Raw genomic sequence first — 576,716 nt, 5'->3', positions numbered from 1 at the left:
CGGGTGAGGGGGCGACGGCGGGCGAGGGGGCGACGGCGGGCGAGGGAGCGATGGCGGGCAAGGGGCGACGGCGGGCTAGGGGGCAACGGCGGGCGAGGGGGGCAAGAGCGGCGAGGGGCAACGGCGGGCGAGGGGGCAACGGTGGGCGAGGGGGCAAGAGCGGCGAGGGGGCAACGGAGGGCGAGGGGGTGACAGCGGGTGAGGGGGCGAGGGGGGGAGGAGGGCGAGGGCGGGCAAGGGCGGGCGAGGGAGCGAGGGCGGGCGAGGGAGTGAGGGTGGGCGAGGGAGCTAGGGCGGGCGAGGGAGCGAGGGGGCGACGGGCGGGCGAGGGGCGATGGCGGGCGAGGGGGTGACGGCAGGTGAGGGGCGACGGCGGGTGAGGGGCGACGGCGGGCGAGGGGGCGACGGCGGGCGAGGGAGCGATGGCGGGCAAGGGGCGACGGCGGGCTAGGGGGCAACGGCGGGCGAGGGGGCAAGAGCGGCGAGGGGGCAACGGCGGGCGAGGGGGGTGACAGCGGGTGAGGGGGCGAGGGGGGAGGAGGGCCGGCGAGGGCGGGCAAGGGCGGGCGAGGGAGCGATGGCGGGCGAGGGAGCGAGGGTGGGCGAGGGAGCTAGGGCGGGCGAGGGAGGCGACGGCGGGCGAGGGGGGTGACGGCGGGGGAGGGGCGACGGCGGGGGAGGGGCGGACGGCGGGCGAGGGAGCGATGGCGGGCGAGGGAGCAACGGGCGGGCGAGGGGGCAAGAGCGGCGAGGGGGCAACACCGGCAGGCGAGGGGGCGAGGGGGGAGGAGGGCCAGCGAGGGCGGGCAAGGGAGCGAGGGCGGGCGAGGGAGCGAGGGCGGGCGAGGGAGCGAGGGCGGGCGAGGGAGCGAGGGCGGGCGAGGGAGCGAGGGCGGGCGAGGAAGCGAGGGCGGGCAACGAAGCGAGGGCGGGCGACGAAGCGAGGCGGGCGAGGGGTCATGGGCGGGCTCGAGGGGGAGTGCGGGCGAGGGGACGAGGGCGGGCAAGGGAGCGAGGGCGGGCGAGGGCAGGATAGGGGGGCGAGGGAGCGAGGGCGGGCAAGAGGGCAAGGGCGGGCTAGGGGGGAGTTCGGGCGAGGGCGGGGAGGGGACGAGGGCGGGCGAGGTGGCGTAGATGGGCGAGGTGGGCGTAGGCAGGCGAGGGGGCGAGGGCGGGCGAGGGGAGAGGGCGGGCGAGGGGGAGAGGGCGGGCGAGGGGGAGAGGGCGGGCAAGGGTGCGAGTGCAGGCAAGGAGGCGAGGGCGGGCGCGGGGGCAAGGGCAGGCGGTGGTGCGAGGGGGCCGAGGGCGGGCGAGGGCGCCAGGGCGGGCGAGGGCGCCAGGGCGGGCGAGGGCGCAAGGGCGGGCGAGGGCGTAAGGGCGGGCGAGGGGGCAAGGGCGGGCGAGGGGGCAAGGGCGGGCGAGGGGGCAAGGGCGGGCGAGGGGGCAAGGGCGGGCGAGGGGGCAAGGGCGGGGCGAGGGGGCAAGGGCGGGCGAGGGGGCAAGGGCGGGCGAGGGGGCAAGGGCGGGCGAGGGGGGCAAGGGCGGGCGAGGGGGCAAGGGCGGGCGAGGGGGCAAGGGAGGGCGAGGGGGCAAGGGCGGGCGAGGGGGCAAGGGCGGGCGAGCGGGCAAGGGCGGGCGAGCGGGCAAGGGGCGGGCGAGCGGGCAAGGGCGGGCGAGCGGGCAAGGGCGGGCGAGGGGGCAAGGGCGGGCGAGGGGGCAAGGGCGGGCGAGGGGGCAAGGGCGGGCGAGGGGGCAAGGGGCGGGCGAGGGGGCAAGGGGCGGGCGAGGGGGCAAGGGCAGGCGAGGGGGCAAGGGCGGGTGAGCCGGGGCAAGGGGGCAAGGGCGGGCGAGGGGGCAAGGGTGGGCAAGGGGGTGAGGGGGGGGCGAGGGCAGGCAGGGGGCGACAGGGGGAAGGGGTCGATGGGGGGAAGAGGGCGACGGGGGAAGGGGGCGACAGAGGAAGGGGGCGACGGGGGGAAGGGGGCGAGGGGGCACGGGCGGGTGAGGGGGCACGGGCGGGCGAGGGGGCACGGGCGGGGTGGAGGGCGGGGCGGGGGTGTGAGGGCGGGCGAGGGGCCGAGGGCGGGCGAGTGCAGGCACGGGGTCGAGGGTGGGCACGGGGACGAGGGTGGGCATGGGGGCGAGGGTGGCCATGGGGCGACTGCGGGCGAGGGGGCGACTGCGTGCGAGGGGGGGCGACTGCGGGCGAGGGGCGACGGGCGGGCGAGGGAGGGGCAAGGGGGCAAGGGCGGGCGAGGGCAGGCATTGGGGTGAAGGCGGGCGAGGGGGCCAGGGCGGGCGAGGGACCTGGGCGGGCGAGGGGGCCTGGGCGGTCGAAGGGGGGCCTGGGCGGTCGAGGGGGCCTGGGCGGGCGGCGAGGGGGGCGAGGCGGGTGAGGGGGCCGGGGTGGGTGAGGGGGCCGGGGCGGGCGAGGGGGCCGGAGCGGGCGAGGGCAGATGAGGGGGCGAGGGGGCGGGTGCGGGGGCCGGCAAGGGGGCGGGGCAGATGAGGGGGCATGGGGGCGAGGGCGGGCCAGGGGCAAGCAGGGGGCGAGGGGGTACGGTAGCATCAATTAAGGGGAAACCAAATGAATACATGAATAGGATGGGAATGGAAGGATACGGACTCGGTACGGTTTTAGTTTCGGCAGCATCATGATTGGCGCTGGTTTGGAGGGGGCCGAAGGGCCTGTGCTGCACTTTTCTTTGTTCTTTGATGGGTGAGGGTGCAGGAGGGGGCGTGAGTGGGAGAGGCTGCGTGGGTGGGGGGGGGGGGGTGAGTGTAAGATGATGGGGTGAATGAGGGAGGGTGTATGGGAATGTAAGAGAATGGTGTCAGTGTAGGAGGGGGAGGGAAGGGGTGTGTGATGGGGTGTGGGAGGGAGGGGGTGTGTGAGAGGGGGTGTGTGAGGGAGGGGGGTAAGTGTGTGAGGGGGTGTGTGAGGGAGGGGGTGTGTGATGGGGTGTGGGAGGGAGGGGGTGTGTGAGAGGGTGGGGGTGTGAGAGGGGGTGTGTGAGGGAGGGGGTGTGTGATGGGGTGTGGGAGGGATGGGGTATGAGAGGGGGCGCTCCCCCCCGGCTCTCACTCACCTCATAGGACCAGACACACTGGGTGCTGGCGAACCTCCGCACGCAGCGGCCGATCTCCACGTCCTCGTGTGTGGTGTACATCTCCCGCAGGCACTCGCCAATGTGCGGCACCATCCGGCGCAGCACCTCCCGGCTGAAGATCATGCCGGGGCCCCCCATGCAGAAGTTCTCTCCGGGCTCCAGGGCCAGCTTGCCCAGCTCCTCGGTGGTGCCCAGGCCGGTCTGGCCCAGGTACAGGGGCTGGCTGCTGTTCAGGGACCTCAGCAGCTCCTCCAGCCGCTCGCCTTTGATGTACACATCATCGTCCGCCCGCATGAACCACTCGAAGCGCTCCAGGTACAGGTCGTGCATGTACTTGAGCATCATGAAGGACTTCTTCTGGGGAGGGTAAGAGTCATCCACCCCGGGCAGGGAGACCAGGGGGATGGGGACAGGGGTGAGGATGTCCTGGGAGCCCTGGCTGGAGAAGAACTCCACCTTGCCTGGGATGGAGGAAGACCAGGTCCTGTAGGCAGCCACCGCCCGCGAGTCCAGGTACTTCTTGGCTGTCATCACCCCAACATAGAGGAAATGCTTGCTGCTGCTGCTGGCACGGTGGCCATTGCCCCCCCTGGCAGCTTCCTCACCTTCCTCCTCCTCATCCTCCTCCTCCTCCTGGCTCTGCTCTTCCTTTGGCAGCTTGCCGTGGAGCAGATTGTCTTTGTGCCAGCCCAGGCTCCTGGAGCTGCTGCTGCTGCTGCCACCGACCGCCCGTCCAATTCCGGCTCTGTTCAGCAACGAGGAGCAGATGTTGAAGATCTTTTTGTTCTTGCCATTGATTTCCACCACCCTGGGGACGATGAGCCACGAAGCGGCGGAGAAGCCCAGCACCAGCCCCAGCACCACACTCAGCCAGGGTCTGCGAGCCCTCCCGGCCATGGTCAACCCTCCCCCTGCACCCAGACAGGAGGAGGGGGGGGGGGCTGGGGTGGGGATGGGGGGGGGGGGGGAAAATCCCACCTGTCTACCCACTCACCGACCCCTCCAAAACACAACAGCCCCGGGCTCCAGGCAAAACCTACCCCACCATCGCAAACTGCCCTTTGTTCAAACAGTCATTCAAAAAACCAACTTGGAATAAAAAGAGGAAAAAATCATATTTCTCTGCCCCCCACCCCCCTCCTCCAGCACCAAAGTCTCTCTCTGTGCTCCTCTCCGACCAGTTAAGTGTCACCAACTGCAACTCTGGCTCCTTGTCTTGCAAGTTGTCACACAACCTTAGGGAAGTTGCTGCAGGCGATCCCCTTTTTCCGTTCTTTGGGAAGATTCTCGCATTTTGGTTCGGGTTTTTTTTCCCTCACTTGGTTTTTTTTTGTGCAATGTTGTTCTTTTTCCCTTCAAAAAAAAACAGAAACAAAAAACAAACAGGAACACAAGGAAAAAGTTGTGGGTGATCAGGAAGAAGAAAGGAAGCGTTGTCAGGGCTGGCTGCCTCTCAGTGCCGGAGTGGAGGAGCAGCAGCACATTTGCAGCCTGGCTGGCACTCCCACTCTCTGCTCTCCTCCCCCTCCTCCTCCTCTTCTCCACTCTCCCCGCTTCGCCATCTTGTTTACATTTGACGTCAGGGTAAATAACTTTTTTTTCCTTTTTCTCCCTCTCTCTCTCTGCCCTCTTTTATTTTCCGCTCCTCCGCTGTTTGAAGCCTCGGCTTCCCTTCATTAATATTAATGCCGCACTCCCGGACGGAGAGCGCCAGCGGGGCCGCCCGTCAAGAGGAAGGAAAGCTTTCAGTCTGCAGACTGACAGCGCCGCTGTCCATACAGCAAGCAGTGGCGGGCAAAGCCAGTGCAATGTCTCTTTGGCCTGCCTGCCTCTCCAAGCAGCCCAATCAAAGGAGCTGGAGGGCCGGGACATCCGCCCCTAGAGCTGGGGGCTGGTGGGGGGCAGCCTCGGCGCTGGAGGAGGTGGAGCTCCGGCAGACTTTCTCATTGACACTGATCACTTTGGCGTCTGCTTTGAGAGACAAGGCGGAAAGCCGCTCCAAGTGATCCAAGCCGCTTCTCCCAAGCATCCCCAGCTCTTACCCCCAGCCCCTTCCCCATTCATTTCCATTCCCTTTAACAGCGCAAAGGCGGCAGGTCGCTTTCAGCGCGATTATTGCTCAGATGCTTTTGAAGTTAAAGTGCATTCTCTCAAAAGAAGAAGGACTCTGCACCATGTTTGGGGGGGGGGGGGGGGGTTGGGGGGATGTGATTAATGATACCCACGATCGCAGGAAGAAATAGGCAACTTTAAACAAAGTGCGATGTAAGGGAAAGGGAGAAAAGCTATACCGAGCTCCCAGAAAAAAGACTATATTGAGGTTGGAAGCTTAGGGATTCTACATTTTTTCAGAAACTCCAATTTTATTTCGTACTCAATGTAAGATGGATCGGTAATACTGGTGAATTTTAGGGCAAGTATTTGACTAACAATATTTTCAATGAAAGTAGTCACTAGGCACGAACAAGTTATGGTCAGTAAAGTGCAAACTCGAAATGAAGTATCTGTGTCTCTTGCATATTTGGCGATGTTTGCTTTCTCATCGGCACTGAATAGAGAAACGACCTACCCGAGCTCACCAGGAACACAGACTTATAACACAAGTACCAAATACATTCAAATTGCGTCAATTCATTTTGGCTTTAATCCTGCAAAGTGGTTTCATTGAAGATGAAAATGGTACAGGATTGAAACCACACATTTAATTTCCATGAATCTACCAAACTTCAAACAATCTTTAAAGTAAAAACAAATGGTGTTGCTTCTTCAATCACCTCTGACCTACCAGAGATAAATGACAGAGGTATATGCTTCAATCAGACCAGAAATGTAATACATTCAATTGGAATAGATATATATTGCTTTCAATTCATTCATGGGATGTGGGCATTGTTAGCTAGTCCAGCATCTATTGCCCATCCCTAAATGCCCTTGAGAAGGTGGTGAGCTGCCTTCTTGAACCGCTGCAGCCCATGTGTTGTAAGAACACTCACTGTGCCGTTAGGAAGGGTGTTCCAAGACTTTGACCCAGCAGCAGCGAAGGAACAGTAATATAACTCCCAGTTAGGATAGTGTGTGGCCTGGAGGAAAGCTTGTGGGTGATGCTATTCCTATTCATCTGTTGCCCTTGTGCTGGGTGGTAGAGGTTACAGATTTGGAAGGTACTTTCGAAAAAACCTTGGTGAGTTGCTACATCGCATCTTGTAGAAGGCATATACTACTGCCACTGTATCAGTGGTGGAGGGAGTGAATATTTAAGGTGGTAGATGGAGCGCCAAACAAGCAGGCATATATATCATGTCTGTGTACACAGATTGAATATCCTTAATCCAAAACCCTTGGGGCCGATTATGTTTCAGATTTAAGATAATTTTAGTTTTTGGAGACCACATATAGGCTTAGGCTTACTTACAATAGTTGATGCTTAGGCTAGCTATAGTCTAAAATAAATAAAATGGCTAGAAAAGTAAGATGTATCACTGAATACGTACGGACTACCTGTAATAAGTTCACATTTGTGGCGCCATCTGTGATTCTGCTTGTAGGAGAGGGTTGACAAGGTAAACAGTGCAGACAAAAATCACAAGGTAAACTTTGCAGACAAAAAAACTAGACTTCCCACATTAAAGATCGAGTGCAGTCGGCGAGATTTGCGTCACCTTGGGTCACAGACTTTCCGTGCTGAAGTTCGCTGATGTTCAAAAAGTGTTTTTTTTGGATGTGTTCAGTTTTCAAATTTACAGATAAAGAATACTCGACCTGCATATAGAAACCAGCATAATCTATGTCTATGGTTCCAATCATAAAGGGTAACATTTCATCAGCTAACCTAGGACAACAGGGAATTGTGGCAAGTTCTGTAACAGGACAGCGCACATCTGTACCCAACCCAGGACAAGTCTGGCAGCAAAGTGAAGTAACTCATATTGATCAAATGGCTTCAGTCTTGGAATTTAGTTTCACACACATCCTTTGCAATATATAAAACATTGTAAGACATTCCACTTGCTATCCTGTAGGTTATAGAGCTAATGTGATTTTTATATGATGTAACATAAAATGATCATTAGTCTGAGCAACCAGTATCTTCTTGGAGTGATCAGATTGATACGAGCAAACTTTGTAAATCTACAGCTTATCAATGAAAAATCATCCAATAACACAAATGTTTAATGCAATAATAACCTCAACAGGTTTGACAAACATTTGAGCCAATGAGATACAGAATAGAAAATACAGAGCGGTAATTTTACAACAAGAACAAATTTACAACACTAAGAGCTAATTTTTCCACTAACTGAATCCAAACTCCAAAAGGTAAAGGGACAGTATATTGCTTTTGGTAGATGAGAGGTTTTATTTCAGTAAACCCTGTTGCAAAATAGTTTTTATACAAAAAAGACTATTGCTTATTATTTTTGGAAGTATTAAGGTTGGATATTTTATAAATCTGATTGATTGTTGAAAATCCTCTTTTGGATCACCTTGTAAACCTATCATCTTCCAAATCCAGTAGCTATATATATTCTATATATATATATATATATGCACGTATGATTTTAGATCCTACACATTAAATTAACTAAGAATAAAAAGCGATAACGACAAGCAATGGTTGGTACCAAAATGAAAATTATATTGGACCAAATACTATACTGTGATCTTTTTCATATATTGAATGCCATTCCATAGGTGGTTCCACCAATGTCTCTCAGAAAATTGATTTGAAATCTATGGTCTTTCTGTCACACTAAACTTGTACTCGCAGTGCTGCTTCAAATGCATTTTTATATTAGAGCACTGTCTGATTCAGTTGAAATGATAAAGCAGGTTTCAATGAAATTCTTATCTCTCAGTTATATTAGCACACATTATAATATAAATCTAGACGAGCTCTTTAAGCATCCACTTAAGATGTAATACTTTTCTCACAATATTAAAAAGTGATATTTCTGTGGAGTCACCTTTTCAAACCCCACAAAAAACATTTTAAAAACCTCATAGTCGTGACTAATGAGCTATAGAATGAAGTTCCTATTTAAAAGGGTAGAATATAAGGTGGGCTTGCTCTCCTTGCTATGCACAGGCATAGCAAACCTGATAATTTTTGTCCTGTATTTTGAGAAATAATAAACTGGAAACTGAAACTCAGATTGATATTATGTGGCTACTTTTAGAATGCAACTGTACTCACAAAACTATCCATGTTCTTACTGACAGCATTTCTATGATCAGCTTTTCTTCTTTTTACCCTGATGTATCCAATACATGCGATGCATCCTGTTTATTTTTAAAATCGCTACTTTCACAGTGAGATTTCTGTTAGTATTAGTTGTGGTAATCATCTTTAAAATGACAAGAATTTAAATTGACACTAAATGAAATAAATATGACAGCGATGGCATGGATAAAATTAATATTTAAGCAGTTAGTAATCTCTCACATATAGGGGAGAATTTAAAACCCCCATCCCATCCCCAAAATTGGTGTGTTTGGCTTGGGTGGGAATTAAAATTATAAAAGAAAAGCAATCCCAAATCAAACCCAGTCAATTGCAATTTTAATAGATGTAGCATAATGGCTGGGTGATCAAATCACTGCCAGAAAACAAGTCAGCCTTTTCATCTTTCATAAGGTTGCATGATTTATATTTTTCCTTCTGTTCCAGCTTAAACACTGACTAAATTGGTTTCTTGGGCCTTGAGAAACCCAGCAGCTAAAGAGAGGCAAAGACAGCTGCATGGAAAGAAATATTATTTTCCAGCACTGTTTATGGGTCAGGAGGAGAGCAGGACTCCAAGCATCTTGTTTTCCTCCACTTCTAGAAAGCTGCTAATCTCCTCAGTGATCAGACGACCCTGCATCCATGTGATCAAATATCCTCCACAATTTCCTGTGATTCTCTCCTCACCTCCCCGATCTATCTGGGCCCTATGATCTCATCTCCTCCTCTCCCAATCTCTTTGCTTTCCTCTCCAGGATCTCTCCCATAACGTGGTCTACCTGCCTAACAGATGTCCAAACTTTCAATCTGACTGGCTGCACCCAAGAAAACACATTTCAAAAATTGGTAATTAGGTCCTGTTCTATTCAGCAAATGGTTAGATTCCCTGTTGTTGGAGATGGTCATTACCTGGCACTTGTGTGGCACAAATGTTATTTGCCACTTATCAGTCCAAGCCTGAATGTTGCCCAGGTTTTGCTGCATATGGGCATAATTCACATTTCTATTCATATAATCCACTTCTTTCATCACCCCTCACTTTTAAATTTGTTCTGGGGATATGAGCATTGCTGACAAGGCCAACATTTGTTGTCCATCCCTAATTGCCCTTGAGAAGGTGGTGGTGAGCTGCAGTCCATGTGATACTTCCACAATACATCCACAGTGCTATTTTTCTGTAGTGGGTTGATACATCAGCAAGGCCATTTCCGAGGGCAGTTAAGAGCCAACCACATTGCTTTGGGAGTTCTGGAGTCATGTGTAGGCCAGGCAGGGTAAGGATGGTGATTTTCGCCATAAAGGGCATTAGTGATCCAGACTGTTAATCCAGTAGAATCATAGAATCCATTCAGTGCAGAAGGAGGCCATTTGGCCCATTGAACCTACAATGACAACAATCCCATGCGGGCCCTAGCCCCGATACCCCATGTATTCACCCTGCCAGTCCCCATGACATAAAGGGGCAATTTTCCATGGCCAATCAACCTAACCCACACATCTTTGGAGTGCGGGAGGAAACCAGAGGAAACTCACACAGGCACGGGAGAACATGCAAACTCCACACAGACAGTCGTCCAAAGCCAGAATTGAACCCGGGTCCCTGGCTCAGTGAAGTAGCAATGCTAACCACCGTGCCACCATATCCATAACCTTTATTAATGAAACCAGTATTTAATTCTAGATGTATTAATTAATTGAATTTAAATTCCCCAGTCCTGATAAGATTTAAATTCATGTGTCTGAAGAGTTATTCCAGGCCTTTGGAATATTAGTCCAATAATGGCTGGCACTATCCTGCCAGCCATTATATGCCATCCTCTGCTGTGACATGGCATTGTGTCTGTGTTAACAGAGAAATTGTGAAGAGCATAACACCTCTAACAATTCCGTTTGTGCCTTATTAAAACTTGTCGGTAGAATTCTTTTCACACTTGATATCATCCAATTGCATTGATGCCACGATTTATGCGGCAGACCTAATCCTACAGTGAATAGATAGTTCAACCTCGTCTCCATTTCCATGCGCAGTAAAAGATGCAGATTGTGTCATGTTGTTGGGGGTTGGGGGCGGTGGGAAATCTGTTTCAGGGATGAATTGATTTAAATTGGCTGCATGTAATCTGCCATTTTGAAGCAATGCAGGCAGCCAGCTTATTGCCAGATGGAAATTTGTTCAGAGACAACTATATCCTCAGTGGCATGAATGTTGTTATGATCTATGCCTTAAACGTGTGGCCCTTCCTTCCAGAAATGAAGAAATTATCTCATTAATCTTCCTGCACTGTCTGAGATGTAATTCCAGCGCTTTGGCGCACATGTAATAAAGGATTTTATTAAATCTATCATTAAATGCCATCATTCTGTAAAGAGAAACTGGCCTTTGAATTTGTTAACTTTCAGATAAAATCTTTTCTGTGTTTCTGTTCCTTGATTCATTGACCCCCTACCTGATGCAGAAAAAATAGTTCCACATTTTCATAGGTGCACCAGTAGAATCACACTCGATACAAAAGAATATGTTATATTTCATTCATGGTATGCTTTGTCTGTATAATGCGCAGGAAACAATATTTTTCACTGTATACCAATACATGTGACAATAATAAATCAAATCGAATCATCTTTAACTTTCAATTACACAAGCTGTATGCAGGGTATATGTTTTGAGGGAGTGTCTTTTTGTGCCTCAGACCATACAACAATTAATTCAACTCTAAGGTAAAGTGTATTGCAAAATGCCCCAATGAGCTGAATCATTTGAATCGTGCATCCTTATTGCAATTTTGATGAGAAATATTGAACTTCTCAACACAAGAATGTTTAAAGTGGCAATGGCCATGCCAACAGCTTTTTTTTATGTATCGTTGTAGAGAAACAATTGCACCATCTAGTGCTTAAGCAGTTACTCCACAATTTAGCTGTTGAATCCATGGTTATTTTTCTGTTCAGAGGTCTGTAACTATTTTCATTTTATTTTGCTAATGTGCTGAGAAAGTGTGCAGGCATGTTATTAATATCTTTGTTACGTCTGGCTATAAAATCATTTTCACTCCAGGAGGAAACTGATTTTTCCCCATAATTCTCTGTATTATATATTGCATTACATTTCAAAACCCAGAGTCGCTTAGTTGCTGCTTGTTGAATCTATTTTAATTTTAACCATTTTCTGCAATAGCTGTGGCAACTACAGATGGACTTGCACTGAGATTTCCAGAATTAAATGAACTAATGTTGATTAACACCGAAAATGCCTCATCTCGAACACAAACAAGGAAGAAGTCAGGCCATCTACAGAAAGAAGAAAAATCTAGATCTCGACAACCAGGACAAATTTGTGTTCTGCAACGAACGTGAAGAACTAATGTGTTCAAATTTGGAAAGTTCGGACCAGTTCAGTTAGACATATCTGTAAAACTCAGAAAATGTGGGTTTCTTCAAATTGGAAGAAATTATCCCCATCAAATTTAGGAGAATTAGGACCTGCAACGGCAATTGTTCAAATTGCAGCCAGAACACGCTCACTCAACTGAGGAGGTTTCACCATTCCATCTCTTCAGGCTACTTTACTCGGCTTTTCTCTACTGAGATTGTTTATCTGCTTCACCTTGCCCCCATCTTTTACATTGGTCCAATTATTATCTTGCTTCGTAATGCTTCTTGGCTTAGCCTTGAGAATGAGGACAGGTTGCAGACACCAGGCTGGTACTCCCTTGAGTACAGAAGATCAAGTGGTGAATGAATGGACATTTTTAAGCCGATTATAAGATTTATTGGATAGGGCAGATGGAAATAAGCTATTCCTTCTGTTGGGGGAATCCAGAGTAAGGGGGCAGATCTTTTAATAGTTAGTCCTCGGCTGTTCGAGGTGATGCGAGGAAGCAACACTTCACATAGAGGATAGTGGAAATTCTAAACTCTCTTCCCTCACCACCTCCGTTGGTGAATTTGGCTCAATTAAAAAATTAACAAATTACAATTGATAGTTTTTTTTTCAGCAAGAGAGCTAAGGATTACAGAACCAAGGCAAGTAAATGGAGTTAGTTAAAGCACAGGTCAGGTGTGATCAAACTGAATGGTGGAAGAGGCTCATGGGACTAAATTGACTATTTCTATATATGTGACTCCAGAGACATTGGCCGGGATTTTTCGACCGTTAACGCCAGCATGATTTTCCCATCCTGCTGCAGTGAACGGGGATTTAGCTTGTCGCCAAATCCTCTGCCTTCGCTGTAGTGGAAGTGTGGCGTGAACGGCCGGTAAGATCGCACCCATAGACTAGAACATATTGGCCCAGATTCTTTGGTCTCCAGGTGGTCCCCGAACATGCGCTGGTGATCCCTTGGAAGACCCCACGTACGGGCTGCATGGGAATTGCCTGGGAAGTTTCAACTTCTGTTGGGCAATGACCCTGTAGCTGAAACCCTCCAAAATGCAGAGTTAAAGTCGAAGACTTTTGATGGTTCCAACTCACTTAGCAGAATAGTTAGCCAGGATAAGTTAGAAGGATTAAAGTCAGGTCTAACTCCTGGTTAACTACTGGATAACTATAACTCTAACTCCACTAACCACCCCCTCCCCACTCTACTCCAAATGTCCTATGGATCCCCTTACTACCTGCCTCCCCTTCGCGGTTGACTACCTCCCCCCACTTCAACCTACACTCCTACTCCCCCAACTACCCTCCTGACCCCCGACGTCTCCCCAAACACCATAACCACCCAACTACCACCTGAACGCCGACTACCCCTACCAATTCCTCAAACAGTCTCCCAATCCCGCAAAAACTTCCTTTAAACCCTCCCAACTCCCAAATACCCCATCACCATGACTGTCTTCCACCCCCAACTAGCTTCCCCCCCCCCCGACTTCCCCCACTCTCTGAATGCCCCGCTGAACCACTTACCCCTTGACTACACTGACAAACTTCCTACCCCAACTACCCCACCCATCAACCCCCTCACTTACTTACCTTACACACTTATCTTCTCTCTTAACTTGTCAAATTTGCTTTGGGACATTTAAGCTTACTGGAATATAGCAGTTATTGCTGTAAAATGGGGGCATGGCCTAGTTTCCCCGATGTCCCTGCACTACAAAGTAAGGACTCCAGACTAACGAGCTCCACATTCCTCAGGAGACACAGTTCGCAAGTCCGGGTTAGAAATGTGGAACTCCAGCGCAAGGTAAGCAAATTGGAGTGGAGTGGTAATCGAGCGGTGATTGACATGACTTGGAAGATTTGGCCCATAATTTATATAGGAGTAAATATATTTATTTAAGAATTGTTGCTTGATAGTGCAGAACTTGAATATTGCTGAAAAAAGAGACCATGTTCTCAAAGCTTTTCATCTTAGACTCATCAGGACAGATAGAAGAATGCCAACTTTCAAAGGGAGCAACAATTTGTACGACATAAGAAAAGATTGCTGATTGGTTGGCAAGTCGACTACGATTGGTCAAGGTGTTACCATAGCCAATGTACCAGTGAACTATTGTCCTCATGCTTTTCCTTAATTAAAAAAGGTACAATGCCTGGACAGGTTCTTTTTAACCACAGAGGACAATTTCTGCATATGAATATATGCAGCTTCGAGCAAGCTTAAGTGAGCCATATTGTGAGCCCAACTGAAAATCTTTAGTTGGCGATTAGTGTAAATGTTAGCACACTCTGGGGTGTTCACCAAGTGCAGTCCAATCTCGGAATCAAATCTAATATTAAACATTAGGTTCTGAATTTTGCAAGCGTAGGCTAGTTGAGTACAGTTAAAACTCTACCTCCTGCGACCAGTTGAAGGGATGGTGTTTAATATGATCTGCTGCTGTTGGGACATATGACCTGTGTTTACTGGTATCACACCAGCACTGAAATTTATGTACCACATTACTCATTTGTGTGATTGGCAGAACACCTATTTGGCTTGATGGCAACATCCTGTTAATGGTAATTACCACTCATATTTTACTGCATAGTAGCAACTTCATGCTTAAATTATTTTTACTTTATTCTTTCACAGGTGTGGGGATCTCTGGTTAGGTCAGCATTTGTTGCCCATCCCTAATTGCCTAGCAGTGGTGAGTTGCCTTCTTTAACCACTGCAGTCCATGTGGTGTAGGTGGACTCACAGTTCTGATATGACAGGAGTTCCAGGAATTTGACCCAGCGACAGTGGAGGAATGGTGATATAGTTCCAAGTCAGGATGGTGTGTGGCTTGGAGGAGAATATACAGGTGGTGGTATCTGCTACCCTTGTCCTACTACGTGGAAAGTACTTTTGAAGGAAGCTTGATAAATTGCTGATTCTGAGATTGGACAGCACTTGGTGAACAATCCAGAGTGTGCTGGAATTTACACTAATAACCAATTAAAGGTTTTCAGTTGGGCTTACAAGCTCACTTAAGCTTGCTAGAAGCTATATGTATTCATATACAGGGACCTGTCCTCTGAAGGCAAAAGGAACATCTTGTAGATGTGTGTCAGTGGTGGAGGGATTGAATTTTTAAGTTGGTGGATGGCACGCCAATCAAATGGGCTGCTTTGTCCTGGATGAGATCAAGCTTCTTGAGAGTTGTTGCAACTGCACTGCAAGTGGAGATTATTTCATAACACTCTTGACTTGTGCCTTGTAGATGGTGGACAGGCTTGGAGGAGTCAGGCCTTGAGTTACTTACCACAGAATTCTCAACCTCTGACATGCTCTTGGAGCCAGAGTCTTTGTATAACTGGTCCAGTTTAGTTTCTGGTCAATGACAACCCCCAGGATGTTGATAGTGGGGATTTCTACAATGGCTATACTCTTGACTATCAAGGGGAGATGTTAGATTGTTCCTTGTTGGAGATGGTCATTGCCTGCTACTTGTGTGGCATGAGTGTTACTTTCCACTTATCAGCCCAAGCCTAAATGTTGTACAGGTCTTGTTGCATATGGGCACAGACTGCTTTAGTATCTGAGGAGTTGCAAATGGTGCTGAACATTGTGCAATCATCACTGAACATTCCCACTTCCGACCTTATAATGGAATGAATGCCATTGATGAAGCAATTTCAGATAGTTGTGTCTAGGACACCACGCTGCGGAACTCCTGCAGTGATGTTCTGGGACTGAGATCACTGACCCTCAGGAACCACAAACATTTTTCTTTGTGCTAGGTATGACTCCAACCAGTGGAGGTCCCCCCCCCCCCCCCACCCGATTCCCATTGACTCCAGTTTTGCTAGGACTTCTTGATGCCACACTCAGTTAAATGATGCCTTGATGTCAAGGGCAGTCACTCTCACCTCACCTCTGGCATTCATGTCTTTTGTTCATGTTTGAACCAAGGCTGTAATGAGGTCAGAAGCTGAGTGACTCTGGTGGAAGCCAAACTGAGCGTCAGTGAGCAGGTTATTGCTTGATAAGTGCCACTTGATAGCACTGTCGATGACACCTTCCTTCACTTTACTGAGGTTCAAGGGTAGACTGGGGCAGTAATTGGCTGGGTTGGATTTCTGCTGCTTTTTTGAGAACAGGATGCACCTTGGAAATTTTCCATATTGTCAAGAAGATGTCAGTGTTGTAGCTGTACTGGAACAGCTTGGCCAAGGGCATGGCTCTGGAACAGAACTCTTCAGTGTTATTGCCAAAGTGTTGTCAGGGCCCATAGCCTTTGCAGTATCAGTGCCTTCAGCTATTTCTTGATGTCACGTGGAATTAATCGAATTAGCTGAAGATTGGCATCTGTGAAGCTGGGAACCTCAGGAGGAGGTCAAGATGGCTCATCCACTAGGTAGCTCGGGCAGAAGATGGTTGCAAATGCTTCAGCATTATCTTTTGCATTGATGTGTTGGGCTCCTCCATTAATGAGGATGGAAATATTTGTGGAGCCTCTTCCTCCACTTAGTTCTTCAATTGTCCACCACCATTTATGACTGGGTATGACAGGACTGCAGAGTTTAGCTCTAATCTGTTGCTTTTGGGTTCACAACCTTTTTCAGAGTAATCTGAGGTAGACCGGGCACTTTTCTGGTCTGACAGCAATGGATTTAGGCCCATTTGTGGATATGTGCAATATACAGTGAGCAATGATCTAAAAACCGTTTAGAAACTGACAACAACGTTAGCGAGAGCTACACGTCGAGAGCATTCCATGGCAACACCATCTACTTGGGCATACATAGTGCCAGTAAAGCTAAACTTAATTCTATAGGTTGCTAAGTTCAAAAGTTCAGTGAAAGCAGATTCAGATAATGGGCGGCACGGTAGCACAGTGGTTAGCACTGCTGCTTCACAGCTCCAGGGACCTGGGTTCAATTCCCGGCTTGGGTCACTGTCTGTGTGGAGTTTGCACATTCTCCCCGTGTCTGCGTGGGTTTCCTCCGGGTGCTCCGGTTTCCTCCCACAGTCCAAAGATGTGCGGGTTAGGTTGATTGGCCATGCTAAAATTGTCCCTTAGTGTCCTGAGATGCGTAGGTTAGAGGGATTAGTGGGTAAAGTATGTAGGGATATGGGGGTAGGGCCTGGGTGGGATCGTGGTAAGTGCACACTCGATGGGCCGAATGACCTCTTTCTGCACTGTAGGGTTTCTATGATTCTATGATTCTATCTAGATTGTCTTGATAAAGTGATGTGGTGGAAATGTCTATAGCTCCCTTGAATGTTACATTCGTGAATAAGCTCATGTAACATTGTGAACCAATTAACTAATTCTTCCTCATACCCCCTGTATTTTCATTAGTTACGTATGATAGGACTCCCAAATATCACATTACCATCAAACTACAAGTAGAATAAGTGAGGAGGGTTGTTTCAAGGAATCTTCTGATGGTGTAGTGTAAACATGACATTCAGCAAGTTAAACCAGGTCAGTGTAAACTGACTTACTTTTGATTTTCTATTTTTTCTGCTAAAAATTCCCTTACACTCTTTGGCATTGTCTTGCAGGTTGGTCAGGATTGTTAACTGACACTGTGACAATAGCAAGGAGGAAACCCACTTACTAGCCCTCCTAAGGCACCACAAGTTATTGTACTGCACCACCAGATTGCATTCAATACATTTCTAAATGGTACACTGTTCCATGAATATTATTATACAATTGGCAACAATCCTGAAAGAACAGTTGTTTTCTAGATAAGTAATTTCACCCTTCCCTTTCTATTGCTGAAATATAAACTTCTATTTCTATTTATTTATTGATAAATAGAAATTAGCCTCTGCGGGCTAAGCAACCGAATTTTTTGTATTTCCATTCATTAATAACATCTTTGATGAAGAAGATGACTAGGATTTCCTGAGAGGCTAACATAACTAAACATAAATATGACTGTTAGCCCAGATGGAATTGTTTCAGGGCCGTAGAAATCAATATTGTCATGGTTGGAGACAAATATTTGTATTGCAGTCATAACAAAAGTTAGAACAACGAAAACTGAACCATCACAAATTGAAAACAAACTCAGAAGTTGCACATTGATAAGGTCAGAAGCACTGACACAGGGGAATCTTACAGAGAAAAACCACGTTCCTGTGACAATGGAAGATATCAGCACCAAGGGTGGGAAGCTGAACTGAGCACAACAGCATGATAAAGGCGATTCATGAACAGATTAATCCTTCCGTCTGTCAATCATAAGATTAATTAACACCTTACAGAAGAGCATAGCGACACAATGGAAAACACAAAACAATCGTCTCCAGTCTGTCAATTTGAACTTTGCTACAACTGATGAAACTTTAGGAAGAAGGCTATAATTTTTCTTGCCATAATATATTAAGAATATTGTAGACAGCTGAAGGAGGCTAGATTTCAGAAAACCTAACAACTCTGGATATAAATAAAACATTTCTAAGTACTTAAGTGTGTGCTTGTATATGCTTAAACCTGACTCATTCATTTCTATCTTTTTGGGACAAGCTTTGAGTGTAAGTTTTGGGGCAATCCTGGATGTCTCTTGAAGACTGGTTCGGAAAATACATAGAAGCTCAGTTTGTAGGTCAAGGTCAAGCATAGCAACAGTAAATCTGACTCAATAGCACCACCAAGAGGTGATCAACAGTGCAATGATGAAATGGTGCAGAATTATTATTATTCTACCATGAGTTGCTTTCAATTCACGGAAAGGATTCACATTTTGTATTGTAAGCCTGGTACTTGTGAATCAATAGCAATTATGAATCAATAGCAGAAATTAACTTACTCTAATCAACTACCATAAGTATTAAAGCAAATAAGTCACTTGAACAAACCAATGCAATTTATGAAAAAAAGTACAACCTGTGAGAATCATAGACATAAATTTAATGCAGAAATGTAACTATGATGGAGCAATTTCCAACTGTCTGCAAACTCTTAGATTAAAATGGAAAAGTTATCATTTTGGTCAATAATTTTGGAATGATTGAATAACTGAAGCACAAACTAGCCACACAAGATGCTGATGCCGAAGGATAATATTGCTGTTGAAAATACTTGAAAAAATCTTAAAGGATGTTACTTACGGCAAAGCGTTTGAGCTCCTAGGATTTGTTAAACGGAAGTACTAAACATGGTCCGAAAACACTGACCAAGATGTAATAACCTTCTAGACAAGGCATACGATGCTGACAGATCTTACATATCTGACAAGAAATCACCAGCAACTGCCAATGAAAATGACCAGAAGCCTTTAAGTGTCAAAGGCCTCAAATCCTCCAGTGTGACATTCATCCTCTCATCAGATGACAATCAGCTCCAAACAAATACGCATGAGATTTGTTCTTGTCAGGCAGAGCACTTCAATCTTCTTCTGAACTAACATTCCATAGAATTCCAGCCTACTTCTTTCAACAGCATAGAGTCATAGAGGTTTACAGCATGGAAACAGGCCTTTCAACCCAACTTGTCCATGCCGCCCTTATTTTTTAACCGCTAAGCTAGTCCTAATTGCCCGCATTTGGCCCATATCTCTCTGTACCCATCCTACCCATGTAACTGTCTAAATGCTTTTTAAAATTGTACCCGCCTCTACTATTACCTCTGGCAGCTTGTTCCAGACACTCACCACCCTCTGTGTGAAAAATTGCCCCTCTGGACCCTTTTGCATCTCTTCTCTCTCACCTTAAAGCTATGCCCTCTAGTTTTAGACTCCCCTACCTTTGGGAAAAGATGTTTTCTATCTAACTGATCTATGCCCCTCATTATTTTATAAACCTCTAATGGATCACCCCTCAGCCTCCTACGCTCGAGAGAAAAAAGTCCCATCTATCCAGCCTCTCCTTATAACTCAAACAATCAAGTCCCGGTAACATCCTAGTAAGTCTTTTCTGCACTCTTTCTAGTTTAATAATATCCTTTCTATAATAGGGTGACCAGAACTGTACACAGTATTCCAAGTGTGGCCTTACCAATGTCTTGTATAACTTCAACAAGACGTCCCAACTCCTGTATTCAATGTTCTGACCAATGAAACCAAGCATGCCGAATGCCTTCTTTACAACTCTGTCCACCTGTGATTCCACTTTCAAGGAGATATGAACCTGTACCCTTAGATTTCTTTGTCCTTTAACTCTCCCCAACGCCCTACCATTAACTGAGTAAGTCCTGCCCTGGTTCAATCTACCAAAATGTATCACCTCGCATTTATCTAAATTAAATTCCATCTGCCATTCATCAGCCCACTGGCCCAATTGATCAAGATTGCGTTGCAATCTGAGATAACCTTCTTCACTGACCACTATGCCATCAATCTTGGTGTCATCTGCAAACTTACTAACCATGCCACCTATATTCTCATCCAAATCACTAATATAAATGAAAAATAACAGTAAACCCAGCACTGATCCCTGAGGCACACCGTTGGTCCCAGGTCTCCAGTTTGAAAAATAACCCTCGACAACCACCCTCAGACTTCTGTCATCAAGCCAATTTTGTATCCATTTAGCTATCTCACCCTGGATCCCATGAGATTTAACCTTATGCAACAACCTACCATGCGGTACCTTGTCAAATGCCTTGCTAAAGTCCATGTAGACAATATCAACTGCTCTGCCCTCATTTACCTTCTTGGTTACCCCTTCAAAAAACTCAATCAAATTTGTGATGCATGATTTTCCACTCACAAAGCCATGCTGACTGTTCCTAAATGCCTGTAGATCCTGTCTCTCAAAATACCTTCCAACAACTTACCTACCACAGATGTGAGGCTCACCGGCCTGTAGTTCCCAGGCTTTACCTTGCAGCCCTTTTTAAACAAAGGCACAACATTTGCCACCCTCCAATCTTCAGGCACTTCACCTGTGACTATCGATGATACAAATATCTCTGCTAGGGGACCCACAATTTCTTCCCTAGCCTCCCACAATGTCCTGGGATACACTTCATCAGGTCCCGGGGATTTATCTCCCTTAATGCGCTTTAAGACTTCCAGCACCTCCTTCTCTGTTATATGTACACTCTTCAAGACATCACTATTTATTTCCCCAAGTTCCCTAACATCCATGCTTTTCTCAACAGTGAATACTGATGAGAAATATTCATTTAGAATCTCATCATCCCTTATGGATCCGCACATCGATGACCTTGTTTACACATCTCAATGTTCAGTACAGAAGTTTAGCTATCTTGGGAGTATCCTCTCCAATAACACTGTGCTCGGAGACAAAATCAACTATCACCTGGCAAAAGCAAGCTAAGGGTTTAGCAGGCTCAATTGCAGGTTTTGGAAAGAGCATGGTCCATGGCTCAGCATAAAGATAAAAGTCTACCAGGCAGTGGTTCTTACATCACTTCTTTATGGGTGCAGCACTTGGACAAACTACTGGCATCACTTAAAACAACGAGACCCATTTTATCTTTGCTCTCTGAGATCATGGCGGCACAGTAGCACAGTGGTTAGCACTGCTGCTTCACAGCTCCAGGGTCCTGGGTTCGATTCCCGGCTCGGGTCACTGTCTGTGTGGAGTTTGCACATTCTCCTCGTGTCTGTGTGGGTTTCCTCCTGGTGCTCCGGTTTCCTCCCACAGTCCAAAGATGTGCGGGCTAGGTTGATTGGCCAGGTTAAAAATTGCCCCTTAGAGTCCTAAGATGCGTAGGTTAGAGGGATTAGCGGGTCAATATGTGGGGGTAGGGCCTGGGTGGGATTGTGGTCGGTGCAGACTCGATGGGCTGAATGGCCTCCTTCTGCACTGTAGGGTTTCTATGAATTTCTATTCGCAACAGCAGGTAGAAGGACAAAATCGCCTGCACTGAAATTCTTGCAAAGTGTTGCATATCTGGCATCGAGAGCGTACTCGGCAGAAATCAGCTTCATCGGGTTGGTCATGTGATTTGCTTGGAGGATTCCCACGTACCAAAGGCAGTACTGTACTCTCAGCTCTGAAAAAGAGTCATACAGGCTCAAAACCTTAACTCTGTTTCTCTCTTCACAGATGCTGCCAGACCTGCTGAGTTTTTCCAGCATTTTCAGTTTTTATTCCAGCACTCTACAGCGAAGCAAGGGAATTCACACCATAGGATGTGATATAAACTTAGATATAAAAACAATCTGTAAGCCAACCTCAGGGTTTGTAAGCTGGATTGCAATATATGGTTGGGGGGGGGGGGGGGGGGGGGGGGGGAGGAGCGGAAACAAGCTTGGACAGAGCCAAATGGAGAAATCTTCATCATCAAGCAATTTCAACATTTGAAAAGAAGAGTGCCATGTGCCTTCAGGACAAGCGAATGCGGCACAAAGCCAGTGCCTCCATCCATTCTTCCAATACTGACTTCATAGCTGGCATTTATAATTGGTTATGCACATTGAGCCTTGGCCTAATGTCACACATGAAATATCAGCCTTGACTGTAAACCAATCTTTTTTTACTTGCTGAACACTCATCACTATAAAGTGACGGGAGAATCTGTCACTTTTGGAAGGATAGCTTTATGACACATTTCTGGCACCAAGTAACATTTATTATTTTTACTCTGAGATGTAGCTGTAGCACATGCATATTATTCATATTTAAAAGAACTGTATTGACAATATTTCAAAGGTTTATTTAAATATGAATGTAGTTAGGTTTAGTGTGATTTGTCCAACAATGCACTTGTCTTTTGAAAAGTCAATAGTGAAACTTCAACACTTAAAACACAATAAAATTGCTCTGTAGAGGAGATCATTCATTCATATATAAATTGTGCAGCTTTAACTTGCTCCTGATGGAAAACCAAAAGGCCTGATACTTTATCCATTATTTTCTTTCTCCAAAGATGGTGTGTAAACTGCAGAATGTTTCCAGCATTTTCTGTTTTTATTTGAACCTTTTCCTATTTTACTTTGACTGCTTCTCTCCTGTCTGAATGCATGAAAGGTAAATTACAAAATGTACCTTCAGGATGATGTGCTTTCATTGTATATTTTTGTAGTTTGTTTTTTTGTTTGTTCGCTTTTCTCTCGAGAAACATTGAATGAAATGTTAAATCTTCTCTGATTGTACTTTTGGCCACATTCAGTGCTGGTGAAAAGTGACCAAAAATGTGAACTCTAAATAGTCAATCCAGATCTGTGCTTCTGCAACCTATTTTGGTGCTTTCACCTTCCCACACGGTTGCCATAGCAATGGAAAATAACTGTAATTTTTTTGTCAACCTACACACATATTAAACAAAAGCTATTTCACATTCGTGCCTATCCAGCACCTTTTAATCCATCTGTGCAAAATAATAGTTTGAATTGGTTCACACCTCAGCAATCATCAGTGGAAACTCTCGCTCCTATTTCTTATTTTCTTTGAATTAATATAATGCAAACCATGTTTATGTTGCACTCTCTGACTAAAATATGCTGAATAGCATGGTTGTAAAATGTATTTGAATTTAATTTTTGTGGGTTGCCATAATTCCTAATGATCGCAGAACAGAATGCTTCATTCAAACAAGTGCTAAATTCAGAAATTTGGTGCAAGTGAGAATTGGATGTAGAGGTGAAAGAAGATGCTGATTTTAATTCTTTTTGTTTTACCCTCAGTAGCTGGTGAGTATTTTTTCTTTGTCTCCAAGCTAGGAGACTGTAATGTGCTATGACTTTACTAATTAGTGATTAAATTAGTTAATTAATAAATAAAGGTATGGCAAATGGGGCGGCACGGTTGCACAGTGGTTAGCACTGCTGCCTCATAGCGCCAGGGACCCGGGTTCGATTCCCAGCTTGGGTCACTGCCTGTACGGAGTTTGCACATTCTCCCCGTGTGGGTTTCCTCCGGGTGCTCCAGTTTCCTCCCACAGTCCAAAGATGTGCAGGGTAGGTGGAATGGCCATGCTAAATTGCCCCTTAGTGTCAGGGGGACTAGCCAGGGTAAATGCATAGGGTTATGGAGATAGGGCCTGGGTGGGTTTGTTGTCGGTGCAGATTTGATGGGCCGAATGGCCTCCTTCTGCACTGCAGGATTCTATGAAACCTCAGATGCCTGAAATGGCCATCCTATCCCTTACAGGCATACAATGGGCACTCCAGGCAGCTTTTTGTGTCCAGGGCAATCACAGGTTCAGAAAGTGTCATCAATTGGAGGAGTTCCAGGTTTTGGAGCTTGGACAATAACGGACCTGATTGTAGTCTATCCAGGAGGTTGAGTTCTTCATGTACAGCACTTCTCAGGAGGCAGTCACCCTGCAGCTTAAGACAGGACAGACAGGGAGGGACAAGGTGACTGTCAGACAGAGAAAAAGGGCAGGTAGGGAATGCAGGAGACCCCTCCATCTTGCTCTCTGATCACTATTTGGTTCTGAAAACTCATTGGTGCAACGTGCAGCTAGTGTGAAGGAATGCAGCTGAAAATATGAAGTTATCAGAAAATCCAACTATAGATTAGAAGTTATAAAAGTTTAAAGTTAAAGTTTATTTATTAGTCACAAGTAAGGCTTACATTAACACTGCAGTGAAGTTACTATGAAATTCCCCTAGTTGCCACAGTCCAGCACCTGTTCAGGTCAATGCACCTAACCAGAATGTGGGAGGAAACCGGAGCACCCGGAAGAAACCCACGCAGGCAAGGGGAGATCGTGCAAACTCCCCACAGACAGTGACCCAAGCCGGGAATTGAACCCACGTCTCTGGCACTGTGAAGCAGCAGTGCTAACCACTAAGATTAAAAAGAATTGAGTCTCCTGTGAAGTAAGTATTAGACATTAAAAGCAGAGTTCAATGTATAAGCAAAGTTAAAAGCTGGGCCAAAGAAAAAGGTTTAAAATGTTTGTAAACCTGTCTGGATTTAATTGTACTACGCTATCTTGTGATATCCTTTGACACAAGGCATTACCTCAGCAAGGCATTGATAATTGTAAGATATTGCAACCTAACAATGGATAACCTTAAGGATAACCCTAAATAATTTGTGAACTGAATCTTGGGAAATGGGCATTGCAAGGAAGCAAATCACTATCTCTATCTTTTAGTATTCTCATTGTTTGAAGATTTATTGTTGATCAAGACCCTCACTTCAATCAATTGACAGACACGACGTTGTTATTCTTGAATCAAATCACTTCTTTATTAAACAAAGAACCACCAAAGAAAATTACCATTCTCCAGCTGTCCTTTTTAACGCGTTTTAGGTAGATTACAATGACCTAGATATTATGGGCGAGATTTTCCAGCCATGCGCGCCCCAAGACTGGAAGTTGCCATCCGAGCTCAACAGACCTTTAAATGGTCCATTGAATTTTCTGTCTCACCCCCTACAATTCTTGCGGGGGCGGGACAGGAAATGTCCAGCCTATGAATACAGGAACCTCTTGATAATGTACCTCTCCATGAAAGAGTGTATGGAGATGGGTTTCCAAGTGGATACAGGAGACTATATGACTCAATATATTTTCTAAGTTTGAGAAGAAATTATTAAAGAACTAAACATTGCCTGGGAGCAGGATCATCATTGGAGCCCTGAGACAGAATGGCAGCATCAGTCAGGGAGGCCCCACTGGTGGGCAGGCAGGGAGTAGGGCAGTTTAAAGGGCAGGTTGGTGTTTTCCCTTGTCGACGGCCCTTCTGCTGGTAGGTCTCTTTACTGGGGGATGGACTCCTCAAGAAGAAAGGATTTCGCCCTCCCTCTCTCCACTAAGATAGGGGCATTGTGATGACTTCAGCCAGGCTAATGAGGTTGGCTTGCTAAAGTATGAACTACCTGATGAGTCCTTACTGATGTTTTGTTTGCACTTCAGTCCCACGCTCCTAATCTATGGGCACCTGGTGCGGAGAGGGGCGGGTCGGGATGCCGACCTCCTCGTGAACCTGCTCCTGGGCCTGGCGAGACGTGCCATCAATAGGTCCAGGCAGCGGGCGATCGACGGGGTCATCCATCCTGACTGTCTGCCCCTCTACCGTGGCTACATTCGCGGCCAGGAGTCTCTGGAGAGGGAGCACGCGGTTTCCACGGGCGCGGTTGACGCCTTCCGCGACCGCTGGGCGCCGCAGGGGCTGGGGTGTATTATCGACCGTGATAATCACCTTTTGGTTTGATGTTTTAAGTTTCCTTTCGACTTTGATTTTGGTTCGGGCTGTTCCCCCTTCCTTTTGGGGAGCTGCCCCTTTTACTTTGTCCCTAAGTTAATTTGAGTTAGTTTATTACGTTGGTACCTTAAAAGAGCTACCTGATGAGTCCTAATTGATGGTTAAATCAAGGAGTCTCATGCTCCCTATTTAAAGCAGGTGTGTCAGTCACCCAGCCTACATTTCAGCAGGGAGCAACTGGAGAGCTGGCTGTGTACAAATGTATGGTGTAAATAAAGTAATTTGGTGACGGGACTTTTGCCTCTGTGGAGTTATTACAGGCATGCTCACCAAGGTTTAGCTACTGGTATGCCCATGTGGCAAGGTCACTGCTCACGCTGATAGAATATCAGGAGCGGTAGTCTGAGAACATTACGTGGTGCTTAAGTAGCCACTTAAGAAACACAATTGGCCTCTGTCAAGAGGGTTATTCTTGACCTTTCCTGCTCCGAATGTAATCACGGGGGTCGGGGGGAGTTGAAAAAGTGATGGGATCTCCACCTCTGATAGTCATGCCCCACCATGTGCTCCTCCAGCTTCCTGGCTGCCTTGGCAGGCATGATGTGGGCAGTTTGCGGTGTCGATGGTAGTCATGATGTGTGACAACGCAGGTGCTGTGAACAACGTAGAGTCGCTGAGCAGAGACTGATAGCCAAGTTCCGCACACATGAGGACGGCCTCAACCGGGATCTTGGGTTCATGTCACACTATCTGTAACCCCCATGACTTGCCTGGGCTTCCAAAATCTCACTAACTGTCCTGGCTGGAGACAATACACATCTCTTTAACTTGTGCTTAACCCTCTCTCCACTCACATTGTCTGTATCTTTAAGACTTGATTACCTGTAAAGACTCGCATTCCAACCATTATTTTGTAAATTGAGTTTGTGTCTTTATATACCCTGTTTGTGAACAGAACTCCCACTTACATGACGAAGGAGCTAGTGGCATTTGCTACCAAATAAACTTGTTGGACTTTAACCCGGTGCTGTGAGACTTCTTACTGTGCCTTGGCAGGAGCATTAACTTCCACTTGATGAGTTGTGTGCAGAGAGCCAGTGACGATTGGTAAGGATAGAGGTGGTGGATGAGAAGAACCTATTAAAGAACAGGATGCTGATGGTGAGCTTTGGACAATTTGGAGTTTATGAGGACTGGAAGGCTTTCTGGGAAGGCAAAGATAATTCAGCTCCAGAGATGAGGAGAACGTTGAGAAAGACTTTGACACCAGTGGGGATTTACAGGACCTGGCTTTGCACTTTCCTGTCACCATTCCAGCAAAGGTTCAGCCAAAAGCTCGAGAAATTTATCAGGAGCCAAATGCAATACGGGCAGTTTTGCTGGAAATTTCTGGGCAAACTTGTCTGGAATGGAACCATGGTTTCTTGCAACAGAAGTGTGAAGCTGGAAGCAGGGATTTCCTACGCTGTGAATTTCCATTACCAACCTCAGCGGCACTTGGTGCAAATTCACATTCACCCTTGAGGTGAAGCCAGCAAAGGAACAGTAATGGGTCCCACTCCAAGGGTTATAGGCCAAGCATATAGTCTGAATCCCTAAAGATCTGTAATTTCAAAGATTATACATGAAATAAAATCTATAGAATCCCTACAGTGCATATAGAGGCCATTCAGCCCAGGTCTGCACTGAGTCTCCGAAAGAGTGTCCTACCCAGGCCCACCCCATCCCCCACCCCCATTCCCACCACCGCCGTAACCCCGTAACCCCACACATTACCATGGCTAATCTACCCAATTTACACATCTTTGGGCACTAAGGGGCAATTTAGCATGGCCAATCCACCCAACGTGCACATCTTTAAACTGTGAGAGGAAACCGGAGTACCCGGAGAAAATGCACACAGACACAGGGAGAACGTGCAAACTCCACACAGTCACCCAAGGCTGGAATCAAACACAGCTCCCTGGTGTTGTGAGGCAGCAGTGCTAACCACTGTGCCACCGTGCTGCCAGTTTCAAAGCTGTAGAAAATTTCTCAAGCCTTAGTAGTATCCTCTCTTGGGGTCCACTATTGCTGAAGATATCCGTGTGTGCATCCTGAAAGCAAGTTCCTCCTATTTTGTGGGAATGCAGTGGTGTAGTGATAATATCATTGGACTAGTAAGCTAGGGGCCTGGCTAATGCTCTAGGTACACCCCACTAGAGCAGCTGGTGGAATTTAAATTCATTTAGTAAAACTAGAATTAAAAAGCTAGTCACAATAATGGTGACCATGAAACCGTTGTTGATTGTTGTAAAAACCCATCTGGTTTTCTAATGCCCTTTAGGAAACAAAATCTGCTGTCCTTACCTGGTCTGACCTACATGTGATTCCTTGAATCACGGCAATGTGGCTGACTCTTAAAATGTCCTCTGACATGGCCTAGCAAGAAGTCTCACAACACCAGGTTAAAGTCCAACAGGTTTATTTGGTAGCAAAAGCCACTAGCTTTCGGAGCGCTGCTCCTTCGTCAGGTAAGTGGAAGTTCTGTTCACAAACAGGGCATATAAAGACACAAACTCAATTTACAAAATAATGGTTGGAATGCGAGTCTTTACAGGTGATCAAGTCTTAAAGGTACAGACAATGTGGGTGGAGAGAGGGTTAAGCACAGGAGATGTGTATTGTCTCCAGCCAGGACAAGAGATGTGTATTGTCTCCAGCCAGGACAGTTAGTGAGATTTTGCAAGCCCAGGCAAGTCATGGGGGTTACAGATAGTGTGACATGAACCCAAGATCCTGGTTGAGGCCGTCCTCATGTGTGCGGAACTTGGCTATCAGAACTTCCACTTGCCTGACGAAGGAGCAGCGCTCCGAAAGCTACTGGCTTTTGCTATCAAATAAACCTGTTGGACTTTAACCTGGTGTTGTGAGACTTCTTACTGTGTTTACCCCAGTCCAACGCCGGCATCTCCACATCATGGCCTAGCAAGCCACTTAGTTATATCAAAAACTGCTACAGAGTCATACAAAAATGAATGAAACAGGACAGGTTAACTGGCATCAGTTTTGTCATAGGAAGTGACCATGGCACACTCAGCCCTGTTGACCCCGAAAAGTCCTCCTTACTAATCTCTGGGGGCTTGCACCATCATTGAGAGAGCTGTCCCACAGACTAGCCAAGCAGCAGCCTGACACAGTCATACTCACAGAATCATACTTGGTAAACAATGTCCCAGACACCACCATCAGCATCCCTGGGTATGTCCTGTCACGCCAACAAGACATGCCAACCAGAGGTGGAGGCAAAGCTGGGCAAGGAAACATCTTTCTGATTATCATCTATAGTTCCCCTCCTCTCTCCCAACTCAGCGAATGAATCAATATTCCTCCATGTTGTACACTACTTGAAGGAAGCACTGAGGGTGGCAAGGACACAGAATGTACTCTGGCTGGGTGACTTCAATGTCCATCACCACGCTCCGAGCTGGTTGAGTCCGAAAGGACATAGTTCTTGACTGGGTCTGTAGCAGTTGGTGAAGGAACTAACAAGATGTAAAAACCTACTTGACCTCGTCCTCACCAATTTACTTGTCACAGATGCATCTGTCCATGGTAGGAGTAACCACCGCACAGTTCTTGTGGAAGTGAAGTCCCATCTTCACATTGAGGGTATGCTCCATCGTGCAGTGTGGTATTACCACTGTGTTAAATGGGATAGTTTTCAAACAGATGCAACACATCAAATCTGGGTACCAAAAAGGTGCTGTGGGCCAAAGGCAGCAGCAGAATTGTACTTAACCACAACCTGAAACCTCATGACCTGGCATATATGCCATGCTACCATTATTACTAAGCTGGAATCAACACTGTTTCAATGAAGAGTGCAGGAGGGCATGCCAGGAGCATATGTAAAATTGATGTGTCAACAGGGTGAATGAAACTGCAACACAGGTCTGCTTGTGTGCTAAACAGCGAAAGCAGCATGTGATAGACAGCTAAGCAATCCCACAACCAACAGATCAGATCTAAGCTCTGCAGCCCTACCACATTCGGTTGTGAATGGTGGTGAAAAATTAAACAACAGGAGAAGGAGACTCCACAAATATCCCAACCTTAATGATTGAGAGTGGGGTGGGGGAGGTGGGGGGATGGGGGCAGTGGGGGGCGGGTTTGCGTACAGCACATTAATTAAATCAGGCATAGAAAGAGAAATATAGAAGAGGAAAAGATTGGATTAAGAGAAATAAAAAGGCGACAGAAAGGAAAAGTAAGAAAAAATAAAATTTTGAATTTGACATTTTTAAAATCTCCAGCAGCTGTTAATAACTATATTTAACTTTTGTGGAGATGATTTGAAAGCTTCTCAGGGCAACTTAGGATGAGTAATAAATATAACTTACCATAAATTGCACAACCCAAAGAGGAGGAGTGTGGGACATCAATGGTCTGAAGAAATTGTGAAGAGATGCCTTTGAGGCTTCTGGATATAGTTCCACATGAAAAGTGCAGCTTCTGGCTTTCATCCACAATAAAGGTGCGCAAATGAGCAAAGAAACCACTGATCAGTTTTATTGATATCAGTGGGTGCAAATGTAGTTCTTTGAATAGCCTGCATTGATTCACCTTGATGCAGTTGCTGACGACACAAAGTTAGGTATAAATTAAAGCACTGAGGAGAACACACGGACATTGCAAAGGGATATATGCAGGTTGGGTGAGTGGGCAAGAACGCATGACAGATGGAACACAATGTGACCAAATATGAAATTATCTTCTTTGGTAGGAAATATAAAGAAGCAGAATCAGTTTTGAATAGTGAGAGACTGGAAAATGTTTGCATTTGGAGGGAATTGAGTGTCCTTACACATGAATCATAGAAAGTTAACATGGAGATACAGCAAGCAGTTAGGAACACAAATGATATGTTAGCTTGGGATTGGAGTGCGAGAATAAAAATCATACCATTATGATTGGTGAGTGGTGAGTGAGTGTCTGGAACAAGCTGCCAGAGATAGTAGTAGAGGCGGGTACAATTTTGTCTTTTAAAAAGCATTTAGATAGTTACATGGGTACGATGGGTATAGAGGGATATGGGCCAAATGCGGGCAATTGGGACTAGCTTAGGGGTTTAAAAAAAAAGGGCTGCATGGACAAGTTGGGCCGAAGGGCCTGTTTCCATGCTGTAAACCTCTGTAACTCTATGACTCTATACTACAATTACACAAGGTGCTGGTGAGGCCACACATTTTACCATCGTATTGTGCCCTTTTTCGGGTGCACAAACTTGGTAAAGTCAGGCATGAGGTGAGTAGCACGATCCGCGCCCGCCTCTGCATCGGCTCCCGCTATACCAAGGCCCGAAAATGGCCGCAATCGGGACTGTGCCCGAAATGGACACGACAGCCATTTAAATGCATTTTCGTGCATTTAAATTGACTTAATGGGCTGAGCGCCCAACCTAATCGGCACTTCCCTCTTTACCACCGCATTCGCCCATCCAGATTCGGCGCGAAACAGACACGCTGCACAAAAGTCCGATTCGAGCGCTCCAGCTAGTGAAGAGGTAAGTGCCGAGCATCCGACGGCTGTCTGCTTGAGATCGGTGGGGGAGGGGTGGATCTGACGGCTCTCTGCTTGAGATCGGTGGAGTGGGGGGAAGGTGGGTCCAATGGCTCTTTGCTTGAGATCGGTGAGGGGAGGGGCGGGGGGTCCGCTGCCACTCTGCCTGTGATCAGTGAATGGAGGGAGGTCCATTGCCACTTTGCCTGTGATCAGTGACAGGGAAGCGGGGGTCTGCTGCCACTCTGCCTGTGATCAGAGAGGGGGAAGGGGAGGAGGGGGCCACGATCGGTCTGGGTGGCAGGGGGGTGGGGAGATAAGGGTGTCAGTAATGTTGTGGGGGTGGGGCAATGTATGTGGGGGCTAGGGGGAGGCATTATCCGGCCCGGGAGCAACGTGGCAGGGGAGCCACATTCTATCTTTATTTTCTGCGCATGCACAATAGGAGGCGCTGATTGGAGCTGCAGGACGTCCGGCGCTTTAAGCCCCGCCCACAGGCTTATGCAGCACGATTCGGACTCGCTGATATTTTTGCAGGCAGAGTGTGTATGGGGGCGCATGAAAACGGGTCTAAAAGTCGGATCTGAAACACTCCCAGTTTCAAATCCTCCCAGCACTTAGAATCAAAATGGTAAAATAGGGCCCCATGTCCTGTGCGCACTTCTGGTTTCCTTACCTTGGCAAGGACATATGCTCCAAAGCGGGTGCAACAAATGTTCACTAGACGGTGTCCTGGGATGAGAAGATTTTTCCCAAGTAAACTAGGCCTATATTCCCTGGAGTTATAAGAGTGGGAGGTGATCTAATTGAAATCCTTAAAATATTTAGGGGGTTTGACAGTGTAGATAATGAGAAAATATTTCCTCTGGGTGATGAATCTAGATTACAAGGTCATGGGGGTGGCATGGTGGCATAGTGGTTAGCACTGCTGCCTCACAGCGTCAGAGACCCGGGTTCAATTCTGGCCTTGGGTGACTGTCTGTGTGGAGGTTGCATGTTCTCCCATGTCTTTGTGGGTTTCCTCCAGGTGCTCCGGTTTCCTCCCACAGTTCAAAGATGTGCTGGTTTGGTGGATTTGCCATGCTAAATTGCCCCTTAGTGTCTCAAGATGAGTAGGTTTGGGTAAGATACTCCATCGGAGAGTCGATACAGACTCAATGGACTGAATGGCCTCCTTCTGCACTGTTAGGATTTTCTGATGGTCTCAGAATAAAGGTTTAACCACAAAGGACTGAAATGAGGGAAAATTTCTTCACTCAAAGCATTGTGAATCTTTGGATTCTCTACTCCAGAGAACTATGGTTGTTCAGTCATTGCTTACATTAAATACAAAGCTGGATGGATATTAAGGGCTATGAGGATCATATGGGAAAATGGAGGTGAGATAGAAGATGGAGCAAGATGTCATTGAAGAGCCAGGGCAGGCTTGAAGGGCCAAAATTCCTACTCCAGTTCCTATTTGTTATGTTATATACTTTAGCACAATGGTGATCTACAGCCCAAAACAGGGCCATTTTCCTTTGACCCACCTGCTGCAACAGAATCTCAAACTCCTCGACATTGAAGGATAAGATGCCTTTGAGAACATTAGTGAGTTCAATCTTCAACACCCAATTCCTCTTCAATGGTGAACTGCAGTACCTCAGTGGCTTCAGCCAATTGTGGTGCAGGCTAACTTCTCCTGGAAGGTTTTGCATATGTTAGTAGCACGTGTATATGAGAGGAAGGGATATATTCTGGAATAGAACATGCACCGAGGACCACTAAACAACGCTTTTGCTATTTTTGCCAAAATCCTGTCATAAACATCGACACATTTCCTTTGAGAGTATTTATGACTCATTATTTTATACAGTTCGTAGGGGCATCTTGGGAAAGAAATTCTTTAACTGATACACTGAGCTTTTTTTCCTGTTGCATACTTCACAGGAAACAAATTCTTCAGTTCACAAGGTTCTCTAAACAGATGTTCCATATGTTCTCTTGTCAGGTGAATGAGGATGATGGAATGAGAATGTTATCTAGGCACACGACACATGAAGCTGTTTAGGTCAAAATCCTTCTTCTGAGTGGGATGGCTTGGGGTCTTCACCCACCACAACAACCTGAAGTTTTGGAAAGTCATTTATAATTACAGAGTAAAGCACATAGATAAAAGATAAAAGTCTGGTAGGAACAGTCATAAATCAACTTTTTTGGTCTATTATTGGTACAGGCACACAGAGCACATGTATCCAAGGTTACAGCTGCCATTTGTATGCATTGAATGTCTCCTTGGAATGATCAATGATGCAACTTTGTCTAAAATTTCAGAGGAACGGCATACCACACACTACAAAGAACTAAGCAGACCTTTCAAGCAGGATGTTAAACACCCCTACCCATCAATGTTTTTTTTGATGTTTTTGATCAACCAATTGACTGATTTTATGTAACATATTTTTCTGCTCCTTAAAGAGGTGAAATAAAAATATGTACTTTATTTTTCTATTTGCTCATGTGATGTGAACATCGCTGGCAAGGCCGGCATTTATTGCCCATCCCTAATTGCCCTTGGAAAGGTGGTGGTGAACTGCTGCAGTTGATCTGGTGCAGGTAGACCCAAAGCACTACTAGAAAGGAATTCCAAGTTTTTGATTCAGTGACAGTGCCGACGGTGATGGAATTGCAAGAAAGTTTGAGACTTGGACGGGAACTCGCAGGTGCTTGTGTTCCAATGCATCCCAAAGCCTTGTCCTTTTAAGTGAAAGAGGTTATGGATTTGGAAGGTGCTTGTAATATGCCTTTAATTGATAGCAGCAGACCATCACTAAAGGGGAAGTGTGTCATGTGATCTACCCTCAGTCTCACTTTGGCCTGTGAACAGAACACAGCTCTGCTGCTACCTTTATGTTTTCTTCCTTTGTATAGCTGTTCTTATGTGCCTGGTTTAAGCAAATGAATTCACAAGACGTTGACTCAATCCCTTATGAGTGACTTGTGCCTTTATATCATTATAACAATGTGACACTGCTGTTGAAGAAAACTTGGTGAGTTACTGCAGTGCATCTTATAGATACTGCTACCATTGTGTGCCACTGATGTAGGGAATGAATATTTAAGGTGCTGGATGGGCTGCCGATCAAGTAAACTGCTTTGTACTGGATTGTTTTGAGTTTCTTGAGTGTTTTTGGGTCTGTACCCATCTAAGTAAATGGAAAGAACTCTTTCATGTTCATCTATGCCTTGTAGATGGTGGACAGGCTTTGGGGAATCAGGAGATGGGATACTCGTCACAGAATTCCCAGCCTCTGGCTTGGCCTTGAAGCCATTTATATGGCAGGTCCAGTTCAACATCTGGTAATGGTAGCCCTGAGGATATTGATGGTGGGGTATTGAGTGATGATAATGCTGCTAACGTCAATGGGAGATGGTTAGATTTTCTTTCGTTGTAATAGAAAAAAGAGCTGTATTGAGTTGCCACATGTGGGTAATGTCAGCTCGCATGTGTATAAACCACAGTCATACTGTGCATTTCCTGTGTTGTACCATTCAGGTGGCTAGGACAGGAAATGGCATTTGGATTTGTTAGCATGTTTTATCATAGTTTCAGGAGGAGTAATCAATCAAGGTAAAATTGATAAGCATATTTGAATGAGATGGTGATGGCAGGGTAACATGATACATCCCACCTTCCATCAATACTCTTTTAATTGCAATCAGTCGTAGTTATATTTATATAAAATGGGCATCCAATGTTGTCCAAAACTCCAGGAGGAAGATGTCAAGGGCAATCTTTGCCTATTCCAGTGAGAGTGAGAAAAGTTTTAGGGGATTGAAAGAATTTAGGAGGTACTTTGTAAGTATTCACTGAAAGGTTACTTTTCGGACATCTTCAGTGGTTTTTCTTTTATTTTGCTGCTGCAACTGCTTTTGTTGTGAGGCTCCCATTTACTCCCTTTCCCCACAACTGCCCAGACAGAACAAGAAGTTTTTATGAAAATTGCCCTGTATCTTTGATTTTGCAGGGTCTGAAGTGATGAGCACCCTCTTATCAGTACCTCTACACCTGAATTACCAGAGGAAGGCTGTCTTACTTTTAGTTGTTGGAAGGTGGAATGAGCAATGATTGCTCTTGGTGCCTCCCTCCTTCCACTGTCAGACACAAAAGAAGCTTTCTTCTCCTGTGCCTGATAACCTAAAGCGGCACTTGAAAATTAACCAAGACAACATGAGGGTAGGGGGTTGAGGTAATGTTGCTTGGTGTCTTGAAGCAATCCTCTTCAACACTTTTTGAATGGAGGTATTTTTAGCTGCACATAGTTTAAGTCCAGCAGCTCACTATTTCTCAGCCAGTGAGTTCCCAATTTGAGACGGGTTCACTGGAAATCTGATTGGCAAGAACGATTGGCATTTAGGCCACAGTGCTTTCAGAAAACTTGACCTGTCATATTCCTTGCAAGAATTTCACCCCTGTGGAATATCTGGGCTCATTTTTCTTCAATAAGAATGTCCGTTGCTCTCTCTTGGAGTGCATTGATTTGGGAATACATGTCCTGTGACCCCAAATCCTTGCTGAAGCAAAACATGTAATAATCCAGAGATTAAAAAGTGGCATATCAGCAGAGGTTGGTCCACAACTTCATTAACGCTTGCATCAAGGCAGCGAATTGTGTTCTGAATGAAGCCAAAGAAGTCGAGATAAAAATAATGGGTTTTATTGCTACAGCCACTGTTGGCAGATTGTTAGTCTGATTGTCCGTATGTATTTAATCAATATATCTGAAAAACTAATGCACACAAAATTTGGTGCACCAGATAGGACATGGCCCAAGGAAGAACTGCTTAGAGTTTGGTAAAGATGTGGGGCCCGATTCTCCCATCGTGACGTGCTAATGTCGGCCATTTTGCGGGATTCGCGCATGTGTACCCGACGCATGTGCGTCTCCCACGGCCAGAGAGCAGGCGCGGTCGAGACCATGCTGGAAACCAGCGGAAAAACCAGGTAAGTGATTTTAATCTGTTTTTCATGTAATTTAAATGTCATTATTGGGCCCAGGACTGAATTCTCCCGGCCCGATAGTATTTCACTCCGGCGCGGTTTAGAGTAGCTCCCCATGTTCGGGGAATTAGCGGGAGACCCCGCTGAAGTGAAGGGGGTGCAATCGGGGCCCCCCAGGGGGTCAGGTGGTGGGGGGTGGTGCCCCCTAGGAATGGGCACCCTGGCAGTGCCAGTCCGTGCCCCCAGGTACTGCCCAAAGGGAAACGTGCCCGTGCCCAGGGGCACTGGTCATTGGGGTAGGGCCTATTTTGGGTGGGGCTTAGGGGTAATTGGTGGGGATGGGGAGTCCCGCTGCCACTCAGCATGGGGCTGGAGGAAGGCCAGTGATCGGGGCAGGCTGGGGGAGGGTGTCTGCCTCCTGGGGGTGGTCTGCCTGCTGAGGGGGGGGGTCTGCCTGTCAGGGAGGTATGCCGGTGGGGGGGGGGGGGAGGGGGGGGATCGTCACTGCTCAGGGGTTGGGGGGAGGGCTGGGGATCGCGGTGCTCTGGGGCGGGAAGGGGATCAGGACTGGCCTCGGAACGGACGGGGGGGCCGCTATCAAGCCAGGGGAGGGGCTGAAGGGACAGCAGTGCAGGGGTCCCGGGCTGGCCAGCAATTGAGTTGGCCAGCAAATGGGAGGCTGACGGATCAAGGCCACTGTGCATGCGCAGAGTTCCGGAACTGTCAGCCTCTGGCATGACTAGGCCCCGCCCCCTGAGCTTTTAATGATATTCACGATTGTGACCTCTGCATGGCACAGAGTGTGGTAGATTCGAGTCTGAACTCCCACTGAAAAAACAATCATAATTTACACCAGTTTTCCCGTCAATTCAGCACTTAGAATGTTTTTGGGAGAATCGGGCCTGTGGATTTGGATCCGGGTCCTCGATATTTTTTTAAAGGACATGTCAACTTGGGGAGATAGGGCAGGTTTCTTTTCGTTATCGAATGTTGCAGATTGACTCAGCTTTTTGATAGAATTTGTCACCGACGCCACAGTGCAAGCAGAGTTTTCAGAGTCGGTTGTTGGATGTGGATTGGGTTGAAGCCTCCTCAATGTGATGGAAGCCCTTTATTAAATGTTTTCATTTTTCAGTTTTGGAGACACAAAGCATCAACTCGGCAGGGAAAAGCCTCAGTGAAGAGTTACGTAATTATAAAGACATTGAGTTAATAGCAGAGCTATGTGCTTTATTGTTTATACTGTATTTAGTACTAGTGATGTCTCTCCTATGACATCTAATTTCAACTGTTTATCATCTATGAACTTTTCACATGCATCAGTCTTGACTGCCGGCATTCTCCAGTTCAATTCCACTATTTTCCCCTTTAAATCCTTAGCTAGCAAACAATGTCCTCATTAAGATTCCAATGATATAGAGTTTGGGTCTCCATAAAAGGTGTATGTTGATATGAGGCCTGAGATGAGGCAATTAATTAATTATAGTACCTGGGTGACTATGTAAACAGATCTTCTAAAGGGGGTGGTCGTGGAGATAGTGGGGGCAATTTTCCGGCCTCGCCACGCCTGGCACGGATCGCAGCCAATTCGGGAAAATAGCGTGTGGGCCTAGATATGGGTTTCGCACCTGGTGCCAAAAGGTTGGCAATCACCCCACTCCCTTTCTACTGACACAAACCAGATTGGGCACAAGGCTGATTCGCATATTTAAAGTAGCATTTAAGAATGCTAAGGAAGAAGGAAATAAGATAGATTTCTAGACTCTAAATGGAGAGAGGGTGAGAGTATTGTTTTTGACGTCGAGGATTAGCCATGAGCATATTGAATAGTGGAGCAGGCTCGAAGGGCTGAACGACCTTCTCCTGCTCCTGTTTTCTGTTTCCCTGTTCTGTATTTTATTGCCTTGCACAATAACAAATAAACTCCTCTTGACTCAACATAGAATTAAGTGAAATGTTAAGCTTGTGTGAGCCCAGTTTAAATCAAAATTCCTCCGGTGAAAAAAATCATTAAAAAAAATCCTAAAATATGACATTTTGTATTGTACACACTAATTTTGATCTCACACCATGGGTGGGGAATCTTTCCTGGTGGCAGTGCATATTAGAGAGTTGCAGGTATGCTCCATTATATTCTGTCCTTCAAATAAATGGAATAACATGGATAGTGCCCCTCTGATTTTTCAATTTGCACTGCCAGTGGGAGAAGTACCACGCCAGTAGCAAAAATCTATAAATTTGCTCCCCACAGCTCTGATCAACATGTCACAGTCCATGCAAACTACCATTCTTTTTTTAGACATCACCTCCACATGCATTTAAAGTCTTGATCATTAAGTGTAGTGAGCCGACAGTTCAGACTAATGAAGATGTACAGATACAATTTGCCCACATAAATGTGAAGGTATCTGCAATCTTTTAACATTAAATAACTTAGCTCTGTTCATACTTATAAATTCCTATTGCTACATTTACAATGTAAACTTACAGAATTTAATTTAGATGACAGGAGTCTTTCCAGGCAGCTGGAGAACCAGCTGGATCCCTGCATCATTTCTATTCAGGAAGCCTCGCTACATTAAGTGCCAATCATGTGCGTAACTGGGTAGCGGCAGGCCTTCCTCAACGACTCCAGGAGCAGAGAGCTGCTAGCAGCTAATCATTAGGAATGTACAAGCATATGAGTTAGGAGCAAGAGTACGCCATTCGACCCCTTGAGCCTGGTCCACCATTCAATAAGATTGTGGCTACCCTTATTGTGGCTTCAACTTTACTTTCCTTCCTAACCCCATACCCTTTGACTCGCTTGTCAATCAAGAATCTATCTAATTCAGCCTTAAAAAAACATTCACTCCCTTCACCTGGAGAAGGGAGTTCCACAGAGAGTTCCAGCCTCCCCCACAGAAGGGAAACATCTTTACAGCATCTGTACAGCCAAATTCCCTCAGGATTTTATATCTCTCAATCATTCTTTGAAACAGCAATGAATAGAGGCACAACCTGTCCAACCTTTCCTCATTGATAATCCCATCAATTCCAGGAATCACTTGAACGAACCTTCTCTGAACTGCTTTGAATACAACTATGTCCTTTCTTAAATAAGGAGACCCAAACTATACATAGGGTGGAGTTTTTGCACTTTTAGGCACCGTGGCACAGCAGGCAGGAAGAATGGTGTGGAAGCTGTCCGCTCCAAGGGTGGCTTCCTCCACCATAATTTTAGAGACTGATATTTAAAAAATTAAGAGGTGGGTCCCATGACATCACATTGGCACAGAGCCAGCCCCATCGACAACTTAGCTTTTAAAAGATTGGGGTGCCGTTTTCAAAGGGCAGAAAGATTAAAATAGAACACCCCCAAACAAAACACCCCTATGGAATATCTCCCTCCCACCATGGTACCCCACCCCCCACAGACCACCCCCACGGAACCAGGCGCACATTGTGAGGGACCTGTTGTGATTCACATCGGCGTGTCATCCATTTCATTTATTATGTTTCCTTTGGAAGTTTTTTTGTTCAAGTGTTTCTTTAACTTGACACTTGTTTTATATATCTTGATTGGTTTTTAAAAGGGTGCAGAAAGAGAACCAGCTGGGACATAGGAGTAGTAATTAGGAGGCAGAGATCTGTAAAGCTGCATCCTGTGAATAAACTACTAAGAAGGAAAAGATCTGCGTCCTCTTTTGCACTTCACCATCTGGCTTGGATTCAATTTACATGGTAGCAGAGAATGGCTGTTTAAAGATACTCTTCTTAAAATTTATGGATAAAGTTTATAAGATTGTCTATTAAATGTTTCCAATGCATGGTCAGACTTTGATAAATCTAGAAGGATGGACAATTATTCCATGCAGGAATATATCATGGAATTTAACAACAATATACAAGATTGCAGAAATTGGATTTGGAAAATTACTGGTCCAATGCTTGCTTTCAGATTGTTGGATTGTGCTATAATGTTGCATCTGGATAAACTCCCGGGGTGGGATTTTATGGCCTGGATTGAGTGAGACTGGAAATTCCCGCCCGAAGTCAACAGACATTTCCATTGTTCGCTCCGATTCCGTGGTGGGCGAGGTGATAGAATTCTGGCGCTGATCTTAAATGGAGTTAGATCCTCAGAAAGAGACACAATTTTGGAGGAGACGTCTGAAGCTTTAAAAATATTCCTGGGAAAACGGACATTTCTTGCCACTTTCATGGTACAAATGGGACATACGGCAGGGAGTGGCACAAAAGATGAAGGATTCAATGCCTGCCACATACCGAGACCATTCAGATATGGGTGTCAGACATCAATACAACAGAAGAATTGCAGGGAAAAGAAATGAGGATGGAGAGCTTTATGACAGATTTGGTAGATGACATTTATGGCATATGTACCTGTCTCTTCTTATCTTTGATAATTCTCCTCCCTTTCTAGCTGATCCCCCTATGACTAATGATGCTTTTCCTTGATGCCAGTTTAGTAAGTCAAAGGCGACTCATTGTGGTTTCAACAATGAATGGTTGATTTATTATCAATCATATATGTATAATATATATATAGAAGATAAGGGTCTGACAGGACAGCAATACAAGTCTGTTCTCTTCTCCCTGGCTCCAGCTGAGGTTCCTTCCCATCCCAGGATGCGCATCCTTGCTCCCGATTGGCTCGGCTTCTCATGTGACCTCTCAGGTCTGGCCCGTTCACGTAGCCCTGAAAGGATTGCTGCCTTTAAGGAGCCACATTACCACTATACTCCAATTGCTAGATCTTTGCCCACTCACCTAGCTAATCTATATGCCTTTGTAACCTCTTTATGTCCCCTTCAGAACTTGCTTTCTTACCTACCTTTGTGTCATCAGCAAATTTAGCAACTATCCCATTAGTCCATTCATCCAAATCATTTATATTAAATTGTAAAGAGTTGAGGTCCCAGCACTGACCCCTTTGGCACACCACTTATCACTAAGTTCACAATAGTAAATTCATTGCTATGCTATGTTTATTTTGTCAGTGCATACATTTGACTGCTGATGACTTTTTCTTAAGTAATAGTTTATAATAATCCTATCTTACTGTGAGCTATCTTTAACTCTTAAACAGTTTGGGGGCAATTCTCCCAGCCCATTGCACTGCTAGAGTGGGCGAGGAGACATAAGTGGAGGCCGTGTAGTGGGCTTCCTGCGGGCGCCACGGCCTGAGCGTGTCTCCAGCCGCCGGATTTCCGGAGCTGCTATAAATATTTTAATTCAAATTCCAATGTGATTAGGAGGCCTACGACTGAAGTCTCCAGGCCTGATAGCCTCTTCCCATCCCACCCAACCAGGAGTGTTTCACTCCAATGGGGCGTACAACAGCTCCCCACTAACCAGGAGCTGGTGGCCCAATGCCACTTGAGTGAAGGAAAGCCATGGAGGCTTCGTAAGGGGAGGTGCCCCGTGGGCATTGCCAGCCTGAAAGTGCCAACCTGGCCCCCTGGCACTACCCAACTGACAAAGTGGCAATGCCCAGTGGGCACCTTGGTGCTGCCCACCAGACATCGGGCAATGCCAAGGGGATGGGGCCAAAGGGCAGTGCCTAATGGGGGCAGAGCCTCGGGGAGGAAGATTGGTGGAGGACAGGGTCCCACCGCCACCCTGCATCTGGGATTGGTGACAGAGGGAGGGAAGGGAAGGGCTGATCTGGGTTGGCCTTTGGGGTGGGGGGTGGAGGTTGGGGAGATCGGCACTGCAGGGGGGTGGGTGGGCGAGGGAAATCGAGGCGGCCTGGCGGAGGAGGGGTTCGGAGGAGCTGGGATAGGGGGTTGCTGTGCTGGCCAGCGATTGAGGTGGCTAGCAATTGGGAGGACAGCAGTGCGGGGCTACTGTGCATGCACCGATCTCCGCTATGACCGATCGGCACATACGCAGTGACCCGTTCAGCGCTATGCTGCTGACCTCTCCAGCGGGAATAGGCCTCATCCACAGTTTTTTATTGTGATGCTAGGGCACTCTGTGATGCACAGATTGTGGAAGATTCATTTTGAAAATCCCGCTGAAAAAATCAACGGGATTTACTCCAGTTTTACGCAAATTTGGCATTTAGAATATTTTTGGGAGAATCCCACCCTTTATGTTTAACCATACTAGCCTCCAGTCCTCTTAGTGAGACACCAAAGGAACTTTTACAACACGGTGACAGTGCAGGATGGATCCCAAAATCCCAGAGAAGCTGGAGAAGAAACTCTGATTCTCAAAACTGAAGCTGACTTGAGGGAAGTGCACTGAAATTGAAAACGTGGTTGGAGATTATTAAAAAAAACTGGAGAGAGTGGAGATTACTTAAATAACAACATCCACTGCAGACATGGAGGCTGAAGGGCTTGGGGCAGGCAGAGTAAAGAAAGGAAGAATTGCCTAGAAATTGATCTTTAAACCTCAGAGGATATAATTGCTTGCAAACATGATTAGTTTTCAGTTATTTTCTGCATTAAAAAAGCCCAGTCTCAGCAATGGGAGCCCACCAAAACTGACAAGCATGGGAAGATCACAGAGAGAGAAAATGAATGTCAGTTGCAGAGATGATACGGCGGAATTGGACTCTGCTAAGGAAAAGCTGATCAGAGAACCAATTTATAGAATCCATAGAATCCCTACAGTGCAGGAGGCAGCCATTCAGCCTATCGAGTCTTCACCGACCACAATCCGACCCAGGCCCTATTCCCGTAACCCCGTATATTTACCCTGCTAATCCTGACACTAGGATCAATTTAGCATGACCAATCAATCTAATCCACACATTTTTGGACTGTGCGAGGAAACCGGGGCACCCGGAGGAAACCCACACAGACACAGGGAGAATATGCAAACTCCACACAGTCACCTGGGGGCGGAATTGAACCCGGGTCCCACTTCCACAAATGAAAGTGGAGTTTGTGAGGGATAAACTAGAACTGAGGAGAACACTGGAGTGTCGCTCGCAGGAGGGTTGAACACTCGAAACAGAACTTGAAATAATAAACTTGTGAAGCAAATTCAACAAAGGCAGGTCCTCAATTAAAACTTGATGAACTTCAAGCATCAGAAATCTTTATTTAGCATCGTGAACAATGCTTGAAACAGGAGAAGGAATTGCTGACGAATGCACTGCAGGGAATCTATTTTATGCTAATCAGAATAGTTGGTTGAATCAATTAACAACCAAGACTTATGCGCCGGAATTCTACCACCACCCCCGCCACAGAATCGGAGCAGGCAAGTGGTGGACAATGGGAAATGTCCGTTGGCCTCGGGTGGGATTTTCCGGTCTTGCTTGAGCGAAACCATAAAATCCCACCCATGAAGTTCTTGAACTTGGATTCAATCTGAAAGATGAAATGTGCAGCATGAAAGAACAAATCCAGGCTTTAAAAGCAGCAATGGAAATTTCTGAGAAACAGGTTGATAATCTAACGAGTGAATCGGAAGAATCTAAGGAGCAGTCAGTGGCCGTGGAAGACAGATTCTGAAAGGAACTGAATGCACGGATGAAGTTGTTAAGCTTGTATAAGGATTTTGCAGACAACTCTGAAACAAAGGCAATTGAACTCACCAGAGCTGAGCTGAATGAAAATATTGATAAGTTTGAACAAGGATTGGAAAATGAAAGAGTAAACAAATATTCGGCTGAAAGTGTGCATTTTTGGAATGGAAATTTATTTTTTTAAAGGAAGGGGATGCTGTATATGACTTAGAGATAACAATATGCCATTGTAATATAAAGGTGTTCAGCAGAGCAAGAGTGGGACTTGAGAACAGTGTTACCCACAGTATGGTGTATAGAGCCACATGATAATCGACTGAGAGTAGATTCTGGAAGGAGCCAGCATGGAGACACACATGCATGATAGTACCTTGGACATGTACATAGGGTGGGATTTTCCGGCCCTGCCTGCCGCTGGGATCGTCCAGTCGTATTGATAGTCAATGGACCTTTGTCTGGGGCGTCGAACTGCCTGTGACAGGTTCCACCATATTGGCACTGGAAAATTCTGGCTATAGTTATGGGTTAACAATAAACCATTATTTTTGAACATAGAAGTCTCCAGACATCTTAGTGAGGCACCAAATGAACCGTTACAACAGTCTGGGAGATAGAGATCGGTAATACTGCATCATGTGAATAATCCTACTAATAAGGAACAGTTCTGTGTCTTGTTTCATATTTCACATCCTAACTTGGGTCCATTTGTCATGTTGTAATCACTCTCTGCCCCACAAAGGGAAGTACTGCACAACCAGGTCTGGCTTGAGTGTATAATCACACCTGTGTCAAAGCTCACATAGACAGTCTCCATTAAAATATAGACATATTCCCTAGCCTGTAATCCTTTTTACCTGAAAGTTACGGTTAGTTTTGACACCCAGTGTGCAGCACAAAGAGAAATCAGCTGCTATATTAACTTTAATATCTATGTCCTGTATTCCTTATTCTGGCCATCACTATTCTGTCCTTCCTGTCAGCTCGTAGGATTTTCCTATTATAAAACTACTAGTCCTGCAGCTGTCTGTCTCTGTGACTAGATGCAGCGTTTTAAGATTCTGAAGCCACAGACATAAGGAGGTGATTTTTCGTGCTGTGAAAGGATTGGGTTCAGAGGCGGAGGTGCCAGCAATTTTCCACCACTGGCTAACATGTCTGGTGGCATGTTTCCTCTTTTCAGTGAGGCTGCTTCTGAGAAGGGATGACAGCTATCCATTTGCCCGCAGTGGGCAGCCATTAAGGGCCACATCACGAGCTTGGTCAGGATTCATTGCCCCATCCTAATTGCCCTTGAGAAGGTGGTGATGAGCTGCCTTCTTGAATCGCTGTGCCAGTGCGGTGAAGTACACCCACAATGCTGTTGGGGGTGGGGGGATGGAATTCCAGGTTTTTGACCAAGCAACAGCAAAGGAACAGCGATATAGTTCTAAATTAGGATGGTGAGTGCTTTGGAGCGGAAATACCAGGGTGGTGCTCCCATTTATCTGCTGCCCTTGTCATTCTGGATGGTAGTGGTCGTGAGTTTGGAAGATGCTGACTAAGGAGGCTTGGTGAGTTTTTGACGTGTGTCTAGTAGATGGTGCACACTGCTATGCGTCAGTGGTGGAGGGAGTCTGGATGCTGTCTGAAATTTGCCAGACACTAGATGCTGAGGCTGAAGCTGAAGCCCAGCAGTTAGATGGAAACAGCCTCTCGGCAGCAGGCTGGGGGCAGAGGGGGGGTGGGGATGTTATGGAAAAGGAGGGGGTAAGGGGTCTGCAAGACTTCATTCAATTCTCACCCTTTCCCCAGCACCGTGAGTGCCAGAGGGCCAGAGCTGTGGCCACAGGTCATCCTATGCAGGGGTTTCCCTCCACAATGGTAGTCTAGCAGCCGCAAGTGCATTTTGTATTTCAATTTTCTAAAGTCTTCAGAGGAACCTCCACCTTGGAGCACCCTCTTATTCAGGAGCACTCACCTCTCCTGGTAAGATTTCTGGCTGCCCAAAGCATTGGGCACTCCATTGGCCCTACCTCCATTGAGCCTGTCTGCCATCCTTAATTAAAAGTTTATTTATTAGTCACAAGTAGAATTACATTAACACTGCAATGAAGTTACTGTAAAAATCCCCGAGTCACCACACTCCGGCGCCTATTCGGGTAGACTGAGGGAGAATTTAGCATGGCCAATGCACCTAACCAGCACGTCTTTCGGACTGTGGGAGGAAAACGGAGCACCACGCAGACACAGGGAGAATGTGCAGACTCCGCACAGACAGTGACCCAAGCTGGGAATCGAACCCAGGTCCCTGGCGCTGTGAGGCAGCAGTGCTGACCACTGTGTCACCCAATGTCTCAGTGTGCCATCCTATAATTGGACAGGCCTCCTGGAGGCAGCCTATAAACTAGCTGCCAACTTGAAACTGCCCCCCTGGGTGAGACTCAAGGTCATCCTTGAGTTTCTGAATTGAGACTTAGGCCAGGATCAAACTCCGAACCTACAACTAAATTCCAATGCACAATGCACTGGAGCAAATTTTGATTCATTCCAACTTCTGATAGGCAATTCCAACAACAACATCTTGCATTTTATATAGCAGCTTTAATGCAATCAAACCTCCTATAGTGTTTCATAGAAGCTTTAGAGAGCAAAAGGTGGCACATGAGCAGATATTAGGGCAGATGATGAAAAGCTAGGTCGAAAGGTAGATTTTGAGGTGCGTCTTAAAGGATAAAAGTGATATGGGGAGGTTTAGGGAGAGAATTTCAAAGCTCAGTGTCCGGGCACCTTAAGGCATTGCTATCACTGGTGGTGCAGTTAAAATTGAGGATGCTCGAGACTCCATGAATTAGAGGGATGCTGGTATCTCGGAGGGTTGGAGGTGATTATGGAAATTGGGAGGGGCAAGATGATGGAGGGATTTGAAAATAAAAATTAGAATTTTAAAATCGAGGTGTTTTACTTGGAGTCAATGGAGGTCAGTAAGCACAAGGGTGATGGGTGGATGGGACTTAGTTTGAGTTAGGACACAAGCAGCAGAATTTTATATGATGTCAAGTTTACAGATGGTAGAACATGGGAGGTCAGCCAGGAGTGTGTTGGTATAGTTAAGTCAAGAGTAAATGATGGAACAAATTGGGGTTTCAGTTGAGACAGGGACGGAGTTGGGTAATGCTAAGAAGTTGGAAATAGGTAGCCTGAGAGATAGTGAAGAGATGTGGTCAGTAACATGTCTCAGGATCAAATATGACACAATCTAGTTCAACTTCAGACAGTTTCCAGGGAGAGGGATGGTTTTAGTGGCGAGGGAAAGAACTCTATCACAGGGACCAAAACAATGATGTGGGAGACCCACTATTCGTATGAAATGAATCTGATGAAGAAACAAACTCTCTTCTTGATTATACACAAAATAGATCCAAAAACAGGTTGGTAAACACATTTTAGAACATCTGATGATAAAGGTACTATCCTTTATTTATAGGTCTGTTAAATAATGAAGTAAATGCACTATTTCTATCTTTTTATTTCCAGATTTTACCAATACTGAAGGAAGATTAAAGTATGGACCAAATTGAAGTAAATACAGAAGAACAATAATCCCATGACCAGTACTATGGTTAATCTTTATTTTCTTGAACAGTTTGCATTTGCATTTCTTAAACTAACATTATGCAAATCTAATAAAGAAAATCAAGAACAGAAATTGAACATTTAAAATTAATTTAGCATTCACTCAAAAATCAGCCTCTGAATGTCTACAAAATAATGTAATCTCAGTCAGTTTAAGATTGGATAAGAACAGCAAGGACATTTTGAAACACCATGAATTAGAGGAGCGTCGATATCTCGGAGTGTTGTAGGGTTAGAGATGATTACAGAGATTGGGAGAGGCAAGAGGAGTTTTGATGGAGTGACTAAGTAGTAACATGAGGGTCAGTAACCAGAGGATACAGATCTAAGGTATTACAGATCTAAGGTAATCTGAAGTTTATTACAGATCTAAGGTAGTTGGCAAAAGAACAGAAGGGGAGATTAGGAGAAATTCTTTTAAACTATGGGTTATTGTGATTTGGAATACATTATCTGAAAGATAGTGAAGCAGATTCAATCATAACTTTCAAGAGGAATTCGGATATATACTTGAACAGACAAAAAGTGTTTGCAAGGCAATGGGAAAAGATCAAAGGAATGGGATTTGTTGGATGGTTCATTCAAAGAGCTGGTACAGATACAATGCAATGAATAGCCTCTTTCTGTGCCAAATAACATGAACATGACTATTAAAGTTCTTTACATAAATCTTTGTTGGCTCAATAATTTAGTATCCAACAACAACTATTAATATAGTAATTACAGTAATTAAAGTGCAGGCTACTATTACTAGCAGTGTTACTAGTTTACAGCATTTGGCTCTTTTCATTTCAGACTCTTTCTTCCTCAGTAAAGAATCATATCCTGGCGTATAAATGTCGTCCAACCAAAATTTCAGGTCATTTGGATCCTCCTAAATGAATATAAATGAAGTGTGAATATTGCTGATAAGAGAATCATGCTGCTGAAGCTTTTCATCTTACACTCATCAGGCCAAATGCAGGAATGCCAAATTTCAAACAATCACAACAATTTATACTATAGGGGAAAAAGGTGCTGATTAATTGGCAAGTCGACTTGTACCAAATCCTGTGCACCAATCACCTCTGTCTCACTGCATTCTGTCACAAAGAATGGAGAGCAAAGGATGAATAGTGAAGGATGAATCCAGAGGCACCCAACGACTTGAGGGCCCATCTGTCTGTCTATCTGTCTGATATGATATAATCTCCACTATGTTAGCTCTTCTCAGTAGCCGTATTCATGCTTTTGAGTAGAAAGTTGAGTTTTTAAGTCCTATTCTGAGGCTAAGAGAACATGTTTAATAGTTCAGTGCAGTACCAAAGGAATCAATAGTTCTGTCTTTTGGATGAAAGCTAAACTGAGACCTATTTTCAGGAGGTCCTAACATAACCAATGGTGGTTGTAGATTGGGTGGTTACGTGGATGTTGGGATGATGTGAGTACAAAAGGGATCACGTATCAGGAGCATGGGAGTTCTTCCGGAGCGTGGGTTGAGACAGAGCATAAGAGTTGCTCAGTTACTGTTAATTTATTGGAAACCAGCACTTCTACATGGTGTCAGGAGTTGGCAGAATGCTGCTGGGATTTCGCTGCATCGACCCGCTTGTTTTTGACAAAAATGTCACAGACAACTAGATGAAATTTGAAAAATAGTGGCATATCTACATTGGTGCTGGCATATCGGACAATCAAAGAAGGGAAAGGCATACACTCTGCCAAATTTAGTGGGTCCTGAGGTGGTTGAGAAATACGAGCCCCTTGTTTTTCAAATGGAGGAAGAGAAGCAGGATCCTGATATATTGCTGAGATGGTTTGTGCACAAATGATTGCCAGTAAAGAACATCATACTAGATAGACGTGTGTTCAATACAACCAACCAAAAGTTTGATGAGTCTATTCAGTCACACACTATGACTTTAAAAGCTTTAGCAAAGAAATGCAAGTTTAGCACACTCACAGATCACACTGTGTGTGGGTCCACAGCAATGCTGTCCACAAACAGTTTCTTTGTGAGAAAGGTTTAACCTTGGAAGCTGCCAACAACATTAGTATGCTGAAATCAGAAAGAAGCAGCGAAGTGTTAAGGTGAGAAACAGAGCACACCCTGTTCCAACTGCGGCGGCCATTACCCACAAAACAGAATGTTGCAACAGAAGTGGCAAATGGAACCATTTCACAAAATGCTGCAGATCCAACCCAGAAAAGCTTGTCCATGCCACCAGCACAAATAGGATGAATAAATTGAAGTGTAATTGAAGCTGCACGGTAGCACAGTGGTTAGCACTGCTGCTTCACAGCTCCAGGGACCTGGGTTCGATTCCCGGCTTGGGTCACTGTCTGTGTGGAGTTTGCACATTCTCCTCGTGTCTGCGTGGGTTTCCTCCGGGCGCTCCGGTTTCCTCCCACAGTCCAAAGATGTGCGGGTTAGGTTGATTGGCCATGCTAAAAATTGCCCCTTAGTGTCCTGAGACGTGTAGGTTGGAGGGATTAGTGGGTAAATATGTAGGGATATGGGGGTAGGGCCTGGATGGGATTGTGGTCGGTGCAGACTCGATGGGCCGAATGGCCTCCTTCCGCACTGTAGGATTTCTATGATTCTACCCAAGGTACGGAGTCTCTGAAAACTCTTTACCGTGAGAGCATTGGCATCATTATCGAGAAGGGTGAGATTTTCACCACATTAAACAGTGCCTGGAGCAAGGCAAAACTACTAATAAAGATTGACACAGGAGCCAATTGTAATGTCCTGCCCAGGCAGAAGTTGCGATAAATCGACACATACACTGCACCAGATCCTGACACTCAAGTGGACCTCATGGAGTATGGCAGACAAACTATCCACACAGGAGCTGTGGACATCCTCCTCTGAACACAGAGCAGTTTTCAAATTCATGTCGTTGACCAAAATGTAGAGCCGCTTTTAGGTCTTTGGGACAGCATCACATTGGGGTTAACCCACCTTAGTCCCAATGTACACACTCTGCAGCACCAGGCTCCAAAAATATTGTAATATAAAGACCTATTCAACTGTGATACTGTTGGCAAGCTACCTGTAATGTATCATATGAGGCTAGCTGACTCAGTATCACCCGCTGGTCTGTTGTCAGAGATGGGTGCCCCTAACAATGAAGCAGAAAGTAATTGATGAGCTGAACTCATGATAACACTGGGTGTCGCAAGCCTCATAGACAAGTTCACAGAATGAATTTTGGCAATGCTGGCTGCAGTAAAAGAAGATGGCACCTGTAGGTGGGAGAACCTTAAATGGTTAGTAAGATTTTTAAACCATTAGAGATTAAGGCACAGACAGAACTATCAGCATTGAGTTAAATGACTTCTAAAACAAACTTATGAGCTAACAAGAAAGCAGTTTACACATATGAGATGCAATAAGAGATTTAGACAACTGATTATGATTTTAAAACACATATGCTGATATTTTGAATGTATTAATGTATTTTTTAAGGTACATTGTTCACTTTAGCCAAGAGCAATTTGCTGTGAAGCATCATAGTAAAAGGCATCAGGGCAAAACCATATTGCAAGAGAATGTTTAGATTTTGAGAGTATGCAAGATTTATCAGTAAAGTTTCAGATGGAGAGAATATTTAGAACACTTAATCATATTTCATGAATAGGATTTATTCACTGTCCAGACATAATGTCATGTGTTAAACTGGTTTGGCAGTGACCTATAAGGGAACCCATGGGAACATTCATTTGAACTACTCGGCAACAGGGGAAGTGGGGTTAGCCAAGACAGAAGTTAGCTTCCAGATTCTATGGACTAATAAAATGCCATTATGTCAGAGGATAAGATATGATTGGCTAAGGTATATGACAGGTATTATTGTTGATTTATGTATAATGAAGACAATTGATTTAAAATTAATGAAAGCCGGGAGTAATTGATAAGAAAAGCCTGTAATTGATCTGTTTTGAATTGTATATGTCAGATTTCATTGGAGAGATCTAGCTGCTCCATCGCAGAGCTGCCCTGACCCTTTGATGGTCCCCTAGCAGCTGTTAGCTTAAATGAAAATAAGTCTTTAAACTGAGACACTGGCTTTGTGAGTCTTGTATTGTCTGAACTTAGTCAGTACCTGCTACCTCAGGAACCCCACCAACAGTCTTTTTGGCGACAAGCGCCGGGATAGAGTCACCGGAGTCTGACGGTGGGATGTGCCTCCTAAGGATAAGTATCTTTGCTTTACTTTAGTTAGAAGGAGTAACATGTCAAGTCATCGGATCTGTAAGTTGATCTATCTGAACGAGCATTTAGAGTCACAAAGGCAGTGTCACTGAGTAAAGAAGCCGCACTTAAAGAGGAGGGGGTGATAATGGAATTTTGCTACCAGTCTGTGAGCGGAGCCAAGAGAGCCGTGTGGTAAGATAAGACCTAAAAAGCGTTGGGTGTGCTTAATCTGAAAGGCCAGGGATGGACTCCTGGTATTGTTCGCGTATCAGAGCTGAGAGATCTGCGCATCAATAACGTAAGAGGCTAGAACCAATTGGAGGGGGCAACAGTCAGCTTAGGCACCAGAATGCCCCGTGGGGGCGGGAGAGTGAGGCATATTTGAATTATTGGGGTGGAAAACTCAGTAAGGGGTCCCCAATAAGAAAAAGTTAGAAGGCAAGGGTCAATCTCAGCAGGAAGCTCAGGGCTTGACACAGAGGAATTCCCAAAGAGGGGTCTGCGGAAGTTGAAAGCGAAAAAGGATAGAAAACAGAAATAGAAATCAGAGAGAGAAAGGGTGAGCCAGATGGGAAAGTCGGTCATACGAAATTGAAAAACACAGATTAGAAGGTCTACAACACTCTCACGTGGTCTTGTAGAGTATAGCAGAAAATGTAGATTTGACATGGGGAAGAGATGATTTGTTAATAAAAACGGTAGTAACAGAGCACGGTAAATTAATTAGGAAAATGATAGAGAAAGGATATGATTCAGAGGCTTCCGGGTCTGAGCAAATATCCTGGTGGAAAGCCCACCAGAAATGGCCGTGGTGATTCTCGCTGCAATGATGAGAAATCACCTTCAGAAAGAGGCAGTTAACAAGCGGTTAATCACAGCAAAGGCTGTTCGGGAAGACTCTAAAAGTGTGCCCACAGGGAGGATGGTAACAAATTCATTGTATCCCCAATCTCAGAGGAGTCAGATGATGAGGAAATAGTTAGGGAAGATTGATCAGGAAGGGTAACTCAGGGAAACGGAAATTCCCCTAATAATAGTAAGGTGGGATCGCCTGTTCTGGTAGCACCACTCCATATAATAATAAAGTCATCTAGTAGATGGAGAGGAACAACCACTGTGACCACCGAGGAAGTGCCATTATCGGTGACTGAAGCAGATGCTTATGGACAAGTTACGTCATAATCACCAAAATTTGTTTTTTTGGGCAAGTATGGGTGAGTTAAGAGAGGTTCATCATTTGACTTTGGATGACATAAGAATTTTAATAAAGGGAAAGTTAGCTGGGCGAGTGTGGCAAATGTTACTGAGGCTTTAAGGAGGAGAGATTAGATATTTGCAACAGATGATAGTGAGGACCAAAGATATGAGCAATTTAAATGGGCGATAGGTAAAGGACACATCAATTGGGTTAAGGTAACCTTAGTTGAACAAGATCCCAAAGAATCTGTAGAAGAATACAGAGAAAGGAAATTCAGGGCTTGTGTAGATAATAAGGGATCGAAAACCCTACTAGGGATGGCGATATGTTTTTGGCAGCAGCAGTGGCATCAATCCAGGTGGACAAAGAGATGTCTTTATTACCAGCGTATGACAATATGTACTGTCAGACATCTATTTAATGGCCTCCATGAGATATTACTTTTTAAAATGATTTTTAGCGTTAGTGGGGATTATGATTCAAACGCAGTTATGTACAACTAATACAGTATTAGTAATGACGATCAAGGTAAAGAAGAAAGGAATGAAGAAGCCAATCACCGTTTAGGTTGTAAGGATTTCCTTAGATACCTTTATTTACTGGCCTAGTATTGGGATAGCCAATGGCCAGAAGGGGCGGGTTGTAAGTGGGAGAACCTTAATAGATTAGTAAGATTTTTAAACCATTAGACATTAAGGCATTGACAGAACTACCAGCATTGAGTTAAATGACTTCTAAAACAAGCTTATGAGCTAACAAGAAAGCAGCTTACACATATGAGATGCAGTAAGAGATTTAGACAACTGATAATGATTTTAAAACACATATGCTGATGTTTTGAATGTATTAGTGTAATATTTAAGATATATTGTTCACTTTAGCCACGAGCAATTTGCTGCAAAGCATCATGGTAAAAGGTATCAGGGCAAAATCATATTCCAAGAGAATGTTTGGACCTTGAGAATATGCAAGATTTATCAGTAAAGTTTCAGATGGAGAGAATGTTTAGAACACTGAATCATATTTCATGAATAGGATTTATTCACTGTCCAGACAAGATGCATGCATGCCAGATGTAGAGTCATTTGTTAATCTGGTTTGGCAGTGACCTATAAGGGAACCATGGGGATGTTCATTTGAACTTTGGGCTGGTGTCTGAGATTACTAGGCAACAGAGGAAGTGGGGTCAGCCAAGACAAGAGTTAACTTCCAGATTCTACAGACTAATAAAATGCCATTACGTCAGAGGGTAAGATGCAATTGGCTAAGGTATATGACAGTATTATTGTTGAGTTATGTATATTGAAGATGATTGATTTAAAGTTGGTGAAAGATGGCAGTAATTGATAAGAAAAATCCTATAATTGATCTGTTTTGAACTGTACATGTCAGATTTCATTGGAGAGATCTAAACTGCTCTATCTCAGAGCTGCCCTGACTCTTTGGTGGTCTCCGAGCGGCTGCTGGTCTAAATAAAGTTACGTCTTTAAACTGAGACACTGGCTTCTTGAGTTTTGTATTGTCTGAAGTTTAGGCAGTATTGGCCACTTCGGAAACCCCACCAACAGTACCTGTCAGGATCTGTATTGACCCAATCCACTTGAATAAGGCACTGCTTAGACATCATCATCCTATGAAGATGCTGAAATAGTTCATAGCTGACCATAAAACATAGGAACAAAAGTAGGCCATTTGGCCCATCGAGTCTGCTCCACCATTCAATGAGATTATGACTGATCTGATATGATAATCCTTACTCCACTTTCCCACATTATCTCCATAATCCTTGATTCCCTTACTAATTAAGAATCTCAAAAATGATATACACAATGTAAAGATCTTCAGCAGCTTGGAAGCAAAGTGGCAAATCTTCAAAACTCACATTCACGTCTCTGGTAGGCAGATCTCATTTCTTCCGTATGCCCTATGGAATCTCCACTGGTAACGAGGTTTTCTAACATTGGATGGAGCAGGTCTTGAGACTACAGGCCATTCAAGCCCCTGTGCTCCTATCAGCAGATGTCTCCCAGCACGAACTTGGTGCAGTTTGCATCCAGATGGCTGACCAGTAGCCTTTGCATTCAGGTTCCTCATTGACAATCAGACTCTTATGCCCAAAATAAGAAGGAGCTCCTACTCCTCATCTTTGCTTGTCAGAAATTTCATGACATCATATAAGTGTTGTAACCGATCATCAGCCGCTTATCACTGTTCTTAAAAAGCCTTCTCACACTGTGTCTGCAAGACTACAGCTACTACAACTTCAGTATTGTCTACAAATGTGATAAAGCATTGTACTGGTGCTCTTTCCAGAGCCCTCCTACCTACCACTGACCAGGCAGACCGTGAGGAGGGCATTGACATTGTGACCATATAGGTCCTTTCATCTCATGAATTGAGGAACTTAAGGATGCCTTTTAGGTGGATTTCACATGCAGGCAACTCCGTGAAGTCATTATGAAAGGCTGACCTGGATCCTCACAGAAGCTTCCTCATGAGCTCTGCACATTCTTCTCTATACATGAGGAGTTAACTGTTCAAGGCGGGCAGATATTGCATGGTCAGCAATTCATTATCTCTATCTCTTTGCAGAGCTACTATACCCAGCAACTCCACCAAGGGCACCCAGGGTTGGAGCAATTAGGTACAGGGCAAAGGATCCCTATACTGACCATCGATGTGTGCGTACATGGAGAGAGAAGTATCGGTGTGCATCATGCAATGCGCTCAAACGTCATGCAATGTACTTCAAACCAAGGAAGCACTGCACCTACATGATGTCCTGGATCTCCCATGGTCATTCACGATGGCTGATATTTATGAATGGAGTGGTAAGCAGCACTTGATCCCAGTTGACTTGTACTTCGGTTGGTTTGAAATCGACCACCTACCTGACATGAAGAGCAACACGGTCATAGGACAGTCAAGAGACGCATTGCCACCACACACGGCATCCTACAATGCATAATGACAGACACATTCGTCTGTTCATTTCCAGAGTTCAGGGACTTGGAGCACATCATGAGTAGTTCACTGTATCCACAGTCCAATGGCCTGACAGAAAGGGCCTGTTCAGCCAAGCACATCCTTGAGAAAACAGATTTCTATACAGCACTCCTCAGCCTGGGAAACATGCCCAGATGGGATCTGCCATCATTCACACAGCGCATGTCGCTGGGGGTACCAGGATCATGATTCCCATTGTCAAGTCCCTCTTGCAACATAAGGTCTAAATCAGCCTGAGTGGTATCCTTATGAAGTGGCGACAAAGTGGAAAGAGGTATTATGACCAAAATGCTCGCACACTTTGTCCTCTAAAACCTAGTCAAACATTTAGAATCCCATGTGGCCATGACAAATTGGCAGTGGTATTCATAGGTGCCCCACAGCCAATATGGGTTGCATGGATGGTGCTCAGTATGTACAAAGCCAGTGTCACCTCCTACATGTATCTGACCACCATCAACCACCTCCACACCCCATCCAGCCTGCAATCCAGACCCTCCAACCAATAGAGATGGTGGGTCCTTCAGATGGCAATGCAGCAAGCTCTGCAGCCACAGGACATCACAAGGATACCTGATGCCTTTCACACTGAAGTCAACAACCCAATGGCATCTCATTCATTGATGCCATTGAATGAGATCAATGAGGTACATTGTGGGTGGCATGGTAGCACAGTGGTTAGCACTGCTGCCTCACAGCACCAGGGACCCGGGTTCAATTCCCGGGTACCAAATTCAATTCCCGGGTACCAAGATGTGTAGTTAGGTGGATTAGCCATGGTACATTTGTGAGGTTATGGGGCTAGGGTAGGGGAGAGGGCCTGGGTAAGATACTCTGTCAGAGAGTTGGTGCAGGCCCAATGGGCTCCTTCAGCACTGTAGGGATTAATAGAACATAGAATAGTACAGCACAGAACAGGCCCTTCAGCCCACGATGTTGTGCCGAGCTTTATCTGAAACCAAGATCAAGCTATCCCACTGCCTATCATCCTGGTGTGCTCCATGTGCCTATCCAATAACCGCTTAAATGTTCCTAAAGTGTCTGACTCCACTATCACTGCAGGCAGTCCATTCCACACCCCAACCACTCTCTGCGTAAAGAACCTACCTCTGATATCCTTCCTATATCTCTCACCATGAACCCTATAGTTATGCCCCCTTGTAATAGCTCCATCCACCCAAGGAAATAGTCTTTGAACGTTCACTCTATCTATCCCCTTCATCATTTTATAAACCTCTATTAAGTCTCCCCTCAGCCTCCTCCGCTCCAGAGAGAACAGCCCTAGCTCCCTCAACCTTTCCTCATAAGACCTACCCTCCAAACCAGGCAGCATCCTGCTAAATCTCCTCTGCACTCTTTCCAGCGCTTCCACATCCTTCTTATAGTGAGGTGACCAGAACTGCACACAATATTCCAAATGTGGTCTCACCAAGGTCCTGTACAGTTGCAGCATAACCCCACGGCTCTTAAACTCCAACTCCCTGTTAATAAAAGCTAACACACTATAGGCCTTCTTCACAGCTCTATCCACTTGAGTGGCAACCGTTAGAGATCTGTGGATATGGACCCCAAGATCTCTCTGTTCCTCCACAGTCTTCAGAACCCTACCTTTGACCCTGTAATCCACATTTAAATTTGTCCTACCAAAATGAATCACCTCACATTTATCAGGGTTAAACTCCATTTGCCATTTTTCAGCCCAGCTTTGCATCCTATCCATGTCTCTTTGCAGCCTACAACAGCCCTCCACCTCATCCACTACTCCACCAATCTTGGTGTCATCAGCAAATTTACTGATCCACCCTTCAGCCCCCTTCTCTAAGTCATTAATAAAAATCACAAAGAGCAGAGGACCAAGCACTGATCCCTGTGGCACTCCGCTAGCAACCTGCCTCCAGTCTGAAAATTTTCCATCCACCACCACCCTCTGTCTTCGATCAGATAAGAAGTTTAACAACACCAGGTTAAAGTCCAACAGGTTTATTTGGTAGCAAAAGCCACACAAGCTTTCGGAGCTGCAAGCCACTTCTTCAGGTGAGTGATCAGATAGCCAGTTACCTATCCAATCGGCCAACTTTCCCTCTATCCCACACCTCCTTACTTTCATCATAAGCCAACCATGGGGGACCTTATCAAACGCCTTACTAAAATCCATGTATATGACATCAACTGCCCTACCTTCATCAACACACTTAGTTACCTCCTCAAAAAATTCAATCAAATTTGTGAGGCACGACTTGCCCTTCACGAATCCGTGCTGACTATCCCGGATTAATCCGCATCTTTCTAAATGGTCGTAAATTGGATTCTTTGATTCACACTCAGGGTGTCCAAGCCAACCAAATCCACGATTCAAGGACTATGTGATGAATTTGTCTACGATTGGATTTTGTTTTAAAAGGGTGGGAGACAGGAGATGTAATGGGCAATATGGCAGCTGCTATAGTCCAATTAGCATTTTTCACCTTGTAAATAGTAATGTAAAGTTAGCCCTGGTTAATTTTATATGTGCAAATAGTTTATACTTTGTGACTGTTCTCCTACAAGGTCACAACTGTTTGTCCCCAACTTAAATTAGGAAGACGTAGACTGGGTGGTCACGTGGATGTTGGGATGGCACAGGTACAAAAAGGGTCACATGTCTGGAATGTGGAAGTTCTCCCGGAGCATGGGCAGAGACACAGCGTGTAGGATCTGTTCAGTTACTGTTAACAAACATCCACTGTTGTTAGTCCCTGGTCACCAGTTATTGGAACATAACACTCCTACAGTGTTCTTCAAGAAAAAACAAGGAGTTAACTTGGCCTATATATTTTCTTCAATTAACATAACCAAAGCATATATCAATTGATTCTTCATTTTTCATGCTCTTAGTGGAATCTTACTCTGGACCTATTGGCAGCTGCGTACATCGACATCCTTGGGGTTACCATTGACCAGAAATTCAACTGGACTCGCCATATATACACAGTGGCTACAAGAGCAGGTCAGAGGCTAAGAATACTGTGGTAACTCACCTCCTGACTCCCCAAAGCCTGTCCACCATCTACAAGGCACAAGTCAGGAGTGTGACGGAATACTCCCCACTTACCTGGATGAGTGCAGCTCCAACAACACTCAAGAAGCTTGACACAATCCAGGACAAAGCAGCCTGCTTGATTGACATCACATCCATAAACATCCACTCCCTCCATCACCGATGTTCAGTAGCAGCAGTGTGTACTATCTACAAAATGCACTGCAAAAATGTACCAAAAATCCTGAGCACGTTACAAACCCCTGACCACTTCCATCTAGAAGGACAAGGGCAGCAGATACATGGGAACACCACCACCAGCAGATTCCCATCCAAGCCACTCACCATCCATTCCTTCACAGTCATTGGGTCAAAATCCTGGAACTCCCTCCTTAATGGCGGTGTGGCTCAACACACAGCGCATGCACTGCAGCATTTCAAGAAGGCAGCTCACCACCACCTTCTCAAGGGCAACTAGGGATGGGCAATAAATGCTGGCCAGCCAGTGATGCCCATGTCCCACGAATGAATAAAAAAAAACTTTTACACAATAACAATGATTGAATTAATTGAATGTAAAGTGTTTCAGGATGTTCTAAGGTCATGATAAGGTACAAATGTTAGTGCTTCTATTATCATACCCTTCCTCTCCTGATCTCATCATTTGTTCAGTATAATGTCCCCCCATGCATATTGCACTCCTCTGACTCTGGCCTGTGCTTTCAGCCTGCATTACCATTAACCACAGAATCTTCACATTTTGGCTCTACACTCTGAACTATTCTCTCTAAAACTCTCTGCTGCATTGTTATCCCTCTCCTTTCATTCAGGTTTATCTTTGATTGTTCCTTGAATAAATATCTCCAATACTGTACTATTGCCAAATGTTTTTCTAATGCCCAATGTCCATGAACTACATTGTGACTATTGTTTAAGTTTAAGTTTGTTTATTAGTCACAAGTAGGCTTACATTCACACTGCAATGAAGTTACTGTGAAAATCCCCTAGTCGCCACACTCCGGCACCTGTTCGGATACAATGGGGGAGAATTTAGCATGGCCAATTCACCTAACCTGCACACCTTTGGACTGTGGGAGGAAACTGGAGAGCCCGGAGGAAACCCATGCAGACACAGGGAGAATGTGCAAACTCCACACAGACAATGACCCAAACCAGGATTCGAACCCGGGTCTTTGGCGCTGAGAGGCAGCAGTGCTAACCATTGTGCCACTGTGCCAAGTTAAGTGCAAGATAAATTGATGTTAAAATATGGTTACCTATTCACAATAATACTTTTAGTAACACATCACCTTGCTTAAATGATCAGCTAGATTTGTTTGTACTGACTGTCTGTCATAATCCTGAATTGTCCAGGATGGGTGAGCTTTGTTCTGTTGCCAGCTGTTGTCTGTCCTTATATCTGCATACAAGGGATTCCTCTTGATGGTGGACTTCAAGGTTAGCGGAGTGATATGTTTGCTGAGGACTTCATCAATGGGAAAAGGACTATCACCATACAATCGCAGGCTGAACATCTTTGATGCATCTTGGTCTTTAGTCTGGAAGACATTGAATACACAACAGTAACAATGATGTAATTCACAGCACTCTCACTGAAAATAATTTGCGATCATATTGTACCTGATGACTCTACTGCCAGTCTGATTCAAGATTCAATTTTTTAAAAATTGAGTGTAGTTGCAAGCATTCATTTGATTTCACAAAAATAGTGAATTAACATAAACTACTTCCTAATGGATTAAAGTTTATTCAATAGTGTCACAAGTAGGCTTACATTTACACTGCAATGAAGTTACTGTGAAAATCCCCTAATTGCCACACTCTGGCGCCTGTTCGGATACACTGAGGGAGAAATTAGGATGGCCAATGCACCTAACCAGCACATCTTTCAGACTGTGGGAGGAAACTGGAGCACCCGGAGGAAATCCACGCAGACACGGGGAGAACATGCAGACTCCACACAGACAGTGACCCAAGCCGGGAATCAAACCCTGGTGCTGTGAGGCAGCAGTGCTAACCACTGTGCCAAATGAAAGGAATAATTACAAAAATGCACTCAACTAACTAAAATCTAGGCTTTAGATTACAGATGATTATATTTACAGAGTCATTTATATGAATGTTTCATATCTTTTAATCTAGGTCAGTGCCTTTAAGATATTTCTTTAAAAATATAAAAGCATTTTTCTACAAGGATGTATTTTCAATTCTCAGATCGAAAGTACACCTGTGAAGCTGTTTTTGACCCACTTACCTGTGAATAGACTTGATTGTGCCACTGCCGACCACTCACAGCTGCCCCAGAGACACCAGGAAAACCGATTTGGCCCAAACCAGGAGTTGTAGCTAACGCTTTTACATCTAACTGCAGAAATTTGTCAGGATGGTTGTTATTTGGCAAGACAGATAGGTCCATGTTTCACTGTTGTGTCGTACTCCAGTCTCACACTGGGACTGACGAGAAATGCACTCTCTTCTCAATTATTAATAAATTGTTGAATATTTAGGTAGATAGCTGAAACATTACCTGTCCACAGATCTCCTTTTCGATCGTAAATGAGCTAATCTTGGACTGCACTCACTTATGAATAATGCACACCTTTTGTTGTTGGGGCTTTTTCATTAGCATGTTGCAGATTATGAGGCAATGTGGAAGAGATGCTTAAAATTATGAGAGGATGGGACAGGTTAGGTAACAACAGATGGTTCCCATAGCTCAGTGGCCCAGAACGAGGGGGGAATAGCTACAAGGAGCAAGGGAATGCGCTGGAAAGGAAAGGCTTGACTTGGGTGGGGCGGCAAGGGAAGACAGTACAGAGACTCATGATGGGGGGAGGAAATAATTGAGGCCATAACGCAGAGACAGTCCTGGATAGTTATGCAATAAGTCATCAGGGCCACAAAACAGAGACAGTCTTGGGTAACTGCGTTACAATTTAGAGGGCTGGGATTAGCACATCTGTCCTGGTCCCAATCCAGGGAGAGAGGGCCTGTCTTTACTGTGTCTGTTGTCCAATCAAGCAGCTTACTCCAGCAGGGTTATTGGGACCCGACTCCAATTTTAGTCTGAGGATTGAGCAATGGCAGCCTCCCTCGGTAGATCCACCCTGTTGGGAGCTGGGTTTTGAGCCACAAGATTTGATTTTTAGTGAACCAGGTGATTTTTAATTTTCTTTATATATTTTCCTTCTGGGCCAGGAGAGGCAGGAATGCTGCTGCAGACTGTACTTGGTTCCACAATGGAAACGTGAGCCTTCTTTACCCTGGATTTCCTCCCTGTCCCCCATCATGACCATCTTCACCGTAACCCATCCACCCTGTCACCATGTACCACGTACCAGTTCCACAGATTCCCCCCACTGAACCATCTTGCTTCCCGAATTTCTGCTGCCACCTGGCCACATTTCGATGGGAATTGGAGGGAATTTATTTAAGTAAACCCAATATAATCAGTTGAATTTTGACATCTCAGGTGTTCCCCAGTGCATTGCTCACTAGGGAGTTGCATGTACACAGGAACAGTAGGCCATTCAGCCTGTCAACCATTCAATACGTTCATAGCCGATCATCCAACTACCCCATATCTCTTTATACAATTGATGTTTAAAAATCTGCCAATCTCTACTTTAAATCTCTGTCTAGGACCAGAGGGCATATTCTTAGTATAAAGAGGCTCCAATGTGGGACTGTGATGAGGAGGAGTTTCTTCTCTCAGAGGGTTGTATGCTTTTGGAACTCCTTGCCACAGAGAGCTATGGGGGTCAAGTCCTTTTGTATATTTAAGGCTGAGATAGATAGACTGTTGATAAGTAAGGGAATCAGGAGTTACAGGGAAAGGACTGGAAAGTGGACATGAGGAATGTTGGATCAACCATGATCCTATTGAAAGGTGGAGCAGGCTCGAGGGGCCTAGTCCTTTTCCTATATCTTATGGTCGTATGATCTAACTGGCTCGTGAGTCCAGTGTACAATCCACACAGACATTTGTCCTGGCTCTAGCAATGTGTGTCCCTATTGGAACGCTAGGTTTACAACTGAAAAATAGTATTTTTCAAGAAAAAGTTTAAAAGTTTATTTATTAGTGCCACAAGTAGGCTTACGTTAACATTGCAATGAAGTTACTGTGAAAATCCCCTAGTCGCCACACTCCGGTGCCTGTTCAGGTACACTGAAGGAGAATTTAGCATGGCCAATGCACCTAACCAGCATGTCTTTTGGACTGTGGGAGGAAACCGGAGCACGCAGAAGAAACCCACGCAGACACGGGGAGAACATGTAGACTCCGCACAGACAGTGACGCAAGCCGGGAATCAAACCCAGATCCCTGGAGCTTTGAGGCAGCAGTGCTAACCACTGTTCCACCGTGCGACCCCATGTGGTGTGATTGAATTTTTAGGCCATTATTTTTAACTTATAAACAAGGCTCCGCGTTACTCTTAGGTACCTAGGTGCCATGAGTTGGCATCTTGAGCCTTTAAGCGATGTGTCCGATAGACAGACATACTTTTGTCCTGGCTTTAGCAAGATATTAAGTTATTTGAGTTCACTTTGTGACAGATTCCTCTATTTTTATCTCCAGTTTATCTGCAGATAAAAGTAGAGAAGAGAGACCCAGCAAGAGAGTGAGCACAGAAATAAACAGGAAGATATTAAGAGTCAGCTGTCCTTTTTCACATTAAGATAGCCAAAGTGTTTTCCCAGAATGTTTTATAACCTTTTGGTGTAAGGACAAGTCAAACTCATTTAACATAAAACAAAACATTTGCTCGGAACTCTTCCAGTTTGTTTAATCTGGGTGATTAATTGTATTTGTTCAGGATCATTAATTGCATGGACTCCTAGCGACATTATCTGGAGAAACAAAGCACCCAAAATAAATAAATGGAATGTTTTTACTTTAGCTCATTCTTGGCCAAAGTGGCTAAAACCAGATGTGAATTCTCCTTCAGTCTATTTACATGACATCATTACACATCAATGGTTGCCTAATCAAAGTATGAATTACAGTATTGTGAGGATTCTTTTGTATATCAGGTAGCATAATTCTGTGGCCTGAATTAACTATGATGAAGACAGATGTCTTACAAATGTCGAGCAGAAAAGAGCTGGTGAATTTGTCCTTGTGACAGGAGTGGGCGGGGTGGAAACAGAGAGAAAAGTTTACCTTTTAAATTGGAACCATAATTGAAATTCGTAAGTTTCTTGATGGTCTTTATGTTTATTAAAAAGTCATTGTCCAGAAGTTTCTGAGGATACCTAAGTCAGGACAGAGTAGAAACTGCAGCCAGAGCAGACCTGTAGAGGTCAGATTAAGACAGGTATATTTCTGTAATACTATGTGGTTTTTTAAATTATTCCAGATAAAAGAAACTTCATTATTTTTAAAATTATCTTAAATTGAAAAGATTTTCAATAAGTATGTACGTTTTGTAAATTTTCTACCAACAAAACATAAGCATTTGCTGGAATTTGGCTGGGGTGCAATTAATGGTTCCACTCTGGCGTGAATTTCCCACAGTATCCTCTGTTGGTGCCTGCCATAATGGATTGGAACACCCACTGGAGGCCGATGTCAAACTGATTTACATCCCACTAATTTGATGCAGATGAAGGCCCATCCTGTATCTTCCTCCCATGTCCGGTTCTCTAGCGGCAAAACGTGCCAGTGCAAAACCTGTCTGGAACAACATGGCATGCAGAGGTCGGGACTCACTTGAACAATGCCTGGGGTTGCCTCCAGAATTTGGAATGGAGGCTACCAGCAACCCTGGACCCTGGAACACCACAGCAGTGGGTTGGGGGAAGCATCTACAGGTAGATCTTCCAGTTTCTGTGTCATTGAGGAGGCCCATCTTCCAGCCTCAGATTGTTCCTGGAGATCCATCATCACTTTCAGGAGGTCTATCTTCTTTCTTCAGTGATTGGGTACCTTTTCAATATGGGGCCCAGATACGATGGTGAACTATGCACCATCAGGCCTGCCCCACCATGGGATACGGCACATAATACACTAGTTGCATAATTAATGAGGTCAGGGCTGGAAGATATGGTATGTTTTCCTGTTGGTCTCAATAGCTGGAAATGCTCCACTTACCCACCCCCGCCCTAGATGGGAGAATTCCATAATGAAAGATGACAAACAAAGCTGGGATAGTGTTTTCTTTTGCATTTCATTTGAGAAAATTAAGGACCAAAGAACATTGTGCCATATTTTTGAAATACTCCTAAATTTGATTTTGAGGAAGTTTGAGCGATTTGAAAGATTACTCCTTGGGCATGTTGTGTTCAGGTACAGCTCAGCAAGTCAGCAGGGTATGCAATTGAAAAAAGTGACCCTGAAGGCATTCTTGGGGACAATGGGGGAATTCAACCCTAACTAAGAGGACCGGTGTAATTACGAATGAAGGTTTCACGTTTGGCTAAAGGTGGTTAAGGTACATATTTTTCCTCACCATGATAGGGCTGAGTGCTTCTGATGTAGTTTTTAACTAGTGTTGTCTACATGACACCAGTACTTTGAAACAAGCTGAAATTAGTGAGATTCTGGACTCATATTATGGCATGACTAATAATGAGATTGCACAGAGAGTTGCATTCCGTGAAAGGAAGCAGTTGCCAAGCGAGAATATTGCAGACTAGAATCTCGAGTTAAAGAGGGGAGATGATGGTATTATTGCTAGACTATTAATCCAGAAACTCAGCTAATGTTCTGGGGACCTGGGTTCAAATCCCATGATGTGGAAATGCCGGTGTTGGACTGGGGTAAACACAGTAAGAAGTCGAACAACACCAGGTTAAAGTCCAACAGGTTTATTTGGTAGCAAACGCCACCAGCTTTCGGAGCGCTGCTCCTTCGTCAGATGGAGTGGAAATCTACTCTCAAACAGGGCACAGAGACACAAAATCAAGTTACAGAATACTGTCTGCTTTCTTGCATCTGTGTAGTTCAGTATTCTGTAACTTGATTTTGTGTCTCTGTGCCCTGTTTGAGAGCAGATTTCCACTCCATCTGATGAAGGAGCAGCGCTCCAAAAGCTAGTGGCGTTTGCTACCAAATAAACCTGTTGGACTTTAACCTGGTGTTGTTAGACTCCTTACTGTGTTCAAATCCCACCACAGCATATGGTGAAATTTGAATTCAATTAAAAAAAATCTGGAATTAAGAGTCTACCGATGACCAAGAAACCATTGTCGATTGTCAGAAAAACCCATCTGGCTCACTAATATCCTTTAGGAAAGGAAATCTGCCATCCTTACCTGGTCTGGCCTACATATGACTCCAGGGCAATGTGGTTGACTCTCAACTGCGCTCCAGCAACTAGGAATGGGCAATAAATGCTGGCCAGCCAGCGACACCCATGTCCCACAAATAAATAAATAAAAATTCTCTCTTCACAATGGGTATGGCATAAACTTAGAAACCGACCTTGCAGACATGTTTGTCAAACACCTGAAGTAAAATAAAATCCAGGCCCAGTCTTTGAGCACAGGCAATAAGCTAATGTGGAAGGAGACCTGTGATGAGGTCATGGCCCTGGAAATGGCAGAAAGAGCTGATTGCAAATTGCAAAGGAGTTCTTCTCCTGAGCCAGCAGGGGTGCTCCACCCTGGATCAGCTGGATCCAGGCCATGAAAGCCAATCTCAACGATAGAAACTTGAATGCTACCATTGCCATGGTAGTCACCAACCATTTAAATGGCCCCAATTCCTGTCAAAGTGCTATACCTGTGGGCAAGTTGGTCATATTCAGATGCCAAGGAATAAAGGAATCAGTAATGCTCCAGGTTATAGTAAAGCACCAGGATGCAGTCATGCACCAGGTCAAGGTCATGATAGATATAAAGCTAGTTCAAGAACTTGGAACTCTTCAAATTTTCATGTGATAAATGGGGAAACAGAAGCTGATGTTATCAAGCGGCAAGATGAAGAGTTTTACTTAGAGAGCAAAAAAAATCTGTACATGGAAAATGAGGGTAATAGAGCTGAAGATATAATTCTAGCACCCACAGTAGAAATGAAAGTCTGATATTTGCAACGTACTTTCATCGTTAGTACAGCTGCAGCTGTATCTGTTATCTTGAAAATAGAGTACAAAAAATACCTGCGCCAAATTCCCTTATACAAAATTGGTGTAAAACTGACTAGTTATTATTACAACTGGATTCCAATGTTAGGGTTGACTACAATCATACATCCTATTACTTGCCATTGGTTGTAGTATGAGGGAACAAATTCTCCCTGAGGGGAAGAATTGACTTAAGGAAATACGGTAAACTGGGCCGATACGAATCAGCAACAGTACGCCTGACATTGAGATATTGCCAAGAGAGTACCAAGTGGTCTTCGAGCAGAGAGAATGAAATAGTTGTGGTGGACCTCAGTTGTGCCTACCTATACCTATTTTATACCTCTGCTATTTGTGATATATATATAAATGATTTGGAAGAAGATGTAACTGGTGTAATCAGCAAGTTTGCGGATGACACGAAGATGGCTGGACTTGCGGATAGCGAAGAGCATTGTCGGGCAATACAACAGGATATAGATAGGCTGGAAAATTGGGCGGAGAGGTGGCAGATGGAGTTTAATCTGGATAAATGCGAAGTGATGCATTTTGGAAGAAATAATGTAGGGAGGAGTTATACAATAAATGGCAGAATCATCAGGAGTATAGAAACACAGAGGGACCTAGGTGTGCAAGTCCACAAATCCTTGAAGGTGGCAACACAGGTGGAGAAGGTGGTGAAGAAGGCATATGGTATGCTTGCCTTTATAGGACGGGGTATAGAGTATAAAAGCTGGAGTCTGATGATGCAGCTGTATAGAATGCTGGTGAGGCCACATTTGGAGTACTGCGTCCAGTTCTGGTCGCCGCACTACCAGAAGGACGTGGAGGCGTTAGTGAGAGTGCAGAGAAGGTTTACCAGGATGTTGCCTGGTATGGAGGGTCTTAGCTATGAGGAGAGATTGGGTAAACTGGGGTTGTTCTCCCTGGAAAGACGGAGAATGAGGGGAGATCTAATAGAGGTGTACAAGATTATGAAGGGTATAGCTAGGGTGAACAGTGGGAAGCTTTTTCCCAGGTCGGAGGTGACGATCATGAGGTGTCACGGGCTCAAGCTGAGAGGGGCGAAGTATAACTCAGATATCAGAGGGACGTTTTTTACACAGAGGGTGGTGGGAGCCTGGAATGCGCTGCCAAGTAGGGTGGTGGAGGCAGGCACGCTGACATCGTTTAAGACTTACCTGGATAGTCATCTGAGCAGCCTGGGAATGGAGGGATACAAACGATTGGTCTAGTTGGACCAAGGAGCGGCACAGGCTTGGAGGGCCGGAGGGCCTGTTTCCTGTGCTGTACTGTTCTTTGTTCTTTGCCCTATATGGACCACCGTTGTGTGTGCTTGTCACACCTGGACACATCCCCTTCCAGTTTGGTTCCTCCCCTCGGCACCTAGTATAAAGGTGGCTGTCTCCTCCCCCTTGTTCAGTCCAGGTTGGTTATATGTTGGGATCTGCTCCTGATTCTGTTGTGAATAAAAGCCTACACTTATATTGGCATATCGGTAGTCTTTCGCCTTATTGATAGCGCATCAATTTTATTCACAACAGTTACCAGCATGGAGCCGTTTCTAAAACCCGACAAGTTAGCATTAGACCATCAAGAGGTTGGAGCCTCTGATAAATTTGATCATTGGTTGGACTGCTGCGAAGCATGTCCGGACCTATAAGGCAGATCCCTTGGTCGAGGAGATCCAAGTGCTCCACGCTAATCCTCAATATGCTTACGTAGCGTACCCTGATGGGCGGGAGGACACAGTTTGTGTCCGTGACTTGGCACCTGTTGGGCCCCTGAGGTCACCACGTCCTTCCGCCCCACGGTCCCTGGGGTCATCCATTCGGAGACTGCTACGCCTCTTCCTCCCTCAGTCCCTGTCCCCAATGTAGTGCGCCCTGAGCCTGTTGCGGGCCCCCACCCCCCAGCTCCGGTTCCCACTGTTCCCCATACGCCACCAGGGCCACTGCTCACTCCTCTCGCCCCTGTGTACAGCTCGCTTGAGTCGCCGGAGCCGTCGCCACGCAGTACCTGACGACTGGACGGGACGATGGATCGGTCCGCTTCACACCACTTTGCGCCTTCTCTCGACGCTCACTGTACGGAGCCTGGGCCGACATCGCTCCCTGCTCGGACGACTCTGCGACCTGCACTACGACGATCGCGACAGCGGATCAAGCCACCAGTTCGTCTGGACTTGTAATATTGTTTCCGCTTCACCCCCGTGTTGTTTTTTTAAAAGGAAGGGGTGAATGTGGTGGACCTCAGTTGTGCCTTTGTCCTATATGGACCACTGTTGTGTGTGCTTGTCATACCTGGACACATCCCCTTCCAGTTTGGTTCCTCCCCTCGGCACCTAGTATAAAGGTGGCTGTCTCCTCCCCCTTTTTCAGACCAGGTTGGTTATATGTTAGGATCTGCTCCTGATTCTGTTGTGAATAAAAGCCTACACTTATATTGGCATATCGGTAGTCTTTCGCCTTATTGATAACGCATCAATAGTAAAATTAGGCATCACAAGGCTGAAGCCAAGATACAGGACAAGGTGCAGCCGATATTTTGCAAGGCTAGGCCAGTGCCCTGTGCACAGTTAGAAGCAGTAAGTAAAGGATGGGATAGGTTAAGAACAGGGGCTTTTAAAAATGAAAAATAAAATGGATGAGTCCACACTTACATGTATTAAAATCCATCTGTCACAGTTCTGTGCACTCACTTAACTTACCAAGGTCTCTGTAATCTTGTGCTTCCTTTTACACTGCTTACTATGCCATCAATCTTTTGGCAAATTTGGATCTATGGCTCTCTTTGTGTTACTCAAGTCATGAATGAATATAATAAATAGTTGAGGCCAGGACCTGGCAGAGGTGGGTGCACAATGTACAAAACATCAGGCCCCATGCCCGAGGGAGACCTGAGCTCAAGCAAATACTTTCCACATGTATGAAACCAATAAATCCTCCTTTTTGACATAAAAATCATGGCATTAACTTGCTGAATTAGTATTAACCCCTGGGACAACTTGGTTGGTTGCATAAAGTCTCGTTGGCTCATACATTCAAGTTTTCCAAATTTGACATCTCCCTGTCGTTGATTAGACTGGGAGGAGACTAGGGAAGAATGAACCAACTCCTGACCTATCTAAGGCTGTGATTGGCTACCAATGACATCATTGATAAACTCTAATTTGGAATATTGGTAGCTGATTGCTGGATAGCAGGGGTTATCACAAGAAAAGTTCTGAACAATGGAAGTAATGAGTGAATGATGTTATCTGGTCTACTTGGAGAAAGCCCTTTTCTTACAATAGTTGATTAGATAGGATTTGGTATTATATAACCTGAGGACTTTTGCTTTTCATGATATCAGTGACAAGTAGCAAGTAAATGTGACATCTACATAGAAAGCATTCTTTCTGGTTGTATCACAGCTTGGTATGGCTCCTGCTCGGCCCAAGGCCACAAGGAACTACAAAGGATCATGAATGAAGCCCAGTCCATCACTCAAACCAGCCTCCCATCCATTGACTCTGTCTACACTTCCCGCTGCCTCAGAAAAGCATTGAGCATCATCAATGACCCCACGCGCCCCGGACATTCTCTCTTCCACCTTCTTCCGTCGGGAAAAAGATACAAAAGTCTGAGGTCACGTACCAACCGACTTAAGAGCAGCTTGTTCCCTGCTGCCATCAGACTTTTGAATGGACCTACCTCACATTAAGTTGATCTTTCTCTATACCCTAGCTATGGTTAAAGTAAAGTTTATTTGTTAGTCACAAGTAGTCTTAAATTCACACTGCAATGAAGTTACTGTGAAAATTCCCTAGTTGTCACACTCCAGCGCCTGTTCGGGTACACAGAAGGAGAATTTAACATGGCCAATTCACCTAACCTGCACATTTTTGGACTGTGGGAGGAAACTGGAGCACCCGGAGGAAACCCACGCAGACACAGGGAGAACGTGCAAACTCCACACAGATAAGCCGGGAATCGAACCCGGGGCCTGACACTGAGAGGCAGCAGTGCTAACCACTGTGCCACCCCATAACACTACATTCTTTGATCTCTCTTTTCCTTCTCTATGTACAGTATGCTTTGTATAGCACGCAAAAAACAATACTTTTCACTGTATGCTAATACATGGGACAATAATAAATCAAATCAAATACATATTGAGTATTAATTGATCAGTTGTATATATATGGAACATAATTGTCTCAATACTATCATCATGGGATGATTTTGTTTTACTGTTTTTTAAAATTTATTTAAACACAGTGCCAGTGCACAAAGGCAGGTCTTATACCAAGCCCGCCTCCAAACCCAGCAGCCTGTGGATACATGCTCGAATTGCCCACTCCAAACACACACCCACACACCCCCACACCTTCACACACACACCCACCCACACACACACACACACACCCCCACACACATACCCCACACACACACCCCACACACACACCCCACACACACCCCACACACACACCCATCCACAAGGATACCCAGTTTTTAAAGGTTGGGATTCACCAATCTGGGAACTCACCCAGCTCTGAGCTCTGACCCAGGGCGAGCAACATGAGCCAGCGATTGGGCTGGATTTTCACTGGATCAGGATGACCCAAGAGCCCTTTAAAAATTGTGGCCAAGGCTCACATCCAGAATTCCTGACCCCATTCCCACAGTTTCTGCTTTTTGGGAGTGCCTTTCTAAGGACGCAGGCTGGTTCAAGTCAAAAGCCTGCTCATCTCTTATGTTATTCTTCACCACAGGACACAGTGGACCCACCTCAAGGTGAGAATACTTCCAGCTCCAAATGTTATCAGTTTCGTTGTTATGTTGTTAAAATACACTACCACAGCAAATACCACATCTTCTGGTTAAATAGTTTCCAGTAAGTTTATCATTCAGGAATGTGATCAGCAGTCTCTGGTCCTGCCCATCTCTTTGCAGTTGCTGTTTTCTGACATATTCTTTGTAGATTAACCCTTTACAGGGTAACACAAAAGGTTAAAGGGGCAGGCCATTAATTTGCCACATTGGGGGGGATGGGGGGGCTGTGCGTGTATGTTCCACGTCACTTCCACTGCCTCCCCTGTAAATGGGTGATGGTGGTGGTGGGGGGGGGGGGGGGGGGGGGTGCACGTGGCGGGTGGCGGTGGTGGTTGGAGGAAGGTCATGCCTTCAAACACATCAGTGGAGGGCTGTAAAATCCAACTCTATTACACCACCGGCTAAAAGGTCCATCTAAAGATGTTCAAAGATGATTTTATGACTAGTTATCCCACTTTTCAGGTGTAGCTGTGGGTGTAAAGTTGTTGTGAAATTAGGTGTAGATAAATGGCATTGCGCCTTCCCTACTTTTCATGCATCTGATTTCACAATGGGACATTTGATGACTCCGGAAAGCACATGCCATGTTGTGGGCAAATGCAAAATACACGCATAATGAGTTAATTAAGTCATTTGTGAGATTGTCTGTCATTTCCATTCAGTTAATGATGGTTCCTTTACCAGTTCATATGATCTGGTCCCTCAGGGCTACTAGATGTTGAACTCCACATATAAATCAGCTTCGAGAAACTATTGTCAGACCATTGATGAAGTCTTCACCTTGCAATTTTTTTTGTCTCCACTGAGGGTTTAGTTGATGACAATTTTAGTGATACTGTCTCTTGTACCTCCTGTTCTCACAACAGGTGCTTCACCAGGATTTTCTCGACATCACTGCTCTCTGGAAGAAAATGAAGAGAGAAATCATGAGAGAGTTCTAAAATATGCTGCATACAGACTCACCGGTAGATGTTACTCCAAGAATGGGATTTGTAAGATTCTTTAAGAGTGACAAATACACTCAGCTGTAAGCATCAATTTTGTTTTAATCTGTTAGTGGAGATACTGTTAATATGAGCCAGTGTGCACAGATATTAGGGCGGCACGGTAGCACAGTGGTTAGCACTGCTGCTTCACAACTCCAGGGACCTGGGTTTGATTCCCGGCTTGGGTCACTGTTTGTGTGGAGTTTGCACATTCTCCTCGTGTCTGCGTGGGTTTCCTCCGGGTGCTCCGGTTTCCTCCCACAGTCCAAAGATGTGCGGGTTAGGTTGATTAGCCATGCTAAAAATTGCCCCTTAGTGTCCTGGGATGCGTAGATTAGAGGGATTAGCGGGTAAAATATGTAGGGATATGGGGGTAGGGCCGGGGTGGGATTGTGGTCGGTGCAGACCCGATGGGCCAAATGGCCCATCTTTCTGTACTGTAGGGTTTCTATGATTTCTATGATTTCTTCTATGATATGTGAAGCAAATCACATTTTTTAAAACTTTAAAGTTTATTTATTAGTGTCACAAGCAGGCTTACATTAATATTGCAATAAAGTTATTGTGAAAATCCCCTAGTCGCCACACTCTGGTGCCTGTTCGGGTACACTGAGGGAGAATTTAGCATGACCAATGCACCGAACCAGCACATCTTCCAGACTATGGGAGGAAACCGGAGCACCCGGAGGAAACCCACGCAAACATGGGGAGAACGTGCAAACTCCACACAGACAGTGACCCAAGCTGGGACCCTGGTGCTGTAAGGCAGCAGTGCTAACCACTGTGCCACCATATCTCCCACATTTTGTTTGAGTCCAGCAGTTCATGTCCTTCTCTGTGGACAGTTGATATCACTATGGATTGGCAGTACAATTTTTCAGAGTGGGGGCTTGCCAAAGATTCATAAGGTTATAAATTGCTTCTTCATGGCTCTATGTTAATGCAATGACCTTCATGAATAGGAAAAGACCTTTTTGACTTAATTTGCAGCTTGTTTCATATTATCAAGACTGCGGTAAGGAAGTCAGTGATCACCCAGCTAACCATGCACTGTACCATCAATACTTGGGCCCAAAATGGCAAACAACAGGATGGTTGCTGGGAGATCAAAGGCAATTCTTCACAGTCATGGATAGTTTTGCAGTAATCTAGCTTCTAACTCAGCACAAATGTAATGAAGAATAATCATTGGCAGAATAATCACTGAGTACACCATATGTGGGAATAGAGGGATACAAACGGATGGTCTAGTTAGGAACACATGATCGGTGCAGGCTTGGAGGGCCGAAGGGCCTGTTCCTTTGCTGTATTGTTCTTTGTTCTTTGTTCTGTCAAGCGAGCCTCAGGTGTCTGAAATGACAAGGTGACTTCTGCAATATAGTTCAGCTACAGCTTCCAGGATCAGGATAGTTTGCGATATGCCGGATAACCTTTCATTATGAAGACTCTAGAGGAGTAACGTACCCAAGTGCAATAAGGGGACCAGTTTCAGAAGCTGGAGCAGCCTAGTGGAATTGTCAGCTGTGAAATAACTTTATGAGTCTCTCTCTCATGATAGAGAAGGCATAGCAGAGTTATAGCTAACTTGAAAACATGCCCACTGCATGAGTGGTCCTCAGCGAGAGTCCTCTCTCATTCTTCCCAATGCCTCTGAACAAATGCTTCCACCTTTAGTGTATACCTTTTTCAACTCACGAATCTCCCATTCATGACACCTAATGAAACCTCTTCCCAGCCTTTCCCTGCACAAAGGATTTGAAGTAAAAACCAAAGCGGCATGGTGGCACAGTGCTTAGCACTGCTGCCTCACAGTGACCTAGGTTCAATTCTGGCCTCGGGTCACTGTCTTTGCAGAATCTGTATGTTCTCCCTGTGTCTGCATGGGTTTCCTCTGGGTGCTCCAGTTTCCTCCAACAGTCCAAAGATGGATTGGCCATGGTAAATTGCCCCTTAGTGTGAGGGAGATTAGTAGGGTAAATAAGTTGGTTTTAGGATAGTGCCTGGGTGGGATTGTGGTTGGTGCAGACTCAATGGGCCAAATGGCCTCCTTCTGCATTGTAGGGATTCTATGATTCTAAGTTCTCTCTATTTTCATGAATTGTCAGAATTCATTGTTTTGGACCAGTGCTCAGAATGTTGCTAAACAAAGGAAGAACAGTCTGAATTATATCAAGGGGTAGTGCATTACTGTTATTTATAAGCATGCTGTCACTAAAATCAGTTAACAGTGGAAAACATGGCTGCAGGGAATAAAACTAAATTGAAAAATTGGTAATGAAGTAAAAATATGACAATATATAATGGAATATAGAGCCTTGTGGCTCAGTGGCTGGTGTTTCTGCCTCTGACCCTGAAGATCTGGGTTTGAGTCCTGGCCAAGGACCTGATGGCCAAGGAAGGTGTGTTCATAATGCAGACAAACACGTGCCAATGGCAAGAACGGTGGAGATTCCTGGTCAATGTGATGAAAAGAAAGTCAGAGCCTCTATCATCACTATCCGAAGCTCTAGCCTACAATATGTTGCCACAGCAACTACCTCCTAAGTATTGTGCCACACACCACCACTGTGGAATATGGAAGATATCCAGGGATATGTTACAAGCTATAAAACATTACTCTTTTTTTGTTCTCAGTATAATCCATTAGAAAACATTACTCAATAGGTGGACTGTAGTAACTTTGCAAATGTAAGAGTTATTTTGTATGAAGCAGCACTCCTGGCTCAGAACCTAGTGTGAATGGACTGCATATATGGAATTAAGGTACAGATGTGCACAGAATTTTCCTTTCCTTTCTTTACGTTAAACCATAGGCAGGGAATAGAGGGATATGGACCATGTAGAGGCAAGAAAATATTAGATTAGAGAGGCATCTGTGTTGGCACAGATTTGGTGGGCCAAAGGGCCTATTCCTGTGCTACACTGTTCTTTGTTCATTAATCTCTCTGTGGTGATTGTGGTGATTGTCCCTTTAGGGGCAGAATAAGGATCACATGGCTTGGGTGACCAATTGAGACTGAGCGTGGGTAATCACCCTAGAGGGTGGAGTCCTCTTTTAGACAAGAGACAGGTAGGGGACGAGGTGCAGCCATGTGGCTGCTGTACTCATGTACCATACAGGTCTTATTAATAAATACTTCTGTGTTTCTAATGAAATCTGTGAAAGTGCATCATTACATCTGGTGACGGGGATAAAATTATCATGGCACTGCCTCTGGCCCACACATGTGAGTATCCTGTTTTAATCGAAGCCTGAAAAAAAAGAGTACTCACCAGAATGCCTATTTTTGGGCGAATAGACCCATTTGAGATATTGCCAGAGCCTGAGTAATGTAGAATCAAAAAAAAGACAGATAGTTCCAAGATGGCTGGGCAACGGAGAGAACACGACAAGACCCCTGGGTCAGAGTCCATGAAATGCAGAAACGTACCTCCACTCACATCGTAGACTAGGAGGCGAGGCAGCTCAGGAAACTCAATGCATTGGAGAGGCTGAGGGACAGACAGAGAAAAAAATTGAATTGGCCAGTACAGCCAAAGTTTAGAAATGCATAGAGAAAAATATCAACAGAAAGTAACCCTGTGAAGCAAGAGCTGTGGCTTTAAGTTTAAAAAAGAACTTATGTTAAAAAAGGAATTGCTGCAAAGAGTTTTAGAAAGAATAGCACAGCAAGCAGTACTTTAAGTAAAAAAATGCCCGAAGTGAGCTGTAGCGAGGTGTCCCGAAACATGAGAAAAATTGCAAAGGCTAAAACTATCAAGCTCTCAACATGTAGGATTGGAGGAGAGACTGCATGGGTTCCATGGTTGCAATCCCTGCACTGATGGACTTGGAGCAAGCAGAGAAGTCCTCAACATTAAAAAAAATTAGCAACTTTTTAAAAAAGGCCCTGAATGGACCACAAGGTCTCCGATTGAAATTGACAAAAAAAACCCCCACACATCAAGGAAAAGAAATGAAGGAAAAACACTGGACCCTACAAATGGCCAGAAGAGAAACAAACTCCAGAGATCACTAAAAGGGCATTCTATCATTAAAAGTGGAAGTTTTAAAAATTCAAAAAAGAGTAGCCAGGTTTGTGCCAAAACTCCAAAGACACAGGCAAACACAGAGAGAAAGCTAACAGCAGTTGACAGTTAAGTAATAAAAAAATGGCAGTCTTAAAGTGACAACCCATTTCAAATGGTAATGCATTTAAAGCGGCACTGCACTTGAAACGGTAGCCACAAGAAAGAACAAATGGCAATGGACAGGAAAATTGGAGAAGACCCCAGATGGAGAGCAACTCTCAAAAAAGGTCCATATACACTGAAGACCTCCAGGAGAGGACAAAAAAAGTTCTCAAATAGGAGGCAACAGAAGAGCCGAAAGTGGGCAAAAGAGAAAGAGGGCAATGAAAGACCCCCAAAGTCTGCACATGCACAGTAGCTCCCTCTACAGGCTGGCAAATTAAGCCCATCCCACTGCCTGTAGCAGCTAGAAACAGTCTGCACCATTTTTTCAATGTCTAAGTATGTAACATTGGGCATAAAAACTCACCCAAAAAACAGATCAGGAACTCTCCCATTTTCACGCTAGTTGGACACTCAGAATCATTCTCATAAAATTCCACCTATTAAGTACATAATATGACGTGTCATAATATGAAACTTCAGAAATGAATCAAGTTAGACCCCTGGAATTATTGTCTCTGAGACGGGACCCCTGTCGTCCTGAGTGGACATGGAGGGATGGATTGTTCATAAAGACATGGATACTTGAGATGTAAAGAGACGCTCCAGGGGCGGCACGGTGGCACAGTGGTTAGCACTGTTGCCTCATAGCGCCGGGGACCCGGGTTCAATTCCCGGCTTGGGTCACTGTCTGTGTGCGGTTTGCATGTTCTCCCCGTGTCTGCATGGGTTTTCTCCGAGGGCTCCAGTTTCCTCCCACAGTCTGAAAGACATGCTGGTTAGGTAGATTGGCCATGCTAAATTCTCCCTCAGTGTACCTGAACAGGTGCCAGAATGTGTAACTTCATTACAGTGTTAATGTGAGTCTACCTGTGACACTAGTAAACTTTAGGAGTCAGTGTTGTCATAAATGTTTTCGAACCCGTAAGCTCCAAAGCACCTGATCAACCTGTTATAGACATAACCGATATCTCACTGGAAGAGGGTAGTAATGAACTGCCTGTGCCAGAAAGGGTACCTGTCATTGCAGTTCCTGTTAATGTTGATCCTATGGAAGCATCTCAGACTACAAAATTACACCGCTCTACAAGAAGCAGAAAAAACCCCTCAGGGTTTTCAGTTAAAATTCAGGACTGAGTAACTTAGTTATTGAAGACTGTATAAAGAAGGTAAAAGGGAAGAGGTGTAGTGATTGTCCCTGTAACACAGAAGAAAAAGGGTCACATGGCTTGAGACTGAGAGTGGGTAATCACCCCAGTGGGTGGAGTTCTCTCTTAGGCAGGAGACACATAAGGGACAAGCTGCTGTACGGCTGTACAGTTCTTCTTATTAATAAATATTTCTTTGTTAATTAATTAAGTCTGTGAAAGTGCACTCTCTCTGTGTGAAACACCAGAATCATGAAAGTGTCACTAAATTCTAGGATTCCCATAAAATGAAAATATTCTACTTGCGGTATAAATATATTATACAAAATGTAGTTACAAATTTTGATGGTAAAATGTAAGGCTTTGGCCTATCTTAAAATCAGCAGCATTTTTGAAATAATGTAGGGCTATTAGTCTTGGCTCTTGTTAATCTTTGCTAAAACTTTTTGAGCTTAGGTAATGCGTTTTTTTTGTCATTGTTTCGCTTTTGACTCTCATCTGTTCCCACAGCAAGGTTTTTTTCTGGAAAAGGTTGCTCGTCTGTTACCAGCGGCTTATAGACTGAGGGACACTACTCCATACTAAGCTTAGCTGACCTGGATTCTCCACCACTTTTGTCACCTGCCATTGGCATGTTGGGGGGATCCTGAACTTGTTGGTCTCAACCTGCAGTGGGACTCGAACCTAGAGTTTCTGGCTTAGAGAGAATGATACTATCCACTGTGCCACAAGTCCTCCAGTTAAGGGGAGGGAAGTCTCTAAATAAAAGGCAGTGTGTTCTGTACCATGCAAACAGAATCCCTACCTTTCTGGACCTCCCAGCAGCTTCATTTGAGAACTGTTACTGTAAAATATTGAACATAAACAGAAGGATGTTATGCTTCATTTACACTGGTTGGTGAGATTACATCTCGAATACTGCCTGCTGTTTTGGTCTCCTTATTTATGGAAGAATGTAAATGTATTGGACATGGTTTGGAGGAGGCTTACTAGGATTGACACCTGGCATGAACAGGTTGCCTTATGAGGAAAGGTTGGACAGGCTGGGCTTGTTTTCACTGGTGTTCAGAAGAATGAGGGGCGACTTAATTGAGGTATATAAGATCCAGCACAGTCTTGACAAGATGGACATGGATGAGTCCAGAACCAGGGAGCGCGGTTTTAAAATTCGGAATTGGCTTATAAGGAGATTTTCATCTCTCAGAAAGTTGTGCGACTCTGAACTTTCTACCTCGGAAGTTGACGGAGGTGGGGGTCATTGAATATTTCTCAGGGGAAGGTGACAGAGGTGGGGGTCATTGAATATTTCTAAGGTGGAGGTGAGATAGATTCTTGTTAGGTAAAGAAATCAAAGATTATAGATTCCTAATAAGTGGCAGTAAGTGTAGAGGGGACATGAAGGAGAACTTCTTTATGCAAAGGTTGGTGGGTGTCTGGAATTTGTTATCCGAGTTGGTGGTGGAGGCAGAGACCTTAAATTCTTCTAAAAGTACCTGGATCTGCACCTCAAATACTGTAAGCTACAGGGCTATGGGCTGGGTGCAGGAAGATGGAATTAGAAAGAGCACCTGGATGTCCTCGGGCTTGCACGGACAAGATGGGCAAAATGGCCTCCTTCTGTGCTGTAACTTTTCTATGGTTCTATGGTTATCGGGGTAGATGGAAATGTGGAACTTGAAATACAAACAAATCAGTATGATCTTATTGAATGGTGGAGCAGACTCAAGGGGCCGAATGACCTACTTCTGCTCTGATTTCATATGCTGGTATGTGCGTATGGTGACAAACATGCAGTTTACCAAAATAGAAAATATACATTTGTGATGAGCGAGAATAATTTCAGATTCATTGATGTGATTTACAATGTTATCTAAAGCCATCTGTTGACTTTCTGCCTCACAACTCACTGTCAATTATTATCCTTCATTTGACATTTTAAGTGAAAGAATTTTAACCAAAACATAATATCCACCTTGCACTGTGCAAGTTTTGTGAGATTACACAGGAACATGTGCCTTCAGTCACACAATCAGTTCCATAAATAGTGTATTACAATCACTGAGCAATAGGTGGCCTCAGTATGTTTAATGAGGAGGCAGTGATCGACTTCAGTAAGCACAAGTTGGGAACAGGTTCAACAAGTTACTTTCTGTACGGAATTCCAAATGCTTTCTATATTCCACCTATGTCTTAAATTTATACTTACAAGTTAGAATTAGAGATAATTGAAAGGGAATGTTGGCTAGGATGTAATCAGGGTTCTGTATAGGATGTATACAGAACCCTGATTGCTCTTTCAGGTTTGAAGTGGTCAGATCATTGTGCACTCTATAACTGGTTTCACAGATGATAAAGACAGAGGGACCCTGGAAAAGTAAGTTTTGAATTATATTATTTTTGGGTGTCAGAAGGGCCCAGAAATGACTCTGTCCTTTCAGTGCTGTGCAGGTTGGACCCTGTTGGTCGACCGGCCAAAAGAAAATCAAATAAAACCTATTGAACGACATCTTCGTTCTTGGAAAACTATGGGCCCGATTTTACCATCAAGTTGCACCCATTTTCGGGCGTGAAAACATGGGAAAGTCGGCCGTGAGGTGAGTAGTATGATCCGTGCCCATCTCCGCGCCGGTTCCTCATTTACCAAGACCCAAAAATGGACGTGATCGGGACCGCACCCGAAATGGGCGCAATGGCCATTTAAATGCATTTGCATACATTACAATTGACTTAATAGGCTGCACGCCCAACTTTACGGGCACTTCCCCCTTCACCACACGTTCACCAATCCAGAATCAGCACGAAACAGACATGCTCCTTAAAAGTCTGATTCGGGCGCTCCATCAGTGAGGGTTAGTGAGAAGGTAAGTGCATAGCATCCAATGGCTCTCTATTACTCACACGTGTCCTTTCTTTGCGGCCATTTTCTTTCTCGGGTCTTTGGGGGCTCTGTGAGTGTGTGTGGGGTGGTGGGGTGGTGGGGGGGGGGGGGGGGGGGGGGGGCTGTTGCTCAGCAGGGTCTCCGATGTCTGACTTGCAGCATGAACCTGGATCTCAGCACTGACCTCGGGTCTTGCAGTGCTGCTGGGTCCGAGCGCATCAGCTCACTTCCAGCTGAAGGATGTGCACAAAGCCCTTGCAAATTGCGCTGCTGCAGCCTCTCAACTTTTTACAGAGCTGTGATTGTGTGGACCATGTGGCTGGAGGAATTGGGGATGGGGGCTATGATTTTGGGGAGCATGTGGCTGGAGGAATGGGCAGTATGGACAGTGACTGTTGATGTGCTAGGGGCAAGCAGCATTTCTTAACCTCTACATGTGTTCCTCTTCTTTTCCAACTACCCCCCACCCGCGCCCCCGCGTCACCCTTCATAGTGATGAGATGGCTTTTGCGATGCAACCGATTGACCTTGCTGTTCTTTTGGTTGCTGCTGGAGCTGAGGAGGAGGAGCTGGAGGAAGAATTACGGGCACAGGAGGCCCAGGCCTTACAACTTGCAGGAGTACAGGGAGATGACCACCAGAGGCAGGAGGTGGCCGCCATTTGCCCGGGGGGGGGGGGGGGGGGTGCAGGAGAAGGAGGGAGCCACTGACAGGAGACAGTGCAACCTGTGCCACCTGTTGCAGGACCTGGCACTTAGGAGCAGGGGGGCGGGGGGGGTGCATCCACTCTCGGTGGCGGTCAAATTGACGACCACTCTGAACTTTTATGCAACTGGCTCCTTCCAGACCCCTCGCGGAGATTATGTTGCATTTCCCAGTCGGCTGTGCACACCTGTATCAAGCAGGTCACAGAGGCCCTGTATGCCCGGGCTGGGCAGTACATCAAATTTAACTTGGACCAGGCCCATCAGGAAGCCCGGGCTGCAGGATTCGCAGCCATTGAGGGGATGCCTAATGTGCAGGGGGCCATCGACTGCACCTACATCGCCCTCAAGGCCCCGCTGCAGAATCCACAAAGATTCATCAGCAGAAAGGGGTTCCACTCCCTGAATGTTCAACGAGTGTGTGACCATAATATGTACATTATGCACATCTGTGCAAGACACCTAGGCAGTGTGCACGACAGCTCATTGTCGGGAGCTCTGACATCCCGGAGTCATTTGAGAAGGAGTCCAGGCTGCGGGGGTGGCTCGTGGGTGATATGGATTACCTACTTCAGACATGGCTGATGACGCCTGTGTGGAGGCCTGTGACTGAGGCGGAGACCCGCTACAATGAGGCCCATGTAGCCACCCACCGATAGTGGAGAGGAGCTTTGGGCTCCTCAAAATGAGATTCCGATGCCTGGACCGCTCTGGCGGGGCCCTCCAATGCAGCCCTGTGATCGCTTCCCGTGTTGTGGTTGTGTGCTGTGCCTTGCACAACCTGGCTCTGCAGAGAGGTGACCTATTGGAGGAGGAGGAGGACGTGGAGGCTGACCAGCCGGGCGTCGCTGGGGAGGAGGCTGACCAGCAGGAGGAGGAGGAAGAGGAGGAGGAGGAAGAGCACACCAAGGAACACCACCCAGGTGCTGGAGGGCAGGCACCTCGAATGAGGCATGCGAGGGAGGCTAGGGAGGCCCTGATCACCAGGCGGTTCAATCGCTAGAGGCTGTGTCTGCGGGTTCTATCCCCCCCCACCCCCCTCCACAAAGTCCTTCTATCTCCTGCAACATCATCACATCAGAGTGGTGGGCCTGGGTACGCTGTGTTAGCGAATTTTTTGGTAGGCAGGAGGATGATGATGACTCGCTAAGCACCATTACGATGATGCCCTGGTGCAAACTAGTTTGACTCCTACCTGAGCTCCGCATGCACACTGGCGCCTGGGCCCATGCCTGTGTAGTGGGTAAGGGGTCTGAAACCCCGATGCTGGGCCCTGGGGCAGGTGGGGTGGGGGACGGGTGGGATTCGCTCGTGGGTTCTAGGGAACCAATGGCTTCTTTTTCTCAGTGACACAGCATTGAGGGGCCTCCCCAACTGACATCAACATGAAGCATCCCTCCAGCGATCATCAATGGAAGAGGATTCCTATTTGAGACAAATCTGAGACAAATTGGTCACAGGTGAGTGGTGAAAAAACATTTAATGATTGCAATAAAGAGGTTTAAATAATAAATTCTAACATAAAAACTTGTGAATGGAAAACGTTAAGATGTTTAAAGATCTATCTAACTACTGCAGCCCTTCACCCGTGCCATCTCAGTGCAACTACAACTTCCTAACCTTACGTAGCCTACCACTATGTCTCAGTGACTCCCCAGAATGTACATCAGAGGTGGAGGGGGCCAGCTGCTTACCTCGCCCTGTTGCCTGTGATGCACCTGGCAGGCGTCGTCTGAAGGCCCTGGGCCTTGAGGGCCCTGGCCAGCTTCCAGGTGTCTGGGATGTTTCCATGACACCATCTTCATCCCGCTGCCTCTGAGGTGCCCCGGAATAAGGGAGGTGGGAGTCTCAGAGGGCACTTGCTGCAGCCATTGACAGGCTGCCCCCGACTCAGGTGGCCATCGCAGATTTCTCGACCACCATGGGTAGGATTCAGATGGTCCTCCAGGACTGGCAGTACCAGGTGACGCTGGAGCTTCTGGAGCTCACTGCAGAAACACTGCCATCCCATGGAGTGACCCAGGGGCCCACAGGAACCTCAAGGGAGGAGGAAGGGCTTGAGCTTGTGACGGGGCCTTCCAGCCAGGAGATCACCCTCAGAAAAACGGAGAGGGGTTAGTTGTGCGCACATTGTCCTGTACTGCCTGCCTGTCCATTCCTGAGTTTTTAATGGAGCTGCCCCTCGTTACGGCAGATCAGCTGCAGGCAGTTTGGCAGAACATTCCAGCAAGTTACATACAGTTTGCTTGTTAGCATTGAGGGGAAGGCAAGTGAGCACCTGCAGGGGTGCTGATGGTGGGCGGAAGGGGGGGGGGGGGTGGTGGTGGTGGATCAGTGCCTGAATGATTGGGGACAGGGGAGAGAGAGGGAGGTGTCACCCAGCCATCTGAGTCCGGAGGAGATGGGGGCCTTGTGTGGGAGGGTCCGGGGTGGGGATGGGGGGGTTCACCCTGCCTGATATCTGTAGGGGGGAGGGTGATCTCTCAGCCTGAGATCAGTTGGGGGGGGAGGGGGGGAGGGGCTCACAATCAGTCTGGGTAGCGGAGGGGTTGGGGGGAAAAGGGGGTCAGTAATGTTGTGGGGATGGGGCAATGTCTGTGGGGGCCAGGGAAAGGGATTATCCGGGTGAGGAGGGATGTGGCAGGGGAGCTGCATTCTATCATTTTTGTTCTGCACATGCGCAGTTGAAGGCACTGATCGGAGCTGCAGGGTTTCGGGCACATTAAGCCCCGCCCACAGGGTTGTGCAGCGTGATTCAGACTCACTGATATTTTTTCAGGCCGAGTGCGTATGAGGGTGCCTGAGAATGGGTCTAAAAGTCGGATCTGAAACACTCCTAGTTTCAAGTCCGCCCAGCACTTAGAATCAAAACGGTAAAATAGGGCCCTTTGGGTTGTATTTTCCCAAAAAGATTCTAAGTGCTGAATTTGCATAAAAATTAGAGTAAACCCCGCTGTTTTTTTCAGCGAGATTTTCAAAATGAATCTCCCACACACTGCATCGCAGAGTGCGCTAGTGTGAATAACGCTGGAAAACTGTGGGCAGGGCCTATTCCCGCTGGAGAGGCCGGTAGCATAGCACTGAGCGGGCCACTGTGCATGCACCGATCACTGGTCAGCTCGATCGTTGGCCAGCACAGCAACCCTCCATCGCTGGTCATGCGACATCCACCCCGCCACCTGATCGCTGGCCACCTGGACATCTGCAGGCGAGCCCTGACACCCTCCTCCAGCCTGCCTCCCCATCACCCCCCAACTCCTCCGCAGCTTTGATTCCCCCCTCCTGGTAGGCCAACTTCCCCCCACCCCGATGGCCAGCCCCGATCAGCCCCTTTCCTCCCTCTAACACCGATCCCAATCCAGAGTGGCAGCAGAACCCCACACCCCCATGATCACCCCCCATCAGAGGCCTCACCTCCCAATAGGCCCTGCCCCCTCTGGCCCCACCCCCTTGGCACTGCCTGATACCCGGTGGACAGTGCCAAGGTGCCCCATGGGCATTGCCACTTTACCCCTTGCGCAGTGCCAGGGGGTCAGGCTGGCACTGCCAAGCTGGTAATGCCCAGAGGCACCCCCTCTTTACTTCCGACATCCTGGGGGGCCTCTCTTCACTCCAGCGGGTCGGGCAGTCAGCTCCCCATTAGTGGGGAGCTGTTGTAAACCTTGCTGGAGTGAAACACTTCTGGCAGTGGGGGGGGACACTAGCGGGCCCAGAGATTTCAGTCCCAGACCCGCTAATCAGATAGAAATGCTGATTTACATAATTTATTCAGCTCTGCGCCAATTTCTGGCAGACAGAGGCCGCTCTGTGAAATCCCGCTCCATGTCCTCTGCTTGTATCTCCTGGCCTGCTGCTAGAGCAGCGCAGCGGGCCGGGAGAATCGCCCCCAATCTTTCTGATAATGGACATATGGTTGAGGTCTACACAACACTTAAGTTCAGGCTATTTCATTTCATTTCCATACCTTGCAGATGCCATTATAGCAATCTTCAGCAGAGCAATCAGTCACATCTTTTCCAAGTAATTTCTTAGTAAATCTTCACATTATTATCAGCTGCCAGCAGTGCCTTCACAAATAGAACAATATTTTATTTAAATATAATGAGACTGCAGTCGCATTGTGAACAAATGCAATCTGCCTGAGGCGATGGAAAACTGTCTTTACTGATGGTCACAATTTACTATATTGAGATGATGAGGTAAGACATATATAGATGGAATAAAACAAGCACAGCTCCACGTTTAAAATTGAATTATTTGTAGAACAAAATCTACTTTCGAGGCACGGGCACTTCTAGTTAGGACAGATTTAAATGGAAAAAGTCTCAGAGCTACTAATATCTAATCAGATTTCAGCCATCCTGCTCAGCATCAATGGGCTACGTCAACTTTAAGTGACTGAATGCTGTTTAGATTCAGTTCTCAGGTCTCATCTGCAACTAAAAAGGATTGAAAGAAAACTAATAATAATCTGTTGTCTTCTGTTTATTCCTCTGAATCTCTTAATTGAATTAACAGTCTGTATGCCCACAAATCATCTCATTTTGTTTCTTAAAATGCCATGAAATCAAACAAATGAAAAAGATATTCACGATAAAGACATTAAGGGAAACACAAGGGAGAAACTTTGGTATGATTCGTGAAGCATGGTCCAGATGGAGAAAATCTTTTCCTAACACAAAGCTCTTTTTGAAGTGTTTCCTCAGTGGCTCATTGAGTAAAGCACACTGCTGTATCATGTTAAATCCTATTGTCCACAAGGGTCTCAGGCTCAATCCCTGATCTTCACTGAGATAGAGAATCCTTACTCAGAGGTTCTGGCTCTCAACTGGCTTCAACGTTGCTGGATTAGAACATAATTAGTCACCTGAGAACTCATGATTACTGTCCAGCACACTCTGTGGGAAAGTATACATGGGCTGGATTTTCCCAGCAGGGTAAGTCCCAAAGCCTGGACTAGAGCCAGTGTGGTTATCCGTGGGTGTCATGTTACCAGCAGCTGCCAGTTAAGAGGTCACTGCTGGGACTGCTGTCCGACTGGGGGCAGTTGTTCACCTCCCAGGGTGCTGGTCCAATCAGAGGTTGGTGACTTGGCAGCCTGGACAATACCACCACTAGCAGTAGTCCAGTAGCTGCATGAGCTGCCACTTCTTTTTATTCATTCGTGGGACACGGGCGGCATCTTATTGCCCATCCCTAGTTGCCCGAGGGAGGTTGAGAGTCAACCACGTTGTTGTGGCTCTGGAGTCACATGTAGGCCAAACCAGTAAGGACGGGAGATTTCCTTCCCTAAAAGGACATTTGTCAACCAGATGGGTTTTTCCAACAATCGGCATATGGTTTCATGGTCATCAGTAGATTCTTGATTCCAGATATCTTTATTGAATTCAAATTCCACCATCTGTCGTGGCTGGATTCAAACCCAGGTCTCTGGGACATTGGTTGAGTTTCTGGATTAACAGTCTAGCGATAATACCACAAAGCCATCGCCTACCAGAGGGCCTCTCCGTGGACCATGGAGCAGCCAGAAAGGAGCCCCTGCCTGGGATCACACCAGAGGGCCATCAGCATTTACCTGGCAGACTCCACATGTGGCAGAGGCCCCTTCAAACACAGGTACAATTCTGGCTGAGGTGGGAGGTGGCACAATTGGCCACTTGGCTATGCCAGGTCCCTGACACTGGTAATATGCCATGGCATTGGGCACCCCTCCCAGCACTTTCAGCAACTACTTCACCATTCCTCCTGCCTCCAGCCTGAGTCCAATGGGCTGGTAAATGAAATTTCTGTCACCCTTTTCACAACCTAAGGGTGACCCAAAGCACTCCACAACTGATGAAGTAAAGTGTGGGGAAACTTCATTTATTGACATTAGGTGAGGGGAATATTGGGCATGGCTGTCTCATTCCTCCTGTTGCTACATAGTTTGCCGACCCTCGTCTAGGCCCGCACTTAAAAAAATACACATCCTTGGGGAGTGGAAATAACAAAGTTATTAAGCGCCCGTGCAGCTGCAATCTATAACATTCTGGTTTGATGCAATGTAATATATATGATAACTTGTGCTATCACCTTTACAACAGAAAGGGAGGCATTGGGCGGAATTTTACCACGGGAATTGTAGCGGGCAGGGTCTGTTGACCTCGCAAAGGTCCGTTGACATTGCATGGGATTTTCTGACTTTGGGGTGAGCATGGCTGGAAAATCCCGCCCATTATCTTTTTAGACATGGAGGTGAGGGAAGTCATTGATCAGAAAGATAGTGGGGAATGAAAGAACAAAGGCTAGAGTTGGGAGGTTGAAGTTGTGAATGATCTAAGGGAGGGATGGATGTAGTGGGGCTGGTAGGGGTAGGGGAATACAAAAGGGATGCAGGGATATCATGCAGGAAGTTCCGGTCTGTGATGAAGACCATGGGAATGAACAGATTGTGAGAGATAGCAAGCTGGAATGGGTGGCTGTGAGCATGGGTAAGAATGTTTATGTGAAGGGAGAACTTTGGAGAGGACAGGAAAACAGTAAATTTAAAGGGGAGAGTTCAAGAGGTACTGAGATGGAGATTTGAAATCATAGAAGATGAAGAGTTGCTCAATGCATAGCTGACACTAAAGCTCCTTGGATCTCTTTACTGGTTCCACACAAAAATATTCCACATTCACTTGATTAGTTCCCCAAGTAATTTAAAACAAAATATGTCTGTCCTCCACCTTTTTTCTCCTTCAAACTTTAAACACCAATAGTTGCTTTGATGATCTCCAATATTGGCATCTCCATCGATAACAAGGTGGCCACTGTTGCAGCTGCATCCTTAGTTTCTTGCCTCTCTGAGGAATTGTAGGTTCCTTTCTTGTTGCAAGAGAAAAAGCAGAGTTAAGAGTGAGAGGAGTTAATTGACTGCTCATGATGAAGTATAAACATTTGAGGAAGTTGATTGTGTGGAATGAGGGTGGAAGGGCAATAGGTTGAGGGAGAGTGTTGTCTGTTGAGATGCAGTGCGGAAAAGGCTGGAGAGAAAAGAATGTGTCTGACTGCAAGATGTGTTGCTCAAAGGAGTGTTGTATTGACAAATTCTATGATGTGGAGATGCTGGCGTTGGACTGGGGTGGGCACAGTGAGAAGTCTCACAACACCAGGTTAAAGTCCAGCAGGTTTATTTGGAATCACAAGCTTTCGGAGAGCTGCTCCTTCATCAAGTGAGTGCCTGATGACTCACTACTCATCTGATTAAGGAGCAGCGCTCTGAAAGCTCGTGATTCCAAATAAATCTGTTGAACTTTAACCTGGTGTTGTGAGACTTCTTACTGTGACAAATTCTAGGGTGATGAGAGTGAACGTTGCAGCATTCTCACCTTGCCAGACCTGATGAGATTATTAAATTTTTTCTTACACTGGACCCAGGTCCTCAGCACCACACCCCAGCTACTGGAAGGCGCTGTGACTTGTGGTCACACCTGCTTTGTGTGAGGCTGGCTGGTCTCCTTCTGCCATTTCTGCAAATGGGATTTCGCTCCCTGCCCTCGTTGCATCAATCACCACCTCCAGGGGTAGGTCCATGAACTGGGAGGTCCTTGCCCCAATAGAGGCTTTAAGTGATCAGTTATTGGCAAGGGTTGTTTCTGACCGAGTCTCAACCTTTAGGCTGGCAGGAGGAGTTCCTGGGAATGGGGTAGGCCCGAACGTAATCAGGTTCAGGCCTTGGGCAGGAAGTGGGGCGGGGATGTGGGGTGAAGGGGGGGAGAATCCTGCTTTAACTTTAGGTACCATCTCCTCCCCCTTAAATTCCGGCAATCACAGGATCTCTCTCTCCTCACCGGCCTCTCCTCTGACACGGCAATCCCCCACTCTCTACTCTTCCCCCCTCAGCCTCTCAGGCCTCCTCTACCCTCCCTGCCCGCACTTACCTCTTCCTGGAATCTTGGACTTAGGCTGTGGGGACTGGATTCAATTCCAGTTCTGTCCACTGCAGTGTCTGGCACTGCAGGGACTGGAGAGCTGCAGATCAATCTGATTGACTGGCAGCTTTCCAAGGCGGGACTTCTTCCTGAGTGAGGAATGGAGGTCCCATCTGCACTCAATGAACGCGGTTGAGAGTGTGAAATCACAGTGAAGCAGACAGTGTTGGCAGGGGTGTGAACCCGACTGACTCTTCGGATGGCGGGACAGGAAACCCCTCCATCCTAGAAATCCCGACCTGGTCTCCCCACGCAGCCTGGTTGACTGCTTTGTTGAACACCTCTGTTCAGTCTGCAAGTATGATCCTGAGCTTCCTGTCATTTGAGATCTCCACCTTACTCTCCACTCTGATCTTTCTGTCCTTAACCTGATAGAGTATTCCAATGTAGCTCAATGCAAGCTCGAGGAACAGAATCTCATCTTTCAACTCTGCACCCTTCTACACTCAACACTGAGTTCAACAACCTTAGATCATAATCTCTGCCTCCATTTTGTTTCTTTTTCTTTGATGGTTCAGAACCATGCATACTTCACCTGGACACATCTTCTGTTCCTTTATCAATCCCCTCCTAATCCCTTTGAATGTTGCCTCATGAAATAATTTGTCATTTAATCCCTCATGCTCTCCACTCTATCCCAGACCTCCCTGTTTGTTCTTCCTCCCTCTTCCACGTGCTCAAAGCCTTTCCTGGGTGCAGTTTTACGGTCGTGTTGTAATGGGGCTGGGGCTTTCAAAACTCCATTAACCTTGGTGGGAATGGAAGATCCTACCACCAGGAAGGGATATAAATTCCACTCTACACCTCTGAAGGGTCATCAATCTGAAACAATGGGCAGAATTTACGGTCTTGCTCATCCTGAAACTGTAAAATCCCGCCCGAGGTCATTAGAGTTTCCCATAGACTGCCCTCACCTGCTCTGATTCCTGTGGTGGGCGGGGCAGCAGAATTCTGGCAATTAACTTTTTCCTCCCTCCACAGACGTTCTCGGACTGCTGAGTATTTCCAGCATGTTCTGCTTTTGTAATATTTTTGACATAATTGGGGGCTGAAATTGGGAAGTGGTGATGATCATGACCTGCAATGTGCGAGCTGCCCTTGGAGGTGCAACAGATGGAGAATAAAGTGCCCATGAGTCCCGAGGTCCAAATTCATAGAATCATAGAAACCCTACAGTGCAGAAGGAGGCCATTCGGCCCATCGAGTCTGCACCGACCACAATCCCACCCAGGCCCTACCCCCACATATTTAACCCTCTAATCCCTCTAACCTACGCATCTCAGGGGCAATTTTCACCCAATCAACCTAACCCGCACATCTTTGGACTGTGGGAGGAAACCGGAGCACCCGGAGGAAACCCACGCAGACACGAGGAGAATGTGCAAACTCCACACAGACAGTGACCCGAGCCGGGAATCGAACCCGGGACCCTGGAGCTGTGAAGCAGCAGTGCTAACCACTGTGCTACCGTGCCGCCCCGCCAATCTGGCCTTGGCTTCTCACTTCAGGTACTAAACCCTGGCACAGAGATGGATGGTCCAAATCTACCCCTAATCACAGTTGTGAAGCAAGTACCTTGTTAAGGGAATTTCCAGTTAAACATTTGACATTGGTTGTACTATAAATAGAAACAGCTGGAACACTTCGGGGAGGTGCTTCTTGTCGGTCAGTAGCATTGAGGGTGCATCTTAGAATAATCCAGATGGCAGGAAATCTTTGGCTTGTGGAGTGAGGTAGATCATGGCTAGATTCCTCAAGAACTTATGTAATGATAATGCTATTTTTTGCTGGTGGGATGAATGTATCAAGGTGAAGAATGATAGAAAAACGTTGAATTTATGCTTAATCTGATGGCATTTCAGAATTCTTTGCACAGGCAATCAACTGGATTGGCAAATGAAATGCGATATCAATAAACTGATACTAAGAAAATTGTATTTTTAATATATATCGTTTATTTTACGATTGTACAGGGATAACAATTTGGGAAGATGCCTGGTGCTACGAGGCATAAAATATACAGAGTAGTTGATCAAATACATATAATTTCACAATTATGCAATAGTTTGCAAATCTCATTACACTAGGCATTTCTTCAAAATTTTATTTAAAAGCCAGGAATGCAACACAACAATAAGGGGAATTATTCCAAATGTTACAGTTCTAAAGATCTACACTCAGTCCTACACAGATAATTTCAAGTAATAGCACCTGAAGTAAAAATAAAAAATCAATTTAAAGAGCTGCCAAATAATCACTTTTACTGTTTAATTGATTCCAGGCAAGTTGATATGGAATTACTTCCTTGAATAAAATGATCTGCAACTTGCTCGTCAAATTAAAGCAACCTATAAAACCAAAAGATGCTACTGATAGAGTGAGGATTCTCCTGCTTATCCACAGTTACTTACATCTTGGTACTGCTTTGTTCTGAGCCGTTTTTCAATTGACCATATAGGAGGGCTGACCAATTTTTGCTAATTATAGGAATGAGTTGGGCTGTTAAAAGTACAGAAAATCTGGGTGTTTCATGGACTATATATTTTATGCAAGAAAGTGACAGAAAGATGATTTAGTACAACTTGCTTCTTTGAATTTATTTATATTAATTATTTCAGCTTTGCTAAGATGTGCACACATGGGAATAGGAGTTCTCAAACTAAACTTGTATGATTGGGATTTTTCACATCCTTTCTGTCTAGTTACTAGAGTTTACACTGATACAAAACAAGCTTGCATCCTTTGTGATTTACACTACCTTTAAAATAGGCCACCCTGTCAATTTTATATTATAGGCCTTCTGAAAACATGATTTATATTAGGCAAGATCCTCATAGATCAATTTTTTTCTCCCCCTCCCCAACAAATGTAACACATTCTAGTAAAAAGCTCAACTTTGCCTGAAATCTGTATATTAAACTCATAGAAGACAAATATGCCACCAATAGGAGTTGACTGTACAGCACTAAGCATGTGTAAGTAATCATAGTGATTCATATTTCAATAATAAATTTCTCAAAAAAAAAAGCAAACCCTTAATTTTTCAAGCCAAAACTAAATTGATCCACCTTTTAGCCTTTCAGAAAGTGATAGCTGTGTTCAAAATAATGACTCATAAGGGGGAAATTTAAAAGAAAAAGAAAAGTTAGTAACAGTGCCATGCCTGGTCATTTTAGCATTAATGCACAGTGACAGCTGGCGGAGGAGTTCTGCCACAGTGATAGAAGAAAAAATAACAAGGAGAGGGAAGTCAACTATAGGACTCCCAATGCAAATATTAGAAACTTGGGTAAATGCGATGGTGAAAGTAACATGTTTTTAAAAAATGGAATCTTTAATAAAATATGGCTTACTGGATAATCTGGTTAAACAACTGCTGTAAAACTCTCAGTGACATGTAACGGGGATAGAGAACATGTCTACATGATGAATACTGCTAAAACCAGTAGTCTGCCACAAATCCTTGAAACTCTGGGACAAAATTCCATTGATTAGTATTTTCATAGAGGTATTCCGTTTGAAATGAATTAAAACCTCCATTAAAATAGCAGACACAAGACTTTAAATATAAATGCATGTGTTTATATGCTAATATTGCACAATGTAGTTTCAAGACATAAGTTTTAAAATCTTTTCATTATAAAAAAGTGTCAATTGTCATCTAAAGGTTAAAAAAAATAAATGATGAAAATATAACAGGAGTGTAATTTTGGTGAAAGAGTCAGAAGACGGAACAGAACCTGGGTTAACAAGTTTCTGCCCCTTTTGCAGTCGCTAGCAAATTACACTGCAAGGAGTAGTTTAGCAGGGTGTCTGAGAGGTGCACTCCAAGGCTAATGCAAAAACTCTATGAGAACTGCCCCTGTAAGGTCCAGAAGGCTCATGTCTGCTGAAAACTGGCACTCATCTGCTTTGGGCCTCAAGTTCCAAAGATAAAGAGTTTAATTGGTTGGATTACTCCGATTGGAAAAGGAATCACAATGCACTGCAGGGAAAATATTTCAAACCCTTTACTTCATTTTGATCCAGTCCTCGGAGCGGCAGAGTGCCATTCCATTGCCTCAGTAAGGCATGGTCTCTGTTGCATTGCCACAGTTGGGAGCAATTAGGTGATGGCCAGCTGAGGTGAAAGTGGGAGACGGAAGTTCATCCATTCACAATTCTGGTGACACAAGAGTGCCATCTGAATCATTTTCCGTTTTCTTTCCTGGCACGTTCTGCATAAGGACAGTGCACATTTTTTTTTGGTTGTTTAATTTCTTCTCTCAGATATTTAAATAAAACATTTTACTTCAAATCAGTTTTTTAAAAAAACCCTAGAAAATGCTGGAAATGCACGGCAAATCTAACAGCATATGGAAAACTAAAAAGCAGGGCTCAAGATTCAGGTGGAAATTCGTGACTACAGTCTCCAACCTAGATCTCAGTACTGATGCCGTTATGGCCTGCTGTATATTTCCAGCACCACTGGTTTTCAGTTTTTCCACTTCTTTTTAATTTCAATTAACCCTGATATTCAGTAACATACAAACAAGGGATCAGGGTTTGACAAAATAGAAAACATCAAACATGGTTTTAGTACCGATGCACTGCATATAGAAAGTAATATTGAACTCAAATTCATAGAATTTTATTCTCAGTATTTGGCTAGTGTAAAGTTTAGCTGCTGTGTGAACAGTCACAATGTTCCACTGAGTACTAATTTATAAAATTCTAACGGTAAACTGCTAATAGTGACATTTGTACAATGATGTGACTGACATTTAGTATTTATTCTTAGACTGTAGAACCTTAAACAGTACCTGAATGATGCAAAAGTAATTCAGTGTTGCACTCCACAGTGTTTTACTCTCAAGTCACTGTTTTTCAAGCAAATGTCATTGGCACTATTGAATGCATAAAAAGAACTTCAATATTTTGCTACAGGCTTTCCCTACAGTCTTTGAAACAATTACAGTGAATGTTAACTTCAGCTCATGTCATGCTTTCCTTGAAGACATGAGTCATCTACACATGAACTACATTCTGACAGTTGTCAAGTTATCAGTTTGCGACGAATGGACCCATCTTAGATATAAAAAGCTAAAATATCTGGATTTTGAAAACCACGGAACAGCACAAAAAATCTTGGTAAACAAAAAAATAAATTAAATGAATAAATTATACCTAATACATCAGTACCTTGGTCTAAACAAGTTGTAGTTCTGTATTTTCATAAATTAGATTGTACTTATAAAAATAAGCTTGGTGCTGATGTGAAAGAAGATGTCAACTCTTATGCTGCAGCTTTTGTGCATAGAAGTCTCTACAGGTCTCACAGCAGCGCTGATACCACCTCATGTCCTGACAGAGGTTAGTCTCTCGTATTATTTTGCAATACACTTGCCACTGGTCCTTCAAACATTTGAACGTCAAAGCAGCTGTTTAAACAAACGTAAAAGAATAGGAAAATTAGTTACATTAAAAACATCCATTTTGCAATATAAGCTTTCCTTTGAATCTTTAACCCATTCCTGGGTTGCTGCCCTTGGATCTTTTCGGCTTCCATCCTGAAGGCACTGATATACTGTTTGATAGGTTACAGCTCTCCTCCAATATTTCTCATCGGCATCCATGAACTTTGACAGCAAGTATAAGCAACTATGGGTCCAGGTCTATCGGTTCTCACTTGGCATGCATACCTCTGCATATTTCAGCAGGAGCCACTAGATAGTGATCAGAAGCTGGAGTATGAGCCATGTCCCAAATGTTCTTCTGCTAATTCAGCAGAAGATTATATGTAGGACCCTTTTGATCCCTATTACCAGATGCAGGAATGGGCTGCTTTACATAGTTCCTATAAACACTGTCTCAGTCTGCTTTAATGTTATTGAATTGAAAACAGTTTAAATAAGTTTACAATTTTATTAGGCTGTGTGCTGAAACTTTGATGTAAGCTCAGCCAGTATCTCACCCAGCCATTTGGTAAACATGCAATATTGTTTCATTACACACAGTTGTTTGAAATGGAAATACTCTATAGATGTTCCTTTTGTTTGACCTAGATCGCTAGGGGCGATATAATTGAGATGTGTAAAACAGGCAAAGGAATTGATATGGTACGTAGAGATAAACTATTTCTTCTGGTGGGGAAATCCAGAACAAAGGGACATAACCATAAAACTGAGGGCTCGGTGGCTCAGGGTTAATGTCAGGAAGTAGTTCTTTACGCAAAGTGTAGTGGAAATGTGGAACTTCCCTCTCCAAAATGTTGTAGAGGTCAATTGAAAGTTTCAAAACTGAGATTGATAGATTCTTGTTGGGCAAGGAAAGGGTTACAGAACCAAAGCAGTAAGGTGGAGTTAAGATACAGATCAACCAGGATCTGACTGAATGGCTTAACAGGCTCAGGAGGCTGAATGACGCACTCTGTTTTTGTGTTCCAGAAAGGCTAGATAAGAGAAAGAAATAGTTTGCATAAATTCTCTTTAGTTCAAATACAAAGATCCGAGCGTACGTACATAAGAATTAAGAGCAGTCGTAGGCTACTCAGCCTCTCAAGGCAACTTGATTAGTTAGTTGATCTGATTGTGGTCTCTGATATACTGGTGCAGCCCGATAGATGCATCTTTGGCAACACTGAATACTTGTTTATCATAAAGCCAGATACGTATACGAATTTCTCAAATATAGTGATTTATTGTGTCAACTTAGTACCCAAATAATTTATAACTGGAGTTTTTAACAGAAAACATACATAGTAAAAAATGTGATACTGCTTAAATAATCCAACTTATGAAAGCAATTATTAGGTTGTTGAAAAATTCCATTGTACAGTGCAGCAAAATATGCCTTTTGGCAAACTGAGCTCTCATGCTGGATGCATTGACTGTTTTCTGTTAGCTTATGTTATGATATTACCTGGTCTGATGTAGTTCACAAGTTTTGCTTTGCATAACAACCGAGAACTACCTGTAGTTTTAGAAAGGGGGCTACCACTGAGTAGCGGTGGCATTTGCCTGAAAATCAAAGTCCTAGGATATACATAAAATGGTGACTGCCAGCTTTGGAGACAAGTGCATGGAGTGTGCACAGCACATGCTCTGCCCAGGTATATCCAGTGGTACAGCTGAAGGTGATGGCGGAGGGGGGGGTGCGGTGGGGTGGAGTGGGGTGGGGGGGGGGGTGGGGGGTGGGGAGAGGCAAAATCCAGAAAAATAATTTGGGGTTTGCAAGTCTTCTGCTTGCCTGTCAAAGCATTGCTTCGAGAAGGTGGCACAGTGATTAGCACTGCTGCCTCACAGCGCCAGGGACATGAGTTCAATTCCGGCCCTGGGTCAGTGTGTGTGTGGAGTTTGTACGTTCTCATCTTGTCTGCATGCGTTTCTTCCAGGTGCTCCGGTTTCCTCCCACAGTCCAGAAATGTGTGGGTTAGGTTGATTGGCCATGCTCAATTGCCCCTTTAGTGTCGGGGGGGTTAGTAGCGTAAATATGAGGATGTTACGGGGATAAGGCCTGGGTGGGGTTGTTGTCAGTGCAGGCTTGATGGACCGAATGGCCTGCTTCTGCACTCTATGATTCTAAGCGAGCTTGTCACACGGTATCTCTGTATGACCCCAGGAATTCAGCTCAGTATGCAGCCAATAAGCTTACTGGGACCAAGGCCAACTAATGTGGGTCCCGTTCTGGATTTTAATAAGCGACCAATTGCTTGACTGAGGCCAGGAATTTCCTTTAGTTGCTCTGGATCCGCCACCACCTGCCAAGTAGGCAGAGCAGGAGCAACGTTGAGAAAACTGCTGATATAAATTGTCGTTCAAATGCTGATAAATCAAACCATAATTTTGAGCAGGATTGTAGCTGTTACACAGAATTCTTAAAAGATTTATCTTTATAGCAGTAATTGCAAAATATTTTGGCTAAAGGACCCATTTTCAAATGGGTTAGTAATTGCTGACCCTGCCATATAATTATAATACAATATATAATTCATTATATGAAAGTGCTGAAATGACAGTTTTAATAACGCTTTAAAGAAAACAGGTATTCACTGAGATATATCAGTGAAGTGGGTGTGTCTGATTTTCACTGCAGAGGGTAGGCTTGGTGTTATGTCCAACAATGACACTCATAACTCACTCTGTATAAAGGCAACATTTCTTGTTTTTCAGGAATTGCAGAATGTGGCCCCCTCAAAACACCCATAAAAATCCCCTGTAATTAAAAACAGAATTTGATTTATCCAGTCTAGTAAAGCAGTGGTCCTGTAGAGGCACTGGGAGACAGGCAGAAAAATGGTCTAAGACTTATCTGACAGCACACCAAAGCAAGAAGCTGCAAACTCTGTGAACGTTTGCCACATCATTCCCCAAGGGGCTTTTTAAGTAAAAGGCTCAGTGTCTTTTGCAGACAGTCTTGACTGGCTACGTGGTCGCAAGATGCGATCCAAGCCCTGACCAGGGTGCGCTGAGCAGTTGCTGATGTCACCTACCCTCAGGTTGGCCCTGCATAGCAAGAGAGGAGATGAACACAGAGCTCTAGCTTGAAGGGGGTGACAGCCCCAGCATCAGGACATACAGAAAGAGTCAGCTTTCTAGACATATCTGAGCAGCACTGCCTCAGGAAGCTCAAGCTTTCATGGCAGGTCATTGCTGACATCACAACTTCCTGTAATAAGGATTTCTTCCAAGTGAATTTGTGAGCATTGACAGTGGCTGCCAAAGTTACCACCACCAGAATTTATTTGCCTCCAGCTGCTTCCAGAGATCTGCCTGCAGGATTTCACAATCTGTTGTGAAAAGGTGCATCTCTCATGTGGCCGATGCCATTGTTTGCCAGGGCCACCATTTAGGTGCAGTGCATTTTAATCTTATGAATCCAGTCAGAATGAGACGGCCCTCGGATTTGCTGAAGTGACTGGATTCCCACAGGTCCAGCAAGTCAGAGACTGCACACACGTGGCAATCAAGGTGTCCTTCCATCAATCTGCAATCGTTGTCAATGACAAGTGGTTCCACTCCATCAATGTTCAGCTGGTACATGTCCACTGGAAGCTATTCATACATGTCTGCGCCAGATATCCCGGAAACTGCTACGATACCTCTTCATTCTGCATCTCGCCCAGAACTTTAGCTCCAAACAGAGTTAGCAGGTGGTTTCTTGGAGACAAGTCTACCCTCTATGATGTGGCTGATAACACCTGTGAGGAACTCTACAACTGATGAAAGGTAAAAGCAGAGCTACGTGAGTGCAAGTGGAGATGTAGCAACTGGGTTGCTGAAGATGCAATTACCTGGACAGATCTGGGGGCTCCTTTAGCATGAGCATGCACCAACGAAGCTTTTGAGAATAGTAATGGCCTGCTGCGTCTTGCAAAACAGAGTGCAGCAGATAGGACTGGAGTTGCAGGATGAGAAAGGCGATAACCCTCAATGTTCCCCCTCAATTATGTGGTGGCATCACACCCTGAAAGTTCCCTTGCAGGCTGCACACAAGTTGACCTCTTTAAATTACCAGAAGTGTGGGGCCGCATAAAAACTTTAATGAGGCCATTCATTTAAGTAAATCATCCAAGCACGCCTCAAAAAAATGAGATAATTACCACTCTGTATCCTTGGAGAAGGAAGAGGAGGAGCAGGAGGAGGTGATACCTGGTGTGGTCAGGAATCCTGCAGCTCCTCACATGGCTGGCACAGATGTCTGTGATAAACTGATACAGGCAAGATTCAGCCAATCTGAGGCTGTAAACCATATGCAGCACTAACGCTGAACGTTCTCCAGCTGAAAGCATTCTCACAGTCATTGATCCTTCTATATCACTGACACCCATTGCTCATCTTCTGCACCGCCCATTCCATTTTCCTCAAGGCTGACAGACATTTGATACGTCAGAGACAACAAATGGAGATGACTGGACAATAAAGACTTGAAGTAAAGATTATGTTCATTAACATAAGTCAAACTGACACAAAGACACAATTGTAAACACAGAACAAAGAAAAGTACAGCACAGGAACAGCCGCTTCTGCCCTCCAACCCCGTGCAATTCATGATGCCCTAACTAAATTAAAAACCATGATGTGGAGATGCCAGCTGGGGTGGGCACAGTAAGAAGTCTCACAACACCAGGTTACAGTCCAACAGGTTTATTTGGTATGAATTGTCTGGTAATTCACACCTCTTTAACCTGTGCTTAACGCTCTCTCCAATCGCATTGTCTCGCATTCCAACCATTATCTTGTAATTGAGTTTGTGTCTATATATGCCCTTGTGAACCCAACTTTTCACTCACCTGATGAAGGGGCAGTGCTCTGAAAGCTCGTGCTACCAAATAAACCTGTTGGGCTTTAACCTGGTGTTGTGAGACTTCTTACTGAACTAAAAACAAAACCTTTTGCCCTTGGACTGTATCCCTTTATTCCTTCCCTATTCATGTACCCATTCAGATGCCTCTTAAATGTTGCTAATGTGCCTGCTTCCATCACCTCTTCTGGTAGCGCATTCCAGGTACCCACCACTTTCTGCATCCAAAACACCTCCTGCACATCGCCCTTAAACTTTCCCCCTCTCACCTTGAATCTGTGTCCCCTTGTAATTGACACTTCCACTCTGCGAAAAAGCCTTTGATTATCCACCCTGTCTATGGCTCTAATAATTTTGTAGACCTCTATCAGGTCTCCCCTCAGCCTCCGTCTTTCCAGTGAAAACAATCCTAGTTTATTCAACCTCTCCTCAAAGTCAATGCCCTTGAGACCAGGCAACATCCTGGTGAACTTTCTTTGCACTCTCAGAAGTGCTTCCATTTAAGAAACTAGAAAGTCTTTGCCTTTCTTTCCTGATTATTTCAATGTAGTGCTACCCTCATGGCTTCAGTAAAGTTAGAGGCAGGCTGCTGGATTCCTCAGCCCTGACAGCGGGGATGCTGGTGACCACATCCTCTGGGTTTGGGTCCATGGAATGCCTTGCCAAAGACTGCCCCAGTCATGCCTCGAACATAATCTTCATTCCATGTGCCCTTTCCCCATATCCCTCATAGTCATTGACTTTAGGACGTGTAGTGGAGGACTACATTTGCCCCTGTCTACATCAATGGGGATGAAGTAGAATGGTCAATAGCTTCAAGTTTTTAGGTGTCCAGATCACCAACAACCTGTCCTGGTCTCTCCATGCCGACACTATAGTTAAGAAAGCCCACCAATGCCTCTACTTTCTCAGAACACCAGTGAAATTTGGCATGTCCGCTATGACTCTCACCAACTTTTACAGATGCACCATAGAAAGCATTCTTTCTGGTTGTATCACAGCTTGGTATGGCTCCTGCTCTGTCCAAGACCACAAGAAATTACAAAGGGTTGTGAACGAAGCCCAGTCCATCACTCAAACCAGCCTCCCATCCATTGACTCTGTCTACACTTCCCACTGCCTCGGAAAAGCAGTCAGCAGAATCAAGGACCCCACACACCCCGGACATTCTCTCTTCCACCTTCTTCCTTCGGAAAAAAGATACAAAAGTCTGAGGATATGTACCAACCAACTAAAGAACAGCTTCTTCTCTGCTGCCATCAGCCTTTTGAATGGACCTTCCTTGTATTAAGTTGGTCTTTCTCTACACCCTGCCTACGATTGCAACACTGCATTCTGCACTCTCTCGTTTCCTTCTCTATGAACGGAATGCTTTGTCTGTTTGGCACACAAGAAACAATACTTTTCACTGTATATTAATACATGTGACAATAATAAATCAAATCAAATCAACAGCACACCAGCACTCCATGTGTAGCCTGGAAATTAAGAGTAGTTTGCTGCACATCAGTGAGCTACTAGATGGCAAAGGCAAGGTTTTCCTCCATTATATTTAAACTGCAGGCCATTAGTCAGAGTCAACATTCAGTTGATTGCCTGCCACATCTGATTCTCCATTCAGGGGGCCACCTCTTATAGGACCATAGAATCCCTACGGTGCAGAAGGAGGCCATTCGGCCCATCGAGCTTGCACTGACAACAATCCTACCCAGGCCCTATGCCCTTAACCCCACATATTTACCCTGTTCGTCCCCCTGACACTAATGGACAATTTAGCATGGCCAATCCACCTAACCCGCACATCTTTGGACTGTGGGAGGAAACTGGAGCACCCAGAGGAAACCCACGCAGACATGGGGAGAACATGCAAACTCCACACAGTAACCCAAGCCGGGAATCGAACCTGTGTCCCTAGTGCTGTGAGGCAGCAGTGCTAATCACTGTGCCACCGTGCTGTCCTGGGGTGAACTTCAACATGAATGCCAGGGGAATTATGGCATTCATGCTAAAGACTCGCTTTTTCCAAGTTGTGCAGTGCCTCTGGAAATGCTGACAGAATCTCAGACATTTGTTGCTGCTGCTCCAGAATAGTCCACTTTATGGATGACACTACAGTGAGACAGTCGAGCATCTATAACCAGCTGGACCTGAGGTTAGGGTGCTCTATGTTTTCCAACAGAGGTTCTCTGCTGTTGTTCCTGACTCTAACAATTGCTCCTGATCACTTTTAAAAAAATGAATTCATGGGATGTGGGCATTGCTGGCTAGGCCAGCATTTATTGCCCACTCCTAATTGCCCTTGAGACAGTGATGGTGAGCTTCTTTCTTGAACCGCTGCAGTCTCTGTGGTGTAGGAGAACTCACAGGGCTTTTAGGGAGGGAATTCTAGGATTTTGATCCAGTGACAGTGAAGAAGTCAGGATGGTGTGTGGCTTGGAGGGAAACTTTCAGGTGATGGTGTATTAAAGTATTAAAATTCTGCCAAAGTTTCAGTTTCCATCAATTCCACTTCTCTCTCTCTAGATGCTGCCTGACCTGTTAAGTCTTCCCAGCATCATAGAATTTTGTTCATATTTCCACCATCTGCGGTCTTTATAGTCGTATCACATCAATATCTGTGTAACCTTACTGACACAGTTGTTCATCTGTAACACGTTCTAAAACGAACAATACTTGTTCTTACAGAAGAAGCATTTAATCAAGAGGTATTTTTAACAAGGAATTTATATGGGACTGAGAACTCGTTTTGAGAGCTTCGACTAGTAACTGAAGTATTTGTAGAATGTATAGAATTTTTTTTTGTACGTAGATAGGTGCATCACAATGTGTTATATGACACACAGCCTTGTCACTGGGAAGGTGCCCAAGGCTCAACTCGAGGGAAAGAACTTCACCTGCGCAATTTACAGGTCCAGAATGGGTGATGCTCTCTGTAAATAAAAGGCCGGCATTGGACTGGGATGGGCACAGTAAGAAGTCTCACAGCACCAGGTTAAAGTCCAACAGGTTTATTTGGTAGCACGAGCTTTCAGAGCACTGCCCCTTCATCAGGTGACTGACATCAGTGCTCCGAAAGCTCATGCTACCAAATAAACCTGTTGGATTTTAACCTGGTGTAATGAGACTTCTTACTGTGCAAATAAAAGGCCCGAGGCCAGGCTTGAAATTGATATTTTGGGGCTTGTTAACATTTTTCTGTGTTGCTGGTCTCTGTCATGTCTCCATAAGCAGCTCCCATATGTGAAGAGGGTAAATGTCAGGCACTCACCTCAGCGGCAGTGACCTGAATGTGACTGGTGGGAATGAGGTTAGAGTGGGCACTGAGGATGATTACAAGGACAATCAAGTCAAGGGAGAGTTCCTCTGGTTGTGTGGGAAACTTTATTAAACTAAAGTTTTTTAAAAAATCTTACCGTTAGCAGCTGCTGAAGAAACTGGAATGATGCCGGCTATATGTCAGCCCAATTCATTGCTGCCCAGTTTCTGGGAGGGAGCTGAAAACAATCTGGAAATCTATCATAGCTAGGGTCCTATTGCCCAAGTAATTAGTCTTAATGGCCCAACAGTTGAATATCTCAGGTAATTACTATGATGCCTTGCTATTGCGACAGGAGATGTGAGGCCTTCACACTAGTTGACAGGTTCCTTTATTTACATATGGAAGGAATTCAATGCCTGTTTTAGATGATTGCCAGGAATGTCTGAAACATGGCCTGACCTAGGCGTTTTATCCAGTCCCAAACTATAGAATCATAGAATCCCTACAGTGCAGGAGGAGGCCATTTGGCCCATCAAGCCTGCACCGACATCAATCCCACCCAGACCTTATCCGTGTCACCCCACGTATTTACCCCATTAATCCCCTTGACATTGAGGGGCAATTTAGCATGGCCAATCAACCTAACCTGCACAACCCTCACCTCTCCAGATCTCAGTATGAATTAATTGGCAGCTTCCCAGGTGACAACAGGGATACTACAATTGGCCTCAGTGCCCACAGGCTAAAAGAAGTAACATATCAGACAGGTTCTGACTGCCAACCTGTGACACCTGTTGGAAACTGTACATGTGTGGGCACTGCATGAAAATGGGATTGCTTTCAAGAGGAGGAACTTTAAAACATGTTTAATTGGACAGAAAAATGTTTTAAAGTTTGTTTTTAAATGGATTAATTATTTCCTACATTTAGGTTAATGGTGCTTTACCTAAACATTTTAAACTGAAGATGTATTCTGCATTGAGCAAATTAAGTGAAGTCTGGTTTCTAATTTACTCATTTGTACATATGTATTAGGATTTGCTAGCATAAATAACTGTAATTTATAATTTATGAGCATGCTTTGACCTTTGTTCATTGTGCCAGTGCCCATGTCAATAAAGCAATAAAGTATGCATTTAACTACGTTATATCGCTGAGAAAAGAGACACGTCAAAGCTTTTCGACTTGAGCACATCAGGACACTTTGCCAAACGACTAGTATCAGGGAAAAACAATAATTTATACTGTATAAGGAGAGAATGCCAACCAATTAGTACTCTATTCCCATACAGTATAAATTGTTGCTGTTTTTCCCTTATATTGGTAAACATGATACAGCATGGAGCAAAAATTGGAAATGATACGCATGATTGGTAAAGATGGACTTTGAATTATTCCCATTGACAATTTGAGAACTTTATACTAATGATGCTTTTCTCCCTTCCGTTTTATCTATTAACAAGTGAAATTTGTTTGTCTACATTACAACAGTGGCGACACTTCAAAAATACTTAAATAGTTGTAAAGAAAAGCATCATCATCAGCGAAATGTTTTTAACTTGTCAATTGAAATAATGCAGAGTAAGTCCACTTATACCAATTGTATGTATCATTCTTTGGGACATCCTGAGGCTGTGAAAGTCATTGTTAAAATTGTAAGTCTTATTTTATGTTTAAAATGAATGGTATTCTGTGCAAGAAAGGAAGATAGGCATTTATTTATCTGCTCTCTTACACGCGACCAAAAGCACTTTACACACAACAAACTACTTTTGAAGCGTCGAGATTAGCAAATGTAGCAAACGTAGCACCCACTTTGTGTACAGCAAACTCAGAAATAAAAACTTATCTGAAGAGCTTCTACTATGTCCTTCACTCTACTTCACAAAATCAAATCCAGTAAACTGGGATAAATGAATAGCTGGGAGCTTGCCACATACCTAGTCTTGGTGATGTGATAGTGTTCACGTTGACTTTTTCATTGCAGGGTTTTAAGTGGCAAGGCCTATAGGCTGCAGGCTTTTCTGATAGAAAACAATCATTTCCATGTCTTCCCGTCACTCTGTGCATACATTGGATTACTCGTGACTGCATCCCTTTTCCGCAGGTAACAGAACACTGTAGGTAAAGACACAAATGTAGTTAGAGCATAACCCTTTCAGAGCTTATTCGCAGATAAAAACTAATTACTGCGGATGCTGGAATCTGAAACAAAAACAGAAAATGCTGGAAAATTTCAGCAGGTCTGACAGCATTTGTGGAGGGAGAACAGAGCTAACATTTTGAGTGTGGATGACAAAGAGTTTCTGCTCTGACGAAGAGTCATCCTGACTTGAAACGTTGGCTCTATTCTCTCTCCACAGATGCTGTCAGACTTGCTGAGATTTTCCAGCATTTTCTGTTAGTTTATTGTGAGGGTCTCTGGTCCAACCGCTGTCAATGGGATTTTCCATTGAAGGAACTCCATGCTGCCCGGAAACCCACGGGCTGGGGTGCGCTGCGATGGGACCAGAGAATCCTGCTGGCGTGACTGGCCGGAGAATTCCGGCCATTGTCTTACTTGAATTGGTTATAGTGTAATAAAGCGAACCTCTTTCTTTGTTAAACTCAAGAAAATGTCCTGTTGGTTCTTTTGTGCTCAGATGCATAAACAGTTAAGTACTCAGTAAATTGCCAAGTATACCCTTTCCAAAACAAAAACGCTTGCTGCGGTCAAACAAGGAGAGGGAAAAGATGGGAGCCATTCAACCCCTCCTCAGCTGGTTGTTACAGAATTTATCCAGTGGGTCAACAAAACCACTCAGACTAGGTTTGATCTTCAATTTGTGTTGGGTTGGTTGAACTCAACCATGATAACTGGAAGGGTATTCTGGAACTGGAGAGGACAAATTGCTCAGCATTCTCACTCATGGTTATTTTCATGCAAAACCAAGTGAAACAGTGCAGAGTTAGCGATCACAGATGAGGGCAAGATTGAGCTTTGATTGTTTCTTGTCCCACAATACGGGAAAATAGCCGACAGCACAATGAGATGGCAGTCAAGAAGAATTTTTTCATCAGGGAGTAAATTAATACAATGTGATAAATGTTTAACTAATGAAAGCATGATACAGAAATCTTAATGCTGGAGTTGAACATTTTCTGGTGAATTTGAACACACTACACAGAGTAGCAACAAACTTCAGATGCTCTGTACCAAATCTTGTTGAGTGAGTAAACTTCAACCAACTGGAACACTATCATGGGCTTCAGCACTCTGGGGCTAGGGAACGGAAAGAATTGGATGGGATTAGCATTGCTGTCTGTGGACCCCTGCTATAAAGCGAGCGTTTGTGAATATAGAATGAAGCCAGATTCACACCAGGGTGGACTGCTGCTTGATTGCACTATTTCCTCAGCGCAAATTCAGCAAAAATACTACAAAAGATCATGGAATTTTAAGCACAAATTAACTTTCTGTGATCTTTGCACCAGGGCAGCACAGTGGCACAGTGGTTAGCACTGTTGCCTCACAGCACCAGGGTTCAATTTCGGCCTTGGGTGACTGTGTGCAGTTTGCGCGTTCTCTCCATGTCCACATGGGTTGCCTCCGAGTGCTCCAGTTTCCTCCCACACTCCAAAGATGTGCAGGTTAGGTGGTTTGGCCATGCTAAATTGCCCCTGAATGTCAGGGGGACTATCAGGGTAAATACTTGATGTTACGGGGATAGGACTTGGGTGGGATTGTTATTGGTGTAGGCTTGATGGACCGAATAACTTCTTTCCGCACTGTAGAGATTTTATAGTTTAAATAAACACCCTGTTCAAAACTGGCTCTGCCCACAAAGTTGACCATACCCCAGACTGAATTAACCATCATTCAGGTGGTGGTGTCAATTGTGGCCATTTGCGATCCTTTGTTTCAAGACAGAAGGATGAGCGGCATGTTTTCGAAGCTTTTGAATATGTTTTTTAAAAATTGTGAAGTAACTGACTACTGTACCCCAATATAACGAGTAAATGATTATCTATAGTATTTTAAAGACATTACCAGGAATTTTAAAAAGGTTCCTCAGAGGTGGTGGACTACACACTGATTAAAACGCCTTTTTTTGCATTAGCACTGTTTCTGCGCTTGGTGCATTCAAAGTGCACCAAGTTACCACTCTGAAATATATCAAGAAATACTTTTAAAGCAAAACTTAAAAAAAAGTGCTGATTGCACTTCTCCGTGATAGATTTTACACTTGGTGATGCACCAAGGGATTTTTCAAAAACAACGGCAATTTTGGGACACAATTCGCAGCCAGATTGGTGATACATCAAAGTGGAAATTCTACTCCCAGACATCAATGACATTATTTTCCAGCATAAGCCGGCTTTAGGAGAGAGAGGACAAAGGGGTACAAATGGAGGCTCAAACTTGTTCAGCTTTGATCAGGAGAATTCTGCCATACAGCAATAGCTGACAGTTACTTGTTAATATTTCAGAGTTGTCATCCAAAGACACCAGTAAAATAGAAACTCTCTCATTGCAGACATCAATAGCAATCAGGTAAACGCTTATCCCAATTTCACTGTATTCACAATCTCAAATATAAAATTAAATTGCATTTCACACAATTATATATTTTGAATTGATCCTGAAAGAAACTCAAAAACAGTTTATGGAAATTGTCTTCTGGGAAACTATCTCACATTACAATACTCCTGTTGTCAGAATTAACAATTAAACAAAATTGTACTTCCATCAGTCTAAATTGGGTTGTGTTGCATATACTTCAGACAACTGATTATTTGAAATAAACATCGGAAAATGCCATTCGAATTTGGAACAGTTAATATTGAGCAAAGTTTTGAAAATGTTTGCAAAATCTTGGGGAATGTGACACCAGCCTCATATTTAGTTATATTTTCCACCTGGTTTTTGTCCAAAATATCAGAGAAAGCTGAACCAGTACATCAGATTATTATAGATTTCCGATGGTGTAGCTCTAACAATTTTGTAGTGGGATGGGATTAATTGCTTTTAGTTGTAATAAATTTGATTGGATCAGAGTCTGGCCATTTAGAGGGACCAGACCGTGCCCTCTACATGAGCAGATAGTTGCAAAAACATCTGCTTATCCTGTTTCCATCGGCCTTTAGAGTCATAGAGCATGGAAACAGGTCCTTCAGCCCAACTTGTCCATGCCGTCCCTTTTATTAACCCCTAAGCTAGTCCCAATTGCCCACGTTTAGCCCATATCCCTCTATACACATCTTACCCATGTAACTGTCTAAACGCTTTTTAAAAGACAAAATTGTACCCACCTCGATTACGACCTCTGGCAGCTTGTTCCAGACACTCACTATCTTCTGTGTGAAAAAATTGCCCTCTGAATCCTTTTGTAACTCTCACCTTAAACCTAAACCTAGTTTTAGACTCCCCTACCTTTGGGAAAAGATGTTGACCATCTAGCTGATCTATGTCCCTCATTATTTTATAGACCTCTATAAGATCACTCCTCAGCCTCCTACGCTCCAGAGAAAAAAGTCCCAGTCTGTCCAGCTTCTCCTTATAACTCAAATCATCAAGTCCCGGTAGCATCCTAGTAAATCGTTTCTGCACTCTTTCTAGTTTAATAATATCCTTTCTATAATAGGCTGACCAGAACTGTACACAGTATTCCAAGTGCGGCCTTACCAATGTCTTGTACAACTTCAACAAGATGTCCCAACTCCTGTATTCAGTGTTCTGATCAATAAAACCGAGCATGCTGAATGCCTTCTTCACCACTCTGTCCACCTGTGACTCCACTTTCAAGGAGCTATGAACCTGTACTCTTAGATCTCTTTGTCCTTTAACTCTCCCCAACGCCCTACCATTAACTGAGTAAGTCCTGCCCTGGTTTGATCTACCAAAATGCATCACCTCGCATTTATCTAAATTAAACTCCATCTGCCATTCATCAGCCCACTGGCCCAATTGATCAAGATCCCGTTGCAATCCTAGATAACCTTCTTCAATGTCCACTATGCCACCAATCGCGGTGTCATCTGGAAACTTACTAACCATGCCTACTAAATTCTCATCCAAATCATTAATATAAATGATAAATAACAGTGGACCCAGCACTGATCGCTGAGGCACACCACTGGTCACAGGTCTCCAGTTTGAAAAACCACCCTCTACAACCACCCTCTGTCTTCTGTCTCAAGCCAATTTTTGTATCCATTTGGCTACCTCACCCTGGATCCCGTGAGATTTAACTTTATGCAACAACCTACCATGTGGTACCTTGTTGAAGGGCCTTGCTAAAGTCCATGTAGGCCATATCAAATGCACTAACCTCATCTACCTTCTTGGTTACCCCTTCAAAAAACTCAATCAAGTTTAACCCTAAGGGCGGCACGGTGGCACAGTGGTTAGCACTGATACTCACAGCGTCAGGGACGCGGGTTCAATTCCCGGCTCGGGTCACTGTCTGTGTGGAGCTTGCACTTTCTCCCCATGTCTGTGTGGGTTTCCTCCGGGTGCTCCGGTTTCCTCCCACAGTCCAAAGACGTGTGGGTTAGGTTGAATGGCCATGCTAAATTGACCTGAGTGTCGGGGGATTAGCAAGGTAAATATATGGGGTTACGGGAATAGGGCCTGGATAGGATTGTGGTCAGTGCAGACTTGATGGGCCGAATGGCCTCCTTCTGCACTTTAGGATTCTATGGTTTCCATTCATCCAATCTTGATGTTGAGATCATTTTAGCCTTCACCTGTCTTATTAATGAAGGAATAAACTCTAAATTATGTCCGGAAATATTAGACTTTAAGTAAGGCCTGAGCATTATTTTACTGGACACACAAGCGACTGGCTGAATTTCTGCAGGGTGATTCTCTCAGAGACAATGAAACCCCACCCTGTTACCCGACTAGGTACTTCAAAAAGCATCCAGAAACTAATTGCCATCTCCGATGGAGACAAAGGGACATAATGGCCATAATATCAAGAGATTACTTGTGTAATCACCAGACAGATTTTTTTGTGGATTCGCCTTTCCACTTGGAATATACCAAAAATGGTTAAAAGCCAACTGGAAGCCTCCCCACTTATCTGCGTGTCTCTGTGAGAACAAGTGCTGGAAGTTTGACATGGAAGTAAAAGCCAGCAAGCACACTTCCAGTACACACACTGCCATATTTTTCAGGTCCCTCAACCTCTCTCTGTGACTGGGAAAGTCAGCCAGGTCAGTAAGGATAGCAGCTGAAAGAGAACTGGGGACGTTCTCCACCAAATACAGGACACTGGGATTGCAAAACTGACTATTCGCCTGCTAAAGTCAACTCTACTGGAACCTCAAATCTGACTATTCCCCACCGCCAACTCCCCATCTGCATGGGATTCACCACTAATAGCCCCGACCCAAGCTGAACGCCCCCGTTATGACCTGACTCCACACACCATCCCCCATTGATCCTCCCAACCCAATTCATCCAACTTGAACTGAACCATCTGATGTCTGACCCCCCTACCACCTTCCAAATCACATCCACTTACCTTAGATATCTCTCTTCTCCCTGTCCTGTTATTTTCAATGGGACCTTTAAACTTTCCTGCTTTACTGCAGCTGGTGCTGTAAAAAGGAGCATGTCCTCCTATGCTTTGCCTCTTTTAAGATTGTGACACTGGACCCAGGAACCCACTGCATTGCCTGGATCTTGATGCTGAATACCACTCCGAACAAGTTATGGCCCAATCACCCCTGCCTCCTGAATTTTCCCCTAATGACACTTGATATACATGACCTGTCTCATTCCCAAGAACCAGATCTAACAGGGTCTCCTTATTTGTTGCACTGGAAAAGTACAGCAGTAGAAAATTCCCACTCTAGGAACTCTTCCCCTCTCTTCCCTTTACACTATTATGATCCAAGTCTTTATTCAGATAATTAAAGTTCCATATTTTAACTACTCTATAATTCTTGCACTTCTGTTATTTCTTTGCATATTTCGTCCTCGACAACTTTCCCACTTGTTGGTGGCCAATAGACAACGTTGAGCAATATACTTGCACCTTATTTGTTCCTTCATTGTAGCTAAATACATTCTGTCCTTGGTTCTCTGGACCTCCTCTCTTGCCAGCACTCCAGTGTTTTCCTTAATCAATACCATCACCCCTCCCCCTTTCCTATCTTTTCTGAACATCTTGTATCCAGGAAGAGTATACAGAATAGTATCCAGAAAACAAACTTGCGAGGAAATTACAGGGAAGTGCTGCAGGGACTGGAAAACTGCCAGCCAATCTGATTGGCTGGCATCTCTCCAAGGCAGAACTTCCTCCCGAGGGTGGACGTTCTGTTTATGCTCAATCAATGCTCATTTGAGCGTAAGTTGGGTGCTGACTATTCCCCACCGCCAACTCCCCATCTGCATGGGATTCACCACTAATAGCCCCGACCCAAGCTGAATGCCCCCGTTATGACCTGACTCCACACACCATCCCCCATTGATCCTCCCAACCCAATTGAGATGTTGGAGATGCGTTCCCCGCGACTCTTTGGATGTGGGGGGGGCCGAGCCCCTGCCATCCTGCAAATTTGGCCCACAGAGTACGACAAATTGGTAAGGAACAGAACCGGGATCTAGATACAGGAAAAAGGAGACTGGCTGCTATATGTATTAAATAAAGGCTTGCATTTACAGAGCATCTTTCCGTGAGCTGAGGATATTGCAAAGCTTTAAACAACCAGTGAAGTATTATTGAAGTGAAGTCACTGTTCTAAGGTCAGAAACTCGGCAGCCTATTCTTGCACAGTAAATTCCATAAACAGCAATGTGAAACGATCAGATAATCTGTTCTTGTGATGTTGACTGAGGGATAAATATTGGCCTGGACACCAGGGCTAACTCCCTTGCTCTTTAAAATAGTACCATGGGATCTTTTACATCCATCAGAGCAGGCGGGTGGGGACTCGATTTAACAATTTATTGGAAAGATTCCACCTCCGACAGTGCAACATCCTCTCAGCACTGCATTGGAGTATCGGCCAATGAAGTCATTTTGAAGTGAAGTCATTGCTGCAATGTAGGAAACACAGTAGCTATTTCGTGCACAGAAAACAAACAGCACTGAAATAAATGAAGGTGGGTTGCATGGTGGCACAGTGGTTTGCACTGCTGCCTCACAGACCCGGGTTCAATTCCCAGCTTGGGTCATTGTGTGTGTGGAGTTTGCACATTCTTCCTGTGTCTGTGTGGGTTTCCTCCGTGTTCCTCTCATAGCCCACAGATGTGCAGGTTAGGTGAATTGGCCATGCTAAATTCTCCCTCAGTGCACCCGAACAGGCGTCGGAGTGTGGCGACGAGGGGATTTTCACAGTAACTTCATTGCAGTGTTAATGTAAGCCTACTTGTGACACTAATAAAAAAGAAAGTCTGTTTCAGATATTGGTCGAGGGATAATTGTTGGCTCGAAGAACAACCCTGTTCCTCTTCAAGTAATGGCATGGGATCTTTCCTTGACTTGTGTTGTTGGCTGGGGGCTCATTTTAACATTTCCATTGAAAGATAACATCTCGGACAGAGTCACATTCCCTCATTAAAACAGTGAGGTGCTGGCCTAGACTAGGTTCTCAAGTCTATGGAGTGGGACTTGTACCTCATGACCTTCAGCATCGGAAGCGAAAGTGCTGCCACTTGGACCAAGACTACCATCTTCAATGATTTGCATAAGTATCTTGTGAGGAAGATCACTTTCCCTGAAAATTAAGCATAGCTACACATTGTTTGGTTTGTTCTGTTCATTATGTTCGATATGCCATTGGCAAGATAGTTGAGATATAAATAGACCCTACAGCTAGAATGTTATGGTCATTCACACCGGCAGGATGTTCCCATCCCACTGCAGTGAACGGCTGGTAAGATTGTGCCCTACGTATATATAGGCTGGAATTATCTGGCTGTTCACACCTTCTGGTCCAGCCGATGGCTCGCGCCCACTGCAATCTTCCCCGCGGCGTGGGGTGCAGTCGATGGGAAATCCCAATAGACATCAATTTATACAACCACTCCTTTTGATGCTATTATGCCCAACGAGACATTCATCATCTCCCACCCTGGCTGTTTCTCTTGGTGTGGCAATGATTTAAACTGCTCAGTATTCTGCTCACTATGATACTTCTGCAACAGTTAATTTGCATGACCAATCCCTCACCTTCACTTTTCATGCCCTTATACCCAGCAAAATCTTGACTCCCTTCTATCCTAGTCCATCCTCTGGTAGGTGGTTTAGCCATCATTCCAGAGCAGATGGGCCATTTCAACAGCTTTAAGTCTCACTCTCCTCTGACAAAACCACCACAACTCTATGATCATCTTAGAATCATAGAATCCCTGCAACGAAGAGGCTATTCGGCCTATTGAGTCTGCACAACTCTCCGACAAAGCATCTTTCCCAGGCCCAACCCCCACCTTATCTCCGTAGCCCCACACATTTACACTGCTACCCTAACCTACACATGTTGGGACACTCGGGGGCAATTTAGCCAATCCACCTAACCTGCACATCTTTGGACTGTGGGAGGAAGCCAGAGCGCCTGGAGGAAACCCACAGACACAGGGAGAATATGCAGACTCCACACAGTCACCCGAGGCTGGAATCGAACCTGGATCCTTGGTGCTATGAGGCAGCACAGCTAACCACAAGTGCCACTGCACCACCCCTTTGGAAAGCAAAGATAATCCTCATCTTTGATGCTTCATTACCAACCATGTCCACAAACCCCTCCCCTGTGCCACTTCCACCCTCATCGCGAGCATGAAGTACAAGGTGCTCACGGATTTCATATCACAAAGATAAAGACCATTTATTCAGCTTCTGTTGCTGCTACTCCCTTTGTTGAGCAAGGCAAATCTCTCTGCCGGCAACTCATCTTTCTTAGCTCTGAATCCCCATCTCTCTCTCTCTGGTTTCTTGCTCATCTCATCGATGTCCTCACCAAGCTCATCCCATTCACAGATCAACTTCCTGCCCCCTTCAACCCAATCCCAATTAAACTGTTGACCAACTTGCCTACCTAACCCCCATGCTTGAGATACAGTCCACTTCCATTTAAAAATTGCTACAAACATGTTCTTCTTGAAATTTGTCGATTTCAAAGCAGTAAATTGGCAGTATTAATGCAAAGCTACTTACAGAACCTCATTTTAAACCAATTACTGAATGTGTTTTATTTGGTAGCCCAAGGAAGTTTCTTTGGGTACAAGGGAACTAATAGCAACTTGCAAACTATTAAGGAACTGATTACTGTAAACCAATATAACCAGTGAAGTAATTTTCTCCCATATAAGCTCAGTTTACTCAGGTTATGAACTGATTAAAATGCTTATTATTTCTGATAAACTCAACTTTTAGCTGTTTTAGTAAAACCAGGTTACCCTTAGGGCAGCACGGTGACACAGTGGTCAGCACTGCTGCCGCACAGTGCCAGGGACACGGGTTCAATCCCGGTTTGGGTCACTGTTTGTGTGGAGTCTGCACATTCTCCCCGTGTCTGCGTGGGTTTCCTCCGGGTGCTCCGGTTTCCTCCCACATTCCGTGCTGGTTAGGTGCATTGGCCATGCTAAATTCGCCCTCAGTGTACCTGAACAGGGGCCAGAGTGTGGCGACGAGGGGATTTTCACAGTAACTTCATTGCAGTGTTAATGTAAGCCTACTTGTGACACGAATAAATAAACTAAAAAAAAATATAAACATTCGTACATACAGACGTGGCCAGAATTTTGAGTTGCTCGGGCGGGTGTTTACCCGACCAGGAAGTGTGTCGAATGGCGCAGAGATGTCAGGCACGCATCCCGACATCACCATGTGCTTGTGAAATATTTCCGTCGCTGGGCTTGTGCAATAGTCAGAAGCGCGCCTGCTGACAGTCAAGAATGCAATTTAGCCAATTAAATGCAATTTTACATGGCCCCTCAGCTTTTATGGTTGGCAGGCTGGCTGACTGGTCAGGCAGCCTTTATGTTTCAATTTCTGCCTTGATCCAGGGTGGGATTAACAATCTGGGTTGAAATAAAATTTTAAATGGTGTCTGGTTACTGAGGTTTGTGTTTGAATTTGAATGTGCTGCTTCGGCACTTTCTGCGTAGTTTTTCTATTGCAATTTATTTCTTACAGGTCTGCGGCTTCCTGAGGAAGTTCCACAGCTACTGCCCTCAAGGAAGCACATTAGAAGCGCCAGCACGTACCCCCTCCCTTTACTCAGCGCTCACATACTTCTTGCCCTCCCCACCAGTACTGTACCTTTCCCAGCATGCATTTCATGCTGGCTGTCCATTAATTGGCCAACTGACGGGAAATCATGTTCCGGGGCTGACTATGGCTGGAAACACGTTTTGCGCCTTCTCCTAGGCCCACCAAGTGCACATGCCCAACAGACAAAAAGATTCAGGCTCTGTGGAATACTTACTAATGTCTTTTTTAAAATTACAATCCAAAACGCTGCCCATTTCTGTGGATTCATGAAAGATTATGCATTCAGAGATATGGAAATGAGTTTGCATAGGAACATAAGAGAAAATGATTTATTAAAACTAGCACAATTTTGAGTGCAATTTGTGTCCAGATACCTTAACTTTACTTAACAGCCCAAGTAACAATTGTTGTCAATCAACATTGCAAAATGCAGAAAGTAGAGCCTTATGTTTCTGAGATTTCCAAAAACATCTTTACTGCCACATGTAAGATGGTTCATTCTAGATCCGCTTTTAGATACATTTTCTTCCCTCTATTCCCCAACTCTCTTCTGCTCGGATACAATTCCAGAGGGTGCTGGCACTCCTGCGTCAGGCTATTTAATTGTGTGGGATGTTAGGGAGATGGGATTCTGGCTCAGTCTGATCCTATCCTCATTTATCATCCAAATATTCACACTTATTCAGCTGCGTTTCATAAAGCGATTTGATCTTGAAACGCAAATAAAGGAAATATCGAGGGATGTGAAAGTATGACCTGTGTTGCACTTTTGCACAAGGTTAAAATGATCCCCATGGATTTGGAGTCTAAGGGTATGTCTTAAAAAAATCAATGGTGTGATTTTGATGGCAGAAACTTCTCTCAGACACAAATACTACATGTAATTCTTTTGGCAAAAGTGAATTTCTGGACATAACACATTATCCATAAGGCAGCAGCTGTGGAAAAGAGGGTACTGAGCTGAGAGCACTGCTCCAGCTGGCCCCAGTGACTGTGAAGGGCTTCCTGACAGCTAAGAATTGTCATCACAACATCCTTTGGGTCAGAAAGCATGCAAGAATGGAAAATGTGCAATCCAAGGAGCTGCTCGGCCAAAGTGTAATGAGACGCCAGTATCTTCCCCAAAGAATGAGATAATGTACTGACCAGAACAACTGGTTGAGTTGCAGAAAGCTTGTAATACATCTCTGCAACATCCAAAAACTGATAGGTATTCTCATGTGAGCATTACATGATTCACCAGTCCTATGCAGTGTTTCAAAAAAAGATAGTTGTGGAGATGAAGGCAGCCGTTCAAACAGTTTTGATTGGAAATTCTAGTATGCTAATGAGACTGAAGGAATAATATTTACAATAGGCTAGTTGATTTTTCCTGATGTGAAATATGGAAGTCATGATCAAGTGTAGTCTTTAAGTGATGCAGCATTCGAGAGTGTGGGAAAATACACATGCAATTTAGTCTCCAGTTTGACAAATGAAAGAGCTGTGATCTCCTGTTAACGACTCTAGTGTTTGAATTCCCAGGACAGAATATTCCCAGGACTCCAATACTGAAACCTCTCAATTTTACAATTAACTCTCCGTTGGATTGAGGTTTCTCATGTCTCCAAACCTCTGATGGAGAATTGAGAGATTACAAACGATGCCGTTAACAATTATCCCGCAATTGAATTTTAAACTGGTTTTATTAGACGTGCGATCGTTTCAGTTTCTGGAGTATTTTCCTATTTCTGTATTTATAAGTTGCAAAGTCCACATTTATAATAGAAAGAGCCACAGTAAATCTGTTAAGCTGTTATCTATGTGCTTCTGCCTGCAGTGTTGCGCAGGGTTTCCACTGGGGGAAGATATCAAGAAAGAAGTTTAACAACACCAGGTTAAAGTCTTTAACCTGGTGTTGTTAAACTTCTTACTGTGTTTACCCCAGTCCAACGCCGGCATCTCCACATCAGGAAGATATCAATGCAGGTTATTAGATTTACGCAGGCAATTTTCATTATAAATTGGAAATAAGTGGCAGTAATTTTTGTGAGGGCTCCCTGATTTTCGCTGTAACCAGGTGGAAAACTCAAAGGAATGTAAGCAACTGTTTATGCCACTTCTCAGAGGTTTTTGCTGCTTCTCGATCAAAGTCATAGCAGAGATTCTACTCCAGGGAGAAGGTTTTAAGTATATTATAAAATAGCATTTATACAGACCAGGAGACATTTTAATGTGTTTCAGACAGAATAAATTATTTTGGAAATTAAGAGATTCCTTTAAACACGGCAGTCGTTCTGCAGTAGTATATCACACAGATAGCAATGGAAGAAAGACAAATTCAATAATTTGCAGTGTGGGGTTATGAGAGGGACATTATCTTAAACACCAGGGGGAGCTCCTGGTTTTTCTTCTCTTTGTGCAGTAGGATGTTTAGCATCCACCTAATCAGCCAGACAGAAACTTTATCATTTTTACTGAAGGATGTCATCACTGGCAGTGCAGCATGCTTTCAGTCCTACACATTCTTTTATATGTGTTCATATTGTTCACTTGTAATGCGAGCTTCAACTAACCATCTTCTGAACAAGAGGCAAATGATGCCATCTGAGCCAAGCAAACACCCAGTTATTTGGAGGAGGAACATTTCTTTGGTCCAAATTGGCTAATTGTGGAGGAATTGCTGAAAAGGGAGGCATGCTGATGAGGCTTTTCATCTTGCATCCATCAAGACAAATGCAAGAATGCCAAATTTCAAAGAATTACAACAATTTATACTACAGAAAAGGGGTGCTGATTGGTTGACTGTGACTGAGATGTTGCCATGGAGAAAGCAACAGGGATATATAGGCTCCTCAAGGTTCCAGCTAATTCAATTAAAGGTACAAGGCTTGAGCATATTCCCTTTGTTTGCAGAGAACAGGACCCTGTGTGTGAATGCATGGTGTTTCTAGCGAGCTTAAATGAGCCATATTATGGGCTTGATTTAAACTGGTTGTTAGTGTAGCTATTAGCTCACTTAGGATTGTTCAGCTAGTGCTACATAAATGCGGCATTACATCTAACCATATTTGACCAATTGTCCTGAAATAAGTCTTTTTATTGTATTGTGTTACAGTGTGAAACATCCATATTTTCAATGACAGGAACCTTATTTTATTCAATTTCAATATCAATAGCAGTGAGGATGAGATTTAGAGGCAACTTGGTTAACAATTGCAAATTACTGTATAGATAATTATATCCATTAAAATATGGAATTATGGTAAAATGATAAACTTGTAATTACTTGAATATGATTCATAAATAATTTATAAATGTAGTGCATGATTCATATGATTATTGTTTCCTGCATTTATTAGATCCAGACTTATGTCTGTTAGATCAGCTTCGTGTTTGCCTGATTAGTGTTTCTGGCACTAATCTAATTTCATTTACCAAACAGACATTAAAATGAACAGTGGAGGTTAGGAGTGGGAAGGGGTAGTGGAAAAATAGGCGTGTGGGATGATTTATAAAGTTATCATGAATGGATAAGGCAATCTTCTAGGGTACCGACATGGGTAATGATAACCAGAATGCCAAAACATACAGACATAAAAATAAATTCATAAATCGACTGAAGAGGAAAAAATGGTAAAAAGACAGAATTAAAGGCCCTTCTCTGAATTCACACAACATTCATAACAAATGGAAGAATTAATAGCACAAATGCATAAATGAGTCGAATAAGATGGTTAGTTGAAGCTCGCATTACAAGTGAACAATATGAACACATATGAAAGAACTTGTAGGACTGAAGGCATGCTGCACTGCCTTTACAGAGAGGTGATTGCAAGGTCACCAACACTGAGAACTGAATATTGAAGGGTATTTGACATTTCAGAAGGATGGGAAGAAAAGAAAATGAGGTGTGGTAGTTTGATCAATGAAGGTTGAGACCAGTACAGTGGTGAGAAGTGATCTTGACTCGGAATATCAAGAATTAGAATAAGTTTGTGTGGAATTAACAAATAGCAAGAGAAATAAGTTAGTGGTGGCAATAGTTTGTAGGCCACCTAACAGTAGCTACACTGTAGGACAGAGTATGCATCAAGAAATTATGGGGGTTTATAAGAAATGTACAGCAATAATTGTGGGCAATTTTAATCTTCTTATAGATTGAATAAATCAAATTGGCAAAGATTGTCTTGAGCATGAGTTCATAAAGTGTTTCTGGACAATATTTTCTGGAACCAACCAGGAAACAGGCTATTTTAGCTTTGGTAACGTAAAATGAGATAAAGTAAATTGATATTCTCATAATGAAGGATCATCTGGGCAAGAGTGATCATAACATGCTGGAATTTCATATTCAGTTTAAGGCTGAGAAACTTGGGTTTGAAACCAGTGTTTAAAATTTAAAATTAAGGCAATTAGAAAGGTATGAAGAAAGAGTTGACCTCAATAGACCAGGAACATTGAATAAAAAGTTAGATTGTAGATAAGCAATGGCTTACAAGATGCTTCAAAACTCTCAACAAAGATAAATTCCATTGTGAAAAAAGACTCCAGAAAAAGGATGCACCTTCTGTGGCTAACAAAGGAAGATCAGGATGGTACCAAATTGAAAGAAAATGCATACAAGTGTGTGAAGATTAGCAGTAGGCCCGAAGATTAAGAACATTTTAGAAACCAGTATAGGATGACAAAAACACTAATAAAGAGAGAGAAATTAGAATGTGAGAATAAACCAACAACAAATAAAGGACTTCCACAACTACATAAAAAGAGAGTAGTTAAACTAAATCTGGATCTCTTGCAAGGTAAGACTGGGGAGTTAATAATAGGAAGCAAAGGCCAGAATTCTCCAGCCGTTCACGCCCCACTGGCGCTGCTGTTGTTTTTTTGCCAATCACCTCAAATTGGTGTCTTCTGGTTCTTGATCCCTCTGCCAATGGGAACAATTTATCTACTTTGTCCAGACCCCTCAAGCTAGTGAAAATGCTCTCAACTTTCCTCTTATTCTTCTCTTCTCCAAAGAGAACACCCCCAGCTTATCCACATAGTTGATATTTCTCACCCCAAAACCAATTTGTTATGAATCCTTTCTGCACTCTCTCCAATTCCTTGGCAACCTTCCTAAAGTATGAACTTTCATGGTTACTATGCTGAGGGGATTTTTGAAAGTCAAAAATCTTATCTCAACATGCAGTGTTCATACATTAGGTGTTATCTTTTAAAATGCATTAATATTGGCTAGAAAATGAAACTTCAATTATCTGTTATGATGGAAGCATTCTTGCTTCTACAAAATCATGAAAATGTATAGAAAAAGAACAATTTTTTTGTTTTAAACTTTGTTATTTCTGCTGAGCATTGCCAGCTTCAATCTCTGCTAAGAAGCCCTGATACCTTCTGGGCTCCACGTCTACATCTCCATGAAAACTTTGGTAGGTAATAGAGAATACAAGTACAGAGAAAGGGATCATTTGAGGCACCTTGATAAAGGTGCATTCTTCAAAGGGATTCCACTGTTATCATGATGCTGCATCATGTCCAAATACACAGGATGCAGTGAACAGAGTTCTGAGACTGATGCCAGTACGGACGAAACTTCATTGCCACCAGGTCAGAATTATATTAAGCAGCAAAACCAAAGATAAACCTATGCACAAACTGGGTGTAAGGAGCTGGTAGCATTTGGACAAAATAAAACAACTTCAGAGTTTACCAAAATGCTTATTATTAAAGAACAATTATTAAACACAGTAAACTATAAGCTTGAGCACTTCAGTAATCATTAATTTGTTTAAAAATGACATTTACTGCTAGCCAGTTTGCCTTAATTATACATGATGATTTTTATGTCCTTCAGGGAGTCCCTATCCTACGAACTGCCGGATCCCATCCTTGTCGCCAGTTTTATGTATTCTGCTCCCTTGGTGCACCAAAAGAACTCAATCCACCAGTTGGGAAAATGCAGCTATTTTATTCTAGGTCTTGCTGGTTTCACACTCCCACTCCTCCGTCCCAGGTCTGCCCCAGGCAGATCTTAAAATCCCTCACAAGACTTGCTCCCTTAAAGGGTTATGCACCCAACATACGTAAAAATGTCTTGTCCAATACCTAAGACTCAAAAGTAAAATATAATCCTAGTAGACAAGAATTGTTCAAGAAAGATAATAGTTTGTTCTTGTAAAAGATTAGAAATAAATGTGTTGGTCACCAGTTTATTCTGAATTTAAAATGGACTGAATGGCTTATTTTATCTCTGTCTATTGTGTGATATCCATCATGCTGTTACCATTCTCAGTTGACTCACTATAGCTGTTGTACTGAGACTTGGCATTTTTCTTGGAGGAGAGAGAATGCAGGGGGAGAACTGCATTGGTGAGTCCTGTTAACCTGCTGGTGACTAATTTTAAGGTGGCATTTAGGAAGGGCAATACTGCATGGGAGGGAGGGAAGAAAAGTAACTTAACAGGGGGATTCTCACAAAAATAGAAAAGGCATTGCTCACTGAATAATTTCTAAGGAGAAATTTATGAGGCTTCACATACTGCTGACACGCCCTTGCAAGCAGTCAGCACACGTGAAAATCAATGAATGCAGAAGAAAGGGAAGTTAGTTTGCAGTTTTCTGATATGAGTTGGCTGCGTGTATAAGACCTGCTGATGATCTGCACCATGATGTCCCTATCTTCTTATTATCCTGTGCCCGATTCAGCTATAAAATATTCCGCCCTCATCCCCCTCCGCTGTGACCCTTCGACTTTGGGGGATAGTTTGGATGTACCCAAGTAATGCAAAAATGGTGCAAAACTGGTCTCCCAGACCTCCAGCCTATTTTTTCACTGCTTAGCATCCAGGATTCCAGGACACACAACAGAGGAAAATCTGCCCCATTGATATTTTGTGGATATGGTTCCATGGATAAAGGGCCTTTCCTGCAACCTTGCACAAGCAACTATTCTTTCAGTAGGCCATGTTTATATTTGTATTGAAAAACATTTGCCTTATTATTCATTTAAGTATATTTTCAGCAATTACTAAATAGCAACCTAGCTTAACGTTCATTTTCACTTGATATGCAAACTTTGTATGACTGCATTCAAACTAAAAAAAAGCTTCTGAGGTTATGTAGTTCAACCCAAAACTAACTGAACCATCTTTTGCTACTTTACAAACTGCAAATGGCACAAAAGTAGTTCTTACATAATGTGTGAGCAAATCTATATTTGTTGCACCCTAGAGATGCATCTAAAATGCTGAAAACATCAATAGCAGCTAACATTTACAGTTAAACAGCTTTCAAGTATGAGGGCTGTAATTGTTTAAACATGTGGTTAGGCTGTTCCTGAAGACAGCTCAGCCATTTGATTTACCTGCCAAAGCACACTTCTTCTGTGGCTGCTGGAGATTTGAAAGTGTAAGACGTAAGCTGCAAGAGCTTTCTCACGGTGAGCCACTTCCCGCACCTGACTTACTGCGGGTCACTTGCAAGGTCAGAATGCCAAAAGAATAATTTCACTAGCAGACATTTTGCACTTTGACAAATGACATTTTCAAAAAGGAAGATTGGATAGCCCTTGTCCAATTTAAAGGAATTTGGCATTACGACAACTTGCCAATATAGTATCTTTCCCTTAGTAAAATGCCCCAAGGTTATTCCCAGGAATGTTATCAAACATAACTTGACGAGTCACAGTAGGAGATGAGCTTGGTTTTAAGGACTGTCTCAAAGGAGGATAGAGAGGCATATCGGCTTGGAGAGGTAATTCCAGAGCTTAGAGTCCAGGCAGCTGAAGGACCGCCATAGAATCATATAGAACAGAAGGAGGCCATTTGCCCTATTGGCCGGAATTTAACTGTACCTTCTGCCATGGGAATTGGAAAGGTCTGTTGACCTTGGGTGGGATTTTACGGTCTTGGGATGAACAAGGCCTTAGAATCTTGCCCATTGTGTCTGCCTCACTCCTTTAATAGTGGCTGAATTTGCTTTACTTTTTTCAAAATGACTTAGCTGTTTCGAGGATTTGCTTGCAGTTCAGCTGATTCAAGTAGGGTGTGAGGGAGAATTAATAAGAATGAAGTAAAACAATTAGTGTTGCTTGATGAAAATCAATTTATGCAGCTAACAGAAGAACAGAAGTTACATTGAGGTATCAGGGCGAGAGACAGTTCTGATTCACTTTGGTGGGATATAGAAGGAAGATAAATTCAAGCCCATAATTCTGCATATATGGCTTAATCAGGAAGGGGCACAAGGCAAATGCCTGACAACTCGCCAGAGAAATGAAGTCCTATAATAATGCAGAGGTGGTTTCAGAGTGACAAGTGGGAATAATAATTGCTGTGAAGATTGCAAGTTATCTGACTTCAACATGGATATCTCGTTATCATTTCACATATGGCTGTGTCGCCCATACGTATGAGCAGGCATAATGTGAAGTCACACAATTTGGGTTACTGTGGGACCCAAGGAAAATGTGGAGGAGTTGGGAACATTTCCAAAGACATGGAAAAATTCAGACAGGAAATTAATCAATAGCAGGACTGTCCTGTACCCAGATTCAGTACAAATAGTACAACGAACTAACTTGGCCAAGAAAGGTGAGCAAAGTGGCAGATTCACTGAGATCCTGGAATGCACCCAGCCTCTCTCACACTGTCTTGTCAAGCCCACTCCATCATAAGGTTCCCCAAACCCACTTAAGTTTCAATAGCATTCATCGTTCACCATCAATGCATTCTCATACATCCCATTCACTGAGTTCAATGCCATCACCCCAACCCTCATGCAATGTGATAGCACGTCAGTCAGCAAAGCAAGTGTAGACATGTCTTTATATGCATGCCAGGGGCACTTGTGATGGATCTGCCTGACAGTCTCCTCACTGTATATACTCCATCCAGTGGAGAAACAATTGCCTTACTGAAACTGATAGGTCTGTCGTTCCCACTTGCAGAAGAGAGCACAGAATGCTAGAGTGAGTAAGTGGACCAGAGGTTGTCTGTCACAGGTAATGAAACTGGGATCTGCAGAGGAAGAGACCATGGAGATCAGTGGCATGTCTGCATCCTGACCATTGGAGATGGAGAGATTGGGGCTTTGCAGCTTAGAATCATAGAATCCCTATGGTACAGAAGGAGATCATTCGGCCCATCGAGTCTGTACCGACCACAATCCCACCCAGGCCCTTTTTCCGTAACCCTCATTTACCCTGCTAATCCCCCTGACACTAGGGTCAATTTAGCATGGCCGATCAACCTAACCCGCACATCTTTGGAGTAAGGGAGGAAACCGGAGCACCTGGAGGAAACCCACGCAGGAACAGGGAGGAGGTGCAAATTCCACACAGACAGGGACCCAAGGCTGGAATTGAACCTGGGTCCCTGACACTGTGAGGCAGCAGCGCTAACCACCGTGCCACTGTGGTCTGTCTAGTGACAGCATTAAATATTTCCGACTCACATCACAGGCAGGACTTGGCCATGTTAATTTGATTTCTACATCAAGTGAAATATGATCATTTTAGCTATGCTAAGAAACAACAGTTTTGCTTATTACTTATCCATATCCATCTCTTTTCTCCCCCAGGGCCATTGTATGAGAAACAGCAGCTGTGAGCCATCTGTACAATGATTCCTTAGAGGAGCTCATTCCTTCTAGGATGCACTGTCACTGGACACATACTTACCAGGCACCAGTGCAGAAAGAAGCACTTTGTGCATCCAGTTAATTGGGTTTTCACTTGGTTAATCATAGATCAGAAATGAGCACGAGAAAAGAGTTTTGCAAGAGTGGCATTAGTGAATTAGTGTTGCAGGTCATTGCAAGGATGTCTTCCATAGATGTGGTTCCTAAAGGGTGCGGTGCGCCACACTAGTGCGGCGAGAAAGGATGGCGGGAAGATTCAAGGACAATCAAAGAAACATTTAAACATTCATGTGTAGAAACCCGTAGAAGTTTCCAGATTTCATGCCATCTCTCTTTGTGTTAAGACTTAACACCAGTGTGGCGCGCCGCACCCTTTGGGAACCACTGGGAACTTCAATCCTGATAATCTAATCAGTCCATGCAGGCCGTGACAATGGCCACTCAAACTCTGAATGATGACATGCCTGCCTCTGTAAACAACATGTCAGACATCTTGTTTGAAGGAGGAGGGTAGGGGGAGCATGGAAGTGGAAACTCAAAGCACCCCCCTCTCACATCTCACCATTGTGTTCCCCTCTACCCCAATCGTATCCAACACACTACCTCGTGTCCCGATGGCCAAGGACCAAGTCTGCCCTGCACAGGAGGAGCAGGCTTTGGTAGGTTCTCATGGTCTCTGATATTTAATGGTCATTGGCCATAAGTATCTCAAAAGTCATAATAAAGTTAACAGCAGCCTGCCTTTAATTTTTGCCGAAGCCACAAGGTTTCACCACAAAGAACTGTTAGGAAGAGGAAGAGAAATGATTTATAGTTCTTAAGAGGTATGCACATGGGCATCTTTGAAAATATTTTATTAAGTTTCCTTTTTAAAAAAAAATCAACTCACATAAAACTTATTAGTTGGTATTAATATCCAGTGTTGATTATTGTTGCCTGTTAATTGACAATTTGCCTTTTCAATTGCTTGATGATGAATGTGAAGAGATCAATTGATGGGGACCATTACTAATTGGATGGCTGATTGCAGGACTGCTTTGTGTCTGCAGGGAATGGGCTGGATTTGATTATTACTATGGTCCAGTGAGAGTGACTTCCTGATCCATTTGGGCTATTAGGAAATCCATGGCATCCGAGATGAAATATGAATGGGTGGTCTGGCATAATGTGCCAATCTTCATCCTCCCCAGTGGAATCCTCTTCAGATGATGATTGATACGCAGCTTCTTCATCCTCTATCTCCAGTCCTAGCTGTTGTGTATGTTCTACACAACAAAGCATACCACGATTATAATTAGAGATCCTCGCTGTCAAAAATGTCGGGTGCTTCCAGACATATCCAGGCACCTAAAGTGTATCTTCAGCCTGCTCAATGACATACGTGGTTATGATATGATGGTCAGTGCAGTGCTCTTTGGATTCAGTGATGGTGTTTCTCAGAGGTGTGGTCAGCTGGATTTGGAGGCGGTTTCGTTCTCTGTCCAGTTTGGGGATCTTGGACTGTTACTGTATGAAAGGCTGATGGCAGATCCCAGAGAAGCTAACAGGGACCTGCATGACGCCCTTCTTGTGATTGCACACCAGTTTAACATGGTGGAATGAAATTTCTTGTGGTTGATGAAGTCTATTGATTTATTTGGAGCTCCTCAGATTGCCTGGTGTGCACAATTAATGGCACTCTATCTGTGGGAAGCTAGCCAGAGATATAAATACTATTCTGGATCTTGTCACCATTGGGGAAATTTACATAACTGCCAGGCATGGCTAATAATTCAACTGCCTAATGTATTTATGTACAGCCAATTGAGAGACGCTTAATATATCCTGGGGTTGCTTCCGGCAAGGAACCAGGGACTAAGAAGTTAAGGACAGTAGAGACTTTCACAGCCACTGGGAACATGTGGCTATTAGGTTCAACAGGGAACTGGTCTTCATTTAGGAGGCTACAAATATCTGTGACCATCTGGCGAGACAGTCTCAACCCTCTGGAAAACACTTTTTCAAAGTGATCAAGTATGCTGAGCTCTGTCTCCACTCTCAGAGAGTTGTGAACCTGTGGAATTCTCTACCACAGAAAGCTGTTGGGGCCAGTTCGTTAGATATGTTCATGAGGGAGCTGGACATGGCCCTTGCGGCTAAAAGGATCAAGGGGTATGGAGAGAAAGCGGGAGAGGGATACTGACTGTGCATGATCAAACATGATCATATTGAATGGTGGTGCAGGTTCAAAGGGCTGAATGGCCTACTCCTGCACCTATTTGTCTATGTTTACGCTTTGTTTTGTGAGTGTTGCCTCTTACGAACTTGGCATCTTGATTGCTCCTTTCTGTTATCCAACTGCAACTGCCCCCATAGCATGGCCTTGCTGATCTGCAGCTCTCTCTCATGTCAAAGTCAAAACTGAAGCAGTCATGGTGCCATTCACTCTCATCTTGTGTATGTGAAGAGTTCCAAATTGTACAGATAAGTCTCTCACAACCAATAGTGTCACCAGATTATTTCCTAGCAGGATCAGAGAAAGTAGCTATGAACACTAGGCCTTTATTAATCTTAGTATCTTTGACCTTCCCCATGTAGTGCCATTCAATCTCACGTCCATTTTAATGCCACTTTTCCTGCTCAGGGAAATGTATGCAGAAGGTGTCAATGCCAAAACATGGTGATAGTCTCAATAAAGCTCAATAAAGGTTGTGAATGTAGCCCAGTCCATCACATAAACCAGCTTCCCATCCATTGACTCTGTCTACACTTTCCACTGCATCAGAAAAGCAGCCAGCATAATTAAGGACCCTACGCACCCCGGACATTCTCTCTTCCACCTTCTTCCATTGGGAGAAAGAAACAAAAGTCTGAGGTCACGTACCAACCGACTCAAGAACAGCTTCTTCCTGCTGCCATTAGACTTTTGAATGGACCGACCTCGCATTTCTCTACACCCTAGCTATGACAGTAACACTACATCCTGCACTCTCTCCTTTCCTTCTCTATGAACCATATGCTTTCTCTGTATAGCGTCCAAGAAACAATACTTTTCACTGTATACTAATACATGTGACGATAATAGATCAAATTAAATCAATAAAGCGCCCCAATTAAATCTTTTAATTCCCCTCGCTAGAGGAGCTGCCCACATGTAGCCACAGTTAAACAAGAAGTAAGCACATTTCCAGCGGGTTGGGTTCACGTTTTATATTTTTGCCGATTGAACCATTCCGATCCTCTACCCCCCATTTTGGGGCAGGGGATGGTTAAAACCTTTTCCAAGGAGGAGAGAATTAAATATAAAATACATCCCAAGCGAGTCAATGTTAAAAAAAGTAGCACAGCATTTTCTACTTGGATGTATTGAATTTTACCAGCTTGGACTTGTCCCAATTGGCACCCAGAACAGGCCCAGATGCTAATCTGTGGGATTTCTAATGGAGCCATTTGCCAATAGGTCTCATTACTGATGCCAGCTGAGTGGCTCCCAGCTGTGTTGGGAGGCCTGACAGGTGAGTCAGTCTGGAACAAAAAAGAAAAGTAAAAAAAAATGGAACTGCCTACCAAGTAGGAATAGTTTCCATTTTTGACATTGCCTCACTGGGATCATTATACTTTATACTGAATGAACTCCCCACCATACACTTACCTTACTTAAGAGTGGCATAAAGGAGTACCCTAGAGCTAGGGATTGACATAAGGTTGGAATGGAAGCTAAACGTGCGACAGGACTTTGTAGTGGAGGGGTGACACAAGGAAATAACATTTTAATTAAATTAAAAGCAAAATGCACAGCTCTGAAAGTAGTTCAATATTTAAAGTGCAAGTCTCCATCAGAACACTCCTAACAAAATATCCACTTCAGGGCGAATCTCAATGTAGAAACATAGGCTGCGATTCTCCCATCGTGACCCGCAACTTTTTTCTTGGGTCGTGGTGGGAGATGCGCGTCGCCGGCCTCGTACTGGGATTTACGCATGCGCCGGGAACGCATGCGCATCTCCCAGAGCTGGCAAACAGTTGTCAGTCAGACCACACTAGAACCCGTCGGAAGGCAGGTAAGTCATGTAAATCTTTTTAAAATATGTTTTAAATATGTTTATTCGTTCATTTCAGGTCCCGATTGAATCTCCCACCCCGCTAGAAGTACTTCATTCTGGCGGGGTACAGACTAGCTCCCCAAATTCGGGGAACTAACGGGAGACCCTGCCGGAATGAAGGGGGGGGGTGACAATCGGGGGCCCCCAGTGGGTCAGGTGGCAGGGGGTGGTGCCCCTGAGCATGGGCACCCTGGCAGTGCCAGCCTGTGCCCCCTGGCACTGCCCAAGGGGCAAAGTGTCCATGCCCAGGGGGCACCTTGGCATTGCCCATCAGGCATCGGGCAATGCCAAGGGGGCAGGGCCTATTGTGGGCGGAGCCTGGAGGCGATCGGTGGAAAGGGGAGGTCCCGCTGCCACTCTGCAAACAGGATTGGTCTGGGATGGAGAGAGGCTAGTGATTGGGGCGGGCTGGGGGGCTGCCTCCAGAGGGCTCTGACCCAGGGGTCAACAGGGAGGGGTGTGCCAGCGAGTGGGGGGGTCGCCACTGCTGGGAAGGGGTGGGCTGTGCATCAGGACATTCCGGGACAGGTGGGTGTCAGGGCTGGCCCTGGAATTGCTGTGGGGGTCGCGATCGGGCCCTGGGGGGGGGCTGGAGGGGCAGCACTGCGGGGGTCCCGGGCTGGCCAGCAAACGGGGAGTGTAACAGATCGGGGCCACTGCGCATGTGCAGAGTTCCAGAACTGTCAAACTCTGGCGCGAATTGCAGATGACACTAAGATTGGTGGCATAGTGGACAGTGAAGTAAGTTATCTCCAATTGCAACGGGATCTTGATCAATTGGGCCAGTGGGCTGACGAATGGCAGATGGAGTTTAATTTAGACAAATGCGAGGTGATGCATTTTGGTAGATTGAACCAGGGAAGGACTTACTCAGTTAATGGTAGGGCATTGGGGAGAGTTACAGAACAAAGAGATCTAGGGGTACATATTCATAGCTCCTTGAAAGTGGAGTCACAGGTGGACAGAGTGGTGAAGAAGGCATTCGGCATGCTTGGTTTCATCGGTCAGAACATTGAATACAGGAGTTGGAGTGTCTTGTTGAAGTTGTACAAGACATTGGTAAGGCCACACTTGGAATACTGTGTGCAGTTCTGCTCACCCTATTATAGAAAGGATATTATTAAACCAGAAAGAGTGCAGAAAAGATTTACTAGGATGGATTGAGTTATAAGGAGAGGCTGGATAGACTGGGACTTTTTTCTTTGGAGCGTAGGAGGCTGAGGGGTGATCTTATAGAGGTCTATAAAATAATGAGGGGCACAGATCAGCTAGATAGTCAATATCTTTTCCCAAAGGTAGAGGAGTCTAAAACTAGAGGGCATAGGTTTAAGGTGAGAGGGGAGAGATACAAAAGTGTCCAGAGGGGCAACTGTTTCACACGGAGGGTGGTGAGTGTCTGGAACAAGCTGCCAGAGTTAGTAGTAGAGGCGGGTACAATTTTGTCTTTTAAAAAGCATTTAGATAGTTACGTGGGTACGATGGGTATAGAGGGATATGGGCCAAATGCAGGCAATTGGGATTAGCTTAGGGGTTTTTAAAAAAAAGGACGGCATGGACAAGTTGGGCCAAAGGGCCTGTTTCCATGCTCTGAACCTCTATGAATAGGCACCCCCCCCCCCCCCCCCCCGGGTTTTTAATGAATTCACGACTGGGACCTCTTCAGCGCACAGAGTGGGGAGATTCAGGCGAGAAGCTGAACTGACAAAACAGTCAGGATTTAGAACAGTTTTCCCGCCAATTCAGCACTTTTGGGGGAATCGCCCCCACAGAAAATAGAAGCAGGAGTGAGCCATTCAGCCTTCAAGTCTACTCCGCCATTCATCTTGATCATGGCTGATCATCAAATTCAATATCCTCATTCCCCTCCTTCTTCCCATGTCCCTAGATCCCTTTAACCCCAAGAACTATATCCAATTTCTTCTTGAAATCTGACAACATTTTGGCCTCAACTACTTTCTGTGGTAGTGAATTCCACACATTCACCACCCACTGGGTGAAGAAATTTCTCCTCACCTCATTTCTAAAAGGTTTACCCCTTCTCCTCAAACTATGACTCCTAGTTATGGACTCCCTCACCGTTGGGAACATTCTTCGTGAATTGATCCTGTCCAACGCTGTTAGAATTTTATACGTTTCTATGCGATCCCCTCTCTCTCTTCTAAACTCCAGTGAATATAATCCTAACCGATTTAGTCTCTGCTCATATCTCTCCTCTTCTGTTTCAAATGTTGATCAATCGGGCATTTTTTATTTCAAGTCTATTTTCCCATCAATTTTATCTCCTTCTTCCTGAAGGCGCTGACTTGTGCCAGGATGGGGTTCCGTGGAATTCAACTTCCCTCAGTTGACTTGCCTTCATGTTCGAGACAAGGCAATAGATGTTGGTAGATTATGTTATTCAACTGTGGAGTCATCATACCTGAGCCTGATCTGGTTCTCGCCCAATGTTTAAACAGTGCACTACTAGCATGGGGTCCTAGGTAATCACTCCTCTCTAATTTTATTTTCCCTAATCGAAGACAAGGCCCATTATATTAACCTTATTGCTTCCCCAGTTGGGATCAGTATAGATTGTGAATCAATTCTTGGACCTCCCTAGGCTAAGGAACTATCATACAATGATCGCAATGAGGCACTGGGGGTGGGATTTTACAGCCTGGCTCATCACAAAACTGTACAATCCCGCCTGAGGTCAATGGACCTTTCCATGGTCCGCCCCTCACCCAGTCCGATTCCTGTGGCGGGCGGGGCAGTAACATTCTGGCCTGGGAGTCCTTCATTTCTGTTTTTAAAGTAAAATATTCAACATCAGTATTTTATTGTCCATTAATCCTCAAATAGAGACACATTAACCAGTGTTAGTTTAGTGTTACGTTACTCTACCTCTCTAAAGACGATACATTCTCCATGAAATCTACATTAATTCTGGGTTACCTCAAAGTCAAAGCATAGCCAAGAGCAGACTCTGAACTGCTAATCACTACCAGACAAATTACTGTGTTAAACCACTCACATACTTTGTGCCATCTCATGCACCTGTGGATAAGAAAACACTGAACAAAGCTAACAAAATGACAGGAATACTGAACAAAAAGGCAGATTTACTGAATATGTACCACCTTAGACCAGTCTCCTGTCCTCCAGACATAGCATTTTGAGTAATCTTCACAGTCTTCTGCCTCCTTTGGGCGTGTTGATAAATCGCATTTCTTGCGTGGATTGGTGCACTTGATAGTTCGATGCCGAGCCCCCTTGCCACATTTCACTGAACACTGTAATGCACATCAACATAAGGATATAATTTACAATAACATCACACCCTATCCAACACTGCTACAGATGTTGACACAGTGCTCAACTCATCTGTTCCTAAAAAATCCCTAAAGGAAACTAAAACTCTGAAAACACACGACACAGCGATCAGAGGAAAGTGATAAATCATCGAGCAAATGTCAGGACTTTGTGACAGCTGTTTCTGCTGAAATCTGCGTTCATTTATATCCACAGGTGAATTGCGTTGTCTACATTCCTAAACTGAGTTGACACTAAATCATACAGCTTAACTACTCGAGATGAAACTTCAGTCGGTTCTAGCCATAGGTATCTTGTCTTAATTTATCTTTCCCTATAAAATTTGACATGCCAATTTATTGCATCCTCAGAAACTGCAGATCTCTGTGCTTTGGTCAGCAGAACATTATACGGTGCCAAACACTTTCTTTTCTTGTTCCTCTCCAGAAGTTGCAAACTAATGTTGGGATCGTGGCCCACTGACAGTACAATACCACCATTTTATTTCCAATACTGTTATGTCTTTTGGGAAATGGGGCCATTTGTTAGGGAGTTTCCACATTAAAGTTTGACAATCAGACTAATTCCTGTTCGAATAGAGTTATCCAAACTGTGAAAAGAGAATGCAAGTAACTGATAGTAATCCACGCATATTTGCATCTACTCATGAAGAAGCTTTAAAGCATTAGTTTTCACACAAATTCTTTGCAAACACGGAACAGCTGGATCTTGTACTTTTAGCGTGTACGTAAACTGCAATTTTGTAGAAACTGTACATTTGGAAGAGTTTGGAAAATAACAATACATGTTAGATTGAGTAAGCAATCATGAATGTGCACTGAATACCAGTGGGAATACAAAGTTTGCTGAACACGGACAAGTCATTCAAACAGAGCTTTGGATTATCATAATACCGTATAGGGATGACTCACGAATATTTGCAGATCTGCAAATAGACATTTGTAGAGAATCACTCGCAGGAATAACTCGCAGTTATTTACCAAGTGTTGGATTGTTCACCCACTAATAGGGAGGTGAGTTGGCTTAGACCGTCGTGAGACAGGTTAGTTTTACCCTACTGACGATTATAAAGTGTTGCTGTAATAGTAATCCTGCTCAGTACGAGAGGAACTGCAGGTTCAGACATTTGGTCTATGTGCTTGGCTGAGGAGTCAATGGTGCAAAGCTACCATCTGTGGGATTATGACTGAACACCTCAAAGTCAGAATCCTGCCTAAAACAACTGGACTTGAAAGATGTGTAACCATTCAATGTAACTGCCATTGATTCCTTCCTTACAATGTGGTTCTGCTTTTCTTAATATCTGGGTAGAAGGTAAATACTGTTGGTCTTTTGGAAGTTAACTCTATTTTTCTATTAAGATGGCCTTGAACTTGTGTGGAGTGGCAATAACAGTCGGATTGCCACTGTATTCTTTTTCACTTACTGAAGTCAGGAACTGTATGTTTCTCGGCCAGTATTTCATCCCAGGCCTGGTGAGAAATGTGCAATGCAGCAGCTCCGCAGTCCTTTCAGTGAAGGGCAGCAGGGTCAAGGGAAGTGAAGTCATGCATCCTTTTATGACACGAGGCAAAATTGAAAGGTCTCAGCCACAGTGAGAAGCCAGGGAGAAGGTAAGTGATTCAGGTGTGAGGAGTTAGGCTGGTCTGGAGAGACTGCTTTTCTTTTATTCATTCATGGGATGTGGGCCTCCCTAATTGCCCTTGAACTGAGTGGCTTGCCAGGCCATTTCAGAGGGCATTTAAGAGTCATCTTTTTGCTGTGGGTCGGGAGTCACATATAGGTCACTGTGGAAAAGGATTCCTAACCAGCTAATAAGATTTATAGGCAGAATGCAGTCTTTCAGAGGACAAGAAATCAGTAAGGAATTAAATAATTCTTAAGACAGCTAACACAAACAGTTTTACACATATGTGAATGCAGTAAGATAATCAAAACAGTAGTTATGATTTCAAAACATGTATGCTGATGTCTTATATTTTAACGCATTTAAAATGCATTGTTCACTTTGGTCAAGCTAGATTACCGAAAGGCATTGTGGTAAAAGTTATTTAAATTGTTTAAAGCCAAAGGTCAGGGAACTTGTTAGTCAGCAGCAGTCTTATTGGGAGGATTCCATAAAGGAACGAATGTTGCAACTTTAAAGAACAGATGCATTCACTGCTTAGACACAAGTATAGATATACCCCTGGACGCAGGAACACATGTCTATTCAACTTGGCAGTGAGCCAGTGGAAACATCCACTTTGACCTGATGGTAGTGTCTGCTGTTACCAGGCGACAGGGATGAGTTAGTGCCAAGAGGGTGGATTAAGTCCGGACAAATAAAATATCACCATGCTATGAAGTACCATATCGTTGGCTGAGGTACTTGACAGAGATTTGTATTGGTGCATCACTGTTAAATGAAATTGATTTTAAGCGAATGAAAGTCGGAATTCTTGATTAGAAAAATCTAGAATTGATCTGTTTTTGACTTTGCATTTCAGATCTTTCAGAGAGGTTCTATCGCTCTGCTCCAGGGCTATTTAATCCAGTCGGCTGTACGTTTGTATTGTCTTGTTCTATGTTTTATGTTTAATAAACTTTGTTATGTCTTTGCAGAGATATTTGCCCTGCGAATTTTGAATTGTCTTAGTTTAAGACACAACTGGCCACCTTTTAAAATTTCCCAACAGCCAGATCAGGTAAGGATGCAGATTTCCTTCCCTAAAGGACATTAGTAAACCAGATACATTTTAAGGACAATCAACAATGGTTTCAGGGTCATCTTTAATTTTTAAATTCCAGTTTTTTCATATTGAATTCAAATTTCACCATCTGCCATTGTGGGAATCACACCCAAGTCCCCGGAGCATTACCCTTGGTCTCTGAGATAATTAGTCCAGTGACAATACAACTACTCCACCACCTTCCCCACCGCCTCCCTCTGTTAGAGGGCCATGGACGGTAGGAGGGTGGGGGTTGGGGTTGGGTGATCAGGCAGGTAGTCGGTTGGGTGGGGGTTAGCAGCATGGGTGGTTCTGGGTGGTTGGGCAGTGGTCAGGGGTAGGTAATTGGAAAGTCAGGAGGGTACAATGAGGTGTGGAGGCATAGTCAAAGGGTGGGAATAGTAGTTAGGGCGGTGGGTGGGGGGGGGGGGGGGGGCGGGGAGAAAGGTGGGGCTGAGGGTGGCTAGTCCAGTGTTCAGGAAGATAGTCAAGGAATGGGGACGTAGGGGTTTTGGATGGCAGTCAGGGTGGTACGGGTGTAGTCAGAGGGTCAGCAGGGTTGGCTGATCAGGTGGTTAGTAGTCAAGGGTCGGGGATAGTTAAGAATCTGGAGGGTTGCTTGGGGGTTGGGGGTCATGAGTGGTGGTTGGGGAGTTGTCACTGGGTCCATCAGGGTGGGGTTCCAGGTGCAGGGTAAAGTTCCATCAAAAGTTTAAACTTCCCAGGAAAATCCCTTGCATGGGGACTTCCTGGAGAGGGAGGGGAGGGGAGGAATTTCCCCAGCGCATTTTCTGAGGTATTTCCGGATACAACCCCCACCCTGGGAAATGGAAGTTTTTGGCTGATCTGTTTGGTGGGCAATAGAAGGGGGACCTGAACTGATCTGAAAATGGAGACCTCAAATGTACTGAATTGTTGTGATTTAATTTTTTGGTTTCTTCTCAGATAAATGAATTTGTCCTGTTTCAGGTAATTTTAGAGTTCGGTGCAGATGAACATAAGGATGTAAAAAAGAGGCGCAGGAGTAGATCTTATATCACCTTAAGCCTGCTCTGCCATCCAGTATAATTATGGCTGATCTTCAGCTTCAACTTCACCTCCTTTGATTCCCTATGAGACCAAGGGCAGGATTGCCTTTGGGTCACGACCCTGATATCAGGGCAAGTGGGGGGTCACAATCCTGCACTATGTGGGAAATATTCACCTGGCAATGATTTTCCTCAAACTGGCCAATTAGTGTCCACAGGGCGGGCCCACATCCAATTATGGATGGCAGGTAGGGTATTGAAGATGGAGGGCCAATGAGTCCCTACAGTGCAAAAGTAGTTCAGGCACTTCTATTTTGAGCTGTCAACTCTGCACATTTTAAAAGTATTAATTTTTTTTAAAAAATGTCCTCAGATGCCAGGTCACTCCTCCACAGGATGGCCTTGAGCTGCAGCTGTAGCCAAGGTGATGGGGAGGGCCTCAAAGCTCTGACAATTGGCCTTACAGGCGAAAAGAATGTTTGCTAGTGCTTCTTTACAGTGGTGGTACTCACCCCATCTCAATACCCAGGGGGCAGACAGTGCCTTCGATGATTTCTTCATTAAAGCAGCGCTGCACAAATAAATTTATAGCCCCCATGTCCACACCCTATGGGGAAGGCCAATGCCAGACAGCACCAGTTTCTCAACATGTATAGGCTTGATGTGTTTAATAAATAGAGATATACTGAATAAATGGCTATTGCATGCAGATTTGGAGGGGGAAGAAAGCTTCAATGCCATCTTTATCGTCATTGCTTTTAACTATACATTTTGCTTTAAAAATCCAACATTTTAATGCAACTCTAAATTGTTAAAATACCCCAAATTTATTCTTATTTGACACTAGTCAAATCCGTTTTTTGTTCTGAATAAGTATTATAAATATGAAAAGGCCTTGTAAAAGGATAAATCAGAAAATTTGCTCTATATTACAACTTGCTAAAGGTCCGTTAAACATATATCAGGCTTCTGCATCAGTCTCAATTAATGATTTTTTTCACTTGAATTTGCAGGATAATTTTAAGTATATATGTGCAATTCAAGGTTTAAAAGGGTCAGAACATATAGTACCTAACAACAGCTTCCCTGCACTTCATATTGTACCTAACATACCAATAACCTTTGGAAATACCATTTAGGAACAGCTGGATCAACAATTAACTTGGATGCACTGCTTTTATTTGAGCACTTACCAATACCAAATGATCTGCTTTGACGACTGCTGTTTTACAAAAGAATGTTGGAAGGCATAAACTCCACCAGTTAGAGATATAAAGTGTGGATCTGGGCATGCAGTGTGCAGAAACGTGCAACAATATACTTAGAACCCTTGGCGTAAGTGACCCAGCTAGGGATTTATTAGGCTCTGTCATAACTTTCATGAGGTTATTGCTACACAGATACCAGTTAATGTCCTTGCATAAGAGGAAACATTAAATAGTTCTTACTATCCTGTCCCACATTAAATCACTGACTACCCTTCAAAAGTACATCATGGTTGCGAAAGTGCTTTTTTGACGACCTGAGGTTGTCAAAGGTGCTACTTAAATGCAAGTTCTTTGTAACTGCTGTGCCATTACTAAACCAGACTGTCCTTGTAAAACAACAGGGTCAACCAAACGTCTTGGAGTTTAAATTTGTTATATGTGGTTTTTGGCACAGTCAGCAGAGCTGCAAATCAAAATGATGAGAATTCCAGGGTCATAGCAATTTTATAGTAAGGGAACTATGCCCTGGATTGCTTGGGACTGAATATCTAGACATAACTTGCACTGGCTTGAGCTGGGGCTTCCTCAGATGATATAAAACCTTAGCTCAATAGGTAGACTGATTACCCAGATGCGCCTGAACAGAAAGATACTTGTAAACAAGTGGGTTGCCCTTGTCAACAGTGTGAACCGGTCAAACTTTGCATCTTCATTTTGAACTCTGTTTCTAATTCACTGAGTTCTTGTTTTGGCTATTAGGTACCAATTAATTGATGTCGAAGATCTGTGTGAACCCAAATGATGAGTCAAATATTAATCTAATGCCTTTACTAATTCTAAGGTGACAGGTTCCTCAAGGAGGTTCAAAGGGCTGGACTTGATGCACAGCTGTTGTGGGAAGGTGCAAAAGTGGGCGTATCTTCTGATCTTTCTGTTGTGGTGGCCCCACAGCAATTTAGTGTTTGTTGGGATGTTAATTACCTTGAGGCAAGACCACCCTGCTCCACCCCCACCCCCAAACTAGGTAGGAATTTGCCCCTTCAGGGGCTGTTGATCATTTACAAGCTGGTAAGTGGCAGGTAGGTAGAGTGGTAATCATTGAGGGTTCAGGCTAGCAGGCCTAGTAAGGGAAGGCGGGGAGGGGAAAATCAGGGGCTGGGTTGGATAGGGAGGGCAATCACAGGGGTATCTGGAGCTTCGTGGGGAGGCTTCATATTGTAACAGAGAGCCTCTAGCTCAGGGCCCGCAACCCACCCTGCTGAAGGGAGGAGTCTTACTGATCAGTGCCGTATTTCTATAACACATATATTTTGTTGAGTGTGCTCTGGACACCATTATGACAGGGCAGGATCAATATGGTGCAGAGACTCTATTAGAGTTTACACACATACACGCATGCATGCACACACACACACAATTTTGAAAATTGTTACAAATCTCCGGGTAATTGTCACCAAATATAGAAACGGTTATTAGAGTGTTTGGCATTAGTATTTGTCTTTGGCTTCCATATAGTTACAATATATCAATGAGGTCAGCATGGATCATTTAGCTACTTGAATCGACAACTTTCAATGTAGTATTTCCACTGGAATTGGCAGTGCACTGCAGACTCTTGGTAAAAGGACCTGGCAGACATGCTGCTATTTACTACTGTCATTAGATATCAGACAGGCAGGGAGAATGAGTACAATGTCAACCCTCCCCACCATGCCTAATAGCATTAATTTAATGCTTAGGCTACCTTAGCTCCTCGGTCTCATTTACATGCTGCCAGTCAGGTGCCTCACCGAAACACTGGCAAGCCAAGATTAGGACACCCGGAGGCAGCTATCAGCACCCAGGTAAGTTGCTGAAATTTGGGGAGTGGCTTTGCGGAGTGTTATGGTTGGGAAGTGGGGATGCTTGGCAGAAGAAAGGCCAGACTTTCCTTGCAGGTCATATCGACTCTCTCAATGATAGGTTTAGATGTACCTATTGGAGCATCCATTTCTTCCCCTTCATGTTTTAACCAAGCAATGGGCTAGGGATAGTGCTGCTCCACTCCTGTCAGCTGGGCTGCTACAGGGAGAGATATAATTTTAAAATATTTTGTGCATGAGCAATGGTACAGAAGATTAACTAGCAGTTAAAGAAAAGTTGTAGTATTTAAAGAAGGCTAAGAAAGTTTTATACCTCTGACCATATTCCAGCTTCCCACACTGTCAGACAGTCCTGACCTTCACAGCGTTGTAGTGAGGCAGGCTTTGGCCCAGGACAGTCTCTTTCTCGAGCTCTAATGAATGTGCCGTTTTGGAGCTGCTGGGTGCAGGCTACTTGTCTGCCTTGACTTCCTTTACCACAAGTCCGTGAACATGGTGTCCATTCTGTCATCATCCACCTATTGAAGAAAGCATGTTGTACTGTAAATTACAACTGCCTATTGTCAGCAGCAAAGCAATCCAGAAAGAACAAATAAATTAAGACGAGAACTAATTCCGCTGAAAACTCAGGATCAGCAGGATCCAACTGATATCCACATATCTGCTCTTGTGGTAAAAGATGCGACCACTCAAGTCTCTGAGTTCCAGTAATCAAGGACTTTTATTCACAAGCATAAGCTGGGGAGACACAGCCTGATTCTACAGGGTGGCTCCCTGATACAAAGGCTGCATAACTCTTGCAGTTGTCATATTTCACGACACTGCCTTACATACCTAATGAGCAGAATTATACACACTGCAGATGTCTCTGTTATCTCACTGGAAGGCTGTGCATGTCTTGGTTCTAACACCTCCCAGTCTGTGCTCTTATCACCCTAACATTTGTTTACCCATCCTGCGAAGGGTTTGATTTTCCACAGTACTACACCCATCATGCCGATGTGTTGGCTATATTTTCCATCATGCTTTGAAGTTTCTCATAACTACATGTGTCTATCTTTAAAGCTGTTAATTTTCATCCCAATATCAATCTTAATATTGAGGAATTTCAATTACCTGACTTTACTGTCCATTAGCATGTAGCACACTGTCCTCTATCCTGGTGAAAGCTCACACAATGGGCCCGATTTTACCAACAATTTGCGCCCGTTTTCAGGCGCGAAATCGTGGTAAAGTCGGGTGTGAGGCCTTTATCGTGATCTGCACCCGCGCCCGCTCAGATCGCCACTTTACCGAGACCCGCGAATGGCGGGGATCCGTTCCGCGCCCAAGTTGGGCGCAATGACGATTTAAATGCATTTGCATGCATTTAAATTGAATTAGTGAACTGCCTGCCCAACTCTATCAGCATTTCCCCCTTTACCATCGCGTTTACCAATCCGGAACCGCGCTTTTAGGGACCTGCTGAATAAAAGTCTGAATCGGGTGCTCCAGCCTCTGAAGAGCGCGTTCAGTGTTTCCAATGGCTCTCTGACTCAGATCAGTGGTGGGGGGGAGGAGGGAGGTGGGTCAGATCATTCTCTGGTTGGAGGGGGGAGGAGGGGAGTGAGGTCAGATCGTTGTCTGGTTGGGGGGGGGAGAGGAGGAGGAGGTGGGTCAGATGTATCTCTGGCGGGAGGGGAGGGACGATCGTTGTCTGGTGGTGGTGGGGGGGGATGATCGTTGCCTGGTGGTGGTGGTGGGGGGGGGGGGGGGGGGGAAGAGGAGACGTGTCAGACTTTCTTCTGGAGGGGAGGGGGAGTGAGGCCAGACCATTCTCTGGGGGGGGGGGGGGGGGGGGGTGAGGCAAGTTCATTGTCCGGGGGGGGGGGGGGGGGGGGGGAAGGAGAGATTGAGGCCTGATCGTTGTCTTGGGGGGAGGAGGGTAAGATGTATCTCAGGGGGGGCAGATGGATCTCTGGTGGGGGGGGGCAGATGGATCTCTGGTGGGGGGGGGGCAGATGGATCTCTGGTGGGGGGGGGGGCAGATGGATCTCTGGTGGGAGGGCAGATGGATCTCTGGTGGGGGAGCAGGGGGGTCTGCTGCCACTCTGCGGGCGATCGGTAGGGGGGAAGGGGGGCAGGGGTGGCGATCAGTCTGGGTAGTGGGGGGCTGGATAAGGGGGGCAGTGATGTGTACGTGTGTCCCTTATCCAGCCCCCCACTACTCACACACATCACTGCCCCCTTATCCACCCCCCCACTACTCACACACATCACTGCCCCCTTATCCACCCCCCCACTACCCACACACATCACTGCCCCCTTATCCACCCCCCCACTACTCACACACATCACTGCCCCCTTATCCACCCCCCCACTACCCAGACCGATCGCCACCCCTGCTCCCGCCCCCCCCTCCCGAGATACACCCTCGCTCCCGCTTTTCGTTACCGGGCCGTTTTCTCCGCTTTCTGCGGCTCGGGAGCGATCTGACACGGGCGCGCTTTTTCCAATTTTTTTCTAACTGCGCATGCTCAGTTCAGAGCTCCGATCGTTCTGGCTGCGCTAAGCCCCGCCCACAGCGCGAATGGGACTGGAGATGGCTGAGAGCGTATGGGGGCACCTGAAAGCAGATTTCTAAGTCGGATCTGTACTACGCCCAGATTCGGCACTTAGAATGAAAAAGGTAAAATCAGGCCCAATGTGTTGAATTTTATGGCCCTGTCACGGAGGGGGTGAGGCTGGAAATTGCAGCAAGCTATTCAAAAGTCCATTCACATGGCAGCGGAAAAACCCGCTGGCGAAAAAGACCACCCAATGTTCCTAGCCAGTCCCCTTCATACAGGTCTGAGGATACAGCACCAGGATGCATGTACTCTCCTCCTGCACAACGGACCTTTGGTCCCAAGAAGCTCATGATAACTTGTGCCCCTAGATTTTAGCAGCAAATAATTGATTAAAGAATATCACAGTGAGGTATCAGGAGTGGGCATGTTGGCTGTGTGAAGCAGAACACTCTGCGATAATGCAGTCCAGTACTCTAAATTTAGTTTTCTTGTTTTGTGCCTTCAGAAGGTATTTGGAGGTCAGTTTTGGGCAGGTGACAAACGTAGGGACTCACACTGCACTCTTGCATGTTAAACACACTTCTCCAGCTTGGAAATTCCAGCCACATTTTGGAACAATTATGGAGAGAGTGGTGTGGGGCTGTTCACTTGCAAAGAACTTTAGTGGTGGTTTTATGCTGAAATATCAGTAGGGAGAAATTTTCTCAATCATTGTTGCTAATGTTTCCTCTATGCTGTGAGGGCCATGCAGCAATCAGGAATGTGCAGACAAGCAACGTTCCCTTTAAGATGTAGAAATGTGCAGCTACATGTCCGTCTTAAAGGGACTGCGTTGTGGACAAGCTGACCTTGCACAGCAAACAGAAGTTGGAGGAAATATTGGCTGTTGCCACTTTCAAGACATACCTTCTATACCTGCCACCTATTTACATGGTCCTGCCCATATAACTATGATAATGATTTATGTCCAAAAATATAGGTGCAGCACAGGCTGAAGCCATCCAATACTGGCATAATTAAAATTTCTGGAGTTCAATTTTCTCTGGAACAAATTTTTAATTTTATCTTGCTGGAACTTAATTTATGGTTGTGATTCTCCCGACAAAAATCAAAGTGCTGCCAGCAGTGGGAAAATGGTACAGTTCCCACAGGCAGTGGCAGCACTAACCAGGTGAGATTCAATCGCTCTTTGGTTCAGGAAATCTCCTCCACATGAAACACATCAGCAAGCCTGGTTTCATAGAGGTCGGGACACCAGATCTCAGAGTTAAGTGACAGGCCCCGCCGCCCCCACAGACAATGTTAGCGCCCCAACCCTTCACCACAGAGGAGCAATCTCCTCTCCCCCAGCACTATATGTTCAGGTCACCACCCCCCACCCCCACCAAATAATCCGGTTCAAGGATTTTGGGCTTCTCGGTTTATGTCGAGGCTTGAAAACGATAAAGGGAATGAAATTAAATGTGAAATAAGCACTTCAAAATTTCCATCACATCAGAGGGCAGACTTGGGTGGCATGATGGCACAATGGTTAGCATTGCTGCCTCACAACACCACGAACCCGGGTTCAATTCCGGCCTTGGGGACTGTCTGTGTGGAGTTGGCACATTCTCCCCATGTCTGTGTGGGTTTCCTTCAGGTTCTCCAGTTTCTTCCCACAGTCCAAAGATGTGCGGGTTAGGTTGATTGGCTATGCTAAATTGCCCTTTAGTGTCAGGGAGATAAGAAGGGTAAATACATGCAGTTACGGGGATAAGGTCTGGGTGGGATTGTTGAAAGTGCAGGCTCGATGGGTCAAATGGCCTCTTTCGGCACTGTAGGGATTCTATGATGATTCTGATTCATCTGACAGACCTTTGAACTTAACATACTAGGGGACACATCAAAGGGCTTCAAGGCTACAGATGGAAGACTTTTAACTACAACTTGACATGCTGAAAGAGAATTTAATCATTTTAATAGCTACAGAGGGAAGACGTGCCACACAAACCCCATCACTCGGAAAAAAACACCGACCTGAACACCCCACCCCCCCGACCCCCACCTGCCATGAAGCCACCCTTCAGCACCCTGGAGGTGAGTCTTGAGAGGGTAATCACCTCCTTGCTCCCCCTCAGTGACAATGGTGCCTGATTCCTGCTCTTCAAGACCTGCACTTGCGTGACCTCCCATCTGGGGTGGGCGGTGGGGGGGTGCAATCCCAGGAGGCCATTGAATCGGGCTTCCAGCCTGATAATTGCAGTCAAACGCATTTAAGTTAGTAATCATCAGGTTCTTGCCCGCTCTGGGCGAGAACCTGATTGAGTCAGGCGGAGCAGGGCGAGAGACTCGTGGGTTTGACGCCCGGCGAGAATCCCGATTTGGCACACATGCCTGATTCAACAGGCCATTGGGAGTTCCGGCTGGACTAATGGCTCTGGAGAACCACCTCTGTATGTATATTAGACTCAGTGTGCCCTAGGTTCTTTGGCTTGTTTGCCATGCATTCAGAAAGACTAAATAGCTGAAATAGCCTTTCCAATAGGCATACTCCATAATGCTGAAGGGACCAGTCGAGACAAGAGGCTCTGAGACTGAAGGCAGAAGATAGGACATTCACTATTCTCCTGCTGGTGCCCTGGACTCAGCTTTCCTATTTGCCTTTGCCATAGTATTAAACTGAGTGTAAGTTTTCATTGGCCAGTTGACGTAGAAACCGGCATAAACCTTGACGTCAATGGGATTATGGAATTCTGAGCCACTGAGGCAGTATGGTCATGTGTAGATACCGGCAGAATGATCCATCCTGGTTGGCCATTTTCTTCTATAATTATCGTGATATTCTCATTTCCTACTCTGTGAGGTTACACTGGCAGACTCAGTGCTGAAGGATTTTCCATCCAAAGCATCTGTGGATTCGAAGGCTGTGAACTCAATCACTTGTTGCGTTGCCAAGGTATTTACATAACCCACCGCATTACTTTACAAGATTAACTTAATTGAGGAGTAATTTGGCATTAATGCTAGAATTTCTGGGGAGCCCCTTTAATCCTCATTGCCCTGTTTATTATCATACGTGTGCCATTTCCAGTTGGGCACATCTTCTGGCAGCAACTAATTTTACCAGAATAAACCATGTACTTTAAAACTGATGTAACTCCGGTTTACCTGATTTATGCCCCAAATCTGATCCCTCACCACAGGATTTTGTCCCATTACATAAAAATAATTGAAATTTTAAGCAGAAGAAACGTGCTAGGAAGAGGTATTTGATATTCCAAAGAGGTATTTGATAGTCCAAAGATGTGCGGGTAAGGTGCATCGACTATGCTAAATTGCCCCTTAGTGTCCTGGGATGCATAGGTTAGAGGGATTAGCGGGGTAAATATGTGGGATTATGGAGATTGTTATGGAGATTATTATTATGTTATTGTTATGGAGATTATTGGAGTCTGGGTGGGATTGTTGTCCGTGCAGGTTCGATGGGCTGAATGGCCTCTTTCTGTATTGTAGGGTCTATTCTATAATAGTATCTACATGGATGGATTGTGTTCTAAGGACGCATATTTAAAATTCAAAGCTGCATTAGCTTTCTAAGGATTTGAGATCTTCAGTAAAACCAAGGTTCTTTCTGCATTTGGCACCCTGCAGAAAATAGCAATGTTCTAGTAAGTGAGAAAGGTATTCAACATATGGTCCACGTCAATTCAGGATGCTTGAGTTCAGATTCTTGCATACAGATTTGATTTATTGTCACATGTATTGGGATACAGTGAAAAGTAGTGTTTCTTGTGCATTATACAGACAAAGCATACCATTCATAGAGTACATAGGGGAGAAGGAAAGGGGGGTGCAGAATATAGATTTTTTATTAGACCATATGACCATAAGATATAGGAACAGAATTAGGCCATTTGGTCCATCGAGTCTGCTCCACCATTCAATCATGGCTGATACGATTCTCATCCCCATTCTCCTGCCTTCTCCCCATAACCCTTGATCCCCTTATTGATTAAGAACCTATCTCCGTCTTAAAGACACTCAATGACCCAACCTCCACAGCCCTCTGTGGCAGTGGTTTCCACAGATTCATCACCCTCTGGCTAAAGAAATTCCTCCTCATCTCAAATTTCTCCTTATTCATTTGTAGGACATGGGTGTCACTGGCTGGCCAGCATTTATTGCCCATCCTGAGTTGCCCTAGAACTGAGTAGCTTGCTGGGCCATTTCAGAGGGCATTTGAGAGTCAACCATATTGCTGTGGCTCTGAAGTCACGTGTAGGCCAGACCAGTTAAGGATGGCAGATTTATTTTCCTAAGTGAAACCAGATGGGTTTTTCCGACAATCAACAATGGTTTCATCTTAATTCAAGATATTTTTTTGTTGAATTCAAATTCCACCATTTGCCATGGTGGGATTCGAACCCGGATCCCCAGAACATTAGCTTAGATTCTGGATTAATAGTCTCGTGATAATACCACTCGGCCATCATCTTCACTTCAACTTAATATAAGGTAGATCCATTCAAAAGAGCAGATTTGGCACTGCGCCTCATTTGGACAATAATGGTGAGCTGCAGGGTGTCACAATGCAACTGGGGCTGGGATCTGACTGTCTCCAGTGCTGATCTGGCCCTCCTGGATGCAGGCTGAGACAAAGCAAAGGGATATGAACCTTGTCTGGCAGCGGCTTGCAGTACTTTTGTGGAGCCAGCATTTTTCAAGCATTAAAAAAAGGACAGCCAGAAATTAAAATTAACAACTTTCTCTCGCAGCTTGTAGAAACGCGTTCTCTGGTGTCTCTTGATCATTGACATCAGAAATGATGAGTGAATCTTGTGGCTCTTACCCACAATCCAAACTGGAGCATGTTGGTATGTTGGAAGAAATGAGCAAGCGAACTAGCCGTTGTGGTACACATTCATGTCTGTGGTTAAACGAGAAGCAAGATCTGTGAAACTATGTGCTCCCAATCTTTATTATTTATCAGAAACCAAGTTAGGTGGAAATTATTTAGAGATACTTTACTTTCATCAGCGTACTTTGCCATGAACCTGCTACTTCAGCTCTTTTGTTTGCTTTCTAACCAGTGATATATATTTTGGGGTAAGGCAGCAAAAATCCTGAAGAAACTTTGAAAAGCTAGTTCTAGTTGAGTATGCAGCAGTATGAACTTAATGCACCCTTTCTCATTTGGACGATTTCAGGCTGATTCAAAACACCAATTCCAGAGAAATGAGCAGAGCAGGAAGCATGTCTTAATGCACAGACATAAAAACAATTGGTAATTAACTGGAGGTCACTCGCGAAACCAGCATTCTTGACGCGACAGTTGTTAGGTGAAAACTGCTACACATCAAAGACACGAAACACAGAGCGCTGACAACTGTTCAGGCACGAGAACTAACCATAAACAGAGCAGGGGATGAAACAGAGAGTGACTTGAAAGCTGCATTCTAAGCCCAGGTTTAGGCTAATAGCTACTCAAGTTTTACTGTTGTAGCCTTTGATATTAGCTATTTGATCACTTATGAGGTCAATGGTTTGTAATCACGCCAAGATATTCTGTATGCATCATCGAATTGAAGGGGCACCAAAGACACAGAATTCACCAATATTTATTATCGGGGAGACAAAGAGCCAGCAGAACTGTACATGATAAATGATACCAATCAGGAGTAAAGCACTTAAAGGTTTTTAAACATTTGACATCATAATAACAAGTTGAAAATAATTATTTCACGAGTTTAACAAGGTCTGCGCATATTTGCTCTACTAGAACATGCAGTACTCCGCATGTTATCAGTTGAAATAGATTGCTACGCATATAAAAACAAAATACTGTGACTGCTGGAAATCTGAAACTAAAATAGAAAATGCTGGTTAAACTCAGCATGTCTGGCAACTTCCGTGGAGAGAGAAACACAGTTAGGGTGGGATTTTCCAGCCACGCTCGCTCCAAAACCGAAAAATCCCACTCGAGCTCAACGGAACTTTGCATGGTCTGCTCCCTGCCTGCAATGATTCCCGTTGAGGGATGGGATGGGAAAATTCCCCCCCTTAATGTTTCAAGTTCACATAACCCTTCTACAGATTGATATGCATTATATTTATTACCTGGTCTGACATGGCTGTTGATTGCACTTCCGTACCAGTGATTCAGGTTTTTTCAGCTGTTTGCATTTTCTATTGTCTACAATAGTTGTAGTTTTGCTCATGATTTTTGTACAAGTCACGAGGGTTTTTCTTTCTCCTGCAGAAATAAAATTAAAAATTAAAAGAGTTTTCATTCTGTAAAATGTTGAGAGTTCACAAAGTTATGGCTCTCCACTTCCGTGAATAATTAGAGCAAACAAATATCAAGAGGCTTGAAAAAGATAAAGGGAATGAAATTAAATGTGAAATAAGCACTTCAAAATTTCCACCACATCAGAGGATAGACTTAGGTGGCATGATGGCACAATGGTTAGCACTGCTGCCTCACAGTGCCAGGAACCCAGGTTCAATTCTGGCCTCAGTGACAGTCTGTGTGGAGTTGCACATTCTCCCCGTGTCTGCGTGGGTTTCCCTCCAGGTGCTCCGGTTTCCTCCCAGAGTCCAAAGATGTGCGGGTTATGTTGATTGGCTATGCTAAATTGCCCTTTAGTGTCAGGAAGAAAAGAAGGGTAAATACATGCAGTTACGAGGATAGGGTCTGGGTGGGATTGTTGAAAGTGCAGGCTCGATGAGCCGAATGGATTCTTTCGGCACTGTAGGGAATAAATAGAGCAAACAAATATTGAGAACAATTTAACCTGCCTCCCACTATGTTTGTTTTGATTGTAAAGATGGGGAGACCCTTTCCTTTCGCTCTGGAGAAAGAAACTATTAGTGGAAGAGGCCAAGTAAAATCTCAATAAAAACAAGACTTGTGCATTATGCCACCCATGGTTTGATAGCTGGCAATATTAAGCATAATCATTGGAAAGCTATCACTTGGGAGGGAAATGTCAAAACCTGCCGCCCAACAAGTTCATTTTTATTATGAATGGTTTAGATATAATATCAGTACAGTTAATTGTGTATTTACAGACACAACACAAAATCTACTGCAGAAATCTCAAGTTTTGCATTTAGTTTATAGTAATCCATACTTTAGCAGAAAGATGCTTTTTAATGAGAATAAAGAGCAAACAAATGATCTGGGATAAAAATTCTGAAATGCCCATAATTTTGGCTCTAGCAGTGGACTTTTGCATCTTAGTAAACAACAAGAGCAAATTTCCAGTTTGATAGCAATTCTCATATGGCAGAGCACATTTCAAAACGTTTACAATTGAGGCAAACAGTAGATACCTCAATGCTCAAGTTTGGGACAAAAGGCAAATTTGAAGAGGAGGTTTCTTTATTTATTCTTATGTGGGATGTGTCACTGGCTAGACCAGCATTTATTACCTATCCTTAATTGCCCTGAGAAGGTGGTGGTGAGTTGCCTTTTTGAACTGCTGCAGTGTGTGTAGTGTAGGTACACACACAGTGCTGTTTGAAAGAGAATTCCAGCATTTTGACCCAGCAACAGTGAAGGAACATTGATAAAGACTAGATCAAGGTGGTGTGAGACTTGGAGGGGAACTTCCAATTAGTAGTGTTCCCATGCATCTGCTGCCTTGTCCTTCTGGGTGGGAAGAGGTCACAGGTTTGGAAGGTGCTGTTGAAGCAACCTTGGTGAGTTCCTGCAGTGCATTGTGTAAATGGTACACACCGCTGCCATTGTGCATCGGAAGTGGAGAATGTGACTGTTTAAGTTAGTAGATTCTGTGCCAATCAAGCTGGCTGTGTTGAGCTGGGTGGTACCAAGCGTCTTGAGAATTGTTAGGGCTGCATCATCCAAGCAAATGGAGAGTATTCCATCACATTTGTGCCTTAGTGGACAGGCTTTGAGGAGTCAGGTGGTGAATTACCCACTGCAGAATTCCCAGCCTCCTACCTACTCTTGTAGCCACAATATTTATATGGCTGGTCCAGTTCAGTCCACTGTATCACAGAATTGTTATGGCACAGGAGGAGGCCATTTGGCCCATTGTGTCTGCATGGATCTCCAAATGACATTATGGCTTAGTGTAATTCTCCTCCTTTTTCCCTATACTCCTGCATATTGTTACTATTGTTTTTGGTCAATGTCCAGGATGTTGATACAGTGAGATTCAATGATGGTAATGCCACTGCATGTTAGATTCTTGGTTAGAATCTTTCTCGATGCTCATTGTCTGGCACAAATGTTAATCGTCACTTAACAGCCCAAGCCTGAATGTTGTCCAGGTCCTGCTGTATATGGATAATTGCTTTTGTCCCTGTACCTTTATTTTAAACAGATCATAAACCTTTGTGTGAGGAAACAACTAGTTACTGCATGAGTATCCCTAAATAGCATTTCAAACATGATTTTTATTTGCAGGAATATACTCCGGTTTTAAAAGATCACATTGAAAATAACCCTTTGCCAAATCTATCCTGTGAAAAATTCTCGGAAGGTCTTGCACTGCGACAACACCCTGGGGTATGCAGGGGGAAAGATCAGCCAGGGTCGCTGGTCCTGACCACTACTCTGGAAATTTACAATCTGATACAAGATTGCAGGGGCTGGATTTCCATGCCCCACCAACATTGGATGGGGCCTGAAAACTACAAGGTTGGCTGGCATCCTGGCTTCCTGACCCCATTCTCAATGACGACCATTTTGGCTATTGCAGCCATGAAGTGGACAGGCAATTAGATTTGTTGGGAATTTTGTTGAGCAGGGATCAGGGCGGCATCCAGCTTCCCAACAGATCAACCACCTTGAGGTGAGCACCCAGTGGCTGGCAGGCAGGCGTGCCAGTGCTCCAGGCAGGATTACTGGGGACCTACTTTTTGAAGTGCCTGCCACCCTCTTGTTCTATCCTGCCACCCTCAATTGGACAGGAACCTGTTTCCCACCTCCCTGGTGAAACTTCAGCCCTATGTCTCTGCAGTAGGATGATAACAGGATAGACGTGAGTTGAAATCCCTCTGTGCGTATCAGCTGCCATTCAGACACTTGGGGAAAAAAAGTCAGTGTAGTAAAGTAGAAATTCATTTGCATAGCGCCGATTCTAGCACATCAATGAAGAACGCTAAGTGGAGAAAGCAATGGCACACAGCTTATCCTTGGGGAGTCAACCCAAGTTTTCATAATGTCGTGTGAACAAATTTCCCCCTAACATCTTCAAGAAAGAGAGAAAACTGACTATGTGGCTGTTCTGCTATAAACTTGGAGGCTATTAACAACTTAATAAACTAACTCAAATTGGACACTGCTGTTGGCAGTTTACCAGATCCTTGTCAAATAAGATAAAAATCTGAATTGACAGATTAGAAGATGGTACTTTCTCTAGAAAAAATAAAAGATCAAGAGTAACATTGTTCCTACTTCCACACACAACGCAGTCTGACAGAAACATGCAACAGCCTCAGGATAAGCATGTACCCAAGCCAGAAATGTGAATGCACCAGAGTTTGGGTTACTTTGATGGGTAAAACCAAGCTTTGTTCCTTTTAGTCTCACAAAAGAGAAATTGTACACTAGACAGGGAATTCCAATGCAACTGCAAACCTCAGCAAAATGCTTGTGAGCCAAGTCAAGTTTTGACTTGTGCCGATGACTCAGATTGCGTTTATACATGTCCTCATTTAGCTCAGAGTTCAAAAGGTTTGCCAGAGCTTGAGTAGCCAAGCTGAATATCTGAACTGAGACTGGCTTATCACCTTTACAATCGTTTTATAAAAGGGGAGCAGTCGGGGGTCAACTGCAGGTGCAATAGAATCATTGAATAGAGTATATCTTGGCCCAGGGAAGCGGTTTTGGAGGTGGGGGCCTGAGGAAATTTGGGAAGATGCCCGGGTCAGCTCCCTGATGCTCTGCTGCCACCTAGCACTATTCCCGAAGGCAAACTAGTGCATAATGGCCACCAGTAATGGCAATCCAATTAAGGGTGGTAATGAGCCACTTATTTTCAATTTTCTAGGCCACAAGGGTTTTTCTGTTGTGTAAGGGGCCAACTTCGCTGCCAGAGGTCTGAGTTGTGACTCATTTGAGGGTTTGAATTTATCTGCCAGCAGTAATTCGCAAAGGGGATTTGTCCCCAGGCGGCAGACGTGTCCTTGCTACTACTTTACAGAGGCTGACGTCTCTGCTAACGCTTGCCCTGATTCAGTGGCAGCCACTCCCTCCCAGTGACTGTGCCTCCATGATGCCATTGCTACTCTGGCTGATGGCCGTAACACAAAGGCAGCCGGAAGCCCTCTCCAGGGGGAGGCGCTGACTGGACCTCCTGATGCTGATACCCGACCACCATCCATAATTGGACAGGGCTCCTGGAGGTGGCTTCTTATTTGACTACCTCCAGGAAGATCGTGTCCATCATTCCGCCATGGACTCCTCCAGGTTCCCAATCTGGAATTCATCCTGATGCTGGGACTGCGATCCACCTGGGCAATTCAGCCCATACAATCCGACAGGATAGGAGGAGGTCACTTGGTCCTTTATACCTGTGCAATGTGGCAGTTACTGGAAGGTGCATTCGTGCCCCAGGGATAGCTTTGCCTTTGATTTTCACTCCTTGCTTAGGTAGGTGGTCATCATAAATAAGGATTAAATTTAGCTTTTTAGAATATATGGTTCTGTCTTTCAATTGAGGTAACACCCGTAGGTGAAAACAACTTGGTAGCATTGCTACCAAGATCCAGCTACTAACCTGTTTAGCAAATCTACAGTCATACAGAATATGAAGACTTAAAATACCTTGCACAAACATCATTCCTGTGGAGAAATGCCAGTTATAAGAATACATCAGTACTGGCAAAAAAAAACTAGTATGAATATTTCAGTGAAATGTCACGTACAATACCAAAAAGAGAATGAAATATGCCTACACAGTCCTTCAAAAGCTATTGTTCCCAGGAGGAGATGATTTGAAAATAATCTGCTGTTATTTAAGTCTAGACAGAATTTGATTACTGTTAAAGAAACACAAAAGTTTTGGACTGAGGTAGTAATTACACAGCCAATCTACCATCAATCAATATACATTACCCATTTTTTCTGCAGTAACAGACCTTGTACTGAGGTTTAGTTTCCATGGAAACAAGTTCTTTTAACTATCTACAATACCATGTTACTCAACAGAACAAAAATGCTCTTCAAATACCCCATTAAGTCAGTTTAACTATTCATGGGCCCAAACCTTCCTGTCAGGATCAGAACTCCTGGTTCCAACCCTAATCAGACAAAATAATAGCCACTTACCTTCCTCTTGCTCTGTTGGGCAAGTTTTTGATGGAAGATCCTTCCTGACAGGAAACCTTGGCAACATCAGTGAAGGGCATCCGTGCAGAAGCTACAACCCTTTTTATGGCACGAGCTGCCATATTCTGTTCAGTAAAGAGTTTAAATATCCCAAAAGCTACGGTGAGAAGGTGAGTGGGTAAGGGAATTGGTTGAGTGAGGGAGTAGGGTGGGTGAGGTAGAAAAGTTGGGTGTGGCGGTAGGGTGGGTAAGGTAGCAGGATGGATAAGATAAGTAGGTAAGGAGGTAGGGTGGGTGAGGTAAGTGGGTAAGGTGGCAAAAGGGGTAGGTTGAATAAAGGGATAGGGTGCTAGTGGGATGGAGTGTTATGTTGGGGGGCATAGTTGGGTGGCCTCTCTGTGGATGATTTGGGGGGGGGGGGGGGGTCAGTTGTATAGTTACACAGTAGTTAGGCTGATTTTAATCTGTCAAACATTTCCTGCATAACTATCCAGATAAGTAAGTCAGAACTGTCTGGTCTCCAACTCTAGCTCAGAGTTGGAGAACTTTTTGAAGGGCCCTAAGGAATCGGAAGATTGCCCATCGGAAGTTCAAACTCGTGGGCCGTTCCCAGCAAGTCAGTATGTTGGGAATTCTGAGGGATTCCTCAGTGCATCTTGGAGGGGGGTGGGGGGGGGGGGGGTGGGAATGTGGTATAACAATGGACACTAAAACGAATATTCAATAAAGAGTGAACAAAAAAAACACAACATCTCAACAAGTAACAATGATGCACATGTGAATAAAGTGAAATATTTACAATTGCAAGTTAAATTTGAACAACATCCATGCCACCTTTGTGCTCCCAAGTCTTATGTCAATGGCAATGGGATGGGGCAGGAATGTTTTTGTCTTAATGCAGAGCCTCCCTATTTGACCAGGTGGCACTTTTATAGCTTGCCCGTAGCTGCAGTATTGTCCACTGGCAACAGATTTCACACTGAAAAGTATCCCCCACCACTGAATTCCATGTGTTTCCCAAGCCTGCTACCTGCTCCTAAATTTTTAATTTTGACCATGAGGGAAGTGACAAAAAAGAGAGTGGAAATGGCACACATTTCCAATTATGCCATTGGGAACTGCACGCTGTTTACAAAATCCCTCCTCCCCGACTCCATGGGTTCACTTAAAAAAATTAGGTTTACAATTTTTTTACATCTTCTACACAGAGGAAATCTTTTCCCATAGCTTTTTTTTTCAAATAAGCATGGTATTCAGAATTAACTAATTTTTTTAACCCTAAAATTGAATGGCGTCCGAATTCTTAAGATTCTGACTGAATAGGGCCAAATCCGATATAAAAATCTGACGCAAAGTGCCTTTGGGTATTGAAAGGCTAATTTGACACTTGCTGCAACTGCACTATATTATGGGTGAGGATTCAAATTATTTCCTCATGGAAATCAAACCCATTGTCAATTTTTTGATAGAAAATATGAATGGATGAGCAATTTTACAAATCCCACTGTTCCCTTAGTTCAGATTGCTAATTTAGCACAGACTGGGAATCAAACCTGGGTCAACCTTGGCTTGTATGGTTCCATTACTGGATACACTTGCTGAGTTGTAGAAAGGGCAATTACAAATAGTCGCTAAAGGTGACAAATTTTACAAAAAATTAAAGAGCCTGGAGGGAAAATTAATTTCACAACTAACATTCATCTATCGTTGTTAACAGGTTGACTTGACAATGAAACATTTTTGCTCAAGTAACAATTACTTCAAAGTTATGCACTGCACAAGTGTTTCTGAGATATCGTAAGGCTTCTTACAAAAAGGGGGGTAATATTATTCACCTTCACCACTGGGATGTTAACTTGGCAGTGTAGATCACCCATCCATTGTAGAATCTTGATCCACCATTCAGCAAGATCATGGCTCATCTCCTACCTCAACTCCGCCTTCCTGCATTATCCTTATAACCCTTAACTCTTAAGAACCCCAAAATCTATCAACCTCTATCTTGCATCAATGACTGAGCATCCACGACTTTCTGGAGTCGGGAATTCCAAAAGTTCACAACCCCTAGAGTGAGCAACGCATTGTAGAGAACAAGGAGGGGAGGGTTATGCTGCATCTGCTCTCCTTTAATTTGCTGTATGTCCTAACTAGGGACGGTATAGAATTTTAGATATTGTATTCACTAACTCTCAATGCACTATTTGGGGAATGCCGAACCCTCTCTCCTCTCTGGAGATGTCTGTATTTCTCTGGCAGACAGTTACTGCTCATCAACCTGAAAGATATTTCGCAGCAGATGAGCTGCCACTCTAATGTTCGCTAGTTTCTCCAGCAATACTTTATTGATTGGGTCAGTCCTTCTCAGTTACCTGGGGAAATGATTGTAACTCAGAATGACATGAAAACAATGAAGGCATTGTTAGATGATAACTAAAAGCATGTTTGTTTTGTACATACTGAATATTATTGTCCTCACTCAATGTATGACAGTCCTCACAGTATTTTTACTCAACATGCATGGCATTTTAAATAGTTTCCATACACCAGTGAAACACGCAGTGCTACTGAAGAATCAAATTGAACAAGGTTTGGCAACTCAACCATCATCTGCGGAATTACAATTGCTACAGAATGCAAAGGACCGTAAGATTCCTATCCACTAAAACTTAGCTCTGACCACGTATTGTTATTAAACAATCTAATCAACAACACAAAAATAGGAGGGTATTTCTAAACCTCAGGAAGCTACAATGAATTAAATCAAGGTAAACAACCATTTTCACCATCTCTTCCACCAAATTTGCGGCATATGATTGGAAGAGCCTAATGGAATTCCAGGTGTAGAATCTTGCTGCCTAGAGGAAGATGGAGAAAAGAGGCGGCAAAGACTAGGGGTCCTGGCAATATTCCGACAATCATGCTGAAATCTTGTGCTCCAGAAATAGCTGCACCACTGGCCAAGTTGCTCTAGTACAGCTACAACACTGGCATTAACTGGACAATGTGGAAAATTGCCCAGGTATGTCTTGTACATACAAAGCAGGACAAATCTAATCCATCTTCTGTCACTTTGCTTATGTCACTAGACTCATCAGCCTACTCTTGACCATCAGCAAAGTGATGGAAGGTGTCATTGACACTGCTATCAAGTGGCACTTACCCAGCAATAACCTGCTCACTGACACTCAGTTTGGGTTCCGCAGTGGGTACTTGGCTCCTGTGCTTCTTACAGCCTTGGTCCAGACATAGACGAAAGAGTTAAAGTCAAGAGGTGAGGTAAGACTGATTGCCTTTGACATCAATGCATTTGACCAAAGGTGGCATCAAAGGGACCTGGCAAATCAAAGTCAATGGAAATCAGGGGGAAAATCTCCACTAACAGGAATCATACCTAGCATAAAGGAAGATGATTATAATTGTTGGAAATCAATCATCTCCGCTCCAGAGCATCACTGCAGGAGTTCGTCAGTGTGCTGTCCTTGTCTCAACCATTTTCAGTTGCTTCATCAGTTGCTTTTCCCCATCATAACGTTAGGAAAGTGGATGTTTGCTGATGATTACACAATGTTTGCACACAATAATTTTCAACTCCTCAGATATTGAAGGAGTCAATGTTCTTACGCAGCAAGACTTCAACTCACAAGTGGCAAGTGACATTCAAGCCACACAAGTATCAGGCAATGACCATCGTCAACGAGAAAAACTAAATATCACTCGATGGCATTCAATGGCATTAGCTTGGCTGAATCTCCCACTATCAACATCCCCCAGGGATAACCATTGAGCAGAAAATGAACTGGACCAGCCACATGGCTACAAGAGGAGATTGGACACTGAGAATTCAGAGATGAGTAATTTCCTCACTCACCAAAGCCTGCCCACCATCTACAAGGAACAAGTCAGGAGTGGGATGAAATACTCTCCAAATGCCTAGATGAGTGCAGCTCCAATAATACTCAAGAAACTCAACACCATCCGGACAAAGCAGCCAGCTTGATTGGCACCTCATCCACCACCTTAAACATTCAACTCTCTCCACCACTGACACACAGTGACAACCGTGTGTACCATATTCAAGATCACTGCCGCAATTTACCAAAAGTCCTTCAACAACACCTTCCAAACCATGACCTCTATCACCTAGATTCTAGAAGGACAAGGACTGCAGATGCATGGGGACATCACTTCCGGCAAGTTCCCCTCCAAGCCATTCACCATCCTAACTGGATCTATACTGTCGTACCTTCAATGTCACTGGGTCAAAATCCTGGAATTCTCTTCCTATCAGCACCAGGAGCACAGCAGCGGTTCAAGGAGGTGGCTCACCACAACCTTCTTAAGGACAATTAGGGATGGGCAATAAATGCTGGCTTTGCCACTGATGCTCACATCCCATGAAGAAATAAAAAAGTTTGAAGAAGGCTGAATTTTCCATCCACACAATAGCTGTGCCTATCAAAATTTGCATTGTCTCCCCTACCTCAAACAAAGTCGAAAATTGTAGGATGGGATTTGCACCCAATCCTTGTCTAGCCTGCTCAACTTGGTCTTTTCCCTATAAAATGCATACGTAAAGCAAGCATTGTGCCTTTTTATGGCACATGTCAATGCCCCCTGCTCTCCGCACCCTCCCCCCTTTCATTTGAGGGGGTGATTGGGAGAGCCATGGTGGGGAGAACAGGAAGAGGAAAACCACAAGTGTGCATTGGCACAAATTATCATGGATGGTGCTAGCGCGTGAAGAGAAATACTTCCCTCTCAAAGTCAAAATGTTTAAATTTTCTCCTTTAAATCAAGACAATCTATGGGTGTAATTCACTGTTGTGTGCTATGTGCTTTAAAATTTGAATCCCCTCTTCCACACGTCCCTCATCCACAGGATTATGAATCTTTGGAATGCTCTATCTCAGAGAGTTGTGGATGCTTCATCATTGAATATATTGTAGGTTGAGAGTGACTAATATTTGGTTCCTCAGTGAAGGGGTATGGGGAGCAGGCAGAAAGTTGAGTTGGGGCCGAAAATTGGCAATGATTGCACTAACGATGGAGCAGGCTTGAGCGGGTGTATGGTCTATTTCTGCTCCTATTTCTTATGTTATTATGCAATGCTAACGCTCTGGTGCTCCGGTTTCCTCCCACAGTCCAAAGATGTGCAGGTTAGGTTGATTGGCCATGCTAAAAATTGCCCTTAGTGTCCTGAGATGCGTAGGTTAGAGGGATTAGTGGGTAAATATGTAGGAATATGGGGGTAGGGCCTGGGTGGGATTGTGTTCGGTGCAGACTCTTTCTGTACTGTAGGGTTTCTTCTTCTTCTATGTAATGCTGGAGTTGCCAGCAATGCACTCAAACTCATGTGGCTAACATTATTAAGATACAATTACAAGCATGATGTCATTCAGTCCACTTTTTCTTATGCTCACTTTTTTCAAAAATTAGCTCTGGTGGTAAAGTGTTGTTGAGTTGCAGGGAGCTTGCCAATATTTCTCCTCTGCCCAACTAGACTATGCCAATTTACTGACATCAGGAGGGAGGTATATTGTGCTGTTTCCCCCAGGGCTTGATATTAGAACTACTGCTCTTTTTTGATATATAAAATATTATATATATATCTAAAAACCACGTGGACTTGAGTAGAATTTCAGAAGTCTGCAGATGACATGTAGCAAACAATGTTTGTGTAAATTGTAAACAGCAGTGGTCCCAGCTCTAAATCCCGCCCAGAGTCTTTGAATGTTTTTAAGGCAGAACTGGATAGATTCTTGATTAACAAGGGAATGAAAGGAATAGGCAAGAATTTGGGGTTGAGGTTACAATCAGATCAGCCATGATCTTATTAAATGGCGGAGCAGGCTCGTGGGGCCAAGTGGCCTGCATCTGCTCCTAATTCGTATGTTTGCATGTCATGAATGCTCAGTAAAAGGCCAGTTCATTGGAATCACATCTGCTCTCCAAATTAAGCACCCCCCCCCCCCGAGCGGATAGTTAGAACTTACAGTTTTAATGACTGTAAATAAATGGTACGCACTTGCCAAACTTCACTTCCTTCCACAACTTGGAGGCCAGTGGATTTCACTTCTGCTTTCACCTCCTTTCACACTGTCACTAAGGTATATCAGGTGCCTGTAGCATAAGCTGCACCAAGGCTGAGAAGGGTCCGGGGGGTGGGGTGCAATGAGCAGGGAAGGGTGAGCTGGAGGCAGGACTTGAAGGGGGGAATGAGGGAGAGAGTGAAAGACTGCTCGGGGAAGGTTCAGCGACTGTTCTAGGGTTGTTGCCATGCTATCGGGGCAACTAGCCTGGGGCTGTGGCCAAGATATCAGGGGAAGGTTCTGCGATTGTCGCCATGCTATCGGGGCAAGGTTCAGTAACTATCCTGGGGCTGTGGCCAAGATATCGGGGGAAGGTTCAGCGGGTGTCCTGGGGCTGCGGCCACGCTATCAGGGGAAAGTTCAGTGGGTGTCCTGGGGCTGTGGCCATGCTATTGGGGGAGGATTGGCTCCTCAGGCACAAAGGCTAGTCCCAGAAGACCTGGCTAATGAAATTCATTCGCCATACGCATTGAGCAGCTGAGGAGAGATACATTACAGCACAATTCACCAGAAGGTCCTTAATAGAGCGAACAATGAGTTTATAATATTTGGACTGGTTAGGCAGGGCTCTTCAATACTTGCCAGAGAGAGTGTCCCACTGCATTATTGTTTGTGGCTCCCTGCTGAACCTTGCATTGCAAAGGTGTTGCATGAGAGAGGCAATGATTAGCTAGATATCTCCTTAGACCAGGAGGATGTTGACTTTGATGGGTCTGAAGAGGTGAGGATTCAGATGAGCCACATAAAGATGCCACTGAATGCAGGCATGCCCGTGACAACCTGATAGCTACAAGATTCAGGGAGGAGTAAGGTGATGACAAATTCTCACAATTGATGTTTTTTTCAGGCCCTGTTGTACAGGAAGCCTCAAAACCTTCATTCTCAGCTCAAACATCTCATGAAAGATCAAATATATCACAATGATCATAGAAATATCATGGGTCACAGTATGCCCTAATGGCGGGATCAGCCATGGAAGGGAGAGTAGCCTTGGCAGCATGTGGATGCTGTGGAACGTGAGTAGTACTCCCTTAGCACGTGTCCTTCAGCAACCCCACATCATACAGTCCTTTCACCCATGGCTTCAACAAGTCAGTATCCATGGTAACTTCTAAGCGGCTGCAATTTCAAATTACATAGGGATGCCCTCATGTCAGTATGACACCAGCTCAGTAAGATACACATACCACTTTGTAATGCTTTGCGTCTGGATATCTGAACAGGGAGTGGCAACCGGAGAGCTCCATTTGTCCCACCGCCACTTCTCATCAATGCAAAATGCTGAGGCAGCATCTTGTTACTGCCTCTCAATTGCCTTTCACACATCAGGACACTGTGACCTTTAAATCTCCGTGATGCAGTAAAGCTGTGAGACTTGTTTGCATTCTTCTCACAGAGATTGCTTCACCAGGACAACGGCTGATCAGTATCAAACACTCAGGACCCTGCAAGTGTCAGAAGCCTTACAAGTCTGTTCTGGATGACCTTTGCATTTGGGTGAAGCTTGGCGAGTCAGCATTGACACAACAGACAATGACAATACCTTCCCTTTATAGACCCAGCTGAGGCCTAAGGAGATTTGCAAATGCATCACTTTCCAAGCATGACAGTGCTCAACATGGTCCAGCTTGCCAAGACTATTCCTTCTGGATACCCTAAGTGAAGGAGTGCACTGTCATGCAATGAATTCCAGACTGAGTTGTGTGCTGTGCCTTTACACAAGCAGTACATAAAATTATGCTAAGCTGCCATCCAGGTCCAATGTAAGATTGTCACAGGTAAGGAGACGGCTTCATCAAGACACTTCAGATGTCAAACATTCATACTCCTCAAACAGACATTTGTAAGTTTACCGATTGAACTTTACTTCCCCAGTTCAGTATCATCCATGGGGAGAATGACAACTCAGCAATAAGTCAGCTTTAAATGTGGACACAACATCTACCTACAGAGAGGAATGAAAGCCTATGGGCTTCGAAGTTTGATACTACTTTTTTCATGAACTCACTCACATAAAATAGATTTCAAGAAGAAGTTAGAAATTAGGTATAGCTCTTGGGGCTAAAGGGATCAAGGGATATGGGGGGGAATGGGGGGACCAGGATATTGATTCTGATGATCAGCCATGATCAAAATAAAGAGCGGAGAAGGTTCAAAGGGCTGAATGGCCTCTATTTTCTATGTAAATGCCACTGCAAGTTACACACTGGAGAAATGGATATAACTTAAGTCACAACTACTATACGTGCCATTCACAAACAACAGACATCAGTGCGAGAGCCGCAGGATCAACACTAATCTTGATGAGCACTTCTGTAGAGCACAGAGCCTGAGATTGAAGACTGACAGGTCTAGTGACCAGACATCAGTGTCACACATGATGTGTATTTCCTGATATGACAGATGTGGAAATAAAGGCTACTCACTGCGGTGAGATAGTCTGAGAATTTATGCAACTGCATATCCAGATGGGAGTTCACTGGGGGCTATATTCTGGCTCCTTAAATGACCGGAGGACATTGCAGCAAATTGAATATAAATGGGATCCACGAGATTTAAGGATAGATTAATGCAACATTTCCAAACGTGTAAAATCAAAGCAGTGAGAGAACACCCTTACCACTAGTATATGTTTAAAACTTCATAACCTTCCTAACCCTACCGTTATGTCGAGGTGCAGCCTCGATATCCACAGCTGAGGTGGAGGCAGCCTGCTGACTGCTCTGCCCGGTTGTCAGAGAAGACTTCGGCGGGCATTCTCTGTTGGTTTAAGACCTTGAGAGCCCCAGCATGTTAAGGGGCTCGTGCCCAGGTGCAGGCGGACCCTCCTAATCCTGATCTGCTGGAAGCAATGGGGTAACTGGCAGAGTGGATCTGGAGCGGCAGTGCAACCTTGAGAGTGTTCTGGGTAAATGTCTCCAGGTTGCCTACCTAGCACTCCTCTCTCTGCATCCCCGATAGCAACTCCCTGACTCCTTGAGGAGAAGAAGGAAGTCAGGTTGCCCCATCCCCCTCTCGCCTAGCCACTGCTAGAATGCACCCATGTATGATGTGAAGCTCTGAGTGAAAATCCAGCCACCTTGGACCTGTGTCTCCAAAGTGGCTGTCACCCATCAAATGGAGACTTCGATATGCTCCCATACCAGAGTATGACATCAGACAGAACATGAATGGACTCCTCAATCCTCTGGATCAATCTGCTGACGGCCTCTGACAAATCCGCTTGATGTTCCCTTGTCTGTCTTTGCATCTCCAACGAGTCTCGTAGTTCCAATTTCAAAGGCATGTCAACAAGCTCAGTCAAAGCAGGGGCCTGGTCTCCAGCAGTCCTGAGCTTCAGAGGCCTCGGCTGTCGCTGCCTCTTCCAGCAGTGGTCTCATATCTGTGAGGTGATCACCAGGTCATGATCCCGAACCTATTCTAGAACTAGGTCCCACTGAAGTGTATGCAACTGCGCTGGTGGAGGGTACAGGTGAATGTAGTGACAGTTCTTCATCTGAGGATAATCCTGCTTCCTCCTCACAAATCACAGAATCACTACAGTGCAGGAGGAGGTAATTTGGCCCATTGAGTCTGCACCGACTCTCCGACAGAGCAACTTACCCAGGCCCACTCCCACCCCCCCCCCCCCCCCCTATCCCTGGAACCTTATGCATTTACCCCACTAATCCCCCCAACCTCCACATTTTGGGACACTAAGGGACAATTTAGCATGGCCAATCCACCTAAGCTGCACAGCTTTGGATCATCAAATGGTCTGGGGCCGAGTTTTCTTTTGGAAGAAGTGTTCCCCTTTTTCTTACTGATACCTGGAATAGAGAGAAAAGAGAATTAGTGATTGAATAAGCATGTTCAAACATTAAAATTCACTCATATTCATTGTTCGCATATTGTGATGTATACTGGATGCATCCTCACTGCTGGTTAGGGGAGGCCTATCTCATCTTCCATGCAGAAGTAAGCTTTGCAGCCTGTTCCTCAAGTTACAGACCCTGTCAAAGTTTAAGGGTTCCCCTGCTGGTCATGTTTCTCTGTTTTGTGATGTAATCTTGTCCTGCATGAAGGCAGATAGATTGACTGTAAGCTCTATGGATGAAAGAGCAGTTCAGGAGCACGCATGCCCGTTGCCTCTGCTGACCCCCAGGGGCCCCAGTAAGAGATTAAGATGCTTTTTATGCAAGAACTTGCGTGTGCTGTTGAGCTTAAAGTGGCTGGCACGTTCAATGCAGATGTCCCACATGCTTGTTGTATGTGATGCCCCTGTGGGCTCTAACTCTTAGACTGCCTGATGCCCACATGCGTGTGTGAGTGGAAGCTTCACTTACCTTGGTGGAGTGGAGCAGATCATTCATCCATTTCCAGCACTGCAGGGGGATCCTTCTCTGTGTTCCCCAGGTGTTAACCTCCCCAGCGAACACCTCCCAGGTTGGTGTGGTCAGGTGTGAGGATATCCTGCTCCTATCCCTCGGAAAGAGGACCTTCAGCCTTTCCTAGACAGCCTGGAGGAAAGTCCCGAGGGAAACAACTTTGCTGAACAGTGGTGCAGAGGGTTTGCTTCACTTGGGTGCCACAGTTTTGCTCTTCACCACAACAGTTAGCTTGCACTGAATGAATATCTGTTTAAATATGGCGCCAGGACCTTTGACCCGATGAGGTAACAGTGGAGCCGACTCCTTGCTGATGCATAATTAATTATTTTTGTAAAACTTATTTCCTTATGTCTACCTATTTTGTCTTATCATTCGCTACTTTTCCATTTGCAAGACAATGTGACACAGAATAGGAGGGTGCAGAAGTGCATCGAAGGAGGGTCCTTCAGTTTTCGGACCTTGAGTCCCTTCAAAAAAGCCAAACATAACCACGAGGATAATTCAGGACTGTCCAGAGTACCTTCTGACCATGACTGCGGAGTTCTAACCTGAGGAATTTGCACAGTTGCGCAGAAGGTTTAATGGCATCATAATCCATTATGGAACAGGGTTGACCACTAAACTAGAATCTACAGTAAAATCCAATTGCAAAAGTCCGAGACACATAGGGAATATCCCCCTGAAGGTTTATACAACTGCTATTAAAGTATCGGGTTAAAATGCTGAACTTATGCCTTTGCATAACGTTAGTAAGCTGATTGAATGGAAAGAGTCTTGCCACAGAGTTTAATTTTATTTCTGCCCTCAGTTCTGATCCCATTTACATAATCGGATAAGTGGATGGAATGACCAATTTATCCTGTGTCATTCAGTTGTGAACAAATTGAATAATTCAATGGGTGCCTTAGACAGTTAAAAGTTATTCCAGTATTAAAATGGATAATGCGGTGCTGTCAGTTATTTATTAGTGTCACGTGTAAGCTTACATTAACACTGTAATGAAGTTACTGTGAAAATCCCCTAGTCGCCAGACTCGGGCGCCTTTTCGGATGCACTAAGAGAGAATTTAGCATGGCCAATGCAACTAACCAGCATGTCTTTCAGACTGTGGGAGGAAACCGGAGCACGCGGAGGAAACACATACAGACAAGGTGGGAAGACACCGCACAGACAGTGACTCAAGCCAGGAATTGAACCTGGGTCCCTGACGCTGTGAAGCAGCAGTGCTAACCACTGTACCACCATGTTGCCCCAGTTACATTGCTGAAGCAGCCCGTGGAAGATACAATTGAATAAATTACTACAAACATTAATGCACGTTTATCTGCGTAATCTGACTTTTGCAAGATTCTTGTAGATTGGAGGTTAGATAGTGTCAGTTTGGCTCAGTTGCCTCTATGGCAGATGGTTGCGAGTTGAATCTACACTGACACTGCAGTGAAAGAAGCCCTGCATTATTGCAGGTTTGAGATGTTTACTGGGGCCCTGTCTGTTTTTTCAGGTGGATTTAAATGATTCCATGACACTATTTAACGAAGAGTTCTCCCAGTGTTCTGCCAACAATTATCCCTCATCTATCACTTGCAAAATCTGATTTAAGAAATGTTTTCCTTTCTGTAGGTGTAGGTGATTCATTAAGATTTAAATATTACGGCTAGAATGTTCAGTCTGTCGCTGTCTTCATCGGGAACTGTCATCTTGGCATTAAGATCGGAAATTAAAAATGTGTCTTCATCATTCCCTTGTTCCCTCAGTCGCATATTTTAACGTTAATGACTGGAAGCAATGGCATTATATTATTCTTCCTTCAATACGCATATGCATGATAGTAATGACATGAAAATTCTGTTGTGATGGCTACATCGAGATTGACATCTGCTTACTTTGCAGTGTTTAATGTGATTTGATGAGAACATGCAGTTCTCAGAAACTCTACGGCATACACAAAGGGAAAATTGACAAGATATCGAGAAAAGCCAGGACATTTATGCATCCCCGACAGCAGAGAGATATGGCACTTTAGACAGTGTGGTGTATAGAATAGGGCAAGTCGGAATTTTATCATCAATACTGCTAATTTCTCGAAACAGAGTCTTTAAGCTACACTGGATTACTTGAAGAGCGAACTATTCGTGGGGATGCAGCAAATGCAAAACCACTTAATCCTAAGGCAATGGTCATGGGAGCAGGGAATGATGAACAGCAGTTAACTTTGGTTAGCAGCATTCCACCAGCTTTACAGATACTAATGAAGGAGGCTTGGAAGGAATGCAAGTAGCTAATGATTTTGTCATCCGGGAATAGCTGAGCAATAACACGTTGTATTCTCCCGAAGAAGAAATTACACCTGGAAAAATGGCCATTTCTCTGCTAAATGAAGATGAGGCTACTTGGCTGTTCCCTTTCCCTTTCGAATGTGCAGAGGGAATTAATAGCCAGCTGTATCAACAGCAGTAGTCAAGTATCTTGCCTGTCCTCACATTTATCTGCTATTGCAATGATCGTAGGACAACAAAGGAGTTACTTCACTCACGGTTGCACCTTCCTCAACCCCTCATTATAAGACTGATTCCCTTTTGGATGCTAAGTTGATGGATATCCCTGGCCTCAGCAATGGTATTTATTATGCGAGAACAGTCACAGCACTAGACTGGCACCCGTTTTGGCTCTACATTAAAAATGATTCAGCAGCAAAGTCATTTGGCACAATATTTGGAGATCATTATCCAAACAACTACAGATGATTGGCACAGCTTTACAGCCTCCACTGCCAGTCTACTGCTTAGACCTCTGCTGCCTCCACCACAGTGAGTCTATCTGTGTGAACTGAACTTCTGTTTTTCCATGAATATATTAACAATGAGTATATGAACACAATTGTTCAATGTGTCTCCTCGAAGTCGAATTAGTTTTAAAAAAAATATTTCAGTAGCAGAAAGAAAATGCTACCGTTTCCAAAAGCTTCAGTGTGCATCATGCCATATTGCATTTCAAATGGCCATGCTCATAGATATGTAGGTATAATTAGTTGTTTTAATATTGCCCCTTTTGATTTCCATTGTACAAATCCAAATGCTCTGCCATTGAAATTCAATTGTTCTGAAGTTGACTGCTCTAAACAGTTTCTTTCCACCTTTCTATAATACTCAAATGTTATGGGATTAAATGGGCTAACCCCTACAAAACAGGCTTGGAGATCCCAGTACAATTACCTCTGCCTTACATTCCAGGCAAGCAGCATGCTAAAATAGTCCTGCCTGCTTTTTTGAAATGATTGCAGTGTGCAGTCAGCACTTTCTGCACTATTCATTGGCTACTTGCATCGGAAGACGACTCAATATTGTGAGTGGCTAGTGCGCAGAGTGTAAGAAATGGATCATTTGCCCCCTCTAGTCTTCTGTCCCTTGCAATAAGATCACTGCAATCTAATTTTGGCTTTTGCTCCACTTTCCTGCCTATCAACTGGTCACTGACGCTGTGGCACAGTGGTAATGTCACTGGGCTAGTAATCCAGAGGCTCAGGCTAATGATCAGGGATATGAGTTCAAATTCCACCATGGTAGCTGGTGGCAAAAACCCATGTGGTTCACTAATGCCCTTACCTGGTCTGGCCTACATACAGCTCCAGACTCCAGCAATGTGCTTGACTCTTAACTGCTCTCTGAAATGACGTAGCAAGCCACTCAGTTCAAGGGCGATTAAGGATCTGGGTGAGCAATACCCACATGCTATGATAAAATAAAGAAAAAACAACTTATTTCAGGGATCAATGACGAGGGCGTCTGCATACCAAATCCTCTTTCTCCTTTCATACATCCCTCCCATCCCACAATCTATTCTGTGTGAAAAGCTGCAGGTAATGTAAGCATCCACTTCTCACATTCTCTCCTCCCTGCACCACAACCTAACCCTTGTCTTCTTTTCATTTCAGATACCCAAGAACTGGAACCTTTCCAGTCAGGTGAGGAAACGAAAGATGACAGCGAGCATGAAGAAATTGTCAATTAATCTTACACTTACAGCGACCAGCTCAGTTACGGAATGCATGTATTTCAGAGATCAGAAAAGAGCAGAGTGGAAGATGAGTTTGAACACTATTACCATTGCAGATGAGGACTTTGATGAGCAAGATTACACAAGAATGCTGATGTGTATACATAAACAAATGCTTGCTGTATTGGAGAGTCTGTCAGGAAGCTTGCACATAATCTCAAGGAGCATGGAGGAGTCAAGTTCCAACTTGACACAGAGCTTGTTCCAACATGGAACATTTGGCCATCTCCATCAGCACAATAGTGGAATGAGCTAAGATGCAGGGCCTGATGGCTCATGTCAGCTTGCTTTGTAGTACAATGCCTTCCACTGCAGTACAAACAGCTGCTAAAGGTCTGAGTGCAACACTGAAGCTCACATTGCTGCCATATAAGATCCGCTGTTCATAAAGGACTTCAACAGCATCACAGTAGAGAAACCATATCTTCTCTAACAGGCTAGTAGGACATTGCCCCTCAATAATGGCAGTGGCTGCATGAAATATAAACCTGCTTTTCTCTCCCAGGAGGGCAGTGTTCCAGCTCCCATCCCTTCCACTCTGCCAATACCCCTGCTGTTGCCTGTCAGCCAGCTAGCCTGGACTGCTGCAGTCCCAGCTGAGATGGTGTATTCTGAAGTGAGAGTTAAACTAAACCCCCCACTGATCTCCCTTCTGTCCTTAATCAGCGTGCTTATTTTTGAAAGGATAGATGCGTGTGATTATAAGCCTCTTTTTGTGTGTGGCCTAGTGGTATTATCGCTCGACTATTAATCCGGAAACTCAGCTAATGTTCTGGGGACCCAGGTTCGAATCCCGCCACGGCAGATAGTGGAATTTGGGCCATCCCTCCCCTCCCCCACAAACTCTCTATGCCCCATCCATGCCCACCAATGCCAACCCATGTTCCCCCAACTATCCTCCATGACCCCTCACACTCATATGCCAACTTAGTTCCCCTCTACTCACACCCATTGCTGCCAAACTTCCTACACCAACTTAGTGCCCTTTTACCCAGTTCCATTGCTCCTCACATCCCTATGCCAACCTAATGCTAACTTATGCCAAACCAACTCCCCCCTCCCCCCCACCTTTTGCTCCTAACCCCTCCACGTCAATTCAGCAGGTATCCTCGGATAATTCCTTGATGTGTTTGAAAGCTTTTTGACAAGCTGAACACTTGGACATCTTTGACAGCTTGAACACGTCTGACACATCCTGGATAGCTTTGACAGGGTTTGACACTTCCTGAACAGCTTTTACAGGTTTTACATTTCCTTGACAGCTGGACAGCTCTTTACCGCTTCCTTGAAAGCTAGTCAGTTACTTGACAGTTGAACAGCTCTTTAACACTTCCTTGACAGCTAGACAATTCTTTGACAGCTAGACAATTCTTTGACAGCTGGACAGTTCTTCAACAGTTCGATAGTTTCAATGAGTTTGCACGTTAAAAAGCACATTCACTTTTAACAATCCCAAAGGATATCTTACCTCACCCAAAGGTATTTCTGGATCCTATCCAAAGGGGTACCTTACCTCTCCAAAGGGGTACCCTGACTATTCAAATGCACCCACCAACTCCAGACCTAATCCTCACAGTCTGGATTCTGCACGCCTGTTCTATCAAAATCCTACTTCAGTGGAGGCAGCTGGTGATTTAAATAGCCAGCTCCCTCCAAGGATTGCAATTGTGTGATCCCTGGTCCAACTCCAATCCCACCCCCATCAAGATAGGAAATGCAGAGCTCAGGGGTATGACTTGGAATTTAAAGCTATTTCCAGGATGGAGATGCTGTCTTCTGTTGTGAAAATCCAGACCATAGAATCTAGGGCTCCACCGACTCCATGTTTTGGAGCTTCAAACAATGGCAGGCATGAATTCCACAAAGGAGTATTGTCTAGGCAAGTCCATTCAAGTGGGAGACCCCCACCCAGTGTGATTCACTTTGGAAAAGTCTGGAAGCTTGGTAGTCTGGGTCAAGGTTGCTAACGTCACCTGATCCCCTTGGCAGCCAACTTAACAATTCATCAGTGTTGGTTTTTAAACAAATAAAGGTAGTTCCAGAAGCTTCCATATGAGCAGAGTCCATGTTTACAGTTATGAAAATGTCATGCCTTTTACTGAGTATGGCACTCCTCAATTAAAGGTTAGGAACCTTCCATCACAGAAACTATCCATCCTGCAGCCACTAGGAAAACACTCCCATGGCTTGACTAGGAAAGGTAAAGAAAGGCACATTGAAGGTGTGGACTAAGGGATTGCACAAGGGTGATCAGTTTAGTAAGGAATGTTGAACTGTTGGTGAATACTAGTATTGCTTCACTGCTGATGAAGGGTCATGCAGACTTGAGTTGGCTCTATTCTCTCTCCACAGATGCTGTCAGACCTGCTGAGATTTTCCAGCATTTTCTGTTTTTGTTGTTGATGAATTACTTGATATGTACATCTGGGTAGAAAGGAGCTATCACCATTGTAACCTCCCTTCCTCTCCCTGTTCCTCCAATTCCCGTCGCACTTTCTCCTTTTCCACTCAACAGCCGGTGTCTGACTTGCCATGGTGGTCAAACACAGGTGACATAGAGAACTGCCAAAGAATGAAGGAAACATGATCACTTTTAGGGCATTGAGCTGTATAATGCACTTCCTATGGCTGCACATCAACTGTACATTGAGGGACTGAAATTCCTTCAAGCTCCCATGAGGACACATGCAAGGTTAAACATGGCTGCAGTCAATGCCACACTGCACCATAGGAAAGCCTGCAATTGTGCAACTCCCGGGCTTACTCCACCTGTTTATCCCTAGCCAGAGGAAATTAGATTAAATTGTCCCTCTGTGCACAGACAGTCTCAGTGAGATCCTTCACCCAGCTGCGCACTGAAAGTGTTGCTGATATCTCTGCTAACAATCTGGAAGAAGCCGGAAGTATAAAAGTTAAGAGCAATGGCAGCCACAATGCTGTCCTTGCACGAGTTGGCAGATTTCAGTCATAAATTCTTTTGTGAAGTGAAGACATCTCATGGATTCAACTTCACTGGGGCTCAGGAACACAGGAACAGAGATCAGCTATTTGGCCCTTTGAGGCTGCCCCACCACTCAAGAAGATTATGGCTGATCTGGTTATGGTCTCAGTCGACTTTCCTGTCTGCTTCCCATAATCACTGAACCCCTTCCTTAATAAAAATGTCTAATTCTGCCTTAAATGAATTCAAATACCCAGCCTCCACTACTTTCTGGGGAAGAGAATTTCACACACCAATGACCCTTTGGGAGAAAACATTTTTCCTCATCTCCGTCTTAAAAGCGAGACCTCTTATTTTTAATATATGCTCTAGAGCATTAACCTGGGCCTCTAGTCCAGTGACATTGCCGCTATACCACTATCGCTACCAAGGGCTGCTAACCCTTCTGCCCCTCCTCACCCTTCTAGCCGCTTGCCCTTCCCTGCTTCATTCTCCAAATCACATAAGAACATAATTTAGGAAATAGGAGCAGGAGTAGGCAATTCAGCCCCTCCAGCCTGCTCTGCCATTCAATACGATAATGGCTGATTTAATCTGGTCCTCAACTCCACTTTCCTGCCCGTTCTCCATAAACCTTCAACCCATTACTAATTAAAAATCTATTTCTTCCTTAAATTTACTCAATGTCTCAGCATCCACCGCACTCTGGGATAGTGAATTCCACAGATTCATGACCCTTTGAGAGAAGTAGTTCCTCCTCATCTCTGTTTTAAATCTGCTGCCCCTTATCCTGAAACTATGACCTCTCATTCTAGATTGCCCCACAAGAGGAAACATCCTCTCTACGTTTACCCTTTCAATCCCTTTTATCATCATATGTACTTCAATTAAATCTCCCCTCATTCTTCTAAACTTTCGAGAGTTTAGGCCTGAACAGTTCAAACTCCCTTCAGAAGACAAACCCCTCATCTCTGGATCTAGTGAACCACCTCTGAACTGCCTCCAATGCAACTACATCCCTCCTTAAGTAAGGGGACCAAAACTACTCCAGGCCATGTTCAATCCCCAGAGGAAGCCCCACCACTCACCCAGATATAGAAGCCACTTGTTGCAAGATTTTAACTGAACAGAAAAGTATTTCAGCACCAGCCAGAACACTCAGTACAGATTATTCAAACTTCAGCCAAATAGAGGAAAGTTCCAAAAACATGTACAATTGCACAAGCAGACAGAAGGAACGATCCAGCAACTAATGTGCAAATAACTCTTGATCCCTTTAAATGATGCTGATTGGCGGGGGAGAGCGAAGGGGTCCTTCACTCCATTGAACCCGTGTTCAGCTGTTCAGTTGAGATAGGGTGTTGGCTGGAGTGTACATTTGGAAAATGGCAGTGTGGTGTGTGCCAAAACAACATTGTACACTGATTTGCATCAGCCCTGCATAGCGCCTGGGGTTGATTGGTGCACATGCGCAAGCTCCGTTACCCTAGACTGTGTCCTGCACACATTTCCTTGAAAGTATCCAGGCACATCTCAAATCTCAGTTTTGAGCATTAGATGGTCAGACAGTGCCTAATAAATGGAAGTGGAGGTATGTGTATGTGGGGAGGGTGGCAGGGAGGGCGCACTGATGTGGAGTCCAATTTTACCCTCCCTCTGTGCACCTCATGATTAGGGAAAGTTAGAAAAAATCTAAAGATAAAGCATTCCGATTTAGTGAACAGTGAAATGTGCCACATTCAGGCTCAATTTTTCCACCATTGTCCATGGTTTGCAAGCTTTCTCCTGCGGACTGTCATCAGGTGGGCGAAACAATCATTACAGAAGTGAAAATAAAAATGAGGGGATGCACGGTGCACTGTGCAAAAGAACTATCCTTTTATACTTGGCTGAGATTTTTATGCAATTTAAATAGAAACAAATTAAGATATTTAGCTGATGGTTGTACGAATTATAAGCCCGAGGTCTACATAAGGTCTGAAGGCAAATCTGATTCACCAGCATTGACTCACAGATTTGTAATACATTGGCTGACTGACAATTTGACTCTGCTTCGCATTGGTCATTTCTTCATCAATTTGGCACGAGTATAGATTGGCTCTGTTTGCACACAGCTTTCCGTTACTGCAACTTTCACTTTCTATCTTTTTTTATTAGAATGTTTCAGCTGTGGTTTTGTGTTGTGGGCAACCACTTCCACCACAGTACAATTACTCCAAGTTTGATCTCTATTAAAAGGAATCGCTTACCAAGTTAATACTCAAAATTTTTAAAAAAACATGCTGTGTTGGTATAGTGAGTGAAATACATTCCGTCTGCTGAACTGTAAGTAATGATGGCCTGGAGCAGATGGGCAGGTTGAGGTGATGTGACATTACTTACCGCTGTCTCCTTGGCATCGCTTTCTGCTGGAAAAATTTGAAATGAGGAATTTACAAGATAGGAAAAGACAGGCATGAATCTGTGTCATAGCACGTTTGGAGGTGACAAAAGTATGTCTTTACTATGGGATCAGAAACTCAGCTTGAAGTTGAACAGGGGATAGAGACTGTGATCAGTCTGCATCATCCTAGTTCACTGGCCAATGTGAGGGATGCGTAGGTCTCAAGGATATGAAGTTAGTGGTGGAGACTGAAAGGAGTGGCCTTCAATATTCAGCTGGAGTACATTACGACTTAACCAAGGCTGGACATTGGAGCAGTCACCTGACAGCCCAGAAACAGCATGGTGGTCCAAAGAGTTGGCGCAGAGGTAGGACCGAACTTTTGGTGTCCATGTGGAAACCGACTCCATCCCTATCAATAATATTGCTAAGGGATAGAATGTAGATGGAGAATTCCGAGTGGGCTCCTGAGGTGACGGCAAGAGGGAGCAGAGAGAAGCCATTGGTACAGATTTGCTCGCTATGATTACAAAGAGTGAAACAAAGCAAGTCAGTTCTACTAAGTCGGACACCAGAGGCAAGCTGTTGGAGAAGCTCAAAGTAGTTGATTGTGCAAAAGTATGCAGGGAGGATGGAAGACAATAGGGCTGGCGGTAGAAGTTAAGGCACAATCACACAGAATATAATTCACGCCTTTGATAAAGACTTGGGTGGAGGGGTTGTGGTTTTGTTAGGAGGTCTAGTGGGCATTGGAAAGGAATGAAGCAATAAAGGAAGTTGAATGACTGGTTCAGTTCTATTTAATAAGGAAGTCCATCAGATGCTTGCACTTCTGAGGAGGCGGGTGCAGGAAGCAGCAAAATGGGGATTAGTTGGTAGTGAAAAAGTTAGTTGGGGGGTGGGGGGGATAGGGAGTAGGACACCAAAGATGGAAGCCGGAGAATAGTTAAGCAAATCAATGGCTGCATGAGGATTGGCAGTTGGGAGTTTGTAAGTTCCTTGGAGTATGTGTTTTTTCAGTGTGGAATGCTGTAAGGAAATGTGGGTGATGAGGTGGAAGAAATCCGGAAGAAGGCCTCGTCAGTGAGAACAATGGGGTAGAGAGGCTGTGGGAACGTTTACATGGAGGGAGATGTTTAGGAAACATTGGAACGTTAATTCAGAGGAAGAGGACCAAGAAGCTGAGAGCGTGTTTGAAATAACTGAAGGAACTTGAGTGAGGCTGCATGGTGACAGGCATCGTGGATTGTAAAGCTCATCCAAAAGGAATGAAAGAGCATGAGATGTGCAAAAGCAATGACAATAGGAGAACAAGGGGAGCGACCAAGGGTGATTTGGTGATAAGGGCCAAAGCGCCATTCCGGCAGTTTGAGTGGAAACATAGCACTTGGGAACAGTTCAATAAGGTAATGGTACCTCTTTGTCAAAGCTAGGATATTAATACAACCAACAACAGCTTGCATTTATATAGCACATTTAAAATAGATAAACTGCTAAAGCATTTCATAGAGGTGTCACCAAATAAAAAGCAAGGGATTACTAAGAGAACTGACAAAAAAAATGGTCAAAGGAGTGTATTTTCAGCGGGGTGTTTCAGAAGGAGAAAGTGGTGGAGGTGGTGGAATGGACTTTGACAGTGTCGAGCCAACATGGCTGAAGGGACAGTTTCCAATGATGGAGCAAAGGAATGGTAGATACACAAGAGGAGAAAGTTTAAAGAACTGAAAATGTGACCTGAGCTGCAAGGTCAGAGCAGGTTAAAGGGATAGGAGAGTGAGAAATTAAATATTTAAATATGAGGAACAGAAAAAGCTACGAACAGCATGATTGATTTGGAGAAACTGACTGAAGAGAAAGGTTTAAATCAGCGGTATGGGGTGGAGTTTGAGGCTTAGACTCAAGACAATGGTTCAATCCTCCTAATCATGCATAATAAGATCATGGGTGGCAAGAGCCTTGTTCACAAATAAATTAACATTCTGAGGAGAAACAGGGAAAGGGACAATGATTCTTGAGGAGCAAAGTTCCAACCTAAAAATCCTAGCCTGGATTTTCCACCAGGATACACTGCCACCTCCAGCACAACTTGCCCAACGTTGTCCAAACCAACTCAAAAGATTGAGGAATTTTTGGTGCAAATCACATCCAGTGTAAACAGACTTTTCATTAGCTTAAAAAACATCATACTAAAAACTGGCCTTGCCCACGGAACACTCAGATTGAATTAATCACCATTGTGAGTTTCTGCTCATTGCAAATGTTTGTGGGCCTTCATGAATGTACTTGAAGTTAAGCAATGTTTAGGTGCAAGGACACATAGGCACCTTTTAAAATATGTTAAACATTTTCTTTCAATTTACTAAGAAACTGGTACATCAATATAAACAGTAAATTATTCTGTATAGTTTTAAGTCTTCTTCAATTATTTGAAATCAGATTATTATTGGTGGTAGACCAAGCACGGTGATTCAAAATGCTAATATCTTGTGATCAGTCAATTTTTGATTACACTAAGTAATTTCACCAGGTTATCACTTAAATAGGTCAAGGAATATTTTTGAATACAAAATATTAAATAAAATAACATCTAAAGCACTGGAAGATTTTACTTTCAGAAATATGTGAATGAATTTGATTCTAAACTAGGGTAAAAACACCCTTCTGGAGACTAGTTGAAACTCCCAGACCCTGCATTTAAGTGAGGAAATACTGATTATTATTCTAAATTTCCTGTGTAATTTTACAAGTCTGTGCCACCTGCAGAATCCTTTGCCATTTGTAGTACAAACTCAGGCAATAGGTTATATCGGATTGCAACGGGATCTTGATCAATTGGGCCAGTGGGCTGACGAATGCCAGATAGAGTTTTATTTAGATAAATGCGAGGTGATGCATTTTGGTAGATTGAAACAGGGCAGGACTTACTCAGTTAATGCTAGGACGTTGGGGAGAGTTACAGAACAAAGAGATCTAGGGGTACATGTTCGTAGCTCCTTGAAAGTGGAGTCACAGGTGGACAGAGTGGTGAAGAAGGCATTCAAGCATACTTGGTTTCATTGGTCAGAACATTTGAATACAGGAGTTGGGATGTCTTGCTGAAGTTGTACAAGACGTTGGTACGGCCACACTTGGAATACTGTGTGCAGTTCTGGTCACCCTATTATAGAATGGATATTATTAAACTAGAGAGAGTGCAGAAAAGATTTCCCAGGATGCTACCGGGACTTGATAGTTTGAGTTATGGAGAGGCTGGATAGACGGGGACTTTTTTCTCTGGAGTGTATAAAGCTGAGGGGTGATCTTATAGAGGTCTATAAAATAATGAGGGGCACAGATCAGCTAGATAGTCAATATCTTTTCCCTAAAGTAGGGGAGTCTAAAACTAGACGGCATAGGTTTAAGGTGAGAGGGGAGAGATATAAAAGTGTCCAGAGGGTCAATTCTTTCACACAGAGGGTGGTGAGTGTCTGGAACAAGCTGCCAGAGGTAGTAGTAGAGACGGGTACAATTTTGTCTTTTAAAAAGCATTTAGACAGTTACATGAGTAAGATGGATATAGAGGGATATGGGCCAAACGCGGGCAATTGGGATTAGGCGGTATGGACAAGTTGGGCCGAAGGGCCTGTTTCCATGCTGTAAACCTCTATGACTCTAATTCCTATTTTTTTATTTTATGGTCATTGTTAATTAATCAAACCCATAATTTCAATTTCACCTCTTGAGCTCAAAAGAATGGGCTTTAAAATAATTGGAGTAATGGCTTGTGGTGAACCATCGTTGGTTCCCACTGGATAGTGCTGAGCCAGGGGCTGGCCAGTACTACAAGGATGTACATATGTTACTGTTGGGTTGTGCTATTGTTGCTGTTGGGGTTAGGGTGGGGTTGTTACACCTTTGTACTGTAATGTTGTGGCACATCCCAGTCGGGCTCTGCCTCCTGGGAGAGGTATAAGAGTCCCTGCTCTGGCCGGGACCCCTTCAGTCTGGGATAGTGTATATAAGTTCTGGTAGCTTTGTTACAGTAAATAAAAGCCTTTCATTTACTGAGCTTCAAGCCTCGTGTTTGAATAGCACATCAATTTTATTTACTGTCGTTAAACTCTCGTCGAGAAAAAAAAAAGAGAGAGAGTATGGAGCAAATTCTGAAGCCGGAACACCTTACGCTAGATCCACGTGTGGTGGGCACTTCTAACACCTTCGACCACTGGCTGAAGTGTTTCGAAGACTACCTGGCAGCCTCCGCAGCGGTCACCACAGATGATGACAGACTCCGGGTCCTCCATGCGAGGGTAAGCGACACTGTCTACCTCGCGATCCGTGCGGCCACCGATTATCCTAAGGCCCTCGAGCTTCAGAAGAAGCGCTATACCAAACCACCTAATGAGATACACGCTCGTTACCTCCTAGCCACTCGACGACGGCAGTCTGGCGAAACGATGGAGGACTATGCGAACGAGCTCCTACAGCTAGCCAGGGGCTGTGACTGCAAAGCTGTGTCGGCTGAGCAGAGCATGTACGACCTCGCCCGAGATGCGTTTGTGGCCGGGGTCGGATCGTCGTACATTCGACTTAAACTGTTGGAGAAGGGTAACCTTAATCTTACCCAGGCCATTGAGTTAGCAGAGATGCTCGAGACGGCCTCCAAAAGCTTAGTATTATATCCGGAGGACCATGTGGAGACAACGTGGCAGGAGCAGTCGCAAATCCCTCCTCGTCCCTCGGGTTCGAAATGCTGTGTAATGGCGTGCTCCCATTCGGGCCAGACGACGGCAGCAGCCCCGGGCGGCCCGCGGTGCTATTTCTGTGGAGGAGCGAAGCATACTCGGCAAAAGTGTCCCGCTAAAGCTGTGTTGTGCACCGCATGCGGTAAAAAAGGGCATTATTCAAAAGTGTGCCGATCTAAACCCAGGAACGGCAGTGCGGCCTGCGATTCTTCAGAGCTCGGGTCTTCGTCGTTGAAGTCGTCGCGGGGTTCGTCCACGTGCGAGACCAGGACAACGCCATTACGGTCGACGGAGTCGGAGGAGTATGACCACCAGGGGTCGCTGAGTTTGGCGCCCTCACCCACGTGCGACTCATGGGGGCAGCCATGTTGGTCGACACTGACCACGAACGACCAGCAGGGGTCCTCCTCATCGACTTCAGCTGCCTGCAGTGGCGCTCATGAACCAACGGTGGCGTCGATCATCCTGGACCAGGCCAAGCCACATAGACTTGACAAATCTATGATGAATATCCAGGTAAATGACCACGTGATTTATTGTCTGTTTGACAGCGGGAGCACTGAGAGCTTTATCCACCCAGACACTGTGAAGCGGTGTGGACTCCAGATTCAACCTGCCAAACAGACAATCTCTATGGCATCAAGGTCCCGGTCTGTTGCCGTGCTAGGGAGTTGCGTGGTAACCTTGAAGGTGCAAGGCACAGTTTACGAGCGTTTCAAGCTCCTTGTGTTGCCGTATATTTGCGCGCCAATACTTCTTGGACTAATCTTCATGGTCCACTTGAGGAGTGTAATCCTACAGTACGGTGGGCCACTCCCTTCACTGGCAGTGGGAAAACAGCAGCAGCCTCCAAATTGCCCAACGCGCCCCGCCTGCAGCCTCTCGACGCTGAAGATCACCACACCCTCCTTGTTCCAGAATCTTGTGCCAGGCTGCAAGCCCATCGCGACTAAAAGTAGACGTTACAGCACTGAGGATCGGATCTTCATTAGATCTGAGGTTCAGCGGCTCCTCAAAGAAAGGATCATACAACCCAGTGCTAGTCCGTGGAGAGCGCAGGTCGTGGTGGTCAAGAGCGGGAACAAACCCCGGATGGTCACTGACTACAGTCAGACCATTAACTGATATACGCAGCTGGATGCCTATCCCCTCCCGCGCATATCTGATATGGTCAATCAGATTGCGCAGTACCGGGTGTTCTCCACCATAGACCTCAAGTCTGCCTACCACCAACTCCCCATTCGCCCAGAGGACCGACAATACACGGCTTTTGAGGCGGATGGTTGCTTGTATCACTTTCTCAGGGTTCCCTTTGGTGTCACCAATGGGGTCTCGGTCTTCCAGCGTGCTATGGACCGAATGGTGGACCAGAACGGGCTGCGGGCTACCTTCTCGTACCTGGATAATGTCACCATCTGCGGCCATGACCAGCAGGACCACGACACGAACCTCCTGAACTTCCTACGCACTGCATCTCGCCTGAACTTGACCTACAACAGGGAGAAGTGTGTGTTTCGTACGCGCCGTTTAGCCGTCCTAGGATACGTGGTGGAAAACGGGGTCATTGGCCCTGATCCAGACCGTATGCGCCCCCTTTCTGAACTTCTCTTACCTGCTAGTGCAAAAGCACTGAGAAGATGCTTAGGCTTCTTCTCTTATTATGCGCAGTGGGTTCCCAACTACGCGGATAAAGCCCGTCCGCTCATTAAGTCCACGACTTTTCCCTTAACGCCAGAGGCCCGATTGGCCTTCGATAAATTGAAAGCCGACATCACGAAAGCTACGATGCACACTGTAGACGAGTCCATCCCCTTTCAGGTGGAGAGCGATGCATCTGATTTCGCCCTGGCCGCCACACTTAACCAGGCGGGCAGGCCTGTCGCATTTTTTTCCCGCACCCTCCAAGGCCCCGAAATTCGGCATTCAGCGGTGGAAAAGGAGGCCCAGGCCATTGTGGAGGCTGTCAGGCACTGGCGCCATTACTTGGCGGGAAAACGGTTCACCCTGATCACGGACCAGCGGTCCGTGGCGTTCATGTTTAACAACACACAGAGGGGCAAGATCAAGAATGACAAGATCTTGCGGTGGAGAATTGAACTCTCCACCTATAACTACGACATCATGTATCGTCCAGGGAAACTCAATGAGCCCTTGGATGCCCTCTCGCGTGGAACATGTGCTAGTATACAGGAGGACCGTTTGCACGCCCTCCATAATGACCTGTGCCATCCTGGGGTCACTCGGCTCTACCACTTTATAAAAGCCCGCAACCTGCCTTACTCGGTGGAGGACGTCAGGTCAGTAACAAGGAGCTGTCGGGTTTGCGCGGAATGCAAACCGCACTTTTACCGACCTGACCGGGCACATTTAGTCAAGGCCACTCGTCCCTTCGAGAGACTGAGTGTCGATTTTAAGGGCCCCCTTCCCTCAACAGATCGGAATGTGTACTTCCTCAATATCATTGACGAGTACTCTCGGTTCCCTTTTGTTGTTCCCTGCTCTGATACATCCGCTGCCACGGTTATCAAGGCATTCCGTGATCTCTTTACCCTGTTCGGGTACCCCGGCTACATCCATAGCGACAGGGGCTCGTCGTTCATGAGCGATGACTTGAGGCAATTCCTGCTCTCATACGGGATTGCCTCTAGTAGGACCACGAGCAACAACCCTAGGGGTAATGGACAGGTGGAACGCGAGAATGCTACAGTCTGGAAGGCTGTCTTACTGGCGTTGAAGTCAAAAGGTCTTCCAGTCTCCCGTTGACAAGAGGTGCTCCCTGATGCACTCCATTCTAATCGCTCCCTCCTGTGTGCAGCAATCAATGCTACTCCCCACGAGAGGATGTTCTCATTCCCTCGGAAGTCTTCCTCGGGGACCTCATTACCGTCTTGGTTGACGTACTCAGGACCCATCCTCCTGCGGCGACATGTAAGGGCCCGCAAGTCCGACTGGTTGGTCGAACAGTCCATCTCCTCCACGCCAACCCTCAGTATGCCTATGTGGCATACCCTGACGGGCGAGAGGACACGGTCTCGATCCGAGACCTGGTGCCAGCAGGGGACGTAGCAACCCCTTTCGCTCCCATACCCCCTGTTACAAACCCTTTATCTCTTGTTTCTTCCCCGGACACGGCACGGGCAGCATCGGGACCATTGCTTAACCATTTTACTCCCATGTACAGCTTGCCTGAGCCCAGAAGATGGTCGCCACCGCAGGGCGTGTCAGGATCCCCTGGACTACTGTCACCTCAGGGTCAACCGGCCTGTGAGTCCATGGAAAAACAGCTGGACGCCGCCTTGGGGAGAACGCCACCGCAAGTGCCTACTCCGGTGTCACCGCCGGTATTGAGGAGGTCACAACGACGGTGCGGTCCCCCTGACCGTCTGAACTTATAGACTGCTGACACTTTATTCTGTTTTTTGTACCCCGCCGGCCTTTGTTCTCAAAGGAGGGGTGAATGTGGTGAACCATCGTTGGTTCCCACTGGATAGTGCTGAGCCAGTACTGGGCCAGTACTACAAGGATGTACATATGTTACTGTTGGATTGTGCTATTGTTGCTGTTGGGGTTAGGGTGGGGTTGTTACACCTTTGTACTGTAGTGTTGTGGCACATCCCAGTCGGGCTCCGCCTCCTGGGAGAGGTATAAGAGTCCCTGCTCTGGCCGGGACCCCTTCAGTCTGGGATAGTGTATATAAGTTCTGGTAGCTTTGTTACAGTAAATAAAAGCCTTTCATTTCCTGAGCTTCAAGCCTCGTGTTTGAATAGCGCATCATGGCTCAATTGGTCTCTTTGGTCCTGCTTGCACTCCATTTAATCAGGCACGTTCTGGCCAGGAGTGTCAGGCCTCATGACATGCAGCTCACGGCATAATTGCAAATCAAATTTAAGGGATGGTGATGCTATTCAGACCCCCGGCTATACATTAACCTTCAGCAGGCCTGTACTGACCCTGCAAGGTTCATCAGATGCAAGCCCATAAGTAATTTTTGCTCAAATGGCTTCCCTGTAGGCCTTGACGAGCATGTGTTACAATAGCCTAGGCCTTGGGTGAGTCACGCTCGCAATGGCAAAGTCACGCTCCTGCCCAGAGTTAAAGTCAGGGGATTTAGTCTATCTCATGATAGTGCTGATACACTCCTTTTAGCAGGTCATCCAATCAGAGCCATTGGCAGCGAGTTTCCTCGGGGCTACTCAATTTCTATCGTAAATATAGAGAAACCCTTCTTATGCGCATAAATCTTAAGTGCCTGCTGAATTTGTGAAGTTGCAGCCGCAGAATGGCACAGCACTGAGAAAATTCACCCCCAATATTTCCTCACTCATTTTTATCTGTCCAAAATTAAATGTGTATGTTTTACAAGTGAACCAGAGTTCCAAGCATTATTTGACTTGTCTGATAGAAGACAACCACAGTTCACCATAGATAGAATATATCTTGTTTCCTGTAAATTCCTAATGTTAAACATTCTAAAATATAGAGAAGAATATGGAGGCATGACAATATTTAGAGTCTCAACACATTCAGGGAAAAAAAACCTCTCTCTATTTTGGTATGGAAATACTTCTGCAGTTCTGAAAATGTTAAAGGAATCAAAATAAAATGATGGATTCCCTAATTTAACACTGAGGTTTAATTTTGTTTTTAATCCTATAATGCACAAATCTTTTGCTTTTATCTTCAAAGGGAATCATCATTAATTCTGTCCCGATATGTCACAAGGAAAAAATCTTTCAGATCATTCTGGCCTGTGTTTCTGATGTTAGTTGAGTTAACAGCCTTGAGGTGTTTTTGTGCCAAACTAAATACTTAAAAGGGATACATTTCAGTCTTTTCTGCCTGGGTGGTCACCTGATAGACTGGATGGTGTGGTTATTGTAGTCCCTATCTGATCTTCATCCTATTAATTTCTATAACAGGCAAGTGATTCCTTTCCCCCAGATTCATGCCCAGTTGCTGAGGGCCCAACTTAATCCAAATATTTGTAACTCTAGGCTAGTTTAAAGGACTATTATCTCAGGGCTGCTATAATCAGTAAGCCAAACTAACTGTGACAGATCTGACCAGGAATTGAAGGAGCTAGGCATTTATCTGTTACTGTTGAAGCTGTTGATTTTGCAATTGCACAATTGATAACATGACAACATTTTGAAAAGGTAAAAAGTAAAGTCAAGCTTCACAATTGTATTTGTCTCTGCTTAGAAATTATTACTCTACTCAGATTTTCTTAAATAATATTTAAAAACAATGCAAGTCTGTGCCCTCGATATAAATTTACTTAAAGTATATAGTCTATTAAAATTAAGCAATAGGTAAGACAGAAGAGAAGTGTGCAACTAGAACAGATTAAATTGTATTTGTGTTTTCCAAATTTGGATCCGGTAGATTGTCTTTTTCTTATTTATATTGTATGTAAGTCTCTGTATGTGACTTTTTATCCAACTTCTAATATTATTAATTATAAGGCAGTCTCCAGTTCAGACAGTTTTTTAAAACTACATGGTTAGCATGCTGCCTCACAGCGTCAGGGGCCCAGGTTCGACTCCAGCCTTGGGTGACTATCTGTGTGGAGTCTGCACATTCTCCCCATTTCTGCGTGGGTTTCCTCCAGGTGCTCCAATTTCCTCCCACAGTCCAAAAGGTGTGCAGGTTAGGTGAATTGGCCATGCTAAATTGCCCCTTAGAGTCCCAAGGTGTGTAGATTAGGGAGATCAGCGGGATAAATAAGTGGGATATGGGGAAAGGGGGGAGTGGGGAATGGGGGGAGTGGGGAATGGGGGGAGTTGGGCCTGGGTATGATGCTCTATTGGAGAGTCAGTGCAGACTGGATGGGCCAAATGGCCTCCTCCCACACTGTAGGGACTCTATGATTCTATATGTTGTAAAGCATAGTTTTGATATTATCCTGCACGTGTCACTTCCACAACAAAATGTTTTTAAAAAGTTAAGTTCCCAACCTCCACCACACATGGCGTCGCAATCTTCCCAACCAGAGTGAGTCCACATAAAAAGAGGTACATTGGCCCTTGTACTGTGGTTTCCTGGACCTGGCTCAATCGGAATTGTGTATTCATAGTGAATGCCGTAATTCTGGTCATTAAAGAGGAGCACCTGCAGATTAAAAACAACAGCAAAGTCAAATCAATGCCAAGGGATCAAATGTACTCTTGCAGTTAAGTGAATTGCCTTTGCACAATGAGGCTTCAGGCAATACAGCTAATAAATTAAGTAAACACGTTTCATGTAAAGAGCAATGTCTGAAAGATGGTGCTTTGTATTTTCCAATTTTCTCCCATTTTCTCTTTTTGAAAGCAACAATTCATGCTTAATGTTGGAACTGGCAATTTTTCAATAACTCACCCATGTGACCATTCTTCAGGACAGGGGCAGCACGGTGGCACTGTGCTGCCGCTGCGGCCCATGTGCAGTGGTTAACACTGCTGCCTCAGCGCCAGGGACCCGAGTTCAATTCCAGCCTTGGGTGACTGTCTGTGTGGAGTTTGCACATTCTCCCTGTGTCTGTGTGGGTTTCCTCTAAGTTAACGTGGTTTTATCAGTAATTTTGATTCTAATATTTGCATTTCTCTGGGGTGGCACGATGGCACAGTGGTTGACACTGCTGCCTCACAGCGCCAGGGACCTGGATTCGATTCCCAGCTTGGGTGACTGAGTGAAGTCTGCATGTTCTCCCATGTCTGCGTGGGTTTCCTCTCACATTCTGAAAGCAGTGCTGGTATTTTCACAGTAACTTCTTTGCAGGGTTAATGTCAGCTTACTTGTGACACTAAAGATAAACTTTAAAATTTTAAACATGTATCTCATAAGTAATGAATGGGTTATCTCTCCTGCAGCCAATTATAATTAACAGAATACAGTTACATGTATCGAGTTTCACTTTAATTCCCAGGCAAGCTATGATATAACAAGATAGTGTGGAAATAATTTATTGAGGCTGTGTTCCCAGTGTAGAATCACATTAGATGAGAGGTCACGGACATGGATATAACTCTATTGATTTGATTCTGCAACCTGTACTTCCACCTGACAAGTCCCTGCACTGGAATCGAAGGCTAAAGTTACTCACTACATGTTCTCTACTTCCTCTGCCATTTTCACTGACTTGGAAGGAGGAAGAAGTCAGTGTATTAAGGAATTAGCTAAATTTTCCACTCACTGACTATGAATGGGCAAATATCTCACCATAATATTTTGGCTGAAAATTGTTTTCAATATTTAGCTAGATTTGAAGTGCTTTCCAGTGCCAGTCGTTCAGTGCTCCACTGTGTACTTTTTTGCTGTTTTGGTCCCGTGAGGCTGTAACAATATTTGTAATTTATACAGAATAAAGTTCATTATGTTCTCAGATTGTTACGTTCTGTCTAGCTGCTAAATGAGCCAGCCATATGCTTTGTTAGTACAAAACCAGTTAGAACCAGCTCTTAGACACAGTGTTGAACTTTGAATTTGTGTATTTGTAAGAAGCGTAAATAATCTAATGAGCACAATGTAAATTGCAAGTCAGTTGCAGATCTTTTCTATTACAACAACTACATGGTAATCTATAACAAAGATGTTTTTTGGGGAATTTTATGGGGTACAAATGTATGGGCGAGCGGAGGTGTAGGGTCCAACCCCAGCCTGAACGGTGAGAATTGATGCACCACAGATGTTGGGTCTCAAGGCTGATTTGAATGGATCTGGCGAGTGGTGCAGAGCTGCTGGTGCATCATCAGTGAATACCGTAGCTGCTGCTGGCATCACAGTGGACCTCGGTTCAGTGAAGAAGGGCAGGTGATTGGGCTTTGGTGACTGGAGGTGGACCTCAGGTATCAATGGCTGGGAGGGTCAATGGTATTGTCTGTGGGAGGAAGGTAACATTGGTTGCGGGAAGAGCTAGTGATGGCCGGGGTTGAACAATTGGGTCTCTGGCCAGGGGCACTTATAGACGGAGAGGGAAGTTGGTAGCCAGGTCTGAGGATGAGGTAGTCAGGGCGCGAGAGGAAGGAACAGCCCTGTTCTCTAATGTGAGATTGAGGGGGGCACTTTCGATCCTCCTTTCCCTCATTCAGATGAACATAGAGTCCTTCCTGCTGGTTAGTGCCACGTGGCTGTGTGTGATGTGCTGAAACGATCAAACGTTTACCACGGGACTTGTAGGAAGCCCTGGACTCTATATAAATAATTCTTAATGTTGTCATCCGAGGTATTGTGGTGCAGTAGATAGCATCCCTGCCTCTGAGTCAGAAGTTCCAGGTTCGAGTCCCACCTCAGGTCTTGATGGCCAAGGAAGGTGTGTTCATAACGCGGCCAAACTTGTCGAGTATCAACCTGCAAAATCCTTCCAATAAGCCAATGGCAGGCAGTAAGAGCGGAAGTTTCCTCCTGGTCAACCATGCTTAGTGCGGAGCGGTGCCCCTCAACCCCTTCAAGCTATAAGCCTCTGGCGACAGTCGAGTGACCTGTTCCAGTTAACATTCACTAAGGGAACAGATGAAAGTCTGCCTTTTTCACCATTGGGTGCAAGAAGTGAAACAACAATGAACAACAAATGTTGCCATTTTGCACTCGTTAGTCAACCTACTGTGACTAGTGGTGTACCGCAGGGCTCTGTATTGGGACCTCTGCTGTTTGTGATTTATATAAATGATCTGGAAGAAGGAGTAACTGGGGTGATCAGTAAGTTTGCGGACGACACAAAACTGGCAGGACTTGCAGATAGTGAGGAACATTGTCAGAGGCTACAGAAAGATATAGATAGGCTGGAAATTTGGGCAAGGAAATGGCAGATGGAGTTCAATCCTGATAAATGCGAAGTGATGCATTTTGGTGGGAATAATGTAGGGAGGAGCTACACGATAAATGGAAGAACCATAAAGGGTGTAGAGACGCAGAGGGACCTGGGTGTGCAAGTCCACAGATCTTTGAAGGTGACGTCACAGGTGGAGAAGGTGGTGAAGAAGGCATATGGCATGCTTGCCTTTATAGGACGGGGCATAGAGTATAAAAGTTGGGGTCTGATGTTGCAGATGTATAGAACGTTGGTTCGGCCGCATTTGGAATACTGCGTCCAGTTCTGGTCGCCACACTACCAGAAGGACGTGGAGGCTTTGGAGAGAGTACAGAGGAGGTTTACCAGGATGTTGCCTGGTATGGAGGGGCTTGGTTATGAGGAGAGATTGGGGAAACTGGGGTTGTTCTCCTTGGAAAGACGGAGGATGAGGGGAGACTTAATAGAGGTGTATAAAATTATGAAAGGCATAGATAGGGTGAACGGTGGGAAGCTTTTCCCCGGGTCGGTGGTGACGTTCACGAGGGGTCATAGGTTCAAGGTGAAGGGGGGGAGGTTTAACACAGATATCAGAAGGACATATTTCACACAGAGGGTCGTGGTGGCCTGGAATGTGTTGCCGGGCAAGGTGGTGGAGGCGGACACACTGGGAACGTTTAAGACTTATCTAGACAGCTATATGAACGGAGTGGGAATGGAGGGATACAAAAGAGTGATCTAGTTTGGACCAGGGAGCGGCGCGGGCTAATTGTTCCTGGTTTCTCGTTTCAAGGCTTCATTCTACGATCATCTTGCTGGTGCCAGTACAGAGTGAGACTGCGGATAGTTGGGAACCTGTCTCGGGGGCAGGGGATTCATATGGTGTTCGTGGAAGTGGAAATGACTAGGGTTGGGAAGCATTTTCCGATCGGGGCCATTGTGATCTCCTGGACTCGTTTCGATCGCCTCAGGGGGTCGGAGAGGAATTTCCCAGATTTTTTTTCCCCATATTGGCCCTGGGGTTTTTCACTCTGGGTTTTCGCCTCTCCCTGGAGATCACATGGTCTGGAATGGGGGGGTGGGGGTAAGTTAATAGGTTGTAATGAACAAAGCATCGTAGCTGTGAGGGACAGCTCGGTGGATAGGATATTGGTATGTAGATAGGCTGGAAAATTGGGTGGGGATCCTGGATTCAGGATTCAATCCTGGACCGGGGAGCGGCGCGGGCTTGGAGGGCCGAAGGGCCTGTTCCTGTGCTGTATTGTTCTTTGTTCTTTGTTCTTTGTTCTACTGTCCCAATGTAGTGGGCGGCATAGTTGTAGCCAGTTCATGCATGAAAATCAAAGTCCCAGATCTTCCGAGCAGCAGTAGTGTTGGTTCAATTGTCCCTGCAGTTGAAAACTCCCCCAACCTGACACTGCTGACTTTTCACAGAAATACATAGCATAGCCCTGGGGAACTCCATCGGAGTGGCGTGGAACTAGGAGAAGACAGAACATGCCCTTTTTTGGGCGATAGTTACCATATGGTAAGTTTAAAAGTTCAGTCCTAACATTAATGAATGGATGAGTGACTAGGTGAGTGGTTGAATGGCTAGGTGAGTAGTTGCATTGGTGAGTAGGTGGCTAGGGTTGGTAGGTTTGTAAGGCAGGGAGCTGGATAAGATTTGTAGGATGGGTAGGTGGGAAGTCTGGTTAGTGAGCAGGTGGGTAATGAGTGTATTAGTAGATGGGTGAGGCTAGTTGGGTTGCAGGGGTAGTTGGGTTGGATCATGTGGTTAGTCAAATGGTCAGGAGGGGTATTCAGGTCTGGTTGGAGTGAGTAATTGAGTAGTTGGAATGGGGAGTCAGGTTGGGGGGATAGTAGGACAGATGGGAGGATAGCCTGATGGCTAGATGATCGCAGTGGTAGTTGGTTCTGAGTGGAAGGGTGGTCAAGACAGTAGTGGAATTACCCAGGATTTAGACTAGGTTTCAATCTAACATTTCCTGAGTAACTATTCAAGCAACTTTTGCAGATCTGTCCAATGTCTCTGACTCTAGCCCAAAGTCAGAGTGATTTGCAGAGGGTCCTAGTGAACAGGGGAGTTACCCATTGGAAGTTTAACTTCCTGGGCACTCTCAAGCAGGTCTACATGTCAGGACTTCCACAGGGAGTGTCAACATGATGTAGTCGTATATCAGGTCTCTGATGATCCGGAGGCTGGAAGATTTAATCCAAGCATTCTACATGGACAAAATCTTTGATGAGAGAACCAAAATAGTTCTCAACATTTTAAAATAATCTAGTTGGTCTGGAAACTTTTACCATACATTTTGAATTATTCAAAGTTCACTGGGGCTGAAATCCTGGCATTACTCCCATGATGTGTTAGCCCAACATCTCTAGGATTGACTCTCCCAAATTTCACCCTTTTGTTGGCCCATGCCATGACCAAAAGCTGGAGTCCAAATTACTGACTAATTTGGTCAGTACATTTGCTCCCACTTTCTCAGAATGGCTGTCAATGCTCTGCTCCATGAATCCCAGCTCAGGAATACAGGAGCTTCTGTACTGTCACTCCTCACCTTCACTGCTGGCCTTGTTTGAGGTGTATGGAGTTTCTAGCCATTATAAGGATCTATGAAAACACTGGGGGAAGGATAAACCAGCACATCTGAGCCTTGGCCTAAGTCATAGCTGCTCTGTTATATCTCCCATCTGTTATATCTCCCATCCAGAACCATAGATATTTGAGGGTGGCACAGTGATTGCTGGTTTGGGTCACTGTCTTTATGTTCTCCCCGGGTGCCCCGGTTTCCCCCCTCAGTCCAAAGTACATACTGGTTAGGTGCATTGGCCATGCTAAATTCTCCCTCAATGTACCCGAACAGACGCAGGAGTGTGGCGACTAGGGGATTTTCACAGTAACCTCATTGTAGTGTTAATGTAAGCCTACTTGTGACATGAATAAATAAACTTTTAAAAAAGCTTGAAACTATTTGGCCCTATTTTAAAAAAAATTGAGAGAGAGAATTGTTCAACAGAAAATATTTCCCACAATTTGGCTAAAATATCAAAAGGTTTTAAGGTCTTTTGCTCATGATCATGATAGACCTGCCACAGAACTGTGGAAATTGAGCATCTCAGGTCTGGCAGTTGATTAAAAGGTGATCACAACTGAGTAACTGGCTGACACGGTTTGCAGTCGTAAATAATTTGATACAGAGTACACAGTATCAAGCTGAAGATGCTAAATTTAACAGTAATGTGCTCGGATTGGAAACGGGCTTCATGCTGGTGCGTACTGTCTATATGGAGCTAATCCCCGAAGGAATCATCGCTGGCATTGGCACAGTGGCTTTGTACCAAATATTAGATTCAAAATGTTAGCTCACCACTAGGCAGTCTGGAGCCAATCCAAATTTTCCTAACAGAAAGACAAGACCTTAATGTGTTGAGATTTTACTAGAAATACTTCCTCCAGTACTGTGTCCATTTTAAAATTGAAAGAATATTTGAAATAAATAATAAACCTGTTAACCAACATGAGAGATTGCTTCAATATTTACAAAGTCTGAAAAAAAAAGTCAACCTTTACTGGAATAAATCCAAGTTTGAACTGATAATAGTTATGCTACAGTCACTTTCTAGGGTAAATGGTAGACACTGGCCGGAATTCTCCCAAAAAAATTCGAAGTGTCGAACTTGCAGGAAAACTGGAGTAATTCGCACTGTTTGTTTCAGTGGGAGTTCAGGCTAGGATCTCCCACACTCTGTGCACTGGAGAGGCCACCAGCGTGAATATCATTAGATTTCAACGGATGGGGCCCATTCCCGCCTGGGAGGGTGAAACCTCTGCGCATGCACAGTGGCCCCGAACTGTCAGCTGCCCGTTTGCTGGGCAGTGTCAGGAGGCCCAGGCTGCCCATGCCCAGGGGGCACCCCCTCCACCACCTGACACCCTGGGAGGCCCTGATTGCCCTCTCCTTCACTCCAGTGGGGTCGTCCCAATAGTTCCCTGAATGTGGGGAGCTAGTGTAATCCCCGCTGTCATGAAACACTCTGGTGGGTGTGGGAGATGCTAGCGGGCCCGGAGACTTCAGTCCCGGGCCCGCTAATCACATTAAAAACAGATTTAAAATATATTAAAATTATTTACCTGGTCTTCCCGCCCGTTTCCAGTGCAGCTCTGACGGTGCCGGAAGTCTTGCGCCGGGAGATGCACTCGTGGCGGGAATGCATGCGCGAATCCCACGCATGCCCGGTTGTGAGATTCTCCCATCCCACTGCGCTAGAAAATTAGTGTGGTGGGGTGGGAGAATCGCCCCCACTGTTGGCCATCCACGGAAATAGATTTGCCCTGCAGCGATGCCACTGAAAGTGTGGAAAGCATGCTACCAGCAAAGGAGCAAATCTCCCGCTCCATCAGTGCTCAGGGCCAAGATCTATGAAAGTGACAAAGTAAAACCGTTGCCCGAGATGTATCGTGTTTGCAACCAACACTCCACAGGTATTTAAAAAAGTTGGAAAAAATGATTCCAATACTGGCCAACTACAGAATCTATGTTTTTTATTACAAGCAACAATTTTTGAATACCTTCCTCATCACGTTTCACCTAGTTGTTGCGCAGAATGAAAAGTAACTTCCTTAATGAATGCATTTTGAATGCATTAGTCCAATATTAATGCTACATTGTTACAATTGGATACGACACAGTTAACTTTGCAACAAAATAAACTTTGAATTTGTGTTTTCGTTTTCATTTATTGCACAGCACATGGAAATATTCAAATAGTTGCATAGTCAAACTTTTGTGCGGATTATGTTATACATAAGTGGCCAGGAAGAAAGAGGAAATAAAAGTATATCTGTCCATCAGCACTGTAATTATGTAATTACCATTTCAACATTTACAAATGGGTTCTACTCAGAACCTGTGTCTGAAATTACAAACCAAAACAACATACAGAAATGTTGGAGTCTTATAAATATCAAGGTATGTCATTCCTTCATATAACAGCCTTGAAATTAATAAGAAGTCAACTTCCCAAATGTGATTGTCCACATCTTGAACCTATTGAGATGGTTAACTGTTTGTACAATTCCTTCCATTTAAACATTGGCGACAACAGGCCTACTTGTTCAAGTGGAACTGCACTGAGTTCTTCAAATACCTTTGTGCATTTAAGTTACACATACAGAAGGCAATTTCCAACTTGGGAAAGGTATAAAATTGATGAGTTCTGATGTAAGGTAATTGACCAATTCTGTTTCTCTCTCCACAAAAGCTGCATGACCTGCTGGATACGTCTGGTATTTTCTGTATTTTAGATTTCTGGCATTCAGAGTATTTTGCTGTTATAAAATTGTTGGTACCAGATTGTCCTTTTTCTTTGCCAGGTTTCAGTTTGGACAATTTAACGTATAGTTGGAAGAGTGCTGTAGGAGAGATAGTTTCACATTGTGTTGGGCACTTGGATCAATTTTAGAACAACTGGGGAAAAAAATGAAGGTTAGTTGCCTTGTTACCCACATGAACAGAAATTTCCTGACACCGAGATTAATTAGAGGCATGGTTGTGAGTTTTAGTTACTAAACTCCTGGATAAGAAGGGAGAGATTTACCCAAGAGGAGATGGGGAGAAATTAAGAATACATAGAGTTAAGGAAAAAAATGCTGACGTATATAAGGGAGAACCTGTCTTATTGGTTAACAGGTTTATTATTTATTTCAAATACACTTTTAATTTTAAAATGGATACAGTACTGGAGAAAGTATTTCTAGTAAAATTCCCAACACATTAAGGTCTTGTCTTTCTGGTAGGAAAAATTGGATTGGCTCCAGGCTGCCTAGTGGTGAGTTAACATTTTGAATCTGATATTTGGCACAAAGCCACTGTGCTGATACCAGGGAGTAATGATGGGATAAGGTTGAAACGTCTAAATACAAATGCATCTGGTATTCTGAATTAAATTGCAGAACTACAAACATTTATAGGGATGGGATAGTGTGATGCTGCAACTTCAAAAGAAACTTGGCTTCAGATGAGGCAGAATTGGGAGATAAATAACATATTCAGAAGAGATCGTGAAAGCAAAATAAGGAATGGGGAACGGGAAGATGGAATAATTAAGCTTTGACGTAATTATAGCACCAAAAGAAAGGATATTATGGTAGACAGTGAAATTCAATATCAGCAGGACGACTATTCAGGAGGCAGGAGATAAACCACTTGTCATATACATGGAAGTCAATGGAAAGTAACATCGGGCAGGCTGCCTTTTAAGTTGAAAGGAGAAGGCTTAAAAGTGACTTAAGGGAGGTTTTTAAAATTATGAAAGTTTTTAATATACTAGACACGGATAGATTTCCACTCGTGAGGAGGAACAAAACTAAAGGCTATCAGTATAAGATATATAGTCACCCAAAAAATCCCCAAATCCCCTACCACATCCAGAAACAAAATTCTTTACCCAAAGAGTGGTGAAAATATGGAATTCACTGCCAACATTTGAAGTGAACTGTATAGGTGCATTTAACAGGGGGCTAGATAAATATATGAAGGAGAAGGGAATGATACTGGTGCCGAAATCCATGAAATAGTGTAAATATATCTGTAGTTGCTGCATTTATAATAAGGGCGCAGATACTTAGGAATGGTATTGAAATCATAAAGGGGGGTTTAGAAGAGGCTCACGCACAAACATCTATTTAAAATATGGAATGCATTACTGCAAGGTGGTAAAATGGTTATTTAAGGTAGGTTAATTGCAGCTATTAAAAGCACAACAGACAGAAATTTTAAAATGCATAGACAAATGAAAAGTAGGGAGCTTCAACAAGGTGCTAGCACTTGCACAGACACAATAGAGCTGAATTTTCTATGATTGAATATTGGAACTGACATTACCATGGTCTGAAATATAATTTCTCAGCTGGTGGACAATAGTTTTGATATTGGAAAATCCATAAACTTGCAGATGAGTAACTCGTAATGAGCTGGGTCTGAAGCTTACGCTCTCCCCCCGGCAGGTGTACAGGTGGGAAGGGGGTGAAGTGGGGGAGCATGAAATTGCATGGATGGGATTAACTCCGTGCTGAAAGCAATTTATGGTGGAGTGGGCAGGACCATGGAGGGAAGTCTGCCCTTGCCACAATGGCCACTTAAGGGTCTTTTCCTGCCCTGCCTCAATTATTAGGTTGGCGGGCAGATGACAAATTGAGGGGGGGGGGGGGAATAAAATTTTTTTAAAACCTACATCTCAGGCAGAAGGTACCTCCATCAAAAGCCCCCTTCTGATGGTAGGAAACCTCCAGAGAAGGCCTGGTGACCTCTAGACCTCCCTTGCCCTTCAGCCTATCCTCCGGGACCTTAATCGCACCCCACCCCTCTCCCCCACTACTCCCCGAGGTGTCTCATACCCTCCTCTCCCCAAAACCCCTACCACTTACCTGGCCTCCACATTCCAACATTTAGTGATGACACTGCTGCATTCATCTTTGAATGTGAAAATTGCTTGGACTAACATTTTGTCAAGGCTCATTTTCAGATGGAGACCACAATTTGTGATCTGCCCTTGACCATTCTTGTTGAGGCAGGTAGCACACGATCTTGGTGGCTGCCTGAGCAGCATATGCACATGCAGCATATGCTGATAGCAGGTGGTGTAGCCAGCTGCCTCTTCTTAAAGACTTCTGCTTCTCTGAAAGGAAAGCTACATACAGTGGAAGGAAGATCATAGAATCTACAGTGCAGAAGGAGGCCACTTGGCCCATCGAGCACTGACAATAGTACTGTCCTGTCCCGTAACCCCACATATTTACCCTCCTGATCCCCCTTTCATTAAGGGGCAATTTACCATGGCCAATCAACCTAACCCGTACATCTTTGGACTGTGGGAGGAAATCGGAGCACCCGGAGGAAACCCACGCAGACACCAGAGGCGGAATTGAACCCGGGTTCTTGGCGCTGTGAGGCAGCAGTGCTAACCACTGTGCCACCATGCCGCCCCAAAGATACCAAATATGAACATATGAATTAGGAGCAGAAGCAGGCCATTCAGCCCCTTGAGCCTGCTCCGCCACTTAATAAGATCATGGCTGATCTGCTTATGACTTCAAATCTATTTTTCTTTCTAACCCTGTACCATTGACTCTCTTGCCAACAATAATTTGTCTAACTTAGCCTCAACAATATTTAATGAACCAGCCTCCACTATCTGGAGAATTCCAGCAACTATGCCCTTTGAGAGAAAATAAAAATTCTCCTCATCCCTATCTTAAAAGAGACACCCCTTATTTTTAAACTGTCTCCTGGTTCCATTCTCTCCCTTAAGGGGAAGCATCTTCTCAGCATTTTATATATTTCCATAAGATTACTTCTCATTCCTCTAAACTCCAAGGATACAGGCCCAATCTGTCAAATCTTTGTTTATTAGGTAACTGCTTCACCCTAGGAATCAGTTGCGTGAATCTTCTCCGAACTACTTTTAATGCAATTATATCATGTCTTAAGTAAGGAGACCAAAACTGGATACAATATGCCAGATATTAGCTCACAAATGCCCTGTAAGACTTTCCTATTTTATATTCCATTCCCCTTGTAACAAACTTCAACATTCCATTTGCCTTCCTGACCACTTGCTGTACCTTCATTACTAACTTTTTGAGAGTTACTTTGACTGCTGGATGCCTGTATTAACACTGGCTATATGCATGACCTGCGCAAATTCAACACCAGGGAGAAGAATGGCTCCTCAGTTCATGGATGTGGTGATGGGAGACACCTTAGTAGTTCAAGGTGACAGGAGGAGGAGGCCATTTTCCTCCAGCTGGGGGTGGAAGTTTGGGGGGGGTGGTGGTGGGGTGGGGGGGAAACCAGGATGCCTTCACTTTCAAGTTCTCAGAAGTGGGCGAGGAACATACGGCCAGGAAGATCAGTACCTGGAGTCTGGCCCCCAGGGCCTGACAGCAGAATCACAAGATGCAAAATGGCTTCATGTGGGTGGTCAATCTCAGTAAATGCATCTACAAAGGACATCTCCTACCACCGCTTTGCTCAATGCACCTCATCTTCATCACTCACCCAGCAGTAGTCCCCAGCAGTCAAGATCAGGTATAACATCCGGGGACTCCACCTCACCTTCACACTCCTTCCAGTGATTCCAGGTACACATCTACCTCCAGCTGCTTCCATATGCCTTCAACTATTCAGCTGTGACAGGCAAATCACCCAAAAACAGTACATCACAATTAAAAGATGTGCTCTCATCTCTCTTGGAGGACAATCTGGCCCATAATCCCTGGGAGCAGGGCAGAATCAGTGCGGATAAGGATGCTTGAATTTCCTCAGCTCCAAGGAGGAGATGGGTTTTCTGCACCAAGGGGCCAACTGTGGTATCTGGCGTCACCAAGAGCACTGACCATTATCATATGTTCCTGACTTATACCCATTCCCACCTCACAGCTGCTCCACATCCTGTGATATTACATAATGTGCAAGCTGTTGATGGTGTGACCATGGACATCTTTCTTTCCTCTCCAATCACTATACCCAACGTCAACTGTCCCCTTTCTGATTTCTGATTCCAGGTACCCAAGCCACAGAACATAGAGGAGGAAGAGAGAGAACAATGGCATAGCATTGATAAAAGAGGTCCATCACTTGATCTGGCTCTCACAGCTACCAGTTCAGATACTGGCACTGCAAGTACCTGAGTGGCTAGTATGCAATTGGAGTCTGCAAGTGGGATGTCACAGGGCACAACTGTACGGCAGCCAGTCTGGGGGATAAGATAGTTTGTATGCCAACTTATTGGGTGTTTGGGCGGGGTGGGGGGAGAGTGAGTGAGTGACTGACTTGAGTGACTGATGTCACATTTGAGCTCTGCCACAGGGTTCTCAGATGGGGACTTTGCTATGATCCCAGCTGATGCTGATAATGGGCAACCACAAGATGATGATTCAAATTCACACTACTCCTTGGCCCCAGCAATATCTTTACAGACTCGTAAATCAGTGAAGAGTTACCACTAGCTTGACACAAAGGGATCTCACTTGGGACTGGCACAGTTGCACATGGTTTTCTTCTGGTGAACTCTTGAACATTCTGGGGGGTACGGTGGCATAGTAGTTAGCACTGCTGCCTCACAATGCCACAGGTTCAATTCTGGCCTTAGGTCACTGTCTGTGTGGAGTTTGCACTTTCTCCCCGTGTCTGCACAGGTTTCCTCCGGGTGCTCTAGTTTCCTCCCACAGTCCAAAGATGTGCGGGTTAGGTGGATTGGCCATGCCAAATTGACCCTAAGTGTCAGGGGGATTAGCAGGGTAAATGTGTGGGGTTACGGGGATGGGACCTGGGTGGGTTTGTGGTCGATACAGACTCAATGGGCCAAATGGCCTCCTTCTGTACTGTTGGAATTCTATGATTCTATGGATTCTATGATTCACTTGATAATTTTCACTTATCTACCTCTCCGAGACACCCTAAACCCACACTCTAAACTTATTGTTTCTTTAACTGCACAGCTAACAAATGAATTCCCTGAACATTGTCCCAACATTGACTGGGACAGCCATAGTATTAGAGGGTTGGATGGAGAGAAATTTGTTGAGTGTATTCAGGAGGAATTTCTCATTCAGTATGTGGATGGCCCGACTAGAGAGAGGGCAAAACTTGACCTCCTCTTGGGAAATAAGGAAGGGAAGGTGACAGAAGTGTTAGTGAGGGATCACCTTGGGACCAGTGACCATAATTCTATTAGTTTTAAGATAGCTATGGAGAATGATAAGTCTGTCCCAAGAGTTAAAATTCTAAATTGGGATAAGGCCAATTTTGATGGTATCACCAGGAACTTTCAAAAGTTAATTGGGGGAGCCTGTGGGAAGGCAAAGGGACGTCTGGTAAGTGGGAGGCTTTCAAAAGTGTGTTAACCAGGGTTTGGGGTAAGCACATTCCTCTTAGAGTGAAGGGCAAGGCTGGTAGAAGTAGGGAACCCTGGCTGACTCGGATATTGAGGTCCTGGTCAAGAAGAAGAAGGAGGCACATGACATGCATAGGCAGCTGGGATCAAGTGAATCCCTTGAAGAGTATAGGGGATGTAGGAGTAGAGTTGAGAGAGAAATCAGGAGGGCAAAAAGGGGACATGCAATTGTTTTGGCAGATAAGGCAAAGGAGAATCCAAAGAGCTTCTACAGATACATAAAGGGCAAAAGAGCAACAAGGGAGAGAGTAGGGCCTCTTAAAGATCAACAAGGTCATCTATGTGCGCATCCACAAGAGATGGATGAGATCCTAAATGAATATTTCTCATCAGTATTTACTGTTGAGAAAAGCATGGATGTTAGGGAACTTGGGGAAATAAATAGTGATGCCTTGAGGAGTGTACATATTATAGAGGAGGTGGTGCTGGAAGTCTTAAAGCGCATCAAGGTAGATGAATCCCTGATGAAGTGTATCGCAGGATGTTGTGGGAGGCTAGGGAGGAAATTACAGGTTCCCTAGCAGAGATATTTGAATCATCGATAGTCACAGGGTGAGGTGCCTGAAGATTGGAGGGAGGAACATGTGCTTTTGTTTAAAAAGGGCTGCAGGGAAAAGCTGGGAACTACAGGCCGGTGAGCCTCACATCTGTGGTGGGTAGGTTGTTGGAAGGTATTTTGAGAGACAGGATCTACAGGCATTTAGAGGACTGATTAGGGACAGTCAGCATGGCTTTGTGAGTGGAAAATCATGTCTCACAAATTTCATTGAGTTTTCTGAAGCGGTAACCAAGAAGGTAGATGAGGGCAGTGCAGTTGATGTTGTCTACATGGACTTTAGCAAGGCCTTTGACAAGGTACTGCATGGTAGGTTGTTGCTTAAGTTTAAATCTCACGGGATCCAGGGTGAGGTATCTAAATGGATACAAAATTGGTTGAATGACAGAAGCCAAAGGGTGATTGTAGAGGGTTGTTTTTCAAACTGGAGGCCTGTGACCAGCGGTGCACCTCAGGGATCGGTGCTGGGTCCACTATTATTTGTCATTTATAGTAATGATTTGGATGAGACTATAGGAGGAATGGATAGTAAGTTTGCAAATGACACCAAGATTGGTGACATAGTGGACAGTGAAGAAGGTTATCTCGGATTGCAATGGGATCTTGATCAATTGGGCCAGTGGGGTGATGAATGGCAGATGGAGTTTAATTTAGATAAATGTGAGGTGATGCATTTTGGTCGATTGAACCAGGGCAGGACTCACTCAGTTAATGGTAGGGCGTTGGGGAGAGTTACAGAACAAAGAGATCTAGGGGTACAGGTTCATAGCTCCTTGAAAGTGGAGTCACAGGTGGACAGAATGGTGAAGAAGGCATTCAACATGCTTGGTTTCATTGGTCAGAACATTGAATACAGGAGTCGGGATGTCTTGTTGACGTTGTACAAGACATTGGTAAGGCCACACTTGGAATACTGTGTACAGTTCTGGTCACCCTATTATAGAAAGGATACTATTAAACTAGAAAGAGTGCAGAAAAGATTTACTAGGATGCTACTGGGACTTGATAGTTTGAGTTATAAGGAGAGGCTGGATAGACTGGGACTTTTTTGTTTGGAGCGTAGGAGGCTGAGGGGTGAAATAATGAGGGGCATAGATCAGTTAGACAGTCAATGGGCCTGATTTTACCAAAACTTTGTGCCCATTTTTGGGCGGACAATCACGGTAAAGTTGGGCGTCGGGCCTATACCGCGATCTGCACCTGATTCCGAGCAGATTGCGGCTTTACCAACACCCGATTTGCATGCATTTAAATCGACTTAATGAACCGCGCGCCCAACCCGACCGCCAAATCCCACTTTACTGTCTTCTGGCCCGATCCGCGTCCGCGCTGTTACCGACCTGCAAAATAAAAGCCTGAAGTCACCGCTGCAGCCTCCGAAGAGCGGGGTCAGAGACTGTAATGGCTCCCTGACCCAGGTCATCCTCTGGTCGGGGCAGGAGGTGGGTGAGAGGAGGAGAGGGGGTGTGACGTCTCATCCTCTGGTCGGGGGGGTTCCACTGCCAGTCTGCAGCCGATCCCTCCTGGCACCATCACTGGTACACTACCAGCCACAGATTACTCTTCCCAGCAGGTGCGAGTGAGTGGAAGAGATGGCTGTGGCTGGTAGTTACCAGTGATGGTACCAGGAGGGATCGGCCGCAGACAGGCAGCGGAACCCACCTGACCAGAGGATGATACGTCACCCCCCGCCCCCCAGGGGATGATACGTCACCCCCCTTTCCACTGCCCCCCTCAGGGGATGATCAGTCACACCCCCCCCCTCCCCCCCCCCCCGACCAGAGGATGAACGTCAGAGAGCCGCTCTCTCCGCTTGCTGCTTTTTGTTTCGTGCCCGGGCGCTCTGTCAGATTTTTTTCGAACTGCGCATGCGCAGTTCAGAGCTCCGATCGGTCCACCAGCGCTAAGCCCCGCACACAGCGCGGATCGGGCCAGAGCCGGCAAAACACGTATGGGCGCGCTGGAAAGAGGATTCCAGGCGCGGATCTATTTGACGCCCAGATCCAGCACTTAGACTCAAAATGGTAAAATTCCCCCCAATATCTTTTCCCAAATGTAGGGGAGTCTAAAACTAGAGGGCATAGGTTTAAGATGAGAGGGGAGAGATAGAAAAGGGTCCAGAGGGACAATTTTTTCACACAGAGGGTGGTGAGTGTCTGGAACAAACTGCCAGAGGTAGTAGTAGAGACGGGTACAATTTTGTCTTTTAAAAAGCATTTAGACAGTTACATGGGTAAGATGGGTTTTGAGGGATATGGGCCAAATGTGGGCAATTGGGATTAATTTAGGGGTTTAAAAAAAAGGGGGGGCATGGACAAGTTGGGCCGAAGGGCCTGTTTCCATGCTGTAAACCTCTATGACTTTATGAACTCAGGCTGCCTGTCGCACCTTTGCTAAACTGATCACTTTAAAGCTGGCGGGGTGGTTTGTGGGCAGTCCTTCTTGTAACTAATTGTGCACTCTTTGTTGAATGACAAGCAAATTTGTTCCATGGACTTGCCAGGTCAAAGTGTTGAATATGTGTGTCAAATGTTCTAGAAAGGCTGCTTGACATTCTGATCTAGCCAGTTAGAAATCTTCTGGCACACAGGTGGCATGCCCACGCCAGCGCCCAATCCGGGGCACCACCTGCACTGTGCACCCCACACACAGGGCCTCCAGCTACTGTAGGGCCAACTCCAGGTAAGCAATGGAGCCAAATCTTTCAGCTCTTACATTTGAATTAGTTTTACACTTTTAATATTTTACACCATTTAATATTCCGCTGATTATTTGGATAGGAATGTGACATCCTCCAAAACTAATGCTCCTGTTTAATCATTTGCTCGATGTACCTGCTCTGACAACAAACTTTTCATTTGCAAAATCATAGCTATAAGAATTTTTGTGGTCAGCTTTAATTTATTTCAGAACATTTTTTTTTGTTGGCCGATCTTGTTTTCAAATGGAATAAAGATGTAATAGCATTTTGAAAATAATAAAGTGACTTGGACAACCCATACTGGTGAATAGGTTTATTTCCAACAAATTCTACTCATGTTCAAATGTACTGACTGCAGTTTTATTCACATTTTTATCATGAAGTCAAAAGAAAGGGTTGAACAGAAAGAGGAACTTTAAACATCAAACCTGTCCTTCCACAGACTATATGCAACTCATTACTATATGGACTCTACCAAACCATTTAACTGGTTAAGAGGAGGGCTCCACATTTTTGTGTGTATGGGATCACCCATTGATGACAGAGATGAGGAGGAATTTCTTTGTGCAGGGGTTATTGAATCAATGGAATTCTTTACCGCAGAGAGCTGTAGAGGCTGGGTCATTAAGTATATTCAAGGCTGAGACAGACAGATTTTTAATCAGTAAGGGAATCGAGGGTTATGGGGATAAAGCGGGAAATTGGAGTAAAAGATTGTCACATCAGATCAATCATGATCTCATTGCATGGTGGAGCAGACTCGATGGGCTGAATGGCCTACTTCTGTTCCTACATCTTATGGTCCTATGGTTCTACCAAATTTTAATTATGCAAACCGACAAACTACAATGGGCGGGATTTTCCGGTCCCACTTCAGCATGTTTTCCAGCAGAGGAGGTGGGGGGTGGCGCACCATTGGCAGAACCTTCTGGTTACATCGATATTTATGGCTCGCCTCACAGCGCCAGGAACCTGGGTTTGATTCCTGGCTTGGGTCACTGTCTGTGTGGAGTTTGCACATTCGCCCCGTGTCTGCATGGGTTTCCTCCGGGTGCTCCGGTTTCCTCCCACAGTCCAAAGATGTGCGGGTTAGGTGGATTGGCCGTGCTAAATTGCCCCTTAGTATCAGGGGTCTAGCTATGGTAAATGCATGGGGTTATAGGGATAGGGCCTGGGTGGGATTGTGGCTGGTGCAGACTCAATGAGCCAAATGGCTTCCTTCTGCACTGTAGGATTCTATGATTCTAAGAAAGGAAAATAGTGCAAAATTGCAGGCAGAAGATACTCCAGTGACCCACTCAGTACTCCATGCAAGGAGGTGGTCTCCACGCTCTGTCATCCCTTTGTGGACTCAGATGAGGTGGAGTCAGCCTGCTCACTAGTTTGAGCTTGCGGCTGAGATGCTTGTGGTGGTGGTCCTCATTATGGAGGTGCCCATGGGGTAATCTCCAGAGGCTGCAGCATGTGTTTGAACAGTCTCCATCATTTCATCCTGCTGCACAGAGGCTTCCACTGTCAAAGGAGCCAAGGTGCCTGAGGGTGATGCTCCACAATGGGTGCCACCATAATGTTCCTTGGTGACATCCGCAGCCCTTGGTTGAACGTACAGATGGTTGGAAGGAACCATCAACTGGGCGAAACTGGCACCCTCTCCAAACATTTCTGCGCCACCACTGCCAAAGGCTACATAATGAATCCTGCAAATGGCTCTTCATTTGTAATGCGAAGTGATGCATTTTGGTGGGAATAATGTAGGGAGGAGCTACACGATAAATGGAAGAACCATAAAGGGTGTAGAGACGCAGAGGGACCTGGGTGTGCAAGTCCACAGATCTTTGAAGGTGACGTCACAGGTGGAGAAGGTGGTGAAGAAGGCATATGGCATGCTTGCCTTTATAGGACGGGGCATAGAGTATAAGAGTTGGGGTCTGATGTTGCAGATGTATAGAACGTTGGTTCGGCCGCATTTGGAATACTGCGTCCAGTTCTGGTCGCCACACTACCAGAAGGACGTGGAGGCTTTGGAGAGAGTACAGAGGAGGTTTACCAGGATGTTGCCTGGTATGGAGGGGCTTGGTTATGAGGAGAGATTGGGGAAACTGGGGTTGTTCTCCTTGGAAAGACGGAGGATGAGGGGAGACTTAATAGAGGTGTATAAAATTATGAAAGACATAGATAGGGTGAACGGTGGGAAGCTTTTCCCCGGGTCGGTGGTGACGTTCACGAGGGGTCATAGGTTCAAGGTGAAGGGGGGGAGGTTTAACACAGATATCAGAAGGACATATTTCACACAGAGGGTCGTGGGGGCCTGGAATGTGTTGCCGGGCAAGGTGGTGGAGGCGGACACACTGGGAACGTTTAAGACTTATCTAGACAGCTATATGAACGGAGTGGGAATGGAGGGATACAAAAGAGTGGTCTAGTTTGGACCAGGGAGCGGCGCGGGCTAATTGTTCCTTGTTTCTCGTTTCAAGGCTTCATTCTACGATCATCTTGCTGGTGCCAGTACAGAGTGAGACTGCGGATAGTTGGGAACCTGTCTCGGGGGCAGGGAATTCATATGGTGTTCGTGGAAGTGGAAATGACTAGGGTTGGGAAGCATTTTCCGATCGGGGCCATTGTGATCTCCTGGACTCGTTTCGATCGCCTCAGGGGGTCGGAGAGGAATTTCCCAGATTTTTTTTTCCCCATATTGGCCCTGGGGTTTTTCACTCTGGGTTTTCGCCTCTCCCTGGAGATCACATGGTCTGGAATGGGGGGGTGGGGGTAAGTTAATAGGTTGTAATGAACAAAGCATCGTAGCTGTGAGGGACAGCTCGGTGGATAGGATATTGGTATGTAGATAGGCTGGAAAATTGGGCGGGGATCCTGGATTCAGGATTCAATCCTGGACCGGGGAGCGGCGCGGGCTTGGAGGGCCGAAGGGCCTGTTCCTGTGCTGTATTGTTCTTTGTTCATGAGGTTTGCCACATTCTCCATGGGGATGCTGATATGCACCTAAAAATCAAGGAGCTGCCAATATCCGGATTCTAGGCCTCTGGCTCTCTTGAGACATTGTGAAAATGAGGTTTTGTGCGTGTGGTGATTACACTGTGATTCTTCACCGTGCAGTTACAGCAGTGAAACATGAACCACAGTAATGGCTGCCGTGATGAGTTTAAATCAAACTCGCGTTTCAGCTGACAGGCCTCCACCTTGTGTTCCCACCCCTGCGGCCACTATTTAGCTGCCAACCTGTTTCCGTGGCAATTGAATGATTGCCCATTTCTGCCCCCCCCCCGCTTGCAGGTGGGTTGATTTCCACTTCCCACCTCCACGCCGAAAATCTAGCCCTTTGAAATCAATCCTTATGATACCATCCAACACGTCACTCAATTCCAATTTTAGTGATTCAGTAAAATCAGCCCTTGAACCTTTATCCCTGTGAAGAGAACAAATTATTTCCCGACGTAATACCTCACAAAGACATTGCAAGAAATGGGAGTAGAAAAAGATAAAACTTCTCAAGGCCATACCAGTAAATGTAGAGGAGATGTGGTTGGACCTTTAGCAGAAATCTTTTCCCAGAATCCTCTCCTTACATAATGCACGGTAGTTCCAGCAATGTTAAATGCTCCCGGATGTTCAATCTTCCAGTCACTATTAATGGAATGCTTGCTGGCATCTCGGAGAGCTGTAAGAGGTATTCACACTTTAGAAGGTAAACATTTAATAACGGCCAAGCGGATAGTAGGACTAAGAATAACTGAAACGTGGTACTACCTGATCATCATAAAAGTACGGATTTGTTAATAATGGTAAAGCAAGTAACTTGTGACAGTACAGACAGCTGCATTAATAGGAACGGTTTTCATTATTGTCTTTACTACATTTTTGATCTGAAAATACTCCATAAGACTGAAGTCAAGGGGAATTAAATGGGCAGATGCTAAGATGCGGACTGCTGACTCAGTTTACACTGTCACACATATTTTAGATTGACTACTAAATGCTTTTCTAATTAGAAGACAGTCCATTAACTGCTACTTATGAATATGGATAAGACTCCTTTAAAATTATAAAATTAGACACTGTCAAGCTAAATGTCTTTCCAAACCACTTCAGCATTCTGTTAAACAGCATTATGAGGACAATTGACCTTCAAATTTGAATCAAGGAGAATAAGGTGATCCAGATTTATCTTTGAGGAAATACACTTTCTTCAAGGTTGAATTCAAATGGCCCTTTCTTTAAGAAAAAGATAAAGCTTTGCCACTTTTTTTTCTTGTTGACTTCCTGCGGTTGCGGTTAAAATTTTTTTTTTAGTTTCGTGAAGGAAAGGTTATACTTCTGAATTCACGTGCACTGGATTTGTTGGATTCCAACAGCAGTTTATTGCACATGCTTTAGTTTCCTGTACAGTTTGTGAAGAGGGGCGATGCCTGTGAGGTGTCCATTTACTTGGCAGTCAATGAGTGATACAACTCCAAGGGAACTGTTTCCCCAGCCTGGGAAGGTATCTTTGTGTGCATTCCCCTTTTCCAGTGTCTCTAGATCAACATTATTGTTGTTTTTTTAAAGAAAAATCAGATTTGTAATGTCCAAAATAAAGAGAGGGTGTTTGACTCCTGTTGCCATAATTTGAAAGTACAGGGACATCAAGTTTATGCACACATTGGAAAAACCTGGATGCATTTACAATGTTTATATAAACAGAAAAATAAATGCAGGGTCTTTGTGATTTTGCCAGATGATTGATTGACATTCTGGATAAAGGTTTTCTATTTGATTCAGCTCACTCTGTCAAACCAACGATCCTGACTCGATATTTAGGACACCCTTGCACCAGCTCATGCTGATACTTGGGCTGCTGAAGCATACATGAGATCATCACTGTCTGATTGTAAAATTTGTACCTTTACTAAATGTAAGTTTGCATTTCCAGACTGGAGGCTTCAAATTACTGATTATAAGCAGGCAAGAAGTCATTTCATCCTGTGCCAGCTCCAGATTTTAAAGTACTGTGCTCCATGTAAACCTCTCCAAATGCACTGTACACATTTAATTACATCCATTTCAATCACAGCCTCGCTTTACTGACTTACATGAAACAAAAACCATGCAGCATGAATAAAGATTTGTATGTTACTGAAAATAATGACAGAATGTCGAGTCTCCTCACTGAACGCTGTTAGCTTCATTTTTTTATTTGATCCAAATTTCTGGATACAATTAAAGAGAGGTTCCTGACAAGAGTATGTTCGTCTGAGTATTGGTAACACCAGGAAGAAACAGCGAGCAATAAAAACAATATGAAATGCAGACTTTGCTTGATAAAAATCTATACAACAGTTGACTCATAACCTCTCTTATTACTGAACAGAAAAGTTAAGCAGTTTGAAATATCTGGGTCTAACTTCAAAAACAATATGTGGAGGTGATACAATAATAATATATTAACACACTTGAAGGTTGTTTTTCTGCTAAAATGACTTCTTGGCTATGCTCATACTCTGAGATAAAAGCAAAATGCTGCAGATGCTGGAAACAGAAACAGAAAATGCTGGAGAAACTCAGCAGGTCTGACAGCATCTGTGGAGAGAGAATAGAGCCAACGTTTTGAGTCTGGATGACATTTCGTCAGAGCTCTGACGAAGGGTCATCCAGACTTGAAACATTGACTCTATTCTCTCTCCACAGATGCTGTCAGACCTGCTGAGTTTCTCCATCATTTTCTGCTTTTGTTGAGCAAAGTAACTATTCTGAAATGTTCCAGTTTGCAACTCCCCCTTTATGATTGCACACTTGAACTGAAACTTGAACAGGTTACTGTTATACACATGGATAACCAAATAGTAAATCGCTGACCCTCCTTCAGTTTGTTACTTATGCCTTTATAAAATTGCATAGACGCAATTGCAAAGTAAAAACAAAAGGTTCCAACCGAATATCTTACCAACAAGAGAGAAGTAACTAAACTTTGTGTGAAAGATGGCGTTACCTTTATTTCCACCAAGAGTCAGCTACAAAGAATCTGATGTATCAATTCCGCAGGAAAATTCTAACTTTTGTGTTGAAAGCTTTGGGTTGATTAAAATTATACCAGAATTTGCAGAGACACATTGATGCCACACCCCTCAACAAAATAACAACATGTATTTATATAGCACCTTTCATCTATTGAAACATATCAAAGCTCTTCATATGGGCATAATAAAACAAATAATATCACTGATAACTGATAAGAAGATAACCAAAGGGGTCAAAGAGGGGGGTATTAAGACAGTGGTTCCAAAAGGGTGCGGCGCACCACACTGGCGCGGCGAGAGAGGATGGCAAGTGTGGCGGGAAGATTCAAGGACAATCAAAGAAACATTTAAACATGGTTTAAACAAGCATTGTTTTATACTTTCTGGATGTCCCATGATCATATAATAAAGTAGTTGTGTTCTATGTTATGAATCAAGCACTGCTAGGAGTTGTTTTCTTTTGTTTTTAAATGTACTTCTTATCAATAAAAAATTCGGTGTGGCGCGAGCAAATTTTTATTCCGAAAGTTTGGGAACCACTGTATTAAGAAGTGATTTAAAGGAGGAAAATTTGCTAGAGAGGCAGAGAGATCAGAGAGAGATAGGGAGGGAATTCTGAAGTCTAGGGCCAAGGCAGCTCAAGACATGAACATCACGAGGTTATCCCAAGAATATTTGAAAATCAAGTGGTAAAGGAGGGGACGCACTTAAAACAATCACTGGGAAAAGGTATTGGGAAGACTATTGGAACTAAAAGTTGACAAGTCCCCTGGACTGATGGCTCTCATACTTGGGTCTCAAAAAGATGCAGTTACTGAGATAGTGGATGGATTGGTTGTCATTTTCCAAAATTTCCTCGAATCTGGAAAGTCTCAGCAGATTGGAAAATCGCTGAAGTCGCCACTCTATTTAAGAGAGTAAGGAGACAGAAAGCAGGAAACTATTGGCCAGTTAGTCTAAGGTCTGTTCTAGGGAAAATGCTAGAATCCATTATTAAGGAAGCAATAGTAGGGCATTTAGAAAATCACAATGGGATCAGGCAAAGTCAATATGGCTTTGTGAAAGAGAAATCCTGTTTGACTAATTAATTAGAGTTTTTTGAGGAACCAACAAGCAAAGTGGATAAAAAGACACCTGTCCAATGTGGAATATATGGATTTCCAAAGGGCATTCGATAAGGTATCAGAAGTATACTACATTAAATCAGAACTCATGGTGTAGGGGGTAACATGGATAGAGAACTGGTTAGCTAACAATAGGTAGAGAATAGGGAGAAATTGGTCTTTTTCAGATTGGGAGGCTGCAATTCGTGGAGTGCCACAGGGATCAGTGCTGGAGCCATAACTATTTCCAATCGACATCAATGACTTGGATGAAGGGACCAAATGTATGGTAACTAATTTTGCTGATGACATAAAGATAGGCAGAAAAATTAAGTTGTCAAGAGGACAAAAGTGTTTACAAAAGGATTTAGATAGGTCGAGGAGGCAAAAATTTGGCAGATGGAATATAATGTGGGAAAATGTGAATTTGTCCACTTCAACACCAAGAGTAGAGAAGCAGAAGATATTTGTGTGGAGAGAGAGCGCAGAACTCTGCGGTACAGCCAGGTCTGGGTGTCCTGGTACATGAATCACAAAAAGTTAGTATGCAGGTGCAGCAAGTGATTAAGGCGGCAGCTGAAATATTAGCCTTTATTGCAAGTGAAATTGTGAATACAAACAAGGACGTACTGTTGCAGCTTTACATGGCTTTAGTTAGACACATCTGGAGTACTGTGTACAGTTTTGGTCTCCTTAACTAATAAAGGATATAATTGCATTAGAAGCAGTTCAGAGAAGGTTCACTTGTCTGATACCTGGGATGAAGGGGCTATCTTTTCAGGATAGATTGAGCAGGATTGGTCTAAATCCACTGGAGTTCAAAAGAATGGGAGGTGATCTGATTGAAGCCTAAAAGATCCTGAGAGGACTCAACAGGGTGGATGCTGAGAGGATGATCTCATAGAAACTTTAAAAATTCTAACTGGGTTAGACAGGGTATGTTCAGAAAGAATGTTCCCAATGTTGGGGGAGTCCAGAACTAGGGGTCATAGTTTGAGGATAGGGGGTAAATTTTTTAGAACTGAGGGAGGAGAAATTTCTTCACCCAGAGGATGGTGAATGTGTGAAATTCACTACCACAGAATGTAGTTGAGGCCAAAATGTTGCCTGATTTCAAGAAAAAATTAGATATAGCTCCAGGGACGAAAGGGATATAGAGGGAAAGGGGGATCAAGATATTGAATTCGATGATCAGCCATGATCAAAATGAATGGTGGAGCAGGCTCAAAGGACTGAAAGGCCTACTCCTGCTTCTAGTTTCTATGTTTCCCCTTGTGGTTGAGAACTAAGGGGTGCAGCTTTTAAAAGAAAAAATAGGGGTCTCTCATTTAAGACTGAGATAAGGAGATCTTTCTTCCCCTCAGAGGGTCCTTCATTTGTGGAATTCCCTACCCCAGAGAGCAGTGGAGACTGGGTCACTGAATATATTCAAAGCTGAGTTAGAGAGATTATCGATCCACAAAGAAGTAAGGGGTATGGTAGATGGACAGAAATGCGGAACTGAGGCCATAATCAGATCAGCCATGATCAGATCAGCCATGATCTTTCTGAAAGGTGGAGCTGGCTCAAGGGGTCGAATGACCTACTTCTGCTCCTAATTCTTATGTTCTTGTATGTTTCCATGGTGAAGCAATTAAAATCAGGGATACTCAAGAGGGCATAATTAGATGAGCGCTGATACCTATGGAAGGTTGTGAGCTGGTAAAGATTACAGAGGTAGGAAGGGGCAAGGAGGAATTTGAAAAGGAGGATGGGAGTATTAAAAGGAAGGCATTGCTTGACCAGGAATCTGTGTTGGTAAACAAGCACAGGGGTGATGATGAATGGGACTTGATGCGACTATAGACATGGGCAGCGGAATTCTGGATGATCTTAATTTGGGGAGTGTAGAACATGGGAGGCCAGCCAGGAGTGCATTAAAATAGTCAAGCTGAGAGTTAACAAATGTAGCAGATGGGATGACAGGTAGAGTTGGGTGGTATTACAGAGATGGAAATAGGCAGCCTTATTGAGAGTGCAGATATTGATACAAAGTTCACTTCAGGATCAAATATAACACCAAGGTTGTGAACAGCCTGATTCAACTTCAGATAATGAGCAAGGAGAGGGATGGGGGACCACGCAAAGGTCCATTCACCTCGAGCGGGATTCTCCAGTTTTGGGGCGAGTGCAGCCAGAGAATATTGCCCACAATATTGAGGATGCCACAAATCCAAAAGTGCTTGAAAAACTCAGCAGGTCTGACAGCATCTGTAGAGAGAGTTAACATTTTGAGTCAAATGTGACTCTTTCTTGGAAGGAAATTAGAAATGTGATGGGCTTTATGATATTGAAAGCGAGGTGGGAGAGATCTGGGATAGATTAGAGAGTGGGAGAGACTGAATAACAAAAACGTCATGGAACAAAAGGCAAAGTGAGTGGTAAGCGTTGTAGCAAAGAAACAAAACACTGGCCCACAGTGAGTTTTAACGGTAAAATAATGAACAGTTTCGTCAGAAAGCAAAAACATGAAATCAAGATTCAACTGGCACTTGGCAAAAATAAACAAATCAAAAGAGTGGGCAAAGTTCATGGTCTAAAGTTGTTGAACTCAATGTTGATTCCGGAAGGCTGCAAAGTGCCCAATCGGAAGATACAATGCTGTTCCTCAAAGCTTGTGTTGAGCTTACCTGGAACAGTAAGTGGAGGACAGAAATGTGAGTGTGAAAGCAAGGTGGTGAATTAAAATGGGAAGCAGCTGGAAGGTCAGGGTTGTGTGCTCTGCAAAGTAGTCACCCAGTCTGTATTTGGTTGTCACAATATAGAGGAGACCATGTTGTGAGCAGAAACTATAGTGTATTAAATTGGAAGAAGTACAAGATAATCACTGCTTCATCTGGAAGGAGTATTTGGGGCCTTGGAAAGCGAAAGAGGAGATAAAATGGCAGGTGTTGCACCCCCTGCGATTGCATAAGGTACTCAGGGACTGGGTGATAAAGGAGTGGACCTGGGGGTTGCAGAGGGAACAGGCACGTTAAAATGCAAACAGAGGAAGGAAGGAGAGAGGAAGGTACCTTTTGAGATGACATCATGCTGGTGTGATGGAAATGGCAGAGGATAATCCTTTGAATGTGGAGGCTGATGGGATGGAAAGTGAGGACAAGAGGAACTATGTCACGGTTCTGGGAGGGAGGGGATGGGGTGAGAGAAGTCCAGATAATGTATTAGGTATGGTTTCCTGCCAGTGTGGGGTGGAATCAATGGGAAATCCCATTGATAGCAGTGGGACCAGAAGATCCCACTGCCGGCCAACGGCCTGTCCCCTTCCACTGCCGAGAAAAATGCCATGGGGGGAGGCCAGAGAATCCTAGCGAATGGTTTCAGACTGTCCAATATTTAATTGCAGGAAATTTCTACTTTCCCAGTATCGATGTTGAACAAACATTCTGACCCTTTAGAGACAGTGAAGGGATGGGGAGAAGTGGTGGTGAGATTGAGTTGGGCGCCATCAGCACACACATGGAAAATAACATTGTGTTTCTTGATGTTATTGCTGAGGGGCAGAATGGAGATTGGAAATAAGAGGTGTCCAAGAATAAATCCTTGGGGGACAGCAGAGGTGGCAGCAAGTAACAACCTGATAGTATATTAGCTTAGAGTTATTGACGATGAAGTGAAGAGAGGTCTAGAGCCATTAGCTTTCTCTTTATAAGCTCTCGGAAAACATTCCATTTGGAACTGCACCCAATCATGAGTTGGTATTTTAAAGGGAGGAAAGGTGAGAAGAGACAACCGGCAAAAACTGTAATTGGAGGAATCCTTTGTAATGATAACTTCTCCTGGACTTTGCTTCCTTTTATAAGTGAAAACGTAAGCTGTAAGTTCTAGACAAAAATCAATTACCAAGGTAACTGTGGGCTGGTTTTTCTTCAACAACTCTAATCCTCCTTGCTCCTGCAGGTATAACCAGAGCTTCCACATAGCCTGTAAACAAAAAATAAACATATAATGAATCTCCATGTAATATATCAATAAACCTAATCTAGGTATACCTCTCCATGCTTTAACAGGGTGTTGGCAACCAATGATTTCCATTGGATTGGTCCATGATTATTTTGACAAACTACTGTGGTGCTTTGCTGCTACTTTCTGCAATAAGGCTGGAAATTCTCCTGCTCTTCTTGCCTGCCATAAGGTATACTGGAAGGATTTACAGGCTGATAATCAATCGGTTTGGCCAGGTTTTATTTTATTCATTCGTGGGACATGGGCGTAGTTGGCTGGCCAGCATTTATTGCCCATCCCTAGTTGCCCTTGAGAAGGTGGTGGTGAGCTGCTTTCTTGAATCGCTGCAGTCCATGTTCTGTGGGTTGACCCACAATGCCATTAGGGAGGGAATTCCAGGATTTTGACCCAGGTAGACACACACACACCTTCCGTGGCCATCAAGTCCTCAAGTAGGACTTTAACCCAGAGCTTCTGGCCCAGAAGTATGGACACTATCACTGGGCCACAAGACCTAACTTGGGTACGGGGGCATAATTTCAAAGTTTGCAGATAACACAAAACTTGAACATGTGGTAAACAGTGAGGAAGATAGTTACAGTTTTCAGGAGGACATAGATAGACTCTTGAAACGTGCTGACACATGGCAGGTTAAATTTAATGCAAAGATGTGAGGAATTAATGAACAATATAAAAGTTACTAGGCTGTTTCATAAATATATAACAGGCCACTGGAACTTCGGAGTAGTGATAATAGGTCATGTCAATTACTGTAATATAAACTAGGATAATAAGAGTGTGTACTGCAGAGCAGTGTGGAATTTCTGAAACATGTACAGGAGGACTTTCTTTGACATTATAGGCTCAATTTTACCATCAAATTGTGCCTGTTTCCAGGCGCGGAAACTTGGTAAAGTCGGGCATGAGGCGAGTACTGCAATCCGCACCCGCCTCCACGCCGGTTCCCCCTTTACGAAGGCCCAAAAATAGCCACGATTGGGACCTCACCCGAAACGGGCGCAACGGCCATTTAAATGTATTTGCATGCATTTAAGTTGACTTAATGGGCTGCATGCCCAACCTTATCGGCACTTCCCCCTTTACCACCGCGTTCGCCCATTCGGATTCGGGACGAAACAGACATGCTCTACAAAAGTCCGATTCGGGCGCTCCAGCCAGTGAGGAGGTAAGTGCCGAGCGTCCGAAGACTCTCAGCTTGAGTTCGGTGTGTGAGGGGGGTCTGGCAGCTCTCTGCTTGGGATCGATGGGGAGGGGGGGCGGGGGAAGGTGGGTTTGATGGCTCTTAATGAGGGGGGGGGCGGAGGGACTCGTGATCGGTCTGGGAGGGGGGATAAGGGGGTCAGTAATGTTCAGGGGGTGAGGCAATGTCTGTGGGGGCCAGGGGAAGGCATTATCTGGCCCGGGAGCGATGTGGCAGGTGAGCTGCATTGTATCATTTTTTTTTCTGCACATGTGCAGTTGGCGGTGCCGATCGGAGCCGCAGGGTTTCAGGTGCATTAAGCCCCGCCCACAGGCTTCTGCAGCGCCATTCGGAATCGCTGATATTTTTTCAGGCAGAGTGCGTATGGGGGCGCCTGAGAACAGGTCTAAAAGTCAGATCTGAAACACTCCCAGTTTCAAGTCCTCCCAGCACTTAGAATCAAAACGGTAAAATAGGGCCCTATGTTTTCAGTCCAATGAGGAAGGGAGTAGTGCTGGATCTAGTTCTGATGAGCAAAGTGGGGCAAGCGCAGTGTGCTTCAGTGGGGAATATTTAGAATGATAGAATCAGAGAAATTTACAGCATGGAATAAAGCCATTTGGCCCATCGTGTCTGTGCCGGCTGACAAGGAGCAGCCATCCAGCCTAATCCAACTTTCCATTCCTTAGTCCACAGCCTTGTAGTCTATGGTTCTTGAAGTACATATATGCAAGTACTTTTTAAATACAGTGATTTGGTAGTATAGAACTTGAATATTACTGAAAAGAGAGACATGTTAATGAAGCTTTTTGTCCTTGTGTTCGTGAGGACAAACACAAGAATGTAAAATTTCAAATGATCATGACAATTTCTATTACGGGTGAAAAAGGCACTGATTGGTTGGCAAACAAACTCTGATTGGCTGAGGTGTGGCTATGGTGGAAGCAACAGGGGATTTTAAAAAATGTATATGCCACTGAAAGATGCCATTGATATTTGCGCCAGATCACTACATCATGGCATATGGACATGCCACCACTTTCTGAATCCATATTCATTGAACTTATGAATTTAGCAGCTCATGCTGTCAAGTTCAGTTTTAAAGACACCATGTATGCCCAAATAGATGGAATGAACACTACCCATGCATATTTCCAATACATAGACAATCCATTCACGATCTTTGAATTTTCAGCTGCATTAAGGATTTCCTTACACACCTTAGTAGGCTTCATCCTATGCTCAAATTCACTTTCGAGATGGAGCAGTCTAATACGCTACCATTCTTTGACATGCGAGTCGCAAAATCCACTAATAGCTTCTCCACTACTATCCACTGCAAGCCTACCATCCCTGGTCAATATACACATTGGGGTTCACATAGCATAAGATTTGCCGCTTCAGTAATCTTATATATAGGGCTCTAGAAATTTGCTCACCTTGCATGCTTCACACACAAATATTATCCTGATCAAATTAACGTTCGCTGCATATTGCTCAAACTCACAAATGGGCCAAAAGCTGCCACTTCCAGACTGAGAAGTACCTGGTCTACCTCAAAGTTGCTCAGAAATTGGAACAAAAGGTTAGGCAAGTTGCTTAATGCTTTTTTTGATATGCAATGGCTAAATGAGTGATATTTCTCACTAACAGGATCCTGCTGTCACTCCAAATGGGGGGGGAGATGCCCTGCCTATCGCACAATTCAACAGCATCATCTGTGAATTTCAGTGCAATGCCAGGTAACTAAGCCGTACATCCCACGATTAGCTGATTGAATCAAATAGGCTCTTCATAATAGAGTACAGACCGTACTCAACCAGCCCGTGCTTGCAAAACTCAAAACAAAACATCTACCGTTAGATGTGATTCTGCGATCAGGCAACACTCGCTGATCAATCCTGAATGTGTTAATAGATGCACACCAACAACCGGTTTAAGATAGTCAGTTGAGCTTGTGAAGTGGCTCATTTATGCTTCTAGAAGTGACACACATTCATTCACAGGGACCCATTCTCTGCAAACCAAAGAAATATGTTCAAGCTTGAAGATCATAAGAAATTGGAGCAGGAGTAGGCCATTCAGCCCTGCAAGTCTGGTCCACTATTCAATATGATCATGACTGATCTGATTGTGACCTTAACTCCACTCTACCACCTATCCCTCATAACCCTTTATTCCCTTGTTGATCAAAAATCTGTCTAAACATCCTTGAATATATTCCACGAGCTAGCCACTGCTGCTCTCTAAGAAAGAGAATTTCAAAGCCTAATAACCTTCAGAGAAAAAAATTCTTCTTCGTCTCCCTTTTGAATGGTAGACACCTGATTCTTAAACTGTGCCCTCGAATTCTAGACTTCCTCAAAAGGTGAAACATTGGTCCAGCTTCCACCGTCATGTCAGAATGTAACTTCAATAAGATCACCTCTCGTTCTTGTAAGCTCCAGTGAGTATAGGCTTAGCCTGCTCAACCTTTCCTTATAAAACCCTTAATTGCAGGAATTGACCAAGTGAACTTTTTCAAAGCTGCTCCCAATGCAATATATCCCTCCCTTAAGTGAGGAGACCAAACCTACGCACAGTACTGCAGGCACGGTTTCACAGCTGCAGCAAGATCTTCCTACTTTTATTATCCATGCACCTCTTTTGAATTACCCTGGAGCTTGGGGAGCCTATGGTTCCCTGTTGCTTTCTCTCTGGCAACACCTCAGCCAATCAGAATTTCCTGGTCAACAAATCAGCATCTTCTTCTTCTTCTGTAGCATAAATTGATGTGATTGTTTGAAATTTGGCATTCTTGAATTTGTCCTGGTGAGTGCAAGACAAAATGATTCAGCAACATGTCTCTTACCAATATTTAAGTCATTTTTAAATGTTATTAGCGTTTCTGTCCCCATCACCCTCTGGGAATAGGACTTCAATTATGCCTCCACTCAGCTTACTCTGCTCCATAGAAATAACCCCAGCCTATCTAATCTTTCCTCATCATTACAATTCTCCAGTCCAAGCAACATCCTTGTAAATCTCCTCTATGCTCACTCTAACGCAATCACATCTTTCCTATATATGGTGTCCATAACACCATGGAGGACTGCAGTTGTGGTCTAATTTGTGTTTTACAGATTCAGCATAACTTTTCAGCTCTTACATCCGAGGCCCTGGCTATTAAAGGCAAGTACCCCTTATGCTTTCTTGACCATCTTATCCAGCTATCTAGCTACCTTCATCGACCTGTGCACATGTACTCCAAGGTCCGTCTGTTTCTCCATATTTCTCAATATCCTATCATTTATTGTGTATTCCCTTGCTTTGTTGGCCTTACCCAAATGCATTACTTCACACTTCCCTGGGCTGAACTCTGTTTGCCACTGTTCCATCTATCTAACTAGTCCATTGATATCTTCCTGCAGCTTTCTTCTTCATTATCAACCACACAACCAATTTTTGTATTGTCTACAAACTTCTGAATCATACACACTATATTCAAGTCTAAAATATTTATATACCATGAAAAGCAAGGGACGTGGTTCTGAGACTCACTGGGAAACAGCCTTCCAGTCCCAAGAACAATCATTGATTACTATCCTTTGCTTCAGCCTCTGAGCTACTTTTGTATCAAACTTGACACTTTGCCTTGGATCCAATGGGCTTTCACTTTTGTTCATGTTGAGCCTTATCAAAAGCCTTGCTAAAATCCATATACACCACATCAATTTTATTAGCTCATCACTGATCCTCTTTGCTACCTCTTAAAAAAATCCAACATGCTAATTAGACAAGACCTTCCCTTAACAAATCTGGGCTCACTGTCTTTGATTAAAATGTGTCTTTCTTAAAAGTCTATCTTATCTCTTTGAATCTTTCCAATAATATTCCTACGACTGAGGTTAGGCTAACAGGCCAGTAAATATTTGGTCTATCCCTTCCTCCTTTAGCAAGCACTGATAGTAATATCATCAGATTTAGAATAGTTATGGAAAAACACAAAGAATCGTCAAATACAAAAATATCAAATGGAAGAGGGTGAATTGCAATGAGTTGCGAAGGGATCTGATCCAGGTAAATCAGTAGAGAGAATAGTAAATAATGGGAGGACTTCCAACATCAGGTAGTTCAAGCACAGGCTAGGCACATTCCTATGAGGGACAAAGGAAGGTCATCCAAAGACAGAGCTGTCTGGATGATTAAAGATTCAGAGGTCAAAGTGAAACAAGGAGGCTTACGCTAAATGTCAGGTTCATAAACAGCAGAAAACTGAGCAGAATTCAGAAAGGACAGAGAAGAACTGTGCACAATATTTTAAAGAAAACTTCATTCACCAGCTTAGTGCTCTGTAAATATGCTGTTGCTTTGGTCTGTTTAATGTATATATTTATCATCCTATTCAGGACAAGGAATGGCCTCGTGATATATTCCAGTAAAGCGGAAGTCAGTGGCGTGGTTTCTTTGATCCGTGGGTACACTGCATTTACCTGCATATTGAAGGAATGCTCTGGTTTGTGAGACATGTAAGCTTGGTATTGGCATCTGTCTCTGAGCTCTGGGGCATAGTTGGTTAAAATCCCAGAAATGTACCAATGCCCTCTCTTGCTAGTAATAAAGAGCATGACTCTGGAGGAGAGAAGTGCTATTATTTTACCACATATTGACAATGTAACAATATATAGGAAGTCAAGAATGAGAACATGTCATCTGATCCACTAAAGCTTGCTGCTTCAGTACCCTAACTGTCCAACTGTGGTATCCAGCTGCATTTTACACAACTCTAATGTTTTTTTGATCTCACTTGACAGCTTACATCTCTCCTTCTCTCCAACTTGGCATCCAGTGCAACATCAAAGAACCTTGGAGCATACTCTCTCCCCTGTTGGGCCATAATTCACTACTCTTCCTGCTCCTACTCTTCCACAAACATTTCCAGCACCTGCTCCAGTCAGAATTCACCTCTCCTTTAAGAGGTGCAAGCTGGTTTTAAGTAATGCAGGCTAGTTTTAAGTAGTGTTGGACTCACACAAGCTGGGACCCCTGCTAGCATTGGCTGTATGCAGCAATCATGCAACACAGCAGGCAACACAAAGTAGGTGCGCTGCCTGAACCGGAAGCAATGGGTGCAGGTTAACAATGCACTGCAACCCCACGTCCAGTTGTAATGTCTATTACATATTATCCCCAATTTAGGGGTTAATTGTGAGATACATATAGGTAAAGACACCAGGGAGAACGCCCCTGCTCACCTTTGAATAGCAACATGGGATCTTTTACATCCACCCAAGAGCACAGATGGTTTCTTGGTTCAACGGTTCAGAACATGCCTTCAACACTGAAATGGCAACCTGGATAATACGCTCAAACTCTGGGATGTGGCTTCAACCCATAACCTTCTGACACAGAGTCAAGACTATATCCAACTATGTATAAACCTAAATCTGGGATGGATCTGGGTGGTTGTACTGCTGGTTTGCGGTGGACAGAAAGGATCGAGCATGTGGACATAAAGAAAGAGGATGTGTTGGAACTATTGAATGGCATCAAGGTTGGTAAGTCGCCGGGACCGGATGGGATGTACCCCAGGTTACTGTGGGAGGCGAGGGAGGAGATTGCGGAGCCTTTGGCGATGATCTTTGCATCGTCGATGGAGACGGGAGAGGTTCCGGAGGATTGGAGGATAGCAGATGTGGTCCCTATATTCAAGAAAGGGAACAGGGACAGCCCGGGAAATTACCGACCGGTGAGTCTAACCTCAGTGGTTGGTAAGTTGATGGAGAGGATCCTGAGAGACAGGATTTATGATCATCTAGAGAAGTTTAGTATGATCAAAAGTAGTCAGCACGGCTTTGTCAAGGGCAGGTCGTGCCTTACGAGCCTGGTTGAGTTCTTTGAAAATGTGACCAAACACATTGACGAAGGAAGAGCGGTGGATGTGGTCTATATGGACTTCAGCAAGGCGTTCGATAAGGTCCCCCATGCAAGACTTCTTGAGAAGTGAGAGGACATGGGATCCAAGGGGCTGTTGCCTTGTGGATCCAGAACTGGCTTGCCTGCAGAAGGCAGAGAGTGGCTGTGGAGGGGTCTTTCTCTGCATGGAGGTCAGTGACCAGTGGAGTGCCCCAGGGATCTGTTCTGGGACCCTTGCTTTTTGTCATTTTCATAAATGACCTGGATGAGGAAGTGGAGGGATGGGTTGGTAAGTTTGCTGACGACACCAAGGTAGGTGGTGTTGTGGATAGTTTGGAGGGATGTCAGAAGTTGCAGCGAGACATAGATAGAATGCAAGACTGGGCGGAGAAGTGGCAGATGGACTTCAACCCGGATAAGTGTGTAGTGATCCATTTTGGCAGATCCAATGGGACGAAGCAGCAGTATAATATGAAGGGTACCATTCTTAGCAGTGTAGAGGATCAGAAGGACCTTGGGGTCTGGGTCCATAGGACTCTTAAATCGGCCTCGCAGGTGGAGGATGCGGTCAAGAAGGCGTACGGCGTACTAGCCTTCATTAATCGAGGGATTGAGTTTAGGAGTCGGGAGATAATGCTGCAGCTTTGTAGGACCCTGGTTAGACCCCACTTGGAGTACTGCGCGCAGTTCTGGTCACCTCATTACAGGAAAGATGTTGAAGCCATTGAAAGGGTGCAGAGGAGATTTACAAGGATGTTGCCTGGATTGGGGGGCATGCCTTATGAGGATAGGTTGAGGGAGCTTGGTCTCTTCTCCCTGGAGAGACGAAGGATGAGAGGTGACCTGATAGAGGTTTACAAGATGTTGAGAGGTCTGGATAGGGTAGACTCTCAGAGGCTATTTCCAAGGGCTGAAATGGTTGCTACGAGAGGACACAGGTTTAAGGTGCTGGGGGGTAGGTACAGAGGAGATGTCAGGGGTAAGTTTTTCACTCAGAGGGTGGTGGGTGAGTGGAATCGGCTGACGTCGGTGGTGGTGGAGGCAAACTCGTTGGGGTCTTTTAAGAGACTTCTGGATGAGTACATGGGATTTAATGGGATTGAGGGCTATAGATAGGCCTAGAGGTAGGGATATGATCAGCGCAACTTGTGGGCCGAAGGGCCTGTTTGTGCTGTGGCTTTCTATGTTCTATGTTCTAAATCAAATTGTATAAACACTTAAAACTAAAATTAGTAGCTGATGCACTGCAAATAATAATGCTCACAAGAAGCCCATAATTTAGACTATGTAATTATATGTAATTAAAAGCACTTCCTAACCAAATAACAGTTATGAATTTATAATATAAATGCATTATGAAATTTAAATGTATTGAGTTTGTTTCACATTCACAATTTTTAACATTAATTCTCACACTGATATAATAATAGTGCGCAAGGTTAGAGTTGAAAATCAGTATGACCAAAAGATGCTTTTATGCCCTTCTGCCTGGTGACAGCATCTACACTTTGGAAAGAGAATAAAAACAGCAAGCACAAAGCAAATGAGAATGAATAAATGAACTATTAGAACACGATCAGTACTCACAGCTCTTGAATTCTTATTGCATCTTTCCTCTTTGTAATCTCGGTTTATTTTGTACTTATTTCCATCTGAATTACTCTATTTTATCCCTCTTGAGGATTGCGTGGCTTAGTTTGTTCTTCTTTTTCTCAGGTACATATTTATTTTGAATATATTAAAATTTATAATTTTAACCATGTCCCATTTGTCCTTCACTGAAATACCTTCCAGCGTTATTTCCCAGTAAATTTCCTTCATTCCAGTCCTCATTCCTTTGAATTATAGGTTTTACAACAGACCTCAGGGAAGATTTTCCTCAATTACGGGAGTAAAGCAGGTATAACTATTGGAAACTTGGACAGGGATCCATCACAGCAGATTTCTGTCCATTTAGCATCATACAATTTTCTAGTTAGATTCTGTACTTCATGCCAGGATAAGTTGCAACTATGCAGTTAATCATATCAACCTTAATCTCAGTTGACATTATTTAGATGGAAACATATTTTTCCAGTGTAAATGCAAATAATAGTGCTCAGTAATCCATCTAAGATAAATATGCTGGCAAATGCCAGGGTGATGTGACATGTGTTTAGAATTCTGAAAGGATGGGACAGCTCAGATAGAAACTGTTTTGTTTCTGGTAGTTGACAGGGGTCATGAGGGGTCACAGATACAAGATTAAAAGACATTTAGGCCAGAGAGCAAGAGAAACTTCCTTTACAGAGAGTTGTGAGACTCTGTATATCACTTCCAAGGTTAGTGGTCGGAGGAGAATATATGCGGAAAATGTGGCCCTGTTATGCCTGATCTTTGGGTGAAACATTATGGGATGATTTGTTGGACATGATCCTCCAGCCCTGGTTTCCTTGCTCAAAGTGCATTGCCAGTTAAATTGGATATTCTAATCAGGTACCTAACACTTGCTCAAGGATCCCTATGTTAAATTTGGCAAAAGAAAACTCGGTACGGCATACGCTAGTCATGCAGAGATGTGCCATCTGCTGCAAGGACATCTGCACCTATCATGTGCCAATGGGTGGTATATTCCATGGCAGGAGTACCCTGGAATGGTAAGCAGGACCACCTTCCTCATAACTACTCATTCTGAACCACCTCCACTTTGCCAGCTGTCAAACTGAAGGTTAAATGTCAGCATGGAAATTCTTTCCTGTCACTAATTTAATGCTAGCAACTGTTTTTTTTGAATGAGGTATTTGTGTTATCCAAAGCACCAAACTAAAAGCTGAATTTTTTCTCAAAAAACATTTGATGCATGCAAAGGCAATTGATATTTTTATCCCTGTTACTTAGCTGGAAGCTGCCGTAACCCTTTAATTTATCTTTCACCCATGTAACCAGCTTGCTTGCATATGAATTCTTCACCTGTGGAGTGAGAAGCTGGCCTCCCAGCACTATTAGTCATCAGGCAAGTGTTAATAAATTGCTAACATGTGCCACTTTAGACATCATCTTTGTAAAATTATGAAAATTTAAAAAAAATATTTGAAGTGTTTTTCAGCAAATAGAATTTTCTGTTTACAATTACAGTGACAACACACAAAGTAATACTTAAGGTTGAGAGACATGGGCCAACATTTTCCGGCCATTCCTGCCGGTGGGATCTTCTAGTCCTGTCGTCAACAGCCCCCCACCATGAGTTCCTTGGTAGCAGAGAATACAAACAACATGAAGACTCATTGGCGGAACAATGTGCAAGGCGGGGGGGGGGGGGGGGGGGTGGCGGAACAATGTGCAAGGCGGGGGGGGGGGGCGGAACAATGTGCAAGGCGGGGGGGGGGGGGGGGGCGCAGTAAATCCTGCCCGTCGCCCTAAATAAATATCATCCTATCCAGTACTCGACTTTTAAAACAAATTTTTAATTTCTGACTGACACTGTTATCCAATGTAAAGTGCATTATTTACTTCTGTTATCTGTATGGAAACACCCATTATTAGGCCAAGATTGTTTGCTAATGGGAATTCTTGCGTTTTCTCCATCTCCATTTCATCTGTTCTGACAGTTCGACCTTCCATATCAACGCTCCCAATGTATCGTGTTCCTCAATTAAGGTACACCCCCCCCCCCCGTACCTTCCCACGCCAGTATAGGAGATGAACACTTGCCTCTTCACCTTCCTCCCTATTTCTCACTGCTTTAGGCTCTGAAGTCTTATTCCAGCTGAAACAGAAATTTACTTGCACTTCCTTCAATTTAATATACAGCATTTCGTGCTCACAAAGCAGCTTCCTCTACACTGGGAAGACACAGGTTGGGTGACCCCTTTGCCCTTCAGTATGCAAGTGTGATCACAAACTTTCAGATGCCTGTCAAGTTAATTCCCTGCTTGATTCCCATGCTGAACTTTCTACCTTCAGCCTCCTACATTGTTCCAATGAAGCTCATCGTAAGGTCAAGGGATACAACCTCATATTCCAATTAGGCAATCTACAGTCAATACTGAATTCAACTACTTCAGACGATAACCTCTGCTCCCGTTCTTTCCTTTTATGTTTTTTTTCCTGTTTTCTTCTTTATTTTGGATGGCAGTGACTAATAATGATCCGCCTTTTCACAGTTACAATCCTCTGGACACATCTCTCTTGTTCTTTACTGGTCCTCCTATTAGCATCTCTTTTTTGCCTTGCACTGTCATCCCTTCTGTCATTCAGGGCAGGATTTTCCAGCCGTGCCACCCCGAGATCGGAAATTCCCACCCGAGGTCAATGGATCTTTAAATGGTCTAAAAAAATTTGCATCTCACCTGCAACAATATCGGCAATGAAAATTCATTTCTCAGTTTCTCCTGTCTTTCACTCTATCACAGACCTTCCCTTGCTTAAAAATCTATTTCATCTCAAGGTACTCCCAGATCTGATGACGAGTCATCAACCTGAAACATTAACTCTGTTTTTCTCTCCACTGAGAGGGCCAGGCCTGCTGAATATTTCCAGCATGTTCGGCTTCATTTTAAATTTCCAAACATTTGCAGTATCTTCCTCTTGTGCTAACTTGAAAGTTATGGAACTCATGGAAATTGTGATGCCAGTAAAACAAATCATGCAGTTTATTCAGTGCAGTGACACAACAGTTCCAACAATCTCCATTACGTTTACAACACAAAATATCCCAAAGGATTCCCAATAAATATTTTATGGTCCTATTGCAATGAAGCGAACCATCCAAACTGAGAAAAATTCAAAAATAAGTTTAGAGAACAAAGAGAGAAATTTAGTAACCAATACTGAAAATGGGCATTCATATCATCGAAAGGGTGAAGAGATCCTAAAAGAGGTAGTTTAGATTTCTCCTTTGTCACCACTTTTTTATTTGTCTCGTTGGGAAGCAGTTATAGTTCCATGGTGAGGTTAACCATCCATTCAATGGTTTCAGCTGGCATAGTATGAATGGTTGTGATGCCGTCAGGAATGGATCTCTCAGGTCAGAACTCCGGTATATGGACAATGGTCTGGTTTGGATGGCCAGTCACAATCTGAGTTGTTCCTCATGGCCATATTTTCCCTGACCCGCTCTCATGTGGTTGAAGGTTGTCTGGGTTTTCTGTGGATGTTTGAAACCTGGGTCACCATCATTTGGGTCAGTTACCATGTTACAGTTGCAGTCAACCAGAAGGTGCACCATTAAGAATGGGGGCAGTCGCCAGTTTTTGGCTGTGGAGGGCACTCCAGTCAGGACTCTGGGATTTCAGACAAGGGCGTGACAGAGTTTTTGTTTTTGAGGTCCTTTGTCAATGGGAGTGCTTCATTAACTGTCAGCTGGTGGTGTTATTTAAAGAGGATGTTTTCCCTGCGGACAGCAGGAGGTTCAATATGTATCATAGGAAGCCACTCAAGCTGTGTTGGTCTCAAAGTTCCAGAAGTAATCCTCTGATTTCCCGAAGGTGGATACCTACCATGCTTGTGTGGCAGCTCCGGAGCTAGGTTGAGCAGGAGTATTCTGTTGTTGGGTAGACCAGGACAAATGGAGCAGTGCATGGTGTGTTGCATCTGCTGACACCCAGCAGTTTCCGTATGAGATGCATTCTTATTACGAATTTAGTTCTGATGATCTGGAGGTGCTGCCGGTTGGTCAAAGTATGATTAAGACTGATGCCAAGGTATTGTGGCATTGCATTGTGGGTGAGTGTCTGCTGCAGAACTAAACATGAAGGTCTTCCCTAGTCTTCGATTCGTTCAGATGGAAGGCTGAAACGACAATGTTGCCAGTGTTTGGTCGAAGTCTCCATTATCTGAAATAGGCACGGTTGCCTTGAAATTATGGGAAACACTATCAAAACATTACTTCTTTAGGAGATAGAAGGCTTGTCTGAATGTACCATAAGGCAAAGGCTAGCACAGTTCAACCAGACTATAGATCCCTCAAGTCAAATCCAGATCATAATTTCAACATCAAGTCAATGATTAGTCCACCTTCAGATGCCAGCTTGACCTGACTGAGAACTGGGCTTGATTATAAACACATTGGAGTTTTAAATAAAGCAGAAAATGATGACGGGGAAGCTTCTCTTTCTTTGGACAACCACGTAGACATCCTGCAATTAAATTTTACAGAAGCCCATCAAACAGTCCTGTAAATATAGTTATTAAACGAGTACGATAAAGAGCACTGAAGCCAGGAAGAACTCTGGGTATAGGTACCTACCAGTAAGTTTACCATATAGTTGTGCAAGAGACTTTTTTCTGACCTTTATAAAGGTTCCCTCAACTTGATTTATTGTTGCCTATTACAGAAAAGCTTCAAGATTATGGAGGAAGTGTCTCCAGGAAGTTTATGCTCTATCCACCTCATCCATCCCAGGCAGCAGCATCAATTGACTTTATGCCTGTCAAACGCTGCAAGCAGATACACTCAGGGATGCGTCCTGCTTCCAAATATAAAAGATGCTTCATTCAAATGAGCAGAAAACTCCGTGTCCCCAGACAAAAAAGCTTGTTTTATCGACTGGCTTTGCTGAATGGGGCACTAGGCAGTGAAAATACTTTGTTACAGAATTCTGTTGAGATATGAAAAAATACTTTTCTATTTATTCTTCAGTTCTTGCAGAAGATTTAGAATAGAAGAGGGGGTTTCGATAGATTCATGCTAAAAATCTGCTTCCATTGAACCATATACTGCGTTTCTAATTATACCCTGTTAAAAAAAACAGGTGAACAGCAGTGGCGTGTTTGAAAATTTACTGCACTTTTCTTTTTTTTAAAATTCTGGCAGCTCCAACCTTCCATCAGCTTGTGCCCTGCGAGAATTGCTTACCAAATGCAAGTGTCTACCATAAGTGAACAATGCTGCTGAAAATTCCAAAGGAAACACTATATTAACAAAAAAAAATGAACGAAAGCCTTATTTTTCAGCGAGTTAATCAAGCAGCTCTATTTAAAGATTGTTTCCTTGTACTTTAACCTCCATTTATTAACTTTGACAGGCAAGTTTGTACAGAGGATCAGATGCTTGTGTTCTCAGGAATGATAATGAGGGGTAAATTTTAATTATTTGTCCTGGGAAATAATGTATCAGAGGCAAATGCTTAAACAGGTTATGACAACAGAAATGTTGGGCGTTTGATTGCAATGGGTGATTATATCAAATACTTGGTAATTATAAAGTGCTTCATCTCAGTCCAAAGACCAAAGAACCACCTATGCCAATCTTCCAGTCATTTTCATTGCCTTTATGCTCTTGCTTTATTTTTATTTAGTGGGGTCACAAGTAGGTTTACATTTTACAACTAAATAGTTGGGTATTTTACTGTGTGCTAATCAATTAAAAGCTTCAATGATATCTTACAGCAACCGGATCAAAACTCGATGAAGTAGACCATGAGCGATCTAACTCAATGAAGTTACTGTGAAAATCTCTTGGTCGCCACACTCCGGCGCCTGTTCGGATACACTGAGGGAGAATTTAGCATGGCCAATGCACCTAACCAGACTGAGAGGGGAAACTGGAGCACCCGGAGGAAACCCATGCAGACACGGGGAGAACGTCCAGACTCCGCACACAGTGACCCAAGCCGGGAATTGAAACCAGGTCTCTGGGGCTGTGAGGCAGCAGTGCTAACCACTGTGCCACCGTGCTGATTATGAGCATAAGAAGGCACTGATGCACCTGTGATAAGCACTGGTTCAGTGGCTGTATCCCTAAGCACTATAGTATTTTCTATCGCCTATATACTCAATTTGTATCATTGGTTACGTGATGTAAATTAATTTATAACCACCGACTGCACACTTTCAACCTTAAGTGACAACTGCTATGTCTCAACAGATTTCCTACTTGTCAACTACAGTTTGTAAAGATCATTTTACTACATCAAGTAACATTTTAGGTTTAACATTGCTTTCATTATCGGTAGTGGTTGCTTTTCAAATTACTCATGTTTGTATAATGCAATGAGATAGCTGTTATTCTGTTGGGAATATAGCAGTAGGCATCAGCTAGCATATGCATTTGTAATAATCTGAAGCCCATACAAGCCAGACAGCAGGAATGAAACATCCCATCTGTGTTGCATTATGAAACATATACCCTAAAGATTAATTTCTTAGAGACCTGAGGGTTAGATTGCTCATGGTCCACTTCATCAAGTTTTCATTAGGTTGCTGTAAGATATCACTGAAGTTTTTAATTGATTAGCGCACAGCAAAATACCCAACTATTTAGTTGTAATTATTTAGGTAATAACCAGTCTATCTGCTATCATGTATTCACAACATATGTTCAAAACATGTCACATCACAAATACACAATCTCCTCATTCCATTGGATTTCTCATCAATAACTTGCATTATCCATCATTTAATATATTCCTAAAAATGTGCAAAACCAAAAATCACTTCCTCGTAAGAAAAGATTTGTTACATTCCTGACCTGTAATTTTTGCATTCAAAACCTCTTGGCTGGCTCAAAAATCCTTTTACTAACTTACAAATTCTTAGGTTCAAATCTTCCATTACGGTTAGAGGCCTCAGACTCAATTTTCACCGCTTGTGTCGGGATCCTGAGGAAGCCCTAACGTGTACACATCTGTGGTATCGACCAGGGAAGTTTAAATTTCCGATCACCAGTTTTAACCTGGCCAGATTGTTCCGTGATTCCAATGTCGGCAGGACTAGATTATCAGAACCATGGAGACTTGGACTGACTGTGTTATACTTACCCTGGCCCTTGAACAATCCTTGGCCCAACTCCCAATGGGCAATAAGTTGATCCTCCTCAGCAACTTCAACGCCAAAGTTGGAAAGGACACAGACCTCCGGGAAGGTGCAATCAGCAGAGACAGGATAGGGAAATCCAACAGCAATGGTACCCTGCTCCTGACAAAATGCCTAGAACATGGCTGTGTTACAACAAAGACATTGTTGCGTCAGAGGGACAAGTACAAGGCCTCATGGCAACACCCTCGCTTTCAGCACTGGTATCTGCTCAACAATGTCATCCTCTCAATGAGGAACCATAAGGACATCCGTACACTGTGCCACGACACAAGCTGACAACTGCTGGATGGACCACCGTCTAATCTGTTCTCTGATCAACATCAATATAGCCCGAAAGCAGTGACGGCAACAGAAATGATGCCGCAGGAAAATCAATGCTGAGGTACTCAACGACCCTGATGAGAGAACTCTTTTCAACCAGCACCTCACTGCAAACCTGACAGCTCCTGCTGATCCAGAGACGCAGAGTATTAACAACGCCTGGTCTGATCAGCACCTGCGGAGAGATGCTGGGTCACTAGACTGGGAAACACCAAGACTGGTTCACTGAGAATGACCAAGAGATCCAGGAGCTGATAAGCCACAGGTGCAAGGCTTTTCTGAACCTGAAACAGCAACCCAACACGAGAGCAAGAACGCAGCTCAATACACGCCTGAACGCTGAGGTCCAGCAAAAAACCCCCAACCTAAAGAATAGATGGTGGGTGGAGAAAGCGCAGGAGATCCAGAAGCCGGCCGACAATCATGACACGCGAGGTTTCTTTAGCGCAGTCAAGATCACTGACAGCCCAAGTGCGCAAGACCCCAACCCACTGCTGGCCAAGAATGAAAAGCTGCTCATCAAGAACAGAGAGGTAGTCAGTGCCCACTGGAAGGAACATTTCAAAGACCCCTTAACAGAGGGTCCATTTTCAAGACGAATGTCCTCGATTCCAGCCGCCATCATCTCAGCACAACCCCAGCTCAGCATGAGGTAGAAAAGGCCATCCGACAGCTAAAGAGCGACAAGACAGATGGAATTTTTGCTGAAGTACTTAAACTTGGTGTAGAAGCACTACTGGCGCAAAGATATGACTTCATTTCCCTTATGTGAAAGGAGGAAAACATGCCAGGAGATCTCAGAGAAGCCACAGTCATGACCATCCTCATGAAAGGTGACAAATCCAACTGCAGTAACGATAGAGACATTTCCCTGCTGTTGGCCACAGGGAAGGTCATCGTAAGAGTCCTCCTTAATTGCCTTCTCCCTGTGGCCAAAGAGCTCCTCCCAGAGTCACAATGTGCATTCCGCTCATTAAGGAGCACAACAGACATGATCTTCACCACACGGCAGCTACAAGAGAAATGCAGGAACTACACAACCCTTGTAAATGGTTTTCTCTGACCTCACAAAGCTTTCAACACCGTGAACCACAAGGGATTAGGGAGTGTCCTCCTCAATTTTGCAAGTTTCCCACTGGAATGGAGCTATACTGTAGAGCAAATGGTAATCTGTTCAACCTTCGCCGTCTGCAGGCCAGATCCAAGATCATCCCATCCTGTGTCATTGAACTACAGTATGCAGACGATGCTTGCATCAGTGCAAACTTGGAGGCTGAGCTCCAAGACATAATTGCAACTTCACCAAGACGAACAAGAGCTTTGGTCTTACTCTAAACATGCATAAGACAAAGGTCCTCTACCAAATTGCCCTCAACACACAGCACTGTCGCTCAGTTATACAAATGCATGACAAGGCTTTGGACAACATGGAACACTTTTCCTTACTTGGGAACCGAATATCCACAAAGGCAGACACCGCTTTCAGTGTGGCAACCCAGTCTTCGGAAAGTGCTTGAAGACCAGGACCTCAGACCTGACACCAAATTCATGTTAGAATCATAGAAACCCTACAGTACAGAGAGACCATTCAGCCCATCGAGTCTGCACCGACCACAATCCCACCCAGGCCCTACCCCCATATCCCTACATATTTACCCACTAATCCCTCTAGCCTACGCATCTCAGGACACTAAGGGCAATTTTAGCATAGCCAATCAACCTAATCCGCACATCTTTGGGCTGTGGGAGGAAACCGGAGCACCTGGAGGAAACGCACGCAGACACGAGGAGAATGTGCAAACTCCATACAGACAGTGACCCAAGTTGGGAATCGAACCCAGGTCCCTGGAGCTGTGAAGCAGCAGTGCTAACCACTGTGCTACCATGTCACCCCAATGTATGTATGATGTTCTACAGGGTAGCAATGATACCCGCCCTCCTATAGGCTCAGAGACGTAGACTATGTATAACAGGAACCTCAAAACCCTGGAGAAGTACCACCAGCACAGCCTCCGCAAGGTCCTGCAAACCTATTAGCAGGATAGGCACACCTGTTCTCGCTCAGGCCAACATCCCCAGCATCGAAGCATTGACCACATGGATCAGCTCCGCTGGGCGAGCCACATTGTCAGCATGCCTGACACGAGACTCCCGACACAAGTGCCCTACTCAGAGCTTCGACACAGCATGCAAGCCCCAGAGGGCAGAGGAAATGCTTCAAGGACATCCTCAAAACCTCCTTGACAAAGTGCAACATCTCCTCAACACCTGGGAATCCCTGGCTCAAGACAACACGAAGTGGAGAAAAAGCATCTGGGAAGGAGCTGAACGCCTCGGGTGTCATCACCGTGAGCAAGCTGAATCCAAGCATCGAGAGTGAAAGGAGCAGGTGGCAACCCGGGCATCCAACCAACCGCCCACTCCTCCAACCACCCTCTGCCACACCTGTGCACATTGGATTCCTCAGCCACTGGAGAACTCATTTTTAAGTTGAAGCAAGTCAGTCTCGACTGCAAGGGACTGCCTAAGAAGTGGAATTGAGCTGGCTTTTGACACTGATTAAATTATTTAGAGTGTTACATAGCAGGTAGAAAATCACTGTAATTCTAATAAATACCCTCAAGCCGCTACCTCCTGACAATGATCCCCCACCCCCTGTCTCCCTGCAATATTCAGCTCCCTTCATCCTGGCAATGTTAACTCATATTTACCCTTTATTCTCACGCCTCCCTGGAGAGTGCTGTGGCTGAATGATCTGCTGTTTTAACTTTTAATATGCTGAAAGATCTTCAGTCAAGCAAACCTGATTTTTTAAAGTTGTTTTTTCACTATGCTGGGGTTTCTTGTGGCCAGTGGCCTGGAATTTGTCAAAGGACAGAAGGTGTCAGATTTTAACAGCTTGTCCTTGGTATAGAGGAGTTCTGTACAGACCTTTGGACAGTAAGAGTTTTAACAACACCAGGTTAAAGTCCAGACCTTTGGAGCCGGTGTTCCTTATCTGGGCATTAAAATGTAAACAACATGCACTTAAGAGGCCTAGCGAGATGAGGTCTGAAGTGACCGATGACATTCTGGCTGCGTTCGATTGGCCGAATCGAACAATGCAATTGGGGGTTCCTGATCAATTAATTGGCTGGATGACAGAGAAACATCTGGAAGCGAGTGGAGAATTGTGGATAGAGAGACATGTGAACCTTTGTTTGGCAGCGATAACGCGAAGAGACCAACCATCGCAAGAAAATTTGTGCCCTGAAGGATGCTTCAGAGAAGGAGAAGATAGATTCTACATTGAGGACATTTCTTGGCCAAAGTTTTCCTAAACACGGTAGTATCTATTTTAGTTAAATATTTAAAGTTGATGTTTATTTAAAGTTGATATTCAGTTAAAGTGCAGCTGAAGAGTTAAAGTTCAGTTGAAGTTGACGTTCAGTTAGAGTTAAAGTTCAGTAAAGAGTTAATGAGTTGCAACTGTTTGTTTGAGTTGGCACTAGAAGTGTTAAATAAAGAAATAATTGAATTACTGTCCTTGTTTGTCTCATTAAAAGGGAATGCGTGGAAGGTGTTTACATTAAAGCTGTATAACAGCGCTCACCTACATCCTGGACAGTGCTCAGCTCCTCCTTGCACCCCGGACAGAGTTCACCCACTCCCGCATTCCTCTCCCGACTCACCTTCCATCACACTGTTCTGCAGTCTGGAGGGGGTGAATATTATTGCTGGGTGAAGGAGGGGAGGCAGTGGTATTGTTGCTGGACTAGTAATCCAGAGATCCAGGGTGATGCTCTGGGGATCCGAGTTTGAATCCCACCATGGCAGATGTGGAAAATTGAATACAATAAAAATCTAACTAAAAGTCTAATGGTGACCAAATGATGACCATGAAACCGCTGCCGAGTGTCGTAATGCCCTTTAGGGAAGGAAACCTGCAGGCCTTACTTGGACAGGCCTACATGTGACTGAAGGCCACTCAGTTGTATACAACTGCTACTTAGCCTACAGAAAGGAATGAAACCAGACAACCACCAGAATCGACCAAAGCACAGAATCGATCAGAATTGATGGAAACATCAATAGCAAACCCAGCCCTGTCAACCCTGCAAACCCATCCTTACTAACACCTGGGGGTTTGTGCCAAAATTGGGAGAGCTGTCTCACAGACTAGTCAAGCAACAGCCTGACATAGTCATACTGATAAATCATACCTTACAGATAATGTCCCAGACACCACCATCACCATCCCTACCAGTGGGACAGGGCAAACCCAGCAGAGGCGGCGGCGGGAGGCAGAGTGGTATTTAGTCATGAGCGAGTTGCTCTGGGAGTCCTCAGCATCAACTCTGGACTCCATAAGTCTAATGGCATCAGGTCAAACATGGGCAAGGAAACCTCCAAGGAACCCACACACCACTCCCTCAGCTGATGAATCAGTACTACTCCATGTTGGGCATCACTTGGAGGAAACACTGAGGGGGGAAGGGATCCAGAATGTGCTCTGGATGAGGCACTTCAACGTCCATCACCAGGAGTGGCTTGATAGCTCCAATATTGAGCTGGTAGGATCCTAAAGGACGTGGCTGGTGGCCTGCGTCTATGACAGATGGTGAGGGAACCAATAAGACAGAAAAACATACATGACCTCACCCTCACCATCTGCCTGCCGCAGATGAATCTGCTCATGACAATATTGGTAGCAGTGACCATGACACTATCCTGTGGAGACAAAGGGCCCGATTTTACCATTTTGATTCGAAGAGCTGAATCTGGGCGCAATTCAGATCCAACTTGAAAAACTGTTCTCAGACGCCCCCATACTCACTTAGCTGAAAAAAAAATCGTGAGTCTGAATCGCACTGTGGGCGGGGCTGATGGCACCTGAAACGATCGGAGCTCTGAATTGCGCACGTGCAGTGAAACGTTTTTTGAAAAACGCACCCTTGTCATATTGCTCCCGGGCCGCAAAAAGAGGATAAAGCGGCCTGGGAGCGAAAAGCAGGAGTGATGGCCCCCACAGACATCGCCCCACCCCCATAACATAACTGCCCCCCTTATCCACCCACTCCCCCGCTACCCAGACCGATCGTGACCCCCTGCCCCTTCCCCCCCACCGATCGCCCGCAGAGCGGCAGCGGTCCCCCCAGACTCCCCCACCCTCCCCACCAGAGAATAATCAGGCCTCCCCCCCCCACCCCCTACCAGAGAATGATCAGGCCTCCCCCCCCCCACACCAACCAGACAATGATCTGGCGTCCCTCTGCCCCCTCTCCCCCCCCAATTCCAACCAGACATCGATCTGGCCTCCCTCTGCCCTCCCCTCCTCCCACCCCACCAGAGATACATCTGACCCGCTCCTCCTCCTCCCCTCCCCCGCCCCCCATCAGAGAATGATCTGACCAGCCTCCCCCCCCGCCCCCCCCCCCCCCCGCCCCCCCCCCCCCCACCACCATGGATCTGAGTTAGAGAGTCGCTGAAAGCTCTGAACTTATCTCTACAGAAGCTGGAGCGCCCGAAACAGACCTTTGCCGAGCAAGAATGTTTCACGTCGAATCTGGACTTGCGAACGCGATGGTCAAGGAGGAAATGCTGGTAAAGTTGGGCGGGCAGCCAATTAATTCAATTTAAATGCATGCAAATGCATTTAAATTGCCGTTGTGCCCGTTTTGGGCGCGAATTGGATCGTGGTCATTTTCTGGCCTTGGTAAAGTGGGCATCTGCACGGATGTGGGCACGGATCGCGTTAATGGCCTCATGCCCGACTTTACCAAGTTTTCATGCCCATTTAATGGTAAAATCGAGCCCAAAGTCTCATCTCCACAGTGAGGATATCTGCCATCGTGTTGTATGGCACTACCTCCGTGATATATGGGATAGATCTAGAAACTCAAAACTGGGCAACCATTAGGTGCTGTGGACCATCAGTAGCAGCAGAATTATACTCATAGAATCATAGAATCCTATAGTGCAGAAGGAGGCCATTTGGCTCATCGAGCCTGCACCGACCACAATCCCACCCAGGTCCCCATCCCCATAGAAGAAGAATAGAATAGAAACCCTACAGTGCAGGAGGCCATTCGGCCCATCGAGTCTGCACCGACCACAATCCCACCCAGGCACTACCCCCACATATTTTACCCACTAATCCCTCTAACCTACGCATCCCAGGACTCTAAGGGGCAATTTTTTTTTTAACCTGGCCAATCAACCTAACCTGCACATCTTTGGACTGTGGGAGGAAACCGGAGCACACGGAGGAAACCCACGCAGACACGAGGAGAATGTGCAAACTCCACACAGACAGTGACCCGAGCCGGGAATCGAACCCGGGACCCTGGAGCTGTGAAGCAGCAGTGCTAACCACTGTGCTACCATGCTGCCCAATGGATAGCCCCGTGCATTTACCCTAGCAACTCCCCCTGACACTAAGAGGCAACTTAGCATTGCCAATCCACCTAACCCACACATCTTTGGACTGTGGGAGGAAACCAGGGCACCCGGAGGAAACCCATGCAGACACAGACAGTGACCCTGGGAATTGAACCAGGGTCCCTGGCGCTGTGAAGCAGCAGTGCTAACCATTGTGCTACCGTGCCACCCACGACACGGTGACACAGTGGCACAATCTGCTGGTTCAGAGTGGTTCAATCACAATCTGCAACCTCATGGTCTGGCATATCCCCCACTCGACCTATACCACCAAGCCAAGGGATCAACCCTGGTTCAACCAAGAGTGCAGGAAGGCATGCCAGGAGCAGTAGCAGGCACACCTAAAAATGAGGTGTCAACCTGGTGAAGCTACATTACAGGACTACTTGCATACTAAACAGAAAAAGTAGCAAGTGAACGACAGAGCTAAGTGATCCCATAACCAATGGATTAGATCCAAGCTCTGCAGTTCTGTTACATCCAGCCACAAACGTTGGTGGCCAATTAAACAACCCACATGAGGAAGAGACTCCACAAATATCCCCATCCTCAATGATGTGGTGCAAAAGGTAAGGCTGAGGGATTTGCTACAAACTTCAGCCAGAAGTGCTGAGTGGGTGATCCATCTCGGCCTCCTCCAGAAAATGGTTGTGGTTGTTGGAGGTCAGTGATCTGAACGCCAGGAAATCATTACAAGAGTTCCTCAGGGAGTGTCTTAAGCCCAACCTAGGACATGATCCTTAAAGTGTTCAGGTCTTCTAAAAGTACAATTGTGGGTTGTTAATGGTTATTTATCTGGTGTTTGCTTGCTCCTGGGGTAAAGTTGTCTCTCTGGGGAATATCATTGCCACGGCAAGTGTTGCTGCTGATCCATTGCATTTGTTGGGTCGCCGTTGATCTCTGAGACTTGTGGTCATTCTGTTCCTTGTGGAGTTGGTGAACTGTCAACCATGAGGGATTGTAGACCAGGCTCAAATTTGGCTGGGATAGAAATTCGTCACCATTCTTAGTCTGCTCCATGATGATATACAGGCCGTGATCCTCACCGATGGAACCACCACAGACCCAATGTGTGTGCAAACTGGGGTCAAACAGGGTTGCATCAACGCACCAACACTCTTCGCCACCTTCCTCACAGCAGCACTCCACCCCATCACCCTGAAGTTCCCCGATGGAGTGGAGCTAACCTACCAGACAAGCAGGAAACCTCCAAAGCCTCCAGGCCAGAACCAAGAACATCCCAACTTCTCTCAAGGAGCTGCAGTACGCAGACGATGCCTGTGTGTACACTCAGAGGCCGAGCTACAAACGATCGTCAACGCATTCACTGGGGCATATGAGAGAATGGTCAGACCAAACATCTGGAAGACAAAGTTTCTGTACCAGCCCACTCCTGCCACACAAAGCTGCCTCCAACCATCAAGATCCACGGTGAGCCCCTGGACAATGTGGACCATTTCCCATATGTCGGGAGCCTCCTCTCGGCACGAGCAGACAAAGAACAAAGAACAATACAGCACAGGAACAGGCCCTTCGGCCCTCCAAGCCCGCGCCGCTCCCCGGTCCAGGATTGAATCCTGAATCCCCGCCCAATTTTCCAGCCTATCTACATACTAATATCCTATCCACCGAGCTGTCCCTCACAGCTACGATGCTTTGTTCATCACAACCTATTAACTCACCCCCACCCCCCCATTCCAGACCATGTGATCTCCAGGGAGAGGCGAAAACCCAGAGTGAAAAACCCAGGGCCAATATGGGGAAAAAAAATCTGGGAAATTCCTCTCCGACCCCCTGAGGCGATCGAAACGAGTCCAGGAGATCACAATGGCCCTGATCGGAAAATGCTTCCCAACCCTAGTCATTTCCACTTCCACGAACACCATATGAATTCCCTGCCCCCGAGACAGGTTCCCAACTATCCGCAGTCTCGCTCTGTACTGGCACCAGCAAGATGATCATAGAATGAAGCCTTGAAACGAGAAACAAGGAACAATTAGCCCGCGCCGCTCCCTGATCCAAACTAGACCACTCTTTTGTATCCCTCCATTCCCACTCCGTTCATATAGCTGTCTAGATAAGTCTTAAACGTTCCCAGTGTGTCCGCCTCCACCACCTTGCCCGGCAACACATTCCAGGCCCCCACGACCCTCTGTGTGAAATATGTCCTTCTGATATCTGTGTTAAACCTCCCCCCCTTCACCTTGAACCTATGACCCGTCGTGAACGTCACCACCGACCCGGGGAAAAGCTTCCCACCGTTCACCCTATCTATGCCTTTCATAATTTTATACACCTCTATTAAGTCTCCCCTCATCCTCCGTCTTTCCAAGGAGAACAACCCCAGTTTCCCCAATCTCTCCTCATAACCAAGCCCCTCCATACCAGGCAACATCCTGGTAAACCTCCTCTGTACTCTCTCCAAAGCCTCCACGTCCTTCTGGTAGTGTGGCGACCAGAACTGGACGCAGTATTCCAAATGCGGCCGAACCAACGTTCTATACATCTGCAACATCAGACCCCAACTCTTATACTCTATGCCCCGTCCTATAAAGGCAAGCATGCCATATGCCTTCTTCACCACCTTCTCCACCTGTGACGTCACCTTCAAAGATCTGTGGACTTGCACACCCAGGTCCCTCTGCGTCTCTACACCCTTTATGGTTCTTCCATTTATCGTGTAGCTCCTCCCTACATTATTCCCACCAAAATGCATCACTTCACATTTATCAGGATTGAACTCCATCTGCCATTTCCTTGCCCAAATTTCCAGCCTATCTATGTCCTTCTGTAGCCTCTGACAATGTTCCTCACTATCTGCAAGTCCTGCCAGTTTTGTGTCGTCCTCAAACTTACTGATCACCCCAGTTACTCCTTCTTCCAGATCATTTATATAAATCTAGATGAAATCCAGCATCGACTCCAAAGTGCCAGTGCAGTCTTCGGACATCTGAGGAACAGAGTGTTCAAAGCCCGAGACTTCAAATGCAGCACCAAGTTCATGGTCCACAGAGCAGCCGTGGTCCCCACTCTCCTGTATGCATCAGAAATATGGACAATGTAAAGCAGAGACCTCAAATCCCTGGAGAGAAATCACCATCATTGCCTCAGCAAAATCCTGCAAATTCACTGGCAGGATAGGCGTACCAATGGGAGTCTCCTCTCCCAGGCTAATATCCCCAGTATTGAGGCATACCCGACAAGCTGTGATGGATGAGCCGCATTGTCCGTATGCTTGACACAAGACTCCTGTAACAAGTGCTCTACTCTGAGCTCCGCAATGGCAAGTGGTAACTGGGAGGGCAGGGAAATGCTACAAGGACACTCTGAAAGCCTCCTAAAATAAACGACATGTGGGATTTGCTTGCCTTAGAACACACAATTTGGAGACAAAGCATCCGAAGGTGCCAATCACCTTGTGCATCACGGGGGAGCATGCAGAGGCCAAGTATAAACAGCGGAAAGAGAGCGCAGAATCCAGAGCGCCCCACCCACCCCATCAAACACCACCTGCCAAACCTGTGGCAGAGTCTGCGGTTCCAGGATTGGACTATTCGGCAGAACCCATCTCCCTGGAGTGGAAGCAAGTCATCCTCGACTGTGAAGGATTGCCGAAGCAGAAGGAATGTTTGTTGTCTGACTGGTTCGCCAATTCCCAGCTCTGGCAAAGATTTGACAATTCGTTCAAATTGAAATTTGGCTGTTATTTCACTTGATTTTGTCACTTACTCCTATTACTACTTCTTTCTTCAGTAGTTTTTTAGCCAATGGAAGAGTAGATTGGATGCGGCTTGACATCAGTAACTGGACTGGACTATCTTCCATGCCCTCAGTAGGTGTGTTTCTCCAATCTAGAATTGCCTTGTACACACCTGTGCTGAATCTAGTTGATTTTTTCGATAATTCATTTGGTAATTTTCACAATTGCCAAGCCTTTCCATTTGGCTGGGAATAGTGTGGAGATGATGTGTAGCGCTGAATTTCTCAATTATTCATGAAGTGTCTGAACTCTTCAGTCATGAACTGAGGGCCTTTGTCGCTCATCACGTCAGGAATGTATGATGACTGATGTGTACTTTCAGGCATTCTACATCTCATCGGTAATCTTCAATATTAGCATGTCTAACTTCCAGCAGTCCCTACAGTGAAAATATAGTCAGTTCCAAAGAGACTGAAGTAATCTACCCGATGATTCATCCATGGTCTGTCCAGAATCTCATGAGTCATGAGGATCTCTTCAGCTTTCTTAGCTTGGTGTTAATTACAAGCACTGCACTGACTGATGTAGCCCTTTATCTAATTTCTTACGATTGACTAGTAGGCCAGTCTTGCCTTCCTCAGATTAGACATAATTCCTTAATAAAAGCAAAAAACTGTGGATGCTGGAAATCTGAAATAAAAACAGAAAATGCTAGGAAAACCTATATGCTGCCATATTCCATTCCTTGATGGCTTGAATAATACTTCAGTATCTCTTTTCTCATCTCCTTAGGGATGATGATATCAGTTCCTTCGTACAAGGTGCCATCTTAGACAATCACTTCATCTCTCTATGCCTAATGCATTCATAGTAACAAGTGTGTCCTTGATAGTGTCAGACCACCCTTTCATCACTACTTCCTGCTGCACTTGGAGGGTTGCATCTTGTTCATGTTTACTTGACCTGAGCAAGATGTTTTTCTGTTAGATTCAATGTCGCCGCTGGCTTGATGACTTCCAGAGCGCGTTGTCCAATTGCTTCTTGGTGAATCTGGAAGATTTCACATTCTGTACTAGAATCATCAACTTCCTTCAAAGGGAGCACAGCTCTTGACAGCATATTGGTGATGTACATTTACTTCCTCTGCCCGTACCTCACTTCCAAATAATGTCTCTGCAAATTAAGTGCCATCCTTTGCAAATGCTTCAGAACAGATAAAAGCAATTTGAGACGGATGTGTTGAAGTGGCTTGTGGCCATCACTTTATCTCTCCTGAATAAATACTGATTAAAATGCTCACAATCATAGTCAATAGCCAGGCACACTTTCTCAATCAATATTGTGTTGTTCAGTTTGCATATCGGGACGCAAACAAAATGGATTGTCCTTGCTGCACGAGTGTTGCTCCCATTTCGCTGGCATCGCACTACAGAGTGACTGAATCGCTGACATTGTAGTATCTCAGCACTGGCATTGCCATCAACAAATTGTTGAACTGCCGTCACATCTGTTAGTTGCTGCATCTCTATTACAGCTCTCACTTTATCAGGGTCAAGGCGAACCACTTTGGCTGTCAGTACATGACTTACATATTTGACTTCAGTCATCTTCAGTCATAGCTTTATCACGTTCAGCTTCAGGTTCATCTGGCGAGGTCTCTCCGGCAGTCTCACTAGATTCTGAGCATGGTCTGCAAAGCGGTTGTCCCTCAGATCTTGACATCTCCAGCCTAACAGATCATCCACAATCACTTACACTCTTGCATCACCATTGACTAACGCCTGTAATTGGGAATATGCTGGAATCCATCATTAAAGAAGAAATAGCAGGCCATCTGGATAAGAAAGGTTCGATTAAGCAGACGCAGCATGGATTCATGAGGGGAAAGTCGTGCTTGACGAACTTGTTGGATTTTTATGAAGATGTGACTAGTGCGGTTGACGGAGGGGAACCGGTGGATGCGGTGTTTTTGGATTTCCAAAAGGCGTTTGATAAGGTGCCTCACAAAAGGTTGCTGAAGACAATTGGGTCACACGGAGTTGGGGGTAAGGTGTTAGCGTGGATTGGGGATTGGCTATCCAACAGGAAGCAGAGAGTCGGAATAAATGGGTGCTTTTCTGGTTGGCAGATGGTAACTAGTGGCGTGCCACAGGGATCGGTACTGGGGCCTCAACTATTTACTATTTATATAGACGATCTGGAGGAGGGGACTGAGTGTAGGGTAACAAAGTTTGCAGACGACACAAAGATAAGTCGAAAAGTGAATAGTGTGGAGGGCGTAGAAGATCTGCAGAGAGATTCAACGAGGTAGCCTCCACCACTTCAGTGGGCAGAGAATTCCAGAGATTCACCACCCTCTGAGAGAAGTTCCTCCTCAACTCTGTCCTAAACTGACCCCCCTTTATTTTGAGGCTGTGCCCTCTAGTTCTAGCTTCCTTTCTAAGTGGAAAGAATCTCTCCACCTCTACCCTATCCAGCCCCTTCATTATCTTATAGGTCTCGATAAGATCCCCCCTCAGCCTTCTAAATTCCAACGAGTACAAACCCAATCTGCTCAGTCTCTCCTCATAATCAACACCCCTCATCCCTGGTATCAACCTGGTGAACCTTCTCTGCACTCCCTCCAACAGGCTGAGTGAGTGGGTGAGGATCTGGCAGATGGAGTATAACGTTGACAAATGCGAGGTTATTCACTTTGGGGGAAATAATAGCAAATTGGATTATCTAAATGGAAAAAAATTACAACATGCTACTGTGCCAAGGGACCTGGGGGTCCTTGTGCATGAGACGCAAAAACCCAGTCTGCAGGTGCAACAGGTGATCAAGAAGGCAAATGGGATGTTGGCCTATATCGCAAGGGGGATAGAATATAAAAGCAGAGATGTCTTGCTGCATCTGCACAGGGCATTGGTGAGGCCACAGCTGGAATACTGTGTGCAGTATTGGTCCCCTTATTTGCAGAAGGATATATTGGCCTTGGAGGGAGTGCAGAGAAGGTTCACCAGGTTGATACCAGAGATGAGGGGTGTTGATTATGAGGAGAGACTGAGCAGATTGGGTTTGTACTCGTTGGAATTTAGAAGGCTGAGGGGGGATCTTATCGAGACCTATAAGATAATGAAGGGGCTGGATAGGGTAGAGGTGGAGAGATTCTTTCCACTTAGAAAGGAAGCTAGAACTAGAGGGCACAGCCTCAAAATAAAGGGGGGTCAGTTTAGGACAGAGTTGAGGAGGAACTTCTTCTCTCAGAGGGTGGTGAATCTTTGGAATTCTCTGCCCACTGAAGTGGTGGAGGCTACCTCGTTGAATATGTTTAAATCACGGATAGATGGACTCCTGATCGGTAAGGGAATTAGGGGTTATAGGGATCAGGCGGGTAAGTGGAACTGATCCACTTCAGATCAGCCATGAACTTATTGAATGGCGGGGCAGGCTCGAGGGGCTAGATGGCCTACTCCTGCTCCTATTTCTTATGTTCTTATGACTAATTCAGGCTGTCTGTCTTGACACGCTTTCAGAGCAGTAGAAATGCTAAAAGACATGTATAACCATCTGTACCTACCAAAAAGCAGCCAAAACGAATCAGGAAAGTGCTGCATTCATTCAACCTCACTTGCCAGCATCTACGCTTCACATGTTGAGTGATAAGGATATTTACCTTGGCAAGTTGCGGCAACATTTCTTCAATGATTGGCATGGGGTACTGAGATCTCTTCAAAGCACTCAGCCAAGTATGCTCAATGAGATTTGCCTGAGAGCCCAGACTTCCATTAGCTAGTTGAACCAGGTGCACAAAAGGGAACTGACTTACACTTTTAGATAAACATTGTCAATGTTTATTTACATAAGATAAAGAGGTATCAAGGGCCTATAGTTTTTGATGTTTATACTTAAAAGGTTTGGTTGACTGCCACATTTACAGGGCAGTTTTTTAAAATTAAGTTACGAATAGCTATTTTTTAAGCTTTTCCATACATGTCATTGTCACTATAGGGTTCACTCGTTCTGTATAGAGTGCATACAGGGTGAATGTGCATTAGTTGATATGGTGGGCTATCGGGGTGGGTGGGTTTGCATGGAGGGTATGAGGGGGTCATTGGAATGGGTGGAGGGGCATGAGTTTGTATGGAAGGTATGAGGGCGTTATTGGGATGGTTGAAGGGGTATGAGTTTGCTTGGAGGATATAAGGGGTCACTGGGGTTGGGTGAAGGATCATAGTCGAAATGGAAGGTACGAGGGGCCATTGGGGGTAGGTTGAGGAGCATGGGTTTGCATGGATGGTATAAGGAGCATTAAGGGATAGGTGAAGGGGCCTAGGTTGGCATGGAGGCCATTGGGAGTAGGTGGGGGAAATGGGTTGACATGCATTGGTGTGGATGGGGCATGGGAGTGGGTGGTGAGAGCAAAGAGGATGTGAGGGTTAGAGGGCTTAGTATTTAGCAATACAACTGGGACAAAGTCCCAGAAAACTAAGGTGGGCCTCCTAACCAGACTGCCTCGGCACTTGGCAGATCCTGTGGCCACCTCTAATCCCTGAGGGTGACAGGCCTGACTTCAGCATGCACCCACCTCACTGGAATGCAAGTTGTGTCATCTGAGGCACTTCCTCCTGACATGGGAGTACCAAGCTAGTAAATTTTCAGAGTTCCACGATCCACCCCAAGGTGAAAGTCCAGCCCATTACATCTGCAAAAACCCACATACTTTCAAACATAATCATTAGGGCATGCAGTATTCTTTAACAATGCAGCAAGAAGCCACAGGAAAAGGTTAGTGGGAGTTGTGCGGCTTTGTAACAATATTTATGACCCTTTCCAATTGTCTTTTGTAATCAGCTTTACAATATAAATGGCTTCCAGTGTAACCTATTTTGACAATTTCCTGACGAAAGACTTGAAGGAAATTTGCTAAATAATTACTGCCTTGAATTTATGTCAACCCAACCTCAATGCATAAGCTAAAACCAAATACTGTGGATGGTGGAATCTGAAACAAAAAGCATCTGAGGAGAGAGAATAGAGCCAACCTTTTGAGTCTGGATGACCCTTCGTCAGAGCTAAGAGCAAAGAAAATCAGGAGAGATTTATATTATGAGGGTGGGGGTGGGGGCTGTAATTGGCCAAAGGGAATGTAAATAAGGATGAAGAAGGCTGAGAGAGGTGCTGAAAGTATCCACTAAGTGATCAGAATATGTGAATGGTAGAACAGCGGTACAGATGGTTAAGGCAGTTGGTCTGAAAAGTCCAGCGGAGGGGGGGGGGGGGCGGGGGGGCGGGGGGGGGGGGGGGGGGGGGGGCGGGGGGGCGGGGGGGAAGCAGGAATGGAGAAGTGGAAAAATGGAAATAAGAAAGAAGGATGATAAAAGTGGATGAATGAGATGTAAAGAAGAAACGATATGAAATAAAATAAATGGAAATGGGGTGAAGGTGGAGGAGAGAGTGCATACTCTGAAGTTGTTGAACTCATTGTTCAGTCTGGAAGGCTGTAAAGTGCCCAGCTGAAAGATGGGCACCTCTTCCATTCTTGCCGTGTGCGTTTTTGTTTTAAGTTAATAAATGTTCTTGAATAATTGTTCACACAACAACTGGACTGTTTCCTCACTGGGTTGTACATCGTTCATCACAAAATACCAAAGAAATACATACACCATGATGAACGAGCGTTCCTTCTGGATTTTGGGAATACCCTCACATTTAACATCAGCAGGGTTCACAACAAAAAAGTGAAAAAGTGCGGTTAGTAACACCAGTGACTTTTTATAATTTAATAAAATAAGTCTTTTACAGAAAAAAAAAGTTGTGCTGTGAAATGTTGCAATCTATGTTAACAAACACAGGAACATTAGTATTACAATCTTCAAAATGTCACATATAAAGTAATTTATTAATCTAATCCAACAGTTTGCATGACATAGTGCTTTATTCAATATTCCAGTAGCCTCCAGCATTTCAGATAAAAATCATAACAGGCTCTCAATTTGACAGCAGATTGTAATTGAAACGCATGACATGAAGTAACTATTTTGAGTTACTCATTAAACAAGGTGACCTCAGAGAACTTGATTCATGCTTTGTGGGGAATGCATGTAAATCAAAAGTGTCATACTGTTCAAATATAATGTAAGGCCAAAGTTGTTTAGAAAGTCTGGCATTATAACACTGTTCTTTGATGAAAAAGGATTCAACAAGTTGAATTGTATACAAAGTTCATTATGGCATATCTAATTCTTTCTTATGGCTGATGTCAATGTGCAGCGATTACTATAACTTTAGAAGAGCAAAATACTGCGGATGTTGGAAATCTGAACTAAAAACAAAAACTGTTGGAAATATCACAAAGATCAGGCAGCATCTGGAGAGAGAGAAACAGAGTTAACGTTTCAAGCCGATGACCTTTCATCAGAACAGAACTCCCAGCTCTGATCAAAAGGTCATCAAGCTGAAACATGAACTGTAATGTTACAGTCAGGTGGCTACGACAGATAATTGTGCCAGGAACAGTATCAACACTAACTGACTGTAGTGCAACATGCAAGCTGCAACACACTCTCAGTTTAGTAACAGTGCCCTTTGATTGCTAATTATGATGCATTCGTTATTCTCAGTTTTGCCCAAGTAGTGTTTTGCTCCTCATAGATACCTAGAGTCAAACCTACAAGTATCAGTTATCTGAAGCTCTGGTAAAATAATATTGTATGCCCAAAACATAAAGCTCCCTCAAAACAATGTGTCGCCAACACTTCACTTATTCCGCAATCAAAACTTCTCACTCATTGGCCTACTAAAGCTTCAATCTTAAAAATCTCATCCAAGTGAGCAAATCTCTTCCTATATTTATCTCTCTTTATTTCAATAACTTATTCAAACACGACAATTCTCCAAATACTATGAATTCCTCTGTCACTTGTCCATCCACACGTCCTTTTTCCCATCACTGGAGGCTCTGTCTTCCGTTGTCTAGACTGTAAGCTCCTGAATTGTCTTCCTACCCCTCCTCTCTCTCTTCCTTTATGATACTCCTTAAATCTACCTCTGACCATCTGTCTACTATTTCTTTCTTTGGCTCAGTGTCAATTTTTGGAAGAGTGCACTCCTATGAAGCACCTTATGATGTTTTACTACATTAAAGGTGCTATATAAATGCAAGCTGCTGTTATTGTGGAAGAGGCATGGAAAATTGGAAATGAACTCTTTATATGCATTTTCATAGAATTTGCTACATTCAACACAAACGGATCTTCCCCATTGTTTGGAGAAGTGCCCTTGTGCAATGTGACTTGCCACAGCGGTGTGACCTATTGTAATTCTTGTAATTTAAAGGCTTGAGAGCAGAGGCTATTTTATCCACCACTTGGAACATGCTGTCAGGAATGGGATCGTGGAGTGCCTGAGAATCATTATAGCATTGCTAACATTGTGATGAACAACAAGGCACTCAGTTCACGAGTGAATAATTCAGGCACTTTGTAAATGCTTGGGAATTTAGCACTACATCATCTCCCCAAGATCCCCAGTCAAATAGAATGACTGAGGCAGCACTGAAAATTGCCAAAGGGCTGGCATGGTGGCACAGTGGTTAGCACTGCTGCCTCACAGCCCCAGGGACCCAGGTTCGATTCCCAGCTTGGGTCACTGTCTGTGTGACGTTTGCACATTCTCCCTGTGTCTGCTTGGGTTTCCTCTGGGTGCTCCGGTTTCCTCCCACAGTCCAAAGATGTGCGGGTTAGGTGGATTGGCTATGCTAAATTGATCCTTAGTGTCAATGGGACTAGCTAGGGTAAATGCATGGGGTTATGGGGATAGGGCCTGAGTGGGATTCTTGTCGGTGCAGACTCGATGGTCCAAATGGCCTCCTTCTGCACTGTAGGATTCTATGACCATCAATATTGACTAGATCCAGCACAGATGTGTGCAAGGCAATCTTAAATTGGAGAAACACACCTGCTAAGGCCATGGAAAGCGTCCAGTTCAGCAACTAATCTCAAGCTGGACCCAAACAATTCTTCCAATAGCTAAAACACTACTAAAGCCAGAAGTGAGTGACAAAGCCAAAGTGAAACAACAGATAATAACATTTCACTTTGATAAAGCTGCCAAACCATTGCCAGAGCTGAGAATGAGAATTGGAGAGCCACTCAGAATGCAAACATTCAATGCTCTCAACAAAAGGCAGACCATTTGAAAACTTGGGAATTATGTAGAGAATTGGTCAGCTCAACTGTATACAGTGAAAATAGTCCACCAGACATATCGTGGTAACCGCAGACTTACATGTACAGCAGGAGAAGCTGCTCCTTCACTGCAGGCAACTGGTGAGTAAGACACGATTTCACCAACCTCACAAGGGATTGAACAACCATCAGTCTCAGAGATTAATTGTTCCCCAGCAAAGGCAATGTATCAGCAATAAGAATTTCCATAACTGTAACACGTGCCACAGCAATAACATTCCCCGAAGAGACAACATCATCCCAGGAACAAGCAGGCACCAGGTGAACAGCTAGTAACAACCTGCATGCATTAGAAGAACTGATTGCCTTAAAGATGATGTGTGTAATGCATGTGTAGGGACAGACGGAAATGGGTCAAGACTGGAATGAGGTTTCTGTACATGGGTGATGATTTTCAATGTAGTCATGCATGTGCCTGGCATGCAACTATAAATGACAGTACACCGTTTTTTTTTCTCTTTTTATGAAAAGGGGCATGTTTGGAGAAGTGCCTTTGTGCAATGTGGCTTGTCATTGGCATGTGACATATGAGGTAATCATTGGTGCATAAAGGCTCGTGAGCAGAAGCCATTTCATCCATCACTTGGAACACAGATAATACTAATTCACAAAGTAAATCACTCAATTGTCAACAGTTTACAGTGTAAGAAAACATACCTGCCCCTCTGGTGTGATTAAAGTCTCCTTTTATGACTTTACATGATCTTCCATTCCCATTGCACACACCACAATGATCTTCTCTGGCTGAGGAACCTAATATGCCATCACAACCAATTTTCTGTGGAAAATGAAACAATATATTTTGTTGAGTTACTTTACCTACTTGCTTAAATCATAACACATTAGAGTTTATGTGATAACTGAAGTTGTATATATATTAAGAATCTTTAGAAATGAACTTAACATCATTCACCAGGTGGAAATTGGGTAGGTAGTTAAAGTAATCTCAGAAACTTACCCAAATAGATTCTGTTCATTTCTCAGTTTCCTATTTTAACCTAATTTTCTGAGCGGATGGGAATGATACACACTGGGAATAACATAGTCCTTTAAATGTGCAAGCCAAGCAAGAAGAATTGGATTTAGAATATGTCCAACCTTGTATGTGTCATTAAACTTTACTTTCCTTATGGGACCAGGAGGGCCAAAGTGTTCTTCTGGTCCCTTGAGAGAAATTTGGGCCTTAATTTAGCCTCCTACCGTCTGAAATTTCGCTCCCACCCTCACCCTCAGCCACCTGCTGCTTCCAACCTGGGCCTCATGTTGCCGAGATCAGGACAGTTTGCCAACTGCCTTAGCGCTCGCCCTACTCTGGCTGCCCAGTTAAAATAGGATTTTATACCATTCTATTCATTTAGGTAGCACTAGGCATTGATCAGGTTAAGATCTTCCTTCAACAGCAGACTTCACGTGAGCAGAAAAGTTGTATCAGGGCACCCATCAATACAGTCCAATGCAGGTGTAGGTGAGGTTTGGACACCGAATACTTTTGTAGCGTGATAAGACATTCATGTTTGTCACATGACTATATGTTTCCTTTAGCTATGAGAACTGAATTATGGTGGTATGTCGACAACAGGTTGGGTTGAAGTGGGTCAGAGGAAAGGAATACCTCATTTCCTGCTGCTTCCCTCAGTCCTAGCTGGAGCATATATATCTTTTGCCCAGACTGGCAAATGCTCTATGGCAGCTCAGGGCCAGATTTGTTATGATGGGTTTTGCACTACACATCTTCCTGTTGCTAAAAGCCAGAACTGTTCACGCTTGCCAGCTGTGAGACTCCTTATTCTATTGGCAGCAACCAGAGTTGGCAAAGGCCCAGGTCTGGGATATGGCTCCTGTTGCCTCTGGAACCTGCTTCCAGATGGCACATCCAGAATGTGCACAGCAGTGCTTCTATTTTTCCCCTCTGTTTCTGCCAGCAGTTGTTTGCAGGGAAAGGGCAGAATTTGTGAATATTGAAATTGGACTTAACTGTACCACCACTAATTAATTAATTTAGTCAAAGCTGTAAAAACACAATCACAGCATCCAGTACCAACTAAATTCCATTTATCTGTAATAAAATGCAAATATTTTTCAGAAAGGAGGAATTGAGGGAACTATGTATGTTGCGGTAACAATTCCCCTTTAGGTGCCAATCGGGGTGCAAATTGCAACTAAAATTGTGTTGGTTTTCCAAAGTAAAGTTATGGTTCAGATTTTGCTCAAATTCATTTGCATAATCACAATTATAAAATCTTCCATGAAACAGCACGGCTGGGATTCTCCCAAAAGAAAACTAAGTGCCCAACTGGTGGGAAAACAGGAGAATTTCCTGCCTGTTTTTTGGGCGTACTTACCTGAATGAACCTCTGACATTCTGTGCTTCACAGAGTGCCTCAGACTGATTCATGCTGGAAAGTGGTGGGTGGGGCCTATTCCTGCCTCAGCATAGTGCTCAGCGGGTCACTCTGCATGTGCCGAGCTGTCAGTGCGGAGACTGGCACAATTGCACCCCCCCCCTCCCACTCACCCCCCCCAGTGACCAGCCCCAATTGCCCTATTCCCTCCCTCTCCCACCGATCCCACTTGCAGAGTGGTAGTTGGTCTCCCCCCCGCATTAGGTCACGTGCCCAGTATGCCCTGCCCCTCTAGCGCCACCCCCTTGACACTGCCCAATGCCCAGTGGACAGTGCCAAGGTTTCCGGTGGGCAGTGCCAGTTTTCCCCTTGGGCAGTGCCAGAATGCTATGCTGGCACTGCCAGACTGGCACTGCCCAAAGAACTTCCCCCTTGCCTCCGACCTCCCAGGAGGGCCTCAATGACGTCAGTCCCCACCAGCGGGGTGAGGATGCCTGTTCCCCATTAGTGGGGAGCAGCTGTAAATGCCGCTGTGGGAACCACTCCTGGCAGGGGGAGGAGTGTGATGGTAGCGGGTCCGGAGAATACCATCCCGGCCTGCTAATCATGTGGAAATATTAATTTCCATATGATAATCAGCTCTGTGCTGATTTCCGATGTGGAGCTGATTGCACTAATCAGTGCCGGGAGACTTGCGACCGGCCGTATGCCGGTTGCGAACCTCGCAAAAGGCCCCCTCGCTGTTGACTCCCAGCCCACATGTAATAGAATGCAATCCGTTTGCTTGCATTAAAAATATTCCTTGGTCCATTTAAGAATGGTAACTTGGTGCAGTTTTATTATTACTGAAAATGGGCATATTGCAACAAATAAGAGTTTTTAATAAGTCTATCAACTGTAAAAAACCTGATTTTAAATAACTGAAAATGGCTTTAAAGAGATTGTACAGAACCCTTGACTAATTACGTTGGTGTGAATGAGTTTCTTAGTTTCTTAGGAAATTAAATATTTAGTATGTTAAAACTTTTAACAGGTGCATATTATTGCCTCACACCTAAAAAAAACTCTTCATTTTAAGAGCCTCTTCAAAGGACGGCAAATGGATACAATTAGTGGAAAACCGCCATGGTGATTCATTCCATCTGGGGCTTGTGGCTAGTTTTCTGCGCAGGGCCAGTTCCAGCATATAATGCTTTTGAAACCAGCACAAAAGATCGTGGATACTCACTTTGTACTGGACATAAATTGCATTTGAAATGATTTGATCTTTTGCGCTGGTTTGATTGATCTCTGGTGAATAGTGGAAACTCTACCCCAATATGTACAGAGTTTTATATTGGGAGTCAGACTGGTATTCCTCCCGATCCAACATAAAACTGGGCATGATGATGTCAAAGAAAGAACAAAGAACAAAGAAAAGCACAGCACAGGGACGGCAGGCCCTCTGGACCTCCAAGCCTGTGCCGATCATGATGTCCTAACTAAACTAAAAAGCAACCTTCTGCCCTTACTCGGTCCGTATCCCTCTATTCCCTCCCTATGAATGTACCCATCCAGATGCCTCTTAAATGTTGCTAATGTGCCTGCTTCCACCATCTCCTCTGGCAGCGCGTTCCAGGCACACACCACTCTCTGCGTGAAAAACTTCCCCTACACATCTCCCTTAAACTTTCCCACTCTCACCTTGAACCTGTGCCCCCTTGTAATTGACACTTACACCCTGGGAAAAAGCCTCTGACTATTCACCCTGTCTATGCCTCTCATAATTTTGTAGACCTCTATCAAGTCTCCCTTCAGCCTCCATCTTTCCAGTGAAACCAATTCTAGTATATTCAACCTCTCCTCATAGCCAACACCCTTAAGACCAAGCAACATCCTGGTGAACCTTCTTTGCACTCTCTCCAAGGCTTCCACGTCCTCCTGATAGTGTGGCGACCAGAACTGCACACCACACTCCAGATGGGGCCTAACCGAGGTTTTAACTGCAATATGATTTGCCAGCTCTTGTACTCAATGCCCCGGCTGATAAAGGCAAGGATGCCATATGCTTTCTTAATCACCTTGGTCTCCTGTGTTGCCCCTTTTAGGGAACTGTGGACCTGCACACCCAGATCCCTCTGTATGTTAATGATATAATGTTCCGATATAAAGGAAGGCGAACAGGCAAAAAAGCTGGAGGTTAATTTAAGATAATTACACAGTAGTTGCGGCAATTCAGTGACATTTTAGGCAGCCTGTGTTTTTTAACTGGTTGCACGGGTGGGCAGCAATTGTGGGCAGGAAGCTCCAACAAGCTCCAGGGCAAGATAAATGACAGCACAAGAGGAGAACATTGAGGAGTAGGAGGCTGCAGGTGAGTGGGCAATGAAGTTGCCCTGTGATGACTTTGTGGATGGGTTTGCTGTTAAGCCAGTGAAGGGTACATCTGTAAAGGGCTCCCTGGGAAGAGGGACTCAAACTACGCAGGAGCTATAAAAAGGCAATCTGCAGTAACAGAAGCCAAAGTTGCCAAGGGATTCGTGCACTCCAGTGGCGGCTCCACCCAGTGAGGATGAGAGAAGGGGAAGGAAGGACAGGAGGGCGGCTTGCCCGGGTAGCAACAAACTATTGCCAGGAACAGAAGCATCATGGTGGCATTGAAAGGGCAAAAGGTCAACAAAGGGAGCAAGAGCAAGTACGCTCAAAGAGACGACACTACCCTGGGAGACGGAATACAGGCAGCACTTCAATTTCTTTCAAATAACCAAATAATCAATTAGCCAACATTAAGGGCATTTAAATGGTCATTGGATAAACATATGGATGATATTGGAATAGTGTAGGTTAGATGAGCTTTAGATTGGTTTCACAGGTAGGCGCAACATCGAGGGCCGAAGGGCCTGTACTGGGCTGTAATGTTCTATGTTCTATAACCAATTGCCAGTGTCACAGAAGGCTCCATCTCTCCAGGGAAGCGGTGACGTCGACCTGCACCATGATTGTTCAGGAGATCAGTTCTAGCTGCCTGAGTGACCATCCAATGCCTGTGGCACTGAAGGCAATGGTGTCTAGGTGACTCCAAAATGTCTATGCCTTTTGATCCTATCAGGGATCATCAGAGGATCACATCACTGTGGCATTTCAGAATCTTCAGCCCACCAATGTAATAGAGTTGTGACGGACAATTGGTCAGGACATTGGAAACATTCATAAGCTTCACTATTGACAACACGCGCCAGGCTGAGAGATGGTTTTCCTAAAATGCAAGGGGCAATCGATGGCACACAAGTAGCCATTAAGGCCCCCGCGGGGCAGCCAGGGGCATCTGTTAACTAGAAAGATTTCAACTTCTTGAACTTCAAGATTGTCTGTGATCACTATCAGTGCATTTTTTTATTCATTCGAGAGACATGGGGATCAATGGTTGGCCAAGCATTTATTGCCCATCCCTAGTTGCCCTTGAGAAGGTGATGGTGAGCTGCCTTTTTGAATCACTACAGTCCATGTGATGTGGGTTGACCCATAATGCTGTTAGCGGAGGAATTCCAGAATTTTGACCCAGCAACTGCGAAGGAATAGCAATATACTTCCAAGCCAGAATGGTGAGTGGCTTGGAGGGAAACTTGCAGGTGGTGGTGTTCCCATGTTTCTGTTGCCTTTGTTTTTCTCGATGGAAGTGATCATGGATTTGGAAGGTGCTGTCTAAGGATCTTTGGTGAATTACTGCAGTGCATCTTGCAGATAGTAGCATTCTGCAGATGTGTGTGAATGGTACCCTGGCAATAGCCATGATGCCTACATCCTTAGGCACTTTCAGGTGCCAAGGTTATTCTCGTCCCTTGTTCAACTGGATGGCTGGTTAATAGAAGACAAGGGCTATACATTAAAGAGGTAGTTTTATGTTGCCCATCAGGTATTTATGTTCTCAAGCAGAAGAGATATACAATACAAGCCATGTCTCCAGAGTGACCATATAGCAAACCATAGATTTGCTCAAGGTGAGATCTTGTCATCTCAACCACTCTGCTGGCATCTTGCAGTACTTCCAGGATTGTGCATCCTTGCTTGTTGTTGTTTGCTGTTCAGTGCACAATCTGGCAATGTAGAGAGGAGAATAATTGTAGATGAGGACACAGATGACAATCCTGTATCCTTAGATGATCTGTCCATCAATCACTTAGAAGAAGAACAAGATGTCAATCATGACCATAAAAGGTGACCAGCAGAGATTGGGTGCTAGTCAAACAACAGAGGCTCTTATTACAAGGTAGCTCAACTAAGACTTTGCAGGCCTCTCCCAACCAGCAGATGTCATTTGACCTCCACTCAGACCTATGAAGCACATGCTAAGATATCCAAAAGGCTTGCTTCTCCAAATATCTCACAGATGGGCCTCTGATTTTCATTGGGAAGTGCCAAATCAATGTAAGGTGGACCCCAGTCCACGTGTGAACATTCAAAAACTGTAGAAATGGTTAACAACTTAATCAGCACAATACTCAGCCTTACAGATCTAGTGAACACCAGCATGGTCCTTCTGCATCCTTAGTATTTTCTTCATATGTTTATAGGTGATGCATTATGGTGCTCTCCCATCACTGTTAGCTGCACTGGAGACTGGTTGCTGACCCTAATCTCCTGGATGACCTTGTTGGGCTTCTGCTGATTGTTTAAGGCCTTAAGGGCCCTGGCATTGTGAGGAACTCCTGCCCGGTGGTATGAATCTCCTTTGTTGTTGTGGAATCCTGAGGTGCTGGTGTCTCAGGCAGAGAGGCAGAGGAGCTGCTGTTCCCATCAGAAGAACCCAAAGGAACCCCCAGTTGCAGACAGCTGCTCCTCACCCATCAATGTGAGGTCCAGTTGATCCTCCTTGCCTACCAAAGATGGGATGAGGGTGTCTTGTCCATTATTTGCACTGGCATTGCCTACCTGAGGTCATTGATATTACAAGATCTGAACAAATAGCTAACATATTCTAAGGTTTTAAAGTTTATAAGTGTCACAAGTAGGCTTACATTAACACTGCAATGAAGTTATTGTAAAAAAACCCTTGTCACCACACTCAGGTGCCTGTTCGGGTACACTGAGGGAGAATTTAGCATGGCCAATGTATCTTTCAGACTGTAGGAGGAAACTGGAGCACCCAGAGGAAACTCACGCAGACACAGGAAGAATGTCCAGACACTGCACAGACAGTGACCCAAGCCAAGAATCAAACCCAGGTCCTTGGTGCTGTGAAGCAGCAGTGCTAATCACTGTGCACCATGGTAAGGTGCAGACTTGATGGGCCGAATGGCCTCTTTCTGCACTGTAGGGAATTCTATGAGATATGCCTGGAGCTCAGCATCTTCCTGGTCTCCCACCCTCCTCCAGAAGTCAGAGCATGGATTGTCACAGCCTCCGACCACTGGTCCAGCGATTGTGCAGTGCAAAGCCAGTAGGTGCAATTGCTTTGGCCGGCATGTGATCAAGGAGCCAGTATCTGAGCCGGTGATAGATGTGGAACAAGGATGGGACATTGCACTCTCTGCAATTTCTTCCTCCATCTCAGAGGTTAACGATGGACTCTTGAGCTCGATACCTGCTCAGGCCATTGAGTGACCTGCTGAAGGAATAAGACAGCTGAGTGCAACTCAACAATGAGGAGGAACACTGAGTAAAAGTAAATGCATCATAGACACAGACATGCAACATATGACACATGTTGCAGGCGCAGTGAGCTCCTCTGAGACAATGGGAGATTGATGAGTTCTTTATTTGGATGGATCAGCTCCTAACGTAGGTATCCATCATCTCTGGACTTCTGTACTACACTCTCCTTGTAGATAAACTTCCCAACCATCATAGAGAACTTTGCAGGGTGTTGAGTGAGGAACACATATCCACATCTCTGACAAGCTCCCCCTATGCCTGCCACATGCACACCCTCTCATAATCTGGTTCATAAATGTCCTATAGGGAAGGAAATCTGCCATCCTTACCTGGTCTGGCCTACATGTGACTCCCGAGCCACAGCAATGTGGTTGACTCTAAACTCTCCTCGGGCAACTAGGGATGGGCAATAAAAGTCCAAAGATGTGCAGGTTAGGTTGATTGGCCATGCTAAAATTGCCCCTTAGTGTCCTTAGATGCGTAGGTTAGAGGGATTAGCGGGTAAATATGTAGGGATAAGGGAGTAGGGCCTGGGTGGGATTGTGGTCGGTGCAGACTCGATGGGCCAAACGGCCTCTTTCTGCACTGTAGGGTTTCTATGTTCCTATGTTTCTAAATGCTGGCGAGCCAGCGACGTCCATGTCCCACGAATGAATAAAAAAAGTTGTATGAGCACATTCACAGTTAGCTTCCTCATTCACCCTTGCAGGATGTAGAAAATCATCCAGTCTTTCCCTGCATTGCTGCTAGGTACGACGTACAACCCCATCTGCTATCTCCGTCCAGGCTTTCTTTGTCTGAGTGGCAGGTAGCCTCTTCCACTCCACAGGAAGAGAAGCTCTTGCTGTTCATTGGCAGCCTGGAGGAGGGTACTCAGGAAGCCATCATTAAACTGTAGGCCTGTCCACGCATGCTCCTCTGTCACTTCTGATGGACATGATGTGGAGATGCCGGCGTTGGACTGGGGTAAACACAGTAAGAGTTTTAACAACACCAGGTTAAAGTCCAACAGGTTCATTTGGTAGCAAATGCCATTAGCTTTCGGAGTGCTGCTTAATGCTCCCTCCACTCACATTGTCTGTATCTTTAAGACCTGGTTGGCTGTAGAGATTCGCATTCTAATAAGTATTCTGTGACTTGATTTTGTGTCTCTGTATGCCCTGTTTGAGAGCAGATATCCACTCCATCTGATGAAGGAGCAGCGCTCCGAAAGCTAATGGCATTTGCTACCAAATAAACCTGTTGGACTTTAACCTGGTGTTGTTAAAACTCTTACTTCTGATGGATACAGGCTGTGTTTGACTCTCTTCATGCCCTTGTGGTGTTTAAGCTTCTGTCCTCAGGCTCCAGTGTCTCAGAGTAATTCAGGACCAATGGGAGTGAAAAGATTGCGGCAGCCTCCAGCTGACCTTCACGGGTTTACTCTTCACTTCTGAAGACTTTTTTTTATTCATTCATGGGATGTGGGCATTGCTGGCCTGGCCAGTATTTATTGCCCATCCCTAGTTGCCCTTGGAGGGCAGTTGAGAGTCAACCACATTGCTGTGGCTCTGGACTCACATGTAGATATCCACTCCATCTGACGAAGGAGCTGTGCTCCGAAAGCTTATGGTATTTGCTACCAAATAAACCTGTTGGACTTTAACCTGGTGTTGTGAGACTTCTTACTGTGCTCACATGTAGGCCAGAGCAAATATGGACTGCAGATTTCCTTCCCTAAAGGACATTGGTGAACCAGATGGGTTTTTCCGACAATCAACAGTGGTTTCATCGTCATCAGTAGATTCTTCATTCCAGATTATTTTGAATTCAAATTCCACCATCTGCCGTGGCGGGACTCGAACCTGGGTTTCCAGAACATTAGCTGAGTTTCTGGATTAATAGTCTAGCGATAATACCACTAGACCATCACCTCCCCTGCCTCCTTCTTGACTTCTGCTGAAGGCCAAGCAGACGGTCACTGTCGGCATCCCTTTAAAAGTTTCCCTGCCAGCATCTTCCGTCCTTGAGTGCACCTCCTGTCAATGCCTCGAAGCCTGCTCTGGGGCCTCTCTGCTGGCATGGTTCCCACTGGCTAGCTGTTAATTGGCCAGTATGTGATTGAAGTGAGAAGGTGGGACAGGATGAGAAAGGATGTAACACCTGCATCTGCTCATGTGACCCACTCACTCCCTGTTAAAATTCTGCTTGATGTGCATAAGTGCTGAAACTTCATAACATGGAAATATCCTTTAAATAATTACAGTTACTTTAACTTATAATTATCAAATATTCTGAAATTTCCACAGCAAATATTAAAGTTTGGACTTTACAACATACTTGGCTTAGATACCTGAATAAGGCTGCAGATTCTATTACAGTACTCAAAAAATTATAATGTTGTTACCTTCAAAATCCTTCCTTATCATCTTGTCCAAACATGCTACATATAACAGATTAGAGCAATGAACAAATGTCCTTTTATGAATCACTATTGGTCTCTGTACTCCATTTACACATGTTCATTTATATTTGGCAATCACATATATTTATCTCAATATGTCTACTGTATTAATCGTAATAACAGTAATGCTATCTGCTTAATTTTAATCCTAATTGTCTCCAACCCACTTAATGCTTTTTCTTAGTTCTGCCAGTATCTGTATGACAATCTGTTAACGGTTTCAAATACTGTCAAATGTTTATTGTTTTGTGGCTTTTCAACTTGTACTCTAGCGTGTATCATTTTACATTAAAAAAATGTTCTCAACCGAATCAAGGGAGAAATTTCGATTCAACATAAGCATTCTAAAATTTGTTGTCTGAACCACTTAAAAATCTGAAGGGTGCTTTACTATTAAGTTGAAATTAAATGTAATTGTTTGATTGCTGAGAATTTTTAAAACAAAACTAAAAAGTAAAAGGCACTTTAAAGCAAAGAACAACTGAAAGCTTGGTGCTAACATTGACGGAAGGTAAGAAAAGTAATGTGCAAGTTCACCCCAGAGACATATTAGCTCGGGTACCCTTTAGAGAAAGGCAATGGCAGTGGCCTAGCCTCTGCTTGTCAGTCTGCCCTGTAGCAATTGGCTATAAAATTTCAATGCCTCCACCCACCAAAATAATCCATCCATACAGGATAGGGTTTGGTCTACAATCAGGTCAGGAAATGGCATAAATAAAAACTGTGTTTAATAAAATATTTTAGAAAGTTACAATGGTATAGGACTGATTTCTTGTCTGCAGGCTATACTCCATTCAAAACTGTTGCTTATCTCCTAACGAACTCCATCAAATGCAGTTAAGAGGCTGAAAGGTGAGAAAGAAAACTATTTGTAAGGCTGGAGAATGTTTTAAGTGCTAAAAAGCACAGAACATTAACTTTTAAGTACATGGCGATTTTTAGGAGCAGGAGGAAGCCAAGAGATCAATAAACGTATTCCTATTCATAGAGGTCAGAGGTTTACAGCATGGAAACAAGCCCATCTGCCAACTTGTCCATGCCACCCTTTTTTTAAACCCCTAAGCTAGTCCCAGTTGCCCGCATTTGGTCCATATCCCTCTATACCCATCTTACTCATGTAACTGTCTAAATACTTTTTAAAAGACAAAATTGTATCCAGATCTACTACTACCTCTGGCAGCTTGTTCCAGACACTCACCACCTTGTGTGTGAAAAAATTGCCCCACTGGACTCTTTTGTATCTCTCCCCTCTCATCTTAAACCTATGCCCTCCAGTTTTAGATTCCCCTACCTTTTGGAAAAGATATTGACTCTCTAGCTGATCTATGCCCCTCACTATTTTATAGACCTCTATAACATCACCCCTCAGCCTTCTACGCTCCAGACAAAAAAGTCTATTTGATAGACCTATAAATCTTCTTTCTGCACCCTCAATACTACCCAGCACCGCAACTGGCCAACCTTTGTAGGAAGCAGAGAATCACCCCTCTAATTGACCCTTGCTTCTTCCTAGTGTACTCTACAGATTGTGCTGTGTAAGGAGAGCATCTAACGGTATGTAACTTTATTGGTTTGTTTTTACTTTAAAAATGGAATAGATTTCAGTGGCAAGAGTGACCCAGAATGAAGGAGGTGTTAACTTGACTGATTTGCATTTATGAAATTAATTCGTTCATTTTATTCTGAATCTGGAAAATTCTTCTAATTAGAGCTGGAAATTTGGCAAAAAAATGGGAACATGGAGTACCAAAGTGGGAACAAAATATTGCAAGTGCAGTCACTCTAAAAACTTAGGGATTTATTTTATTGCTTGTTCGGTCACCATCCCTAACCTTTTTAAAATCTTTTCACCTCTCTCCTTATCTTCAAAAGCACCCTGAAATCAACTGTTTGACCATATCACAGCTCCCTTCCCCTTCTCTAGGTGCACATGTACACCGATCATTTCTGGGCGTACATGTCCACCAATCACTGAAAGTGGCAGCCCAGGTGGATAAGATAGTCAAGAAGGCATACGGCATGCCTGCCTTCATCGGTCGGGGCATTGAGTATAAAAATTGGCAGGTCAAGCTGCAGCTGTACAGAACCTTAGTTAGGCCTCATTTAGAATACTGTGTACAATTCTGGTCGCCACACTACCAGAAGGATGTGGATGCTATGGAAAGGGTATAGAGGTTTACAAGATTATGAGTGGCATGGATAGAGTGGATAGTCAGATGCTCTTTCCTAGGGTAGAAAAGTTAAGTACTAGGGGACGTAAGTTTAAGGTGCATGGGGAAAAGTTTAGAGGAAATATGCAAGGCAAGTCTTTTCCTCGCAGAGGGTGGTGAATGTCTGGAATGCGCTGCCCAAGGAGGTGGTGGGAACAGGTACGATAGCGTCATTTAAGGAGCAACTAGACAAATACATGAATAGGATGGGAATGGAAGGACACGGACTCCGTAAGTGCATACGGTTTTAGTTTAGGTAGGCATCATGATCGGCACAGGCTTGGAGGACCGAAGGACCTGTTCCTGTGCTGTACTGTTCTTTGTTCTTCCTCTTGGCATTCACCTCACCACATTGTTATGTACCCTTACACATAATCATTTACATGAATGTAATAGAAATGTAAATTGCTATTTCATGAAGCAAACTCAGCCTGGAGGACTGCACTGGAGAAATAGTTTGACTGAGAAAAGTTTTAGAAGAAACTCAATTATTAGCTCTGACTTTTATGGAATCTCTTGTTTCTTCATCTGAAAGACTTTGATCCATTCCACTCTGCTAATCAAAGTTTCCAATGCAAACTATAAATTTAAAATTCTAGCCTCGATCCTACTGCTCAGCTAATATAAAGATCTAGGGGGTAAATTTTCCCATCCCTCCTGCCAAAGGAATCGTAGCAGGTGGGGAGGCGGATCATGCAAAGGTCTGCTGATCTCGAGCGGGATTTTCCGGTTTTGGGGCGAGTGCGGCCAGAAAATCTCCCCCCCCCCCCCCCACCCAATGTTTATCAATGAGCTGCTAGGCAAGGTGTCAAGTGTCAGTGGAGAATCTCCAGGAGTGGGTGAATGAGTGAACATGGCATGTCACCTCACAGCACTTACACATTTTCTTAGCTGAACAAGAGGCATCAATGCAGAACAACTCACAGCTTTTATCTGTCTACGCTCCAAACTAAAGACACTGCTTCAACCAAGTATGTTTCTTTTGTGGAGACTATGAATTGGATTCAATTTGAATCTGATTTGTTTTTTGGAGCAAGCAAGGAGATGAATTAAGGGCTTGCTCTGTCTATTCTGCGCATTGGCTTTGTAACTCTTGAGAAAGGAATAAAATTTAAAATAATATAAAGTCATGATGTGTAGTCAAGAACACATGGGAGGAATGGGGAAGGGGGATATGGCAAAACCAAATGCAACGTTATTTTAAATCTCCAGACAAAAATGATTCATAGAGAGAATTGCAGTCATTTAAAGCATATTCCATGAGCTTTATGATTATCTTTAAATGAACTATGTCGGGAGGAACCTGTGGAATTTCAGGATCTCGCAATTTGAAAGAGGAGAGTGACACAAAAATTTAAGGGAAATTTAATTCATTGCAACTCCTTGTCTAAAGCTTTGGCCTTGTGCACTGAAAGCATGTATCTCACATTTAGGTCCATCGAAACAGTCCTGCCACATCCAGTAATGAATGGTTGTGGACAATTAAATAAATAATAGGGGGAGTAGGCTCTGTGAACATCGCCCTTGCAAATGATGGAAGACTCCAGCACATAAATGTAAAAAACAAGGTTGATGCACTTGCATCGATCTTCAACCAAATGTGTTGAGTAGGTGATCCAACTTGGCCTCCTCCTGAGGTTGCCAGCATCACAGATGGCAGGCTTCAGCCAATTTGATGAACTACACCTAATATCAAGGAACTGCTAAAACATTTTGAATCAGCAAAAACTATGGGCCCTGTCAACATCCTGGCTGTGGTGCTGAAGATTGTGCTCCAGAATTAGTCATGCCTTTAGCCAAGCCGTTCCATTACAGCTACAACTCTGGCATCTACCCAACAAAAGTGTAAAGTTACCTGGTATGACTGTCCACAAAAAGCAAGAGAAATTTGATCCAGTAAAATAACCACCCCACCAGTCTATTCTCAATCATCAGCAAAGCGATGGAGGATGTCATCAATAGTGCTTTCAAGCGGCACTTACTCACCAATAACCCACTCACTGATGCTCAATTTGGGGTCTGCCAGGACAACTTGGCTCCAAAACTCACTGCAGTCTCGGTACAAACAGGAACATGAGTTCAATTCCAGAGGTGTGGTGAGAGTGACGGCCATTAACATTAAGGCAGTACTTAACCAAGTATGACATCCAGGAGTCGGAGTATAATTGTCACCAATGGGAATCAGGGAAATCTCTCCAAGGCTGGAGCCATAGCTAGCATCAGCTCAGACCTAGGTGTTTCTCAGAGTAGTTGCCCAGACCCAACATCTTCAGCTGCTTAATAAATGACCTTCCCCACCATCAGAAGGTCAGAAGTGTGGATGTTTGCTGATGATTGCACAGTGTGTTATGGTTCCTGTTGAATCCACAAAGCAAAATAATCAAATTTACCAATCACCCAAATGAAGAAATTACCAACAAGGTTTCATTATGTAAGGATGGCAAATTTCCTTCCCGAAAGGACATTAACAAACCAGATAGGTTTTTTACAACCATCAATGATAATTATATGATCACCATTACTGAAACAAGCTTCAATTTCAAATTTATTAATTGAATTTCAATATCACTAGCTGCTGTGATGGGATTTGAACCCATGTCCCTGAGCATTAGCTTGGGCTTCAGGATTACTAGTCTAATAACATTACCACCATTTCCCCCTTAACTTTTACTTTAACTTTTGAATTCAAATCAATGTAAACTAAACATGAATTAGTAAGCAAACACGGTTAGTACAAACTGTAAATTGCTTCCAAAATAGCATGTGTGTCAAAGACTCGCATAGCATTAGTAGGCAGTCCACCCGACCTGCCTTGTCTCTGTTTCAGCCACACAGTCGTTCCAAGCAAAATTCCAATCCCTTTCTTTCAAGAACTGAGCCCATTCTCCACAGGAAACGGTTTCCACACAAACAGGGTTCACAATCTTCCTTATATGGCACACTTCCAGAACCTTCTCAACTCTCAGCTTCCATCAGTTGTGGTAGCGTGCATCACAACAGAAGCTCTCTCTGCAGCTCTCCCATTTCTCTGTTGTGTCTGTGTTCCACAAAGCTGCTGCATTTTGAACTTCCTTCTTGTAGACCCGACTTCCATACCAAGGGTCGCCAGTTCACCTGGACCAGTATGCCTTTTATCCAAAAATTACAACTGATCTCATATATCCCTTGCTGTGATGCACATTTAAGCTGCAGTGTAATTTATGGAAAAATATGTTTACAATAATTATTGCAATATTTTGCTTTTATATGTAAGCTTTTCAATAGAGTTAGCTACTTAAAGAAAACTGTCTTAAGGACGAGTAGACTTGTACCTTTTTACAAGTGTAGTTTTCTGAGGAGATTGGATCATCTTGAAAAAGCATTTGCCTTGGATGAGGCCAATTTTGGGGACATCCAACAAGTGGCTGTTATAGCAATCTGCTGTAAAATTCCTAATAAATTTGTTTGGAAAATGTTTTGAAACATCATTATTACTGAAATTGCAGTAAGGTTGTCATTTTGTTGAACGTGGCTGAATTGGCCTTACTCTTAAAGCTGTCAGTTTCTATTGCACAAGAAGATACACGTGAACTTTGTTATTAAAAGCTGTTTATTTAAACACTTGACAATCCATTGTACCAAAAGATTTTAACCAGATTTAAATCCAATCTGTGATTTATTATCCTTGTTAAAGAGAAACTCGTTTGTCCAATCAGTAAGTGTGCTGTGGCCAATTTGCTTTCGACTTTGCGCCTTCTGGTTTGACTTTAGGCTTTGAAAGTGCAGGTGAAGGATGAATTATTCAATTTGACTTGTATTTGATGTAAAATCCCAGATTGGCACATAGTTTTGCATGTTTCCCAGTTAAAGTTGAACTGGCTTGACACATAGAATGGGTGATTTTCTGATCTTGTGTTCCCAGCGAGGTGTTTTACTCACTGGGAACATTCCAGCATGCCAAAGCATGCTACACGTGCTTTGTGGCTGTTTAACCCATTGATCTAAAAACCATGTGTAGTATGGCCCTCTATTTCACATTTGCACTCTGATGGGTGAGTCCCCGGCTGGAAGTATTAAGTTGGAAAATGATCCCTATAAATCCTGACCTTGTACAGACTGAGGTTTCCTTTCTGATGCAGTACTTTCAGAAGTTATTATTGTTCACGCAAGGGGACATGAATATAGCTGAGGAGGACACTGGGTTGCAGGGGAGTAGAATAGACAGTATTACAGTTGATAAGGAGGATGTGCAGGATATTCTGGAGGGTCTGAAAATAGATAAATCCCCTGGTCCGGATGGGATTTATCCAAGGATTCTCTGGGAGGCAAGAGAAGTGATTGCAGAGCCTCTGGCTCTGATCTTCAGGTCGTCGTTGGCCTCTGGTATAGTACCAGAAGATTGGAGGTTAGCGAATGTTGTCCCATTGTTTAAGAAGGGGAACAGAGACTTCCCCGGGAATTATAGACCGGTGAGTCTCACTTCTGTTGTCGGCAAGATGTTGGAAAAAATTATAAGGGATAGGATTTATAGTTATTTGGAGAGTAATTAATTGATAGGTGATAGTCAGCATGGTTTTGTGGCAGGTAGGTCGTGCCTTACTAACCTTATTGAGTTTTTTGAGAAAGTGACCAAGGAGGTGGATGGGGGCAAGGCAGTGGACGTGGTATATATGGATTTTAGTAAGGCGTTTGATAAGGTTCACCATGGTAGGCTTCTGCAGAAAATGCAGATGTATGGGATTGGGGGTGATCTAGGAAATTGGATCAGGAATTGGCTAGCGGATAGGAAACAGAGGGTGGTGGTTGATAGTAAATATTCATCATGGAGTGCGGTTACAAGTGGTGTACCTCAGGGATCTGTTTTGGGGCCACTGCTGTTTGTAATATTTATTAATGATCTGGATGAGGGTATAGTTGGGTGGATTAGCAAATTTGCTGATGACACCAAAGTCGGTGGTGTGGTAGACAGTGAGGAAGGGTGTCGTAGTTTGCAGGAAGACTTAGACAGGTTGCAAAGTTGGGCCGAGAGGTGGCGGATGGAGTTTAATGCGGAGAAGTGTGAGGTAATTCACTTTGGTAGGAATAACAGATGTGTTGAGTATAGGGCTAACGGGAGGACTTTGAATAGTGTGGAGGAGCAGAGGGATCTAGGTGTATGTGTGCATAGATCCCTGAAAGTTGGGAATCAAGTAGATAAGGTTGTTAAGAAGGCATATGGTGTCTTGGCGTTTATTGGTAGGGGGATTGAATTTAGGAGTCGTAGCGTTATGTTGCAACTGTACACAACTCTGGTGCGGCCGCACTTGGAGTACTGTGTGCAGTTCTGGTCCCCACATTACAGGAAGGATGTGGAGGCTTTGGAGAGGGTGCAGAGGAGGTTTACCAGGATGTTGCCTGGTATGGAGGGGAGATCCTATGAGGAGAGGCTGAGGGATTTGGGATTGTTTTCGCTGGAAAGGCGGCGGCTAAGAGGGGATCTTATTGAAACATATAAGATGATTAGAGGTTTAGATAGGGTGGATAGTGATAGCCTTTTTCCTCTGATGGAGAAATCCAGCACGAGGGGGCATGGCTTTAAATTGAGGGGGGGTAGTTATAGAACCGATGTCAGGGGTAGGTTCTTTACCCAGAGGGTGGTGAGGGATTGGAATGCCCTGCCAGCATCAGTTGTAAATGCGCCTAGTTTGGGGGCGTTTAAGAGATCCGTAGATAGGTTCATGGACGAAAAGAAATTGGTTTAGGTTGGAGGGTCACAGTTTTTTTTTTAACTGGTCGGTGCAACATCGTGGGCCGAAGGGCCTGTTCTGCGCTGTAATGTTCTATGTTCTATGTTCTATGTTTTTCTTTAGATACTTTTACAAGGCTTTGCATAGTTGCTGTAAGCCTTCACACATTTTTGTGATGCTCGCGGATGGTACATTGGTATGATGGGTACTGAACTTAGTGATAATGTTGTACATTTGGTTAGCACGAGACAATGAGGGCGATGAGCAATTTATCTATTGGTGGACTTTGTTGATCTGCACAAATAGTGCAGGGGGATGCTTTTATCGCTGGTTACCTTTTGTTAAGTTTCAATCAGGGAGCATGCTCTCTCTTCCTTGTGTTAGCCAATAGCCTGGCTGAGTAAGTTTGAGGGGTGGAATGGCCTTTTCCTATGTTTCTAACCCTATGTTGGGGTTCATGGTGCAAGGCAGGAGAATATATTGACTCAGAGAAAGCAGCCCAGTATTTCTCCAACTGAAGTTGGAGGTTGATAATTCATCCTTCCCAGTAGGGCTATACCCTACTTATTGACACCATAGAATCATAGAAATCATAGAAACCCTACAGTGCAGAAGGAGGCCATTCGGCCCATCGAGTCTGCACCGACCACAATCCCACCCAGGCCCTACCCCCACATATTTTACCCGCTAATCCCTCTAACCTACGCATCCCAGGACTCTAAGGGGCAATTTTTAACCTGGCCAATCAACCTAATCCGCACATCTTTGGACTGTGGGAGGAAACCGGAGCACCCGGAGGAAACCCACGTAGACACGAGGAGAATGTGCAAACTCCACACAGACAGTGACCCGAGCCGGGAATTGAACCCGGGACCCTGGAGCTGTGAAGCAGCAGTGCTAACCACTGTGCTACCGTGCCGCATGTTCTTGTGTTCCCAGCGAGGTGTTTTACTCACTGGGAACATTCCAGCATGCCAAAGCATGCTACACGTGCTTTGTGGCTGTTTAACCCATTGATCTAAAAACCATGTGTAGTATGGCCCTCTATTTCACATTTGCACTCTGATGGGTGAGTCCCCGGCTGAAAGTATTAAGTTGGAAAATGATCCCTATAAATCCTGACCTTGTACAGACTGAGGTTTCCTTTCTGATGCAGTACTTTCAGAAGTTATTATTGTTTTTCTTTAGATACCAGTGAGATCTGTGCTTGTCTTTACATCACAAACCTGAGCTTCCAGTAGGGAGGGCCAGTAATAATGAGACTCAGGACTGGATTTTCACAACCGAGGTGGTACTCAATTTGGGAAATTCCTTGCCTTGGTTTAAAGGGCTCTGCTATGCTCAATCTTCACTTCCAGGGGCAGGGATGGGATACATTTGGGCCTGCCAATCTCAGAAGCATACTTTAGGTGGCAAGTGGGCAAGTGCCCAGGGAGGCTGGTTAGAAGTCCCAACTTGTGACTTCATCCCAGTTGTATTAAAAGTGATTAGGGCCTATGGCCCTCACCCTTCATAGCCACTCCCCATGCCCATCTTTAAAAGTAAAGTTTATTTATTAGTCACAAATAGGCTTACATTAACACTGCAATGATGTTACTGTGAAAATCCCCTAGTCGCCACACTGAGGGAGAATTTAGCATGGCCAATCCACCTGACCAGCACATTTTTTGGCTTGAGGGGGTGAAACCGGAGCACCCGGAGAAAACCCGCGTAGACACGGGGAGAACGTGCAAACGCCACACCGACAATGACCTAAGCCAGGATTCGAACCCAGGTCTCCGGTGCTGTGAATCAGCAGTGCCACCGTGCCGCCGTGCTAACCACTGTGCCACCATGCACCAGTAATAGCTTTCATGCTGTCTCCATAGCACCATGTCCCTTCCATGACCTCCGTTCCCATTATTCACTATGCACAGAACAAATGAGACATGTAACAACAATAACAAGTGTTGAAATGCTGAGAAAAATGAAACAACTTTTCTGAAATTTTCTTTGAAAAAAACTGCTGTTCCTACAATCCTATTAGTGTCAAACTAGCAGGGCAATTATAATATCAGTAACAGAAACTTCTGACCACTTCACACCTCTTAATCTTGTCCAAATAAACATCCAGACATTCGCAAGAGACCACAGAAAAAATGACTTATTATAATCACATAAAGATTTCAATCAAGCAAAGTAAACACTCCATTTAGTTGCAAAACCATAACTCTTGTTAAGCTTACTCCCTGTGTTCGCTATCCGCACTCTTATCCTGCACTGACAGCCGGTGCCAAGAATGGGACCAAAAGTCTCAGAATCAGTTTGAGTCTGCCAGGAGTCAGCCCAAGGCAATCTAGGCTTAGATCTGCTCGACTTTGAAGTTGGTTATGATTTCTGTGACTTCTTGGATTGTTCCTCAGATTAAATATCTAATTCAAGCAGATGTGAGCACCTGGAAAACTATCCACTCAAACTTCAAAATGGTCAAACCCAAATTCTTTATTCCATTGGCATTCATTCCAAAATTGGTTCTTAAATATTCTTGTAAAAACTTCATTGTATTTGAAAGCATCAAAACCCAAGATAAAGGAGAAAAATAAAAAAGTGGCTCTCTCATAGTTTTGGGGCTTTTTAAGAGAGTGCTCAGCAAAAGCACAATGGATGATCCATGAATAAAATGTTACTTTTTCTTTTGATTTCAGTTATACATTCACCAGCTTAGAAAATGGAAGGCCTAAGTAAATGATAGGGAGTGGGATAGCTTGGTTTCAGATAAAGCTCGGCACAACATCATGGGCCAAAGGGTCTATTCTGTGCTGTACAGTTCTATTCTATTCTACAACCAGTTTAAGTTTTGTTGGATTCTCTCCCACCTTTTACTGAAATTGGATTTTTAATCCACTTTGTGACTCAGAAGGACGTGTAATTGTTTGTCTCAGCAGTAAACATCTGCCACTTTCAATTCTCTTAATCGGTAATACATTAAAATGAATAAACTGTAGCTCCCTCATTTTATATGCACGTATTAAATGATCACATGGAAGTTTGGAGGAAGGGTAACAATCGACCATTTGCATCATTTAATGTAACTTTGGCTTAACAGTTTTACATACCTGGCATGTGCCATTAGCACAAATGTCTGCTTCCTGTGGACCACATGGCGTTCCATCAAGTACTTTCTCTGAGATCAGCATAGGTTGATCTTTCCCCAGAGGAGAACAGAACAGTGCACAGGGCTTCTCTGAACAGGAAATCAAACAAAATGAAGCACATCATACATTAGTCCAGTTTATATCTTACAATCAAATTTTAGTTGTAGAAATCTTTCCTGATCATTCAACTTGACAGATGTGCTGGTTTCCATTGAATTCCCAGATATGCCCTGTATATCTTTTACCTATAAAGGTACTTTCTGGAATGTTCTTAAAAAATTAAAAGTGAACATAATCAAAGATTCTACAGCACGTAGACAGGCCCTTTTGCCCAAACTGGGTCAATGCCAACCAAAATGCCCATCTAAGCGAACCCATAATGGAAAAGCTAAGTCGCTATTTTCTCCCAATTTAGATATTGGATCATTTTCAATATACTGGTTGTATTCCCCAGAAAAATGCAAATATATTCCAAAATCTCATGCAGTGCTGATATTATATAAACAAGGGTGGTAACCTATTTCAAATAACGAGGTTCACTTTTCACAATTCGTATTTTAAATAAATGGGTTATCACTTTTATTAAAATAGTTGCAAAAGTTTCCACGAACATGTTAATGAGTACAATATCAATATTGTACAGTAATTTCTTCAGTGAAAGCAATGACAATGTGAATCAAATCTGGTGTTCATACCACCCCATCTGAAATATGTACAAACACGCAAAAATAATAGCCCAGAGAGGAAAATGGAGCTGAATTTTCAAAGCGGAGTTGGGAACCTGACACTAAGATGAACTCTAGCTCTGGATCTCACGTTCAAACTGCATGGGTCTCACTATGTTATTACCAAATATAAATGGCACAAGACTGTTGCGCGCATGGGGAAGGTGTTTGAAAATTCTAATCGTGAGCTAAAAGACCCTTTAGTGAGCTATTTAATGACTTAAGGGGAACTCATTGGAAACTCCCTCCCACCATCAAAATTCTGAGCTGTCCTTGGCGTGTGGTTTGGTGGGCCTTCCCAAAAAGAGACAGCACGGGTCCCTCGCCAGCTCTCCAGCTGGCAGGCGAGACCCCTAACCCCTGAGACTTTGGCTAAATCTTGTGTTCTCACAGGTGGTGAGCTTGGAGGGAGGAAGGGCATTCACTTAGGCCAGATAGTGGCATACCGCAACCCTGCACCTTCCTGCATCCGCCTGAATTAAGTACTGAGCAGGAAGGCCCATGGTCAACCTTTCCACCCCACTGCCAACTGAAGCCTTTAAATGGTCAATTAATGGACACTTAACCACTGCTGCTGGTATTAGCCGAGCTGCAGTTGGGCCTGTTGCCATGTGGCGCGTGCGGCATCTAACATCATGCTTGATGATTTGACCTAGGGAAGAGGGTGCCCCTGCTGAGAACCACAACTCAACCCTGCTGCTGACACCTCCTGTACCCCTCTCCTCACGATCCTGCGAACCCCCCACCCCGCTACCTGTGGCCTGGTCACTCTGAGACCCTGGGACTCCGGCACCTCTCCAGTGGCGTTGTGGCCTCTGGTTGACTAGGGGCTCTGTGTAGGCACGATTTTGACCCCAGGGTAAGACTGGCAGCTGGCTCGACTCTCTGATAGGCACTTGGTTTGGTAGGCCTTCCCAAAAAGAGACAGCGCAGGTCCCTCGCCAGCTCTCCAGCTGGCAGGCGAGACCCCTGACCCCTCAACAAGATTCTGCCTCAGCTTTGGGACCTTGATTTTTAATTCCCGCTTGAACCAAGTCCCAACCCTACAGTCTTGTGGAAATCTAGCTCATGATCTCAGCAGGAGGAGGGTCACACAGATATTTCAGGAAACAGAAATGTAAGGTTGAATCTGATGTGAATTAGGTTGTCTTAAAATAAGATTGAAGGGACTGACCAGTGCCAAATTACAAAGGCAAATTCAGTTCAGACCTGTTCCATATGTACATTACAAACAAAGATATCAAAAGGCTGACATATCTCGCAAACATCCAACACCTCTGCTATGTGGTACAGGTGATATTATATGTAATTAAGTTTCTTCCCTCACTTCCTACATGTATGTTGATTTTTGCTGGTATGATTCTATGGATAATGACAGCTAATTTCAATCCTGCCCTTTTCCAACTCATACAAGGATAGAAAATGCTGGAAAAACTCAGCAGGTCCATCAGCATCTGTGGGGAAAGAAATTAAAGGCAGAATTCTCACACTTTGGGACTAAATCCTGTGGCGAGGGTGGGTCTGATGGTGTATAGTTCGCCATCCTCTCCGGGTGCCATATTGAAAAGGTGCCCAACAATACTGATCCACCATTGAAGGAACAAGGTAGGTCGCCTGAATCTCCAGGAAAGGCTGGAAGATGAACGCTTGCCAGGGCACCATCTGGAAGGTCTATCTGCATATGCACTCCCGACTCACTGCTGTGGTGTTCCAGGATTCAGAATTGTGGCGGGGTGGCTCCATCCTGAACTCTGGAAACAGCGCCAAGCATTGTTCAGATGATTCCCGACATCTGCACGCCACGTTGTTCCAGGTATGTTTCACACCAGCGTTTTTTGCCGCCAGCACCGCAAAGAATCCGCCACTGATCTGCATCCCATTAGGTTCACACTGGCCTCCAGCAGGTTTCCTGATCTCAGCAGTGGAAGATCCTGCGGTAAATTCACGCCAGCGCGAAGCCGATTTCTTGGACCCTCGCCATATTCACTCTCACCACCCCGCTCCCCCTCCCACCACCACAATGGCCATCATCGAATCCGCCAGTGGGTCTTGGGAGAATTCCACCCAGGGTTAATGTTTTGAGTCCAATATCATTCTTCTTCAGAACTGGCCAGTTAGACTCAAAGTATTAACTCTGTTTCTCTTTCACCGATACTGCCAGACCTGCTGAGCTTTCCCAGCATTTTCTGCTTTTGTTTCAGATTTCCAGCACTTGCAGTATTTAATTTTTACTCATACAAGGATTCTTTTCAGCAAGAGTCTGGATACTGATTGGGCATCAGGACCCTGGCTAATTTTTCTTTTCATCGGCGCTGGATGCTGAGGCAAATGTCCCGCTGCCCCTGTGCCCTCATCTGAGATTGGGTAACTCGACAACAGAGCAAAATCAAAATTGGATCTTCCATTTTGGACTATTTAGCTTTAAACTTGGTAATGGCTTATCCTGTAGGTCACTGGGCTAGCACACTGCAAATCTATCTGATGTAATGAATATTATATCCTACCGAATAGACCCTTCATATAGTGTTGGAAGAATAATAAGCATTATGGGCAGCACGGTGACACAGTGGTTAGCACTGCTGCCTCACAGTGCCAGGGACCTGGGTTCAATTTTGGCCTCGGGTGACTGTGGAATTTGCACATTCTCCCCGTGTCGGTGTGGGTTTCCTCTGGATGCTCCGTTTTCTTCCTACACTCCAAAGATGTGCGGGTTAAGTTGATTGGCTATGCTAAATTGGCCCCGAGTGTCAGGGTGATTAGCAGGGTAAATACATGGGGTACGGGAATGGGGCCTGGGGTTGGATTGTGGTCGGTGCAGACTTGATGAGCCAAATGGTCTCCTTCTGCACTGTAGTGATTCTATGAAACGGTCATATTGCAGTCAGGTGATCAAAGGCAGGACCTTCCATGAATTTGAGAGAGGATGAAATTGAAGAGCGGCACGGTAGCACAGTGGTTAGCACTGCTGCTTCACAGCTCCAGGGACCTGGGTTCGAATCCCGGCTCGGGTCACTGTCTGTGTGGAGTTTGCACATTCTCCTCGTGTCTGCGTGGGTTTCCTCCGGGTGCTCCGGTTTCCTCCCACAGTCCAAAGATGTGCAGGTTAGGTTGATTGGCCATGCTAAAATTGCCCCTTAGTGTCCTGGGATGCGTAGATTAGAGGGATTAGCAGGTAAAATATGTAGGGAAATGGGGGTAGGGCCTGGGTGGGATTGTGGTCGGTGCAGACTCGATGGGCCGAATGGCCTCTTTCTGTACTGTCGGGTTTCTATGATTTCTAGCTGTAACTTCTCAAGACTTTCCTGATCACTCTAATCTCTTGTTGTCACTCAGTTCCTGTTGGGAACTGGTTCATCATGGGACTTGCCCCAATATAGCACTATGCTGCTGAAATTCTGCTCCTGGTTTATTGTTGTTATTTGTACATTTTTTTTGGTGCATTGTGTATGTCTGATGTCGAGAAGGCACTTCCCCAGGTTGTCTGCTCTGCCCTGATTTGACTGCAATTCATGCATTCCAAGGGAATTGCATTGGGCACAAAGGCAGCAGTATTTTCTGGCCAGGAGCAGAAATGTTCTGGTGCAGCTTCATCATTCAAGACACCAGCATTTCCTGCAGATAGCAAAGTTTAAAATTGTGCATTTTCTGATGAGATAGGAGACTGCTAATGTCCAGCAGGTAGCAGGATAACTTTTTGTCAAGCATAGCCTTTTGATCACAGATCAGATGGACTGAATCTGACCCGCGTTTGCCAATTCCAGTGCACTTGAACTGCCAGTATAGGGGAGTAGGATTTGAGTCCCTCTGTTGATAATCATTAAAGATGATTGATGTGGGAAAATGAAATTCATCTGCTACAGCAATGCACTCTTCTCAGGTTAAATACTTGTATTGTATATTTGTACAGCACCTGATAACATCACTTAAAAAACGTCTCCAATTGCTACATGTACAATGAAGCCTAATGACTTTACTTATGCCGACAAAACAAACATTTTGCACATAGAAAGATTCCAAAAATCACATTGAGATGAAATTGGTACAATTAGAGCAATTTTTTTGTGACTTGACACTTCATCTACCAAATTGTAAAGGAAATTTGACAGGCTTGATGCAAATACTGAGTGCACAAAGTGGGAAATTGCTCCATTTTTCTAGTATAGCAAATATCACAGTAATTAGCAAAGGAGTAGAAAGAAGAGATATGCTTTGCACACAATATATTTCCCATGTCGGAATTCAACACTTCAAAAACAAAAATAAGAATGCAAAATTAATGTAATTAAAAGTTAATTCATTTTTAGAGTTTGCTTACAAGAAGAAAGAATGCAGATTTTTTTTTAAGATCTCCAGTTACTTACCAGTGCTGTAACAAAATAAAGCCTTAATCAGGAGAAAGAGTGGTTCTGTCAACCACAAAATATGCTGTTGTGTTTTTCTTATACTTTCTTAAAGAAAACTAAATCCTCTGTTGCACTAAGGGATATGGACATTGAAATGAAATATTATTTTATTTGGGCCTGTGCTAATTTCAGCAATTCAAAAATCAGATAACTACCTTTCTCTTTTGCGATCATAATACCAACAGTCTTAAAACTTTAGAAATGTCATAAAATCAACCTTTGGTACCAGTTTATATTTCTACATTTATTGCACCAAGGTATAAACAGAAGTTACTTTAAAATTAACTAACAGGCACAGTATTGTTTTCATGCCGTGATTACATTTTTATTGCAAGATTTAAGGAACATTTGGAGACCTGTTAAGGTTGTTCTGCTCAAAGGCATTTGAGAAGTTCTCTTGAGGAAGCTTTTCTTTTATTAAGATGCTAATTCACTATTGTTTGGATTTCTGCTTTGTTGCTGACTATCCAATTACTGTGTAACATGCATAAATATGCACTAGCACAGAACTGGAATGATAGTTCTGATCCCTATAATTGGCCCGCTAGAGGACCGAAACGGTGGCACAGTGGATAGCACTGTTGCCTCACAGCACCAGGGACCTGGGTTCAATTCTGACCTTGGGTGACTGCGTGGAGTTTGCACATTCTCCCCGTGTTTGCGTGGGTTTCCTCTGGGTGCTCCAGTTTCCTCCCACAGTCCAAAGATGTGCAGATTCGGTGGATTGGCCATGCTAAATTGCCCCTCAGTGTCCTAAAATGTGTAGATTAGGGAGATTAGTGGGGTAAATACGTGGGTTACAGGGATAGATCCTGGGTGGGATGCTCAAGTGGAGAGGCAGTAGAGACTTGCTGGGCTGAATGGCCTCCTTCTGCACTGTAGGGATTCTATTATTATATAAGTAACTAGACAGTAACACTGATTAGAAGATGGCATCTGTATCTTAGAAATGCGGAAGGGGCAGGTTTTCAATGTGAATAGTAATCCTAGCTGGACTAAAGGTTACTGCAGGAAATGTGCAATTTACGAAGTTGTCTTTAACCATCTAAACCCATGTGCTAAATGGGAGGGCTGACAGGTCTTTGCTGGTTGACTATAATCTCCAATCAATAAAAAAACATAGCAAATGGTTGAAATAAAGTACAATGACAAAATGACACCAATGAGGACATTATGTTAAATTGCAAACCCAATAAAGATTTTTATGCTCACCTACAGATAAAGGAACGTTTTGTTGGCAATAATGAAAATAAAGAAATTATTGAAGCGCAAGATAAAAGGGAAAAAAGCAAGATCTGGCCTAAGTTGACTTTTGAGCAATACACGGTCATGCCTAATGACTGGTGCTGAGTTAATGGGCAATTTGCCCATTAGACTCCACTAAGAGAAAGCATTTAAATATTTCTCCGAGCTGAAGTTGTATGTTAATCAGGACAAGAGCACAGGGCGTGCTAAGTAAGTGCCTTAGATGTCTTGTGGCAATTGGGGATCTGAGGTTTCAACACCACTAATTGTCCTGTTGGGGCTGCTGAAACTGCTGGCCCTCCAACCGGCCAGCAGCTCCTGGGACATGCGGCTGTTATTTAAAGGGATTATTTAGTTGCCTGATCTTAATAAAATGCAGCTAAGTGTCCATCCCACCAAGGGCCAAGATGGGGTTGTCCCAACTTTCTAGCCAGTTAGGACCCCTGCAGCGAACAGAAAATGTAACTTTTTGAGTGGCTCTTTTTGCAAGGCGTCCTCTAGAGTATTCAAGACGTCTAAATTACTGCTTGATCAAACCAGTGTTTCTATGTAATGAACACTGCCACTTCGCGTAGAGTTTCAAGTGGGCTTGGCTGCAATTTTAAACCACGACCACAAGTTGCGGTTTTAAGCCATGCTAATGGTTCCCAGAAAGTTGATCTTGCAATTAATCTTTTTTTTATTTTAGAAAAGGCACAAAGTTGACTAGGAGTAAAAGATTCCTGTGCCAATCCTAGTGCTCTGTGATAGCTGAGGACATCTTATTTTGGGTACCCAGATACTGGTAAGCTTGAAGGACAGAGTTGGATTTTCTCAAAGCGACTGCAGTTCCATGTAGGAACTGTGACACACCATACCCTCACGTTACCAGCTGTAATATAATTTTTTTATCTTTAGAATATGATTTTACTCCACTTGTAAAAAAAATGGATGAATGAAAGAGCTTTACAGAACAGTACATCAGTTAACTTACAGATACATGATGGAAATGATACGATAACCAAAGGCATTTGGACTGTAGTAAGGGCTTTATCCCGCAGTGTGGGAGACATAAATTTATGAAGAGGATCTAAATGCTTATGAATGGATGGTAAGGTCTGTTGAACTGTCAAGCGATTTAAATCCACAAGCATATAAAAATTTAAAATAAACAGCCTGCCTGTGTCAATAAGAGTTGAAAAACTCAAGCTGTAGAGTTGTTTAAAAGCACAGCCCTTCAGAAATTTACCAAACAGCTTACTTGTGTCAGTGAGAGCTACACAGGTTGGTTGTTGACATTATCACAATCATTGTAAATGGTTGGTTGATTTCCACCACCCTATAATTCTCCCAGCTGTGGATGGGGGAGTGGGGGAGGGAGGACAGGAGCTGTAAGTTCACAGTTCGATTGGCAGCTTAAAGAGGTTATTGAAGGGTTAGCTGCCTTTGATGTAGTGCTATTAATGCAAGTCTGTTGGCTTTGATGAGAGATCTTGTGGGGGTGGGGTGGGGGTGAGGCTTTTAAAGTTTTGAATGGGGCTTCATGAATGAGATTTTTTAATCATAGTGATAGATATTTAGATTGTTACTTTATTTCATCTCAACATGATTCCCGAGTTCTGCCCATAGTGTATATAAGTGAGTTGTCATGGAGTGTGTAGGGGAAAGGGTGGTGGATATGTGATATGAGTTGGCATGGAGAGCATGAGTTGACATATGGTGTGTACGGTGAGGGGATAAGGGCAATAGGGCCTAATATTTAACAAAATAACTGGGATAAAGTCCCCAAAAACTGAGGCAGGTCTTTTATACAGACCATCAGCATTCAGCAGCCCCTTTGGCCACCTCTGATCTCCATCTGGGGGTGACAGATCTGACCCCATCCTGCACCTATTCACCTTGGAGTGAAAATTGCCCCATCTGGGGCACATTTTCCCAAGGCAGGTGTACTGAGCAGGGAAATTTCCTGACTTGAACTATCCACCTCAAGAGTGAAGATCTGGCTCACTGTCACTAATATGACCAGTGATTATTGTCCATCCCTGGTTTATCTTGAGAAAGTGTTCATTGAATCATTGAATCACTGAAATCTACGTAGTGAAGTCATTCCTACAGTACTATCAGGTAGGGTGTTCCAGGATTTTGATTCTGTGGCAATGAAGCAATGGCAATATATATCCAATTCAGGATGGTGCGTGATGTGAAGAGAAACCTGGTGGTGATAATGTTCAATGCAAGTGCTATTCTTGTCCCTCCGGACATGGATGTTTAAACTAGTGGGGAAGGGGTGACAACCAGACTGCTTCAAACTTGACGATGTTGAACTGCGTCAGAGTTGTTGGAGCAGCACCCATCCACACAAATGGACTATATTCCATCACAGTCCGACAAATGTAAATGGTGGAAAGGTTCTGGGAATTCAGGAATTGAGCCACTTGTCACAGCATACCCAAATTGTCATGGCATTTTTGTGGCTGGGCCAATTGAGTTTTTGGTTAATAGGGATGCTCAAGTTGTTGATAGTGGCAGGTTTGACAATGGCAATGCAAATGAACGTCAAGGTGATATTCTGTTGGAGATGATTACTGCCTGTCACTTCTGTGGAACAAATTTTATTTATCACTATCAGTCTAAGCATTGTCCAGATTTTGCTACATCCACACATAGACTACTTCATTATTTGATGAATTGTGAATGGAGTTGAGTGCTCTGCAATCATCAGTTAACAGTCCAATTTCTTACTTTCTAATGAACAATAGGTTATTGATAATGCAGTTGAAGAATGTTGGGCCTCGGACACTACACTAAGTGGGCGGAATTTTATCAGTGGAACGGCGTTCCTGACAGCAAAACCTTAAGTTTGTGCCACTTCATGTCTCTATTATATTCGCTGTTTCCCATACAATTACAATTAAAATTCAAAGTGGGGCTGATGCACACAGCGACACATGTAATTCTGCGATAGGAGAAGCTTTTCATTGGTGAAACCTGCCATCAGTTGACAATGCTGGAGATGGGGTTGGGCTATAAAAGAACCTTCTGGTCAAACAGGGAGGCTGTACATCATAGCCACAATCTTCCAACCCAACTCGTTTGTCATCAACATAAGATTTATTGATAGAACAAAGGTGGCATGGGTGTTTCTTCAAATTTAAATTCTGCTTGTAAATATTTCACAGTACATTGATTTCATTTTATTCATAGATGCATTACTTTCATTTTTTAAGATTAACTTAGTCAGAGATCTAAATGTACCAGCATATTACCATAGTTGGCACACGTTGATGTTACAGGGCAGTTGGGGATATTTCCTTTATATTGTTTTCATTCACTCTTTATTGAATGTTTATATGTTCGTGTTCAGTGTTGTACTCACCACACTGTGGGATATGGTTGAACTTACCTCAGCTGGCCCTCCCTTCTATGCATTGTAAAGGACATTGTCCACGATAACTCTCAGTGGCGGTCACTGAAATGCTTTAGGAGAACTCAAGGCTCTGCAAGGACTCTGTCAGCAAATACCCTGCGATGGACATACTTTTGGACAATACTGACCCTGCCCTTTAAGCCCCTCATTTTCTTAAATTGACTGACTGCCACCCCCCCCACTCCCCACAATCCCCCCCCCCCCCCCCCCCCCCCCAAACACACCACAGTCAGAATATTCCTCCCACTTCTCTCTTCCCTCCTTTGGATCCCTCTTCCACTCCCCATCCACCCTGAGCTTCCAGAGTTCAAAAGGGAACTTGCTGACCTCAGACAGAACTGCACAAAGCAAACTGGTGCATGATGCATGTAAAATGAACGGGGTGCCACAAGATCCTCATGCCTCACTGAATTTATCCTGAAGGTAGGACATAATTTTAAAATGTTTTACACTAATGAGCATTTTTAAGATGCAAAGCTACTTCAAGTATGAACCTGTCACAGACGAGCATGTGGCTCGACATGCTGCAAACACACTGCTGACTTAATCTCCGATGTGGAGATGCTGGCGTTGGACTGGGGTAAGTACAGTAAGAAGTCTCACAACACCAGGTTAAAGTCCAACAAGTTTATTTGGTAGCACAAGCCACAAGCTTTCGGAGCGCTGCCCCTTCATCAGGTGAGTGGGAGTTCTGTTCACAAACAGGGCATATAAATCTATGCATGGAATGTATGTAAATAATATATGTATATATTATATGCCCTGTTTGTGAACAGAACTCCCACTCACCTGATGAAGGGGCAGCGCTCCGAAAGCTTGTGGCTTGTGCTGCCAAATAAACCTGTTGGACTTTAACCTGGTGTTGTGAGACTTCATACTGGACTTAATAGAACCATAGAAAATTACAGCTCAGAAACAGGCCTTTTGGCCCTTCTTGTCTGTGCCGAACCATTTTATGCCTAGTCCCACTGACCTGCACTTGGACCATATCCCTCCACACCCCTCTCATCCATGAACCCGTCCAAGTTTTTCTTAAATGTTAAAAGTGACCCCGCATTTACCACTTTATCTGGCAGCTCATTCCACATTCCCACCACTCTCTGCGTGAAGAAGTCCCCCCTAATATTCCCTTTAAACTTTTCTCCTTTCACCCTTAACCCATGCCCTCTGGTTTTTTTCTCCCCTAGCCTCAGCGGAAAAAGCCTGCTTGCATTCACTCTATCTATACCCATCAAAATCTTTTACACCTCTATCAAATCTCCTCTCAATCTTCTACGCTCCAGGGAATAAAGTCCCAACCTATTCAATCTCTCTCTGTAACTCAGCTTCTCAAGTCCCGGCAACATCCTTGTGAACCTTCTCTGCACTCTTTCAATCTTATTTACATCCTTCCTGTAACTAGGTGACCAAAACTGTACACAATACTCCAAATTCGGCCTCACCAATGCCTTATATAACCTTACCATAACACTCCAACTTTTATACTCGATACTCCGATTTATAAAGGCCAATGTACCAAAGGCACTCTTTACGACCCTATCCACCTGTGATGTCACTTTTAGGGAATTCTGTACCTGTATTCCCAGATCCCTCTGTTCAACTGCACTCTTCAGAGTCCTACCATTTACCCTGGTACATTCTACTTTGATTTGTCCTTCCAAAGTGCAATATCTCACACTTGTCTGCGTTAAATTCCATTTGCCATTTTTCAGCCCAATTTTCTAGTTGGTCCAAATCCCTCTGCAAGCTTTGAAAACCTTCCTCACTGTCCACTACACCTCCAATCTTTGTATCATCAGCAAACTTGCTGATCCAATTTACCACATTATCATCCAGATCATTGATATAGATGACAAACAACAATGGACCCAACACCGATCCCTGCGGCACACCACTAGTCACAGGCTTCCACTCAGAGAAGCAATCCTCCACAACCACTCTCTGGCTTCTTCCATTGAGCCAGTGTCTTATCCAATTTACTACCTCCCCATGTATACCTAGCGACTGAACCTTCCTAACTAACCTCCCATGAGGGACCTTGTCAAAGGCCTTGCTGAAATCCAGGTAGACAACATCCACCGCCTTCCCTTCATCCACTTTCCTGGTAACCTCCTCGAAAAACTCTAATAGATTGGTCAAACATGACCTACCACGCACAAAGCCATGTTGACTCTCCCTAATAAGTCCCTGTCTATCCAAATATTTGTAGATCCTATCCCGTATCACACCTTCCAATAACTTGCCCACCACCGACGTCAAACTTACTGGCCGATAATTTCCCGGATTTCTTTTGGAACGTTTTTTAAACAAGCGAACAACATGAGCCACCCTCCAATCATCCGGCACCTCCCCCGTGAATACTGACATTTTAAATATGTCTGCCAGGGCCCCTGCAAGTTCAACACGAGCTTCCCTCAAGGTCCGTGGGAATACCCTGTCCGGTCCTGGGGATTTATCCACTCTGATTTGTCTCAAGACAGTGAGCACCTCCTCCCCTTTAATCTGTAAAGGTTCCATGGCCTCCCTACCAGTTTGCCCTATTTCCGTAGACTCCATGCCCGTTTCCTCAGTAAATACGGATGCAAAAAAACCATTTAGTATCTCCCCCATCTCTTTTGGTTCCATACACAGTCTACCACTCTGGTCTTCAAGAGGACCAATTTTATCCCTCACTATCCTTTTGCTCCTAACATACCTATAGAAGCTCTTTGGATTTTCCTTCACTCTGTCTGCCAAAGCAACCTCATGTCTTCTTTTAGCCCTCCTGATTTCCCTCTTAAGTAGCTTCTTGCACTTTTTATACTCCTCGAGCATCTGATGTGTTCCTTGCTGCCTGTACATTTCATACAACTCTCTCTTCCTCTTAATCAGTGTTACAATCTCCCTCGAGAACCAAGGTTCCTTATTCCTATTTACTTTGCCTTTAATCCTGACAGGAACATACAAACTCTGCACTCTCAAAATTTCTCCTTTGAAGGCCTCCCACTTTCCATTTACATCCTTACCAGAGAACAGCCTGTGCCAATCCACACTTCCCAGATCCCTTCTCATTTCATCAAATTTGGCCTTTTTCCAGTTCAGAACTTCAACCCGAGGACCAGATCTATCCTTATCCACGATCAGGTTGAAACTAATGGCATTATGATCACTGGATCCAAAGTGTTCCCTCACACTCACATCCATCACCTGCCCCAACTCATTTCCCAATAGGAGATCCAATATCGCATCCTCTCTAGTTGGCACCTCTATATACTGATGTAGAAAATTCTCCTGAACACATTTTACAAACTCTACCCCGTCTAAACCTTTAACAGTATGCGAGTCTCAATCTATATGTGGAAAATTAAAATCCCCTACTATCACAACTTTGTGTTTCTTGCAGTTGTCAGCTATCTCTCCGCTGATTTGCTCCTCCAATTCTCGCTGACTATTGGGTGGTCTATAATACAAGCCCATTAATGTGGTCATACCTTTCCTGTTTCTCAGCTCCACAATACTCCAAATACTCCTAAATAAATAAATAAATAAAATGCACAAACAGCTCCCTTACCCTCAGCCTGCTCCTGTGGAACAATGAGGCTGAAACCTCCAAGGTAAGCACTTTTAAACCCTCCAAAACCTTCCCAGGCTGCTGCTGGGCCTACTTCCTGTTTTGAAAAAAAAACCTCCGATTTTTTTCACTAATTTAACTGAAAAATAAATAAATAAATAAACAGCTCCCTTACCCTCAGCCTGCGGGAGCTGGGATAATCCCAAAAGGGGTTCTTGCCAGCAGTACCGCACTACGGACCCTCCCCACGTGATTCTCTGGCCCTGGTGTTTTTTACATATGAATGCACGGGGCTGGAGAATCGTGGCCATGGTCGCTATACTTAAGAATATAATTGGCTAAATTGGTGGAAATAACTTCTTACTGACTTTAACCTATATCAGAATGTACAGAATAGAAACAACACTGAAAATACCCTCATCATCTGGACTGTCTTCCTCCCACAAGAGTAATTACTAATATAGTAAATATTTGTCCATAGTTTTTTAATCACTTAAAGTCAAATTTATTAACCATCACAATTCTAAAATATACGGCATTCACCTAGCACCAGAAGCATAAAAATTGTGAATCAATTCGGAGAGGAAACAAAGCATCAAGCCCAAATTAGAGTTGAAAAAATTGCTATATAGATGGAAGGCTGTTATAGATGTTTATTGCATAGCTAGCATAATTGTTTTAACATCAAATTTATTCAGACTATGAACATGTGATATCACTTTTTCACCCTGGTGCATTGGAATGAATGAATAGGCCGGTTTCTGGTAATACTGCAGTGTGTGCCATATCAGAACTTGGCATTTAGTACCGTCTGCAGCTCCAAGGGAACAAATCCTGTCCAAAGACTGAGTTAAGAAAATTGAAGCTGGGATCTGTTTAAAATGAACCGCAAGTAAAAAAAAACATGTGACATCTCATATCACATAAATGCAAACGAAAAAGAATGGGCTGAATTTTACATCGATAATAATAGCGAGGCTACCAGTGCTCTCTGTTGTTAGGGGTTAAATTGGACAGCAACTTCTGCTACACACACGTGTGATTAAACATGGAAATCTGGGAATTGTGGTCCCCGGTTGCTCTGCTTTTTCACAGGCTGTGTTCTCACAGAACCTCATGGAAGGGTGAGTTTGCCCTCTAGCTACCCATTAAATATGGCAGGAAGAGTTAGGAATAGTAACAACAACTTATATTTTCATGACGTCTTGAAATAAAACATCCCAAGGTGATTCATATGAGCGGTATGAAGCAAGATACTGAAAAGGAGATATTAAGGCAGGTGACTGAATATTTGGCCAAAGAGGTAGGGTTTAAGGAGTGTGTTAAAGGAGAAAAGAGAAACAGAGAGGTGGAGACGTTCATGGAAGGAATTCCAGAGCTCTGGGCCTTGGTCAATAAAGGCACAATCACAATGGTGAAGTGGTTAAAATGGGGATGCTTGAGGTGCCAGAATTCGTGGAGTGCAAATATATCGAGGATTGTGGAGTTGGAGAAGATTACAGAGATAAGGAGTGGCATATCCATGGAGTTTTTGAAAATAAGATGAGAATTTTAAAATGAAAGTACTGTTTAGGAGCAAATGTACATCATGGAGCACAGGATGATGGGTGAACAAGACTTGGTGCGATTAGGACACGGGAAGCAAAGAGTTGGTTGATCTCAAGTTTATAGAGGTAGATTATGGGTGCCCTGTGGAGTGCATTCGAATAGTCAAGTCTAAAGGTAACAAAGGCATGGATGAGGGTGTCAGCAACTGATCAACTGAGGCAAGGATGGAGTCTAACAATGTTGCAGAGGCGGTAATTAAAACTAACGCATCCTGCAGTTTTAGTCATTCCTCTCTCTCCAACCACATCCTCACATCAGAATATCCAACATTCTCACTCATCTTGGCACCATCTCAGGCCCAGGTCTCAATGGTCACCCCCCAACAAATGTTGTCCATCCCTCCTCTCCACACAATCTGTTTTTTACATTCGCCGGTCTCTGGCTTCTCTCTCTGAAGGAAAAGATAGCATAGAATTCCAGGGTGAAGGAGAGAATCCAAGTGGCGTGTGTGGGGAGACTTCCAGTGATAGCCACCTTGATGGCCATTGACACTGTGATGGAAGCTTAGCTTCAGAGGGCTGCAGATGCCAGGGACAAATGACAGTGAAAGCCTAGGCCTCATGAGGCACTGATGCTCATTGGTGGAGAACGCTGACCCTCTGCCTGTCGACCTGTATTGGAGATCTCAGCATCTTTGAGCTGGACCTTTGTGACCATTCCTTCATCTTGGGGAGTGATGTGCGCCTGAGGTGAAGACAACCGGTGCTGCTCCTCTTGTTCCTCATCACATGTCCAAGGTACAGCCGCATAAGCTGTTCCTCTGCCTCTGTGAAGATTGACCGCGGGTAAGTGCAGATCAAGATGAAGTGAACTGACTTTCAAGGAGTTGGAAATCACCTGTCAAGCAGTGAAAGCAATTTCTCCAGCCTCTCAGCCAGGCAGGGCTGCAGCTATTTGACTTCACTGGAGAGGCACTCCCCAATGTGCTCTCGCCTGCTTCACACAGCTCGTGAAATCTGTGCACTAGCTGTTCAAGGCAGAATAATGTATACATTCCTAAGTTAATTGGGGATTTAAATACTGAAATTGCTTACCTGCTGGTTCTACAGGCATTTCCTGCTCACCTGCAAACCTCGGCAGGTTAAACTGAGAAGTGGGCTCAATCACGTTGGGTTCATGTCACCTTTGGTGGCTTAACCTCCACACCCCCTACTTTTCAATCAAAAAGCTACTCTACGGGCAGAATAACACTGAAGTAACATGAAGTGTTCTATGTTGATCCACTGCCATAAAACGCTGCATGGCGGATTAGCAGGAGCCAAGTGGAACTTCCACCCCTCACTGGGAGAAAGCACTGCCCTCTGGATCTGCCGAGAAATCTGACTGGCCGGCAGCTCCGTCAGTCCTGGAGATGTCAGTGGCCGCTGCTGGAACTGGAGAAGAGGAAGAGCAATGGATGCCCAGAGCAGCTACGTCCACAGTCCCAGGCTGGGAGAGTTTGGGTAGGTTAGGGAGATAAGCATGGGGTCAGAGGACTGGGTTTAAGGAAGGGAGTGGTTAGGAAGGAAGGGTGGGTTCCACCTTAGTGGGATTGCCCCATGACTGGCAAAGGGCAGCCCCCAAAGAGCAAAGAGTGATCCTATCCCCTTCCTTCCTGCCCTTTAAACATTTCAGTGGAAAAAAATATAAGACTCTCTGCTCCTGCCTGGTTGCCTACACCAAGGCTGGAATTTTGCGGCTGTTCACGCCAGCGGGATTCTCTGCCCCGCTGCAGTAAATGGAGATTTGGCTGAGCACCAAATTCTCTGTTCTCGCTTGCACCAACGGCGGGGTGTAAATGGCTGGAAGATACCGGCCCAAATGTTTTGTGGTGTGGGCAGCGTATTATTAGGGTCAATTGAGCTTGATAATAAGCTTAATTTGACCATTGATTGCTCATTTAAATGTAGCGGGCAGCAGGATAGGCTGTTGATTCTGCACCTGCCTGCCTGTCTCTCCCCCCCCCCCCCCCCCAATTTGGGGTTTTGACGGGAAGACGGTGGGCTAGGCGTTTGCTCTATTTCATATGCCTCCCGCATGAAACACACCCATTGGTGCATACAAAATACAGCCCTACATAGTTCAATGAGGATTCTTCACTATGATTGGCTATAGAGTCTTTCTGCTGCTTGCCTTGCTTACACATGCCACAAATGCTCTGGAGGGGGCGCTGAGAGAGTAGACAGCAAGTTTACAGTCAAAAGCCTGCAAAAAAAGCTCTGGGCAGTTGCCACACAGGGAATGGCGAATGCTGTTGCTTCCCGCCAAATCTGGGCCAATATTTCCTTACACATACTTATTTCTTTCTCTTTCAAAATATATCAAGGCAATAAACTTTTGACTCTTGGATAGTGCAAAGATATTTTGGCATCTAACCTTTCTTTTAAAGTCCAAATACTTTGGAAAAAAAAACAACATCCTAAAATTACCCATCCTGATTTCCCCAAATATTTTACTGAAGTATTTATGATACGAGACGTGTTCCATAGAAGAACATTTATCCTTGTAATAGAAATTGTAAGACCAGCGCTACGGCTATACGTTGTCACATCAAACACAATATGTGGTTAATGACTTTCCAAGCCTGACTGGCTGCATTAGAGCCAAGGTTTTTTTTTTAAAAGCCGTTTTTATTATAAAAGAAAGTACTATGTGCTGGTGATGCAGTGCTGAAGGTAATGGTTGTGTGCCATGAGATGTCATTCTCCAAGTATCTACCAGTGGAATATATTCCAGAGTCAATGATGTAAAGGAGAATGCTATTTATCGAATTTTCTGAAGTAATGCAGACACGTTCATTTCGGTTACAGAACTATGATTTTGATTTGAACGTTGAGAGATTTGTACCTCGCCAACTGTGATAAAGCAATGAAAAGTGAAGCATGGAAACATTCACATCTGCATCTTTGAATCTTCGTTACTGATATTATGACATAGCTTAATCCAATTCTACCAAACCCGTCATGGCAAGGCCAGTTTGCTACATTTTGGTTAGATTAAATATTTTGACTTTTTAATCACCAAGCTGGTTTCTATGTATTTATAATATTGTTCATTATTATGGAGAAAGTTATGTGTTACCAATTTTAACAACCCCCTCAGGAATACTGAGAATTTGAACTGCATATGCTCCATTCCATAATTATCAGAATTAGGCTCAGTAATCCTCTACCTTTTATGACATATTTCTATATTTTTTTATTTATTAGTGTCACAAGTGGGCCCACATTAACACCACAATGAAGTTACTTTGAAAATCCCCTCGTCGTCACACTCCGGCACCTGTTCGGGTACACTGAGCGAGAATTTAGCATGGCCAAAGCACCTAACCAGCATGTCTTTCAGATTGAGAGAAGAACTTGGAGCACTGGAGGAAACCCATGCGGACACAGGAGAACATGCAGACTCTGCACTGACAGTGACCCAAGCCAGGAATCAAACCTGGGTCGATGGCGCTGTGAGGCAGCAGTGCTAACCACTGTGCCACCGTGTCGCCATTTATAAAGTTGTAATTGACAGCTGAGTAAAAAGTTAATAAGTAATCAAAAGTGTTATATCAAAATAATGATAAATTATGTGCAGTCAAGCCTATAAAATGCAAGTTATGTATGATATTGTAACACATTATATGTACTTACTATTAAAAATCACTTCTATTGTGCAGTTCCTGCCACATACCCTCTCCCCATTAAAATATTTGTCAATGTTTGCAATGGAAACTGCCTATATAAATATTCATGGTGTAAATCTCTATGCAAACATTTTTAAATTGCACTTTCCTAAACAGTTGATAGTAAACAGTTGACTCTCCTCACTAGATAGCGCATCTCTGTTCGTCCAGCCAGCTTCTCACTTGGTATTTGCTCTAATATGCCCTTCAGATCTTCTGTTGCGACTTCAAAATCCAAATTTTGCTGCTTGTTTTTAATAATTTTTTTCAAATTTATGCCCTAGCTCCACTGATGCACATGTTTTAACCCTTAATATGTGTTACCTTTTTCAAATTTTTGGTCTAGCTGCTGGTTGGATAGTATTTGATGGTTGGCATCGACACGGTGGGCCGAAGGGCCTGTTTCGTTGCTGTATGACTCTATCCCAAGTGTGTGTGAGTCAGGCCACAATTACCAATTTCACACATTCTCGCCTTGCCTGGCTCAAAAATTCCCAAGATGCACTGGGTGCTGAAAATGCTCAAGCCCCAGGCACATTGACCAATGAAGGATCCTCAGGGCCTGTCTCACATTGGCTGTCTGTTGACCTCCTGCACTTTTTAAAAAAAGGCTCTAGTCTGCTTTGCCACCCACAATTCTTCTCAGATTTTTCAAGAATGGAAATGTCTTGGGGGTTAACTGCCCTATGTCAAATTTTGTTCTTATGTGGGAATTTTTGAGCCAGGCAAGGCAAGAATGTGTGAAATTGGTAATTGCGGCCTGACACACACGCATTTGGGATAGAGTCATATAGCACCAAAACAGGTGTCCAGCTCAAGTCCAGAAGGAGCCGGAGACATAAAAAGACACTGCCATATTCACCTTCACATACACCAACAAAGTGTTCCTTCCTTGCTCTGAGGTTGAATTGTGACTGTGCCAGACTTCAATGAGGATGTTCTCATTGAATAGCACATCACTCTTCACTGGGGTTCAGATAGGAGAAATGTTCCCTGAATATGCTGGATAGATATGGCCACCAGCTAACAGTCCTTCCTCTTCCTTTCTTATTTGCATGGCCTCTGTTCATTCTTCAAGTCATGGATCCCAACTTTTCAGATGGTGGGGTCTCGCTTCCTGCCGTTCAGGGAGTTAGCAGAGAACACATACCTGCCAACTCCAAGCCCCACAGCCAGTTCATGCTCGAATGAGCATTTTAAGAGGCTACTGACAGGCCTTTTGCCCCTCAGTTTGGCCAGCAGCTCTCCAGTCTCTGCAGCAGAAGTGCTGGCTGTAAAATCCCGCCGAGTGTTTCTGATGGGTGAATAGATGTATGTTGGGGCTAAATTGAATAATATAACTTATAGTATGGAATTTTGGAATAATTTATTATATCTAATGGAAACAAACACATTTGCTTCTCACCTTCAGCATGTTGTCTGATTAGCGAGGAATTTAAGAAATCAACCTTAATTGGTATAGAGCCACCCTGTGGCTGCATCAATAGACCTACAGGGAGATATAATCCATACTTTTCAATTTGGGTGGCACAGAATTAAAAAGGCTTTTTGTGACTGACGTATAGGACAAAGGGCTACATACTCTAAACAACAAAACCCTGTTAGATGGCCACCTACAAGCATTAAAGGCTGCAATTAACAGAGATCAATACAGGAAATGCTGAAAAAACTCAGCGGGTCTGGTTCTCTTCAAGAAGAGTCAAATGGACTCAAAGCATTAACTCCGTTATTCTCTCCACTGATGCCGCCAGACCTGCTCAGTTTTTCCAGCATCTTTTGTCTTCATTTCTGATTTCCAGCATCCACAATACTTTACTTTTGTTGCAATTAACAGGGAACAAAGAACAAAGAACAATACAGCACAGGAACAGGCCCTTCGGCCCTCCAAGCCCGTGCCGCTCCCTGGTCCAAACTAGACCATTCTTTTATATCCCTCCATTGCCACTCCGTTCATATGGCTATCTAGATAAGTCTTAAACATTCCCCGTGTGTCCGCCTCCACCACCTTGCCTGGCAGCGCATTCCAGGCCCCCACCACCCTCTGTGTAAAATATGTCCTTCTGATATCTGTGTTAAACCTCCCCCCCTTCACCTTGAACCTATGACCCCTCGTGAACGTCACCACCGACCTGGGGAAAAGCTTCCCACCGTTCACCCTATCTATGCCTTTCATAATTTTATACACCTCTATTAAGTCTCCCCTCATCCTCCGTCTTTCCGGGGAGAACAACCCCAGTTTACCCAATCTCTCCTCATAACTAAGCCCCTCCATACCAGGCAACATCCTGGTAAACCTCCTCTGTACTCTCTCCAAAGCCTCCACGTCCTTCTGGTAGTGTGGCGACCAGAACTGGACACAGTATTCCAAATGCGGCCGAACCAACGTTCTATACATCTGCAACATCAGACCCCAACTTTTATATTCTATGCCCCGTCCTATAAAGGCAAGCATGCCATATGCCTTCTTCACCACCTTCTCCACCTGTGACGTCACTTTCAAGGATCTGTGGACTTGCACACCCAGGTCCCTCTGCGTCTCTACACCCTTTATGGTTCTGCCATTTATCGTATAGCTCCTCCCTACATTATTTCTACCAAAATGCATCACTTCGCATTCATCAGGATTGAACTCCATCTGCCATTTCTTTGCCCAAATTTCCAGCCTATCTATATCCTTCTGTAGCTTCTGACAATGCTCCTCACTATCTGCAAGTCCTGCCAATTTTGTGTCGTCCGCAAACTTACTGATCACCCCAGTTACACCTTCTTCCAGATCGTTTATATAAATCACAAACAGCAGAGGTCCCAATACAGAGCCCTGCGGAACACCACTAGTCACGGGCATTCAGCCTTGGATCTTGAGGTAAGCGTTCTCCAAGGCAGCCTTCACGACACACGACAGCGCAGAGTCGCTGAGCAGAAACTGATAGCCAAGTTCCGCACACATGAGGACGGCCTAAACCGGGATGTTGGATTTATGTCACATTATCAGTAACCCCCACAGCTTGCCCCTGGTCTTGCATAATCTCACCAGCTGTTCTGTCTGGAGACAATACACATCTCTTTAACCTGTGTTTAATGTTCCCTCCAACCACATTATCTGTACCTTTTAAGACCTGGCTGGCTGTAGAGATTTGCATTCTAATTAGTATTCTGTAACTTGATTTCTGTGTCTGTGCACTGTTGGAGAACAGATAACCACTCCATCTGATGAAGGAGCAGCACGCTCCAAAAGCTTATGGTATTTGCCACCAAATAAACCTGTTGGACTTTAACCTGATGTTGTGAGACTTCTTACTGTGCTTACCCCAGTCCAATGCCGGCATCTCCACATCATGAACACCACTAGTCACAGGCCTCCAGCCGGAAAAAGTCCCTTCCACTAATACCCTCTGTCTTCTGTGACCAAGCCAGTTCTCCACCCATCTAGCCACCTATCCCATGAGAGCCAACCTTTTTCACCAGCCTACCATGAGGGACTTTGTCAAACGCTTTTCTAAAGTCCATATAGACGACATCCACGGCCCTTCCCTCGTCAACCATTCTGGTCACTTCTTCAAAAAACTCCACCAGGTTAGTGAGGCATGACCTCCCTCTCACAAAACCATGCTGACTATCGTTAATGAGTTTATTCCTTTCTAAATGCGCATACATCCTATCTCTAAGAATCTTCTCCAACAACCTCCCCACCATGGACGTCAAGCTCACCGGCCTATAATTACCCGGGTTATCCTTCCTACCCTTCTTAAATAACGGGACCACATTAGCTATCCTCCAATCCTCTGGGACCTCACCTGTGTCCAGTGACGAGACAAAGATTTGCGTCAGAGGCCCAGCGATTTCATCTCTCGTCTCCCTGAGCAGCCTTGGATAGATTCCATCAGGTCCAGGGGATTTGTCAGTCTTTATATTCTCTAACAAACCTAACACTTCCTCCCTTGTAATGGAGATTTTCTCCAACGGTTCAACACTCCCCTCCGAGACACTCCCAATCAACACATCCCTCTCCTTTGTGAATACCGACGCAAAGTATTCATTTAGGATCTCCCCTACTTCTTTGGGCTCCAAGCATAATTCCCCACTTTTGTCCCTGAGAGGTCCGATTTTTTCCCTGACAACCCTTTTGTTCCTAACGTATGAATAAAATGCCTTGGGATTCTCCTTAATCCTGTCTGCCAAGGACATTTCGTGACCCCTTTTTGCCCTTCTAATTCCCCGTTTGAGTTCTTTCCTACTTTCTTTGTACTCCTCCAGAGCTCCCTCCGTTTTTAGCAGCCTGGACCTAACATACGCCTCTCTTTTCTTTTTGACCAGTCCCTCAATTTCCCTGGTTATCCACAAGGAATGTTGGCGGGTGAGAAGAGGGTCCCATCATATAGACTGAGTTAGTGCTCCCTCGAACTCCTGAGTTTCATGCTCTGCTGCGTGTAGCTCCACATGGTTCCTCCAGACTCTGGCCCTCTTCTCATGACGGATAATAATGCTATGCTCCAATTTTTATTTCTGCCCAGCCCATTGAATTAATGCTTCTTTGTGGTTTCTGCCTGCTCTTTTCAAGTATTTGTGCCTTTCTATGGCCCCCTCCTGAGTCAATTATATTTTGTATGGTAACATATCAGTATTATCAGTCATTCCAAGTCACCGTGTACAATGACACTGAAAATCTGAAATACATTTCTGTATATTATTAAAAGTCTGTCACCCGCCAACATTCCGTGTGGCAATTTCTCTGTTAATTGCAACAAAAGCAAAATATTGTGGATGCTGGAAATCAGAAATGAAGACAAAAGATGCTGGAAAAACTGAGCAGGTCTGGCGGCATCAGTGGAGAGAATAACGGAGTTAATGCTTTGAGTCCATTTGACTCTTCTTGAAGAGAACCAGACCCGCTGAGTTTTTTCAGCATTTCCTGTATTGATCCCTGTTAATTGCAGCCTTTAATGCTTGTAGGTGGCCATCTAACAGGGTTTTGTTGTTTAGAGTATGTAGCCCTTTGTCCTATACGTCAGTCACAAAAAGCGTTTTTAATTCTGTGCCACCCAAATTGAAAAGTATGGATTATATCTCCCTGTAGGTCTATTGATGCAGCCACAGGGTGGCTCTATACCAATTAAGGTTGATTTCTTAAATTCCTCGCTAATCAGACAACGTGCTGAAGGTGAGAAGCAAATGTGTTTGTTTCCATTCGATATAATTAATTATTCCAAAATTCCATACTATAAGTTATATTATTCAATTTAGCCCCAACATACATCTATTCACCCATCAGAAACACTCGGCGGGATTTTACAGCCAGCACTTCTGCTGCAGAGACTGGAGAGCTGCTGGCCAAACTGAGGGGCAAAAGGCCTGTCAGTAGCCTCTTAAAATGCTCATTCGAGCATGAACTGATTGTGGGGCTTGGAGTTGGCAGGTATGTGTTCTCTGCTAACTCCCTGAATGGCAGGAAGCAAGACCCCACCATCTGAAAAGTTGGGACCCATGACTTGAAGAATGAACAGAGGCCATGCAAATAAGAAAGGAAGAGGAAGGACTGTTAGCTGGTGGCCATATCTATCCAGCGTATTCAGGGAACATTTCTCCTATCTGAACCCCAGTGAAGAGTGATGTACAGGACATTTGCTATTTAATAAGAACATCCTCATTGAAGTCTGGCACAGTCACAATTCAACCTCAGAGCAAGGAAGGAACACTTTGTTGGTGTATATGAAGGTGAATATGGCCGTGTCTTTTTATGTCTCCGGCTCCTTCCGGACTTGAGCTGGACATATTTGCTTCATCTCACAGTTTGCCATACACTGTCGTGTAAAGGACATCACCTAGGCTCTCTTCTCATTGGGAACCAACTTCATTTCATTCTCTCTTGCCAGAGACTATCAGGTGGAGTGAGCTTTGCAAGGATTGCCAGATTCCCCTTGGTGCAAGGTGCCACTGACGAAATGCACATCATTTAGCAGGCACCATATGTTAACGATAAGGGAACCACAAGGAATCCCTCTCCCTCAACGATCAGCTGGTGCATGATTACACACAGTGAATCATGCAGATTAATATCTGCTATCCTGGAGACAGTCGCAATGTCTTCATTCTGCATGGTCCACGGCAAATGATTGCACAATGCCCTGTGACATGTTAGGACCTGACACTGACCACAAGCTTGCTTCCCAATGTATAAAACATATTGTTGTTCCATCCCCATCAACATGATGGAGATCTGGTGAATTGAGCAATGTCTGAGGCTATTGATGCAGTTGGTAGGATATGACATTTGAAGGTAATTTCACTGACCTCGATTGCTCATACCAGGTTCTTGAACATCTTGCGACAGTGCACCCCAGGTCCTTGTGGCTTGACTGCTGGCATTTACTTTCCTGGCTATCTGTCCCCACTGCCTTTTGAGTATGTGTCTGCAGGCCTCCTGTGGATAGAGGACATCTCTCCTCCTTTCCGCCTCCTCCCACAAGGGCTCCAATGAAATGTCTAAAAATCCTGTTGCTGGATTTCTTCAATGTTGTGTCATTCCTCAATATTTCCCACATCAGAGTCATTTCCTGCGTTACTGCCAGGATCTGTTCTGCTTTAAGCAGTGCAGTCTAGCTTTAAGTAGTACAGGTTAGCTTTAAGAGTGGTTAGCACTGCTGCCTCACAGCGCCAAGGTCCTGGGGTTCAATTACAGCCTTGGGTCACCGACTGTATGGAATACACGTTCTCCCTGTATCTGAGTGGGTTTCCTTCAGGTGCTCCGGTTTCCTCCCACAGATGTGCAGGGTAGGTTGATCGGCCATGCTCAATTGTTCCTTAGCGTCAGGGGATTTAGCAGGGTAAATACATGGAGTTATGGGGATAGGGCCAGGGTGGGATTGCTGTCGGTCAGGCTCGATGGGCCAAATGGCCTCTTTCTGCACTGTCGGGCTTCTATGATTCTAAGTGGTGCTCGCCACTCATAATATGGCCCCTTGTTCACAAATCCAACCAACCAACTAGCTAGTCACTGATATAGGCAGACAGCAAAAAATTTGCATGCATTTCACTCTCATGCATTCGGTCTTTCATTTTACATTTTGATTATAAATTTCTCTGTTCACATTTAACAGTACAATTTAGGAATAGGTCTAGAACAACAATCCAAATTACAGGGCTGAATCAGCCGATTTAGTGCTTCTATAAAATTACATTTACCCATGTTTTCTGGAATGTGCTTTGTTTAGCTTACCGCTGCCCAGTTTACACTGTCCATTGTAAACCACAATCCTTCCAATTTCAATTGCATTTGAAATCACTCTTAACAGCACAAACAATGTGGCCTGGACTGTAGCAGAGCTGTCATCATCTGTGGTCTGTGGAGTACACTTTGGTTGGATTTGATCCACTACGTCCACTTACACAGCAAGGCAGCATAAATTTAAAATGAGCCATATCGGCTTTTCTTCTAATTCTCTATTTAACAGATTTTTTGTTTTGTCAATTTTTATTTTACAACCATGGGGGTAGGGCCTGGGTGGGATTGTGGTCGGTGCAGACTCGATGGGCCGAATGGCCTCCTTCTGCACTGTAGGGTTTCTATTTCTATTCTATGAACCACCATAATTCATGTGTTTGAGCAGCTGGCCACTAGCGCTTAATGCAATGAATGAACACTGCGAACATGCCCACTGTTTGCCTTCAATATCGTAGTTTATTTTCACTTAAATTTTCCCTGGCCATTTGCACAAATTTAATCAGATGATGACTGCCATAATATCTGATCTTTCAGTTGACTGAGCGTACCTTGTTTTTTATCTTCTTGGTTCTGGGCGTCACTGGTGTCATTTATTGCCCACCCCTAACTGCCATTGAACTATGTCGCTTGCTATGTCTTTTCACAGGGCATTCAAGAGTCAAACGCATTGCTGTGGGTCTGGAGTCACATGTAGGCCAGACGGGGTAAGGGTGGCAGATTTCCTTCCCTAAAGGACATTAGGGGTTTTTATGGCAATCTTGGTCACCATTATTGAGATAGCACTATATTCCAGATTTAGTCATTCAATTTAAATTACAACAGCTGCCATGGAGGGATTTGAACCCATATGGCTCAAGCCCCAGGATTACTAGTCCAATGACATTACCACTACACCACCATCTCCCCCAAGTGTATGCTTTGATGTCCATTCTTTCATAATTCTAGTGCTTGCTGCATAAACTGAGGAATGGGATGTGCCAGGTGAGTGAAGTGTCATTTGGGGAAAATTTAGGAAACAGTGATCATAGTATTATAAGGTTCAGGTTAGTTATGAAAATACACAAGGAGCAATCTGGAGTTAAAATACTTAATTGCAGGAGGCCCAATTTCAGAGGGCTGAGACAAGCTTTGTCACAAGTAAATTGAAATCAAATAGTCCCAAGGGAGAATTGTAATAAAACAAAGGGCTGCCTTTAAAGATGAGATGATACAGCTTGTCAAGGTACATTCCAATAAGGAGAAAAGACAGATCAAAAAAGCCAGCGCTCCCTGGTTGACAAAGAAATAGAGAGTAAAATAAGGATGGGTATGAGAGATGTCAGATTGATAACACAAGTGAGAAACAGGCCAATTATAAAATGTTCAGAGGGGAGGGAGAGTAAAAAGCAAAATGAGAGGCAAAAAGAGACTATTTGAAGTGACTGATAGCTAAAATAAAATGGGGTCCAAAATAGTTCTATAAACTTTTAAACAGTAAAAGGGTGGTAAGAGGAAGGGTGGATGATTGGAGGCCCAAAAAAGGAATATATAGGTGGAAGCTGAGGTATTATGTGAATATTTTTCATCTGTCTTTATCAAGGAGGATGACGCTGCCACGGTCATTGAGGAAAAAGAAATGATTGAGATACTAGTTGGGTCAAATATTGATATATTGGATTTATAAGCAAGGCTGCTGTACTTATTTGGTAAGTTATTATGAGGAGATGAGATAATCCAAGGATGCTGTGGGAAGTAAGGGTAGAAATTGTGAAAGTACTGGCCATAATCTTCCTTTGATGTGGGGTGGTGCCAGAGGACTGGAAAATTGCAAATGGTACACCTTTGTTCAAAAAAAGAGTGCAAAGATAAATTCAGCAACTACGGGCCAATCAATTTAATCTTGGTAGTGGGAAAACTTTCAGAACCAACACAGAACAGTCAAGTGGACAAATTGGCTTAATTAAAACCAGTACAGATTTGATGAATTCAAATAAGGTTCAATTAAATTCATTGATAAGGTAATTGAGAGGGTCGATGAAGGCAATGTAGTTGATCTGGTTTACATAATCTTACAAAAGATGTTTGATAGTATGCAACATAAAGGGGGTGATTCTCCCAGTAGTGCAACGGGCTGGAAGACATCAGCAGTGGCCATTTTGCAGGATTCCCACTGGGCATTTCCATATGATTTCCGGCCCCCGGACAGAATTCCCCTGGCCGGCTAGTGTCTTCCTCACGCCGGAAGTGGTTCACTCCAGCGGGGTTTACAACTGCTCTCCACTAACAGGGAACAGGCGGCCTGACCCCGCTGGAGGGAACAGAAGACACTAAAGGCCTCCCCAGGAGGTCTGGGGTATGGGTTGTGCCCCTTGGACAGTACCAGTCTGGCACTGCCAAAGAGGCAAACTTGTACTGTTAAAGGGGTACCTTGGTTCCTCCCACTGGGCACCTGGCAGTGCAAAGCAGACAGCGCCTATTGGGGGCATGGCATATTGGAGGGACGATCAGTGGGGGAACTTGCTGCCACTCTGCACTGAGAGAGGGAGGGAGGGCGATCGGGGCTGGCCACCCAGGTTGGGGGGGGTCAGGGCTGGTTGGGGAGGGAGGTGGAAAAGACATAGGGGCTGACCCGGGACCCAGCAATCGGGGGGTGGGAGGCTCAGTAGACCAGCGATGGGGTGGTTGCAGGGCTGGCCGGCGATTGGGAGGCCGACGATTGGGGGCCACTGCGCATGCGCTGATTTCCACACTGTCAGAGTGGGCCACTGTGCATGGCCAATCTGTCAGCTGATTTCCATGCTGACAGATCAGCACATGCACAGTGGCCGGCTTCCCAGATGGGAATAGGCCCCCCGCCCACTGCTTTTCAGAGGGAATCCCGCTAGGGCACTCTGTGATGCGCAGAGTGTTGGAGATTCATTTTGGAAATCACGCTAAAAAACTGGCAGGAGTTCCTCCCATTTACCCACATGTTGGAAACTTAAAATTTTGGGGGGGGAAAATCCCAGCCCAAAGCTTTGTCAGTAAGCGGAAACTCATGGAAACAGCTGGTTAGGGGCAACACGGAAACAAAGTTAGCTGCGTGACAGGAAACATAGAATTATGGTGGACAGGCATTTTCGGATTGGAGGAATGTCTATAGTGGGGTTTCCTGTGGTTGGTACTAGGACTACTGCTTTTCTTGAGGTGCATATTAATGACCTAAACTTGGTGTACAGGAAACAATTTCAAAATCAGCGGATGACACAAAACCTGGAAATGCTGCAATGTGAGGAGGATAATGATGGTCTTCAAGAGGACAGAGACAGGCAAGTAAAACGAGTAGATATGTTGCAGATGAAATTTAATGCAGAGATGTGTGAAGTAATACATTTTGGTTAGAAGAACAAGGAGAAGTATAAAATAAAGGATACAATTCTATAAAGAGGTGTATGAAAAAGACATTTGGGGGTACATATGCACAGAATGTTGAAGTTGGCAGGGCAGCTTGAGAAATTAGTTAAAAGACATCTGGGATCTTGAGCTTTTTAAATAGAAGCATAAAGTACTGAAACAAGCAAGTTATGAAGAAGCTTGAAGTATTACTAACTTGGCCTTATCTGGAGAACTGTATCCAATTCTGAGGACTGCACATCAGGAAGGATGTGAAGACTTTAGAGAGGGTGCAGAAAGGTTTGAGAGAGATGAAATACTTCAGTTATGTTGATAAACTAGAGGAACTGAAGTTTTTCTCCTTAGAGAAGAGAAGGTTGAGAGGGGATTTGATGGAAGTGCGCATAATCATAAGAGAGAAATTGTTCCTATTGGCAGAACCAAAAGATACTGAGTTAACATGATTAGCCAAAGAACCAACGGCGACAAGAGGAAGTAGTTAGGATTTGGAATGTACTGCCTGAGTGTATGGTGGAATGCCGCTATGCCTTTCAAAAGGGAAATAAATAAACACCTAAAGAGAAATATTTTGCAGAGCTACAAGAAAGGGCTGAGGGTGTGGGATTCACTGAATTGATCTTGTAGAGAGTTGCCGTAAACATGACAGATAAGCAAGACTTCTACTTACAGCAAAGCAAGTGTCACTTACAAGCCCCATCTTTCTTTTCCCACTTCCGTCTTTCCTCCACATTCCCCCACCCTCTACATTCACCGTTCATTCCACTGTCCACAGTCTGATTCATTTGCTCTTCCCTTCTTTTTTATCATTCCTGGTAACTCTGCTCCGTAGTTTTTGGTTCCTTTTTATCTGCTTTTCAACTTCTTTCTCATTCATCTCCTGCATTGTCTTTCTGCACATCTCTTCTCATTATCTTCAGTTCTCTTTCCTCCATGTTTCTCCCTCTGCCTTCTGCTTCTCTCTGAATTTATTAAGTCACAATGCACCTTTCGAAAGATTCCATTATCTCTAGGAATCTAACCAAAGAACATTTTCCCTGTGAGCATGGTGGGCAGGTGAAGACTTCTGTCTGGAGCCCCTAAAACAGCATAAGGCATGAGACAGAAAGTTGCACCTCTTTAAAATTGTCTGGCCTGGAAGACTATCAAAACTCCAGTGGAAATTTACAATGATTTTTCTTCTGTGTTGGGATTGTTGAAAATTCACCAAGCAAGAAGCACGCTTTTCCAGTCTTCCGGGCTTGGCATTTTCTAACAGCTTGAAAGCACTGAAGTTGGTTTTGTGGACACACATAAAGAAGATAGGAGCTAGATCAAAGAAGCTGTGATCTTACACATTCAATCTTAGAAATCCCTGTTGTCCGACATTGGTGCTTTCATATGTTCTTCCATCGAGTGTTGGAATGCATGCTTTACTACGTGATGAATTCACCTTCTTACCAACTTAGCAGGGGTGGCACCTGTCGAATCACTAATACCAATATTACATTGTACACCAGTTTGCTTGCTATCATATTTGATCACAATTACAACAGAATGGAAACTTCAAATTTCCATCAATTCACAAAACTGATGAATGGAGTCCCACAAATTCAGTTTGGAATACAGAAACATAATTGTGATTAGAGGTCTTCAGAAACATAAATACCTTCATCAGTGATGGCATACCACTGCAAGGAATGCTTTTGATATGATGGCCTGTTGAATGATTGGCACTGCAAGTCTCGAAAACCTGGCACTCCTGCAGGACAAGGAGGGTTCTTGCATATCCTGTACTGTACGCGGGAACCCTGACAATTCTTGCCTTCAGGACCAGGCCTGGATGGAAACAAAATAAACAAAATCTCTTTTAGCTCTGAAGAAGAGTCATACAGATTCGAAATGTTAACTCTGTTTCTCTCTCCACATACACTGCCAGACAGGCTGAGTTTTTCCAGCATTTTCTGTTTTTATTTCAGATTTCCAGCATCCACAATATTTTGCTTTTATTTAAGCTGCATGTCTGTTGGGAATGCACTGCTATATTGAGTTATACCTTTTAACTCTGTGGGAAAACCAGCCCTGAATTTCCTGGAGGCTTGAATTCCAATTCTGACAGAGAAAAACAGTTGTTGCAATTTTCCACTGGCCCATAGAAGGCCCTTGACACAATAAGGAGGCCAAGTTGGTGGCAAGGATTCTTCCAACTGATTTCCCGCAGCTCCCACCTCCTTTGCGTTCAGTAATCTGAACACCAGAAACAAATTAGAATATGGAAACACAATATGTTACAGCTTTAAGAATATTACACATTTATGCTGCTAGCCTTCCAGTTATCTCATCAAAGAATTTGAACAAGTTAGTTAAACCACATTTTCCTAGACCAAATCTGTGTTGGCTTCAGTTAATTCACATTTGTTCAATTGCTTGTGAACTCTGTTCTGGATTATCACTTTTCAAAGTGCTCATACCTCAGTGATTAAATTGATTGGCCTGTCGTTTCTAGACTCATCTTTATGCCCTTTTTGACCAAGGCTATAATATTTCCAATCTCCAGTCATAGAGGTTTACAGCATGGAAACGGGCCCTTTGGCCCAACTTTGTTTTGTTAAAACTCCTAAGCTAGTCCCAATTGCCTGCATTTGGCCCATATCCCTCTATACCCATCTTACCCATGTAACTGTCTAAACGCTTTTTAAAAGACAAAATTGTCTCTACTACTACCTCTGGCAGCTTGTTTTCAGTGGGCGGCACGGTAGCACAGTGGTTAGCACTGCTGCTTCACAGCTCCAGGGACCTGGGTTCGATTCCCGGCTTGGGTCACTGTCTGTGTGGAGTTTGCACATTCTCCTCGTGTCTGCGTGGGTTTCCTCCGGGTGCTCCGGTTTCCTCCCACAGTCCAAAGATGTGCGGGTTAGGTTGATTGGCCATGCTAAAAAAATTGCCCCTTAGTGTCCCGGATGTTAGGTTAGAGGGATTAGTGGGTAAATATGTAGGGATATGGGGGAAGGGCCTGGGTGGGATTGTGGTCGGTGCAGACTCGATGGGCCAAATGGCCTCTTTCTGTACTGTAGGGATTCTATTCTATTCTATTCTTGTTCCAGACACTCACCACACTCTGCGTGAAAAAATTGCCCCTCTGGACACTTTTGTATCTCTCCCCTCTCCCTTAAACATATGCCCTCTAGTTTTAGACTCCTCTACCTTTGGGAAAAGATATTGACTATCTAGCTGATCTATGCCCCTCATTATTTTAGAGACCTCTATAAAATCATCCCTCAGCCTTCTACGCTCCAGCCTCTCCTCATAACTCAAACCATCAAGTACCGGTAGCATCCTAGTAATTCTCTTCTGCACTCTTTCTAGTTTAATAATATCCTTTCTATAATAGTATTCCAAGTGTGGCCTTACCATTGTCTTGTACAACTTCAACAAGATGTCCCAACTCCTGTATTCAATGTTCTGACCAATGAAACCAAACATGCTGAATGCCTTCTTCACCACTCTGTCCATCTGTGACTCCACTTTCAATAAGCTATGAACCTGTAGCCCTAGATCTCTTTGTTCTATAACTCCACCCAATGCCTAACCATTAACTGAGTAAGTCCTACCCTGGTTCGATCAAACAAAATGCACCACCTCACATTTATCTAAATTAAACTCCATCTGCCATTCGTCAGCCCACTGGCCCAATTGATCAAGATCCCATTGCAATCAGAGATAACCCTCTTCACTGTCCACTATGCCACCAATCCTATTGACATCTGCAAACTTACTAACCATGCCTCCTATAGTCTCATCCAAATCATTAATATAAATAACAAATAATAGTGGACCCAGCACCGATCCATGAGGCACACTGCTGGTCACAGGCCTCCAGTTTGAAAAACAACCCTCTACAATCACCCTCTGGCTTCTGTCATTCAACCAATTTTGTATCCATTTGGATACCTCACCCTGGATCCCGTGAGATTTAACCTTATGCAACAACCTACCATGTGGTACCTTGTCAAAGACCTTGCTAAAGTCCATGTAGACAACATCAACTGCACTGCCCTCATCTACCTTCTTGCTTACCCCTTCAAAAAACAATCAAATTTGTGAGACATGCTTTTCCACTCACAAAGCCATGCTCACGGTCCCTAATCAGTCCTTGCATCTCTAAATGCCTGTAGATCCTGTCTCTCAGAATACTTTCTAATAACTTACCCACTACAGATGTGAGGCTCACAGGCCTGTAGTTCCCAGGCTTTTCCCTGCAGCCCTTTTTAAACAAAGGCACAACATTTACCACCCTCCAATCTTCAAGCACCTCACCTGTGACTATCGATGATTGAAATATCTCTGCTAGGGGACTAACAATTTCCTCCCTTGCCTCCCACAATGTCCTGGGATACACTTCATTAGGTTCCGAGAATTTATCTACCTTGATGCACTTTAAGACTTCCAGCAACTCATTTTCTGTCATAGGTACACTACTCGAGACAGCACTATTTAATTCCCCAAGTTCCCTGACATCCATGCTATTCTCAACAGTGAATACTGATGAGAAATATTCATTAAGGATCTCATACATCTCTTGTGGATCCACACATAGATGACCTTGTTGATCCTTAAGAGGCCCTACTCTCTCCCTAGTTACTCTTTTGCCCTTTGTGTATTTGTAGAAGCTCTTTGGATTCTCCTTTGCCTTATCTGCCAAAACAATCTTGTGTCCCCTTTTTGCCCTCCTGATTTCTCTCTTAACTCTACTCCTACACCCTCTATACTCTTCAAGGGATCCACTTGATCCCAGTTGCCTTTGCATGTCATGTGCCTCCTTCGTCTTCTTGACAAGGGCCTCAATATTCTGAGTCATCCAGAGTCCCCTACTTCTACCAGCCTTACCCTTCACTTTAATAGGAATGTGCTTAGCCTGAACCCTGGTTAACACACTTTTGAAAGCCTCCCACTTACCAGATGTCCCCTTGCCTTCCCACAGACTCACTCAATTAACTGTTGAAAGTTTCTGCCTGATACCATCAAAATTAGCCTTGCCCCAATTTAGAATTTTAATTTTTGGGCCAGACCTATCATTCTCCATATATCTTAAAACTAATGGAATTATGGTCACTGGTCCCAAAGTGATCCCTCACTAACACTTCTGTCACCTGCCCTTCCTTATTTCCCAAAAGGAGGTCATGTTTTGCCCCCTCTCTAGTCAGGCCATCCACATACTGAATGAGAAATTCCTCCTGAATACACTCAACAAATTTCTCTCCATCCAACTCTCTAATACTATGGCTGCCCCAGTCAATGTTGGGAAAGTTAAAAACCCCGACTATTACCACCCTATTTTTCTTGGAGCTATCTCCTTACATATTTGCTCCTCAATTTCCCACCGACTATTTGGGGGCCTATAGTGCAACCCTATCAAAGTGATTTTCCCCTTCTTACTTCTCAGTTCTACCCATATAGGCTCAGTGGGCGAACCCTCGGATATATCCCCTCTCAGTACTGCCATGATGTTTTCCTTAATCAAAAGTACAACTCCCCCTCCTCTCTTACCTCCTGTTCTATCTTTCCTCTAGCATCTGTATCCTGGAACATTGAGCTGCCAGTCCTGTCCTTCCCTTAGCCATATTTCAGTAATTGCTATAATATCCCAATCCTATGTACCCATCCATGGCCTGAGTTCATCTGCCTTGCCAGTTAGGCCTCTTGCATTGAAATAAATGCAGTTTAATCTGGACTTCCCTTGCTCTCTGTCTTGCTTTTGCCTGATCTGTTTAGAACTAGGATTACTGACACTGCCTTTACTATTTAATGTGCTCTCTTTAACTTATGTGCTGTCCTCAACCTTCTATTCTGTCTCCCTACTGCTTTGGGTCCCACCCCTCTGTCCTACTTAGTAGCCTTCCTGCCCAGTCCACCAGGGCCAAATCTGTCCACATGCCTATGTTAATGCCATTGTTTAACTCCAGAATGCGAGTATTGGACTCCAGTTTCTTGCCCTCAAACTGAACTTTGAATTATATCATACTATGATCTCTCTTCCCTAGAGGATCCTTAACTCTAAGGTCATTAATTAATCCCTGCTCATTACACAATACCAGATCCAGAATAGCCTGCTCTCTGGTTGGTTCCACAACATACTGTTCCAAGAAACAATCTCTAATCCATTCTATGAACTCTCCCTTGAGGCTACCCTTGCCAATTTGATTAATCCAGTCAATGTGCATATTAAAATCAACCTCGATTATTGCTGTACTTTTCTCACAAGCTCCCAGTATTTCTCGGTTTATACTGTGCCCCACTGCAGAACTACTCATTGGGGACCGAAAGATTACTCCCACCAAGGCCAACACCAGCACCATCTCAATGGCATGGTCCTTCTGGTTGGGAAAAGCAAGGGCTTGCAGCCATGGGTGTTCACAGTGGGAGAGAGGGGAAGTCATGGAGCACCAGCTGTATGTTGCTGCCAGCCGATCCCTCCATGAATGCCCACAAAGGAAGGACCTTCACCGGGAGTCACTGGAAGGCTGCCAGTGTTTACCTAGCCATCCCCTCACATGGCAATGGACCCTCCTGACATGGTCTAAATGCCTGTGGGAGGAGGGAAGTGGCTTTTAATTGACTACTTAAGTTGGGTCTTCATATTTATTGCTGTGCAATTGCAGCTTTCATGGAACCATATTTAAATTAACCACATAAAATGTGTTTTTAAAAGTTTTAATGTTAGCATTTCACGAACATTAAAGTGTAATGCTCACTTGGGTGAAAACATTCATCCACAGAGCTCTGTCACTCTCCTATAAAAATGCAAGTTGCAAAATGATTTTGGAAACTGGAAAAATGGCCTTAAAAGTTTAATTTTAACAGTATTCATTAAAATGCATGATTGTTGTGCACTGCCATCCCTCAAAGGACAGATCCAGGTTTGCGTGGCTAAACCAATACCATTTCTAATTATAGAAGGAAGTGTTAATGACTACCTACAAACAGATTTCCAAATCTTTAAAAGCATTTACAGGAGGGCAATCAGACAAAATCTGATGGGGGATGTATTAGGACAGGTAACTAAATGCTTGATTTGAAGAGGCAGGTAAGGAGAATCTTCAAGAAAAAGAAAGGATTAGGGCCAAAGCAACTGAAGGCAGGGCTGCCAGTGGTGAGTGAAGTTTATTTATTTATTATTAGTTACAAGTAGGCTTACATTAACATTGCAATGAAGTTACTGTGAAAATCCCCTAGTCGCCACACTCCAGCACCTGTTCGGGCACATTGAGGGAGAATTTAGCATGAGCAATGCACCTAACCAGCACATGTTCCAGATTGTGGGAGGAAACTGGAGCACCTGGAGGAAACACACGCAGACACGGGGAGAGAATGTGCAGACTCCACACAAATCAAACCTTTAACCCTGAAGATGTGAGGCAGCAGTGCTAACCACTGTGAAGCAAGTAGGGGATGAAGAAAGTGTTGGAGGACATCAGAATTCTCAAGGGTTGTCAGCCTTGAGCAGGTTTTGGAGATCGGGAAGGGTGAGGTCATTTGATTTGAAGGCAAAGATGAGACAGATTTTAAGACAAGGATGATCATTTTAAATGTGAGATGTTGGAAATTGAACCAATGTCGGACAGTGAACACAGATCTGATGGATCAGCAGGATCTGATGCAATTTTGAATCATAGAATCCCTACAGAGGAAGCCATTCAGCCCATCGAATCTGTACTGACTCTCCGAAAGATCATCTTACCCAGGCCTACATGGCCCCCACCCTCCCTTCCCTATCCTCGTAATCCCACGCATTTACCATGGCTAATCCAGCACCTTAAAATTGGACATGGTTGGACCAGTTTTCTGGTGGATAAGTAAATTAGGTTATTATAGAATTTTTAAAGAATTCATTCATGGAATTTGGGCATCAATGCCTAGGCCAGGATTTATTGCCAATCCTCAACTGCCCTTGAGATGATGATGGTGGACTGGTTTCTTGAACTATTTCCCACATGTTTTATTCAAGTATTTTAAGCAATAGATTATTAAACAATATGGATGAAAACAATAGTCAAGATAGTTGAACTGGCTTACCTTGCATTATCACATTTACGCTGACGGAAGTGTACGCCTATATTACATGTTCTACTACAAGTACTCCATATGCTCCATATACTCCATTCTCCATCTATCTGGTCAGGAAGAGGTGTCTTACTAATACATTCACCAACCTTACACCACTGCAAATGGAAAGAAATTACCTTCATTATTCTTACATGCAACATGCTGAGTCATCCATTTATAATACATTTAAATTCACACAAGAAAATTACCAATAGAGGCAGATTTTCATCAATTGTAAATTTGTTCGATTTGCAAGTAAATTTGTAAGTTAGTTAACAGATATGGAAAATATTACTCAACAACTTCTTGAGGAAATTAGATATGTTATATGGTGATCTGTAAAGGAAACTTTCCAAGTAATATAAGTATGTTTCCACCTTAAATTCAAATTTATCATGATCTAGCTCAATGCTACCTTTGTGCTGCCTGATTCTTGTTGAAATAAGTTGCAAAAGGTTTGATCCAAAGGTATTCCCAAGAATGAAACAATTGTAGGAGAAACTACTTGGAAAGGTAATATGCTACAGCAAAACGCAATAGCATTTGGAATTTCTTCCTGCGAGCGAGCAGGTTAGTGGTGGGGAGGACACGTGCCTACCCATGTAACATGACTGCTAACTCACTGGACGGGATTTTATGGCCTTGCTTGGGCGAGAACATAAAATCCCACCTGAGGCCAACGGAGATTTCTTTTCTGGGAACTTCGGCCACTCCGATTCTGGGGCAGGCGAGGTGGTAGGATTTTGGCCATTATGTTTACCTGCAGGGGCCCTAAATTGTTTATGCAGAATGAGTCAGGAACATTAATACTGTTTTCCATTTGTTTACCACTGATAGTAGTGAGGAGGCAATTAGAGTACTTTTTCTTCCTAGAGAGCAAGAGCATCAAGGGGAAGAATGTTTGCGTTGAGGTGCCACAGCAGGAAGAATGCTAAGATTCTTCGATACATCTGTGGATATGTTACTCACTGAAATATAGGCTAGAAAGGGGATAACTCTAACAATGGATGGGCAGAATCTCCTTAAGAAAGTGGCTCATGTCCTCTGGGAAGGAGGTGGCTGTGGCAGTCAGTATAATGGTCATCGCTCCAAGATGCTGCAATAGATTCAGTTGCCGAGGTAAATCAGAGCACTTGACTCAATGCATATCATATGCCAATGATCAAACTTCATTCATCTCGGCCAGAAATTTCCAGCCTTTCATTCTGGTGGGATCTTCCAGTCCTGCTGACATGAACAGAGATTTCAATGGCTCGCTGGCTGGAAAATTCCAGAATTCCTTTCCAAAACATCTGCTCGTCGTGGGAGAAATGGATTTATTTAATGGGAAGCCTCTGGAAATGGTGAAGCATCACTTGAACTCTTGCACTCCTAACTCTCATGTTCTGCCAGGAGGAATTCTATTTTGTTTTGAAGGACAGATGCCACATCTATGGGACTTGCCATCATGGGGTGAATACACTCATGAGAGGGAAACACAGTTCTGTATGCCACTCACAATCCTTTAACATTGTACTTCCGTCCTACAGAGGAGAACGTGCAAAATAAATGCAATAGGAGAAGAATGGTTACTTGAAGTCATGAGTTTGCATGAAGTAAAGGCTCTGTGTATAGTCAGGGTAATGTTCTCGGCCCAACCATCTTCAGCTGCTTCATCAATGACCTTCCTTCTACCGTAAGGTCCGAAGTGGGAATGTTCGCTGATGATGCACAATGTTCAGCACCATTCCCGACTCCTCAGATACTGAAGCAGTTCATGCTCAAATGCAGTATGACCTCATCAATATCCAGGCTTCAGCTGACAAGTGGCAAGGAATATCCGCAACACACAAATGCCAGGCATGGCCACCTCCAACAAGAGAGAATTTAAACATCACCCCTTGACACTCTATGGCAATACCACAACTAAATCTCGCACTATCACTATCCTGGAGGTTACCATTGACCAGAAACTGATCTGGACTAGCTATATGAATGCTGTGGCCATAACAGTCGGTCAGAGGCTAGGAATCCTGTGGCGAGTAACTCACCTCCTGACTCCTCAAAGCCTGTCCACCATCTACAAGCCACAAGCCAGGAGTGTGATGAAATATTCTCCACTTGTCTGGATGAGTGCAGCTCCAACAACACTGAAGAAGCTTGGCACCATCCAGGACACAGCAGCTTGACCAGTACCCCTGCCACAAACATTCAGTCCCTCCACCACTGACGAACAGTAGCAGCCAGGTGTACCATCTACAAGATGCACTGCAGGAACTCACTAAATCTCATTAAACCCAGGACCACTCCCATGTGGAAAGACAGGAGCAGCAGATACCTGCAAACACCAACACCTGGAGGTTCGCCTCCAAGTCCTTTACTATCCTGACTTGGAAATATATTGCCATTCTTCGCAGTTGCTGGATGAAAATCTTGGAATTCCCTCCCTAACGGCACCAGGGGATGTATCCACACCTGAGGGACTACAGTGGTTCAAGAAAGCAGCTCACCAATTCCTCAAGGACAACTGGGGTTGGGCCATAGACCCTGGCTCAGCCAGCAATGCCCATATTTCAAAAATGAATAAAAAGGACAGACACATGAGACAAACTGCAGGAGATGATGTGTTGACTGGGCAATTCCAGCTTTCTGTGCTTTTTTGAAAGCCTTTAATCTTAGCTAGTTTGTTTTCAAAGAAAAATCCACAATGCGCATACTAATTAAATTTTTCTGTTTCTGACACCATGAGGGGTGTTCCGAAGGAAGAGGTCGACCATACTGATGGCCACCTAGACATTTTTAGTGACAAAAGACCTGCCATGTCCAGATCCAGATCCATAACTACAGCTGTGCCCTCACCAACTTCACAGCATTGTCATTCGCTTCAGCAACTGCTCAGAGACACTCACTGGAGAGGAAGTTGTTGACGAGTCAGGGGGGCTTTCACTGCTTAAAGTGAATTGTGAATATGGAAGTGGAAGAAAGAAAGAAGTTTATACAGTTCTTTTCATGAACTCAGGCCTTTCCAAAGAACTTTACAACCAGTGGAGTACTTTTGAAGTGTAATCATGGTTATAATGTAGGGAACACAACAGCACTCAGAAGAGCCCCATAAACATGGAGGTAAGGATCAGATAATCTCCTTAAATGCCAGAACACCAGGGATAACTTCAGATAATGTCTTGGGATTTTTTACGTCCACCTGAGAGGACAGACGGTGTCTTGTTATAGAATCATAGAATCCTACAGTGCAGAAGGAGGCCATTTGACCCATCGAGTCTGCACCAACCACAATCCCACCTATGCCCTATGGAATTTAAACTTTAACTCCTCCTTTGGGTCGCTATGAATTTTTATCTGAATATACTCCTGTGAAGCACCTCAGAATATTTTTAACCATGTTAAGTGTGCTATATAAATGCAAGTTGTTGTTGTCCACTGTCAAAGACTTCTATTTCCTTCATAACCAAACTTTTCCCTGCTGTCATCCAATTCCAGAACATTGAAAGCATGAACAGAAATGAATCACAACTCTATCTGGTAAAGCCATGTGCGTGTCCCAGAACCTAAAGGTGAATATTCACCAGTGCAAGGAATAGGTTCTAAGGTGCTACTGGATGGCACATTTCAAGCTGACTGGTCTTGATCAAATTCCCCGATGGAAAATAACCCCATGCATCTACCTAGCTAGTCCCCCTGACACTAAGGGGCAATTTAACATGGCCAATGCACCTAACCTGCACATCTTTGGACAGTGGAAGGAAACCGGAGCACCCGGCGGAAACCCATTCAGACACGGGGAGAATGTGCAAACTCCGCACAGACAGTGACCCAAGCCAGGAATTGAACCCGGGTCCCTGGTGTTGTGAGGCAGCAGTGCTAAGCACTGTGCCACCATGCCGCCCACAATTGTTTGGACATTTCATCAAACGGACAGCATCTCCAACAATGCAGCACTCCCTCGGTACTGTAATTTTGTACTCAAGTCCAGAGATGAGAGTACTTGTGCTGTGGGAGGCTGGAGATTAACCAGCTAGAAAGCCAAATCTCAGAAACGCAATTTCAAAGGAATGGCGATTTGGGGCTTCAATCTTGTTTGAAAGCAGTGAAGATAGTTTTGATGCTTGAGATGCTGAGGGAATGAGTCAAGCTCATTGCCTGTAGCTGCAACATACTGTAGGACGTTTCTCAACGTATATAAAACATGCTGGAGAGTTTGAATGTACGTGAGATTTTGAAAGCAGTAAAGTGAAGAAGGTTATCTCCAATTGCAACAGGATCTTGATCAATTGGGCCAGTGGGCTGATGAATGGCAAATGGAGTTTAATTTAGATAAATGAGAGGTGATGCATTTTGGTAGACTGAACCAGTGCAGGACTTACTCAGTTAATAGAACATAGAACATTACAGCGCAGTACAGGCCCTTCGGCCCTCGATGTTGCGCTGACCAGTGCAACCAATCTAAAGCCCCTCTAATCTACACTATTCCAATATCATCCATATGTTCATCCAATAATCATTTGAATGCTCTTAATGTTGACAAGTCCACTACTGCTGCAGGCAGGGCATTCCATGCCCTTACTACTCTCTGAGTAAAGAAACTACCTCTAACATCTGTCCTATATCTCTAATGGTAGGGTGTTGGGGAGAGTTACAGAACAAAGAGATCAAGGGATACATGTTCATAGCTCCTTGAAAGCGGAGTCACAGGTGGACAGAGTGGTGAAGGCGGCACTCGGCATGCTTGGTTTCATCGGTCAGAACATTGAACATAGAAGTTGGGACATCTTGTTGAAGTTGTACAAGACATTGGTAAGGCCACACTTGGAATATTGTGTACAGTTCTGGTCACCCTATTATAGAAAGGATATTATTAAACTGGAAAGAGTGCAGAAAAGATTTACTAGGATGCTACCCGGACTTAATGGTTTGAGTTATAAGGAGAGACTGGATAGACTGGGACTTTTTTCTCTGGAGCATGAAAGGCTGAGGGGTGATCTTATAGAGATCTATGAAATAATGAGGAGCACAGATCAGCTTGATAGTCAATATCTTTTCCCAAAGGTAGGGGAGTCTAAAACTAGAGGGCATAGGTTTAAGGTGAGAGGGGAGAGATACAAAAGTGTCCAGAGGGGCAATTTTTTCACACAGAGGGTGGTGAATGTCTGGAACAAGCTGCCAGAGGTAGTAGTAGAGGCGGGTACAATTTTGTCTTTTAAAAAGCATTTAGACAGTTACATGGGTAAGATGGGTATAGAGGGATATGGGCCAAATGCAGGCAACTGGGATTAGCTTAGGGGTTTAAAAAAAAAGGGCGGCATGGACAAGTTGGGCTGAAGGGCCGGTAAACCTCTATGACACCAGAAAAGGAGCTTCTAGAAATGTTGGTGACTTCCAGATTGTCAATCCGAACACAACATTTTCAAAGGACTTCCAAGATTTGATCAAGACCAGTCAGCTTGAAATGGTGCCATCCAGTAGCAGCTTAGAACCTAATCCTGCAGTGGTGAATATTCACCTTTAGGTTCTGGGACACACACACATGGCTTTACCAGATAGAGTTGTGATTCATTTCTGTTTATGCTTACAATGTTCTGGATTTGGATGACAGCAGGGAAAAGTTTGCTTATGAAGGAAATAGAAGTCTTTGGCAGTGAACAACAACAACTTGCATTTATATAGCACCCTTAACATGGTTAAAATACTCTGAGGTGCTTCACAGGAGTGTATTCAGACAAAAATTCATAGCGAGCCAAAGGAGGAGATAAAGTTTCAAGTTTTAAAGTTTATTTATTAGTCTCACAAAAAAAGCTTACATTAACATTGCAATGAAGTTACTGTGGAAATCCCCTACTAAGATAAGTGAAGATTGGAAAGGTGTATAATAACAGGCAGATGTGAAAATTTAATAACAAAATATGAGAGAAAAGTTAGTCAAAATGAAAATAAACTGAATAACTGAAGGATAAAGCATAAAAGTGAGAGTTCACTTTGAACTTACGTTGATTAATTATCATCTAGGTGCAACTGAATGTTTATTAATTCATACTCTTTACAACTGTTTAATTGCAATGTGTACAATTTATCAAAATGGCTTGTTTGGGGTTGCAAAGTTTCATGGTCATTCTGTCAAAATTGGAATTGACCATAACTGAATACAATGAAATGCAAAGCAAATTAAAGATGATTGCTACTTCTGGTGAATCACCAACAATACATAACTTGACAAATTACTGTTTAAAAAATAATCAAACCTCAAACAGCGACTCACACTACCTGCACTATAAAATTAAATTTCAAATTCGCTCAGTTAACAAATATGACATCAGGCTGTGTGTGATTGTTTTGGTTTATGGGCTCAAGAAAGTCTTTAATCGTTTTATTTTGATGTATGATGGATACTGAAATCAACTATGTAACTGCTCCATCAGTTAAATCAGTAGGCATAATTGCAGGTTAAGACTTTATCTCTTCCTGCTGATTTCGAGGGATGAGGGTAACTATCTTAATTTTGATAGGTTCAGGACGCATTATATTATCACTGGCTCATCTCAAGGGAAGGTGTGTGTATTGCTGAGCCAGCTTGCCACTGCATGATTCACAGTGCCAACTGAAGATAGTGGGGACGATTCTCCCAAAAGAATGCTAAGCACTGAATTGGCGGGAAAAATGGTGTAATTCACGATTGTTTTTTCAGTGGGAGTTCAGACTCGAATCTCCCACACTCTGTGCAATGCAGAGGTCACAATCGTGAATATCATTAAAAGCTCGGGGAGCAGAGGCCTATCCACGCCAGAGTCTGACAGTTCTGGAACTCTGCGCATGCGCAATGGCCCCAATCTGTCAGCCTCCCGTTTGCTGGCCAGCCTGGGACCCTCGCAGTGCTGCCCCTCTCGCTCCCCCCATTGCCCCGATCACGGCTCACACAAGCATTCCCGGTCCAGACCTGACCCCACCTCCCATCCCGGAGCACCCTGATTACCAGCCCTCCCACCAGCAGTGACGATCCTCTCCCACCACAGTTGGCAGACCGCTCCCCCCCCTCCCCCAGCCCATCTGATCACTGGCCTCCCTCCAGCCCCAATTGACCCCCATGCAGAGCGGCAGCGGAGCCCCCCAACCCTACCGATCACCACTAAGCCCTGCCCACAACAGGCCCCGCCCTCTTGGCAATGTCTGATGGGCAAAGCCAAAGACCATGGGCACTTTGTCCCTTGGGCAGTGGCAGGGGGCACAGGCTGGCACTGCCAGGATGGCCATGCCCAGGGGGCAGAACCACCCCCACCGCCTGATCCCCTGGGGGCCCCGATTGCTCTGACGGGGTCTCCCGCTAGTTCCCTGAAATTGGGGAGGTACTGTAAATTCCGCCGGAGTGAAATACTCCTGGCAGGGTGGGAGATGCTATCGGCCCGGAGAATTCAGTCCCGGACCTGATAATGACATTAAAATTACAAGAAAAATAGATTTAAATCACTTACCTAGTCTTCCCGCCAGTTTCTAGCATGGTCTCGACTGCGCCTGCTCTCCGGCGGTGGAAGATGCGCATACGTCAGGAACACTTGCGCGAATCCCGCCAATACGCGCATCTCCCAACCCGACATGCCAAAAAAATTAGCACGTAGCAATGGGAAAATGGTGTCCAACATGTTTTTAATAAAAGCTTTAAATTTTGTTAAATTCCATTTTTGTCATACTGAATGACAGCAATGCATCTTCATGCTTTGAACCAGATTTACTAAGGAGCAAATAATGAAATATAATGGATTGTGATCATTCATGTTTAAGTATAACATGACCATCCATATAGAATCATAGAATTCCTACAGTGCAGAAGGTGGCCCTTCAGCCCATTGAACCTGCACCAACAACAATCCCACCCAGGCCCGATCCCCGTAGCTCCCACATATTTACCCTGCTAATTATCCTGACACTAAGGGTCAATTAACCACGACCAATCAACCAACCAGCACATCCTTGGAGTATGGGAGGAAATTGGAGAACCCTGAGAGAACGTGCAGACTCCACTCAGTCACCTAAGGCCGGAAGTCAACCTGGGTCCCTGGCGCTGTGAGGCAGCAGTGCTAACCACAGTGCCACCCGTATCTGGATGCTTATATGTATATGTCCAATGTTATTTCTGATGGAAAATCCCGGAGGTGGCATTTAGTGGCAAGTTGGTAGCAGATATCCACAATGACAAGGAAATCTAATATTTGGAAAGAATTTTGTTTTTCTGTTTTGGAGGGAAATTTCCAAGAATTGGAAATTATGAGGTGCATTCATTTGTGCTTCATGCACGTGTGGACTGTACCCAAGGAATAGAATATTCCTTGAAGCCTAGGTTAGTAAAATTAACACAGATATATTAAATTCTAAATCATGAGAGAATTGGTTTATTTCTGCGGTTGTTACACTGAGTCACACCTCCATATCACTTGTTCGCATTTTTTAAAGACATCAGACATGCAAAGACAACATAAAAAAGACTAACATTACATGTGTGAACCAATCCCAAAATTGGAATTGGCATTCGTTCCTATTCTGAATGGTCGCATACTGCCAGTCCAGGTCAATGCCATCATCCTCAGACCAATGTCATTGCCCCCAGTCCAACGCCACCATTTCCAGCCCACTGCCAGAGCTTCTATGCCAATCCCACCTTAGTGACAATGAATATCCTCTTCTATTTACATTCTATTTATTTCTATGCTGATTCAGAATCAAATGTAAAAGACAATTACATTTAAAGCTGTTTAATTTCAGTACAGTTTTTCTCTGTAACTGCGTTTCTCTCATCACTATAATTAAATTAATTCCTTGTGAAAGGAAGGCTGACTGAATTGTCTCTTGTGCAATTGGCACTAATTTCAGAGACTGAGGAACGATGCAGTATTTCAGTTCATCTTTACTCTGATATTGAAAAGTGATTTGGCTGGCGATTGGTATGCTGCTGCATTGTTTTCTGACAAATGATAGTGTTTTAGGTTTATCTACATCATTTCCACAGCTTTGATAACATGTAAAGCAAGCACAGTTAACTGATAAAAAAAAACCTTCTCGTGTTTGAAATGGGTCACTGGCAAAGGGATCACTTACAGCACACAACTTGAATAGGAATTATTTATTATTGCGGAGCATAAAATCCTTGCTAGGTTGTAACATTAATTGACAGGTAAGAAAAACACCATGGGGCAGGATTTTCTGTGCACCCCGCCGCGAAAGGAGGTGGCCTGCCATTGGTCAGCAGAGGGATCCTCTGGTCCCACTGGTAATGGAGGTGGCCTGCCATTGGTCGGCGGAGGGATCTTCTGGTCCCACCATCGTCAATAGGGTTTTCTCATTGAATACACCCCTTGCCGCTGGGAAATCCGCAGCGGGGGTGCACTGTCGGCAGGTCCAGAAGATCCCACCAGCATGAACGGCCAATAAGTTCTGGCCCATGTATGTTTAATTGCACAGCCCCAAGATTGTAACTTTTTAGTATCCTGAAAATGAACCCTGAGAGATTTTAAAAAGTCACTTGTGCATTATGAACATGGAATTTGACTGACAACTGACATTCCCTTTATCTGTACACTATGATCTTGGACTTTAGAAGTGTGTGGAATGAAAGGTATGACCTGAAGGCAGGGGAAATGCAAATCGGGAGAGATAGCTAAACAGTGGCTAAGTTAATAATTCCCAAAATTCTCCCACTTTTCCGGTGGCATTCCACTGATGGTGTTTTCTGGTGCTTTGCGAATTCTGGAAATCCATCCACTCAGAACTGTCTTTAAATAAAAAACATGAAATCTATGATCTCACGGCAGGTTATGATTACCAGCGAGGAACCTTTTTCCTGGAATGTAACTGCAGTGGACTGTCAAATATTGCAAACTTAAAGCCAATCTAAAGACATAATGACAATGTTTGTCTTTTAATGGTGATTACTTTTACCATGTGCTGTCGAAGTAGTGCACTTGTGAGAGCAGACATCAAATGTGAAAATTATTTCTATGGAAGGGAATCTAGTGACATGTTTTATTGCATTTCTCGGTGAATATTTACTTAGTAGTAAAGGCATGCATTCCGTAGCAAAAATGTAACCATTAGCTTAATGGTTATACTATAATTTATACAATGATAAGAATTAGCTTCTCTCACAGAAATTAAATAAGACATATTTTAGTTGTCACTTGCTCTTCAAAAATCTTGTGAAATACTGACTGAACAGTACACACTTGCAACTCAATTTTTCTCAAATTGGTTGAACTTGATTTAAGGGCGATTAAAACATGATGAATGGCACTGGAACCTTTTGTGCTGTTCCTGAAGGACTGCACCGCCAGTTCAGACCTGCAATGTAATGCAGCAGCTCATAATCAGAACTGATCACTATTGCCTCGGTAACTGGTCATATATTTCAGTCCTGTTCATTCATTTTCTTCACTCTATTTTTCCAAATAGCCATTTGCCTGAGGAAAACAGTAACTTGTCCATAATTTATTTTAGTCCCATTAACACACCAGCCACATACTTTAGTAGTGCGCCTATAGATGTAGCTTGTAAGTACACGTAGGAATGACATTCCTGTCAACTGGTGACAAGGAAGGTTCTGCTGTAGGCTGTTGTCTGCAATAAGATTTATTTCTACCTTCGTCGATCTTAACAGACTGAGTTCATCATGATAATAACATCTGTCTTTCTTTTATGCATGATGGGTCTGTCACTAGAAACAGAGATTGCCCATTGAAATTCAGAATTAACAGATCCACTTACATGGCTAAATTTATGTTCCTTGGATCATTTCCTTAAATTAGCTAATGTATCATTGAGTTATAATAAGATATTTCATAGAACATTTCCTTCAAGATAAAAACAATACATATTTAGGTGGAAAGGATGTGTTAGTTTTCCTGACCCCAGAATTGTTTATTTCCCAATGCAAGAGCTCGAAAAAACAGGGCAGAAAACCCATTATGCTCTTTCCACTTCACATTACTTAGGAAATAGGAACAGGAATAGGCCATTCAGCTCCTCGGGCCTGTTCCACCATTCAACTGGATCATCTACCTCAATGCCATTTTCCCACACTGTATCCATAGCCCATCTAGAAATCTATCAATCTCTGTTTTGAACATAATCAATGAGTGAGCTTCCACACTCTGCTGGAGTAGAGAATTCTAAAAATTCTCCCTCCTTTGAGTGAAGAAATTCCTCGTCATCTCAAGTCTTAAATGACTTGCCCCTTATTCCAAGACTGTGTTCTCCAGTTCTAGATCCTCCAGGCAGGGGAGACACCCTTTCGGCTTCTACCCTGTCGAGCCCTGTAAGAATTTTGTATGCTTCAATGAAATCATCTCTCATTCTCCTAAACTCTAGGGAATACATGCTCAGTCTTCTCACTGTTTCCTCGTAGGACAGTCCCCCCTTCCAGGAATTCGTCTGGTGAACCTCCGCTGCACTCCTTGCCTAAGGAAGGATATACTTGCTATAGCGGGAGACCATGCATGTAGCCCAATCCATCACGCAAACCAGGCTCCCATCCATTGACTTTGTCTACACTTCCCGCTGCCTCGGCAAAGCAGCCAGCATAATTATGGACCCCACGCACCCCGGACATTCTCTCTTCCACCTTCTTCCATTGGGAAAAAGATACAAAAGTCTGAGGTCACATACCTACTGACTCAAGAACAGCTTCTTCCCTGCTGCTGTCAGGCTGTTAAATGGACTTACCTTGCATTAAGTTGATCTTTCTCGACACCCTAACTATGACTGTAACACTACATTCTGCACTCTCTCATTTCCTTCTCTATGAACGGTATGCTTTGTCTGTATAGCGTGCAAGAAACAATACTTTGCACTGTATGTTAATGCATGTGACAAAAATCAACCAAATCAAAACTGTCCACAATACTCCTCGTGCAGTCGATACTAACATTCTATACAAGTGAAGAAATACATTTTTACTCCTGTAATAAAATCCTCTTAAAACAAAGGCCAACATACCGCTTACCTTCCTTAATGATTGCTGCACCAGCACATTAGCTTTCAGTGACTCATGAACAAGGACATCTCGGTCCATATGGATATTAACACTTCCCTATCTCTCACCATTTAAGAAATACTTTGCACCTGTCCCTCCTACCAAGGTAGATAATGTCACATTTACCCACGTTATATTTTATCTGTCAAAAAAAAATCCAATAGGTTTGTCAAACATGATTTCCCATTCATAAATCCATGCTGAGTCTGCCCAATCAGATCATTATTTTCCAAGTGTCCAGTAATCACATCTTTTATAATAGATTCGAGCATTTTCCGGACTATTGATGTCAGGCTAATAGGATTGGAGCTCCCTGCTTTCTCTCTTCCTCCTTTCTCAAAGTGTGGCTTCATTTGCCACCTTCCAGTCTGCAGGCACCATTCCAGAGTCGATACAATTTTGAATGATGTTCACCAATGCATCCACTATCTCTAACACCACCTCTTTCAACACTCTGGCATGTAGATCATCTGGTCCCAGGAATTCATTAACGTCCAGTCCCATTAAGATCTTCAATACTATCAATTATACTAATACCAATTTCCTTCAGTACATCATTCTCATTAGTGACTTGGTTTGTGATTATCTCTGCGGGACCTTTTGTATTTTCCTCCATGTAGACAGACACGAGTAATTATTTAGCTACTCTGCTATTTCTCTATTCTCCATTAAAAATGCTCCTGTCTCTGCCTGTAATGGATACACATTTGCTGAGATTCCCAGGCCAATGCATTTGTGCCTGTAAAAGGTACAGCCTCAAATATATTCATTTAGATAAGATGAGAGAGAGCATTCCCACCCCATCTGTCTCATTTTCCTGTCGAATGCCCAGTTGCATGGGCATGCAAAGATTAATTACCAAAAGTGCTCATTCTTGATATCTTTTTAGTGAACCATTACTTTCTGTGGATCTAATGCCTTCCAATATGGGATTTCTGGGACTGTACATGATACTTGAACATAGAACCAGGACCGTCCAATGCCATGTACAAATCCAATGCACTTTGCTGTATTTCCATTTAATAGCCCCAAATCCAGATCCTCACTGACTTTTTTGTTGTCATTTTCTTTCTTAAACAGTGTGGTTACATTTCATAGAATTTGCAGTGCAGAAGGAGGCTATTTGGCCCATTGAGTCTGCACCGACCACAATCTCACACAGGCCCTATCCCCATAACCCCATGCATTTACCCTAGCTAGTCGCCCTGACGCTAAGGGGCAATTTAGCATGGCCAATCCACCTAACCCACATATCTTTGGACTTTGGATTTCTGCCGAGGAAGGAAAAGAGGGTGTGAAGGGTGTCATCATATTTCCAATTTTGGACATTTTTGGTAAATCATAGATAGTGATGCTATGAAAAATAGCCTTTTACAATGGATGGTCACAAGTCTTACTGAATCCCTTTCTATTGGCTAGGCTGGTGAACATCTTCCAGCACTAAGATGTCATGCAATGGTTGAAGGTAGTGATAGTGGCTACATCCTACTGCAGCTGCATAATTTATCCTGTCAGCCTCCTACCCTCATTGACAAATAACTGTTTCCTCCTTCTGGTATTTGTGATAATGAAAACGCTACAGAATAGCAAGTCAACTTTGGAGTTTTGGACTAAACTGGATACCTCAGTCATGCTTCTTTTCATCTCAGTATGTTGTTCCTTCCACTATTAAAATTGATCGTATGCTCCATTAAAGAGCACGTTAAACTCTAGTTTTTCTGCTCCAACACACTTCCCCCCAACGCCCATCCACCCCACCCAGAATCAGGCTTCAAATAATGGTGCTTTAATTGCAGTGAAAGTGTGACAACGACCTTCAAAAAGAAAGTAAAGGGGAATCAGAGCAAGGTCTCAGCACTGATTCCTGTCTGATGTGAGCACAGTCTTTGAGGAGAATCTAGGCTTAGATTCTCTTGGAATACTATGAAAACGTTTGGTATCCTTATCCAAGGAAAGATATACTGGCATTGGAGGCAGTCCAGAGAAGATTCACTAGGTTGATCCTGGGTGTAGAGGGATTTTCTTATGAGGAGAGGTTAAGTAGGTTGGGCCTGTACTCATTGGAGTTTAGAAGAATCAAAGGTGACCTTATTAAGATATGTAATTCTCGGGACGGTTGACAGGGTAGATATTGAGAGGTTGTTTCCCCTTGTGAGAGAGCCTAGGACCAGAGGGCATAATCTTCAAGGGTAAGGGGTCACCCATTTAAGACAAGATGAGAAGAGATTTCTTCGCTCAGAGGGTGGTGAATGTGTGGAATTCTTTACCACAGAGAGCTGTCGAGGCTGGGTAACTAAGTATGTTCAAGGCTGAGACAGGGAGATTGTTAATCAGTCTGGTTATGGGTTATGGGGATAAGGGTTATGGGGATAAGACCAGAAAGTGGAATTGAGGATTATCATATCAGATCAGTCATGGTCTCATTGAATGGCGAAGCAGACTCAATGGGCCTAATGGCCTATTTCTGCTCCTATGTCTTATGGTCTTATAGACCTCCTATTGCAAAGCTTTGTATATTGGGAGACAGCACAACCAATTTGCAAGTTGGATGATTCTTTTCATTCTTTAAATAGGTCGAAAATTATGTGGTCAATGAATTGGGCATCAATTGAATCCCTGTCATTTGTCCCCATTGTGCAAATTTAAATTGTAAAATTCATTCCAGTGTACACAGAGTAATAAATAGAACCTCCTGAAATTATCAGTGGGCAAGCGTATCATCCAATGTTACTGGACCACACAAAAAATGGAGAGCTCTCTTAATCTCATAGACAATTGACCATCAGGTGCTGTGGTATGCCCACCACCTGAAACAAATTTCTATCTATATTTTCCTGAGGCTCTCCCTTTTTTCTGAACCATTACTCCCAGAAAACAAACAGTAAGAAAAAATGGGTCATGCTCAGGTTAAGACGAGTGAGGTAATGCAATGATCAGTGTTTGGCTCCAGATATTTATAATCCAAATCAATGATTAGGACGTGGGGAAGGAATGTAATATTTCCAATTTTGCTGATGCCATAGAACTAGGTGTGGGAGTTATGAAGAGGATCATAGAATCCCCACAGTGCAGGAGGAGGTCATGTGGCCCATCGAGCCTGCACTGACAACAAGCCTACCCAGGCCCTATCCTGTCGTCCCAAGCCAGTCCCCCTCATACTAAGGGGCAATTTACTATGGCCAATCCACCTAACCTACACATCTTTGGATGGCCTCCTTTTGCACTGTCGGGATTCTATGATTCTAGATTGACAGATGCAGCTGTGATTGAGATATCGTCTAGTTTTGTGCAAACATGGCAAGTTCCAGGATCCCTCCTCAAAACTGATAGGAATTGTTGGTTGGAGAGTGATGGGGGTGTGGTGCATTTAGCAGCGTACGAGGCGAGTGGTGCAGTTGGTGGGATCTGGTACATGGAGATACTTTCACAGACCATGACCAACTAGATCTTGGAATTTTATGCGACACCGCAGCCAGATCCTTAGGCTTGACTCCTGGTAGTGACCACCATGGTTACCTAATCCTACTGCCATCTGAGAGTTTGTCTGGAAGGGCTCTTGTCCCCCTGTGGATAGATTGCATCGCTCCTCCTCAACACAAAACCTCCATTGCAGCAGTGGATATTCTCAAAATACGTTCTTTCCAATGCTGTGTCACTCTTCCGTCTTCCCAGGTCAGGATCAGTTGTAAGGCATGAGGTGGAGATGCCGGCATTGGACTGGGGTGAGCACAGTAAGAAGTCTCACAACACCATGTTAAGGTCCATCAGGTCTATTTGGAATCACGAGCTTTCAGAGCACTCATCTGATGAAAGAGCAGTGCTCCGAAAGCTCGTGATTCCAAATAAACCTGTTGGACTTTAACCTGGTGTTGTGAGATTTCTTACCAGGATCAGCTGTAGAGTTCCAACACCTCTTTCAGCCATAGTGCACTTCCTAGGAGTGGCATGGTGGCACAGTGGTTAGCACTGCTGTCTCACAGCGCCAGGGAGTCGGGTTCGATTCCTGGCTTGGGTCACTGTCTGTGTGGAGTCTGCACGTTCTCTGTGTGGGTTTCCTCCGGGTGCTCCGGTTTCCTCCCACAGTCTGAAAGACTTGCTGGTTCGGTGCATTGACCCAAACAGGCGCTGGACTGTGGCGACTAGGGGAATTTCACAATAACTGCATTTCAGGGTTAATGTGACTAACTTGTGACTAATAAATAAACTGTACTTTTTTAAGAGAAGCAGGGTATTGTTAGGTAGTGCATGTGAGATTTAACTGCTGTTGCCTGTCATGATTTTGAGCTCCCTGTTTCGGCTTGCAGCCACTCAGCAGAATGGTTAGCTCTGGCTGCGCAGTGTAACCATGTTAATTTGGGTGTGGGAATCGGCAAGCTGTCTGCAATGGGAGCAATGGGCTCAGCTTCATCCTACATCGTGGTTCCCTCTACCTTCCTTCAGGGGTTATCAAATTTAATTAGCCCCCCTCTCGACACATGTACAGAGGGGCGTGAGGCTCAGCAGAAATGGGATTGGAGTTTACTACATAGATGCTGCAAACATATACCAAGGAAACTGCATGAGGCAAATGATGGTTATGGAAATAATGTTAGTCAGTTAATTATTCCTCATGTCAACAAATGTGCTGAGTGTTCTATATCTTTGCGAAGCATTTTTAAAAAGCACTGATGGCACATTCAAATCAGGTAGCCACCGAAGCCTGACAAGTTTCCTTAACATTTCCCTTCTGTCAAAATATATAATGAACCATATCAAATTTTACATGTAACTGTGCTTCTGTATCACTGACAGCAATATTTCTGTTGAAGTATGAATATCTAGTGACATGAGGGAATTAGTCCTGTCTGGAGAAAGGGAAGGTGCGTTCATGTTAACAGTTTTGAGCAAATTCTCTTGTTGCTGCAATAAAACCCAAGCCACCAGAAAAAGCAATTGGCATAAAGCTACTGCAGATGTTCCAGGGGTGTTCCAGAGATTATGCCCTTCATAAACAAATCATTGTTCATCTGTGACCAACAGACGACTGAAATTCTACATAAAGTCACTATTACTAAGAACTATGGCAGGTTAGTCAAATGTTTTGACAAATTGGAAGCCCATTGATCCACCAGTTCTCGAGCTACTGAACTTATGATCAACTTAACTTCCCTTTGCAGTCCCCATCATAGCTGACACTATAAATAGGAATATGAAAAATAGGAACAAGAGTAAGCCATTTAGCCCCTCGAGCCTGTTCCACCATTCAACTGGATCATGCTAATCTTCTACTTCAGTGTCTTTTTCCCACATTATCGCTTGATGTCTTTAGTATCTAGTATTCTATTCATCTCTATTTTGAATGCACTCAGTGACTGAACTCTCACAGTCCTCTAGAGTAGAGAATTCCAAAGATTCGCCACCCTCTGAGTGAAGACATTCCTCCTCATCTCAGTCCTAATGGTCTATCCCATATCCCATAATCCTGCCATCCCAGGAAAAGCCTGGTGAGCCTTTGTTGCCCTCCATCTGTGGCAACTATATTCTTCTTTAGGTAAGGAGACCAAAACTGTAGATAATAGTCCAGGTATGTTCTCACCAATACCCTATACAATTGCTGTAAGACATCCTTACTCCTGTACAGTATCCAAACCCTCCTGCAATAAAGGCCAACATACCATTTGCCTTCCTAATTGGTGTACCTGTATTTAACTTTCAGTGACTCATGCACAAGGATGCTCAGATTTCTTTGAATATCAATATTTACCAAACTCTCCTCATTTAAGAAATACTCCGTGGTAAGAATATTTTAGCCCCACCACAGTGTCTCCCCCCAGGTAGATGCTATTTACTTCGGCAGGACCGTAACATGCTGCTGGGTGAGAGGGGCCGTAAAATCTTGGTTTTCCAACCAGGTTCTAAGTGTACATTGACAAGATGCAGTTCGAGTTCACCATTCCCACTCTCGACTTCTCCACTGTCTGTGTTTTCAGACTGTCTATCCAACATTCAGTTCTGAATGATCGGCAATTTTCTCCAAGCAAACATTGGGAAGAGTGAAGTCCACCAACCACCATCGCTCCCTCTGACCACGAACGATCTCACGCTCGCCGACAACCATCTCATTCCCTTGGCCGCCTGATTTTCTTCTCTCCCCCCCCCCCCAGTGATCTCTCCCCCTCCAACACACTCTCACTCTGCCTCCCCACTTGCTCCTCCATTGCAGGCCTTCCTGTCGGAGAGTCAAGCTGTCAAACTGGCTGGCGGTTGAGCGGAAAACCTGGAGAAAAAAAGTTTAAAAGTTGTTGCTTGGAAAACCCTACTCCCTGGTTTCTGTCCATAGGTCCACTCAATTGGGCCACTTGTCCCCTGACCTCATCACAGCCTTTGTCCCAACATGAAGAAAACAGCTCAACTCAGGAGGTGAGGTGAGAGTGACTGCTCTCGACATCAAGACGCCATTTGACTGAATGTAGCAAAACTGGAGTTGACAGGAATTGGAGAAATCTTTCCAATGATTGGAGTCATACCTAGCACAAAGGAAGGTGACTGAGGTTGTTGGATGTCAATCATCTTGGCCCCAGGACGTCACTGACCAGGGGAGTGTCCTTGGCCCAACTATCTTCAGCTACTTCCTCAATGACCTTCCTTCCATCATGGAATCAATAGTAGGGATGTCTGCTGATGATTTCACAATTTTCAGCACTATTCACCACTCCTCAAGATACTTAGTCTATGTCCGTATATAGCAAGACCTGGAAACATTCGGGCGTGGGCTGATAAGTGGCAAGTAACATTAGTGCCGCACAAGTGAGAGGCAATGGCCATCTTCAACTAGAGAGAATTTAACCATCTTCCTTGACATTCAATGGCATTAGCATTGCTGAATCCCTAATTATCAGCATCCTGGGGGTTATCGTTGACCAGAAACTGATCTGGACTAGCCATATAAATACTGTGGCTACAAGAGCAGTCAGAGGCTGGGAATTTTGCAGCAAGTAACTCACCACCTGACTCCCCAAAGTCAGCAGCGTGACGGAATACTCTCCACCCACCTTGGTGAGTACAGATCCAAAAAAATTCAAGAAGCTCAACACCTGTAGCATAGCAAGGAATAATGTGGGACTGAGTAATATACCACTAATAGCTTGGGCTACACCCTGTATATTTGCACATAGTTATGTGCTCTCAATAAATATTTGATGTTCAACTGTACAAGACTCAGAACCTCTGTGGGACCTACCCAACATAAAACAGACACCATCCAGGACAAAGCAACTCACTTGATTGGCACCTATCCACCACCTTAAACATTCACCCCTTCCATCACCAACGCACAGTGACAGCAGTGGTACCACCTACAAGATGTACTGCAGTAACTCACTAAGGCTCTTTCCACAGCACCTTCCAGCCCTGAGACTTCTGCAACCTAGAAGGTCAAGGACAGAAGATGCAAAAAAAATAGAGTAGCTATAATGGGGGATTTTAATTATCTGAATATAGACTGGAATAGTTTTGCAGAGTTATGGGCGGGAAGGCAGGAAGAATGGCACTCGGTAAAATGCTCATTTGAGAAGCTGGTGCAGACGTGATAGGCCAAATGCCTTCTTCTGTGCGCAACAATTCTGTTTTTTCTGTGATTTTTTTTATTGCAGAGGCAAAGCCTGACTGAGTCTCGAGCAAAGCAAATTAAGTGATATTGCCGGCTTTACAGCTCACTCACTTTACTCCGACGTTAGGCTACAATTATACTGAGAAGCAAAATTAATGAATAAATTCATTTATATGATCAATTGTTAGATCACTAGAACTTGTACAAGATGAATTCACTTGGAAATACTTTTACAGTTGTAGCATAATTCAATTGGGAAAGTGGGTTACACAGCCAGAAAAGGCAGAATACGAGAGAGAGAGAGAGAGAGACAGAGCGAGAGCACGAGAGAGAGAGAGCGAGAGGAGAGAGAGTGAGAGAGACCTCACACTGCCCACATATAGCTATGGAGAGCATTATAACTGTTCGGTTATCTGTGTTATGAAATTACTTGGTACAAGCTGTGTCTCTAACTTTCATAAACAATTTGCACCTGTGACCATGAAAGCTTTGTTTTGGCTTATGAGAAAGCCTTGCTTGCATTGTACTTTCAAAGAGTTCAGTCAATTTCTAAACTAATCTCAGCATCCCACCCGAGTTTTAAAATGTGGGCAAGTTAGCTTTAAAGCTTAGCATAGTTAGTTACATAGGTAGAAATATCTTAAAATGAAGTCTTTGCATTAACATTTGCATTGTAAAATATTGATACTCAAAGGATGATTAACATTTGTAACAATCCACAGGATAAGGTAAACAAGACAAAGTCATTAAGGGATGTTCTGGATGGTAGAATGGGCATGTTTAAATTCTAGCATTATCCGCAACTATGCCTCTTAACTACAGGTAAATTAAGGCCTAATTTTAATGACCAATGATCGTCAACCATGGATGTTGACAAAGGTGAAAACTGTCAGAACAGATGCTGAGACCCAAAATCTAAGTAACAGGCCTACCTTTGTGTGACCAGGAGAAGCAAGAATGCTTCTTAATCCTCAAAAAGAAAGCCTGCACTCTTACACCCTGGACTCCCTCTCTTTCCCACTGGTGAAACCCTCCCAAACCTCTCCCTGACTTATCTGAGTGCAGTTGTAGCATAATTCAATTGGGAAAGTGGGTTACATAGCCAGAGGTTGGGAAACAGCATAGAGAATCACTACTCTGTATCTAACTATACTATCCCTGACCTGGTTATGCTCAATGTTGACAATGAAGAGATGATTTCATGAATGTGTGTTCTTAGGGAGGAGCCCTGTCCAATTGCAAATGATCATGAAAATAATGCAACATTAACAAGGTCGGAGATTTGCTCCAATGGGAATTCAGTGCAGAGGGGACAAAGGTGCTTTTTAAAATCTTGTAGTGGAATTTTGGGGGTCGTAAAATTATAAAACTTTTGTCTACTATTTAGTGCATAGACAAAAGGTTATAACAAACTAAAAACTAGATATAAATAATTTAGAATAGGATATGGCAGCAGGATGCATGTCTGAACTGCAGTCTGTGGGAGCATGTGGACAATGAGACTATCCCAAATGAATACATCTGCAATTGATGTCTCCATCTTGAATCTCGCTGGCTCAGAGTTGGAGCGAAGATTGTAAACACTGTGACACATAAGGGAGGGGGAGCAGCTTTTGGATAGTTTGCTCCAGATCTTGATCCAACCTTGTAGAAAAGCAGAGGTTCAGGATGGGGTTGGTGTGACCAATTGTGTATAGCATAAGGGGAATTTAGGATTTATTTTGTATTTTTCTGTGGGTAAGGACAGAGTCTCCATATAGCTGACTTTGCCAGGTTTATTGCTCTCTAGCAGCCTCCCTGCACTCTTAAATTACATGAATCAATTAACGTTGTGGAGTGACCATGTTTGGACTGTCGCGCACACATTCACAAAAGGGGACACATTTAATCAGGGTAATTCGACCCATCTGTCCAAAACCAGTGTTTAGGAAAATAACAAAATGAATGATCAGGTAGGATGTGGGGTGCACCTGTATGGGTCAAATCTAATAAGCAAAAGCTCACATTGATTTAGAAAGGGAATGTCCCCTCTATTGAACCTCTTGAATTTTCTGAAGAAGTGGCATCCCAAGTGAAAACCATATCCTAAATTTTAAAAGAGACATTTGATAAGGTTCCTCATGAAATGCTGCCACTGAAGCTGAAACTGTTGGGTTCAAGATAAAACCTTCCTTGATCTGGAGAAAGAATTGGCCAAATATTTAGAAAAAAATATGTCAATGTTGGGGTGGGGGGGAAGGGGGAGTACTTAGGGAAAGCTACAAGTTTTGGTGCATGGATGCCTATTGTAAAGCATCCAAGAATTAAAATCTGTAACATGTTTCCAAGTACATTTCCATCTTGCCACAGCCTGGCACTTTGACACTGTCCATTGGGCACTGGGGCAGGGCCAGTGGGGGGGATGAGGGGGGGACCCATTGGGGTCTGCAATTGGGATCGGTGGGAGAGGGAAGGAGGTGGCAATTGGGGCTGGCCATGGAGTGGGGGTGTATCAGACCTGGTCATCGGGGTTTGGAGGGGGAGGGGAGGGGGGGGGGGGGGGTTCGGGGCCAGCCATCAGGTTGGGGGGTGCAGATTGGGGCTGGCCGGGGAGGGGATGGTCCGGTAGGCCAGTGATCAGAGTGGGGGTGTCTGGAAGGCCGGCGATCAGGGGAGGTTCCAGTCCAGCGATCGGGAGACCGGCGATGGGAAGCCAGTGCATATGCGCCGATCTCTGCACTGAAAGATTGGTGCATGCATAGTGGCCCACTCAGTGCTATGTTGCCGGCCTCTCAGATGGGAATAGGCCCCAGCCCCTACTTACCAAAGGGAATCACACTGAGGCATTCTGCAATGCACAGAGTGTCGGAGATTCGTTCTGGTAAATATGCCCATTTTCCTACTCGTTGGGGACTTAGTTTGGCTTTGGGAGAATCCCGACCTACATGCCATATTCATGTCTAGCAACTTAACGACAAAGTTAAAATCAATTTTCTTTGCTTGTGTTTTGTCAATAATTGTGTAGTTCCACAATTTACCCCTGTAGAGTTAGGGCTTCTTTACTTCTGTGGCATTTATATGTTCATCTATCATTCTTCAGTGGAGTGCAGCTTGGAAGACAATAGAAGCATCTGCAATCCAGCAGGTTTTCAAGCACTTGTAACTTATATATAACCTCAGGAAAAAAAAAACGAAAATGGAAATTAAGAATACTTTAAATAATGAGCCGAGAGTTCTTACCTTTTCTGTTTCACACTCAGTTCCATCTAGTGGTGGGTCTAGTTTGGTTCTGCACTCCTGTTCACCATCTACTTTACACCATAGTCCAGTACATATGACATGCTACAACAAAGGGTCAAAAGAGAACACGTCTTAATAATCCTATTGTTAAGTATTTGGTATTTTCTGAAAAAGATTAATATGGGCTCAGATTTTATGGTAGGAATAATGTTGAAGCTGAGGGAGTCTAAAACTAGAGGGCACAGTTTTAAGGTGAGAAGGGAGAGATACAAAAGGGTCCAGAGGGGCAGTTTTTTCACACACAGGATGGTGAGTGTCTGGAAAAAGCTGCCAGAGGTAGTAGTAGAGGTGGGTACAATTGTGTCTTTTAAAAAGCATTTAGACAGTTACATGGGTAAGATGGGTATAGAGCGATATGGGCCAAACGCGGGCAATTGGGACTAGCTTACTGGTTAAAAAAAAGGGTGGCATGGACAAGTTGGGCTGAAGGGCCTGTTTCCATGCTGTAAACATCTATGACTCTATGACCATTATTAATGGGTAAATTGGGCAGCAACTTCTGGCATCCATGCAGGGCAGTTAAAGGTGAAAATCTACTAATTGCATTGTGTTGCCCTGCTCTTCCGGAAGCTCTGCTACACCAGTATCTCACCAATAGATTTGGCACTAAATTACATCAAGATCATGGAATTGCAGCACTTACCCATGAAACAGGCCTGAGAAAGTTAAGACGAATACATTCAAGTGTTTGTAAATTTTTAGAATCATAGAATCCCTACAGTGCAAAAGGAGGCCATTTGGCCCATTGAGTCTGCACCAACCACAATACCATCTAGGTCCTATTCCTGTAATCCTACATATTTACCCTGCTAATCCCCATGACTCTAAGGGATAATTTAACATGGCCAATCAACCGAACCCATACATCTTTGGAGTGCGAGAGGAAACCGGAGCACCCGGAAGAAACCCAAGCAGACATGGGGAGAATGTGCAGACGCCGCACAGACAGTGACCTGAGGCCCTGATGCTGTGAGGCAGCAGTGCTAACAACTGTGCTACCGTGCAGAGTAAGTGATAATTACTGCCAAACAACCTCGCTGGAACTGAAAATTTACATTTGACAAGTTTAGAATCTCATTCATTGAGAATTTAAAGATCATTGGAGATTTTTAAAAAATTCTCTTGTACTCTCTTTCTGCATTCCTATCCCAACCAATTCATTTTGGGGGTTAAAATTATCCCCATGAGGATTCTTCAATTTCATTGGTTGAACAGACACACTGCTGCTTGGCCTGTAGATACATATCCCAGATCCCCAGTGGATGGTATTCTTCTGAGAGGATATTTAGGAACTTACACTCTAAAGTCCACAGAACGCCTGTGGGCATCTGCAAGCGCAAATAGGTAGTAGTAGTACTCCAAAGCTTGCACCATAAAAACATTTATATGGCGTCTCAGGTCCTTCCAAATAAACTCGGGACAATGGCTGGTTTGCTCATATAACGTCAGTAGGGTTTGGTGGAAATGCACAAGAACAGGGTTTCAACTAAATTTCTGCCTAAAGTGCCACGGCAAAACATGAGAAGTCACACAGAAATTAACTTGTCAAATAGCCTTGCTGGTTATGAAAAAATAACTTTACATTCATTGAGAATTCAAGATCTAAAGTTTTGAATTTTGGAAAGGATATTAATACACAGAGCTAATTAAGTAGCAATTAATGAGAAACATGCAAATTTACTCAGGATTTATTTAATCCCCTCACACATTGTTAATTTCCTCTTTTTAAAGATAGTGTGAAAGCACAGGATCTTTAAATAGCACACAGACAGCAAATAGATTTGATTTATTACTGTCACATGTATTGCGATACAGTGAAAAGTATTGTTTCTTGCATGCCGTACAGACAAAACTACACAGACCGCATTCTTTTGGAACAATGAAGCATAAAGCAAAAACCCTATTATCATCAGGGAGAGGCCAGGCAGCTACAAGCTACCAAAGTTTTTGATACAAATAGAAGGATTCAGCTTCCAGCTGCAATGAATAGACGTATTCAGCCTCCACTGATAAGGGGACAGAAAACAGACAGGACAGATGACGCCCTTCTCATTCCCAGGACTACAGGTGTTCGGCGCGACCTATGAACCTACCGGATTTGCGTAGGTAAGGTTACTAGGCAACAGGGTGGGGGGGTGGGGAAGAACATCTGGGTTCAGTTGACCAATCAATTCCTAATTCTGCTCGAAGATAGAATGCTATTGGCCAAAGTAAATAAGATGCATTAATGTAATTGGACCGTCCAGTTTGGATGACAGGTTGGGTGGAAGAACGAATCTTTGAAAATGTATATCTGTTGTGCTCATGTGACGTCAGAGAGAAGTTAGAATCCTCCGGCTGTCTCTCTCCCAATTCGTATTAGTCAAATAAAGAAAGTCTTTAACTGCATACTGTCTTTTACAAGTCTTTGTTTAGCTGAGATCGGCTGAATACAAGCCCCTCCCCCCCGCTCCAGAGGGAAACCCCCGAGAAATCCCCTTACATACATTAAAGTGGTCAGCTCACTTTTAACACCAAAGATAAAAAAATAAGAAGCCTGCCAAAGAGTGGGTTACTTAACTGGTCAGACCTCATCTGGAGAATTGTGAGCAGTTTTGGGCCCTGTACCCAAGGAAGGATGTGCTGGCCTTGGAAAGGGTCCAGAGGAGGTTCACAAGAATGATCCCTAGCATGAAGAGCTTGTCATATGAGGAACGGTTGAGGACTCTGGGTCTGTACTGGTTGGAGTTTAGAAAGATGAGGGGAGATTTTATTGAAACTTACAGAATATTGCGAGGCCTGGATAGAGTGGATGTGGAGAGGATGTTTCCTCCAGTAGGAAAAGCTAGAACCAGAGGGCACGACCTCAGGCTAAAGGGACGATCCTTTAAAACAGAGATGAGGAGGAATTTCTTCAGCCAGGGAGTCGTGAATCTGTGGAACTCTTTGCCGCAGAAACATAGAAACATAGAAAAACTACAGCACAATACAGGCCCTTCAGCCCACAAAGTTGTGCCGAACATGTCCCTACCTTAGCGATTACTAGGCTTACCTATAACCTTCTATGTTACTAAGTTCCATGGACTTATCTAAAAGTCTCTTAAAAGACCCTAGCAAATCCGGCTCCACCACCGTTGCTCGCAGCCCATTCCACGCACCCACCACCCTCTGAGTGAAAATCTTACCCCTGACATCTCCTCTGTGCCTATTCCCCAGCACCCTAAACCTGTGTCCTCTTGTGGCAACCATTTCAGCCCTGGGAAAAGCCTCTGACTATCCACTCGATCAATACCTCTCAACATCTTGTACACTTCTATCAGATCACCCCTCATCCTTCGTCTCTCCAAGGAGAAAAGGCCGAGCTCACTCAACCTATCCTCATAAGGCATGCTCCCCAACCCAGACAACATCCTTGCAAATCCCCTCTGCACCCTTTCTATGGCTTCCACATCCTTCCTGTGATGAGGCGACCAGAACTGAGCACAGTACTCCAAGTGGGGTCTGACCAGGGTCTTATATAACTGCAACATTATCTCACGACTCCTAAACTCAATTCCTTGATTGATGAAGGCCAGTACACCATATGCCTTCTTAACCACAGCCTCAACCTGCACAGCTGCTTTGAGTGTCCTATGAACTCGGACCCCAAGATCCTTCTGATCTTCCACTCTGCCAAGAGTCCTACCATTATTATATTATATTCCGCCATCCTATTTGACCTTCCAAAATGAACCACCTCACACTTATCTGGGTTGAACTCCATCTGCCACTTCTCCGCCCAGTCTTGCATCCTATCAATGTCACACTGCAACTTCTGACATCCCTCCACACTATCCACAACACCTCCAACCTTTGTGTCATCAGCAAACTTAGCAACCCATCCCTCCACTTCCTCATCTAGGTCATTTATAAAAATCACAAAGAGTAAGGGCCAAGAACAGATCCCTGGGGCACTCCACTGGTGACCGACCTCCATGCAGAATATGACCCATCTATAACCACTCTTTGCCTTCTGTGGGCAAGCCAGTTCTGGACCCATAAAGCAATGTCCCCTTGGATCCCATGCCCCCTCACTTTCTCAATAAGCCTTGCATGGGGCACCTTATCAAATGCCTTGCTGAAGTCCATATATACTACATCTACTGCTCTTCTTTCATCAATGTGTTTAGTCATCTGCTCAAAAAATTCAACCAGGCTCGTAAAGCATGATCTGCCTTTGACAAAGCTATGCTGACTCTTCTTAATCATATTATACCTCTCCAAATGTTCATAAATCCTGCCTCTCAGGATCTTCTCCAATAACTTACCAACCACTGAGGTTAGACTCACTGGTCTATAATTTCCAGGGCTATCTCTACTCCCTTTCTTGAATAAAGGAACAACATCCACAATCCTCCAATCCTCCAGAACCTCTCTCGTCTCCATTGATGATGCAAAGATCATCGCCAGAGGCTCAGCAATCTCCTCCCTCGCCTCCCACAGTAGCCTGGGGTACATCTCATCCGGTTCCGGCGACTTATCTAACTTGATGCTTTTCAAAAGCTCCAACACATCCTCTTTCTTAATATCTACATGCTCAAGCTTTTCAGTCCGCTGCAAGTCTGCACTACAACCACCAAGATCCTTTTCCATAGTGAATACTGAAGTAAAGTATTCATTAAGTACCTCTGCTATTTCTTCCGGTTCCATACAAACTTTCCCACCGTCACACTTGATAGGTCCTATTTCTTTCACGTCTTATCCTCTTGCTCTTCACATACTTTTAAAATGCCTTGGGGTTTTCCTTAATTCTGCCTGCCAAGGCCTTCTCATGACCCCTTCTGGTTCTCCTAATTTCCTTCTTAAGATCCTTCCTATTAGCTGTACACTCTTCAAGATCTCTAACATTACCTAGCTCCCTGAACCTTTTGTAAGCTTTTCTTTTCTTCTTGACTAGATTCATTACAGCCTTTGTACACCACGGTTCCTGTAACCTACCATAACTTCCCTGTCTCATTGGAATGTTGCTATGCAGAACTCCAGACAAATATTCCCTGAAAATTTGCCACATTTCTTCCATACATTTCCCTGAGAAAACCTCTTTCCAATTTAAGCCTCCAATTTCCTGCCTGATAGCCTCATAATTCCCCTTACTCCAATTAAACACTTTTCTAACTTGTCTGATCCTATCTTTCTCCAATGCTATTCTAAAGGAGATAGAATTATGATCACTATCTCCAAAATGCTCTCCCACTGAGAGATCTGACACCTGACCAGGTTCATTTCCCAATACCAAATCAAGTACAGCCTCTCCTCTTGTAGGCTTATCTACATGATGTGTCAAGAAAACCTCCTGAACACACCTAACAAACTCCTCCCCATCTACACCCCTTACTCCAGGGAGGTTCCAATCAATATTTGGGAAATTAAAATCTCCCATCACGACAACTCTGTTATTACACCTTTCCAGGATCTGTTTCCCTATCTGCTCCTCAACATCCCTGTTACTATTGGGCGGCCTATAGAAAACACCCAGTAAAGTTATTGACCCCTTCCTGTTCCTAACCTCCACCCACAGATACTCCATAGACAATCTCTCCATGGTGTCCATCTTTTCTGCAGCCGTGACACTATCTCTGATATTGGTCCCCCTGGGATTCAAGTGCAACCCGTCCTTATTATACAGGTCACACCTGCCCCAAAAGAGGTCCCAATGATCCAGAAACCTGAATCCCTGCCCCCTGCTCCAATCCCTCAGCCATGCATTTATTCTCCACCTCATTCCATTCCTACTCTCACTGTCGCGTGGCACAGGCAGCAATCCCGAGATTACTACCTTTGCGGTCCTTCTTCTGAACTCCCTTCGTAACTCCCTATATTCTCCTTTCAGGACCTCTTCCCTTTTCCTACCTATGTCATTGCTACCAATATGTACCACGACCTCTGGCTCTCCTCCCTCCCACTTCAGGATATCTTGGACGCGATCAGAAACATCCCGGATCTTGGCACCAGGGAGACAAACAGCCATCCGAGTTTCTTGACCGCGTCCACAGAATCGCCTGTCCGACCCCCTCACTATAGAGTCCCCTATCACTACTGCCTTCCTCCTCCTTTCCCTACCCTTCTGAGCTACAGGGCTGGACTCTGTGCCGGAGGCACGGCCACTGTTGCTTCCCCCAGGTAGGCTGTCCCCACAACAGCACTCAAACAGGAGTACTTATTGTTAAGGGGCACAGCCACTGGGGTACTCTCTAGTACCTGACCTTTCCCCTTCCCCTTCCTAACCGTAACCCACTTGTCTGCCTCCTGTGGCCCCGGTGTGACCACCTGCCTGTAACTCCTCTCTATCACCTCCTCGTTCTCCCTGACCAGACGAAGGTCATCGAGCTGCAGGTCCAGTTCCCTAACGCAGTCCCTTAGGAGCTGCAGTTCGACGCACCTGGCGCAGATATGGACGTCCGGGAGGCTAGGAGACTCCAGGACCTCCCACATCCGACACCGAGAACAACAAACTGGCCTCACACTCATAATTCCCCTAGAATTCATAATTCTCCACAGAAGGCTGTGGAGGCCAAGTCACCGAGTGTCTTTAAGACAAAAATAGATAGGGTCTTGATTAATAAGGGGATCAGGGGTTATGGGGAAAAGGCAGGAGAATGGAGATGAGAAAAATATCAGCCATGAATGAAATGGCGCAGCAGACCCGATGGGCCAAGTGGCCTCATTCTGCTCCTATGTCTTATGGTCTTAACCAGTTCATGGAGCTTTGTTAGATTGATTTTACTGCCCAGGATGGAAGAGAGAGAAATCCTGGAACTTCTTTGCAGAAGATCAAAAAGAGAGATTATGGATCTGATTTTCACTACTGAGATGGATAGTTGAAGCCAGGAAATTTCCCAACCTGGTAGGCCCACCTTGATTTGAAGAGCTCTGTTAGACCTAACAGAGGGAAGGGGCGAGAGCAAGTCAAGTCCGCCAACCCTGGAAGCAGATTCTAAATGGCCATGGGGGCAGGTGAATGCCAAGTTGGGCTGGTCATAAGGCCTATCTTTGTTCTCTGGGACTTTATTCTTTTATTTTAGAAGCTGTTAGGCCCTGTAGCCCTCACATATCTACCTACCTCCCATGCCAAATTAGAACCACCCCTTCCCATTCCCCCAATGAAATCTCATATCCTCCATGGCTCCACCATGCCAACACATGATCCCACCTAGCACGATGCTCCTTCATATTCACATGACCCCATATACCACCACACCAGCTGCATAGTCACTCATCCGTGTCCACCACGAGCTAATCTCAGGAGGATGAATAAAACACCTTTCTAACAATCTAATACAAGTTGCATTCATACACATTTGATACTGAAAAAAATCCCATTCATGAAACCCAAAGATTTTAAAACTCATGTGTTCAATGATTTACAAAAACAAACAAACTTCTATTCAGACCTCATGTCAATGACAGCTAATTCTTTAATAGCCTCTTTAAACTGTCTATAAAACTGTGAACTTAGAATCCTTTGTTGTGACAACTGTAGCTTTAAAACTTAGCCAAGAATTCATAATGACAAAACAATAGCTTTTGGGAAATGTCAGAAAATAACTCATCTGAAACTGCATAAAAGATGGTGATAGTTTTTATCTGAGCAATTTGATTATAATCACGGTGATGGAAAATATATATTGTGGCAACAAAAACCAACGGTGTTCTTTCATTTTATATTTTACTTTAAAGATCATCACCTACAAAATTAAAGGTAAAACCAAATGGAAAAATAAATAAATGACATACAAAATGACCAATTTACAAATGAACTTTCTGACTACAGGCTCTGGAACTGAATAACATTTGTTTAACAATCTCATCAGCCGTTTCAGATAACTGAGTCAAGAAGATATTAAGCACATAACATAGTCTTCTGAGAAGTAACGTAATATATATAAAACATTCCTACAGGAAACATTCTGGTCTATGTCTACTTTCCAGCTCTGTTAATTATTGATACAGTCACCATGACATTACTGATACAGTCAACATAAATGGTAGAATCTCCGTGCCTTTGGACAAATCTTGCAAAATCAAGACAAAGCACAGATACTTTTAACATTGTCCAGTAGGTTAACACAAACTTATTCAATTTCCTGTGATTGAACAAATTATTATTAATAAGAATATAAAGACAATTCGAACAACAGGGCCCTGAAAATCCATTGTCCTGTGGAAAATCTGCTGAAGTGCTCAGAAACTAGGCCAGGGCATAATTACATCGGGTTCCCACCCGAACAGGACATATTTGGCATTCTGGGTTGGAGTTTCCATCTCATGTTTACCAGGCCTCAGTGTGAGGGCAGCAGTCCTAATCTTCTTATAGACCCGGGCTGGGATTTTATGGGGCACCAAGGATTGTGAGTAATGTGCTGGGAGGACGGTACGTAAAATCTAATGGAATGGCAGGGGTTGAGTGCCCCATTGCCTTCTTGCTATTCTGGGCATTTTACCAGCAGTGGAGAAAGCTGGAGGAGAGCCCTCCTGCCCTTAGGTCAAATGAGGCCCTTAAAAGTTCAATTAAGGGCCATTTAAAAGCCTCTTTGCAACACAGCAATGCAGAAACAGAAACACTCTTGTGATTAAACTTCCTGCTACAACTGTTGCAATTTTTTTGGTCACTTCCTGTCTGGCTTCTCAAAACTAGCATCCAGCTTGCTGAGACATTATTGTCAAATTTGACTATGTCTGTTAACGTGTGGATAGAAGTATCCATAGACTGATGGTATTCTGGTGGAAAAATATAGAAGTGGCCAGAATCAGCTGAGTGCTGGCATAAGTACCCCAACTGATTTTGCCCCTCTGCCCACCGGAAGACCAGCTTGGGTTAGATCACAGATCAATAAAGTCAACTTGCATTTAGAAAACACCTTGAATGGAAAAGTGCAGCTGAACAGACAGGCATATGAAAAATGAATGCCAAATCAGAAAGGAAGAGTTTTATACTAAACGCTTGGTTGCAGAGTTAGGCCAGAATGTTACGGCCATTCACGACGGTGGGATTTTCCATCCCGTTGCAGTGAACGGAGATTTGGCTGGGCGCCAAATTCACCAACTTTGTTGTAGCGGGAGTGTGGCGTGAACGACCAGCAAGATCACGCTCTTAGGCTTTGAGATTTTTCTTAAAGGAGAATTGGGAAGAGAAGAATTTAAGAAGCAAATTCCAGAAAGGTGGACCCAGGCATCAGAAGGCTCTGTCAGCAGTCATGGGGGCTTTGGTTGCATTAAAGGCCAAAGTTAGAGGAATGGGAAGGAGTAATGCAGTGCTTATAAGAAGTTAACATTTTAAGCACTGGGAGATGGTAACCAATGCGATTTAGCAGGGACATAGGCCATAGATTGTTACTTGATGATGACAAGGATACATGAGGCAGAATTTGGATAAATTGGAGGTTATCAATGGAAGACTAACAAGAACATGTTGGAATAGTTGATTTGGGATAACAAAGAATAAGATAAGGGGTGCAGTAACAAAGGACCTGAGTGGACATGGGCAATGCTGCAGGAAGTAGCCTTTCTCATTGAATCTTGCCCAAAATGTGGTCAATCAATGCAATGGACTTCCAGATATGGTAGTGGAAGAATAAAGCACTGGGCCAGAATTTTACACTCCACCCAACAGAGGGATGGCAAAATTGAGCACCATGCTGGCAGTGCTATGCCCACCTCTCCCACCTGGCCCCAAGGGATTTCTATACCCATGATGCAGGAAGCATTTGGTGACCCACTTGCCCATGGCATGGCTCAGGCCCTGAAGGGTTTTCCCCTATCATTGCTGGGATTTTCCCTGTGGTAGGAGAGGCCCATACCAAGACTCCAGGCCAGTGAACAAGAGTTGTCAGTCAGAGGGACTGGCTGACATGGGTGCCTCCTGGTCAGGCAACTCCATGCCCTTGTCAGCCCCTGCACCCTCCAATAGTCCCCTCGTTAGAGCCTGCTCTCTTGGCCATGGTGAGACCCTGGCCTCACCTCACAGTCTGGGCTCCACTGCGCACTATGTCCCTCAGGGACTATTGCAGGCAGCAGTGGCCATTGCTGCCAGTGGGGTTCCTCAGACATGACAGCTGCCAGCCACTGATTGGCCTGTGGTGCTGCTCTGAGGCAGGACCACCTCTTGGAAGGGGGCAGAAGCCCTGTCTCAAGTCACTTATGGGCCTGACAACCATTAAGTGGCTGCGGGACGAGCCAGCCATGGGTTGACTTTTACATTGAGGAGGGCGTGATCCCAGCTCCCTGTTTAATAGGCAGCTCCTGGAGTTATTTAACAGTGGGCAGGGAGATTACCTATAACCCTCTATCTTACTAAGTTCCATGTACTTATCTAAAAGTCTCTTAAAAGACCCTATCGAATCCGCCTCCACCACCGTTGCTGACAGCCCATTCCATGCACCCACCACCCTCTGAGTAAAAAACTGACTTCTCCTCTGTACCTACTCCCCAGCACCTTAAACCTGTGTCCTCTTGTGGCAACCATTTCAGCCCTGGGAAAAAGCATCTGACTATCCACTCGATCAATACCTCTCAAAATCTTATACACCCCTATCAGGTCACCCCTCATCCTTCGTCTCTCCAAGGAGAAAAGGCCGAGCTCAGTCAACCTATCCTCATAAGGCATGCCCCCCAACCCAGGCAACATCCTTGTAAATCTCCTCTGCACCCTTTCTATGGCTTCCATACCCTTCCTGTAATGAGGTGGCCAGAACTGAGCACAGTACTCCAAGTGTGGTGTGACCAGGGTCTTATATAGCTGCAACATTATCTCACGACTTGGTGAATCATAGAATCCCTACAGTGCAGAAGGAGGCTATTCGGCCCATCAAGTCTGCACCAACAACAATCCCACCCAGGCCCTATCCCCTTAATCCCACACGTTTACCCTGTTATTTCCCTTACACTAAGGGTCAATTTAGCATGGCCCATCCACCTAACCCACACATCTTTGGAGTGTGGGAGGAAACCGGAGCACCTGTTGGAAACCCACGCAGACATGGGGAGAACATGCAAACTCCACACAGACAGTGACCCAAGGCCGGAATTGAACCTGGGTCCCTGGCACTGTGAGGCAGCAGTGTTAACCACTGTGACACCGTATCACCCATTGTGGTTTGGATGGGGGACATTTTAGAGATTTCTTTCCAAAAAGCTTTCTTCATCCATATCAATCTTTTTGAAAAGCACTTCTGTCACAGGCAGAATCAAGTACATTGACTAAAGGAATAAAAAAGACCACTGTCAAGGTTACTTTTGCAATTTGTTTTTTTTTTCCAATTCACTTTGGAAGTATTTGAAAAGTGTTGGGAGAAATATTAATCAATAAAATCAATTAACCAATAAAAGTACAATTACTACAATATCATTGGTAGGATGAAGATCACACAAAAGTTATGCTCAAGTTCTATATGGTAACACTGAGTTGTAACACACAATTTAGATGAAGTCCATCCAGATAAGCTGGTTTTGTGTGTGACATTTACTTGTGCTCATTGATGCTGCTGGTAAAGTTCATATCTCTTGACAATTATTGGCCAAGCACATGAAGATAGTACTTTGTAATCCATACAGCCTCTCTATTAACCTGCTGAGAGAATTCCTCACTACACCAAAACGGGTTGCAATTCCCAAACTTTCTGAATAACCTCACAGGGTGAAATTGGCAAATTAACAATAACTGTCCCAAATTTAGGGTCAATTTCATGAGATGAATACATAATGGATCAAGATTCTTCAGATTAGCTTCAAATTCGAGCATTCAGAAATCACAGAGCTTTCTTTAAATGCGACGTCTGCCAGCAAGCTACTTTTTATGGGAAATTGTGCATGAACTTATCTGTATATTATTAGTTATGCTGTTAGCATTGTGCATGCGTGCCAAATTAGTACAGACTTAGAGATTGGGTTCTTCACTTCTTAACCTCCCACCACCACTGGTGATGATGCCTGGGATACTTAACCATTATGTAGATATAAAGTCGCTGAAATAAGAAGATTTCAAAGATAATAGGAAATATTATTATGAAGTCCATCAGTTTCAGAATTCCAGATCATACTGAGTTTTCATTTCATCATTCAACCCCAATCCTTCACATATACATCTGCAACCTCTTTGAATACAGAAAGACTACTTTAACATTCCAAGTATGCACCTTACTCTTTCAGACAATTGGCTCAAAACTACTATGCCAAAACCTGCAAATGCTTAGCACTTTTATAAGACATTCCTCTGTCTACGGTTTTAATGTAAGTGTTAACTCGGGTTAACATCTCTGTTAAAATAGCAGACAGAGGGATGTCATAGGAACAGACTTATTCACTATTGCCAACAGTAACTTTTAGCCTATCTTGAAAAATCTGTTGATCCAGCAAAACATCATGTGCTGGAGAAGAGCCAATTCACTTCAGACCTCACACACATATCAAAAGCATAAAATAAAGTGATCAGTTATTGTAATGACTCAGGAAGTCCGATTGGAAAGCAACATAGTTTATTACAGAATACAAAGTAAAACCATTACCGTGGTGTACACGCACAGGTCCCTGCCTGGGACTAAAGTTCAGCAGGTCTAGTCCTGGGCCTGTCTTATAAAAAAACTCAGGTAATGAGTTCCAGTTGGGCAGGCCGCTGCCTGTTACCAGGGGAACTCATACTCAACGAGCTCCACAAGGAGATCAATCAGTGATTCCCCATGGACCTCATGGGGGTTATCACAGTTATTTATTCCTATTTTGAACACAAAGTACTTATTTTTATACTTTCTGCCCTTGATAACCCAGGCACGACTTGACTATGCTTGTTGAGATGGAGGTAGGCAGCAGACATTTGCCTGATTGTGGCTTGTGCGTCTACTGCACTTTGGTTTCCTCTGTACCCAACAGGGACCTGAATATCAGAATAGTGCAGCCAGTATTCTCTTCTTAAAGGTAGTCTATCTCTCTTGAAGGGAAACTGCACTGAATTACAGGAGGCTGCTGCTGAATACTATTGTTACAATTCTAAACAAGGAAAACAGAATGCCAGGGCACAGAGAAGGATCAAGGTTCAGAGAGGCAGCACCGGGGGCAATTGGATGTCCTCAAGAATCACTCTTACAACAGATTGCAAGAGGTGACCAGGGAGCATCTGGTCCCGAGGAACTGATGGAAAGCTGAAAGAAGTCAAATTATCTCATGTCACTGAAGGTCATTGAATGCATCTTCTCATGATATCTCCTACACATCCTACCCAAACTTTTCTACTTTGTCCTTCTCAACTTGTCTGCAACCTTTGACATGGTTGACCATACCACCCTCTTCCAATGTCTTTCCACTGTCATCCAGTTGGTGGGACTGCGCTCATCTGGTTTCATTCTTATCTAATCATAACCAGAAAATCACTTGCAATTCTGTCTCTTCCTGCTCCTGCAGCATTACCTCTGATGTCTCCCAGGATCTACCCTTAGCCCCTGTCTATTTCTCATTAGGTGCTGCCTCTTGGCGACATCATCTGAAAGCACGGTGTTAGTTTTCACATGCTGACAACAAGCAGAACTACCTCAACAACAACATTCTTGACACTCCCACTGTTGCTAAATTATCTGAGTGCTTATCCAACATTCAGTACTGGGTGAGCAGAAACTTCCTCCAATTAAATATTAGGAAGCCTACCCCTTGTGGCGGGCCAGATGAGCTGTGCAAAATGCCGTAGACATCGACATATAATTGAGAATGCATAAGAGGCCAGAATAACGAGGAGCGTAGATAGCGGGTGATTGTGGAGCTGGAAAAGATTACAGAGAAAGGGGAAAGGCCATAGAGAAATTTGAAAACAAAGATGAGAATTTCAAAGACCCCCCCGCCGTCATTGCCCCGCCTCTCACAGCGTGTTTTCCAGCGGCGGAATCCGGCGCACCATTGTCTGTTGGTGGGATTTTCCAGTCCTGCAGAGTATTCAGCAGTAGCCTCCTGTAATTCGGTGCAGCTTCCCTCCAAGAGAGATAGACTGTCTTTAAGAGGAGAATACTGGCTGCACTATTCTGTTATTCAGGTCCCTGTTGGGTACAGAGGAAACCAGAAGTGCAGGACTGGAAAATCCCTCCAGCAGCCAATGGTGTGCCGGATTCCGCCGCTGGAAAACACGCTGTGGAAGGCAGGAGGCGGGGGGGGCGGGCGGGTTCCTTGTTTTCAAATTTCTCTATGGCCTTTCCCCTTTCTCTGTAATCTTTTCCAGCTCCACAATCATCCGATATCTACGCTCCTCTTTATTCTGGCCTCTTGTGCATTCTCAATTATATTTGTTCCGCCATTGGTGGCCGTGATTTCAGTAGGCTAGGCCCCAAAGCTCTGGAATTTCCTTCTTGCACCTCTCTGCCTCACATTTCTCCTTTCCATCTTTGGCCATCTGACCTAATATCACTGTATGTGATTTTGTTTTGTATTTTATTTTATTTTATAATATTCCTCTGAAGCAACTTGGGACATTTCATTACGTTAAAGGTGCGATACAAATATAAATGGTCTTTTGTCAAACATTCCGCTGGATTCCTTTTTCGACCAAGTTGCCAACACAAAAACACCTCGATCCCGTCCTCCCCTACACAGGTGCCCATGCTTGGAGCAGACAGAGAATCTGTCTTGATCTCGTATGTGGCCCTTCCTGCATACCTAGCTTATATTATCTGGGGAATTGCAGTGGGAATAGAACAGATATTCAGGTCCATAACCTTTGCTGTCAGAAGTAGAATGTTAGAAATGAAGAGAAACTAAAAATATAACTTAGTGCATAGTATATTTGTGATAAAGCTCAAAGGTTGTAATTTTTTATGTTTGTTGTTGGCACCAATCCCACATCCAAGCCACAAAGGATTTTAATACATTTAAGTCACAGTTGAACAATCAGAAACAAAAGCCCTCCATATGATGAAGTGAATGAGGAAGCATTGGTCAATTCCTCTCAGACTTCTTGAGTTTAGGTTTATTAAAACTTGGATTCACTTCAGTCGTATGAAAGAATCCACTGCATTTGAAAAATTAGCTCAGCATCTTAAATTTTATATACCAGTGAAATGATTACTTCAATCTGCAGTTCCAGGAATTTGTGCAATACAATTTCAGCAGTTAATACACACAGTTGAACAATCTCATTGAAGCCAAGAGCTTAATGGTTTGGTTAAAATCAAAAGAGATTAGCAACATTTTTATAGCTACTTGAATTCTGAAAATGTGTGACCTGGTGTAGTAGACCGAATATAATAGTCGCGTAATCTGTTGAAGATAATCCACTTTTGAAATAGAAGAACTAATTTACCTCCTAGTGTTAGAAGCTGAGAACCGGTTCTTACTCAATTATCTAGACTGTTAAAGGAAGATTTAAAATCATAAAATATTGGGGAAGATTTTTAATGGTTTTGGATAAAATTTGCAAGAAGATTTCAACTCTGTCCCACAAAGAAAATACAATTTGGATTGGCGCAAATTAACAAAGTCAAATTTTAATCAGGCACCAGTTGAAGACAAATAACTATTTTTGCTATTTTAAGATTTTTTTCTTTCTGTAAGTAGAAGCTGAATATTTGCAAAGAGACTGAGAAGATTTCAATGAGAATCGGCTGAGACAACTTATATAAATTCATATTCTTCACTTCAAAGATATTTTCTACAGAAGATGCCTCTTTAAAGAGTGGTGTTTTTCGTAGTTGATAAACTCTAAAGTGCTTTTTGAATGTGGAGTTCAGATGCTCATTCAAATCTTCAAATGCTTTTATTAAATTTATCCAGTCAATCACTAATCCCAGGAAGATCTGTGGTCTGTGTTGAATTGTTGCTGTCAGCCAGTTTGGGCAATTAGATCACCACAATTGACTTTAGTGCCTCTGAATAATGGAGTGGAAAAAATAACCAGTGTTGCACTACCATCCAGCAATCATTGCTGAAAGCGTGTGTTTGAATGTTAGGTAAGTAAAGAAAGAAATGCAAGTGTAATTCCCCGATTGTTGAATAGTTTGCGAATACTCACGGTCAAAGCCCACAAATAAATCATGGCAAATTGCGTTAGACCCTAATTGAGAAAGCAAATTAGACCAGACTGGACCAATAGGCACAACACACGTGCATGTTCTTTCTGTCTGCAATGAACAAGGCCCTGTGTATTAATATAGCTAGCTTCTGGCATCAGATGAAGCTAGCCGTTTCATGCTGCTATCATCAGTAGCAACAAGAGTGGTGTTTTGCCATTAACAGGATGCTGTCATCAAGCCATCACATAAATGAGCAATATTGCACATGAATTTCAGTGCCAGTGAGTTGCTAGATACGTAGTTCGTACATCTCAAAGACTGGCGGCGATTGTATCAAACAGCATGTCCCTTCGGCTATTCACAACAGACAAGATAACAAACGTACCCAATCAGCCCATGCTTGCAAAACTCAAATCACAGTGTTCAACACTGTGTGTAATTCCACAATTGAACAATATTTGCTAAATAATCCCGAGTGTGCCAAGAAATAGGCTCACAACTAATTTAAGATTATTGGCTCGGCTCATAGTGTGGCACACTTATGCACACTGGTTCATTGTCCAGGGCAATGCCTTGACCAACTGGAGTCAACCTGCCTGGTTTGAATTTAAACAAAGCTTGGCAGTTAACTGTCAGTCATCACTGGTCAGTCAGTCACTGGTTAAAACAATGAAAGCCTCAGGATCCATTGGAATCTAGCAAGTTGGATGCAAAATTGGCCCAGTAACAGGAAACAAAGGGTAATTGTTGATGGATGTTTCTGAGACTGGAAGATTGCTTCCAATGGGGTTCCATGTGATTCAATACCAGGCCCCCTGCTTTTTATTGTATATAATAATGATTTGGATATAAATGTAGGAGGAGTGGTCAAGAAATTTGCAGATGAAACAGAAATTGACTAAGTGGTCAAGGAGGATTGCTGCAGACTGCAAGAAGATAGCAATGGACTGGTCAGGTGGTAGAAGTGGCAAATGGAATTCAACCCAGAGAAGTGTGTGGTGATGCATTTGGAGAGGTCAAACAAGGCAAAGGATTACACAACAAATGGGAGGATACTAAGAAGTGTGGAGCAAATGAGGAATCTTGGATTGAATGTCCACAGATCCCTCAAAATAGGACAAGTTGATAAGGTGTTCATAGACATGGAATCCTTTCATTTATTAGCCAAGGCATAGAATATAAGAGCAAGGAGGTTATACTGAAATTATATAAAACATTAGTAAGGCCACAACTTGAATACTGTGTGCCATTCTGGCCACCTCATTACTGAAAGGATGTAATTGCACTAGAGAGAGTACAGAGGAGATTTATGAGGATGGTGCCAAGACTGGAAAATTACATCTATGATGAAAGATTGAATTGACTAGAGTTATTCTCCTGGGAACAGAGGAGGCTGAGGGGAAATTTGATTGAGATATACAAACTTTGGAGGGGCTTGGATAGAGTGGATCAGAAGGGCCTATTTACTTTAGCAGAGAGGCCCGTGACTACAGGGTATAGATTTAAAATGATTTGTAGAAAGATTATAGGGGAGATAAAGGAAACATTTTTCACTCGAGGGTTGTGGGGTCTGGAACTCACTGCCTGAAAAGGTAGTAGAGGCAGAAACCCTCAACTCATTGAAAAAGTGACTGGATAGGCACCTCAAGTGATGGTCTGCTGACCAAATGTTGGAAAGTGGGATTAGACTGAGTGGCTCACTTTTGTGGCAGAAGGCAGACATGCTGGGCCTCACTGTGCTGTAAACTTCTGATGATCTCATCAGTTAACTTTTGCATTCTCCACGGCAACATCTCTACCAATCAGAATCCACTTGCTAACCAATCAGTACTCTCTTCTCTTGACGTATACGTTGTTTTTCTCTTTAAATTTAGTATTCTTGCTAATTGTCCTGATGAGTGCAAGATGAAAAGTTTTGACAACATGTGTCTTGTTTCAGCAATGCACAAGTTCTGCATTATCAAACAAAAAATGTGTTTGCCAATTTCCCTTGTGCTTTAGCGAGTTTTAGTGTGTGTTTGATACTTATGATAATATGAGCCATTTCTAGATGATGATTTTGTCAGTGGGAACTTTGGTTGCAATGCAGAAATCTAAAATTACGCCAGCGGTGTCTGGAAATCCACAAGATTGCTGAAATCTTTCCCTGCAAGACAGTGTAGACTCAGTTGAAGTTTTCATTGTTTCTCTGAGTTTTCAACAAGTCTTGTAAGAGGTAGAAACTCTCCCTACCCTGTACAAGGCAAAGGCTATCTAATGACACAGAACTAAATGCAAGGTCGCCGCACTTGCCTAGCTCAGTTGGGACTTGTACCTCTGGAGTCAGTACACCAAGCTTGCTAAAATATAGCAAGTGTCCTCTATATAGAAGAAAGTGGGGCCCACGGAGGAATCCAGGCCAGAAAAGAAAGGGGACAGTTAAAAAAATACGATTGGCACTCATATTACTTGAGTAGATATGACTTGGGACTGGACATCATTATTGTCTACCGAGGGACCAAATTGTTGCTAACTGGAATGAGTGAAGATTCAGTTGAATTGAAAAGAAACTTAGAGGTTGTTGATGAATTGTGCTCTGCATTCTATGACCACAGGCAGTCCTGACAAAACACCCACACTGAGCCTTTCAACTGCCTTCCCCAACCTCTCCACAAACTGTGGCAGGTCTGGTGGGTACAATCCCAGTATAACCAGAAGTCTTGTATCCTGAAAAATTATGTCTACGTCCTGGACCTTTTAATTCACTGGTGATCAGGGGAAATCGCATCATACTCATAGATGTTCCTCGACTTTTAAACACAAGTTTTGTTTTAAGAATTCCATAATGTGGCTAGGATGAGGGAAATACAACGATGCAGCCCAGCTGGCTATCTACGCATCCAAATTTATCTCAAAATCTTCAGCCATGTGTTATTTTGTTAATTAACAACCTCTAGTTTCTTTTCAATTGAACTGAATCTTCACTCATTCCAGTTAGCAACAATTTGTTCCCTCAGTTTACAATGCTCCGGCATGAAAACTTTGTGCCATTAGGCACAATTAAATCATGAAATCTAAACATAACTCCCCTTTGCCTCAGTAAGTGGCATCTCATTAATTCCTTTCAGAATGCGCAGCACTTGAACTTTATCTGAATATATTCTTCATTGCAACGAGAGTATATTTGGCTGAGTTATATAGTCATCGAGAGCACAGAAAGCCACTTGGCCCATTGAGTTAATGTGTAGCAATCCAGTCAGCACCATTCCCCTGCTCCATCCCCATAGCTCTGCAAGTTTACTTCCCAAAAATGACCATCCAATTTCCTTTTGGAATCATTCATTGACTCAACTTCCACCACCCTGGTAGGCAGCAAGTTCCTGGTCATTATCACTCAAGAGTAAAAATATTTTTCCTCATATCCCCCCATATCTCTTACCCAAAAGCTCAAATCTATGTCCCCTAGTCTTTGTCCCATCAGCTAATGGGAATAGATTTTCCTTGTTTATCTTATACAAATCTATCAAATCTTTCCTCAATCTGCTATGTTCCAAGGAGAATAGCCCCAACTTCACAAACCTAACCTGGTTGCTAAAGGCCAGGATTTTCCAGCCACATGCATCATCAGGATCTTCTAGTCCCGCGGAAAGTCAATGGACTTTTGGCTGATCCGTCCCATCCCTACAATGGCTCCCATCACAGGGGGGCTGGAAAATCCCAGCCGAAACCTCACATCCCTGGGACTATTCGGGTAAATCTCCTCTGTACCCTCTTAAAGACCCTCATAACCTTCCTAAAGTGTGGTGACCAGGACTAGACCCACTACTTTAGTTATGGTCTAACCAGAGCTTTATAAAGGTTCAACATAACTTCCCTGCTTTTTAACTGAATATCTCTATTTATGTTCTCATATGCTTTGCTAATTACTCTCTCAATTTGTCCTGCCACCTTCAAAGATCTGGGCACATTTACCCAAAGACCATGCTGCACACATTTCAGAACTGTGCAGTTAAGTATATAATGTCTCTCCCTATTCCTTCTGTTAAAATGCATCATCTTACACTTTTCTGTAACAAATTCCATCGACCACTTGCATCTACCGCCAAAAATGGACGAGAGGTTGAATAAATTATGGTAATGTATTCTAATCTTCATTTCCATGTTATTAGTGAGCCTGGTGCTCAATCGTCCAGGCTCACTCATCTTTATAGCCTCGCCGGGAGAGGTTCTCTCCGGTGAGGAAAACATCTGCTCCCCATGAATGGCACCCTGGCACTGTCTACAGAGTACGGACTATGGGAGGGTGAGGGACAGGGCTTATAGAAGGTGGGCCTGAAGAGTGGGCCTAATCAGGGAGTGGAGGGGGGGTGCTGAACACGCTGCCTGTGATCGGATCAGGGGGTGGGGGGCCTGCTGCTGCTCTGCAGGTGCACAGATCGGGGGGGGGGGGGGGGGGGGGGGGGGGGGGTGGTGCGATCGGTCTGGGAGGTGGCGGAGCCTGCATTTCCGGATGGTGTGTGACTCGTGATCGGTTGTAGGCCCCTGTGATTGGAGGGGGAGTTTGTTCAGGCTGCCTGCAGCAGTAGGGGCCTGACAGCTCGCTCTCTGCTGTTGGAATTGTGCTTATGCAGAATCAGAGGTCTGTGCCTGCACAACAGCTCCCTCTGCAGGCTGGTTGGTGAATGAAGCCCAGCCCACTGCCTGCAGCAGGTAGAAATGGTCTAGCCAATATTTTCAATGTTTAAGTGCACAAGATTGGGCATGATAACTCACCCAAAAAACTGATCAGGAACTCTCCTCCCATTTTCATGCTAGCTGGACACTTGGAATAATTCTTGTAAAATTCTGCCCCATGTGTTGGATTTCCATCCCAGAGGCGGGTAGCTGAAGTCAGAAAGTGCTCAGCCAAACATGCATTATGAGGCTATTGAAAATTTATTGAAAGAAGTGCACATAAGGGGAAAACACTGTTTGATAGATTTATAGCCTTTTTTGTTCTGTGATCTATTTTTTCACTGGCTCAACATTTACTCACACAACATAAGGAGGTGTCAATTGCTTATATTTTCTGTTATTGATACTTTAAATTTATGGTTGATTGGCACCTTTATAGGGTTGTGTTCACACAGCAGCTTTTTAAAGAAAATTATGCATTTCTGGTTTTTGAAGCATTTTCACACATACTATTGTTACTATAGGGTTCATTGGTGCTCTACAGTGTCTACTGAGAGAATGGTTATGGGAGTGTTATGTTTGGCGTGGAGAGTATGACAGACGTTTGGGGTTTGGATGGGGGACATGAGTTGGCATGGAGGGTACAAAAAGCCATTGGGGTGAGGGAGACATGGGTGTGGGGGGGGGCATGTGTGTGACCTTTTGAAGTTATCTTTCCTACACCCAGACAATGGTTCACAACTCCTCTGAGAAGATGTGAACCATGTGTCCTTGAGAAGCTCACTCCACTAAAATTGCAGGGGAATAGGAAATAGCCAGTTCCATGGGGTGGAAGGTATGTCGGAAATGCTGGATGTGGAGTATCAGGAATGGGAACAGGAACCATTTTTAAAAGTGTCCACGAGTCATAGGAATATAGCAACATAAGAATTAGGAGCAGAAGTAGGCAAATTCGGACCTTCAAGCCTGCTCCGCCATTCAATCAGATCATGGCTGATCTCACCCTGGTCTTAAATCAACCTCCCTACCTGTTCCCCATATCTCTTTATCCTTTTTATATTAGAAATATATCCATCTCCTTCTTGAAACCATTTAATGATGCAGACTCCACCGCACTATGGGACAGCGAGTTTCACAAATTCACCACCTTCTGCGAGAAGTAGTTCCTCCTCATCTCATTTAAATCTACCACCTTTCAAACTATACCTGTGACCTCTTGTTCGAGATTGCCCCACAAGAGGAAACATTTGGTCTACATTTACTTTATCAATCCCTTTTAAAATGTTACGTACCTCGATCCAATCCCCTCTCATCCTTCTAAACTCCAGCGAGTATAAGCCCAAACTGTCTAATCTCTCCTCACATGTCAACCCCTTCATCCTCAGAATCGATCTGGTGAACATCCTCTGAATTGCCTCCAATGCCACCAAATCCTTCCTCAAATAAGAAGACCAAAACTGCACACAATATCCCAGAAACCAAAAGAAAAAATGCTGGAAAATCTCAGGTGTATGGAGAGAAAAGAGCTGACGTTTCGAGTCCAGATGACCCTTTGTCAAAGCTGTCAAAACAATACTCCAGCTGTGGTCTCACCAACACCCTATACAATGGCAACAACATTTCTCTACTTTTATACTCCAGTCCTTTTGCAATAAATGTTAACATCCCATTTGCATTTTTTATTAATGCTGCACCTGTATACCGACTTTCTGCGATTCGTGAACATAGACACCCAGATCCCTCCCGGATGCATTTTGAATCTGCTTTCCATTTAGGTAATAATTTGCCTATCTATTTTTTCTGCCAAAATGGACAACATTACACTTATCCACATCAAACTCCATCTGCCAAATTTTGGTCCATTCTCCTAGCCTATCTATATCCATCTGTAAAATCTTTATATCCTCTTCACTGCCTCATTTCCCACCTCTTTTAATATCATCCTTTATTCAGTGAAAATCCAGTACCATGTTTTCTTTGCTTATTGCAATGTTGATCCAATTTCAATGATTGGCTAAATATTACATTTAAGTTGTTCTCTAGCCGCAATGTTTTACTTGCTACCGTTACCTCACTTAATTGTACTGGATGCACAGGCACAAGTGCTCTTGAATGTCCCTTAACAATATTCTCTCCCTCAGTATGTATTGCTTCTCCGCACTTTGAGGTGTAAATGAAACTTAAACTGTTCTGCCAGAAAATCCTTTGCTATGGTTATAAATATTATGAACGGCAGATTCACCAGCTGTTGCTGCTCAGTTCAAAGTTGTTTCCATTCATGATTATCCATTGCATTCTACTGTCAAGACAGCTCTTTATCCAATTTGAAATTTCACCTTTGATCTCAGGAGGCTAAAGCTTTCTTATAATCCTTTTGTCAGGGCTCATATCAACTGCCTCTGAAAGTCAAAGTAACTATCAGTCACACTTCCTTCATCTGTTCATTTAATAACCGCCTCAGAAGATTCTAGCAAATTTGTCATGCCTGACTTCCCTTTCATTAACCCACAGCACTTCAGGTTTATTTTTCTAATTAGGGCTAAGACAATTCTAAATTTAAAACAGTCTAGCATTCATCCATTATTAATATCAAACTAAGAATGGAAATTCTTATAATCATATACCTTTTAAAATGGAATGCTAGAAGAGCAAAACAAAACAGACAGCCTTTAACGGTGCTGATATGTCAATATTTCAGGTAAATCCCTCTTTCAGATGCTAACTTTTCTGATGTTGATTTCCATTATTTCCAGTTTCTAAAATCTCAAATGCCACTTTTTTTTACTTTAAAAAAAATACAAAGCCTAAATTTATCTGAAGCATCTCCTTGTTAGTATTTAAGTTAACTTATCTATAATTGTTCTAATCTATTAAAAGGCCTATGCTGCTTGTTCTGCTTAAATACGCACACCACAAAATGCTTCCAATAAATCCCTCAGCCTGGTGTATTGAAATTCTACAAGTTACATAAATCTTTGTGGTTTTTTTCATCCAAAAATGTCCCGCTAGCTTCAGTAACAGCTGGATTCCTTGCAAATAAATTTTAGTCATTCACATACAAATAAGAAAATAACAATGCTGTTCCCTTTAGCTTTTCCTATGTTACCCAGGGTTGCCACATTGTTGGTTCTCCAGCTCCATCCCTATCAACCCTCATTTTTTGATCTGGTGGGCTGTTTTACAGCCTGACATCCTTCCTAACTCTCCCCTTTTTATCCAGCCTGGGAAGCAGTACCAATGCATATTCAGAGGGACAGGTAGTGTTGAGGAAGTGGGGAGGCAGCAGAATGACTTGTAGCTCAGGAGAATGGGCAAAGAATATGCAACGGTTAGCTCTAGTTCCATCCTTAACTGCCTGGAATGACGCTGTGGTGCAATGCTTGAAGTCATGCCTCTCTGGCGCACAGGAAACAGTCGTACCAGTAATACAAGCATATGCTAGCAGTTGTTTTAAGTTTCATTATTAACGAGCACACACATTGTGAAAATATAAAATTATTTGTAAGCTGCGTTGTTATTTTTGTGTGGCTCAGATGGGATACAACGTGGGAAAGTGTGAGGTTATGCACTTTTGTAGGAATAATAGAGGCATAGACTATTTTCTAAATGGGGAAAAGCTTCAGAAATCTGAAGCACAAAGGGACTTGGGAGTCCTGGTTCAGGGCTCTCTTAAGGTTAACATGCAGGATCAGTTGGCAGTTAGGAAGGCAAATTCAATGTTAGCATTAATTTCTAGAGGGCTAGAATACAAAAGTAGGGATGAACTGCTGACGCCATATAAGACTCTGGTCAGACCCCATTTGATATATTGTGAGCAGTTTTGGGCCCCTGAGGAAGGACGTGCTGGCCTCGGAGGGGGTCCAGAGGAAGTTCACAGGAATGAAAGGTTTGTCATATGAGGAGTGGTTGAGGAGTCTGGGTCTGTACTCGATGGAGTTTAGAAGGATGAAGGGGGATACAGAATACTGAGAGGCCTAGATAGAGTGGACGTGGAGAGGATGTTTCTACTAGTGGGAGAGACTAGATCTCGAGGGCACAACCTCAGAATGCTCCTTTAAAACTATGAGGAGGAGTTTCTTCAGCCAGAGGGTGGTGAATCTGTGGAACTCATTGCCACAGAGGGCTGTGGAGGCCAAGTTCTTGATAGGTTCTTGATAAATAAGAGGATCAAGGGTTATGGGGAGAAGGCAGGAGAATGGGGATAAGAATCATATCAGCCATGACTGAATGGCAGAGTAGACTCGATGGGCTGAATGGCCTAATTCTGCTCCTATATCTTATGATCTTTATAAGCATTACGGAGATACATATTATAAACATACCTCCCAACTCAATAACCAATTTCAGTCTGTTCCTATTTATAGATACACAAATGAATCCCCACTTAATGCCCATTACCTGCATAATATGGATGACAATGAATATACAATTACTACAACTATTCAATTCAATTATTAAACTGAGTCACTGTCTGCCCTCTTAGATAGATATGAAATATATTATGGGACTTTTTATAGATACGTAGAGGATTTTCCTAATGTCCTGGAAAACATTTATTCCTCAATCAACATGACTAAATCTGGACATTTATCTCATTGCTGTTTGTGGGAATTTGCTGTTTGTGGGAATTTGCTGTTCACAATTTAGCGGCAATGCTTCCTTACATGGCATCAGTGACTATTCTTCAAAAGTACATTAGCTGTGAACTATTATGGGACACCATATTAATACAAGCTCTTTCAACTTGAAGGCGGCAGTTTCTTCTTCTGACTTCTTTCAGGTGTTATTTGAATTACGGTTTAATTTTGGTGCAATGTCAATACTACTTTGCATTGACATTGAGCTTATAAACTGCAATCATGGCAGCACTCCACAGAGTGCCCATAAGAGATCAAAACAAGTTGGAAAAAATTACCTTCATGTGAAAATCTTGTGACCTCAATGGAATCTCCCCTTCCCAACAGCAGATGTCCCAGAGTGTCCCTTTCCTTACTGATCTTGCCAAATACCATTCTATTGGGACCCAGTGGGAGCCTAACTCCTTCCCAACTTTCCAGTCCCATTAACCGATTTCTGTGCCATTTCCACAAGATGGGGATGGAATTTAGCATCATGAAATGCTAATGGGCCTCACACTCCAGGAGCTGGGGTGGAGGTGCAGGCATCTTGGCTCCCAGACACCCAATTTCCATCCCAAATAAAAATCAAACCATTTCATACGCATTCCATTCTTTCTCAATTCTGTTAAGAATATTAACATTTAGGACACATTTTCCTTGTTCTCTTTTCCAAAATGCATCACATTTCTCTACACTGAACTAAACTGGGGCGGAATTTTCTGGCCGTTCACGTCACCGGGGTTCGCTGGTCCCGCTGCATTGAACGGAGAATTGGCCGAGCGCCAAATTCTCAGTCCTTGCTTGCAGCAGCGGCTGGCCGTGAATGGCCAGAAAATTCCAGCCCTGCTGTCCAACTACCCACTTTTTATATCCTTCAATAATATGCTGTATAACAGTATGACAAAGTAAGTATAACAAATACTCTGTTCGTGCCCCATCGCCTCCACCAGCGAGAATGGAGAATTTGGCACTCAGCCACATCTCCATTCCCTGCAGCGGCTACTGGAGAATCCCACCTGTGGGCAAGGTCAGAGATTCTGACCCACTATGTTACTTTATCTAACTCAGGGCCTCAAGCAATGCTGGTTCTATGCTCTGCGGAAAACAATGGCCAGAGGACAGCATAGCGGACAAGTGACAGGACTTTGTACCCATCTAATAAGATAAAAATTACCTGCATCTCCTTGCAGAATGAAGCTGTGGGACCAAACAGAATCTGACATTGTTCATCTGCTGTGTAGATCATCCCTGGCAACTTGGATGACAACATCACTGAATTGAGGCTTTGAGGATCTGTGTGCAGTAAACAATTACTGACCTTTGACCTGCCAATACATATAGATTCATAAGTTATAACAAACAAATACGGTTCATTTTCTCCTGTTCCGGTTGATCTAAAATGGAAGGAAATTTGCAGCAGTAGTGTTATGATTTCAATCCCATAATTCTACAACACTTGGATCTAACAGTGCTGAAACACGGAAGAAATACTGAGATAAATTGACAGATATTAGGCATGCATTGGGCAGCTGGACATGAAAGGAGCATGGTTTAGAGAATTGTATCTATTGTAGCCTTATCCTTTTTTTAAAAAACTGCCTCACCTTTTATGCATAAGAGAGCCCATGATCAATCATTTTACCTTGTAAAACATTTAAATCAGCATGATACCATTTGCAGAACTTAAGATAATTAAGGGGAAAAAAGGTTTCTAAAATAATGTGAGTTACTGAAGGAAGTGCACTCAGAGTATGAACAAGAACAACAGACCTAATTGTTGTGATTCTAAGACAAGAACTGCAAACAAAAGAAATACAAAAAGGCCATTACTGTACAGGTTGACCTGTCGTAAAAGACAATCCATCCTTCAAGCCCCAGATATCATGTCTCTGCATATACTCAGTGCAGAAGTGACCAGGACATGCTATACTCGCATTAGTAGTCAACCCTAATGTTTCACCCCACTAATACATGTTTTACTCACCAGTGCCTTATAACTCAGCATAAGGAATCAAGGAGGCAACAAGGGCTGTGTTGCAAAGATGCCTGGGAGTTTAAGCCATGCTCATTCTTTGCATCGGGTGCTGGTGACATTTCAAAATGGCAACCGCCCAAGCAAGCAGTTCACGTTTATGCTTGGCATGTAAGTGGAGAGATTTTTTGATCCTTCAAAAGGTCAATTTATATGCTGACATTTACAATATGCCATTATGCAAAATGTCTGAATTTCAATCCTACTACCTATCTTTTCTTCATTTCTCTCTTTTCCTTCTCTCTCTAGAAACACTCTAATTGCCACTTGAACCTACAAATATTAACCACTTTAATAGCCTCGGAACTTATTGTATGTTCACAACTGATAAAAAGCTTTTACCTGAATTTCTTTCCTATCCCTTGGCATTTGAATATTTTCCCTAACGTACACAATTTGCATATCTCAACTTTCATAATCTTAAGAGCTTTAATACTATACCAGCAATATTTGTACCGACTGCTTGTACTTAGAAATCAAGTCAGTTCTGTTTTTCAGGCATCTGCTACTTACTATTGCTTAAGATAATGGCCACGATTTTTCACCCACATTTACTGCGAGCGCAAACGGTGACGAGGATGCAAAATATCTTGAGAGTCAGAAAACAAAAATCTCGTCAGTGACATCTCGTTTTCTGATTTTCCCCACCCCTCACCGGTGACCTAACACCACCCAGAAAGTTTGAAAACCACATTTCAATAAATAAATGGGGGTTAGGGTTACAGGGCTTCCCCGCTGTATCGTTTCCCCTGCCGGCATGGCATCACATTGATGAGGTTTACAATTGTTTTTTAAAAAAAGGGAACCAGGCGAGGGGAACCTGCTGGGGGTGCACATGTAAGTATAGCCCCTGGGAGGAGAGGGACATGCTGGAGCCAGTACCCTGGCACTGCCCCCGGCATTGAGGGATCTTGGAATTCCCAGTGTTGCTGGATTTCTCTGGCCCCGCCCCGCTAGCATGACGGCGTGGGCCACGCCTGGAGATTGTGTGGCATTCCGTGCAGAAACAATGTGGAGAGAAAAGCCGCCTGTGCAGCTGACGAGCTGCATGCCAGTTTTCTCACTTCAACCAGCACTCTGTGCAAAAAAACAGGAAATTCCATCCATCGTTACGACCAGGTGAGGAAGAATAAACAGGTTCCTCCTTTTTTCAACTTCCTTGGACAGTCTCACACACACTTCAGAAATGAAAAGTTATGAGTCCAAATAAAAGTTTTTAAAAATATGTACAAATTATTCCTTGAGGCATAGTTGGTGGTAATTGTGGCCATTAAGAACTTTGGAGGATTTGCAGTCTGTTGGAGACACTTGTGTATTCACAGGAGGGGAAATTTCATGTCTTGCATTTATCTCAGAATCTTTTACATCTTCAGAGAGATATATCAACAAGAGATCAATGTTTTTGGATGTCCGATGAGGTATATGGAAATCTCCATTGTCTTCACAAACCCAGGAGATTAGTCCAACCTTTTGCCTTTCCCATATCTTTCTTTCTGTTTGAAAAGGGACTTGACACCTTTTAAAGTGTGAAATTTCATGTCCTCCCAGAAAGGTCTGTCAGTACAATCCACATAGGAATTATCCAGAAAGTGTTCACTTTGCAGTATCAGCTATCTGTTGGTCAGTGTCTTTGCTTATTTCATTAAAAACCCACAGGTCTTCTTTAAAAAAAAGTTTAATATGCCTGTAGGCAGTTGGGGAAGCTATAGTGCACTTTCATGACAATATAGATAATTCAAAGGGAGATGGTGATCAAAATAAGTTTAATACAGGGATGGGGGACTATGAAAAAAGTTGGACTTAAATTGCCCAGAGGGCAATTCTGATCATTAACTTCACCTTTTTTTCTAGAATATTTGTTCTACAACCATTTTTAAACTACTGCTTGACAGTATGAAATGAATTTTTTAAAAATATGAATGTAATTTCTCCAAAACGGTTATTGCAATCTGTATCGTCTGACATTATTCTATGTAACTATCATCCTGAAATTGGACTTCAATGCCCACTTAGGCTATGGATTGAACTTCACTCTCTCAGCAAGTGGGTAAAATTAGTTGTTGATTTAGTTGTTACTTTAAATTTAATCACTAAAATGTAGAAGTGATGGCAGGGTTATGACCTAGAAGTGGGATGGATAGTGGCCATAATGTGGCTCACAAGTTAGGGTAGCCTGCCCTCTAAACTGAAAGAGGAATGACAGTAACAACCATAGGGCTGTATTTCCAGATGCCTACAATTAAAGCAGGTAGAACATTGCACCAATGAGTAAAAGTATATAAAGAAACATGGTGCTTTGCCTTAAATCAATAAATGTATCCAACTTCATTCTGGCTCTATTATAATCTTGAATAATAATAAATTGTTGAACTGATGGACTAAAGAAACAGTTATTTTGTAGTATTAAGAGATATGATTAATTATTTTATTATGATTAGCTATTAGTCACACTTTTAAAATTCCAACTCTTTTAAATGGTAACCTAGATATGTTTGACACATTATTAGATTTATTAGTTTATTTGCTTGTTGCTTTTTCACACAAGTTAGTGACAGTCTGCGGATATGCTCTTTCTCCAATAATTGTTGTATTATTACTTCTCTCTCTCCTCCCTCCTGCTGCTTTGTCTGTTTCTTGGCTCGACTCTCGAGTTAAAAGGAGAGGATAGATAGACTAGGACTTTTTTCTCTGGAGTGTAGAAAGTTTAGGGGTGATCTAATAGAATTCTATAAAATAATGAGGGACATAGATAAGGTAGATAGTCAACATCTTTTCCCAAAGGTAGGGGAGTCTAAAACTAGAGGGCATAGGTGTAAGGAGAGAGGGGAGAGATACAAAAAGGTCCAGGGGGGCAATTTTTTTTTTTTTTACACAGGGTGGTAAGTGTCTGGAACGAGCTGCCAGAGGTGGTAGTAGAGGCGGGTACAATTTTGTCTTTTAGAAAGCATTGAGACAGTTATATGGGTATAGAGGGATATGGGCCAAACGTGGGCAATCGGGACTAGCTTAGTGGTTAAAAAAACGGGTGGCATGGACAAATTGGGCTGAAGGGCCTGTTTCCATGCTGTAAACCTCTATGACTCTTGCTTGTTTTTCCCTTTTTGCCTTTTGCTTCTCTTTTCCTGTTTCTTTCTCTTTCTGTCTTTTTGGGTGGGAGGTGGTGGGTGGTGTGAGGTACTATTGTGGAGTAGTGAGCCATTGAAGGCCAGGTGTCAGATTTTCTGTTGGTAGGCTGTGAATTCTGGTTCGGGGAGGAATCCAACTGGGGGCAGGTAAGTTGCATTTGGGGTTTTGTGGGGTGGGTTCCTAGGCAGATGGTAGTGAATGGTCCAGAGGTGATAGTAGTGGCAAAAATCTGGTGAGGGACCCAGCCGGACATTTGCCAATGAGTCAAAGGGCCACAGGACAGCAGTAAAAAGTAAGGTGAACAGAGGTGTACTTCATCTGCCTGGTTTCACACCTGGCTCCCCCACCGACAATGCAAGCTCCACTTTAACATAATCTTTCCTGTTCACTGCATCACTCCTTCTCCCACTGCTCAAATATATTTCAAATATGATTGGCTCTCAGCAAGCCCACTAAGTTTAAACTTATTCACAAACTTGTATCACTTTTGTAATAGAAGGCCTGACCTGCTGAGTATTTCCAGCATTTTGTATTTTTATTTCATATTTCCAGCATCTGCAGTATTCTGCTTTCCGATTCGTACACTTATAATTTTTGACTCCAAAGATCACGTGGGAGAATTTTCCTGTCCCGCCCGCCACAGGAATCGTAGAGGGCAGAGGGCAGACTATTGACCTCGGGCAGGATTTTCCGGTTTTGGGCCAAGCGCAGCTGGAAAATTTCCCCCTACGTTTCTTTATCGATATGGTGGTGAGTATTCCGTCACAGTTTTCCTTACACTAGTACTCATCTGGTAAATAATTTGTTTTTTTAACAAGAAAACATGTTAATATTAAATGCCACACATGATACCATGATTTCTTGGTGTCCTGGGCTAAGAATAAAAACAGTAAGAAGTTTAACAACACCAGGTTAAAGTCCAACAGGTTTATTTGGTAGCAAAAGCCACACAAGCTTTCGGAGCTCCAAGCCCCTTCTTCAGGTGAGTGGGAATTCTGTTCACAAACAGAGCATATAAAGACACAAACTCAATTTACATGAATAATGGTTGGAATGCGAATACTTACAACTAATCAAGTCTTTAAGAAACAAAACAACATGAGTGGAGAGAGCATCAAGACAGGCTAAAAAGATGTGTATTGTCTCCAGACAAGACAGCCAGTGAAACTCTGTGGGGCTTACAAATAGTGGGACATGAACCCAATATCCCGGTTGAGGCCGTCCTCGTGTGTGCGGAACTTGGCTATCAGTTTCTGCTCAGCGACTCTGCGCCGTCGTGTGTCGCGAAGGCCGCCTTGGAGAACGCTTACCCGAATATCAGAGGCCGAATGCCCGTGACCGCTGAAGTGCTCCCCAACAGGAAGAGAACAGTCTTGCCTGGTGATTGTCGAGCGGTGTTCATTCATCCGTTGTCGCAGCGTCTGCATAGTTTCCCCAATGTACCATGCCTCGGGACATCCTTTCTTGCAGCGTATCAGGTAGACAACGTTGGCCGAGTTGCAAGAGTATGTACCGTGTACCTGGTGGATGGTGTTCTCACGTGAGATGATGGCATCTGTGTTGATGATCCGGCACGTCTTGCAGAGGTTGCTGTGGCAGGGTTGTGTGGTGTCATGGTCACTGTTCTCCTGAAGGCTGGGTAGTTTGCTGCGGACAATGGTCTGTTTGAGGTTGTGCAGTTGTTTGAAGGCAAGAAGTGGCAAGAAGTTGTATGCCCAAGCCGTCAGGAGGTGCGTCAACACCAAATTCATCAGCCGCACTCACAAGACAGCCCCGAACATCACCCAAGCACAACGTAACAAGGGGAGATCCTAAATGAATACTTTGCGTCGGTATTCACAAAGGAGAGGGATGTGTTGACTGGGAGTGTCTCTGAGGGGAGTTTTGAACCGTTGGAGAAAATCTCCATTACAAAGGAGGAAGTGTTAGGTTTGTTAGAGAATATAAAGACTGACAAATCCCCAGGGCCTGATGGAATCTATCCAAGGCTGCTCAGGGAGACGAGAGGTGAAATCGTTGGGCCTCTGACGCAAATCTTTGTCTCGTCACTGGACACAGGTGAGGTCCCAGAGGATTGGAGGATAGCCAATGTGGTCCCGTTATTTAAGAAGGGTAGGAAGGATAACCCGGGTAATTATAGGCCGGTGAGCTTGACGTCCGTGGTGGGGAAGTTGTTGGAGAAGATTCTTAGAGATAGGATGTATGCGCATTTAGAAAGGAATAAACTCATTAATGATAGTCAGCATGGTTTTGTGAGAGGGAGGTCATGCCTCACTAACCTGGTGGTGTTTTTTGAAGAAGTGACCAAAATGGTTGACGAAGGAAGGGCCGTGGATGTTGTCTATATGGACTTTAGTAAAGCATTTGACAAAGTCCCTCATGGTAGGCTAGTGAAAAAGGTTGGATCCCATGGGATAAAGGGGGAGGTGGCTAGATGGGTGGAGAACTGGCTTGATCATAGAAGACAGAGGGTGGTAGTGGAAGGGTCTTTTTCCGGCTGGAGGCCTGTGACTAGTGGTGTACCGCAGGGCTCTGTATTGGGACCTCTGCTGTTTGTGATTTATATAAATGATCTGGAAGAAGGAGTAACTGGGGTGATCAGTAAGTTTGCGGACGACACAAAACTGGCAGGACTTGCAGATAGTGAGGAACATTGTCAGAGGCTACAGAAGGATATAGATAGGCTGGAAATTTGGGCAAGGAAATGGCAGATGGAGTTCAATCCTGATAAATGCGAAGTGATGCATTTTGGTGGGAATAATGTAGGGAGGAGCTACACGATAAATGGAAGAACCATAAAGGGTGTAGAGACGCAGAGGGACCTGGGTGTGCAAGTCCACAGATCTTTGAAGGTGACGTCACAGGTGGAGAAGGTGGTGAAGAAGGCATATGGCATGCTTGCCTTTATAGGACGGGGCATAGAGTATAAGAGTTGGGGTCTGATGTTGCAGATGTATAGAACGTTGGTTCGGCCGCATTTGGAATACTGCGTCCAGTTCTGGTCACCACACTACCAGAAGGACGTGGAGGCTTTGGAGAGAGTACAGAGGAGGTTTACCAGGATGTTGCCTGGTATGGAGGGGCTTGGTTATGAGGAGAGATTGGGGAAACTGGGGTTGTTCTCCTTGGAAAGACGGAGGATGAGGGGAGACTTAATAGAGGTGTATAAAATTATGAAAGGCATAGATAGGGTGAACGGTGGGAAGCTTTTCCCCGGGTCGGTGGTGACGTTCACGAGGGGTCATAGGTTCAAGGTGAAGGGGGGGAGGTTTAACACAGATATCAGAAGGACATATTTTACACAGAGGGTCGTGGGGGCCTGGAATGTGTTGCCGGGCAAGGTGGTGGAGGCGGACACACTGGGAACGTTTAAGACTTATCTAGACAGCTATATGAATGGAGTGGGAATGGAGGGATACAAAAGAGTGGTCTAGTTTGGACCAGGGAGCGGCGCGGGCTAATTGTTCCTTGTTTCTCGTTTCAAGGCTTCATTCTATGATCTGCCAGTACAGAGCGAGACTGCGGATAGTTGGGAACCTGTCTCGGGGGCAGGGAATTCATATGGTGTTCGTGGAAGTGGAAATGACTAGGGTTGGGAAGCATTTTCCGATCAGGGCCGGTGTGATCTCCTGGACTCGTTTCGATCGCCTCAGGGGGTCGGAGAGGAATTTCCCAGATTTTTTTTTTCCCCATATTGGCCCTGGGGTTTTCACTCTGGGTTTTCGCCTCTCCCTGGAGATCACATGGTCTGGAATCGGGGGGTGGGGGGTGAGTTAATAGGTTGTGATGAACAAAGCATCGTAGCGGTGAGGGACAGCTCGGTGGATAGGATATTGGTATGTAGATAGGCTGGAAAATTGGGCGGGGATCCTGGATTCAGGATTCAATCCTGGACCAGGGAGCGGCGCGGGCTTGGAAGGCCGAAGGGCCTGTTCCTGTGCTGTATTGTTCTTTGTTCTTTGTAACGCCATCCACGCTCTCAAGACCAACCGCAACATTGTCATCAAACCAGCAGACAAAGAAGGGGCCATCGTCATACTGAACAGAACGGATTACTGCAAAGAAATGTACCGACAACTCAACAATGAGGAACACTACAGACAGTTACCTGCAGATCCGACCAAAGAACACACCCGTCAACTCAACACTCTGATCAAGACCTTTGATCCGGACCTTCAGAACACCCTCCGTGCTCTCATCCCACGTACTCCCCGCGTTGGAGATCTCTACTGCCTCCCGAAGATACACAAGGCAAACACACCCGGCCGTCCCATCGTATCGGGCAATGGGACCCTGTGCGAGAACCTCTCCGGCTATGTCGAGGGCATCCTGAAACCCATTGTACAAAGAACCCCCAGCTTTTATCGCGACACGACGGACTTCCTACAGAAACTCGGCACACATGGAGCAGTTGAACCAGGAGCGCTCCTCGTCACAATGGATGTCTCGGCACTCTACACCAGCATCCCCCATGACGATGGCATTGCTGCAACGGCCTCAGTGCTCAGCGCCAACAACTGCCAGTTTCCAGATGCAATTTTACATCTCATCCGCTTCATCCTGGACCACAATATCTTCACCTTCAACAACCAGTTCTTCATCCAGACACACGGAACAGCCATGGGGACCAAATTCGCACCTCAATATGCCAACATCTTCATGCACAGGTTCGAACAAGACTTCTTCACAGCACGGGACCTTCAACCGATGCTATACACTAGATACATCGATGACATTTTCTTCCTTTGGACTCATGGTGAACAATCACTGAAACAACTCTATGATGACATCAACAAGTTCCATCCCACCATCAGACTCACCATAGACTACTCTCCGGAATCGGTTGCATTCTTGGACACACGCATCTCCATTAAGGACGGTCACCTCAGCACCTCACTGTACCGCAAGCCCACGGATAACCTCACGATGCTCCACTTCTCCAGCTTCCACCCTAAACACGTTAAAGAAGCCATCCCCTACGGACAAGCCCTCCGTATACACAGGATCTGCTCGGATGAGGAGGATCGCAACAGACACCTCCAGACGCTGAAAGATGCCCTCATAAGAACAGGATATGGTGCTTGACTCATTGATCAACAGTTCCAACGCGCCACAGTGAAAAACCGCACCGACCTCCTCAGAAGACAAACATGGGACACAGTGGACAGAGTACCCTTCGTTGTCCAGTACTTCCCCGGAGCGGAGAAGCTACGGCATCTCCTCCAGAGCCTTCAACATGTCATTGATGAAGACGAACATCTCGCCAAGGCCATCCCCACACCCCCACTTCTTGCCTTCAAACAACCGCACAACCTCAAACAGACCATTGTCCGCAGCAAACTACCCAGCCTTCAGGAGAACAGTGACCATGACACCACATAACCCTGCCACAGCAACCTCTGCAAGACGTGCCGGATCATCGACACAGATGCCATCATCTCATGTGAGAACACCATCCACCAGGTACACGGTACATACTCTTGCAACTCGGCCAACATTGTCTACCTGATACGCTGCAAGAAAGGATGTCCCGAGGCATGGTACATTGGGGAAACTATGCAGACGCTGCGACAACGGATGAATGAACACCGCTCGACAATCACCAGGCAAGACTGTTCTCTTCCTGTTGGGGAGCACTTCAGCGGTCACGGGCATTCGGCCTCTGATATTCGGGTAAGCGTTCTCCAAGGCGGCCTTCGCGACACACGACGGCGCAGAGTCGCTGAGCAGAAACTGATAGCCAAGTTCCGCACACACGAGGACGGCCTCAACCGGGATATTGGGTTCATGTCCCACTATTTGTAAGCCCCACAGAGTTTCACTGGCTGTCTTGTCTGGAGACAATACACATCTTTTTAGCCTGTCTTGATGCTCTCTCCACTCATGTTGTTTTGTTTCTTAAAGACTTGATTAGTTGTAAGTATTCGCATTCCAACCATTATTCATGTAAATTGAGTTTGTGTCTTTATATGCTCTGTTTGTGAACAGAATTCCCACTCACCTGAAGAAGGGGCTTACAGCTCCGAAAGCTTGTGTGGCTTTTGCTGCCAAATAAACCTGTTGGACTTTAACCTGGTGTTGTTAAACTTCTTACTGTGTTTACCCCAGTCCAACGCCGGCATCTCCACATCATGACTAAGAATAAAAAACCATAGAAACCCTACAGTGCAAAAAGAGGCCATCTGGCCCATCGAGTCTGCACCAACCACAATCCCACCCAGGCCCTACCCCCATATCCCTACATACTTAGCCGCTAATCCCTCTAACGTATCGCAGGACACTAAGGGGCAACTTTAGCATGGCCAATCAACCTAACCCGCACATCTTAGAACTGTGGGAGGACCCCGGAGCACCCGGAGGAAACCCACACAGACACGAGGAGAATGTGCAAACTCCACACAGACAGTGACCCAAGCCGGGAATCGAATCCAGATCCCTGGAGCTGTGAAGCAGCAGTGCTAACCACTGTGCTACCGTGCCGCCCAATAAAGGTAAATCTGCGGCAGGACATCTAACAGTGTCTGCTGATATTTACACTTGGCCCTTGCATCCTTCAGCTCAAAGGAGCCTCCAAAGCTGCTGAGGATGAGTTGATATCGGTCAGTGAACATGGCAACTAACAAAGCTACATGTTTAACCAATTCAATTTAAAGATTGGAAAATAAACTGCAGAAGAACTGTCAAGGAGGGGGAATTAAAGGGGATGGGGGAAATCAAATGTCAAATCAGGTACAGAAAGAAATATAAAGCGAAATAAATAAAAATTGAAGAGAGAAGGGAATAGAGAGAAAGAAAATAAATGGCAGAAAGATTTTATAATTGTCAAATCTACCCCCAAAAAGATCATAATATAAAGGAATGAGACATCATACTTGTAATAGTTATTTTTTGATGCCAGAAAAAATGATTGGTTGTAATTAATGTCAGAGCATTAGAAGAGCACTCACCATTACTAATTATTTGAGGTGGATTAGCTCATATCTACCGTAAATACAGTGACATGCAATGCACGTAAATAATGAGGCAGACAGCTAAATGCTGTTTTCACAAAGCTTATGGCAGAACGCAACTCAGACACCAGCCTTTGGTATTCGCATTCAACCACACATCTGCTGCTCACCGGAAATAGCCCCATCATTTACACACAAATAACGGCGAGTACCATTAGTCTCACTTACTTCTTTGACAGCAAATTCTGGCTTATTGTAATTGAATTTGAGACTCCTGAGAATCACACACTTTTTGTACTAGATTTGAACACTTCGCAGATGTAGTCGCAACAAAGTGAATGGGAATTCCCACAGCCAGTGCGTGTTTTTATTTCCTGAGTTTAAAAGAAGTAAAATTGACATAGCAATTCTATTTTTTTTGAAGAAAGGTTGCAAGCAAGGAACAAGGCACAGCAAACATTTGACTCAGAAACGATATTGTACAATTGGCCTTTTTTTTTGGTTCTAATAGTATTGCCTGATGGAGTCTCCTGTCGAGTCGATGGATGAGTCAATTAAACTAATGTTTCTGTTCACATACCAGTGCTCTGGCCACAATTATTTTGTCATAGGGGTATCAATCAGTCATCTGCAAAATTGATTTTGACTAATCTTTTAAGATTGAATGCTCTAAAGCACGGAATTGAGTTTTATGGACCATTGAGTAAGAACATAAGAACATAAGAACATAAGAAATAGGAGCAGGAGTAGGCCATCTAGCCCCTCGAGCCTGCCCCGCCATTCAATAAGATCATGGCTGATCTGACGTGGATCAGTACCACTTACCCGCCTGATCCCCATAACCCTTAATTCCCTTACCGCTCAGGAATCCATCCATCCGCGCTTTAAACATATTCAGCGAGGTAGCCTCCACCACCTCAGTGGGCAGAGAATTCCAGAGATTCACCACCCTCTGGGAGAAGAAGTTCCTCCTCAACTCTGTCTTAAACCGACCCCCCTTTATTTTGAGGCTGTGTCCTCTAGTTTTAACTTCCTTACTAAGTGGAAAGAATCTCTCCGTCTCCACCCTATCCAGCCCCCGCATTATCTTATAAGTCTCCATAAGATCCCCCCCCCTCATCCTTCTAAACTCCAACGAGTACAAACCCAATCTCCTCAGCCTCTCCTCATAATCCAAACCCCTCATCTCCGGTATCAACCTGGTGAACCTTCTCTGCACTTGTGTAATTTGTGTAATGTCAAGAGCAATTAGACCACACACCAACAATCATTAGTGGGAGCCTATTCTGTCTTACTTCAGGGTTGATCTGACCTAGAATATTACAATAGGTAGATATGGTACTTCAGTGAAATTTAGCAAACATTTATTTAAATACTGAATTTCATTTGATCTTCTAAACATTGGTAGCAGTGTGGGAAGATCAGCCATGGGATCACCAGATATAGGCCTACCCACCACATGGTCTTAATAGTGATGGAGATAGGAAGATGGCAGAGTCCCTACCCACTACTCTCACAGCTGATTAAATGTGCTGCCACCAAACATGCCACGGAGAGGGCAGGAAACTCTGCCCAAGGGCCTCAATTGTCCCACTGATGGGTGGGCTGCTCAACATCACCTCTGCCACTGGTATAAGTGCCCCTCCTGCCTTCAAACCCATTGGTGGGGGAGCGTTAAATCCTGTCAGTTGATTTGCAAATCGAGCCGAGCTTCCCAGCATCTGTTATTTATCATTTTGGACATGATAGGACATTATCCAACCAAGCTCCATTACAAGTAATGAAATGCAGATGTCACTGATGCGTTTACCCAAATAAAGCTGGGATTAAAACACTCTTCCAGCAACAGATTAGCTCCAACATAGTGTTTTGCCATCTAGTCATTCAATTAGATCAACTGGATGGCTGATATTACATCTGACTACAATTGCTGTTGGTGGCAGTGAGCTGTGTGCAAATTGGCTGCCGTAATTTCTACATTACAACAGAGACCACCCTTCAACTGTACTCAATTGATGCTTTGGGACATCAGGTGACTGTGAAAGGTGCTATACGAATACAATTCTTTCTTTTCCGCCCAATAGCAATTTTGTGCTAGTTGTACCTTCATGTTGCTCTCCGACCCACTCAATAATCTGCAGTACACATGTGTCTGATTATGCAATCACAGTTGTATTGTACCTAGGCAGCTGCTGTTGAGGTACTGACTGCACCGACCTTGCTGGTCAGTAGAAGACCTCACAGTTAACCAAAATATTTTACTTGCCTGTCAAATTGCAGGCATCATTTCAACCCATTTCACAACACATCAGTTTGCTAATGCTTACACGTGAAAAAGTAATGTTTTCACTTGGATTGCTAGGAACCAAACTGACCAGTTGCAAGTTGGGAGCGGAGACTGTCAACGTTACTCCGTTCAGTTGGAAAATAGGTCTGCAAGCTGCTTGAACCAATCGAATCAGTGCAACTGGACAATCAAATCAATGTTATTTTCTCTGCCTTGTTGATTGTGTAAGGCTTTGAGGCAGAAACACTTTACAAAGTACTGATGGTGCCAGAGATCCCATTACTGATGTGTTTAATTGCTGTTTGCTCCAAAAGACTGGTTCACAAGCAATCTATTACAACATAGGCCTTAAAAACATTTCATTTCCTCAAAGAGAAATCCTGGAGCAAGTCTGACTGTTGTCATATGTGAAGATTGATTTTCTTTTGAGATTAGTACAGCAACCTTTTGAGACAAAGTAGCATATTTCCCTGTGTGATGTGGGCTATATGATTATTGTACTTCTGGGAATTCCCAAACATTTGAAAGATGATAGGAAGCGGTGTTAAAATGGTGATGAGTTTTACTTAAAGTCATAGCCTGGATTTACGTTAGCGAGAAGTGTAGCTCGAGATGCTTGGAGGAATTAGGGGTAACATCAATGCCGAGGGTGGGCTTTGGACTTGGTGCCAGTTATTTCAGAAGAGTTTAGGCACTCTAGCCCTCACCCTTCACTATCCCTCTCCCCCAGGGCCCCTCATTCCTCCCATACCAAATCAATGTCAATTCACGACCCTATAGTACAAGAAGCATATACAACAAGCTTCTCCACACCATCTGTCGTTATGCGCGATAACACCTAACTCCTGTTAAGAAGCATCATCACACGTTAAAATTTGTTTTTTTTTGCCATCACAGTGAGTCAAAACAATATTGCTAAGTCAGGACTTTCTTCAGTGTTTTGACATTCCACAGACCACTCCTAATATATCCCACCTTTGAGCACTTGACACAGATGCGCGAATGTACTCGCTCAGACAGAGATGAACTTAGAATGACACACAACAATCCCTACGAATGTTCCAAGTCTTTCTTTGTTTTCTGGTCTCTCTGCTTTCAAATCTTTAGTCAACCCTCAAACTTCAGTGTTTGATGGGTGAATTCACCATCTATTTGGTGACCCAGGTACACTTCACACCATGAAGCAACACTTGTGCGTTTTAACTTTGATGCCATACTCTTGAAGTCGATCCAGGACTTTGATCAACCTTACAATTGCTCTCTCTCTCTCTTATTGCTAATTAGAATGTCATCTTCGCAGCAGCACTCTCCTTTCATCCCACTTAGTACCTGATCTATGAAGCTCTGGAACACTGTGGAAGCATTAGACAGCCCAAATGTTAACATTTTGTACTGGTACAACCCTTTGAATGTATGAATGGTAAGTAATTAATTGCATTGGTCAGTTAATTTATATTGTACGTATGCATTTAACAAATCTATCTTCCTGAATACCTTTCCATTGATTAAATTGGAAAGCAAGTCTTCACTGGTAGGCAGTGGGTAGGTATCATTCCTGATCACCTTATTCACTGTTGGCTTATAGTCTCCACATATCCAAATGGACCTCTCTCTTTTTGAACTACCACAATGGGTGCAGTCCATTCACTGCTCTTCACCTTCTTAATTGCCCGTTCTTTCTACTCTATTCAGCTCGACTTACCACTCCTAAATTGTGCATTGTCCTCACCTTGCAAAATATTGGCTCTACATTGTCCTTCATCTCTGTAATTTAACATATATCTTCATTTTCATTTTCTTGGATTTGATGGTGCTTAATAAATGCTTTCTTGTCTTCTACTTCAATGAAAGTTGTTGGATTTACAGAAACACTGGAAATGTCCAGTTCTACTGCATGGAAGCATCCACATCCAATGCTGAGCAGTTCTAACGTCTGTTAGTTATTTTCACCACAATGTAAGCATCTCAAAATGTGAACTTTTCTGTCCCTTCATCTGGTTTGGTCGGCTTTCCTGTGGGTGAGGTTGTTGCCCATGTCCTAAGCTATTCAACAGAGTCATTGGAAGGCTCAGAATCATGCCAGATTATAGCCCAGTTTCCTTCTTAGTGTTGACCTGCCTTGTGTCTTGATCCATTTGATCTAAAGTGAGGTTCCATGGTGGACAAAAATATCTATCAAAGGCTTTGAGAATGCTGTTAAAGTCCATAGTGGAGTGCTCCACTCCCTGCCTCAGGAAAACATGTCTGCTATTGGGCCTACAGCATAAAGAAACAAACTGACTTGATGCTTCTGGTCTTTAGTGTGAAGGCCCAATCAACTTTACAAGCTCCAAAATATGTGTCACAATGTCATGTCAGTCCTCAATTTCTCAAATGCTGTGTAAAAAAGAGCTCCATTGTTCCATTCCACCCTCATCACCAACTTTCCACTGTGCATTACATGAAGTCTAACACATGCTCAGCTACAGGCAGCCATTATTGGGCAACTTTATTTACAACTGCTCATCAGAGAACAATATAACAAAATACTCAGATCTTGCAATATAAGAATCATAGAACCCCTACAGTGTAGAAGGAGGCCACCCAGCTGATCAAGTCTGGACTGACTCTCCAACAGAACATTTCACCCAAGCCCAGCCTATCACTGTAATTCCACACATTTACTCCACTAATCCCCCTAACCTACACATTTTGGGACACTAAGGGGCAATTTAGCATGATCATTCCACCTAACCTACACATTTCTTGGACTGTGGGAGGAAACCAGAGCACAACTCAATTTTGTAGCTAAAATTTTGCATCCTTGGAAATTTTCTGATGAATCTCCTCTGTACCCTCTCAACAACCCTCACATCATTTCAAAAAAGTGGTGACTTGAACTGGATACAATATTCTAAGCTGTGGCATATCCAGAGTGTTAGAAAAGTTCAGAATAGTTTCCTTGCTACCATTATTTATGAAGCCAATATGTCTTGCTCACCACTCTTTCAATATATCCAGCCACTTCTGTCTCCTTCAACAACCCCAGTTCCTACTATCCCTGCACACTCTTTACAGCACTCTTGTTAAGTCTTTATTGCCTCTCCCTATCCCTTCTGCCAAAATGCATCACCTCATAATTCTCTGTATTAAATTTAATCTGCCACTTAGCTGCCCATTCTGCTATAGTTAGACTTTCTGAGTACTTGCTTTTTTTTATTAATTCAAGGGATGTGGCCATCGCTGGACAGGACAGAATTTATTGGCCATCCTTAATTGCCCTTGAGAAGGTGGTGATGAGCTGCTTTCTTGAACTGCTGCTGTCCATGTGGTGTACGCACACCCACGGTGCTTTATTGGAGGGAGTTCCAGGATTTTGACCCTCATACCTCACCTTTAGAGTTCTATGTTTGAAGCAAGGCTGTAATGAGGTCAGGAGCTGAGTGGGCCTGGTGGAACCCAAACCGGGCGTCAGTGAGCAGGTTATTGTTAAGCAAGTGTCATTTGATAGCACTTTTGTTGACCCCCTTCCATCACTTAGCTGATGATTGAGAGTTGACTGATGGGGCAATTAGATTTGCCCTGCTTTTTGTGTATAGGATATACCTGGGCAGTGTTCCACATTGCCACGTAGTGCCAATGTTGTAGCTGTACTGCAACAGCTTGGCTTGGGGTGCGGCAAGTTCTGGACCACAAGTCTTCAGTATTATTGCTAGAATGTTGTCAAGGCCCATAGCCCTTGCAATATCCAGTGCCTCCAGCCGTTTCTTGATATCATGTCGAGTGAACGAAGTTGACTGAAGACTGATATTTGTGATGATGAGGACTTCCATAGGAACTGATATGGATTATTCACTCGGCATTTCTAGCTGAAGATTGTTGCAAATGATTCAGCCTTATCTTTTGCGCTGATGTGGTGGGCTCCCCTATCATTGAAGATGGTGATATTTTGGGGCTTCCACAAGCCGACGACTAGCAAGCTCACTCAACAATGTAAGGTGGAAAATGGCAGGCATCTCACTGCTAACTCCACATAGAAATTTAAAATTCCATATTTAAATTAGTTAAATCAGCATGTGCTCAATCCAATATTCTCCTACCTGCTTCCAGTTGACATTGGGACCAGAATGGGGGCAGGTATATAATTTTATTTTGTAAATGTAGAACATAATGCAGGTTAGGATTATTGTGGGTGTTTGTTGCGAAAGCTTTTCAAATGATGCGCCTGGGATTAGACTAGTGAAAGTAACTGGATCTTGTAATGATATAATTGAAGTCCCTATATTTATTATTATTTCATTTAAAGTATCTGTAACCTTTAAAGTATGCTAGCCTTGAAAGACAAAATTATAGCAGGCTTCAGAATTAATCGAGAATGCACCGAACTGTCAGAAACCAAAATCCCTGGGGTGGGAGATGTTTCTAAACTCCATCTCAAAGTAAATCTCACACATTTAACATGATCATTTTCCTCATTTTTATTCACCACTGATGTAAATAATACATTTTATACTTCTATTTCTTTTCACTGCAATACAATAATAAAACATTGGGTATACCTGACATGCCTCTACTTTCTCAGGAGGCCAAGGAAATTCATTACGACTCTCACCAAATTTTACAGATACACCATAAAAGCATCCTTTCTGGATATATCACAGCTTGCTATGGCTCCAAGACTGCAAGAGGGTTGTGAATGTAGCGCAGACCACCACACAGATCAACCTCCCATCCATTGACTCTGTCTACACTTCCCGCTGCCTCAGAAAAGGAGCCAGCATAATCAAGGATACCACGCACCCCAGACATATTCTCTTCCACCTTCTTCCATCAGGAGAAAGATACAAAAGTCTGAGATCACATACCAACTGACTGAAAAATAGCTTCTTCCCTGAATAGACCTACCTTGCATTAAGTTGATCTTTCTCTCCATCCTAGCTATGACTGTAACACTACATTCTGCACCCTCTTCTTCCCTTCTCCCTTATGTACTCTATAAATGGTATGCTTTGTCTGTATAGCGTGCAAGAAACAATACTTTTCATTGTATACCAATATATGTTGTTATGGTTCAGGTTAGAAACTCCAAAGTGTTTTATGGAACCTGCCTGGATCATAGGTTTTGCATCTTGAATTTGGCTAGGATAAGCATGATGGGCTTCACTTCAGATATAATTCAAATGACCCACGCGGGAGCTTTTATCAAACAAAATTTATTTAAGAATATAATTGATATGTATAGTAAGAAAATTATCAAGAACTTTAATCAATTACAAACAAAAACAAAACAACCACAATAATATACAACTGGTAACAAAGATATCTAATGTGTTCCAATCAAACCAAAAGCCTTGCCATAGACAAAACCCTTTATTGCTCCCATGATAATGGAATCAAGTTCTTTGGTTGAAGCTTGCTCCTGAGACTCAGAACAGTTTGAAGTTAAGACAGCTTCCCAGAACACCAGAGACACTTTACTCCAGCCCCCAACAACAGGAGATTTCAATATTCAGGAAAACAAAATCTTCTTTTCAGCTAACCAACAGAATTTTCAAAACAACAGGGGGAGGGGGAAAACATTTCATTTTAGCTTGCTATCCCTTCAAAAACTAAAACTCAAACCTGCAGCTCCAAACTGAAAATGAAACTTTAAACTTACTGGGAAAAGACATGTTCAAAAACACATGACCATCCTCCTAACAATGCAGGATCATAAAACTAATCCCAGAGTAAATGCAAACAACCCCATTTAAACCACTTAAGCAGCAATAAAACGACTATCATAGTCAGCCCTGCAACAATGACATCACTGAAGCTGTGAGAGCTGCAGAAATCATGTTTTTTAAAAACTTTCTTAAAAGGTACATCAATATCACAATGTGACAATAATAAATCAAATGAAATCAAAAAACCTGTGCATGCTCAGCATGTGTTCTACTAGAACACAAGAAAAAGAAACAAGTGTAGACCATATTGCCTGCTGTAACTGCATGCTCTGCATTCAATACTATCATCGCTGATCTTGGGTTTCAACTTTCCCATCCACTCCCCATATCCCTTGTTTCTCTGAGAAACCAAAAAATGTCTACCCCAGCCTCAAACATATCCACAAGCCTCTGGGGTGGGGAATTTCAAAGATTCACAACCCTCTGAGTGAAGTAATTTCTCCTTATCTGAGTCCTAAATGATCCTCCCCTTATCTAGACTGTGTCCCCGTGTTGTAGATTCCCTGACCAGTGGAAAAAATCTCGCATCACCCACCCTACAAAGCCCCTTTAGAACATTTTATGTTTCAATGAGATCGCCTCTCACTCTTCTAAACTCTAGAGAACATAGGCCCAATTCACTCATCATAGGACGAACCCTGCATCCAGGAATCAACTAAGGGAATCTTCGCTGCATCCCCTCCAATGCACATATATCCTTCTTAAACATGGAGACCAAACATCTGGGGTGCAGTTTGGTCTCCATGTTTAAGAAGGATATATGTGAATTGGAGGGCATGCAGCGAAGATTCCCTCAGTTGATTCTTGGTATAGAATATATATATCCATATATATATATATGCATTCTTTTGAAATGATGATTGTAAAAATATTAAATACAGGATGACGAATAATATCACATGTTCTGCTGTCGCCACCTGCAGCTAAGAAAACTCTACCACTTCCTTTCACTACACTTCCCAATCTTGAGAGCATCCTTGCATAAGTAAGAGACTCTTTCTCCCCATACTTGCTGATAGATGTGACTATCTTCTTGTTGACTCTCTACCAATGGAATTCTGGGCATTGCAATAGAGGATGACATATGGGAGAGACAGCCAGAACTCCAATCTATTACACTCCACTATATCTGTTCAAGAAGTCTTTCAAGCATCTGTTCTCCAGATATGTTCACCTAACACTCTAGGAATCATTGGTTATGGGAGTCAAAGAAGGAATCGGTTGTCATTGACTGTGAAAACAATTGTTTCACCTCTTTTCCATCACTGAGAGGCCACTGCAGCTGCAATACCCACCAGCAAAGTCAGATGTGAGGAGAATTTTGAATAATTATTACAATAATAGATTCAGTTACTAGGATTTCACGATTTAACCAAAAATACTGGCGTCTGGAATGGCAAACACGTGACATGACCATTGGGATCCAGTTCACATTTTAGATTTAATTCCTCAAAATATTGAGTGGGATATCAGTTCATTCATTTTATCCAGAATCCAGTCCTCTGCTAAAAAAAACCTATCTCGGAATATTAAAGCTCTCAAGGAGATACTGTTTGTGAAGGAGAACAGGATACGCCCATACTGGCCAGTATGAAACTAATGTCTGACATTCTATATTGACTCACCCATGAAATGATTTCACAAACTGATTATTTAAGATAGTTAAACCAGTTTGCTCTAACGAAGGGTCATCCTGACTCGAAACATTATATCTAGTCTCTCTCCACAGATACTATCAGACCTGCTGAGATTTCCCAGTATTTTCTGTTTTTGTTTCAGATTCCAGCATCTTCAGTATTTAGCTTTTATTTTGCTTTTCCTGATCTTCATTCAGTTTGCTGCCAACAATTAAGCACTCGGGTGCAAATCAATCAACGGTAAAGCTGTATTGCTACACGTAACATGCACTTGATTTGCAGGTTGAGTAGATGGCAAAGGGATGGCCTGCTCTTAATATGTCACACAAGATACTTACAGATAAGGAAGGCCGTTCACTCATTTTAATTCATCCATCCAAAACAACACAACAATCCCCATTTGCTGCATCTAATTATTTTTAAATCATTCCAAGGTTTTCAGCCCCAATGCTCTGTCCAAGTAATCACCATCCGTGAGTGGGAAAAGAACTTTCTGCGATCAATAAATGCTGGCCTAGCCAGCGATGCCCACATCCTGTGAAAGAATAACTAAAATCTGAAAGTTAATGTATCCAACAATGTTTCTGTGACCGATCCAAATGATGCAGCATCTGATTACATTGTCACTGTGATTGTGGGTAACATAACCATAATGTTGAGAGCATTTCCTTTTAGGAGTGACCGAGAAAGATAATTTTTAATATGAGTGCTGAAATCATCTTCATGATCCACTGCATATCCTGTTCAGGTGGCTAGCCAATACTCAAATAGTTTGGTTCCATCACACAGTTCTCATTTTTTTTCATGAATATAATAGATCATTCCCAACAGTTAACAAGCAACACAACAGATGTATAGATATGATGATAGCAAGCTAATCTCAGTTAGGCAGCTTTCATAGTTTTACTGAAAGCTTAGGACTGGAAACAGTTGCGAGGAATTGTGTCCACTTAGATTACAAATGTTTTTTGTTGCTTGGTGTCTTCTGACAACTTCTTTCTGGTATCTCTTGAGAAGGTGGAATTCAAAGCTCAGAAAAACTTTATCCAGAGGACCTCCCTTGGAAGATGGTCAAATATTTACTTAAATGCACTCACCGTGATGTTCTATTCGACCAATCTGGGCATCACAATCTTGTTGAAGACCAGGTTCATCGTAGAAAAATAAATTTCCTCTTTCTCACATGCTTCTCATCTCATAACATGTCTACTACATGCCTCAAAACAGCCAAACTATTTACTCCCAGGCTAGGTGCTGCTCTGAAATTAGTCACATGTAGCCGACACCAAGGAGTCTTTCGAGTGAAGATTCTCCTGATGATTCAGTCCATACAGCCCTACTGCCAAAATGGATGGTCTCATTCTTGCAGGCATTTTCATGTCTCGAGTTAACATAGAGTCCAAATGACTCTTATTCGGAGCTAAAAGCTCTGGAGAAGGGTCATACAGACTTGAAACGTTAACTCAGTTCTCATTCTACAGATGCGACCAAACTGTGATGAGTTTTTCTGTTTTTGTTTCAGATTCCATCAAGCACAGTATTTGGCTTTTACTTTCACGTTTATGCCTTTTTGAATGGCAAGGTTTCACAGAGCACAGCAAACTATGCTTTGGGGTTTACTGTAGGTAGTCTTCTGCAATAAAAGCACCTTTTTAACACTTTATGGTCTCTCATTTACAAGCGGACATGAAGCTTGTGCTTCAGTGGCCGGAATTCTCCGGCTGTTCATGCCCTGACGCCACTGCCAGAAAGGACAGAGAATTTGGCATTTAGCCAAATCTCCATTCACTGCAGCAGAACAGCAGAATTCCGCTGGCGTGAACGGCCAGAGAATCCCACCCAATGTGACACTTCTTAGCTGTTGTGCTTGTCATTCGTGGAGTCATTAACCATGGTAACCAAGATTATTCTTTAATATCCACAGGCATCTTGACTAATTTCCTTGGGCAACTTAAGTAGCATGGAATTCCTGAAAATGTAAGCATCATGGTCACTTCCATCATGAGGGGTTCTTTGCAGCTGGTCACACACAATCTGTAAATTCAGCAACTGTTTTCCTTTGTCTTAAGCAAGTTGACGGGGTTAACTGTTGTGTATTTGGGGAATTACAGTGTGTGGCTTGGCCCCTTTAAGAAGATAGTCACATGATCACTCAGTGACATCATCAGGGTTGTCACAGACAGTTGGAGAATTGAAGCCTGTATAGCGCACACCTAAAAAAAACCTGCCTACTGTTTCTATTAAAACTTGCGTGAGCCTCCTGAATTGACTGAATCTCTGCACCTCCACAGTCTACACAATATTAACTCTTGAAGCTCTCATTACTGCATGGATGCACTTTGGGGAATTTAGCATCATGAAATAACTGGGCAGCCTTGTGATGCCTGTTTCAGGCCCCTTCATGAAATTGTGTGCTTAATTAGTACGGTGTTAGCAAAACACAGACTTCTTTTCATTCCTCTGAACATTGTGTTGGTACATTGGGAATCCAAGCCCATTTCAACTTGGATCAAATTTGGATGCTTGCCTTGATAACAGCCAAAAAGCAGCAGCACTGTGTGGCTGGGGAAAGAAAACTCAATGGGAGGAGGGCGGAACATGGACTACACAAGTGCACATTAGTGATATAGAGCCAGCAGGAGTAAGCGTAGTCCTCACTCTTTCAGATCAAGCTGTGAAAAAAATGTATTGCATAGAATTATATAAAAATTACAGTACAGAAACAGGTCATGTAGCTCAGTTGGACTTTGACAGTTTTTGCAGTTTTGGTGTCCTTATCTGAGGAAGGATGTCCTTGCTATAGAGGAAGTACAGCAAAGGTTTACCAGGCTGATTCCTGAGATGGCAAGTCTGTCATATGAGGAGAGTCTAAGTTGGTTAGGATTCTATTCACTGGAGTTTAGAAGAGTGAGAGGGGGTCTCATAGAAACTTATAAAATTCTAATAGGATTGGACAGGGTAGATTGAGAAAGAATGTTCCCAATGATGAGGGAGTCCAGAACTAGGGGTCATAGTTTGAGGTTAAGGGGTAAATCTTTTAGAACTGAGGTGAGGTGAAATTTCTTCACCCAGAGGGTAGAATATGTGGAATTCATTACCACAGAATGTAGTTGAGGCCAAAACGTTGCCTGATTTCAAGAAAAAAATTAGATATTGCTCTAGGGGCTAAAGGGACCAAGGGATATGGGGGGGGGGGGGGGGGGGGGAGAGGATATGAAATTCAACGATCAGCCATGATCAAAATGGATGGCGGAGCAGGATAGAGCCAAATGGCCTACTCCTGCTTCTAGTTTCTATGTTTCTATGACAAGTTTTGTGCTCAGCACAAGCCTCCGCTCACTCCATTTAATTCTACCAGTATATCCTGCCCTCTCCCTTATGTCCTTATCCAGCTGCCGCTTAAAACACCTATGCTTTCACCCTCAACCGTGTGGTAGCTCGTTCCAAGTTCTAACTAATCTCAGAGTAAAGATTTTCTTCAATTCCTTATTGGATTTATTAGTGACTATATTATATTTCTGATCCTGAATTTTGAACTTCCCATGAGTAGATATATCTTCCTACATCTTGCCTTTCATAATTTTAAAGATATCTAGATTGGAAAAAAGATAAGAGGGACCAATTTTGAAATATCCAGTCCATACACGTATTACCGACTCTGCCATACTTATCATAGTATACTATATTTCTATCCTATATTATACTATATTTCTATATTACATTTCCTGTTCTCAGTCCAGGAAATAGGCTTGGTAAGAGCCAACTCTTATCCCTGAATGTACATCAGGAATTGCATTGTAGACTCGTGAGGTATGCACAACAGGGTGGTCAAAGGCAAATATTTGGTAATGGGATGGTGGTGGTGCACGGTGCAGGATGATACGTGCGAGGGTCGGAAGTGGACAGATGAAGTAATCAGGCCAAAAAAAACTTTCATTTGGTTCATCCAGGGTACTTTCAAACTCAGGTTTACTTTATGATTCAATTCTTTACCCTGAAAGAATTAATGAAAATAAAACTAGATTCACACCATTCTTTATGGCATATTAAGTTTGAGCCTTGCCTACTTCAATGAAGTAATAACATTTTTCATTATCCGTCAAAACAATTAGTGCTACAGGCTGATAATGTGAATGTGTGCTCCAGAGGAGGCTGCCCACTGGGCGCACACAGTTTGTAGAATCAGCTATTCGATGTCAGCACAAACCAAAGTTCTTCCCATCGAGGCAGAAAGTAGAGCAACAATCATTATTGAATGGCCAGTCCAATGCTGGTAAAAGCCTGAAGCAGGGGAGAGTGCCTCTGTTCAAATTCTGTCCAAAAAACTGTGATGAATGTTATCCATCACTGCTAGGCGTTAATGCGGCCAAATACTGACAACAGATTGCCTTGTTTGGGCAATATTAAGCATGTATGTTTCTCTCACAAAGCTCCCTTGTGCATGATGTAGTTGCACTTAACAGTATCACCAGATGAAAAGTGTTCTGTTTTCTAACAATGTTGACCTTCACCCGATGAACGCAACATAAACTGTAGTGTGAGAAAGGGCCATCAAAGCATGCACACAGAGAAAAGCATAACCACCATTCCATGTTTTAAATAGTATGTGTTCTGGTAAGTTAGAGGAATTTCTTAATTGGAAAATCTACATTGGAAAGATAAACTAATTAAGATGGTAGGATATGAATAAGTAGGTTGAACATCGAACCAATTTTAAAAAAAAAATTATTTTCTTGCTCCTCTTCTGAAGCTGTAAATTCAGAGTGCCATACAGCTTCGTAAGTGCTGGCTAATCCCCCGTACCTTACACAAATGACCATCCTTCCTGCATACATAATAACTTTTAACAGTCTACGAAAGTCTTGCATTTATATAGCGCCTTTCATGGTCACAGGTCATAGCTAATCTTGGTATGAATGCCCCATCATTTATTTCCAAGGGAAACATTGTCATTGCTGCTGCCTAAACGCATTGTACAGATATTTGAGTGTGGAAGTCACTGCACCACATGATTTTCCCATCCATTCTGACCTTTGTGCCCAATATCCCAGTGGGTGTAACTTTCAGTTTCTGTGCCCCCACCACATCCTCCTCCACCTTCTTGGCTCCTCTGCCCAGGGCCCTCGCCTGTTCCATATGTGCCAATGTTGTCCATGCAAAGATGCCAAGGTGTAGTCTAAAGAAGGAACACAATGGGTTCCTGCACAATGAAGCAGACCACCATGCTCCTCATTGCCCTATAGACTGAGAAATGAGTACCCTGCCTTTACCTCCTCCAAGGCCACACAGGAGAGTACTAGGAGTGCATGCGAGCACAGGGCGCTATCTAACCTACAGCACTAATGGGTTCACCATGACTACATTTTTCATATTGTATCGAGCACATTTCAGCACTTTCGGAATATAGCTCCATACACTTATAGATGACTCGGTGTGTTTGTACGCTACAGAACTCCAAAAGAATGGTAATATTTCGAAGGATGTTCTCACCAGTGACAATGAAGGCGCCACGCTGAAGTCCATCTCGAGGTGAAATCATCAGGAGCAAGGGTGTGACCACATTTGTGGGTCATTGGAGGGCTTCTTCCTTTGCTAGTTTATTACAAAAGAATCTAGTCTACAAAGGCTCAAACACCGAGATGCTCCTTGTATTTTTCATTGTCCATCCAAGCTTGACTCAATGATCAGGCTTCAAGAAACAGATGCTGGGTAGTGGTTGCACGTCAAGCATGCTGGATGCAAGACATTCATCACACGGCACTGTCACCCACAAGTCTAGGTGTAGGCATCACAACTCCAACAGGCCGTGCATGCTCCAGGCAGTATTGCTGTCCTCACTACTTTGGCAGCATTTGCATTCCAGGGGCAGAGGACATGCCTTGTGAGGAAAACGGAGGTTTCTGGAAACCTGTAATGTTGAATATAGCATCCACCCAGGAAGCTGGACCATTGGCTAGAATAGAATGTGTGCATTTTCTTTCAAAGAGCTGCTGTTGTACAGTCGTGTGCTCAATTTGCGTAAGATGCCTTAGCTGCATGTATGCTAGCACATACAATCCTATCAGTACGTATAGGGTGGGAAGTCTTCAGTCATGTCACTCTCAGCATCATAGTTTGGTTATGAATAAGGTGGTGGTGGCATTGGCATCTCTTTTACATACATTGATATTTATGTGATAGAGCCAGTTAATAAGGGGCTTCTTACCACGTGTGTTTGCAATATGTTGAGTCCCAATGGTTATGACAGTGAGGATTTCAGCCATTTCTAAAGCCACCGAGTCAAACTTGTTGATGTTGATTCTTTCCCTTGTGGGGGATGGGCTTTCCCTGGAGTAACTTTGGTCTCAGTAGAAAAGGTTCTTTACTTAGAAGTTGCTCACCAGTGATTGGCTAATGACAAGTATGAGATAGAGGATCTTCTATGAATCGACTTTGCACAGGGACACGTATGATTCCTCCCTCTTTTTTAATTCATTTATAGGACATGGGCATTGCTGGCTCGGCCAGCATTTATTGCCCATCCCTTGTTGCCCGTGAAAAGGTTGTGGTGAGCTGCCTTTGTGAAATGCTGCAGTCCCTGAGGTATAGGTACACCCACAGTGCTGTTAGGGAGGGAGTTCCAGGGTTTTGATCCAGTGCCAGTGATGCACCATTGATTCAGGCAAAGACTCGTTGTTGCGAAACAGGCTTTTATTAACAAAGAACTGGAGCACTTCCAAACCGATAGCTAATCGGAACTGAGGCAAAAGGGGCGGAGAGCAGCCACCTTTATACCCCGAGGAGGGCGGAGCCCCGGATTGAGGCAGCAGGGGCATGTCCAGGCATATCACATAAACTACCACATAAACAGACAACTACAGTGGTTCACCACAGCCAGGACCTAGGTTTGATTCCAGCCTTGGACAACTGTCTGTGCGGAGTTTGCACATTCTCCTCGTGTCCATGTGGGTTTCCTTCAGGTGCCCCGTTTCCTCCCACAGTCCAATGATGTGCAGGTTAGTTGGGTTGGCCATGCTAAATTGCCCCTTAGTGTCCCAAGTGTAGTTTAGATGGATTAGCTGTGGTAAATGTGCGGAGTGATGGGGATAAGGTGGGGGGAGGAGGGGGGCTGCTGGGCAAGATGCTCTTTCAGAGAGCCGATGACAACTGGATGGGCCGAATGGCCTTCTTCTGCACTGTGGGAAATCTATGATTCTATTATCGTCAAAAATAATGAAAACCATCAAGAGATAAGATTTTAAAAATAGGAGTACATGTCAGATATTTGTGTGTGGAAGTCACTTCACCACATGATTTCCCATCTATTCTGACCTTTGTGCCTAATATCCCAGTGGGTGTAACTTTCAGTTTCTATGCCCCCACCACAGAGCCCTGCTTTTCTAGGAGCACTGACCAGAAAACTGCATCAATTGATTAATGGAGCACAGAATTTGCTAACTGAAAAAGACCAAGGTCCATCCAGCTCATAAGATCAGGAGGATGTAAGCAATAGAAGAAAAAAGTAGGACTTTGAACCTGCTGCACCATTCAATATCATGGCTGGTCTACCTCAACTCCACCTTCCTGCCAAGTTCACTTTCTATTATTCTGGTAGTCACATGATATAAGGATAATGGAGTTGACTAATTATACCAATTAGCTTACAACATGAGACAAAAGTCAAGGACTGCATCTTTGTGATTTTCTGTCTTGTTCTCTGGCAATGAGAGTCTACCGCAAAAGTATGATATACCCAAAATATGTTGTAATTACTTGCCCAGAAGCAATATTCTGTAGAATCTATTTCGTCAATGAAGTGAAACTAAACCTGGTTCAAATGGAGTGTTAAATTCACTTGGATTTTGCCCTTCCATTTATGCAAGATAAATAGCTCATTATGGATCACTCAAGCAATGAAATAGAGCAGAACATTCTCATGAGAGCACAGAACTTGCCAATAAAACATGAGAATAAGCAGATTATGGACTCTAATAATTAACAGTTCGGGGCTCTCAGCAAAGTTTCCACCAATGTGACTTAGAAATATTGCTAATACCTTTAAATTGTCACTGATTAAGCCGTGAATAAAAATGTAACACGACTGTAAGAAATCTCAAAGGGACATGGCAACAACAGATCAATGGTTCAACTCCATGTCACCTGCTGCACTTATTTTGCAGATGTGTGTAAAATTATGACTGAGTGAAGAGAAAAAAAATGGCCAATTTTTCAAACCAGATTGCGATCAAGAATTCTGATTTTCAGTTACATCGTTGTCAGCTGCCAAGACCGTGATTTTTGGTATGTCGACACCTCAGGAAGGAGATAAAATTTGACAGGAGTTGTGCTGTCAAATAAATTTGGCTTACCATAACAAAACTCAGCCAAAGATTATCTCACACACAAACAAGAAACACTACATCATTATATTGCTTGTCACGGAGTTATCAGAAGTGGTTCAAACACCTGCACATCACTGACGCAAAGGATATTTTCATCTATTGCACCTCAAAACAATTTAATACTCAGTGTAAGGAACAAGTAGTCTGGGAAGCATATACATATGATTGATCGCTTCTTGGAAGTTTAGAAAGCCTATTAGCAGAAAAGAAAAAAAGTATTCTGATTTTTTTGTGGCCAACTAGTAGATTTCCCAAATCAGAAAATCACAAAGGAATGGCAGTTTCCTGCTAAGGCTTCCTCAACTGAATCAGGAACAAAGCATATTAATCCTGGTACGACCTTTACATGGACAAATACAGCAGCCGGAATTTTATCGCCTCTGGGGTGGGCGAGGCTCGTAGAATGGAATTCTCTGTTGGCCTCGGGCGGGATTTTATGAGCCTCGCCCGAGCGAGGTCGTAAAATACCGGCCAGCATGACTTCTGTCTAAGTGGAGCTCAAATTTCACCTTTTTGAGCTCATTGAGGTGTAGCAGTTGGTACTTTTTTTAAAAAAAACAGATTTGCTTCTTTAAATTTTTTTTTGCTCCATTCTTTAAGTTACAAAGCCAATGCTCAGAGTGGACCGGGCAGACACAAACCCATCTCCTTGCTTGCTCCAAAAAACAAATTCAAATTCTAATTGAGCTCATGATTGTTTGGATGCCTGTCTCATCCTGACTTAATTTTTTTTGGGGGGGGGGGTCAGATGTAGGGAGATGGGTGATATCAAATGTATCTACAAACTGTTCAGAGTTAGTATCCGATTAGTTCAGAGTTAGGATTTGTTTTGGGGCCACTGCTATTTGTCATTTTTATAAATGACCTGGATGAGGGCGTTGAAGGATGGGTTAGTAAATTTGCGGATGACACTAAAGTCGGTGGAGTTGTGGACAGTGTGGGAGGATGTTGCAGGTTACAGAGGGACATAGATAAGTGCAGAGCTGGGCTGAGAGGTGGCAAATGGAGTTTAATGCGGAAAAGTGTGAGGCAATTCACTTTGGAAGGAGTAACAGGAATACAGAGTACTGGGCTAATGGTAAGATACTTGGTAGTGTGGATGAGCAGAGATATCTCGGTGTCCATGTGCATAGATCCCTGAAAGTTGGCACCCAGGTTGATAGGGTTGTTAAGAAGGCGTACGATGTGTTAGCTTTTATTGGTAGAGGGATTGAGTTTCGGAGCCAGGAGGTCATGTTGCAGCTGTACAAAACTCTGGTGCGGCCACACTTGGAATACTGCGTACAGTTTTGGTCGCTGCATTATAGGAAGGATGTGGAAGCATTGGAAAGGGTGCAGAAGAGATTTACCAGGATGTTGCCTGGTATGGTGGGAAGGTCTTATGAGGAAAGGCTGAGGGACTTGAGGCTGTTTTCGTTAGAGAGAAGAAGGTTAAGAGGTGACTTAATAGAGGCATATAAGATGATCAGAGGATTAGATAGGGTGGACAGTGAAAGCCTTTTTCCTCGGATGGTGATAGCTAGCATGAGGGGACATAGCTTTAAATTGAGGGGTGATAGATATAGGACAGATGTCAGAGGTAGGTTCTTTACTCAGAGAATAGTAAGGGTGTGGAATGCCCTGCCTGCAGCAGTAGTGGACTCGCCAACATTAAGGGCATTTAAATGGTGATTGGATTAACATATGGATGATATTGGAATAGTGTAGGTTAGATGGGCTTTAGATTGGTTTCACAGGTCGGCGCAACATCGAGGGCCGAAGGGTATGTACTGCGCTGTAATGTTCTATGTTCTTTCCCAGACAGGACAGCTTCACTTACAGAAACTAAACACGATGAAATTACTGGGCTGCACTCCACCACCAGCTCTGCAGTAGCTTGGGGCTTCTAATCACTGACTGCCCCTCACAAAAATCATGTCAGAAATCCTGGGGTCAGCTAATTCCAATATTGTTGGGTCGGACAAGAAAGCAAATCTTTGCAGCATTTGGAAACTAAAAATGACTGCCGCCATTTAAAGGGAACAGCTGTATTTGATCCTTTTGGAACCAAAGGGCTGCAGGTTTCCAAGAACATAATGCTGGTATACACTTTTAGGCAAAATCTAGCAAAGGGCTGATGTTATGTCAGTGAGCAGGAAGGAAACAAATTCAAACAGCTTGTGCAATGTCAATGAGGTGAGTACTACCTCCATGACCCAGGACACCCTTCCAATTTAGGTTGCATAGGCAATAAGGTCTGAAGATCTTCTGGTGTAATAGGTGGCATCCTTACCTCTGGACCAGAAGCTCGGGGTTCAAGTCCCACTTCAGGACTTGATGGCCATGGAAGGTGCGTTCATAACCAGGTCGATTATCAGCCATTAAAGCCTTCCAATATACTTGGTGGCTGACAGTAAGACCAGAGTAAAAGGCAATGACAAACCACTGCAGTACTTTACTAAAGATAATCATGGACCAATCCAATGTAAGTCTATGTTTGTCAATGCCCTCTTAGAGCCTGGCAGCTGAACGAGGAGGACCTCATTAATACTGTCACCCTCAACAAGCTGTCATCATTCTCTGCCTCAATGTTTGTTTGCAGTCTAGAAAATCCCAATCTTCATTGATCAATCATTCCTCACAGTCTGCAATTCTTGCCCTTTGATGCCTCATTTCCCATGTCCTTGCTCCCGTCCAGCTATCATCGTTCCTCCATGATTTGTGAATGCTTACACGATGCAAGGAAGAAAATTCTGATGGTCAGAGCAAAATCACACGTCTTGTCGAAGGAATCACAGTTCACTCGAGTTACAACTTCTAACCCCTTAAGAAGTGTTGGGATTGTGGTCTAATTAAGCTGTGGGTGTTGGAGAAGTGAGCGCCTTTGAATCCACCGCCATTTTGTGGTGACAATCTGTATTCCTTTTCACTTCCGCAGCTGAAAAATAGACAGCTCTCCTGCATGCTTTCTCTTGATGCTCCAGAGTGTACTGATGTGAATTTCCCACTGCACCTTAACATCTTTTGTAAACTCTGTTCCTCATCTTTACTTCCAGAAGCAATCCAGCAAGCAGCAAAGTAAAATGAAATGGAGGAAGTACCAGGCTCCTCCACCCCTTGCACATGCAGCAACCCAATCTCAGTGTCACTCATCCACTCCCCTCAACTCCAAAGAATTGGAGCAGCTGTCATTGACCAAAGAGGATGACAGAAACTGATCATGCTCTTTTGTACCCTTTCAAGAGAGATGGGCTCACATTGCCTGTGAAAGGGCGAAAACAACCAGAGGGGTACAATACTTTCTAATGGCGAAGGACATAGACGCCGGCAGGATCACAGGCCAGGAGGAAGTCAGCCATGGTGAAATGGGTACACATGGTAGAGATGGTGCTCACAGAGGACAAAACGCTCATTAAGGGAGTGCATTGTACTCTTGCCCATCTGGCAGCATGCCGAACACCAAGTTGATTGGCAAGCCTCGGCACTGCAAAGGCTTCGGCTCTCCAAGATTAGCTCATAAGATTTCTCGCAGACACAGATGTCCTGACCAGAAGACATTGTCCCTTTCTCTCAATTGTCCTAGCTGGAAACCAAGGACCGAAGAAGCATTATCGCAACTTACAAGCTTATCATCCATTGGCAGACACTTTGGGTCATGTTCAGGGTGGCACTGGGTGAAGAATATGGCACTGGTGTGCAGGAGCAGGTGCCTGGTCATTTCTCCTTGAAGCATGGAGGACAGACACTGCCCTGACCAGCTGGATTCAACATTGGGTTCAACAACTTCAGACCATGAACTCTGTCCTCCAATTTGATTTCGTTTTTTCCCCCTGGTCTGTATATTACCTTGCCATTGGCATTCCCTCTGGACCAATGCATTGGAACCACCTTTTCCTTTTGTTCTATGATATCTTTGTTATTTAATTGTTTCCCACCCGCTAACCGATCCCAGACTTTCCCTGTACGACCTGCCCCTCCTCCTTTCAATAGAATAAAACCCATCACATTTCTCTGTCCCTTCAGATCTGAAGGAGTCATCTTCACCTTGAAATATTAGCTGTTTCTCTCCACAGATGCTGCCAGACCTGCTGCGTTTTTCCAGCACTTTGTTTTTATTTCAGATTTCCAACTTCTGCAGTCTTCTGCTTTTATTTCAGCATAACGTTTCTGTTTCTGCACTCATTCCTCTACTTATGAAGATCCCATATGCTTTGCTAACTAGTCTCTCAATATGTCCTGCTGCCTTCAGCAATCTATGCACATGAACCTCCAGGCCCCTCAGTCCCTGCACACTCTTTAGAACCATGCCTCTACACCTATCCCTGTCCCCTTCGCCAAACTGAATCACCTCTCAATCCTTTATATGCGATTCCATCTGCCATTTGTCTGTCCCTTTCACTAACCTATCTGTGTCCTTTTGCAGTTGGTTAGTATCATCCTCACTGTCTTCCATTCCTCCAAGTCAGATATCATCTGCAAATTATGAAATTTGACTCTGTAATCCAATATCAAATCAAATGTAATGTGCTAGTGTCAAGGGCCTTATAAAATCAGGATGAGAGGTGCTCAGATGGGCAACTTCAGCAAGAGGAGGTTCCCACAGTGTTAGACAGGAATGCTAAACAGAGATGGGTTGTAATACAAAGGCACAACTGCACAATCTGCACTTCTCTATCAGGAAGTGGAACTTCATTGAATTTATCCTACAAGTGTTGGATTGTCAGGATTTTCAAATATTTATCAAAAGCTTCATACACAGAACATCAGAATGCATAGATTTTAACAAAAAAAGGGGAAAGTCCCTGATCATTCCACATACTGTTGTTGTGACATTCGATAATGCCTGGAAATGGGCAAGGAGTCCCGGCTCCACCATTAACCCGCACCAGGTGCTTCCAGTGCAAAGTTCATGGTGCCTGCCCATGTTTGTAATGTATTTCCCTTTCTAACAGCACTGCAGATGTACCTACACCAGATGGACTGCTGCTCATCTCAAGGGCAATTAGGCATGAGCTCTCTTAAGAGATAGGATTATCCTCCCACCACTCTACTTCACCAGTGCGGTTGCCTTTTAGCTGGTCAGACTGTTGCTGCTCAAGTTATGATTGTACAATCCAAAGCTCAGCCTTCTAGGGTCAGAGCTGCACAAAGTCAGCCAGCCACGAGGCTAACTGCAGTTTCGCCCACTTGAAGTCAGCAGCCTCCGACCAGTGTTGCAGCAGATACTGGGATAGCAGTGGTTGGGGCAATTGGGCAATCCTGGGGAAATACTGTGTTCACTTTGCTTGCTTCTCTCAGGAAAGCATTCCCACCTCATAGCATACAGGCCTCTTCTACAACAGTGAATAGAAAACTGGAGATATTGGAGATATCACCTGCCCCAGCCTGGATGGAATTTGACATGAAGATGTTTAAGGCCATGGTCACCTTAACAGTCAGTGGTAATGTCACCCTCACCCTTCATTGAAGTGGCAGGTCTGTCTGCAACAGGTGGCAGATTTCTGAGAACATTTCCCCACAGAAATGAAGACATTATACACATTGTTCCTTTGAAAAGTTGAGATAGGAGATTTGCTCCTTAAAGAGTTTGGGTGGATGTTGCCTCTTCTGAAAATCCAACTCCATATTCTCCCTGTTCAAGCAGCTTGCCCTCCTTTGTGGGGCCTCTCTCCATTCTCCCTATTATGTTACAGGCCACATCTGGGAAAAAGTGGTTGAGCAGATCTCTTGAAACCAGAACCAAGTCTTCCACCACATGCCAAATCACTCCATTTGGTCTTCACTACCTTGTAACTAGCAGCACAAGCCAAGTACTTCTACTAGCTCAGCAACAACATGTCAAAATCAATTAGCCTGAAAGAAGTTGATAATCGCTAAGTAGCACTGGCAGGAAATGTTCGCTCTAAGCCGCATGGAAGCTCCCGCACAAGCCAAACATAAGCCAGTTCCTTTAAGTGACCATGCAAAAATATTTAATACGCCCGTGCACTTAATGAATAGGCACAAAAAAAATAATGAGATGGGACTTAACTGTTGGGGGAGATCCTTTCTGCTATTGAAAACATGTTCAGCCATGCAAGCTTAAGAGAGAGAAATACCTAGAGTGCTGAGATTGAAAATGGCACTGCGAGAGCCAAATCAGCATTATACAGTGACTGATGTGATAATATGTTTATTCTGCATACTTCTAGCATGCGTGCTAACAACCTACCCAGAGTAGCAACAGCTCCACCAGAAGGGTGCTTGTGCAGTCAGTGCAGATGGCATTTTAGGCCTGAAAAGGCATCCAATGGACTAAAATAAAGGAGCTACACAATCAAACTTATTGACCACTGTGTTCATTTTACTAAGTCATAGAATTGTACAAAGCTTTAGCCATCGATAATGTTCTTATTCAATCAGTGATTCTCATTGAGGTTAATATCATGGAGATATCAGAGAAGCTTTTACATTGTGTGTGCTCTGTTCAGTTCAGTGTGCAATATCTTTAAATTATTTTGCGCCACATCTTAAACAGGACAAGCTTGTGGACAGCTTGCACATGCCTTGAAGCTCGCTGCCTGGCCTACAGGAAATGCTGTATAGAAATAGTTTTTGGTAAACATTACTTATCCTTAAATCATACTGTTCTTTTTCTTTAATTTATAAATTATGTCACTTTCATCATACAAAACAATTTTTAAAAATATTTTATTCAGGGTTTGGTGATCCTCAACTAAGATAACTGCAATCCCATTTGGAAACAGAGGGAAATGTCATGTGATCAAATGCTATTTGATAAAAAGTCACGTGATTAAATCTCCAGGAATCTATCCAACAAGTTGGCAACCATAATTTGCTTCCACAAAGGGCTTAATATCTGTTTCAGGTACAGGTCCTGATGCCTATACTTTCACCTTTACCAACATGGTGGCTTACATACTTTCAGTGCCACCTAACATATTGGATGCTTAGGTGTCCGCTTTACACCTGTGAAACAGGTGGCGTCAACAAATCTTTTGGTTGCAATTTAAAATATACCATCTCATAACTTTTTGGAGATCTGTAAAATCTGATGTTACAACTGGCAGTCATGTGCTCACTATACATACACTACAGACAGCATAAGCTGCTGCCGTCCAATTTTCTAGCAAACTGTGGAGTTATCAACCTTCACGGGAAATGTCTTATGACATATGGGAATGCGAATACAAATACTACCATATTAAAAGTTAACAATGTGATAAATGTTTCATTACAGAATGTTTCCTTTAATAGAATGCAATTAGGTCAACAGGTTATTGACTTAAAATGGCTACATGGATAAGCGCAGTCCAAGCAGTATTTAGTTTCCTCTGATGGCACGCTGCTAAACAGGTTTGTACCTTTTTTCACACAATTGCTTCATTTAATTATGTTAAACTGGTTAATGATTGCTCCAAAATAGCAAACAAAGAAAGTTGGCACAAAATTTGTTATTCGGCATTCCACCAGAGGAAACTAAAACTATGATGTCCCTTTAACGAAAACTTTTACATTTCTCTCTAAATGTAAGAACAAAAACTCAAAATAAAAAGCTGACAAACTAGTCCTTTATATCACATTCATTAAAGGTCTATAGTCTGTTGTATTAAATTGCTGCAACAAAATAACAGCTACGGACATTTTCAGTAACAATAGAAATCTGGTATGTACATACCTGAGAAATCTTTCCAGATCATCTCTGCTGCACTGGGACCAGGATACATCCCCCAAGTTTTGTCCTTTGATCCATTCCCCAGACATTATATGGAGGCCATCTGCACAGGATGGATGATCATTGTCATGATTCATTCCCATACTGAATTTGAAGAAAAGGTTAAAAATGCATATTGTTTTACTGATAGATAAAAACAAATTAATAGCACAACTGAAGTATATGAATAAAAGGACACTCATTATGCATGAAAAGTTTTGGCTTCAGATGCATCAGATTTGGTCTTAAAAAGCAAATACTGACAGACTCAATACACTTTTTTAAACACGTAAAATAAAATGTCATTCTGAGTTTCAGTTTTTAAAATTTAGATTGTATGCGGACAAAGGAGGACTTGTGGTGCAGTGAATAGTGCCTCTCAGCTGGAAACTCTGGGTTCAAGTCCCACTCCAGGACTAGATGGCCAAGGAAGGTGCATTCCTCATCTAGCCAAACAAGTTGAACAGCAATCTCCAAATTCTTCCAATACACCCCAATGGTGGGCAGTAAGAGTGGGAGAGATTCCTGGTCAGCCATGTGATGGAAAGAAATTGCTACCATCACTATCCATTGCTACAGGCTACAACATGCACGTACAAGTGTATGTGGTCATAGCAACTCAAGAGTCCTCAGGCGACCAGTTAGAATCATCGAACCCCCACAGTGCAGAAGGAGACCATTCGACCCATCGAGCCTGCACCGACAACAATCTCATCCAGGCCCTTCCTTCGTAACTCCAAGCACTTATCCTGCTAGTTCCCCTGACACCAAGGGTCAACTTAGCATGGCCAATCCACCTAACCCGCACATGTTTCAATTGTGGGAGGAAACTGGAGCACCCGGAGGAAAGCCACGTAGACACAGGGAGAATGTGCAAACTCCACACAGACAATGACCCAAGGCCGGAATTGAACCCAGGTCGCTGGCACTGTGAGGCAGCAGTGCTAACCACTGTGCCACCGTGTTGCCCAGTGGTTGGATGACCAGTGCCAACAGCATGGTATTTGATCCAAGTTCTGGCTGGGGTGGATTTGGGACCTACCTCCTTTTCTAATCATGACGGAGGTCATGGAACTGTGAGTCAGACTCGCCTTTGGGCAGAAAAGTGAAGCTGATGATTCATGGACAATACTTCACATGTGTGAAGAACATTTTAACTTGATGAAATATGAAGGTGCATGCATCATTATTGGTGATAACAAGGCAGATAGGAACAATTTACACATATTAAAATAAATGATATTATTTTAGTAATACAGAGAACTAAATAAATTATGGAGCAGTAGTTGATAGATAAATTCATCACCGGTTCAAGACTATCATTTGTGTAATAAAATTATAGTTTACCCCTATTTAAATATGGCATGTTAGTAAATAAGAAGGCACACAAGGAAATTTGACCATATTACCCTTCTAGCTGAATTTCCTAGACCATTAACTCAAGCCACTTAGTTAATTATCTAATAGAATTCCTTGCAGAATGATTCCATAACCTATAAAAGATGGTTGAGAAAAACTCTACAATATCCACCTATGTTAATGCATCCATTATTCAATCTGACAGCTATTTTCCACAGTTAGTGTTTCCATGATTAGAGAAGCTACACTGCAATACAGCTCCACTGGGATGAACAAATACTTCAGAATTAGGCGTTGTCTTCTGGCAATATTAATCAAATTGGTATTTCAATCGTAATATGGACTTGATTTTAAACATGAAAAGTTGATGTACTTAATCTAGGTTATGCAATGCGCTATAGGTGCATTTATTGCAAAGGCAGCCAGCAGAACCCAATCAAGCATCAGGTCAGTGATAGCAACCTGTTTTTTAAAAAATTGACTTGATTTTATCGAGGTTCTGTTCATGATGTAAGAAGGTCCTTGAATTATATTACAAGGCATCCCAAGATTTACTCACCAACTTCAAAACTTTAAGCCACGATCCTGGATAATAAATTTAATAAAATGCCAAAACTATACTTGCAATCCCTTGTGCTCCCAATAATTAATGCATATTTTTGTTGTGTTTGAAACCTTAGATATTTCAGTAAAGCACTGGCAGAAGTTCTGATCATTTTATATAAATATCTTCAAGGAAATCTTTTAAAAGTTCTCCCTTTGAATCTGAAAGCACATCGAACATGAAACACTTACTTTGAGGGGCCTGTGCCTATCATAAGTTATAACCAAATGAGTAGAATAGTTATCTTTCAATTATTCCCATTATTATTTGTAAGTGGATACTTCTCAGCCCCAATATTTCTGTGGATCCATATTAATTGACAAATGAAATGCACCCAAACATGACTGGTTCAACTAAGATATGTTTCTTGAAACATGGTAGAATTCACCATTTAACATCAATTTTGAACTCGTATAAAATTAATGGAAGCCAAATGTTTGCCTATATTAATCCCTAACAATCATTTTACTTCTGCTTTGATGCACCTACATCAGTTTGGCTTTGATTTACAAGTGGTTTCAATCCAAAGTTGATTTAGAATCCCTACAGTGCAGAAGGAGGCCATCCGGCTCATTGAGTCTGCACCAATTCTCTGACAGGGAAACAGGCAGAGGCGAGAGTAGGTTCCGGTAAGTTGTTTTTGTTTCTTCAGAGTCGAAAGAATGCCAGGCAGGATGTTGGAATGCTTCTCTTGCAGGATGTGGGAAGTCAGGGAGACCTCCGGTGTCCCTGACAACGACACCTGCAGGAGGTGCATCCAGCTGCAGCTCCTAACAAACCGCGTTAGGGAACTGGAGCAGGAGCTGGATGACCTCCGGATCATTCGGGAGAATAAGAAGTTTATAGATAGTAGCTTCAGGGAGGCAGTCACACCAAAGAGCACAGGTAATTGGGTTACAATCAAGTGAGGGAAAGGGAAAGGGCAGGCAGAGCAGGGTTCCCCTGTGGCCATTCCCCTCCACAGCAGGTATACCAATTTGGATACTGTTGTGGAGGATACCTTAACTGGGGCAAGCTGCGGCAGCCGGATTTCTGGCACTGAGTCTGGTTCTGCAGCACAGAAGGAAGGGTGGAAGAAGAGGAGAGCGGTAGTGATAGGGGACTCGATAGTCAGAGGTACAGACAGGAGGTTCTGTGGTCGTGACAGAGACCCCCGGATGGGTTTGTTGCCTCCCAGTTGCCAGGGTCAGGGATGTCTCTGATCACGTGCACAGCATTCTGAAGTGGGAGGGTGATCAGCCAGATGTCATGGTACACATTGGTACCAATGACGTAGGAAGGAAGGGTGAGGAGGTCCTGAAGAGTGAGTATAGAGAGCTTGGTAGGAAGTTAAAAAGCAGGACCTCGAGGGTAGTAATCTCAGGATTGCTACCTGTACCACGTGCCAGTGAGGGTAAGAGCAGGATGCTCTTACCCTCACTGGCTGAGGAACTGGTGTAGGGGGCAGGGTTTCAGATTTCTAGATCATTGGGAGCTCTTCTGGGGCAGGTGGGACCTGTACAAGAAAGACGGGTTACACCTGAACTACAAGGGGACCAATATACTTGCAGGGAGGTTTGCTAGTGTCATTGGGGAGGGTTTAAACTAGATTTGCAGGGGGATGGGAACCAGAATGCCAGAGCAGATAGTGGAGCGGGGGTGAAAATAAATGATGTTAATAGTTCATGCAAAATCACAAATAGAAGGGTTGTGTGTGGTGGTAATAATCTTCTGAGGTGTGTTTATTTCAATGCCAGGAGTATTGTGAGGAAGGCAGACGAGCTGAGGGCGTGGATTGACACATGGAATTATGACATTATAGCTATTAGTGAAACTTGGCTACAGGAGGGGCAGGACTGGCAGCTCAATGTTCCAGGGTTCCGATGTTTCAGACGTGATAGAGGCAGAGGGATGAAGGGTGGGGGGGTGGCATTGCTAGTCAGGGAAAATGTTACAGCACTGCTCAGGCAGGACAGATTAGAGGGCTTGTCTACCGAGGCCATATGGGTGGAGCTGAGAAACAGGAAAGGTTCTAATACACCCCACATTAATGGGGGTGTATTATAGACCACCCAATAGTCAGCGAAGGAGGAGCAAATTTGCAGAGAGATAGCAGACAACTGTAGGAAACATAAAGTTGTGATAGTAGGGGATTTTAATTTTCCACATATAGATTGGGACTCCCATACTGTTAAAGGTCTATACGGGTTAGAGTTTGTAAAATGCGTTCAGGAAAATTTTCTAAATCAATATATAGAGGTACCAACTCGAGAGGATGCAATATCAGATCTCCTATTAGGAAATGAGTTAGGACAAGTGACGGAAGTGTGTGTAGGGGAACACTTTGGTTCCAGTGATCATAACGCCATTAGTTTCAACTTGATCATGGATAAAGATAGATCTGGTCCACGGGTTGAGGTTCTAAACTGGAAGGCGGCTAAATTTGAAGAAATGAGAAAGGATCTAAAAAGCGTGGATTGGGATAGGCTGTTCTCTGACAAGGATGTGATTGGTAAGTGGGAGGCCTTGAAAGCAGAAATTTTGAGAGTGCAGAGTTTGTATGTTCCTGTCAGGATTAAAGGCAAAGTGAATAAGAGTAAGGAACCTTGGTTCTCGAGGGAAATTGGAACTCTGATAAATAAGAAGAGAGAGATGTATGACATGTATAGGCAACGGGGAGCAAACAAGATGCTTGAGGAGTATAAAAAGTGCAAGAAACTACTTAAGAAAGAAATCAGGAGGGCTAAAAGACATGAGGTTGCTTTGGCAGACAAGGTGAAGGATAATCCTAAGAGCTTCTACAGGTATATTAAGAGCAAAAGGATAGTAAGGGATAAAATTGGTCCTCTTGCAGATCAGAGTGGTCGGCTATGTATGGAACCAAAAGAAATGGGGGAGATATTAAATGGGTTTTTTGCATCCGTATTTACTAAGGAAACTGGCATGGAGTCTATGGAAATAAGGCAAACAAGTAGGGAGGTCATGGAACCTATACAGATTAAAGGGGAGGAGGTGCTTGCTGTCTTGAGGCAAATCAGAGTAGATAAATCCCCAGGACTGGACAGGGTATTCCCTCAGACCTTGAAGGAGACTAGTGTTGAAATTGCAGGGGCCTTGGCAGATATATTTAAAATGTCGGTATCCACGGGTGAGGTGCCGGATGATTGGAGGATAGCTCATGTTGTTCCGTTGTTTAAAAAAGGCTCACAAAGTAATGCAGGAAATTATAGGCCGGTAAGTTTGACGTCAGTAGTAGGTAAATTATTGGAAGGAGTACTAAGAGATAGGATCTACAAATATTTGAATAGACAGGGATTTATTAGGGAGAGTCAACATGGCTTTGTGCGTGGTAGGTCAGGTTTAACCAATCTATTAGAGTTTTTCGAGGAGGTTACCAGGAAAGTGGATGAAGGGAAGGCAGTGGATGTTGTCTACATGGACTTCAGTAAGGCCTTTGACAAGGTCCCACATGGGAGGTTAGTTAGGAAGGTTCAGTCGCTAGGTATACATGGAGAGGTAGTAAATTGGATTAGACATTGGCTCAATGGAAGAACACAGTAAGAAGTTTAACAACACCAGGTTAAAGTCCAACAGGTTTATTTGGTAGCAAAAGCCACACAAGCTTTCGGAGCTCTAAGCCCCTTCTTCAGGTGAGTGGGAATTCTGTTCACAAACAGAGCTTATAAAGACACAGACTCAATTTACATGAATAATGGTTGGAATGCGAATACTTACAACTAATCAAGTCTTTAAGAAACAAAACAATGTGAGTGGAGAGAGCATCAAGACAGGCTAAAAAGATGTGTATTGTCTCCAGACAAGACAGCCAGTGAAACTCTGCAGGTCCACGCAACTGTGGGAGTTACAAATAGTGTGACATGAACCCAATATCCCGGTTGAGGCCGTCCTCGTGTGTGCGGAACTTGGCTATCAGTTTCTGCTCAGCGACTCTGCGCTGTCGTGTGTCGCGAAGGCCGAAGAAGGGGCTGAGAGCTCCGAAAGCTTGTGTGGCTTTTGCTACCAAATAAACCTGTTGGACTTTAACCTGGTGTTGTTAAAATTCTTACTGTGTTTACTCCAGTCCAACGCCGGCATCTCCACATCAATGGAAGAAGCCAGAGAGTGGTAGTGGAGGATTGCTTCTCTGAGTGGAGGCCTATGACTAGTGGTGTGCAACAGAGATCAGTGCTGGGTCCATTGTTGTTTGTCATCTGTATCAATGATCTGGGTGGTAAATCAGATCAGCAAATTTGCTGATGATACAAAGATTGAAGGTGTAGTGGACAGTGAGGAAGGTTTTCAAAGCTTGCAGAGGGATTTGGACCAGCTAGAAAAATGGGCTGAAAAATGGCAGATAGAGTTTAATGCAGACAAGTGTGAGGTATTGCACTTTGGAAGGACAAACCAAGGTAGAACATACAAGGTAAATGGTAGCACACTGAAAAATGCAGTAGAACAGAGGGATCTGGGAATACAGATACATAATTCCCTAAAAGTGGCGTCACAGGTAGATAGGGTCGTAAAGTGTGCTTTTGGTACATTGGCCTTTATAAATCAAAGTATTAAGTATAAGAGTTGGAATGTTATGGTGAGGTTGTATAAGACATTGGTGAGGCCGAATTTAGAGTATTGTGTGCAGTTTTGGTCACCTAATCACAGGAAGGATATTAATAAGGTTGAAAGAGTGCAGAGAAGGTTTACAAGGATGTTGCCGGGACTTGAGAAACTGAGTTACAGAGAAAGGTTGAATAGGTTAGGACTTTATTCCCTGGAGCGTAGAAGAATGAGGGGAGATTTGATAGAGGTGTATAAAATTATGATGGGTATAGATAGAGTGAATGCAAACAGGCTTTTTCCACTGAGGCTAGGGGAGAAAGAAACTCGAGGACATGGGTTAAGGGTGAAGGGGGAAAAGTTTAAAGAGAATATTAGTGGGGGCTTCTTCACACAGAGAGTGGTGGGAGTGTGGAATGAGCTTCCAGATGAAGTGGTGAATGTGGGCTCACTTTTAACATTTAAGAAAAACTTGGACAGGTACATGGATGAGAGGGGTGTGGAGGGATATGATCCAGGTGCAGGTCAGTGGGACTAGGCAGAAAAATGGTTCAGCACAGCCAAGAAGGGCCAAAAGGCCTGTTTCTGTGCTGTAATGTTCTATGGTTCTATGACAAAGTCTCTTAGCCAGGCCCTCTCCCCACAATTCCACATTCACCATAACCAATCCACCTAACCTGCACATCTTTGGACTGAGAAGGGAAACCGGAGCATCTGGAGGATACCCACATGGACATGGGGAGAATGTGCAAACCGGACAGTCACCCAAGGCTGGAATCGAACCCAGGTCCCTGACAGTGAGGCATCACTGCTAACCAGTGTACCACCATGCCGCCTCATGCTGCTTACCTTTTACCTATAATACAAGTGTCACAACTGCATAATTCCTGTTAAATCAATGATTGTATAAAGACTACATTGTGTTTTTATAAAAGTAAATTACTCCAATTGCTGGAATCCGAAACAAAAACAGAAAATGCTGGAAAATCTCAGCAGGTTTGACAGCATCTGTGGGGAGAAAATTGAACTAACATTTTGAGTCTGGATGACTTTGTCAGTGCTCTGCATTTTCAGTTAGTGCACGCAACGGCCAAGTTGAGATTTTCATTATAGTCTCATTTCATTACTTATTTTTAATACAGATTCACAATTTGGTTTTCTCACAATGAATAGAAGAAATGTCTGCCCTCCCCAACTTGAGATTATATCAAATCATTTATCAAATGTTCCTTCTCTTGAATTTCCTAAATGTAATCATTCATTTAGTCGCTTGATAGTACAGAACTTGATTATTGCTGAAAAAGAGAGATATGCCGTTGAAGCTTTTCATCTTGTACTCACCAGGACAGATATAAGAATATCAAATCTTAAAGGGAACAACAATTCATACTTCCTGAAAAGAGGGTGCTGATTGGTTGGCAAGAGGGCTCTGATTTGTAGAAGTGTTGCCTTCAGTAACACGCCAGGGAACACTTAACTGCTGAGCTTTAAATTCAAACCAGGTAAATTAACTCTAATTGGTCAAAGCATTGCCATGGGAAATAAACCAGGGGGTGGGCTGTCCCCCAAGTTTTTGTTTAATTGAAAAAGGCTCAATGCATGGACATGTTCTTTTTGTTTGCAAAGGACAAGGCCCTATGTGTGGTCCATTCTCCATGGCAACATTTGTACTCGAGTCCACTTGCCAACCTCTTCTCATGCAGTATAAATTGTTGTTCCCTTGGAGACTTGATAGTCTTACATTTGCCCTGCTGAGTGTAAGATAAAAAGCTTTGACAGCATTTCTCTTTCTCAGCAATACTAATTTATTTAATCTATTTAATATTTATTGCAGACCTATTAGTAATAATTAGTTAAGGATCTCTTTACAAACACTTAACAATTCAGTGCATTACAATTTGATTACCTATTGTATTACTAACTACAATAGTAGTTAATATGTGTTAGTATGTGCATCAAACCAATTGGCCACATTAAAATCCCATGCCAAGAGTTCCCACTATATTCTAGTACACAGTGAAATCATCACGGACTACATACATCAAACTGTATGCCAAGTCTTTCCCATTGTCTGACGAGAACTAGGATTTAAAAAGTCCTGTTTGAAAGCTTCTTTAAGTATTAGATGGTTCACAGCTGCACTGGTTGAAAACTGTGCCAAAATCTTGTTCATTTTATATAAAAGCCTTTAAACAGAGAAGGGATCTAAACAAAAGGCTTACTATGGTGATGTTGGAAAAATAAAATAAAACAATCTTGTTAAAAGAAGCAATCATAGATTAGATACTTATGGCCAGAAAGAGCAGTTTAATTGAAACCTTTTACGTGCACTGTGCTTGAAGTTGATAATATGTCCAACGTTATTAAAATGAAATAGACATGCGTCTGAAATGAAAGTCATTCATTCAATATTACCATTATTGAGTACCCTTTTCAATAACAGCTAAAATCTTCCAAGTTGTTTTTTTTCAATCAAAGGGACCAGCTGAACCACTTGACTTTTGGAGGCCATTAAGCTGTGGCTGATGTCAAACATCATTTTATGTCAACATTCAAAAATGGAGTTCATATGTAAAGGTTAGTGATTTTGAACGAGTTGTATTTTTGTATGCTAAGTGTATGTCCTTTCTAATTAACTGGAAAAGGCTTGTTGGTGGAGTTCCTCGGTCTGGTGTCAGAAGTCACAAATCCTGTTTCCCTCAAGACGAGGGATTTCATTATTTTCTGTGTCAGTTTCAAGCACTTTAAGGTCACATACAGTGCAATTACATACAGAGTAAATCTGCCTCTACTCTGTCCCAACAACATGCATTGCCTTCAGCCTAAGGAGACCCCTTTTATTATACCAGTTCGACATTTTCTTATTTCCCCAAGCTTCTATTCTACAGCCTCTCAGAGAGAGATTGCCATTATAAAGGAAGATTTGGTGGGATGTATAATGGGCAATCATTATCTCCTGTTCTGTTGGAAGGGATGTATGTCTTGCTATTGTAAATAAGAATTGGTTCTTAACTGACTTTCCTGGCAAAATCAAGGTCAAATAAATAAATAAAGCAGGGAGGCCAATATGCTCACTCTTGCTTTGCAGATCCACTAAAATTGTATTTAAATTACAGCGCACACATCTTAGGCTATTATATTGTTCACTTCCTATAATTTTGGTGCATCTGGATTCCTGTATTTAGGAATTACTATCGGTCTTGAAAGATGACACTTTCCCCTTACCAAAGTCTCCCCACCTGGTTATTCTATCAGACACTTTCGGTGGTCGAACCACCAGAGTGCTGCGGTCACTCTTATCTTTGAGTCATAGCTTCATCTCTCCCTCTAATCCACAGGCATCTTCTCCTCTATCACCTTGTTCGATTTTCACAGCCACCAATCTCCTATAGGTGCTCTGTTCCCACAGTGCTGGTCACTGACAAGGTAGCTTCCAACTACCTCACTGTAACTCGTAACACCCACATACTGCACCCTTTATCATTCCCACTTCCTTTTGCATCCATCCTTGGAAAGCACTCTCTGCCAAGTCACAGCATCCTAAGTTCCTAGCAGCATATAGACTGTGACCTTCGAATCCAGCAAACGTCTGGAGTTAGCGATTTGTGAAACCACTTTCTCACTTTTACTTCGGAGCCCTAATCGTCAACAATATCTTGGTTTTCACCTGGCCCCCAATTTCACTCCCTCAAGTCCCACAGGCGTAGACCTTTGCACATCTGTACACAACAAGTATAAACATCCATCACTACATCTGTTGTTTAAAAGAAAAGGGTTATTTACCCCTGATCATCACTAATCTACCTTACAAGATGAAACGGCAATCATTTGTGTGTTTCATCCTACCCTGCCAAAACCACCCACAACTCCAAGATTACTCTAAAATGCAAAGAAAACCTTGGCTTCCCTTTCCACTATGAGCAAACTCCTTAAACCCCTCTGTTTCTCTCCTTCCTCACCTCTGACATGTGTTAGGAACACATGCATTTCTCCGTCAGCAAGTTGGGATCATCCATTCAACTACTTCTACTGTTAACCCCCTTCCCACCAAGTTAATCCTCTTCCCCCCCCCCCCCCCCCCCACTTCACCCCCTCTCTCCCTCTTTATCTCACTCTCATTCCCCTACTTGGCTTGTTAATAGGACTCAAATGTTGATGGTGGAGGGTGGCTCTTGTGATTGGAAGCCTGAGACCAGCAGTGTACCACAGGAATCAGTACTGGGACCCTTGCTGTTTGTTGTATACATTAACAACTTGGATGTGAATGTAGAAGGTATAATTAGTAAGTTTGCAGATGACATGAAAATTGTTGGCGCTGTTGATAGTGGGAAGGATAGTCTTAGGCTACAGACCAATATTGATTGGCTGGTAAATTGGGCAGAGCAATGGCAGATGGAATTTAATCCAGATAGGTGTACGGTAATGCATTTTGGGAGGTCTAATTAATGGTAGGATATACACAATGAATGGGAGACCCCTAGGGAATATTGAGACCTTGGTGCACAAGTGCATTGATCCCTGATGGTGGCAGCACAGGTAGATAGTGTGGTCAGGAAGGTATACAGAATGCTTGCCTTCATTAGCCGGGATGTAGAATATAGGAACAGCGAGGTCTTCTACAATTTTATTAAACAGTGATTAGGCCATAGATGGAATATTGCATGCAGTTCTGGTTCGCCACACTATCAGAAGGATGTGATTGCACTGGAGAGGATGCAGAGGAGATTCACCAGGATATTGCCTGGGATGGAAAGTTTCAGCTATGAGAGAATCTGAACAGGCTGGATTTGTTTTTCCTGGAGCAGAGGAGATGGAGGGGGGATCTGATAGAGGTATACACAATTGTGAGAAGCATAGATTGGATAGATCGTAAGAAACTTTTCCCCATGGCAGAGGTGTCTCAGACCAGAGGGCATAGGTTTAAGGCGAGGAGTAAGTGGTTTAGAGGGGATCTGAGGACATTTTTTTTCACTCAGAGGGTGGTAGAAATATAGAACATGCTGCCTGACGGGGTGGTGGAGACAGGTAATCTTGAAACATTTTAGATTAAACACTTAAATCCAAAGCCAGGGCATAGTAGGCTATGGATCAAATGCTGGTCAATGGGATTAGTATAGATTTGTAATTGATGGCCAGCATAGTCACGGTGGGCTGAAGGGCCTGTTTCTGTTCTATATGACTCCGGTCTGGCCTCACCCTCCAAAACTCTGCTGACTATCACCTATCACTTCGATCCGAGCTGATTTACATTAGCGACCAGTCAACTAAAACTTCAAATTTAATATGCTCATCCTTGTGTTTATGGTCTTATCCCTCCTCTCTGAACACATCTCTAAACTCTGTTTTCCTGAATCTTGTGCAAGCCCAGTATTAGTCCCCATTATTGCTGCTGTGCCCTGAGCTGCCTTATTCTATCATTTGCTCCCTAAACCCCTCAGCCTCTCAGTGTCCTTCTTCTCCTTTAACACCCTTCTTAAAAAGCAATCGATTTCAGCAGGTTGTTGGCAACCTCTCCAGTTTCTCCTCTTTTAGCTGCACATTCTTTTTTCTTCCTTACACCTCTGTGAAATATTTGGCACGTTTATGTGAAAGGTGCAAAATATTTTCTGGTACGTTTATGTGGCTTGTAAAGTCCTTAAGACTGTAAGCCATCACGGAGAATATATATTGCAACACATTCTAATTTACCATATACCTAATGCATTTTGGACTTAATCATTATTCAGCAGAATTGAAAGTTTATGAACATTCAGAGAATTGCTATGGGTCAGAAGGAGGCCACTCAGCCTATAAAATATGCACCAGCTGAGTGAGCATTATTACTTCGTGTCTTTTTTCCCATATCCCTGCATATTGTTTCTATTCAACTAATTATCTAATGCCCTCTTGAATGCCTTGATTGAACCTATCTCCACCACACTTCCAGAACTGAACCACTCGCTGTGTGAAAAAGTTTTTTCTCACATTGCATTTGCTTCCTTTGCAAATCACTTCAAATTTGTGCCCTCTCATTCTCGATCCTTTTACAAGTAGGAATAGTTTCTCCCTATCTACTCTGACCAGCCCCTGCTTGATTTTGAACATCTCTATTAAATCCCCTCTTAGCCTTCTTCTCTCCAAAGAGGACAGTCCAAACTTCTCCTATTTATCCCCATAACTGAAGTTTCTCATCCCTGGGACCATTCTTGTAAACCTTTTCTGCACTCTCTGCAATGTATTCACAATCCTTTCTAAAGTGTGGTGCCCAACTAGTGTGGCTAACTAATGTCCTTTATATGTTCAACATAACTTTCTTGCTCTTGCACTCTACATCCCTATTAATAAAACCTAAGATATTGTGTTTTATTTACTGCTCTCCCCACCTGCCTTGCCACCTTCAATGACTTATGCACATATCTACCCAGGTTTCTCTGGTCCTGCACACCCTTTAGAGCTGTACCCTTTAATTTATATTGTCTCTCCATGTTCTTCCGACCAAAATGAATCACCTCACACTGGACAACTCCACTGCAAACCTTCCCCCAGCCCAAAAAAATCAACTAATACTTGCCGTTTCCTATTACTCGGCCAATGTTGTATTCACGCTGTCACTGTCCCTTTTCTTCCATGAGCTAACTTTTCTGTCAATTCTGCTGTGCAGCACTCTACCAAATGCCTTTTGGAAGTCTCTGCAACACCACATTACCGCTCATCAACACTCTCTGTTAGCTCTTCAAAAACTCCCTCAAAGTTAGCTAAACATGATATTCCCCTCAAGAAATCCATGTTGACTCTACTTAATATACACACATCTTTGCATGTTTTGTTATTTCATTTATGGGATGTGGACGTCGATGGCTAGGCCAGCATTTATTACCCATCCCTAATAACCCTTGATGAAGCAGTGGTGAATTGCCTTCTATAAACTACTGCAGTCCCTGTGGTGTATGTACACCCAATGTGCTGTTAGAGAGGGAGTCCCAGGATGTTAACCCAGTGACAGTGAAGGAACGGTGATATATTTCCAAGTCAGGATAGTGAGTGGCTTGGTGAGGGGAACTTCCAGGTGGTGGTGTTCCCAAGTATCTGTTGTTCATGTCTTTCTAGATGCCCTGGTAATGGGTTTGGAAGGTGCTGCCTAAGGAGCCTTGGTGAATTTTTGCAGTGCATCTAGCTCAAGGTACACACTGCTGCCACTTTGCATTGGTCATAGAGGGAGTGGATATTTGTGGAAAGGGTGCCAATCAAGCGGGTTGCTTTGTTCTGAATGGTGTCAAGCTTGTGGAGTATTGTTGGACTGCACTCATTCATGCAAGTGGATAGTATTCCATCACACTCCTGACTTCTACCTTGTAGATGGTGGACAGGAGTCAGGAGGGTTATTGACCACAAGATTCCTAGCCTCTGACCTGCTCTTGTAGCCATAGTGTTTATTTTCCTATTAATTCTACCTGAATATTTTTTCTAGAAGCTTCCCCAACACTGACTGGAGTTTCTTAACTGGCATGTATTGCTGAGCTAATTCTTACAACATTTTTTTGAACAGTCTAGCGAAGACTGATGGTCAGTACCCTTGAAATTGCCACTCTCACTTCCTTCAATATCCTTGGGTGCATCTCATCCAGTCCTGGTACCTTGTCAACTTGAAGTACCAACACTTTATCCTCCTTATCAATTTTGAACCCTTCTAGTGACAGAGTTTCCTCTTCTGTCACCATGGCCTGGGAAGCACTTACATCCTTGGTAAAGACAGGTGCAAAAGTATTAATTTACCTTCTCAGCCGATGTCCCTGCCTCCATGTGTAAATCCCCTTTCAATGTAAGGTACTGGGCAATAGTGCATGACCACTCAATGCCGAGAGTGATGCTTGATTGCCAATTCCAAACAGCTCAATCCTTCTAAGCACAGAAGAGCTGGGAGAGAAAATGGCAGGAGGAAAATCTGTCTGGTGACATCCTCCTGGAGTGGTACCTCCAACTTCTTAGCAGCTGACATATAGAGGGAATTTGGCAGCAAAATGGAAGCAGCCTAAACACCTTCCTGACAGCAGAACATTGAGTAATTTATATTGGAAAATTAATTTAATAGCTCTTGAGAATCTTAAACTCTTATGTGACTATATTGCAGCTGATACAGTCCATTGGGCAACATAACTTTTGCTATTAGAACATCAGGAAATGCACTGAACATCATACTTGATGAAGAATGTTTGCCTAATTGATTCAATCAATCATGATTGTGAAAAATGGCATCTTGCACTTAATAGATGTGACATAATCTTACAAAGCAATTTTAAAAACAGCCAGGAGGCCCAATAAGAGTGCTGAAAGCAAATAATGACTTTGAATAACAATAATTGAGTCATAATCTATGATTGCTTTGTGTTTTGTATCTTTGGAAAATAGAGCACAAGCCCATTTCACCAGCATCCCCCGGCATGTTTAGTTCAGAAAATCTGAGTGTCCTACATTCTAGCATTGGGCTATAAACTGAGAGTATTAACATCTGTTTAACAAAGTTAAAATAAACATCTGGTGTTCACAAAAACACGGCTTACGTCAAGTTTTTGGATGCACAGAATTCTTCGTGACTGAACACTGATTCTTTCACATGAGATTTTCCTCCATTTTACTTCCTGCTTTGTGCCAGAGTAACTACACAATGGATCAAAAAGTGCTAGAGAGCTCTCTGTGCCATTTTCCATTTGCCAGTACAAACCCCATTCAGATTTTTCTCTGTCTCTGAAGATACATTTCCAGTGACTCAACAGGTCAGGGAAACAACCTGCCAGGGTGTCTTGCCTCATGGTGGCATGCGTTGTAATTTGTCACTTCACAGAGGATTCCAGATGCTTTCCCAGGAAGGGGAAGATATAGAATAATCGCAGCAGGATAAGCAGGCAGTCTTTTGCAAGAAGGTAAAGCATATGGGACTCTTGTGCCACTGCAAGATATTTGTGGCAGAAACTCATCCTTTTCCTAAGTTCCATCTGCAACCACTGGACATACGATCAAACCAACACAATCCGTCTTGAAAGACCAACACATCAGTTCAATCTATACATTTCCCTCTCCATTGCAACCAAACATGTGAACTATTATGCAAAACATTCTCCAAGGAAACCCCCAACTTGCCAAAAGTCGTGCTCCATTTTTATGTCTGAGCAGCAGTAATTCTTCCTCAATAGGACATAGGGAATCTGTTACTATCTAAGACAGCCCCTGTTTGCTTCATAGGGCTATGAGTGAATAACACTTGCAGGGGAATAAAAGGGGTATGAAAGCTCTTGTGCTCCCCTTCTGGATATTTTAGAGAAGTAGTAAGTTTATTTATTAGTCACAAGTAAGGCTTACATTAACACTGCAATGAAGTTACTGTGAAATTCCCCTAGTCATCACATTCTGGTGCCTGTTTGGGTCAATGCATCTAACCAGCATGTCTTTCAGAATGTGGAGGAAAATGGAGCATCTGGAGGAAACCCATGCAGACACGGGAGAACATGCAAACTCCTCACAGACAGTGATCCACGCCGGGAATCGAATCCAGGCACCTGGCGCTGTGAAGTAGCGGTGCTAACCATTGTGCTACTGTGCTGCCCCCATGGTTTGCAAGACAATGTAGCTGGAAATGTGAAAGATGCTTTTAACATTGTATTGGTTAAAGTTGTTGCTGAGAGTGTTGGTTACAGCCAGGTAGGTTCGAATGCAGTCTTTGTATTCTGAAATAGGTTAGTTGCAAGTCTTTATTGAATCTTAAGAACTATTAACAATTATATAGTAAATGATATAATCTAGGAGCTGACTCCAGGCTTGGGTCTGCATTCAGATATGCCCAACACCACACTGACTCTGGGTATGGGTCATGTGTGGGTGATCCTGTACCTTGTACGACATTAACCCTATACACGTCAGACCCTTATACTATATGTGACTGCATCTTCTTAGCTTGGCTAACCAGGTGAAGTTGTTGAATCTCTACCAGGACTAAATAATTATATGAAGGTTGCTGGACATGCTGATTGTTTGGAGGATACTTCTTTTGTGGATCCTGGATTGCCTTCCACTTTCCACAAAGAGCTAAATATTCCATTCCTGCCCTTCACCAAGAACAATTCAGCCAGTTGAACTGTGTAATTGCATTGAAATGTTCTCTTCTTCCTAGAGACAGGCTCCCAGTAGAGATCACAAGTAACACTGGATGTCCGTCAATGATAACAGAATGAAGCTGATCCAGGATAACAAAATAGAACCATGGCAGAATTGCACTTCTAATGGTAAACACACTATGGAGGAAAACATAGCCCACTATTCTGAGCTATTCCTTCTTTGCTACATTCACATTTATTCTGGAAGAAATGAGTCATTGGCTATCCCTCAATTCGAGAATAATGTCCCTCAGGGTCGCAAGTTTCTGCCAAGGGTCTTCATATGACTGAAGCAGCTAAATCTCACCCAGCGTACCTTTGGGCCTTGAGGCAGGATGTCTCAGGAGGTAGTGGGATGCGGAATGCAGGACTTGCTTCCTCTTCTGCTGCCACTCTGCCTCATCATTAAGACATTGCAACTCAAAGTGTGAAGCAGCTTGATGGGCAAGTTGTCACCATTCTGAGCAACTGGTAGCAAACTCCTCCAGTTATTATGATTCAATGGTGCTGTGTTTCGAGGAGTGCTTCAGAAAATCTTTGAAGCATTTTCGTTATCCTCCACTGGCCATTTAAAAGTTGAGAAAACAGGGCCTGGTAGGGAGATACTTTTTGATCACCATCCAGACACAAATTTTGCAGGAGTTGTGCCTGAATATTTGTGGAGCTGGAGGAGACTAGAGTTTGTTCGACAGTTCTCCCATTGTATTCAGTGGATGCGGCAGAGCCATTGCGGATGGAATTTCTCTTGTTCTCTTATATGTTTCTGATACACAGTCCAAGTTTCAGTGCAGTACAGGAGTGCAGTGACAACAATGTTCGGTACTCTAGGACTTTTTCTGACTATGTGGACACTTGTCAAACACTCGCTTTGCAGAAGCACCAGTTTGTGGAAAGTTGAACAGGTGCAGCTGATCCAGGGTTGGATCTCCCCATCAGTGGTGGCCTTTTGAGAGAGGTGGCTGCCAACGTATGGGAAATATTCAATATAGTCTCTCCTTCAACATATATGGGAGGTGGAATATTTGGCTGATCAGGTGTGGGTTGATATACGAGTTTTGTTTTGGCAACATTCAAGGCCAGGCCAAGTTTCTTGTGTGCAGAGTGTAAGAGATCAAGAGTGGTGTGCAAATCTGGTGCAGAGTAAGCAATGACATTGCAGTCATCCACAAATTAGATCATGCATATCTATGGTGATCAGTCAGTATGGTTTTGGCATGGAGACGTCAGAGGTTAAAGAGTTTTCTATCTAGACGGTATTTAATAGTAACACCAGAAGGCAGTTGATCTTCAATGACGTGAATGGTCACTGTCAGATAGTTTGAAAATAGTATGAGGCTATCACATAGCCTTGCTTGACCATATTTTGTTGAATGCTCCTTATAGCTAAGAATTTAAAAAAGCTTTAGAGGAAAGGGTCCACTGATGAAGCATTAGGTAACCAATTCCAATTCGCCAATAGAATTGTTAACCACTCCGGTACATTAAGCAAGATTCATAAAGCAAATGAAGAAAATAGGTATGAATATTTCATCACTCTGCATCTGCATTTTTGTTCAAATATCGTGCAAGTATAAGCACGATAAGCCTTTAAAAACTATTTTCAGCCACAAATAACAGGCCTATAATTAAATCAGATCCATTAGCACTTGGTCAACATAAGTTTTGGTATAATACATGCATTGGACAAAATTAATTTGTGGCTTGTTGAGTAGATGATTTGCACATGCACAAGTAAAACTAAAGAACTACCTGGCCAAAGCTTATTCACTAACCAGCTCATTTCTACCTCTATTCATGCTATAATTAATCATCAGCACAGCTTCAATCCAGAATCTATGATTTTGTGCTTCTTATTGTTTGGAACTGTGATATAAATGATTTTAGAAAGAGAGAAAAAAGAAAAATATTTTATTGAAACTACAAGGTACATTTACATCTTCACAGTATGGCCAGTAATCCAGTAGTGCTGACAGCCTACCTATCGCTGTACCCAACAATGGGCATATTGTATATTGGAGAGGTGACCTACTTTGCCAGGTTACTGTGAAAATTTAAAGTTACCTCGACCCCTAAGTACATGCACAACTGATTTTTATTACTTAAAATACTGGATAAATATTCGATTTCACAGCAGAATCCAGCCTCCAAAAATTAGTATAAAAATAGTTGCTATGTAAGGACTAGTGTTATTTCTGAATCATTAAAATAATTATTAATTACTACTTTTCAGATTTAAAAAAGTCTGCAACTTAATTTCAATGCATAAGTTGTCAAAAATAGCTTCATAGCTATATGTTCAAAAAATCCCTATTTGCTCCCACGCCAAGCCAAAACTGGATCAACTTGGAACAGAGCAGAATTAAAAGAGTAGAGTACTATATACTTGCAATCTCTCTTCTCCAGATCTCTGGAGAGATCAGATAAAAGTTGAAGATAAGGTATTGAGATCAAACGCCATCGTGAACATTCAATTCTAACTCATCTGGTGTTTTCTGTAATTTGAATGAACTATTTGGATTAAATCATTAACCCAATGCACCAGCTTCAAACAAAACCATTTATCTTGATGATTGGTTGATCATAACATAAGATGCTCTGAGAGGTGACCCAGCAGCTCTATGGATGAATAATGATCTCAGCCAGGAGATCATACACTTCATTTTTCGGGCTGTTTGTCACTCAAAACAACTCAGCTGTTTTGATTTTTGACCCATTGTAAACAGAACGATTGAATGGAGTGCCTGGTGAAAGGACATTCCATCTCAACAAAGACAAGAACCATCCATCTCACCTCACTTGATTTGTACTCCACAGAGTAAGAATGACATATCAATGTCTGCTGTTGTACAGATCTGACCATTCCAGTGTCCAGACAGGAACAAAGAACATACGCAAAGAATAATCTCTTCCTTTCACACCTAGAATGACTGAACTGGTGGAAATGTTCTGCATTTCACTTTTGTCTAGACACTCACGATGCATAGAATTAAAAAAAATTAATTCATGGGACATGGGCGTCGCTGGCTGGTCAGCATTAATTGCCCATTCTTAGTTGCCAGACGGCAGTTGAGAATCAACCACATTGCTGTGGACCTGGGGTCATATGTAGGCCAGGCCACGCCAGGTAAGGCAGATTTCCTTCCCTAAAGGACATTAGTGAACCGAATGGGTTTTTCCGACAATCGACAGTGGTTTCATGGCCATCAATAGATTCTTAATTTCAGATATAGAATGAAATAGTTTACCTGTTCTTCGCACATTTATTTCCATTCAGGTTGCTGATAAGTAAATTTTGCGGTAGATTTGGCCCACTGATGCAAATGTTGAATGCTGAAGAGCAAAAGCAAAACCCTATTGATGCTTCCTCTGCCCTGCAGATCATAAAATAGCTACCTTGAAAGGAAGGGGTACAGTTTCCCATCCCACCCGCCATGGGAATAATCATGGACTGAACAAAAAATTTCACTGACCATTTGAAAGTCTATTGACCTTGGGTGGGAATTTCCAATCCTGGAGCAGGCGCAACTGGAAAATCCCACCCCTAGAATTCGCAGTACCAATTTTCTTTAATTCTGGGCACATACTGGACTTCAGTTCAACCTTCTGTTCTTCATATATCTTTTCCCCTATTTACCTCACTAATTTTCTGACACATACCATTAAGTAGCTGGAGGTTAAATTTTAAAATTACAATAGATAATTGCTCCAATTTCTCTTTGCTTCAAGGTTCATGCAATATTAACTCTGCGGCGCTATTTAAAATGATGCAGAAAATGGATTTAAATTTTAATGCCTGCAATTTATCTTTTAATTCCTACTTTGGTTCCAAAAACAGAGACACTTTCATCTTAAATTACGCATTGCTTTAAAATTCTAAGCTGGCTGATTGCACTAGGTATTTTATCTCGCCAAAGATCATGGGGTCAGCTCCAAAGAATGCAAGCTCCTTTAGTTTGGAGGCAAACAACAGTGAGAGTTTACATTATCTTGCTTCATTTTGTTTAGAATAAAAATTAGCTACTCAATCCAATTACATTAAAATATTCTCAATTCATTAGCTACAGTGATATAACTTTTCCATGACAGTTCTCTTCTCTCTGGAGGACTAACTGACCTTAACAATAACCTGGAGCATACGATCCAGAAATTTTGTCACAGCTGAATATCGCTGTTATGTACACAAAGGTTGCCAAGACATGACAAATCCCTTTCTAGTTTCCTTGGCAAGCTAACAAATAGACGAGAAGTCATCCAAGCCGCCTGCCTGTTCATTATGTCATCCAAGCAGATTTAACTAAATAGCTAAGTTGTTTTTGGGCTTGTTATGATTAATAATTACACAATGCAACTGGATGATACAATTCGTACATTGAGAACGACAAATTTGTTTCTTGTTAAAGGCAATTAGCCTAAGAAACTCAACATTCTGGTTGCGTCCAGAATTTTCATGGACATGGATTTCTTCTATAATTTGCATCAAAGCCTACACAGAATGTATAAATTTATCTGGTGCAATTATGTTACCAAAGTTCAGATCATATTGAAATAATAAGGCAGATTCGTTACAAATATATACACAGCCTAAATGTGTTAGTTGAATTTGACTATACAAAACCATAAGATTGGGAAACCACAAAGATAAGACTTTTGTGTGGATCCTATATGTAGATGTTTTCCACATTACAATCATTTTACGATAGTTACACTAATCAGCTCCTTTCCCTATCCACGCACACACAAATACCAATATATCCGTATTCGTCATGGCCCCACATATTTGAATATCCTTCAGTTAGAAGAAAATTATCTTACAGCGGTTCAATGTTGCTCTATGTTCAGCCAAGAGACGCAATTTTCCTGACAGATTGCCCTTGTTAGTCTTTCGTGTATCACAAAGAATTCGCAGCACAGAAAGATGGCATTAGGCTCAACTGGTCCAAGCCAAAGCTTTTGCTACATCAAACTTTCTTCCCACCCTATTTGATCTAACCCTGGTAGATTATCTAATTCTTTCTCTCTCATATGCCAATTTGGCTTCGCTTTAAAATGTGTGTCTGCTTTTTGCTTATTCTATTTTATTGTATTTACTAGTGTGTATCTTGTATTTATAAAGCTGAGTGAATTCCCCACAAGTGGAAACACAGACTAATCCAATGGTCATCCTTCTGATTTTTGCTGATATCTAATATCTAAAAATAAACTGGGGAAAATACAGATACGACAATTTTAAAATTTGTCCTAAGTCTAAAACCGGATGGTTGTGATCAGTTTTGAGAACCATATGCTTTTTGTGGGATGGGTTTTTATTTGATACAAAGAGCTCCCTTCCAGAGTTGGTGGGAGCTTCCTTTACAGATGCAGAAGGGAGTGGAGAAGATACGCTGCCATTTTATGGCCTAGTTCCCAATGTGCCATTGGAAACTTTGGCAGGCAAGAGGTATTAGACAGAACTGCAGGCAAGTGAGCCTTCGAAAAACCTGAACATTTTCCAGGCAAACCTTTCAGGATTTTTGATTTTGGGCCTTTCCACTGACCTACATTTTTTTCTAAAACTGCTCTTACAACCCTTTACACCATTCCTATTAATTTAATCTTGGTCACTGCTCCCTCTACCTTCAGCAGTGGGTTTGCCAATATGAAGCATCCAAACTGATGTGGTTTTAAAGTTTCTTTATTAGTGTAACAAGTAGGTTTACATTAACACTGCAATGAAGTTGCTGTGAAAATCCCCGAGTGGCCACACTCCAGCACCTGTTCGGGTACACTGTTGGGAAAAGTTTGCACGGCCAATACACCTAACCAGCACGTCTTTCGGACTGTGGAAGGGAACCGGAGCACCTGGAGGAAACCCATGCAGACATGGGGGGGAACGTGCAGACTCTGCACAGACAGTGACCCAAGCTGGGAATCAAACCCAGGTTCCTGGCACTGGGAGGCAGCAGTGCTAACCACCGTGCTGCCGAAAAGAGTAGTTGCATTGAGCAGCCTGTGGGATGATCTGTATTGGCACTCCGATAGTGGGAAAGGCAAGTAACCCTTCGGTAGATGTTTAGTTGGTGGTGAGACCTTGCTGGCTCCAGACTCCCTGTATAGTGGAGCCCACCATGCACCTTTAATAAGCCCCAGCCCAGGAAAACAAAGGCAGACAAAAGCACAGCTCTGCTGAAATTCACCTTTGCTTTCACTAATGGAATGCAGTGCTGTATTTGTCAGCTATGGACAAAACTGGTGGATTCATAATATTATCCATCTGATCATGAGAGCATTTTTTTCTGTTCAGCAGATTGTAGAGCTGTCCATTTAACACCGTCCCTCTGATTCCATTTATCCCAGATTAATTATTTTATATTTACCCAGATTGGATCACATTTGATGCCAACTGATTTCAACTTCTTTGAGCTTGAAACCTTGCCATCGATGATTAACTGTGACCAGCCTTGGAAAGACCATTTGTATCCAGTGTCATATTTTGGGCCCAATTTTATCATTGCGTTGCGCCTGTTTTCAGGCGCAAAAACTTGGTAAAGTTGGGCATGAAGCGAATAGTGTGATCTGTGCCCACATCCACGCCGATTCCCCCTTTACCAAGGCCCGAAAATGCATGCATTTAAATTGACTTAATGGGCTGGACACCCAAACTTACCTGCATTTCCCCCTTTACCATCGCATTCGCTTGTCCAGATTTGGCACAAAACAGACATGCTCGGCAGAAGTGCTCGGCCAGATGCATCTCTGGCTGGGGGGGGCGGAGGAGGGGGGAGGCCCGATCATTCTCTGGTGGTGGTGGTGGAGGGGGGGGGGGGGGGGTAGAGGAGAGGGCGGAGGAGGGCCAGATGGATCTCTGGTGCGGGGAGTAGGGGGGGGGGGGCGAGGGGGGCCAAATCATTCTCTGGTGTGGGGGAGGGGGGAGAGGAGGGGGAGAGGAGGGAGGCCTAATCGTTCTCTGGTGGGGGATGGGAGGAGGTGGGCCAGATGGATCTCTTGTGGGGGTGAGGGGGACTGCTGCCACTCTGTGGGCAATCGATGGGGGGGGGGGGGGGGGTGGGGGGGTAGTGGGGCAGGAGGTCATGATCAGTCTGGGTAGTGGGGGGTGGGTGGATAAGGGGGACAGTTATGTTGTGGGGTGGGGCAATGTCTGTGGGGGCCATAGCTCCTGGGCCGCTTTTTGCGGCCCAGTAGCGATGTGGCAGGGGAGCATTTTTCAAATTTTCTTTGACTACATACACGCAGTTGAAGGCTCCAATCGGAGCAGCAGCGTTCCGGGTGCGATAAGCCCCGCCCCCAGGCTTCTACAACGCGATTCAGGATCACTGATTTTTTTCAGGCTGAGTGAATATGGGGCTGCCTGAGAACAGGTTTACAAGTCGGATTTGGATCACTCCCAAATTCAGCACCGAGAATCAAAATGGGGCCCTTTATCCCTAATGACTCGTTCCTATAGGTTTTGTTTACAGAATCACTTAAGTTCTCTTGTTCCGAAACATTCAACATCTGCTAATTCTAATGAACAGCCTACTTAGCATACCAGCCAACCTTCCGAACATCTGAATACAACTATTTTTTAAAATGCAAATTTATCACTTAAAAACCTTCTGCTTTCTTGATATCACACATTTTGTTTTGTTTTAACATGACTCTCGCTGGCAAAACTAGAGAAACTGCTATAATCAGAGGTGACAGATTCATTCCAGCTCTGACTAGCAATCTTTACAAGTAAATATTAAGTATTTTGTATATTAAAGCGTTAATTTGGAAAATTGTGTAATTTAACAGTCTTTTTGGTACTGATCAGCAAATAACAGTAGAAACCCAAGGTGAGAATTTTTCAGAAGAGATAAGTTCCGATATCAGGACTGTATGCATATCCTGAGCATGGCTGCAGTGGTGACATTTCAAGAGGTAGCCTTGTAACTGGCTGCAGGTGAACTTGCCGTCCATTTAGGGTAGCTGGTTGGCTCTCCAAGCTGCCCGCTCAATCTGAGGCCTGGTATATCTGAAGTCTTGGCAGTGCCACCAAGTGACCACTGCTGAGGCTGCAAAGAGAATGGGAGGGAGTCTCCTTTTTGAGGTGCCCACACAGGTGAGTCAGAATCATTTATTTCATTGCTGGGGTCATGCATACAGGCATTGGTGATTGAGGGGGTAACCACTCCAGCAAAGGGTTGGTGCCATGGGGGTAGCCTTTGCCACCAAGGGCAGGCACCTTGGATGATGGGATCTGCAGGTCCAATGGCTCCCTGCATCATGAAGCTACAGAGAGGGTACCTCCTTGAAGCTAGTGACCTCCACATGTGGTGGAAGGTATGGGGAGTAGGGTTGGAGGTTCTACTACTGGCTGGGAAAATGGTCCTCAATTGAGCTCTTAGTTGACCAAGCCATGATCATTCCTGCTGTTGGGACGTTTCTGTCCATCCCAATGAGTGGGCAGTAAAATCTCATCCCAAGCCTCACTGTCAGCAATCCCAGTGTTTATATTACACTTACTGAACCCACTGTCATTATACCAAACTCTCTGCACCTCTAATTTATTTTGTTGTCTTCATTTGGCCTTCTTTATCAAACTTCTCTTGCTGCAAACATTGGAGGCGAAATTCATTTGCACCAATAGTGCAAAATGTGTTCATGGCAAGTCCTGTTCTAACCTTTTTCACCAAACCTCTTTCCATTTACTTCAATGGAAGAGAAAATTGAGATGTTATAAAATGGGCAGCGGACTCACTATAAGTACACTTCACTACCACAGGATGCCAACTGCACACCCATTAGATCTCCTTCTCCTTTATTGTATTATCACTTTAGCTCCATAGCTACTATGTCAGTCTACTTTATACAATTAAGTTCTTCTTTCTCCATTACATTTGATACTTTACATAATTTCCAATGTGTGAAAATTGTGGGTCAAATCCTCTGTTTTCCAGATCATCTGTTTTCCAGATCTTTCTTCCCACAATCCAAAGATGTGTGGGTTAGGTTGATTGGCCATGCTAAATTACCCCCTAGTGTCAGGGGGGTTTAGCAGGGTAAATACGTATGGTTACAAGGATAGAGTCTGGGTGGGATTGTTGTCGGTGCAGTCTCGATGGGCCAAATGGCTTCCTTCTGCCCCATAGGGATTATACGATTCTCTGATTGATCGAAGATGCACGTTGGGACCCTGTAGAAGTCCTGGTGTGCGGACCTATATGCGAATTCCCCAGGAACTTCTAGTCTATAGTTTTCCTGCTGCATGGGACCCTCCAACTCACCTACAAACCCAACTCACCCACCTCCCCATTTCACCATCCACCCGACCCACTCAACAATTCATTCATCCATCCACTGACATTCAAGAATTGTGGTGCCATAAAAAGAGGGCATGTCCTGTCTTCCCCCCCAACTCTACTCTATTCTGACAGAGTTTCCCAAGGGGCCTGTGAATTCCTGCGGAAGTTGGGATGGGGAGTTCCTGAAAGAAATGCTCAGCAGTGATGAGGCAGAGGAATTCATGAACACAGCAATAAACCGACCATCACTGCTGTTGCTCGGTAGATGCGGGCCCTTAGTCCTTTCCCTTAGTTTGAAGAAAGGTCTGTTGCACTACTTCACAATTTATCATATTTTCCTCTTTTTTCCTCCCTATGTAAATCTAAAAAATTAGTTCCAGGCCTTATGGTATAAAGTTAGGGAAAACTTTTACAAAGAAAGTTCAGAACTCTCTTCTGATGTTAGGTCACTGGCCATAAGTGATGACTATGGAGGTGAGTAGTGAGAGGAAAGAAGAGCAATTACAACTTGAAGGTAAGTTGCAATGTGGAGGCTCAGCAGCAAGCAGCAGAGAACATAAATCAGAGGGTCAGCGGTGAGACGGTAGAGTGGGAAGAGGCAGAGGACACAAACCAGAGGGTCGGCTGTGAGATGATGGGGCAGGAAGAGGCAGTGGACATAAGCTAGAAGATCGGTAGCGGGAGGAAAGGTCATGCAATGGCAGAGGCCGCTCCAAAATGGCACCAATTGGGTTACGCAGCCGTATAACAGCCCCGGCACAAAACAACTCTGAAACAAAACTCTCAGTGTTAAACGAGAAATGTGGGCCCCATTAACCAAAGAGAAACAACTTAAAATGGGGACTTAATGTATTAGGTACTGATCTCAAAATATCTGTCCCATCTAATGCTTAATTCAAAACAGTCGGGGGCCATTGATACAGTCAGCAATTTGAGAACAAAGTGACCCAGTAGCATGAACAATTAAGCCTCTGCCTTGGCAGCAGCCCACCATTTGAATCTATCAACCTCTATTATCTAGGGAAAGCATAAACATTTATCCAGTATGTCTGTTGCTGTCTGATCAAAAGGGGATATTAGCAAAATTAAAACCCATGGGATTAAAGTGGCAATGTGAAATTGAAATTGGCTGAAGTTCAGAAAGCAGAGTGCAAAGGAGAACGGTTGTTTTTCAGACTGGAGACAAGTATACGTTGGTGCTCCTAAAGTGTCACTCTCTGACCTTGAATATACGAGGCATAATTTCAAAGATTGTGGGTAACACAAAACGTGAAAATATTCTAAACAATGGGGAGGATTAGTAACAGGTTCAGGAAGATATGGACAGGGTGATGAAATGGGCAGACACGTAGCAGATTACATCAAGTTTAGAGAAGTGCGAAAGTTTACATTTTGGTTCAGACAGTGAGGAGAGGCGATCCAACCAAATTACAGAATTTTAAAGAGGGGTACAGGAACTGCCATATGTACAATGTTTCCGTTAAGTTGTTACGCGTTTGCACAACAGTCGGGATGTACCACTCAGTGCAGTGAACAAGTCATGCACAACAAAGAAAAAAAATAGAGTTAAGATTGGGGTGCATACACAAATCTTTTGAGGGGGCTGGACAAGTTGAAAAAGCTATAAAAAAAAAGGATATAGGCAAAATACTGCAGATGCTGGAATATAAACAGAAAATGCTGGAAAATCTCAGCAGATCTGACAGCATTTGTGGAGAGAGAATAGAGCCAACATTTCAAATCTGGTTGACCTTCATCAGAGCTATATGTTGCAGGATCCTTTCCTTTAGAGACATTGGCCAGAATTTTACTGCCTTGCCTGCCCCAGAATCGGGGCTGGCGAGGCTCACAGAATGAATTCTCCATTGGCCTCGGGCGGGATTTTACAAGCCTTGCCTGAGTGAGGTCGTAAAATCCCGCTCGCAGTACGAACGCAAGAACATTATTCTAAGCCTTTATAAAATACTGGTTCAGTCCCATTTGGAGTATTGTGCTCACTTCTGTGCACCAGCAGCACCTGCTATAGGTAGAGCTAAGCGATCCCAAACCAAAAGATCCAAGCTCTGCAGTCCTACCACGTCCAGCTATGGAAGGTGGTGGACAATTAAACAATTAACTCGAGGGGGATGATGGAGGAGCCCAGCACATCAATGCAAATGATAAGGTTGAAACATTTGTAACCAGCCAGAAGTGCTGAGTGGATGGTACATCTCAGCCTCCTCCTGAGGTCGCCAGCATTAGGGTTTAACGGTAGCACGGTGGTTAACAATGCTGCTTCAAAGCTCCAGGAACCCTGGTTTGATTCCAGTCTTGGCTGACTGTCTGGATAAATCTGTGGGGTTATGCCTGGGGATAGGGTGGGGGGGTGGGCCTGGGTAAGATGCTCTGTCAGAGAGTCGGTGCAAATGTAATGGGCTGAATGGTCTCCTTCTGCACTGTAATGCTATGCTAATGCTATCATTCTATCACAGATGTGAGTCTTTAGCCAATTCAATTCACTCTATGTGATATCAAGAAATGGCTGAAGGCACTCGATACTGCAAAGGCTATGGAGCCTGATGACATTTCAGCAATAGTACTGAAGACTTGTGTTCCAGAACTAGCTACACCCTTCGCCAAGCTGTTTCAGTACAGCTACTGGCATTTACTCAGCAATGTAAATTGCTGTGTCCTGTTTACAAAAGCAGAAGAAACCCATCCATCTAATTACCACTCCATCAGTTTATTATTGATCATTAGCAAAGTGATGGAAGGTATCGATAACAACACTATCAAGTGGCACTTACACAGCAATAACCTGCTCACTGATGCTCAGCCAGGGCCACTCAGCTCCTGACAACATTACAGTCTTGTCCAAACATGGACAAAAGCGCTGAACATAAGAGATGAGGTCAGAATGACTGCCCATAACACCAAAGGAAGATTTGATCAAATGTGGCTTCAAGGAGCCTGAGTAAAACTACAGTCAATGGGAATTAGGGAGAGAAGTCTCCACTGGCTGGAGCCATAGCTAACACAAAAGAAGGTAGTTGTGGTTTTTGGAGGTCAATCATCTCAGTCCCAAGTCATCACTGCAGGAGATTCTCAGCGTAGTATCTGAGGCACAACCGGCTTCAGCTGCTCATCAATGACTCTTGATCGTAAGGTTAGAAGTGGGGATGTTTACTGGTGTTTGCACAATGTTCAACAACAGTTGCGACTCATCAGATATTGAAGCAGTCTATGTCCACTTGCAGCAATGTTCATGCTTGGACTGATAAGTAGCAAGTAACAATCATGCCACACATTGCCCGGCAATGACCTTCTCCAACAAAAGAGAATCTAACCATCACCCCAGGACATTCAATGGCACTACCATTGTTTAATTCCCCATTATCAACATTCTGAGTATTACCATTGACTGGCAACTAAACTGGACCAACCACATAAAAACTGTGGCTACAAAAGTTGGTCAGGGTAAAGAATTCTATGATGAATAATTCAGTTTGTGACTCCCCAGAGCCCATCCACCATCTACAAGGCACTGGTCAGGAGTGTTGGAGGACTCTCCACTTGCAGAGATGAGTGCAGCTAGAACAATATTCAAGATGCTCAACAACATCTGGGATAAAGTAGCCCACCCGACTGCCACCCCATCCACCATCTTAAACAATCAGTCCCTCTGCCACCAACGCATGGTGGAAACTCATAACCCTGAGTAGACACCATCCTCGAATCAAGGAGCAACTGCCACAACTGCTGCTGAATGGGCTGAATGATGTCCTTCTGAACTGTATCATTCTATGATTAAGGCGTGAACTAGATGCTGGCAATGGTTGTTGTTCCAGAACATGTAGACCTTGGATGATTCCGGATACATGTCCTCTGGCCTTATTTACATGGAACCGGCGAGGTACCAACACCTGCTGGGGATCACGAAGCAGCCTCACGAACCAAGAGGATTTCAATCTCAGGCCACTGTGTTGCCAGCAGGTGTCAGCATCAGAGGTCACTGGCTGGATAGAATCAGTGAAATTTAGGAGCCATTATATTTTCTGTAAAGATTTGCATTTATAGCATGGCTTTCACAACCATTGGATAGCTCAAAGAGCTTTGCAGCCGATGAAGCGTTGTCGCTGTTGCAATGTATGAAACATGGTGGTCACTTTGCACATAACAAGCTCCCACAAACAGCACTGGGATAATAATCAGATATTGACAAATTTTAACCAGGACACCATGGATAACTCTCCTGCTCTCTTCCGAAACAGTGCCATTATTTTTTTTGTCCAGCCAGGGGAGGAGAAAAAGGGCCTCAGTTTAACAAGTCCTTTGAAAGGCAGTATCACCGACAGTGCAGCACCCCCTCTGTATTTCACTGGAGTGTCAGCCTTGATTTTCCTGCCAAAGTTCGGGGGCAGGATTTTCCGGCCACACTCACCCCAAGGTCGGAAAATCCTGCCCGGGGTCAACAGACCTTTGCATCGTCCATGTCCCGCCCGTTACGATTCCCGTGGTGGGCAGGATGGGAAAATTCCATCGCTGAAGTGGGACTTGAACCCAGAACCTTTTTACTCAAGAGGCGAGAGCGCTACCAGCCAAGTTATGGCTGCCACAGATGATTTTAAAAAGTCATAGTCCACTTTGGAAATCTGAAGAGACTAATCAATTCACAGATTGCAAATTAATTGGATAACTTAGTTGATGTTATACAAATCTGTCATGTCATGATGGTGCTAATGAAACCTTTTTTGTCACATATCTCAGCTTGATTATCCATCCTCAGATAATAGTTGATTGAGACATTCACAAAACACTCTTTGCTATATTAGAGTGCAGTCTAAAAAAGTACATTCCAGATGAACATTAAACTTATATTCGGGGTCAATTTTAACTATATGCACTGAGTAGGTATCAGGTGGCAGTGGGCTGGTTGCTCATTTTATACCCACCTGATTTTCTTTCACATTCAAGTCAACATAAAGGAAAATTGATCAGGGCATAAAATGTCAGGCAACTCACCACCCCCTGCTCAATGGATGCAGTTAAAAATCAACCCCATGATGATTATTGATTCTTACTTACTTGTGACCCATCTCATGAGCAATTGTAAAGGCTAGATTAAGTCCATTGTCCTCAGCAAGAACACACTTCTTCTTTTCACTGCACATCCCACTAAGATATGCTATACCTGCCAAAAGAAAATACATACAAGACAAAATGAAAACAGCAATGTGGTAACTCATACTGGTGTATACAAAAAATGGTAAAGAAGTTACATCTTTTTAAAAGTAAAAAGTTCAGTTTGTAGACACTTTTGACAGAAGGGATTTTTTTTTTGTTCATGGGATGTGGGCACTGCTGACTAAGTTAGCATTTATTGCCCATCCCTAACTGCCCTTGAGAGGGTGGTGGTGAGCCATTTTCCTGAACTGCTGCAGTTCATATGGTGAAGGTACACCCACAGCGCTGTAAGAAAGGGAATTCCATAGTTTTGACCAAGCAACAGTGAAGGGACAGTGATAGGCTGTCGTTGTCCTCCATGGTAGAGCTTTTAAATTGCAAAACAGACTCAAAACAACTGAAGTGTGAGACGGAGAGGGAAAATATATAATCCTAGGATACTTCTTTTAAGGTTTTAAGTTATTAATATTTCAAAAATATTTCATACATATTACTACAAAACGGCATTCAGGAAACAAACTCGAACAGTTGCTTGAAGTGATATACATTCAAATAGAATTGAATTATCATGTTTTCAGTTAGAAAGGAGTGTTTTTACATTTGCCCAACTCTACGAAGATTCAAAGGCAGCTACAAAACAAAAACAAAATACTGCAGATACCAGAAATCTAAAAGAAAAACAGAAAATGCTGGAAACACTCAACAAGTCTGTTGAGCAGAATTAACATTTCAGGTCAATGACTTTTGATCAGAATCTTTATTTTCATCACTATCTCAGGTTAAGTGTATTTTTACAAAAAACATCAAAATAAGTATAAAACAATATAGGAACTAAATTCCAGCAGCCTTGTTCCAAAGCCAGAAGTGTGTTGAACAGGACTTCTGCCTAGGTGTTTGTCTGTTGCCTGATCCTGTCCCAAATCATAGGGTTAGCCACATGCGTCACTAATAATGCTACCGGGGCAGACTTCCATAGAATTAGTGAAATTTCAGAGCAGTATCTCGCCATTCCCTCACGAGGATGATGCAGCCTAGATCATAAAACTTAAGATTTCCAAGTTGCTCACTAATTGATCTGCTATAATAGACTTGACCAGGGGATTTTGCCCGTGATTCTTACTGGGGCTTCAGCTTTTCACTCTGCATATAAATTACAATGATGAATGAACAGAGAGGCATACATTTCAGATTTGTGGATGACGTTAAGTTATGTGGCACTATAAAAAGTGTAGATGGGAGTAAAAAATTACAGAGACATTGGTAGATTAACTGAGTGGCAACCAGATCCCAATGTGGGAGGAGTGAGAGGTCATCCATTTTGGACCTAAGAAAGATAAGTTAGAACATTTTCTTAAAAGTATGAAGCTAGGAAATGTGGGAAAACAGTGAGATTTAGGCTATCAAACATCAAAGATTACTGAAAGCTGGTTAATCGATTAGAAAAAGAAATGAAATTTAATGGAATTTTGGGCCCGGATTTGGGAATTTTCCGACCCTGCAATTCCATCTATGCCCTGGAAGAACTTTCCTGTCCTACTTTCAAATCGGGGAGAATGCCATGGGCTGGATACAGGGCTGCGACTTCCAGAAGCAGGCCGGAGGCAGAAACGGGCCCAGAGGTGGACAAGCAAGGACGGAAGGGATAATACAAGTTACCCAGGTGCCCTTTAAACATAGCGTCGAGATGTTTGGGTAATGGTGTGGACTGCGACTTCCTGCCTGCCCCACAACAAGATTTGGTGAGTGCCTTGCAGATGCATATGTAATGAGCTGAACAGCACAAGATTGAATGTGGTCAGCTATTCCACCCAGCAGCATAAAGCATTCCAACTTCCGCTCCTGCCTCTTAAGACTCCAGAACAGAAGTTTCGTGCCGAGGATTCTGCTGATGCTTCTTCATAATTGAAAGGCCAGCTTTGCTTATCTTACATTTATTCCTTTCTGTGTGTAGGCAAGGGCCCCTTGCCATCTAAAATCGGGTCCTCACCAATAGGTAATTAGGTAACTGGACTTACTTGCATCCACTCTGCAGTGTACGGCTTTAGAAGGTTAACATGCTGGCCCTCCAATAAATGTGAAGAATTGGAATCAAATGAAACTCCCTGCAGCAGTTAACAACCAGAGTTTGTCTGGTGGAGGACTGCAGAGTTGAAAGGTTAGCTCTGTTTTGCTCTCCACGAACATGGCCTGGTCGACATATTCCCAACATTTCCGATATTCTCTCTTTTTATTTGAGAGAAAGCCTAGTTTGGATTTGAACTTGCAAAAAAAAATGTCCATCTAAAGATAGAGGGGCTACTGGGAAAAAGATAATCCTAAGCATTGTAACATTCAAACCGCAGTCTGATCGTAAAAGACTGGAAAATCTTCATTGAATCATGCAATGAATAGGAGCACAAAACACAGAATCAATAAATTTTACTGTCTAAATCAAAGTGAACACACAGGGCCCGATTTTACCATTTTCATTCTAAGTGCTGAATCTGGGCGTAATGCAGATCCGACTTGGAGATCTGCTTTCAGGCGCCCCCATACGCACTCAGCCATCTCCAATCCCATTCGCGCTGTGGGTGGGGCTTAGCGTGGCTGAAACGATCAGAGCTCTGAACTGCGTTGCGCAGTTGGAAAAAAATTTGAAAAAAGCGCGCCCGTGTCAGATCGCTCCCGGGCCACAGAAAGCAGAGAAAGCAGCTCGGGAGCGACAAGCAGGAGCGAGGGTGCACACACACATCACTGTCCCCCTTATCCATCCCACCCCACTACCCACACACATCACTGTCCCCCTTATCCACCCCACCCCACTACCCACACACATCACTGTCCCCCTTATCCACCCCACCCCACTACCCACACACATCACTGTCCCCCTTATCCACCCCCCCACTACCCACACACATCACTGTCCCCCTTATCCACCCCACCCCACTACCCACACACATCACTGTCCCCCTTATCCACCCCCCCCCACTACCCACACACATCACTGTCCCCCTTATCCACCCCCCCACAACCCACACAAATCACTGTCCCCCTTATCCACCCCACCCCACTACCCACACACATCACTGTCCCCCTTATCCACCCCCCCACTACCCACACACATCACTGTCCCCCTTATCCACCCCCCCACTACCCACACACATCACTGTCCCCCTTATCCACCCCCCCCACTACCCACACACATCACTGTCCCCCTTATCCACCCCACCCCACTACCCACACACATCACTGTCCCCTTTATCCACCCCCCCACTACCCACACATATCACTGTCCCCCTTATCCACCCCACCCCACTACCCACACACATCACGGTCCCCCTTATCCACCCCCCTACTACCCACACACATCACTGTCCCCCTTATCCACCTCCCACTACCCACACACATCACTGTCCCCCTTATCCACCACCCCCCACTACCCAAACACATCACTGTCCCCCTTATCCACCCCCCCACTACCCACACACATCACTGTCCCCCTTATCCACTCCCCCCACTACCCACACACATCACTGTCCCCCTTATCCACCCCCCCACTACCCACACACATCACTGTCCCCCTTATCCACACCCCCACTACCCACACACATCACTGTCCCCCTTATCCAGCACCCCCACTACCCACACACATCACTGTCCCCCTTATCCACCCCCCCACTACCCACACACATCACTGTCCCACTTATCCACCCCCGCACTACCCACACACAACACTGTCCCCCTTATCCAGCACCCCCCACTACCCACACACATCACTGTCCCCCTTATCCACCCCCCCCCACTACCCACTCACATCACTGTCCCCCTTATCCACCCCCGCACTACCCACACACATCACTGTCCCCCTTATCCACCCCCCCCACTACCCACACACATCACTGTCCCCCTTATCCACCCCCGCACTACCCACACACATCACTGTCCCCCTTATCCACCCCCGCACTACCCACACACAACACTGTCCCCCTTATCCACCCCCCCACTACCCACACACATCACTGTCCCCCTTATCCACCCCCCCCACTACCCACACACATCACTGTCCCCCTTATCCACCCCCGCACTACCCACACACAACACTGTCCCCCTTATCCACCCCCCCCCACTACCCACACACATCACTGTCCCCCTTATCCACCCCCCCCACTACTCACACACATCACTGTCCCCCTTATCCACCCCCGCACTACCCACACACATCACTGTCCCCCTTATCCACCCCACCCCACTACCGACACACACCACTGTCCCCCTTATCCACCCCACCCCACTACCCACACACATCACTGTCCCCGTTATCCACCACCCCCCACTACCCACACACATCACTGTCCCCCTTATCCACCCCCCCACTACCCACACACATCACTGTCCCCCTTATCCACCCCCCCCACTACCCACACACATCACTGTCCCCCTTATGCACCCCCCCACTACCCACGCACATCACTGTCCCCCTTATCCACCCCACCCCACTACCCACACACATCACTGTCCCCCTTATCCACCCCCCCCACTACCCACACACATCACTGTCCCCCTTATCCACCCCCGCACTACCCACACACAACACTGTCCCCCTTATCCACCCCCCCCCACTACCCACACACATCACTGTCCCCCTTATCCACCCCCCCCACTACTCACACACATCACTGTCCCCCTTATCCACCCCCGCACTACCCACACACATCACTGTCCCCCTTATCCACCCCACCCCACTACCCACACACACCACTGTCCCCCTTATCCACCCCACCCCACTACCCACACACATCACTGTCCCCGTTATCCACCACCCCCCACTACCCACACACATCACTGTCCCCCTTATCCACCCCCCCACTACCCACACACATCACTGTCCCCCTTATCCACCCCCCCCCCACTACCCACACACATCACTGTCCCCCTTATGCACCCCCCCACTACCCACGCACATCACTGTCCCCCTTATCCACCCCACCCCACTACCCACACACATCACTGTCCCCCTTATCCACCCCACCCCACTACCCACACACAACACTCTCCCCCTTATCCACCCCCCCCCACTACCCACACACATCACTGTCCCCCTTATCCACCCCCCCCCACTACCCACACACATCACTGTCCCCCTTATGCCCCCCCCCACTACCCACGCACATCACTGTCCCCCTTATCCACCCCCCCCACTACCCACGCACATCACTGTCCCCCTTATCCACCCCCCCCACTACCCACACACATCACTGTCCCCCTTATCCACCCCCCCACTACCCACACACATCACTGTCCCCCTTATCCACCCCCCCACTACCCACACACATCACTGTCCCCCTTATCCACCCACCCCCTCCTTACTCAGGCCGATCGCCACCCCAGCCCCCTCTCCCTCCCCACTGATCGCCAGCGGAGTTGCAGCGGGCCCCCCAGCCCCGCCCCGCACCCCCACCAGAGATCCATCTGCCCCCCCGACCAGAACCATCTACCCCTCCCCCACCAGAGATCCCCCCACCCCCCCACCCCACCAAACAATGATCTGGCCTCACTCCCCTCCCCCCCAACCAGAGAATGATCTGACCCGCCTCCCTCCTCCCCCCTCCACCACTGATCTGAGTCAGAGAGCTGTTGGAAGCTCGGAACGCGCTCTTCAGCAGCTGGAGCGCCCGATTCAGACTTTTATTTAGCAGGTCCATTACAGCGCGGTTCCGGATTGGCAAACGGTGGTAAAGGGGGAAATACTGATAAAGTTGGGCGGACAGTTCATTAATTCAATTTAAATGCATGCAAATGCATTTAAATTGCCATTGCGCCTGTTTTGGGCGCGAATCGAATCGCCGCCATTCCCGGGTTTCAGTAAAGTGGCAATCTGCGCGGACGCGGATCGCGTTAATGGCCTCTCACCCGACTTTACCACATTTCCGCGCCCACACAATGGTAAAATCGGGCCCAATGTATCTATTAACTGATTCTAAACTCAGAATTAGTCTAAGGCTACATACTGTTATTTCAGAGACTTGCTCGGAAATGAAATGTGAGATGAGGGCCCACGTTAGTAAAAACCAGACCACTTACAAGTGTATTTTCTTTAACTGCCCCATCCCCCTTATCGCTAGCATTTGTAAATATATTGGGGGGGGATTTTTCCAGCCTGCTGCATTGCTCTAGCAAGACATCAGCGGAGGCCGTTTAGCAGGCTCCATGCTAAGTGCCCGGGTCTCCAGACCCGCTAACATCCCCCCCTGCCCCGCCAGGAGTGGTTTCCTCCAGTCGGGTTTACAACTGCTCCCCACTAACGGGGAACAGGCGGCCTGACCCTGCTGGAGGGAACAGAGGCCATTGAGGCTGCTCCCAAAAAGGTCAGGGATATGGAGGAGGTGGCCCTTGGGCATAGCCAGCCTGGCCCCCTGGCACTGCCCAAGGGGCAAACTGGCAATGCCCAAGTAGCAGCTTGGCACTGCCCATCGAGCAGTGCCAAGGGGACAGGGCCAGAGAGGGCAGGGCCTATTGGAGGCCAATCGGTGGGGGTGGGGGAGTCCCACTGCTACTCTAACAGAGGATCGCTGGGAGAGGGAGCAAAGGGTGTGATCAGGACTTGTGAATAGGGTTGTGGTGGGGGGTGAGGAAATCGGCGTAGCAGCAACGCGGGGTTACGGGACTGGCCAGCAATTGAGCTGGCCAGCAATCCAGCCGTGCGGAGCCACCGATCCCACTCTGACAGATTGGTGCGTGCACAGTGGCCCACTCAGCACTATGCTGCCGGCCTCTCCAGTGGGAATAGGCCCCGCCCCGTGCTTTTAAGAGTGAATCACACTAGTGCAATCTGCAGTGCTCAGAGTGCCGGAGATTCATTCTGAAAATCCTGCTAAAAAAAATTGGCGGGAGTTACTCCAGTTTTCACACGAATTCAGCACTTAGAGATTTTTTGGGAGAATCACCCCCATGATTATTAACCAAGTACTGTATGATGGAACAATTGCTTTTATTAAAATGCAATCAATATGCATACAAATTGATTTGGAATTGAAATGAACATTCTTTTTCAAGTAGCTTCCACAAATAAATTCTGCCACTGAGAATCACGACATTTAAGCATACCACTATTACACTGGTGAGCCAAGTCATTTCACTGCACATCTTCCTTCGTCCCCAGCCAAATCTAGCAGCTAAAAAAATGAAGGAAACTAATCCCAGTGGTTGTTTTAAATATACTTCCGACTGTCACTCCAAGCTAATCATGTTTTATATTCAACTTCACCACACATTGACACTTACAGAAGGTGAAACCATGCAACCATCGCAGTATGGTCCCAACAAACTAGAATTAGCCCTTGGCCTCTGATTGCTAGGGGAAAACAAATGGCAGCAACATAAATCATTGCTCAAACTTTGCCCAAATTAATTACCGGAAAGCCAGATTTACTGAGCAAATGACAAGGGAAAAATGGCAGCCCTGCAATTCTAAAGAATCAAATGAAAAAAACTGAAGAGGAGATTCTTGATTGGGAATAATAGCATTTGCCTGGGGAATGCCCAACCAGTGTTTCAGGTCTGGGGCCACACGATAGGCCCGAGTCAGGACCAGGGTGGTTGAGGGAAAGGGTGGGAGTTCTCCCACATCCAGACAAGTTAAGAAAATTCAGGTAGGGCGTCAGGTGGAAAAGGAGAAGTGGATGAGTGACTGTGGGCCGAGTGGGGGTAGGGGAACACGAGCGAATGAGTTGGATCCGAGTGCAGGTCGGAAAGAGGCATGAGTAAGTGTGTGGAGGCTAAGTGGAAGGGGAGGGAGGATGAGAGTGAATGGGAATGGGAAGGAGGATGTCAGTGAGAGTGGAATTTTCCCATGCCCCCACTGGTGGCTTCAATGGCAGATGGGGGGCAGGGGGAATTCAGTTGGAGATCCAAAAGTTGGTTTCATGCCTGCTTGAATTTCCCGTGGGATCTTCCACTGATGCCCACCATGGCAGGTTGGGAATTCTGCTGGAGACCAGTGTAAAACTGATTTGCATCCCACTAATTGGATGCAGATGAAAGCTCAACTGGAATGCTCTCCCCCACGCTCGCATCGCAGTGACGCCAGCGGGAAAACACACCAGTCCAGGACACATGTGGAACAACATGGTGCTTGAAAGTTGAAATTTACTTGAAGAATGCCTGGGCTGCCTCCACAGTTCAGAATGGAAACTGTCAGCAACCCAGAGCCCTGAGACACCACATCGGAGGGTGGGGGGAGAATCTGCAGATGGATCTTCGAACTTCAGGACCATCGAGGAGCTCTATCTTCCAGCCTCAGAATGTTCCTAGAGATTCATATTCCTTTTCAGGAGGTCCACCATCTTTCTTCAACACTGGGTCAGTGATGTTGGGCACCTTTTAAAAATATGTTACCCAGATATGACAGTAGGATGTGTGCAACCAAGCCCCCTTGCCACAGAAGATGTCGCTAAACCCCTAGATGTACGTCTAATGAGGTCAGCGGCAGAAGATACAACATGGTTTCCCCTCGGCCTGCACAGCATGACTCACTCTCGATCGTTGCCCCCACTATAGGACTTAGTACCAGATGGGAGGATTCCGCCCAGTAAGTAGGGCTGAATGTGGAAGGAGGGCATAATTGGGTAGTGCGGGCAGGAGGGAGGGCATTGGTAAGAATGTGTGGAGGGGAGGCCTAGTTATCGCTTTTGATGCCGGATCACCATTTGATGCCTGATGATCACTTATGATGTCCCGCGATCTCTTCTGAGCACTTTTGATGGCAACTAATGATTATTTCTGCACCAAAACACATTCCGAATAACACTTTTGAATGTCAAAGAACAAAGAACAGTACAGCACAGGAAACAGGCCCTTCGGCCCTCCAAGCCTGTGCCGCTCCTTGGTCCAACTAGACCAATCGTTTGTATCCCTCCATTCCCAGGCTGCTCATGTGACTATCCAGGTAAGTCTTAAACGATGTCAGCGTGTCTGCCTCCACCACCCTACTTGGCAGCGCATTCCAGGCCCCCAACACCCTCTGTGTAAAAAACATCCCTCTAATATCTGAGTTATACTTCGCCCCACTCACCTTGAGCCCGTGACCCCACGTGATCGTCACTTCTGATCTGGGAAAAAGCTTCCCACCGTTCACCCTATCTATCCCCTTCATAATCTTGTACACCTCTATTAGATCTCCTCTCATTCTCCGTCTTTCCAGAGAGAACAAGCCCAGTTTACCCAATCTCTCCTCATAGCTAAGACCCTCCATACCAGGCAACATCCTGGTAAACCTTCTCTGCACTCTCTCCAACGCCTCCACATCCTTCTGGTAGTGCGGCAACCAGAACTGGATGCACTACTCCAAATGTCAAGTTATATTACTGATGTTTTGAGCACATTCAAATGCAAAATTGTCAAAAGTTTCTGGTATAGCAGGACCCAGCTGTTGATTGATGAAGTTCTTTTAGCAACTGCAATTTGTTCAATTTAAATGAAACCCAAGGCTCAAACTGGTATTTTTGCTGGCAGACTGGCTTGTGAGCTCTCCTGCTTGCTGCCGAAAAGTTATTTACCCATCAGTATTGAGGCAGAATTGCTGTTTAGCCAATGATCGCCAACAACCTTAAAACTAATCCTGAGGCTACCTAAAACACATCCACCATCACCTCAGTAGAAATCAGCTCACTCCACACAGAAGAGAGATCAAATGTGAGGCTTTATTATATTGTATAGCTCAGAGGTCACGATGCTATCGTCATGCCAATGGAGGAATTATCATTTTATACAAATGCTGCCTTTAAAACAACAGCAAGAAGTCTCACAACACCAGGTTAAAGCCCAACAGGTTTATTTGGAGTCACGGGCTTTCGGAGCGCTGCTCCTTCATCACCTGACGAAAGAGCAGCACTCTGAAAGCTTGTAATTCCAAATAAACCTGTTGAACTTTAACCTGGTGTTGTGAGACTTCTTACTGTACACACTCCAGTCCAACGCCAGCATCTCCACATCATGGCTTTAAAACAACAGAAAGACCATAGCCTGAAAGATGACACCAATTCACATTAAGCAAAAAGGGAGGCTAGAATTAGGAGCAATAGTTGGAGCAATTCTTCTAAAAAAAACATGTTAGCTACCTTAAATTTGTCAATGAACCCCTCATTTCAGAAAGGGATTCTGCCTTCAGGAGAATGGAAATTGGCAAACAGTTTTTTGTGCAGATGGGGAGGGAAGCTAAGAAAGCCTGGAATCCTGTTTCACACACTCACGTGACAAGTTTATGTATTCTTATGAAAAAAGCTCAAAATAGTTCTTCAATAAAATGATCTGTTTTTATATTCCAACATGACTACTTTGATTGTGATTCTTGTTTTCATAGGTCATTTGAAAGCACCAGTGAATCCACAGGAACTACCATATACTCATATGTGAATATGGGTTTTTGGACCTTTGGCTTTCTTAAAAGTAAGGTATTTGCCAAATTTAGTGCTCAAAAACGGCTACGAGGGTCAAGAAACATATTTGCATCTGTTACTCTTCAAGGGAAAACAGATATCGATTTGATGAACGCTGGCAAGTCTGGCAAGAAAAATTGAAACACAATTTGCTATTGAACTGTCATGCATTTCATATGCCCAGAACACAATCAGTCAATCAAGTCAATGCAATATCACTGTACAAAAATGTGCATTTATATTTGAACATAGGCACTTCACGGGAATGAGTATAAAACTAGGTTGACACCACGCCACATGAAGTGATATTATCCAGGAGGTAGGATTTAAAGTTCTTAAAGGAGAGAGAGGTAAAGGCACGGAGAGGTTTGAAAAGGGAATTTCAGAGCTTAGGGCAGATGAAGGAAAGGCCACCAATGGCTGAATGAAGAGAAAAATCAGAGATGCGCAAAAGGCCAGGTTAATGGAACTTGGTGATATCAGAACACTGGAGGATGTTACAGATTTAGAGATGCATGAGAACACAATGGAAGTGAGACTTTTAAAATTGAGATCAATAAGAAACACTCTACTAGAAAAATAAATAATAAATTAATCAAATTAAGTGCTCTTTAGCCAAAAGTATGCAGGCACACCCTTTTCACTGACCTGTCATCTGCCTTCTTAGCAGACAACTGAGGATATGATATGCAAAGTGCTCCTGCTCCTCTGCATGTATGAAGGGACTCCTACATTGGCATTTGCTGAAAGTAGACCTGTTCCTAACCATTTATATTGGCTAATATTCAAGCATTTGCAATGGACTGAAAATGGTCCAATTCAGGTCACTTCACATTGGCATACATCCACACTACTGTGGTCCAAAATACCACTGAAGTTCTTATTTTCTCCAACTGCCGTTATTGTTGGCCAACCAAAGTAACACAGCAGTTTATATTCTGGAGATCTTAATAAACAGACCCATTGCTCACGTATTCTTCGACCATACTGGGAATTTTGACCGCATTTCACTTGAAGCTGAAAGAATGCCTTTGCCCAAAATAATACCCTGATTTTATAAGGCTGAAAATAATATTTCATCACTTTATTCTTAGTGAATTCGGTTATGGTTCAACATGAAAGACACATCAAACACTAGCTACTGGACATAAATCAACTGCTACTACAAGCAAGCTGGTTTTCATTCTATTTGATGATTATTTATTTCACATGTAAAGAATAGAAGTGGTGTAAGTACCCAGCTGTTGTTGCTTAGGCCCTACAATGTCAAAAAAGCAAAAGGGCTATTTCTTCCCTACATGCAAGTGCACCATGACTTCCTGCTGCTTATTAACACTGCTGGAAAATGTCCAAGTTTTAAACTCTGTGCAAAGTCATACAATAGTTTTTCTGTTAATGTGAAGGCCATTTCAAACCACCCTGCCTACTTATCCCATTCCTAAAAAGTCACAAACTGATTTCTTATGCCACTCTGTACATGGGCTTTTCTATTGTCATTTTCTAACAGTGTAACGCCAAGCACATTGCCTGTTCTGAAAGTTTGATCTAGTCTCCCTAGTTATGAACATGTTTAATGTTTATGGGCCTTAACATTTGTTACTTTGCCCTTAAATAATCAATTCCAACCACTATTGTAATATGTTAATTAAAACCAAATTTCGAGATGTCAAGTAACATGGGTATTCTTGGCAAATCATTTTGGTGTGCCACACTGCAATTGTAAAGTTGGATTTCAGAGAGTCGACGACAGGTTTGCAATGTGTCACCTTGATCTGTGACACTTTCAGGAGCCTCCATGGTGGATTGCTAAACAAGAACAGATGCATTCCAAAGACAAACTGGACAGAAAAGAAGAGGTGATTGCAATTCCATATCAATGTTAATCATATTCAAGAGTTTAAAAATCTAGGGCAAAGTTTACTGCAATGTTTAAGTGAAAACATTTCCATGTAAATAAACAGGCTACAGCTCAATATATCCTCTGAATGTTAGTGCCTCAAACCCTGCAAATAACAAGCATATTGAGCATAACCTTCAAATGCAATAGTGCTGAAGAATAGCATTGGAGGTGCAAATAAGCTACCTCAATAACTTGGTAAACTCCTCTCTTATACATTGTGTTCTAATAGTAAGCTGTCAGTGACCAGCCTGACATGAGACAAAGTCAATTTTAGATAAAATCAAAGCTCTTTAATACACTTTAATTGAATATTTTCAAGATTGATCTTCCAAAATAGGTCACTTTGGTTTATGTTCTCCAATACTTTCTTGGACCCGACACTATCACCACCTCTATTTGCATTTGGAAGATAAGGTTGTGCTGGAAGAAATTGTATAGATAATGTGGAGTGAAGGCATGGAGCAACTTAAAAATGAGAAGAGAAACTTAAGGCCATTGTGGCACTGGAGCATTATTACATTGGCGACAAGGGTTGGCAGATAAGCTGAGGGCAGCCACCAGATGGGTTTTTTGTACCCCTGCCCTGCTTTCAAAATAACTGATGGGGAGAACATAAAATCCAGCCCATGGAGCTGTTGAAGCGAATAATGTAGATGAATTTAAAAAACAGCGACATAAATGCATGAAGGAGAAAGGAATAGAAGGATATGCTGACAGGTTTAGGTGAAATCTCAAAATTGTTACAAAACAGGAGCCTATTTGGCCTGTCATGTCTGTGCTAGCTCCCCATTGGAGCAATTTACCTGTTCCCCTGCCTTCTCCTCATAGCCCTGCACATTCTTCCCCTTCAGATAACTATCCAATTCCCTCTTCAATGCTTTGTTGGAAACTGCCTTCACCAGAATCTCAGGCAGTGCATTCCAGATCCTAACAACTTGTTGCATGAAAACGTTTTTCCTCATGACTCATAGAATCCCTACAGTGCAGAAGGAGGCCATTCGGCCCATCAAGTTTGCACCGAGCACAATCCATTGCTTCTTTTGTCAACTACCTTAAATCTGTGCACTCTCATTCTCGATTCTTCCACCAATGGGAACAGTTTTCCCCTAGCTGCTCTGTGCATACCCCTCAAGATTTTGAATACCTCTATCAAATTTCCTCTCAATATATTCTTCTCCAAGGAAAATTGACCTAACTTCTTCAATCTATCAACTTAACTGAAGCTCCTCAACACTGGAACCACTCGTTAATATTTTCTGTACTCTTTCTCGTGACTTCACATCTTTCCGAAAGCATGGGACTCTGTCCAGTTGAGGCTGTATGAGTGTTCTGTGCAAGTTCAAAATGACTTCCTTGCTTTTGTACTTCATGCCCCTATTAATAAAGTACAGGTTGCTGTCTGCTTTATTAACCATTTTATCCTGCCACCTTCAATGATTTATGCACAAATACACCCAGGTCGCTCTGCTCCTGCACTCCCTTTAGAGTTGTATTTTATATTTTGTGTCTCCATGTTTTTCCCACCAAAATGAATCACTTCACACTTCTCTGTTGCATTTCAGCTGCTACTTCTCTGCCCATTCCACTAACCTCTACACCCTCCTCTTCTCAGTTCATAATGCTTCTAACATTCGTATCATCTACAAATTTTGAAAATTTGCTGTCTGTTATGCGACACTTTATCAAATGCTTTCTGGAAATCCATGTACACCACATCAACAAATACACCTTCAAAACTTTCTCTATGATCTTATCAAAAAATTCCAATAAGTTAGTTAAAAACATTTTGACTATAACAAATCCATGCTGGCTTTCCTTAATTAACCCACACTTAGCCTATGACTATTAATTTTGTCCTGAATTATTGTTTCTGGAAGGTTCCTCACCACTGAGGTTAAACTAACTGCTGGGCTTATTTTGACACGCTTTTCGAAAAAGGGTGGAACATTTACAATTCCCCGGTCCTCTAACTTCACTCCCTGAGTTAAAGGAAGACTGGAAAATTATAGGCAGTGCCTGCATGATTTCAATTCTCACTTCCCTCAGTATCTCTGGATGCATTCCAAAGGTCCCTGATGCCTAACCAAATCGATGTGCAGACAGCCCTATCCAATACCTCTTCCTCATCAATTTTAACAAGTGTCTGAATTACCTCCTATTTCACCACAACCTTCACAGCACCTTCTTTCTTGGTAAAGACAGATGCAAAGTATTCACGTAACCCCCTGCATCCATGCGTAAATCCCCTAATTGGTCCCGCCCCTCTGCTTCCCATTTATGCCTTTTCACTATCCCGTTGAGCCTGGTTCTTGGTTGTATTGTTCTCCTTGACAACTGTCATAAACATATTTCTTCTTCTTCATCTCATTCTCGCTCTCTTTTGACATCCAGATAACTCTGGATTTGTTTACTGTATTATTCCAGCCCGCAAGAATTGCCTGTGCCTGAATTATCTCCTCTAAAAGCAGTCTATTGTTCAGATACCATTTTGCCTGTCAAACTTTTATCTAGAAAGCATAGAAAACATAGAACATTACAGCGCAGTACAGGCCCTTCGGCCCTCGATGTTGCGCCGACCAGTGGAACCAATCTAAAGCCCCTCTAATCTACACTATTTCAATATCATCCATACGTTTATCCAATAACCATTTGAATGCTCTTAATGTTGACGCGTCCACTACTGCTGCAGGCAGGGCATTCCACGCCCTTACTACTCTCTGAGTAAAGAACCTACCTCTAACATCTGTCCTATATCCCTCACCCCTCAATTTAAAGCTATGTCCCCTCACGCTAGCCATCACCATCCGAGGAAAAAGGCTCTCACTATCCACCCTATCTAATCCTCTGATCATCTTGTATGCCTCTATTAAGTCACCTCTTAACCTTCTTCTCTCTAACGAAAACAACCTCAAGCCCCTCAGCCTTTCCTCATACGATTTTCCCACCATACCAGGCAACATCCTGGTAAATCTCCTCTGCACCCTTTCCAACACTTCCACATCTTTCCTATAATACGGCGACCAGAACTGTACGCAATACTCCAAATGCGGCCGCCCCAGAGTTTTGTACAGTTGCAGCATGACCTCCTGGCTCCGAAACTCAATCCCTCTACCAATAAAAGCTAACACACCGTACGCCTTCTTAACAACCCTATCAACCTGGGAGCCAACTTTCAGGGATCTATGCACATGGACACCCAGATCCCTCTCTTCATCCACACTACCAAGTATCTTACCATTAGCCCAGTACTCTGTATTCCTGTTACTCCTTCCAAAGTGAATCACCTCACACTTTTCTGCATTAAACTCCATTTGCCACCTCTCAGCCCAGCTCTGCAGCTTATCTATGTCCCTCTGTAACCGGCCACTTCCCTCCGCACTGTCTACAACTCCACCGACTTTAGTGTCATCCGCAAATTTACTGATCCATCCTTCCATGCCCTCATCCAGGTCATTAATAAAAATGACAAACAGCAGTGGCCCCAAAACAGATCCTTGCGGTACACCACTAGTAACTGAACTCCAGGTTGAATATTTCCCATCAACCACCACCCTCTGTTTTCTTACAGCTAGCCAATTCCTGATCCAAACCATTAAATCACCCTCAATCCCATGTGTCCGTATTTTCTGCAAAAGCTTACCATGGGGAACCTTATCAAACGCTTTGCTGAAATCCATATACACCACATCAACCGCTTTACCCTCATCCACCTCTTTGGTCACCTTCTCAAAGAACTCAGTAAGGTTTGTGAGACACGACCTACCCTTCACAAAACCGTGCTGAATATCTCTAATCAAATTATTCCTTTCTAGGTGATTATAAATCCTATCTCTTATAATCCTTTCCAATACTTTGCCCACAACAGAAGTAAGGCTCACCGGTCTATAATTACCAGGGTTGTCCCTACTCCCCTTCTTGAACAAGGGGACAACATTTGCTATCCTCCAGTCTTCTGGCACTGTTCCTGTAGACAATGACAACACAAAGATCAAAGCCAAAGGCTCTGCAATCTCCTCTCTAGCCTCCCAGAGAATCCTAGGATAAATCCCATCCGGCCCAGGGGACTTATCTATTTTTACCCTTTCCAGAATTGCTAACACCTCCTCCTTATGAACATCAATCCCATCCAGTCCAACAGCCTGCATCTCAGTACTCCCCTCAACAACACTGTCCCTCTCCAGTGTGAATACCGACGAAAAATATTCATTTAGTGCCTCTCCTATCTCTTCAGACTCCACGCACAACTTCCCACTCCTTTCCTTGACTGGCCCTAATCTTACCCTAGTCATTCTTTTCCTCCTGACATACCTATAGAAAGCTTTAGGGTTTTCCTTGATCCTACCTGCCAAAGATTTCTCATGTCCCCTCCTGGCTCTTCTTAACTCTTTCTTTAGGTCCTTGCTGGCTAACTTGTAACTCTCAAGTGCCCTAACTGAGCCTTCGCATCTCATCTTAACATAAGTCTCTTTCTTCCTCATCACAAGAGATTCAACCTCCTTAGTAAACCACGGTTCCCTCACACGTCTGCTTCCTCCCTGCCTGACAGGTACATACTTACCAAGGACGCGTAGTAGCTGTTCCTTGAACAAGTTCCACATTACAATTGTGCCCATCCCCTGCAGTTTCCTCCCCCAACCTATGCCAGCTAAATCTCGCCTAATCGCATCATAATTTCCTTTCCCCCAGCTATAACTCTTGCACTTTGGTATATACCTATCCCTTTCCATCGCTAAGGTAAACGTCTGGATCAGATACTTTCTCACCTCAATGAAGTTGGCTTTCCCTTAGTTAATTATTCTTACTTTTGATTGTTCCTTGTCCTTTTCTGTTACCAACCTAAACCGTGTGATATAATGATCACTGTCCCCTACATGTTCCCCTACAAACATCTGATATGCTTGGTTCACCTCATTCACAAAGAATCAGGTCTAGCTATGCCTCTTTTCACATTGGACTGGAAGCATACCGATGTAGAAAAATATCCCAAACACACGCTAAAATCTCTTGACCCACTTTGCCCTTTACATTACTACTATTGTAGTCTATATTTGGATAATTCAAGTCTCCCATTATAACTACACTAATTATTGCACCTCTCTGTAATTTCCTTGCAGATTTGTTCCACTACATTTTTCGCACTAATTGGAGGTGCATGTACTACAGGGAGCAATGTAATTGCATCCTTTTTAAAACCCACAGAATCCTACAGTACAGATGGAGGCCATTCAGCCCAACGAGTCAATAATCCCATACATTTCCATGGCTAATCTCCCTAACCTACACATCTTGGGACATTAAGGGGCAATTTGTTTATTCTTTAGCTCCAGACAAATAGACTCTAACCTTGGCCTGTCTGCAACATCCTCTCTCTCCTTAATCAATACCCCTCCCCATTTCCTTCCTTTCCTATCTTTCCCAAACACCATGTATCCAGGAATGTTTAATGCCCAGGTTGGCCATCCTTTGAGCCAGGCACCTGTTATAGCCACAACATTGTTTCCACGGAGCAATCTGCCTCCTTGACATTGGAACCTCCTATTATAACCACTGTTCCCACCTGCACAGTCCCTTAGCCATTGGGATCCTGATCGAAACTGCATTCCTCTCCCAGCAGTCTCCTATGCTGAGTATCTGTTTGAGTGTGACACACACCCTTAAGACACCATTTTATGCCTTTTCCTACTCTTCCTATTGACCAACCATCTACTATCATAAACTCTTACTGTCTGTGGGGTGACCACATTCTAGAACATACAATCCAGGAAACTCTCATTGTCCCTAATGCTCCGCAGTGGCTCCATTTACCCTGTGGATTCCTGAGCTTGAACTCAGGCATTTGGAGGCCCTCCCAACACACCTGCTCACCCAAGACACATGGGGCGGGATTTTCCGGCCGTGCTCACCCCAAAACCGGAAAATCCCGCCGGAGGTCAACGGACCTTTCAATGGTGCACCCCCACCCGCTATGATTCCCGTGGCGGGCGGGATGGGAAAGATCCCCCCATGGAGTGTCTTGAAGTTCCCACACAGCACAGGAATTGCAAACAACAAGGTGGGAGGAAAGTCATGAGGAGCATAAACACCAGCAGAGGCCGTTTAAGTTGAACATCCTGTTTCCCTGCTGTAAATTCTATGCAACAATTGTTTGCTTTTTAAAAACATGATCTTTATTATATGCCAGTGAATAAATTTAAAAACTTACAATTTACACACAGATTTACACACCAGCTTTATTATTGTAGTGGGAAAACTTCGGTTTCATTGTGAAATTGGAGTTGAAAGGAGGAGTCAAATCAGTGCGTGCCAATGAGAATTAAATTAGTGTTCTAACGGCTCGGTACACTGAATTCAGAAGTGAAATCTTTAAACTTGAATTCTAAATTCCTTACTACAGTATGAAGGTGTAGTTCTGATTCCATGATACTCTTTACACATATTACTACGACAACGGATGAATGAACACCGCTCGACAATCACCAGGCAAGACTGTTCTCTTCCTGTGGGGGAGCACTTCAGTGGTCACGGGCATTCGGCTTCTGATCTTCGGGTAAGCGTTCTTCAAGGCGGCCTTCACGACACACGACAGCGCAAAGTCGCTGAGCAGAAACTGATAGCCAAGTTCCGCACACATGAGGATGGCCTGAACCGAGATGTTGGCTTTATGTCACACTATCAGTAACCCCCACAACTTGCCTCCTGGACTTGCTGGCTGTCCTGTCTGGAGACAATACACATCGCTTTAACCTGTGCTTAATGCTCCCTCCTCCACTCACATTGTCAGTATCTTTAAGAACTGGTTGGCTGTAGAGATTTGCATTCTAATCAATATTCTGTAACTTGATTTTGTGTCTCGGTGCCCTGTTTGAGAGCAGATTTCCACTCCATTTGACGAAGGAGCAGCGCTCCGAAAGCTAATGGTATTTGCTACCAAATAAATCTGTTGGACTTTAACCTGGTGTTGTTAAAACTGTCCCTGTGGGTTGCATAGACCAAATTCAAATAATGCTATACAAAGGCCACCTGCATTTCATAACCAAGACTGACCAACCAAAGTCTACTTGTCTGCTCAGACAAAGGGCCCAGAACCTTCCTTTCAATTTTTAATCGAGACATTTAATCATCGCGAGGGGTCCAGAAGGGGGACATACACCCTTCGTCAATGACCGTGTGAAGAAGTGGGAGTCATGTGACATGGCTCTCTAGCTTGTGGAATCAGTAACATTGCCTTGTCTGCTGCTTACCATCCTACAAGCAGTCTCACAGAGAAGGAGCTTTGCCCAGGTGGAATACCCCATCTTCAGTGTTTCTGCTGGAGCTCCTGTACTATTGCCGACAAGACTGATTTATCTCTGCATGCTTATCTCATTGCATGAAGTCAACACCCACCGGAAAAGTGAAATATACAGCATCAGTCTTCAGCCGGCTGACCTCTGTGAAGGAATTGGATTTTGATTCTGGACTTTGGAACCCACATGAAACAATATTAAATTTCTCTGTGGTCTCTTCACTGTAAATCTTTCTTTTCTCTCCTGCTTTTACAGTATGAATGTAAAGCAGGCAATATTGCGACCCACCTTCCACATTTGAGTGTGTGCAAATGAATCAACCCTTCAAGTCCATCCTATCTTGAATTTGCTGTGGGGTTATTAATAGAAATTGGATCACGGCAAAACCGAGAGGCTTATAAAGAGGGAAGCAAATCTAAAGAACTTCCTGGTTACGGATGGATTGTTAGAGGAGAAATTAGTGATGTTTAAATGAACCCCCCTCCTGTTCATAACAATTGGGTCAAACAAAATACTTTGGGAGCCTTCAGCATTTATTTTGCTTTCCTTGCATTGCTTTCCCTTGTATTCCTTGCATTCTTCATGCAATGGCATTGAAGGCTGTAGGCCTCACATCTCGGGTTCCGATTGGCTCTTCTATCTCCTCTGCCCATTCTCACTAATTGGACAGTGATCCCCGTGGCAGGTTCTTATTTAGTCATCTCCCATCAGATCTGCAGCAAATTGAGTCAGGATCCAGAAATGGCCCCACTGCCCAAAGACATTGAGAGTTCAGAAGATTCAGCCCTCAGTCATTGATTAATAATTTTGCTTTTGGTGTTAATTGTTTCGCACATGTTAACTGTTTTCCTCGTATGCTTGTAATTAACCACTGACCAGTGCTGCAGACCAAGTGTTGGATTTCAATAGATAAGAGCTTTGATGCCACCACAGACATGAGGGGCCAAAGGGCTTCTTGTTGTGCTGTAAAACTCTACAGCTCTAAAAATATTTTGGCTTTGTAATTCCAACAAATTGCCTGTAGAGATTTGATGAAGTTGAATTTTGGTCTGTCCATGCCAAAAGAAGTAAAGCAACACCAAAGGAAGTCTCAATTTTGTATGGCCAGCTCTTTCAAAGCTGCTTGAGCTCTGGTTTGTCCTTGTAAAACAGAAGTGGCCCACAGGGTACTCCATTTGAGGTGATTTGCATACATTCCTGGGGAAGAGATAATGGTAATTTTAAACATCTTCAGCTCCATAGGCAGCCATTTGTCAGGACAAAAAGTAGTCTTCTCATCCAAGATTGACTACCCTAAAATAGGAGACATCTTCAGCGCCAGGGTTCTCATGCTAGCTCCTTAACTGGCAAGAGTTTCACTGAAGCCTATCGAGTGTCTAATGGGTAGAATGACTGAAATAGCCCGGGAACTCTGTTTTTGTCACACTGTGTTACATCTTTAATTCTTTGCCCAGAGGAGGCAACCAGGTGATTGTAAAATGACTTGATATATACAACAATAAATCATAAAATAGCTGCAAGATATGTTAGGCCACTAAAGGATAGAAGGGTAATCAAGGAATGTATATTATGGGCAATGGTTGTGTGTCTTTCAAAGAATGGGGAAGGCTAAACATATCATAGGTGATTTAACTTTATTATCAAGATGAAGGCAAAATATTGCAGATGCTGGAATCTGAAACAAAAACAGAAAACGTTGAAAAATCTCAGCAGGTCTGACAGCAACTATGGAGAGAGAATAGAACCAAAGTTTCGAGTCAGGATGACTCTCCACAGATGCTGTCAGACCTGCTGCGATTTTCCAGCATTTTCTGCTTTTATTAACACTATTCCTCATTTGTTCAACCTACAAATGGGACAAAGTGGAAATACCACTTTGCGGCAGCATGGTGACACAGTGGTTAGCACTGCTGCCTCACAGCACCAGGGATCCGGGTTCGATTCCCGGCTTGGGTCACTGTCTGTGTGGAGTTTGCACATTCTTTCCGTGTCTGCGTGGGTTTCCTCCAGTTTCCTCCCACGTTGAAAGATGTCTGGGTTAGGTGGATTGGCCATGCTAAATTGCCCTTGTGTGTCATGGGGACTAGCTAGGGTAAATGCATGGGGTTATGGGCTAGGGCCTGGGTGGGATTGTGGTTGGTGCAGACTCAATGGGCCGTATGGCCTCCTGCTACACTGTAGGATTCTATGATTCTATCAAAGGAAAATACAGGAGTTGTTTGTGGGATTCTGGGAGTCTATACCTTCTGTAGACTATATCTTCAGGCCAGCTTGAAGTAAAGCTGAGTTGTAAAATCTGTGCTGTGAAGTGTTATTTCATTAAAAAAACATGCATACTGCTCTCAGTCGCTACTTTGCAGACAGCAATAAAAGCTACTCCAGGATGGTCCAAAATATAGCCATTAAGCAACTGGAAGCTCCAATTTTCTCAGGAAGGTCCAATTCTGCCAGAGAGTTATGCAAATAGACAGATTCCATTTGAACTGCAATCTGGAGTAAGCAAAATCCTGTTCTTAAAAAGAAAGAAAACTGTCCAAGTTAACAAAAAACCCTTTTGAAGTAAAAGCTTAATCCCTAGCACTGTAACTAACTGTTGTTTCCTTTTTGTGGTAGAAACAGGAGCTGGCAGACAATACTTTAGCATTGTAATTTCCCGAATCCAGTGTAAGGCCATAAACGGTGGGATACAAGAACTATCCAATCCATGTGCCAATGAAAATATGGTCAGCCCATGACTAACTTTCCATTCACTAGATATTACAGAGGTAAGGACCCGTGGAAAAAGTCTAGGCTCACACAAATCCACTCGTTAAGAAGACCCATATTGACGTGACAGAACCAGGTCAAATCAGGTGAGCGAAGTGAAGCTCCACATGGGGATAGGGGATCGCATTCCTCAAACACCTTTAGTCAATCAGGACATCATGAGACATGTCTGTCATTCCCAGCAAATGCAAGAGTGATCAATACGCGTAACAGCAGCATGGGTTGCCAGTGACCTCAGAAAGAGTCCATCATGCCATAGAATTGTTGCACGATATAATTCCCAGAACATCAACATCTCATGGACTTCAGTGTGGCTGCGCATAATTCACAATACACTTCATGCTACAATAGTAAGCCTTTAAGGAAGTTGCTTATCTGGATGCCAACAACACCATCAGCACACAATTATTGGAGTCTAAGCTCTTGCAAGATCTGCACCAACACTTGAAAGCTCTGGCTTTTGCTTTGCCGAATCTAACCGGATGTCTGGGTCAGAAAGTCCTCCCTGTTTGGCATCAATGGGATAGTCCATCCAAAAAAAATCAAAGAACATAATTTCCTCTACCTAAAACTCAGAAATAATCTACGTTATAAAATATCAAATAATAACAATACATAGAGAGGACATCAAGGAAACAGCGAGAGCTGTTGTTGTGACATCTCAACAGTGGTGTGAAGGAGGAGTGGGTGATTTTCAGCTTCAGATAAATAGATTAGGAGGGACATTCCAGGATTTAAAATTCTTAACAGGATTGGTTAATGTAATGCAAGCAAATTATTTAGTATGAAATTTAATCACAAAATTTGAGCACAATGTATGAAACTGACCAAACTCAATGACATTAAAGATTAGGATTTTTTTCCTAACCACACAATATGCAGACTACTTGTGAAGTATTATCAACATTCCGTGAATACCTAAAACTTCAAAGGTTTATCTGCATTGATCTCTGAAGTTTATTCTGCATTTCCATCTCTTTTGATTTTTTTTCTTGCAATCTGCACCTTTTAACAGTTTGTAGATGAAACTGGGTAGTTCCAGAAAATGGGAGCAGCGATCCTGATGTGTGATTAACCTGTGCCCATCAAATGCACTGCAGGTTGAACATCAACATTGTGCTGCCTGCTCAGTTCCATTGCTTGCAACCAACACTCACCATGCTGTTCAACATGGAAACAAATATCGTTAGTTAGCATTACTTAAAGCCAGCCCACTCCTCTTAGAGGGGAGGTGCATTGTGGCTGCTGGTGGTCCTGACATAATTCTGAATATTGGACGATGGTTGGTAACGGGAGAAAGCATGAACCAGGGGCGGAATCTTCCCAAAAATGCACAGAGTGTTGGCTCAGGCGAGAAAACCAGTGTGAAGCATGCAGGCTTCACAGGCAGCTTCTCTCTCCATATTGAACACTCTTGTGAATTTTAAAAGGGGAAGCAAGATTCACACCTTCAGCTGGAAGGATAGTGTCTAAAGACACCAGCAAAGCCCACAATCCTGAGAATCCCAAACTCCCAAATTACTCTGACATTGGGATTTGATTGCTGTGTTTTGCTGGACATTACTGAAAGACTCTGCTCAGTGGCCCAGTCTTTTCAAATATCTTTCCCTTGCTTTAAGACATTGTTAAAAAGCTAACTCGTTCACTCAACTTTTCTTCACCCACCCGAATATTTCCTTCTTTGATTCATTACCAATTTTTTATCTATGTGAAACTCTTTGAGACATTTTTCGGTGTTAAAGGCACCATGTACCTGCAAGTTGTTGTGCAGAAAACAACAAACATGAGAACGAGTACTGAAAATATTTCATTAGGAGGAGAGTGATCGCAGTACAAACAGGCTTCATTTATGGCATGGGTTCAATTTTAGAAAATTATACCCAGGACCTCCCGAAAAAAATACATGCAGTTTTAAATTTCTTCCTTTGCCCTGCAGCCATTTCAGTTCTTTGGTATCTGTACCTTGCAATCTGCCGATTAAATTTTTGTAAATTAAATTCATTCAACCAGATGCAGAGTTCAGATATGAAAAAAATAGAAAACTGCTGATGGTAGATAGAGAGGGGGGAAAAGTAGGATTTATTTTTGGGGAGAATGTTTTTACTCAAATATTTGTTTGTGGGCTAAATTTAACCACAAAACATGAAGCAGAATAACACTGTTCCATCATACCATTCTAATGTGTTCCATTTTCAACATTCTCATTTTGGTATCCAGTTCTCATATTTTCAGCTTCTTTGGATTCTAAAAGTACAGCACATCATTTCCTTGTCACAGATGGGCTGCATTCCCAGTTTGAGACGTGACCTCTGCCAGGTTTCTTCTGAGTTTAAGTAGTGCAGTGAAAAGTGCAGCACTTCTATTCCTTTAGATTTAACACAGCGAAATGGTGGGCCAGCGATCTGCCCCTCAAAGACACTAGAACAGTAGAATTTTCCCCATTACTCTGAACGGGTAGGAAATCTAGCCGTCGTTAAACATGAATGAAAAAGCGAGGACATGAGGACCATCGGAATTTTCCGGAACAGGAAACATCGATACAGCTCCAGCTGATCTGTCCCTTTTTGATAGAGCACCCACTTGTCTGCTATTTCATGTGCCCCCGAATACCATCTCATTGCAGAAACACCTATAATTGCTTCTTGAGCCTATTTGTATTGCCTGCTTCAATGACTTTCCCTGGCAATTCTATCAGCAAGTCTACTACCCTTTATGTAAAGGAATATTGGCTTGATTTCCCTTCTTACTTGTAACTTCCTCATTTTTAACTTGTATCCCCTGGCATTTGAACCGTTCATGAAAACATATGAATAGCACATTAACTGGAATTAAGACTCAAGAGTCACTATGAATGTTATTGTCCCCAGGATATAAAAGATGAAAAGGAAAATGAAACATCTTACACATGCTGGAAATCTGAAATAAGAACAGCAAATCTACAGCATATCTATCAGCATCTGTTCCAACCACTCTGCCTGGAAGACTGCTTCAGGTATTAATTACTCTTTGGGCTGATTTTAACTTTGCACATACAATGGGAATGAAGTTGGGTCTTGCTGCACACGTTTCCCAGGCAGAGAGAGGTCCAATTTAGGCAGCCAAACTCCTGCTCACAAAGCGCCAGAAACACCCAGCTTTCAGAGGCAAGTCAATTCTACACCTCTGCGTTTTCAGCAAGCACACATCTGCTGACTGCTGCTACCACTGTTAGACTTGAGTCAATTTAAGGCGCTGCCATTGCTGACAGCGAGTTATGGGCACTACCACCATAGAATCATAGAATCCTACAGTGCAGAAGGAGGCCATTTGGCCCATCGAGTCTGCACCGACCTCAATCCCACCCAGCCTCTATCCCCATAACCCCATGCATTTACCCTTGCTAGTCCCCCTGACACTAAGGGGCAATTTAGCAGCCAATCCACCTAACCCGGACATCTTTGGACTGTGGGAGGAAACCGGAGGAAACCCACGCAGACATGGGGAGAATGTGCAAGCTCCACACAGATAGTGACCCAAGCCGGGAATCGAACCCGGGTCCCTGGCGCTGTGAGGCAGCAATGCTAAACCACTGTGCCACCGTGCTGCCACTAAAACATCACCACATGGATGTTGTCAATAAAGATAGGAGGCAGGCTAGCTCATATCAGGTTGAACAATAGTTGGATGCTGGGAAAGGGGGTGGGAGGGGGGGATTGGATAGGCCTCAAATTGTCCTGTCGCGGACAGGACTCTTTTTATGGCTCTAGGTGTGGCACTGTTCCTGCTGTTTTTTGAACCGCCTCTAGTGGGTCCTTTCAGAGGCACTGGTTAGGCAGCTTAATAGCAGTATAAATGGATGGGGTTTGGCCCTCTTCATTCCATGCACCTGCATTTCACAACTGTTAATCAGAGTCTAAGGGGCGGAATTCGCCAGCTCTGGGGTCTTCCAGTCCTGCCGAAATCGAACCCTGCTGTGGGTTTCCTGACTATTGGTCAATGGTGAATCCTCCACCGCGAGAAAACATGCTGCAAAGAGAGGGGGGGGGGGGGCGGTGGTGGGGAATTCCACCCTAGAATTCAGAGTCATTACAGTGCAGAAGGAAAATATTTGGCCCGCTGAGTCTATGCCAGCTCTTTGCAGAGCAATCAAAGCAGTCCCGTTCTCCCACTTTATCCTCAAAGGTCTGCAAGTTTATTTCCCTCCACTGGCCATCCAATTTCCTCTGAAGTCATCTCTGCTTCTAGCACCCTCGTAGGCAGCAAGCTCCAGGTCATTACCACTCACTAAGTAAAAAAGTTCTTCCCCGTGTCCACTTTGTACCTCTTGCCCAAAACTTTCAACCTCTAGTCCTTGTACAATCAATTAATCGGAATAGTTTTTCCTTGTCTCTCTCATCAAACAAATCATCATCTTTCACATTTCTATTAAAAAACCCCCTCAATCTCTTTTGCTCCAAGAAAGGCACACCTGATTCTCCAACTAACCTTGTAGTTTAAACTCCCCCATCTCTGAAACTATTCTGGCAAACTCCTTCTGCACCTTCTCAAGTATTCCAAAATCCTTCCTAAAGTATGGGGAGCAGAATGTTATACAGGTTCAGTATAATTTCTCTGTTTTTGTATCCAGATGGGTGGAATTTTCTGATTCTTTTTTTCAAAGTGTCAACTCGGGAGGAAACAGCGTTGTGGAGGCTGCTGGCTGCACTGCCAGCTTTTCCCGTTGAATTTTTAAACACTTAGGGGAAAGAGGAGGAGGCGGGTCCCACAACGCTCTGATTGACCCTGCTCCACCAGCAACTTAGGCTCCTAATAGATCGGATGAGCATGACATCATCCTCACCTAACCCCCTGTCACAAAGTGTAGTACTTACATTTTCAAAACCTGTCGTGAACCACTCTGACACGATGTCATGGCATTGGAGGGGACAACTTTCTAGTGCGGGGCGATGTTACAGCCTGCCAATAATATTGAAATGAATTATAATGGGGTTCTAATCTCAGCATGGCAGGAATCCCGTTACATCCCTAAGGGGGCAGAGACAATCAAGCAGCAAAATCCCACCGGCGTAATAGCTATTTCGGGACACCCGCTCAAATCTCTGCCTCCTCTGGCATTCCTGCCACCAAAGATAGGGCAGAAAATAGCCCCCACCCCCCATCAACTCTATTTATGAACCCCAGGATCCCACATTCTTTCGTAACCACTCTCTAAATCTAACCACCTCAAACACCTATGCACATAAAACCCCCAGGTGCTCTGATCCTGCATATTCCTTAAGGCATATTCATTAAGGCATATTCATTAAGTATATATTGCCTCTCCCTGCCCCTTCTGCCAAAATGCATGAGTTTATATTTCTCTGTATTAAATTCGATCTGCCACTTCTCTGCCTATCCTGCTACCCTATGCCCTGTTGCAGTTGATTTGAAGCATCCTTACTGTATGCCACACCTCCAAGTTTGGTATCATCATTCAATTTTGACATTTTACTCTGCATCCCAAAATCCAAGTAATGTACACATATTAGATCAAAAAAAAAGCAGTGGCCATATCACTGAACCTTGGGAAGGAGCTATCAACCTGTTAATTGTATCAATTGAAGCTACATATACAGAGAACAGCATTGATTAGATGGCTACTGGAGAACATATAAAGTGACAGTTACTGACTCAAGAGTTGTGTGGAGTTAGGAGATATATACCTGTAATGTTTGACTCTGTGAATAAGCCTATCCCAAATAAAGACTCTTCCTTCACCAACCAGCTATTACAAATATAACATTACCATCCTCCAATCTAATAATTATTTTCTGTCACCCAGCAAATGACTTAACAAAGCTGACACTGACGTCCAATTCCATTAGCCTCAATTTGGTTAACCATAGTCTCTTGTTTTTAAGTTTATTTATTAGTGTCACAAGTAAGCCTACATTAACACTGCAATGAAGTTACTGTGAAAATCAGAATTTAGCTTGGCCAATGCACCTAACCAGCACATCTTTTGGACTGTGGGAGGAAACTGGAGCACCCAGAGGAAACCCACACAGTCAGGAGGAGAATACGCAAACTCCGCACAGACAGTGATCTGAGCCAGGAATCGAACCTGGGTCCCTGGCGCTGTGAGGCAGCAGTGCTAACCACTGTGCCGCCCATTACGTGGCCTCCAGTTAGAAACCGATGGGTGATCTGCCTACCCTTCTCAAGAGTTAAGATACAGAATAGAAGAGAAAAATACCATGGATGTTGGAAATCAGAAATAGAAACAGAAAATGCTGGAAATACTCAGCAGGTCATGCAACATCTGTGGTGAGAGAAACAGAGTTAACAGGTGGGATTTTCTAGCCTTCCTGGGCACGTTTCTCATGATGGGAGGCAGTGTGCTGTTGGTTGGCGGGGGTATCCTCTGCTGCTGTCGATGGGATCTCCCATTAGCTTCACTGTATGCCACCAGGAAATGGGAATGCATCATTTGTGGGACCAGACGATCCCAGCAACGTGAACAGCTGGAAAGTTCTGGGCCACATTTCAGGTTGCTCGCCTTCCATCAGAAGTTCGGATGAAAGATCATCAACCTGAAACGTTAACTCTCTTTCCCTCTGCATAAATGCTGCCTGACTTGCTGAGTATTTATCACATTTTTTTCTAGAAACAGATTGTTCAACTTGCCGATTGTGCTCCCTTCAACTCGATGCTCAAATGATAGCACAGGGTCAATGAATTTGTCCTCATGTATCCTGATTAGATATTTTAAAGAATGATCTGTTGCCGATCTGGAGAGTGCTAGACATAAATATTGGCTGAAAATAGTACTGTTATATTAGTCAATATGTTGCATTCACACTGGTATCTAGTTTAAACTCTTTGTCAGCAAGTCTCCATAACTAACAAGTGACAGAGCAAAACAGCTCTTTATGTTATGTTGATAGTCAAGGTGGCGGTGCTGCAGAAGGTGGTAGTCTCTTTGCCAATCTATCACACTATCCTCATACCAGCTTTGTACTGTGTCTGCTAGGTGGTAGAATACGGTTTTTGGGCTGTAATTGGCCATTGATAGCTTCATGTAGCCAAAGGTATCTCTGGAGCTGCTGGCTGTGTCGCCTACTTGCTGACAGCACAGAACCAGCAAAGACAACACTGGGAGGGGTATACCAAGCCCTGTTGCTCTGTTTGGTGGCATCTTGACAGCTGCAGCCAAAAAGGTGATGCCCATTCTTCATCACTCCAGCACCTATTCTTAAAGCAAGACATATTGTGACTGAGCATTTCAGGGGAAGCAGCAGAGTATGGTAACCAGGCATTCACGTATCTTGGTGGCACAATCAGCTCCACTGTCCCACCTTCCTAGGGAAGTGCTGCGGCTCTTTACCAAAATGAAATGCGATCCCTCTATATGTAGATGTGAACGTACACTATTGATGCATGCGTATTTATCATTTTGATTTTCCTGGCAGCTCCTCTTCTTTCAAATATTTCATATAAGATAGGGATCAATATATCATTAGAACCTATGCAACAGCTTTAAAACAAAACTGAAAAGCACAGTAGAAATAGCTTTAAAATGCTTATCTTTGCATTGTTTTGATTTTTAAATGAACCACTGCTCATATCACAGCCCCTAAAATCCCATGGATGTCGAGCTGCGAAGAATATCATTAAAATTTCCAGCACAGACAATTGTTGGTAAATAGGATGCAAAACACCCTGCTCATATTTTGATAATTAAACAAAGCTTCTGGCTGAAATAAGCAGGACATCTTACACAAGCCCTCATGGCCCAGTTGACACACAGGTCAAATGCAACATGACCTACTTGTTGAGTCTCTGTCCCTTTTTCAATCTGTGCCTCATGCATTATAGAATCCTACAGTGCAGGAGGAGGCCATTTGGTCCATCAAATCTGCACCGACCTCAATCACACCCAGGCACTATCCCCATAACCCAAGCATTTACCCTAGCTAGTCCCCCTAACACTAAGGGGCAATTTAGCACGGCCAATCCACCTAACCTGCACATCTTTGGACTGTGGGAGGAAACCGGGCACCCGGAGGAAACCCACGCAGACAGTGACCCAAGCCAGGAATCGAACCCAGGTCCCTGGCACTGTGAGGCAGCAGTGCTAACCACTGTGCCACTGTGCCGTACATGGGGAATAATGGGCCGGAAAACTGGCTCCAATTAAAAGTCTATTTATCACAACTGCATTAGCCTATCAATTCTCTTTAGGGAGGCTGGAAGATGTGCAAATGCAGAATTAATTTGTAGTGCCATTGGCTTGTGGGAGATTCACCACAGGGAGGTGTTAGCCACGTAAGTCACAAAGCTTTCTTTGTCAAAAAGGTATCCTCGATCACTGGCAGCAGGAGCTGATTTTGCAAGCTGATAGAAAAGTGATTTGTGCTTTGGGCTATAAATTTCAAGGAATGCAGTTTCAAGTTCACCGCAGCATGAGGAAATCGCTCAGACTTTATGTGAAAGTGCAAGCACATCCAAACTCGGCAGTTAATTCTCTCTGGTTCCAATGCTATAACACACATGCAAGACTAGAGCTAAGTGGAGAAGCCATCATTGTAATAATGAGTGTGTACGGGTTCCACCACCAACACCACTCAAAAGGACACAGACAAATGATCTGCACATCAGACCAAGAGGAACTCAATTAAGATTTCCTGTTGATAGCACAGATAAGGTAAACTGTCAGAAACTTGGTGAAAACTGCAGACAGGTTGGCAGATGGAGCTGAGAGTTGTAGGAACAGTTCAATGCAGGAAAATATGACATTGTAGATTTGTTTTTATAAATGAAAGTAAATACAAAAATGTGAAGAAAAGGTAACACTTAACAAGTGGAGGACCAGAGTGATGCAAGAACACAAATACATAGATAGGAGTACAGGTAGTAAAGATGATTAAAAAGGCAACATGAGCTCTCAATTTATTATTACAAAATCTAGGGATGTGATCCTCAATTTGTACCAAGACAGGTGGAGTGGAATTTTGCGATACGTTTTAAATCCATTCAAATTTAGAGAAGCCAGACTTAGAATCTTAACTTAGAAACCCTACAGTGCCGAAGGAGGCCATTCAGCCTATCGAGTCTGCACCAACTCTGATGGAGCATCTTATCCAGCTCCTCTACCCAGCCCTATCCTTGTAATCCTACACATTTACCATGGCTAATCCATCTAACCGACTCATTCTTGGGACACCAAGGGACAATGTACCATGGTCAATCCACCTAACCTATACATCTTTGGATTGCGGGAGGAAACTGGAGCACCCGGAGGAAACTCACTCAGACACAGGGAGAACGTGCAAACTCCACACAGGTTGGAATTGAACCTGGGTTCCTGGCACTGTGAGGCAGCAGTGCAAACCACTATGCCACCGTGTCACCCTAAATATGAAGGGGTACCAGAGAATTTATTTAAATGAAACTAGAATGAGAGGTCAGAGTAATTTAGAAAGGCTTGTTAAATTGTATTTCCCCCGACACTGAACAGAGATCAGGGGAGGATCCAATAGACATTTTCAAAATGTAAAAGGCTTTGAGAGGATGTATAGTAAAAGACAGTGGAAGATTTTTGGCGTTACCCTTTTAAGAAGGAAAATATGGCAGGCTTCATGATAAGCTGAAGGCCCGCTGCGTGCGAAAGGGCAAATCTGGCAGGACTGGGGAATCTGATCAATAACTCTACAATCCAGTAAACTTCCTCAAGGTTTTTTTTTCTCAAATTAATGACCCATTCTTGGTCAGTATAGCAACACTAGATTCCAGTCTGACCAGCCTTTCTAGCATCCAGCTTTATGATGGAGTTAGTGCCAGTAAATAAAGCTGAGCTAACTAGCTGGAAAATTACTTTAAGCAAACTGACACAGGAGCAAAAATAATTCCTGAGCCAGATTGGTTGCTGTGTGTTGCACAGGGGTTGCAGAATTTGAGGCAGCTTTCTGCTCGCAATGAAAAATTTCTGTGGTACAGGACGGGAACTTCTTACATGGACCCAATACCATCTTGTCCCCGACATCAGAAAGGGAAGCTGTATCCACCTTACTTGGAACACGCGGAAAGTGGGCCTGCGTGATGTTGGCCCACAGTAGCAGCACGGTGGCACAGTAGTTACCACTGCTGCCTCACAGCGCCAGGGACCCGGGTTCAATTCCAGCCTCGGGCCATTGTCTGTGTGGAGTTTGCACGTTCTCCCCATGTCTGCGTGGGTTTCCTCCGGGTGCTCGGGTTTCCTCCCACACTCCAAAGGTTAGGTTAACTGGCCATGCTAAATTGACCTTAGTGTCAGGGAGATTAGCAGGGTAAATATATGGGGTTATGGGAATAGGACCTGGGTGGGGATTGTGGTGCACTCGATGGGCCGAAAGGCCTCCTTCTGCACTGTAGGGATTCTATGATTCATACTTGCAAGAACAAGGTGGAAGTGGAGGCCACTGCCAGTTTTTCTTATGGCAATTGAAGAGCAGCAAGTTCGAAATCTGACATTTTAAGAAATCTTTCCAACTGTCTTTGACTCGAGAATTTCCACCCGAGCAATGCGGTTGCAAGGTGTCACTCTGAAATTCCTGTCAACAACCTTTTCACAAATCACCCCTTCCGTAGGATGCGAACAAGTCCCATCCTGTTGGTGGGAATGTGGCCTTTCAGAAATCTCAGATAAAGCCACTTACTTGATCAGTATTGATCAAAACTGAAGTGCCAGCGAGTGGAGAGATTGTCAGAGAAAGTTATGCCCCGAGTTGCGAATCGGTGGCTTCGTTGTGGGACATTGGGTGCCCAACAATAGTATATTCAGTGTTCATTGGTATAATATTCCTTTACTTTAAAACAACGAATCCTTTGTAGCTGGCCTACACACACAATCCTCTGCCGGGTGTTAGGAAATCTGCAGCTCAGATGTGGAAACCCAGTTGAAAGACTACATTTTTTCAGTCCGTGCAGCGACATTTTACCTCTTTTCTGCTTGAAGGCAGACTTTATTATGGGCAGGTTTCCCAGTAAAAGTAGTTCCAGGTGGGACACATTATGCAGTGAACTGGGTTACAAAAGGCACTGTTTTAAGCAAATTAACTCGGTGACCCATTTGAGACCTCTTTGACTAGAAAACCTGAAGTCAGAGCCTGCAAGAAGAGAGATGACAAAATGTTGTCAACTCTGCTGTGATGCAAGGGGCAAGAACAGGAATACAGGGCAATGAACTCATGGGTTCATGTCACACTATCTCTGTAACCTCCACGACTGCCTGGGCTTGCAAAATCTCACTAACTGTCCTGGCTGGAGACAATTCACACCTCTTTAACCTGTGCTTAACCCTCTCTCCACTCACATTGTCTGCACCTGTAAAGACTTGATTACCTGTTAAGACTCACGTTCCAACCATTACCTTGTAATTGAGTTTGTGTCTATATATGCCCTGTTTGTGAGCCAAACTGTTCACTCACCTGATCAAGGGGCAACGCTCCGAAAGCTCGTGCTACCAAATAAACCTTTTGGACTTTAACCTGGTGTTGTGAGACTACTTAATGTGCCTACCCCAATCCAACGCCGGCAACTCCACACCATAAAATCGGAACATAGAAGTAATTTTGGCCCCAATACATTGAGAGGGCAGGAAGGAAGCGGTAGTGGGTTAAACATTCCTTTTTATGTTCATCCCCGCCCGCTCTCCCAGACCCCCGATCATCTGGCCCTCCCCTTTAACTTGTAGTTGTTGACTTGGCTCCATGGACCATTGGGTTTCGAGCACTTCTTACGCAATCAGCAAGCTGCATAGCACCGGCTGTGTCAATGGGTAAACCCCTGGAACATGGCTCAGGCCTCCAGGTTCTTCACCAGTCTGACTCCACCCTCACCTGTCTGGTAACTTTAGGTTGGTCACATGCAGTGTCATTAAAAAGGATAAAGGAACAGTCACAGAATTTGGACAATAAACTGTGTGGAGTTCCTCAAGACTGCTTTTTCCATTGCTCACATTTGAGGTGGAAGTATAAATGTTTATGATTGCACTGCAAAAAGAAAATCTTTCTCCCACTGTTGCACAAAATCACTCTCACCACATCCCACCCCACTCCCACTGTTTAAGCCTTTCAGCTGCAGTCCAGGAAAGGAAACGCAAGTCCTGCTTCTTCATAAACTCACTTTATTTTCTGATTCAACTCCACACACACATCCAACACACAGTGTCACCTGTAACCTCTTTATATATCCCAGTGACTTCTATTTAAATGATTAACATCCAATTTAAGGCTCAAGTGGAAAGTAACTGTTCCTAACTATTCCGAACACCCATCACCCATCCTTTCCCCCCACCTCACCCCACCACTTCTGTCGGCTCAAGTAGGCTGCGGTGGCTTCCAGATTGGGTGTCCATGGAGCCACTCCTCTGTCCTCCCCAACACAATGGCCAACCGCACTGAGAGCGCCCTCTGTACCCTCCACAAAAACTTTGACACTCTTACCACCATCTAGCCTACCATCTGGGTCCTGTCTGACTGGGCCCACTCTGTCCTACTCATCTGTGTTCCAGGCTGCCACGGTTGCTGCCCTGGAGCACGGCAATTTTTCTGTTTTGCTGCTGGCAGCTTTTGAAAGCAGGCACTTTATCTTAAAAGGCACAGAACATCGAGCAGTTAATCACCTGACTGGCATTTAACCCTGACGGAGCTTTCAAAAAGTTCACAGCAGAGATGCCACTGGCTTTCCAGCTGGTACACATGGCTACAGCTGCGATCGTTAAACTGAAGCTGATATCATGTACTAATCATGGGGTACCCCCCTGAGCAGACCTCGTTCTGCCTCCCACTCACCTGACGAAGGAGCAGCGCTCCGAAAGCTAGTGGCGTTTGCTACCAAATAAACCTGTTGGACTTTAACCTGGTGTTGTGAGACTTCTTACTGTGTGTACTCCCAGCAGGGGCCAGGAGGCAGAACCGTGGGTGCCAGCATCTCTGGAATGATAGCCAGTTACCCTTAAAGCTTTTTTTCATACCTTGGAAAAACTATCCATTGTGGGCCGAACAGCCAAAGAGAACGGAACCTTACTGCATTAAAAGGGTCACCCAAGAGAACAAATTTCAGTCGTTACATTGAACCTCCTCTCTTACCTGTGAACTCAGGTAATTGAAGTGCATTATGGGAAGGCTGTCAATTTTAGAAACAAAAGGTGGAATTTTAATTTGCAGGAGCAAGTAGGCTTGGGAGTGGACATGGGAGTTAAAAGCACCGAAATGGACAGTGGATCCAATCCGCTGACTTCCCCATTTGACAGCAGTACATTAGGCTGCGTACGAGGAACCCCCTCTGGAGAGGCCGGCTGCCAATTTAAATATGTTGATGGGTGATGAAGAGCTCTTTCAATAGGAGTTAGTGGACACCTGGGCTTCTTGAACATCCTGGAACTCGCCAGCAAAAACAAAATGAGAACCGACTGGCAAATGAGGGGAGGTGTGAAATAATGACAGGCAAAAGTTCCTATCAGTATTCTGGCCTCATATCTGCTTCCTTGTCTAACTTTGTGAAAGGCTTCTGCTTACAATACTGTACTGAGTATCTAATTTCATTACTTCACAGTAATGTCCACAATGGAGGTGGTTTCACTGTTTGGCTTCTGCATCCAACCCCCAGTTGCCATCTGTGACATTTCACATCAGCATTGAAGCTGCTTTAGCTTGAATCACTGCTGGTGTTCAGAATGACGACAGCAACAGCAGGAAGAGCACCAGCAGCAGCCTTGCCCTCAAGGTCTTGCATCAATTGGTAGAAGACAATTGCAGTCTTCTGGAAGAAGACCTGCTGCTCAGCTGTTCTGGTGGCCATGTTTTACTACATGAGTATCTCTTTCAGTCACCAGCTACCTGGGAGGCCTGATCTCCCCATCTCTGAGGGCCTGGCTCTCCCGAGACACTGCTGATATCCAGTGCCACCTTCTCTGCAGCTGTCAAATGTTGAGATGGCAGGAGGGGCAGCTCAGATTGTCTGCCTCTCCTTGGTGTGCTCTGTTCTCATCATCGACAAGTTTGGAAGGAATAAATTGCATGGATGGATTGACAACATTTGTTCAGAGTGACTATGAGGGAAATGCATGATATTGAATTAAGATGAAGCTCGTGTCAGTGGTAGACGGACAAATGGAAACGTGAGGAAGTATAGAGACAGAGAGAAAGATGGGAGCAATTGGTGTGAGGAGTAATGTACAGAAGTCAGTTTGGGAAGGTGGGGGGATTGGCAGGATGAGCACAGCAGAATGTAAATGAATGTACCATTGAACTCATTTTTCCTGCTCCAATTAGGTCATGAAACTACATTCAGGGTTATATCCAAAGCATGGCATAACATGCCTGCTGCTTGGAAATTTCCAACCACGCCATCTTGTTCTTTGAAGCAGGTTTCTTCTTCCCTTCAGCAAGGGAGGCAAGGGTCTGTCTTGCTTTTGCTGGGAATCCACATGCCAGATGCTTGGTTTGGTCTAACTCCTGTGATGATACTGTACCTTTAAGAAATGTATTTTAACATGCTTCTCTGCAGGATGCTTCTGCAGTCCTTGGCAATTTGTCCGCACAGTGTTGTCTGTGACCAGTGTCCTGTATTGTTACTGAGGCAGTATGATTGATATCATGTTGATTTTAATCTGGGCTAATGCAGTGTTCTGTGGTTTTAATGGTCCTTTGGGGATATCTGAGTGGAGCCTGATTGGGGATGATTGACAGATCAAGTGATATGCCTGGAGACAGTTTTTTTTTTACAGAGCATTTCAAGTTTTTAGTTTCATTTCTCAGTTGTTGCCAGGTGCCGGTGGAAGCAGGCGGTGTCTCTCTCCAGAGGCTTTCTGAAAGTTCCAAGACTGAGGAGCCTCAGAGATTTGATCTAACATTCAAAGGACCAATTCAGATAAGTGTTAAAAGCTGCAAATCCAGCATCACATGAGCATACTTGCTTTTGGTGCCAAGTCTGGAGAGGCGTGTATGTCTGTGGAATAGTGTCTAACTTGGAACAGCAGAGATAGCTGGCTGTTAGGAGTTAAACTGTCATGTTTAAGTCCTGGAATTGGTAAAAGTTATGCTAATCCTTCTTGTTATAAACCTTGGTTGATGAAAGCTTCCTAGTGGGTCACTTGAATCATTTCTGGAGTGAAACACCTTTTGCTCACCAATGCCAAAGTCAAATATAAAACTTAAGGTCTAGGCTAACTTGGTAAAACACCTTGGAGTTTCTGGCTTGGGTCTCAACACTCCCCACCCTCCTCCCCACATCCGACAATCCATCATCCGTGATTTCGGCAGTGTCCCTTCAAAATCGGCTTGCAAGAGTGCCATGCTAATTGGTCAGGAAGCCAGAAGTCTGGAGCAAAAGCAGATCCAAAAGCCAGTGTCAGGATGTGCTGCTGGGTTTACTTCTGGATTCCCTGCCTGCTACGTGGCCCAACGCCCACCTGTCCCTTCCAACCCACATGTCACCAGGTTAAAATTTGCCCCATTTATGGTCTCTGAACTTTGAACAATGATGGTGTACAAACTGGCAGTGTGTGAGGTGTTCCCTCCCCCACCTTGGTGTGATCATAATAAGCGTACAATAGGCTGCAGGACTCTGCATTTAATAATATTTGAAGTGCTGTGGTTAGGCAGCTGCCATTGTCCATCTGGTGCGGTGGCACAGTGGTTAGCACTGCTGACTCACAGCGTCAGGGACCGGGTTCAACTCCGGCCTTGGATGACTGTGTGGAGTTTGCACATTTTCCCTGTGTCTGCGTGGGTTTCCTCCGGGTGCTCCGGTTTTCTCCCACGGTCCAAAAATGTGCAGGTTAGGTTGATTGGCCATGATAAATTAGCCCTTAGTGTCAGGGGGATTAGCAGGATAAATATGTGGGTTTACGTGAATAGGGCCTGGGTGGGATTGTGGTCGGTGCAGACTCGATGGGCCGAATGGCTCCTTCTGCACTGTAGGGATTCTATGAAATCGCATGAATTTTCTTTGTTTTCTTTAAACTTGGCACATCATTTGTACTTTCTCTTCAAATTCACTTATTTGTTGTTGTCATTTTTATATCGTGTAGAAATTCTTTTCCTGGGCTTGATTCCTTGCTTCATTCATCAAACTAGCCAAGGCTTCAAGCAGCTGGTATATGGCCCAACGGCATTGCCTGTAATAGTTCAGGCGGCTGCAGAAATGAATGATGCGAGTTGACTTTCTCTTCTGATTTTTTTTCCTTCCTCCTGTTCACTCCCCAGAAACCTCTGTCTGAGGTCAAGCACTCAGTGGTTTAGGAATCTCAGTTTTGAACTAGACTCCTGCTGCTTTATGCTGTAACGTGTCAGTGGGCTAAACTGTTGTATTACCATACTGCCAGGATGATTAATGTTACACCTCTTTCTTTTCCTTTCATTTTCCTTTCATGTTTGCATCGGCCATGCATAATTTCCTAGTTGACAAAGTGAACAGTCAACCTGCATCTTGATGTTTACTGATGCCTATCGTAACTTGGTGCTGGTGGTATGACCTGCAGTAACTTGCCCTTTGATCTAGCTTTTCCCCCTGTAGGGAAGCACCTGGCCCCTGCTAAGGGACTCTCTTTGATTGCAAAGCCATGAATTTCCTTTGTCTGTTATTTGCAGTGAAACTGTAAACCCAAATAGTGAAAGGGAGATAGAAGAACAAATATGTAGGCAAATTTCTGCCTGTAAGAACAAGAAGAGACTTTAACTATTCCAGTATCAACTGAGATTTAAACAATATAAGCGACGTGGAGGAAGAAAAATTCATGCAGTGTCCAGAAAACCTTTTTTCAACCCATCAGTGACAAACACAAGAGATCGCAATTCTAGATCCACTCTTGGGGACGAAGAAGGGCAAATGGGGGAAGTGACAGTTGGCGACCATATTGGGGATAGTGATCACAATTCAGTTAGAATTAGCATTACCATGGAAAAGGACAGAGATAAAGCAGGAATAAATGTTTTGAACGGGGTGGGGGGGTAGGGAATTTTGCAGGAATGAGAAGGGACTTGGCTGAGGTGGACTGGACAGCACTGCCAGAGGAGAAATCAGTGGAAAACCAGTGGGGTGCACTAAAAAGCGAGATCCTAAATGCACAAAATAGACATGTCCCGTGCTACTGCCAAATCTAGACTCTCCTGGTTGTCTCGAGGAATACAGGGGAAGATCAAAACAGAAAAAGAAAGCATACAATAAGAAGAAAGAACTAAGCATTGTAGATAGCCTAGACGAATATAGGAAGTGCAGGGACAAAATAAAAAAGAGTTACAGAGAGAGATTGAATAGGTTGGGACTTTATTCCCTGGAGCGAAGAAGATTGAGGGGAGATTTGATAGAGGTGTATAAGATTTTGATGGGTATAGATAGAGTGAATGCAAGCAGGCTTTTTCCGCTGAGGCTAGGGGAGAAAAAAACCAGAGGGCATGGGTTAAGGGTGAAAGGAGAAAAGTTTAAAGGGAATATTGGGGGGGCTTCTTCACGCAGAGAGTGGTGGGAGTGTGGAATGAGCTGCCGGATAAAGTGGTAAGTGGTAAACTTTTAACATTTAAGAAAAACTTGGACGGGTTCATGGATGAGAGGGGTGTGGAGGGATGTGGTCTAAGTGCAGGTCAGTGGGACTCGGCAAAAAATGGTTCGGCACAGACAAGAAGGGCCAAAAGGCCTGTCTCTGAGCTGTAATTTTCTATGGTTTTCTATGAAAACATATTAGCAAGTAAAGTTAAAGAAAACCCAAAAATGTTTAACCAATATATTAATGGTAAAAGGTTAGTTAAGGAAAAGTGGGACCTACCAGAGATAAAGAAGGGAACTTGTGTGTAGATGCAGAGGCTGCGGGAAGGTTTTAATTGAATACTTTGTCTCCGTGTTTACAAAGGAAAAGGATGGTGCAGATATAGTAGTCCAGGAGGAACACTGAGATATTGGATGGGATAATCATGAAGAGAGAGGAAATACTCGAAGGATTGGAACCCTTGAAATTTGATAAGTTGTCAGGGCCAGATGGATTGTTTCTGAGGCTGCTGAAGATGGTCAGGGAGGAGATAGCAGATGCTGAGAGGATGATTTCCTAATCCTCACTAGATACAGGGGAGGTACCGGAGGACTGGAGAAATGTAAACATAATCCCATTGTTTAAAAAGGGATCGAAGAAAATGCCAAACAATTATAGGCCAGTTAGGCTTACTTCAGTGGTGAACAAATTAATAGGATCAATCCTGAGAGATAGAATTAACTGTCACGTAGAAAGGCATGGACTGCTAAAGGAAGGTCTTGCCTCATGAATTTGATTAAATTCTTTGACAAAATGACAAGAAGGGTTAATGAAGGTAGTGGACGTTGTGTACATGGATATTAGCAAAGCGTTTCACAAGGCCCCACATGGCGGACTGGTAAAGAAATTAAAATCCACGGGATACAGGGTAATGTGGCACATTGGATAAAAAGTTGGCCGAGTAACAGGAAACAAGTGGATGCCCTCGCAAATGGAAAATTGTTTCAAGTGGTGCCTCACAGGGCTCAGTGTTGCGACCCTTACTGTTTGTGTTAAATATTAACAATTTGGACATGAACATTGGGGCACGATTGGGAAATTTGCAGACAACACAAAGATTGACCGAGTAGTGGATAGTGTAGAGGATAGCTATAATCTCAAAAATAATATCGATGGGTTGGAGGAGTGGGCGGTAAAGTGGCAGCTGGATTTTAACACCGAGAAGTGTGAGATCATGCATTTAGGGGGGTCAAACAGTTACAGGGCATACACAATAAATCAGAATATACTAAGAGGGGTAGATGAAGTGAGGGATCTTGGCGTACAAGTACACAGGTCCCTAAAGGCAACAATTCAAGTAGACCAGGTTGTAAAGATGGTATATGGAATGCTGTCCTTCATTGGTAGAGGTACAGAACATAAAAGTAATGATATAATGTTGGAACTGTATACAACACTGGTGGGGGCAACAACTGGAGTATTGTGTGCAGTTCGGGTCATTGCATTGCAGGAAGGATGTAATTGCTCTGAGAGTGTGCAGGGAAGTTTTACAAGAATATTGCCATGGCCAGAAAAGTGTAGCTGGGAAGAGAGCTTGGATAGGTTGGGGTTATTTTCCTTGGAGCAAAGAAGGCTGAGGGGTGACTTGGTTGAGGTGTACAAAATTATGAGGAGAAGAGATAGAATGGACAGGATAAAATTGGTTCTCTTGGGGGAGAATTCTGGAACCAGGGACATAGATTCAAGATAAGTGGCACAACGTGTGGAGGGGACATAAGAAAGAACTTTTTTATGCAGAGGGTGTTGGGTGTCTGGAATTCAGTGCCTGAGTTGGTGGTGGAGGCAGAGACCCTAAACTCTTTTAAAATGCACCTGGATCTGCACCTTAAGTGCTGTAAGCTACAGGGTTGTGGCCAGATACAGGACGGTGGGGTTACAACGGGCACCTGGGTGTCCTTAGGCTGGCATGGACAAGATGGGCCAAATAATCTCCTTCTGTGGTATAAATTTTCTATAGTTCTCAGTATCAAGCATTTAGAAAGCAGTGGATCAAACAGAGTCAGCATGGATTTATGAAGGGGAAATCATGCTTGACAAATCTGTTGGAATTCTTTAAAGATGTAACTAGTAGAGTTGATAAGGGGGAGCCAGTCGATGTGGTATATCTGGAATTTCAGAAAGCGTTTGACAAAGTCCCGCATAAGAGATTATCATGCAAGATTAAAGCGCATGGGATTGGGGAAAATGCATTGAGATGGATAGAAAACTGTTTGGCAGAGAGGAAACAAAGAGTAGCAATTAATGGGCCCTTTTCAAATTGGCAGGCAGTAATTAGTGGGGTGCCACAGAGACCCCACCTATTCACAAAATATATTAATGATTTGGATGAGGGAACAAAATGTAACATCTCAAAGTTTGTAGATGATACCAAATTGGATGGGAGGGTGAAATGTGACGAGGATGAACTGTGACGAGGATGCAGAGATCCTTCAGCATGATCTGGACAGGTTGGATGGTTGGGCAAATCAATGGCAGATGCAGTCTAATTTGGATAAATGTGAGGTTATTCACTTTGGAAGCAAAAACAAGGCAGATTACTACCTGAATCACTGTAAATTGGGAGGGATGTGTGCAGCAGGACCCGAGTGTCCTTGTGCACCAATCACTGAAGTTAAGCACGCAGGTACAGCAGACGGTAAATGCGGCAAATGGTATGTTGGCCTTCATTGCGAGAGGTTTTCAATACTGGAGCAGGAATGTGTTGTTGCAATTATACAGGGCCTTGGTGAGGCCACATCTAGAATATTGAGTGCAGTTTTGGTCTCCTTTTCTGAGGAAGGATGTTCTTGCTCTCGAGGGAGCGCAGCGAAGGTTTACCAGGCTGATTCCAGGGATGGTGGGACTGATGTACGAGGAGAGATTGACTAGGTTAGGATTGTTTTCACTGGAGTTCAGACAAATGAGGGGGATCTCAGAAATTTACAAAATTCTAACAGGACTAGACAGCGTAGATGCAGGGAGGATGTTCCTGATGGTGGGGGAGTCCAGAACCAGGGGTCACAGTCTGAGGCTTTGGGGTAGACTGTGAACCTGTGGAATTCATTACCACAGGAAGTAGTTGATGAGAAAACATTGAATGTATTTAAGAGGCGGCTAGATAAAGCACTTGGGGTGAATGGAATCAAAGGTTACGGGGTGAAAGCAGGATTAGACTACTGAGTTGGATGATCAGCCATGATCATAATGAATGGCTGAGCAGGCTCGAAGGGCCAAATGGCCTCCTCCTGCTCCTATCTTCTATGTTTCTACGTATAAAGAATGAGTTATAAAGAAGCCATCGATATTTGCGCCACATCGTTATACCATGGTAATGTAAATAGGCCACCATCTTCTGAATCTGTATTGAGCTTGTGAACTTAGCAACTTGTGCAGTCGAGTTCAATTTTAATGACACCATATCTGCCAAAATAGATAGGATTCCCTCTGGGTGCAGCACTTGCTAACAAGCTTGCTAGCAATTTCTCCAAGAGAAATGCGTTTTTGATGGAATGAACCACAACCTCCTACTCCATGCATATTTCCAATAAGTAAATAATACATTTGTGATCTTTGAATCTGCAGCATTTAAGGATTTTCTTGCACACCTTAATATAGTTCAGCCCACTCTCCAATTCACTTTTGAAATGGAGCAGCCTAACACACTTCCTTTCCTTGATGTGCGAGTTGAGAAATCCACTACTGTCTACTGCAAGCCTATCTTCATGCTTAATATGCACGTGGGGATTCACATGACTCAGTGCACTATAAAATTGGCCTTAGTAGCAATTTGGTAAATAGAGCCCTAGCTATTTGCTCACCTTGCAAGCTTATTGCAGAAATAGAACACATCAAAGTTATCCTGTGGGACAATGGCTATCCTGGCTATATCACTGCTTGCTGTGTATTGCAAAACTTCACAAATGACCCCACTAAGCCACCACTTTTAGACCTTGAAAGTGCCTGGTTTGCCTCAAATTACCTTAGAAAAGTAAAATCTCTCAAAGATTTGAACAATAGGTTAAGCAAGTCATTTCATTATGAGGTGGTGACGCAAACGCCATTTTCTACTGAGCGATGCGACCATTAGTCCAAAAAAGGTGTTCTACCGACTACTCAGCTGAGCAAGGTTATGTATGAACTGCAGTGCCAGTATAATATCAGACACATAGCCATAAGTTCCAATGATTGACTGATCCACATGGCTGTGCTAGCTGTTAAAGGCAGAGTGCTGGTTTGAATTCTCAGTTAATTGCCAAAAGTTCCTCAGGGGTTCCTTGTTCCACCTGCAACCTTGTTGCCCAGGTTAAGATCATAAGTGGTTAAAAATGGAAACTTAAGTATCTCTCAGCCTCGTACCATTTGCATCCGTCATTTCTCTTAAGTTCCACAAGAACCTTTTCAAATTTGATATCTTCTGCAGAAAAAATAGGAATCGAATATCCCAGTGGTTCCCAAACTTTTTTCGCTGGGCCGCACTTTCAGAATAAAAATTTGCTCGCGCCACACCAAATTTTTTATTGATAAGAAATACATTCCAAAAAAAACAACTCCTAGCAGTGGTTGATTCATAACATAGAACACAACTACTTTATAATATGATCATGGGACATCCAGAAAATATAAAACAATCACTTTGGAAAAATATCTAATCCATGTTTAAATGTTTCTTTGATTGTCCTTGAATCTTCCCGCCACACCTGCCATCCTCGCTTGCTGCACCAGTGTGGCGCGCCGCACCCTTTGGGAACCACTGGACTATCCTATTGTCAGGTTCATGTCAGGTTCATGTCAGGTTCCCGACACAACACCACTTTTCGGGACTTTAACACCCTGCCATCACCCAAACCTCATCCTCCCCATGGCAGTTAAAAAAAGCCTGCCCACATAATAGTGAAGTAATTGTATCTTGCAAGGGAAAGATGGATAAGCTTTTGAAACAGAGGAAGATGCAAGGTTATATGCAGTGGGTTTAGTTTTGAATCCCTCCATCTGTAAACATTTCTGCTTCTACAGTGGATTCCTATTTTTTCCTGCAGAAGATATCAAATCTGAAAACATTCTTTTGGAACTTGAGCAAGATAATGGGTGCAAATGGTACAAGGCTGAGTACTGCTTAAGTTTCCATTTTTAACCTCTGATTAGCGGAATTGCAAGGCTTTCAAGAGTTTCATTTAAAGTGAAATAGTAGATCTAATAAAGTGGAGCCAATTTTCTTTGATTTAATTCTCATGTGCATCAGGCTATTAAGGACAAAGCGCAATGGAGACTCATAATACAGGACGCTGACATACTTGCAGGTGATGCACATTTGCTGGGGCACACTGTACTCAACATGGGTGGGGCAGCTCCCACCTGAAACAGCTTTAGAATGACATGTACATATTACACTGCCTCCTATACACCTTCCTGGGAATTTAACAAACAAACCAACCTGAAAGAAGAATGCCCGTACAAAATGGACAACAGAGGCTATTTGCTCAGTTACCGCTATTTTTTTCCCATTGGGGCCAAAATTCTGACCTGACCCCAGGATGTTGCCGGCATAAGTTCCCAGGTGTAAATGAAAAGTGTGTCTAAAATGTGGCATAAGCCCAATTCTGTTAGAAATCAGTCCTCTTTAAAGGAGGGAAAGAGATTTGGAGCACACACATTGGCTCTATACCGGCTTGAAGAACTTAAAAATAGGAGGTAATAAAAAATTAGGAGATCAGTTACCTTCCAAAGACTTTCAGCACTGTACATTCAGGCTGCTGAGTGGGCAAGCCTTTCCTGGGCCTCCTGTGCTGCTTCAGACCAACACTGCACTGATCTTTTTCCCTATAAGCGTCAACAATGCATCCCAATCTCCTTTCTTGACATTCACACTAACTGACATTGTAAATGGTTTCCTCTCCTCAGCATCTCCATCACCATTTCCCAAAACGCACCTCAATTCTGTTGTCCTTACAAACTACTGCCCTATCTCCAGCCTCCTTTTCCTCTCCTAACTCCTTGAACATATGTATTGTCATGTCTCAAACTCAAGTTTTGAATATTTCCAAACACCTTCCTCTCCCTACCACAGCACTGAACCAGCCTTATTCAAATGGCACTCTATCCCTCCTACTCATTTTGAACCTTTCTGAAGCATTTGACATGGTCCTTTAATATCTCTTCTCATTGACCAGCTCATTGGGACTTCCTCCACTCGCTTCCTCCTTCATGCGGTTCTTTTAACTATCTAGTCATAGCCAATGCAGCTCTGCCGAAGGCGTCTCTTCCCATTCCCAAACCTTTGCCTCTAGCGTCCCCCATGGGTCGATGTTTAATTCCGTCCTTTGCTTCAACTACATGCTGTCTCTTGGTATCATCATCCAAAGGGTCTGTGTGTGATGTGCGTGTTGGGGGTGGTTGGCAGAATTTTAAACCCAAAACAAATAAGTTTGGGTTGGGTGGGAGCTGAAGTGGTAAAGGTCTGAACCTCAACATCAACCTGCCTCACATGTCCACATCTGATTTTAACACCCCATCAATGGTAGTTGTACCTTGAGTTGCCCCTTGGCTCTAGCGATGGTATTCCTGCCCTACACCTGTGTCTTGCTTTGACCCACAAAAGTCAAAACTCTTGTAATCATGCTTTCTAGTGACTCTTTTGTCTTGGTGTTGATTTTTTTGCCTCATTACACTTCTGTGAAGTATACTGGAACATTTTTCTATGTTTAAGCAACTACAAAAATGAAAGTTGTCACATTTGAGTAGACAATAAAGAACAATAGAATTCCTAATTTATTCCCTTCACAGAACATGCTCATCTGAAAACGCTTATTTGTCTCCTGAGATATACCCCTGATCAGATAAAGCTTCGTTCTTTTATCACCTCAGGGATTTCATCGTTTTCCACCTTCCTTCAATGTAACAAGATAGAGTTGTTTTTATCTAAAGCAAATATGAGTCACTGCTGACCTTTGAAACAGCAAAGTATGATATATACAACAGATATATGTCAAGATTATAGACCTTGTTAGTTGTAAAATGCTTCCACATGTTAGCTTGCAACATCCAAAGTTGTAAAAGACATCAATGTATAATTCACAGAGGTTACCACAAGTTTGAGTGTTCATGAATGAGCAATTGTGTAATGTTCACGTGAAGACATTTAAAGTGTCTGAAAAAAAAATTACGCTTGCATGTGAAGCAGAGGCATATCAGCCTGTGCCTTGCAAGTGGTTTCACATAGATTTGGAAGTGGTATGCCAGATAGTATGCTACTGGGATTTCGAGGAGGACTGCTTCATGTTGCAGCATTAGCATCATTTCTGACGCGTTTTCTTCTTAAGCTTGGTGCTTTAGTTTTCTAAATTGTCTTTTTGGTCTTCAGGAACATTATCCAACAGGCAATGGAGGGTAACTTTCAAAAGACAATTCAAAATATTTAGAAAGCTATTATTCTACGATTCTATCTCCTGTACATTGGGCTGTACGTTGGGGTATCAAACACATATTGAGTAACTGTTCAGCACAACACTTCCATTCAATCCACAAGCCCGAGCTTCTGGCTATTGGTAATTTTAATTTCCTGCCCTATTTCCACTCTAACCTCCCTGTCCCTGACCTCCTAGACTGTTCGAGTCAAGCTCAATGGAAGTTTGAGGAAAAGCACCTAATCTTTCAATCAGCTACTTTATAACCTTCCGAACTCAATGTTAAATTCAACACTTTCAGATGGACAGTAGCTGTTGGTACTAATTTTATATTGCTAGTTACTGTCTTTTGTTTCTTTACTTGCTCTTTTTTGATGAACCATAGAATCCCTACTATGTAGGAGGAGGCCATTCGGCCCATCGAGTCTGCACCAAGCATCTTACCCAGGCCCAATTTTAAGGGATCAATTGCAATTTTCTTGGATAATAAGAAATACTGGTCCATGTAACCTGGTGACCCTTGGCTCAGAAGCTGTACCAACAAGAAAAAAGCTGTGTGGTTGGCAAATACAAAATGTGACACTGCAGACACAAAAGAGAGCTACAAGCAGAGGAGCTAAAGACTGAAGGCCCAGATGCAGTCACAAAAGCAGACAGACACAGGCAGAAAGAGGAACATGTTGAATTCTTCTGAGTAGAACAAGCATATCTCAGAAAGAGATAAGTTTTTTCTATTTGGCAGAAAAAGGGACAAACTCTTGGAGGCAATGTGCAAGCTGGCTAAAAAGGTATAAAACCTGGAAACCTATATGAGTAGCTCGAACACCCTAAAGAGCTGGATGTTTTCCCAGAAGTGGTCAAATCATGAATCGGGATGTTATGGTCAGTTGAACAGGAACTCTGCAAAGTTACACGAGTAGGATTGTTGTGACCCAAGGGAGAGAGTGTTTGTAGACGTGTGCCTTGGTAATGATAACTGTCCCCATGAAACTGAGGCGAGATCCGAGTGGATAAGACTTCGGACCTGCCCTGCATGAATAAATAACAGCATATTGTGGAACTGTCTCACTACATAATACCGTACATGTGGAAAGGGAATGCTTGTGGCTATGCAAGATGTATCTTTGTTGTACTGACGACTTAAAGTGAAATTCACCTTTTTATTTGATCATTTACCTGTGAATTCATACATAATATACATCCAATCTGATTGGCGTTAAAGTAAAAGTTACAAAAAGTGAAATCTCGTTGGTAATTTCTCCTTTGCGGGCCAATTCATAAATTTGATGATTTTAGTTTGTGATTCCCCCATGAGGATTGTAACAGTGTTACGACCCATTTTTGCTTTGCACTCCCATCACTTTAGTACTTTCACCTCAGTTTCTGATGTCAAGCACAGCTGAAGTACAGGCTCCTTCGTACCCAAAGCCTTGCGATGCAGTGCAGGAAAGTTATAAAAGGGTTGCTACTTTCCTATTTACACCAATATTTACTCTTGTTTATGCTTTTCAGTAATTTTCTGGTCAGAAATAAAGAAATATATTAGGTTGAAATTCCTGCAGGAATCAACAACTGAAACAAATTCTTAAGTATCAAATGTGGCTCACTGTTTCCGTAGCATATTGTAGTTAATTTTCTTTCCCAGAAAATTGGGGAGCTCTGACAAAGGGTCATCCTGACTCGAAACATTGGTTCAATTCTCTCTCCATAGAGGCTGTCAGACCTACTGAGATTTTCCAGCATTTTCCGTTTTTGTATCAGATTCCAACATCCAGAGTATTTTGCTTTTATATTATATGGGGAACACAACTGTCTAACGTAGCATTTGGAATCAATATCACCTGTGCCATAAATCCTGGCTCCCATGCTTGTAACACAGCTGGTTTATAGACAGACACAAAGGATGTTAAAGCATCAGGAGTTAAAAACTCTTGAGCTTTCTTTCCCATTTCTTCTCCCATTCTACTTGGGGTCATCACAATGCTGCTTGATCACCCTCCACCATCTCCTCCTGTCAGTCATCCATTCCTCATCCGCAGTGTGCAAGTCTCTCATCACTGCATCTTTCCATCTGGTCTTAGACAGTCCTCTTCGCCTTCTTCCTGCGGTCCCATTTTCATCACTCATCTTACCACATTTCCTCTCTCGCAACAGAAGATCAGATCTCTTCTCAGCTACATTCTTTGAATCTCCCACAATCTTTACTGAACCAGAAACATGCTAGTTACTGATTTTGTCCTTTCTCATTGCTCCACATAACATTAGTATCCAGTAAAATCTCTCAGCATTATGTGCACATTCCCAGTGTGTTTGGCCAGGTTTGCTTGCTCACAAATGTATTCTTCTGGATCAGGTATGTGATATTGTTCAAAATACAAAATTTTTAAAATCCTCTCAAATTAATTTGCTAAATCAGGTGTAGATATTTATGCAGCAGGACATCTAATGACATCTGTTGTTAGTTAGACCTGTGCCTGAACCCTTCAGGTAAAAAGAAAATTACTGGCAAAGTTTCTGAAACTGAGCGAGTAACAGAGCATCTGGGACCCGAGCAAAACAGGGAAACCAACAATTTATATTAAGTAATGTGATTTAAGGAATGGGAATGAAGTGCAGGAAGAAAGGATAAGCAGGGTTAAAGCATTAAAACAGGTACAGAAAGAATAATTATGAGAAAGGAAAAGAGGTTGGATTGCGAAAGAGATAAGAGACAAAAACAGGGACAATTGTGCCAGAAAGGAAAAATAAAACAAAATTTTAGATCTCTCCAAAATATTCAAAAACCTGAATGAGACTCCAATCTTGTAACAGTTAATTTTCAGTGCCAGATGGATTGATTGGTTATAATCAACACTTACCACGTTGTTAAAAAGGATCCTTTAGTTTGTAATTACCCACCTAACTAGCTATACTGAGTTTAGTTTGTATATACTGCATAACTATTTAATGCATGTCAGTGGTGAGGCAGACAGCATTTTTGAAAAGTTAGTGATGAGATGTGTTACACATCACTGTTATCTGACAGCAAATTTGGCCTCAATTAGAAAGTTTAGAATTATTTTAGCCACTGTATTGTTGTTCCAGCCCCTGAACCTCAGCCTCTTTGGAAGGATCACAGCATAGATGAAACACTCCCAATAGATTATCTTACCTAATTAGTCACAAAGTTGATTTTTAGTGAAAAAAATATATTTTTTAGCAAATAGTAGCAAATGCAGTGCAGGACCATTTTTTTCCACCAGGCCTTTGGGCAATGGTCGGGATTTTCCGGGCTCGTTCGACACAGGCACTGCCGGGGGCGGGCCAGGCTGGCAATGTCAGGCCCTTTAAAAAGGATGCCCAGATCTCTGTGGAGCCGGCCTTGTCGGCGTCTTGAGGCCCTGCCCCTCAGGCCTAATGGCACAAAACACACCCACCCCCTCGTGTTTTTTTTAAACAAGTGTCAGAAGATCTCGAGTGCAAACCTGGCTGTGTTTCTGGGGAGAAACACACTAGTTTTCAATCAGAACCTCACATTTTGCCATTTTTGGGTTAAATTTCTACCCATTGTCTTTTGACCTTTCTTTTCTGTGAATTCCATGCCCATTGGGAGGTGAATTAGAACTTTGAAACCTTCACAGCTGTCAGATGCCATTCAACTCACTTTCCAAAGAATTCCCTACCACTGGACCTTTCATAGTTAGTTCCAACTGTTTAAAGGGTTCAGGCAAGCCTTTTGCCCCAATTTTGAAATGATTGTGTTTTTGTTTTAAGTTAGTATATAGTACTCTGGGGGAAATATATTTTGAGAATGTGTTATGTTTCAAGGCTGAAATGTAAAAATCAAAGCTTGAATGATACAAGAGTAATCATAATACCAAGAGATTACAACCTTGAACATTCTTCTGAAATGGATTGTAAGCACTAAGATTTGCTGCCATTACCTCTTCCCAAAACTAAGAGAATGGCCTTCAACAATTGCTTGGCTTTTTGGCACAAAAGCAGCCAATCAAGGCAGGATGTCGCACTCGATTGGGCCCCAATGACATTACCATTACACTATGATCTCCCCTTATATACTGTAGCATTCAGCAGATGTGGGAGTTTAAAACGCACACTTTAAATTGTATTTTGCTTCATAAAGTATTGTGCTCAAGTCAGAATCATGAAAGCATGAAGGATTTGGAAAGAGTAAATAAAAATAACTGTGTTTGGAGAGGTGCCTTTGTGCAATGTGGCCAGAGGCTTGCCATAGTAATGTGACCTCTGATTGTGTATAAACGCGTGAGAGCAGAAGCCCTTTAATCCACCAGTTGGAACGTGGTGTCAGGAGTGTGTGGCTGAAACTGAGTGGATTTTAATAGCTGTAAGAGAGCTAGCAGCTGTAAGAAATTGCAGGGAATCATTAAAACTTAGGGCTACAACTTTGTACAGGACACTAGTCACTGGTCCATTCAGTATTGGCTTTGAATTTTCCAGCACTTGCCCTGATGGAGATTTGAAAATAAATTGGAAATTCTTTCAAACTCAATAGCAAGATTATAGAATTGCCACATTGCTAAACAAGAAAGCTGAACAAATAAGAGTAGCAACTTTATCAGTGCTGGGGAAAGAGTGCTTTATTGCTTCATAGACCTCACTGGGGAACAGAAAAGTTTATTAGTGCACAAATACTCTTACAGTAACACTGCAATGAAGTTACTGTGAAAATCTAGTCGCCACACTCAAGTGCCTTCTCTGGTACACTGATGGAGAATATAGCATGGCCAATGTACCTAACCAGCATGTCTTTCAGACTGTGGGAGGAAACCAGAACACCTGGAGGAAACCCCCGCAGACATGGAGAGAACATACGGGCTCTGCACAGACAGTGACCCAAGCCAGGAATCGAATCCGGGTCTCTGGCGCTGTGAGGCAGCAGTGCTGACTACTGAGCCACCGTGCCGCCCCGCGAAGCCAGTCTTGTGAAATTGTGAAGGCCTTAAAGACCCACTTTGAGCCCTCTAATCATGTTACTTAAGAACACTTTACATTCAATGTCAGAGTCCGGGAAGAGTGGGGAATGTGGATCAGTATGTAACTGCATCGGGATGCCCTGCTGAGAGTCTGAGCAACTACAGGATGAGCTAGCTGATCAGAGATAGGAAAAAGAGATCCTGCCATGAGAGCACACCTGCTGTGCAAAGAGAAACATACTCTCAAGAAAGCTATTGGCATATGCAGAAGCTCTGAAGTGGTCAACTATCAGCGGAAGAGTATTGATGGGAGAACTTGAGGCTTTGTACTATGCTGAGGGGAAATTCAGGCCTCCCAAACACAAAACAATGGAGAGAAGGATGAACTATTTGCAGAAGGGCCAGTGGAAAGATCAAGGATGGGGTACTGGATATAAATTCTGCAGAGGACATTAACAAAAAGACAGTGCTGTATCTGTAAGAAGCTGAATCGCTTTGCATCCAAGTGTTTTGTTGGAAATAAGAAAAGCAAGCCTATAAAGACAATTGCTGGAGAGATGTTGGACAATGAACCTGACACATCATTCTACACCCTAGAACAGGTTGACACCCTCAAGACTGAAGAAAAAACAATGGTTTGTGACTGTTGAAAATGATGAATGCAGAAGGAGAGCATCAAGTTATTACTGTGTCAGATAGACACTGGTGCTACATGCAACATCATGAGCTTCACAGACCTGTGAGAAATTGCCCAAGGTGGTGACCCAAAAATGAAGCCAAAGGTAAAGTTGAGACTCTATGATGGAACAGTGATCACCCCAACAGGGCAAACTAAGCTGAGACACCAATGCAATGGGAAGAATGAAGATTTGCTGCTCCAAATAGTAGTGACTAAGCAAAATCCCTTCATCTCAGCTGAAACAAGTCAAACGTCTGGACTAGTAACACTCCGTATTCCAGAAGTTTGCACAGCACAAAGCAATTGACCGCTGAACAAATGCTAAAAAATTACAACGGTGTTTTCAAGGGTGTCTTCCTGATGAATATCATCTTGAAATAGAGATTGTGAGACCAATTTAGCATCTTCCAAGACAAGTTCCTGCTGTCCTCAAGTGCAGCCTGAAAGACAGGATAGAGGAGCTTGAAAAGATGGGAGTAATCAGGAAAGTGACAACCCCAACAGACTGGATTAGCAGCATGGCAGCAGTGAAACAACCTGGAAAGCTGAGAGTGCGCTTATATCCACACGACCTCAAGAAATCTTTGAAGAGATCTCACTATCCCATGCCAACCACTGAAATTTTGCCACAATTTTCCAAGGCAAAGGTCTTCGCCACCCTAGATGTGAAGGGCACATATTGGCAATTGAAATTAGATGAAAGCAGCACTTTATGACAACATTCTGGACACCGTTTGGGAGGTACGATGGCAGTACATACCCTTTGGCATTTCTACTGCTCCAGAAGAGCATCAATGCAGGCAGCACGAGATAGTCAATGACCTTCCAGGAGTGGAAATGGTTGTGGATAATCTGATTGTCTGTGTATGTGATGCTACGATGTAACGGAGATGCAACAGATGTGAAGGCAGTGCAATGATTTGTTGGATTTGTGAACAATCTTGCAAAGTTCTTACCAAATTTGTCAGAGGAGTGTGAACCTCTATTCAAGCTCATTGCAAAGGATGATAATTGGGGGCAGAGAACAAGAGGCAGCTTTCACTCACATCTCACAACTAGGGATGGCAACACCAGTGCTGAAATGTTAGGGTGTTAATGATGAGTTCACTCTTCAATGTGATACTGGCAAAACTGAGCAACCTTCATTGCAGCAAAGAAATTAATTTGCATTTGTATCCAAAATGTTAATGCAACCTGAATGACACTTTGCATAGATTGAGAAAGAGTGCCCGGCTATTGGCTTTGCTTGTGAGTATTTTAATCAGTACCTGTTTGGGAGAGAGAGTGATGAAACATCTTTCTCAAACCATATGTATCTGCTCTCTAAAGTGTCAGCAACAGATGTTTTTTTGTTTTTATTCCAATTCAATCAAATCAAGTCCAATTCAGAGTCTCAACAAGTTGAGACATTCCCGATCCAAGCTGACAAGACAGGGCTCTCACCTTCTGTCTTGGACTTGATCTACATGATCCAAGCTGATTGGAGTAGGAATAGTTCCTCCTCCAAGGCTTGATCTCATTTGCATCTTAGCCAAAAGGCCGAGATTCCGCTTTTAAAAATTGCTTCAAATGAAGCTAAAATGTAACCTAATGACTTCAACCAAGCACAGCATGTCAATACTACACTTGATCTTAGCCAAAAGGCTGAGAAGCAATCGATGTTACTTCATTTGCAGAAGCTATCATTTGGAAATACAAGCAAAGGAAGTGGATGGACATCATCGAGCTGCTCCTTTTGAAGGAAGTTGCTGATGCTCGTAGAGCATGAAATCTTCCACATTGAACAAGAAGCAATGGCACGACATGCTCTGTAAATCATCAACCCAGCAGAGACACTGAGTCTGGTAGACAAGCGTCTTGCTCAGATCAAGCAAACTCAGCAATGAGAATCAACACTCCAGTGCTACTGGAAGTACTGATGACAGGATGGCCTGAAAGCATCAAGGACACAGCTATTGTTCTCAGAGGGTATTGGGCATAAAGAGATGAAGATATCTTGTCCAAAGAAACTGGAGTCATCATCCATAAGGAGATAAGGAAAGAAATGCTGAAGCATATTTATGCAAGTCAAAGAATCAAGTCTAGCCTGAGGAAGGCAAGAGGTGTGCTCCAATGGGTTAAACATGAGCAATAAAATAAAGAACCATTTCAGCCAGTACAGTAATTGTAATGAACATCAAGCTAAGCAAGCTAAAGAGCTCATCATGACTCATGACATCCCTGACAGAATATGGATGAAGCTTGGAGTAGATCTCTTCATTCTCTTTGGAACTGACTCTCTCCTAACCATTGATAACTATTCAGACTACTGGGAGGGAGACAAGCTGGTGTTCATGGACACCAATGCAATCATTGAATGCCTGAAAGCACACCACAGTCGCTGCAGCATTGTAATAAGAAACATAACATAATAACATAAGAAATAGGAGCAGGAGTAGGCCATCTAGCCCCTCGGGCCTGCCCCGCCATTCAACAAGATCATGGCTGATCTGAGGCGAATCAGTTCCACTTACCTGCCTGCTCCCCATATCCCTTATCGATCAGAAATCTATCTACCCGTGATTTAAACATATTCAACGAGGTAGCCTCCACCACTTCAATGGGCAGAGAGACAATGACTCTTCATTCACGAGTGAAGAATTCAGGCACTTTGTAAGTGATTGGAAAATTTAGCTCCACCTCTACACTATCCACAGACACATTGCAAGGCTGAGGCAGCAGTGAAAATTGCCAAAGGGATCCAGCACACACATCTACTTGAGTGGAAAAGGGGTGCATTAAAGGGGAAACCCTGTTGACAATGGTGGGATCAGAAGATCCCTCCGCTGGCCAATGGCGGGCTGTCCCCACTCCCGAGAAAGTTGCGGCAGATTGCATGGAAAATCCCACCCAATGAATTAACAGATGAGATTCTCCACCGTCCAGCTATGAGCAAAGGCAGAGGTGACTCCTCATTGCCAATATAGTGCTAATGGCTCAAAACACAATAGGTTATCAGGGGCCTTGTCAGCTCAGTAGCTCAACCCAAAACCACCCTGTTATCTAACTGAGACTTGTGCTATTGGAGTTCCTTTAATTATAAAACATTTGAATTTTATCTTCAGTTGTGGCTTAACCTCCAAAGAGATCTGAAACTCCAGGCTTGCAGCCTGCCTTTGACCTCCATGTCTCTCCAGGTCTGATTTCCAGAAATAACCCCATATTTCACCTGCAGAGTGAACTAATTTCCAGGATACAAGAATACTTTGCTCCATCTTCAATGGACTGAACCTGCAACTGACTTCCTAGGACCAAGACCAGGAATTTTGCCAGAAAAAGCCACCTGAAAGAACCTTCATTGGACACTGACTTACTGGACTCTGGACTCACAAGAAATTGTAATTCTTATTTTTATTGTGGTCTTTGCCCTGAATCCCTTTCTTTCCCTTAGCCCTCTTTTATTGCATGAATGCAAAAAGAGCAGATGTTGCAAAACCCCTTCCTCTGGTTTTTGTGTGTGTATGTGTGTGTGTGTATATATAAAGTAAACCAATCCTCTTATTTTTACTTCAGTTCAAGTTTGCTGCGGGATTATTAATCGAGGATTGGATCACACATAAAACAGAAGAGTTGGGGAAAATACACCACCACTTATAAAGAGGGAAATCAAAAAATTATTTCGGTTTACAGATGGGCAGAGAGTGAAGAAAAGAGGGCTGTTTAAATTAACCCCCTCCTGTCCGTAACATTTTGAAAAGACCTCGAAAAGTTGAAAATATCCCTTTAAGAAAATTATGCAAGGATCAGGAATTCAAAACAATGAACAATAGAAAGTGTTTTGATACACCTGTACATGAAGTAAGTGAGAGTTATTTGGAATTGAGTGTATCCGGGATTTGCATTGTTAATATAGTACAATCAATAGCTGTATAAACAGGCCTGTTTTCTATAAATGGACAATCAGCTGGAGTTGAGTAGCAATGGACATAACCATACATAAGAACAATCTACATGCTAACCTGGGTGTCAGCAAGCACTTCAGTTAGATTGTTCTGGAATTATTTAAATAAAGAATTCTACTAACAAAAAAGTAAAAACCAGTCTCTATTTCATCGGGGGCAATAATATGCTGCAGTATTTAGAGCGCTACAATTTAGGCATGAAAATTTCTGCTAATAATGTGTCAATATCAACTGGAATGACAGGAGATGAGGGGAATCTGGAGCAGCATATGAAGCCTGGCCTGCATTAATTTTGAGCTGCAGCTGATCTCACCAGAATGCTGTGTGTGTTTTGAAACATAGAAAATAGAAGCGGAGGAGGCCATTCGGCCCTTCGAGCCTGCTCTGCCATTCATTATCATCATGGCTGATCATCAAATTCATCTTATCCACACCACCCCCCACCCCCATATCCCTTGATCCCGTTAGCCCCGAGAGCTGTATCTAACTTCTTTTTGAAATCACACGTTTTGGCCTCAACTATTTTCTGTGTTAGTGAATCCCACAGATTCAGCACTCTCTGGGTGAAGACATTTCTCCTCACCTCAGTCCTAAAAGGTTTACTCCTTACCCTCAAACTATGATTCCTAGTTTGGACTCCCCTACATGTAAAACATGTATGATTGGCATGTCTGCCATGTAGGCTTTCCAATGCCCAGTTGTACAATCTGTCGTCCATAGATGGCAGGAATAAAACTATTTAAATTTCTGACATCAGAGGAGCATGTGCACGTAGTCATCTCAGATTACAAAAAACATTGGGTTTAAAGTTAATTTATAACAAATAAACCAACAATATTCAGACCACATGTAATAGAACTTTCTGTATGTTTGTAGGACACTGTAACATTAGTACTTACCTAGATAGTTCATTGACAACTTTAATAGATTTATTATGAACAAAACATCTGCTACTCCTACAACAGGGTTCCATTGTTCTTTATACTACGTGCAACTGGCAAATAGTACTGCATCAGTGTTTCTGATCAACTAGTAACACTACATCAGGCTATCTAATCAACTCATAATGAACCTCCATAACATTGCCCATCTCTAAGAATATAGGACTTAAACATAGGACTTAGGAGCAGAAATAAGCCATTCAGTTGCCTGTCTCTACTCCACCATTCAATAAGATCATGGTTGATCTGACTGGCCTCAACACCCCTTTCCTGTTGCTCCACCATAATACTTGACTGTCTCTATCAAAGATCTATCCAAGTCAGCCTCGAATAAATTCAATCACCCAGATTCCACTGCTTCTGGCGAAGAGAATTCCATATGGTAAAAATCGTCAGGAAAAAAAATCTCATCTCCCTCAAAAAGGGAGTTCTAGTCTGCCCAAAAGAGAAAACATCCACTCAGTGCTCCAGAGGGTGGCAATGGCCTGGTGATGTTGTCACTGGATTATAAATCCAGAAACTCAGCTAATGTTCTGGAGACCCCGGTTTGAATCCTGCTATGGCAGCTAGAGGAATTTGAGTTGAATAAAAAAAGAAATCTGGAATAAAGAATCTACTGATCACCTTGAAAATATTGTTGATTGTCGGAAAATCCCACCTGGTTTACTAATGTCCTTTAGGGAAGAAAATCTGCCGTCCTTACCTGGACTCTGGCCTACAAGTGACTCCAGAGCCTCAACAACATGGTTGACTCTCAACTGCCCTCAGGTAACTAGGGATGTACAGCTGCTGTAAAACTTCCTTACTTTCATAACCTTGTAATAAACGACAACACCACAAAATGTCCTTTCCTCAATCAGCTGCTGAAACCCTCATCCACGTGTTTGGAAACTCTACCACAATTCTGGATGCCACACTTTAAGGAGGATGCTTTAGAGAGGATGCAGGGAAGATTTACAAGAATACTTCCAGAAAAGAGAGACTTTATTTCCATGGATAGATTGAAGAAACTTGTGGGAGTCCTGAGGAGAGAAGCGGAGATAAAGGTGTTGAAAACCATGAGGTGCCCAGACAGATTACGTAGAGAGGAACTGTTCCCACTGGTGGAAGGGTTGAAAACCAGAGGTCAGAGACAACTATGACATGAGGAAACGTTTTTTACACAGAGAGTCGTTAGGATCTGGAATGCACTGCCTGACAGTGTGGTGGAGGCAGATTTAATGTCAACTTTCAAAAGGAAATTGAAGAAGTATCTGAAAGAAAAGAAAACAACTTTTCCAGCCCACAGGGAGCTGAGTTGCTCTTGTAGAGCCACAACACAACGTGCTAGGTATGTGCGTGCAAGCATTCTGTGAATCGAGAATTGATTCCACCAATAATCTCCTATGGCCTCCCATCCTCTACCCAGATAAGCTTGAACTTATCTAAAACCTTGTTGCCGTTTCTTAACTTGCACCAAATGTAGCAGCCCTCTGGTCCCTGACCTACACCGATTCAATTTTAAAATTCTCATTCTTCTTTTCAAATTCCTCCACGGCCATGGCCTTCCTTTTCTTGGTAATCTCTCTCAGCCCCACAACAACCCCTCCACTGCTGAAATCCCTCGGTTCCTTTGCCCAACCCCAATTTGAATTGTCCCACCATCAACAGTTTTGTCTTCAGCTGCTTAGGCTCTGAAATCTGGAATTCCCCTCTCTACCTCTATTAAGACGCTCCTTACATTGAAGGCACAATATGCTATGTTAAATATCAACACGAGTTGCTGACTGGGATTTTACTGGCACAGGCTAAGTCGCAATGTCAGGACCACATGTGGATTCTGAGCCCGCATATGCAGATAGCAGGATTCTGGTGGCAATCTTCCCAGGAGCGGCCTCATGGTTGGCCATCTCCAGGGCTGCCGTTAATTAAAAATGTCAGGCTGGCTCTCCTCATTGCTGGCCCAATCAGAAGCAAGCATCTCTGTGCTGCCACTGAAAGAAGGGGCCACTGCTGAGGCTACAAGGAGAATATGATGGCACGTCCATTTTAAGGCTCCCTCACGGTGCAGGGCAAGGTTAAATTTATTTTTCTGTGCTGGATCCCAACAATCGGAGGGGAAACCTCTCCAGCAGTGGCATCAGGGCCACGAAGGTAGCCTTTCCTTGGGTCTCAGCATGCATTGGCTGCCAGCAAAACCCCTCCACCCTACCCTAGAAACAGCTGGGAGACTTCCCCATGTGGCAAGGGACCACTCCACCTGTTGGGAAGATGGCCTGCAACTAGGCCACCTAATTGTCACTCCTGCTGCGGTTAAAATGACCTGGCCACAGGAATGCATCAGCCATCCCAACGTGGTTCCCCAGTGTTTTACAGCCAACCGTCCCCTCCCTCTCTCCCCTCCTTCACCACCACACAGCTAGATCCCGCTACCTCCCCCATCTGCCCCCCCTCCCCCTAGACATCACCACCCAGGGACTGTAAAATCTTGCCCGATGGTATCTGTTATATATCAGAAATTCTGACAAAATTCCAGAAAGGAACATCTCGAATTACCATGAACAGTTCCATATTATGGAAAGAATATAAAGGGACTGGAGAAGGTGCAAAGATAGATATACTAGAATGGTACCTGAATTAAAAGGTTATCTCTCTCAGGAAAAATTGAACTGCCGCTCTGTTCTCTTGAACCTGAGAAGACAGAGGGATAACCAGAGATCCTTTAAGATTGTGAAAGCGCAAGTACTGAGAAGGTGCTTCCACTTGGGGACAAGACCAGAACTAGAGACCATAGATAGTAAAAATAAAACTATTGGGAAATTCAGGGGAAATGTCTTTGCCCAGAGAATGGATATGTGGAACTCCTACCACAAGAAGTAGTTATTGAGAATAACACAGATGCATTGAAGGGAAGCTAGATAAACACATGAGAGAGAAAGGAGAAGAAGAATATGTTGATGTTGTAAGGTGAAATAAGATGGAAAGAGGTCAGTGTGGAGGATATACACTGGCATGGACTTGTTTGACCAAATGACCTGTTATGGGGCTGCAAATACCATGTAATGCTATGTAATAAAGTGAAATGGCATAGCTTGGATTTTTAAGATTGCAATGCAGACAATAATTCACTTACAACAAACAGACAACTGTTGGGCATCACAATCAAAAAACCAAGACTACTGAATTTACATCAAAATTGGATAGAAGGCACAGATTCCTCAGGGATTTTCAGAAGATAATTTACTCAGTTACATTTTTGAATGTATCTCATTTGGAGACAAGTATTTTGACTATAAATTATGGAATGTGCTATAATGATCTTCCCAATACATTATAGTGGCGATTGTACAATATGGTGTCCCCAGCTGAGTGCAGCACCTCAGGATTTTTTGGGTCTGCATCCCCGATTTTCTATTCATCACATTTAATGGATAGAAAATCCGGAGCTACGTCCCTCTGACTTCCTCAGCTGCTTTCCTGAAAGTGTTACTCCTTGCTGGGAGCATCGTATTGTAGAATCACCCCTGATATTATAAGTGCAAAGTTCATAGTTTTTGTTGGATTGGTTACCAAATGTAAAAAAAGACAGGTCACCCTTACGAACACATTCCAATCCAGAGGCAAAGTTTGAAAGTTATGACAAAATTGAATTTTCATGCTGTTGTCTACCAAACAGCAAAGCTTTATCTCACAAATGGGACCCAAGATAGAAAAGAGATTAGCATTTTACCTCATAGGGCTGACCTTTTGGTATGCCAAGTTCCATCAAAATCTGAGTCAGTCAAGCAAGCAGCTTCAGAATTTGGCTCACTTCACAGGTAATGACCCAGCAAAGACCTGCCCTCCATTTCAACAAAAAATAAATGCTGCTTAAAATATCAAAGTTACTAAACATAAATGGGTCATCTGAAAGAACAAACAACTAAAATTACAAAATATTTAAGTAGGTAATACTACACCTTGTAGTACAAGATGGCTGCAGTTTCTATTTTTGTTGTGGAACCATTGTTGGCTACATAGCCAGACCTAGATTCTTTTACAATTGACATCTGGATTTCATTACATTGTTAGTGTTAACTCCTATTGTATTTACAGCTCCCTTACAAACTATTTGTACCTCCTAGAGGATCATGTTGAATACAAAATCTCTTTTCATTTTCTACTGCCCAATTTTCTGATAACTACTTCCACAAAATGCATCAAATAATGATCCATACATTATCATTTCTGGGAAGAACAAAGAAGAAAATTGAACTGCATCACAACATAGTGACCAATATGAAAACAACCTGTCATCTCCTAGATTTATCTTTATAATTCTTAATATATTGCAACAGTTCGTGCCTTCACATGCAGCAAGATGTGGACAACATCCAGAGTTGTGTTCATTCCATTTACACCATTTAAGTGCCAGGCAATAACTATCTCCAACAAGAGAGTCTAAAGTGTGTCCCTTGACAAACAATTCTTTCACCAAAACCACGCCATCAACATCCTGGGAGTCACCAGAGTAGAAACAACACTGAACTAGTCACATAAATGCTACTACAACAGGTCTGAAGGGGAGTATTCAGAATTCCATTTTGCCCCTTTTGGATCACGTCTTGAATCTCCAAAGCTTCTCCACCTAAGGCTTGTCTGGAATATAATGGCATACTCTTTGATCCACTTAAAGTTAGCGAAAGCCCGAACGGGAGCTAGTATTTACACACTTTTATATTTATCTAAAGAATTATACATTGCAGTTTTAGTCTGCTTCTATTTTTAGAACCTAAAATGACAGATTAATCCCACCACCTGCATACAATTAATACATTATTAAGCTCTCCACTTGCCTGGATGAGAGCAGCTGAAACAACACTCAAGTACTTCAACAAATTCCAGGTCAAGGCTGTCCATTTGATTATCACTTCATTCACCATTTCAAACACCCACTCTCTCCACCATTATCATTTTGTCTTGCAGTGTATATTATCTACAGAATGCACTGCAGCAAGTCACAGAAGCTTTTCAGCAGTACCATCCAGAAGAGTAAAGGTAGCAGGTGCACAGGGAACCATCTCCAAGTCATACAGTGTCCAAACACGTTTCTCCATTGCTGCAGGATCAAAATTCCAGAATTCCTACCTACAGCGTTCACTCCAGGACTACAGTAGTTCAAGAAGTCAGCCCATTGCAACTACTGGCAACTTGTGATGGTCAATAAATGAAAGCAAACTCCCAAGAATTAAGAACATGTCTTGCAGCTATTTACTCTCTATGACTTTGTGCTTCATATTTGTGTTTGGCCACCCGAGTGGTGGAACATTCGACTTTAAAACTGTCTTAAGTAGAGAGGCTCAGTTTCTATCTGAAATTACTGGGACTAGGTCAAAAATGCAAGTGAATTGCACCACGAATGGAATTTGTGCAGCACCAGGCTTGAGCAATGACAGGGAAGAAAAGTTCCATCCAAATGATCAGATTTTCAGCCTCTAGCTCCTCAGGGAACTAGGTGGTATGTTTTCAGTCCATGATTGAATACAAATGACAAAGTACAGTATAGCACAGGAACAGGCTCTTCGGTCCTCCAAGCCTGCGCCGATCACCTTGTCCTATCTAGACCAACCGCCTGTATCCCTCTATTCCCCGTCTGTTCATGTGTCTATCCAGGTAAGTCTTAAATGCCGCTAACGTATCTGCCTCAACCACCTCACTTGGCAGTGTATTCCTGGCCCCCACCACCCTCTGTGTAAAAAAACTTTCTCCGCACATCTCCACTGAATCTTTCCCCCCTTATCTTGAAATTGTGGCCCTTTGTAATTGTCATCTCTGCCCTGGGAAAAAACTTCCAACTGTTCACCCTATCCATACCCCTCATAATTTTATAAACTTCTATCAAGTCGCCCCTCAGCCTCCATCTTTCCAGGGAGAACAATCCCAGTTTATTCAATCTTTCCTCATAGCTAATACCCTCCATACCAGATAACATCCTGGTAAACCTTTCCTGTACTCTCTTCAAAGCCGCCACGTTTTTCTGGTAGTGTGATGACCAGAATTGGACACAGTATTCCAAATGTGGCCTAACCAATGTTTTATATAACTGTAACATTATTTGCCAACTTTTATACTCAATGCCCCTTCCAATGAAGGCAAGCATGTCATATGCTTTCTTCACCATCTTTTCCACCTGTGCTGCCACTTTTAAGGATCTGTGGATCTGCACGCCCAGATCTCTCTGTGTGTCTATGCTCCGGATGGTCCTGCCATTTATTTTATAGCTCCCACCTGAACTGGATCTACCAAAATGCATCACCTCACATTTGTCTGGGTTAAATTCCATCTGCCATTTCTCCACCCAATTTTCCACCTATCTATATCCTGCTGTATTCTCCGACAAACTTCATCACTATTCGCAACTCCAGCAATCTTAGTATAATTTGCAAACTTGCTAATCAGACCAGCTACATTTTGCTTCCAAGTCATTTATATATATTACAAACAGCAGAGGTCCCAGCACTGATCCCTGCGGAACACTAGTTGCAGATCTCCATTCAGAGCACCCTTCCAACGCTTCCTTCTGTCTTCTATGGCCAAACCAGTTCTGAATCCATCTAGCTAGTTCACCCCTGTTCCCGTGCGATTTAATCTTTTGCACCAGTCCTGTCATGAGGGACCTTGTCAATGCTTTACTAAAGTCCATGTATGTTGCCCTGATGAAGTTATGAGGCTTTTCCTAGGGCCTAATGGGGCTCTACACCAACATCCAACTGACAAAAATTCAGATTAGGTTGTACAAAGTGCTGCATTGCAGTAAGGTACTGAAACACACCTTCTTGACAAAGGGGAAGGTAGGTTGGAATTTCAAAGGGCACTGTAAACAGGGAAATGTCAATGTAACTTGCTGCCCAAGATCCAACCCCGCAGAATGATATTTTTTCCACTCTTCTCCAGCTCATGCTTTTTGAAAGAAATTGAGGGCAAAGTTTTCCCTGGGTGATAGCAGAAAACTTTAATCAAAAGGAAAACTGGGCAAAGTAGAGAATGTGCAGCTAATTCGCTGTGGCCCAATTTGTGCAACCACCCATTATGAATTTCACCCCCATTTCATACTGTTCATTTTAGCTGGTAATTTCTCAGAAGACAGATCAAGCCTAAGTGTGGAAATAAATGTTGCATCTTAGGTTAGAGTGAGTACTTGCATTTTCACCTCAGTTTAAAATTTGTTTTGCCCCTTTTGCACTGTTTAATATTGTATGATTTTCATGCTGTCACTATGCTTGTTGATGCGGTTAGAAAAAGCGCACTTAAATATGCATGTTTTGGTGTTGTTCAAAAGTCTCAAAGTGACACTCTTGAATAGTGGCCCTAAATTATTTCATCAGACCATCACCAGTCACAGGCCTACAGCATTTCATGGAGTGCTAACAGTTTAAAATGATCTCTCCAGCTCCACTGATATGTTTTAGAGGGAAAACCCTAAGTGTAATAATGAACGCTTATCACAACTCAAGGGGGCATAGTTCAGAGTTATTTTCCACCATTTCTTTTTACCTAAATCTGAATGCTAAGATAAAAAAACACTGTAAAAACATCTGCCTGGATTTAACCATTTAAAGAAGTTAGCAAATCTCGTGCCATCTCATCCGCTCACAAATCACTTTCTAACACAAATGTAGGGAATTCAACAATGCAAGCAGCTTTAAAGGGAATTAAATTTTGGGTGGAATTTTACGGTCTCAGCCAAATTCGGGGTAAAATTCTGCCCTTTGTATTTTGCTTGGTAATTCTGTGACTGAAAAAGAAATCTGCGTGCTACAGAATTTAACTTCTATGTCACCGAAACATCAGGGTGATTTCCAATATGCGGTTTCCCAATATGGGGGCAGGAATGAAGCTGGACGGGCACATAATTTCACACCATAGGCCGGCACACCAGTTTGCCAGTCCCATCCTACCTCCAGGCCATTTTTCCAGAGGCGGCATCGGGGGCAGAAAGGCTTTCAATTTACAAGTAGTGAGAAAGCAAAAGACCAATTAAAGTCAATTATCAAATTCCAGTAAACCTGCCAGTTCCCCAAGGCATCGGGAATTGGCCAGCTATCTGGACGCAGCCACCCAGCATTAGCTACTGAGAGGATACCTCAAGGTGGAGGCACATCTATACCACTAATGGCATATTGATGATCTTCTGACTGCTAACTGGCCAATTCAGGAAAAGTCATTGCCGGGTGATGGCAGCTCCCAACCCAGAGTCAGGACCCCATTTGATCCTGACGTTGGAGTCCCAACCCAAAATGCATAGTCCTGTCAGTCACTTATCAAAGTGAACTATGTGGGGCTGTATAAGGTTGAGATACATAAAAATCACTTTTCCAGCATGATACAAAACGGAGCATGGGAAAGTCGCCTCAATTACGGGATTAACCCATAAATTGCGGGTCGGTTGGTGACCTTGGGTCCGCTTTCTTTTTGCTGCTCCAAGATTTCACCATTTTTTTCTGGATAGGAAATGAGCCTGTGCCCCTGCAACAGACACTGGAACGAGGCAGTCATGGAAGTGAATTAAGCGGGTGCGCTCTTAGCCTTCCTGCCTCACTTACCTCTTGGAAAGACGGGAAGATGTTCATTTCCAGAGGCTGGGGCTCACTTTGTCCTGCAGCGTCAGGTCTCTGACACCTATCACATTCTATTCTCATCCCATTTTCTGATGCAAGGACCTGCACCAGCAGTGTTACTCGGCCACAGAACCTACAGGTTCCTTATCTTTACAAATAGATTCTGAAAAGGGAGGATTGCTGCCAGATTTCATAAATGTGTTAGGCTTTTCTAGGTACGACGAAAGGTCGTCGACCTGAAGCATTAATTGTTTCTCTCCTGAAGATGCTACACAATCTGAATATTTCCAGCATTTTCTGTTCTTGTTCCAGAATTCTAGCATCTGCAATAGTTCGCTTTTGTATGAAAGTCTTCTACTTCCTTGCAATGCAAGCATTGAGAGGCAGGTATTGACATTATCCTGACTTTATTGCAGGAGACTGTATTTATCTGAGAGACCCTATAGAAAAGCAGACTCCAAAAGCAATAAGGTCAGGAATCGTTCTGGAATAAGAACAGAAAATGCTGGAAATATTCAGATTGTGCAGCGTCTTCTGAGTCATATGTACAAGAGAGCAATCACAATTATTCTCAAAACTTGAATTAAACTAAGGGGCTGGAAATATAACAAAAATGTTAACCCATTTTCTCTTTCAAATGCTGACTGCAATGCATTGTAGTTGATTATTCTCATTAGATGGAGAAACCTGGGGCTGAGTTAATTCAGACATAGATGAAAAGCCAGTTCAGGAATTTGTAACAATTATATGCCCTGGCTTGACAAACTAGAAAGTATATAATCATTACATCTGTCATTTTGCTTAATAATAACTATATTTCATATATGCTATGACTATAATTTGTGACAGGTTACAAAGTTTCCTTAATCAGCTTTAGTAATTTATATTATTCTAGGATTTTCTGACGCATTACGAGGTCACATTACAAAAATTAAATTCCTATGAGACCATTATACAGGAAACCACAAACCACAGACATGCAGCCAATTTCTCTCAACCTGAAAAATACTGTAATTCATTAATTGCAATTCAACCATTGTGACTGACTGGGTTGAAAGCAAACATTTTGCACTTCATAAACAGTTGAATTTTTGGACTTTTTTTCTGATAGGCAAACATGTTCATCACCACTAGAAAACTATTTTAAGTAAAATTGCATTTCCACATCATCATTTGGGAAGTTTTAATTTGTGCAACTTGCATTAGAGGAAGGTGATTCTTGCCTAATATTATTTTCAAAATTCTCACCTGTCATTTGAGAGTTTAGTCCCTCAAGCTTGTTTCAGCATTCACGGAGATCATGGCTGATCTGCAACCCAACTACATATTTGCCCCCTTAAAGCTTAATACTTATGGGTAACAAAAATCTAACTAGCTTCAATTGTTATTTGCAAAAAAGTTTCAAACTTCTGCTACCATTTACATTTAGAAGTGTTTCCTAATTTCACTCCTCAAAGGTTTGCCTCTAGTTTTTAGATTAAGCCCCTTAGTCCTCAACTCCCGAAACAGTGGAAATAATTTATCTCTATCTACCCTATCTGTTTCCTTAATATCTTGAGCACTTTCATTATATCATCCCTTGTGTGATGAGTGATGTATATTTTTATATTTTTGTGATTATATTTTCTGTGTAAAGAAGACTGTGTGTGTGTGCATGAGAGAGAGAGAGAGATACCAGGGTTAATTAAACACGGGGAAGATCATTAGAGACAAGTTGTCTGTGAAGTCGAAGAGATAATGGGCGGAATTTTATGGTCTCTCTCAGGCGAGATCGGAAATTCCTGTCCGAGGTCAATGGAGATTTCCATTGTCTGACCCTCGCCCGCCCAGAATCGGAGCGGGCAAGGTGGTAGAGTTCGGCCAATATGTTAGGACTGCGCATTTGTAATGAGAGGTTATGATGGGTTTGAGTTTCAAGTAAATAGGCTGGATCTGAAACTTGCATTGTGAGTTACGTGGAGAAATTGGTTTTTCAGCTGTTGAATTTCAAAAGCAAGTTCAGAGATCAAAAGGATCATTTACATCTTACCGGGGTTCCACGAGTAAAGAGGGGAAAGCATATTTAATTTTATTGCCCAAAGTAGAGGCAAAATAGAAAACATGAATGATTTTTATAATTGGGGAAGTTGAGCTCAAAGAAGAATTAAGGTCAATGGAACTTTAGGTAAAAGGGGAAAAAGATATTTAGAGTGCTGTGCTCAGTTCTGGTCGCCTCATTACAGGAGAGATGTGGAAATTATTGAAAGGGTGCAGAGAAGATTTACAAGGATGTTGCCTGGATTGGTTGGCATGCCTTATGAGGATGGGTTGAGGGAGCTCGGTCTTTTCTCCTTGGAGAGACGAAGGATGAGAGGTGACCTGATAGAGGTGTACAAGATGTTGTGAGGTATAGATCGGGTGGATTCTCGGAGGCTTTTTCCCAGGACTGAAATGGCTGCTACGAGAGGACACAGGTTTAAGGTGTGGGGAGTAGGTACAGAGGAGATGTCAGGGGTAAGTTTTTCACTCAGAGGGTGGTGGGTGAGTGGAATCGGCTGCCGTCAGCGGTGGTGGAGGCAAACTCGATAGGGTCTTTTAAGAGACTTCTGGATGAGTACATGGAACTTAATAGGATTGAGGGTTATAGGTAAGCCTATATATAAGCCTAGGTAGGTAGGGACATGACCGGCACAACTTGTGGGCCGAAGGGCCTGTTTGTGCTGTATTTTTTTCTATGTTTCTATGTTCTATATTTGAAGAAAGGGATGTTTAACTGAGTGGAATTGCTGTGGGGGAAAACGTGAAGACCAGCTCCCTTGTGTGGGATGCTGAGAAGCTGTGAATGTTTTGAACTGGAGGCAGCAACCCAGTGCTTGGCCAGGACAGTCTTTGTTTTAGGAAGCAGTCTATTTTTGAACCTCCTTTTGGAATTCCACATCAGGGTGGAAATCTCTGAGAAATCAGGAGGTGTACCTTTATTAAAGCAACAACAATTTCTGGACCTGGGTAATGTTTACTGGATTTTTGTGGTTAAGGATCTATAAGAGGTTGTTGCCAAAAGGGTGGCTTAATCGTGTCCTCTTGGCCAAACATGGTTTTTGGGATTTGTTCTGTAAGACTGTTTAACAGTGTAACTTTTATCTTGTGAGTTTAAGTTTTTTTCAAATAATCTTTTTAACTTTCAGCATTCTAAAGTTATTACTGGAGGTCAGTAGCTCTTTCTCCTCATATTCACAATTAAAATACAGTTTATGACCAGTGAAACAGACTTCATTCAAGGGTCTGGCTTGCTCAGCAATAATATCAGCTGTGGTCGTAACACTTAGCAATGTGATGTAGGTGCAAAAATGACCTTTTGAATAAACTTTCTGCAACTTTCAGAATTGTTGGAGACATGCAACATAATCTTTACTCTGAAATTAATTAATTTTAGAGTGCATTGTGACTGCTTCATGGATCAATTGTCTATCATGCACAAAAGTCCTGTTTATTTTCTTGACCATACCTTTATTTTTCGGCTCTGTTTTCTCACCTTCCTTCTTCCCTCCCCTCCTCTCTTGAAAGAATTGACCTCTACCTGCAGTCATATTCTACAAGCTCGTTGACCATTACTCGCATGTGAGCATTCACAAATTATTCAACCACTGAGCTTTATCCTTTCTTGACATGATGTCTTATCAATGCAAACCTCCAGCAGAGGTTGCTGTCCAGTGACCAGAAATTAAAATCTTGGGCAAAATTCCTCTTTTGGCAGTCCCCATAGCAATGCCCGAGCAGAAATCAGGCATCATATCACTGACAATTGCGGCTTACTGATTCAACTCAATAGTGACTACCCACTGATTTTAGTTTATACTGAACTAACCATAGAAACCCTACAGTGCAGAAAGAGGCCATTTGGCCCATCAAGTCTGAACCGACAACAATCCCACTCAGGCCCTATCCCCATATCCCTACATATTTACCCGCTAATCCCTTTAACCTACACATCCTGGGACACTAAGGAGCAATTTAGCTTGGCCAATCAACCTAACCCACACGTCTTTGGACTGTGGGAGGAAACCGGAGGAAACCCACGCAGACACGGGGAGAATGTGCAAACTCCGCACAGGCAGTGACCCGAGCCGGGAATCGAACCCAGGTCCCTGGAGCTGTGAAGCAGCAGTGCTAACCACTATGCTACCGTGCCGCCCTTATGCTACCGCTATGCTACCGTGCCGCCTTCAATACCTAGTATTGAATTAAGTTCAATACAACTATTTCATGGAGCCTTGCATGATCCAACTGGAACCTTATTCACAATGTGCCAATTTTAGATCCAACTTGCCACTTTCCTTTGGATTCCATGAATTTTTAATATTTTATCCTTCTATGTGGGACCTTGTCAAAAATGTTGCTAAAGTCTATGTTGACTATATTAGCTGCACAGCCTTCGTTGATTGACCTTTCTGTTACCTCATCACAAAATTCAATTAAGTTAGTCAAATATGACATTCCCTTAATAAATCCCTGCTGAATGTCCTTGATTAAATGCCTATACTGTCTCTTAGGATATTTTCCAATAATTTTCCCATCATCAAGGGATGCTGTGGCGTAGTGGCATTGTTGCTGGAGTAGCAATCCAAAGACTCATGATAGTTCTCTGGGATCCCAGATTCGAATCCTACCATGGCAAATGGTGAAATCTGAACTCAGTAAAAATCTGGAATTACAAATCTAATGATGACCATGAAACCATTGTTGATTGTCGTAAAAACCCATCTGGTTCACTAATGTCCATGAGGGAAGGAAATCTGCCATCCTTACCTAGTCTGGCCTGCATGGAACTCCAGAGTCCGAGCCATGTGCTTGACTCTTTCTAGGGCAATGAAGGATGGGCAATAAATGCTAGCCCAGCCTGCGATGCCCACAATCCATGAACGAATGAAGAAAAAAGTCAAGGTTAGGCTAATTAGCCTGTAATTAACCTTGCCTATCTCTTCCTTTTAAACAATGGTATATCATTGGCAGTCCCCCAGTCCTTCGACCCCACCTCTGTAGTCAGAGAGGATTGGGAAATAACAGAACCTCCGCCATTTCTTCCCTTGTTTCTCTTAGTAGCCTAGGACACGTTTCATTAAGACCTGGTGATTTGTCCACTTTCGGGTTTGAAGATGCGGAACAACTTAATATTTCCTACCTCACCATGTTCATATTGTTCAATATTTCACACTGCTCCTCAAAAGCTGCAATATCTGCTTCATCCTCCTCTTGCATGAAAACAGACGTAAAGTGTCCTTTAAGAATCAAGTCCATGTCTTCCACCTCCACATGCACAAGTCACCTTTTTGGGCATTTATGGACCCGACTCTTTCCTTATTTATCCTTTTGCTATTCATGTATTTATAAAAACAACTTTGCATTTTGTTTGATTTTGCTTGTCAATATTTTTCATGCCCAAACTCTGCTTTCTAATTTCCCTTTTAATTTCACCCCATGCGCTTTATATATTCTTCTAGGATTTCTGAAGCATTGAGTCCCTGGCATCTAATATATTGCTCTCTTATTTTCACCCTATTTCATTCTTTATACTCTTTGACATCCAGAGGAGGGCGTGGGAGTGGTCTACACACTCCCAACCTCCCTCTTCAAAGCGAGTAAATGCAATCCAGATTGAAAGTGAACAAGGAGCCTGAGTTCAATCTTTTTTTTCTCAAATAAAAACACTGATATGTGAAGAGAAAACAAACATAACGTACAGAAAGAATGCTGAGCAGTCAACTACAGACAAAAAAAAACTGACTTTGGACCTATTTAGATTATTTCATTTGCCACTTTAGTTCATGGAACTACAACGTTTTAGGTCTCCCCAAACACAAATTATAATTCAACTGAAATATAGATCTCTATTGTTATGATGTTAACAAAAGACAAGTTAAAGCACAAAGGGCAGAACTTTCAACTTCCACAGAGATGTAAATCAGCAGTTGATCGATGGACTGCATGGCCTAATTCTGCTCCTATATATTGTGGTCTTATACCGCCAGTTTTATGCAACCTCTGAAGTTCAAAATTCCATTCAATACTATAATTTAAGGGAAGTTCATGTCAAATACAAAAATGTACTTTTATTTATGTAACTATGAAACTCCCACAGAATATCACCCCTCCCACAACCTTTTTTAAACAATCAGAGAATACAGAAGTCAGAGCTTTAAATGTGCTATACTTGAAATCTCCTGTATCCACCTGGATTTCCAATTTCAGGACATCAGTATTGACACAGTCTTGCCCCATGGCAATGTTTGCATCCAGAATTGGAGGTGGAAATCCAGTCACTGATGCATGATAAGGGCGGCACGGTGGCACAGTGGTTGGCACGGTGGCACAGTGGTTAGCACTGCTGCATCACAGCACCAAGGATTTGGGCTCAATTCCGATCTTGGGTCACTGTCTATGTGGAGTTTGCACATTCTCCCCATGACTGCGTGGGTTTCCTCCGGGTGCTCCAGTTTCCTCCCACAGTCCAAAGATGTGCAGGTTAGATTGATTGGCCATGTTAAATTGACACTTGTGTCAGGGGGATTAGCAGGGTAAATATGTGGGGTTATGGGAATAAGCCTGGGTGGGATTGCGGCCGGTACAGTCTCAATGGGCCAAATGGCTTTCTTCTGCACTGTAGGGATTCTATAGAATTCTATGATGTGTGAGAGGTTTAAGGAAAGGAGCAATGGCTAATGATCACATGACTTCTTCTGATTTCTGTTCAAAATCTGAAGAGAAAATATACCAGCCCTGATCTGTGCCCTTTTCTGAATAAGAGTCCCAACAGCACCAAAGCTCTGTCCAGATCCACCAACATGAACATAACTGGGCAGAAAGCCCAGAGCCTGCAACTCTGAGTGCCTTCTGTATCCTGAACATAGCCAGTACACCCGGAGGAAAATGAGACAGAAAACCAAGTTATGGTCCTCCCACATCATTTTTAAGACTGCCCTGCACTTGCACCTGCTTCAGGCAAAAGCACATCAGATATCCTCCCCAAGGATGCTCAGGGATCAAAGGGCAATGTAAAGAGACCTAGCTTTGTGAGGTGCATTCCCCACCTTCCTCTGTTCTATGTCTGTGAACTGCGCACTCCCCAAGCTCACAGGAGATTTAAGCTTACCCCTAAGCTTTCTGATCTGCACTTGACAAATGGCCCACTTTCATACAAATCTGAGTTCTCTTGCAGTGCTTGTAATGTGTCAAGTTTGAATTCCACAACTGCACAGCAGATGTGGAGAAAGAAATCTTCTGTAAAGATTTTAATGGATTTTGAAGGCATTTCTGTGCAGCTTCCACACAGAAAGTTCAAAACCATGAACTGCTTTCCTGAAACTGACATTCACCAGTTGTAGCCCCGTAGAAAGAGAAGGAAAAATAACAAACAGTGAAATTGAAAAATTAGAAGGGTTGCCACTAGGATTTCAGTCAAGTATAATGGTGGGTTTGTGAAATGCCTATGCTGTGTCTACTTGAAAAAGACCAAGTGCACTTAACAGAATTTCTCCTTCCAAATTTGTGTTCTGTCTGGAGACAGCATTTCGAGCTGTGTAACATAGCGGTGCAGTGGTGGTGATAGAAATGATCAGTGTGGTGATGTGATGAACTGAGCATCATACTGGGAAAATGTAATGGCTTAAGTGTGCTTTTTTCTCTATCATTGGACTTACAACACAGATTGTTAGCAATTTGCTACAAAAGACTAATAAGCAATATGATGGAATCTCCTTTCTTTTCATTGGCATTGTGCAAACACACAAATTGGTATTCAACATAATTATACTGATGTTGAAACTGGCCCTAGCGTGCACTACAGTAACAATGCTACAATGAAATCTCCATCATCTATATTAAATCATCTGTTTTCCTGATTACTGTCAGAATTCCCACAAGATAAAGCCTCGCATGAGAAGTTGTCTCATTGCAAAGCCCACCAACAGCAATCCTCTGCATCACATCAATCAACTTCATAATTCAAGAACGATTACATTTGTATTTATATTACTTCTCCTTTGCTTCAATCTTGTGGCTGGAGTACTACTGTAACATACATGTAAATCAAAATTTCTGCCAATTTCTATTGTTCACTGGGGAGGTGGTCGGGACTCCAGCCAGCATGTTGTGAGGTAGGATTAGGCGAAGGAGGTTAAGATAACATTATCGATCGCAACTTCAAAGTTCAAATGGTTAATCGGGGTCATTTAAACCCAACATGTGCTAATACATTGAAACAAACTACTACAGGTTTATTCAAAGTGGTACAAAATTAACACTAAAAGTAATTGAAACAAACAGGAATTTTCTGGCTGTTCCTGCTGGCAGGATCTTCCAGTCCTGCCAATGGCAACCCCCCTTCCCCTTTTGATCTTGATAAACGTCAAGATGGAGATTCAATGACTGGACCTCATGTGGTTGCCTTGCATGGCCCAAGGCAAAACCTCAAGACTCATTCACGTTTTCTGGGTGAGCTGACAATGACTGCTGTGCATTCAATCTGCCCATTTAAAAAGATGAACTCTGGGCTATTTTGTCTGTCAATAGCAGTAACCCAACTTCTGCTCTGCTCGACAATCCATACTATGGACTGTGAGGCCCAACTTGGTCGAAGAGAGCCCAAAACTAGCAAAAGGTTCCTCAATTCTATATTTGAAATTTCTAACAACCATTTTAGGTGACCTGCAGACAGCCTTGAAAAACAGCCTGATTCAATATTGGTTGTTAGTATTACTCCTGTTTTACACCTACCATATTGTGCAGACTCTTTTATTTAGGCTGCACAGTGGTTATTACTGCTGTCTCATAGTGCCAGGGACTTGGGTTCGATTCCGGTCTTGGGTGACTGCCTGTGTGGAATTTGCACATTCTCGCCGTGTCCGTGTGGGTTCCCTCCGGGTGCTCCGGTTTCCTCCCACAGTCCAAAGATGTGTAGGTTAGATGAATTAGCCATGGTAAACGCGAGGGGTCACAGGGATAAGGATGGAAGAGTGGGCCTGGTTGGGATGTTCCTTCAGTGAGTCAGTGCTGACCCAATGGGCAAAATGGCCTCCTTTTACACTGTAGGGACCGTATAAGCGGTCCCTCAAGATCAAGAATGACTTGCCCGACTTGATCAAGTCTAAAATACACAATCTGCGTCATGTAGGAAGCTGGTGCTTGAAGGATTTTATAATGGGCTGTTTGGAGGTTTGCGTGCTCCCTCCAGTACCTCAAGCTTGCCTCTGCACATTCCCAATGAAGGCTTTTCAAGTGTTTGGTGTCTTCCTGAATGAGCCTTCTCTGTTTTGGTCAGTCCCAAGTCAGTGTCTCCCATGAGTCAGTGGGTATGTCTGACCTCCTCAGGGATGCTTTCAACAAATGCCTAAAGTATTCCTGCTGTCCCAATAGGAGTCTACTGCCATAATTTCAGAGTGGAACAGTTGCTTCGGGAGCCTGCTGTCAGGCATATAAATAACATGTCCTGTCCAGGTGAGCTAGTTTTGAGTGATTAGCACCTTGATGTTCAAGTTGGCTTGGGAGAGGACAGTGCTTTTCGACTGCCTTTCTTGCGATTGGATTTGGAGGATCTTACAAAGGCACCACAGGTTCCACTTCTCCAGTGCTTTGCTGCTGTAAGCGGTCCAAGTATCCGAAGGATAAAGGAGCATGGGGATCACTGATGCCTGGAAACCATTATCTTAACCTTGGGTTTGAGACCCTGGTCCTCAAATACTTTTGAGCTCCAGGTCATTGTTAACTCCTTCTCCGAAGCATTTGAGAGTTCCTTGGCCTCTATATCAGGAAATATATACGGGGTGATTCTCCCAGCCGGCTGCGCTGCTGGGCTGGGAGATTCAAGTCGAGGCCGTTTAGCAGGCTTCCCGCTGGGTACCACGGCCTCCGCACGTCTCCTGCTGCCGGATTTCCGGCACGGTGGCACAGTGGTTAGCTCTGCTGCCTCACAGCTCCAGGGACCTGGGTGCAATTCCTGGCTTGTGTCACTGTCTGTGCGGAGTCTGCACGTTCCCCCCATGTCTGTGTGGGTTTCTTCCAGGTGCTCCAGTTTCCTCACACAGTCTGAAAGACTTGCTGGTTAGGTGCATTGGCCATGCTAAATTCTCCCCCAGTGTACCCGAACAGGCGCCGGAGTGTGGCGACTATGGGATTTTCACAGTATTGCAGGGTTTATTGCAGGGTTAATGCAAGCCTACTTGTGACTAATAAGTAAATAAACCTAAACTTGTGAATCAATGCAAGCATAAGATACATAATATAAACTATAATTTCCTACCTGTTCGCAACAGTGTCAGACAAGGCTGCCACAGCTTTATGGATATTCATTTAATTAACCAAATTTAATTAAAGCAAGTTCGGGGCTATTTTGTATGATGGTACTAGCATACAGTCTCACTAAATTAATTAGCATCTTTATCAGGCTGAGTTAAATCATAGCAACAGCAACACATTGGGACTCAAACGGCAATGATGCTGACAACACAAGCGCAGCAATAGCTTTTGTTGTAATTGAAAAGGACCTTATGATGTCTCTGTAAATAAACCTTTGGCAAATACTCTCTCAAAATACTGCAGATGCTGCAAATCTGTAATTTTAAAAAAACGCTGGAAGAACTCAGGCAACATCTGTAGAGGAACAGGGCTACATTTTACATGCCCCAGCCAGCTGTGTTTCCACCCACACATCCCTTTACCTTCTCACTCACCCTCATACTGCGGGGACGGGGGTGGCACAATCGGCAGCCCATCCACCATATAACAGGTAATCAAGGGACAATTAGGCTTGTTAACCAGACAGTTGACCTTAATAATATGCTGCCTTTCCCATAAATTGTTTGGCATGGGCAGTTAGGCAGGAGCGGGGAGCACAATTATTTTTCACTACATTCATCAAAGTGGGCTTTGATCTTCAGGAGCTTCCCTTTGCGGATCTGGAGGGGGAGGACAAACCAGCAGAGATGGAACGCCCCCCCCCCCCCTCCTTTCTTCCAACCTATTCACAGCCTTAAACCCAGCAACTACCCCACATCTTTCTGCTTCTCCACCCCTGCCTGACCTGCTGAAGCTCAAAACTTTGGACTTGCTGGCTTGGGGGATCCAAGGGCTAACTTGATCCTCTACGTACAGCCCTATCAGTGGCTACTAATGTATTCTTGATCCTGCCGAGACTAATGGAGTGGCTGGAAGTTCCAGAAGGTAGGACTTCCTCCCCACTGAGGGGCAAAAGTCCCACTTGGTTCTCGTTAAGCCCATCCACACATATAATTCATCCCAGAGTCATTTTGAAGACCATTCCTCAAAACAGGAAAAGTTAGGGATGTGATAGTTTTTATAACCAAGAAACAGAGAAAGGGGATTGGAAGGAAAGAATAAGGTCAATGAAATAGAAGAAATACTATCTTGTACAAATAAAGGCCAATTCAACAAGGTACTGCTAAATTGGCTGAACCTGTGTAACAACTCAGAGTAAGACAGCACCTTTAGAAGAAGAGGAAAGACAGAAGAATAATTCATAATTTCATAAAAGGAAAATCGGATAACTGCAAGACATTCATTTTAAAATCGCTCCTTTCTTCTTTCATTTCCCTTTATTTGCCGTTCAGATAATACATGTGCTTTTTCCAATGTTCCCTTTGCAAGGACTCCAGCTCTCCTGATCAAGGTGGTAGACAAGAAACAAGTCTCTGAGCTTCCACCACTGCTGTTGCATGGCCAGTCCCTTGGAGGATTGGATCTAGAATAGCTGGCTGTCAGATTTTCTTCTATGGGCCATATTATGGCCCACCTGTAACATCTCCATCAGTCAGATGACTGAGATTTCAAATAAATATGAATGAAACGGCACAAACCCGGGCATATCTAGGCACCAATGGATTTTTGGTTACTAAAATATTTCTCACCCATTATGGGCAGAGTCCTCTGGTCCTGCTAGCAGTGGGATATTTGGAGGTTGGGGGGGGGGGGGGGGGGGGGGGCAATTTGGCACGAGCCCAAAAACTCAGTTTCACAATGACGGGATGAACTTTAGCAATTATAATCTTGGGACTTGCGAGACATGTTGAATTTCCTGGTGAACAATATCAGGAAGGCTTTTTGCATGCATTAGGCAAGTAATGCATACTCATTAAAAGACCACCTTGCAGGAATTATGATCTCCCTCTTAATTAGGTTCCCGGCCAGCAAGAAATTAGAATCTTCACATTCATAACTGTACATAAGTGGTGAGCACCTGGCGAGCCTTACTTCTTCCATAATAAACGGTGAGTTGCCACTGCAGTGTCTTCTTTGGGGGGCATCTGTCAATGCCAGCCAATGCCTGAAAGCGGGTGGTAGCAGTGCGAGTTGCCTGGAAGATGACCAAGGGAGGGAGGAAGTGTTAGCATGGAAAGACAGAGCAGCAGCCACCCAACGGTGGAAGGGATAGTGCAAGCCGCCAGCCTTCCACCCCCATGAGGTAATGATGGGGCCGGTGGTTTCCTGCCTCTTGCCGTTGCAAGAATTGGCAAGCTCCTCATGAAGGCATGTGGAATGAGTTGTAAAGCACAAAATCATGTGTGGTCAGCTGTCCCGTCCCACAGTGAGAATCACTCGCACTTCTGAACCCGCCACCAAACTCCGACTCCAGAACAGAAGATTCCAGCTTTTTTTATGTCAGTCAATTCACAAAAAAAAAGATTGTTTTTTTTTTAACATTTCAACAACTACCAACTTTCAAGTCCTCCACACATTGCATGCTATACAATGTTTACGTAAGGACTAATAAATACAACATTGCTGAAAACTTTGTTATGGCACTGGTGAAGTGTGGAACTAAAGCTGTGTGGATTAAAATGGCTAACCCCCAAAATCAGGCATGGAGATTACAATGCATGCTTAACCTGTCCCCTGTCATTGTGTTGCAGCCAGTAAGGTAACTTCCTGCCTCCTGCTATTTTAAATGTTTGCTGCATGAAGGCAGCACTACCTGCCCTATTCATTGACTCGACACATCAGCAGGAAGCCTGATCACACGGGTGGCTAGCGATACTTACAGGTGTAGAGTTGAAGTAACTCAAAGGGCCATGCATTGTGGCTGAAAGAGAGAGTGGGAGTTTTATGAAAAGTGAATCTGAGCTTGCATCCTTTGAGGAATATGCAAGAGAATGAGCACCGAGGTTTTCTGACAATGCAGTGGAGGTCCTGGTCAAATCGTGAAGAGAACGGGACATCGTGTATCCACAGGGGAGTGATGTAAGAAGCCTTGAAGACATTGTCAGGAGGTAGTGGGGGAGAAGCAGCAGTGGAGGTCAATACTAGGACAATTGCTCTAAGAACATGAATGCAGTGCAGGAAGAAATTTAACAACATGACAAGAATCCTCAGGGTCAGCGAGTTAATATTCAAATAACATAACCTAAACTTATCCATCTCTAAATTCTCTATCAGACAGTTCGCAACACTTCAACTTACATGCTTTACCTTACCCTCACACACGTAGCACTATTTCAAACTCGCACCCACAACTTGCAGCTTGCACTCTGGCATCTATTCAATCATGGCAGCTTTGTCAACCAAATACAGGAGGACACTCCCTGACACACTTCCCTCTTTCATGCAGAAGGTGCTGTGTGCAGGATGCAGCAATTAAGAACTGGAGGAAAATAAGCATGTCTACCCCAATGGAGGAGATGGTGCTGGCATTGGGAATGGACATCACACACTCCATAACCACTGGTGATGCTGCCTTGGAAGTTTCCAAACTTCTTCCAACATTCCACTTCTCCCTCATCCCATAATTTTTCTGATTCAAGCTGCAGATGGTGTCAAGTGCAACTTCCTCTTCTCCCTTAACCACAACCCAAACATTGTCCCTTTCTCATTTCAGAAAGCCAATAACTGAAACTTGCCCAGTCAGAAGAGGAAGCGGAAGAAGACAATGAAGTTGAAGAGATGTCACTCAATTTCACACTTGCAGCCATCAGCTCAGAGAGTGACACTGCAAGTAGTTTAGAGGCAAGGGTTAGAGGACAGACCTGGAAGAGCTGAGATGCCAGACACAAGTGCACAGAAATATGTGAGAAGGAAAAGATAAGCAGCTCCCTGGAGGGTGAGGTCCCACCTTAATTCTGTGGCAGAACAGACATGACGATTGTGAAGGGCCAGGCTATAGAAAGCTAACAGATGTACACGGTCAAATAGAGAAGAAAATTACAGCGCAGGAACCGGCCCATCGGCCCTCCAAGCCTGCACCGACCATGCTACCAGACTTAATTAAAATCCCTTACCCTTCCAGGGACCATATCCCTCTATTCGCATCCTATTCATGTATTTGTCAAGATGCCCCTTAAAAGTCAATATTTGGGGTACACTCGTAAAGCCTGTCAGAAAGCTTTCACCACACAATATCAAGGAGCAGAGTAACCCAGCACCAACCGAGATCAGGGTTTGGCACTGTTTGGAGCCTTGACTTTTTAAATATAGAACAGAGAATCACCTCCACCAGCACCCCTCTGAAACGATGCAGTCCCTGATGGCTGTGCTCGCTCTGCAGCACAAACAGCTTCCATCAAAGGTCAGAGTGTTGCTGCTGATTCTCAGATTACTGCCACCGTGACACTGGATACTAGTGTTACCTGGAGGGCATCACAGCAGTCCAGCCTCTCTGTCACCATCATTGTTAAGATGTCACCCTGGGAGAGTGGCAGTGGCTCCATGAAACACAGACCTTCTGTCCTATCTCAGGATGACAGCTTTCCTGCTTCCAGCCCTGCTACTTTTCCAGTCTGTTTGCAATTTCCTGTCAGCCAGCCTTCCCAGGCTGCTTTGTCTTTGACTGTGATCAGGCCGACTGTTTTGTCCTGGATAGTGTTGAACTTCTTAATGGTTGTTACAGGCAGGTAGAGTTGTTTTGCGTCACATTCCCATAAGAACATAAGAAATAGGAGCAGGAGTAGGCCATCTAGCCCCTCAAGCCTATTCCGCCATTCAATAAGATCACGGCTGATCTGATAGTGGGTTCAGTTCCACTTACCCGCCCGCTCCCCATAACCCTTAATTCCCTTAATGATTAAAAATCTATCTGTGACTTAAACACATTTAACGAGGTAGCCTCTACTGCTTCATTGGGCAGAGAATTCCAAAGATTCACTACCCTCTGGGAGAAGAAGTTCCTCCTCAACACTGTTCTAAATTGACTCCCCCGTATTTTGAGGCTATGCCCCCTAGTTCTTGTTTCCATTGTAAGTGGAAATAACCTCGCTGCTTCTACCCTGTCTAGCCCCTTCATTATCTTATATGTCTCTATAAGATCTCCCCTCAACCTTCTAAACTCCAATGAGTACAGGCCCAGTCTACTCAATCTCTCCTCATAAGCTAACCCCCTCATCTCTGGAATCAACCTTCTCTGTACCCCCTCCAAAGCTAATATATCCTTTCTTAAATAAAGGGACCAAAATTGTACACAGTACTCTAGGTGCAGCCTCACCAGTACCCTGTACAGTTGCAGCATGACCTCCCTGCTTTTATACTCCATCCCTCTCGCGATAAAGGCCAACATTCCATTCGCCTTCTTGATTACCTGCTGCACCTGCAAACTGAGTTTTTGTGATTCATGCACAAGGACCCCCAGGTCCCTCTGCACAGTAGCATGTTGTAATTTTTCACCGTTTAAATAATAGTCCATTTTACTATTATTCCTTCCAAAGTGGATAACCTCACATTTACCAACGTTATACTCCATCTGCCAGATCCTTGCCCAATCATTTAGCCTATCCAAATCTCTCTGCAGACTCTGTGTCCTCCACACAATTTGCTTTCCCACTCATCTTTGTGTCATCCGCAAACTTTGTTACCCTGCACTCAGTCCCCTCCTCCAGATCGTCTATGTATATGGTAAACAGTTGAGGTCCCAGCACCGATCCCTGCGGCACGCCACTAGTCACTGATTGCCAACCGGAAAATATTCCGACTCTCTGCTTTCTGTTAGATAGCCAATCCTCAATCCACGCTAACACTTTACCCCCAACTCCACGTACCTTTATCTAATGCAGCAACCTTTTGTGAGGCACCTTATCGAATGCCTTCTGGAAATCTAAATACACCACATCCACCGGTTCCCCTCTGTCAACCGCACTCGTTATATCCTCAAAAAATTCCAGTAAATTAGTCAAACATGACTTTCCCTTCATAAATCCATGCTGCGTCTGCTTGATTGAACCATTCTTTTCCAGGTGTCCTGCTATTTCTTCCTTAATGATAGATTCCAGCATTTTCCCAACTACGGATGTTAAGCTAACCGGTCTGTAGTTACCTGCCTTTTGTCTACCTCCTTTTTTAAACAGTGGCGTTACATTAGCTGTTTTCCAATCAGCTGGCACCTCCCCAGAGTCCAGTGAATTTTGATAAATTACAACTAATGCATTTGCTATTACTTCTGCCGTTTCTTTTAGTAGCCTGGGATGCATTCCATCCGGACCAGGGGACTTGTCTACCTTTAGCCTACCCAGCACTACCTCTTTAGTAATAGTGATCGTTTTAAGGACCTCACCTCCTACAGTCCCATGACCGTCAATTATTGGTATGCTATTTGTGTCCTCCACGGTGAAGACCGACACAAAAAACTTGTTTAAGGCCTCGGCCATTTCCACGTTTCCTATTATTAAATCCCCCTTCTCATCTTCTAAGGGACCAACATTTACTTTAGCCACTCTTTTCCGTTTTATATATTTGTAAAAACTTTTACTATCAGTTTTTATATTTTGTGCTAGTTTACTTTCATAATCTATCTTTCCTTTCTTTATTGCTTTCTTAGTAGTTCTTTGTTGTTTTTTAAAGCCTTCCCAATCTTCTAGTTCCCCACTAATTTTGGCCACTCTGTATGCATTGGTTTTTAATTTGATACTCTCCTTTATTTCCTTAGTTATCCATGGCTGGTTATCCCTTTTCTTACATTCCTTCTTTTTCACTGGAATATATTTTTGCTGAGTACTGAGAAAAATCTCCTTAAAAATCCTCCCCTGTTCCTCAACTGTCCCACCAATTAGTCTGTCTTCCCAGTCTACATTAGCCAACTCCGCCCTCATCCTATTGTAATCCCCCTTGTGCAAGCAGAGGACACTGGTTTGGGACCCTACTTTCTCACCCTCCACCTGTATTAGAAATTCAACCATATTGTGATCACTCATTCCAAGAGGATCCCTCACAAGATCATTAATTTTACCTGTCTCATTACACAGGACCAGATCCAAGATAGCTTGCTCCCTCGTAGGTTCTGTAACATACTGTTCGAGGAAACTATCGCGACAGCATTCTAAGAACTCTTCCTCAAGTCCACTGCGTCCGACTTGAGTTGACCAATCAATATGGAGGTTAAAATCCCCTATGATTATTGCTGTTCCATTTTTACATGCATCTGTTATTTGTTCGTTTATAGCCCGCCCCACCTTGAAGTTATTATTTGGGGGTCGATAGACTACGCCCACCATTGACTTTTTCCCCTTACTATTCCTTATCTCCACCCACATTGAATCCACATTTTGCTCCTTCGAGCCTATATCGTCTCTCACTACTGCCCTGATGTTATCCTTAATTAACAGAGCTACCCCACCTCCTTTTCCTTCCTGTCTATCCTTCCGAATTGTCTGATCCCCTGGATATTTAGTTCTCAGTCCTGGTCACCCTGCAACCACATTTCTGTAATGGCCACTAGATCACACCCATTTGTACTGATTTGTGCTGTCAACTCATTCACTTTGTTTCGAATGCTACGTGCATTCAGGTAAAGTGTCTTTATGTTAGTCTTTCTTACCTGGACCCGATTTGTTAGTGCATTCCTTTGTTTGCACGCTCTGTCACTTCCTGTCACAGACTGTTTATTCTTCCCCAGACCATCTCCTTGCACTGTGTTGACCACCTCCCTTCTCATGCTTGTCACCTTTTTTACTCTGCCTGAGGTTAGATTCCTGCCACCTTCTGTACTCTCTGTTCTATTACGTGGTCTGGAAACTTTACTAACCTCTCCTAAGCCCTTGGCTCCTTTAACTAGTTGAAAGTCCTCATCATTAACCTGCACTCCTACCCTCTCCTTTATCTTTGATTTTCTAATTCTCCATATAACTGAACCCCCCCCACTATTTAGTTTAAAGCCCTATCTACAGCCCTAGTTATACGATTCGCCAGGACTCTGGTCCCAGCACGATTCAGATGAATACCATCCCATCGGAACAGGTCCCCTCTTCCCCAATACTGGTGCCAATGTCCCATGAATTCAAACCCATTCCTTCCACACCAATCATTGAGCCACGCATTTACCTCCTTAATCTTATTGACCCTGCGCCAATTCGTTCATGGCTCAGGTAGTAATCCAGAGATTATTACCTTTTTGGTTCTGCTTTTTAATTTAGCTCCTAGGTTTTCATATTCCCTTAGCAGAACCTCTGTTCTTGTTCTACCTATGTCATTGGTACCTACGTGGACCACGACATCTGGATTTTTACCCTCCCACTCCAAGTTCCTCTGCAGCCCAGATGAGATATCCTGAACCCGAACACCAGGCAGGCAACATAACCTTCGGGATTCTCGATCCTGGTCACAGAGAACAGTGTCGATGCCCCTAACTATACAATCCCCAATTACCACTACATTTCTTTTTTCTCCCCCCACTTGAACGGCTCCCTGTACCATGGTGCTGTGGTCAGTTTGCTCATCCTCCCTGCAGTCCCCATTCCCGTCCACACAGGGAGCAAGAATCTCGAACCTGTTGGACAGGTTCAGGGACTGAGGTTCCTGGAACTCTACCTCCTGGATCCCGCTACCTGCCTCATCCGCAGCCACACCCTCTTGTCCCTGACCACTGGCTGAATTCAAGTTAGTTAGTCTAAGGGGTGTGACTGCCTCCTGAAACACAGCGTCCAGGTAACTCTCCCCCTCCTTGATGTGTCGCAGTGTCAGAAGCTCAGAATCCAGCTCATCAACCCTGAGCCGGAGTTCCTCACGCAACCAACACTTACTGCAGACATGCTCACTGGGAACCACAATGGGGTCCAACAGCTCCCACATCATGCAGGAACAACACATCACCTGACCCTCCATCCTTATTTTATTTGCTTTGTTTTTAAGTTTTTAAAAACTAAGAACTAAACCTACCCTGCCTCGCCCGTTTAGACCTGGTAAGAATTGGTCTGAACACGATGCATTCATTTGGGCAGCCAGGATAACCCTTTGACAGGGACGGTATCTCTTTGGATCTGGTCCCGGGACACATTTAGGGAGGCGAGGTGTGTTTTGAGATAGGTTAGGTGCTCTTTAAAATTATTAAAAATAGGCATGTTAAAAAAAGTTTATAAACTCATTCCTGTCAGATTGAAAAGGACAACAGACCTGGTCAGAAAAAACTGTCAAAACGTTGAGAAGCACCTGTCAAAGGATCAGAATGTCAAGAGGACCTGCCAAGCCTGTCATGAGGACCTCTCAGAAGTAACTGTTAAGGCATTCAACAGACCTGCGTGGGGGCATAAGTTGGCATCAAGGGTACAGGGCTGGTTACAGGGGCATGAGGTGGCATGGATGGATCACCAGAGTGCGAGGGGTGGGGGATATTTTTTGTTTTATTGGTTTCCTTTTCGATCTTTCACACAGTACCAGCCCTTCCACCCAGCTTGCTTCCGCACCCAATCAAAAAGGGTGCTGGGCCCAACTTCGAATTCTCCCCCCCCCCCCCCCCCTGCCCCGCCCCCCAACCCCATGAAAATCCCAACTTCTAGGCCTCTTTTCCTTGCGTTGGGAAATATCCCAACTGTGCACTCCTGACCTTGGAGTGAAAATCTAGGGCCTTAGTTTTTGAGATATTAAACAAAGACCCTGTTTATCGTCTCATGTGGACATAAAAGCTCCCATTGTGCTATTTGAAATAGAGTGAAGAACTCTTCTGAAGCCTTGTTCAATATTTATTCCTCAATCAACATCATAAAACATATCACTTACCTCACTGTGGGGTCTTAATATGTGCAAATTAGCCATTGCATTTGTCTATATTACTACATTATAAAGCACCTCGCTGATTCCAAATGTTTTTTGGGATGTGTTAAGGATATAAATGCAAAGTTCTTGCTTTCTTCCTTGATATATATTTCGCAAAATAAATTTCAGCAATCATAAATGTCACATTGAAATCTTTGTCTTTCCATCGAAATCAGTTCAACTCATGCTTAAAATATCAAATATTTTACAGACTGATGCATTATAAGATCACAGTCTACGATTCGAGGCTCTGGAGAGCTCTGTAATGACTTAGATATATTAGTTTAATACCTGTACTCTATTACTCCGAAGTTGATCTGTAGTTTAGCAGATTTAATGCAAGACCAGCGATTAAAAGTTTCAAGAAATCACGTTGAAAGTCTGCTGTCTAGCCTTAACAACTTCCAAGCGAGTCCCAGGGGCCTACTTACTTAAGGTGCTAGAAAACTACAGTTGAACTGTGAGTCATGCAACTCAGTACAATACAGCTCAGACATGTTCTTCTACATTTTACAACCTTTTATTCATTTTCTTAAAGCATTCATTACTGTTAGAAAACCAAAAGGCTATTTTCCATTATCCAATTAAATCAACTGGCAAGTACCTTTTATTATTAATGCAACAGGATGCTGTATTTCTAGACCATCACTAACAGAGATGATGGTTTTGCATTTTGTTAATGGAAGCAATCCAAGCAGTTTGATCGGGATCACAACTATTGGTCTCCTCCAGCGCTGACTCTACTGGGGTTGAGAGGGTCATTTGGAGGGTATCTAACTTCCATGTGCTAAGTATCTACATACGTTAAGAATAGTAAACAGGCTGAAAATGTTGCACCTGCCCACCAGTGAGGGACAGGAAACTGCCCAACCACCTCCGCCACCACCCCACCCCCCCCCCCATCTTCTTCTCCTCCTCCACCCACCCACACCCCTCATCCCCCCCAATGGTAGCCAATCAGAGATATTTTTTTTAAATGCCTCAGTGACCCTGGTTTGGCTTTGATCACACCTAAATAGCGTCATGGTGATATGATGGACTTCATAATGAAAACTGGAAAAGGCCTTTTATTTCATTTAGGGTTTATTAGAAAAAATATTGGTCAGGTCTACCAGTGTATGGATCTGGCTTACCTCCGTAGGAATTACCCGGGAGGTTTGACCTTCCAATGGGTAATTCCTCTACTCCCCAGGACCCTCTGTTTCTGACTCTGAGTTAGAGATGGAGACTCTGGAAAGTTCCGTGGGATTTATCCGAATAGTTACCCAGTTGGCAGATGCAACAGGTAATTAAGAAGGCAAATGGAATTTTGTCCTTCATTGCTAGAGGGATGGAGTTTAAAAACAGGGAGGCTATGTTGCAGCTGTATAAGGTGCTGGTGAGACTACACTTGGAATACTGTGTAGAGTTTTGGTCTCCTTATTTGAGAAAGGATGTATTGGCACTGGAGGGGATGCAGAGGAGATTCACTAGGTTGATTCCAGAGTTGAGAGGGTTGGCTTATGAGGAGAGACCGAGTAGACTGGGACTATACTCATTGGAATTTAGAAGAATGAGGGGGGATCTTATAGAAACATGTAAAATTATGAAGGGAATAGATAAGATAAAACAGGGAGGTTGTTTCCACTGGTGGGTGAAACTAGAACTACAAGTCATAGCCTCAAAATAAGGGGGAGCAGATTTAGGACTGAGTTAAGGAGAAACTTCTTCACCCAAAAGATTGTGAATCTGTGGAATTCCCTGCCCAGTAAAGCAGTTGAGGCTACCTTGTTGAATGTGTTTGAGGCAAAGATAGATAGATTTTTGAACAGTAAAAGAATTAAGGATTATGGTGAGCGGGTGGGTAAGAGGAGCTGAGTCCACGAAAAGATCAGCCATGATTTTATTGAATAGTGGAGCAGGCTCGAGGGACCAGATGGCCTACTCCTACTCCTAGTTCTTATGAAATGTTAGACAGAAAAATCTCCTAACTACAGAACAGAACCCTAACTACCGGGCGTGATTTTATCTGGCGAACAGCACGGAGAGCCGGGAAACTAGCATGCAAAGCTAAAAATATGATTGGTGCCCGACACCACACAGTTTACTATGTTCCCAGTCCCTGAAAGGGCGCAAAGCTGATTTACATGTTTAAAGTAGCATTTAACTATGCACAGCCCATTCAAATCCCAGTGCACGAACATTCTGGCCTTTTGGGCGTGGCGGCTTAATGGCGAGAATCAGTACAGGTCTCCACTCGCACAAACTTGGATCTGGCACGATGGTCACGCCAGGGGATTTTGAGGTCACTGAAGCACCCTGGGTGATCGGGAGAAATGCAGGGTGGTGCCCATTGGGCAGTTCCCAGCAGTGACGCCATCTGGACACTGCCAGTGTGCCAGGAGCAGTGTCAGGGGAGGGGAGGGGAGTGGGGGGGGGGGGTCATGCAGAGGTGCATCATGGAGGGTGTCATGACGGGGGGGGGGGGGGGGGGGGGGGGGGGCGGTTGTGATGGGGATGGATGCCAGGGATCCAGCAGGGAGACCCACTGGGAGGACCCAGATGTCCCGATGCGAGCAACCCATTCAGTGGTGGAAACATGCCGCTGATAAGGACGGATCATGATCTTTGAGCAGTGGGAGGGGGTCGCCCAGTGCATGGAGAGACCCCCCTGACCCAACCACCTTTCCCACCAAACCCAATTAACCCGACTACCACTCGACCCACCTGCCACCATATCCATTCCCTCCACCTCACTCACCTGCCACCTGTCCTACACACCTACATCACCCACCAACCTCCCTGAGTCCGCCTATTTAGTTAGTCACCCACTCATCCGTTCACTATTATTTACACTGGATCTTTAAACTTACCATGTGGCAACTGGTACCAAAAAAGGGTGTCTCTCTTGCCTTTCCCCTGACACCACTATGCTCCAACTGAGTTCTCGGAGGCATGTTACTCTCCACATTTCTAGAGGAATCAAGACTGGAAGACTTGTGAAGAAATGCAGAGCAACATTGAGGATTGTTGCTCCGTGGAGGATCCAGGACACAGGCCTTCACACCGTCAAGCTTGCAGGGAAGAATCAGGACATGGTGGTAAGGTAGAACCAAAACCTATGCTGGTAGTTTTGGAGAAGGTTGCGGATGGAGCGAGGCGGGGGTTATGTGGGGGTACGTGCATGGGGTGGTGTCTCAAAACCCAAGAATTCAGCGTAAGGCAAGGAGGAACAAAAAGGTTTTATAGTTCATTCTTGGATCAACAATTGTTTTAATGGTGTCTGCTTTCTCCCACCATAACAATGGATTCCCTCAGAGCTCTCCAGATTATCCTGAATACTTGCTATAATTTTGTGTATATTTACATTTACTGACTTCATCAAATCCTGATATCAAACCCCCCCTATTCTGATCCTTAACCTAAGCAGTATGCCTAAGATTTCTATTTTTCTACACCATGAATTCATGGGCATTACTTCTGAACTACCAGAAACGTTTGCATACTTTGAGAAGTGGCAGAAAAAATTCCGACAAATGCAGCAATACATGCACAAGCAGTCTGAGAATGATCAAACTTGATAAGACACCAGTATTTGAATATTGGGCGGCCTGGTGGCACAGTGGTTAGCACTGCTGCCTCACAGCGCCAGGGACCCTGGTTCAATTCTCGGCTTGGGTCACTGTGCGGAGTTTGCACATTCTGCCCGTGTCTGCACGGGTTTCCTCCGGCTGCTCCAGTTTCCTCCCACAGTCCGAAAGATGTGCTGCTTAGGTGCATTGGCCATGCTAAATTCTCCTTTAGCGTGCCCGAACAGGCACCGGAGTGTGGTGCCTCAGGCATTTTCACAGTAACTTCATTGCAATGTTAATGTAAGCCTACTTGTGACACTAATAAATAAACTTAAACTGGAACTGTGGTCAGCAGCTTTTAGTCCTCCACCATGCCATTAATATGAACTACCCAGTAGGTTCCTCTATGCAGTCTAAAGGGCTGGAAAATGACATCATTGATATTGATGACTGCCAAAGACTCACTATAAAAGGCAGCAATCCATTTAATGAAGAGAGGCCCAAAGCCAAAATGCTGGAGGGTTCAAAATAAGTAACTCCACTCCACACCATTCTCTGCAGGTATTCTCTACATTCGAGTGTATGGTGCCAGCAGGAAAGCCAAGCGCTGCCAAATGCTGAATATACCACAAAATGACCTGCATGTGGCCATGTTGAAAAACTTTTATTTGGTGAAACATATCACAGAACCTCTTCAGCGCAGGAGGTGGCCATTCAGCCCATCAAATTACATTCAATCAACAATCTCACCCAGGCCCTATCCCAGTAACCCCAAGTATTTACCTTGTTAACCCCCTGACACTGAGGGGCAATTTAGCATGGCTAATCAACCTAACCTGCACATCTTTGGATTGTGGGAGCACCCGGAGTAAACGCACGCAGACACAGGGAGAACGTGCAATCTCCACACAGACAGTCACCTGAGGCCAGAATTGAACCCGGGTCCCTGGCCCTGTGAGGCAGCAGTGCTAACCACTGTGCCACCGTGATGTCAAGAGGAATCAGTTCAGGTCATAGCTTCTTTAAAATGGCTGTCAGCAACTTAGGCAAAATTTTACAATTCACACCCTTAAGGAAAACCAGGGAATGATTAGAACCTCCTCATGCACCATTTTGAAATACACTTTGCTCCTTAATTATTGAAATTTAAATTACCTGACTTACTTTGTTCTGATGGCAGTGATGCCTCACTGTTCCATGGATGCTGGAATCTGTCATCAGATTCGCAAGTTAGAGAGCATCAGGAGGTGAAGATAATGCAACTGTCCTGTTAACTCACATCTCCACATCATGGCTACCATCGACACTGCAAACTGTTAATTGGCACAGCAACATGAAAGTATCTTCTTCCTTGTTTGGTAATTAGCTGAGGCTATACGGACAAACCCCCCTCCGCCCCTCTCAAATACAGTGCCAGTCCAAGCATAGCCAGGCTGTGCATAAAATTCTACAGGGAAGACATCTAATCTTCAGGATTTGCATTCAGCCATAATTAAAATCACTTGTGTAATCTCCCTTCAGTGACAGGTTTATCCAGTTCTCAACATTCTTTTCCATTTGATGATAGAAGATTAAGATTGTCAGGAAATTATCCATATCCTCATTAGTTGGATTACACAAGGTTGAATAAAACTTTAAAAACTTGAATCCTTTTATTTTGATGATACAAACTATTGACGTTACTTTGTTCTCATGGGCCAAATGGGCCATTAATATCACTGTCTGTCTCTTCCTTCAGAATATTATACTTCAAATTTAAGTACGAGTAACTCAATCTTGCCAGTAACTAATGTCTGGTATTTTTGGGAGGCTGATTATTTAACTATTTCTGGGTTGATGCCTGGAGAACAGAAGTGTCTTGAACTAGAAACTTGATGGTGCTACACACTATGATTCAGCTGCAAATTTTTTTTTAAAGTTCATTCATGGGATGCGGACATTGTTGGCTTGGTCAGCATTTATTGCCAAATCCCTAATTGCCCTTGAACTGAGTGGCTTGCTGGGTCATTTCAGAGGGCATTTAAGAGTCAACCACATTGCTGTTGGTCCGGCATCACAAGTAGGCCAGACCAGGGAACAATGGCAGATCTCCCTCCCCAAAGGATATTAGTGAATCTGTCAATCTGCAATGGTTTCATGGTCATCATTAGGCTTAGAATCTCATACTTTTTATTGAAAGCAAATTCAGCCATCTGCCATGGTGTTATTTGAACACAGGTCCCTGGAGCATTACCCTTACTAGCCTCGTGATAATACCAGTATGTCATAGCCTCCCCAAAATGATTGCCTGAGTTCCCAAAATGGCAGAAAGGATGTGCATGCTATTACATTTTGGAACTGTGCTAACATCTATGTTGTTAAAGACAGAAAAAGAGGTGGCTAAGGTTTAAGCCTGAAACGTTTGTTTGAGACACATCCCAAAACTAGGCTGTCATGAACACAGCAAGAAAATGTGGTCTAGGTGGAAGCTATTAGAGTATCCATAAAGCAAATACCAGAGACCTTCATTGAAAACTATTTAGCCAGTTTTGGAGCCAGAAATGGAGTTGCGCCAAACTTCTCTCTTGCAATGCCAAGTACTGCTATAGGTTGTCAATTACACCTCCTTTATGGACTAGTTAGTGACAGACAGAATGGTTTTGTACGGGGAAGGTCATGTCTCACCAACTTGATTGAGTTTTTTTGAAGAGGTGACAAAGATAATTGATGAGTGAAGGGTTGTGGATGAAGTTTATACGGACTTCAGTAAGGCGATTGACAAGGTCCCACATGGCAGATTGGTACAAAAACTGAAATCACATGGGATTTGGGGTGGGCTGGAGACCTGTAGCTAGTGGTGCTCTGCAGGGACAAGTGCTGGGACCTCTGCTGTTTGTAGTATATATAAATGATCTGGAGGAAAATATGGGTGATCTGATTAGTAAGTTTGAGGATGACACAAAGATTGTTGGAGTTGCTGATAGTGCCGGGGATTGCTAAAGGATACAACAGGACATAGATAGATTGGAGACTTGGGCACAGAAATGGCAGATGGAGTTTAATCCGAACAAATGCGAGGTGATGCATTTGGAGGATCAAATTTAGGTGCGAATTATACTGTAAATGGCAGAACCCTTAGGAACATTAACATACAAAGGGAGATCTGGGCATGCAGGGCCACAGTTCCCTAAAAGTGCAATACAGGCAGCCAAGGTGATTAAGAAGGCATATGGCATGCTTGCATTCATCAGCCGGGCATTGAGTACAAGAGTTGGGAAATCATGTTGCAGCTATATAAAACCTTCGTTAGGCCGCATTTGGAGTATTGCGTGCAGTTCTGGTCACCACACTACCAGAAGGACGTGGAAGCTTTGGAGAGAGTGCAAAGAAGGTTCACCAGGATGTTGCCTGTTCTCGAGGGTGTTGACTATGAGGAGAGGTTGAATAAACAAGGATTATTTTCACTGGAAAGAAGGAGGCTGAGGGAAGAACTGACAGAGGTCTACAAAATTAGGAGAGGCATAGACAGGGTGGATAGTCAGCGGCTTTTTCTCAAGGTGGAAGTGTCAATTACAAAGTGGCACAGTTACAAGGTGAGAGGGAAAAGTTTAAGGGAGATGCGCGAGGGAAGTTTTTCACAGAGTGGTAGGTGCCTGGAACGCGCTGCCAGAGGTGATGGTGGAAGCAGGCACATTAGCAACATTTAAGAGGCATCTGGATGTGTACATGAATAGGGAGGGAATAGAGGGATACGGACCAAATAAGGGCAAAAGGTTTTTTTTAGTTGAGTTAGAGCATCATGATCAGCACAGGCTTGGACAGCCGAAGGGCCTGTTCCTATGCTGTACTTTTCTTTGTTCTTTGTCATATCTGTGCCTCTTCTGATCACATCCATTTACATATCCCTCTCCCATTCATCCCTTGCCTGTCAAACATTGCAGTTCTTCACAGATCCCACTTTCAGGCCACTGGCAGCAAGACAGCAGACCAAAATCTAATGTTTATTCTTTGTTATGTTGCCTGGGGATGCCCAGCATTCATCTGCAGCTCGCCTTTTTCATTCAAATGAGGCCCAATATCAGGTAAGCCTTTGGTCGATTCATTCCAGTGTTGGGATCCTTTCTTGTGGCCAGTTTACACTGAAACCAGCATGAACCTGTCTCTAGGCTGCAGTTTTTGAACACCATCAATAGAGTTATTGCTAACTCTACTTAACAGTGCCAAAACAGATATAAACCTTTGACCAATATCAACTGTCATAGAAAGCAATGGGGGAATCAGATCTGGTGTTATTAGTGAAAATAGGTCATTGCAAATCTATAACTCATTTTATGTCCCTCCTAATTTTCAAATCAATGGAAATAAAAATGATCAGAGGTGTAACACGGATTAAAGTGAATCAGCAGTCAAAAAGTCACACACAGTCGAAATTTATTTCAATTGAGTCACGTTTTTGAGTACTGTTGAAAAATGACATTTTGTCCAAGCTTTTCATCTTGCACTCATCAGGACAATCACAACAATACCAATATCGGGGAAATCAACAACTTTATACTGTATGAGCTGATTGGTTGACAAGTGGACTCTGACTGGTAGAGGCATTGCCATGGAGAATGCACCATGGACAATGCACCAGTTGATGGTGGCTGAAGCCAAAGATTTTGCAGCCATTCCCACCCTGACAGTTAATTGCCAAGTATTATTTGAAATTTAAACCAGGCAATTTGACTCTGATTGGTCAAGGCCTGAAGAATGAATCAGCGAATTGCTATCACTTATGTTCTTTCCGTGTGCATTAATACATGCAGCTTCCAGAACATTCATGTTTCTTCTACTGTTTACAACAGGCAAGATACAGACAATACCCAACCAGTCCGTGCTTGCAAAACTGAAAACACAGTGCCCTGCATTTAATGTGATTCCACAATTGGACAACATTTGCTAAATAATCCTCAGTATGCTAACAATTATGCTGACAACCAATTTAAGATTGTCAATCGGGCTTGCAGTGTGACACACTTGCGTGGACTGGAAACTACATATATTAATACACAGGGCCCTGTTCTTTGCAAGCAGAAAGAACATGTACACACATTGCACCTGTCAGCTAAACAAAATAAGTGGCAGCCATTCCATGACTCGTTCTTCACGACAATGCCTTGACCAATGAGAGTCAAGCTGCCTGGTTTAAATTTCAAATTGCAAAGTTGCCATAGTCCCAGATGGCCATAGGCTGCTCTCTCATTTGAGGGGGAGAGCTGACTCATGGCACTCTAACCTAAGGATCACCGCACCTCAGGCGAGGAGCAAGGTTAAGAAGGCAGGGGCTTCATGAATAACCTCAGTCAGTTCGGGAATTGAACCCATGCTGTTAGCACTGCTCTTGCATCACAAACTAGTCATCCAGCCAACTGAGCAACCCATCTACCTGGCAGTTAACAATCAGTCACCATCAACTGGTACATTCTCCATGGGAACACCTCTACCAGAGTCCACTTGCTGACCAATCAGCATTTTCTTCCCATACAATATAAAATTGTTCTTTCCCCTGACATTGGTATTTGTGTGATTGTCCTAAGATGTCTTTTTTAGTAATCATAGATTCATAGAATAATAGAATCTCTACAGTGCAGAAGGAGGCAATTCAGCCCATTGAGCCTGCACTGACAACAATCCCACCCAGGTCCTATACCCGTAACTCCTTGCTAATCTCCTTACTAATCTCCCTGACACTAAGAGCCAATTTATCATGGCCAATCAACCTAACCCGCACATCTTTGGATTGTGGGAGGAAACTGGAGCCCCAGAGGAAACCCACACAGACGTGGTGAGAAGGTGCAGTCACCCGGGAATTGACTCCAGGTCCCTGGCGCTGTGAGGCAGCAGTGCTAACCACTGTGCCGTCCAAATACTTAAGTGCTGTACTACCAAATGACCAATTGTCTAGTTTTTCTTACTCTAAGCATTATAAGGCATGACTACAAACTTGAGTTCCATTTAGAAGTTGTTTAATCTGCTGCCCCGAGCTATCACATACAGTCATAGTTTAAGTGAAAATGTACCCAACAGAGTGGCCAGGACAGTTGCCTGTTTCACAAATGGATAGTTCAGGGTAGGGCCAACAGTTGGAAATTTGTGTAACCAACGGAGGTGTTTCCAATATGAAGGACAAACATGTCACCCTTTTCATTTAGTACGAACCCAACATCCCTCTTGCCAATTAAAAATAAATAATCGATAAAGCATTACTGGGCACTGACCATTGTGGTTTATAATCACAACTACTGTCATATCCAGAGAACTGATGGTTAGCTTTCTTAAATTTCAGATGTTGATAATTAAAAATTACATGAAATTGATATCAATTAACAATAAGATTCCTAATGCCTACAGTCACAGTTAAATACATTACAAAGGTTTCAATATGCCATTGTAAATTACACTATTAATTATACTTCAAGTTTCAATTTCATAAGCTGGCCTATTATCACATTGCAATAACCTCTCTTGCCTCCTAGGTTGAACATACGCAACTCTTCAAAGCATCAGTCTATACTGAGTATCCAGCAATTATCAAAACAAGCCCAAGGAGGAAATCTTACAGCTATGCATCTATCTTCTGGAATTTAGAATACTTCTCATTTTCTCTCTGTTGCACAAGGTCGATGGGAATATCAGACAGCATTCTCCATCAAGGGGAATTTATAATGCATACATAGTGCACATAGATAATATCTGGAATATAGTCATGGTTCCTATTTGATTTACATTTGTGACTGAAAAAATACTTTGTCAGACAGGAAATATTCAAGTATGACTTTGGCTACCACTTGCACAAAAAAAAACAAGTAAACTTTAGCTCATTAAAGCAACTATTCCAAGTAAAACAGCCATCACTGGAGGATCATATTTGAGCAAGGGGATCATAAAGGCTCCTGCTTTCAGTCATATCCTTGTATGTAAGTTTACGCTGTGTATGTTTTATTTACCATTTATAATTCTAAATCAGAATGAAGTTACATTTGGCAAAATATCAAGCAAAGGGCTAAAATTTCCTGTGTACATTAAATGTAGAAAACCTGTTCTTCATAAACATATTTATAATTTGGCTAAACCAAGCATACGACAGAAATCTTCATCCTGTGTATCAAATGCTTTGTGCTATGGAACAGCAATTTCACAAACTTAAGTTCAAAGTTAAAACTGCGCTTTGTGCTAGTTACATGTTCAACATGGTAACCTGATAATACTTGTACATATTTAACATATTTATACTTACCAACAGTGTCACAGGGCTCATCTTTCTGTACACAAAAATCCTTCCTAAAAAAGAAGAAAAGTTACAGAATATATTCTTGTAAGTAAAAACAAGGGAAATGGCTTGGGCAATCATCCTCTCAAACCTGTTCTGCCATTCTATTTGACTGCTGCATTACTCAGATAAAAGCGAAGTACTGCAAATGTTGGAGATAGAGAGATAGAAACATAGAAACATAGATCTGAAATAAAAACAAAGTGCTAGAAAACGTCAGGTCTGCAGCATCGGTGGAGAGAGAAATAGAGTTTCTTTTTTGTTTTATTCGTTTGTGCGATGCGGGCAACGGTGGCTGGACCAGCATTTAATGCCCATCCTGAATTACCCCTAAGGGGGCAATAAAGAGTCAACCCTACTGCTGTGGCTCTGGAGTCACATGTCAGCCAGACTAGGTAAGAATGGCAGATTTCCTTCCCTAAAGGACATTAGTGAACCAGATGGGTTTTTGCAACAATTGACAATAGTTTCAGGGTCATCTTTAGACTTTTAATTTCGGGTTTTCATTAAATTCAAATTTCACCATCTGCAGTAGCAAGGTTTGAAACTGGGACTCCAAAGCATTACCCTGAGTGTTTGAATTACTTGTCCAGCAACAATACCACTATGCCACCACCTCTTGCTAAAGTCGCGTCCAGTATACAAAGAGGAATTATATTAGGTTTGAAACATTAGCTCAACTGTTTTTCTCACTCCATGGAGGCTGCTAGACCTGCTGAGATTTTGCAACACTTTGTTTTTATTCCACTACATTGCTCTTCCCCCAAGCCATGTATCTTCCACTGCTTCAAATGCTCGTCCATTTTCCCCAAAAAGAGTGCATTGCTCTCTCCCTCATCGATTCCCTGCACCAAAGCATTCCATGCTCTAATAACTTTCTAAGAGATAGCTCTTAACCCCCGCCCCTTATTTGATTTGATTTATTATTGCCACATGTATTAACATACAGTGAAAAGTATTGTTTCTTGCGCATTATACAGACAAAATGTACCGTTTATAGAGGAGGAAACGAGACAGTGCAGAATGTAGTGTTACAGTCATAGTTAGGGTGTAGAGAAAGATCAACTTAATGCAAGGCAGGTCCATTCAAAAGTCTGACAGCAGCAGGGAAGAAGCTGGTCTCGAGTTGGTTGGTATGTGACCTCAGACTTTTGTATCTTTTTCCCGAAGGAAGAAGATGGAAGGGAAAATGTTCAGGGTGCTTGGGGTCCTTAATTATGCTGGCTGCTTTGCCAAGGCAGTGGTAAGTGTAGACAGAGTCAATGGATGGGAGGTTGGTTTGCATTATGGATTGGGCTACATTCACGACCTTTTGTAGTTCCTTGCAGTCTTGGGCAGAGCAGGAGCCATACCAAACTGTGATACAACCAGAAAGAATACTTTCTATGGTGCATCTGTAAAAGTTGGAGAGACTCGTAGCCAAATTTCCTTCATCTTCTGAGAAAGTAGAGGCGTTGGTGGGTTTTCTTAACTATAGTGTCAGCATGGGGGGACCAGGGCAGGTTGTTGGTGATCTGGACACCTAAAACCTTGAAGCTCTTGACCCTTTCTACTTCATCCCCGTTGATGTAGACAGGGACATGTTCTCTTTTACGCTTCCTGAAGTCAATGACAATCTTCTTCATTTTGTTGACATTGAAGGAGAGATTATTGTTGCCGCACCAGTTCACCAGATTCTCTATCTCATTCCTGTACTCTGTCTCGTCAATGTTTGAGATCCGACCCACTATGGTGGTGTCGTCAGCAAACTTGAAAATTGAATTGGAGGGGAATTTGGCCACACAGTCATAGGTGTATAAGGAATATAGCAGGAGTAAGGAGTATATCTCGTACACCTCTCTCTCTCTTACAGTTAGCAGTTGCCAAACCAGAATAAATACTCTTTCCGTATCCTGGTAAAACTCTTCAGAATTTTAAAAACCCTTCATTTAACCTCCTTTTAGCCTTCTTTGCTCCAGTAAAACATGGTTCAATTTTTCATGTGTGTCCTCATAACTGTATCTCCTATGCCTGAGGTCATTCTGACAAATCAACACTGCACACACTCTTTGTTTAACATTCTTTCTTTAATGAAACACTCAGAAGTGTGTACAGCACTTTAACCTTTGCCGAGACTTGGCAACAGTTGGAATTTTAAACCCTTCCCCCACCGCTAACAACATGAGGAATGGGCTGTGGCGAGGAGGCTGTTATTGGTTGCGGTGTCAATGTATGCCATGACCATCACCTTTCTGCCTGCATTCATATTTTACCAGCAGCAGAGAAGATGGTGGTCAGCTCACCAAACCTTATGTGGCCAACTAATGGTCTCTTCCTGATGCTGCTGGTATTTCACTAGCGACAGGGGAGCCATTTTACCTCTTGGGGAAGTTGCCCGCAGACACCTGGTGGACCCCATGTGAACTCTGGGAGGGGGAGAGCTAGGTGGAGCCTCTCCTGATCGGGAACCCTGAGGCCTACTGGAGGCCCCTCCTGTATCACAGACTGCCCCTGTGGGAAGCCCACCTTCACCCAGTGCCCTGGCAAGAGTCTGTGGCCTCCTACATGCATTTGTACTGCATTCGCTTTACCCAAGTCTTTCTCACAGTCTTTGCAAAATTCTGTGAGAAAGACTGAGTTTTTTTTCATTGAGGTAACAGAGAAGCTTGTTAGGGGTAATGCAGTTGATGTAGTGCACGTGGACTTCCAAAAGACATTTGATAAAATACCACAAAATTAATGATCATAGAAGAAACAGTGAAGTGGCAGCAGGAATACAAAGTTGGCCAAGTGACAGGAAACAGACAATACTGGTGAACAGGTTCTTTTTCCAAACCAGAGGGAAGTATTGTCAGGAAAACAGAGTTTTAAGGGAGTTATATTTGTATTGTTCATTATTATACGTCTTACGTAGGTTTAATTTAGTATTTTTGTGTGAGGAAGGGTAAACCTACAGTTAGATTCACACTAGACTAAGGTGTTTGCATCTCGGGGTTTTTAGTTTCAGATAAAATTGTGCTTAGAGGGCGTTATGACACAAAAAGTAAACGAGCTGTGGAGAAGTAGAAGAGGTTGCTTAGCAATCAGGGTCAACTTTAGAGCTAAATACATTACTGATATTGGTAAAGTTCCCAGAACTCCATCTTTGAAGCCCTCCAACAGGATTTCTGCACCTGCCTAAGTATCTAAAAGGGCACAATTGGCAGTCAATATGACTATGACAAAGATAAAACCATCACCCCACAGCTATCACTGACAGTAGCATCCTCCGCCAATGCCATTCCAATGTCATCCTGGTTCCATTCTTATCAATCTGGACCAGACTTGTCCAAACTTTTCGATCAGAGGGGCCACATTTGCATATTATCCTCACTCAAGGGTCCGTCAAGATAGGTGGGGGAGTGTGAGTGGATGCGTGTGCGTGTTGGTGTGGTGGCAAGAGTGAGTGACAAACCCGAGACTGGGTGTAAGGTAGACTCACACTCACTGAATCAGTCGCACTCACCCCCAACCCAATTAACTACTCTCACTCACACATGCACACTGTCTCACACTCACATTGAGCCTCCACCCTCCGTTCACACTGACCCAAAGAATTCCTACAGTGCAGAAGGAGGCCCTTTAGCCCATCACGTCTGCACTAACTCTCCAACAGAGCATCCCACCCAGGCCCTATCCCTGTAACCCCATGTGTTACCCCACTAATCCCCCTAGCTGACACATCTTGGGACACTAAGGGGCAATTTAGTATGGCCAGTCCACCTAACCTGTGCATCTTTGGCCTGTGGGAGGAAATCCATGCAGACAGGGAAGAATGTGCAAACTTCACACAATCACCCAAGGTTGCAATGGAAACTTGGGTCCCTGGTGCTGTGAAGCAGCAGTGCTAACCACTGTGCCACCAACGGGCGCACGGACAATTGCTAAATTATCAAACTGCTTATCCGACACCAATCCTGAATGAACAGAAATTTCCTCCAATTAAATATTGAGAAGACTGAAGCCATTGTGCAGGATTTTCCTAGTCCCGGGGTGGTGGGTTGGGAGGCACAGGTACGGGGGAAATAGCAGGCAATTAAGGCCAGTATTACGGTCAATTTAGAGGGTTTGCTAGCATTTTGAAATAGTAGAATGTGCAGAGGTCAGCAGCTTCATTGAAGTGATTTTGAAGCGGTGATTGATTAGTGCCAGAGGCTCCACAACCCACTGATACAGGAGGGAACGGTCACCCCTGAGGCCCAAAGACTCCCTCAGAGGGCATCTCCTTCCATTCCACGGATCCTACCACCTTCAGCCATTCAACATTATACTGATCCCTTCAAGGGGGCCTCCATTTTGAAACGCCAAGCTGCATCAGCCACACCCACCTATCCTAGTGGGGGCTGCCAGCCCTCTGATTGGACCATCGGTATTTACATACTTCCCGCCTCACTTAATAGGATAGTGAGCTTGGAGTTGGCCAATTAGCAGACTGCCTCTGGAAATATCATTGCGCAAGTGCATATCAGACCCCCCATTTAAATCCCAACATTAGGGTCTGAATGTTGTGGTAAAGTCTTGCCCAGTGTCTTTGGTTCCCTCTCCACGGTCTGTTCTTTGGTACAATATTTGACCTCAAGGTCAGCTCATGACATATCTACGCCATCATTAAGACTATCTATTTCCATCTCTATAACAGCACCCAACTTCACTCCTGATCAAGCTCATCTCGTTCTGAAACACTACGCATACCTTTGCTACTTCTAAATTTGACTTTTCCACACCCTCCAGACTGATCTCCCACATTCTTCTTCCATAAACTTGAGATCGTCCAAAACTCTGTTACCTGTATCCTTACTCTTGCCAAATCCTGTTCACTTATCGCCCCTGTGCTTGCTGATCTACATTGGCTCAGAGTCAAAAAAAGTCTCAATTTTTTAAATTCTCATCCTTGTCTGCAAATACTTCCATGGCCTCACACTCTCAATCTCTGTAATCTCTTCCAGCTTGCTCCACAATCCTCTAAAATGTCTTCCTTCATCAAATTCTGACCTCTCGATCATCTCTGATTTTAAACGCTAAACCATTGGTGGCCACGTCTTCAGTTGCCTAGGCCAAAGATCCAGAAGCCTTGCTACACCTTTCTGCTTCTCTACCTCTCTTTTCTACTTTAAGATGCTCATTAACATGTCTGACCAGCCATTTAGCCATCTGTCCTATTATTTGCTGATGTTTAATGATGTCTTATAGCACTCCTGTGAGGTGCTTTGTAACATTAAACACACTATATAAAAGTGTTGCAATTGGGTTTTCTTATTTTTGGAATTATTTTAAGGGGATCTTTTCAGTGGTGATCTATTCAAAGCAACACAAGGCACCAAGCGAAAACAAAGCAACTGTTAACTCTTACTTGCTATTCTTCTTTCTATCTTTTTCACGGGATGTGGGTGGGTTCTCACCTCGTGATCAGGATGGCTGCATCAACAGCAGGCAAGTCTTCCCTCCAACTACGAGATGTATCACTATGGAAATAATTCTTCCTTCCAAATTCTTCATGCTGCCATTTGCAAAAACTTTCCAGCATCTTTTCCCCATGGTGGCCGATATAAAGGTCTTCCTACAAAGAAAGAATTCATTCATTCATTCATTCATTCTGCTTGCACATGTCTTAAACAAGACCATCAATACCAGAGATGACAAACTGGAACATTTGTTTCAGTGATACAATAAATACATTTAGATTAAATCTGGATATTCCTATGATGTTTGAACCAGTACACCTCAAATTATTACAATAATGGCTCTTTAAATCCCCTTTCTGTGCCATTCCATGCCTTCCATGCCATCAAAAGAACATTCCACTGAGTATTACTTTTGCAACCAGAGACACACATAGATTTGCAGTGAAATGTGTTCTTTATCACAACAGTAGTTCTTTAAATCTCCATTCTGTGCCATCCTTCTCATGCCAAACCCATCCAGTTCCATTCATCCCTCTCATAACATACCCATCCCCTGATTTCATCCCTCCCATACTTGTTCCCCATTCCATGCCTTCCAGGTGGTTACACTCGCTGCTAATGCCACTCCGCCTATCATTTTTACCATTCCGCCCACCTCTCTCCTATAACACTCCCATCCCTCTCTGATGCCTCACCCACCCATGCCAATCTGTCTCTCTCATGCTCTTCCCCCATTATGTTCCCCCCATCCCATCCCTCTTTCCCACCTCTCTATACTGTTCCCCTTCTGCACCCTCCACTTCAGAATGGGGAGTTATTGGTGGAAGTTTGCAGCATAGTAATGGAGGCTGGGGAGCTCTTCGGTATGCAGGAACCAAGCTTGCGGAGCAGCACATGCTGGAGTCCTGTGGTGCATTTACCAGGCTCTACCCACCTAATTAAGCCAGTGACCAAACAGAAAATTTGGAGAGAAACAGCTGACAGCAGCATTCAACATAACCACTGTGAACTCTGATTTCTAGGTTTATATTTATAGAATCATATTCCAGTCCACACTGAAAAATCTCAGGCTCTTTCGAATCAGTTGCGATTTGGTTTTGATGCTGCAGTCAGATAACTGTGCATCATTAGTTTTAGATTCTTGGAGCATACATATGATGCATTGGCCCATTTAGGCGGCCAGATATTGGGTGTCTTTGATGCCGGTTAAAGGCCACCAGTACCTCCTAACGGACAAGTACACACAGACTGCAGGAGGAGGAAAACACTTATCAAAAGAAGTGGCTGCAACAAACTTTGAGAGAGCACTAAAGGGCTTTCTGAAGCCGCTTTGGAACCATCCTGCCCCCCTTTAGAAAGGAGCCGGTTGCTTGTATCACATGGTCCATAGCAAAGCAGATAGGCCCTCCTGCTGTGTGGATAGCGTGGCGGCAGCATTAGAAAGAAGGATCTGCACTGATTGTGGATCAGCTAGGGCCAAAATTCTTCAGAGGAGGTGGGTAGACAAAGTTTGAGCCTCATTCATCTTAATCTGAATGGGCAGCTCACGAATTGCAACCTCCAGTCGAAACATCAGGGCAAATAAATTTGATGTCTCTGATATATTGCAAATATGTGAAGGAAGAGGACATATATATATATATATTTACAATGTCACAATCTTTGTACTATTGTGGGGATAATATATGGCTTCATTTGAATACAATGCTTTCTCTTCAGACTAAATCTTGATAAAGTAGGAATTTTGGTTAATTGAGAAACAGAAAAGTTGAAAATTTCAGAGTAGAGACAACTAATGGAAATCTGCTTTTCATAGCAACTGGCTAAGTGCAAGAATAGTGAAATTTTTGTTTCCTTTACATGTCTGTAGCAATTGGAAAATGCCATTAAGCATGGTCTCTTAGATACCAGCACCAAAATTGTTTTAGCCATCATACTACATAAGCCAGTACAAAAACCAAAATTAATAAAGCAATAACTGCAATTTATTCTACTAGTCCTGCTCCATTCAACTGACAACTAACACAAGCAAAAAAGGAAAATAGAATGACGGGGAATATTTTCTTTCCAATCTGCTGGGAGCTGGATGAGGTGAGGGATTCCAAGTCCAATTCCAAAATTCAGTGTGGGAGGGGGCTGTTGGGGTAGGTGGTTCGTGCAGTCGGTCAGAGTTGGGTGCTGGAGTAGCCTAGGGGCCAGGTTTCTGCTCTTCCTGACCCACAAGGAGTGCTGTGAAGGCACACGCCTTTTCCTCAACACCACAATTTAACCTGCAAAGCAGGTTCAATCCATGGCATCCAGCCGTATTAACATATTTAAAATGCCAAACTGCCGCCTGGTGGTGGGTCAGATGCTGCCAACATTCCCTCTAAGATGCACAGCCGTGTAGTTGTCAAGAACATACTGTGCAGGACACAGCAGACTGCATACAAGAAGCAATCTCTTTAAGATGTGCGCAAGTGCAGCCAGACATCCTGGATATTCTCTCTTCCACCGGGAAAAAGAATAAAAGGTCTGAAATCACAAAGCAACCGACTCAGCTTCTTCCCTGCTGCCACCAGACTTCTAAATGAACCTACCTTATATTAAGCTGATCTTTCTCTACACCCTAGCTATGAATGCAACACTACATTCTGCACCGTCTCCTTTGCTTCTCCCCTCTGTACTCTATGAATGGTATGCTTTGTCTGTATAGCGCGCAAGAAACAATACATTTCACTGTATCCCAATACATGTGACAATAATAAATCAAATTAATTAAAGAAACATCTCAATCTTAAAAGGGATTGCACAGTGCACCAAATGGAGTGGCATAACAAAGGAAAATTGGAGGGAACACTGCTGCCTCTACCCCGTGTCCCACCTCAGTAAAACCCGGATTTCGGCCGGTTGGAGCCGGATTACACGTGTGCTCAGAACCTTTACTCATTTTACCCCCACTACACCCAACCCTACCATGTTAACACTCCTCCTATGTATCGTATTCTACAGCAACATAAGAAGAGCTTAATGCCATTAGAGTCAGAAATAAAATCAACCCCTGTCTGATAAACAGAAAAGAGTGCGAGTACAAAGGCCTCTTACATCCTCGAACAATAGTCATAAGTCAAGGGCTTCTAACATCAATATTAGCTAACATCTTGAACCTGTTCCGGAGAATATTCTATATGAGCAGACATGCACGGACAAGTAGTGCCGGAGACGTACTAAGATATCAGCAGGTTTAAATTATGGGACAGCTGCTGTGCATTTTTTTTTTTAAACAGCTCACATTTCAAGCCGCTATACAGTATGATCTTACACATTATGACACTTCATTTCTTACACTCCACAATTAATCGATATTATTCTTACCGGGGTTTCGTGAAGCAGAACAAGTTTTGTCACTCTGAGATTCATTTGTATGCCAAGACTTTTGTGCTGGAACAGATTGAAAACCTAGAAAAAAAATAGTTTGGACCAAAAGAAAAAGTGTTTGAAGCAGATGCACGGATATCTAGAAACATTAATCACCATGACAGCTGAAATGAACACTGCAACTAGAATTTGACAAAAAAGAATGTTGATGAAAATGTCCCAGTAGCAGGATATTAGTTAAGAGAATGAAGGTGTCAATGTATTCAAGTTACGTGGGTACATTAGCTTCCACGCTTTCACATTAGCTCATGAACGAGGTACTAAGCTGTACCAAGTTTATATCTATCCCTGTGTTTTTTTTATTCATGATCATTCATTCATACAATGTGGCATCACTGGCAAGGCCAGCACTTATTTCTAATCCATAATTGCCCTGGAGAAGCTGGCAGTTAGCTACCTTCTTGAACCACTGTAGTCTTTATAGTGCAGGTACAGCCATCATGCTTAAGGGCTCCATGAGTTTGACCCAGCGACAATCAAGGAATGGCAATATATTTCAAGGCCAATATAGTGTGTGACTTGGAGGGTAACTTGCAAGTAGTGGTGTTCCCATGTCCTTCTAGGCAGTAGATGTTGTGGGTGTGGAAGATGCTGTCAAAGAAGCCTCACTATGTTGCTGCTGTACATGTAGCTGATGGTACACAACACTGCAACCACATTACCTTGGGGGTGGAGTGAGTGAATGTTTGAAGTGTTGGATGGGATGCCTATCATGGGGGCTTTGCAGCATCATCTGGGACTGAAGTTTCTCGAGTGTTGTTGGAGCTGCACTCATCAAGGCAAGTGGAGAGTATTCTATCATACTCTGAACTTGCATCCTTCAGAAAGGTTCCCGGAAATCAGAAGGTGAGTCAGATGCACTTAATTCCTTTAGCAACAGAAAACAGTTTAACATATTCCTGATGAAGGTGCACACTCAAAACATTAACCTATTTTTCTCTATCAAGATGGTTCTGCTTGACATTTTCTATTCTACTTTGGAAAGACCACAAAATGCAGCAGACCATGCCAATCCAGAGTGGGTTTCAGCACACAAACCCACCCCCAAAGGATGGGGTGTGTGGGCCATAAGCCCTCTTCATAAAGGGGAACAAGGAACATATCCAAACCTTAAACGTCTGAGCTCTCAGAGACATCGGAGGCCTAGTTCCAAGTGGGAATCACTCATGGCAGACAACCAGTGCACTTCCTCTCACTTGCTGTACCAGCCAGTAACTGTTATGCTCAGCCGGTGCTGAGGAAATCTCAGGGAGGCAGGCCACCTCCCCAAACAAAATTCCTCTGAGTTGGGGTTCAGTCTCTGAAGCGGACAGAGTTGCCAATTCAAACAAGGCCCATGAGAAGCTCGGAACAATGCCCTTAATCTTGAGTTAGTAATTTTTCTACAATTGATTCTCACCATATTCATGACAGTTAGTATGAACCTCCTGACAGCATCCGCTCCATGATAGTTGACCATTGCTGTATCAGCAACAACAAGAGTCTCCACATTATAGTCATGAGATAATTTATATGTGTGTCTCCTTCCTCTTCCTCTGTCCATTTGTTTTCTACTTTTGGATTTTCTTTTGTCTATAAAAATAATATTGAAAATGTAACTCACCAGCGCAAACGAAAAACAAAATTATTCTGCATTTATTTAGATACAGTTCAGGCAATGAAGAATATTAGAATGTCAGCATGAAGCAAGGGGCTGCAGCACATCTGCCTCCCAGCTAAGCTTTCAGTTTACAGCTGGTAGGTAAAAGACCACAGTAGCCTGGGTCAAGCTGATAATAAACTGATGTTAAGAATCACAGTGAATTAGTTTGTGGGCTGGTCATTTTCCCATCTTTGCTAAGGTAAATAACAGTGATGGATTCACTTGGGGAAGCTGAAAATAAATTTGCCAGTGGAGAAAAAAGGAACATACTTTTTTCTACACACAGAAAGAAGAAACAACTTGTATTTATATAGAACCTTTCATGGCTTCGGCACAGCCAAAATGTTTTATGGCCAAAGGAATCAAAATGTAGTCACTGTTAACACAGCAGTCAATTTGTTCACAGACAGCTCCCAAAAACACAATGATTTCATGATCTGTTAATGGTGTTGTTTAAGGGATAAATATTTCGCAGGATGTGAGGAAGATTTCTCAGGATGTACGGGAGGCATGGTGGCACAATGGTTAGCACTGCTGCTTCACAGCTCCAGGGCCCTGGGCTCGATTCCAGCCTCGGGTCACTGTCTGTGTGGAGTTTGCACATTCCCCCCATATCTGCGTGGATTTCCTCCGGGTGCTCCGGTTTCCTCCAACATTCCAAAGATGTGTGGTTTAAGTGGATTGGCCATGCTAAAATGCCCCTTACTGTCAGAGAGATTTGCAGGGTAGATACGTGGGGTTACGGGGATGGGGCCTGTGTGGGATTGTTGTCGGTGCAGGCTTTATGGGCCGAATGGCCTCCTTCTGCACTTTAGGGATTCTATGATTCTAACTCTTCCATTATTCGAAATAGTGATGGGATCTTTTATGCAGATGAGGCTTCAGTTTAACGTCTCATCCAACAAAAAGCACTCTTTCAGTTTTGCACTGGAGTTTCAACCCAGATTTTATACTTAAGTTTCTGGAGTGAAACAGGGCGACATAACTTTCTAAGTCAGAGGCAATAGTGCAACGAATGAGACATGATTGACACTAACAGAAGGCAACACAGTCAAAAGGGGACATTGAAGAAAGACTTACAATGTGTTATAATTATTGCCACCTTTAAGTCTTGGGACTATTAAATACAATAAGCCTTTGCGGAGACAGCAATAGACTTTTATATTCTACCAGATCAGTCAAAATCTATGAGGGATCAATTCAGTGGTTCATTTAGTTTCCCCCGCCATTTCTATTACCCAGTGAATCAAAAACCAGACGTCATCACAGCAGACTGAATCAAATTTACAGCAGGAGATTTTTTTTTTGGTACACATCTGGTGACTAACAGACATTTATAAAATTCAGGAGTCTCTATCACACGACTCGCCAGCCAGAAAAATAACAAGCAGGCTGTAAATTGCAACTCCAGTGTTTAAAGTGCACTTTCACACATCAACAAGCATTCCCTAAATCAAACTAAATTTCAAAGGAAACCGTAACCCTAACCATCAAGCCACTCTGTCCCAGGTAATCAAAATGCAACCAGCTCACCTGTAGGCACAAAGTAATTAATTTCTGCAGTCAGATTTCTCAGGGAAAAGTTAAAGAAGTTCAAACTGTGTGCAGTATCATTACAAAGCACATAGACCTCCAAGTACTCAGGCCAATGGAGCTTTTGATGTTTATTGGCTTGGCTATACCACAGAATAATTAAAATCCAGAGGAAAAAGGTCTTTGATCACCTTCACTTTCTCAGACTTAGCACTATAATTAAGAAAGCTGTAAATCGGTGTTCGTCGGGGCCGGGGTTCTGCAGAGAGGAGAAGGAGAAGGAGGAAGACATACTTTTTTTCCCAACTTTTTGATTTCTATTCCTCTCTGGATTCTACCAGTTTTTTAAAAATGTTGTTAAAATTCATAGATCCTTTGAGGTAGACCGCAGTCCTTTTGTCTTTTCCGACCTCTCCACTTTGGTCCGTGCCAAACAAATAGCTATTTTCTAAAGAGCTAGATCTAAAAAATGTCTGAAGGATCTACAAAGGGATTATTATGCAGAATTGGGATTGCACTAAATATCTTTTAACCAAAAGAATATTATATCTTTATTTAAAATACTTCCTTTCATATGGTAAAGCAATTTTTGAGTGTAGGAGGTCATTATCTAATTTAGGTTGATAATAGACATTAATATGGTAATAATTGCTATAATCACAATCCAGAATTATGTTATTATCCACTGATAAATGTCTTTCAAATAGCCACTCAGATGTAGATTAATCTCATGATTTGAGTCCACAACAAAGGTTCCCTGTTCAGGTCTGCTATCATTGTTCGCTGGTTTCCCTACTGGCAAGAACTGGTAAACAGAACATTGTCCACTGCAAATAATTACATTCGCAGCCTTTTTACTTATAATTAGTCTTCATGTTGAAGCGGTTAGCTCAGGTTGTTATAAAATTGTGAATAGTGGCACAGCATTTCAAAGCAAGATAAAAATAACTAAATCAAAGGTCATTTTCTTGGCCACTTCTGCTCAAGGCAGAATATCAAAATGAGTCATTGGGCTCGGCTTTGGGAGCTAAAACGTGGTAAAGTGGGGCGTGAGGCCATTAACGCGATCTGCGTCCGCGCAGATGCTCACTTTACCAAGGCCCGAAAATGGCCATGATCCGATTTGCGCCTGAAATGGGCACAACATTGATTTAAATGGATTTGCATGCATTCAAATTGAATTAATAGGCTGCCCGCCCAACTTTACCAGCATTTCCTCCTTTACCATCACATTCGCATGTCCAGATTCGGCGCAAAAAAGACCTGCTCAGCAAAGGTCTGTTTCGGACGCTCCAGCTTCTTAAGAGGTAAGTTCAGACCTTCCAACGGCTTGCTCACTCAGGTCGGTGGTGGAGGGGGGAGGGGGAGGTGGATCAGATCATTATCTGGTGGGAGGAGGGAGGAGGAGGTAGGTCAGATGCATCTCTGGTGGGGGGGGGGGGTGGAGCCAGATCGCGCTCTGATTGGGGGAGGGGTGGCAGAGGTTGGCCAGATCGTTGGGGGGGGGGGGGGGTGGGCAGGGGGTCCGCTGCCACTCTGCGGGCGATCGATGGGGAGAAAGGGGGCAGCGGGTCGCGATCGGTCTGGATAGCTGGGGGGGGGGTGGAATAAGGGGGACAGTTATGCTGTGGGGGTGGGGGCGATATCTGTGGGGGCCATCGCTCCCGTTTTTGTGACAGGGGCGCGTTTTTCACATTTTTTTTCTCACTGCGCATGCGCAGTTCAGAACTCCAATCGTTTCAGGCACGATAAGCCCCGCCCACAGCGCGATTCAGACTCGTAATTTTTTTTTCAAGCTAAGTGCATATGGGGGTGCCTGGGAACAGATTTCCAAATCGTATCTGAATTGCGCCCAGATTCAGGACTTAGAATGAAAATGGTAAAATCGGGCCCATTATGTGTATACATAGACCAAAGACACTAATGCAAATTGAATTATGCAGAAGCTAATATTTGTTATGCTGGTGAAGGGTGATAAATGCAAAGGTAAGAACATGGCAGACGAATGTCCTAATTCAGATCTTCATCACTTCCACCTCCCATCACAAAGATTTCATTAAGCTTCGATGTGCTGAAGTATTAAGTATGGTTAATAAACTACTTGCACATTCCACTTACCTTACATAGCTTCAAATGCAAGGAAACATTGAGAATTGAATTGGGTACGGACTTTTGTCTTTAGTATCAGACACACACACACACACAGACACACACAGACAGACAGACAGACAGACAGACAGACAGACAGACAGACAGACAGACAGACAGACAGACAGACAGACAGACACAGACAGACAGACACACAGACACACACACAGACACACACACAGACACACACACAGACACACACACAGACACACACACAGACACACACACAGACACACACACAGACACACACACAGACACACACAGACACACACACAGACACACACACAGACACACACACAGACACACACACAGAATGGTTACAGCACTGAACAAAGCCAATGTCCAATTGTGTCTATGTCGGCTCTCTGCAGAAGCAATTCAGTTGGTCCCATGATCCTGTCCTTTTCCCATAGCCCCACCATCTTTTTTAGTGATGCTTATATGATTCCTTTTTGAATGTCCCAATTGTATCTGCCTCCCACCACATTCCAGATTCTAACCATTGTTACATAAAAATACTTTTATCTATTGGTTACTTTGCCAATCACCTTAAATCAGTATCCTCTGGTTCTTGACCCTTCTGTCAAAGGACATCATTTATCTCTATCTATTCTGTCTGGGCCCTGCATGATGTTAAACACCTCTATAGGTCCAGTATCCTTTATCCAAAACCCTCGGGGCTGATAGCATTGCAGATTCCAGATAATTTTGGTTTTCAGATACCTCATTTAGGACTAAGCCTATTTAGATTACAATAGCCGAAGCCTAGACTTGCTATAGTAATGTAAATACAACGGTTAGAAATGTAAAATGTACCACTGAGTAATAAATACAGGGTGTCTGTAACAAGTTCCTGTCCATGGCGCCATCTGCGATTATGCTTGTAGGAGAGGGTTTGCAAGATAAACAATGCACACAACAACTAGACTTCCTGCGTTAAAGGTTGGATGAAATGGGTGAAGTTTGTGTTGGCTGGGGTCATATCAATTTGGGACAGTCTTTCTGTGCTGAAGGTCAATGAGGTTCAAAACAAGTGAGGATTTTGGATGTATTCGGTTTTCAGATTGACGGATAAAGGATACTGATCCGGGATTACATTTTCTCTCAAACTTCGCTTCTCCAAGGAGAACAACCCCAGTTCTCCAAACTATCTACAAAACTGAAGTTACTCATCTCTGAAACCATTCTTGTAAATGTTTTCTGCATCGTCTCGAAAGCCTTCACATCCTTTAAGTACAATATTCAAAATGGAGCACCAGATTTCAGTTGAGGCTGAAATAATGTTTTATAAAGATACATACTAACAGCCTTGCCTTTGTAGTCTACGCATTATTTATAAAACCTAGGAACCCCCATCTGTGGTTTAACCACTTTCTCAACCTGCCCTGCCACCTTCAACAATTTGCCCACATATACCCTTACCGAGCCTGGTGACCTGCAGCATGAAGGCACATAGCCCTGCCGGCCCTCCATCCTGCCTTAAGAAAAGTGGTCTGGGGGCAGGATGGAACCAGATCATCTGCAGGCAGGCTAGCAGCACCATTTTCAGCATTCACTTGCTTCTGTTCCCAACCTCCTCAGGGCTTCAAAATCAGGCTTATCATCTCTAAAACCATTCTCACCACCAAGCTTAAACTCACTGGTCGGCAGTTGCTGCGTTTATTTTTGCAGCATTATTTGAACAGCGGTGTAACAATCGCACTTCTGGCACTATTCCCATCTCTATGGAAAATTGGGAAGATTATGGTCAATAATACTGCCATTTCCATACTTACTTGCCTCAGCATTCTTGGATGCATGCCTTTGGTCCTGGTGACTTATTGCCATTAACTACATTAATTTAAGCCAATACATTCACTTCATCAATTTTAGCCCATCCTGCATTGCAACTACTTCCTCTAACACTAACTTTGGCAGCACCTGCTTCCTTAGTAAAGACAGAGGCAAAGTACCATTTAATACCTCAGCCTCCCTGCTCCCTTTCTTGGTCCCTAATCAAGCCCCATCTCCTCCTCTGTCTACCTTTTGACTATAAGCTTACAAAAGATTCTGCACAGTAGTAAAGACTAAAAAAAATCCCTTATTCTTTCGCTATCACCTGAGCAAGGTGCTGAGTTTAGTGAACTTACCAACAGGTATGACACTCTTACGAACTCTTAGATTTCCTACTACAACCTCTCCGAGGGATTCTTTAAAAAGAAACTGATATTCCTCAAACAAGCAATAGTGAAGAATAAATTACAAAACTCCACGTGATCCAGAGACAGTTAGACAGATTACACTTATCCATATACAAACTCACACCAAATAAACACACAAGGTCATAAGAAAGCATGAAGCACGCAAAGACCATTTGATCTTTCATGTCTGAACATAATCTAAATATACTAAAGTGCTGCATATAAACATAAGGGAATAAAGCAATCACATGTGACCATCCAAAAATCATGGCTCTACAATTGGTTAACTTGCATTTTTTTAAATATCCCTCATCTGAGCTTTATAGTCCATGGTTGTATAGAAAAATGTGAACTATATAATACTTGCTACATCATGATTTCTCTATACCTATCAATGAGCAAAGATTTTGTCGACCATTTTAATCAAACCCACCTAGTGGGAAACTGACAGGATCAGAGCAGTCTCCCAGTCAGCCCCCTGCCCAGTTTTATTTCCCATGAATTTATTAGCAAGTAAAATCAAGAAGTGTGTAAAACAGGCAGCAAACCGATCCCGTCAATTGCTCACTGGTCAGGTCAGGTTAAAATGCCCTCCTTCTTTCTTTCAGTTCTCTAAGGCTTCAGTGTTTCTTTTGTAAATCTAGCCAACAACTTACCAGCTTTACCTTTAATGTTTCCACCCTGACTCCTTCTTCCTTTATTATTATTTTTGGCCTCACTGTCTTCACTGACCATAAATGAAACTCGCTCATCATCTTCATTGCTCAAGCTTCCTCCAATAACTGTGTGGATACAATTCAACTTTGGCAGAGGTACAGAACTGAAAGTGGCTGCTAGCTACACTACCTCATCTTTTTCTCTATGGAAACCAATGGGAAAAAAAACTAGACATTTCTGCGACTGTCCTTGTGCATCCTATTGAAGATAGGATTGGGCTATTGAGTTGGGTGATCAGCCATGATCATAGTGAATGACGGAGCAGGCTCAAAGGGCCAAATGGCCTCCTCCTGCTCCTATTTTCTGTTTCTATGTCTGTGCATGCATTTTACCCCTCAAGTTTCTTCTTCCATGCTAAACTTCTTTTATTCTTAGTAATTCTCTAAAACATCCGAGCTTATTCAAAATCACATCTCACGTACACCTCAAAATCTGATCAACAACCTCTCTTATCTAGCTATTCACTATTCAAAATGGGTCATTTTTAATAGATGATGTTTCCTTGGTCTCAGCAATTCAGGAATATCTCGTTCTAAGGACTTCTTGATTATCTGTCTATACTTGCATGTGTAACCTTCAATCCCATTTCTTAAGACAGTTACCGGGTAGCTAAGTGAAACAGTGTTAATTACATAGAAGTTACAGCACTGAAACCAGTCACTCAGCCCAACTGGTCAATGTTAATGTTTGTGTGTCCCATAAGCCTCCTCCTATTCTACTTTATCTAACTACTTTTGATAAAATCACATTCTTAAGTCAATTTTGACATTCGGGACTCATCATTCATAACAATAACAAAGACACAGTCGATATTTTGAGGTCCTAGCATCATTTATATCAGGCCAACAAGTTGCAAGGTGTGCAAAACCTCAATTCAAGTATATTAATTTTAAGTGAACCTGGTGTGGGCCTCTTTGCCTCTGTCACTCATGGAACTGAGCAAAGTGTAAACAACCCTTGCTCCTATTAATTCCAATCTAAAATACAAATTGGGTTCATTGACTGCTCAGCAGTCCTTCTTCAGAATATCACTGGCTACATTTCTGCAGTTTAATGAGGCAGTAAGGCCACTAATAATATTTTGAGGCTATTACCAGCCAGTTAAAGTCCTATTTATTCTGCTAAACACCTAGGGCAGGATTTTCTGGCCTATACTGCTGGTAGGATCTCCCATCCCACAACAAAACCAAATGGTGAGTTCCCTGGTGATGAAACGGGTGAGTCACACAAAACGCCATAGACATCGGCGAGACCAGAAGATTCCATCGGTAGCCAATGACAAGCTGTCTTGGTCACCTAAAAACACGCCATGGACTAGGGGCGAAAAATTCTGCCCCTAGTCTTGGTTGTGGCTCAATGTTTAATACGTCCTATGCTCATGGCCAAATTAAATACCATGCTTAACACAACAGCCTCTCAACATTTTAAAGACCTGACCATATTCCCCCAAACTGTCCCACCCATTTAAGGAGAACTTCACACACATTAAAGTTGCATATCAGTCAACAGTTACTCGGCATTTTCAAAATAAGGGATCGCTCGTTTAACACAGGAATTGGAAGAAATATCTTTTCATTAATCTTTGGAATTTTCACCCCAGAGATCAGGGCTGAGTGTGGTTAAGTCATTGAATACATTCAAGACTGAGTTTGGCATAATTTGATCAACGAGGGAATCAAGGGTTATGGGTGGAGTATGCAGGCAGTAAACCTGGGTTATGGCCACAATCAGAACAGCCATGATCTTACTGAATGACAGGCTCAAGGGCCCAAATGGCCTACTCCTGCTCCCACTTCTAATGCTCTTATTTTTTTTTGAAGTTTGGTGTAGCAAAACTGTCAGTGTTATGCCAGTCTCAGGTGACTGGTCAAGAAAGGAGTCTCTGGTTAACAAGGAGATTGGACCGGTCAAGTCTATACAGCAGAGAATCAAATCCTTCAGGACAGAAAAGATGAAAATAGCTAAAAGGGAGAGATCTGATGGCAGATAGGGATATAAGGCCGGGATTTTCCACTCCTGATTCCAGGAGGTGAGAATGGCAGCAAGGACGGAGAATCCAACGCGAGTGCCCAGACGGTTTTTACGCAGTCGGGATTTCCCGTTGAGAGTGTCCTCGGCTCCGTCAATTACATAATGGTGTTCCTGCCGTGAAAGATTGGAACGCCATTACAATACATTTTAATATCATTAACAGGCTTCCTTGCTGTATTATTCCCCCCCACATTTGGATTTCCACCCCCCATCGCTGCTCCCCAATGACGTGATGTTGGCAAGGTTTAACAACAGCTTTTGATGAATGGGAACCTGGTGAAGAGAACCCACACAGGTAAACATAGCCTCCAGGGGGTAAGAGGATCATACCTGAGCAGTACCCTGGCAGTTCCTGGGTTCTGCACCCTGCTAGGGGACATTCCTGGGGTGGGGGGGGGGGGGGGGGGGGGGGGGAGCAAAGCTGGCAGTGGAGCAGGTGGGCAGCACACTGCCAGAGTCGACACTCTGTCAAAAAAACGGAAAATTCAGCCCAGGTCGAACTTCTTACTTTTAAAATCTTCTGATAATCTATTTGCTCCGTGTCCCCAAAATGTTATACATCAAAGTTTCTTCGTCATATTGCTGATACTTCAATATATATTTTCAGAAAAGAAGCACTGATGGAAAAAAGATGAGCCACCCACTATTTATTATGCCTGAGATTATAAAATTATTAGCAGCAGTTTTAATCCGAGAAATAAGTGACTCTTTATACCTTTTTATTGAGGTTATAGGGGTCCAGGTAAATACTGAAACCGAAATAGTAACATTACTTCTGAGCCATAAGAAAACAACAATTTAAAAGCTGCAGTCATTAACTGGAAATTACTGTTGGCAATATTAGCAAGTGAACTCTTAGCATGTGTGAATGACATTCCATGTTTGAATGATGTTGCCCAGCTGTTATCCACCAATATTACAAGTACAATTTCTAGGACACGTAGCACAAAGTGATCTATACTGCAACCAAGCTGCACTGACCCTCAAATATGCATTTCTATCATGAGTCCTTTGACACAAAGCCTCAAGAATTCTTTGCAAAAATGTATACCTGTATAAACTCCACACAGTGGTTGTGATGCCTGTTTTTCTGCCGATTTTTCATCCATTGACCGCTTCCTTCTGTATACGCGATGAGCATATCCTGTCACAGCCAAGGTGTGATTCAGAGGTTCAATAAATATAAATTCTTCATTAATTTGAATAAACCCCATCTGGAAAATTTTAAAAAGGGAAAAAAAAGTTCAAAATCTACCTTTTATGTACCTGTGAATTTACTACTAATGCACATTTAAATGAACGGCATTAACATATGTTTGGGTGGCAATGCATGTCAGGTTCCTGTCATTCGAACGCTAAGACTTAGGCTTGAATGTAATCCAGACAAACAGGATAAAGGTCTCCTTCTTTTCTACGGCAGCTGTTATGGATCATAGGTTAAATAAGTTTGCATGGTCTAAATTTGCTTCTCAATGCACATAAGCCTGCGGCATAAAATTGACCTGAAATTGAAATGCCACACTGAAGCAGTAGGAGGTGTTCTTCTGGAGCTTAGATGCATCAGGACAATGAAAGAGAATTCTCCTTTTCAGTTGACCCATGTCATACCTGACCTGAACTGCCTTGATTTTGTCAAAGGGTGACAAGCGGAAAAATGTTGCATTCTCCAACTTGTTAATTCCCCACTTTGATGGATAAACTGGCATTCTCCACTTTATTTCCCAGGCTGATCACAAACTTCAAGTAGCCCACACAGCAATCTTTCAGAGTCCCCTTCAATTCTCAGAATTGTACAGCAAGATCAATGTAGCATTGTCAACAGCAACTAAATAAATCCGAGCCAAATATATTTAAATAACCAAAATACAAAGCTATTTCAGTCAATAATATGACATGGTAACATAATAACCTATGAAACACAAAGATCATGTACACATGATTTGCAATAGTCACTGACATGGCCGTCAATTCAAAGAATTTCAAGGGAAGCACTTTGTCTCAAACCTTACTGTTGATATCTTTTTCCTCCCCATTAAATTTTCGGGTCATTAACTGCCTAAGATTCCATCTAGGGGTCTATCAGCAACTGATGAAATTCAATTCTTAAAAATAGCTGAATGTGAATGGTAGTTAGTCTGAATTTTGAACTACTTTTTTCCCAATGAGTTGTATAATCCACTGCCACATCTATAGCGCCACTGAGAAGTAACTAATCTGCATTTCCAAAGGCCACTCTAGAATTAACTCAATTTGTGAATGCAATGTTGATTACAGCTGAAGGTCACCAAGGCAACGTATTCTGCACATGAGTCTGCCCCTTGCACAGCACATACAGTATAAATAGAAAGCACCACGTTGCATTATTTTGGGAAAGGTACAGATATGACTCTGCAGTCAGCAGAGCAACATGCATTTTAAAAATATACCAACGTTAACCACTGGATGGTGTCTTCAGTAGCCAAGACTCACCAAAACTTTGTTCCATGCACTGAACTGGTAGTGGTTGGGGTGTGGATGGGGGGAAACCAGCCAGTGCAGCCTGCTTAGACAGGTTAAAAAGTAAACTGCTATTCACTTTCAGTAGTTTTGATTTCCAGACCAGATCCAGATGATATTCCAATTTACAGTGATATTCACAACAACACCATGACCAAAATTTTACGTTCCCCCTGCACCCCTCAAGGGTTTTGAGCCAGGGGACAGGAGAAAGGGAGCATGAAATTGCTTGAATGGGATTCCCTCTGGATTTCCGTCCGCACAATCTGGTTGTGACTTTACGCTGGGGTGGGCAGGGAGTCAGATGGGAAGCCTGCCCTTGCTTCAATCCTGCCTGGTCTCAAATCAGGGGAGGGGGGGTTGGAAAAACAAAGTTTGATCTCAGGTGAGAAGGGGGATGGGCTCACGCCTCCATCAAAAGGCCCTTCAGCCTGGGGGAGCCCTCCCCTTATGTCCAGGTGACTTCCAGATCTTTCTTCAATCAATCACTCAACCTTGAAGGTAAGACATAATTACAAAACATTTTAAGATCATCAGTATTCATGGCATGCAGATGTTTTCAAAGTATCCATGGGACAGCACGAGGGCCAATCCACCACAAACACACAAATCCGAACCCATCAGGAAACTGAAATTTCAGCTCCCACCTCATCCGCCACATTCCCTACTCTTGCAGGCTCCATAAAATTCCCCCAGGGTAAAAATTTATGATGACCTGATCTCAAAGACATAACAATCGGTGCACTGTCAACGCATGCCCTGATCCAATGTCGGCGCAATATTGGGTCTCATTTAATTAATTGAGTGAGCTGCCAGGCAGTTTTGGTCACTTTACGTAAATCGACATCAGGCTGGTTGTCTTGCCCATAATGATTTACTTATTCCGATAGACATCACTCCATGAACAAAGACTGGAGATGCATTCCCCTCTACCAGACTATAAAGCCTGTTACCACAGGCAGTGTGAGCTTGATAAAGTTTTGTTCGTGGTCCAATCCATGTGCAGAGCTCCATTTTCTCTCTTCGGAAAATAATGCAAAGGTGGTAGCATAGCTCAGTTCTGCTAGTTTTCCATCACTTTAAAGAAGAACCACTCTGAACGTCGCATATCCCATAAAAGAACAACCTTAGTTAATACTTAATTATGAGACAGTTGTCCAGCTGAACCAAAATGTCAAGAAATTTATGTTCATTTGCTTCACAGATTCTCCATGCAGGATTTCAAAACATATTGTTTAGCAATGTAGGACAAAGTATTAGCCTTCTATTTTTTGACAATGCATGGAAGGAAAAGTCACAACCTTGTTGTACATTTGTGGATTTAAATTGACACTTGCATTGCTACAGTTGTAGTATTCACTCACAATCACTTTTGCAGGGTATTTTACTGTATTGTGGGCTACAAGAGTTCAGGTAAGATTTGCATGGGAGAATTACAAATGCTTCAAGTTTAGGGAAGAACTGAATGAAAAATGGGACAATTGTTATGTACAACATTCCATTTGCTAAGTAGAGGCCAAGTTAAACTAATGCTTTTCATTAAAATCTGAAGATTAAACCTGACTGATGTGCTCATAACACCAGCGTTAACTGTATTGATGACTAGTGTAGCACAATTTAATTTTATCACCACCAAGGGTAAAGATCTATTTTGAAGAATCACTCAATAACTACAATTCAGGAAACTAAACAGAATGGGAGTTTCACTGAAGTAAAGGACGAAAACATCAGACTGGTTATTATGGTCAGAGCATGTACGATCGAGAGCAGCACCCAATCAAGACAAATACTTCTAAAATATTTCATGAAAAATATTTTGTGTTCCCTATATTATTTACCATGCCCTCATTATATTATTAATAACTCCAATTGAGAATCTACAAAATGACTGTGTTTAAACATACAGAAAACAAGAAAAAAATGAAAACATTTAATTTGATAGGTGGCTGAGATATAGGGAGATAGGAATTAAGAAGGTGCATGGGGTCATGTGGAGGATAAGCACGAACACGCTGATTAGTTGGGCCTGATGACCTGCCTCCATGTTATTCTCTGTGTAATTAAAGAATGTAATAAGGTAAGAAATAGGAGCAGCAGTAGACTAAACAGCCCTTTGAGATTGTCCCGCCATTCAACACGATCATGGCTGATCTTCTGCCACAACTCCAGGTCTTTGTCTGTTCCTCATATCGTTTGATTCTTTGAGAGACCAAGAATCTGTCAACTCAGCCTTAAATATATTCAACAATGGAGCATCCACAACTCTTCACAAGTGACGAGGTAACTGAGGTTTCCCCTCATCTCGATCCTAAATGATGGGCCCCTTATCCTGAGACTGTGCCCACCCCTAGTGTTCTAGATTCCTCATCCAGGGGAAACGATCTCTCAGTATCTGCCCTGTCAAGTCCCTTCGGCATCCAATATGTTTTGATTAAATCACTTCTCATTTTTCTAAACATCAGTGCGTATAGGCCCTATTTACTCAGCTTTTCATCACAGAACAATACTCTCATCCCAAGAACCAATCTAATGAACCTTTTTTTTAATACTTTTCCAATTCAATCAAATCAAATCCAATTCAGAGTCTCAACAAGTTGAGACATTTCATATCCAGGCTGACAAGACAGGGCGAGCGACCAAACCACCCTGTCCTGGGCCTGATCTACATGAGCCAAGCTGATTGGAGGAGGGGGAGGTTCCTCCTCCAAGACTTGAGCTCATTTGCATCTTAGCCAAAAGGGAACCTTTGCTGTACCACAAGTATACCCTTCCTTTGACATGGAAACTAAAACTGTGCACTGTATTCCATGCGTGATCTCACCAAAGTCCTATACAACTGCAGTAAGACTTCTTTATTCTTGTAATACAATCCCCTTGCAATAAAGGAAGCATGACATTTGCCTTCCTAATTATCTGTTGTACCTGCATGTTCATTTTGTGTGTTTCTTGTACGAGTACACTCAAGTCTGTCTGAATACCAACAATTAAAAGCTTTGCTCCTTTATTTTTTTTTTAAATTCTCTTTTTCAACCTGTTGTGTGGTATCTTACCGAGTGGTGTTTGGAAATTCAAGGACACTACATCAACTGACTCCCCTTTATCAACCTTACAGTTACATCCACAACAAATTCCAATAGGTATATCAAAAACAAGTGCCCTTTCATAAAATCATGTTGACTCCGTCTGATGATATATTTTTAAGTGTCTTAGAACTTCTTTAATAATATATTCCAGAATTTTCCTGACTGCTGTCAAGTAAACTGACCTCTGGTTCCTGGTTTTCTCTCTCCCACCTTTTTTGAACAAAGTTGTTACCATTGCTAACTTCCAATCCTCTGGGGGAATTCTGGAATCCAGGAAATTTTGGCAAATCATAATCAGTGCATCCACCAGTTCTGTATCTCTCTTTTAAAATCCTAGGGATGTAGGCTATCAAGTCCTGGAGATTTGTCTGTTTTTAGTCCTTCAAGGTCTCCAATGCTTATTCTCTGCTAATATTGATTACCTATTATCCCCAGATTACCATTACACCATACTTAGCACCATCCACAACTCATCAGATGCTGAAGCAGTCCACGTCCATATGCACCGAGACCTGGACAATATTAAGGCATGGGCTGATAAGTGGCAAATAACCTTCGCACCACACAAGTGCTAGGCATGACCATCTCCAACAGGAGAGAATCTGACCATCTCCCCTTGACATTCAATAGCATTACCATCACTGAATCCTCCTCTAACAACAACCTAGGGGTTACCATTGAGCGGAAACTGAACGTAGCCAGCCATATAAATACTGTGGCTACTAAAGCAGGTCAGAGGTTGTGAATTCTGCAGACAGTAACTCACCTCCTCACTCTCCAAAGCCTGTCCACCATCTACAAGGCATAAAACATGAACATGATAAAATACTCTCCACTTGCTGGATGAGTGCAGCTCCAACAACACTCAAGAAGCTTGACACCATCCAGGACAAAACAGCCTGCTTGACTCCACTGTATTCACCTACTACCACATTCACTCCCTCCACAACCAATACACAGTCGCAGCAGTGTGTACTGTCTACAAGATTCAATGCAGCAACTCACCAAGTCTTCTTTGATTGCACTTGGCAGACCCACAACCTCTATCACCGAGAAGGACAAGGGCAGTGATGCATGGGAATGCCAGACATGGAGATTCCCCTTCAAGGAAGTGTGTAAGACACCATCCTGACTTGGAACTACATTGCCATTTCTTCACTGTCACTGGGTTAAAATTCTGGAACTCCCTTCATAACATCAATGTGGGTATTGCCACAACACATGGACTGCAGTGGTTCAAGACGAAGGTGGCACAGTGCTTAGTACTGCTGCCTCAAAGCGCCAGGTTCGATTCCCGGCTTGGGTCACTGTCTGTGTGGAGTTTGCACATTCTCCCCGTGTCTGCGTGGGTTTCTCTCGGATGCTCCGGTTTCCTCCCACAGTCCAAAGATGTGCGGGTTAGGTGTATTGGCCATACTAAATTGCCCCTTAGTGTCAAGGGGACCAGCTGGGGTAAATGCATGGGGTTATAGGCACAGGGCCTGGGTGGGATTGTGGTCGGTGCAGACTCGATGGGCCGAATGGTCTCCTTCTGCACTGTAGGATTCTATGATTCTATGAAGGCTCACCACCCACCTTCTCAAGAGTAATTTGGGTTGGGTAATCAATTTTGATTTAACCAGCAAAGCCTACATCCCACAATGGAGTAGATGTAATTCGTGTCTTCTACTCTGGAGACAGACACAAAATGTTAATTCAACGTCTCTGCCATTGTCTCATTCTCTATGATAATTGTTCCTGTCTCTGTCTCTAAAGGCCAAACACTTACTTTAACTACTTTCATCCTTTTTACACACTTGTATAATCGCTTACAATTTGTTTTATATTCCTGGTTGGTTTACCCTCATAATACTTTTTCTATTTTTGGTGGCCCTTTGCTGATTTCTGGAGTACTTCCAACCCTCAGGCTTACTGCTATTCTTCACAACACAACATTATCAGCTCTTCTTTCAACATAACAGTATCTTTATCTTCCCTAACAATCCATGAATGGATCTTTCCTGATGAACTTTTGTGTTGTTTTAAATGGAATGTAATTTTGTTCAACATTTTGATTCGTTTTTTCTTAAATACTTCCCACTATTTATATACCTTTTAGTATACTTGCCCAAACAACTGCAGCCAGCTCTCCCCTCACAACTATACAACTGATGATGTTCAATTTTAAGATTCTTGTTTGGGCCTGGAGAATCCCACTCTCAAACTTAATACAGATTTCAATTGTATTATGATCACTTTTTCCCAGAGGATCTTTTACTATAGATTCCTAACTAAATTATTAATCAATATACAAGTAGCCACACTAATGCCAATAAAACTATTAGATTGCCTTGTTGAAAAAAAATGTTAATGTTGTGTTGATAAAAGAGCAGCAGGTAAACCAACCTCATAATTCACGGATGGATTTTTTTCTGGTGAGTTTTTTTACAAAATGGAATGTAATTTTGTTGAACTTTTATTTTTTTTTGTACATGTTTCCCACCCTTTATATACCACCATACCTTTTATTCTACTTAGCCAATCAACCACAGTGAGCTCCCCCCTCATACCTGCTCTGAAGAGTTATACAGAATCAAAATATTAACTCTGTTCCTCTCTCCATAGATGCTGCCAGAGCTGCTGAGTTTTTCCAGCATTTTCTGTTTCATTTCAGATTTCCAGCATCCAGAGTATTTTGTTTTCATTTTAGGTAAACCAACAGCCATGTATGAAGATAGACAGAGATGGCTCCTCCCTATGTGCTATCAAATTGATTGCTCAAAGTATGCCCCAGAAACGCAGGGCAGAATTTTCCCATCCCTCCCGCCACGGGAATCGTAGTGGGCGGGGGCGGACCATGCAAAGGTCCGCTGACCCCGGGTGGGAATTTCCGGCCTTGGGGCAAGCGCAGCTGGAAAATCCCACCTTCAATGAGCTAAGCACCATTCCTGATACTACCAGAGACAAAGGTCTGAATTTAATACAGTTTCTCACTGCAGGAACCATGGTAGCCGAGCTAAAAACAGAAAATGCTGGGGAAAAAAAAATCAGCAAGTCTGGCAGCATCATGGAGACAGAATGTTTTGCGTTTGTAGGATTCTTCTTCAGAGCTGAAGAGAGGGAGAAAAGTGATGGATTTTATACTGTAAGGCAGAGGGTGATAGGTGAGAGCTAGGAGAGATTGCACAAAGATGGTTAGGGCAGACGACAAAGGAAGAGTTAATGGCAGTGTTAAAGACTGTAGAAAGTGCAGATAGTGGCTTAAAGGTAAGATAGCAGAACATGTTAATAAAAGAACAAATGTCAATATTGTTGCTGAGGAAAGAAATGTGGCTGTGAAAGCGAGTTTTGGTAAACACCTTGTCAAACACCAAGAGGGAAATGGAAAGCAATGAAGGTGAACACGATAAAAGCCACAAATGAAAATTCCATCGCAGAGTAGAGTTGCACTTTTTTAAAAATACTTTTCCAATTCAATCAAATCAAGTCCAATTCAGAGTCTCAACAAGTTGAGACATTTCCGATCCAGGCTGGCAAGACAGGGCAAGCGACCATTTACCCTGTCCTGGGCCTGATCTACATGAGCCAAGCTGATTGGAGGAGGGAAAGCAATTCCTCCTCCAAGACTTGATCTCATTTGCATCTTAGCCAAAAGGCCGAGATACCGCTTTTAAAAATTGCTTCATATGAAACTTCAATGTAACCTAATGACCTCAACCAAGTGCAGCATCCAATCCATACTACACTTGATCTTAGCCAAAAGGCCGGAGAGTAGAGTTGTACTTTTTAAAAATACTTTTCCAATTCAATCAAATCAAATCCAATTCAGTTGAGACATTTCAGATCCAGGCTGACAAGACAGGGCGAGCGACCAAACCGCCCTGTCCTGGGCCCGATCTACATGAGCCAAGCTGATTGGAGAAGGCGGAGGTTCCTCCTCCAAGAGTTGAGCTCATTTGCATCTTAGCCAAAAGGCCGAGATGCCGCTTTTAAAAATTGCTTCATATGAAACATATGAAGATTCAGTGTAACCTAATGACCTCAACCAAGTGCGGCTGACCATGGGCTGCCGACCATACTACACTTGATCTTAGCCAAAAGGCCGAGAAGCGATAGAGTTGTACTTTTTTTAAAATACTTTTCCAATTCAATCAAATCAAATCCAATTCAAAGTCTCAACAAGTTGAGACATTTCAGATCCAGGCTGACAAGACAGGGCGAGCGACCAAATCACCCTGTCCTGGGCCTGATCTACATGAGCCAAGTTGATTGGAGGAGCAAAGCAACACCTCCTCCAAGACTTGAGCTCATTTGCATCTTAGCCAAAAGGCCGGGATGCAGCTTTTAAAAATTGCTTCATATGAAACATATGAAGCTTCAATGTAACCCAATGACCTCAACCAAGTGCAGCATCCAATCCATACTACACTTGATCTTAGCCAAAAGGCCGAGAAGCGATAGAGTTGTACTTTTTTAAAATACTTTTCCAATTCAATCAAATCAAATCCAATTCAGAGTCTCAATAAGTTGAGACATTTCCGATCCAGGCTGACAAGACAGGACGGGAGACCAAAACCACCCTGTCCTGGGTCTGATCTACATGAGTCAAGCTGATTGGAGAAGGGGGAGGATCCTCCTCCAAGACTTGAGCTCATTTGCATCTTAGCCAAAAGGCCGAGATGCCGCTTTTAAAAATTGCTTCATATGAAACATATGAAGCCTCAGCGTAACCTAATGGCCTCAACCAAGTGCAGATCCGATACTACACTTGATCTTAGCCAAAAGGCCGAGAAGTTGTACTTATTCAAGCCACACATGGGCAAAGTAACCTCCTGCTGATTAGCCCCTCAGCTGATGATCAATATTCCTCCATTTTGAACACACTTGAAGGAAAGACTGAGGGTGGTAAGGGTGCAGAGTGTGACTGTGTAGGGGAGTTCAATGTCTGGCATAAAGAGTGGCTCAGTAGTACCACCAGACACTAAGCTGGTCAGGTCCTAACGAACATAACTGCTAGACTGGATCTGTGACAGGTGATGAAGGAAACAGCAAGGGGGAAAAACAAACTTGAACTCATCCTCACCAACTTACCTGTCACAGATGTATCTGTCCATGTCAGTATCATTAGCAGTAACCACCGCATAGTCCTTGTGGAAACTAGATGACCCTTCATCAGAGCGCAACTAATTACTCCAGTAACAGCTCTGACGAAGGATCATCTAGACTCGAAACATTGACTGTATTCTCTCCCCGCAGATGCTGTCAGACCTGCTGAGATTTTCCAGCATTTTCTTTTTGAGAGTCTCAAAGCTTACTTACCCCCCCCCCCCCCCCCACTCCCAAAAGGAATTAAGTACTTTTTGCCCCAACAAGCCACTGAGCCAAGCACAGGAATGTTACTCTGATGAAATGTTTCTCTCATCATAATCAAAATGGCACTTCTGAATCCATGTGACATTAAGTGCCCCACTGCACACAAATAACATAATGACAAATGTTGTGACATTAAAAGGATACATTTGCCCATTCTACCCACCATGTTAAAGCAAAACAACAGTGAATGCATCAAAGACAAGCAAGGATTTGCAAAATAAAGAATGGCCACGTGTCTTAAAATAGGAGCAGCTTACTAAAAATTAGGACTTGGATTTTTTTCTGCACATTGGAAAGTGGCACTGAATACCCATTATGGTAATTACAGTAGCATTGTAGTTATGCTACTTGACTGGTAATCTAGAGGCTTGACTAATGATGACGTGAGTTTAAAACACACCATGGGAAATTTAAAATGTTGTTAATTAATTCAATAAATCTAGCATTAAGAGTCTGGTATCAGTATTGGTAACCATGAAACTACTGGACTGACATATAAATGTGGTTCACTAATATTCTTGATAGAAGGAAATCTGTCATCCTCACCTAGTTTGCTTTATATGTAACTCCAGACCCATAATGTGGTTGACTCTTAATCGCCCTCTGAAATGACCTAACTAGCCAGTTACCTCAAGATATTTGGGATGGGCACTAAATGCTGCCCTGGTCAGTGATGCCTTCAACTTTTGAACGAATAAAAGCAAAGGCAATGAGACCCCCGGAGTGAAATTGGTTGACACCAGTAGCTAATTTTTCCACGGTGCCTTATCTTCTTCCCACTCACTTTCACAGAACGATAATTCAAACTCTTTGGAGACTCGTTTCCTATCTTCATTGTTGCTTTTACTCGGTTTAAATTCTTAAATCTTGGCAACATTTTCCAATTCAATGGAAAATAAAAACCGCTGCATTGAAAAATCACCTGCTGCTTCACTTCATTTGATGCTGCTGGCTTAGACTAATTTCAACACCCCGCCCTGCCAAGGATGCAGAAAGTTTCATTCAAATAAATGAGGGCATGCAGCAACATCCACTCTGCTCCAGTAACACAGACACTGCAGCCATCCTAAACAGAGATTTCTCTCTCACTCCCAGGATGTGGTTGCAATGCCATAATTTTTTTGATTATCTGGCAGGCTCAGTCAATAACTATTTCTTGTGATGTCTCCTTCCCTAGATCACACACCTTGTTAAATAATGTCTCACCCCACCCTGCCCCAAGCTTCCCCCATCCCTCTCTTCACTTACTTTTAGTCTAAGATGCAATGAGAACTCAGCCTGCCTTTCTTCTAGTTTTAGCTACACTATCAGCAGTTGCTGCTTGCCTTCACGTCAGGGACGTGCAAAATATTGCCGTGACCTTGCATTCTTCTGATATTTGCAAGCGAATGTCACCATTCTACCACCTTCCTCTTCTGTATGACCTCCCCATCATGCCCACATCAGCTTGTTTTATTTAAATTAAAAAGCCAGTGACATAGCCAAATTTCTTTCTACAGGACATGAGGAGGTGATGACATAGTGGTATCATCGCTGTACCAGGTCATGCTCTGGGGACCCAGGTTCAAATCCCACCATAGCAAATGGTGAAATTTGAATTCAATAAAAATCTGCAATTAGAAGTTCACTGATGACTATGCAACCATTGACGATCACTGCAAGAACCCATCAGGTTCACTAATATCCTTTATGGCAGGAAATCTGCCAAGCTTACCTGGTCTGCCCTACATATGCCTCCAGATCCACAGCAATAAGGTTGATTCTAAAAAGAGTTCAAGGGCAATTAGAGATGGGCAATAAATGCTGGCCCACATCCATGAATGAATTAAAAAAGCACAATACTCAAGTGAATGTGTACTGAAAGGGATAGCTTCCATTCAGATATTCAGTTTCAATGAACAGGAAGCCCAGGAGATTTTGGGTAAAGAACAAAGAACAATACAGCACAGGAACAGGCCCTTCGGCCCTCCAAGCCCGCGCCGCTCCCCGGTCCAGGATTGAATCCTGAATCCAGGATCCCCGCCCAATTTTCCAGCCTATCTACATCCTAATATCCTATCCACCGAGCTGTCCCTCACAGCTACGATGCTTTGTTCATCACAACCTATTAACTCACCCCCACCCCCCCATTCCAGACCATGTGATCTCCAGGGAGAGGCGAAAACCCAGAGTGAAAACCCCAGGGCCAATATGGGGAAAAAAAAATCTGGGAAATTCCTCTCCGACCCCCTGTGGCGATCGAAACGAGTCCAGGAGATCACACTGGCCCTGATCAGAAAATGCTTCCCAACCCTATTCATTTCCACTTCTGCTTTACGAACACCATCTGAATTCCCTGCCCCCGAGACAGGTTCCCAACTATCCGCAGTCTCGCTCTGTACTGGCACCAGCAAGATGATCATAGAATGAAGCCTTGAAATGAGAAACAAAGAACAATTAGCCCGCGCCGCTCCCTGGTCCAAACTAGACCACTCTTTTGTATCCCTCCATTCCCACTCCGTTCATATAGCTGTCTAGATAAGTCTTAAACGTTCCCAGTGTGTCCGCCTCCACCACCTTGCCCGGCAACACATTCCAGGCCCCCACGACTCTCTGTGTAAAATATGTCCTTCTGATATCTGTGTTAAACCTCCCTCCCCTTCACCTTGAACCTATGACCCCTCGTGAACGTCACCACCGACCCGGGGAAAAGCTTCCCACCGTTCACCCTATCTATGCCTTTCATAATTTTATACACCTCTATTAAGTCTCCCCTCCATCGTAGCAATGTGGATGGATAGTTAGAAAGATGGGGACACTGGAGCCTTTGTTTTATTTCATTTACCCTCAATGTGTTGCTCTTTCAGGGAGCTAACAAACTGGGGATACCTTGTCACTCCACATGTCTGAAGAATCCTAACCTGCACAGTACTTGTTATTTATTTCTCCTTATTTGCAGGTCTCACTGCAGAGTGGGTGCCTGCTCTAGAAGATCATACAGTGCAGAAGGAGGCCATTTGGTTCATCAAGTCTGCAGCAACCACAATCCAACCCAGGCCCATGCATTTACCCTAGCTAGCCCCCCCTGACACTAAGAGGCAATTTAGCATGGCCAATCCACCTAACCCGCACATCTTTGGACTGTGGGAGGAAACCGAAGCACCCGCAAGAAACCCACGCAGACACAGGGAGAATGTGCAAACTCCACACAGACAGTGATCTAAGCCAGGATTTGAACACGGGACCCCAGCGCTTTGAGGCAGCAGTGCTAATCACTGTGTCACCATGCCACCCTAGATGAGCTTTGCCAGCCTGCATCAAACCATTCCTACTTCAAACAGAACCAGCACAGAGATGAGCACTCAGGCAGAATAGATAATCAGTTAGAGAGCTCTGTACAGGATAAGGTTCATAGCGCAAGTGAACAGGAGTTGGCAGAGATAGAAAGGGGAGTGAACAGAGTCTGTGTCCACACACTGTTGAATATCCTAGCCTGATTATTTAAGAACAAGATCTAGGAATTGAAGCAGTAAATTTTATTTTTATTTATTAGTGTCAGAAGTAGGCTTACATTAACACTGCAATGAAGTTACCATGACAATCTCCTAGTCGCACACTCCAGCACCTGTTCGGGAACACTGAGGGAGAATTTAGCATGGCTGATGCACCTCACCAGCACGTCTTTCGGACTGTAGGAGGAAACCAGAGCACCCGGAGGAAACTCATGCAGACATGGGGATAGCATGCAGATGCTGCACAGGCAGTGACCCAAGCCGGGAATTGAACCTGGGTTCCTGGCACTGTGAACTAGCAGTGCTAACCACTGTGCCACCCATGATAGTCCACCAAATGATAGATAGATTACAACTAAGGGAATGAAGGAACCCACCTCCAGCATGTGCACCATTCTAGTGCAAGGAACATTTTCTCTGCAGTGTATTGTGATAAGGTCTGCACTTATCAAGCTACAGCCATTTGGGCTCTGGCTTCCATGGCTCCTCAGACAGACTGGGAATTAAATGAATAGTGGCTTTGCTGCCATTTGTTTCTCAAGAAAATCAGAAAGAGACCAGATTGTCAAATAAAGACCCTTGCAATCTAGAAGTAGCCAAGGCCCTTGTGAATTATCAGGATTTCTTAATTCATGAATCCCACCTCCTTTTCCCCAATGTGTATCCTTAATGTAGCTTGTACATCAATTATTTAATACAGTACTGCTTTCCAGTCATATACAATATTATACTATGTAGCACCAATTAATCATAATCGCCACTAAACCAAAACCAAATGCAATATACAAGTGGAAATAAATTAATCATTTAGAATTGTATATAATATAAATTACTGTCAATGTTTCTGTACAAACATTTATCAGGCAACAAATTCATCTCTAGCGCTAACCCATTTGGAATAAATAGCAGCGAGGAATTGGATCCAAGTATTTTTAGTGCTTACACATTAACACCACCCATAGAAGCTTACACTCCATTGTTTCCTAACTTTGGTACTAAAACAGAAAATACCGGCAATGTACACCAGGCCTAAAAAGGACTATTTGAAAGATCAACAAAGGCAGTCCCACTCAGCGGGGACAGCAGTGGAGTGGCAGTGGAAGATGATGTGATTGACAATGTCACAGGCTGTAAAGAGGATGAGGGGGCACTATACATCTCGATCACAGTCACAGGCATGTCGTTTGTGACTTCAAGTAGGGCTGTTTCAGTGCTGTGGCAGAATGAGAAACCTAACTGGAGCAGTGGAAACAATAGGCATGGATTTGTGAAGCAACAGCGCATCCAATAACACGAGAAAGAAAATACAAACTGTATACACGGAGTTAACGACTTACGAACTGCAAACAACCTCAGCTTCAGAGATAATTAATGCACTGTTTTTGTGCTATGCTGCCATTTAATTTGAAGTCCGCAGGACACTGGTCCTCAATGTGTAACCCCCCCTTTAACAATGCTGAAGACAACTCACAAAACCCATGCACACCTACATGGACACATACAGGTACACAATAGAACACACAAGGTATTGTAAATTGTATTGCGGTACATTGCCTGGAAGGAGTGCAATCTTACGTGGAAGTTGAAAATATTTCCAAAACAGGCACAAGCCATCAAATGAGTGAAACAGAACGCAATTGCAAAACCGCTGTACATTCTGCCAAGCATGAAAGGTACTGATTTTGAATGAATGAATTCTGATAAGGTTAACTGTAAAATATAACAATGCTCGCAGTTTACGACAGGAGAACAAGTGATCCCATGTTTAGGTTTTGGGGGTTCACAGCAAGATTCCCAGAATCATGCAGTATTTTGGAGGGGATAAACCCCCCCCCCCCCCCCCCCAAAAATCCCCTTCCCCCAAACCCAATCCCCATTCAAAGCCAAGGCGCGGTGCAGTTAGGAGTATCCCGCCTGGATTCCGGGAACTCAGGATCCGTCACATGCGCGCCTCCTGCCGGCTCAGTGCGGAACAGCGGCGCCAAACTCAGGACTTTCCCCAAGTCCCCTGCCTGCCTGCTCTCAGGTGGGAAGCCACCCTGGCCAGTTGTTAACGCATGCCTTGACTTATTAACCAGTTTAAATGCTGAAAAAACATTCTTACATCCAAAACAGACACGGTACACTTGAAAATCGAGACCATTCACATTTTGGAGGAAAAGGAAAATGATTTCAAGTCGCTAAATAACTTATTTTAAAATAAATGCGAGATAAGAGTGACTGCTAAGGACAGGAGGGAATCAAATAATGAGCTGGCTGGGATGTTGCCAAGGTGGGAGTTTTGGGAAAAGATTTTATTCCAAATTGCAACATTGTTGAGACTAAATAGCAACTGGGTTGCTGCATTAATCAACATGATATCGTTTTGAATTGGAAAGATTCAGTCTAATGCATTGCACAATTCACCAAGGTGGAAAGGGGCAAGAGGGAGTGAGCAGGGAGAGTGACAGTTTGTATCCTTACCAGTCCCCCGCAGGTGCTGAAGGAGGCGAGCGAGCCGCGGTAGTTGTGCACGAAGCCGCTGTAGTAGCAGGCGTGCTCGGCTCGGTAAGAGTGCACCGAGCTCTGGTGGCGGCCCCGCCGGTTGTGCACCGTGAAGCTGCCCGAGAGGAAGCGGCTGTCCCGCCTCAGGCTCAGGTAAAGCTCTCTGCCGAACGCCGGGATCTTCAGCTGCAGCGCCAGGGGAGAGGGGGACAGAGGCGACGGGGCGGCCGGGCTGCCGGTGCCGCCGGCCGGCTGGCCGGGAGGCTGCAGCTGCCGCGGGTAAAACTCCTGCGACTCGTACTCGTCCACGTTGGAGATGGAGCGGACTTCCCGGGATGTGGCTCCGGCCCCCAGGCCGCCCGGCAAAGATTTTCCATTCTGCAGCACGGCTGGGAAAACAATCTCGGATTCCTCTCGGAAAATCTGGAGACCTGCATGAAGGGGAAAGGAGGGGGGGAAGAAAAGTCTAAATTAATGGAAATGTTTTTAAATAAACAAGGCTCATTAAATGTTTTACCTCAAAAAAAATGTTTTATCCAAGTGGAATTACAATATTTTAGTGTGTCAAAAGATCTGGAATAGACCCTTTTTTTTCCTCCACAATTCAGTGGTTTGAAGGGAAGCGCTGAAATTTGTATATATCTTTAAAATCCTGGCTATACATAAAGCATTCTTCAAAAGAAAGTTACTGTACCTGAAACTAATGCATCCGTGATATGCAGTAGATACAAAATATAGAAAATGTAGCTCTGGAGCATTCTTGTATTCCCTCAGTGTCCTGTATTAAATATAAAAGTTAATTCCTGCTATATGTACACAACAACAACAAAAATCCCTCTTTAGTATGAGAATGAAAAGGGTGAGGCTCAGCTGGCTGCTGCTAGATTTTCTATATTTTGTTGTAACTGCTCGTACAGTAGTGTAAACTTGTACTCGTCTGAGAGCGGCCACTTTCTCTCTCTCTCTCTCACTCACTCGCTCTGTCTCTCACATGGTTTGAGTTTCCGAATGAATGAATTCGAGTCCCGCGGAGCCGAGCTCACCACACACACACTGCTAGGGCTTCCCCCAAACTGCAACCCAACCCTGATTGGTTACACTAACTCAATGCGCGTGTATGTGTCTTAATACATAGATTCAATTTCCCCCAAATATTTTATACACATAACATAATATACCCATGTATGTTGGTACTAGATATGTTATTTATTAACTTTGAGATAAATTGGCACAGTGGTCAGCACTGTTGTCTCACAGTGCCAGGGACCCGGGTTCGATTCCCGACTTGGGTCACCGTCTGTGCGGAGTCTGCATGATCTCCCCGTGTCTGTGTGGGTTTCCTCTGGGAGCTCTGGTTTCCTCCCACAGTCTGAAAGATGTGCTGGTTCGTTGTATTGGCCATGCTAACTTCTCCCTCAGTGTACCCAAACAGACGCCGGAGTGTGGTGACTAGGGATTTTCACAGTAACTTCAGTGCAGTGTTAATGTAAACCTACTTGTGACACTAATAAATAAACTTAAAATTAAAAAAAACACAAAGACACCAAGTTAGGGGACAAAACTGGGCAGAATTTCAACATTTACCTATAACCATTGCAATGCACAATGACAAAATTAAAAGAACAAAGGATTGTTTACATTAATAGATGTGAATAATGGGGTGGCACAGTGGTTAACACCACTGCCTCAGCGCTATATGTGTGGAGTTTGCATGTTCTCCCCGTGTCTGCATGGGTTTCCTCCAGGTGCTCCAGTTTCCTCCCACTGTTCAAAGATGTGCAGGTTAGGTGGATTGGGCATGCTAAATTGCCCCTTAGTGTCACAAGATGTTGTAGGCTAGGGGGATTAGTGGGGTAAATACATGGGATTACAGGGATAGGACCTGGGTGGGATGCTCTTTCGGAGAGACGGTGCAGACTTGATGGGCTGAATGGCCTCCTGCACTGTGGAGATTCTACGATATGATTCTATGATCTGGGGGTAGGGGGACGCAAGTAGGTGAGACTCAAATGGACATAAAGATAATAGAGGCAGAAAAGGGGACATTTTTCCTTCTGAATATTATTCCTGTGTCAAGAGCACATAAGTGAATATATTTTTGAGTTTGCTGTGGCACTCAGGCAGGATGATGTATGTTGTCAAATCCCATGACTAGGTTCATTGATTCACAGGCTTTAGTTTTACTTCTACCCACTTTGTAGAAAGAAGGTGTATTTGTGGTGGCCATTCATTTTACAACCCATCAGACTTTATGCTGCAGTGTGATTTTACTTTAGGAGTGGAATTTTACAGTCTCCCGCCCATGGGTTTGAAGGCACGAGGACTTGTAAAATGCAACAGGCGGCCTGCCCACCACCTACCTAACTACCAGAACCTGTCTCACTATTTACAGTGGCGGGCGAGGGGTGCAGGGGTGGCTTTCAGGAGATCCACCCACGCTTGGGCCTATTGAGACCCTTAAACAGCTCTGAGTTTCTTCAATGATAAATTGAAATTCAAAAACAAATTGAATTAAATACTGATTATTGGGTAATGCAAATAACAATAAAAAGCATAATTTTGTTATTGCTGGCCAACACCTTGGTTCAGAAATTTATTGAGGGACGAGAGGCTATGTAAATTGGGCTTATATTCTCTGGAGTTTAGAAGAATAAGAGGTGCTCTTTTAAAGTTAAAGTTTATTTATTAGTTATAAGTAGGCTTACATTAACATTGTGAAAATCCCCTAGTCACCACACTCCGGCGCCTGTTCGGGTACACTGAGGGAGAATTTATCATGGCCAATGCACCTAACCTGCACATCTTTGGACTGTGGGAGGAAACCGGAGCACCTGGAAGAAACCCACACAGACACGGAGAGAACGTGCAAACTCCGCACAGACAGTGACCCAAGCCGGGAATTGAATCCAGGTCCCTGGTACTGTGAGGCAGCAATGCTAACCATTGTGCCAGACACAAAAAGGTTGTTTCTGCCAGGGAATTTAGAACATGAGGACGCACTCTCAGGAAAAGAGTCTGATCATTTAGGACTGAAATGAGAAGCTTCTCCCCTCGGGGAGAATCTTTGGTATTCTTTACCCCAGGTTCTCTGCTCCATCGTTTAATATGTTTAAAGCTGAGCTAGACAGATACGGGGAGCAGACAGGAAAGTGGAGTTGAAACCTAAGGTTGGTCACGATTAAATTGAATGGCGGAGCGCTTGAAAAGCTGTTTTTATCCTGTTCTTGTTTAGCAGAGAATATGAACTTCCTCTTCCTTCCTTCCAACACCTCTGATCCAGTCAGGAATCCACGATGAAGCTATTTTAAATCTCTTGATAAGTAGCTATGCCATTCTGGCACATTTGGTAGGCACCCGTCCCATAGGGGAAACAGGAATTGTTACAGGCAAAAATGTTTGTTTATTTATTAGTCACAAGTAAGGTTTACATTAAGACTGCAATGAAGCTACTATGAAATTCCCCCTAATCACCACAATCCAGCGCCTGTTCGGGTCAAAATACCTAACCAGTACGTCTTTCAGACTGTGGGAGGAAACCCATGCAGACACGGGGAGAAACGTACAAACTCCACACAGACAGTGACCCAAGTCAGGAATCGAACCCGGGTTCCTGGCGCTGTGAGGCAGCAATGCTAACCACTGTGTCACCCAAATGTTGAAGTCTTCCATTCCTTACGTCTGCTTTTTTTATGTCTGATAAGCAATTGCTTGGTCGAAATTGGTCTTTGAATTTTTAAACTGTTGATTTCCCCCCCACTCACAAAGGTGTGAGCAACTGTTTAAATGATGTAAATCAGATTATAATAATTATTGTGGGTTTGGGAGCTTATTATGGGCTTGGCTTTAAAAGTATCAGGATTTCCAACAGGTTCAAAACGGTGTAGAAGCTGCAGATTATGGGTGCTGTTCCACATTTGTATCTTCGTACTTTCAGTTGCCAATTAGTATTTGGGACCCAACATGGTTTGAAAATTTTTATTTCTCAGGCAGGGCCGATGCAATTTCTCAAAGTTCAATAGCTTAGACAAGCTGAAGAGAATTCTTTTTCCTAAGCAATTTAGTCCTTTTTACAAGCAACAAAGAGGATCCTGCACCCATGTGAATCTTCCACCCCCAGCTTGGTAGAACTTCCTGTTGGAAGCCCAAAGGTCTGCCTTCGATATTTAAATTACCCTCAAGCCTGCATGTGTTTAGAATTGAGATACCCCGCAATTCAGGGGAGAGGCAGCAAAATCTAAGTTAATGTATTTATGTACTTAACCCTGTATCCTTCAAGGGACCACTAACTCAACTGTAGCCTGACATCAAACCTCGGCATCCCAGCTGACTGATACCAAACAAGGTGCCTATTCTCACATCAAGAGTTTAGTCATCAGTGTATGAAAGTGATTTCATTTTCATTGAGAGGAAAGAGGGTAAATTTTCATGGCGAATAATCTGGTAGAGCAAACCCACCTGCCCATTACAGAATCTGATATTCATTCCATTGTTTGGGCTGTTTCTTTTAAGCAGGTAAGTGATCTGCTATTAATAACCAGAGACAAATTTTTCCTATTTTCCTAGCTGCAGCTATCTGAAGTCAATTTTTAATTCCTACATACCCTGAGTACGTAAGTCTGGCTGTAAAACCTGATGTGGAGATGCAGGCATTGGACTGGGGTAAACACAGTAAGAAGTTTAACAACACCAGGTTAAAGTCCAACAGGTTTATTTGTAGCAAAAGCAAAAAAACTGCTGGCATTTTCCCCATTTGATGAAGGATGAAAACCTTACACTACCTGTCTGGAACTACAATTTGCCCATTCAGTAGTGACGTCCTTGCACATATGCAGTTATGTATGCATGGATCTTCTTCCTCTGCTGATACATATAAATTAAAAGCAGATAGGCTTAATAGAGATCCATGAGTATCTTTTGAACCTGACTATACTCTGCATTATAGTTATACCCTCCAGAATTAAGGGAAAAGCATTTCTCTTCCCGAATGTCTCGTGCTGCTTTTCTTTGGGCCCTGACTGCAGATTTAAATGGATTCACACAAACGCTATTGCTGCAGTAAAATGGAAAACACTCAGACAAAAAACTCTGGAAGAAACATTCTTTGGTTAACCCAAATAAATTATTTCCTTAAATTGAATGTTGTGTCAGTAAAATAAAGCAATTAACCCTGCCAGTTGGTGTCCGTCAGTCACTTGCTTGAATAATGGCAGCTCCTGTGATCTGAAATGTCTACCATATTTGGAAAGGTAGCTGCATCAAGGAACTGCAGCACGGTGTCAGTAGGATGTCCTTTTAGATCCATGAGAGCGTTCCTGCCTGATCTACTGCAGTTCATCAGTTTTGAGCACACATGGCCTTCCGGTTACTTCAAAAGGAATGGTATTATACTCAAGAGGGTACTAAATCTTCAAATCATGTTATTAATATTGCTGTTTTCAGGGAGTAAACCTGTAAGGAATTGTCCAGACTGATCAGTGAACACTAATGTCACAGTAGGGCAGGTAAGCAGTAAAATGTGCTCTCTTACTGGATACATTGTAGATTTGATATTGATACTATCAGAACATCATATTTTGCTTAACACCTTGCCTGACTTTTTAAGTATCATGCGAATGCTCTAAAGTAGCAGCAAAGGGCATTCTTATGAACAGACCTTTCATTTTGAGATGATCCAGATGGTCTGCAGCAGATGGGCTTAACCTGGAGATGGACTCATGGCAACATTCCAGAACAAACAGCTGGTAAGATTTTGCTGCAGGAGTCAAGACAGATCAGTGGTTGCCCTCCGTGGTCTGTCAAAATATTCCGGAAAGGAGCATTTTTGTTTATATTCCTTCTGTTGGTTTTCATTTCAGGGCAAATCTGGGCACAACAATAATTAAGTATAACCTCTTACTAGCTGTAGGAAACTTATTTTTCTGATCGACAGGTTCTGAATGTCACCGAACCTTTACATTCAACCAGCATCAGTTATCATAAGCAGAGAGCCAGATTTAGACACACTGCTCTTAGAGGGTTTATTTAATAGTGCAGCTTGACATGCTTCATTGAGATTTATCATGGGGAATTTTATGGAAGCGACAGGGTTCTGGGCCACAGGTTGGACAGCCAGCAAGAGACCGGATTGCCTCCTTTGGGGCAGGAAGGGCTACTGGATTATGAGCAATCAGGCAATTGAGAGAGCATTGGCAGCTCTTCTACAGGATTACCAGCCTAGTGGCAGGTATAAGAGTCACTCAGAGGTTGGCAGCTCTTTTGCTTAACAGCACTATCAGCGAAATGATGTTTCCTGTGGGAAGACCTACTAGAGGCTTAGGATCATGGAGTGACCCCAGGCCAGAGGTGTGATGGTGGGAGGGGTTTCATGTGATGGAGTCACACACACTTCTCCCCAGAAGTCTGCAGGCAAACCCATACATGTTTGCTTGTGGTGCTCTCCACATAGCAACAGACCCACCCGCTGCTGGTTTAATACCAGTGGCTTCAGGATGAGGCCCTTAAGGGCCTCAATCGGCAGTAGGACTGCCTTCACAAGAATAGTGTGAAGGCAATTCTTGGGCTTTCCTGCCATAGACTTAATCAGACTCATCATAAAACACCTTCTACAAATAGTGTTGCACTTCCAATGAAGCTGGAATTTTTTTTTAAAAGCCACTCTGAAAATATATGTTACTAAGTAAAAAAAATTTCCTTTTTGGTTTCTTCAACCTTTTTGAGTGTGAGATTCCAGTTTAACTTTATCAAAGATATTGTCCTCATTTGCTAATGGTCCACAAATGAATCATCACAGGATATTAAACATCTTATGGCATTATTGTTTATGGCAGCCCCTCAAAAATGAAGTCCTACGTTTGTTCCATTATATTTAATTGCATTCCGAACCTTGGTCTTTTTAAACCAATGATAGAATGCAATATTAAATCAGAAGTAAGTTCTGTGGGATGTACTTTTGCTGAACTTAGTCTTCCTCCACTTCTCTTTCAAAGTATGCAAACATAATAATGTTGAATAATTTGTACTAAATATTTTAACTTCTCCAAGCTATTACGCTCATGGAGACCATCATATTGCACCTATTTTCCTCCTCAGCTTCTCTGATGATCTGAATTAGGTGCCCGCCTTCCCTCAGAATTCCTGATGGGCTTCAATGACATTCACCAATCTGAATCAGCCTAGAACCCAGGTAAGAGGATCCCAACCCAGTACTGGCTACAAATCTAGCCAGAACTTTTTTTTGCTGGATGACTGCAGAATAGTCTTGGTATAGATCTCCCACATTAATTTCTATAAAAAACAATGGCTTGGTGGATCACATGCATACCATCTTTGTATCCTACACAATTGGAACATCTCCAGAGTGGGATGGAGATGAGGGTAAAAGAAATCCTGGAACAAAAAGCCAAAGAATTGTACACTTAACATTTGAGATGAGCTTGGTGCAGAGTACTTAGAACAGAAAGTACTCCGTCAAAATTTATTCATGATACTTCAGTGAAGGAACTTCAACTTTAATAATATACGGAGTGATGTGGGTTATGTTCTCTGAAGATCGGGAGGATAAGGGGTGATGTGATTGATATGATTAACATAATGTGACTAGAGGTAGATAACTAATAAATTCCAGAAACAGGAACACAAAAGCCCCCAAAAAACATGGCTGAGTACATTTGGGCATAGTTGCCACCAACCACATTGAACAGCTGAATTGGTAAAAATCATACAAGCTTAGTGGGGCAGGAGTTGTATGTGAACTGTGAAATTTGTACAGTGCAATGTTCATACATTTCCCCAATATTTGGTTTCCTCTCCAGCCTTGAATTGGAGTGTTCCACAATGGTTTATCTTAAATTCTATGATTATCCCTCATTCTAAATTCACCAGCCTCACCCTTTTAGATGCAAAGGTTATTCCCCATCAACAATGTCACTTCCTTGTTTATCTAATCAGATCACCCCACAGCCCCTTTATGTCCATCAAGGTGCTACATATAGCTGCGTAGTTTAAAATTGGAAAATATCACAGAAGCGGTCATGGAGCACTGACACATTTGGATTGTTGGCCAATAGAAAGTGTAAAATATTGTGTTCAGGCCAGCAACATTGCTGAACATGCATACTTATAGTTTAATTTCATACTCAGAAATATTTCATTTGTGCTGCAGTGGAACAGAAGTGCACAAGCAGTACGAGTGCTCATAGTATACAGAATGGAAACAGTGCCTCCATTGTATTTCTCAGGCTGTACCCAGAATCTAAACTTATAAGCACTGGCACTTCGCAAAACCTACCATATGTGGGCCAGAAGACGATTGCACAAAACAGCACCCCGACCCAGCCAAATTATGACTACTGAAAGATCTGTAATGATGCAATTATAACTTCACTGAAATCCATCTGCTAGTGGGAACTGTGAACTTATAGACCATTGCACTGTAATCAGATTCACACAGGCAGTCAGTTCAGTCTACATAAATAAATGAATGAATGTCTGAATGGGCTTTTCTTCCACAAAAATGTATGTGGATTAAAATATATGATTGCCACATACCATTAAAAGCATGTGGAACATTGCCTACTGTGTACATATGTTTCCAGCCCCTGTGCCTCGACTATTTTTTGTTCACTTCTTTCTGGCAGGCTTCTGTTCAGAATACTACAATCAGCTAATTCTGAAAACTTCCATAATACCTGAGAGTGAAACAAATACAGGTTAAATTTGCTTATTGTATAACATGTGAAAAATTAAAAACAAAAATAAATGCAGGTAGTTACACTGTTGATAAATAGAGAATAGAATGCAGGATATAATGGTACAACAATGTCATTTTTAAACAGAAAGGTCTATACGTTGACCAAACATAAGTTGGTTATAGTGATTGGTTACGACTAATATAAAAGCAATAAAGAACTTGCATTTATATAGTACACATCATTAGACATTCCCAACATGCATAACTGCCAATGATAGACATTTGAAGTCTATTCACTGTTATAATGTGGGCACCGCAGCAGCCAATATATATACAGCAAGAATCCACAACAACAATGTGATAATGACCAGACAATCTCTTTTCTCAGTGATGTTGGTTGAAGGATAAATAATGGCCATGGTACTGGGTTTCATACCTCAAAATAAATCTCAAATTGTTGCCATGTTTCAAGATTTTTTGGATGTTTGACTCAGAGGGATTTTTTGGTTAGTTTAGATGATGGAGGGGGAGTGGAGAACAATTCCCCCTCTAAATGATCCTTCTAAACTTTCTCTGTTGTGCGCGGCCTGTTTATTTCAATACAAGGTACATTTTAATTTTTTACTTGTGGTTGTACCTTGCAGGATGGCAGCACCCTGCACAATGAATTCATACTGCACAGGCATGCACGCATGCAGCTTTGAGAGAATTTTGCTTGCTACCCCATGGGGACTGTCTTGGAGTCTTCAGAAATTAAACTCCAAGACACTCCAGAAGTCAAACCCAGGAGAAAAATCAAATGGGCATTAAAGCAATTTTTGTTATATTTTTCTTTGAAGAGTTGTATTTATTAATTATATGAATAGTGGAGGTAGTTAAAAAGGGCTGTTTCAAAATAAAACTACACAAAAGGTGGGCAGCATGGAGACACTGCTGCCTCACAGCGCCGGGAACCCGGGTTCAATTCCGGCCTCGGGTGACTGTCTGTGTGGAGTTTGTGCGCTCTCCCCGTGTGTGTGTGGGTTTCCTCCCACAGTCCAAAGATGTGCGGGTTAGGTTGATTGGCCATTCTAAATTGACCCTTAGTGTCAGGGGGATTACGAGGGTAAATGCATGGGGGTTGGTTGGATTGTTGTTGGTGCAGGTTCAATGGGCTGAATAGCCTCCTGCACTGTAGGGATTGTATGAAAAGGGCCAAATGTTCCATTTATGCCAAAGATGGTTTTATATCTATGGCTTCCTGCACTATTTCGAGCAAACATCATGCAGTCTGGACAGGGGGTTAATTTGGGACAGATCCTGCTACTTTCAGTTTTCTGTCCTTCTCCACCCCTCTCTGGAATCAAAGTAAAATTCCTTTGATAAGAGATTGAGTGCATATCCTGCCATTCCCTCAGTTATGGCAGGTAGAAGCAGTCCTGTTGGGATGATTCTGAAAGTCCTGCCTATTCCATCTAGTCATGATGTGGAGATGCCGGCGTTAGACTGCGGTAAACACAGTAAGTGTTTTAACAACACCAGGTTAAAGTCCAACAGGTTTATTTGGTAGCAAATGGCATTTGCTACCAAATAAACCCGTTGGACTTTAACCTGGTGTTGTTAAAACTCTTATTGTATTCCATCTAGCACATAGTAATGTACAGCATGATGTAGGTACATTTGTTGTACAATAGCTACATCAGGAATCAACAGTGCTTTTTCTGTTGGTGGGGGGATTTTAACGCAGGTGACTACATGGGTGGGAGTGGCGGGTTGTCAGTTTTAACGTGTTTGGTAGTAGGGACAGATTGTTAGATCCCTTGTCAGGTTGTTGAGATATGCTGGGCTCATGTCGTCTGGGTTTTGGAGCCTGTGAGGACCCCACCAAAGACTGCCCAAGCTTCACTTGTGAAATGGAAGACTTGGCCATTGGGACACAAGGCAGCATGCCGGGAACTGACTGAGGGGAGGAGTGGGCAAGGTTGACATGTGGAAGTGCTTTAAGCAGAGTGTCCACTCCCATGTCCCCGTTTACCAGTATGATTCCCATGGCCCGGCCAGACTTTGCTGCTACACTGAGCTGGGGGTTGCTGCAGATCAATGGGGTGATGCACAGCCAAGATAGGGATTCATTCATCCTATTTGATGTGCAAGCCATTAGTGAAGGCTATTATGATTGGCATGTTTGATGATCCATACCAGTGGCCACTTTTTCCATGGATGAGCACGATTCCTACACCATCATGCCACTCACACTTGAGGCAGATTCCTCAATCTCTCTGCAAGACTGCACGGTGTGATTGGAAATACTGCCGTGCATCACAAATCCTCTTTTGCTAGTCCAGACGTTAGCCTGTTGCTCAACAGGCCCCGAGGTACAGCACCTGTGTCCAGCTAAGCAGAGCTTGGGGCATCCAGTACCCTCGGCCCATGAGTCTCACTGCTGTCCCTGTCTCCACCATCTGCTGTTGCTCACATGTGATGTGCGAGTCACCAGGCACAAACCCAAAAATCTGCCTTACTAGTCCCACTTAAGTGTGGGATCTGAGCTGGTGCAAGGTCTGCATGAGTCTTGTGATGGTTCATCCTCAAAGGAAATCTCCTCTGAGGCATTGTTGTTGCCTATGACCTGGATCATCTCCCGAAGGATGCATGAAAGCCCAATAGCAAATAAAAAAAACATGAATGGGTTCTATCAAAATAAAAGAATTTAAACTTATCATTATGCACATCATATTTCACCTGGTGTTGACAACAACATGAGTGACCTTTGTATGCCATTTGGCTGACTGATATTTAACTTTGTAGCTCAAAGGCCCCCAACTTCTAATTTCCCAGGACCAGGCATAGCAAAGTTCCACTGAATGTCAGCACTTGATCCTCTGTATTTGTTCGCCGTGTGATGGCTAGAGAACTCCCTCCAGTTATCTGCCTCTCCCTGATCCTCTGTTCTTTCCGCTCTTGCACAAAAGTAAAGATGAGGATGAGGATATCAGTGAGGAATGATATGTTCCAGTTTATAGTTAGACTAAACACAAGAGTTTATCAAAAGTAACTCTATCTCTCTGGTGCATATTCACTGTATTCTGAGCTTTCCGTACGTCGATCTGTATATATTACGCTCACTCTGTATTCAGAAAAAATTTAAAATACAATTAAGTTTCACTCAACTTTACAATCAATTTAGCCTGAACTTAGTCAAATTTAGGTTAATATCATAGAAGTAGTATGTGTTGAATGAATGATTTGTTGAGGGTAACTATGAGGGAGAGGCATAAGGCAAGTGTGAGTGGTAGATGGGAAAATGGGGATGTGAGGAAGTACAGAGAGGGATGGCTCTACCTGCCAGTAAGTTGACGTGAGAAGTGATGTGATGGAGTAAGCTTTGGAGGAGACTGGGGTGATACCCACATCAGTATGTAGGTGAATGTGCCATTGCTCTTACCTTTCCCTCTCTGCTTAGGTCATTGAACCATTTCTGCATTGTATCCAAGAGCATGGTTCTACACTCCTGTTGCACATCTTTTTGATGTTCCCTGCTAACCTTTTCACATTGATACGTTCCCCTGGGTCCTCACAGGCCCCAACAGCACAGCCAAGGGGGTGTTACAGAACTGAGGTGTAGTCTTTGATCTTCTGGGCTGGATTTTACATTCCTAATTGAATGTGCTGCCCCCCCTGCCCCACCCCACCCATCAAGCTGACAAAACCTTTGGTGTGATGATATCGGGGTCAACAGTTCACATCATCATGTCAGTCTCTGATAACATGGAAGGCATGAGGGCACTGAAATTGGTGGCTAACCTGCCATTTTGAAATCATTAATTGACAAGCTATTAAACTTGTTAACAACTCAATCATCTGCAATTTTTCATTGCCTGCTGCATTTCTTGGGCATCAGGTGTAAACAAATTCCAAGGGGAAATTTTATCAGGCTGATAAGATCGGGCGAGAGTCAAAAGTTGGGTTTCTCACCTCTCCCGATGTTAAATTGCTAGTGAAATCAGCCTGGCGTAATGTTGACTTAAATATTCATTCGGCAATTCCAGTATCGTTAGTGAGTCCCGGACGGAATCGTTCGGTTCATTTGTCCATACCTGCTCGCCGGTGTAAGTCCTCACTGGCGAGGATCAAGCATAGTCCCCATCAATGGGGACCTGACGTGATGGCCTTGCCAGTGGGACCAGAGGTCATTGAAGCTCCCCAGGGGGCAGGGGCAGGCAGTGACCCTTGGGCAGTGCCAGCCTGGCACCATGGGGGTGCCAGCCTGACACTGCCCATCGGGCATCAGGCTGTGCCCAGGGAGCAGGGCCTAAGGGTAAGGAGCAGAGACTCAAGGGGTGGGGCCTGAAAGGGGCGGGTCTATAATGAGGAGGCAGGGTGGGGAGCTCCATGGGGGAGGGGTACTCTGCATCGGGGCGGGGTGGCGATTGACCAAGGGGGAAACGGGGACGGCAATCATCGGGGGGACAGGATCATGTCTGGCAATCAGTCTGAGGGGATTGGGGGTGATGATCAGTCGGGTGGGGGGGGGCGAATTGGGGCAGTTATTAGCTGGGGTGGGCAATCGTGGGGAGGGGTGATGTCCAGGGGGTGGAGGGGGGTGACAGATCTCTCAGTGTACTGTGTATGCTTGTACACAGTGCACTGGGAGATCGGGGCATATGTGCAGTGATGCCCCGACAGCTCAGCAGCTGGCTTCCCAGCGTGAATAGGCGCCGTCCATGCCCCCTACTGGCGAGAATCACATTTTGCCTCTTTTTTTTCTAAGTGCCAAACGATTTCATCTGGAAGCTCGGCCAAAAAATGTGCATGATTCTCTCTCGCTCTCACGCTCGTTCAACACTTCAAATTTGTTTGGTAAGTTCAGCCCCTGAGTGTCTTTTCATGTCAGCTAAAACAAGGTGGCACAAAGATGATCTCGTAACATTTTCAATAACTCCTACATTTGGCCGCATCTACAAAGCCAGCTAGTCCAAATTGGCCACAAGTTTAAAAATCTACGCTTCCAGAACAATAAGAGGACAGTTAACAATATGTTCTTTTAACTTTCTTTTATTGGACTCTAATTTGCCTTATTTATGATAGCTGTGTGTGTTGCATCACCCTTTTTTCCTCAGGTTTAGTGGTTAATAAATTTGCTCTTTCTCTGACTCAAGAAAACCTTGTTTGATTGGCTCCTTATTGCTCACTGTTTAAAATAGTTCAATATATTTGGATTCAGAAAAGACATATCCTTGTGAAAAAGAAACGTTAACCTTTGTTCTGACCAACTGAGGAAGCTGAATAGAGGGGATGCCAGCTCACCCTTTCTCATCTGGTCATAACACCATATGCATGATCTTACCGCCCATTTATGCCACGCTCCCGCTGCAGCAAGGTTGGAGAATTTAGCGCCCAGCCAAATCTCCACTCACTGCAGCGGGATGGGAAAATCCCACTGGCGTGGACAGTGGTAAGATTCTGGCCCATTCTATTAACACAAAGTCGCAAGAGCTGACTTTATTGTGGCTTTCTAAAGATAGGCACGAGAAGCTGGTCCTGATAATAACTGCAAAGTTGGAAGGGATCAAGGGGAAGGGTTTGTGGTTGGGAAGCCAGCTTCCTACAAATTTCTAATTGGACTCCTTCCTGCTGGACAACCACTACTTGGCTGCACCACGCTTTAGTTGTTGTGATGGGAAGGATGGAAGTCAATTTCATGCCCACCTCCCTCACCTCACTGAGTAGAATAAAATCCAGTCCCCTGGCTTACATTCTGGCACTTTCTCTTTGGCTTTCTACTCTTTTAAGTTGTAACTTTGGAATGTCCCTTTCAATAGAGGCATTGAAATCGTGTCATGTGAACCATCTTCACACCTACTGGCATTAATTGGTCTGGAAACCTGGAAAATATATGGTAATGCTGTATCTGGGTTAAAAGCCACTGACAGACATGCTACACCGAGACATGCACTTCCGGGTTTTCCCATGCTCGACCGGTCTGCTCCTTCCCGACTCTCAGCAGGTTGCAAACTGAAAATCCAGCCAACAGCCTGTTTGGATTCTCAGCAGTTTTGGCTGGAGACTCTTAAGCACTGTGATAGGATTCTGCACTTATCCACCCCCCCAAAAGTTTCTTTCATACTAACAAGGCCAACAGATGTGAATTGCATGAAATGATAGGGGATCATTTTGATTTTGTCAGATAAAGGGTGACTTTGATTCCGCCACATCTCTCTCACACATTATATTGCTCTCCTGATTTTCAGATCCATTGAAATTGTCCTCATACGGACTTGGTTGTGTGTGTCAGGTATGGTAACTGAACACAATTAGATGTACTGATTTTCTCTAAATTTCATCTCCTTATAATGCAGGTAGATGCAATATATGCTGTATTGCATGTTGCCTTGGTTATTTCTGTTTCAGCGCAAGATGCAGCATGTGATTACATGTGGCTATTGTAACCAACTGGCTATTGTAACCAACTGGCATGGATCTATAGCTAGAGTAGTTTCAGTGCATGCAATAGCATCATGACACTTACCAGATTATCATGCATTTTGTCAAATACTCATTTTACATTGAAATGGGACAATGTATAAGTGCAAAGACAAAATCTTGCCTCAATGGTAATGCACTCCCAGATCAGCAAGTTAAGGGAATTTTGAAGGAATTGGTGTAACTATAATGAATTTGAATATGGTTGCACTGTATATTTTTCAGATCACATTTTAGCTGCTAACAGCAAAGTTATAGTGTGACAAGAACATAAAAGAAATCTGTTTAATTCGGTTAGAAATACCCCAGAGCAACACAAATAAATGTCAAACATGTTAAACTTGTATACAATCACAAACATAGACAAGGTTCAAAACATCCTTGTTTGTCTAAAACAAACACACAATCAGTGGACAATGTTAGTTCCAGAGAGAGCTATGTTCTATAGTTAATTACATCAGAACTGAATTATCCAGATGTTGCATAGTGATTCATTTATATCAAAGTAGTGTAACTTTATTTTTGTAAAGTCTGTTACCTAAACATCCTACTGTTGTTGGATGTCTCAGTAACACAACATAACATTGCCCAAGGAACTAAAATGCTTTCTGTAGGAAAGGAAGGATGAGGTCTCAGATATTCCGTTACTTGCGTGGATCAACCACAGGCATCCTATGCTCTTAGCATTTTGTAAATAGACTGATCTTGGAAATTTCCTTTAGCTATTCTAAGTAACAGATTGCCATAATTTCTGTTCTGATGGTTGCAATTGTAATATAGCTTTTGAATGAAGTAGACTTGTTTCCTTCAAGTGCTTTTCGTATTAGTCATGGTGACAGTATTGTGTACTTGTTTGCTGATAAATAGGCTGAACTCCATCCTGACTACATCCTGTGTCCATTGTCGATTCCAATAGTAAAATAAAGTTGTCAAAGCCAAGGCTATAGAATTACACCAACTGGTGATACAGTCAAATTGATGGTCCCATTGATCTGAGTATTATTTAGTCACACTGAGAAGCTTGGAAGTGCAAGCTTGTGTTTACCTGTAATCCTGAAGGAAGAAATGTTTGTCTTGCTGAGTGATTCTGAAAGGAGGGCACTTCTGCTTTTAAGTGTCCTTTTTTTCAAACAGCCTCAATGAGTTTCTCAATCACAGAGGTCACAATGACATAAAGTGCCTAAGCTAAGGACATGGGGTGCAGGGAACTTTCCAAAATATAAAAAAAGTGAAGCGTCGCATTTTGGCATCATAAATAAGAGAATGTTATGGAAAAACATTTTTCCTTCTGGAATTATGAAAATCGATCAATGACATTTACAACAGTGAAAAAATGAACAAATGTTTGTAATGGAAGCCAGTGTTGCAGACTGAGCTGTTTCTAGGCAGTTGTGTCCAAAGTTTCAGGGTCTTCACAAAAGATTGCCTTTGGTTCGTCTTGCCATTCCTAATTACCCTGAAGATAGCAGCCAAATTGAACCCTGCTGGAGATTTTTTTCTGATAAAGCCAAGCACAGCATGCTTGTATTAATAGTTTAATGCTTGGAGCAGAATGATACTGTAGAAATGAGGTAAAGTATTGCACTATTCTGGTAAAAAAAAAAACAGCTGTAGGGGTATGCAATGGAAGCTGCTGTCTGTTCTTTAAATCTGACCCAGGTGTAACCACAGAGAGATACATATTACAGAAACAGTTCTGCACCACATGTCAGTAATGAAATAAATCAGTTTTCCTTTGCCTTTTTTATGAATACACAAATCTTTGCTTTAATAGAATTTTATATGCTAGGAACAACAGAAGCACTAAATTTAAATCATGGGATCGATATACCTCGGTTGAAATAAAATTTAATAGCCATATAAAGCCGACAACCTCAGTTACTGGACAGAACTGCAGCTCTAGGTCCATCTGAAGTTAAATAAATAGCCACAGCTAGATTTGAACACACATCGAAGCTGATCCCGGTGCAGCACTGAGGAGGTGCAGCATTATCAGAAATGCATCAGATACGATGGCAAAGCAAGGTCATTTCTACTTGCTCAGGTGGATGGAATAGTGATCATGGCACTACTTTAAGTGAGGTGAGGAATACCTGACCGACATTTATCATTCAACCAATACCAATATAAAACAAAATAAGAAAATGCTACAACTACTCAGCAGGTCAGAGAGCATCTGTGGAGAGAAAAACAGAGTTGGCTGAGATTCTCAGGCCTCCCAGCCACGTGTTTCCCACCGGCGGGAGGTGGTGCGTTGTTTGCTAGCCGTGGGATTCTTTGGTCCCACTGCTGTGAATGGGAATTCCCAGTGACCTAATCCCACACCAGTAGGAAACCCATGGACTGGGGTGCCAGCAGGGCTGGAGAATCCTGCCAGCGTGAACGGCTGGAGAATTCCAGCCAACATTTCAGGTTTGTGACTTTTGTCAAAACAATATAAAACATACCAGCTGACCGTTTACCTCACTGCTATTTGTAGATCTTCACTGTGCACAAGTTCATGACCTCAAGTGTCAAAATCACATCAGTGAGTACAATTCAAAAGTAATTCTTTGCCTCTGAACTAATTGGACATCTCCGAGTGCATTAATAGAGAAAACTATTTCATTGTATTATTTCATTGTTATAAGGTTTGTTTTGACCAAAGGGCAAGTAACTCAGGATCATACATCGGAAAGGAAATCTATGCAATTGTCACAATATCTTTCTTCGAAGTCTGTGGCTGTGAAATTTGACTCTCATCAAAAATGAAAGTTTGCAGATCAGCTGCTCTGCCGCCCCACCATTTGTGCCATTGTCAGGCTAAAACCCAATTTAGGTTTGGGCCTCAATAAAATGCTGCTGGCAAGTTTCAGATGCCAAATGGGTGCCATGCTGCAATTTATCATTCGCGGAGAAGCAGGCAATCAGTATTTTCTATGCTAAAATGACTAATAAGCTAGATTCAAGAGCACTTGGGTGGGAGACCATCCTGATTGGCAGGCTTAAGGTTTTATGGGTCAACGGGCAACATGCATGCTTCTTATGGGTTCATGACAATGTAAAATGAAAACTTCCTGGGCTTTTTTCCAAAGAGCTTTCAGTGAGTCTTTCTAAGGGTAATTAATTAATGTCAACGTGCCTGGTACAACTGTATAGAGGGAGCATGGTGTATTTGCACCTGAAGTTTACGGCTGGTGTCCAACTACTGGCGTAGCATGTTGATTTGCATATTGAAGCAGGCTTATGTTCTTTCGTTTGATTTTTCTTTCTCTCTTAATTGTGGCTCTCATACCTTTTCTACCTTTCATTTTTCACTTTTGCTACAATATTACTATTCAGAAATCAGATATACTGTCTCTCAGACTATATTCCATATATCAATGCTAAATGGAGATCTGGTAGTGTTCAAATCATGAAGGGTTTTGACAAGAGTAAATAAAGAAAAACTTTCCTATGGCTGAATGTTTTGGGCAGAGATTTGAGGAGATAGGCAAATGAACCAGAAGTGACTGGAGAAAAGGATTTGGAATGCATTCTGATAAGGTGATCGAAACAGAATTAAATGAAACTTGCAAGAGGGAATTGGATAAATACACAAAGGAGAAAAAAAATGCAGGGATATAGGGAAAAAGTGGTGGAGCAGGACTAATGACGCAGTCTTAATAGTCCAACTGACCTCAATCTGTGTTTACTATTATATAGACTGGATTTCATGTTGTTTGGCAGAGTGAGTAGGCAGAATGGAAACAAAAGCCCAGATCTTCACTCATAGGATGGGTGCACCACGATGGGAGAATTCTCAGCCCCACCAACCCAACCTTTAGAAATAGCCATCTGGAGATCAGATTTTCAGTCTGGATGCAGTAGACTGCGGTTTGGTAGAAAGGGGGAGGGGGTGGGTGGACTGGACTAGAAGTTAGGAAGAACTGAGGAGGCTGCTGGGTGCGTTTTGTCCCAAGTTTAAAAATAAAGATTAATGCAGGAAACATCCCTCCAGCCCTCACTCCTGAGCCAGCACACTCTCCATGCCCCAACTGTGCCATCCCATGTCACCTCATGCCCCCACCCACCTCATAAACCCTCACAGCCCCCCATGCCAACCTATGCCTCTCCACCCACCATAAACTTTCACACCCTCTTTGCCAACCTATTTGCCCAGATGCCACAAAGAAAAGTGATCCAACCATGGCTAATAAGAGAAATGAGAGATTCTATTAGGTTTAAAAATTGCCAAAAAATAGCAGTAAACCTGAGGATTGGAAGCATTTCAGCAAAGAAGAATGAAGACATTAATAAAGAGAAAATAGAATCTGAAAGTATACTCGCAAAGAACATTAAAATGGACTGTAAAAGCTCTATAGGTATGTAAGACAGAATGGGGGGGGGGGCATTCTCCCCAAAGTGCTGAATTAGCGAGAAAACTGGTCAAGATCACGACTATTTTTTCAGTGCAACTTCAGACCCGAATCTCCCCATTCTGTGCAATGCAGCGGTCACAATCGTGAATATCATTAAAAACCCAGGGGGGGCGTGGCTTATTCGTGCCAGAGTCTGACAGCTCTGGAACTCTGCGCATGCGCAGTGGCCCCGATCTGTCAGTCTCCCTGTTTGCTGGCCAGCTCAATCACTGGCCAGCCCAGAACCCTCGCAATGCTGCCCCTCCAGCCCCCACCATGGCCCGATAGTGGCCCCCACAACAATTCCCGGGCCGGCCCCGACTCCCCCACCTCCCCCCCCCACCTGCCCACTGGCCCGATTGTTGGCCTTCCCCCAGTCCAGAACAATCCCAATGCAGAGTGACAGCGGGACCCCCCCCACCCCCACCAATTGCCCCCTAGGCCTGTCCATAATAGGTCCCGTCCCTTGGCAATGCTTGATGGGCAGTGCCAAGGTGCCCCCTTGGCATGGGCACTTTGCCCCTTGAACAATGCTGGGGGAATAGGCTGGCACTGCTAGGGTGCACATGCCCAGGGGCACCAGCCCCCACTGCCCAACCCTTTGGGAGGCCCTGATTGCACCCCCCCTTCACTCTGGTGGGGTTTTCCACTAGTTCCCCGAATGTGGGGAACTACTCTAAACCCCGCTGGAGCGAAGTACTCCTGGCGGGGTGGGAGGTGCCGGGCCTGATAATGACATTTAAAATACATTTAAAATATATTTAAAACAGATTAAAATCACTTACCTCTCTTCCCGCCGGTTTCCAGTGCGGTCCCAACTGCGACTGTTCCCTGGCTCTGGGGGACGCGCACTCGTTGGGAACGCATGCGCGAATCCCGTGAAATGGCGGACATGCAATTCTCCGGACCGGCCAGAAAATTTGCGGGTCGCGATGGGAAATTCACCCCTAAGTTAGGACAGTTAAATGTCATTGCAGGCAGAGAATAGAGAATTTATAATGGGAAATAAGGAAATGACAGAGTAATTAAACACATACATTGAGGATGATTTTGAGCTTGCATTAACAATCTGTAGGGTCGCCAACACGGGCAGAAAGTTGGAGAGAATTGAGAAATGTTGTATTCTCCGGAGAGATCATGTTTCCCGATTTTTCATCCTGCTTGCCGGTGACATCATGAGGTTCATGCCAACGTAGGGCGAGAACCTCATTTTAATGGTTTTGTATGCATTTTAATAGAATTGACCAACACCCGCCCACCTCCCCCACCCCATGATCCCACCTCTCACCTAATATTCAAACCTTGCGATGTTAAATCACGTCAGCGAGAGTTACAACGAGTTTTAAAAAACAAAATTCAGGCGAGGGAATTTCCCCCGAGACACAAAGGTAAGTATAGTCCCAGGGGAGAGGGACATTTGTGCTCTGGAACTGCCGCCTGGCAATGCCCCCCCGAGCATACATTGGCATTGTGCCAACCTGGCAGTGCCATAGAACCATAGAATCCCTACAGTGCAAAAGCATGCCGTTCGGCAGATCGAGTCTGCACTGACTCTCCAGAAGAGCATCTTACCCTGGCCCACCCCACCTTTCCCCCCCCTCACATTTAGCATGGCTGATCAATCTAACCTACACATCTTTGGACACCAAGGGGCAATTTAGCATGATCAGTCCCACTAACCTGCACATCTTTGGGTCTGGCAGTGTCAACCTGTGCATGGGGGCAGTGTCAGGCGTGGGCTGTATGGGCAGCCCCTTTGGAGGGGTTCCTCTTATGTGTACTGGGGAGGGTTGGTGCCTATGAGAGGTCAGAGTGCTCCCCAAAACTGTGGTGCTGGTGAGGGGGCAGTCATCCATTGCTTGCAAGAAGGATGAGAGTGGTTGCACCGATGCCTCCTAGGGGGAGGGGCTTGCCCGATGCTTGCAGAGTTTGGGGGGGGGAGGGTGTGCCCCAATATTTCCATTGTGGGGGCATGAAGAGCCCTGGAGATTCAGCTGTGATGCTGGTTGAGGAAGTGGGGGAGCCCTTAATATTTTTGAAGGGGTGTCTTAACGTTTACATGGGAGGGAGTTGGGTGGAGCTGGTGGCCATTCAGTTTCTGTGCTGATTGGGGCACCCGTTAAAGATGGTGCCTCAATCTGTAGAGCCAGCCATGCC

The 576,716-nt window shown here is 43.8% G+C and overlaps 3 protein-coding genes, 2 non-coding genes and 3 pseudogenes across 5 annotated transcripts in view; all 8 read right to left on the bottom strand.

The window, feature by feature from the left end:
- chsy3 (chondroitin sulfate synthase 3) overlaps window positions 1–4,862 on the bottom strand; it is a 229,082-nt gene extending 224,220 nt beyond the window's left edge. Inside the window, exon 1 of the mRNA XM_078214346.1 lies at window positions 3,090–4,862. Coding sequence (XP_078070472.1) covers window positions 3,090–4,007 — 918 coding nt within the window. The 5' untranslated portion in view covers window positions 4,008–4,862. The remainder of the gene's footprint in view (window positions 1–3,089) is intronic.
- A 43,223-nt stretch (window positions 4,863–48,085) lies between these two features.
- Window positions 48,086–61,234, bottom strand: minar2 (membrane integral NOTCH2 associated receptor 2). Its single transcript, XM_078213865.1, has 4 exons — window positions 61,073–61,234; window positions 60,108–60,356; window positions 50,172–50,177; window positions 48,086–48,271 (listed from the first exon to the last, which is right to left on the bottom strand). Exons 1-4 carry the CDS (start codon window positions 61,232–61,234, stop codon window positions 48,086–48,088), a joined length of 603 nt encoding a protein of 200 aa, XP_078069991.1.
- Window positions 61,235–94,753: 33,519 nt separating this feature from the next.
- LOC144495299 (A disintegrin and metalloproteinase with thrombospondin motifs 19-like) lies at window positions 94,754–555,787 on the bottom strand. The gene is made up of 23 exons (XM_078215388.1): window positions 555,724–555,787; window positions 555,009–555,460; window positions 539,175–539,337; window positions 529,272–529,444; window positions 527,810–527,893; window positions 524,453–524,610; window positions 519,003–519,046; window positions 421,768–421,873; window positions 390,785–390,925; window positions 354,184–354,334; window positions 327,683–327,784; window positions 304,842–304,987; window positions 298,438–298,607; window positions 267,577–267,704; window positions 246,808–246,928; window positions 211,485–211,565; window positions 204,007–204,164; window positions 183,460–183,613; window positions 147,758–147,893; window positions 139,426–139,630; window positions 132,111–132,263; window positions 105,023–105,200; window positions 94,754–94,962 (listed from the first exon to the last, which is right to left on the bottom strand). The coding sequence occupies exons 1-23, from the start codon at window positions 555,785–555,787 to the stop codon at window positions 94,811–94,813; spliced, it is 3,420 nt and encodes a 1,139-aa protein (XP_078071514.1). The 3' UTR covers window positions 94,754–94,810.
- LOC144495437 (U2 spliceosomal RNA) lies at window positions 476,211–476,402 on the bottom strand. Its single transcript, XR_013498271.1, has one exon. It is a non-coding gene; the product is annotated as a U2 spliceosomal RNA (small nuclear RNA).
- Window positions 547,263–547,458, bottom strand: LOC144495388 (U2 spliceosomal RNA). Its single transcript, XR_013498245.1, has one exon. It is a non-coding gene; the product is annotated as a U2 spliceosomal RNA (small nuclear RNA).
- LOC144495369 (U2 spliceosomal RNA) lies at window positions 547,623–547,795 on the bottom strand (annotated as a pseudogene).
- On the bottom strand, window positions 547,938–548,140 carry LOC144495443 (U2 spliceosomal RNA; annotated as a pseudogene).
- On the bottom strand, window positions 548,350–548,479 carry LOC144495424 (U2 spliceosomal RNA; annotated as a pseudogene).
- Window positions 555,788–576,716: the final 20,929 nt, after the last annotated feature.

The sequence above is a fragment of the Mustelus asterias genome, chromosome 6 (assembly GCF_964213995.1).
Source record: "Mustelus asterias chromosome 6, sMusAst1.hap1.1, whole genome shotgun sequence".
In the NCBI taxonomy this organism is placed as follows: Eukaryota; Metazoa; Chordata; class Chondrichthyes; order Carcharhiniformes; family Triakidae; genus Mustelus; species Mustelus asterias.
Note: the sequence above shows the minus strand (reverse complement) of the source record. Positions and strands in the feature narration are given on the sequence as shown.

What these genes read in the sequence shown, in the direction of transcription:
- minar2 (XM_078213865.1), bottom strand. Translation starts at nt 61,234, where the DNA reads ATGGACCTATCTGTCTTGCCAAATAACAACCATCCTGACAAATTTCTG. An exon ending in ACAATCAAGTCTATTCACAG is followed by an intron (nt 60,357 to 61,072) that starts GTAAGTGGGTCA and finishes AATGTCTTCCAG; the next exon opens with ACTAAAGACCAAGATGCATC.
- LOC144495299 (XM_078215388.1), bottom strand. Translation starts at nt 555,787, where the DNA reads ATGCTCCAGAGCTACATTTTCTATATTTTGTATCTACTGCATATCACG. An exon ending in CACGGATGCATTAGTTTCAG is followed by an intron (nt 555,461 to 555,723) that starts GTACAGTAACTT and finishes CCCTTCATGCAG; the next exon opens with GTCTCCAGATTTTCCGAGAG. An exon ending in GTGCTAATGGCACATGCCAG is followed by an intron (nt 246,929 to 267,576) that starts GTATGTAAAACT and finishes CATTTTCCACAG; the next exon opens with AAAATTGGTTGTGATGGCAT.